The 576,716-nt window shown below is 35.4% G+C and overlaps 2 protein-coding genes and 3 pseudogenes across 3 annotated transcripts; 4 read left to right on the top strand and 1 right to left on the bottom strand.

The window, feature by feature from the left end:
* Nucleotides 1-32,082: 32,082 nt before the first annotated feature.
* On the bottom strand, nt 32,083-32,172 carry LOC113260965 (U2 spliceosomal RNA; annotated as a pseudogene).
* A 61,634-nt stretch (nt 32,173-93,806) lies between these two features.
* Nucleotides 93,807-93,906, top strand: LOC113260979 (U6 spliceosomal RNA; annotated as a pseudogene).
* A 55,103-nt stretch (nt 93,907-149,009) lies between these two features.
* CDH12 (cadherin 12) lies at nt 149,010-407,800 on the top strand. 2 transcript variants are annotated; one of them, XM_026506725.3, is made up of 11 exons: nt 149,010-149,240; nt 213,746-214,040; nt 316,713-316,832; nt 328,996-329,163; nt 351,791-351,978; nt 364,584-364,837; nt 381,745-381,881; nt 395,587-395,708; nt 399,358-399,475; nt 403,904-404,155; nt 407,301-407,800. In XM_026506725.3, exons 1-11 carry the CDS (start codon nt 149,010-149,012, stop codon nt 407,798-407,800), a joined length of 2,385 nt encoding a protein of 794 aa, XP_026362510.2. The 2 variants fall into 2 exon arrangements, with proteins under 2 accessions (XP_026362510.2, XP_026362511.2); XM_026506726.3 differs by lacking the exon at nt 316,713-316,832.
* LOC113253971 (heterogeneous nuclear ribonucleoprotein A1) lies at nt 214,872-216,284 on the top strand. The gene has a single exon (XM_048224410.2). It carries the CDS (start codon nt 214,949-214,951, stop codon nt 215,909-215,911), a length of 963 nt encoding a protein of 320 aa, XP_048080367.1. The 5' UTR covers nt 214,872-214,948; the 3' UTR covers nt 215,912-216,284.
* A 23,797-nt stretch (nt 407,801-431,597) lies between the features above and the next one.
* On the top strand, nt 431,598-433,731 carry LOC113260716 (non-receptor tyrosine-protein kinase TYK2-like; annotated as a pseudogene).
* Nucleotides 433,732-576,716: the final 142,985 nt, after the last annotated feature.

The raw sequence follows: 576,716 nt of genomic DNA, 5'->3' as shown, positions 1-576,716 counted from the left end.
AGTTTTGTTTATTTTTTGTAGTATCTGCTATTATTATTATTATTATTATTATTATTATTATTATTATTATTTTCAGTCTTTGTTTTGGTATCAGAATAATGCTGTCCTTGGAGAATGAATTTGGAAGATTCCTCTTCTATTTTTTTTTAAATAGTTCAAGAATAATAGATATTAATTCTTCTTTAAATATTGGTAGAATTTACCTGTATAGCCATCTGGTCTTGGATTTTTATTTGTTAGGAGTTTTTTGGTTTTTTTTTTTTTTTTTTTTTTATTACTGGTTCAATTTTATTGCTGGTAATTGATCTGTTCAATTTTTTTTCTTCATTTTTTGGTTTTTTGTCTTCCTTTTCCTTTCTGATTTGGTTTTGGAAGCTTATGTTTCTAGGAATTTATCTATTTCTTTCAGGTTTCTAATTTGTTGGGATATAATTTTTCATGATATTCTCTTATAATCCTTTGTATTTCTGTGGCGTTGATTGTTATTTATCCTCCTTCATTTCTGATTTTATTTTTTTTTGAATCTTCAATCTCTCTCTCCTTTTATTAGTTTCACTAAAAGATTTATCAATTTTGTTGATTTTTTTCAAAGAAGTAGTTCCTTGATTCACTGATCTGTTCAATTGTTATTGTTTTTTTCTTCTTTTTTTAAGTCTATTTCATTTATTTCTTCTCTAATTTTTATTATTTCCTTTTTTCTAGTAGCTTTGAGTTTTCTTTGTTCTTATTTTTCTAGACCTTTTAGGTGTAAGATTAAATTGTTTATTTGAGATTTCTCTTATTTCTTGAGGTAGGCCTGTATTGCTATATCTTCCAACTTGGAATAGCTTTTGCTTCATCCCAAAGATTTTGGACCATTGTATTTTCATTTTCATTTGTCTTCATGTATTTTTTAAATTCCTCTTTGATGTCATGGTTGTCCCATTCATTGTTTAGTAGCGTGTTATTTAGCCTCCATGCATTATGGTCTTCCAGATATTTTTTGTGATTGATTTCTAGTTTGATACTGTGGTGGTTGAAAAAGATGCATGATATGATTTTAGTCTTTTTGAATTTATTGAAACTTGTTTTGTGGGCTAACATGTGCTCTATTCTGAATCATGTTCCATGTGCACTTGAAAAGAATGTGTATTGCACTGCTTTTGAGTAGAATGTTCTGAATATATTTGTTAGGTCTGTCTGGTCTAGTGTGTCATTCAAAGCCACTATTTCTTTGTTGATTTTCTCTCTGGATGATCTATCCATTGATGTAACTGGGGTGTTAAAATTCCCTACTATTATTGTGTTACTGTCAATCACTTCCTTTATGTTTGTTAATAATTGCTTTATGTATTTAGGTGCTCCCATGTTGAGTGCATAAATATTTACGGTTATTATATCCTCTTGTTGGATTGCTCCTTTTATCATTATGTAGTGTTCTTTTTTTGCCTCTTGTTACACTCTTTGTTTTAAAGTCTATTTAGTCCAATATAATTATTGCTACCCCAGCTTTCTTTAGATTTCCATTTGATATGCTACAATATTCCATATTAAGGAAGATAATATATTGATTGTAAGAAGGAGTATTGGGATGGATATTCTTCTGCAAATGATGTCCAAAGAACTAGAATCAGATTAATTGACCTGAATTCTAAATTTTTGGTTAAAGTAAAAAGGACATGAAAAAATGAACAAAATGTTTTATTCTTCTTTGGTACTCTGTGTATCTGATACCTGTTAGCTTGTCACTCTAATAATAGATTATTTCACTTCCTGATACGGGAAATTCAATTTATCTTGAAATTTATAACTATGCTGGCACTCTCTCTATAAATATATTTAGAGAGTGCCATGTTCTCTGTTTCAAAATGGGCAAGATAATCATAAAAGTGCAATTAAATGAAAATATATGCAATAGGGCTCTTACTATGATATTGTATTCTATGAATTTTGGATTCCATGCAAAATATATGTTCCTCCTGGCACATCTGGGTTTGTTATGGTTATATTTACTTTAAAAATCAGCAAAACTCTTCTTTCACACCTATTGGATAAAAAGTTTTTAATTACCTGTCTTATATTAGCACTGGCAAGATAGTCTTCCCACTGCCTTTTCTTTCCTTCCCACAGTCTTCTCCCTTTACAAAATAGTTCTTTTAGTAAGGTCTATAACAGCTTCACCTGCTTTATTACTGTCTCCCTTTCAGGGCTCAAAAACGCTCTCATGGGTTTTGTTTACACTGAGAATTGTTGGAATGGTATATAAGATATACAAGATTGTTAGTTATCTATTTGAATTCTCATAATTATCAAGCCCTAAAAAGAGATAGGTTGTTTGACCATTTCTCCAGCTGTTTTCTCCAAGAAAACTTAATGTGTTACACAGACTTCACCAGGAAAAGACATATAGGTGACAAATGACAGCATTTGCCAACTGTTAAAACACATGTAAACTCTTGGAGAAGTTCTTCCCATTTGTAGCAGGTATATAGCCGTGTTGTGTTGCTCAGGAGCGGAATCTATTTTAGACGTTGCCTGGAGAGGTTGGTCTGCTCTTGAAGCTCCTTCAAGAGCTGGCATTCAGAACAGGGTCAGTCAAGAAGGTTGCTGGCTCCATGCCTGAATCTTCTGTTATGTTTAGTTCAATTAGATTCAAATATACGAAACATGCCAGTGAGAAGAGAAGGTCAATCATTTGGAAATTCATATCTTAGATGTAATTTTTGTTGTGTCTAGTCTATCTTCACTATGAATATAAAAATTAAGGAGAACAATGTAATAAAGTATTTGCCATTATATGGAAAAAATATATTAGAATCGAGTCAGGTACTTATATATAATAATAAGGCATCCATGGTGTTATAAACTGTCCTGCTCAGCATGTTACCTTCATCATCTTCTGTTTCACAGAGTGAATTCTCTTTCTAAACTCTGTGTGTACCTTGTCAATATCACGCTTTGTAAAGGGTTTTTCCCTTAAATTTTCAAAAGACAAACTGAGGTGTAAATGGGAAACACTTCAGGCAGATCACTTGAAAAGTCAAACCACCAACATTAACTTATTTCTTCAAACTCAATATGCACCACTCTCTTTTGTTTTGTTATTCCTTTTTTTTTTGTACTATCCTTATCCATTCTTTATGCCTGCTGTCATTTATTCCAATAGGCATCTAAAAGTAGAGAAATATTACCAAAATTAGTATTTTACCCGAACAGTTGATTTGAAGGAAGATTACATAAAATAATTTGTTTTTTTAACTCAAAATGTTGATCTGTTTCTCTTTATTATATATACTAATCATCACATGATATATCACATTATACTGATGTATTTTGACTTATTATATATGCATTTCTCCCATGATTTGTAAGTAAAATTTTAGGTTTTAACAGATTAAGGCAAATCATATAGCATTTAAAATGATCTAAAATGCAAATATGAAAATATTATTTTCTGGACTGTGGTCAGAAGTTATCTCATATGTTTACAAGCCATTTTGAGTGCATCCTCGTCTCTACACCATGTATGACCTATAAAAGCCTCTTAATAGTTTTTGACTGGGATGTCAGGTTTTGTTGATTTGTATGACCATTTACATAAAGTAAAAGAATAATAACAACACTTTGTCTTTCAAAGGGGATGAAAATATTTTTTATTTATATTTTTAATTTATTATTTTAATTTCTATATTGATGCATTTGTCTATGTGTTTTATGGCATCTGAGTTTTCTTAGAAAAGCACAGGTAGAAAATAGAGATAGAAATAAACACACATATGCACATTCACAGATATACAGAAAAATATTCAAGGTAGCATAGATATAGCTCCCCTGTATGTGTAATGTTTATTTTTATTGTTTTATTTTTTAATTTTTCTACATAGAACATATTATTTAGGATAATTAAAAATCCTAAAGTGATATTTAAAGGTATTTTTTGCAGACAAAGGAGTTTGAAAATCTACAAATTTATTTTTTAAAGGAAATGGGTAGCTGTCATAATGTTTATTATTTTCTTCATTTCAAATTTTCCATATCAGCTTGTAAAAACGTGGATATTTTATACACTCTTTTTTGTATAAACTAATCCATAGTGATCATATAAATATAATAATACATGGCACTGCTGGGACTGTGGATTGACAATTATTTTAATTGATGGAATTTTGACACTTGGGTGCACGTCAAAGTGTGCTTACCATGATTATAGGACAGAATAGTGTCAACCAATTTAGTTCCAACTAAACTTCTGTAAAATATGAGTCACATTTCTGTGTGTTGTCTTGAAATTTATAGGCCTTATCTAGTTTTTCCTGTCCCAGTTTATATCATTCACTATCAAAAATATAACCATGACACTGATAAAATGTTGCTGTTCATGTTGTTCAAAAAATACTGTACCTTAGGAGAGTCTCTCTATAAAACACCATTCTGACTCTGAAGAAATGGCATTTGGTGTTTGATCACTCACATTAATATTGTTTTATTTTTATATCAAACAGTAAAACGGCAGTAACATTGAATTACTGATGACATTTTTATTAGCAAACTGTGGACTTGAGATGATGCGTCTAGTATACTGGACTCGGTAGCAAGCTAACAAGGTAGAGTGGTTGAAACATTCAGGGGCTTGTACACGAGCAAAACTGCCTTTTTGCCACACTCATGAGGTCCCTAAATATCATTTAAGATAGCCACATACAGAAGGAGCTGGATATTTCTTATAGTAGAACCTCAATAAATATATACTGAATTGAAGGCATAGTTACTAGAACTGCAAGAAAGAGACAGAAGGGCTGTGAAAGATAGAGAAGTTGGAGAAGGAGGGGAAGGGGGGGAGGGAGAGAGGGAGAGAGAAAGAGATTTCTCAACCATGAAGATAAAGTATTTCTTTTTTTTTTTTAAAGGCATTAGAACCATCTAGAAATTAAAATAACCATTTCCAGCACCATATTCCAATACAAAAATAATTTCATTGGCCACTAAGAAGAACCAGCCATTAGAAATTGGTAATGTTATCTTACCAACCATTATTTTGGTGTCATTGATGTTCTCCCAAAGGTCACTGCTAGATGCAGTGGTTCTGTGTTCATTAGGCAGTTATTGGTAGGAAATAAGGACATTTATATTTAATGTACCAAATACTTTCTATCATTTATAATTCTTTACATTTTTATGTTGCCACTATTTCCAGAAAATGACTTACGGTTCTGTGATTTTATAATTCAGAGTTGCTTCCAGGTTATATAGGAAATATATCCAAACAGCTTTTTAAAAATACCATTGTCACATACAACTCTCTGGAAAATAACTACAATTCACAGAAGAAGTTTTCTATTGCTTTGAATTTTAAAAAATGACATGTTTATTAAGACAAAATATCAACTAAACATATTAGAAACAGAAAACAAAGTAGTGATTTTTGTCTTTTAGTTATTTAATATAATCCTATTTATGAAATGCAGTGAAATGCACATTTTTCTGTACTTCTTAAGAAATGTAAATGACTAATCCTTACAGATTATGTATGTTTAAAAGGCTTATACCAAAAAAAAGTGCCTATGTTAATTAATAGTTTAGGGAATCTTGAAAATATATTTTGAAATAGCTGTATTCTTGCTTAGGTTCTTGCTTTTCCAAGAAATTTGCCTGTTTTTTCATGTATGATGTAAATTCTCACCCCACTCTTATTTCCCTCATTTTTGTGATTATTTTTGATTGATATATAGATGATGCATTCATAATGGTGGTTGACTTTATCATTGCAATTCAAGCAGGTCAAACAGAAGTTTTGTTTTTATTTCCATGTATAGTAAAACTTTAAATTTTTTGCAGTTTTTTTATTCTGTTTATTTAGGCACTACTTTTAATACACCATAAAATGTATAATTTATGATTAAAAAAACAACATACTTGGTTTTTATAACACTACAGGGAGAAAGGATAAATATCCCTCATGGTGCAGTAGTTTTCAATAAAAGGTTTACCTTGTGAAATATGGTTTTCATATGTATCTCTTGATACCTACTAAATAAAGAGTTGTTTTAGCACTAGCATTTTTCTTACATGCTATTTTAATGATACTAGATATCTTTTTCATTTAACTTTATTAATAGTATTAAACATAGAATCCCCTAATGAACAGTTTGTTGAATACCCATTAAATTAAAAGGAAAGAAATAACCATTAAAATAATTAAGAAAACCATAGTTATTCTTCATAAATTCTTTACACTCTATGTTTAATCACATCCTACCCTACTGGGACAAATTTGAGCCAATAGATGTTGTTCTGTTCAAAGCTCTTAGTCCAATTTATAAGGTATAATCACTATTGTAAAGTAGGGATTTTCCTCTTTAGTGTTAATTTCCAGATAATTCTGTTATGTACTGATAAAACAAAAATAAACATTAAAATAGAAAAGGGTCTATAGATCACATTTCATGGTTGTGATGAAATGGGTTTTGTGTGTGTGTGTGTGTGTGTGTATAATATATATATATATATATATATATATATATATATATATATATATAATCAAAAGAGATCAGCTCACCTGACATATATACCCGTACACACATGTGTGCACACACACGCATAGTTTCCCAGCATCATTAAGATTATCAGATAGCCAGGTTTCCCTGCTATCTGAAATGGAGCATTCCTATGAAAGCTTTCATAAGCTGAAATGACATAAAGAAGCAATTCCCATTAATTTATAAGGAAAAATTTTTGAGGACCCCCAAACCCCAAAACTGACCTATTTTAGGCTGTTCTGATACTTTCCACACATCTTACTAATGGATGCACAAACTAAGTAGAGATAAAGCACAGATGCTCATAGACAGGTAAAAAGCTTTGGAGATACGATGCTGAGGTGGCTGAGTGTGGTTCCCAGGGAAGGAGCTGGGTGGGGCCACTCTCAAGGATTAGGGTGTGCACTGCTTCTATAAGAGTTCATTGCAAAATAAATGTTGGACACTACTTTTAGTCTTCTTTTCCATAAAAGCAAAAGTCCTCTTCTTCAGATGTCTTTTAGTTATCAAAAACAAGTACTAATTGAGGTCATTCTAAAAGCAAAATGACCTAACGTGAACTTTCAAAAAGCAGGGGTTACCTATATAGTCTTGTTTTCCCAATGTTCTGTGTGAAATTCAGGTTGCAAAATACGGCATTGTAATGTGAAAACAGTAAAAGAACAGGCTAATGTGACCATTTCGGTGTGATTTACTATTATTACTCCATTTTATTTATTCATAAATCTACTAAAGATGATAAGTTAGCATTCCACCCATTTCTTACAGCAGGGTTGAAAAAGTAAAAGAGATGCGCAAATGCTTTGTGCAGTCTTCCCCCATGAATCATCTTGGCTATTAAAGAATTATGAACTCTCATTTTTGTGACAATAGTTTGTAAACAAAACAAACTACTTTAGCAGGAATCTATTTTCTAGTGAACAGAAGGAGTAAGAATATGAACAGGGCGATCTGTCTGATTCTAATGTAATATTAAAAATATTGGAAATACAAAGGTAACATTATTATGTGTAGTACCATAACAAAAAGTTAGCCCAAATATACTTTCTGTACTATTTGCTTTGTCTTTTGTCCTTGAAAAGGACAGAATAAAAAGCAGGAAATCATCTCTTTTCAATTTTTTTCATGTGTGCATTTGTATGTCTGTGGATTTTCTACATATTCTTAGTAAAAAATTAAGGTCCTGATACAAAACAGCCAAATAGTTTTGAGCAGTATATTTTATGTTTGAATTTCCAAATTGTCTCAAATTGATTTTCTAAATCAGTATCTCTAAAATCACACCCTCATTCATTTATCAATAGACATTACGTTTTTTCACTAATTTTTCATTAACCTTTGAGATGTCACTTGGGAAGATTAAAAATTAACAACAAAAAAGACATTATTAAAATATAGCATGGATGTAAAATAGTGTTAAGTGTGTATGTTGGGGGGAATCAAAAGAGGTCAGCTCACCTGGCATTAAAACTTTGGTGTTCTTGACTCTGCTGACAGATTAAATGCAGAGAATATCTGGAGTGCAGAATGAACTGTAGATAAAGAAGGGAAAATCACTATAAGGGCACATATTTCAGATGTGGGCTTAAATATAAGGCAAATGAAGCAAAACTTTCTAAAAGATCAAAAGTGATGATCTAGAATTATTTTGGGAAAAATACCTGAAAGTTTGCAAATTAACAGAGAGTTAATTTGCCAAAATCACAAACACCATTACAAAACATTTTTTACCCTATAACTGAATAATTGCCATTCCATGTGAGGCATTCATGTAATTTCTATAATTTGAAATTACCTTTGTGTCCTTTTAATATGCAAACAAAGCCCAATTCTTATTTTAGACATAATAATTAGTAATTTTTTTTTGCAAAAGCAGAGAAAATAAAGTAAATTTAAATTACATGTGTACTTGATCCTAGAAATGACAGCAAGATGATTAAATAGAACGGGTATTAGTATGTATTTTCACTCCAAAAAATTAGAATGGACACACCATAAAAAATAAAATTCCAGGATAAGTTGGAATTGCATTCCTAAAAAGAAGAAAGCCCCTCACAATGATGGTGAACATACCAAATTTGCTGGAAGAGGGTGATAACAACTGCTATAAATCTGATGGTGTAAAGCTCTTTAAAAAACTGGTAGTTTGATTGAAGATCTACTCAACTAAAGAATTCCTGTGCCTGTAATTATGAATGGACAACTTGAATATCCCCTCTGTAAAAGCAGTTTTATTACTATAACTATTAAACCAGGTTTACATATAGTGAAACAAAAGCTGTTTCTTCGATGAATCCATTGTATATTTAATTATGTTGTGTTTATTATGGAACCTATAATTTTCATTAGGAGAAATAATTGGAAGAAAGAATAAGGTTTTGTGTTTTTTTTTTCTTTCTTTCTTTCTTTTTTTTTTTGGATATGATAAATTTAGCACGTAGAGGTGGTGACCAGCATTCATCTCTCATATCTGATTAAGGGATTTGTGCTTTTCCAGGGCACATTCAGGCTAATTAAAATCATGCTTGTGTTTTCATTAATGGGAGCAGAACAGTAATTCCTCAAGCTTATGATAAAAATGTATACTACATGATATGAAATTGAGTTCCTCTTTTGATTATCAGAGGTCAGGAGAGTAAATGATTCAGTCTCCTTTATGAAAAATGGGTAACGTGTTTATTTATTTATCTATTTATCTTACCTTATTTTTTCCCGGAGCATAAAGGAAAATTTTTATACACACAGAGATAATCTCATTTCCCTTTGGAAAAATACTTTATCCACTAATAAATGTTAAAATAATAACACTGAAATTGTGCAAAGCTCAATTTTCTTATTTATTTAACAGAAAAAAATTATGCCTGTAATGTCTAAAATGTGAACACAACATATTCTACTTCACTGTTACATTTAGCCAATGTCCTTTTCAGATCCCTTTATGTTTGCACCTATTTTTTTAGTAAAAATATTGCTACTTGTTATTAAAGCTATATTATTAATAGTAATAGTCAATAACAGCTACCATTTATTAAGAACTACGTATTACTGAAGCTTTCCTGAATGTGTTACTGAAATTAGCTAAAGATCGTAAAGGTAGGGACTGTTCTTCCTATTTTAAGAATTTCAAAACAAAAGTTTTAAAAACTTGACTCACTTCTCCCAGCTTTGGAGTTCTCATTTCATACACAGCCTAATGGGGCCATTATGGCCACATAAACAACCTGAGGACTGGAGAATCCTAACCTTTGGGGGTTTTGTTTTAATATTTTTGAAATTTCTCTGTGTTTTGAACAAATGAAAGAGAATACATTATAAATAATTGTATAAAATGTCTGTTGTACTGAAATGTCCTGTTTTCTCACACAAAGGAACGTTCTCGGAGAAGCTAAATTATACGAGTTGAGAAAATAAATAAATAAATTATAATAGTTGAGGTTTTAAGTGTAACTGTTCTTCAAAATTCTCACTCTGAATAGTTTGCAAATTAACTTCAAGAAATTCTGGGGAAATCCCCCCCAAAATGAAACAAAACATTCCTTGATCAAACTATTTCTGAAATGCTCAAAATTAGGACACTATTAATATGCTTCTAATTCTAAAAGAAAATTTATGTGGGACCTTATTCACCTACATAAACTGATTCATTTGATTATTTAATCCCTGAATCTCTCAGTATCCATGATTCCCTCTTCCTCTCCTTCCCCCCCTCCCAAATAACATATACTTTGCCTGATCCATTGAAGTAGAATACTAACCATATTGGATTTAGAACAAATTAGGGAAAGCCCAGACTTCTGGGCAACTCCACTCTAGATACATCTAAGTCCTTTATAATTCACTGGAAGGCAATTGGGAGGTCTTGTACATTAATTCAGTTTTCCTAGTCCTGATTAATTTGGATATGTTAGAATATATAACATGTCATACATCAAAAATTAAAATGGAATAAGAATGCATGTGGCTATTGACACATTGTCTATGAATATTATCTTAAAAATTGAAAGTACTCAGTCTTACTCTTTTTTTCTACATGTGTTATATTGAGTCAACACAAGAGTGGGGGAAAGGGCTAGTCTAAGCCAAGTCATTAAAGGTCAGTTGTTAAGGGTCCTCTGTGGCATTCTGTTCATTCATGTAATTAACTGTTTTGTATTGAGCAAATATTATGTGCCTGGCAGGGTATTGAGCACTTGTGATACAACAAGAAATAAACTGTGCTATTAGTACTAAAGAGACTCAAGTATCTTGCAAGGGATGATGTTAGTTTTCTTATGCTGTGTAACAAATTATGACAAACTTTGTAGCATAAATGGACACCTGTTTCTTATCACATTTCTGGTATACAATCTGGGCAGGCTTTAGTTACAGGGTCACAAGGTAGAAGTCAAGGTTTCACCCAGGCTGGCCTTTTACCTGGAGGATCTAGGGAAGAGTCAGATTCCAACCTCTTTCAGGTTGTTGGCAGAAGAAAGTTCCCATGGTAGTAGGACTGAGTTCCTATTTTCTCACTATCATCTGGAGTCTCGGATAGAGGCGACTTGCAGGTCCTTTCTACAGTGTCTTCTCTATCTTTAAGCCAGAAACAGCCCCCTCGTTTTTCAAATCTCTGACCTCCTCTTCTGTCCCCTGTTGGAGAAAATGCTGTTTTTAAATGGTGCATTAGATTAGATAAGGCTTACCAGGATAATCTTGATATTTACTACTAACTTTAATTTCATCTGCAAAAATTTCTTTTGCAATTGTAAAAGAGTGAGGATCTGAGGGATTATTGTAGAATTCTATCTACCACTGACACAGATGGGAGTAGACTACAGAGAATAGATAAGTTAGCCTTTGCAAAGTTATCTTTATACTTGGATTTGATGCTGCAAATACCTCAGTAATGCAAACATCTGAATGTAAAAAGAAATGTTTAAAAAAAAAAAGGAAAAAGGGAGATTGTGGGAAAGAAGGAGACCATACTTCTCTTTTCCCAACTGCACCTAATTAATTGTCTATGTCTGAATCTGTTATTCTGTATTCTGTTTCATGTTATCCACTTGATCCCTAGGTGTTTAATTTTTGTTGCTGCTAGTATTTGTGTTGTTGTTATTGTTAGCCAACCACTGTGTATTTGATGTTAGCATTATAAAAGATTTACCTTCCCTTTGGGAATTTTGCAGAAAGTTTTTAAATCTTTTATCAAGTGAGTGTCTAGTTCTATCAGTTAGGGTTACACCAAAAAACAAGAACCAGTAGCTATATACATTAAGAGTTTTATTGCCGGGAATTGGCTTATGAACATGTACGCACTGGGTAGGCAAGTTCAACATTTGTAGGGCAGGCTGTCAGAGGGCAGGACGCATGGCTGGGGCACAGGCAAGCCACTGTCTACAGGCAGAATTTCTTTTCTTTTCTTCTTTTTCTTTTTCTTTTTCTTTTTTCAGGGAAGTCTCAGCTCTGCTCTTTAAGACTTTCAGGTGATTGAATCAAGCCCACCCAAATTATCTAGGCTAATCTCCCTTACTTAAAATCAACTAATTATGAATTTTAATCACATCTCCAAAATACCGTCACAGCAACACGTAGATTACTGTTTGATTACAGAGCTGGTGACTGTCGCATGGCCAAGTTGACATAGAAAAAACACCATCACTAGTTCTTGTTTTTGCTTTTAAACTAAGTGATTTGCTTTCTTTCCAAAGTGTCATTCTACCATTCTCTGTTGAAACAGTACTTCTTTTTTACATTGATTTCTTCAAACGCATATCAGAATGTCAGATGTATCCATGCAGAAGTGTGTGAGTGAGTGCTTGGTGGCCTTCTACATGACTTAACCATCATGGTATTTTAGAAATAATCATCCACTTACATTTTTGCATGAACAAAATAGGTAGACATCGATAGCACAAAATAACACTATCTCTATGTGCTTTATAACTTCATTTTGCCATTACAGTAATTTGGAGTCAACTCACTTCAAGTTCTAAAGCTATTCATTGGTGTCCACATCAGGATAGTAAAATGGTTTCAGGTCAAACTCAAAGTGCCACACTCCTGCATATTCTTTCTACTCAGTGCCATATTTGCCTATATTCAGAAGGAAGGCCTTGAGTATGGTGTGGTGTAGAAAAGCAACACTTATTTATTTGGCAGACTTCTGTGGTTACTTTGGTTCTCCAAGAGAATCTGATGTTTTTCATGTAAACTTAGATTGCAAAATGAACATAATAGTATGATTTGCTCACCTTCCCTGAGATTACTTCAGTTCATATATCATCCTATCGAATGACAAATTGATACTTTCTTTTCCCCGGGTAATTTCCACATGTAAAAATAAGGGGAGAAAGAAAAGGTCATTCATTTATCTACAAAAATGTTCAGTCAATAAACTTTTCTCTAAAACACAATGGCTTTGTCTTAAAAATTTCAAGATAAAAAATATTAAAAACTCATAGCAGAGCTATAATCCTTTTTAGTGATTTTTAAATGTCATTTCATTTGTAATACCAACAATTGCTGTCACTGTCTTTAATTCATCATTTGTACATAGAGAATATAAAGGCCTGGAAAATAAGGAAGACAAAATGATTGGTTTTAATTGCTGTATGAAAGAGCATATTGACATTTTTCTTGTTTTTATATTAAATAAAAATCTCCCATTTACTTATATTTGAGTAAAAAAATCAAAGTCTTTTTCCAAAGCTTATATCCTTAGGTTTATTTTCTCCTGAGGAAAAAAACATTAAAGAGCTATGCTTATGTATGTTTATAAGAATTTATAGAATTCCTTTCTACATTATCATTAAAAAATCATAATTAAAGTCACAAGGTCATCATTGTCTGGACAGAGTGTACAACCATATTGTTATGATGGAGAATGACTGAATGACTTTGGTCTACTTTTGGAAATGCTATGAGATATACTATGTGATTATTCCAATCTACAAATTTTACCTATGGAGAAAAAAATGTAAATATATATTTATTTTACTGCAAGTCATGATAATTTTGTTTTGAAAGGGGTTGAATTTGACAAGTGTTTAACTGAAATAAAAATATTACTGTATATAAAATATAGAAATTATTTATACTATTTTATAAGGTTATGGATATCACTGTTATGTCATAATATGTTCTGTGTAAATCAGGATTTTTCTAAGTTTCTTCTATACAAAACACAACTTGAGTAAAAGAGATGCACAATGCTGTGGCACTATTCAATACATCACTATTAGACTAAGTTGCAATTGCAAATAACTATTCGAGCCAGCACTGGTATAGTTGGGGTTGATAAACTAAGGCCTATGGGTCAAATCTGACCTACTGCCTATTTTTGTGTAGACCACAAAGAAAGATGTTATGTTTTTAATGGTTACATTTTATATTATTGTAAGTACCTACAAAATATCTATAATTTTGCTTTTTTTCCTGTAAACTCTAAAACACTTACTATCTAATCCTTTAAGAAACCACTTTGCCAAACTCTATGTCAAATGAACATAGAACAATGGAGGGTCAGCAAACCTGAAATCTAGCTTATAGTTTTTAGTTATTATCCATGTGACCTCAGGCAAGATGCACTTAATTTATATTAGCCTTGATTTCTCCATCTGCAAAATGAACATAATAGTATGATTTGCTCACCTTATGCATACAGTAATTCTCAAAGGAAATAATATGCATGCCATCTCTTTGAAAAGTATGTAACAGTATAAAATGGACATATTATGAAACAGAATACCCATAGAACTTGACTTCAGAGCAGGCTCCGAGTGACTGATGGATTTCAATCCCCAAGAAGCCAATTCCTAACATTATTGATTTGAGGAAAGTTACCGTAAGTACTCTACCTAGCAAAAACTTTCTATAACCTAGTTCTTTGTAAGAGTTGAGGTCCTGCTAAGAATTAGCTGTTGGTATATCCTATGTCCCTGATTAGCTCTTACCTGCTTCCCTCCTGGAAATCGGCCCCCATTGCCCATTCATTGGCAGTGACAGATTTCCTGATAATAATTGGTTTCTTCTGGAATGTCCCTCTTATGGGATTTACTCTCTTTGTGGTTCAGTGGTTTGGAAAACACCCACCCCTCATCTTGTTCTGCAATTCAGGCCCAGTATCTTTTATTGCCAGGATATTGCCTCTCAAGCTAGCTTTGATGGGTATGCCAGTGTTTCATAGACCTTCCCACACTAACTGGAAGGTCTGTCTTTCTTCTGACTTAATCTCTTCCTCAGTGGTCCTGGAATACTGAGGGGCCGTTGCATATAGTGTGTGAGTGGGTGAAGCCTCAATGCTGAATTCCAAATAGATTAAGGCAGAAGTTCCTATTATAAGAATCCCCCTCTACCTATACGAATACCATAAATCTCACTTGTTTGCTTAAAAGCAATAGTCAGGAAGTGTAATGTAAAACCTAAGAATGAAATCCTTCTAGTGAATGTTTCCATACTGTATACATGTCACAAAACCCAGTGGTACAACAGGGCTCCTGTGTGTACTCTGTCTGAGAACCATACCAGCAAAATCGCTCATAAAGATGCCCATCTGTACTAAATCAAGCAGAAATATTTGCATTACACTACTAAAATTTTGTTTTTTCTTGATGCCTTCTTCATGGTCAAAAAAATTATGTCAGCTCTCAGCTTAGGGCAATTTAAAGACACCCTCAACTTCAGCCAGCTTTCAGGTCGCTTCTGCGTCCCTGAGTCACTTATGCTCACTACCAAACCTCAGATCTCCTGAGCATTAAGTATTTACCCCTAAAACATCAGAATTTTAACACGTCTTTAACACCTTTGACCAGGCTGTGTATTGTCCTGGCTTTTCTAAAATTGAATTGAGTAGATGATCCGGAGAGAGCTGCCTCCATGTAGACCCTTAGCTAAGATGTTCATTCAAGGACCATGTCAACACTCAGTTCGGAAAAGCCTGAATTTTTCTATCAAGTTGCTCACTCTGAAGGCAATCAGAGTTCACCAGAGCAAGAATAATAGTCTTCCTATTAATTGTAAGTATCAGAGAGAAAACATAAAGTTTACATTGTAATAATTCTGGAATAATTAGAATTACTTCAAGTTATTTATAAATACTCCCATTCTTATTATATTTTTATGTATTTAAATTATTGCTAAATGATCATGCTTTGGAGTAAGTTATAATTATGTGAATTTTTTCTTAATTAAAGCCACTAAAAGCAGAGAATAGCAACTTAGTTTTACCACAATCCATCATCTTGCAGCTAGTTGTATGTTTGTCTTCTGTTGTTAATATAATGAATTGTATGCTTTAATTATAAATGAAGATGTAAATTATGAAATATTAATTTTCTCAAGAAATGTTTATTAATAATATATAATTCTTATATTTCCAGATCCATAGCACTGAGTTTAAAATTAGTAAAAAAAAAAACCAAAAAACAAATGTTAAAATGACAGTATTATGAAATGAAAAATAACTCATTTTTAAGTGAAGAGTACACACACAGTAAGACTGGAAAACATTCATTTTAATTGTGAAGTTGTTTTGTCATGATGAAAGATGACTGGCATAAAATGGCACCTTAAAATAACTAGGGTTTTCTCCATTAGAAATCAAGCCTCTAATTTTTGGTCTTTAGATAAGAAAAATAACACTGTGTGATAAAGGTAAATGGTCCTTGCTTTGTAGCCCCTTTGAGATAACTGCCCTGAATGAAATAGTTCTGGTGTGGTGAATTGTGATAGCTTTTCATATACCCAAGCAGGGCAGAAGCATCTGGAAGTCTAATTCCCTGAAGAGTTTCCTGTGCTGCTTTTAAACAGAATAGTAAAATGATGGAGCAGGTAAACATCTGCCAGTTACAGGAAACCAATATTTTGTTCAATAGGGCATTATACCGTGTGTTCAGCAAATATTTACTGAGGGTCTATTTTGTGTCTAGTAATTACATTAAACACTGTGAGAGCTATCAAATAGTACAGTTCCTTTTACATAAACTCATAATGTTGAAGTTTGGAAAGAAGTCGTATAAGCCCCAGGAATAAAAATCTAGAGATCAGGAAATTATATTCTGATAACAATTAGAGTGAAGAGACTAGCTGTTGTTGTTGTTGTTTTTTGAAATGACTGGAAATCACTCTATAGGCCTATCAAGGTGAATTTTTAATTATAGGCAAGAAATTTACATTTTATTCAATAAGCAACTGGGGACTATGGAGCTTTCCTTGACAAATGAGTGACATGTCAATTATTAAGCATTATAATGAATAATATATCTTCAGTTGTTTTTAACCAGTATCAGTAGGATATGTTGGGAAATGGGGGTAATAGCTTCTGGAATCAAGTTTAAGATATCATTGGCCAGCTAACCTCTTTGTGAGGACTGCAATAAAATAATATCAACATCCTATACTACTACAGGGAACACAACTGCAGTCCAAATGCTGAAATGTAGTGAGCTAGAATAAATTGTTATGGTAAGCCTATTAGCATTAGCCACTTAAAGCCAAAGCCAAAGCCAAAGAAAACACACTGTGTTAATGATATTATGGATATGTTGGGGGGAGGAGGGAAGGAGCCTTTATATTTCACACAGCACACTGAAATATTTACAGATGGAATAATAACAGGTCTAGGGTTTTGTTTTGTTTTGTTTTGTTTTGTTTCAAATGTATCCAAGAACAGAGTGAGAGAATATAGAGGAAACAAGATTGGCCACAAATAACCAAATGATGAAGCTGGGTGATGTGAACATAGGTGTGTACCAATACTGTGTCCTTTACTTTTTGTATTTGTCTGAAATTTTGTAATAGAAAGTTGGAAAATTATAGAAACTAAATGGAAGGAAATGGGCTCTTTGTCTATTTCTACTCCAATGCCCACCACAAATCTCAGATTTCATTCCTTCAATCCAGTGACCCTTCCAGAGCTCATTCAACAGTGAAAAGCAGATTACACAAAAGCATGGGAGAGATTTTGCCCAATACCAGAATATTTATATTTTTTTCTGACTAAGGCTTCTTCCTACAAGCCAGAGCCCTACGTGATAGCTGATCTGTTTCTCTGTGGCATTGCAATCCATTTTATTGATTTTTACCCATTCTTGATGAAAGGGGACAGAGTGAAAATGAGAATACAGCTACTACCACTTGTCAACCATAAGGAGTTGGTACTGATGTTTTTCAGCTGATGCAATTTCCAGTGTCATCTCAAACTGACCTATGAGGGAATCAAGATCTGCTCTGAAGGAAGTCATGTATCTCTTTAACTTAAAATATTTAAATATTTAAACCTTAAGGAAGTTGTAGCTGGCCCCTTCACCTTTATTTATATAGACTTATTAAAAAGAAGTGGAACAAAAAATTGGAAGAGGAAGGGATAAATAAAACAAATTAAAGATTACTCTTTTTCTTCATTTTTCTCTAGCTTCCACTTCTTACATACAGGAACTGGTGAGTTAGCCTACCAAAACTCCAATATCAATCAAGAAAAAATCTTTAGTTTTTCAAGATGCATAACCTTCCTTTAAAAATGTGTAAATAGGCTTATGTATATTATGATGTTTTTTTCTATTAAAAAACTGTGAAAACATTCCCATGTTAAAAATATATTGATATAATACATTAATGATGCATTCATTTATCAAATTTTCTTATTTATATTTAATCAATACATTAATATCTAGTTTTTCACTATTAAAAACAATGTCATAACACACGATATTTTCTCAATAAACATCTCTATAGTCATCCGCTTTATGTGTATACAATTTGACATGTTTGTTACAAATGTCAAAATTGTTCCCTTGAAATTAGTAGCAGTTTGTATGTCCAACAGCAACTTATTATTCTGTTTTGTAACATGATTGCCAAAAACGGAATGGTATAATCTTATTTTACATCTTTAGTGGGAAAAAATTCCTCAGGATTCACAATATAAAACAACAGTATGACATATTTAGCCTACATCCAATCAGACATAATCATTACAATTAGAAACAAAGTTTTCTTTGAGGTTTTCATAGTGTGTATATTGCCTATTTAACAAAAAAGTCACTAATATTTATTGAGCCCTTATTTTCTATCAGTTACCTTTTTGGTACTATATGTCTACTAACTGATTTAATCTTATTCCCTCATATCCATGAACTAATTTTATACTATTTTATCCTCCTTTCTTATCTGAGGAAATGAAGGCAAATGTGGTTTAAGCAACCAACCCAAAGGTTCACATGTACTGTTTGCTCCTGTCATGCTGCTATGTTGTTTTAATCCCAGGGAGTGATTATTTGTTTCTCGTGTATTGAGTTTGAGAAGTTCTTTGTAGATCTTGGATACTAGTCTTTTATCTGTAGTGTCATTTGCAAATATCTTCTCCCATTCCGTGGGCTGCCTCTTAGTTTTTTTGACTGTTTCCTTGGCTGTGCAGAAGATTTTTATCTTGATGAAGTCCCACAAGTTCATTTTTTGTTCTGTTTCTCTTGCCTTTGGAGATGTGTCAGGAAAAAATTTGATGTGGCCGGTGTCAAAGAGGTTGAAGCCTATGTTCTCCTCTATGATTTTGATGGATTCCTGTCTCACATCGAGGTCTTTCATCCATTTGGAGTTTATCTTTGTGTATGGTGTGAGAGAGTGGTCAAGTTTCATTCTTTTGCATGTAGCTGTCCAATTTTCCCAGCACCATTTATTGAAGAGACTGTCTTTTTGCACTGGATGTTTTTTCCTGCTTTGTCAAAGATTAGTTGCGCAAAGAGCTGAGGGTCCATTTCTGGGTTCTCTATTCTGTTCCATTGGTCTATGTGTCTGTTTTTGTGCCAGTACCATGCTGTCTTTGTGATCACAGCTTTGTAGTATAGCTTGAAATCAGGCAACGTGATGCCCCCAGCTTTGTTTCTCATTTTCAACAATTCCTTGGCAATTCGGGGCCTTTTCTGGTTTCACACAAATTTAAGGGCTGTTTGTTTTAGTTCTTTGAAAAATGTCATTGGTATTTTGATACAAATAATCAAATCAAAAAAATGAGCAGAAGATATGAACAGACACTTTTCCAATGAAGACATACAAATGGCTAACAGACACATGAAAAAATGTTCAAAATTATTAGCCATCAGGGAAATTCAGAGAAAAACCACCTTGAGATACCACCTTACACCAGTTAGAATGGCAAAAATTGACAAGGCAGGAAACAACAAATGTTGGAGAGGATGTGGAGAAAGGGGATCCCTCTTACACTGTTGGTGGGAATGCAAGTTGGTACAGCCACTTTGGAAAGCAGTGTGGAGGTCCCTTAAAAAAGTTAAAAATAGAGCTAACCTATGATCCAGCAATTGCACTACTGGGTATTTACCCCAAAGATACAGACGCAGTGAAGAGAAGGGCCATATGCACCCCAATGTTCATAGCAACATTGTCCACAATAGCAAAATTAAGGAAGGAGCGAGGATGCCCTTCAACAGATGACTGGATTAAGAAGAGTGGTCCGTATATACAATGGAATATTACTCAGCCATCAGAAAGAATGATTATCCAACATTTGCAGCAACATGGATGGGACTGAAAGAGATTATGCTAAGTGAAATAAGTCAAGCAGAGAAAGACAATTATCATATGGTTTCACTCATTTATGGAACGTAAAAAAACAGGAAGATTGGTAGAGGGAAGGGAAGAATGAAGTAGGGGTAAACAGAAGGGGGTATGAACCATGAGAGACTATGGACTCTGGGAAACAAAGTGAGGGCTTCAGAGGGGAGAGGGGTGGGGGATTGGGATAGGCCAGTGATGGGTATTAAGGAGGGCACATATTGCATGGAGCACTGGGTGTTATACGCAAATAATGAGTCACAGAACTTTGCATCAAAAACTGGGAATGTACTGTATGGTGACTAATACAACAAAATAAAAATTATTAAAAAAAAATAATCACAGGGAGTGAGCTACCCAACTTCCTGCTCTTTTTTATCACAGTTTTTACCATCGCACCATTATTATAAAAACTTAAGTCCATATATTTGATGTACATGAGATAGTAAAAGTGTTATTTCAGACTACTCACCAACAGTCTGGGATATGTTAAAGCCATGTATTCCTATGGATTGTCTAAATTCTTTTAATAAGGAAAATAGAGTCAGCAAGGCAGATAGAAGTTACCTGTTCTTTATTTGTGGCAAATTATTGACTTTTGCCGAGAGTGAAAAAGAACAAGTTGATATGAGAGGAAACTGGATATTACAGTCAGCGTAACTGAGGGTGGAAGGGAACACGGTATTCAGAAGTTAGTGGAGTCGCCATGAAACCCAAAGAAAAAGACCAATTTAGTAAATAAGTAAATAAGAGTAAGAGGGAGATCCTTTTAGGGCCACTCTGTACCAATATCAGCTTACGATGCTGTATAAAGTATTTTCAGCTTAAGGCCTGTCAAATGCAGTTAGAGCCCAAGAAAGCTCAATTATTTTTCTGTAATATAGAGTCACCTGCTGTGGCATAGATGCTGAAGATATGCTATGGTAAGATTTCAGTACGCATTAAAGAGAAGTTAGAAATAAATGGACAATGATATATGTGTATCAAGAACTGATTAAGCATTTCACAGCGGCCATTGTTTGAAATGGAATGGCACTTTATTCCCCTGTATAAAATTTTACTGAACTATTATCTGGATAGGTACTAGGACATTAAGTTTAAAGTTGTCTTAAACTGTGATTGAATGAGGAATGCTGTGTACAATTTGAGAAACTGTTAGAAATGTAAAGTAGATGATTTTACTCCATCTTAAATATGGCTTCTTTGGAAAATAGGAGATAGAGTTAAAGGCGTGCACACTGTTATCGTATTATAGATATAATATAGCATTAACAGTTTAATTACAGTCATAGTCTATTAAAGCAAAACTGAGGAAGATGTGTAGTTTTGCAACTTTATTGGTGTGTAACATATAAAATAAGCTGCACATATTTAAAGTGCAAATTAGATGAGTTTTGATGGATGTGTACAACTGTGAAACCACCACCCTAATCAAGACATGGCCCTTTTTCATCATCCGTTTGTCATCCCTTGCTGTACCCCCCTTCTCCATCCATCACTTTCCTGCCTTCTGTTACTTTGGTTTCATTTCATATTTTAAAATTTTTTGTAAGTGGAATTATACACTAGTTACTTATGTCTTATTTGTGTCTGGCTCTTTTTAGTCAGCACAAAGACCTTGTGATTTTTGAGTATATAAGTAGTTTGTTCTTTTTAATCGATGAGTAGTATTTCACTCTATGAGTGTACCCGTTGGTACTTTGTATCATTTCTAGTTTTTTGCTGTTATGAATAGAATCAATCATTTGTATATCTGTCTTTGAATGGATATATGCTTTCTCTTCGTCGGGGTAAATACTTTGGAATGAGATAGCTTAATCACACGATAGGCACATATTTAACTTTTTAAGAAACTACCAAAACATTTTTCAAAGTGGTTGTACCATTTTATATTCCCATGAGCCATATGTGAGGGTTATAGGTGTCTATAAGACAAGCATCATTGTCTGTACTTGGTATTGTTAAGGTTTTTTTTTTTTTTTTCTAATTTTAACTGTGTTGATAGATGCATGGTAGCAGAAATGACTAAACAATTAAATATATAGTTTCAAATTGAGAGGTCCATGTAAATGAGGATTTTTTTAGTTCTAGTTTTTAGTGAACAACAAATTAATCTGATATTGTTTTTCACTTCACTGCTTGTAGATCTTTCTACCTTCCATAACTTTACCATCACTGGAACCACCCCTCTTTCTGACACTCCAGAGAGGGTCAAAATACCTGCTTAATAAAGAAATAAACACAGCTTTCTTTTTTCTACTAAGCAAACTGTTCATTACATAGTGTTCTATGTGCATTTCTTTAATAACTTGTGTTTTAATCATTGCTAAAAGTGTGTGTGGTTTGGAATTTATATCCGTAATTCTAGACACCACACACTTACAGTAGTTTTAAGTGTATTTGATATGAATTGAATCTAATAATCTTAAGGCTGTATATATTTACTTCATTTTGTTTACACTTAATAATCGTATCTACAAGATACATAATAAAATAAATCTGAGCTAACAGGGAAGGGGTAAAACACCAAGTAATTGTGTCTACTGAAAGCCATTTGTTTTCTTTTAATTATGCACTGTGTTTTTTTGTTTCACTTTAAAATAACTTCGTACTAAAGTGTAAATGTGATTTTAAAAATATAAAATATACCAATGTTGTATGTCCATGTTTCAATTATGTTTCAATTATGTTAATGAGAATTAAGTTAATTCTCAGTCATTTTACTTAAACCACTTTTCATTTTTAAATGACCAAGACAATAAAGAAATAGGCTAAGGATCCATTCTAGATTTAATGTAATAAAAATGTCCTTTAAAAGGATTGTATTATAGTTACTTAAAAAAATAGCATTTTTTTTTTCATGTATTCCATGTGCAATTTCAGATCAATGTCTCCTGGCTGATTCTTAAGTTGCTTGAGCTATGAAAACCAGTTATTTTTCCCATAATGTCCTTTAGAGAATAAAATAAAACTTTTAGGAGCATGACAAGGTGGGAGAGGGGAGAAGAAGTGTATTTGTTTATAGCCTTTTCTTCTTGGCTGCCTGATTATTTCTGCATTAAGTAGAAAGGATATCCCAAATTATTAGCCAAATAGATAACATAATTTAAATAGCTGACTGAAGTCTTAGAGATAATATATTCTAATTTCCTCACATTTTCCAATGAAATTTTTAACTGGAAGCTCTTCTTATTATTTTTTAAAATTTTTTAAAGACTTATTTATTTTAGAAAGGGAAAGAGAGAGGGAAAGGGAGAGAGAGTGGGGAGGGGAGGGTCAGAGGGAGACAGAGAAAGAGAGAATCTCAAGCAGATTCCACACTGAGTGTAGAGCCCAATGGGGGCTTTATCTCATGACCCTGAGATCATGACCTGAGCCAAAATCAAGAGTCAGACACTTAACCAACGGAGCCACCTGGGTGCCCTATTAACTGGAAGCTTTTTAAATGGCTCCAGGTTATAAAACTGGTGGTGCCAGAATTTTGACTATCGTCCAAGCTTTCTGATACCCAGTTGAGCTTTCTTCATTTCCACAAGTTCATCGTATTTCAAATTCATGAATATGTAGGAGTGAAGCTAGCCTCATTCATGTGAGCTGGCCTCAAAATGGGAACAGTTTAACTTAAAGGCTGTTAAATTCAGCCATTTCACCCCTATCCTTACACACAAGCAGAAATAGGTATAATATAGGAGAAGGTTATGTATAATATATGAGAATGGTAGTATTCAGCAAGCATTCCTATGTTAGTATTAGCTCAGTACTGCTGCTGAGAGGTCAATTTATTATTACTTTGTTAGGCTGCTTGCTTGTTTTACTTATTTATTTATTTTTAAAATTTAAAACAATTAACACTAACGTTCTGGGATTTCCTTTCTCCTGATAATTAAATCACCAAAAAATATGTAAGGAGGTAATATTTGAATCTGAAGTCCGTAGAGAAGAAGATGAGATTCATATAAGAATTGAAAGACCAATATCTACACAATTGCCTTAATACAGGAATAGTCAAGAAAGCCTTCTTGATCTTGACTAATATGAGAAAAATGTGAGAAAGATTATCTAAGTGGAGAAATTTCTGTTCATATCAATCACAACCTTCCTACCAGCTCAGAGTATTTTTTGCCTTTATTACATGATAATCTCAATTCTTACTCCTTAGTACAAACCCAAGTATATGAAGAAAAAAAGAGTAGCTTCCATTTAGATATCCATTTAGAGTCTTTATTGACTGCAACATGACTCAGACGAACATATTTTTTAGATATGGTGGGGAACAATAACCCTTGTCTGGAAAGGAAAACATCAGATTTTCCACTAGGTATCAAAGACCAAAGGACAATTACTTGGCTCTTTTTATTCCTAATTCCCCATCATTAAAATATGAATAAAATACTTCTCGTAATTTATATCAAAAGATTCCTGTAAAAATCAAATGAGATAATAGGTGGGAAACTTCTTGGCAAAGTTTAAGGACTGAATTAATTTGAGTTATCATTATTCTTTTCTTTTAGACAGAATTTTTATTAGAAGCCTTGAAAAAGCGTGGTCACTTTCTCATTTCTCTGTAAGGTTATGAATGTGTCTGATAATTTCTGCAGACCATAGGAAATGGTGGAATTCAAGCGAGGTTTAAGAAATCTCTAGATAATGCATAAACACAGTAGAAATGAATTCCTAAGGTCCACAATTCCTATGCGCTTTGCTGTTACATTACTTCTCCTGGAGAACTGAAATATCAGAAATTGTCAAAATTTTGGCCTATTATATAAGTAAATGTTCTTGGCATAGATATGTATTAGGATAGGGTCATTTTCCTGTTTAAAAAACAATAATTACAATTTTTGAGGAATAGGGAAAATGAATTGCAAAAGGGATTTTTTTGGTGTGCTGAAGTCATGAAATTTAAAATGATGAAAATTATGAAATGAAAATTAAAATGATGAAATTACATCATTTGGAAGTTCTAGATCGTTTATTTTTTAGGCTAAAGAAGTTTTTTGTTGTTGGATTTCTTTTTCTACTAAAATATAAAAAACTATTAACTGTGATTAAACTTTTACAGTATAATATTTTATCAGTTACAAGAGAGAATTTTATAAAGATACAAATGTGTTTTTTCGTGTTATAAAAACAAGAAAAATTTCCTATTCCTTTAGAAGCAGGTATTTTTTTGTTGGTTTTAATGTTTGGAAATTTCTAAGCATGAAGATTTTACTGTTAAAGTTCTCTGAGTTTTAAGTTTAGATTTGCTCTGTATTGGCTGTGAGGCACTGATAAATTTAGTAAGCTTCTTAGAATCTTTGCTTAATAAAAATTTTAAAAATAAGAATAATGTCTGCTTAATAAGATTGTTCGAAGGATTTCATGGACAGCAGCTACAGTTAGAGTGCATGCAAGACATTTATTATTTAATATCTGTAATTACCACTGCTGTATCTTCTCCATACTCCCCACAAGAGTATTATTTTACTTTGTTACTCATGAGTGTACTTCCACATAAAATCAATTATTTGTTCAATGTAGGTTAAAAAGACTACTGCAGAATCATTCATATTCTCTGTAGAAAATGTTTAAGGTGAAAGGCACTTGGAGCCCATGAGAACCAGAAGACCCGTCATTTAGAAGTAGCGTCAGTGCAAACGTATGCAGTCAGGGCTTTCCAGGTAGAAACCATCTATGATGTCACAAAGTTAGCTTAACTTAGCATACACTTGTTAGAGCTTTGCTTGCCTAGTTTTTCAAACAGTATTTTAAGTTAGCAATGACAATAATTACAAGCGGATAGGGTTCAAAAAAAATAAGCACCTTCTTAATTAAAAATTTTTAAAAAGAGGTCACTATTTAAGATCTTCAGAATGAGGCTTAGAGCAATACGAGAACAGAGTGTTTTAATTGCATGACCACCCAAATATCAGACTTTAGAATCCATCAGATTTTCATTTCCAAGTGCTGTGTTAACAACTAGTCAGGATCCTTACGGAAGAATTTGCAGTTGTGTTTCCTGTTGACTATTTATTTACAATGTATGTGCATCAATTTTGATTTAAGCAGCCTCTTTTCTACTAGAACACTCTAAGGCCGGTCTATAATTGGATAATGGATTTCCTGCTTAGCAGCAGCAGAAGTTACTCTCCCTCTCCTGAAGTGTAATCGACTGGGTTTCTTCGCCTTCAGCTCTCCTCCTCCGCCAGCGGAGGGAGCAAGAGTCCTCCTCTGCAAGGGACACAGGCTCAGCCCTTGTCCTGGGGCTTCTCACTGGTGCTGCAAGTTTTAAGTTCAAGTGTCCTATTACAGCAACTCAGTTACACTGAAGCTTTATTTTGTCCAGTAAGTTCCATCAAAGAGCTTGTATTTTAATGAAATATTTTTTTAAATTTATTTGGGAAACAAATTCTCTGTAATGCTTTGTGCATTCCTTTATTGAAATTTGACATTTTTCTAAGATATATGTTAATATTAAAATATTATGATGCAAATGCAGCCCCCCCCCCCCTGTCTGTCTTACACACACACATCAAGGGAATGCCATATGTCCCTAGTGAAACCTACTTGGAAAAGCAGAAATGCTGAACATATCACACAGTACCATTGTGAAAGGACATTTGTCAGTTTTCTCCCTGGCAATGAGATTTTTCTCACCCTCAAGACATGCAAATGACTTTTTTCATCTGTTCTTTTTATGTTATTTGAATAATTTTCTCCTATAGAAGTGAGGGCTGTCAAAAATTAACCATTTGGGGCTTCAGTGTTTAGTTATGTGACCTTTTTGAGAAATTAGATCTCTTCAGGGAAGTGGTAACTTTTAAAGTCCGAGATGTTGAACTTCTCAGGTGGTCAGTGGATAGCCATCAGCAGGTTGTTAATGGCAAGTGACTATATAAAAATGTTTGACATTTTGGATTCTCTCCTATTCTTGCTTGTTTTTGTTTTAGAAATCATTATTTCAACTGATAATAAGAGGGATGCTTCAGTTAGGTGTAATGTTGTATTCTCCTGTTAGGTTAATAGTGTAATGCAAACATTTCTGTAAGTCTGTTGCTAACTTAAAATACTATTTGAAGAACTATACAAGCAATGCCCTACTCTCCATGCCTTGGTTTGAGTGTTCACATCTGTAAGAAACTGCCAAACAAGCTTATTTAGCATGAATACTTTTAATAAATCAGAGAGTTGCACTCTGGAGGGCTGTGATAAACCTCTAAATTCATTTTACGTAGACATAGGTTGAAGTATGTACCTGGCTTGGAGCAAAGACAAATGCAGCTATCTCTTTTATCACATTGCTTTAAACATTCTTCAGCTTCAGGTTTTTCTTACAAATCAGCTCTATCAGGCTATTAATTGTTTCACTGTACCTGATCTCTAACAGGAATGCACCTTGCAAAACAGCAGGAGGAAAGCACATTTGTATAAGTCCTCCGATGGCTTAACACTGGCTAATCTCCTTACAAATTATAGTCATAGTTGTAGTTCATCCATTAGGCTGGAAAAGACAAGATTCCCAAGTGGCCTTGGAGCCTTTTCCAGTTCCCAGGAGAGCCACCGACCCTCCGCATGTGTTGCCTGCGCACAGGGAGTGCTCCCTGCTAATCAGGTCAATGATTATCGCCCGGCTCCAGGGACCTGATAGGAGCCTATCACAGCAGTTAGGGACCCACCAAACGCAGCATGCTCGCGGAGGATCTCCCGTTAGGAAACATCGCTTAGTCCTCATTTACTCACTGGAACCTCTGAGGATTTCAGCTTCTCTTTTTGTCCTCGTAGACAGTGAGGGGCTCAACATAAACAGGAAAAAGACGCACCGCAGGCAGCTACTTGGGTGTTGATTGAGAACTTCGATCTCCCCACCCCATTCACGGTTGATTTGACTGATTTCTCACCTCGTTCACAGAGAATATTTCAATTAAGGTAAGTGCTGCTGGATCTGAACTGCATCGCGATGAATTTCTGCATTGAAAGTTCTAACCGACTAGACCGACGTTCTGCACTGCAGCAATGCACTGTTTATGTCAGGAAAAGGCTTAGTTTATAAGCAAGTGTCCTAGAATGAAAACCGGCATTTGGGGATAATGATATTTCAGGGCAATTTCTCTTGGAATACAAGCATGCTGCTTTGCATCAAGACGAAATAAAGGGAAATAATGAAAAGAGTTAATTTCTCATTTTACCTTTTTAGTAATCTAGAGAGCTGCGAGGCGCTAAGGTAACTTGATTTTGATTGAAGTGATTTGTTGATGTCATATGGTAAAATCTCTGAGTCGAAAAGCTTCAGTGTTAAATTAGATGGAAAGAAAATTTGCAAATGAGAGTTGAGATTTTGGGCAGCTTTCTACTTTACTAGTTCCTGGGCTCCCTCTGGGTTAAAAGATTTAGGGCTAATCCCTGAATGTTTTAATAGTGTCCATTTAGGAATTAAAATATAAATGATAAAGTTTCTGATATAGCTGTTTAAAAAATAATTAGTATCCTACTGATATGATTTATAGTTTTATACAAGAGATAGATTTCTTTTATGAAATAGATTAATAAAAAGGAAAGTAAAGAAAGATTAACGTCTTTCTCAAATGCTTATTTTTGAAAGGAAAATTCTTCAATAAGAGATTATGTTCAGGTGTTTATTGAAACCTTGTCTTTTATGATTGAGGTTGCTCTTTGTTATCAAAGTAAAGTGAATTGAGGTTAGGCTTGATTGCACATAGTTTAGGGCAATCATCTGGGTAATTAGGATAAACTAGTCCACATTATTTCTTCTACACCTATTTTTCTCACAAGTTTGTTAAGAATATCTAGAGAGAATGGAAGACTTTTTTTTTTTTTCAAAGTTAGGCTTCACTATCTGAACTTTTTCTTTTCTACTTTACTTTGCACATATACTCTAATGATTTTGTCCCATATTATGGTAAATTTCTATGTAATTAAGAATAATAAAATAATTCTATCACTATAATTATATATGATGGATTGATTAACACCCTAAGCGTGTAAGTGAATAATAGCAACCACTTACCTTCTTATAATGTAATACTTCAAAATGATTTTCAAATAATGAAACATTATTTAAAGTATAGGTACAAATCATTATAATACTTCCACAAACTGAATTTCAATAACTAGTCTCTTATGCCAAGATGCGATCTAAATATCTAATAAATATCTAGCTGCTTTCATGTAAAGACTTATAATGGTATCTTAAATGTGCTTTATACAATGAGCACTCATATTTCATGAAATGGTGATGCCACCTTCCTCCTATGGGTATCCTGAGATGTAACGTTTTATAAAGATGTCAAAACACTCTTTATCTTAATTGGCTATCCTTATGAAATTCTCTAGAGAGCTTTTCAGGCTGATGTTGATGTTATTGCTTCTCTCACAGGAATAAAATATTTTCAGGATGCCCATAGGCGCTGACATGTACTTGTTGGTTGTCTGTATGTTTTTAGCCAAAGCCTGAAGACATTTATCTACCTCTGTTGCGCTGAGACTTCTATCTATTATCTCCAGGGAGTTGGTTTCTCAACCAATTCGAAGATACCTGAGAGAAATGTGTTGACTACAGTTAATTGTTACTGGGTTTTCTGGGTTTTGGGCTGCTTCTTCCATTTTTTTTTTAACAACACTGATAAACAGAAGGAGGCAACATTAACCAAAAACAGCCACATTTGCTATTACCAAACTCGTGCATTGCTTAACCTAGCTCTGTATTATAGACTATCCTTGTGTCAAATTCAAAATCGATGGTGGTATCCTACCCAATGAAAATTTTTTGGATGTACTTTCTTGATGTATACGACCACTGAAAGATGTGGTAGTTTATAATGAAATATTTAAGTCTAAAAAATGAAGGTGATTGTAGTTCTTATTCAAGAAGTTATACCTAAAGTTTTTAAAGGGGTTTTATCATTGTAGGTGTTGTTTTAATTTGCATTTCACAGGCTGAAAAGAAAAATGGAGAAAATCTTGGATACGATTGAGAATTAGGAACTATAGCACCTGACTCCTCAATCAGATTTCCCTTTTTGTTTTTCTTCACTTATTATACTATCTCCAAGTGCCACCTTACCTCCCGATTCCACACTGAATCCCAGTTTTCATTCATTTGACAGTAATTTATTCCTTCTGTGAGATCAGAAAACATCTTATAGGATAAATTCACTAAGACAGTTTCAAAATTTAAACCAAAAGTCTGTTAAAACTTTCCTTATGATTTATAACCTGCCTTTCAGTATGTGATAGTTTCAATAAAAGACTGCGGAGAGGCAGTGTCTTACAGGTTTACTAAATACCAAACAGCTGGGATACAAACTTTGTATACATGGTTTTCCAATCATTAAGTCAAAATGATGACATCGAGGTTATTTACCCCAATTCTCCAAAGAGGAGATGGGGGCTGGGAGAGGATAGGTAATTGAGGCAAGGACAGACCATAGTTAGTGGACTCAGAGCAGGCTGTGTTTAAAGCTGCTAATATTTATGTTCTGACTTTTTTATCACCTAGTATATGTTGACCCTTTCCAATGTTTGACGTGACACTCATGAATATTTTAAGATGATTTATAGGATAGTACAGCTTAATTATATCATCTTCAAAATAGTTTAACTCTTGGCTTACTCAGAATAAATGACTTTATAAATTCCATAGCTGCCACTGTTTGAAACAAGCATATACTTTGTTCTTTTTGGTTCTAAAAGAGGTCAGTGCACAAGTCTTCGCATCAAGCTGATTCTGATTACCACGGACAGATAAAGCTCTCTACTCTATGGATAATCAGCACTGAAATTTAGTATCAGGAGGAGTAGACATACTCTCAGAATAAAATCAAATTATAAAGCAGTGATATAAATTCAGTGCCACTTATTTGAAATGAGATTAAAAGGAAGTTAAGGAGAATTCATGTTCATGGCAAAAGACATTCACAGTATTAGAAAAGATAAAGAAACTAACAATTGGAATTGAATATTGGTAAGTGGACTAAAAAAATTAATATTTAAATATACAGAAGTCTGTTTGTTCTACTGACTTTATATAAATCTTCCCATGTGTACACAGACATTTGCTATAGCTAATTATGCTGATTTGTGACAATATTATCCAAACCAAAATTGTGTCCAGTCTGTAACAAAAAACAAGCGATCTTACAAAATTAGGATTGACCTGGGAAATCTATTATGATTAGCTGTGATATCCAAGGACATACTGAGATGGTAACTGGAAGTTAGGTAGCATAGTTATAAGATATCATCATTTATTATGCTCCAGTGTGTTCTCAAACATTTAGAAAGAGAACAGATATTGTGAATAATGGGTTCAATAATGATTAGAAATATGATCTATCTATATCTATCTATCTATCTATCTATCTATCTATCTATCTATCTATCATATCCAACTAGCAGCCAACTTACTTTCCATTCTGTAGTTTTTTTGGCAAGTGATTGCCTTATCCTAGTTGCATGTAAGAATAACAGAAAAACAAAGTATTTATAGATAATCCTCTCTATTACTATTCTAAAAGAATGAACATGATCTGTAAAAAGTAGTATTGCAGAGGAGTTTGCTATGTTCACAATGCATAGGTCTCCCTATCCAGAAAATATGACTATGACTCTAGGCCCCACTAGGCACAGTAGATTTGACCGGAGATGTAAGACAATCATCTCTAGAATGGCCAATGGTTACCATGTGGATTACACAAGAATTCTGTCAATATAGGGTGCTCTCTATTAGATGACAAGTACCTGATTTGGTGACCTTCGCTATGAAATAAATGTAGATAACAACAGTTGGTGGGCAAGAGCAGACGTTGAAAAACAGAGAAACCATGAATTAGCTGAAGTCATGAGGTTGGTAGGAAGGAAAGAAGAAGTTAATTCCCTTAGGCCAATTAGAAGAGACTGCTGGCTCATAATAGCTAAGCACGAGAAAGAAAACCCTCCCTTGTGGGGAGGCAATGAGTCTGGGTTATCCTGGGTGATATTTCAGACACACCGTGCAGTGGTCAGACTTCTGATTTTCCACATTTTTCTCAGTAGTTGCAGTCCCGTTTACTAACTTAAGCTGAGTAAATCTTTGTTTCTGATACTACACTTGATCTTAGCCAAAAGGCCGAGAAGCGATAATCTTTGTTTCTGATGAACTAAAAGATTATACCTGGCCCAACATCAGAGGTATTCATGGTCTTGTTAGAAAATGGATAAGGGCAGAAATGTGTAGTGGCTGTAAGTACAAGTTCTGGATTCAACTACCTAGGTTCAAATGACCACTGAGGGTACTTCCTAGCTCTGAGACCTTGGGCAAATGAGTGAAGGTGTCTAAACTTTGTTTTTTGTGTGTGTGATTTTTAAAATGGATCATCTAATGATAGTACTGTAATCCTGTAGCACTGTTGTGTGAAATAAAGGAGATAATTGATATAATATAAAGACTCAGGTGATCAGGAAATGATAGTTATTATAAACAAGAGACCTTGCTCTGAGTCCCTCACTTTATCTGTCAAGTGGGGAAAATTAGGGATATTATCTCTCCTTAGCAACAATGCACACCTGGACCTTACCAGAAGCTCCTGGAATCACTTCTTGACACTCTGTTTATATCAGTATTTGAATTTTAGGAACATGTAATTTTTTTCTATTGGATTTAGACAGATGAGTGGATGTTTCTTGAAAGAAAGTAATTCAGTAGACAGTTTATAGAAAACCTTCTCTTTTTGGCAATGGTTGTTTGCATGCACAAAATCAGAGCTGAATAGTAGAGCATAAAGATATTGTAGAGGCTGCAAAGTTGAAATTTTTTGCTGTTTTATCTCTTGCAAAGTTTACTGACTCCTTATTTAAAAGAGAAACTAATTCCTGTTGCATGATTTTTTTTATTATAAGCATAATAAATATTTGGTGGAATATTTTTTAAATGTTTTGAAGATAATTATCTAAATGTTTCTTTCCAGATAGATTCAAGCTTATTTCCTCTTCTCCACGAACTCATCCATATTTTACTATGGGATTTCAATCTTCTAATTATAAGTGTTTAAAATTTTGCATATATATGCAAAAATATTCCAAATTTTGCACCAATTGATTCAATTGATTCAAGCAATAAGCATAGTGAGACTGTAGTTTTGCAAAGGAATTCATTGTTTTCCATCCTCCAAGCCACACATCCTTGTATTTTGGCATTTTTAGGAGGAATCAGTGACTACGTGTCTTCAAACAGCAGCTTCCTGGGTCTCATATCTGGGGTATTGATTTAGTAGGTCTGAGAAAGAACCCAGGAACCACAGTTTTGACATATGAAAGTTATTCTGCTAAAATCAGAATATATAAGAATATAGCCTAAAAACTGGATTTTAAACAATTTCCCAGGTAACTCTAATATTCAGACAAAGTTGAGGATTATTGCTGTAGATCAGCAACTCCAAACTTGAATGGGCATGCAAACAATCTGGGGCTCTTGGTCAAATGGTTCTGCAATGGTGCCTGAGAATATGCATTTCTAACAACCTCCCAGGGATACCAGTGCTGCTGGTCAGTGAGAAATGCTGTTCTCGTTCTGGCCCCACTCTGCCCTATGGTTGTCCGGGTGGGTAAATTTTCAAGGACCTAACATAAGACATGACTTACAGCCCAGCTTACCTGGGTCACAGGTTGATGGAACTTCCGAAGAAACTCTTTCCTTTGCAGAAGGGTGATGGGAAGTTATGAGCCAGGTCAGAACTGAGAAACATTTTTTTTTTAATCTATTGTAGACTCCCACTGACCCACTCTGGAAATAGAATAATTACGTGCTCCTGAAACAAATAATACATTATATGTTAATAAAAATGAATAAAATTAATAATTAACTAATTAATTAATTTTAAAAAGAAAGCAACATATTTAGGCAAGCATTGCCAATATTTAATTATTTTCAGTTAAGGTTGATTGTTGGGGGTAATTGTTGCTTTCCAACTCTACTGACCAATGAAAATTGGTAGAAAATTTTGGCATTAGTACCACCTAGGATAACTCCATACCAAAGTGCCAAACTTATCAGAAAATTCTGACTTCTTGGATGGCATTTTAGTTCTTTTCATCCTAGGAATGCAGTTCTGAGGCTTCATTATTTGTCAGTTCCACTTTTTTCTCTCCCCAAACGAAAATGGCAAGGATTGATTTCAGCTTTCTCCTCTATTTAACATTTTTTTCTATTTCCATCTGCCACATTTTCTTTTTATTGCTCAAATCTACAAAACACTAAGGGAAATATCATATTTCATTAATATAGACACAAATTTTGGATAACTGATATTATCATTTTTAAATTACAAACCTGTCCATTGAATTCCCCATTAATCCTCCATATTTTTTCTTCTAGAATTAACATTGCATGAACCATACACTTGTTAATTTATTTGATTGATATTTGTCTCCCCTCTCACATTAAACTTTACAATGTAATGTCTCCAAAGGCAGGGTTTTTGTTTCTTTTATTCATAGCTGCAACCCAGTGCCTAGAATGGTGCCCAGTATAGAGCAGATTCTCAGAAAATATCTGTTGAACAAAGAATGTATGGATGTTCCAAATGAATCAATAAATTATGTGGTCTGTGTGTCAGGATTGGGGCAAATACCTAAATAACCATAATGGTGCTTTTGCTTAGAACTATGTAAGATTCAAGCACATTTCTCAAAAGGGTTACATTTAGTCCATTTAATTTACTCAATCACTGCTGTGTACCTCTTAAATGTCAGGTACTCTGCTAGATGCTAGGGACATATGTTGATGAGCCCTAACTCCTGTTCATAAAGTATTGGTGGGGGACAGACAAGAGAAAGAGCAGTTACAATATTCTCTGGTGTTTAATCATGGAAAATATGTACAGAGTGTTATTAATCATAGAGTAGCTATTGACTTAACTCTGAGGGACCATAGGATACTTCCGAGGAGTTATCTGAGCTACAAATTGAAGGATACCTTGCATTTCGACAGACAGAAGAGGCAGGGTGGTAAGCTCCTAATAGAATTTATATTATGTACCAAAGTGCAGAGATATGATGAGAGAATCCCTACCACCTTCCAGGACCAATTAGTTTCTTATAACATGACAGTGTAATGCTGTATGTGTAACAGGAGGCAACTTCATATTTGCTTTGTGTGAGGAGTTGAAGCCTCAACCCAAAAACAGTGGGATCCTGTTAAAGCATTTGAGAAAGGGAGAGACAGATATATTGGTGCTCTATTCTGAATCTTGCATTTTATTTTTCACTACTTCAAGTTGAAATATATATATATATATATATATATATATATATATATATATATATATATATATATATATATATGGTATTATATTGCATTATATATAGTAATGAAATATATATACAGAGTAAAATACTATGTATCATACACACACATATATGTATATATATTAAGAAACACGAAAATTAAAAACAAAACAAAAATATACCAAAGGAGAAAATTCTTTTTTGGTGGAACTCAAGGAAGAGAGACCCTCTTAAAATGCTGCATCAAGCATAGGTGAAAGTTCAGATGTTGAAACCAAATAAGGGGTTGAATGAGGAGAATTTGGCCAACTGTGTATCCATATGTAACTTTCAGTAGGTGAACACATTTATTTCTGTTTCAGAGTTTAGGAAAAATGGCAGACTCTGGATGGCCATGGCTGCTAGTAATGACATGGAAAAATGTTCACATTTTCTTTCCTCCAGATCGTAATCTAACAGAAAAGGCCACCTTCTTGCCTCTACCCCTGGATAATCAAACTCAAAATGAACTATTCAAACTTCACGTCACTCACATTCTTAAGAGGATAACATTTTGACCCTTTCATTTTAGAAGTAGAATGCTAGGTGTTCGTCTGGCAGAAACTCTTCCTCTTCTGGGCAGTACTTTGTTGTGTGATCTGTGGCTGAAATTAAATAGGAGAGATCTTTAATCACAGAAGTTTTCTCTTAACCATTCTACCCAAAACAGCACGCCCTCCCTTTCTTTCTCTTTACTGTTCATCTGACATTTAACACTTACTGCCTGATAATGGATTCTTCAATGGGACTATAAGCTCTGTGAAGATAAAAACTTTATTTTGTTCACTGCAGAAGCCTCAGGACCTAGATTACAGACTATGATATAGTTAGTACCTATAACATATTTGTAAGAAGGAAAGAAAGAAGGAAGAAATGGAGGAAGGGAGAGAGGGATCAAAACATTTTCCCATCTTGACCCCTAAACCTTTCTGTTCTCTCTGCACAATCTCAGTGAATGACACTGTAAGCTATCCAGCGGGTCACATTAGATACCCAGTTCTTATCTTTGCCTTCCCCCCCTCACACCTGACACATATCCAGTCTGATTCTTTCAATTCTGCCATCTAAATCTCTCCCACACGGATTTTCGCCTTTGCCTCTCCCCGATTCACACCACCTTCATCAGTTACTTGCTTATGGTCTCTATGTAACGCTTTCCTTTTGTAAAGTAGTGCCCTTACTGCCAGAATATTGCCTCTCTATTTTTTAAAAGATTTTATTTATTTATTTGACACAGAGAGAGAGACAGCCAGCGAGAGAGGGAACACAAGCAGGGGGAGTGGGAGAGGAAGAAGCAGGCTCCTAGCGGAGGAGTCTGATGTGGGGCTCAGTCCCAGAACTCTGGGATCACGCCCTGAGCTGAAGGCAGACGCTTAACGACTGAGCCACCCAGGCGCCCCAGAATATTGCCTCTCTAAATACAAACTTGATCTTACTATTCCTGTCGTAAAAGCTTCCCTTAGTAATGCGCCATCTCTCCTAGCATATAATTCAAACCTTCACGAGGCATCTGTACACAAGGACTGGACGCTGCATCCTCTCTAGTCTTGCCTAACCTCTACCAGTCTATTTTCCAGCCATCTTTTGTTTTCTTATCGCTGATATTGCATGTTTTCTGCCTGGCATATTAAGTTGACTTTTTGCCTGGCTTAATCTTTTGGCCCTTAGAACCAAAGATGTCACTTCATCCAAATAGTTTTTGGCCCCTACTGATCCAGTTAAAATGCCCCTCCTATCAATTTCCATAACACACTCTATGCCCCTTTCTCTCCCATCACAGAAACTCATTACATCATTTAATAACGCTCAGTTCCAAACTCTGATGGCAGGCTCTCTGCCCGTTTCATTCACTACTGTATTCCTGGTGACAGGCACTAACGTATACAAACCATTTGTGAAAAAGGACAGGTAATGTAATTCAAAAACAATCCTTTATTCATAAGCTTCTCCCTTCCACTTTGGCAGTTAAATTCCTGCCATTCTGAATAGAATTGTGCTCCTCTATGTCACCTTTACAAAATGTCAAAAAACACAAAAATATGGTTACAATTAAGTTAATTCAAAAATTTGTCATGCCGGGAACCACTGAAATTTGTTTAATGCATTTCATACATTTTATCCACCTTATGGACTATGTAGATTTCTTATCCTTTAATGAACAGTAAAAATTGTTCACACACGTTTGGTAAAGGTCACCTATTTTCAATCAGCATCTTTCTGTGTAATAACTGGGTGACATTTCTCGTCCATTTGTGATCAATGAATATGCATATTTTAACTCAAATTCCAGTCTCTTTAAAAGTATCACTCTTACAACTTCTAATTTCATGACTAGGTGATGTTTCATGCAGGGAAATTACACTAACTCTTATTCTTAGGCTTTTGATCTTTAGAGGAAAATAATTGGTAGAACAAACAATAGAAGTGGCCTATCTGGACAATCAGTAGTCAAAAAGCACATCCTGAATTAGATAGTCTTTGGTGTCTGATGTTTAAGGAATGATTACACTGTTATATTTAATATTACCATAATTAAACTGTACTTTATAACCTGTCCTTTAGATGAGGTGAGGTGAAATGCTCTAAAAATCAATATAGAGTAAACAACGGCATTTATTCTGGAAAATATTTCTCTCGCAAATACTTAGAGGCAATCTTCCTTGGAACCATAATCCTCAAAAAGAAATCGCAATCCCTGCAGAAACAGTTTAGGTCATCTGGGCCTAGGTCTCTGGATTTTTGTAAAAGCCTTCAACAAGGCACGAATGACATTTTAAATAGCTTGTCAGGAAAAGAAGTGATTTTTAATGCAGATCCACCAAATATAATGTTTTTTTATCAGTGCCCCCAAAGGCAAACATCTGAAAGGCAGAGAAAAACATAATACCGAGATAAATGTGACTAGTGTCTAAAGAGGAACATAACATTAAGATAATAGAGAAATATCTCTTGTCAGAAAAAAAAAAAAAAACGAGTAAACAGGTTTAATATCCCACAATTCTATAATTTACTCAGAAGTGTAATTAGACATTGAGATTTTTTTCCTTACCAGATGCTAAGCCAATTTATTTTTAAGACATTTTAGGGAAAGAAATCCCCCCAAACAAAAAAAACAGACCCGTATATGTTCTGGTCAGCAGACATGGGCAGAGGAGCCCAGCATAGTTAAACAGCAGTGAATGCAAAGTTAACACAACAACTCTTTTCGTAATGAGAGTGTTACACTGATTCCTTCAAAGAAGTAAACCTGTCCTGTAATGGTGATTTATGTCACTCTTGGTCTTGATCAACATACCAACTTATGAAGCTACCAGCCCCTATTACCCACTACTCCCTTCTAGACCTGTCTTTTTTTTTTTTTTTTAAGATTTCATTTATTTATGTGACAGAAAGACAGCCAGTGAGAGAGGGAACACAAGCAGGGGGAGTGGGAGAGGAAGAAGCAGGCTCCTAGCGGTGGAGCCCGATGTGGGGCTCGATCCCAGAACGCCGGGATCACGCCCTGAGCCAAAGGCAGACGCTTAACGACTGCGCCATCCAGGCGCCCCTCTTCTAGATCTGTCTTAGTCCAGTTTTTACAGACTCTTGGGTTATCTGCCCCTCATGACAAAGTAGCCACACACCTATAGACCTAGACCCTCTTTACTGTTTTTTGTTTGTGTGTCTTTGGTAGCGTTATTCTGTTCAAGAAGTTTGGTGATTGGTTTGAGTAACAGCAGTAAAGTTAATCTGTTTTCCTTCTCAAAGTCATTCATTCATCTTTGGAGGAAACTGGGAAAAATTCCCCCCATTTCAGGCAAAATTCTCTATTCATAGGTACCATATACTCCTCAGAACTAGATAAATCAAATATTGATTCTTGACTGTATTCAGTTGGTTCTAAAAAGTGGGATTATAAATTAATTAGCAAATCAATAATAAATTCTTCTTCCATATGAAAACCACCTTATTTATCAGTGGTACCCAGGCTCTCCATCCTTGCTGCTTCATTGCTTCCTCTACAGTTCATGTGTGGGTTCGCTATCTGCTTGCTTTCCAAGAAAATTAAACCTTCTCAGGGTTGGTAAACATTTCAAAATTTTGAGAGTTGACAAAGAGGGTGATCCTGTTAGTGTTATACTCACAGAAATGTTAAATAGATTTTGCATTCAAAGAAGAAATTCCAGAATTAAAAACACTTTTTGTTCTCATGGAGCCACCACCAATGAAAGTAAAAGATATCTTTGAAAAAATCAGCCTTGAGACTTGGGTATAAAGTCCTTGCTGGATATAACAGAATTCTTATAGTGAGGTAGTAATAAAAAGTAGAATTTCCATAGGTCCTGCAGCTACAACACTAAGTCTAACAAGAGCATAACCACAGACGCAAATGGAAAACGCTCAGCATTCAGGTTGCCAGAAATAATTTAAGAAGCAGAAACAGTTTGTTAGGCACTATGCTCTTTTGGTGTTAGTTATGATTCCTATATAAAAATAAAAATATTGAAGAATTTGAGGAATGCCCATTTGTAATGTTTTCCACTAGGTAAGTTGTCAGATAACGTAACTACCATCTACCTATCATGTTCAGAAAGGTGTTCATTTGGTGTGCAAGATGCATTTGAAACCAATTTCAACCTTGGTAATAATTATATACAATGAGAGTGCCTGGGTGGTTCAGGCAGTTAAGCATCTGCCTTCGGTTCAGGTCATGATCTTGGGGTCCGTGGATGTGCCGCATCCGGCTCCCTGCTCAGAGGGAAGTCTGCTACTCCCTCTCCCTCTGCCTCTCCCTGCTCGTTTTCTCTCTCTCTCTTTCAAACGAATAAACAAAACGATTTAAAAAATAATTCTAGGGGCGCCTGGGTAGTGCAGTAGTTAAGCGTCTGCCTTTGGCTCAGGGCGTGATCCCGGCGTTCGAGGATCGAGTCCCACATCCGGCTCCTCCGCTGGGAGCCTGCTTCTTCCTCTCCCACTCCCCTGCTGTGTTCCCTCTCTCGCTGGCTGTTTCTCTCTGTCAAAATAAATAAATAAAATCTTAAAAAAAAATAATTCTATAGAATGAAAGTACAAGGAAAAGAATAATAATGGTATAGCATTATTCACTAAGGCAGCATTTGAGTACTTTTCTTTGCGGGGATTAACTGAGAAGGGGTACCAAAGGGAGCCTTCTGAGGCGCTAGAAATGGGCACTTTCATGTGAATAGTGATTACGTGGAAAGGTAGGTAGGTAGGTAGACAGAGACATACATAGTGTGATTTTTAAAGAAATTATGCTGTATGGTTAGCTAAGAATTTTGTTGTAATTATACATAATCTTGTATTTTTTTTCTTTTCAAATATGATTGAGACTGATTTTTATTATGACAGAAATAATAGTATTTTATTGGGTTATTTTTATCATAATGAATTTTATCCCACCAATTTGCAAGTGAAGAGCACCATGCAAAGTCTTTCATGGTCTTCAAACTGATTGTACACGGATATGTAAGAAAAGAAATGAAGAAGTGTGTAAGAATTGTCTGCAAGAAGCATACAGATTTATAATTCATGGGTTTTTTGGATAGTTTATAAATTTTAAAGGTAATGATTTTGTGTATGAGGAGATCATCTTGGGAGAGTTTGAAGCAGAGATGAAGTAATTACCCCAGACTTTTTACGTACAGATGTAGTTTAGCAGGAAGTGATAATAACATCATAATTTTAGATGAGGACTCTGCAATAAGGGCACTTTCCTGATACATGATTTCATAAAAAGCAATAAAAGCCAATTTAGAATAAAACAGAAGAGTTGCCTAAACAGACTACGAGTAAGGCTGCTGAAATCTACTTCTCATCCTAAGCATCTCCCTGGAGCTCTCTGACAAAAACCTGCACTTCCCAATATTATTTCCGCCCTTTAATTTGGGGTGCTGAAAACCATAGTGTTAGAAATGCAACTAACGGGGCACCTGGGTGGATCAGAGGGTTAAGCATCTGACACTTGATTTCCGCTCAGGTCATAATCTCTGGGTCCTGAGACCCAGCTCCAGGTGGAGCTCGGCGCTCAGTGGGCAGTCTGCTTGAAATTCTGTCTCTCCCTCTGCCCCTCCCCTGCCTCTCTCTTTCTCCGTAAAATAAATAAATAAATCTTTAAAAAAAAAGAAGAAAGAAAAAGAAATGCAACTAGCTGTTTCTTACTAATCAGTATCTTGTCATGGTATATTTTCATCTGATTGGCATTGAGAAAATGAGACTGACGCGCTCTGAACACCAAGTGTTAGTGGAAAGAGGAAAGGTCTATTATGTGAGATAAAGTAAGAGAAGACACAGCAAGGAACTACAGTGTATCCCAAACTCACTGGTACTTAGCCCTAAAGGAGAGAACAGAACAGAGGAACAAGGGAAAGGGTACAGGGAAACCTAACCTAGGCTCTATTAGGAATGTTTCAAGCCCGATCTGCAGGTTGGAGTAAATTACCTTATTCCTTTTGCAGATATCCATTTTTATGGGAACATGTAAGGAGATTTTGGGAGCTGTGTAAAGTCTTCCACCTACTTGAGGTTAATTCAAGTGACTGGTAGATGTGGCTTGCCTACCAGATGCTACCTGGAAGGGAGCACTGCAGAAAGTAATACAGAAAATTCTATTTTTTCCTTAAAAATATATGTATATATACATATAACCTATGTATATAAAAGTATAGGTATATATACATATACATACACATATATACACACACATATATATGAATATATGTACTTTTATTCATTTAAATACATATATACGTATATACACACACTTTCTAGATTTCCCCAGGACTTCTGGAATATAATGTGTAAAGTGAGATGTGGCATGTTCCTACTTATGTTCTTATTTAATCCCATCTAGATACCTAGGGTCAAATCCTGTGATGGATGAATACTTCTGTTATTAATAACAAGTTAATGCTGAGAAAATGTGATGAGTGCGTGTGTGTATCTGTGTGTGTGTGTGTGTGTGTGTGTGTGTGAGAGAGAGAGAGAGAGAGAGAGAGATACCATGCAGAAAAAAAAGTGAGCATTTTATCCCCAGATTTTTATCCCCTCATGATAATCTAAATTCAGGAACAAGAAAGAAAGAAAGAACTGGGAGATCATTCTCCCTTTTGCAGAGAATTATGAAAGAAGAGAAACCCTCACAAGGAACAAATCTGATGGCCGTAGAGTAAGAGTCAGGGGGCTTTTTCCTTCTTTGTGTGTAAAAGGCATAAATTAAACATTTTAATATTTCATCATTGGTTGTTTTGAGAATTAAATGAGATTAAGTGTGGGAAAGCACACGATTGCACAAAGGAATAACAATAATTGTTTTTTCTTTGCCTTTCCCAACCTTAATGGGGTCACCAGGAAGCAGTGTACCAGGTGTAGTGATGTGAAATTAAAATAATGGGTTTTGCACTTCAGCAGATTGAAATTTCGGTCTGACTCCATTACTTACCACCTGTGCAGTTTTAGGCAATTCTCTTTACTTTTCTCTCTCTAGCATACAGATCATATTCATGACCTCAGAGGTGGTTCTGTATTGAGATGCCATAATAAACGAGCTTTACAAAGTGCCTGGCTTATAGCAAGCACCCTGCTGGTGTAGATGTGATTATTCTATGAACTATATGGCCCAGGTCCCCATATTTTGCTGGCATTCCCCATGTGTTCTCTCAGGCTCTCTAGATTTCAGAGTTAATCAGGGTCTTTACCCCTGGTCCTAGCTACAGCATTGACCCCCAGGGTCTCTGATAATTTCAAGCCAAGAAAGTCACAGTTTGCCCAGACGATGAAAAATTAATTTTTATTGAGACCCATGGCAACTCAGATGTCTAGGCCGGAGATTATAAAAGAGGATCTGATTTTCATCACTACTGCCTTTGTGATGGTTCAGGACCCACCACCTCGATCACTGCACCTGAGCCCCTCAAGTCTCCCCAGGGCTGTTTGTGAAAGCTCCCAAGGTGCTCATTTATGCTGTCAGAAACAAGACTCTTGGGTTCCCCCCTCTGACCTCCTGCCTTCTGTCAGACAAGACCGCTACTGCTAATGTCTCTTGGGATACGGCAGCTCCTCTGGGCGACACTGTCCCCTGCCCTGGTCTCCATTGCTTACACAATTGCAGCTATAGGGAAAGAACACTATCCTTCCCTTTATCACTTCTTACCCATAGCTTGAGCGTGGGCTTTTCCTTAAGCCATAGAGCACTTTCAGACCAAATGGCAAGTTTTTACATAAAATAAAGAAATAATGGTAGGAGTAAGATCAGAAAACATAAAAAAAAAAAAAAAAAAGTGACAGGCAGTGTGTCAGCTCTCAAGCCCACAGGCCGGTACCTGAATATGTCATTTCTCTTACCACCCCCCCCCCCCATCATCAGTGAAAGGGCAGCTTTCTTTTCCCAACTGGACTACATTAAAATACAACTTCCGCCACTGAGGCCAGGTCTCGGCTCCGGCGAAGTGTCAGAGACATAACTCCAGACTCCATCCTAGGCCTGATGGTTTTCGGAACCCTCATTTCCTTTCCAGATTCTAACTCGTGTGAGAATGTCCACTTATTTCAATTTAAAACAAACAAACAAAAACAAAAAACTTCTTTACTTCCACCCACTAAGCTATTCTTAATAGAAACAGTAGAAGAGGGGCGCATGGGTGGCTCAGTCGTTAGGCGTCTGCCTTTGGCTCAGGGCGTGATCCCGGCGTTATGGGATCGAGCCCCACATCAGGCTCCTCCGCTATGAGCCTGCTTCTTCCTCTCCCACTCCCTCTGCTTGTGTGCCCTCTCTCACTGGCTGTCTCTATCTCTGTCAAATAAATAAAATCTTTAAAAAAAGAAAGAAACAGTAGAAGAAAATAATCCTGCATAAATTCAGTCTGTATTAGCAATTCCTAAATGAGACCTTGTGTAGGCTGTTGTTTGTCCAAGAGGTTGAACTGAGCCAACCCCGGTTGTTAGTCTCTTAAGCAGGGAATGATCTCCCAGGAAAGTCTCTTCTGAAAGGACAGTGGAGTCAGCTGGTCCATTCAGTAATCCTCGTGGGTCTTTGCTCCTGGAAAACAACTGCATGAACAATCATACAAACATGGACCTCCCCGAGAATTTGCCTAACAAATTCGGCTGCTTAAATAACTTTGTACATAGACAAAGCAACAACCTAAAAAGAAAAAAAAAGTAGCTCTAATCTCTAATAGCAGAATGATAAGCTTCTTGTTCTAAGTGATGCAGATTCAAGAAGTAGGTTGACATCCGCTACAAAGTAGATTTCTAATCCACAGGTCTCTCTTGAATCCACCTGTAATCTTCAGTGCTTGGGAAAGTGGCCAGCAAAAAGAAGGAATAAGTATATGTTGTTGAAAGCATAAAGGATATGGGAGTTCCCCCATCATCTAACATTTACAGCTTCAAAAACGACTACATTGGAATTTGGTTTCAACCAATTTACCCCATTATATCTCTTTGTGCTCTTGGTTAGAATTCTGAATGTGTTTTCTCCTAGAAATGTTAAGCCCAAATTTGGGAAGTTATAATACCTTTAGTTCACATTAGACTTTATACATACAAATTGGTAAGAATATTTTGCATTCGAAAACAAGCAAGAGACCTATATGTAGGACTCTAATTTATGAGTCAGATAGCTACAATATGTTTGTTAACCTACCATTTTCCCCGGCAGACGTGTTTGAAAGCTAAGTATGTTCAGTTATCTCAGCTCAACTTTCTCCCTACACTTCCTCCCTGTACCATGCTTCTCAGTTGGGCCTCTAGATTCCTTAACTCCATAACCCTATCTGCATAGTTACTGCTTCTCTCTTAAAGTCCTTTAAAGTCAGGCCTCATTCTTGTAGGAACTCAGCCTCCTTGTCAATATCCTGGCCTCTAGACTCTTCTCTTTTACGACCGGTCTCCCCAGCTATGATCTATGTAAGATACAAATTTACTTTGCCACTTTTCCACGGAAAGCCTCCACTGGCTCTCTGTTGCTATGCAATGAGCTCCAGTTTTTCTAACATGGAACATGAGGACACATCCCCAACTTCTCCCATCCCCTTTCTCTCTCAGCGTCCCTTTCCTGCGCAGTGCTCTTCCATCACTGTGAATCGTTGACAGTCACATGAATGGGCACGTCCGTGCACCTCCCCATGAACACACACACACATGGTATTTTTGGCCCCTGTGCTGGCCACAGTGCTCGAACCGCATCTGCATTTCTCCTTCTAACCCTTGTAATCCTCCATAACTTTCCTGGCTAATTTCTGCTATCTCTTGGAAGTTCAAAACTGACATCACTTTCACCAGGAAGCTCTTCTTCATCTTCAGCCATCAGCCTAATTTGACTGTTTCACTACAGGAGCCGTGTTGCTTCCTAATTTTCTCTTTGGGAGTTTGTGTCATCTGTTGGATCACAAACTGGGCAGGCCTAGGCTATGTCTTAAGTTTGTTTAAACCTCTGTGTTTTGTGCTGTGTCACATATTAGCACCTGAGTACTAATTTTGTAATACATGAACACATGTTGATATATACGGCCAAGTTATAAATGCTGAGTAATGACTTCAGGGACCTCTCCCATCTTTAGTCTCTGACTACATCCCTTGGCCCTTTTTGAATTATACCATCTTATGATTCATCGATTTAATAGTGGAGTGTCTCTTGTGTGTCAGAAACTGAGCCAGATCCAGGGTAACTCTAAGCTAAAATAATCACCAAGAAAAAGTTTATAAGTACAAGTGGGGAAAGTGCTCTTGAAAGAAATGTGAGTGGTGCTGTGAGATATAGAAAGGAAGGGCCTGGCCTGGTTTAGAGACAAAGGAAGGCTTCTTGGAAGGACCTGTGTTTGAATAGAGATCTGGGGATGTGTAATTAGCTAGACAGAGATGGACAGAAGATGGTGCCAGGCTGATGGAGGAGATGATTCATGCAAAAGCAAGTGGGACGTTAATGTTCTCAAAGGATGGCAAGATGGGGCGCCTGCTGTCAGTTAAGCGTCTGCGTTTGGCTCAGGGCATGATCCCAGGGTCCTGGGATCTAGCCCCACATCGGTCTCCCTCCTCAGCGGGGAGCCTGCTTCTCCCTCTCCCACTGCTGGCTGCTCTCCCTGCTTGTGCTCTCTCTCTCTCTCTCAAATAAATAAATAAAATTAAAAAAAAAAAGACAGTGAGACACCAGAGTGGGTGGAACAGACACAGGTGCACAGCTGTATGAGAGGAGGCTGTGACAGTTTTGGAGATACAGGCTTGGAAATGGGGCAGAAATGGGGGAAGAAAACTCATGTTACTTCAGAAAAACACCAGGAGTCCCCCACATTGTGGTGATGGAGAGAAAAGGGCATGAAGACTGATCTTCGGAGCTGGTGGGTGGGGCATTCTTTCACTGAGAAAGGAATGGGCAAGATGAACACCTTCTATGAGGGACCAGCAGAGGAGAGATCGGACAGGTCTGCTTTGGACTCTTGATTTTAGTGCCAGAATTCTACCATATGACATTTTGGGAATCACAGATGTGGGCAGAATGTGAAGAGAGATGAGAGAAGGAACTCATGGCCAAACCATAAGAAATTCTAACATTTGTAGCTCTGCGAAGACAAGAGGGAAGAGAAGGGTCACCCTCAATTTGTTTTTATGTGTGTGGTTTTATTATATTGTAAACTTTGTGAGGAAAGAAAAAAGTGCACTTTTCTTTTTTTTTTTGAATTTATTTATTTTTTATTTTTATTTTTTTAAAAGATGTCATCTATTTATTTGTCAGAGAGAGAGCACAAGCAGGGGGAGCAGCAGAGGGAGAGGGAGAAGCAGGCTTCCTGCTGAGCAGGGAGCCCGATATGGGACTCCATCCCCAGACCCTAGGATCATGACCTGGGCCACCCAGGTGTCCCTTTTTTTTAATTTAAAAGTGCACTTTTTTAATGTGGTCACACAGCCCAAAACAATGCAGCAAAGTGGAATCCTTAGGGGGAATAAAAAAATATTAATTGAAATGAATACTCATCATCTAAGAAATCACTATAAAATCTAACTTAAAAAATGAAAATTACGTATCTATACGTAGTGTCATATTTAAAAAAAATACATTCATTCTGAGGGAGAAGTGAGGGATATTTTTTAGTAATGCTTTGCTTTTAAAACTCTCTCCATTTGAATTAAGTGTAGACCAGTGGTCATCACCCAGGACAGATCATGATGACTCAATATGAGGATTAATTATAAAAGTAATCATACCCGTTATCTAATTATTCAAATCTTAATTGTGACTCTGCTGGCCCAATTAGTCAGAACACAAGGCTAATGTTAGAGATGGGTGGATACTCAGCATCTGTGCCTACGTGAGAGGCATCTGTTGCCAAGAGGTTAAGTGATGGAAAGTGTCAGCTCACCAGCTGTGAAGGGAGCAAGCCTGAGAAAAGCTCACAGGAGCCGGCCTGGTGATTTAGCACATGGGGCCGGGGGCAGGTGAGCAGAGAAAGTGGGTATGCCCTGGAGGCTCTCCTTATCCCCAGGGAGGACGGCAGATTGCCAGCCATTGCTTGTCTCAATATTGGTTGCTACCACTAAAAACAGGAGAAAAAAAATAAAAAGATATAAAGATATTTCTGTTTCTTGTTCTTTGCAAGTGATAATGTTATGAAAAGAAATGAGTTGTTAAGCAGGAAATTTTAAACAAATAAATGTGTTTTTATAAATTCATTAGGATCATTGATGTCTTCTAACATTTACTTGATTCACATTCAGTCTCATAAAAGAAACAGAATTACCCAGATGAAATATCTGCTTTTAAGTATAAATAATAAAATAATAGATTTCCGATTAGTAGGAGTGGTTTTGACTTTTAATAGTCTGTAATATATAATATGTCTGCATCTCATATGTTTATATGCTATTACTGATTTTTGGCCATATTATATAGGAAGGATTCTATTAATAATGCTATTGATTTTAAATATATTTATTATTAATATTTATCAACATTTCGTGTTGCTTTAAAACCTGTATTGAACTCTAGTCAATTGTTAGTGAAAGGGAAGTGGTGGATAAAGGATGACAAAACTGATTAGAACTTTGAGTGCGTCAACTTTTGACCTCTCTGTGGATTTGCTTTCACTGCGCGTCGACAGTGCCATAGGTTCAAGTTTTTATTAATTCACATTTTGCAATGTGTGAATGAAAGAGTGTTTACATTTATTGAAGTCAGAAAATGTCAATTTACATGAAATGTATATATATCTTGCTTGTGAGTGTAATAGAAACAATTTCAACTTTTCACATTGGTTTCACAGAAGAAAAGTACATTTCGACAAAATTAAAAGAGTTTGGGGAGCTTTTTCAGCATTGCATCTTCATGCTCCCTTGTTATTGAATCACAATAAGAAATCCTGTTAGTTCTCTGCTACTGAGCAAATTGCTTTCCACAATTATGGTTTATGTTTTAATGGGGATAGCTTCACATTAGGAGAATTATTCCAAACCAGCATTGCTTCTCGATGCCGCACAGAACAGCGCCCTGCCTACTTTACAAAATCCATGCCTCCCATGTTGCCTCTAAGGAAAATATATAAATAAATGCTTGCCAGTCTTGCTTCTGAGAGAGGTTTAATTGAGGATAATGAAACATCCCTAGCTCCAAAATGGGAGTATGATGGCCACAAAGCCCTTTAAAATGCTAATAGGCAGCAGGCATTTATAGAACTTTTGTGAGATTATGCAGCCTGGTAATAGTGTAGGCAGGTGACAGTTTGTCAAATTTACCTGCAGTGATCAGACCTATTTTCCCGCTTTCTATTTCTGATGCCCACTTGAATGAAGGATTTAGGATGATCTAATGTTGGCACCTTCCACACTAAGCATCCTGCCCTTCCCGCTGTAGGGCACCTGCATACCACCCATTAAAAAAAGGGGGAAATGACCAGCAAGAAGCAAAACCGTTAATTATATGTGATTTAATGTTCCTCGGTCCCACTTCCTGTCCTCATTTCAGTTGTATTTAACCTGCAGAATACCTCTCTCACTTTAAATCACAGTGACAACACGGACAGCACGTGTATACTTTAACTAAGCGACTTGCCGATTCAAGTGGGTTGCCTCCGCTGTAAGAGGTGAACTCAGAAGTGATAAAGCATGGCACTGCTTCAGTAAAATGGAATAAGAAATCACTTTGACAGAGCCTAGATTCCGGTCTGGGTTGCTAAATGTGTTTTTTTCGCCCCCCCCCCCCAACTTTTTTTTTCCTCTTTCAAGGTCGATGTTCTTTATTTTATGTGGAGTATATCTTAAGTGACAGCACAGGAAGAAATGCGGACAGCCCAGGTTAATGCATCTGGGGTCCAAACGGGCTTCAAAGTGAAGGGAATCGGCCCTCTTGAGATATTCAACTAACATTCACAAGTTGAAAAGGAATCTTGATTAAATGGCCACTGGTATGGTCAATGCCAAGAGCTATGGGAGCCACGGAAGGAACACTTCCAGTTGCTTATTCAACAAGGAGAACCTCTTTATTTTCTTTTGACTGGGCTACAGCACGGAGGCGTGGTTTAGAATGATTTCCTGTTGCAGCCTCTTCTACCCCAGGGATTTGTAAGTGGGAGATTTTCATTTCTGAGTTGAAAGTGTTGGTCTCTGGGATTTGAAATGACAAGTGTCTTTCCAGAACCACCTTCATCACCTGCCAGCAACTTGAGCACCATCTGCCAAAGTGCCAGCTAACTGGTCTATTGTTCCTAGGGGACTTCACCTGTGTTTACGTAAGTGCTGTCTAAGGGTAATCATTAGCAAATCACGTGAATTTATTGGCAACACCACTAATTTATAAAAAAAGCATCTGCAAAAAAAAGAAAAAGAAGAAATCATGAGTTAGTAACTGAAAATCAAGATCGTATCCTGATGATTCATTTTTATATGAGTTTCCTCTCTTTTATTGTAAAGTTCTTAATCGGATTATCAGCTTTGTTTTATAGACTTTTAAATAAATTCAAACATTCTGGAACACTCACACCTGATGTGTAATAGCATCCCTAACACTTTGGTAAAATGATTGTCTTCAAGAAATCTACTCAGATATTTTTCATTAATACTTCTTGTATTATTAAATGCTTTGTAAACATGCCTTTATTTCTGGGGCGCCTGGGTGGCTCAGTTGGTTGGGCGTCTGTCTTTGGCTCAGGTCATGGTCCCAGGGTCCTGGGATGCAGCCCTGTGTCCAGCTCTCTGCTCAGTGGGGAGCCTGCTTCTCCCTCTCCCTCTGCCTGCCATTCCACTTGCTTGTGTTCTCTCTCTCTGTCAAATAAATAAATAAAATCTTTTAAAAAAATACCTTTATCTCTATTTTACTCCAAATTGGAAGGATAAATATTCAAGTTTCTATCAGCTGTGTCGTTAAAAATTAATTTACTACTTCAATGTGTCTCATGCAGGTTTATAAAAAGCTATAGATTATGTCCACGGAATGGCTGCTGTGTCTCTCACATTACTATAAAAGAGATAGGTGAATAGATTTTCACTTTCTTTATCTACAAACATTCAGCAAGGTTTGACTATGTTTATAGATTGACTTCAAAACTCTTCTCTATGAAATCAAATCAAAAGGAAGTGAATAAACAGCTTGACATTATTAAATTCCACTTCGGGGTTTTCACTGAATGACAGTAATTTTGACTTTAAAATGTTCCACATATATGTGTGTTTTAAATTGACTTTGAAAGGGGTACTGTCACTTTTGCCTAAATTTTATGCTTCATGTGCAAGAAGGCAGGACAAAATTAAGGTTTCTAATAATGTTAGGTCACTTAACTCTGCCAGAGAGATCCTACTCAAGGGCACTCAAGGAGAGAAGATTCCCACGAGGGTGCCCAGATGGATTTCTCTCAGGTTTATGTAGAACCAAATGAATGACTCAAGTGTGTTTCCTCAAAACGTTCGGGGAATTAGGAATGTGTGCAATGTGACTGGGAGCTCCTATCTGTTGCTATAAAGTCCCTCAACATTATTTTATATTAATCTTAGTGAAAACCACAAAGCATCCGCTTCCTTTTGTGAGTCTTAGAATATACAAACAGTTTTATATAGATAAAAGTCTCTCTTGTGTAATGAATGTAAATGGCACTGATCCCTCAACAGCTCCTTCATTTCATATTTCAGTGATAGATTATCAATAAAACTCTTGTAGCAGTATAAAATAAACACCTTGCTGCATTGTTTGATATTTCTTTTTTCCCATGGAGCGTCTTCAGTTACCTTGTAAGAAATAAGCACCAGCATTCTCTCATTTACACACCTAAATTTGCTTGAGATGAGAAATGGTAAATAACGTTGTCCATGTTACGTGAACAGAGACTTACTGTGAATGTCAAGGAAAGATCTCCTTGATTCTATAGTAGTACACAGCTATTTCTTCCAAACAATTTAGGATTCGGGTTGCATGCCAGTAGCTCATGTGTGCTGTTTCTGCAAGAAGCAGTTTTGTAATAAGCCTTGATATATGCATCAAAGAGAAGGAAGATTCTCTTCTTTTTTTACAGATGAACAAATGGAATATTTTTATTTGCAAGGAATAAGAGAGAGGAAGAAGATTTGTAAGTAAACATCTTGAGATAAACTGAGTCTTGATAAAATAACATAATGAAACAACCGAAATGCATATCTTGAATGTTGACTATGCGTGAGGTATCATGCTAATGAAACTAGGCTTTCAGGGAAAATTTGAGTTGGCTCCATTCTCTCCTTGGAAAAATGATGAATGGTGGTCTACTGATTAGGAGTGTGACATTCACAGCAGAGTGATGAGCGTGGCCAGTTCACACCTTGACTCTGTCTAGTTCTGCACATGGGTACTCTCAGTAAGAAGACATAGTGTTCAAGACTTCCTCCCCCGCTTTTTCTGGTTAATTATGGCTTTTCTTTGAGGGGCGGGCGTTAGAATTGACTATGTTCATTTTTTGTGCATATACGTATTATCAGAAGTAATCATTCTTTATTTGCTTTGGGCAGCTAGTTGTACAATTACTAGGACTGGAAATTTTAGACCTGGGGAAAATGTCTTGCCATAGCTGTTGCAGAATGGATGAAGTAGTAGCTCCAGGCCAGGGGTATTTATGGCCCTGAAATTTTATCCTGCCTTGAACTTCAGCCCAGGGGAAAGTGGACATTATAATTTTTTCTTTTTTTAGCGACAGTTCAACAGCATATATTTTTGAACATGAAAAGCTATTTTTAGTTTCAAAAAGAGGATTAATTTTATCATCCATCCACTATGTTCTTTCAATTTAGGACTCCATCAGGAACAAGAATGATTTTATCAGCTCTTAGGAATGTAGTACATGCTAAGTGTTTTAGGTATGTTGTCTTACTTATTCCTCCCTGCAGTCTTAAGAGTAGGCATTATTACGCACTTTATAAATGGAGAAACTGAGTTGAGACATTCAGTGACTTGTCTAAAATCAAACCTTTAGTGATTCACAGAGCTGGAAGTTCAGGTTCATGTCTTTCTAATTCTATACTTTGTGGTTTTTGAATCACTAAGCTATTTAGACTTCCTTTCTAAATGATCCGTCCTTCATACATTAGATTAGAACATTTTTTAAGAAGCCATTAATAATGCTTTCTATTCTAGGCATTGTCATGTGGTGTCCTCCTTAACTATTGATTCCCTTACTGTTATTCTTTTGGGGGGATGGATTTCTGATTTTTTAAACTGCTTTCTTGATCTTTTCAGTTTCATGTCTTTCCAGAATACCTTCTATCTTTCTGAATTTTTAACTTTCTACTTGAACTCAAGTCAGTTCTGTTTTGCTTAAATGATTTAATTTGTTCTGTGGGTTTGAGTGGGCATCTCCCTCTGCGGCCGCACAGCACTACCACGGTGACCCTTTCCTACCATCGCAGAGCCAGGAAGCCACCTTAGTGACTAGCATGAGGGGCGCCTGGGTGGTGCAGTCCTTAAGCGTCTGCCTTCGGCTCAGGGCGTGATCCTGGCGTTATGGGATCGAGCCCCACATCAGGCTCCTCCGCTATGAGTCTGCTTCTTCCTCTCCCACTCCCCCTGCTTGTGTTCCCTCCCTCGCTGGCTGTCTCTATCTCTGTCAAATAAATAAATAAAATCTTAAAAAAAAAAAGTGACTAGCATGAGATATAGTGGGTGCTGTGGAAGGGTAAAACATTTTGGTTTTATTAAATTATATTATATTTGGTTTTATTAAATTTGGTTTTATTATTTTCACAAGACAAAAACACCTAACCCCCCTGCTTTCTGATCTAGCTACCACCATATTGTTCTTTCCTTTCACAACCAACAATAAAGAATAGCTTCTACTATAATTTCTGCTGCTTTCTGTCCCATTTACTTTTCAGCATATTTAGCTTCATTTCTGCCCGTCTAAGTCCAATAAAGATACATTTGAAAATTCCAGAAAGAAATTGTAATCACCAAATATTAGGGACCATATAGTCATTAATCCTCATCTTGACTCACCACTCTCTTCTTGAATGTCTCATTTGCTTGTTTGTCATTACGCAACTTGCTTTTCTTTTTCTTTCTACCCTTGTCTGAGGACTCAAATCCCTCCATTCTCCCGCTACAAATATCCCCATGGCTCAGTCTCTTTGTATTCTCAGCACATCCGTGGCTTTATCTGGCACCAGTATCAGGGACTCCCAAACTCATTTCCCCACCAGTCCATCACTCTCTGGGGACCTTGTGCTTATCTCCATATCATTCTAGACTTCTCCATATCAAATGACTCAAATTCAGCCTTTGTAAAAAGTAACTAAGAATTCACCACAAACTGTTCCTTCTCTCCTACATCTGATTACTAACTTAGAGAGCCAATCATTTGCTCACGTGGCTTCCATTTTCTCTGGTCCAGCTTAGCCAATCAGAAACAAACCCTGCATCAATCTTATAAATATTTATCACTTTCACCTTCTCCTTTTTAACCCAACTGCTCTTGCCTTGGTTCATATCCGTCATCTAGGCAAGAACCTAGACTATTAAAATGACCTCCCAACCAATGTCACTATTTTTTTTTTTTTAGAATACCCTCACTCCTTCAGTTTCTCTTACTTTCCTGCTGTATATAATTTCTAAAAACAAAAATCTTAACCACAATCCTGCCCTGAATAATTATCTTTAATACCTTTCATTCCACCAGATTAAATGTTTACCCTTTTAGGTAGACGCGTGTTTGATTGAACCATGTACCAAGCCATGTAGTGAAGAAAAAATGGTGGCACTAAAACAGCCCTAATAAGTTAGGTGAGAGGTGCCTTAACCAAATAGCCGAGCAAAAAAATGTAAAATTACAACCTAACACATATTAAGAGCATATGCTAAAGTGACCTGAGGAGCCTGGGAAGTCAGGAAAGGAGACTTTAAGTCGACAACTGAAGAGTGATAGAAGCTAGATTAGGAAAAAAAAAAAAAAATCCAAACGGAGGAAGCAAACAAACAAAAATTCCTTAAATATGAAGAGGCTCAGAAAATTTAAAGAAATGAAAGGCTAGTATATTTGAACACAGGGAACAAATAGGAGATTATAACTGGTGATTCAGGACTGTAAAAATGGTAAGTCTGGTTTTTTTCCTAAATTCAAAGGAAATCAAATGAAAGGTTTAAGGGTGGAGGGGAAAGTAATATGATTAGAAAAAAGATTGGAAGAGGCCAGGGTGGATGTGGGGAGGCAGCATAGAAGGTATTGACAAGACATTGTGATAACTCGGGATATGAGGACTGAGAACAGCAAGACTTAAGGGATATTTTAGGAGTAGATTCTTAATTTGTACTTAAACATTTTAAGATACTTGTTAATGGGTTATATGGAGGAAGAGAGTAATCAAAGAGAAGGAGATATCAAGGGTGACTCTTAGGTGTCTAATTTGCAGAAGTGGATGAATGTAAAGACCACTCACTGAAATCAGGGAACAAGAAAGAGGACTGGTATTGAAGAGAGAAACAGAGCCAAATGATGATGTCTGCTTTTGTGCCGTTAGATTTAATGTGCCTATGCAACATAAAATATACTGATACCAAAGCATATATGGGGATAGTTGAGTATGTGGAATAAAACTGAAAATTTTATACTGTGAAAAAAACATATAAATAAAACCAAGATTGAAATATAAATTTTGGTGATATTGACATACAAATGGTAATTAGAACTAGGTATAAATATGATTAGATATGGAAAGAATATAGATCTCAAAGGAAAGAAAGCCAAAGACGAACCTCTAAGGATTTCATTATTTAATGTATTTATAGAAGATGATAAGCCTAAGAAAACAGCAAAGTGGGGAGGAAGTAGAACAGTAAGAGGAAAAACAGGAGAATGTCATGAGACACAAGCTAGAGGACCAGTTTCAAGGCTAAGGGAGGCATCAAGTATCTTTAGTGGTATGGGGGGAAGAAAAAGCTGGCCAGCGTTTATTAGATTTATCCACTGGGGGTCTACAGGTGACCTTATCAACTACTTCTGTGAGTAATAGGAATCTGAAACAGATTAGAATAAGTTGAGAATGTCAGTGAGAGAGAAAGAAGTGGACAGAAACTCAGATAGTACATAATGCTCCTTGAAAAATTTGCCTGTGAGGGAGAAGAAAGGATGGTGTGCTACCATTAGAGGGTCTGTTTATTTATTTATGTAATTTATTTGAATGGTTTTATATATACAGAGGAAGGATTTAGCTAAAAACTCAATGTCAAATATATAAAAGGGAGAAAATGTAGTTCAAGATGCCCCAAATTATATGCTGTTAGATGCCTAGCAAAATATGTGACCCTGTGTAGGCAAAACTACCATCTCTAAAGCAGTAAACTGTTATAGATTCTGTGGGTAACTGCAGTGTATGTCCTAAGGGCATTCAAATTTAAAAATTTTGGTGAAAGAATTGTTTTACGTAACAGAGTAAATGATTCCCCTGCCACAAAAGAAAAAGTTAAAATTTAAAAGGCAATTGTAGATTTAGGTGAATTTGTATGTTTGAGGAAGAAAGGTGATGTAGTTCCCAACGTATAGATCTAATTTTCTCTACTAAGTAATTAACAGATCATCTCCTGAAAAGATCATCTAGCTGAAATTTGGAAGTACTGAGGAAAGTACTTAGAAGTACTGAGAGACTGTAGGGTGCCTTAGGTAGAAAAAGTAGCAAGATTAAGCTGTGAAATAGTTGGTGATCTAGGTTATTCCTATGTCATTTATGACGTTAAGAGATGGGGCAGATATTATGAGAGGGGTAAGATTTCTGAGAGTTCCCATGTTTCTTGATAAATGAGGGAAGTGAACAAGATCCAGTCTTCTTAACATAAGCCATCCTCAACTATCCTTCTGCCTTAGACTGAGAGTCTTCTAAGCCAGGGTTTCTACACAACCACCCTAGTTTCTCTGCACCCTGAATTACCCCCCTGTGTTTGCACATGTTAAGTCCTTCCTCTGCTTAATAATACCTGTCCACTCTGTTTGGTGAAATAATGCTACTCATTCTTGAAGACACATATCACATAATTTTCCCACTCTTTATACCTCCCTAAGTGTCGGAAGTCTAGGACTTTGCAGGTGCTCAATTAATAGGTGGAAGGACAAATTTCTTCAGTCCCTTAATTTAGGTGTGACTCTATTTTAAATTTGTTTCTGATGGCCTTGTGTAATTCTGTAGGACTGTTGATTTTCCTTCAGTGGGAATACTAATGACCAAATTGAGAGACTTGTAAAAAAAAATATTCTAGCACACAGGAGTTAGTTTTGTTGTGTTTGTTTGTCTTAACTTTTAGCTGAGTAACAATCTTTTTAAGTTAGTTTATTGAATTTTGTAGAAGAATTATAATTTGAATTTTAGATGTGTATTAAAATAATTAACTTCTGAAACATTTGTCTTCCAACTTTAAGGTAATGAGCAAAATATCATAGTGTATATTTAATTTCAGCTAAATGCTTTTAAGACATAGTCGAAAAATCTTTAAGTGTTTTCTATTTATAGTACTAAATCTCTTCTTATTGGACAAATGCAATTAACCTGCTTCAAAGAATAGTCTATAAAATTTCATAAACCCATTTATGATAATAACACAAATAATCACATTCACCAAATTAGTTTTGCTTTGTTATATTCATTACCTTTGGAAAAAATATCACAAGGAATAGATGCCCAAGCACATAGAGAGGTGAATTCCATGTTTTATTGACTAATGCATAAATCTGAAATGCTATATTAGTCATTAGCTTCTTTATTGCCGTGGTTTATTGACTGCCTGTTATATGCTGGTTGTATACAGTTAATGTGCCTGTTGTGTGTCAAAGATTTCTCTAAGTTCTCAACATTTGTAAGATCATTTTTTACCTTAAAAGTGTTATCACCCTCATATTCCAGGTGGTTAACTGTCTTTCATGTGCATATGCTTGAATTTGGACTCAGACCTGTGTGAGTCTTCACCTCACAGTTTTACCCATTGTGCAAGACTGTCTTTTCAGAATGACCATTAAAGAGATTTCCAAATGCAAATAATTTTAGTGTTTGAAATAGTTAAAGAGTAATGTAGGGGTGCCTGAGTGGCTCAATCAGTTAAGCGTCTGCCTTCAACTCAGGTCATGATCCCAGGGTTCTGGAATTGAGTCTGGTATTGGGCTCCCTGCTCAGCGGGGAGTCTGTTTCTCCCTCTCTCTCTCTGCACCTCCCCCACCACTCTTGCTCTCTCATGTGTGTGCACGCTCTCTCTCACTCAAATAAATAAATAAAATCTTTTAAAAATAAATAAAGTGTAATCTACTAGTTAAATAAATTTGAAAGTAGATATGTATGAACTAAAAAGGGAAAGTCCTTTAATCCCAAACTCATGATGTTAAGACTTTCTTTTCTATTTTCCAGCATTCTATTGGTATAAAAGACCCAAAAAACAACATAGACTGTGTCTGAGTGTTGTGAAGTTAAAACAATTTATTAAACCCAAAGTTTGCAGTATTTGGGAGCAAAGGGCACCCCCATGGGCTATCATAAGAGTGAGAATTGGTACAAACTTTCACAGTGACAACTTGACAATGTATGTTAAATGTTAAGACATGTATCCGGCAATTTCTGTTTCTAAAAATCTAAAGGAAATAATCAGAAAAATTTACAAAGATGTAGGAACAAGATGTCCATTACTTTGAAGTGCTATTTATAATGGAAAAAAATGCTTTTAAACATCCAAAATATATATGTATTTAAAAAGAAATTTCCAGCAAAATATTATTATTTATAGATATAGGTATTTATAATTTCAAAGATACATTATATCCTCTATAAAAATAATGTATCACAGTAATCCAAGAAAAGCTTTAATTCATAAATGAATAATTAAATCAATGGTATCTCAGCACATCCATGGTGTTTGAGTTGAATCTACTCTCCTATGGAAATTTTTCATTTGCAGAAGGTGGCCACCCATCTGGAGGAGTTTAACTTTGGTCTCTGATTTGAAATCTGAATAGAAATTAGCCAGAAAAAGAGAGGTCTTAAAATTCAGCTAAACAGAAAGGACTGACCAATTAAACCTACAAAGATGAAAGAAAGCCTTGAATATTTTCAATTACATTTTGGCGTTCGTGGAAAAGGCTGTGGAAGCAAGCCACAGCAGAAAGATGTAGCTAGAAAAGGGTACAGGAGTCAAATCATTTCCTTTCTTTCACTGTCAGTAGTGATACCAACATTGCTTAAAAAAAAAAATAGTTTGAAGATAGTGAAATGTTATTTTATTTTCAGAATTAAGAGTTGACAGAGCTATGTTGATTAATGCTAGCCACATTTTTATCAGCCAAAATAACCCATCCTATTTAGAAATGTATGAAGAATTGGAAAAGCTAACAGAAAAAAATTCTAGATAATGTTTTTAGAGAAAAGAACATGTGAAGCAACCCCTCTATAGGTAGTGTGTCTCTAAGTGTTTGGCTATGGGGTAGGTGGGTGGGTTTTCTCACTTTTTTTTTTTTTTTTCAGTCTCACAGAGCAAGGTTGCGCTAGGATAGCAGTCATGATGACTATAATCCAGCCACGTGTGTGATTAATTTCTAAATGCAGAAATCAATCTGTATATAGCTTTAATCACTTTCAAAGCTATATACAGATCCAACAGAAAACTAACTCCAAATTAAAGTCTGCACTTGAATATGGATTTTCTGTGAATAGTTGGACTTTCAAGGAATTCATGGAATTTTCTAGGTCAGTGCTATATCCGCTTGTTGTGCTACACAGTTTAAGCTTGGGATTCATCCTCCTCTCCCCTATGAGGCAAAGTACTACAAGTGTAACTCCCATGCCCACATTAGGGGAAGTTTCCTCTTGTTTTTCTAATATATTCTCATTTTATCCAAAAAATAAATACAGTTGGGGTGCCTGGGTGTTTCAGTTGGTTAAGCGTCTGCCTTTCGGCTCATGTCATGATTCTGGGGTCCTGGGATGGAGCCCCGCATCGGGCTCCCTGCTCGGTGGGGAATCTGTTTCTCCCTCTCCTTCTGCCCCTCCCCCTGCTTGTGGTCTCTCTCTCTCTCTCTCTCAAATAAATAAAAACTTTAAAAAATGCAATTAATAACAAATCAAAGCCATTTCTGTGTAAAAGAAAATAGATTCTAGAGAAATACACAGTTTGGGGATTTGTTGATTTTGCTGTGACCGTATGATTTATATAAAAATTTCATTGATGAATAGTTCTTCAGAGCCGCAGTGCACTAAATGCTGAGGATGTGGTAATAAACTAGAAAGTCAGATTCTTGTTTTACAGTATTTATACTCGGTGAAGCAATAAACAAGTAAATATGTATTATATTAGGTTATTGTAAATACTATAGAATAAAAATAAAAGTTAGAATGAGGGGATAGAGGGGCGCCTGGGTAGCGTAGTCGTTAAGCGTCTGCCTTCGGCTCAGGGCGTGATCCCGGCGTTACGGGATCGAGTCCCACATCGGGCTCCTCCTCTGGGAGCCTGCTTCTTCCTCTCCCACTCCCCTGCTGTGTTCCCTCTCTCGCTGGCTGTCTCTCTGTCACATAAGTAAATAAAATCTTAAAAAAAAAAAAGAAAAGAAAAGAATGAGGGGATAGAGTATGAATATGTGCCTGTGTGTAAGGTTCAGTGGTGAGGGAAGGCTTTTTTGATCAGATGGCATTTGAGTCAAGATCTGAGGGACGTAGAGGGACAAAACATGAAGATATCCAGGCAGAGAGTGTTCCAGAGAAATATGGCCTGAGGATAATGAGAGAACCAAAGGGAGGATGGTAGATTGTGAAGTAGAAGAGGTAGAAAACAGCAGATCCTACAGGGACTCTTAGTTTGGATTTTGTTCCTATGGTATGGTCTGACTAAATCCTTGCTTTGGCTTCCCCCATGGAAGAGGTTTGGTTTGATGAAAGGGAAAGTGAAAGCAGGGAGACCAGGTAAGATGGTAGTCAAGGCAGAAAGTGATGATAACTTGGAGTAGGGTATTTATAAGAAGAGATGGAGTCAAGTGGAAGTACCAAGAAAATATCTGAGATAGCACCAACCAGGCCTGCTGCTAGAAGAGATAAGGGAGGGGGAAAAAGATGGCATCTAGCATCTCATATGAGAAACTAAGTTGCTGGTCATTTAAGTGAGCAAGCCTGGAAGAAAACAAAATATGTGATAATTGAGCAGAGAGTGTTACTTAATAACTATGATCATCCAAACATACTATTTCAAGTATAAGAATGAATGTTTCCTAAAACATGCTGACTAAAATATTATACAATAATCAGTAAAAACTTACCTTGAAACAGATTTTCAAAAGAAAAAAAAGGGAAGAAAACAGTGAAGGAATTCATATGGTTTGAAGTCTTCCATTTAGCAATGTCAAGATTTTGTTGCTACATTTAGATATAAGACTGTTGTCCTATACTGTGGAGGCCACAGATACACCACTAGCACTGTAAGACAGGTGTGTGTGTGTGTAAAATATATACAATTATTTGGGGAAGTATATAAACCAAGAAGTAGGATGTGATCCCCCAATCTCAGCAATCCATACAGACATGCTAAGATCAAATACAGTTGGGCTGTAATCACTGCAGGAAAGACTGGAGCAGAGCGATCCCACTCTGGTAATGGTCTGCAGATATTTAGGGGGAGGGACCAAAACAGTTAGGAACTCTATTAAGATTTGTGCTTCCTGGTTTAGGAAGTGGCCCAGTTAAACAGAGAAAGCTCTGAGCTCTGCATCTGGTATCATGTTGCTTTTTCTTCAGGTGGTTCAGAAAAGCTGAACCACTTGCTTGCTAAATCACTGAAAGGGTGAAGAAAACGAGCCCCTACAGCCATCCAGATTTGTCTTTCCTCATTCTGATTAGACGTCATTCTCGTGCTGGCATTTTCACTTCCCATTGAAATTTGACCTACATAGATGCCACCTCTATTAATTCCTTTTTCAGGAGTGTCCCATTCAATGCTCAGCTGCATTTTCTTCAGAAACTAACACCATATTCTCTTTAATTTTATTATAAAAATTGGATTTTATTCTGATATTTAGCAACACTCAAACTCAGGAAATAGACAAACATATATATACATATTTTGCCCCATTCTCAGGTTTTCCACATAGTTTTATATCAACTTTCCCTTTGATCTTGAACTTCTGTGTGCCTCCAGAATTTACCAGAATAACATAATAGACATAGGAGAAGCTACAAAATTTTTGCTTGTATTTTAAACATGTTTTTCCCCCAAATCTGACATTGAATAAATTGTTCACTACTTGCGCAGGAGGAAAATTTGGCTGCACATTATATTTTCCTAATTGATGCTATCACATAACAGTCAGCAAAATATTGAGAGTTGTTAAGCCAGAGAAAAGATAATCTATTCAGCCTAAAATAAAAGAGATGAGTTTATTTTCTATATAATTCACAAAGCCAAGCCTCTTTGTCTTTTATCTGAAATGTCTAATTAATTGAGACATAATTTTTTATATCAAATGATAAATCAGTTAGCACATATTTAAGTTAATCAATATTTAGGTGAAATTTTCAATTTAACTCTAGGTAATTAGATATAGACCATTTATAACAATAACATTTATAGGGAGAAGGGAAGGCTAATAAAGAAACTAAATAAAGTCATTAGAGCATTGAGATGGTTCCCAGTGTCTTATATTCATAAATAGTAAAATTTATTTCATAGTTAATACAATTTATGATACTTGATTAAAGCTTCCAGCTTTGCAAAGTGAGTTGGTATCAGGTGCAAATGTGCTTATGTGTATATAAAACATACTTTTCATATTTTTTATTATTAATGACCAAAGTGTGGGGGCTTTTGTTAATTACAAATCCACATTAATATAGCCTTTTTAAGTTTACTTGGTTCAATCTTTACTTGTCCTTAAGACAAATGGTATTGACTAATTCCTGTGGTTCACTTAATAGAACAGGTAGTACTCCATTTGTATTCATTATGGTCTGGATTAATCATCCCATTTCTTACCTAAAGCTATGTCAAAACAGATTTTCCAATTCATGATTTACATCTGATTTCTCACTAAATTCTAGACTTGCAGTTTTGATAGAAAGGAAGACAGAACTTAATTTTGGTCTCGACAAGCTTTTGGAAATGCTGTAGATCTTCCACTAATTAAATAAAAATAATTTTGTTATATTAATATATGCACAAAATATTAGGCACATAGTAATGTTTCTTGCTTGCATATTTCTTGCTCCAATAATAATTTACTATTAAATCAAATGAAATTTGAAGGAAGATATTCTTTTTTTTTAATAATTGCAAGGTGCGGGATTCTGTCCTAGGTGCTGAAAGAAATACAAAGAAAACAGACACGCATGTATTTAGAACAATGTAATGAAGAAACCACAGGATTTAGTTGAAGTTTGAGCTCATTTTAGTTTTGAATTTGTGATTAAAGCTATTTTTAACATCAACTTCCTCATCTGTAGACTGAAAGTAGTGTGGATTATTGATCTAACCACCTTACATGTTCAGTGAAAATCAAAAAATATATATATTTAAAAATTTTTGTGAGTTGTAAATTATGACACCAACACTTCTATAATGTATTTCACAGAACACTAGCCCTGCTGTGAATTCAACAGAAGCAAAAAAAAAGTGATTCCTGGTCAAATACTTGGGAAATGTGGCATGCCATCTCCATTCCACTTGGAGTGGCATGTTGCATATTAACTTTTATAGGCTCAACAATTTTGTTTAAACTAGAATTCTCTAGATTTATTTAACTGAAGTCCTTTATCATATGATACCTATTAGTGCTGCAAAAAATTATTGTACCATGGAAAATACTGAGGAAATTATACATTATGTAAATGTTAGTTGTGTCTTTATTTTTATAGTCTAGTAGGAGTAACAATATAATTATATGAATAGCTACAGCACACAGCAGACTCTCAGTATAATAAAAGCAGTACAAATGATATCTTGCCATCTCATAGAAAAGAAATGTTAACCGATGTTGTGAAAATCAAGCAATTCTTTAAAAGATTTCATTTAACTATTATAGAGGACTAGACTTAAAGTTCCCTAAAGTCCATTCCAGCAGTAGGATAGGTATCTATGTATGTATTTTTATATACACACATGCATCACTAAAACTTGCTAAATAAAAATTGGAAAATCAAAATGTAATATATATATAAGAGCAGAGCCTGGAAATGAACCGACTGGTTAGGTAGAGTATTTTGTTTTGTTTTTGTCCTGTGTGTGTGTGATATTAAACTCCACATTTAATATGACATGCAGAAGAACATGCATATCAAACATAAATGTCATTGGGTTCCTGATTATTAAATCTTGGGTAACTGTCTGCATTGAGCTTAAAGAAAGATGGATTGTAGAGTCATAGAATTAGGAGAAAATTTAGTTCAATTCAGTGCCACAGAATCTAATGGACTAAAAATTTGTCATTTGGTTACATAAAACATGCATTGAGACACGTTTAAAATTAACAGCAATTAAATACTCTCACATTAGGAATATCAAGTATGGGGGAGAAAAAAGGATCTACATTCAATAAACTATGAGGATAATACCAAACTCTATATTATTATCTAACCAATAGACATTCCTTTATTCCTTTTAAGAGAATGATAATTGTGTTCATGAGCCACATTCATTCATGTAGCCAGAGGAACCAAGGAAGGAGAGTCAAGGCAACATGTGAGGTATACAGAGGAGAAACATAGAGTCTAGCTCTTTGATGAGGATGTTGAGATAGAGAATTGAAAATTAAATTAAATGACTTTATCTCTGGATTTCTTGTTTTGAGAGAGAATGCATTTTATGGTTTTAAGCATACTGTTTTGGGGTTTTATTTTTATTTACAGCCCAAATTACCCTAGATGATGAATGGTTAAAGAAGAAAATATCTATTCCTTTCCCAGATGCTATAAAATAACTTCATGTAGCATGTTCTTTTTTTATGCATTTAAAAACTTTGGGATACCAAGATCACACTATTTTACCCAAAGATTAGGAAATAAATGGCAAGCTTCACATGGAAAAGGGAGCTCAGACTATCTCATTCTGGCTCCCACTCTTGCCTTCTTAGACCAAAACCCTTCCTTAAGTTTTTGTCTCTGGTGGCTCCTCTTGGACTAATTTTGGAGTTTCTCTTCAATGAGATAGATAAGCAAATAATATAAAACCAGACCCTTCCCCTTTCTTGAGCAATAAATAAATGAATATAATGCTAATGTAAACAGAAAAGGCATACATTATAATGGAGTGGCTAAGCATAGGTGGTCTGAAGTAGTTTTTCCAAAGATGGTGTGATGGTTCTACCACTCATTAGCTGTGTGGCTTTGGGAAGGTCATTTGAATGTCAATGTTCCAGGTTCTCCATGTATAAAATTAACAAACAGCATAGATACACAGAGTTATTGTAATAATGAAGTACTTGTGAAAGTGCCTGGCAGAGAGGAAGCACTATCACACATGCAACCGGATGCGTATAGTATACGGCATAGAATGCTGTCCTTTGCTTTCGCTCATTCAGAAAGTCTAAGTATATTCCAAAGGATATATTTTTTAAATCCATGTGTATTGTACTCATATTTTCAGAGGAAATAATGTTGCTCATAATCATGGAGCAGTCCGTCACTGATATTACACTAAAGCAACATCTTATAATAACAACACTTAATAGCCATATAGCCCATTTATTCCAAGTAGCTGGAAGCACTTAACAGACATTATCCAATTAATCATTACAGATCCCTCTGTGGTAGGTCAGAGTTATTATCTCAGTGTTAGAGATAACGATGCTGATATACTGAACAAGTGAGCTACTTGCAAAACCTGAATGATTGCTTCAGCATGTAGTCAGGAATGGATGCAAAGGTAAAGGATGCTGTTAACTGCACCATGCTAGTTCTTGGACCAGACATTCTTAAATTATTTTCTTTTAAATACTATGTAAGGGTCTCTGACTTTAACTGTTAAAACTGGCAAGGATAAGTGTGTGTGTACCTCTGGCACCACCCATTTCTAAGCATGTACCTACTAACATTTTGATTTGAGATTCTCATGAATTCTAACAACTTAGACTGCTGGTTAATTAAAATTTTAATTAACCGTGGCTACTGACAATGAATGAAATAAGATCAATGTTAATTTTATGATTCAATCTAATTGAAGGTTAAAAAAAGATTATCTTACTATTAAGGTTATTGTTATCATAAGGAATGTGCTACCAGTTCTCAGATTCAGTGAATTGGTGGTTTTACTGCCAGAGGGTAGATTATACAATGGTCAGCTAGATGTATTCCTTCAATATAGAAAAGTCAGTCTAGGAGTGTTTGGAAAGAATGATGACTTGGTGGAAATATATATATATATTTCCACCAAGTCATCATTCTTTCCAAACATATATATTCATTCCTATATATGTGTGTGTGTGTGTGTATATATATATATATATATATATATATATATATATATATATATAATTACCATTTTACTTACCACCTCTCACCTCTCTAACTTTGAACACAGACAGAACAATCCTCCTTGCTCAGTTAGTTATTTTATTTAGTTGAGGTCAATTATGTCTACAATTTAGGCTTAAAATTTTTCAAAGAATTAAAATTGCCTAACAGAATCCAGCCATTAGATATTCAGCAAATGTCAGATGAAGTGGAATGTGGGAAGCCAATTGAATCACTCAACATATTCTGTTCTCCAACACTGGTATCCCTAGAAAATCAGAACTACTTAAAGGTTGGGTTTTTATTTTTAATCATATTCCTTTTCACTTTTGGATATCAATGGCCTCAGTGAAATATCTTCAGGAGAAGCAGGGCTGGCTATTTTCATCCCCCCTACCCTCAACAAACAGTGGTTTTACTATTTTTTGATGACACTTGGGTTTCTGACCTTATACATATGTTATTCAGCTATGCATTTCACCCATTCAGAATTTACTACATGTGAGCTTTTGGCAAAAGATACTGATAAACTCATAATCCAATTATTGTAATAGCAAATGAAAGCTTAGGTCTCCAGTTTTTTGGGTTTTTTTTAAGGTTTTATTTATTTATTTGAGAGAGAGAGTGATCACATGAGCGGGGGCGGGGAGGGGGGAGGGCATAGGAGGAGGGAGGAGCAGACTCCCTCCTGAGCAGGGAGCCCCAGGCAGGGCTTAATCCCAGGACCCCAGGATCATAACCCAAGCCAAAGACAGATGCTTAACTGAGCCACCCAGGCACCCCTCCAGTTTTTTGGGTTTTTTTAAACATTTATTTATTTATTTGAGAGAAAGAGTATATGCATGTGTGTGGGTGCAGGGAGGAGTAGTGGGCGAGAACCTTAAGCAGACTGCCACCTGAGCATAAAGCCCAACTAGGGGCTAGTCCCACAACCCATGAGATCATGACCTGAGCCATTATGACCCAGCCAAAACTCAGTCAGACACTCAACTGACTGAGCCATCCAGTACCCCAGTTTTAAGAATATTTTTAATGAGCAGTAAAGTTACACAACAAAAAAAATGACACCCTTATAGAAATTTGGAAGCATTGGAAATGGGCTGATGAAAGAGAGATTAACAAGGAGAAGAAGGTATACTTTTTAGTACCCCTGGCTCTGGAGTTGAATCCCGAACATACCACTTCCTATGTCTGTGATGTCAAGAAAGTTAATCTGGTTTCTTAAAACTCCAATTTACCAATGTGTAAAATACAAATGACTCAGAGAGATAAATATGTGACACAGAAAATAAAATGCTATATTACATATAAAGCGATTAATACTGCATTTAATCAGTAATATGCATTCATCAATCCTTTCTTTTTCCTCATTCCCCCTACACCATATAATGTGGGCACAGATTCAGTCCTGAGAAAGACTGCCTATCATGGGTATAATTTAGACTTTAAGGAACAGTAGATACAAATTATTTTTGTCTCAGGTGTTATTTTCTAGAATCAGACTTTACTGTGAGATTGGTCAAGGTCATTGTGTTAAACAATTCTGTATGCATTCTTGAAGTCAGAGGTCTAAATGGGCTGTATAACAGTTTGACGGAAAAGGCTCTATGCAAATCTAATGCACGCTGTCATCATTATGGATAAGACTTTTCATTTTCAGACTCTTAGGAGGTTTGTCGTCTGTAAGAAAGAACTTTGACTCAGTAAGTGGGTTAGTGTGATTGATATTTTACTCTGCAAGAGAGCAGAACAGTAATGAGTTTAACCTAAGTGTAAATTATACATCTCTATATGTTTATAAATATGAGAAGAGGATAAAGTAAAAATGAGGAAATATGAAGGAGTGTGTGTGTGTGTGTGTGTGTGTGTGTGTGTGTGTACAAAGAGACGGAAATAGAAATAGAGGCAAAGAGAAGAAAACAGAAGTAGAGTGAGATTGAGAGCCCAAGAGAGACACAACAGAAAGATGCAGACAGAGAGGACGGACAGGAAAGGGGAAGACAGACAGACATAAACATGCAGAGAGGGAAATAGAGTCTGTGATTTAGACAAGAGAAATTAAAATAGGATGGGCGGATAGAGGGGCAAATAGAAAGAGGGAAAATAAAATGCATCCAAAGTAGCAGTACTTTATTTTTGTCTGACCCAAGAAAGGACCCTTATTCTTCCTTAGTGGAGTGTAGTTATTGTCAGTGGGAGGTCACCAGGGAAGATGTGTGCCTCACAGCAAGGACTGCTGTCTCTTCGTGGTATTTATTCGTGCAGTGTATGCCCCATGCACACATTATTTACCTTGATTATTCTTTGAAGGAAGGTATTAGGCCCTTTATTTTTATATATGACATAGATCAGACTTTGTACCACATAACTCAAAACAGTACTTGAATCTTGTACGACACAAATAATATGTCTCTGTATTTGAGAGCTGCAAGGAATCAGGATGGAAAGAAGTTGAAAAACAAAAAAGCACACAAGCAAAAAGCCAATTTTCGCTCATTTGCTTTTAATTTTAAAGGAATGAAAAGGACATAGAGAAATAAGCATTAATACTGCTGTAAATCTGTATCCATCTGTCTTTGATTCTGTAATGCATGCTGAATAAGTTGTTTTAAAATTAAATGACCTCTTCCTCCAAGCAGCTCAAGATAGCCAAGTCTATCACTGTATAATTAGTTGGAGAATTGAGCTCTAACTATGAAACAGAATTCAGAAAAAAAATAAAAAGGGACACTCTCAGTGGAGACATATAGTGTAATAATGGGAGATGAGACAAGAAGAGAAGAATCACAACACCTTAATTTGCATTCATTCAAAATGGCTACATACTTACAAAGAGACATACCATCTCCATGCATATAAACATACAGCACTATCATCCTGTAAAGTTAAGAGGCGCACTTAATCAGAACAAAGATGCTATTGGTGCCACACCCACAATGAATACGTTAAAAAAAATAAAAATATTTCCACCCTCCTCTGACTGTCCTCAGCTTCCCACCTTAGTGCCATGAGAATTCTCTTGTTCTAGTTCAACTGCCATAAGTGGCGGTTATATGTATTGGGAGGAAAATAATGACTTTTAGAAACAATGGGAAACTATCCATTTTAATGATGGCGTTGTGAGGAGAGATTGAGGAAAATCAATATGATTGAGAAAGTAAAGGTTGATGTCATCCTTTGGGTCAGATATATATTCATGTGCCGGAGGAAAGCTATTAGAAGTGGAATATGGATTTTTAAAGCTTAACTGTAATGTCATTAATGAAACCAGACCCAGAGGAGTCATATCAGAATACTTCATAAAAGAAAATATCCAAACCTACATAAAATGAGAAAATCTAGTTTTCATCATGATATCATTACCTGTTTATAGCACTATAAATTCATGGTATTTATATGTTCCAAAGTAGAATTAAAGATTTAAATGATGTCTTTTAAAAATATGGCCGTGTTTTATTTTCTTATGGTTGATTCTGGAACTACAGAAGAGAAATGGGGTATGCCAGCACCATTGAGTAGGCTATATATTTGAAGAACTCGTCATGATAAACAAAAATCAAAGCTTTTAAAGTAATAACTCCCCAGAGTATGAGCAAACCAAGGACACCAATACCATTACCACTGTCAAAATCAGTCCGTGGCATTAAACTTTTCAATCTGCTTTGGTTTGGCAGTGTAAGGTCATTCTAACTCCCTTGGGAATCTTACATTCAGCAAGACATTGGCTCCTCATGAGTAATTTACTTGATAGGCATTTATATATTCTGATGCTTAAAATCATTCATGTGACTCGCAGCCCCAGAATATAAACAGAGAGACTTTAACACATTGTCCCACAAGCTGTATCCATTCCTGTATGTGTTTTCTCCTGCTGATTGAATGGGTCTAATCTAAACAAATTGAGGTCTCCATTTTCTCAACCATATGTTTGTCTAATGGCATGAAAGGTATATGACTATTAAGGGCGAATGATGATTTTTAGACTAGTTTATTATTCTCCATCGAAAATCATTTATTTTCTTTCAAGAGTATTTCCATATAAAACATAAAGGTTGAGGGTCAACAATTCAAGTGTCTTATGAACCTCAAGATATTTAGACAGTATTAGTTATCAGTTAAAAGATTATTGAGATTTCATTCAAATTAAGTTTTGCAGTCATTTTTTTACTTTTTAAAATCGATCTGTGCAAGGTAAAGATCTAGTAATAAATCAACTAAAAGAGAAAGAAGTTGTCAATGCATGCCATTCAATAACAAGGCTGGAGGAGAGAGAGGACAAGACAGGATGTTTGACAATGGTACATAAAGAGGGGGAAAAGAGAGAAAATACTACTTTTCAACAGTGGATATGGTAATTTATTACCCAGCTACCTCCATGATGAAAATGACTAGTTTTCTACGATAAAACCTGTTAAGATAATGAAGATATGTCTATGATTATACTTATTTGTGTTAAGAAAATTTCATCATTTTAATCAGAAAATGGTGCATGGGTGTAATTTTCTTAAAAGTCTGTTTTGTTTTGTTTTGTTTTTTTAAGGTAGCAGCACTTTTTTTTTCTCCAGGTATATTAATCAGAGCCATATTAACTCCTCACATGCAGCATCCCTCCTCTGTTTTCTCCCTCAAATTCACCACTGCTCCAAAATCTACTCTGGGAAACCTATGGACCTTTTAGAGCATTTGTATGTTCAAAAGCTTAGGAAAACCAATGCCAGCAATAAAACTGTGAACAAATTCTTAAATAATGAAGTTTCATTTTATATGTAAACTTTGAAATACTGCAGGTAAAGCTATTATGAAGAGTCACAACATTTCAAAACTGGGGGTACATCATTATAAATCTTGCCTTTATTATTTCTATGAAGCAATAGTACATTGGATTTCAGAAACAATCATTAGGGCTAGTTTGTCAATAGGTAGTGAATCAAGCAGTTAAGTGTATCAAAATATGTATTTGTGATAGTGTCTATACGTATACTTTTATTTTAACATGCATTGTGAACATGCAACCCAGTAAAGTATACCCTGTAATCATGATATTAAAATTGGGTTTACAAGGGCTGGTACTGGAAAATAATGGAAAACAAGCCAGCACATGTAACACAGCAGACACTGGATTTAGAAACACTCTCATTGAAGCTGGATTATCACTATCACTATATTTTTAAAGAACACACCCATTCAGCTTTTTATTTGCTTCTGTGGGAAATTTAATCTCTCATTATGTGAATGTAAGGTCTTCACGGATGTCTACGTCAATGAAAGGCAGCTGTGTTATACCAACCTCAGAATGGCTTGGTGTAGACCAATTGAAAATACATGTGCATCACTTAAAATGTGATAAATGCTCAGTAAATATTATTTATTCTGTTATATCCAAAAATAATGAGGGGAGGATGCATGGAAGAAGTGGATAAAGCTATTTTCCTCTCCAAATGGTGCCTGTGACCAATACTATACCAGAACATTTTTTGCAAGGTACAATGGGCTACTTCCAGGAACCACAGCTTAAGCCAGGGTTATTAGTGTTCAAGTTTAATGGTACTAAATAGACTTTCCTAGGTGAATGTAGGTGCCTAAATAATGTGGTCTTTTTTTTTTTTTTAATGAAATTCATCCCAAATTGCAAAGAGAAAAACTATGAAATGGACATACAAGAATCCATTGTAAAGTTGTAATCCCCTTCTATTTTATAGATCAGGCTCAAAATATTACTTTGAATAAAATATAGTAAGTTGTAATAATGTATTTTATTTATATCTAGACACTAGTTTTCATGAATACAGGATAAATATTAGTATATTTGAATCTCATTAAAATGTTTATCCTGGAGAGAAAACACTGGAATAGAGTGGATTTTAGACTCTGTGCCACATATTTACTTGGTTTGTTGTCCAAAGAGATTCACATTTAATTGTAGGTGAGATTCAAATAGGTATACTAAAGACTTAATTGTAATTAATGCCATTGAATTTATTTTTGACTCAAAAATACTTCAGCAATGTCTCCTTGGTTCTTATTTATTTTTTAAACTAAGCTATTTCACAAACTAGGAAAATATATTCTAGATATTTATTATCATATAATAACATAAACATTTATTTGACATTTAGACCTTATACATTTTAAAGGTTAGAATAAAATATAGGGGATTTTGTTTTCAGGTATATGAACAGTAACCTAAGTATCTTTCCCTCTTGTATAGTTGTTGGCAAATGATCTGTATATACATTTTAAGATCATATTTCACCAATGACCTTGGTGGGACAATTCAATTTTATTTGGTGAATGTCAGGTCACATGCATTAAATATGGCAGAGTATATGTTACTTTCATTTCCTGGTGTATGTATAGGTCTGAGGATCTGTGAGAAAATATTATCATTGTATGATATTCTTGAACTCTAGGGACACCCACGAAATTACTCTTCTCAGTTGAGACATAATGAGCTTCTGTTTATGACCAGGTTCAATCTTCCTTCCTCATGGAACAGGTAAAAGGAAAGAGAGAAATTGCTCAAGATGCAAATTATGCAGACTCCTATGACCCAGGTGAACCAGACCTTACAAGCTGCCTGTCAGGGAGATGTAAATTTCTCAGACGCAACTAGATCACTTGACTCAAAGGAAGTTATTGATTTTCCTGCAATGTCTCCCATGCAGAAATGAAACACAAGTCTTTGAGGAAATACTTTCTCATCTTTCTTTTGTTAAACTGCCTTTTTTGCCTATTAATACTAGAGTTCATATAGCATAGAGACATATTAAAAACATGTTTTCTTTTCTCCATTTTAAAAAAAGAAACAAAAAAATAAAAGGGAGAGAGAGACATTCAGTAAGGACATAATAGGGAAAATTCCAACAACATGGCATCCCCATCTATACTTTAATCGATACACATTAACACAAGCTGCGTTATGCATATGTAAAAAACGCTTCCATCCTAGTGAAAAATGGCACAGCAATTAAAATGTCAAAGAGGCTAAGAAGACAGTGTGAAATTAAGTGCAGTTATAATTTTACTTTAAATTTCTCAATTCTCTAGTGCTCATTGGAGTGTTTGTTTTTAACGATTTTACATTTTGAAACACAAAACTCAGTCATCTACTTAGTATCTTATGTAAAAATGACATGTATTTTGATCACCTTTATTCTTCAGTCAAATTATTTGAAGCATGTGGTCTTTTACAATGTTTCTCCTCACAATTTAAAGACGGAAAATACTCCCTTATTTATTTTTCTTCCTTAAACATAGGTAGATGTGACTCCAAAAGAGAAAGTACTCAAAGAAGGACCCCCTATCATTTATTATTTTTTCCAGTTCAGTAAGACTTCATAGGCAAATACCATTCAATAATAAAAATCACATTCACTAAATTGTATTTGAAAAGTCTCTGTCAATTCTCCCTGCCATAATTTTTTTTCCCCATTAAGGTACAGTTTAAATTTACCTTCCTTCCATGAGTTGAACCACTTAAGCTCAGCTTGTTTGCTGGCTATCTCTGAGTAAGCGCAGGTGATGTTATGACAGAACGAGCATGCTTGTCTACTGAATTCGGCTGGAAACGAGCTCCCGATGAGGCATATAAGGTAAAGAGCATGCTCGCGCACAGTTCTGAGGCCATGCCACATAATCTCCACTTCCATCGTTCTTAGTGCATGCATAAGTGAAACCGGGAATTGAATATTTAATGCCATATTTTTTTCCCCTTTTTTTGTCAGTAAGTAAAGATGCAAACCTGCACAGCTCCACCTCAGGGAACCCCAAGGGGTACATTTGTGCAGGGACTAAACCATCCACATCAAGCACCGAGGAAGCAGGGTAATGAGACCTTGACATGCTACCAGCTGACATATAGGTTTTATTAGATTAAAAGCTCTGAAATGCCCATAAGGCAGAATGAGTCGTTGCATATTCTCCAATTCTAGAAGGCAGAAAAATGTTCTAGTCCATAAAACAAGTGCATGCAGCTCATGTCTGTAAATCTTTTTTTAACCAGCATTGCCTTTGTTTCCTCCTATTGTAGGGAAGCATATTTCCTTAAACACATTAATGATGGTTATGTAATATTTCTTATTTGGTATCAACATCTTTCCTTCTGTAAAACTTTCAACTTTATTTTGAGAGATTTTTGAGTGCTTTAAAAACTGCTGTCTTCAGTGATCTGCTCCCAGACCTCAAACCTCAAAATATATCATTCCAACAAAATCATTGTTTCTCTAAAATATAAAGGGTTCTTAATTGTTAATGCTGTGATTTTATGGTAAAAGATCTTTATTTCTACATAAAACTGAATTTCTGACTATGCATGTTTCCTAATATTTTGGATCAAGTTACAATATTTATTTTTTACTTGAGAATTAAGAGTTTTCAGCTCTTCAATTATACAGTGGCCCTCTTTATGTTTATGGTAATCGGTAATCTGACTTAGCCCCCAAGATTTCCTTCCCACTGTGGTCCATTTCTTTTGTGCATACTCCTGGGGACTGCAACAGATGATAGATTTTACTCCCATAATTTGCTCATGGTATCTGGTATAATTGACCTTAACTTAGGACACGATTTAATCACACAAGCCCTTTAAAAGCAGAGAGTTTTCTCTGGTTGGGAACAAAAGGGGAATCAGAGAGATTTGATGTGTGGTAAAGATTCACTATGAGAAAGGTTCTTTAATGTTGAGAACATATGGCATAACGTGAAACCAACCTCTAGAGGATGTCAGTCCAAATGACAATTAACAAGACAACAGGGATCTCAGTCCTGTACAACCACAAGAAAATGAATTGGGCCAACAGTCTGAGGGGATACATAGAAGCGGATCTCTCCCTAGTCAAGCCTCCAGGTGATGATGTAGTCAGCCAACACTTTGATTTCAATGTTATGAGATCTTGAGGGGGAAAACCTAGCTAAATGCACCAGACTCCTTACAGAAAGGGCTTGATTGTAAATTTCTGTCATTTCAAATGGCTGAATTCATGGCAGTGCTTTATATAACAATAGACAAATAATACAATGTTTTGTAGATTGAGGAAGTTCAGTAAGGGGCTCTCTTTCTTGAATTTTCCAAGCCATTTCTTTTTTCTTTTTTTTTTTAAAGATTTTATTTATTTATTCGACAGAGATAGAGACAGCCAGCGGGAGAGGGAACACAAGCAGGGGGAGTGGGAGAGGAAGAAGCAGGCTCATAGTGGAGGAGCCTGATGTGGGGCTCGATCCCATAATGCCGGGATCGCGCCCTGAGCCAAAAGCAGACGCTTAACCGCTGTGCCCCCCAGGGGCCCCCCAAGCCATTTCTTAAATGAATAATATCAGTTAATATATATGGAACATTTACTATGTGCTGGGCACTACGTCCCTATCTATAATGGATATTCTAATTTGGTCTTTACAGCTACAGTGCAGGAAAGCTCTACTATAACTCCCACTTTATGGATGAAGACACTGAGTCTTGGAGGGTTTAAATGACTTTCTTAAGGTGAAAATGGATACTAAGTGTCAAGTCCGGAATGTAAAACGAAGCACTTTGGTGGTAGAATCCACATACTTACCTCTCCCTTCAGGACTTCACAGAACTTTAGAGCCCAGGGCACCAGTTACAGATTCTAATAGGAAAACAAGCATTGAAAACCCTGACTAGAATAAGAACATCACCTCTTTTTAGAGATGCAGAATTTCACCTTCTAAATCAGCATCTTCGTTTTGTCAAGAACAGAAGGTGATTCATCTGCACATTAAGTTTAAAGGTGAATATAAATTTCTTCTTTGACATTATGGTCTTAGACAAGATACTTCATTCTGACACCCATATTGTTTCACATTTCTATAAAACAGAGATAGGCTAACAAATATTTTTTTTTTTTTAGAAATGGAATGATGCCCAAATGTTCAGCACATTATCTGCCACATAATAGGTAATTAACAAATAATTGATGTTTTAATTTTTTTTCAGTGAGGGAGGTAAACAAAGGAGGGTAGGCCTGGAAACTTCTTAGTGCTTCCTTCTCTCTGGAGCCCAGCGTGTAGGTGTAGTTCCTCTTACCAGAGGGATCAAGTGCCCTGGGAGAAGGGTCAGGCAAGACAGAAACTCCAGAATGCAATAGGAGAGGCTTGCCATACTGATAGCCTATGAATTAGTGTTCTTATGAAATAGCAACATGGAGTTAACTGTGTGCTTGCTTCTCTCTCTGAGGATAGAACCATTCTGATGAAATTGAAATGGAATATTGTGCTATTTTCCCAAAAATTCACGAGCAATCTCTATGCACTATTAAAACCTTTTTGTATTATAACTATGTGTTTTCAAAAGTTGAGACCGTCAGGTCAGGTGCTGTATGAACTGGAAGCATGTTATTTTTCAAGTCGTTTTATGTGGTTAAAGAGTATATAACAAAATCCTAGTAATTAAATATATTGACTTTAATCGTTTTCAGTTATTTTTTTAAATTAAATCATAGTCTCTTTGCATATTTAATCTTCATTCTTAGAATGGCTTCTGAAGGGAAGATTACTTTTAAAATACTTTTGTCTACAATTAGGAAAATTACAATCTTCTAATGTTATGTATTTTAGCTAAGGTCTAACAAGCTTTTAATTTAGGAATTACTTGTTTCACTACTTAGAAACCAAAATTATTAGCAGTGGAAAAAAGCAAAGCAAAACAAAAGGCCAACCCCTTCTCTGATTTAAACTTTGGAGAAATGATTTTAGCCTAACACAAAAACTGTTTAGAAGGTCAAAACTCGGGGCGCCTGGGTGGCACAGCGGTTAAGCGTCTGCCTTCGGCTCAGGGCGTGATCCTGGCGTTATGGGATCGAGCCCCACATCAGGCTCCTCGGCTATGAGCCTGCTTCTTCCTCTCCCGCTCCCCCTGCTTGTGTTCCCTCTCTGGCTGGCTGTCTCTATCCTGTCGAATAAATAAATAAAATCTTTAAAAAAAAAAAAAAAAAAAAAAAAGAAGGTCAAAACTCATGGAATGGTTTCTGAACTTCATTATTAAAAAATAAATAAATAAATCCTATCACAAGCCTATGATGCTCTAAGCTATTATTTCCCAAAGTGAGTTCCTTTACTTACTAATGTCTCCTACTTATTGCTTATTGTCCCTTTTTCAGTAGTGCCAAATTCTTACATTTATTTTCATTCCCTTCATCAGAATTCCTTTCATCAGTTTAGAGACAGTATAGTGTTCCTGAATAGGGTTTCAGTGTCTGACTGCATATATTTGAAGCCAAAATGACCATTTAAAGGCTGTGTGACCCCTGGGAAGTTATTTAACCTATCTGTGCCTTGGTTTCCACATGAGTAAAATGGGTGTGTACATGTAGAGATTCATATAGGAATAAATACTAAGTGGATTAATTCACATAAGGCACTAAAATACAGTAAATGCTTAACACATTAAGTATTTATGCAAAGCGTTAAAATCACATTTCCTTACTAAAGAAGTCTTTTCATTCTTTGAGCTAAAGCCAGGACCACCCTGTGAGGTTGTTCAATGTGTGCATTGCACAATGGCATCCTGTGGAAGGAGCCTTTAAGATTGAGCTGCCATCTCTGCTCCCATCACCAAGCCACATGCTCTTCACCTTGAGCCCACTACAGCCGGTCTGTGTTTCTGATTTGTCTATGTAGGAGATACAACTTTTTTGCTAACCAAGGCACTAGCAAAGGCACAACTCTATTAGAACATCTAACTAAACACAGCTCTGTCTGCCCTAACACTTACCCCTGAAAAGTTTTTTATCTATAATTTAGTAACAAAAAAGACTAATTGAGTTTTTCTTGGCCATTCCATACCTAGAAGAGATTTTAGTTTTCTTAAGTTCTTAAAAAGCTACAGTTGTCTCTGATAACTAATGACAAGCAGAGCTATACATAAATTATGTATATAATTTTTGTATGTAATATATATATTTAAATTGTGTTTTCTATGCATATTAACAGTTATTGAGTACTGACTGCATCGCATGGTGGGATGTATAACCAGAAGGATATTACATTATATACTTCAGTGTGAGGGGCCTACTTTCTTTTCAGAAGGCAAGTCTGTTATATATAAAATAGTAAAACAGATGAGTTTTAAATATGTAGTAAATATTAACTAACTTTGTGAATAATTAATGAAAGTTGTCGGGTCAGAAAGCCAGAGTAGACAGGGAGGCAAGCATATCAAGAAAGAATGGAGAGGACAGATTTTACAAAAAAAAAAAAAAAAAAAAAAAATTTACAAACAGAAAATATTCACAAATATGAAAAGTTGATATAGATACAAATATGAAAAGATAAGGGTACTTATGGTTTTAATCAAGGGTCACTGGTGTGTGTGTGTGTATGTGTGTGTGAGTGCATATGTGCGTGTGTGTGTGTATGTTGTATGTGAATGAAAGATTTATTGAATAAATTAATTTATAAATGAATTATCTAAAGTTAATCAAAGTGGTTTGTTCACTTACTGACTTGCAGTCTGTCGAGTTTGGGGACCATCAAATCAGATGTGTGGGAGGCATAGACCCCCTACTGGAACTCAAGCCAGAGTTGCCTAGAGGTCACAAGGCAGAGGAAGCAAGAGAACTAGACAGTCATGGGAAAAATTGCTTATTTTGTGTTAGCTGAGTGATTGTATAATATGGGATTTTTTTTTTCAAATTCTTGTTAAGGATGGCTTGAAATTGGGTCTAGAAAAACATAGAGGACAAGGCATATGAAATAAATACAGGAAGCATTTTGGTGGAGACCACGGCAGGGCTTTAAAAGGGAGATACCCAGTAAAGCTGTACAGGCTAGTTTGTAGGAGCGTACTATAGAACATGCAGTTTGAAATCAGACATTGTCTTGGGTTGGATTTTGTCACCCCGAGAGATGTGTTAATGCCCTAATCCCTGGTGCCTCTGAAGATGATCTTATTTGGAAATAAGGTTATTTGCAGATGTAATCATGTTAATATAAGGTCATACTGGATTAGGGTGGGCCCTCAATCTGATAATTACTCAGATAATTTAAAAAAGAGAGAGAGTGATATTTGGATCCAGAGTCATGGCGGAGCCACAATGGGAAGAAGGCCACATGACATTAGGTTACATATTGGCGTGGTGATGCTATAAAGCAAGGAGCACCAATAATTGCTGGCAATCACCAGAAGCTAGAAGAGAAACATGAAACAGACTTTCCTTGGGGCGCCTGGGGGGCTCAGTCAGCTAAGTGTCTGCCCATGGCTCAGGTCATGATCTCTGGGTCCTGGGGTGCAGCCCAGTGTCTGGCTCCCTACTCAGCAGGGAGTTTGCTTCTCCCTCCTTCTTTGTCCCTCCCCCTGCTTGTGCTCTCTTTCTCTTTCTCTCTCTTTCTCTCTCTCTCAAATAAAATCTTGAAAGAAAGAAGAAAGAAAGAAAGAAAGAAAGAAAGAAAGAAAGAAAGAAAGAAAGAAAGAAAGACTTTCCTTAAGAGCCTTCAGAAGGCACCAACTTTGTAGACACTGTGATACTAGACTTCTGGCTTCCTAAACTGTGGAAAAATACATTTCTGTTATTTAAAGCCACCTAACGTGTGGTAATTTGTTATCGCAGTTCTAGGAACCTAATACAGATATCCTCAAATGCATTTCTGTCTCTGCTGTGTGATAGTAGTCCTTTCTCAAAATCTTAGTGCTATGGTGGTAATTACTTTGCAATTTTTAAATGTATCAAATCAACACATTGTGCACCTGAAATTTACACAATGTGATGTGTCAATTATATCTCAATAAAGCTGGAAAAAATACAGTAAATGAAAGTAAATAAAACTGAACCAAAATCTATGATAATGTCAGTGAAAGAACAGAGAAAGGGGCTGTACATCACGCACAACCCAGAAAGCTGTGAGCCTAAGTGAGACAATGTAAGTAAAGAACTTAAAATGGTGTCTGAAATACAGCAAGTGCTTAATAAATGGCAGTTTTTAGTTACAGAAGTAGCAGTAGTGGCAGATGGATAAGGCTCAAAGGTGTAGGCAGTTGACATAAGGAAATCCAAGCAAGCATCATACTTCCAGTCGCAAGACAAGGCTTTAAGTACTTGCTAGGTTTGTAGGTGGTGGTGATGAAAAGAGAGCTGTATAGGAACAAAATCCCAAAGGAGCTGACGTACCAGTTAGGAAATCAAACAGCAGAGAAAAGAACACAGTTTGGGTATTTGAGGGTAGAAGTCAGGGGTATGAGACAGCCAAGATGCAAAACCAGAAATCATATGTCTCTAAGATCTTACCATGGATCTCTTTCTTACTGCCTGATAAGTGCTATGAATAATAATCTCTAGGGGCTCCTGGGTGGTGCAGCGGGTTAATCGTCTGACTCGGTTTCAGCTCAGGTCATGATCTCAGTGTGTGAGATCATCCCTGGGCTCCGAACTCAGCTCAGAGTCTGCTTAAGACTCTGCCCCTCCCCAGCACACTCACTGGCACGCATGCACGTGCACTGTCTCTCAAATAAAATAAATAAGTCTTTAAAAAAATAATAATCTCTAAAAAGGACTAGGTACTTGTCATGAATAATCAATGCCTGTTTCTAGTGATTATTATTATTTTTTTCTTGACAGAGCAAATCCTGGTGACTATAGTTCCCTCTCTGTGCTTGATAGAGTAGATGGGAATTCTGCTCCCTCCACTTCCTTAATAGTTTACCTTAGATTTTAATGATGAGTCTAGAGCAGGGAAAGAGAAAACAAACATCATCAAAAGAGAATCAGAAAGTATTATCGACTGGGTGAAAAGTTGAGGACACATCCCTAATCTGCTCCTTGAGATAAAAAGAAACTGGCAATTGTTCATAAAACAGCATTGTTTCACTATGAAAATGGCCCTGGAATTAAATTTTATCGAAAGGTCTTTTATGGAATAAAAATAGGGTATGGAGTCACAAATGATAACAAATATGGGAATAAGGTATTACCTGATGTTTACAACAGATGGATTTCTGCGGAGCTAAGACTGGCTGCGCAAAGTTAAGTTTCCCTAAGACCACATTTGGAGAAATAATATTGTAAAAATGTACCTATAGATACATTTATTATACATACCCATTTGCAGTAAACATCATTTCTGGACCTCCCTGAGGTTATGGCTAAGCTAGCCCTATTTCATATGGTGTTGGCTTGTTTATGTGGGTGTGTAAATAGAAAATTCATAGCCTCCCAGGACACTGTTGCTTTCAAGTGATACAAAGTAAAGGTGATGTAACTGTTCAAAGAAGGACCCATCTCAGCACTGCGTTATTATAAGAGCAAATCCACCTATCTTCCCACTTGGAATAATAAAAATTAATTATTTGAATACATAATTAATTTTTATCTATATTAAGAAAGTTTATATGTAAACATCAATTCTGGATCATTTTCAATGTTTTAAAATGTCTTTGAATAAAAACATATATGTCCCTCTCACACATGATTTACTTTCTAGTTACTACTTTGCCATGCCCCCTTCCCTCAATTGGGGTAGCTAAAGGTCTATAATAATGGGAAAATGAGATAAACATAATGGGGTGAGGGCCATAAGATGAAAAGTTACAAATAGCTTTTTGTTATCAAGTTATTGTGTCTATACCTTCTTTTTAAAAAAATTGTGCAAAACATACATTCATTTTGTGTTAAACTCTCTAAGTCCTTTATTCAATCTGTTGTTAAACTGTATGAAAAGTTGAAAATACAGTACTAATTGATATGAGGGAAAACATGAAAATACCTATCACAAGAATGCTTTTCTGGTGATGTTATAGGGACTTCCACTTGAATACTTAATATAAGGTACATCATATATATTTCATTTACATTGCTACTAGATTAAAAACTTATATAAAACATAAACAGAATTTGCATTATAGTGACTGCTAAGAGTATTTCAAAGGTGTTTTGGGGTTGCTGCTTACTTCATTAACAAATATTGATTGGAATTCTAGTGTTAAAATATATTGAATGTTTTGCATGTTATTAGAATTGTTTGCAGCCACTAGAATCATATTTGGGTGATGTGCTCTGTGTAATTCAGGCACATTTTCGTGTTTGAAAAATGTATAAATGGTAAGAGGGTTTTTTAAATTTTTTTTGTTTTATTTTGTTTTGTTTGTATGATGAAAAGAGGTTGACAATCACTGTGTGTCTATTGAAAGGCACTGAATTGGAATATATTCAGATTGAATTTCTGAGCTATGTTGTGCTTTAGAAATTTCTATACTTTTAGTCTCAACTCTTAGATCTTCTCTTTCCCTGCTCATCTGTGAGTCAGATAATTAATTCCTTTATCAACACTTTATTTTATTCTGTCAAAAAAATGTTTATTTCATACCCACTGCAACCCTACTATGTGACTGCCTTGAAACTGTGTTGGTTCAACAAAGTACTTTCTGCTATAATTTACACTATGTTAGAAATGAAATACTTTACTGAATATTTTCATGTCATTTAGCCAGCATTCCCATCCCCTTCTTCCTTTGTCTCTATTCCTCTACATATCTAAGTGGTCTAAGAAATGAATGGATAAGTGTATTTATTTTTAGGAAGAGTTAGAAAATAGCTATCTATAAAAACACATTGTGGATAAAAGCATCAAATGGGAATAACTAATTTAGAGTTTCACTTATTTGGAGTCCATGTGAATTTCTTCAGCACCTGTTGGAATCAAGGTGATAGCTTGAGTCACCATCATTCATAGTATTTTAGTAAAAAATCAGACACCTCCCTCATGAATAAGCTGAAAAATCTAATGGAAAGAACAGAGACCTCACAAAAAGACAACGTGATACCATCATCGATTCTCTAATAACTAGTTTACGACCTTGTATAAATTTTGATAACTTAATTTAATATATTGTATGTGTGTAAGTACATATATACCATAAGTATACCATAAGTATATTTACATAATTGTGTATATATGTGTATATATGATTTTAATACAGGATTTTATCACAAATGGTAAAATCTATTTTCTCACAAAAGATGACTCCCTTAACATGGGGTTGAAGAAAATTGAATTCATCGTATCTTTTTTTAAAGATTTTATTTATTTTATTTGACTCTTAGAGAAAGAGCACAAGCAGGGGGATTGGCATGCAGAGGCAGAGGGAGAAGCAGACTGTCCACTGAGCAGAGAGTCTGACGTGGGGGATCATGACCTGAGCCAATGGCAGATGCTTAACTAACTGAGCCACCCAGGTGCCCCCAAAAATTGAATTTAAATTACCATGCTCTCAGGGCACCTGGCTGGCCCAGCCAGTAGATCATGCAACTCTTCATCTCAGGGTTAGTGCATTTGAACCCCATGTTGCAGGAAGAGTTTACTTAAAAAAATAAATAAAAATAAATAAATAAATCCCTATGTTCCCAGAGTCCCTCAACTCTTTAGATATAGAATGTAAACTGCTTAAAGTTTTAGCATCTTCTTCTGTGCTTCAAGTCAGCTCTAGGATTCTCCTCCTCTTTTTATAATATAAACATAGACTTCTTACCTGGAAATTCAGTTAAATTTTACAAGGTTGCCATAATCTAGTTTGATATTATATATATATATATATATATATATATATATATATATATATATATATATATAGGTTATTTGACCAGATAGTACTGAAAAAATTACATGCGCTGTAAATTTCACGAAACTTGAAAAACAATAATTTCAATCGACACTCCAATGCATACATAATAAGAAAAGTAAAAAATGATTACCATCTGAATCAAGGTAATTTGAATATAAATGATTATGATTTGAATAAAGTAATATCTGTTTCTAATTTTATATTTTACTTGGTAAAAAAGTCCAAAATTATTAGCTTAAAATGTGAAAAGGTTGCCATTTTTTTTTTCAATTGGAGAATAGCAGTAAGAACAGTCACAAGATAAGACAATCAAAAGTCTTTAGTGATCATTCATTATGTTGGATGCATATAACAATAACAAAAAAAAAGAAAGAAGAGAAAGAGAAAAAAGAAAAAGAAAGAAAGAAAGAAAGAAAGAAAGAAAGAAAGAAAGAAAGAAGGAAAGAAAGAAAAAGAAAAAAAAAAAGGAAAAGAAAAGAAAAGAGCCTGATTTCAAGGAGCTTGCTTTCTAGCAAGAGAGAATTCTTTGGAAGGAAAATAGATGCATGTGATAATAAGTACTGATAACAAAATGAAATCTAGAGCAAGATGAATAAGTGACAGGCTGTTTGAAAGAGAGTATTGGGGGGAGAGTTAAGATGGCGGAGGAGTAGGGGACCCCTTTTACAGCCGGTCCCCTGAGTCGAGTTGGATAGGTACCAGACCAGCCTGAACATCCATGGAATCAGCCTGAGATGCAGGAAGATACATCTGGATCTCTACAAATGAACATCTCCAGTGCTGAGTATTGAGGTACGAAGCGGGGAGCCGTGAATCTGTGCACAGATATCGGAAGACAAACGGAAGGGGGAGGGAGCTGCGGCATTCGGGCGCCGGGAAGCGGTAGCCACCTGCACGGGGGAGCGGGCGGACTCACGGGGCTGACACACGCGAGACAGCAGACTGAGACCATGAGCCGGGAACACGCGCCACCGACTGAAACGGAGCTCCGGAGCTCCGGTGTGCTCACTGGATCCAGACTGAGACCGGGAGATCCGGGAGCGCGCAGGGGCGGCTGGCGGCTGGCGGCGTTAAAAACACAAAGGACAGAGACGGGCCGGTCCTGGAAGTGAGGGCTTGGACGCCAGGTGTGGGATACACATCCCTGGATGCTGCAGAGTTGAGCAGCACCAACAGAAACAGAGTTAAAGCGGCCAGAACATCAGTAGAGAATGGTCCGCGATCCCTCTGTTCTGAGACAGAGGCTGAGATTCGGCCACTGCTGCTCTGACTCTCAGAAGAAGCACAGCAAACTGCCAGGGAAAGCCACCAGAGAACAAAAGCCTGGAAATACCGGCTCACAGTGTGCCCAAGCCCATCCCCCCTCGCAGGGGACACAGAGACTCTACCCAAACAGGGTTGCCTGAGTATAGGCGCAGCAGGCCCCTCTCCCAGAAGGCAGGCTGAAAAATCAAGAAGCCCACATCCCTAAGATCCCTATAAAACAAGGGCGCACGGCCTGGGTCCCGGTCAATAATTTGGGCTCTGGACAACCCCGCAACCTTTCCTCATCATAATGCCGAGAAGGAGAAATTCCCCCCAGCAAAGAAAAGACAATGAGTCTGTGGCCTCTGCCACAGAACTAATCAGTATGGATATAACCAAATTATCAGAAATAGAATTCAGAGTAACAATGGTCAAAATGATGAGTAGACTTGAAAAAAATATTAACAAAAATGTTAATGAGAATATAGAATCTCTAAGGGTGGAAATGAGAGTGAACCTGGCAGAAATTAAAAATTCTATGAGCCAAATGCAGTCAAAACTAGAAGCTCTGAAGGCCAGGGTGATGAGGCAGAAGAACGTATCAGCGAATTGGAGGATGGGTTAGTAGAAGAAAAAGCTAAAATAGAATCTGGACTCAAAAAAAATCCACGCTCAGGAATGTAGGTTACAGGAGATTACTGACTCAATGAAACATTCCAATGTCAGAATCATCGGCATCCCCGAGGGGGTGGAGAAAAACAGAGGTGTAGAAGAGATATTTGAACAAATTGTAGCTGAAAACTTCCCTAACCTAGCAAGGGAAACAAACGTTCGTGTCCAAGAGGCAGAGAGGACCCCTCCCAAGCTCAACCACGACAAACTATGCCAAGTCACATCATAGTGCAATTCGCAAATATTAGATCCAAGGATACACTATTGAAAGCGGCCAGGGCAAAGAAATTTCTCACGTACTAAGGCAAAGCTATCAGAATAACGTCAGACCTGTCTACACAGACCTGGAATGAGAGAAAGGGTTGGGGGGCCATTTTTAAAGCTCTTTCAGAGAAAAACATGCAGCCAAGGATCTTTTATCCAGCAAGGCTGTCATTCAGAATTGATGGAGAAATAAAGACCTTCCAGAATAGCCAGTCATTGACCAATTTTGTAAGCACAAAACCAGCCCTACAGGAGATATTAAGTGGGGTTCTATAAAAGTAAAAATGCCTCAAGAGTTACACAGAACAGAAAGTCACAATCTATAGAAACAAAGACTTTACTGCTAACATGGCATCATTAAAATCATATCCCTCAATCATCAGTCTCAATGTAAATGGCCTAAATGCTCCCATGAAACGCCACAGGGTTGCAGATTGGATAAAAAGAAATGACCCATCCATTTGCTGTCTACAAGAGACTCATTTTGAACCTAAGGATACATTCAGACTGAAAGTAAAGGGATGGAACACCATCTTTCACACAAATGGACCTCAAAGAAAGCTGGGGTAGCAATTCTCATATCAGACAAATTGGATTTTAAACTAAAGACTATAGTTAGAGACACAGAAGGGCACTATATTATTCTTAAAGGATGTATCCAACAAGTGGATATGACAATTATAAATACCTATGCCCTCAACAGGGGAGCAGCAAGATACACAAGCCAACTCTTAACCAGAATAAAGAGACATATAGATAAAAATATGTTAATAGTAGGGGACCTCAACACTCCACTATCAGCAATAGACAGAACACCCATGCAAAAAATTGACAAAGAAACAAGGGCTTTGAATGCCATACTCAATGAATTGGACCTCATAGATATATATAGAACACTACACCCCAGAACCAAAGAATACTCATTCTGTTCTAATACCCATGGAACATTCTCAAGAATAGACCATGTTCTGGGACACAAAACAGGTCTCAACTGATACCAAAAGACTGAAATTATTCCCTGAAATTATTCTCAGACCACAACGCTTTGAAATTGGAACTCAACCACACGGAAAAATTTGGAAGAAACTCAAACACTTGAAGACTAAGAACCATCCTGCTCAGGAATGACTCGATAAACCAGGAAATCAAAAATCAATTTAAACAATTTACGGAGACCAACAAGAATGAAAACACAATGGTCCAAAACCTATGGGGTACTGCAAAGGCAGTCCTAAGGGGAAAATACAGAGCCAACAAAGCCTCACTCAAAAGAATAGAAAAATCTAAAATGCAGTTTTTATATTCTTACCTCAAGAAGCTGGAACAGCAACAGAGGGACAGACCTAATCCACGCATGAGGAAGCAGTTGACCAAGATTAGAGCAGAAATCAATGAATTAGTAACCAGAAGTACAGTAGAGCAGATCAACAAGACTAGAAGCTGGTTCTTTGAGAGAATCAATAAAATTGACAGACCACTGGCAAGACTTATCCAAAAGAATAGAGAAAGGACCCAAATTATAAAATTATGAATGAAAAAGGAGAGGTCATAACCAACACCAATGAAATTGGAAGGATTATTAGAAGCTTTTATCAACAGCTATATGCCAATAAATTAAAAAATCTGGAGGAGATGGTGGCCTTCCTGGAAACCTATAAACTACCAAGACTGAAACAGGAAGAAATTGATTTTTTAAACAGGCCAATTAATTATGAAGAGATTGAGTCAGTGATAAACAACCTTCCAAATAACAAAACTCCAGGCCCGGGCGGTTTTCCTGGGGAATTCTACCAAACATTCAAAGAAGAAATAATACCTATTCTCCTAAAGCTATTTCAAAAAATAGAAACAGAAGGAAAGCTACCAAACTCATTCTATGAGGCCAATATTACCTTGATCCCCAAACCAGGCAAAGACCCCATCAAAAAGGAGAATTACAGTCTGATTTCCCTAATGAGTATGGACACCAAAATCCTCAACAAGATACTTGCTAATAGAATCCAACAGTACATTAAAAGGATTATCCATCACGATCAAGTGGGATTCATCCCTGGGATGCAAGGGTGGATCAACATTCGCAAATCGATTGGGATCTTAGATTTTATCGAGAATGAAAAATTCAGAAATCATATGATTCTCTCAATAGATGCAGAAAAAGCTTTTGACAAAATACATCATCCTTTCCTGATTAAAACCCTTCAGAGTGTAGGGATAGAGGGTACATTCCTCAATCTCATAAAAACCATCTATGAAAAGCCTACTGCAAATATTATTCTCAATGGGGAAAAGCTGAAGCCTTTCCCTTAAGATCAGGAACTCGACAAGGATGCCCACTCTCACCACTATTATTCAACATAGTACTAGAAGTCCTTGCAACAGCAATCAGACAACAAAAAGGGATAATAGGTATCCAAATCAGCAAAGAAGAAGTCAAACTGTCTCTCTTCGCAGATGACATGATACTCTATATGGAAAACCCAAAAGAATCAACGCCTGAACTATTAGAAGTTATAGAGCAATTCAGTAATGTGGCGGGATACAAAATCAATGCTCAGAAATCAGTTGCATTTCTATACAGGAGTAATGACACTAAAGAAAGAGAAATTAGGGAATCCATCCTATTTACAATAGCACCAAAACCCATACGTTACCTTGGAATTAACTTAACCAGGACGTAAAGGACCTATATTCTAGAAACTATAAATCAGTCTTGAAAGACATTGAGGAAGACACAAAAAGATGGGAAAATATTCCATGCTCATGGATCAGAAGAATTAACATAGTTAAAATGCCCATGCTACCCAGAGCAATGTACACTTTCAATGCTATCCCGATCAAAATACCAATGACATTTTTCAAAGAACTGGAACAAATAGTGCTTAAATTTGTATGGAACCAGAAAAGGGCCTGAATCTCCAAGGAACTGTTGAAAAGGAAAAACAAAGCTGGGGGCATCACAATGCCGGATTTTGAGCTGTACTACAAAGCTCTGATCACAAAGACAGCATGGTACTGGCACAAAAACAGACCCATAGACCAATGGAACAGAATAGAGAACCCAGAAATGGGCCCTCGGCTACTGACTCAATTTGGGCAACTAATCTTTGATAACGCAGGAAAAAACATCCAGTGGAAAAAAGACAGTCTCTTCAATAAATGCTGCTGGGAAAATTAGACAGCTACATGCAAAAGAGTGAAATTTGATCACTCTCTCACACCATACAGAAAGATAAACTCCAAATGGATGAATGACTTCGATGTGAGACAGGAGTCCATCAAAATCCTAGAGGAGAACATAGGCAGCAACCTCTATGACATCAGCCAAAGCAACCTTTTTTGTGACACATCTCCAAAGGCAAGAGAAACAAAAGATAAAATGAATTTGTGGGACTTCATCAAGATAAAAATTTTTGCACAGCCAAGGAAACAGTCAAAAAAACTAAGAGGCAGCCCATGGAATGGGAGAATATATTTGCAAATGATGCTACATATAAAAGACTGGTATCCAAGATCTACAAAGAACTTCTCAAACTCAATAGGCGAGAAACAAATAAATCATAAAATGGGCAGAAGATATGAACAGACACTTTTCCAATGATGACATACAAATGGCTAACAGACACATGAAAAAATGTTCAAAATCATTAGCCATGATGGAAATTCAAATCAAAACCACACTGAGATATCACCTTACACCAGTTAGAATGGCAAAAATGGACAAGGCAAGAAAAACAATTGCTTTAGAGGATGTGGAGAAAGGGGATCCCTCCTACAGTGTTGTTGGGAATGCAAGTTGGTACAGCCACTCTGGAAAACAGTGTGGAGGTCCCTTAAAAAGTTAAAAATTGAGCTACCCTATGACCCAGCCATTGCATTACTGGGTATTTACCCCAAAGATACAGACGTAGTGAAGAGAAGGGCCATATGCCCCCCAATGTTCATAGCAGGATTGTCCACAATAGCTAAATTGTGGAAGGAACCAAGATGCCCTTCAACAGATGACTGGATTAAGAAGTTGTGGTCCAGCGGCGCCTGGAAGGCACAGGGGTTAAGTGTCTGCCTTCATCTCAGGGCGTGATCCCGGCGTTGTGGGATCGAGCCCCACATCAGGCTCCTCTCCTATGAGCCTGCTTCTTCCTCTCCCACTCCCCCTGCTTGTGTTCCCTCTCTCACTGGCTGTCTCTATCTCTGTTGAATAAACAAATAAAATCTTTAAAAAAAAAAAAAAGAAGTTGTGGTCCATATATACAATGGAATATTACTCAGCTATCAGAAAGAACGACTTCTCAACATTTGCTGCAACATGGACGGCACTGGAGGTGAAAATGCTAAGTGAAATAAGCCAAGCACAGAAAGACAATTATCATATGATTTCTCTCATCTATGGAACATAAGAACTAGGAAGATCGGTAGAGGAAGAAAGCGATAAAGAAAGGGGGGTAATCAGAAAGGGGGATGAAGCATGAGAGACTATGGATTCTGAGAAACAAACTGAGGGCTTCAGAGGGAAGGGGGGTGGGGGAATGGGATAGACTGGTGATGGGTAGTAAGGAGGGCACATATTGCATGGTGCACTGGGTGTTATATGCAACTAATGAATCATCGAACTTTACATCAGAAACCAGGGATGTACTGTATGGCGACTAACATAATATAATAAAAAAACAGTAAAAAAAAAAAAAGAAAAGAAAAGAAAAAAGAAAGAGGGTATTGGGCCAGGCTTTAATAAACTGATTTGAGAAAGGGTTTTCCTGGCAGAGGGCAGAGAAAAGTCACGTCATGAGGCAGGGATGAGCCTTACCTGTTAAAGAAACAGGGAGACGGTCAGCAGATCTAGAGCACCGAAATCAAAGGGGAAAGAAAGCAATCAAATCTAGAGACACAGGCACAACATACCTGGATCTTATATTCCTTTAGCTACCATGAAAAATTGCCGATTCTCTTACTCTGAGTGTGTTGGGATGCCAGTGGAGGGTGGCAAGCAGGGGAGAACATAATCTGATTTACATTTTAAAATAATTATTGGCTTTAGTAGGAAGAAATTATTTTAACGTGAAGAGCAGGAAACAAACAAATGAGAGAGGGTGGTGACTTGCCTTAATGTGGTCCCTAATGTGAAATGTGGAATGGCATGAGAGGTGACCCCATATTTTTATAAGGGAAAGTCAACAGTTTGCCAATTAATTCTTAGATTAGAAATAATGAACGAGTTCTATAAATTTTAAAGATGCATAGACAAAACCTCAGCATTGTTCAAGAGCTTGTGGGGATGACTTGGAAGAAAAATAAAATGGTGGCACAGGAGAGAATGGATAATTGAAGGAGGAAAAAGAAATGTATGTCTCTGTATTTACAAAACATTGGATACTGTATGATATACACTATGTAAGTTATTAGGATTTTTCTTTCTCAAGGCTGTGTTTGTAATTAATTTTTTCTAGGAATCTAGAGAAAACATTGAATTGTATGTTTGAAAATTTTACTTAAGCTAATATTACAAGTATTTCATAATCAGATCAGATATTTAAATAAGATTTCTCTGAAGCTTTCTAGAAATCACAATTTAGACATTCATTCAGATATTCATATATGTCTTCAAAAGGAGAGAATATAAGCTGAGAAGCAACTCTGTGTCTCTCCCTACACATTCGCTGTTTGGGAGGTCAAAATAATAAGATGAAAAACATTTTCAGGGACTAATTTACAATCCTGCAAAATGGTTATATCAGACAGTCTCATGTTTTTGATGTCAGGTAAGTGTAGCTCAATTTAAATATAATTACAGAGCATTTATCTACATTTTCCATAAAATCTGACACCTCATTCTGAATCTATATATTTAATTACATAAATTTAATTTGGACTGTGTTTTGAACTGTTTCTGGCACATATATACATAACTGATATCAGATTATTGGTACCGCTACGCAGGAGACAGATTTCTACTTTTACCTTATGAAAATGTTGTGAGTTGAGGAGAAATGTTTATATAATTCCTACTAATTAATCTAAATAAGTGGAGCATTATAATTGGTTAAAATTGGATATAGGGCAGGAGCCTCTTTGTAGCAAATAAAATACACTGCTTACTTCAATCCCAATTTTCCATTTTACCATTAATGCAAAAAATTTAATTAAATTTCGGACCATGGGGCATTGACCATGAGGACAAAAATAATTGAAACCATTTATATCTGTGTCTCCATTATACTTGTATGTAAAATTGTAAATATTGCCGCTACCATTAGTAGTACATTAATTAAAATGGTATAACATGGCAGAAAGAGATATCAAAGATCCTTTTCAAATATTAGTTGGATAAGATTAACATTAACTCAGATCTGCTTATTTTTTGGAAAGGTATTGGACTTTAACCAATAGGTGGGACTTCCAAGCTTTACTGTGATTTAGATCTTAGAGATCAAATATATTTCTGAATCAGTTAGTGGATGCAGAAAGAACATATTATGCTTCTAGAGAAAATAGTTTATTACTTCCTAAGATTTTGCTCTTACTAGGGTAAAGGAACTGACCTCTTACAGATCAAAATCCTAGATTTATGCATGAACAGGAGAGATCCGAGAACATCCTAGTAAAAATATATAGATGCTCAAGTGTAGCCTAATGAACAATCAATAAGTCAATAAATATTCTTAGAACATACAATGTACCAGTTGACAAAGACCTTGACAAAGGTCTTCCTTTGGCTCTTTGACAGCCTTTTCCCATTGCTTTTTTTTTTCTTTCTACTACTCAGGAGGCACTTCCTTCTCAGAGCCCTATGCCGGTCCCTCTTCCTCTCCACAGCACAGACTTTATCTTCTTGTCCTGCATCGCGTCACTCTGACTGATCTCATTTATCCCATGGCTTTAGCTGTCGTCTACACCCTGATGAGTCCCAGAATGATATCTCCTGCTTACATTTCACTTATAGTGTCAGACCTATCAGGACACGTGGGTGGCTAGGTCGGTTAAGTATCTGCTTTTGTCTCAGGTCATGACCCAGAGTCCTAGGATCAAATCCTGCATCAGACTCCTTGCTCAGCAGGGAACCTGCTTCTCCCTCTGCCTGCTCCTCCCCCTGCTTGTACTCTCTCTCCCCCTCTCTCTTTCTCTCTCTGACAAATAAATAATAAAATTTTTAAAAAGACTGTCAGACCTATCACCTCCACTTGCATATCACAGAATGCACCTCAAGTTCAGCATACCCAAAATTCAAGTCTTTTACTTTAACCCAGACTCACTCCTTCTCCAATATTCTCTGTTTCCATTTATGTCACAATCATCCACTAAGCTTCTCATTCCACAAAACCTGGAGTGATAAATTCTAGAGCCAAACCACTAAACTTTGAATACCAGTTCTACTAAATGGCAAAGTGACTCATGTTCCTTTGGGCAAGTTATTTAATACCTCTGCACTTCACTTCTGTTATCTATGGTATTGGAAAAATAATAGTACTATGTCATATGGTTAGTGTGTGAAATAAACAAACTAATACATGTGAAACACTTAAAATAAAGATAGGTGCTAACAAGTGCTATATGAGTGTTACCTATTGCTTTTATTATTATTTTTTACTTTATCTTCCTTGACCCAGAGCCTTCATTTCATATTCAGTCAACCAGTAAGTACTCCTATTTTAACTCCAAAATATTTTCCAATTCAATTCTCTTTGTTTTCACCATCTTGACCCAATTCACCATTATTGATATTCTAGTTGCAGATTTACTCATATCAGTCACCTGATTAATACTGCTTAGTAGCTCCCCCGTATTCTTAGGGAAAAGATGAAAATATTCAATAGTATAAAAACCTTGGTGTGCTCACTTCAGCAGCACATATACTAAAAGTGGAGCAATACAGAAAAGATTAGCATACACGAGGATGACATAAAAACTTGACTGGCCAGCCTGGCCTAAGTCTACTGTTCTTCAGTATCTACCCATCACCTGTTGCTCCCTAAGCTCTTACTCTGCACACCTCCCAATTCCACTAAGGAGCTAAGCTTTTCCTAATAAAGTCCTATTTACTCTTTACGTCTCAACTTAAATGTGACTTCTTCCTGGGCATGTCCCTAAATTCCCTCCTCTCTCAGCAGATTTCCTCCCTGTACTTACGTGGACACTATACACTTTTGCTTCTAAGGTGTTACTACCATTCTAATTAAGTAATTATTGGTGTAACTTTCTATTCATGTCTGTCTCAAAAGTAAGGTCAATGAGAAAGAAACAATCATGCTATTGGAATATATCACTTTATTCTTACCACCCAGTACATTGCTTTGCCATAGTTGATATTCAATAAATTATCTATTCAGTTAAGTAATAAATGTCTGGCACTATGCCCTGCTCTTATGGAGATCATAGTTAGTAAGGAAGTGGAGATTCAGCAAAAACAAGTGTTGAGAAGTGTTAAGAAGTGGATATACAAGTGTCTTGTTGTCCACTAAGGGGGCAGACTCTAACTTCATCTGGGTTGACAAAGAAGGCCTCCATAAGAAAACTGTGTGCTTTCAAGGTGAGGTGAAAGGTGAGTAAGAGGTGGCTGAATGAAAGTGCTGGAGTATGAGGTGGGCAGGCTGAGGAAACAGCATGTGTAAATTCCTTGAAGCAGGAGAAAGTGTAATCTGTATGGGACAGGTACCCATGAATTGGCAGCCAGTTCATGGGATGATGTAAGTTTGCCTGGAGAGCATGTCCTTGGTGACTTGTGTGTTCTAAGCCTGGGGGGTTCTCCCAAAAACATTCTGTTCTGATGAAGACTTTGGGGACTTTCATCAGTAAAAGAAAGACAAACACCATATGATTTCTCTCATATGTGGAATTTAAGATACAAAACAAAGAAAAAAAGAGACAAAAAAAACCCCAGAGTCTTAACTATAGATAACAAACTCATGATGGTTACTGGAGGGGAGGTGAGTGAGGGGAATGAGTAGAATAGGTGAAGGGGATTGATAGTGCACTCGGTATGATGAGCACTGAGTAATGTATAGAATTGTTGAAATCACTTTATCGTACTGATAAACTGATACTAATATAACATTGTATGTTCACTATACTGGGATTAAAATAAAATTTTTAAAGAGACTTTTGTGGCTTTCTATCTCCTCTGAGATGAGAGGGGAGTTCTTAGTTCCCATAATAGCATATTGAGGACTCAAGATCTGATCCAATTTTAATAAAAATATTAACAGTAACAAAGAAATGTGTTGATTTTTGCTGTAAGTTTGCAGAATAAAATTCTTAGCTTATATATGCACACACAAAAATACACATAGTCACACACATGCCCATGCAGAGAATGGTCTAAAAAAATACATACCAAAATATAAGATGGGATGTATGTGAAAATGGAACTATACCTTTTTACTTTATACTCTTCTCTCTTGTTTGAAATTACTCATCCAGCATACCTTTTGGCATTACTTGTGTGATCAAAACTTTTAAAATATAATTAAATATAAAATGAATATAAATTAAAATATAAATTAGTAGAAATATGTGTTTAATATACATAGTGTGACAAGTATGCTAAAGTATGCAAAATATATCTTTAGCTGAGTAATCATCACATGATTTACCTTGGATAGAGGTAATATGGGACGCGAGAATGACACTAGAATTATGAGCTGATAGTTGTATGATTTTAATCACTAATAGTTAAGACTTGATTTTCTATGCTGATACATTTTAGGTTTCTCTGCTTCAAGCCATCTCAATTAGCCATGCAAAGGGGTGAAAGTTCCAGGGATTTGTTTGGCAACATGTTTCTGAAGGGCCGTTTGGTGCAGCTGCCTTCCATTTGTTTCATCAAGAGACTAAGCAAAACTAAAGTAGTTCTTCATGATGAACTGGCAGGAAAGTGCCAAGATCATTTTATTGCTTAACGACTTGGCAGTAGGAAATGTTAAAATATTACAATCTCTCATATCTGTGAACTGAGACAGGCTTTCAATGGATGGCTCTCAAGCTCATAGGTGATTAAGATGCAGCCACATGGCCTTGGCTTATATTTCGGGCTGATGGGAGGAAGATAAAGAAGTTGGATACTCTTAAATATATTAATAGTAATTTCTTAGGAAACCTTTGCTGGTTTGAGCCAAATGCTAATCTAAGAAATTAAGCTGTCTCTATTTTGATGTTGATAAGCCTTGCAATCCCCATTGATCAATGGGATTTCCTTTGCATTTGGGAAAGAGGGCTACATTTAGTGAGAAATTGTGTGCCAAGTAAAATCCTGAGATAAACAACTTTATAGAAGGCAAACTGACAGTTTACCATACATTTCCAGAATTTAAAGAGCTGCTGCGGTTTGCTTTCTTTTTGTGCAAATTGTGGACTGGATGAAAGTGACACAGAGTGATGACACAAGCTAAATGGAAACATGATGTAGACAGTTACTGCAGATGCCTTATCACAAGGTTCTGCAACACACATGCTTCCTGCAGACTTCTTACATCCAGGCTCTTCACTACTGATGCTCATTTTGCCAATAGATGAGTGGCTTTCTACTGTGAATACTCCCACAAAAGAGCATATGTTAACTGGTCAATGCAGTCTTTTTGTTGTTTAATATGAAGACGGCTTTGATAACTATATAAATCATAAGGGTCGAATAAATAAATCACAGTGTTGTTAACCCTCCGGAATTATTGTTACTGTTTTTTAATGGAGGGAAGTAATAGGGGAAAAAGCAGATGACACAAAATTTATCAAAACTTCAAAGTTTTAGAAGAAAAGTTGTAAAAGAGTATCTGGTTACCTATTTTTTCTATAGGATTTCAGCTTATGATTGATATTAAGATGAACAACATTTGTTAATTGACTAGATTTCCATTGATATCTAGTCTCTCTGTATGTGTAGACACATCCTACATATTTATAAGTTAATAACTGAAAATAAAAAGGGATTTGTCATGTCAAAAATTGGAGAAGAATAAATTGACAGTGAAACAAAATATTAAATTGCAGCTTTTGTCTGCATGGATATTAAAATTAAAATCAAGATCTTGTAGAAATGGCTCAAAATCTGTTTGATCATACTCATATTCAAACATGCATTTGATGCATTAAACTTAATTTTAAAAAGGTTTCCACTGAATTCAAAGACAACGAAGTAAAGAACTTTTTGCTAAATAAAAAAGAAATACATTTATTTTCATTTTCTTTTGATTTTCCCAACTTTTATTTTAAAACATCAATATAGCCACTTTAGGAAAAATTTTTAAGAAGGAAAAGCAACTAATATTTTCACTAACATAAAAAACAATTAAATGAATCTACTCATAAAAATTTATTTATTTCTTTTTAAAGATTTTATTTATTTATTTGACAGAGAGAGAGACAGCCAGCGAGAGAGAGGGAACACAAGTAGGGGGAGTGGGAGAGGAAGAAGCAGGATCCCATTGGGGGAGCCTGATGCAGGGCTTGATCCCAGAATGCTGGGGTCACACCCTTAGCCAAAGGCAGAGGCTTAACGACTGAGCCACCCAGGCACCCCTGATAAAAAACATTTAAATGTATCGATTCAGAATCGGTTTGTAGGTGTAATTGTTTTTAATCTCCTTATATTTTGTATTATAAAATTAAGTATAGTAAAACTTTCATACTTTTCATCATATTTCCAGAACTTTCACATTGCAGGTGAATTACATAAGCCATTTTGTAAATGAACAGCCTTTAGAACTCACAATTCCTGAGCCAAGCTAAAACACTAAATTATTTTGTTTAAATTGTGCATGAAAACAATAAAAGACCACAAGCACTATATTTAGTATTAGAGGACAGGGAAGGTTAAGTTGAATTTAAAAAGCAAATAAAAGTTACCACAAACGGAGCAAGCTTTTAAAATGTGAACTATCTCTAGCTCTACAGTGGAAATCTCATTGCTTCCATATGAATAATTTTTCCATCAACACACATTTATTTGTTTTTTTTAATTTAAATCTGTAACTTAAAAACATATCCTTTAAATTCTATGTCTCTTTTATTCTTTGTTTAAATAAAATTGCTCTTATCTTTCAAAATTATCATTTTATAAAATGCACAGCAGTATATAAGGAGAAATAAAAAAGGTTATTCAGAGAAATTACAGATACATCTGTAACCTAACCTTAATGCGAGTTCATTGCCTGTCCATCGGGCCCAGTTTTGTTCAAGCAATTATTAGACTGCTTTATTTATAGCACCCATGTGCCTGTTTTGGGCAATGGGTTCTCAATAAATTACCAAAATAAAATAACAGCACAAGAACAGACCTTACTTTAAAAATAGATGCCACCAATTACGATGGAAGGAGAATAGTTAGGTGAAGATTTAAATTGCACCAATTGCTCCTGGGAAATTGATGGGACAGATTGAGAGGAGCACACATCCATGAATGTGCATGGTTATTTTCCACAATTAAAATCACAAATGTTAAGGGGAACTTATAATAAAGGAGAACAGTCATTGAATCTAATTGTCCGTAATCACTGAGAAATACACAGTAGTATATTTAGTAAATGTCCTAAAGCAACACTCAGACTGCCAGAGTTGGGGGCAGGGTGGAGAGAAAGAGAGGGGGGAGGAGGAGGGAGAGAGAGAGAGGGAGAGAGAGGGAGTAAAGAGTGGGAGGGAGAGAGAGGAAGAGGGGGAGAGAGAAAATGTATGAAGGTATATCAGTCCTAGGAGACTCAGAAAACCAACATAAAGATTCAGAATTCTATCAAATGTATGATCTTGTCTAATATAATTTGCATGCACAGTCCTACACACTGGACCATATAGAACTTTTAAGTAAAATTTGAGTGCCAATTAATAAACGAAATATGAGAACAAAGCCTAAAATTCATAGAATATGTATTGTCAAAACTTAGAAAAGGTGTAAAGCCTGTTCTGAGTTGTAAGAGGGTTTTAGAAATAGCAAGTATACTTTGCAAATTATACTGGAAAGTCAGGTTAAGGAGAGTTTCATATAGTGACATTCATAATTAAGACTAGCAAATGCTTAGATTTTGGAATGATTCATAAAATTCTGATTTTTCTTTTTTTTTAGTGGTGTGAGCTCATGTCATACTATTGACCATTTGTTGTCCTCTTGCATACAATTCCAGAATCAGTTCTTCCTGCCCGGATAAGATTTTAAGATCAATAGCAGATTTTTCTCCAGTTTTTATTTATCTTTCCAATGTCTTTTTTTCTCTCCAACTCCATAAATATAGTACCTAGGTAATGTTGGCTCCTCGGATTTAAAACTAAAAATAATTGATTAATATGATACCACAATGGTAGAAGAATTCTTCTGTGAATATGAGTAAAGAAATCATATCATCAATGAGCCTATTAGTTTTATATATTATGTATATATAATTGGAAATGGACATAAGCATGTGCAGAAATAGATACAAGTCCTTCTTTATACTGATAACTTTGGGTGCCAAATATAGGCCTTTAAAAAAGGTGTTTGGTGAATGTAATTGTTGTGGAGTGGTGTGATTAGTCTTTGATGAGCCCTGATCTATATTAGAAAGAGCTACTTCATGTGGGGACCCCACACAGCTAGCCCCTCCTCTGTTCTCCATGTTTACAAGAGCTTCTCTTGAGTAAATCTGGGAGGTATGCTTTTGCCAGCAAATTCAATTTTTTAAGGTTATGACTCTACTTGGAAACTCTTCTTCCTCCGAGGGTCTATACTGCCAACTCCTTCATTTCCCAAATGTGATTGCCAACATCTTACCTTCTAGTTCAGCTTGCATCCTCCTCTTCTCCTACCATCACACCTGCCCTTCCAGGCCCTTTTACCTAATGCTTTATTTTTCCTATTTTCTTCATCATTTATCCCTTTCAAATACACCATTTATTTAACTTACCTATGTATTATACTTATTGGGTTGTTGTTGGGTTTTTTGTTTTGTTTTGTTTGCTATCTCCCTCCTTTAGGAGAGGACTCTTTTCTGTTTAGTTCATCCTTGTATTCCAAAATACTTAGGAGAAAAAGCTGGACTCTAATAGGTACTCATTAATATTGTTTGAATGAATGAATGAAAAATATCAAAATCTATGTGCATTTTAAAAATTGCTTACTAGATGGGAAAGAAAATTACTTTATACACTTAGATCTTGATGTGTTTATCTTGAAATATGCTTTCATAACTATGTCATCTGTTATTAAGGTGTTAAGGAAGATACAACTTTTATAAAGTTGATTTAGTCCTTTTTACCCACCAGTACCGTATTATTTTAAAACAAAAACAAAAAGCACTTTGGGGTGCTTTTATTCTTTTGTCTTGGTTTGGTTTTAATTTTTCCTTTCCTGTGTGTTCATCCCCTTTACTGTGAATACCCATTCTCAGTTAAACAATCCCACAGCATCCCCTTATAGTCACAGGCTGCCCTCGCATTCTTTGTAAAAATGAATGCTCAGTTAAAGACACAACTTTCTTTTATGGTGCAATTTGTTTGCTCTTAGCCTGGATCGCTCTCTTTGCCATTTGATTTCCTCAATTGAGCAATTTATGACAGATTTTTAAGGCCTACTGTCCATTACAAACAGCAGGTTTTAAAAACTCCATCATCATCATAAGCTTAATGAGTAAATGGCTGAAAGCTCTGCAGCTCGGGACTGGGGGTGGGGTGGGGAGTGTGTCTGGTTTAACTCTGACAGCCAGCTTGCTGTTGCTGTAATTAATAATGAAATGTTACATCTCTTGCTTTTTATGTGCATACAGGGAAAGTGACAGGGATTATGGAGAGAAATAAATTTACATCGTAGCTTTATAAAGCATCTATAGCTTTGGAGGCTGAATACATATAAAATTACTATAAAATGACAGTTTCCAAAGAAAGTAGTTACAAAAATATTTAAAGCTCTAGGCTGAAGAATCAGGACATTGTAAGAATTAAAAAAGAGAGAGAGAGAGAGAGAAAAGACACTTTCTTTTATCTTGTCCCTCCTTTCCTGCTGCTTAATTTTTTTTCTATCTAGCTGCTTATAAAAAGATCAAAGATGTATCTAACTTGTCTCCCTGAGTGAATCTATTTCAGTCAATGTCACAACCCACTCAATGTCACAGCTCACTCACTTTCCAACAGTGACAAAAGTTCCTATCACACTCCCCTTCTCAGCAATTCCAATGGGTCCCCCATCTGCACCCCGTTCATTTTAGAAAATATTCTATTGCAACAAGGATGAACTGCGGGGTTCTTTGAATGAGTCCTGCACAGTGAAGCCAGTATCATTGACTATTTATTAGTCATGTTTTCGGCAAGCTAATAGTCCACAGGTCAATATTTTTAAGCCTCATTCTTCCTCCAAAGTAGTGCATCTGGACGCTGCTTTCTCTGCATGTTAGAAGAGGTATGTGGAATCCTGCCATCTTCCTGTTCATGAAATCTGATGGTGCCGCAATATGAAATTGGTCATGCCAGCTTTGTGAATTATTGGAAATTAACTGAAGACTCCCACAAAGGGCTATCTGACATTAAGGAAATCAGATAATACTAGCTTTATATAATTATTTCTGTATTTGATTATTCGTTCTTGGTTTTCCCTGTATAACCTGTCACATTGTTGACAACGGCTATTCACGAAATGCTTGTCCTCATCTTAAGCCAGTCTTCCATTTCAAATCAATCTGAAAACCTTACCTGTGATATGAATAATTGAAATGAAATTAACTATCTAATCAATATATTAACAACTAACAATTAGTAATTAACAAATTTGAACACAAATAACTAGCATTATTTTAATATAACAAGATATTGTTAAAATAATTAACAATATTTTATGCTGAATTAAATAATCTGATTAGGCAGACTAGCATGCTTTATTTTACTTGTTTTTATTATTGACATGGGTATACATTTAGTTACACATATGTGCATTGTTACTCATGTATAAACCCTGCAATGGACTGAATGTTGTTTTCTCCAAAAATTCATATGTTGAAAGCTTAATCCCTGATGTGACAGTATTTGAAGGTGGGACATTTGGGAAGGCATGAGGTCATCGAGGTGGAGTCCTCATGAATGACTCTTATAGGAGGAGACACAAGAGTTCTCCCTTTCCCCATGGGAGGACAATGCCAGAAGATAGTAGTCTATGAATTAGTAAGCGAGCCCTCACCAGATACCAAGTCTGCAGGTGCCTTGATCTTGGACTTCCCAACCTCCACAACTATGAGAAATAGATGTTTGTTGTTTAAGCCACTCAGTCTTTGGTATTTTTGTTATGGCAGCCCAAACAGACTAAGACTATCCCATGTAATATCAACAATTTAACCCTTTTATTAATTCAAATAAAACTGTCTCTTTTGTGTTCAGGGTTGTAATTGTATGCAATTTCATGATAGGAATTGCCTTTGTTCTGACAATGGGATTTATACATTATTATTTTATTTAGGATTTACAGGTTAAAAGTCCGTAAAAAAGTTAAGAACTAACATAGAGTGTGTAACTAAAAATACTTAATTTGGACTGACAAATAAGAGTCTGTTTTACCTCCTTTGCCTTGTAGGCTTCAATTTATCTTAAGTAGTTTCTAAAGTGTCAAAAGTGCCAAAATTTTCCCATAAATTTCTGAAGTGGATTTGGGGGAATGTGTGAGCTACAACTTGAAATTGATAGATAGATATGAGAATTCACTAATGATCACTCTCTACTGTCTGACTAAACCATACTCTCCAAGACAAACTTGCCAAGTTAAATGATCAAAGATAACTTCAAAAATTCTTTTGAGGACACTGATACCTTCTACTTATAAGATAATAGTGAGAATGAAGAAACCCCCTCAGAAATATTAAATAACCAAAATCCTTTCATTCATTTCCTGTGAATCTGCAGCACAACTTTATATAGAATATTACCAATCTCTAACTCTTTAGGCCAAATTTCAGTTTCTGTGTTTGGGATGATTGTCAAAGTATTCAAATGAATACCATTATTTCAGAGTTTTATAGATTTTGAAAATGAGACAAAATATTTCCTGGAAAGAATATTTGTTTTCAGAAGGGAACTTGTGATAAGTGAAAATAAAACATATTTGATCAATACCATATAGACTTTGAGCAAACCGAGGAGCACTGCAATATAGGCAGGCAATACGAGGCAATTCCAAATTCACAGACTTTGGTTTAATTGGTAGCTGGAAAGAATCCTTCACCTGAGTTGCACAGCCAAGTTCAATGAAAGCCACATGTATCCCTATAACCTAAATACCTGCCACTCTCCCTCTTCTTCAGTGGTCTCCTTCTTTCAGAGTATTTGAGGAAAAAGAGTTTTTCCTGGACCGAGGCTTACTTTTCTATTTTTCTTGTGTCTGACTCCACATGTCAGTCCTCCTTGGGACTTTCCTTCTTTGATCTGGTTGTAATCTGGAACTTCTTCACTACTATTTGCCTTTAACAACCACTGTCTGCTGCCTGTCACCTGTTGTCCTGAGTTTGTTACTTTTCTTCCCTTGTTCACGCACAATACCTCTTTGCACAAGGCTGCTGTGTATCAAGAGGTCACTGAAGTCTGGGTGCGCCTGGGTGGCTCAGTCATTGAGCGCCTGCCTTTGGCTCAGGGTGTGATCCCAGGGTCCTGGGATCGAGCCCCACGTTGTGCTCTGCTTCTTCCTCTCCCACTCCCCCTGCTTGTGTTTCCTCTCTCGCTGGCTGTCTCTCTGTCAAATAAATAAATAAAATCTTAAAAAAAAAAAAAAAAGGTCACTGAAGTCTGGGAAATAAAAATAAGAAGCCAAAATCAAAACTACTTTAAAACGAAAAGATTGTATGAACACCACATTAAAATCACCTCATGGCTGTTCCATATTTTCTAGGTTTAGCTCCCTGTTTGCAGGTCTGTCCCCCAAGCTCTCTTTTCTCTCTTCCATTTCAGAAAATTTTATCTTCTCCCTTCAGAAGATTTGCTCTCTTTATTCTCTCCTCCCAACCAGATTGTCAGATGCCTCAAGTGGGGGCTTTGGCTCAATAATCCAATGGGGTTGTAGCACTTCTAATCAAGGCTTTCAATGTATATTTGTGACTGTGTGTGTGGGAGGGGGGTGTGTGTTTCTATCCACCCATTCATTCATTCTATCTATCTATCTATCTATCTATCTACCTATCATCTATCTATCTACCTATCTATCTATCCATCTACCTAGATGTGTTGATTGAAGCAGTAGTATAAGGAAAGTTCTTGAAGGCAACATACCCTACAAATATTGTGCAAGTGGGCCCACCATGGAGATACACCTTTTATATTTTTGTAAAGAATGATTTAAATTCTCTTTTCAATAGCTTTTTGCCACCTCATTATGTTCATGTCTCTTAAGAAAAAGGGGCACTTTACAGTATATTTCAAAAAACCCAAACTCCCCACTGCTATAGTAGAGAAGCAGTAAAGGATCCGGGGTTGCAGTATTTCTTGATAGTGGGCCAGATCTTCTCAGGCAGGACTTGCCACCCAACAAATATTTCTGTAAATTGAAAGGAATCAGTAGATGAATTCCTCTTTCCTTGGGTCTGGAAAATCTGAGGGTGCTTCTTTTAGTTACATGAAACAGATGGAAAAATACTCCCACATGCTGCCATAGAAATAGTCCCTTACAAATGAAATTTGGCTGCTGAAAGTGTGTGCACGGATGAGAGAAAAGAGCCAGGCTCAGGATTTTTCTTTCTCACCAAGGAAGCAGATGACCTACAACAGTAAGAGTAGAACCATTTAATCACTCAGGAGAGGACTTTTGCCGTTCAGGTTCTAAACTTCTATGACCGTTTTGAGCCAGGCATGCAGAAGGTAAACTGCTGATACTAACAGCCAAAACCAGTTTATCCGATTCCATCAACTCGCTACTTAAGTTGGGTCAAAGCTATAGTCAGGGCCACACAATTAGTTGTCTGAAGAGCCTACATACCTAATTCGTGAAGAAATATTCTGTATGTATATAAATATGATAGTGGCATCTAATAAATGGGAAAACTAATATGCCATCTAAATATAGTCGCCAATGCTGGAATCCAGATGCTTGCTTTTCCAGTTTTCTCAGACATAGTGATTGTTTTGAACTTTCATGTAAAAGCTCTCAGTTAGAACATACATCTACCCTGAGATTTGTGTAAGAGTATTCACAGTAACTCTATTAATATTAGCCCCAAACTAGAAAATCCTCAAATATCTGACAACTGAATGAATAATTTGGATAAAATGGATAAATTAAATGGATATTATTCCTACAATGAAACACATTCAGAAATAACAAGGAATTAATGGTACATAAACTCAGCGATATGGGTCAATTTCATGAGCATTATGCTGAGAAAAAGAAACCAGAAACAACTAATAATTATGATGTCACTTACATAAAATGTAGAGAAGATAAATCTTACCTATAGTAACAGAATCTAGGTCAGTGGTTGTCTGTGGTCAGGGGCTGGGACAGTGAGCGCACAAGAGAACTTTTTTCAGTGGAAGAAATATTCTTTATTTTAATTGTGGAGGTGGTTAGTAGGGAGTAGACATTTTTGAAACTCATGAAACTATATAATTAAATATAAAGTTTAATGTATATGAATTATACCACACTAAATTATTATTATTATTTTAATTAAAATCATACATTAACTTAAATTTTCTAAAGACTAACATGGTAGGTACTTATATTTATATATGAATCTACTAAGCCTCAGTGATGTCTAGTGAGATCTGGGATTAAAACCTAAGTCTACTTCAATTTATCTAACATTTTTCTTTTTGTGCTCAAGTTTTTGAGTGTAAAAATATTTTCCCTTGGATGAAAAAATAAAAATAAACAAAAGCTTTATTTCTAAGCTCTCGTCCTACCTTTTTTTGCTTTTTCCATGTAAATTTCTTGACATAATAGTTAACATTTATTACTTTTACTTCCAGAATTCATCCCATCTCTTGCATGCATTTAACAGCCATTTCTACTTTTTCATTGAAACTTATTCTGAGAAAAAAGTCACTATTCAGCCGGCATCTCCAAAGATCCTCAACTTTTTCAGTAATTGTGTGTGTGTGTGTTTAAGATTTTATTTATTTATTTAAGAGAGAGAGGGAGACAGAGAGGCAGCACAAGCAGGGGGAGCAGCAGAGGGAGAAGGAGAAGCAGGCAAATGCTTAACTGACTGATCCACCCAGGCTCCCTGCTTTTGGTTTTTTCGTCGTTGTTGTTTTGTTTTGCTTTGTTTGGTCTCTTCGGAATCTTTTCTACTCTTGACTGAAAATTTCAGCTTCCTTCAAATGTCTGGGATTGCCTTTTCATGATGCTTTTGTTTGATTCTTCAAACTCCTCTGAATCCAGGATTCTATGAAAGGTTTCTTTCTCATGTTCTTTTCACTTACTTCTGTGCTAATGCTTTCTGAACTATTTATCTCCGGCCTTTTCTTGAGGTCATCCAACTGGTAAAATGTGGTGTCTTGACATTGTTCCACAAACTCACCATATCCCAGATGTAACGTACCATATCTTCTAGCCAAGACACCTGGAACCTCGGATTTAATCTTCATCATATTACCCAATGCCTCCTCCCTTGTATCTATCACGCCACTCATTTTAATGAAATCTTAGTATATTTCCTTTAATATCTCTCTCATGTCCACCGTATATCTGTAATCATTCTGGTAAACAGTTTACATTTATTATTATTACATTTATAATCATTATAATAGTGCTCCACTTTTCTTTTCTCTAATTTGTCCTACCCATTGCCGCTAAGTAATAATACCACTAAAACATAGCTCAGATTACATCTTTTACCTGCTTGCCAGTTTTCAGTGGCTCCAGTAATTATTTTTTTAAGATTTTACTTACTTGAGAGAGAGAGACAGAGCATGAGAGCAGGGAGGGGCAGAGGGAGAGGCAGACTCCCCACTGAGCAGGGAGCCTGATGCAGGACTCAATTCCAGGACCCTGGGATCATGACCTGAGCCAAAGGCAGACGCTTAACTGACTGAGCCACCCAGGTGCCACCCTCAATGGCTAATAGAAAAGTTAATTTAAATCAAACAAAAGCAGCTAAATGCATATTTCTTAGGAAATGAAAAACACCATGCATGCCCTGAAGGCCAGGCATGCATAGATAATAGAGCATGCCCAGTGTCATCATCCTAACATTCAAAGATCTTCTAATTTACATTTCAGCCAGCACTTTTGTCAGTTTCCTTTCCCACAGATAATTTTCCAAGCACACTTTGAAATAAGTCCATTGAGATCATTTTGCACAGAACTTGCCCAAGTTTGTATTTCTCTAGGATTTTTGTTACTACCCGGAATGATGAAAGCATAAAAATTATGTGTCATTTGTAGAGTGCTTAATGTAGGCCATTCTGCCTAGCATTTTGCACACATGATTGCATTTCACCTTCACAGCAATTCTGTGAAGTTGGGTTTGTTATGCCCATTTTACAGATGAAGATATGGAAGCTCAGAGGTGGTACATACCTGTTTTGGTCACACGGTAGTAAAAGCAAGCCCGTCTAGCACATACAAAAACCTTACACTTCTCACTTTGATATGCTGCCTTGTATTCTGCCCTCCTTTCCAGCTTTGCCATAATATATATATACATATATATATATATGATTCATATAGAATTCATTCATATCGATCATATATGATTCGTTCCTCATGGAACCTCATTACAAATCTTTGCGCCCTCCAAGTTGGAAGTTATGATCCCTTACCCTCTCAAGGAGATTTTACAATGTAAACTTTTTTGTCACTTGTCACTCAGAGCTTACATTCTACTCATTTGTGCACAGATTGCTATCTCTACAGCATGCTAACGAACAACTTGAGGACAAAAATTGTGCCTCGTGTATCTTAATGTTCACCTTTACACAGAGAAGATAGTAAATATAAGATAATGGAATGTGCAAATGTTCATACTTCTGGCTTCCTAAGAAAACTTTAGAAAACTTGGTTTAGAAAAAAGTAAAAAGCACTCTTAACTCCTTTTATTCAAAAGTAATTCTTATTTGTAAGTACTAATGCCTCCTGTAAATTTCAAGGACTGTGGTTCTCAGTGAAATAGAAGAAGTCAGGAAAATTCCTCAATGAGAGGACATCTTGAAGGAACAGGTATAATTTTTAAAAAATACTACTCTATTTAATTTTTATTATTTATCTTTTATCCTAATATTTAATTTATGTTCATAGTGAAAGTTACTTATAGGAGGACATAGTTGTTTATCCTGAGGGGTCATGCGTTAAAAATGATTGGGTGACACCTTTTCCTTTTTGCCATTTACATGGCATAGGAGAGATATTTTTTAAGTGTATAAAATAATATCTGCATTTAACAGAAATAATTTTATGCTTGGTTGACAATCATAAAAAGTCTCTTCACTATGTAAATTTGTCAATTTAAGAATAGACAGCATTATCTTACTGAGTTTTAGCATGCATTCTCAGCATCTATTAAAGTTCAACCTCCACCTTGCCCTTTTCCTCTTCTAATTGGCAGTGGGCAAATAATTTCTGGTCAAGATCAAGAGCTCATCTGCCCATATAACCCTGAACATCAATCCAACAAAAGAGCAGATCCCATTAGCATCAGACTTGTGACTAATAAATGCAAAGGTCCAGTGAAGAGCAGTAATGCACTTTGGCTCTTCCATCAATCTTGGGCACCTCAGAAACTAAGTGTAATGAACAGTAGGTCATAACCTATAGCTTTCATAAAATGTCCCAGTAGGGATAGCATATTTTACATACAAAATGGTAATGTCAGGTCATTATATCAGAGATTTTTAGAGTCAGTGTCACTGCATACCTAATTCTTCTAGTAAACCAAGATTCAGACATATAATGACTGCTTATATTACCTTCACAATATCTCATTTAAAGCTATTCCCTGGGTTGCATATAATACGGCTGCCTTCCTTCCAGAGAAAGATGATGGCATATTCCACAAAACATACGACATCATCCCCAGATAATATAAAGTTTACCAGTTCTAAGATTAATTTGCAGAATCATGTATTCTGAAGGTGTATGAATGAATTTGAAGTTTTAGAGTGCATGGAAATTGTGAAAGACATGAATATTGCTCAATTTCAAGATCCTAAGGGGAAGAAAAATTAGATTATAGTTAATGTTCTGTGGTTCAAAATACATTAAAGTCACCCTTGGATTTTTTTTTTTTTAATACAGTTTCTCCCACAATACTTTTCCATTTAATTATTTCTTTTTCACCTACTTTCCTCTTTCATTTATTTCTTACATCTTTCTCCCTTTTTGTAGTGTCCCCTTTACATGTGCTTATTTGAAAAAGCACAATGTAGTTGCTTTTGATAAGCTTAGAAAGAATCTCTATGGAGTGCTATGAATATGCAATACCCCTACCCACATACACACATTTTGAGAATTTTTATCCTTCCCTGTAAAATTAGCCAGAAGTCCCTCTTTTAACACATGTTCTTTTGTTCTTTCTTTGTTTGATTGAATTTTGTTTTTCCCTTGGCTCATCCTTTAACACTGGAATGAATCAATGTGTAGGAAACATTAGGCAACCTGTCTAATAGCCTTTTTATATTGCACTGGGGATAATAACAGAAAATGGTCATTTTCTTAAGATCTTGACAATTAGCAGTTTGGCACTTGCAAAGCCTGTAACCAGTCTTATTTACCACTTCTGCAAGTGGCTGGGTTGGAGGTAGGGGTGAGGCTGAACAAATGAGAGACTCTGGAACTATATTCACTAATAGAATAATTGCCCATTTTATGAACAGAATGAATTCTGGAAGTGTGTCAAGGATACACAAGAAATACTCAACAGCAAAGAACTTAAAATTTGGATAGTACAACCAATTTTTCTTGATATTTATTGCTTTTTGTATTTTTCTCAAAATACATACAAGCTATTTATATGCAAGATAAACTGGATGATCTCAACACAATTTGCACAACCTTGAGAAATGTGGACTGATGGCCTTCACGGGAGGTATAGAATTTCTAACATTCTTTTAATCTCAAACCAAAGAAAGATGTGATGCAGTCAGTAGCTTTTTCTTAGTGCCTCATAATACCTAATGGTAGAAAGTAGGTGCAGAGTAGAGCACATTAGTTTTTATGTCTCTACAGGATGGAAGGGCCACTTAGAGAGCTGATGGCTCCAGGTTGCTTTAATATAATCTAGTGTCCCTGCAACCAGAATGGCTCGATGCATTTCCCTAAGTGCTTCACTTAGCACCAAGGAGCAACTTGAAGTCTTTGGAGAATGAAATCCATTATTTTAATACAGATAAATAAGTGTCTACTTTTATATACTCATGTCTATGCATACTGTAATTCGAGACAAGCTTTATTAAAACCTTTGCTATGTGTTACATAAAAAAATAAGTGAATTCTGGAAAAAATGATAGCATAAAAGCAGTTTGTACAATTTGTCTCTCAGAAACAGAATGAAATGAGCAATAGTTGAGTTTGGGGGGCGGGTGTTGTTGTTATTGTTGTTTTTGTTTTTAATTGCAATGAAAGCTGAAACTAGGGAAGTCCAAATTCTCATCATAAAATTCAAGAAGTGTTGTCCAGACCCAGTATTATTTTGGAATGAATTAAAGGAAGATTCAAGAAATCAATTCAGGGCTTCTCCTTGCAGAGAGGGTTGTAGTTTGGCAGAAAGTGAGAAGAACTCGCATAAATAATGAATCTTGAGGATGGGGTGAGACATGCTGGCAATGAGGTGAAGGTCAGGAATGGTTTAACTGGAACTCATTTCAGCATGAATACAGAGGAGCCTCTGGTCCCGGACAGAAAGGTGATGGAGTTCCTCACAGAAATTGTTAGTAGAAATTGAATAAAGTCTAAGATAAGCCACTGATTCAGCTGGGACTAAAACCAACAAAGAAATGGCTGAACAGGGCAAAACCAAACCAAACCAAACCAAAACAAAAACAAAAATAGTACGGCTGTATCAGAGCTCAAATCTTGAAAATATAAACACTTCAAAAAAAATTACCCACACATCTGGAAGCAAGGAGAAATATAAATCTCCCGCAGAAACATACACTACACCCTTTTAAATGTACTTTTATTTTTATTTGGCTTTGCCTTTTTTTTTTCATTTGGAGAGCAAAAAAACAATAATAAAATTGCTGACGATGCCATCACAGGGCCACATCTTAGTTACCCTCTTAGCTGAAGATCAGAATAAATAGAACAGGTTGTTCTGAGGGGAATAGCACCATAGCGCCTACAGTTATAAGAAGGGAATACAAAAAGAATGTCCGTTCTGTAAGCAAAGAACAGGCTTACGTATAATTTCACCCAAGTAAAGATCACACCCAGGGGAAGATGATTTTTAAAAAGATCAATAGAGAATAGAATCTATATATTAACTAACTAAATAGAAACAAAGAAGAAAAGCAACACAGCAATAAGAAAGAAGACAGGGTCTCTTTTTCAAGAACACATTCCAGGCAGCTGGAGAAAATTGTGCCAATTTCTGCTTTCAATAACGTCGAATAAAATATGAGAACCATCGATAAGGAGATCAAAGTTTAGAAGGAGAGTGTAATGAGATGGCAAGGGTATGTTTAAATCTAAAGGGGTAAATTGGTAATAAGTTCAAATTATTGCAAGAATTAAAACAATGGAAGAAATCAAAGGAAATAAATAATGTAGCTTATTGCTTAAATGCTTCAGTTTGGCATAAGAGACAGCAGCATTCAGATGCTAAGTCTCCTATTCATTCCATGGATGACCTTGTCCAGATTAGAAAGACTTTCTAAATATTCCTATCCTCATCTTTAAAATTAGGATAATAAGAGTACCTCATTCAATGGATGCACGGAATACATTAATTTACTGCATAAAAATCACAGCACAGAGCAAGAAGGAAAGGCAATGCATTTTTTTTTATTTAAAGATTTTTGGTTTTTGCATTTTAATAAACTTCTATTTTTTAAGGACAGTTTTAGGTTCACATCAAAATTGAGGGGAAGGTACAGAGATTTCCCATATACTCCCCACCCCCACATATGCATGTCCTCTCCCATTATCAACATCTCCAATTGGAGTGGCATATTTGTTGCACTTGATAAACCTACACTGACACATTGTTATTAACTGAAGTCCATAGTTTACCTTATAGTATAATCTTGGTATTAGGAGTCCTGTGAGTTTGGACAAATGTATAATGACTTGTATCCTTCATTATAGTATCATACAGCATATTTTCACTACCCTAAAAATACTCTGTGCTCTGCCTATTCACCCATCCCCACCTCCACCCTGTCATCCCTGGCAGCCACTGATCTTTTTACTGTCTCCATAGTTTTGATTTCTCCAGAATGTAATATAGTTGAAATCTTATGGTAGGTAACATTTTCAGATTATAATCATTTACTTAGTAATATGAATTTAAGTTTCCTCCGTGCCTTTTCATGGCATGATAGCTCCTTTCTTTTGAGCACTGAGTAATATTCCATTGTCTCTGTGCCACAATTTATTTAACCATTCTTCTACTGAATGACACTTGGATTGCTTCCAAATTTTAGTAATTATGAACCAAACTGCTGTAAGCATCCATGAGTAAGTCTCTGTGTGGGCATAAATTTTCAGCTCCTTTGGGTAAACATCAAGGAACACAACTGTTGGAAGGTATGATAAGACTATGTTTAGATTTGTAAGAAACTGCCAAACTATCTTTCACATTTTTTTGCATCCTACCAGCAATGAATGAGAGTTTCTGTTGTTCCACATCCTCATCAACATTTGGTGTTGTCAGTGTTCTGGATTGTGGCCATTCTAATAGTGGCATGGTGGTATCTCACTGTCATTTTAATTTACATTTCCCTGATGACATATATGTAGGATAATGTTGGCTTTATTGAATGAGTTAGGTAGTATTCCTTATGCTTCCATCCTCTGAAGGAGATTGGAGAAAATTAATATAATTTCTTCCTTAAAGATTTGATAGAGTTCACTAGTGAAGCCGTCTAGGCCTGCTGCTTTCTTTTTTAGAATGTTATTAATTATTGATTGAATTTCTAAGAGATACAGGTCTATTCATATTGTCTATTTCTTCTTGCGTGAGTTTTAGCAAATTGTGTGTTTCAAGGAATTGGTCCATTTCACCTAGGTTATCGAATTTGTGGGCATAGAGTGTTCAAAGTATTTCTTTACTATCTTACTAATGTCAATCGGATCTGTAGCTATGTTCCCTCTTTGATTTCTGGTATTAGTTATTGGTGTCCTCTCTCTTTTTTCTTAGTTACCCAGACTAGAGGCTTATTGATTTTGTTGATTTTTTTTTCAAAAAACTAGATTTGTTTTCAGTGATTTTCTCTATTAATTTCCTGATTTCAATTTATTGATTTTTTTCTTAATTTTTATTATTTCTTCTCATCTGCCTAATTTGAATTTAATTTATGCTTATTTTTCTAGTTTCCTAGGGTAGAAACATAGATAAGAAAAAGTTTAGATTTTTCTTCTTTTCTAATATAGGCATTCAATACCATAAATTTCCTTCTAAGCACTGCTTTTGCTGCATCCCACACATTTTTAAAGGTTGTGTTTTAATTTTCATGTCTTTCAAAATATTTTAAAAATGTCTTTTACAGTATCTTCTCTGACCCATGTGTTATTTAGGAATGTGTTTAGTCTCCACTTATTTTGGGACTTAGCAGTTCTTAAACTGTTAACTGAGTTCTAATTTCATTCCATTGTTGTCTGAGAACAGACATTCTATGATTTCTATTCCTTTAAATTTACTAAGGTGTTTCATGGCTCAGAATATGGTCCATCTTGGTAAATGTTCTATACGAGCTTAGGAAGGATTATATTCGGCTGTTCTTGTTGAAAAAGTCTTTAGATGTCTATTGTGTCCAGTGGACTGATGTTGTTGATGACATCAAGTACCTTATAATAACAAAATATATCTAATTTTTTCCTTCCCATCACTTGTATCATTATTGTCCTTCATTTCCCATGTATACATAATATAATTCATTCTTAGTAATTTTATTTTGAACAAGGTGTTATCTGTTAGATCAATTAAGAAAAAGAAAAGTTTTTATTTACCTTCATGTCTTCAGTGTTCTTACTTTATGTAGTTCTGAGTTTCTGAGCTATTTTTTTTTCCTTCTCTCTAAAGAACTTCTTTTAACATTTCTTGCTAGGCAGGACTGCTGGCAACAGATTCCCTCAAATTTTGTTTTCCTGAGAAAATTTTTAATGTTTCTTCACTTTTGAAAGATAATTTTACAGAGTACAGAATTTTAGGTTGGTGGGGTCATTTTCTCTTAACCCTAAATATTCCATTTCAGTTTTCATTCTGCTTGCTTCGTGTTCTCTGACCTTCCTGGATCTGAGGTTTAGTATCTGACATTAATTTGGGAAAATCTTTAGTCGTTCTTGCTTCAAATATTTCTTCTGTTCCTTTCTCTCTTTCTTTTCCTTCTCGTATCTCCATTACAAATATATTATACCTTTTATAGTTTTCTTAACAGTCCTTGGATAGTCTCTTCTGTTTTTTCAGTCTTTGTTCTCTTTGCTTTTCAGTTTTAAGACTCTATTGATATATATATAGATAGATAGGTAGATTATAGATATAGATATAGATATAGATATAGATATAGATATAGATATAGATATAGATATAGATATATCTAACTCAGAGTTTCTTTTCTTAGCCACGTCCAGTCTACTAATGAGCACATCAAGGGCAGTCCTCATATCTGCTACAGTGGTTTTGGTTTTGTTTTTATCTCTAGCATTTCTTTTTGTTCCTTTTTTTAAGAATTTCTGTCTCTCTGCTTACATTGCCCTTCTGTTCTTTTTTTTTTTTTTAAAGATTTTATTTATTTATTCGACAGAGATAGAGACAGCCAGCGAGAGAGGGAACACAAGCAGGGGGAGTGGGAGAGGAAGAAGCAGGCTCATAGCAGAAGAGCCTGATGTGGGGCTCGATCCCAGATCGCCAGGATCACGCCCTGAGCCGAAGGCAGACGCTTAACCGCTGTGCCACCCAGGTGCCCCCTTGCCCTTCTGTTCTTACATGCTGTTTACTTTATTCTTTAGAGTCCTTACCATATCAATCACAGTTTTAAATTCCCAGTCCAATAATTTCAACATCCATGCCATGTCTGGTTCTGGTACTGGCTCCGTCTCATCAAATTGTGTTTTTTGCCATTTGGTCTGACTTGTAATATTTTCTTGAGAGCCAGACATGATGTACTGGGTAAAAGGAACTGATATAAACAGACTTTTGTAAATGTGCTAGTTAGGTGGGAGTGAGGGGGGAGAAGAAGCATTCTATAGTACTCTGATTAGGTCTCAGTCTTTTAGTGAGCCTATGTCTCTGGACTGTGAACTTCACAAGTGTTTCTCAGTTTTTTCCTCCCTTTAGATGGCCCTGGATGGTTAGAGTAGACACATGGAGGACTAGAGGCAACTGGAGTTGAGTAATTCCCTTTCCCAAGTAAGTTAAACTCTGATAATATCCCAGTAGGTTAGGCCCTGGTTAACTAGTTTCTTCTGAGGGCAGACCTTGTTAAGAAGAACAGAGTATGCTGGCATATTTCAAAATTATTCCTCTTCCCTCCTCGCTACTGGAACCCTGAGGAGATTTTTCTTATTTTCTGTGGGAAACTGGTGATCCTCCTGAAGGTAAATACCACAATATTGTGTGGGGACTATATGCCCTTTGGAGTTTTTAACTCTCAGGCTTGTCCATACTGAGACACCATAGTTAGACAATTACTGTTCAGGTTTTCCTACCCTGGCACTGTTTCCTGGGGAGGTTTCTGCTTACGGTAAGCTGCAACTCCCTGTATTCACCTGTCTGTCTCTCCAGTCTTGGGGGCAGCAGTTTGCCCTGTGTCCTCTCAGATTTTATGGATCCAGGAAGAATTGTAGATTTTTCAGTCTGTTCATTTCCTTACTTGTCGTAAGGACAGAGTAGGGACTTCCAAGCTCCTTGCTTAAGGAATCAGAAACCAGAAGTTTTTTTTTTTTTTTCCCAAGTTTTTTAAATCAGAGAAAAATCAATCATTTTTATGCCCAATAAACATTTTAAACCTGAGATATCTCAATGAATTTTTGTTCCATTCATAAGTAGAAAAGTGTGTGTGTTGGGTGGGGGGAGGTTGCCCACAACATAGATATAATTATAAAGGCTGAATTCCAAGTTTGGGATTGAGTGAAATGTAAACCCAATGTTTTGCTGTGATAATTTTATAATCTTATGATAATTGCCACCTCAAAAAATAGGATTATATATAATATTTTTGCTGGTCAATTAACAAAATATTTTGAAGCAGTTTTCTGTCACTAAATACTTTTTCTTCTGTTAGCTCTTTTGGGATTGTCCAGAAAAAAATAAAAATAAGCGTATGACTATAAAGTTACTGAATTTGATAAAAAAGAAACCTGTACATTTGAGGTATAGAAGTGGTATGATCAATTGAATAAAGGGAATGACACCTAGGGAATAGGAAAAAATACATTTCATCCCATTTGGATTCCAGATCCTTTTACAGTCAAGACAATCAATCTGATGAAAGAAAAGTAAACAAAACCATGCAGGAAGCTATTATATCTGATTACCCTTCATAAATTATTTCCTTTTTACACTAATTTCTTCACATTTATGTATATTAAAGAACAAGTAAAATATGTTTATTCATTAAGATAATAAGTCATATAAAATCCATGCAAACATTCTTTTGTATTTTCAATAAAAAGTATGTCAAGATAGCATTTTATTAAAGGGGTTTATTTCTGCTTCTTTATTTATTTATTTATTTATTTATTTATTTATTTTATTTATTTTTTGCTTGTGAACTTGAATAATGAATTGCTTTAAGAACTTCAAATGTAATTTTCCTCACATGCAAAATACTTCAACCACTGATAAAATGTTGGCCCTTTATTCTTGAGGCATTTTGGCATGTGCCTGTGTTCTGAAGAGCACCTGGCTAATTTAAGTTCCACTGAATATGTATATTTGTTTTGCCTGTCATGATATTCCTTCTAGTTCTCAATCCTGCTGTCGAGGCAGAATTTAACTGTGTACATAGCCCAGCACAACTATGATGGTGCTCAGTAAAAAGAGGTTGAACCTCTGAGAATCTGGATCCATAGAAAAGAGCATCCCTGAGAGCTTCAGCTACCAGAAAAGGAAATGATGACTCAGTACTGTGCAGAACTGATGGAAAGAAACTATCTGAGACTTTTTCCCCTTGATTTCCTAGGGGTGCAAAAATAATCAATAAGAGACAGCAAGGCAAGTTTGCTACATCTTAGCTTTGCTGTCAGAAAAGCAACCTTTGTCTTTGTGAAATAGAGTTTTCCTGTTCAAATGCAAATTGGTCTCCCTTTTAGTGGAATTTTTATTAGCATCCTTTATGTCGAGAATAATACCAATGTTTAACCATGATACTCTGTAACCTCAAAGGGACCCAGGGACTTTGATATGTATTTAAAGTTATAGTCATTTTAAAATTAGAATGTATATCACATTTCCATTTTCCCCCATAAATATTGGCTCTACTTTGTGTGAGTGAATAAAAAAGAAAATCACTGCATAAATACTTTGTAAAGATTGGTAGTCCTTGTGGCTGTGAAGACATAAAATATTACAACAAGAATCTCTAATTTATTCATTCAAAGTCAAGTGCTCCTTTCTATGCAACTTAAGAAACAGAAGACTTAGTGGTGCCTAATATGGCACCATTCTCTGGTGGTATGGGTACACTGAAGGTAAAAAAAAAAAATTTAAATGCTCCCAACTTCATACCAAGAAGAAAGGGGATTTGAAATTGAGCAACATCTAGTATTTGCCTTCCTCCTGATATCCTGATCTATATTTGATGCACTTCACTGTCTCTGTGCTTCCAGTATTGATTAGAAACCAAGCGATGCCTAAAAGTGAAAAGGCAGTCTTAATACTATGTGATCATTCTGACTGTTCTTCTCATCATTTTCGCTGTCAACGCTCAACTTCATGACTTCATTTGTAACTCCCCAACACAAAACATTTGGATGTGGCCTGCTGAACTAATTCATACCCAGTTTCCCCCACACATACCAAATATTCATCCTCTCTCTGTTATTAGTGAGAACAATTAGGATGATTGGAGTACTACGTTCCTTAAAGAAGCTGCATGTGACATGTTCAGAGATAAGGATATAAGAGAGGGTGGAAAAGAGGAAGGATTGAATATAAAGTAGATGAAAGTTTGTGGATAAGCCAGAGAAAGAGAAAGAATATTGTTTAAAAGTATAGTGATGAAAGTTCCTTGACATTTGAGGATCCTAGAGAATAAGAAAAGGCAGAAATTCTAATTAAAAAAAGTTTTATACTGTTTTATTTTTGAAAGGTATATGAGTGAAGAGAGTAAATGCGTAATTGGAGGCTTTGAAGTCAGTCTTACAATTTTTAGTTTTTGAGTGCATTTGCATCAGCAAGCCACTGCCAATGCTTTAATTGTGAAGTTGTGTATATATAGTATTCTAGGCCAGAATCTCAAGACATAATTGTGACTTTCAGTGAGATGGTGGTTGTAGAGATTGAGTGAATAAATGGACCTGAGATATAGAGAGGTTAAATCAACAGACTGGGTGATAGCTTGAAATTGTATTTTGTGGGAGAGAAAGTGGTAAAGAATGATTCACTTAAGCTTAATTTAAATGGTTTGTGGCATTCACAGCTTCTTAGATGGAGGTACCATCCACGTGCATAGGATAAAGTAAAGGAAGACTAAGTTCAAGTTGAAAAATCATGAATTTGGTTTTGAAGTATTTGTGGGTTTTGTAGCTTTGTGCATCCAAGTATATATACTAAATAAATAAACATAGTTGATTTATCTTTCTTAAGAAAGAATTGAAAAACCTACAAGACAATGGCTTGATTCTGCATGGTTCTAAGTTGGGGTCCCTAACTATGAATCATTTCTCCCCCATTTTCTAGATATGTGACTACAAACAAATTATTTAGATTACTAGTGTTGCGGTTTGCTACTTATAAAATAGTAGTAATGATGGTGATTACACGTATGGAATTATTAGAAAGTTAAATGATGTAATATATGTAAGTTCGGTACGCTAGAAGTACTCAGTAAAGAGAATTTGTGATTATTGGCATTAACGTTATTACTTTTCTACTCATTAGCGTGCATATGTGTCTTCCTCTCATGCTATAACCTCCTCAAGATCAGGGGTTTTGCCTCATTTATCTTTATTGTTCTTATGTTGCCCAGCACTACGTACTTCATTAACATTTATGGTTTTAAAGTGAATAACATTTTTACTCATCGTTTTAGAACTGGGTTACGTCCAGCTTTTTAAATCAAGGGCCAATAACCCATAACAATGATATACTTTCTTAGGGAATAGAATAGTCCTTGGATTCTAAGCACACATTCCGTTAACTTGATTTTATGCTCTCATTCATTAAGTATTTTTATGTATTTATTTACGTCACTTCAAATAAATAAACTATGTAGAAACTGGCTCTGTGTCTTAAATTTCTTTCATATTTTTTGGAATTTCTAGAAAAAAATAGTAAATACAAGCGGCTCAATAAATATTTCATAGAATTGTAGCACGTTAACACCTACATGAAAATTAGGGTTTCCTTTTATTGTGTGCTGGTGACCAAACAGTGGCCCAGAGAGGCTACCTGAGTCGAGTGAGTTTATAACCAGAAGCAGGGCGGAGACAGGCCTAGAATCAGACCTTGTAACCCCTGTCTCGCACTCCACCCTAACACTTTGCTTCTCTGTTTCCTTCTTTCCTAATGAAAACAAACAAAGCAAAGCAAAACGAAACAAACATCAATCAAGTCTTAAAGAGCAGTAATGATGGAAATATCCACTAGCATCAAAAATAAGTGTCCCACATGCTCCGGCAGAGCTGAGCAGAGTTTGTATCAGTCACTGTAGTAGTTTTCTGTTGCCGCTGTAACAAATTGTCACAAGCGTCCCAACAACACTCATTTGTTATCTCACCATTGTGTAGGACAGAAGTCTAGCATGGTGTGGCTGACACTCTGCTTCAGGCATCACTGAGCTAAAATCAAGGTATTGGCCAGGGTTTCACTTCTCTTGGGCTCAAATTCTTTCCCTAAACTCACTGGTTGTTGGCAAAAGTCTGTCCCTTGCAATGGTAGGACTGATGTCCCCAATCTCCTGACACATGTCCCCTTTCCATTTACACAGCATCAAGGGCATGTGGTATCCTGATGCTTTGAATCTCTCTGACTTACTCTTCTGCCACATCTTTCAGACTTCCTTTTTTGCTCTAAGGTGAGACGAAGGGTCTGCTAAGGGCTTGTGTGATAGATTGGTCCCACTCATTTAATCCAGGGTAATCTTAACTGATTAGTAACCTCATATCTACAAAATCCCTTTTGCCATGTAATGTAACTTGTTCAGGGCTATGACACCAGAGGGTCGAAATCATGAGTCCAAAATTCTGCTTATCCCCGTCCAACCCATGGTTACACTATCAATAAAAAGCAAAAGGTACCAGCCGTGATATCAGATTTGCTGCATTTTTAATTGGTCAATCAAAGGTAACCAGTGTCATTCTAATACTATAGCCAATGTATATAAACTGAACTGGATATCTTATGAATGAAAAATACAAACAGAAATAGAACCAATAAAAAGCAAAAAACAAAAAAACTGTGTTGTGAAGCCACTGATGGTGGTATAACACCTTTCTAGCTACTATTTTTATAATGCGGGCCTAGATCTTATTATCATCTATATTTTTGAAGCCGAGTAGAAATATATGTTTGTGGCTATGTAAATGTTCTAAAAACATTAAAAATAAATGACAGTTTCCAAAATGAAATTAAATCATCCAAGAACAAAGCCGTATGCCGAAAACATAACTGTTAGAAACAGTGTGTTCTTGTGGTTAAAATGCATAGCACTACAAAGTCTGTGTATAAAAGGCAGTCCTAGGAGATAACTGAAAGTCATGTTGTCAATATTATCACAAGCATTAAGACTTGATATTGTTTGAATGCTATCAAATAGCATCTATGTAAATAAAAGAGTGTTTATCTGGGTGGTTAAAAGAGAGTGTAGATTACCCTGGGATTTACAGGCTGAAACCAAGATGTAAACTTTAAATCTCTTTGTTCCTGGATTGTTAGCCTCAAGATTGTTCTCCAGAGATTTGCAGTTGCTGCAACAAGCAGGTAATGCTTCAAAATCTTCACCTTTTTGTTTTCAAATCCACTGGGTTGTTTTCTCTGGGAATCATTTTATTTCATATTCACAAAGGAAGGTGATTTGAACTTTTACTTGCTTTCTCCCTTTAAGAGAGAGATTGCATGCAATTTACTAACATCCTGGATTTTTTCTTCTGTGGGCCAATATGCAGAAAGAAACTGATACAATGTGTCTTCCAGTAGACTACTGACGCACATACTAATTCCATATATGGAAACTGCAGCACTACTGTTCCCCCAAATTGAGCAACCACACACACACACACACACACACACACACACACACACGCCCTTTTGCTACTTTATTTTTTCAAACAATATCAGAATGTTCATGTTTCAATCTGTTTGTTTTTCAATGCTCATTATAGTAAGCAAACTGCTTACTAATCTAAGAAATCACCTTTACAATTCTTTTCTTTAGAAATCTAGTCCCCTGTGACTATTTTCTATAATTAGACACATTTTATAGATGTAAACAGTTATCTAAAGCTCTAAGACATGATCAAAGGCGAAATAGGATATGCCTGCAGTATACGTTTTTATGCCACTAGGAAATGATCATATAGCAAATGATATTTTATATCATGTAGGAATAACATAAGAGAGGAAGATTTAAATTATATGTCATTCACACTCTAACCAGGAAAACAAAAGGACATTCAGAATATGTGAAACAAGTAATTCAATGCAGAGATTTGATAACAAGGGAGAGAATAGCTGAGAAGCCAATTGGGTACAGTAAGGAAGCCTAAGAAAACCTAGTACTACTGTAGCCTAAAGGGACAAAGCGAGGGATGTGCTATTTCCAAAGCTCTAGGACCAGGTCACCCAGTGAGAGCTGGAACCATGAGGCTTGTCTTTGGAAACCGGAGCCCGCCACTAGAGATGCCACTTGATGCAGTGTGTGAGGGGAAGAAATATTAGGCTTTTCCCTCTTGCTCCCAAAACACACTCCAGGGGAGCCTGGGTGGCTCAGTGGGTTGAGCAACGAACTCTTGGTTCCCACTCAGATCAGGATCTTGTGTGTTCTGGGATGGAGCTACACATAGGGCTCTGAGCTCAGTGGGAAGTCTGCTTGAACATTCTCTCGTTCTGCCCCTCCTCGTGCCTGTGCACATTTTTTCTCCCTCTTTCTCCCAAATGAGTGAATAAATCTTTAAAATAAAGACACACACACACTCCAACTACCTCTGTCTGAAGCCAGGGAGAGGAGCTGATAGGGTGCTTCTAAATCATCCTTAAGTGCATCACCAAATAAGCCAAACAAAAGAGAGCAGGAGTTGGGTTATGACTGATGGTGAGGTCATGCAGGCTAAGAACCCAAAAAGCCGTTTCTAATGGACATTGCACCATACTGCCTACGACCTACCTCTGGCACATTGTTCAACATGACAGTATAGTCTTTATTTATTCTTGATACAAAACAGTATCTTTCTCTCTCTCTCCGTTCTGTCTGTCTCTCTTCTCTTTTCTTCCTTGCCCACTCCTCTCTCCAAAGCTTAAGGATAGTGGAAGGAAAACCATGATTCAGAGCTTGAAGATTTTTTTTTTGTTTTCTTTTTTTTCCCCTCACAAGTTTCTGCACCCATACATTCAGATAGCATCTCTTAATTTCTGGTGACTCAGTTTACTCAGCTGTAAAAGAAGATAGTATCATAGAAAAATAATCTATTTAATTTTTAAAACCCATAAAAATCTAGATCATAAATTTTTATCAAATTCTTCTTTGTTCCAAAATACTTTCTCCTAAGTGATGGTACACAAGTTAAACCAGGCTAAAGTACATGAGAAATTACATTTAATAAAATGATAATATCTAAAAATCTAGAAATATTATGTACTGTGAAATGTTAGCATTGGTTACTCTGGATAGTGAGATTATAAGAGTGATTTGTAGATTGATATGTTCTCCTTCTTGCTATGTTCTAAAGTTTCTAAAATGAAAATGTATCATTTAATAGGGAAGAGAAAAAAACATACTAATAATTACATTAGAGGTCAGTATTTGCATTTTTGTGTAAGTGTTCTTGGTTTTATTGAAGTATTCTTAAGAGACAATATATAACACTTCATATCATAAATATTAAGCAATGGAGAGATAGTGCTGAAAACTAGGGCTAAAAATCAAACAGAAATATGTCAAGTATTTGTTCTTTTAGACCGGGACCTTCTCCTCTCTTCAGGGAAAAAAGTCTGTAAGAAAGCAAAAAGTAGTGAAAGATTATTAAAATAAGAATGACCCCTGCATGATCTCAGAGGACATTATAATAAAGAAAACAGAAAAAAGCAGAAAGAATGTGAAGTTACTCTGTTTTGATGTCTATTTAAGTAACTGCTTCTTTGTTCATAATTTAATCTTAATATTAATATTAAAATAACCACCGTTATCCTTTATTGAAACCTCACTATGTTAATCTCTTATGTTTATTATCTCACAATTCTATGAGGTGAAAAGTTCTATTAAATTTTTCCTTCAACAGAAATGTATGTTTAGAGAGATTTACTGAGAAATAGTAGAGAGCATGCATGAAGTTACACAGCCAGAAAATTATGGAGCAGGTAATCAAATCCAGGTTTTAACTTCAAAACTTTGTTTTGACCCCTAAACTACATGCTTTCCTCACACCGCTGCTAGAAAACTGTTAATTATTTTAACATATATTTTGATCAAGCTTTGCTGAGCTTGGAGATCAAATATGATAGTACTTGAAAGTTTTTCAATGCAATCAGGAATTGAGAAAAAAAAAGAAAGGGGGAGAAGAAGAACATGATAGACCATACAATTAATCTTTAAGTGTAGGATTTGGCCATGAGAGACTTGGACTCCAAGAAACAAACCGAGGGTTACAAAAGGGAGGGGGTGGGCAGATGGGGTAGCCTGGTGTTGGGTATTAAGAAGGGCACGTGTTGGGATGAGCACTGGGTGTTATATGTAACTGATGAATCTTTGAACAATACATCAAAAACTAATGATGTACTTACTATATGTTAGCTAACTGAACATAATAAAAAAGTTAAAAAAGAACTCATGAAACCATAAGAAAAAAAAAAGAGTAAGGTTTGGATAACTCTCTCCACTTCTTTAAGTTAGTTTATTTTTAAGTTAGTGACTCATGTAATCATCCAATTAGAAAATATAACTGAATCTATAGCTTCTTGTATGTTGCAAGAGTGGTTATAACTGCTAAAATTAAGAAAGAGAAATATGCAAAAAAAGAAAGAGAAATATGCGAGTGTGTGTGTTTATATACACATGTGAATGTATCAAAAAGAACAGACCCTTGTCCTGAGGGGAAATCCTCCCAGGCATATCAGAAATTCTCATATCAGAGTGTCTTTAGGAAAAGCTAGGCAAAGTACTTCAGTTGAGTTAGTCTACTTTTTTATTCTTTTTTAAAAATTAAAAAAATTTGACCTAACATGTACATTTAATTTTCTTTTCACATTACCTAAAAAAAGAAATAGCGGAGAGGCTTAATCTACCTGATACTCTTGAATGATCTCTAAATACATTAATACTTTATAATCTTACAGAGAATGACCTAAAGAAAAACTAATTAAGTAATATGAGCAATATTAAATTATTTTTACATCTCATTGTAACTTTAAAATGAAGTCTAGACTTGAAATCTACACAATCCTAGCACTTATATGTATGTTTACACAGGCAAAGGCATTTATTCCAAACAGTTCTTTTGTAACAGTTATAGTACTTGTGTGTGTATTTATACAGTTGAAGTTTCAAATATATTTGATAGCTTTGTAGGAACTTTCTCTTTGTTTCTGATGGGTGGATATAGAGCTTCCAAAGACAGGGCATCTTTCAGCCAGTAAGAGCCTAAAGTGTCTTATTGACAGTACATAAACAAGATGTGTATTAACAAAAATGACTTTTGGGGTGGCACAATTACAACGCAAAGTGTTGGGAAATATGAAGCATCTCTTGACCAAAATTGAAGACAGATGGTGAACAAGTATATTATATAAAAGTGCAACTGCACAGGGAATATTCGAGTGGGCAGAATGTGATTATGTAAATGAAAAATTCACTTGTAACCCAGAGTGCCAAATACATAGTGAAACTCAATTGAATTATTTAACAAAGTATAGAAAATGTTCCTGGATTTACGATCATAGCCTAAAGGGCTGGTCTCTGGGAAAATGGGAAAGCAGCTACGTATGATCCATATTCCTCTTACCTAACCTTTTTTACTTCATTTAATGTAGAATAAAAGGTGATTTTTAAAGGTATATCTCTCTTTTATATAACTCCATTTCATCAGTGTTATTTTGTCAGATCAGTACTGTCACCTCAGAAACTAATTTGACAGGGGCGCATGGGTGGCTCAGTTGGTTAAGCATCAGCTTCTGATTTCAGCTCAGGTCATGATCTCATGCTCCTGATATCAAGCCCTGCATCAGGCTCCATGCTCAGTGGGGAGTCTGCTTGAGATTCTCTCTCTCCCTCCCCCTCTGCTCCTCCCCACCCCCACCCCACCTATGTGCTTTCTCTCTCTAAAAATAAATAAATCTTAAAAAAAAAAAAAGCAACTAATTTGACAATTGAATACACATTTAGAGGTAGCCTGAATGTTACCTCCACAGCAATATTACTTGAAAAGAGATCATAAGTAAAGGACAGTGGGTAACTTCCATTACCCACTGTGATGCATACTGTGAATTTTAGGGAATATATACTTGATCATCGAGATGACCAAAACTTTGTCAATAGTTCCTGGCTCATAGCTCTCAAAACCCTTGGAATTTTCTGTGATTAGAGCCATAAAGGTGTCTCTTGTTATATTAATGAGGTGACTTTTGGAAAACACCTAAGGATGGGGGCTGGTTGCCAGGAAAACCAACCATGTGATCAGAGGATTGAAATTTTCAGCCCCCCTCCCCACCCCATCCTACCTCCCAACCTCCATGGAGAAGAGAGGGGCTAGACATTGAATCAATTGTCAATGGCCAATGATTTCATCAATAATGCCTATGTAATGAAGCTTCCATAAAAATCCCCCTTAAAGGGTTCTGAGAGCTTTCAGGTTGGTTAACAGGTACAGGTGTGGGAAGAGAAGTTCTTTTAGAAAGGGCATGGAAACCCTGAGTACCTTCCCACATACCTACTCATCTCTTTCATCTGGCTGTTCCTGAATTATATGCTTTTGTAATAAACTGGTGACTAGTAAGTAAGATGTTTCTTTGAGTTTGATGAACTGCCTAGTAAATTAAACCCAAGAAGGAGGTAGTTAGAAACCTTGATTTATAGTCAGTAGGTAAGAAGTGCATTGGTTACCTGGGCTTATGACTCGTGTCTAAACTGGGTGTGGAAAGGTGGAAAACCTATAGGACTGAACCCTTAAGCTGTGGAATCCGATGTTATCTCTGGGTAGATAGTGCCTGAATTGAGTTGAATTGTGGGACACTCAGCTAGTGTCCAAGAATTCCTCGGTTGTGTGGGGATAAACCCTCTCCCTCTCACTACCCCTCTAACACACTTAGAAATTGGTCTCAGAACCATATCACCCATCCATTCAAGAAAATAACAGGAATAAAATGATTTAGGGAACATTTTGAGGTACTCAGATCATATGGTATAGCTCAGTAGATACAGTTCAACTACCTGTGACTGTCTGTGATGGATTCATGATTGCATGCCTTTGATAATCTGAGAAATCTCTTTTAACATTTTTAATAAATAAAATATATTTGTTTGTGATGTAGGTACAGACTCAAACATTAAGAGTTCAGTGTGTCCATTCTTTTTTTCTCTTGATTACTATTAAGAACTGTGTGAAGTCTTACCCTGCTTGCAAGCTAACAAGTTAGCCTGCCACAGTTTCATGGATGCAGGTAGAAGTCAAGAGTTTCATGGGTCAGAGACAATGTACTTTGTTACTCACAGTGATGGCAGTGATCCATTGTGTCAGGATTTTCTTGTGCCATTCCCTGAACCTTGAATTTCATAAGATGATGTGAAAAGGACCAAATGACACCTGCACATGAAGTGAGTTGAATTAGAAAACTAGAATCATTTATAATGGGCAGTAAGTTTTGTTCTGTAGGAGATACGATCTCTGCTCTCCCAAGACGGTAAATAGATGCCCTTTGCTCCAGGAATATATCCTGTCTCTATCTTCCACCCTTGAAAAGATGACCTAAAAGGGCAATCGGTGCCTCATTTGCAAGATGTGCAAAAGCACAAAGGAGGATGAAGATTTGTCTTCCTTAAATTCAAATATCATAAGCAGTAACATGAAGCATGATAATAATCCCCTTCTAAAGCGGGGAGTATTTTTCCACACATTTTAATAATGCTTCTTTTTATCAAGTATTTGACTCAAGATATTCTGTTAATTGCTTGGTAAAATTTATAAATTTTGTTCAAATGTTACATTCCAAAATCCAAAAATAATTCTCTCAAGTCAGCGATGCGTTTATACTTTTAAAATTAATGTAGTACTAATGTATGAAACTTTCATGTTCTTCAGGGAGTTACTGAAAAAAAAAACATTAATTAATGCTCCAAATCCCTTCCAAATTCATTATGAGCCTAATATTCTAACAGAGAAGTCTTCTACAGCCTGTCATCATTTGTCACCTGTGTTATCACTCAGGATGACATTTCTTGGGCAATGAAATCTCTCCATCTCTAAGTGTTGGAGTTGCCCACATGTTGAGTTTCTAGCTGCTTGGTTCTCTCAGTCAGACCCCAGGTGTACAAAACTGAGTTGACTCACTCAGGTCATGACTCACTAGCATCATTCCTTGACACAATACCTCTAGTTCTTTATTTGATTTCCCTTCACCCCTCTTCCATGCCTCCCTGTGTATATAAATACTTATTCTATGTGTGTCCTTCCAATCCTCTTTCCATACTTTGCCTTAAGTATTGTCATAGAAATATTGGTAACATTTTGATTATTCTTAATTTTTACATTGCAGAAATTATATTTTTGTTAAAAATATTTTTTTTTCTGTTTCATGCTTTTCACTCCACACTATGGTTATGAGATCTAGCTATGTTGCTGCATGTAAATCTAGTTCATTACTTCTGATTGCTTTATAGTACCTTATACCTGTAACACATTTTATATCCCTGTTGCTGTGGTGATGAGCAGCTATGTGCCTACCTCCTTTACTTATCTATGAACAGCGTAGTGATCAAAATCTTCATGTATATATCCTTATGGGAAAAACAGGTCATAGTTTATATACATTCACTAATTAAGATCAGTGCCCTTTACATTATCACCTGCTTCCTTTGTTTCGTATCTTCTTCTTGCTAATTATTATGAATTTCTCGGGAATTATTGTTATATATTAAGGTTTTTAAATATAATTTTCCTTCATTTAACTGAGGTAATTAATCTTTCCATTTTGGTATCACATGGAATTGAGGCTCTTTATGTGGAAGATAGCCCAGTACCTATCAATTAACTCAAAGTTTTAAGCCTCTAAAATAGATCTATTTCAAAAAGAGTAGAAATACAGTACTGCGGCATGTCCTAGAGTCTAGCTTTGACATACTTCATGCACTTGAACTTGGCTTATAGCAGACTGGGACTCAGTACAATGGGCAGCTGGGAAAAAAGGAAAAAGCCAGGACTATACATACCCAAATCCTAGGCAAAAAAAAACAAGAGAAACTCTCCTGATTGCCAATCCTACCATCTGAGTTTTGCCAGAAGGCTTGCCTATGAGTTGTTTAGTTCTCTCATTTCAGGATTTTATTTCTATTAATATGCATATAACTGCAATAGTGAATATAACTGCAATAGTGATGCCTCTTGCATCACATGGCCACTGTGTGGTACACCTGGGGACTAGGAAAGAAATACATAGACCTACAAAGTTATCATCTAGTAGATACATAATGTTTTCTTAGTGCAAACTTTGGCAGAGGCATTCTTTTTCTGGGGCATGAAGAACTCTTGGATTTTTTTGTCAACTCAGGCCAATGAAAGTGTGGAAGCCTTAGGATAGGCAGGCTGAACCCCACCATATCTTAATTTCCTCATTATTAAATATGGATAATTAAAAAGCAAAAGTGAGATTTTCATATGCATTAAATGACTAATTGCATGTTTTTAAAAGAGTGTTCAGAATATAGTCAAATGCAATAAACATTAACTCTTACTGTATTATAACATTATTACCCGTGTTAGTTAATAAAAGATATTAGGACAGTTGCCATTCTAAAACAGCTGATTACCTACCTCATTCTATATATATCAAAATAGATTCCAAGAGGGTTGAAGATTTACATAAGAAAGAAATGAGAATACTAGGTGAAACATCAGAAAACAGACACAACACCCAGAAATCTTAGTAGAAAGAATAACAAATTCAACCATAAAAATTTCTGCTCGTATGGGGCGCCTGGGTAGCTCAGTTGGTTAAGTGTCTACCTTTGGCTCAAGTCATGATCCCAGAGTCCTGGGATCAAGCCCCACATCAGGCTGCTTGCTCATTGGGGAGTGTGCTTCTCCCTCTTCCTCTATCCCTCCCCGGAGCTTGTTCTTGCTCCTTCTCTCAAATAAATAAATAAAATCTAAAAAAAAAAAAAAAAAGAAAAAGAAAAAAGAAAAGAAATTTCTACTGTTACAATAATTCATAAACATTAAAACACATATTCTAACCTAGAAATATTCATCTGATGAATATTGTATAATACCTGAAAAGCTCTTAAAATTTAAAAAGAAAGAGATATGTTGTCCTGTGATGGGTTGGATTGTATGCTCTCCAAAAAAGGCAATCAAGTTAAAATGAGATCATTAGGGTAGGACAACATAGCTGGTGTCCTTATCATAAAAAAAGGGGGAAATCTGGATACAGAGAGAGAGAGAGACACATAGAGAGGGAAGACAATGTGAAGACACAGAGAAAATGTCATCTATAAGCCCCAAGGAACTCCAGTGGCTACCAGAAGCTAGAAAGGAGGCAAAGAACAGATTCTCCCTCATAATCCTCAACAGAAACTAACCCTGCTGACACCTTAATTTCAGACTTCTAATCTTTCAGAAATGTGGGGCAATAAATTTGTTGGTTAAGCCACCCAGTTTGTGGTATATTGTTATACCAGCCATAGGAAATTAATACCTGTCTCATTGAAAAATTAAGGAAAACAGGAACAGTTAGGTATAAATGAAAACCAAATGACTTACATATAATGTAAGATGAGAAGCCTCTGTGATAATTTATAAGGTGAAATTAAAACAACTTTATATAATTTTTTCATCTATTATTAGATGAAAGATCAACAAGTTTAGAAACAAAGATCTTAGAGGATAAGGGGCTACAAGTTCTCATATACTTTGGGTGGGAGTATAAATCGATGTGTTTACTTTGGAGGACAATTTGGCAATAAAAGCTAATGTCTGAAATACACACAGTACTGAATCTATCAAGATAAATGTGGGTTGTAAAGGCTTTCAGGATACACTTCCTTCCATGGCAGCCCTGATAATAAAGCTAACTTTTAACTTCATTTTCTTCCTCTATCCATTTCTCTCTTCCTCTTCTTTTAATCTGACTCCAAATGAAACAACTTCCCTTTCCACATGAATACTTTACAAAGACTGGGTAGCATACAAAAGTAAACATTCTCCAAGCTTACCTCCCAAACCATTTATGATGATACTAATTTTTACATGATCTACTTCAAACATCCACAAAGAAACCAGCCGTAAATATTAGATAACCGAACTTTTTACAGGTATTTTTAATATATTTACAAAGATAACAAATAAATATCTATTTTGTATGCTATACCTGGTATAATGTGCTGCTATATCTTTACTTGCAGGGTTTCTAGGATTGATTGATTAGCTTCTCGGTCTACAAAGCTGTAGGTTTGCGATTAAATTTTCTCATAATATTCCATTGTGAGTTCAGCTAAAGTGCGACTTCACCAGGGACTGTTTCTTTGTTTCATTTCAATGAATGCTACCCCTACAAATGCATTATTGATTTTTCTTCCAAACCATAATGATGCAAAGTGCAGTAGCTTGACAAATTTACGTTTATTGCCAAAACCCCGACTTGACAAGCAGGTGTGACTTCCTTTACCTTCATAGCACCATTGTTCTATATACATTTACGTCACTGGTGTTGCATTTGGATAAACATTCAATCTGAAATGTTACATGAAATTAATGGAAAATATAACCTTCCAATAAAATGAGAAATGGAAATACTGTTATTTTTACTGCTTGCTATTCATAACCTTCAATTCAGAATCAGTGGGTTTGAAAGCCTAGAATTATCCAGATTTTTGAATAGATTTATTAATCTGTAAAGCAATCTAGTTTCTGGATTTTATTAATTGTTGAATAAGCAATAAACAGGTAACTGCATAAGAAGTGATAACGACTCTGCTGGCAGCCGAGAGGGAATGCAATGCAATTTATGAAATTAAAGAAAAGCTCAGCACCTGTCCAAGTCAATATTCATCTACGTGTTCACACCAGCAAATAGAGGGCAGTTTGTTTATCATTTGAGAAAATCTGTGCTGGAGAGCAGCTGTATAAGTGCTAAGATCCCACCTGCCCTCATCCTTCAGTTAGCTGAAACAGTGAAAACCACTTGCATCATCCTCTAGAGTTCATGGTAACGTATTTTTCACCTATTTTAAGAGCATGACAAGTCCTAAGAGAGAAAGAGACAGGGTGAAAGACGAAAAAGAATAATAAAGAGAGAAAAAAAGGTAGAAATATTGTTAGATCTGCTGCCTTGAGACAGGATACATCAAGATCCAAGCTCAGAAGCTGTCACGGAATTATGGCTATTGTTTTACTTTCTCTGTCACCCATCTGCTGTCTCTAAGTGCTGAAAGTCAGAACAGGCATCTGCTGAAATACAGTATTCATTAATCATGAGAGCAGGGAACACGCATAAGTCACACTAGGGACATTGCTTCAGAGCCTCTAACGATTAGAGCAGTGCGGATTAGTGTCTGTTCCTCACACGGGGATGTGGTGTGTTTTCTTCTGTATGTTGAAGGGTATCTACCCTTTCAAAGCAATCAAGGGACGTTATTTGAGAGCTCATATCTCAATTACAAAGAATAAGTGTTACGGATGGAGGAAGCGCCTTGAGCATCACAATGTCTTAATATAGGTTCCAAACTTTGTTTGTTTCAAACATTTCATGTATTTGAAAGAGAATTAAGAAAACAATGGTCTTATTGATGTGAAAGTCTGACATTCGTATCCAATTATCAGGTACCTAAAAATACCTTTCTACAGTACCTCTTGAGAGGTACTGTTTAAAGGATCTTCAGGTTTTAGAGGTCAAGAAGCTATGACCTGCTGGCCAAATCTTGCTTACTGCCTGGTTTTGTAGATATAGTCCTATTGAAACACAGCCACACCCATTTAATTACATGTTGTTGATGACTTCTTCCAGGCTACAATGGCAGTGTTGGGTACTTTGACAAAGACCTTAAGGCCCAGAAAACCAAAAACATATTTTTAAAAGATTTTATTTATTTATTTATTTATTTATTTATTTATTTATTTATTGAGAGAGAGAAAGAGAGAGAGAGAGCATGTGTGTGGGTGAGGGAGGGGGAGGGGGAGGGAAAGGGAGAGAATTGCAGGTAAGCTTCACACTCAGTGCAGATCCAATGCAATGCTGGATCTTAGGACTCTGGGATCAGAACCCTGAGCTGAAACCAAAGTCAGATGCTTAACTGACTTCACCACCCAGGTGCCTTAAATCAGATTCTTTACAGAAAATGTTTGCTAATCCCTGGATTATAGCATTAGTATAAATCTGTCTGATATGTAGATCCCAGTGTCCTCATCCACATTTTGTATAATTCCATTATATGTATGGAATTTCGTGGAAGTAATATTTTACCACTTCCTTAGATTTATGAGATTAAAAAAAAAAAAATGAACAAGTGTTCCCCCCCACACACACACCCTGCCCCCAGCCAGGCCTCACTTTTTGACAATTTCTTTTTTATTCTATTTACTTTCATTTTTACTGTTTCCATTTGTACTTAATAATCTTTATAGAAATGGAAAATTCTTCAGGCATACTTAAAAGTCTAAGATAGACCTAACTGCTGTCCACGGGAACACTAGAAGCACTAAATCTTCCATGTTCTGGGAAAGTGAAATAGTCAATGTGGCATTATACATTTTCTAATGAGGCCTTGTATTAGGAAAGTTTGGGGGTGGTCCTGGGTGGCTCAGTCAGTTGAGTGTCTGCCTTTGGCTTGGGTCGTGATCCCAGGGTCCTGGGATGGAGCTCTGCATCAGGCTTTCTGCTTGGCAGGGAGCCTGCTTCTCCCTCTGCCTGCTGCTCTGCCTACTTGTGCTCTCTCTCTCTCTCTCTGTCAAATAAATACATAAAAATCTTAAAAAAAAGAAAAGTTTGGAAGTCTGCAAATAAAAAAATTATAATAAAAACAGTTATGTTCCACAATCTTGCAAATCAATCTAAATTTCTTATAATAACACATAACTGTACAACAGATATTCACAGAGCACATGATCAATGTTTTAAATATGGAAATTAAAATATTCAAATAATTACATCAGCATCATTTTTATTATCTCCCTAGGGAAAGGACCATATGGATAAAAAATTGTCAGTTTTGTTCAGTGATAGGCTGCAAGTATTTAAAATTGTGCCTAGATAATTATAAATGGTTGCTGAATAAATATTTGTATGCTGAAGAAATGACCAGAAATCTGAGGTCAATATCAGTAATTTAAATTTTCTTTTTGTATCATATTTACAAATTTTTGTAAAGAAGATATTTCTGATTTTCAGTATAAAATTTAGTCATTTGAATAAATAACATAATGGTATTTGGAGATAATTCCCTAGTAAAATATTATAACAAAAGAGATCAAGAATAAATTTCACATGGCACAGCTGGTACATTGATAAATAATATGTATCCCATAGCCATTTGAATAATTGAATAATAAATAAAACATATTTCAATGAGTGAAATTATAGAGTAGTGACTGAAAGAAGAAAAATCATTTATGTCTCTTGTGGTATAAGAATGTTAGGAGAGGGGCGCTTGGGTGACTCCGTCAGTTAAGCACCTGACTCTTGATTTTGGCTTAGGTCATGCTCTCAGGGTTGTGAGATGGAGCCCCATGTTGGGCTCCAGGCTGGGCATGTAGCCTGCTTAAGATTTTCTCTGTCTTTCTCCCTCTCCGTCTGTCCACCCCCTCACTCTGCTCTGGAGCTCACTCACTCTCTCTCAAAAAAGAAGAAGTCAAAAAAGCCATGACATACAGGGGTATTTTAAAGACTTTTTAAATTTATTTATTTTAGAGAAAGAGAGAGCTCACGTATGCAGGGGGAGGAACACAGGGAGAGGGACAAGCAGACTCCGTGCTGAGTGTGGAGTCCGATACTGGCCTCAATCTCACCACCCTGAGATCACAACCTGAGCTGAAATCAAGAGTTAGACTTACCCAACTGAGCCACCCAGGTGCCCCAATATTTCAATAAATCACCAGTGTAATAAGTAATTTATAATTTAAACACATATTTGTAAAGTTAGAATGAGTTCTGTAAATTAAAAATAATAACAATGTGGCATAGAGTAAATAAAACAGCCATAGCAATGTTTTGTTTTGTTTTTTTAAAGATTTTATTTATTTATTTGACACAGAGAGAGACAGCCAGCGAGAGAGGGAACACAAGCAGGGGGAGTGGGAGAGGAAGAAGCAGGCTCACAGCAGAAGAGCCTGATGTGGGGCTCGATCCCAGAACGCCGGGATCACGCCCTGAGCCGAAGGCAGACGCTTAACCGCTGTGCCACCCAGGCGCCCCAGCCATAGCAATGTTAGTAAGACTTTATAAAGAGTTATATAATATTTCTGGAGATTTCCATTTGAAGCTTTGCAATAAGAAACATCAAGAGTTAAACTTAGAGAAAAATCTGAGATTATTCTATGGAAAAATAATGTCTTGTCAGCCTTGTGCTATTTCAGTATTGTCTAGTGTTATGGAATTAGAGAATGTTGCTGCTTACTGTTTCTCTTCTATAATAATTCTCCTTCCTTTTTTCCCCCAACCCCCATATTTTTCTCCTTGAAAAATTAAACTCTAATCTTTTTTTTTTATGGTTCTGAATATATCTCTCATTATCTCTCAAATAAGTTGCTAGAAAAACTTCTCTGTTACTTCACTTAAGGTTTAAAAATCATTTTTAAAGAAATGGTTAGTTGTGTTACTCCTAGGTATTTACCCAAGAAAAATGAAAGCATATATTCATACAGACTTGGATATAAAAGTTCATACCAGCTTTATTTGTAATAGTCAAAAACTGGCAACAATCCAAATGTCTGTCAACAAGTAAATGAATAAATAAATTGTAGGACATCCATACAATATAATACTGTAAAAAAAAATTTTACTTAGCCATAACAAGGAAAAAATGGTTAATAAATACAAGCATTTTTTAAAATTTGAGAACACAGCATTTTATTTTTCAGACAACTAATGCTTTAGCATTGGATTCTGCATTATTTTCAGGAGTTAACAAAAGGTTCCTAGCCAGGGTAGTAGGGCCTTGCCAAAGGAAGCAAATTCTGATTCATTCATGATTTACCTCCTGGTAAATCCCGTTTCAATCTGTGGCTCAGGACTGGAAAGGTGACAGCCTGGATGCCAGTAGTGTCTGTAGATCACACAGGCAATTCTATTCTGGTTATCTTTGCCTTATGTCCCTCTCTTGCAGAGGCTGACCCAAAATTTGAGGTTGTTAATCAGAGATAAGGAAGCAGACTACAAGGTCTCTAGCATACGGACAGGTCAGTTATTGACGACAAATCCAGTCTGAAAGGGTACCCCCCTACTCCCCATTGCTATGGCCTCAGAAATACAAATGATGACGCTATCCATCTAAGCCATTGTCAGAGTAAAGGAAAGAAAGGATTTCATATAGTCAACGTAGTGAAGTCTCGATCCATCTCTTGGGAGGAAGCAGTGCATCTTGATGTCAGCTACTTCCCTTCAATTTGATGGAGGTCTCCTGCATCTGCACAGAACTAGATATCAAGAGGAACCTTATTCAGCTGTGGGTCCCTGAAGTTTGTCTGTCATCTGGGTAGTGAAGAGGACCTGCTCTAGTCCCTTCCAAGGAGAGCCAAGGGCAGTCCTTGTTCTTAGTGATTCCAAATCAGAAGGGTGGGAGAAAATTGGAAATGTTCGTTTAGAGATTGGCAGTCAGATATTTGAAGAAATTAGAACAATTCTGTATCCAGTTCAGTTTACAGGTATATAACAAAACCTCCAAGATAATTAAAAAGATTACAATTTAAAATAACCAAAGGTGCAAACAATTTTACTCTTTACAATTATCCCCATTTTTTTTTAAACCAGAGATAACCCTGGTAAAACTAATCAGTTTCCATTAAACTTGGTCTGATTATTTCCATAACTTCAGGAAGAATAGTGATTGACTATACAAGTTCTTTTTAAGACTGCTTTGTTAACCTTTCATAAGGCACCTCAGATTGACCTCTCAAAAGCCTCTGAGGCCAGAAAGCCAAGCCAAAGACTGGCCATTAGATTTACCTTTAATATCATTTCAGTCAAAGCCTTGGTAATATAAACAATGTTTCCAATTGTGTCTTGTTACAAGGAGAACAGATCCTTATTGAATTTACACAAGTAGCTGACTATGTTGCAATGAAAAGAATGCTTAAGAGTTTCCAAGTTCTGAAAGGATCAAGTAGGGAGAAAAGGTAAATGATTTCATCATAGATAGCTTAAGAAAAGGGTTTCCTTAAATCTGGAAAAACAAAACATCAAGGAACTAGCAGTGTTTCAAAAGAGTCATAAATATTATGATCATTGTCTAAGTTAATTAAGTCCCAGGTAATATTTGTTCTCCTTGAATCTAAGTTTCCCACTAGTTCTGGAAATTCTTACCTCATTCAGTTTTATAATCTTAAAATTATTAGAAATTTTTACTTGTCAGAAGTCCATAAATTTTCTTAAAGGTGAGACTCTCTTGCAGGAACATTTTTGTAGAAGCATCAGAGTAAAGCAATAACTCTGTGAATGACAAAAGAGTTAAAATGATCATGATTAAAGATCTGATGAGAGTTCATTATAACGTAGTTGATAAGGAAAATCGGTTGCTTCTGTGGCATACAACATTTTAAGATAACAACAAGAGTGGCTGATAACATTATATCAGAATATATCAGAATTTTAAGAATTTCATATGATTTTTGGAATTCTTATATGAATATATACCTATACAAATATAAGGTGGACAAGGTTTAGTACTACTTCTTACTTGCCAAAGATTTCCATGTAATTTAATATATCAAATACACCTAATTCATTTAATCTACTTTTTAGAAGGAGAACATTTTTTTTTATTCAAATATAATAAACCAATGGTTTTAAAAGTTTAAGGCATACAATATAATGATTAAACACTTCTATACATTTCTCAGTGCTCAATAACACTGTATTGTGTGATTACTACAGCTTTGTAGTATATCTTGAAATTGGGATCATGATATCTCCAGCTTTGCTCTTCTTTTTTCAAGATTGCTTTGGCTATTCGGGGTATTTTGTGGTCACATACAAATTTTAGGATTATTTGTTCTAATTCTGTGAAATTTGTTGTTGGCATCTTGATAGGGAGTGCGTTAATCTGTAGATTGCTGTACATAACATGGACATTTTAACAATATTGGTTTTTCCAGTCCATGGGCATGGAATGATTATCTTTCCATTTGTTTGAGTCATCTTCAATTTCTTTCATCAGTGTTTCATAGTTTTTTGAATACAGGTCTTTCACCAACTTGGTTAAGTTTATTCCTAAGTATTTTATTATTCTTGGTGCAATTGTAAGTGGGATTATTTTCTTAATTCTCTTTCATATCATTTTTCCCCCCAACTGTTCCAGAGGCTTCCTGAATGCCTCATATCTCAAAGTTAGTTTTAAGTCAAAAAGAGTTCACTTAGAATTTGAATTTCGGGAAGTTTGTCAAAAATATCAAAAGAGTTGAACATTTAATGAAATAGGATCATAAATTATTGTTAAATAATACTTAATTATCTATTTAACCAAAGTGACCAAAAAAGATTTTAAAGGCAAATACAGAAAGTTACATAATTGTTAGCAAAACTTAGCTTTTAATATTGAGAAGATTCAGTTTTCTTAAGTAATCAAAGATGTGATTAAGATAATATGAAGCACAGGACATTATTTTGGTAAAATATGAAATTCTTGTTTTCTAGGCGGAGTACTTTAAGAGCAAAGACAAACCCTTCATAATCTCTTATTACCAGCTTACTTTTGATATTAAAGCTCATCTACCTAATTAAATTTATCATAATTTTAGCCAGCCCAGACCACACACACACACAAATTTTATTCCAAAGATTTATCTTGCAAAAGCCTTCTAAGACTTTCTTTTTCCTCATTAAAGCACACATTTTACTTTGCTTACATGTGGCGATGTTTCCCTTATTATTTCTAGTAGCTTTAATTACATAAATTAATCAGAATTCTTAACCCTTAGAAGGCTTACTTTCTAGTGAAAACTAAGAAGTAAACAACTGTGAACTGTTTGTTGTAACAGCATTCTTTAGATTGGCATATTTAGGGATGCATTTAATAATTTCTAGAATTATATGTTACAGGATTTTTTCCTTCGGTGCCCATGGTTCTTGGTCACGCCACTTTGAAGAATGAAGAGGTAGACTAAATGAAGAGTGGTGGGCAGCAAAGCAAGGTTTATTGAGTGATAGCACAAAGCTCTTGAAGAAGGAGGGGACCCAAGAGGGTTGCCACCACAGTTTCTAAGTCTAGGGGGTTTTATGGGCTTGTTGGCAGACTGTTTTAATCTAATTAACCCTTGCTGCACCTGTCATCCACTCAGGTTTTTGGTTTTTGTCATCTATCTATCACGTGGGAATGGATGGAGGGCTCCTTCCAGAGTGGTGTAAAATCCTTTTAAGGGTGGTTTCCTCTTGTGGCGGGGGTGAGGGGGTGGGGGGTGCGCGTTGTCCCTGCCTGGCTTTCCAACTATCCTTCATCACATATATCTTTTTCAGTTTTTCCAGTGTAGCACCAACATATCCAAATACCCTTTAGTTTCTCTGTAATAAGAAGCCAAAGTAGAGAAACCTATGTTCAGTAATAAATATTTCAGTATTTTATCTTATTGGAAATGATCTAGGTATTTAATGACTACCCATCATCTAATTTAACTTAGCAAAAGTCTAAGGATTTAAGCCATCAAAAAGATTTGGGGGAACTATTAGACTATTTAATTAGACATAAATATTGCTGAGAAGTTCATTATAAACTTATTATCTTATATCTAATTAACTTTTTCTTAATAATTATATTTAAATTAGTCATGAAAATTTCACAAGACATTGAACAGCTAACCCTCTTAAGTTATCCTTTTTGTCCACAAATTCTAAAAGAGATAACGTGAACCTATTTGACCTTTAGTAAGCCTAGGTAGAATGAATGTATTATACTTAATGCTGATAACTCTAAAGACATGCCTATTTTAATTAAACCAATGAACTTAAACTAGTTTTAATATTGAATATTTTCCCAGATCAGGGGAGCCTAAAATTCATTTGTATTAAATTTCAAGTATATTTCTGAGAACTTAATTTTATATAAGCACTTCATTTTCTTTAATCTAATTAAATAGAACTCTTTTGCCAATTAATGTTGACAGTACCACTTGAAGGCACGAAATACCACATATCTACAACATATATAGACACATGAACATACAGACAGATGCAAAAGGAGACTTCATTGCTTCCATTTTAAAATTGCTACCACAGGATTGCTGGGTAGCTCAGTTGGTTGAGTGTCAGACTCTTGCTTTCTACCTGGGTCATAATTTCATGGGGCCTGCACTCAGCAGAGAGTCTGCTTAAATATTCTCTCCTTCTGCCTCTTCCCCCCACCCTCCACCCCAGGTGCACTCCCACATGCTGGATCTCTCTCTCTAAAAAAAAAAAAAAAAAGCTGAAGAATTTTTTCCTGAAGTTTGCATATCAAAGAGATGGTCTAACTAAGAGTTCTGGAGAAACCCTGGGTAGAACATTTACTTCTCAAAGGCATAGGGAAAAAATGCCAGCTCTTCATAGAAGGATTTTGCTCCCCTAAGGCAAGAATTTTCGCAACACTTACAAGCCCTTTGAGATAAATAGGAGGTTTTGGTATTGGTAAAAAAGGATAAGTGGACTATGAAATGTTTGTGGAACCGCACCTCTGATCCTGTAAAGACCAGATTTGCAAAACAAGGTCAACTATTTTTAATTCTTCAAAAATTGGGTAGCCACCTAAATGATATCAAAGACTGGCATACCCATCCCCCTACTTTGGAATGTTTTCCCTCTGTGTACATTTAGCTTAGGGAGAGGCCTTAAAAATTCCTATCAGGGTCTGAATATTAGCCTCTAATTTGATCAAATTTCTGATCATAGAATTATTAAATCTTTTCAAATATCTTGTCAGGTTTCAGCTGGAACAAACAGTAAATATTTCTGGCAGTATTGAACAACCCTATTTATTTTAGTTTCTCCTTGGTTGTTTAAGAGAATAATATAATGGCACTTTACAGAAAATCTCTCAGAATCCTGTCAGCTTTGGGAGGGAATGATGTGGGTGGGAGTCCTCATTCTGAAGTAGATATGGGGGCATTCAAACTGGTCTTGAAGATTTGCATAGGGCTTTTGAGAACAATCTTTTTTGCCGTGTCCCAGTTGATTATGACTGCGACACCAATCCTTGGACCCACATTTTGATGATAGACCCCTAGGAGAGTGCAGTGTGGGAGGCCTACATGTTCCTTTTATGTCTTTAATTTTGCATTAGCTTTTTGCAGTGTATCTTTCAATGAGGCTATTTTGGAACCTTGAAGCCTTTTGGAAGCTTTTACATGACAATTAAAATAGGTAGCCCATTCTATTTATTTGGTGTGGGAACTTTTACTTTCAGGTGCACTTTTTAAATAAAAGGTCTTGTCTAACTGGAATGTTTCCCATAATGGCCATTGTAATTAGTAAAAAGTAAAAAGTCTTTGGTAAAATTTGCCATTTTTTGTAAATATCTACAACTTCCAGAACCACAGTTCATATAAATAAAATAAGCAGATGTTCCAGGTGGTGCACTCAATTCTTTGGATATAAAGCATTGCATTTCTTTTAATTAGGCCTTTGGGTTTCTCAGAGAATAATACCTGAGAGAGGGACATGCCACAGTGTCATACCGATGAAGGATAGTTGGAAGAAAGGCTGGCAGGGACAAGGGCCCCCACCCTAATAGGGAACGACTCTTAAAAGGATTTTACACCACTCTGGAAGGAGCCCTCCGTCCATTCCCACGTGATAGATAGATGACAAAAACCAAAAACCTGAGTGGATGACAGGTGCAGCAAGGGTTAATTAGATTAAAACAGTCTGCCAACAAGCCCATAAGAACCCCTAGACTTAGAAACTGGTGGCAACCCTCTTGGGTCCCCTCCTTCTTCAAGAGCTTTGTGCTGTCACTTGATAAACCTTGCTTTGCTGCCCACCACTCTTCATCTGGTCTACCTTTTCATTCTTCAAAGTGGCATGACCAAGAAACACGGGCACCAAAGGGAAAGAAATCCTACAACATGACAGTACCTCAGCATTGCATGTAAATTTTCTTGAGATTGGTGGGCAACTTAGTAAAGATTATTTCAAGCAAGGTTACCCCTCTTAGGAAAAGGCAAGGGGTTTTATGGAGCAGATTACCTCATTAGTGCTGACCAAGAAATTCCAGCCAAATTGATTTAAAATTCCACTTCTGAGAGAGGTTGAAACTGCAACTTAGTCTTTGTTGGCTATACTGGGATCAAGTTTTTTGTTTCTATTCTTTTCTCTTCTTTTCTTTTTTCTTTTTTCCCTCCCTTCCTTCCTTCCCCCTTCCTCCCTCCCTTTCAGCCTTCCTCCCTCCCTTTCAGCCTTCCTCCCTTCCTCCCTCCCTTTCTTTCTTTCTCTTTCTTTCTTTCTTTCTTTCTTTCTTTCTTTCTTTCTTTCTTTCTTTCTTTCTTTCTTTCTTTCCTCTTTCCCTCTTTCTTTCTTTCTTTCTTTCTTTCTTTCTTTCTTTTTCTTTCAACAGTGTGCAGTAGAGAGTAGCATGTAGACAGGTCAGAGAGCAAGGATCAATGAACTCCATAAATTAAGCTCATAGAATAATTATCACCTTGAGACATCTTTGTTTCACTCCTAAGAGGCAACAGAAATTGGTTTACTGTCTTTGCTTCGCAGTGTCACATTCATGAAATAAGAGTTAGGATTAAGTTTTTTCTACATCAGAGAGGGGAAATTTCCTTTTGATGTGGGCTTCCTGGGACGAAGGGAGGTACAGTACGAAAGTTTATCATTCCTAAGGCATTCCAAAGAACTACTTTAATTTCTGAACAATGGTTAAATATTTTATAGAAAAATGTCTGTTAAAACTTTCGGAAAATTTTTCTAGGGTCAAATTCTTGAACCATCAGATTTGCTTAAATCTTTAAATAATTATGGATGATATTGAATTTTATACAGTACGAAGTAGAAAATTTTAAATGTAAAGTTAAATCATGTTTTAAAAATTGTTTTAAGGTAAAGAGTTACATCAGGAGAAAGTATAAGTTTATTGTTGGTATTTTAATAATTTCAAGATTACATAAATTATTTTGTCACTTTTTTTAATATGGAAAAGAAGAATTCCCTTTGTATTGTTTCAAATTAAAAGACCATTTATTTAAAAGATGGGGTAGAGGACTATGTTCTTTTCTTTTTTTAACTTTAAGAAGTGCCCTTGAAAAATTACTTAATAGGCCACAGGCATGATTACCGCTAAAGTTATCCAAGATGAAGGTAGACTTAGAGTGATCCTCATAATAAAGAATCATTTGTAATAAGTAACATATCTGTCAGCCTAATAAGACATCTTCGAACAAAGACAGACCCTTTCATTGTGATTTATAGGAAATAGACCTTTTATCAGGAGCTATTCTTAGAAGCACACACAGCCAAGATTAAGTAAATAGGTGGAAACCACAGCCTTTGGCTATCTCCCAGCTTTGGAGACACACTTAATGGGTATTTTACACACAAGTATCCCCTCCTTTGATATATGATCATTTTTAAAAAATCTCCCTTCAGCTAAAAGGAATGTTTGACTCCAGAGACTCATCATCAGGTTTGAAAAGTCTTTAGAAAGCCACTTTGGCTCTACAAAAGTTTAGGAATGATGGAGAAATATAAATTTTTAAACACAATGCCTGAAATCCAGTATATGGCATAGAACACACCTCTGGTGATGTCTTCATAACAAATATGTCTTCTTTAAGGTTCACCTGTTTCCATAGGGTGCTGACATCTCAGAATAAGTCTGCTATTCTTGCTGTTATAACAACACCAGTGGTGCTGGGGCAAGTGGTCTCAGCTTGATAGCTCAGTGTGGTTTTTCCTTGTGATTTAGGCTTTGTTTCATGCCTGGGGGGAGTTGTTTCTCTTTCACTTAAGAACCGGAGTCCTTCAATCTCCTTACATTACTTTCGTTGCGATATAGCACTTTAAAAGCTCCCTGGCTGACAACTATGGCCGGAGGCTGGGATCTGCTGGGAGAGGCATCAGGCACTGAAAATAATATCTGTTCATCTGTTCGCTAAAGGACTGTGGTGTTAGAGAGTCCTGGAATGGATTTTTAGGATGATACTGCAATGCCACGAGTTAGGAAGTTGCACACGCGCACACGTTCTAATTGAATGATGAATTTTTAAAAATCTGTGATTTCATCGTGTATACGGGCCACAGACATGAGAACATTGCTGAGTGTGTCCCCATAATTCAAATCTACTTAGCAGATAGTTACTTAGCATAAAACTATGCAATGAAGAGATCCGTCTTGTTCCAAAACCCATCTTTCTATTCACCTATTTGATTATGTTTTGATTAAGTGACCCCCAAATTCGGAGTTGTCAAATAGGTCTAACAGGCTACTTCTCCTCTGGCTGACGCTGGCTTGCATGCCCAGATCAAGCTAACTGTGAAGAAGCCTGTCCAGCTGGAATCCACCTTACCTTCCTCTCTGTAGGACGCCTGCTTCGGGTCACCTGGCCTGTCTAGCACCTTGCTGGGTGGATCTGCTGGGCTGTCATGCGGTTTCTTAATTCTCAGCCACCATCCAATTCTCTTAGCACGCTAACCCTGCCAGCTTTTGCATTTCCCCCCTGTCTATGCCTAGAAATTATTTGTCTCTTTTCACATCCTGGTGTGTGAATACAGGAAGTCCCCAATCTCCTGACTGAAAAGGAACTAAGTTGACCTGATAGCTTCAATTCACTAACTTTATAGAAGCTCTGAAGGAGTGAGAGTAAACTTAAACCGCCCTAATATTGAAATAGCTGCTTAGCTTGGGAAAAAATAATTTGGAAGCCAGGCCTGTAAGCTTATATTCCTTCTCTTGCTGGGATTTGAAACCCTTGGTGCTTTCAACTATTTATGTGTTCGTTTATGTAGGGGCAGAATAGAATAGCATCTAGGAGGATGAACTTTGGAGTCAGACCGCCCAGATTCAAACCTGCCTGCTGTGTGTTCATTTGTGAACCACAGATGTGTCATTTAAGTTCTCGTTCTCCCATTTCATTTGTGAAACGGGCATAATAATAGCACCTCCTTCACAGAGGTGCAAATGCACATGCATATGTGGTATAAATTATTACTATCATTATTAATAAAAACTAAAGGGTTTGGACAGCAGAGGGGATAAATGGCAAGACTCATGCAGAGGTAATTATATAGCTCCTGTTAAGCTTGTGTATATCGTATTAAAAATCCTAATTTCAAGATTAACTCTCTTAGCAACTTTCAAATATATAACTCAATTGTTAACTATAGTCACCATGCTGTACATTACATCTTCAGTGTGTAGTGAGAAGGCTTTATGTTGTTAATTACAGATGTTTCTACTACACTATGATATGTGAATTTCTAAAAAGCTTTGTATTCTGTAGAATTTATATTAAAACAGCAGGATTTGGGATGCCTGGGTGGCTCAGTCATTTAAGCATTTGCCTTTGGCTCAGGTCATGATCCAGGGTCCTGGGATCGAGCCCCAAGTGATGGGGCTCCCTGCTGAGTGGGGAGTCTGCTTCTTCCTCTGCTCCCACCTTGCTCATGCATGCATGCATTCTCTCTCTCAAATAAATAAAATCTTTTAAAAAAAGATGACAGCAGGGTTCATGGGGAAAAAATAAGATGATGTGGAAATACCCCAAACTTGTGAAGTCACCCCTAGAAATCATCATCCTAATGGAAATATTAGCAACAAGAAACTACTAATAAGTAAATTTCCCTTTAAATATAATATTCTATTTTAAGGAGAAAGGAGAAAGTAGTTTGATGACAGGAATAGAAGTAAGATTAAGCCTACTTAGAGAAAGAGAAAGGGGTGGGGCTGGACATAAAAGTGGGAGAATGCATCAAGCTAAGATAGACTGTGTGTCCAAACAGGGTCAAAGGAAAGACAGAATGTGAATGTGAAGGAAATGGGGATCATATTCCACACTGTCCTCCATGGCTGCGGTTAACTTCAGCCTTATTACAATATTTTGTGTGTGGCTGTCATTTTTGGTGATGTGAATCATTAATGTGCTGAGGAATTAGCTTATGAAACAACATACTTTTCATGTTATAATCACGTTCTTCTCTGCTTACCAATCATTTACAGCCAATCCCTTCATGTTATAGACACACATTCTAGTGTAAGAGAAGGGGAATGATGTCCATAGATTAGAATTTCTGAAAGATTACTCTAGTAGGGGATCAAATCTCTGAATTTGGACACCTTTGACGTCAAAGCGGAAAGGGTAGCTGGAATGAGACTGGTGGCAGTGATAATGAATATACCCAGATGTCCAATATCAAAAAATCCCTAATATAAAATTAAAAAGACACTTGCTTAAAGACATAACCTGAGGTGTCAGTATTCTCTAAACTCTGCGTTTTGATACTTCATGTCCCCAGAAAAGTAGAGGAGAAAAATTTCGTGCAATAGGAAAGCAAAAGTACAACCTAATTACATATACTAGACTAGGTTTGGGAAGTCAAGAGTTCCTGCCATCCATCTTTTCTATTCATGTTTATCTCCCCAGCTAATCTGCATATACCTGGGCTGGGATTGCCATGAGTATGGGAAAAGCATGGAAGAAGTGGAAAAGTTAATAAATTAGAACATTTTGGATGTTGATGTAACTTGAGAACAATGAGAAAAATATGTTCACTCTACCTACACAGGCTTATGGAAAAGAGTGGCAAATATTCTCTGACCTCTTAAGTGTATTGGCACAGGGACATGATACATTCATGTAAGATATTTGGTTTTGAATGTTAAGAATAATTATTTACAGTTTGTGATTTAAAATCTTGTTTAAATCAGTGCTGTCCAATAAAAAATAATGCAAACCCCAATGTGAGCTGCATATATAATTTTAATTTTCTAATTAACACATTAAAAAAGCAAAAAGAAACAGGTGAAGCTAATTTTTGTATTTATTCAACCTAATATATCCAAAATATTATCATGTCAACAAAAATGAATATAGAAATTGAAATATTCTACATTCTTCTCTTCTTTGGTATTAATTCTTTGAAATTTGGTATATAAGTTAAAAATCTCAAATTGCCAGAGTTCAACGAAATAGCCACATACGGCTAGTTGTTACCATATGGGGGTAATATAGGTCTAAGTTAACTTGTTATGAACATTATTTTGCCAGAATGAAAAGCTGCAATTAAATATATGCCTACTTCTGTTTTTGTCAGTATGCAACAGTCTCATCCATTCACACAATAGAAAAAATATCATATCCTGTTTTCTTTCTTTTTTGGGGAGTATTCTTATAGAATGCTTGCAAAGTATAACTTTTGGATATTTCCCATCTCATATCTTATTTCGAGCATGATTCCCACATTAAATGTTTAAATTTGAATATTTGTGAGGAACGCATTATAATTTTTGTTATGTTGTATATGGCTGAATGAGCATTGAACTGCATCGTGGCTGACAAGTTGACAAGATGCCATGTTTCATAGGTGTTTAATTAAACATATATTGATTTTAATTTCATTCTCTTGTTTTGGAAGCATTATATATAATTTCTGGCCTCCAACATTTTTGGCTCTTAAAAAATTCCAATTTTAGGCTCTAGGCATTGAGCCCTGAGTGCCACATGCCCAAACCATGCTGGCTCGAGCCACATGCTTCCATGCCTGCTCACAGAGTATAGGTTGTTTCTGTTCCTTTAGTTCTCAGTGCAATTGTCACCTAAACCTGGCCTTTGCTAACTTAAGTTTTGCCATCAAGATACTCTGTTCGGGCTTTTTTTTTTTTTCTTCACAGCATTGGTAAATTTGGTCTGCTTTATATATTTGTTACTTATTTATTTTATTTTTTTAAAAGATTTTATTTATTTATTTGATGGAGAGACAGACTGAGAGAAAGAGAGAGAGCACAAGCAGGGGGAAGGGGCAGAGGGAGAAGAAGAAACTGACTCTCCACTGAGCAAGGAGCCAGACCTGGGACTTGATCCCAGGACCCTGGGATTATGAACTGAGCTGAAGGCAGATGCTTAATTGACTGAGCCACCCAGGTGCCCCCTGTATTTGTTTTTTAAATTTGTTTTCTGTTTCTGATTTAAGAGAGTCAAGGATTGTGTATATTTTCTTATCTACTACATAGTAAAGAATTTTGTAGACACTCAATAAACCTTAGAAAAGTGAAGGAAAAAAAAAAGAATTGCTTGTTGTAATAAAGAGTTCAAAGCTCACTTTACCTAAACGCAGAATAGAGGTTGTCAGTCTGGCAGGGATCCAAGGTTGCCCCAAGCTGCATATCTTAGACAAAATAATTCCCATGTATCCAGGCTAAAGAAGCAATTCTTTTTAAGTTAAAGCTTATAAAGCGTTATAAAACCATCTGACATTTTATTGATCATTTATATTTCAGTAATTTCATTGACTTACATTTAGTAACTTGTTCTTTCCTGGATGGACTGATTCTTTCTATTTTCTAATTTTAGGGATTTTTGTTTGTTTGTTTAAATTTTTTTTTCTTATTCTCTAAATGTGTGATTCTCAATCTTGGCCTATTTTGCTTCTTCCAGGAGCTATTTGGCAATGTCTGGAGAAATTTTTGATTGTCACAATTGGGAGTAGGGGAGGATGCGACTGTCACTTACTGAACAGAGGAAAGAAATGTGGCTAAAAGTCAAATGCACAAAATAGCTCCCCAGTAACAACTACTCAACCCCAAATGTCAAAGGGTGACCCTGTGAAACCCTCCTCTAACCTAGTTCATGTTAAAACCAGCGATCTGAGTTTTATCCTTAAAATGATATATTAAGTTGACAAAAATTGCTTCTGTTTATGAAACACCTTTTGCTTCACCGTAACTAAAACTTTTTTCAAGTCTGTAGAAAACATAGTTTATCCAAGTTTGCAGGGTGCCTAGCAGTGACCATGTAGCAATATAAGTCTTTTCCAGGCTTTCCTCGTTCTTTCTTTAAATGTTGGCAGACACAATGAGAGTTTTGATGACTATCATCCTGTAATTCTGTCAATTTAATGTATCTTTGTTAATCTGTTTTATAGGTCCCTTTAGATGGAATGTAATACAGCAGAAGCCTTTCCATCAAAAGGATTCATGCCTGCACTATCATTTCTGCAATAAAGCAGGAAGTTAAGTGGTGGAGGCCACAGACACCTCAAACCTGGATTCCACAATTCTACATTAAGTGCTGGAGTTTTTATTCCTCTCCTGTAGGAAAGCCTTTGCCAATGCTTACAAGGAACTGTTTATCCCTGCTTCTCTGGGTCCTGTTTGATGGAGGTCTCCTAACACCCCTTCAACCACAGCCACAACAGACTTTAGCCACAGAACCGACAGAAAATGTTATCCACCTGCCAGGCCGGCAATCACATTTCCAACGAGTTAAACGTGGCTGGGTATGGAATCAGTTTTTTGTGCTGGAGGAATACATGGGCTCCGAGCCTCAGTATGTGGGAAAGGTAATGGCGTTTCTTTTGACAACCGCTTGATAGCAAGGGGGCTTATGCATTGTGTATTGTCTATGGATGTTTTGCGCAGGAGTTGAACAAACCAGTGACTAGAACACTGGAATTGAAATCCAAGAGACCTGGTTTCTCTTCCTGACTCAGTGGCCCGGGTAAGCTTTGGAACATCATTTAATCGCTCTTGGCCTCAATTCTCCCTGGTTATTTTAATGAAATTGATATATATTTTGTTCCTAATTTTTTTTAATTTTAACATTCTTTTCTGAAGACAAAAAGTTAAAATATTAAGTGTCATTAAAAGTGTTATAACACATTATTGCTCACAGACATTCTGGAAATGTTTACCAAGAAGAGAAATAGAAAAAAATCCCCAGGCATAAATATTCTAAACTGTTGTTGATATCCTTGAATGACCAGGATGCCTCCCTTCCCCTGCCCCTTAAAAACGTGACATACCATTTGAAATGTGGTTTTGAAGTATTTGACGGGCTTGCTTATACTTTATAAATTATTTATTGTATGTTTTGCAAGCTATTTATGAAGCTATTTATGACCAAAGTAATAAGTGTCGTAGCCCAAGTACATACACCTCAATCTTCAACACAGCATGTCATTTTTAAATCTTATTGTAGGCTCATAGAAATTTATTTTTTTTTTCACAAAATAATTGATGGTAACTCTCCATTTCAGCACATTTATGCTTTACTGCTATTTTCCTTACATAAAATTTTTGGTCCATGTCTAGCACGGATGTAATTTATCATTGCCACCAATTTTCTTTTCCAGAAAAATGAATATTTTATTTTGTTAGTTAACTGTCTTTTAATCTTCTAAAAGATTTTGCCATGGTTTTAATAAAAACATATAGGCTTGAAAACAAAGCAAAACATATATGCTTGAAGAGAGTTTAGAATAAATCCAAAGACAGAACAGGAAAACCATAGCAGGAGGAATACTAGGAAGCTGATGTAGCAGATTGTATCTGTTGCACATTAATGTCCTCAGAGTTTCCTGCAAGCCTAAACTGATGAGAAATATGATGAGTCTTATGATGCCAATGGTAGGTCAAAGGAAGCTAATCCATTCAAGATTTAAATTATTTGCACTACATCTTTAGAGTTTACCTTTCAGAAATGTATTTAAAGAATATTGAATAATACAGTGGAAAAGGTCTTCAAATAGAACATTTGTTGAAAATGAACACATAGCCGGGGTTTCCCTGAGGTATATGGGGCCCCAGGCAAATATTTTCCGTGGAATATCTATCTCTATATAAAATTTGAGTCATGCCAAGTCGGTCTTTGAGTACCATTCTGGCAGTCCAATTTTTAGTGATTTTATAAGCAATACACAATGTCATTAGCACAGGCAATCTCCTAGACAGACTGCCTACTAGGAATCATGGCCTTGTCCTGTGGCCCTGGGACAACTCCATAGGTGTTAGTCCTGGAGTTCCACAGGCTATCTGCTAAGCCCAAAATTAAGTAGAAAGTCAGAGAGTGCCTTCGAGGGGAGAAATGGACACTAAAGCCCACGCAGTTCCAGTCCAGCCTATGGCACCCCACCCAAATGGCATTGCTGCCCACAGACACCTGGAAAAAAGAAGGGTCTCAGAAAATTTTGAGGAAAGCACTCCAAAACATGGAAGTTACTATACATTGCTTTTGCTTATACAATTCCTCTATATGATCGTGAAATATAATAATCTTTATGGTGACATAATTTCGTGTTCTGATACACTTGTTTCTTACGAGTTAATGTAATATAGGGATCAAGTTTTGAAATCGAAGGCAAATGGATGGGTAGCATAGCTCTAAAACTCTGCCTCATGGGTATTAATATTCTCAGCTCTGCTTATGACGGAAACTAGACGTCACATTGAGGTTCCTGGCAAGTGTGTAATGAGAAGATTAAAACCAGGTTCTCTCTGGTTTTGATTGAAGCAGATACATAGCCTTTAGTTGCCTGAATCCGAAGTGAGAAGATTGTTTGTTGAAAAATTAATGAAACTGACTTTTATTCTGTCTTAGATAGAGTAGCATTTCACTTAGGAATTGCATATCCAAATTTTGTTTGATACTCTGGAATCATACCTTTGTAATTGCTACTATAGAATAGAATTCATCCAATTCATCTCAAAGACGAATTAGTATTTCTATGTAGATTTTAAAGGAGTAGATCTAAGATCTATTATTAAATGAAAACATTATTTTCAGTCACACATTTGTAACGTGTGATGAGAACCTGTGACTTTCCCACAATGCATGTTTCTAATGCAAATGAAACAACAGTAGCCATGGTTTCCTTTACACATGGAAACTAATTGAAGTTTAATTAAGTTTGCCTTGATGAGTCTAGATGTGGGAATAGTAATATGATAACATCGGGACCACTTCAAGCCATTATAAGCATGTGTGTAAACATATATAAATATATTTATGTTTCTGCCCTTTTTAGAAAGGCATTGAGACAGTTCACAAAAATATAATATTATAAATAATATAGAATTCAAGGCTGAGGAAGAAGGAAAATGCAGAAGTGCCAAGCATAGCGGTCATAGTGAATTAGTAAAATACATAGTGGGTTAGTAAAATAAAACTGACCTACTATAATTGAGCTTCAAATTTAATTTTATGTCTTTTTTACAGCACCAGCATCTATGGGAAACATTAATTTGTATAGTTCCTTTACTGAAAGCTCCACTTATTGAGAAGAAAAATCTACGTCCCTAGCTTCCAATCTAAAAGAATTGATACATGTGTAAACGTATAGTCAGGATCCTGAACGGCTTAGTGGACGTTAGCTTCAACAATTGTTATATTTAAAAGGAGCAGATGTTGATGTTGACATTCTTTCAAGAAAGACCACACTGTGGCATTGCTTATAATGAATATTACTTTACTTTATATACAAAGAAATTATAATGGTGCCCAGAGGTAAAGCCAATAATTCCCTCAAATAGACATTTTGGATTTACTACAATACCTGGGTAAGTGGAAGATGCGTAGTAACACAGAAATTAGTTTGATGGGCAAAAATTTTAACTGAGATGCTATCAGTTGCTCAAAGTTCCCACCAAAACCAAAACCAAACCAAACCAAAACAAAAACCCTCATATTATTAAAGACACACACATACACACAAAATGTACAGAACACATACTCACAGAGTAAGCTGGATGCTTGCACCTACATATGTAACTGGGTGCCTGTGTCTGTGTAGTACTATGTTATATCATGGCCTCAAAGCTAGGTATCAAGAAAATGCTGCCCAATTATCCTCAAAGAATAATTTAGGAAATTGAGTTGTCATTTCAGATGATCTTTGTTAGCAGTAATCCTTAAGTTTAAATTCTTTTAAATGGCAAAAAGATTAAAAATTAAACCCTAATTCTGCAGGCATCTGTTCATTCAACATATTTTTTTATTGAGAATGCATTACAATTTGAGAAAGTGTGAAGCCTGGTAGGGATCAATCTAATTATGAAGGTCCCTAGATTACAATTATAATCAGTAAGCTTTCCTTAGTGCTTACTTTGGGCACTGTTTTAATTGCTTTGCATTCATAAAATTATGTAATCCTCAGAACTGCACTATGAAGAAGATTTCTAGTAGCCTCATTTCACATATCAGAAAACCGAAACACAGAAGAGTCAGGTAACTGTCCCGGGGCTCAACAGGCAGTAAATGCTGAAACCAGGATTTTAAGTTAGGAATTTTAGCCCCATTGCACCAGAAAATACCACAGTTTGTTATCTTATCAGGATGTTAAGAGCTAATAATGATTTCAGTACTCTGTTGAAAGTACTGTAATGGAGATCCTATTAGGGCTTTTGGAGACAAAGGCAAGTACTACGACTATGTCCAGAAGATGGAGGAGTTTAAGAAAGCCTTCACGGGTGAGGGAGCACCTGAGATGCGTCTAGAAGGATAACTCCATTTTTTCAGAAGAGAGAGTCTGAGGGAAAGTTTTATAAGCCCTGAGGCTTGAAAATTCAAAATGAGGCTTAGATAACCATATTTCAATATAGTCAGAGAACGTGAAGCCAACTGTTTAGGGTAGGTAAATACAGAAAGTATTAGTGGTGAGGCTCAATTCTGATACCAAGATCAGTATTATTTTATTTATTTATTTATTTATTTATTTATTTATTTATTTATTATAAATTGAGGTATAGTTGACATACAACGTTATATTAGTTTTAGGTGTACAACATACTGATTCAGTATTTGTATACTTTGCAAGATGATCACCACAAGTCTAGTTAACATCTGTCACCATACATCATTATAATTTTTTTTTCTTGTAGTTAGGACTTTTAAGATTTACTCTCTTAGAAGCGCCTGGGTGGCTCAGTCAGTTAAGTGTGTGACTCTTGGTTTTAGCTCAGGTCATGATCTCAGGATCCTCATTGGGCTCTGCACTTAGTTCAGAATCTGCTGGAGATTCTCTCTCTCTTTTATCCCTCTCCCTCTGCTGTTCCCCATGCTCACTGTCTCTCTCTAAAATAAAAAGATAAAATCTTAAAAAAAAAAAATTTACTCTCTTAGCAACTTTCAAATATTCAATAGAATATTAACTATAGCCCCATGTTGTATATTACAGTTTTATTTGTTCTTAGAGGTGTCATGATCCACAAAGATGTCTTGGTTGAGGATTCACATGGACAGTTGTAGAATGAGCACTGGCAGTGTCATTTAAAAGACTCATTGGAGGTAAGGGGACAGACATGGAGACAGGGAGAACATACAGGAGAAGGTTGCAATAGGTTTTCTAGGAAGTAATGAAGAGAATGTGATGTAGAGTTGAAAATTGGAAAGGAGGACATATTATAAAATATTTCAAGATCTGTCAGTCATAGGAATATAAAGGATGAGATAAAATATTAGTGGATAATTGCATGTAGAGAATGAAAGAGTGGAAGAAGTTAAATAAGTGACTCAGATTCCTGACTTTGTTTTCCAAGTATCTGGTGTATGTCTGGGGCTAGAGTAAGAAACAAAAGGCTCACTGTTAGACATTATATATCCATAGTTAATTCTTTTATTTTTTTTTTTAAGATTTATTTATTTGAAAGACAGAGAGAGAGAGCAGGGGGAGGGGCAGAAAGAGAGGGAGAGAGAACCCTCAAGAAGACTCCCCGCTGAGCACGAGCCCAATGCAGGGCTCACTCCCAGGGTCCTGAAGTCATGACCTGAGCCAAAATCAAGAGCCGGCCACTTAACCAACTAAGCCACCCTGGCAGCCCTTCTTAGATGTACTCCAGGTGAAGTATCTCATAGATATTTAGATATGTTAAACTAGAGTCCACAAAAGAAGCCTATGGTAGCGATACAGATATAGGAGTAAATGGTATACAGGTGGTAGTCAAAATCACACAAATGGGTAACACGCTCCAGGAAAAACTGCAGAGAAGGTATGTGCTCTGACTTTTAACTGAAAAGCAAGAGAAGAATTGGGTAGATCTATTTAATAAGAAGCAAAACAAATATTAAATAGTGCAATGGAAAATAAACCGAAAGTTTTGGGAGTAAGAAATGAAATTCATAGGTCAAATTAAATAATGACTGAAAAAGCCTCTTCTGGTTTTTTCAGTGAGCCAGAAAGATGACCTTTGTCAAAATGGTTTAAATGATTTTCTTTAGACCTTAAAGAAAGAAGAAAGGAATAGGTACAGCCAATAGATTTCAAAAGTATAGTTGAAAGAGATTGATCTATGAATTATGTGTATGCCTGGTTTGATCTGATTGGCATCCTATTAGTTAGGGTTCTCCAGATAAACAGAAGGAACAGGATATGTTTATGTATGTGTATATATGGAAAGACAGAGAGAATTTTATTTTAAGGAATTGCTCCTCCATGATTGTGGAGATTCAAGTCCAAAATCTGCAGGGTAGGCCAGCGAGCTGGTGATTTAGGAAAGAGTTTTCAGATATAAGTCAAGGCATGGCAATATAATTTCTTTTCTTTTTTTGTAATTATATGTAGAATTTGGTTTTGAATTAGTAAAATAAAGAAGAATAAGAAAAAAGAAAGCATGATAATTCATTAACATAGATCTAATAACATTGCAAAAATAATTTGTCTATCCAGAATTTCTTCTAAACTAATGCAATATTAAAAAAAAAATAACCTATCACAATACTAGGATGATATTTTGATTCACATATATAATCCTCTGCACCCGATAAAAATGTAAATTATATCATAAAGTTATACTAACACATTTAAAAGATGTTTTCTTGGCTCAACATTTTATCTCTCTATTATCTATCTGGCTCATGAGCGAGTCATGTAGTTGTGTTTTTTTTGTTTTTTTGTCATGTAGCTTTTTGAGAAGCCAATTTTCATGGTGCAATTTACTCCTAAAATTTGAGCTTTTGATATCAGAGTAATTCTTGTTCATTTGAGAGTCAATGTTCATAATATCAACCCAATCTTTATACAAAACTGAATGCTTCCTCTTGACTCCTGCCTCACTTCCATACCTGAAAACCTTGCAGTGTATTCAAGTACTCTAAATCAAGATCTTGTTTCTAATCCATTCTGCTGTCAAATGGCTTAACCTTGATGCTAATCAAAGCATCATTAGCTACCTGCTGTTTCTGTAGCAAAAAACCAGAAGGAGCCATTCTCACTTTTTTTTAAAGCCTTTTTAGATAAACCGATATTTTATTGCACACCTTGGTTCTTAAACATATCTCTAGTTTTACAGTTTCCTCAAAAAAAAAAAAAAATAAAGCTGTGTTGGAAACAGTCATCTTGGATATGATTAGGTAGCAATACATTTAAAAGGAAAATTGACATGGAATCTGAACAAATAAGTAATACAATACACTAAAATTCTTAGCAAACAGTTAATGCCCATTGTGTGTCAGTTCTTCTCTCTCCTTTACAATTTATTTCTTGTTTCTAGTATACTAGTTGTTCGTAATAGCTGCGCTATAACGGTTTAATGTGTTTACTTTAATTGAATTGGCAGGACCTTGAATGAAATTCAACTACCTTTAAATCAATATATGAATCCCTAAAAACAGCATTTCAGAAATAGCATGGGCAGCGTGAAGATTTGAGACTCACTTTTATTGTTTTTTCTCCTTTTTTCTTCCTTCTCCTTCTCCTCCACCCCTCATCCTGCTGCTGTCTTTCCACCTTCCCTCTAGTTATCTTTCCATCCTTCTGTTTCTTCTAACCATTTCTCTGTATTACATGGGGATGTCGCCTGATAGAGTTACTTAAAATCTAAGAGAAAGAGTTGGGAGACTTTGATTCTAATTCCAGGTCTTTTAATAATGATCATATAAAACTACTTAAGCACATGTGTGTCCATTCATATGACTGATAATGTAGTGTGACATCACATACCCAGATTATAGTCTCATCAGAAAGATCTTAAATGCATTTGTCACAAACTTCACAATACAGTTCATTGTGTGTGCATGTGTGTATATGCATGCATATGTTTAGACATTTTTTTCTATAAAATACAAGTTGAATTCTTTGGGAAACAGTGCTCTCTGTGGCTAACATTGATGAACCCCTACAACTTGCATATTGTACTAGGTGATAGGACCTAGGACCCAATGGAATGATTGGAGAAGTACCTGGAAAGGCCACCCGTATGAACAGATAACAGAAAAATAGGGACTACAGAGTGACCTGAATAATAAAGATTTCGAATTGAATGTTCTCCTCTTCTAACAACATTGACTCTGTGAATATATGTCACAGTTACGGCACTCAAACATACACCTGAAATATAAAGGGATTATTTTGGTACACTTTTAACGTAATATATATTTATGTGAGAATCATTCCTCTTTCTTAACTCTGAAAAAGGAGAAACCACTGTCATAAAAAGTTCTATCTATCTATCTATCTATCTATAGATATTTCATTTTTCATGAGGCACCACGTAGTTCATTTCTACTGGCATTTAGTCGATATAAATAACGTATGAAATTACTATGAAAAAAGCATATCTTTTCTACTCTGAATTTCCCATAGAGATTGCATAAAGGAGATTTTCTATAAAGCTTATATCAGTGTAACACTTTAGAGTAGACTTTTAATGCATACTTCCACTCATTAAAGCATGCTGTTGCTTCTTATTGTTGTTTTTTGTCAACCATCAAGAACTGTTAGTCTTGGGATGCCTCGGTGGCTCATTCGGTTAAGTGTCTTCCTTCGGCTCAGGTCTTGATCCCAGGGTCCTGGGATCGAGTCCCGCATCGGGCTCCTTGCTCAGTGGGGAGCCTGCTTCTCCCTCTGTCTGCTGTTCCCCCTGCTTGTGCTCTCTCTCTCTGACAAATAAATAAATAAAATTAAAAAAAAAAAAAAAAGGTTAGTCTCCCACAGTTTCATGGATGTTAGAAGAAAACTTGAAATGACTGGGTCAGAGAAAAGGGACATTATTGTTCCCAGCACAGCAAGCAGCATGAGCATCTGCATAAGTGACTCAGTTCCTGTTGCCCCATGTACCATTTGGGCAAAAGAGACCCAGATGGATGCCAGCACATTCAGCGGTTTGCATTTATAGAGAGGAAGCCTGATAATGCCCGCCCTTTGTTTGGGAGGGAGACATTACTTATGTTTCACTAGGCAGTAAGCATGTCTGTCCTTTGCTTTGGAAGAAGACACTATCTCAACTTTTCAAAGTTATGTGCTATATATACATTCTTGAAAATATAGTCTTGAAGAAAAGGACATTTAGTGCTTTCTGTGCAAGACCTGCGGGGTTGTGAGAGATGAGGAATTGTCTGCCAGTGCTTACAGTGTATTGCCTTACTAAACTGACACCATGTAGCGTGGTAACATAGTAAAGTTAGAAACAATTCAAAATACTTCAGCAAGCTAACTGAATTGCTTTGCCAGTAGTCAAAAGATGGCTCCTTCTTTTTCTCCCTCTCTTTTCTCAAGCCACTTAAAAAAAAAAAAAATTCCTCTCAGAGCATGTATTCTCTTTCATTCTGAAACTGGACTTAGAATTATAAATATAAAGGAGGGTGGAACTCAAGTTTAGTTTGGGCTCTTAGTGATGTTAATCTCACAAATTAACTATCTTCTCAGTGAGTATAACTTTTGCAGTATACCTACATATTTTTCTTATCTAGATGATAGGAGATAACTTATTTTTCAGCTGTTGGTATGAATAATTGTTTGGAAGATAGCCTCATAATTATACTGATAGTCTCACTCCTTGATTAAAATGTCTGAATGACTTTTCCATCACAAACAATGATTTATTGTGATAAAAAGTAGAGAGTTATATAGAATTCAATTTCTCGTTAATTGACAAAATATTCATTGCTCCTGAATTTTGAAATGACCAGAGATTAATAGGATGTTATGGTATTTTAGGCCATTTATTATAAAGAATTTCAGATTGTAATTCACAATGTTTTTTTCAAAGTGCTGGGCATTAAAAGAAGACAATGATATTTTCCCATGATATATCAAAAGCTCTAAATACAACTTTCTGTTGAGTAGACTTAGACACTAAACAAGGAATTCGTAGTATGGAAAGATGGAATTATGGTTGTATTGACCATGTCAGCTACTGTTTTAACTTTTGAGGCCATCCCCAAAGGACCAGTATTATAGCTTTAAAAAGCAAAATCAATCAATTAATGAATAATAATAACAATAAATTAATATACAAGGAAAAGTGCACTTTGAAAATAAAGTCAGATAAATGATTCAAAACCAACCCTCCAGTAATTTTTTGCTTTGATTAAAATATTTTGAGCATCAAATAGGGAAATATTTAAAATATTTTTATTATCCACTACATGATTATGATCAGAAAAAAGTCTTTTTTTAAATTTCTATGCCCAACATGGGGCTCAAACTCACAACCCAGAGATCAAGAGTCTCATGCTCCACAGACTGTGAGGCAGGCAGGCCCCCCAGAACATTTTTCCTTTGTTTCACAACTGTCCACAAATTAGAACACTGAATGTTTTCCTTAAAGCTACAGTTGCCTTCATGTAGTGCCACTGCCTTCCCCTACCTGGAAACACACAGAGTGCCTTTGCAAGCTTTCAGGTGTCCAGCATCATAATTTTATGTAAATTTTTAAATTGTGCAATTCATGGAAGAAATCTAGATTTCATATTTTAGAATGTCTAAATTTTAAATTCAAAGTTTGGAAGTATTAGTTATGACATATATATTTATCAATATGTGCAAACATGCACTCATTAATTTGTCAAGAATATTTCTAGTTTTTGCCGTCACTGATTAGAATGTTCTGTAACATACAATCTTTGATTAAGTATCGAACTTCAGTTATTAGATGGGGCATTGAATATATTTAAGAAATAATTATCCAGTTTTTGTTATTCAGTCCATTTTGAAGGATAGTCTTATTTGCATTTCCAAGGTGATGCCTTTATTAATGACCATCAATACATAGTACTAAGTGAAATTTTTTGGATCAAACAATGATCAAGAGTAGCTATTAAATTAATAATTCAGTAACTGAGTAGGGAAATATTCCAGTTCAAGTAAGTAAAATAATTGCTTACAGAAAAATAATTATGTATGCTCTCAATACACGATGCTTCCTGGGTGAGAATTTTGAAGAACAAAGATACAGATAAATGGATAAAAGCTGGGATTGTGAGAATTTTAGGATGAGTAAAATGTGAACTAGGGCAGAGTGAATATTGTCAGAGTAAAAATTATAGGTTTCAGGATGTTCCCCTTAAGTACCAGGTTTCAAAAATCCATACCTACAAAATCCGATGATTCTTACTTGCTATTTTGAGATTATAAGAAAACAAGTCTCCATATACCTGGGATGGCCAGTCCTTTCCATGTGACTTGCACTTGTCATGAGTCCGTATCCTGTGCAGCTGCTTCTGCAGGGAGTGATGGGCAGGCTGCAACAATGTCTTCGTCCCAGGATGACCTGGCCTTGCAAAGCAGGTCTCTGCTGACTCTCTAAGGCCAGGGTTTCTCCTCATGATGCAAAGTAATAATCCACTTGGGTATAGGGTTATGTCTGATGTCAGAGTAAAATTATTAATAGCACCCATTTTTACTTTCAAAAGTGTTCTTGTTGGCTGATAAGCTCTATGGCTACCTTAGTGTGTACATCATTTAGAAAACTGCCTGGGCCTCAAAGGCTATGACCACATTGTTATGGCTCTATTAAATCACACGTGTACACACAGCTATTTTGCCCGGGGCATGCCCATTGCAGTTGATTGGCAGAACATCTAGCATCAGCTGCATTCTAGGCCTAAAATAACATCATTTCCCTTGGCCTACTATTGGTTTTGACACAGAATTTTCCTGATCATTATGGTGATTTTTCTCTTAGGGGCACCTTTATTCTAATGACCATTTGGCCTTAATCAAGGATTCTTCATACCTTGGACATACTTAATTTCATTAATAGCCTCCACATTACTGCCAGAAAATTATTCTTGTTGTTGTTTTTTTCTTTTTTATGAACTTTCAGGTGAAATAGATAACTAGAAGAAAAGTTCAGTCTAATTTTAACAATCAGTATAGGCTAAGACTTAGGCAGACCCTGCCAAACCAAAATGTCTTGTGAGAAAACTTCACCCCCACATCAGTGGTGAAGCTCTATACTGTATATCTGCATAACTGAAGTACCCCGTTCTATTCGTTCTTTCTAGAACTAAGAAAAAGTTTGGTGTAAAGGTGAATCACAGTCTTCTGGGAAGGCAGAAACTCATTTGAAAGTTTCTAGTTGAAATTTATCTAGCTTTAAGTATATAAAAATCAAAACTCTGCCAGATACCTACTAATATGGTGGGAGATCATTATAGTTATTTGCAGGTTCGTCCAGCTCTATGAATTATCTCCAACTTTTATAGAATTTGAGTAAATGAAGTTGGAATAAGAGATAATGGAATGGAGATGGCAATTCTAGAAAAGGTTTTTGAAAGAGTATGATTTCTGGTGTTTAGCACAAGTGACCTATATCAGAGCTTTGAGGCAAAGTACAAAGGAAGACTAAAAAGTGTCCTTGACCAACGTGGATCGTTTTTGCAAAAACTACATTATGACAGATGAGCATGACCAAGTAAAGGACAAGAATTTTTAAAATAAAAAGTTTAACTCCTCCAAGTTCTAGCCCAATTTGAGTACCCTGAGACTCTTGGAAACTACTCCAGCTTCTGAGAAATGGACCAAGGTAATTTTCAATAGCAGGGGAAGATTATTCTTACCAGCTATAAAATAATAATTTTGGTGTTAAAAATATAGGGACTGGAGTGCCTGGGTGGTGCAGTTGGTTGAGTGACCCGCATTTGGTTTCAGCTCATGTTGTGATCTCATGGTCATGGGATTGAGAGTCGTGTGGGGCTCCACACCCAGCACAGAGTCTGCTTGAGATTCTCTCTCCCTCTCCCACTCATGCTCTATCTATCTGAAATAAAATAAGTAAAGCTTTAAAGAGAAAAAGAGAGATAATGACATAGGCATTGGAGACTATAGCTTTGGTTCAAGGCTTAGGAATGATAAGAATGGGATACCTTTGAGAACTCATGAGGTATGGGATAATAGAGTCAATGTAAGAGGTGAGATATAATAGTAACAGGAATTGCACTGAGCATTTACTATTTTCTGATTTCTCTGTGGAAAGTTTCAGGAATTATTCATCATTAATTCTCTCCGTACACCTAAGAGGGGAGTACCGTTGTTTTCTGCATATTGAGAATAAGAAAGTAGAAGTGAAGGTCAGTCATTTGTCACAGGTAACACAAAATTGGAGAGCTGGGGTCCACAAGTAGGTCTTCCTAACTGTGAAGCCAGAACCAGAATAGTAGTCACTGTGGTAGAGGGGAGGTGTGCCTGCCAGTTAAACATTTGACATTTGACAGTGCTTAAAATGCTTTCTGACACAGAAAGCATGTTAAGAGAGAGTAAAGCAAGCTCCCAAATGAAACAAGGCTGTTGTGAAAAGCTCTGGGAAGGCACGTAGCATCATACATATTATTCAATCTCATGATGTCACTTTCAAGGAGATAAAGAGATGCTGTTGAATGGGCTATAACTTAAGACATATGTTAATTCAGTCCCCGAAGAAGGACATCACAATTCCTCAATTATGAGATAAAGAGCATCCAAGGGAGTTTACGTTTCAGTGGAAATGAAGAGCTTTGGAGCAAGGCTTATAAGGCACCACTCATTTTTTTCTAGATTAATCAGAAATGCAGAATGGTACTTCAGATATCCTTCTTCATTTATCCGAGATGATTTTTTTAAATAAGAGAGATTCTCATATTTCTTAAATGAAAAACGAACTGAAAAATATAATCATTAAATAAATAAATGTATTAGGGATACGGAAAGCTTCCTCAAATACGTATTTTTAAATGATGCAAGCGTAAAACATTTTGCTACGTAAATTTTAGATGGCAAAATATACAATGATATATTTCTAAGAGGTTTTGAGTTCTGATTTGAATAGTCCCTTGGTTGGAACTTATGCTGTTAATTTGTTGTTATTTGGTTTTGTTTTGTTTTGCTTACTTATGTGATAGAGTGTTTAAAAACTAATTCTCATGCTCCAACAAATTTAAGATAAATTTAACAAATGTAATAAATGTTTATTAAGGATTCCACAAAGCTTGACAAGGAAAGTGATGTGGAAGACACCAAACATATATACCATTTGTCAAAACAAGTTTTGAATACAGTTTATTGGTTGTTAAGGAAAAACGAATCTTGCAAATCAAAACAAAATCAGTAAAATTTGTTATTTTCTTGTCTCCTTAGAAAGCAAAGTGGTGAAACAGGCAAGCAAAAATATCGCCTCAATGTCTGTACACAAAAAAAGGTCAAAATTAAATTTCAGGCCTGCCCTTCTACACAACTGGGTATGTGCCTTTGTGAGTGGAAGGAAGGCCAGGGGGAGGCAGAGTGGGCTGTCATAGATGAACGATTCCCTAGAAAATATTCACAAACGCTGGCTGAAAGCAGAAGATAATCACACATAGTTTTATGTTGCCAGTTATGTTTATTGAAGTGAAACCAATGAATTGTAAAACAAAACAACAAAACTCCTATTCCTTCATTGTTGTGAGGATATGTGGGAATGATGTAGCAGAAATATACTTTCAACAAAATGATGGGAGATGAAGAAAATCAAAGAAAAATAAAATTTAATAGATGGCATTGTTGATTTTTACTTGTGCTTTGCCTGTGCAGAGCGAGGTGCTGAGGACGCTTCACGCATCACTTCCTTGACGCCTCACAAGATTTTTAACCACAGGGTTATGAAATGTATGCAGCTGTGACCCATATGTTTAAATCCCAGAGCAGAATTGCAGTTAAAAGAAAATATTTGATGTGATAAGAGAAATTTCATAGTATTCAAATCCTTTACTTTCTGTTCTTGGAGGCAATGAACAAAATGCATAAGCCCCCAAAGTAATTTTTTTTAAGTCTTTTAAGTTTCTCTCTAAAATCATCTATGTGCTTCTCCCAAAATATCTTTTCAAACCACACCCTTCCCAATCTCTGAGAAATGTTTTCCAGCTCTTGTTCTCGTCCACTATTTCCTCTCACCCTCTTTCTGTCTGATCAGGCATCACAAATGCCCAAGAAATTGTTTCTTACTTCAGGGTCAAACATAAAGATCAAAGGAAGAGAAATGAGTGAAGTGATCCAGACCTGCCTCATCTTTGGAGGGTAATAGAGGAAAAGATTAGAAGCTCTTTTACTGTAATAATTTATACCTTGTCACATGTGTATTCTCATTACAGAGATGACCAAACAACACTTGGAGAAATGATGTAGGGTAGCCAAGGTACACTGCTCTTGTAAGTGGAGTAGGGTAGTCAGGGATAAGCCCCCTGCCTTTTTGAAATGAGCCATGTTGATTTGGTCTATTTAACAACAACAACCGGAAAATTGACATAGAATCATCTATGTCTCCCCCATTTTATATTCTTTACAGTAATACTATGAATAGTGATCTTGGATAATTATTTATAGAATACTGTACTTCATTAAAAATGGAACTCGATAAGTTTATTTTGTAAAAGATTATTGCTTAGAGAAAGACAATTATCATATGATTTCTCTCATCTATGGAACATAAGAACTAGGAAGATCGGTAGGGGAAGGAAGGGAAGAATGAAGTGGGGTGAACAGAAGGGGAAATGAACCACCAGAGACTACGGACTCTGAGAAACAAACTGAGGGCTTCAGAGGGGAGGAGAGTGGGGGATTGGGATAGACCGGTGATGGGTAGTAAGGAGGGCACATATTGCGTGGTGCACTGGGTGTTATACGCAACTAATGGATCATCGAACCTTGCATCAGAAACCAGGGATGTACTGTATGGTGACTAACATAATGTAATAAAAAAAAAAATTAAAAAAAAAAGAACACTAACAATAAAAAATAAATAAATAAAAAGTAAAAGATTATTGCTTAGAATCTAGATGAGTTTCTCCTAGAATTGACTTTGTCATAGTAAAGAAAAAAAGCAACTACAGCCTAATTATTACGTGTACCCTATGTAAGAAGCTCAGAGTTAGAGAGGTCAAATAATACCATGAGTGGGGCAGTGGGGGGAACTTCTTCGAGTGGATCCATCTTCAGGAGGAGTTGTTCATGTCTCTGCAATAGCTATCAGGTTTTATTTGATCTCTTCTTTACCTAAAGCAGGAGTCGTGCAGAGTTCATCACGATTATATGGAGTAACTGTTATAAGAATAAGAAAAGCAGTCTTTTCCGATTCCTGCCTGACAGAGCATGAGTAGGTCTTGGGTTAGGATATGGGCATCTACATTTTAAACAAGAAGCCCTCATAAATCAGATTTAGATGTCATGATAATCACACTTTGAGGAACTTTGCCATAGAGTTCAATAAGAACAGTGGTGATAAAATTGTCCCTTACACGTTCGTTTTAAGATCAGTGCACATGGGGCAGATTGAAGATCTCACAATATTTGTTGGTTTGATGGTTGAACTCTCAACAGGGAATTTTAGTTTCCAAATCGTCAGCTTTTTCAGGAATTCTCCACAGGAAACAAAGTATTGAGAACAGACTGTAATTTCCTCAGTTGCTCATAATGTACTACAGAAAAGAGTTTGCAATTGTCACAGTAATCCAACACCAAGTTAATTCCAGGTGTGTGCAGCTTAAAAGGGTGATAATTGGAGAGCAGATGAACTGATACAGTAAGTAGAAAATGCGTGTAATGGTTGTTGAGGAGTGTTTAACTGCTGAGATGTACAATAGAAAGTTTAACTCAATCTTTGTATTAGAAAATCGCAACACCTCTAGTCAGTAAATTACTAAATTCGTGTAATTTATCTAAGCAAACATGCATCAACCTACACTGTGTGTCAGGTTGTATGTTAGACATTGGACATACCATGAGTTCACACTCAAACATATTTGAAATTATATAAGCACAATACTAAATGCTGAAAATTATTATACGAACCTAGGTTACAGATGTGAGCAGTTACAGAAATGAGTGGTTAATTCCAGTACAGTGATGAGGTGGACAAGGGAGTTGGGAAAGTAGGTTTGGAGGGGGACGTTGGACAAAACCCAGGGTGGTTTTTATAGTAGGTAATAACTGACCTTAATTTTTGGTAATAGGAACTTGGTATTTAAATCAACCCGTGAGGGAGCTGAACTTGGGCAAGGAAGAAGGAGGAGGACTCAGAATTACTATGGGGTGACATGATTTGGTCTGTAGTGGTGCAATGACATAAAGCTCAATCGATAGATATAATTCTTAAAAAATCATTTTGCAGGAGTTCTAATCTCTGCACCCCCGACTTGTGTGAGTAATAGATATGGGCCACTAATCCTCAGCATATGTATATATCAGCTCCAGTGTATGTATGTATCAATACCAGCCAGGGATATTTAATTCATAAATTTACTAAACCAACCTAAGAATTTGTTGACAGTGATTGAATCCATACTCTGTAATGAGAATTATATGCAAATTACTGTAGAGTTAATTCAAGCATAAATAAAAGCAACAAACTATAAATTGTATACTTCATGATGTATAACTCATAAATAATGGAAAAAATTATTTTAGTTTCTGTTTAGAATATTAATAGATTTATCTTTCTCGTAGATATGCAGATTTTCACTGTTGCATTGACGACTGGTACCACAGTTCTATGCTGGATTGGCATTTCCTTTTTTCATGGTCCTTACATTTATTTGCAGAATGTTCTTACCACTTCTGCCTGAAAGTGGTTCTGAAACTTTTTTGAATACTTTCTATAAAGGCTCTTTATTTTACTTATTCATTTGTTTTGTACGCTCTGAAAAATTTGGGCTAGCTCCTTGCCATGTTAAACTAAATGCTTCATATGGTAAAATGTGCATACTCTCTCTCTTCTTCATTCTACTCTTATATCTCCCTTCTATTTCTTCCTGTCTCTCCCTTTCTCTCTTTCCCTCCCTCCCTTTCTTCTTCCCTTCCTCCCTTCCTCCTGCCTCTTCAATTCCGTATCCTAGGCATTCGGTGTTTTCCCACTTTGGCTTTGTTGTTCTCTCTGATAAATAGATTACTTCTTTACCAAGAAAAATTATGACTAGATTTTATTTTATTTTATTTTATTTAAAAGATTTTATTTATTTATTCGACATAGAGAGAGAGAGAACAGCTGAGGGAGAGGGAGAAGCAGACTCCCTGCTGAGCAGGGAGCCCTGATTTGGGACTCAATCCCAGGACCCTGGGATCTTGACCTGAGCCAAAGGCAGACACCTAACAGACTGAGCCACCCAGTTGCCCATGACTAGATTTTAAACTAAAAACACATTTCCTATTACAGTAACACCACTGTAATCTTCATATGTATTAGCACCTTTTAGTGTCAAATGCCCAGTATGTAACTCAAATCCTTCCCAAAAGAGGAATTTATGGTGCCCAAACTGTGAACTGTTAAGAATGTACTATAACATTTTAAGCATCGTTGGTAATCTCTTGACTTCTTTTTGAGTCTTCACCTCTGCTTTTTCCGGTTTTGTTTTTGTAATATACGACTTCATTCTATTAGATCTTGTGTCTCTACAAATTGAAAACCATAAGCACAGTCAGTTCATCATATATTTATTTTTACAGCCTTATGATGAAAGAGGAAAGAGATGCCTTCCTTGCCAGATCTAGGTTCTCTCTCATAGCCAATGTTTGGCCAATGTGTGTCCAGGGAGAATGGGGTGCAATAATTTATCTAGCTTGGGCCATATGATTACCCTGAAAACAAGGGCATCCCAACTAGCAACCCTCCCCAGAAAGATATTTACAGAGAGAGGCAAATTTGAAGTCTCTCAGAGGATGGGGATGATAAGGATGAACTCTAAAACAAAATAGCCGTTATACACTATAACATTTTTTATCACATTAGTTATAGCTCAGAAACATTCAGTAAGACTACTTCATACACATTTATCCTGTCATCAGTAAAAAGAGAAAATACTAGAAGGATATTGAGTTGTTTAAATATGAATGAGATGATGAAAATAATTTTAGATAAGTTGGGTTTGAGATCATGACCCATTAGAAGTTCAGTGTGTTAACTGGATTTGGAGTTTGGTCAGACTTAGAGATATGCATTTGGAAATCAGAAGCACAGAGGGGGCAGTTAAAAACTGGACTAGACACAAACATCTGCGAATGGCAGAGATTCAGCTTTGAATCTCTTTTACCTGACTGAGTTCTTGGCACAAAGGAATAAATGTTTGGTGAATAGCTGGGGCAGAGTGTAAGGACTCAGCTTTCAAACTTTCACTGATACTTGCATATAATCTATAGACATACAGACTTGGATCAGGTTGCTGAAATGTTGGACACCACTGAGCAGAAAAATCTGTGGACTGTGCCTGAGTAGTATATATTTTCAGGATGTAGGCTAAAGGTTGTTGGGAGAGATGCCAGCCAAAAGTTAAGAAGGGGCTTCAGTGAGCAGCTGTTCCTAAAGAGACTTTCAAACATCATTTTTTCTTTGCTTTAGCATCTGAGCAGGTGGGATGTCAACATTTAACCAAGTGGATTGCTAGCACCTTCTTGAATAAGCATGAGAGAATTGAGGAGATGTTCTCCAATTTTTGGAAGGTATTTCCAAGGTGAAAGCACTTTTCTACCTCCAAAAGTAAAAGAAACAGTAAAAGAGAACTATAAGGAATAATTTTCTTTGAATGCAGATAATTTTGTAAATCAGATTTAGTGTGAAACTGTTTCACACTATGGTGGTTACTATCTTTCAAACATGTGCTGCTGCACCATACCCTTTTCATACATATTTTAACTTTTGATTCTTTAGGGTAATACAGCTACATAACAGATTAAACAAAAACAAAAGCAAGCAAACAAACAAACAAACAAAAACACAGCTAAGAAAGTTAAATGACCTTCCCAAGTTTAGAAAGCTAGTAACTGTCAGTCAAAATAAGGATAGAAATCTTTGGATCTGGGGTTCAGAGCTCTTTCCACTTTATTGGAACTGCTTTATTGCTTCGTTACTTTGTATTAACTATTGCTAAATTGCCATGAGGCTGGAAAGTAAGCATTTTTATTAAATAGATAATGTACTTATCTATAAAACTTGTCAAACCATTCAAGCGACCACTTGTTTTTATAATTGTCCAGATTGTTGGTTTGATTATCAATGTAGTCAGAATAGCTATGCTATTTGAATAAGTACACAGCCAATAGTTTTCTCAATATTGTTTATAATTTCGTGATTCTGTTTTGGCGTGCTGTTATATTGACATTGGCAAGACTGCTTTCTAATACCAGTGGATTCACTAAATGTATTAGTTTCCTGTGGCTCCTGTAACAAGTTACCTTAATTTTAGTGGCTTAAAATAGTGCAAACTGCGTATTTTATAGCTTCGTAAGTCAGAAGTCTGACCTGAGTCTCAGTCAAGGTACTGGAAGAACTACATGTCATCTGGAGGCTCTAGGAGAATCTGTTTCCATTCTGTTTTCCAGCTTTTAGGGACTGCCTGCATTCCTCAGCTTATGGATGCCGTCTTCCATCTTCAAAGCCACCAGTAGCCTGAAGGGTCCTTCTCAGGTTATACTATTCTGATTTTACGGTTTCATAGTCAGATCTCCTTCTTTGACTCCGTTAAGGAATTTGGTGATTACATTGAGCCCACTCTGATAATCTAGATAAACTCCCATCTCAAAATAATTTAATCGTATCTGCAAAATCGCTTTTACCATGTCAGGTATAGTCACAAATTCCAGCGATTAGAATGTCGGCTTCTTTAGAAAGGAGAATGCATACTGTACTGGGTTTTGATTTTCTAGGCATTTTCATATTTTATGTCTGTGCTAATGTATGATATACTTGTCCTGATCCTACTTGCCAAATTAAGGTCTTTTTATGCTCTCAGTTCTCTCAATTCTGTTTTAGAGTTTGTCCACAAAAATTACAGGTGAGGACCACAAATAAATACTAATTTTTCTTACATACTCCCCAAAATCAATATTCATTTCCTAAGTAATCAAAAATAAAATCATCTTAGATTGGGAAAAATATCTTTATTAAATCCAGACAAAGAGTTCTCTCAAAGCTGTCCTTTGATGTCTTTGGCTGAGAGATACTAGTTTACAAAAATCTATTATTAAAAAATTTTCATGTGAAATCTTGATTAAGGGAAATTTAATAGGGCCTTAAAACATCAATTAAAACTTGATTAAATTTTACAGCCCCTAAAGGCTAATAATATATTTTTTTCCTTCCAGATGACAAAGAAATATGCCCTATATCCATAAGGCTCATTAACAATGTCATAGCTCTAAAAATCTGCATGTAGTAATTATTCCAAAATATCTTTTGGAAAACAAAAAAACTGTAAACTGAGCCCAACAGAACTCCAGTTCTGTCTTTCCGTGAGTGACTCTTCATTAAGAGAAAATATTTTCCCACTTAATGACTATCTGAAATGGGCTCCGTTTTCTGATTTTGACAAGGTTCCTTCTTGGGTCAAATCATCTGGTCATTTTCACACCATATTGGAAATGAAACCTGTTACTGTCCAGCAGTTCTGTCTATAGTCCCTGGATACACCAATATGCACTTATCCAAGTCCCCGGATAAACCAATATGTACTTAGCCACTATTTTCATCTTCAACACGTTACATGCATTCAAATCAAAGCATTCAATCACTATAAGCAATAAGTGTAGTGTGGAGTAGTAAGCCAAGGCTCAAAAAATTGATATTTTCCTCCTGCAAGAGCACATGCATCAACTGATAAACAGTAAGCCAGAGGAAAAAGCATTTCCATTATTAGTTCAGTGCACCAATCATGCCATCTAAGGTACTTTTTCCCCCCCACAAATGTGTAATAGAAGCCAGTTAATGGTCCTTATATGTCAATGCCAGCTGCCTCTATTCAAGAGTAGGTAGTTGTTTCTCGTTTAACCTTAATTGATAGGAGGGGTAGATGCTCAGAATAAATCAATGGATTTCTGTGGATTCAAAAAGGGATTCTCATATAATCCTAATGAGTTCTGGCAGCTGGCATTTGTATAGCTTAACAGCTGTCATAAATATATTGAAAAGTTGAAACAGTGGTCAAGTTTCCCTTTAGAATTTTTGAAAGGTTTTAGTTTTTCATAATGTTAAATCAAGGACCAGATTTTTAAAAGTCTTCTTCTGGGTAGTGTGTCTCTGTGTGTGTGTGTGTGTGTGTGTGTGTGTGTGTGTGTGTGTGTGTGTGTTGTAAATGGAAAAAAAAGTAAATCTTTTTATTTTAGAAAAACCCTTTTTTTCATCAATATTCAATTCTAAATTGAGATAGAATCTAGAATGCCTAATGATTGATTATCTAATTTTCTGATTTTCTGTTGGTAATTGAGTTTTTAGATACATTTTAGCCCTATTACACTTGCTGTGCTCATTGCATTAAATAATAAACCAATACATATTATGTAGTTCTTTACAGTTTTCAAAGCATGTTAGCATACTTCATGTTCGTTACTGCTCTCTGTAAGATTGCGTGTGGATAAGGCAGTTCATATTATGTCATATAATATGGCTAAGGCCAGAAAAATTAACTTGCCTACTCAAGGTTAATGCTTCTAATAATTTATATAAATTGGATCTTTGCCCTTGATCTGCTGATGACTAATAACATAGTCTTTCTACTTTATCCTGCCACTTGACTAGGTCTTTCTGTGCCAGAGGGGAAGACATTGCAACTCCAAGTCATTCCAATTTTCCATTCCATTCGTTCCCAAAATATAGAGCAGTCAGGATGCTGTCTAACCAGATACCGGAATACTCATGAGTAATTATACATGAGCAGATATGGGAAGTTTATATGAACTGTCTGGTATCATTGCCTTTTTAGAACGCTGAGAAGTTTTAAATTATTAAAGTTACCCCTATCAGGAGTGACATTCTAGATTCCAATATAACTTTAAGAATTTGTTTTTATCTATCATAACCCATTTTTTGTTGCTTATTTGGAAAACTGACAATTGACTTATTTTTCTTTTCCTGAACACCTCCTCCAAAGTAAAATATCTTTCCAACTATGAAAGTTTGATTTTCTATAAGGCTTACTTTATCTTAGCCAGACTGTGAATAATGTCCTTTCTACATAAAAAAAGAGACTAGAAAGTATCTTTTTATAAATTAATGTCTTTGCTATAGTGTAAAGCCAGAAAGAACAGGAGTCTTAACCTTGTCATGGGCTCTCTACTATAGGTCATGTGTCTGCAGGTATCCTACTGTGGTATATTCTTTCCTTCCACAGGCACTTGGACATGCACCACATGACACATGATTTTACCTTACAACAACAACTATGACAAAAGTGAGTCGTTCTCACTCTAGAGAAATAATCAGAATTCGATTACTGATGAAATCATTTTCTAATATTTCACTCAACCACTTTTTTAAAATGTATATTGAGGATTTACAATGTGCCACGCAGGTAGAAAAATATACACGCTCCATTGATAGGAGCTAGGAAAGACAGTGTTATTAATGAAAGCATCACACGTATTTATAATTACAAACTGTGGTAAGTGCTACAAAGGGGATGTTCTATGAGAAGGAACTCAGCATGGGCCCAACTGGGCTATCATACTGAGTGGGAAGTTGAGAATTGCTCTTGCCACTTTATTAACTTGTAAGAACTATTTTATCTGAATCCAAGTAGTTTCCCTCTTCCTTCATCCTCAAGTTTCAATATCCATCTCTGTTATTTTTGCCTGCAGGGCAATTGTTATACTTAGTGACACTGAAATAATACTACTATTCCAATTGTAATAATAATAATAATCATATGTTATTATTGTTATTATTATTATTGAATTAGAATTCTTACAGAGGCAATTTTTTTCTTTTTTAGATAACCAGCAACATCGTAATAGATATTTCTATTCGGGGCAGATCCAAACTGGTGTTTATAGAGAACTCATGGTTCTAAACTTGACACAGAAATAAAGGACTTCATATAAATGCCTCTCTATGAATAACACCGCTCTGCAGAGTTTTGGAGGAAGATTTTAAGTCTTTATCGATTCTGACAAAATTGAGGTAATAGAAAACCATGGAATAGGCAGTTGTTGTGAAAAAGTTCAAACATGAATCTAAACAATTGTGGTGAAACCACAGTTGGGACAATAGACTTGCCTCCAGTCTTGCCTGTTTCACCCTTCTAATGCTGAGACCACCTTATAAGAAAATTTCCTGAAGCACATAAATTACAGCTACATTTTCACTTACGGAATTTAGGTACCCCAGTGCATTTGGTAAAAAATACATTTCTAAAATTTCTACATTTTTAGTCATTATAAAATTATAGCTCTTTTGTCACTGAAAATGTAAAATAAAAGTCTAAGCCCTGAACTTTTGTGTTTTTTTTAAATGAAATATGTATATAGTCTGTCAGCATGTGGTAAAAATATTTATTTTAGCATTAAAAAGACTTTGGGGAAACTGTCCCCATTTTCCTGATTATTGTTTGTTCTCCTCTGACCTACCATGGCAAGTTTTCACAGCTGTCCCCTGTGCCCCATTGCACCTTGAACTTCTCCTCTCAGCATTCTCCATCAAAAGCTCTTCCTCTTTATACATTGCTCTCTTTCTTGAGATACAAGGTCCTGATAGGCAAGGAACAGGGTCACCTTTCTCAAAATTGAATCCCTTGTACTTAACATACAATAGGAGTCAAGGAGAGCATGCTGCAGTAACATCATTCTTTCATTTCCTTAGGTTGCAGAAATTTCTCCCATGTTCCATATCAGTAATTGTAAGACACACTTTTTATATAATATAAAATTATAATATAGATATAAATATATGTAACATTTGTATCTATAATATATATTGTTTACATTTATCCATCTTTCCATGAAATTTTTGCATTTATAAATATAGAGTCAAGAAAGAAAATTCCTTGGGTTAAGAAATTTGTTTTCTCTGTTAACCAAGGTTAGCCATGTGTTACTAATTCTGTAAATTCTAAATTCTGCGAATTCCAAATTCAAAGAAATGAAAACCTTAAAATTGACGATGTTTCTTTTCTTCCTCTTTTCATATATGCGTAATTAGTCGGGTCTGTTGTGGTAGTGTTTTGTTTTTGTTTCTGTGTTATCCTCAGTTTCATAGCTAGGTCAGTGGGTTATTTGGTTGGTTGGTTGGTTGGTTTTTGATTGGAAATCAATTAAATTGGCAGAATTGTTGAAAAGTATTTACTCAGTACATACATGCTTCTTTCCATTGTTCTGCTGAATTTTTATAAGGACAACATAAAATAATTGATATACATGTCCAATAAAAAGTTCAAAAAACTCCACTTAGAATAATATAAGATGGCACAAGGCAGTACATGCATTTGGATTTTCTGTGTCCTAATTTAAATATGCTTACATACGCAATGGAGTTTTAAAGTTACATTGTTGAAGATGAGTAGTTTTAATTTCACTAGATTTTTAAAAAGCATCCTGTGTCCTTTTAAGTGAGAAAATGCAAATGATTTCTTAAATTGAAGATGATTGTCTGCTATTTTTTATCTAAAGTGGAGCCAAAGAGGCATACGCAGTTTTATACTGCAGACCTAAAGGATTATTATGATATATTAGGTGAAACAATCTGGAAGAAAAAGGGACAAAACACTATAATGTATTATGCAAGAAAAGTGCGTAATTATCTTCTGTATCTGTAGCCACCGCATAATGTGGTTTTGAAGATAGTAACATTATATTTTCATTCACAAAAATCTTAATCACTATTGACCCTCCATTTAGTTAATAAATGTGCCTCTCCCCGATACTCAAAAATTACCTCCCCAGACAAGCTGGAACATACACAGATCGTGGGTGATCCATGGGCTCCAAATCCCAGACCCTTTTCAGTTAGGTGGGGTCACATGACTACTTCTGGCCAGTGAACTACCAGTGGGAGTGATACACTTAAAAACTGTCCAGCGATTCTTCACATATTTCTTCCCCTGCATCAGTTAACCTGAAAAGCATGTGATAAGAGGGCAAAGCCAAAATAGGTTTCATTTTGAATTACCGCATGGAGAATTCTCTTCTACAATGCCCCAGACACACTGCCAATGCAATGTGAGTTAAACCTTTGTTGTTTTTAACCTCCTATATTTATGGCTTAATTTATTAGCACAGATTACCCAAGTCTGTTTTTAATATGCTTCTGAAAACATGTTTTATCTTCCTAACACCTTAAATTTCTTCTCCACTTCTATTTCCATAACAGTATGGTTTTTATATGGTGTTTATTCCATCTAGCTTTGTAGAAAGCTGTTTATAAAAATCATGGAGAATGAAAGCTTCTTGAGTCCAAAGACCCTGTCCTAATCATTGGCATTTATAACAAAACTAGCAGATTTTTCGTTTGTTTGTTCAACATGTATTTTTGAGTACTTCTATGTGCTAATTATTAAACAAACTGTGATCTGTATAATTAAAAACTAATGCAGTACTGAAATGGATAATAACCAAGGAGAGTGCATCCTTTAGAAGGTTCATTCGTGTGAGGAAAGAGGCAGTTCTACAAAGTAGAAAAGCATATGCCAGGGACCTGATTCATACAAGATCTTGATTTTGATAGAAAATGAATGCTAAGGGTGGTTGGTAGGTATTAAGGATAACGGAACAAGATGGAATCACAGAAGTAAAGAGTAGATCATGCATACTGTGCACAAAAAGGAATTTCGATGCCATGCAATATGTAGTTTTAAAACTTATGGAAGGGATTGAATGGGGGTGCAATATGACCTGACTGCTATTTTTTAAAGTTCCTCTAGTTGCTTGAAATTGTTATCTGAAGATTGGTTAGACCGGAAGGAAAGAGACCAGTTGGATTATTTTGTAGTACTTTGGACATAACGTAAATAAGTGCTTGTTTATGGTGGGAATGGAGCTAAAGACAAAAATACCAAGTTTGTATATTATCTGGATGCAAATCAAACAGTATATACTGGTAGTAATTTCCACTTGGGAAATCAAAAGAAGAGAAAAACCAAAGGTGACTTCTAGGATTTGGTTTTTGATTAAATCAAAGTTATGTAGTGTGACCAAGCAAACTATAGGATAGAAAGAAGCCTTATAAGCTTTAATATTTAGAGATTATTTAAAAGAGAAAAATAACCAAATCCAATGCCTTGCTCTATCAATTTCTTTCGTAGTTTAATAAACTGATACTATATCCATAATAGGATGTCTAAGTGAATAGTCATACGCCTATTGTAACTACTTGTTCCAATGACAGAGCCCAGTTGTCTAGCTGCACTTAAGATTGATCAAGCCAACACAATCAATAGAATTTTTTCACTTATCTGAGGCCATTGGCTCCCGTATTCAATTTGAGTGATGTTTTTATTTCTATTCTCCAGTGTATTGCTCTTTTTACTTGCATTTTCTTCCCCCTTGGCATATGACTTGCTCTCTTGATAAAATGAGATCCTGAAAAGGATCACTGAGAAGTCCTTGGTCACAGCTCTCTGGGCCATTCGTGTAGCAGCTTTCCATAGTGGCTTCTGGGGCAGACCCACTTCTGAGGCTTCCATCTGCAATTCTGAACAGGTTATAGGAATGAAGTGGCCATCCCTGGGTAAAATGTTTCCATTTCCTCTTACTACTTCTGTACCTGATGTAAAGGTGACTCTTTCCCTACCTCTGTATCAAGGAAAGGTGTATGTAAACCATTCTTGAAAGCTTTGCTGTAGTCTCATTTTCACAAATGTATACCATGTAATATCAGTCTGTACATTTCCATCTTCTCAAGTCATCTTGTTGTCTCAATACTTTGCTGCAGTCATCCGCCTTGTTCACACCTTTGACTGCTTGATTCATATTTCCGCCTCTGGCAGATCCTTTTTCTTCTCTTCTTTCCCCAGGAATAATACCACCTCCAGCCCCAAATAACAAACTAGCATTTAAAATAGAGACAGTGATAATACTTACCACATAGAAACTTTAAGATTATTTAAATAAACACTTCATGTAAGGACCTTATCAGAATCCTAGTACTATAGATTGAATTGTATGCTCCCCAAAATTCATATGTTGAAGCCTTAACTTCTATAGCCTGTAACTATATTTGGAGACAGGATCTTTAGGAGGTCATTGGGACTAAATGAAGTTGAAAGGAAGAGGCTCTAATCCCATAGGATTTGTGGCTTTATAAGGAAGAGAAAGAGAGAGATAGCGAGAGAGCTCTCTCCAGGAACACACTCTGAGGAAGACCGTTTGACAATATAGCAAGAAGGCAGCCAGAAAGAGAATTCTTTTTTTTTTAAGAGAATATTAAATAATTTATCGATCACACATGATAGTGGATGATACACAAGCTTTAATCCCATCTATAATTTTATCTGATACCATAATTCAATTTAGATATGTTGCATAGGATGTGTCAACAGAGTTCTTACTAGGAAATGAATCTGATGCAACCTTGATCTTGGACTTCTGAACCCCTACAGTTGTGAGAAATAAATTTGTTATATATGCCACCCAGTTTGTGGTATTTTATTAAGGGAACCTGAGCAAATTAGTCCCCTCTTTTATATAGTCCACTCTTTTATATAGTAGTTATCCCATAGTGTGTTGTTATTAGTTTCCTTAATCTTGTACCTCTGAATGTATCTGAAACTCATATTAGATCAAACTGTTTTGTGCTCTCAGTAGATCATCCCGGTCTTTCTATCCTAAGTTCCCATGTATGTGCCGTTGTTGTTGCTTTTTTATCCGAAACGTTATGCATCATTTTCTCTGCTCAATAGATGGTCCAGCTCTAATGACCAAAACCATGGGCCAAGGGCACATGCTTTGACACTCAGCACAAACATTTCTTAATGATTCTTTAAATTTATTAAATATACTCTTTAGTATATATGTATTTGTTTACCACTTTATCTCCCACCTAAACAGAAGGTTTATGAAGGCAAAGATATCATCTTAGCTGTAGGTCTTTCTTCAACCTACAGAACAAGACTGTAGCATGACAGGGCAAAATATATGTATTGTGTGTGTGTGTGTGTGTGTGTGTGTTACCATATATAAAATGATATATCACAATGATAAAATCTGGAACATTGAGCCATTTCTGTTTTTCAGCACGTCATTGAAACATTTCTTTGTTTAACAGTACCAATACCCTTACTGTTTAGTAAATCATAGTTTGAAAATGTTACCACTGATTCACTGGTTTTCTAAGACTTGAAAGTTCTAGCTGTGTGGAAGATACTCTAAAAAAAACTATTTCAGTGGGGGCACCTTGGTGGCTCAGTAGGTTAAGCATCCAAACCTTGATTTCGGCTCAGGTCATGATCGCTAGGTCCTGGGATCCAGACATGCATCAGGCTCCCTGTTCTGCAGGGACTCTGCTTGTCTCCTTCTCCCTCTGCCCCTCCCCACCTCTCTCTCTTTCTCTCTTTCTCCCTCTCTCAAATAAATAAATATATCTTTAAAAAATATTTCAATGATCTCCATATGATGATCACAAAGAAAGCTCCTTGCCTACTTATACAATGTCTAACGAGAGCATAGTCTCACTTCAATTCAGACAGTCTAGTTTCTAATCTCAAGAATATCTGTGCATGTCCTTGTAGTCCTTGTATATTTGTTAATTTATTCATTTATTCAACAAATCTTATTAAGTGCCAACATGTGCTCAGTTCAGTGACCCAAATACGGAATATCGGTGTCATCATGAAACTCATATTGTTTTTTGAGTTACATTTACCCAGTTCATCCTCATCAGTGCAACGGAGATCATGTAACCTTTCTTACAGATTGTGTTATGATTTATTAACAGTAAGTGTTTTGAAATGGTAAAGCAATAAACATGTGAGTGATAGTCTTTTGGGGGTGAGCTCTCATAAGACTTTTTTAGGGTACACTCTTGTAATCTTTATCATAGAGAGGAAAAAAGAAGCAATTTGGGTTTTCAAAATTGTGTGTGTTACTTTCGGATTTAAAAATCGAAGTACTTCAAACTAGCTTAATTAAGGAGAGCAAAGATATTTATTTGAATAACACTATACTTTACTATCCAAGAAAAGCAGATAACCTGGACTAAATAATGATAAAAGACAAAGCAAGGGGAAAAAATCAAACCAGCCTCAATAATCCCTGCATCTGCTCATTCTCAGTCCCTTCCTCTAACCCTTGTCTTTTATTTGCTTCTCTGTGTGACATTCTTCACCCCAAAGTTTACATCTACTCCATTCAATAGAAGGACATTTCCTGAGATTAGTCTCTTTATGCTCTTGTCCAAAATTCACAGGAAATAGGATCATTTTGAAAATTTAAAAAAAAAAAGTTATTACTCAAATGGAGATTAAAGACGTTATTCAGCTGGTGCACAGTGAGGAGCATCTGGAGACCAGATAATTCCCTCAGCAGCTGGACATGAGTTTTCAGTGAGTAAAGGGGGGGGGGGGTGTGGCCTCATGGTCTAGTACATGTTGCAGTTTTCTTCATCTTGAACTGCTACTAAAGTTGTAGTTCGTACAATTGGATTTTTTGTAGTTTTTGATGTCTCTTGTTTTGGATCATTGGTCAGGTCCTTTTCCAAACACTCTCAGGACAGTTCTTATTAGAGCTGTTTCTGTAAGCCTTCAGGGTTATATATAAGTCAAGGTTCAAAGGAAAAAGCATTATAAAAAAGTGGGTTGCAGGGAAAAAGAAGAGAGAAACAAAAAGAAGTAGGTTAAGGCCAAACAAGACAACCTAGGTCTAAGTTGCCCACTCTTGATCCAGTCAGATTCAGTTGGTGATGGAGGGTCGTCGAGTGGAAGCAAATGCTGGGGTCTTCCTTTGGAAGGGGCAGAGGCAGTTTTCACAGAAACTGAAATAGGCTGGCCAAGGAGTCTAGCGTAGAAAGTAAACAAGATCAATTAATGTAGTTTCACTAACTCCAGTTACTGAAGAAAAATATTGACTTCTTTGGCTAATGCAATGACATGTCAGCCACAGTTGTCTATAAGTGCAAAGGTTTACTTCAAAGAAGAGTAGAAATCACTGAAGTGGAACTAGATAAAACCAAGTATTGCTGTGTGAGATATCCCTACACTGAGTGAAGGTTATCAACTAAGGAACTTGTAACATCTCATACAAATGATTCTATAAAGGGGGGCGACAAGAATTACAAAATATTTGGCTTGCACAGTCCTACATCCACCTGACTGCAATCCCTCAATGAGAATCACAAAAGTGACCTGTTTACGTTTTAAACAAGGGCATCTCCATTATCATTGGCCGTCCAGAAACATCACATACCGCAATCGGAGGAAACTCTCATGGTTTCTTCCATTTTGGAGCAGACTCAGTGACCCCAAAATATCAGTGAACAGCAGTTTCAAAACAATGACATTCATAATTCATCCTATTCAGTCTAGCTATTATTGACGGCTATAGCTTAATTATATATATATATATATATGATGCTGTCTTACATAATGAGATAATAATGGATTTCTACCAAATAGGCAGATATTATGCAAATACCTAAGTCCACTACCTTTATTTTTTATTTGTTTATTTTTTTTATTATGTTCAGTTAGCCACCAAAAAACGAATTACATATTACAGGCATATGGTAGGAAATAACTATCCTTTTCAACTAAGTTTGTCAGCTTTTCCTTTTTTTTTTTTCACCATCTATGAACATTCAATGTGATATTGTAAGCTGAATGAATATATACCGTTTATTTGATTCAGAAATCTCTGGTGTAACTGTCGCAGTACTTCACTGTAAAGGAACAAAGTAAATCAAAAAGAAGAATATATGCAACCTTGTGCTGGAACTCTATAAAGCCACGGACGTTATATCATGATTATGTATTTAAGTAGCTGAAAGTCATTTGTAGTCTTAATATGCATGAATGATATAATAAAGGACATGATGAACATGGGCCTCAAACCATGTCTGAGCAAGAGATAATGGTGACATTTGTCTAAATGTTGCATATATTCAACACATTTTGACAGATTTTATTAATGCAAATGATTTTCAGAGAATCAGTGTTCAGTTTCAGACATAAAAAATGTAAATTTTCATTTCTCTAGTTGAATTACATTTTCCTCATGCTATGTTAGCACTAATTTTAAAAGGAATTGGTGCAATATATATATCTACTTCGTGGTAAGCTATTGTATTCTGAAATTTGAAAGTATTACTTTCAGAGAAAAAGTATGCTACCTAAAAATATGTACTGAACACACACTGAGTAAATATTTCTTTAATAGGAAAAACACAGTATGTCAACCCTCCTTCCTCTTTGCAATGATGCTTAACTGAAAAGTTATCTAATGTCATCTCCTAATTAAACAATATCAACTGTGAGAAAATTAAACAGATTGATTCACAATTAATGGCTGAGCACACATTCCCCCAGTTTATTTCCTGCTTTAAGTCTTTGGGAAATTTCCCATTATTTTTGCTTCCCTTACAAGGAAGGTTATCAGGATATTCATGAATAAGCTTATATTTATAGGATTCTGCTTCAGCTACAGCACTTGGATCTTATATATGCATATTTAAAATTTGAAATATTCTGCATAAATATGCTATATTTTTAAGTGCATGTCTCATACATTTTTTTTTCTGCTGAAATTCAATACTATCAAACACAGACATACTTTGGGGATTGTACCATGAGAATCTGAAAATGGTCATAATGTGCTTACTGTATTTTTTTTAAGTTAAGTGATTTGTGGCAGACCAGATAGGACAGGCAACTTGGGAGGCAAATTATGAGGTTATTATTGATTTAAATTTTCTTACATTGTGAATTCTTTTTTACCTATGCTTCTGTTTACATAGTAGCATGACTCTATCACATACTGTCATTTAACATTGATTCATTCACAGCTAGCACAAGTGTGACCTGACCTACCTTGAGTAAATTTTTCTTTTCTTTTTTTTTTAAGATTTTTATTCATTTATTTGAGAGAGAGTGACAGCGAGAGTGAGAGAGAGCATGAGGGAGGGGCAGAGGGAGAGGGAGAAGCAGGCTCCCCACTGCGCAGGGAGCCTGATGCGGGACTCGATTTCAGGACCCTGGGATCGTGACCTGAGCCGAGGGCAGGCACTTAACAGACTGAGCCACCCAGGTGCCCTGAGAGGCAGTTATTCTTAACCTGTTCCATCAATGGAAAGATTTATTTATCAACCTTCATTATACACTCATGGAATAAATGTGCACAGGCATACATACATATACACATTCTTTATAAATTCTAGATGTACGAAGTCATTTACTATAACTGAGACAGATTACGTGTGGGTATATCCAAAAATGTATGCTGAAAATCTATATATTTAAATGAACATGTACTCAGTGTGCTTTCATTGTTATCCAAACATAAATGATATCATGGGATATTCCAAGCAAATACAAGACCAGCGCTCTTCCCTTATTTATTTGTACACGATTAAGGCAGTTCCTTTCTCAAGATACAGAATCCTTTCTCTTTTCTTTTTTCATGATTCTTTTTAGAATCCAATCCTGAAAAAAGAAGTATATTAAATAAGATAAAATGCAATTTACAAAAGACATCTGGATCACACACAACAAGCTTTATTACCTTAATATAAAAATCAATTTGCCTTTAAAAAAAATCAATGAAACCTTAAAAGCCTTCTCTCAGAGGATCTTATAACTAGGTTTGTTTGTTTGTTTGTTTGGGTGCTTTATCCTAAAAATAGCTAAGAAGTGGGAATTTAACCTGCATTCCTTTTATGGATGATGTTTCATAATCATATAAGCAGACACTAATACGAGAGATTCTTAAGGTTCTCATGTGTTATGGAACATTGGCATTTAAGAAGAAGCATGCATGATCCTTTGGATCTGATATAAACCCTTAAATACGTAGACCTTCACTTTATATTTGGACAGATCCATTTAATGCACCCCACTCTCTTGACATCTTGTAACTTGGTGTACATTGTGGCAAAATTTCCATGTGAATTCATCTCTATCAAATAAAGAGATGAAATTTGTTATATTCACATAAGATCAAGTTTCACTTAGTAAATAGTTTTAAAATAACTTAAAATCAAGTTACAGTTAAACTTTCATATACATTGTTTCATTTTGGTCTCGCTATAATCCACATGAAAGAAGGGTGAATATTGTTATTTTCATGCTACACAGAAAAAACACAGTTTGAAAGTAAGGAAATAACCTACTGTAGGTCACATATCCAGTAAGTAGCAGAGGCTAAACTGAAATCAAGGTTTTCAGGCTCCCAATTCTCTGTTTTTGATTGCTATATAACCCCACTGAGTAAATACAATGTATTAAAGGTACAGAAACATCTTTCATACTTTTATACTACTAGACTCCATTTAGGATTCTCTACAGAATTGCACATGGACATTTCAGCAGTTCTGTAAATCATCAGGGTGAAAGCTTTTCACCTATAACTAGCTATCAACTGAAAGTCAAACAAATTTGACTCCTTTAAAAATAGAAGAAATTTAATTTGTAAGTTGGAGAGACAATGATGAACTATTTCATTCCACTTAAAGAATTTGGTTGATAATAATATATTAATGCATCTTTTTTCTCTTTCATATCAGAAATCATTTATTCTCCTTGTCACTATTGTAATGCAAGTTTTCTATTCTACCAACTTTTTCAATTATTTGAAAACTGTATTACAGTAAAATGTTAAAAACTTTTCATCTCTCTCTTTTTATCTTTCTCTCTCTCTTGTTTAAAAATACAATGCAAACCATGGAAAAGGGAATTTACATGTCATTGGAGACCCCGTGTAGCATTTGTTGGTTAAACAGAAGTTCCAACAGCAGACATTTTCAGATATCTCTGGATGTGTGGACTGATTTTTAATAATTAAAATAGCAATTCTAAAATATAATGTGTGTTTAAATTATATAAATATATATGTAAATTTTGAATGCAGTTAATTTTTTAAAGCTTTATTTATTTGAGAGAGAGAGCGAGAGAGCGGTGGGGGGGTAAGGGAGTGGAAGAGAGAAACTTAAGCAGACTCTGTGCTGAGTGTGGAGCCTGACATGGGGCTTGATCTCATGACCCTAAGATTGGGCTACCTGGGCTGAAACCAAAAGTCAGACACTTAACCTACTGAACAACTCAGGTGCCCCTGAATTCAATTAATTTTTAAACCATTAATCTGTACTTTGATAATAGAGTTGACTTTATTGAGATAAAAGCCAGCCAGGACTGTTAACTAGTAGTCCTTTAAAGTAAAACATATTTGAAGAACTGGTTTTGTTTTCCAAATTCTAGCTTTTTAAGTTTGTTAAGCAAATATATGGTAAACATTTATATATTGGCAAATATTACATGTTCTTTGATAGTATGTGAAGTAATGAGATGAAAATTGTATATAGAATATTAATCTTAGTTGACGTATTTGCTCATTTTATGTTTTTTTTTCTGGAAGGGATAATATGTTTTATAATTACATATAATTTAACAGAATGAAATAAAATAAAATTAATTGGATGAGGACATCAGAAAGGAGGGAAAATTAGAGTAAGAAAAATTCTGTGGAACCCAAAATTTGTTAGTATACAAAATTCAAGCCAGAAAGAATTACTTTGCAGAAGTGGCTTCACATGAGGCTTTAAGTTTCCTATTTATCTGCATATGGAAAATATAACACAGTTACAAGATCAGACTTTCCAGAAGTGAAATGTACACACACACACACACACACACACACACACACTCACATACACACACAGTAATTGTACTTGCTCAGTAGAAAGACAAACTGCTCCTTTTAGATAGATAAGAAAATATCTCCCATTAGGCTTTTTGAAGAGGGTACCCGGTAATGAAAAAAAATGACCACCAACAATATCTTTACAGTTAAAAAAAGTCCTTACAGTAGGGGTGTCTGGGTGGCACAGCGGTTAAGCGTCTGCCTTTGGCTCAGGGCGTGATCCTGGCATTATGGGATCGAGCCCCACATCAGGCTCCTCCGCTATGAGCCTGCTTCTTTCTCTCCCACTCCCCTTGTTTGTGTTCCCTCTCTCGCTGGCTGTCTCTATCTCTGTCGAATAAATAAATAAAATCTTTAAAAAAAAAAAGTCCTTACAGTAAAAAATCTGGCAAGTTTTAAAGAGCATTTTCTTGTAATGCCCTTCGTTTAGGTCTTTGTAAAGGCATTTTGCAGAAGCATTTCTTTAAGATCTCGATTTTATGTGTTAGAGGATTAATGCTCTAGGCTGGTCTGGCTCAATCTAAGGAAGAATTTCCAATATCCAGAGGAAATGGTGGGCCTGCTGTTTTTCCAGAAATCCTTCTTAAATGCTGTTTATCTTTACTGACCTTTCCATATGTACTGAATGGAAGCATGCTTGTGGTTATTTCCCCCTGAAAAGGAACTAAAGTTCAGTGAGTCTTTATTGTGAGTTAATTGTAAATCATATATTTAAAAGATAATTCAGGACCTGGTAAGTAGACGTTTGTGAATGAAGGTCACTTCACCTCTGCTCATACGGAGGCTTCAAAAATTCCTAAGTGGCAAACATTCCCTCAAATGCTTTTTTGGGTTGGGTTGGGTTGGGTTTGGTTGTCAAATGATTCTTTATTGAAATGTTTTTCTTTGTAGTTCTTAACTAGCTGGGCATTCCACTACACCACTATTGATGTCATCTATGATATCATGAAGGTGGCAGCCATCACTATGGCAGCCCCCAGATTGGGCAGTCTCCCAGATCTCTTTAACGGTTCCAGAGAGTTCTCTGGCTAAAAATTGGTGCCGCATCTGGGGGGCAATGTTGACAGTCACTTTTGACAAGTGCTGTTTTCACAGTGCTTAACGTTTTTCTGTCTCTTGGCCATTCCTTGATGTCTTTGATAATCAGGGCAGAGGTAGAAGGTACCACTTCAGTCTGGACCTGTCTGTCCTGTGTTGTCAGTGTCACTGTAACCCTCAGAACCTTCCAGTCACCAGTTGCCTTGACGATGTCATCACCAGCCTTTTTTGGAGATAGACCCAGGGGGCCGATCTTCAGAGCCAGGGTAGGCATGGCACTGACTTTCCCACCGGTGCAATTCAGGTATAGGACTTTGATCCTGTTGGGTCAAACTTAAGTAGCATGGGAGTTGGCATGGTGGAGGCAGTTGGTGTCAGATAAAAAGGACTGAAGATAGTTACAACTTTACCTCCTCCCAGCAGAAAGCCAAAAGCCCTTCAAAGACTTTAAGCACATGAAGGAATAAGGAGTAGACCACACAATTCTGAAGCAGAGAGACACAATATTTTGTATTTTTCCTATGGGGAAATGGGCACCCATTTATTTATATGTACACATATAGAAATGATATGCATATAATTTTAGACAGTACATTAATAATTATAGCTAAATAAGTCAAATAATAATAGAATATAGTTAAATAATAATAAATAATGGAAATACAGTTAAATAAAGATAAGTAATAAATAATAGACTGAGAGTATTAGTGCCCTAGAGCGAGGGAAATTTCGTTATTGGGCACAGTTGAGAATAGTGAATTTGTAATAAGCTAGAGACAGACAATGCTGTATCTTTATCTATGAATGGAAAAAAACCCTAGAAAGTGGGAGTAATAATGCATGAGCAGTTTGCACATTTTATTACTAAAACTATCAAGGAGAATTAAAGGGGCAAGAGATTAGCTAAGATATAATTGGTTCTGGGAACAGAAGCAGTAGAGTTCCATGAAGCAAAGAGCACTCATGATTTGGGTGAGGTAGGGCACTCACCCAGAATAAAAGCCTTGCTAAGTCAACCCTGGTTAAATCCAAACCTCATGAAATAACACGCAGTTAAAAGGTTAATGGCCATCAATATTTAGGCCAACCTTCTTATGGTCAGAAGAAAAAGGAGATAAAGATCTTGATGTTTATGTGAAAACTGGCATGGAAAATGGTGAAGAGGAAGAGAAAATTTTACAAACAATTAATTTTATTAGCTTAAGATGTAGTCATATATATGCATCATTGCAGTTTCAGAAAATCTTAGGTCAATACTGACCCACCTTCTAATATAGTGGTAAAGTAATAGTTTAAAAAATGTAAAAGAAAAAAAAGGGAATATTCAAGATAAAAAAGAACTTAGCATATAAACTTCTCACGAATACATTTAATGTTCTTAGCCAAAGAGCCTACATAATTATTTTTAATTGATAAGGAAAAGATGGGGTTAACCTTCATTTCTGGCAGTATAGGAAACAAAAACCTCCCTCCTGGAACACCTAGCATTAAAAATAAAATATTTTTATTACTTATTTTTTTACTGCACGTCGGTGTGTTGGTGTTGCTGTCAGGTAAATGCTTGGAAAGAGAATCAACAAATAACGTTGCTCTAGAGAATTACGCTTGTCCTAGAATATAGCATTTGCCACTTGTGTCCGTTCTAAGCACCAGGATGTGATCACATATGCAAGAGATTTGGGGGCGGGGGGGGGGGGGAGGCATACGAGGGATCAGTCAGAAGGTATCAGAGAAGAGAGGGCGGGCCTCTAGATGGCGATGCAGTTCTGACAGCTGTGAAGGCAGAAGCATGTGTAGGAAGACCCTTATATGACAGCACGGTCCTAAAGTATCATAGTTTAGACAGATGGGGAGTTTAGCCAAAGTCCTAGGAGCCTGTATTCTGCAAGAAGGGGCTGGCACGAGTAGTTGTAGTTGGTTTTTTGTTTATTTTTTGTTGTTGTTTTGTTTGTGTTTTGTTTTGGCCCTAGTAGTTCTATCCTGCTTAGTTTTTATCTGGCAACAACAGCCTAGGGGAAGTATGATCTGCGTGGTGTGGCATCAAGAGAGTAGGTGCGGGATCAGTCAGTCAGCTCAGCTCCCTCAAATTCTGTTGGCGGAAACCTGAATGGTGCACGTTCATGGCCATCCTGCCCATTTAGCCTGGGATCTGATTTAACGGGTTTCACACAGGCATGGAATAGAAGACAAGGACATTGGCTCCAGTGTCCCAGCAAGGTCAGAGCTCAGAGCAGTACGCCAGAATAAGGGTATTATTAATTTCAAGGGTAATTTTAATTTCAAAAATTAAGAAAGCACCACCCCATAGAAGAAGATGGAAGATAAGCATGCCTTAGAAATTCCCACAGAATCCTTATCCATGGGCTCTCCTTCACACTGAGTAGAGATCCTAGAAAATTTTCAAGTAAAAACATAGTTTTAAAAAATGGTCTCAGGTTGGAAGTCATCCCAGATACCTGGAAGATGCAACCCCAAATCATCTGTTGAGGAATGTTCCTTAAACTCAGGCCTTGGAAATTCTCTGCTAAAGTTCTAAGGATATGAGTTCCTAACAGAAACATCACAAAGTTCAAACAAATCACCATGAGCAAGTTTACAGAAAAAACAAAGTGTGTGATCAAACTTGCAGTGGTTGTAAGCTTGAGAGTTTTAATATTTAAAACACATTTTAAAGAGCTTGTATATCACAAGACGGACAGAGTTCTAAGTGTTTTAATAACTAACTCCTTCCATTATCATTTCTACCACGTAGTCCACAATATATGTTGCTTTCGCATAAAGTGCCAGGGAACTGTGGAAACACAGCAATGTTGGGAACACAGCAGTGAAGAAAACAGAAAATCTCCCGCCTTCATGGGGGGCTTGCCTTTGAGTAAATACAAATTCCATATTGGCCCCTATTTTATAATTATATCCCTTCCGGCCTCTCTTTCTGTCTCTCTCTCTTTCTCTCTCTCACCTCACACACGTACTCACATACACACACATAAACATTTCCTCGGCAATTGAACATAAATAAAAAACATTAACAATGATAAAAATCTAGAAGAGCCACAGCATGACATCCCAATATATTCAACAGGTGTTGGAAACAAGCCCACACTTACTCTACAACCTGACTACTGTATGATCCGGTATAAATGAAAGAAATCAAGGAAGAATTTCTAATTTACCAGTTACCTTCTCCCAGCCGCTTGGTTAGTCCTCAGTATTTTCAATGTGTATCTCTATAAAGATATTCTTTAAATATTCTAACCTACCAGTAACAGTAGAATTAAGAAAAAAAACAGAAAGTATTTATGATTCAGACAAGATCGTTTTCTCAGATCTAGATTTTGCATACCAGTTGGTACAAACACTAAAATGTCTCATTTTCCCACTAGTAGGGAAGGCAGAGGAAACGATTACTACTTTGTGGTCAGTGTGTATCATCTTCATTATATATTAATGCATGAGAAGACTGAATCCAGGTTTTGTCTGTTATTACCATTATTGGTTTCCTTATTTGTATCTATATACTTCATCTCATTAGATTTTTCCTAATCGATCTAAGAATAGAGATTTTTCTAAAATACTAAATTCCATGAATTTGAATGCAACAAGATGTTGAGGCTGTTTCTGTTCTCAAAATGAGTTTATGATTCATAGACCAATCTTTTTCCAATATTAAATAATGTAAGAGAATACAACACATAATGATACTAATGTCAGTAATAATAACAGAGACCCTTTACTGAGGGATTAACGCAAACTCGTTACTGTGCAAGCCCTTTATATGCATTATCTATTTTAATACCCTATATGCTAGTTACTGTTAGTGATCACATTAAACAGATGAGGACACTGAGGAATAGAAAAGATAAGAAAACTAATGAAGGTAATAAAGGATAGAGCCCCAAACCAGTATCTGACTCAAAGCCCAAGCTCTCATTCCTTAGTTTGTAAATATTACATCCATAGGTCAACTCACTAAAGCCTTGAGACATGCGATTCAGTACTTCACTGTTGTCACATTTAAATTATGTGTAATATTTATGTTCAACACACTGGAACTTAAAAGCAGAAGTTGAGTTGAGAGGGTTATTTAAGTGTATTAATAAGGATTGAAGCCGTGAAAGTGAATGATGTCCTGAGAAAGCATTTCTAATAAGAAGAAAAGGTGGACTAAAACACAGACATGAGTTATCCAGTAGGTGGGAAAGGAGGAAAGCCTACAGCAGGAACGATGAGAGCATCAGACAGGTAGAAGGGAACTCAGGTCAGTGTAGTGTCTCGGAAGCCGAAGAAAGACTGTTTCAAGGAGAAAATGGTAAACAGCACAAAGGCTGGTATAAAGAGGACTGCAAATGTTTTCATTGGATTAAGCCAGTCTGAGAACATGGGTAACCTTACAAATGTGCTCAGATGAAGGGAAGGATCTGGAGGTTCTAAGTGAGCTGAATAGGTTTAAAATAACCACGACAGAGAGCAGAAGAACAAGTTGAGTAGATGCACAATTTTAGGTTATTTAGAAAAAAACTTGGAGTAGGGATCATAGATTTATTCATTACTTCAAAAAGTATTAAATAATCCCAGTGAGCAGGACACTGTTCTGGGTTTGGGGCACATTTGGGTATAAAAACAGACAAAATCTTCTGTTCTCTTGGAAATTAAGGTTTAGCAGGGTGACAAATAATGAACACCATGTTAGCATGTAAAAATTGTTACACAATATCTTGGAAAGGAACCAATGTTATTTAAGAAAAACAAGTAGGCCAGAGTTAGATCAGGAATTCAAAGTGAGAGTGTGTTATACATGAACATAGGATTGGCAAATTTACTTAAAATTCTTGTGGTATTTGAGCAATGGTATTGACTGGAGGAAGAGAGAATTAGCCATGTGGATATCTGGGAACAGCACTCTAGGCAAGGGAACCACAAATGCATGTTCCATGAGGTACAGGGTAGAGTGCTTGGAATCCTGAGAACAGGGGGAGAGTCATAGGAGCTAAGGGTAACAGAAAAGTGGGAATGGGCTGTGAGGGTCAGATAACAGAGGGAACTGAAGGTCATTGCAAGGATTTAGCTTTCACTAAGTGAAATAGGAGTCGTTTATACTGCCGACAATATGCACAGTCCCTCACTTTCTCCAGTAGTGTTCTGTTTGTGGATTGTACCCACCGAGACTTGGCTTCACAATTGGTTTTGACAGTTACCACAAAAACAGTGACAGAAGGATTAGCTTTTGACAGATGTCTTATGAAAATGCAGGACCATATGTTCTCAGTTTGATATTAAACATAGGGAAGAAAAGAATAGGTGGAAGAAAAAAGGGGAAAATGGACTGGCTGGCAGTTTGATGAGGATGTCTGTAGTCCTCATTCACTGATAGCAAAGATAAATATGTTGCATCAGGATCTGGAATTTGAGGTTTTTCAGCATTGGACCATCCTGGTTCTTAGTGAATCACTGTGATTTCTAGAGCTAAATTACTACTTCGAGGTTCTGGGAAAAAGAGGAGAAAAAGGAGATCATTCTGAACCAAAAATGTTTTAATAGAGCCTGAGGCTTTAAGTATTATATTTCAAAAAGAAACTAAATATACTTCTGGAATTTGGTTTAGAGTAAGAGTAAATCTTTTTTTTTTTTTTTTTTCCTGGCCTACTGGCCATTCATTCATTTATTTATTTACTCAGAAAACTAAACAAAGAAAACATTTATTTACCTACTATGTACACAGAGTTAAGATAAATGTTGGGAAATATTTTCTTTAAGAAGCTTTAAGAAGCTCACAGTCCAGTGATGAGAATGTCTTGTGTATGAATAGTGGAGATATAATATGATGTGTAGTCGAAGGGGCAAACACAGCAAAGATGTGAGACTGCAATAGAAGGATTGGGCAGAGCTTCTAACAGAACACGATGTTGGATGAAGCTGATTTACCAGGTAATGTAAGATTGCTCATAATATTTTGATTAAGAAACCCATCTTTCAGGACCATACACCAAAGGCAAATCAATATGGCAGCCAACTCACTGTTCTTAATTTTGTTCTGAGTAAATATCAACCAAGAGAGAGAAGCGATAACAATGATAATGTGTTCCCTTTATTGAAATAGACAGGCACGACACTTGTTAAGAATAAAATCAAACGGATCTACAGAATTCTATAAGGGTAAATTCTTTTATTAGAAATAAAATAAACTAAAATGTTTTCTCATGTACCTTGTGCAGCTAAGGAAAACTTGCGTTTCTTTGAATGGGTAGAGAAGAACTAAAGTTGCTGTATCCTAGGTCTGTTGGTCTGACTTTGAGCTGGTTGGACAATACTCTCCTAGAAAATCAAGTCTTAATTCCAAGATATACTACTCGAATTATTTCTTCATTTATTGTCTCCACACTTATTTTCCATGTCGTAATAGTTTTCCTTATTTAAGTATATGTCAATTACCCACTTTGTGAGCCTTGTCAGTGCACCACTGAGATTATTTAATGAAATGATTCTTTCCTGTAGGGTTCAGAAGACTGACCCACTGTGAATGCAACTGAAACCATTTCAAAACTTGATTCCCAATAATAATGTTTATTCTGACATTTTCTCCTTAGTTTTCCTTATGTAATAGACCCATGATTGAATGAAATTGTTACCTTCTAGCTTGCTGGATCTATAAATGGAGTATTTACTTTGAGTGTTAATGATTGGCTTTTAAGATTGTTTCAGTTACTTTGGGGTGCCTGGGTGGCTCAGTTGGTTGGGCATCCATCTCTTGATTTTGCCTTGGGTCATAATCTTAGGGTCGTGAGATTGAATCCTGCATCGGGCTCCATACTGGGCATCAAGCCTGCTTGGGATTCTCTCCCTCTGCTGCTCCCTACCCCCTCGCCCCCCTCCTTGCCATGGTCTCTCTTTAAAAAAAATTTCCAGTTACTTTGATAATGAGACAGCAGTGCAAGAAAAATAATCACATTTTAATTAACAATGAAACCTGACTGCACTTACTAATTCCAATTAAATACACCTCTGATTCTCTCCCCAACTCAGATATTATTCACATGAATTCTTGGAGAAAATGTGAAGATTACAGTTCTTTTTATACACATTTAATATGCATGCATCACTCTGAAAATGTTATATATTATATAAGGCAAAGGTTATTCATAAATTTATAAAAGAAATTCCATTTTCTGACTGGCAGGAAGGCCTTTTAATACTCATGTATTGTAACCACACAGGTATCATTAAAATGAAAAATATTCACTTTTAGGCATATATACACTAAATCAAAAGCCATTTTTGTTTAAATATTTTTCTTCAACTACATTAATTTTGAAAGTAAAATTTATAATGTTCAAAACAAGGTCAATTAGGCCAATATCCATAAGTTATAAATGCATTCCAAACTTTATCTTAGAGCACTCAATAAGCAAGTGCTTCTATCTCTATCTGTTTTGAGACCAATTTCAGAGAATAGTACTTTAGTCAAGAAATCTGAGCTTATAAATTTGTTCGTTATATTGATTATTTTCAGTATTACTGTGCACACTGAATTTTGTCTCTGCTGGCTACTGAAATATTTTATTTCATGATGTGTCTTCTGGCTAATGAAGACATGTGAAGGGTTATGACCGAATTTTATATAACATTATGTATTAAAAGAATCTTAATGTTTGCGCTTTCCTAAAATACTACTTTTGCTCAAACATATTACTTAGAGATACGCAAACACACAACTTAAAAATAGACAATTGATCATTGGTTTGATTGGATTTTAACTCTATAGCAGAACAGATATGGAGAATAAAGCCAATAAAGAAGTAATTATCTTATATTTAAAATATATGTTAAAAATATGTATCTTATATTTTGTTAGAAAATATAAACAACGAAAATGGTATTATTAAAACACAAACTTGGAGTCTTATCTGATTTGCAACAAAAAGGGTAGCCTTGTGTTTTAAATGCAGACAGTTCCTCTTAAATTTCCTTGTCTTTTAAAATTCTTCACAAGCTGGTTGTTTCATTATTTATCAGAGAGTTCATGATAGTGTTTTCTTTACATAAGGTATTTATTTAGGAAAAAATACAACAAAGAATAGCTCAATCAAAAATGTTTATTTTTCATGCTCTATTTATCAATTGAATATTTATAGAGTAAATTAAATCAGTTTAAGAATTTATAGAGCACATTAAGTCAGTTTAAGAATATGTTTTACATAGATGTGATTCTTACTATAAATTGGTAATAGTTTTTATAAACATAAATACTGTTGCATGAAGAAAAATATCCACTAAGTCAGTATGCATGAAATAGAAATCCAACTGTAATCTCTTTAAAAAGTAGAGATTAATTTTTCTTGTGTAAAAAGCAGCCCAGAATTGGACCTCCTGGGTCTCGTATAGCAACTCCAGGATAGCATCAAAAATGGCCTTTTGATTTTCCAGTTCTTCATCTTAAGCTTTCTGCTTTCTTCTCCATACTCATAAAGTAGCTTCTGTGTGCCTAGTCTTTGTGTCAGCAAGACATGGAGAAGATGAAGGAAAAAAGTAGGAAAGATGAAAGAAAAACAGCATAAGTACATACTGATGAGTCTGTCCACTTAAAAAAGTTTTCCTAAAAGCGCCAAACATTTCCTTCAAGTTTATCTCACTAGCCTGGGTGGAATGCCATATCTACCCTAGCTCCAAGTTATTACAGAGAGGTGGGCATTTTAAATAGGCATACTGCTAGCCGAGACATAGCCCCTTGATAATAGATTCTGTTAATATGGAAGGATTCTATTAATAAGGAGAAAGGAGATGAATATTGTATAGACCACTAGCAGTGACTGCCATGCTCATTATCAACTTTGCGATCAGATCCCAAAGGCTAAGATATCATTAAAGAGACTGCTAAACGGATCAATTCATGTAGATTCAGGGGCATCAAAGACAGCGTATTTCACCATCTTTTAGGATTTATTTACTGAAATGCTTACTGGAGTTATCATGGACTGATTGCTGCAACGATTAAAGGTGGAAAGTGGAAAGTGTGGAGTCATTTACACCTGCGTTTGTACGCCCTACCTTCCAGTTACATAGGATTGGGCAAGTTATTGAACATCTCTTGACATTTCTAACTTATAAGATGGGAGAAATTTTAGAGTGAGCACATCATTTTGCATGCAGTAGATACAAAATTATTAGATGGTTTCCCATTTTTCTCAAAATACATGTAATCAATAATGATTTTCAATGACTAAGATATTCAGGAGAAAGAAAACGGAGTGTCAATGAAATTTTGATTACTTCTTTTTTCTAGTAATGTAAGTAAACAATTCTGAGTAAACAATCTGTTGATTTTAAGAACTACGGCAGGCTTTGTTTTAAGCCGAGTAGATATTCAGTAGAGTGTAAATGCACTTTTATAGCTGAAGAATATAGTAAAATGAATTCACATTGACTGTGTTTCTAGGTATGGCAGGAGAAACATTTTTGCCTTATTCCGGCCATCACTTAAAGATGAAATGTGATTATCTTTGCTTCATCTACGTGGCAGGGATTTGAGAGTCCTCCTGGTTGCTGCAATATTTCCACCTAGTAATAACAGGCACATTGTGACTGAAGATTGAATCAGCAATAATGATGTCACCTTACACTTAGAAACGGTCATGGTGATAAACCAATTCTGAGTTGCTACAGCAAGAATCAAGAATCAGCCCCTTGCTTTGTGGTCTAAGTTAACCGGGTAAAGTGCCCACCCGTGTCTAGTTCTCCTGATCTCTTTGAGACTTACACATACCCTTTCATTTATTTTGTCTGCAGAAATCATTTTATATCAGGCAGATCCAGTCTCAATATTCCATGCGGCGTTTATAGAGGACACAGAGATGTTGGCTCAGGCTATCAAATATGAGTATAAAAGAACAGAAGAAAATTAAGCCTAAGAAACAGAAGGCAAGAGTTTAACCATGACCAAGCCTTGGTTATAATATCAAAAGAGCAGATCAGCTCAGATAGCAAAGGAGACATGAATATAGACACAAGTGGTTAAAAGGAAATAATAGCTAATGCTTAATAGTGCATTATTTTTACACTGCACTCAGCTCTTTACTTTTGCTCTTTTATTTAATCACTATAGCTGTCACTGTTATTCTCATTTTACACGAAAGAAATTAACTTTGTTGTTTAAGGTCATAACAGCAAACTCAGGCGGTTTAACTCCAAAGTCTGTGCTTTTAAATGATATTCTATATTATATTTACATAAAAATAACAAATAAATTAAAAATAAATTTAAAAGGAAGCCTTAAACTATTGTTGAGTCCACTGCTTTGAAAAAAAAAAAAAAAAGAACAACCCTTGATAGATGGACGTACCCACGTTGATGACTGGAAAATCCCATAGCAGGTGGGCACCTGTAGGCTAGACTAGCAGTTCCAAAGAGATGCCTTTAACTGATATTGTTCACTAATAGTAAGATTTATCACAGACATTATGGAAGTCATTTAATGGCTACAGTGCTCTGGGAGACACGTTCTGGGAATATATGTTTCAGGCTGCTGCAGTTCTTTTCAGATCTAATCATATTTCTTGTGAAAATAGTGTAGTGTTAACTGATGGATCATCAAACCTGAAGGGATAGTTCAATGGGTTTGTATTCTGAACTGGAAAAAAAAAAGTCAATTTTTATTTGCTCTTAGACTCATGTTTTGAATCAAATAATATTAGATGCAATGGAAATGTTAGAGAAAACTGCCTCAAGTTTGCCTGTTAAATGTCCATGCTTCATTTTTAAGACCAGGATGAAAGTATGTGACAAAAAAGCATCTAGAGATTATTGAACAATGAGTTTTTCATGGTGGAACAATAGGTCTGCGTTAATTGATACCTGAAAAAGAACTGGTGAGTCTCAGCTAAGAAAACATAATAAATAAAAGTTAGCTTGTTAAAAAAGAAAGAAATCAATAGCTACTATTGTTTTAATAAAGGAATCCCTGCAAGAGTCCTGTTGAAAATTGTAAATGGGAGAAGCACTTCAAATCAAAGTTCTGTGAATGGAACTAGAAGGCTGTTAAGACCCCTTTTAAGATTAAGTATTTAATTTACTATATGTGATGTTTTAAAACATTGTTTTAGATGTGTATAAAATACAGTGAATATAAGATTTTTCTTTCTTTATATATGTCCTGTTTAGAAGGAAGAGATCTTTTGATTTCTCCTGAGAATATTGTGCTGCGTAATGTACCAAAGGGTGAATTAACTTCTCAGAAGACCAGTTGTGGTTCACCGGAGACTTTCACTCCAATAACACAAAAGAACACATTGTCTCTATATGTTTAATTTTTTTAAGATGTATTTATTTATTTGAGAGAGAGAAAAAGAGAGAGAGTGAAAGGGCCTAAGGGTAGGGGGAGGGGCAGAGGGAGAAGGAGAGAAAGAATCTCCAGCAGACTCCCTGCTAAGTGCAGAGCCAAACACCTGGCTCCACCCCAGGACCCCGAGATCCTGACCAGAGCCAAAATCAAGAGTCGGGCATTTGACTGACTGAGTCGCCTAGGTGCTCCAATTTTCTTCTCTCTCTCTCTCTCTTTTTTTTTTTTTTAATGTAAGAAACTATTTACTATTATTCTTCTTGAAATGCTGGTCCTGGCAATATTTTGCAAAGACTTAATATAATGAGATTTTATGCAGACAATTCCAAATAAGTAGGCGGATTTTCCCGATATTTCCCGATGTTTTTGTATTTTAATGTGACTTGACATTACAATTATGACATAAAATTATTAGGTCTTATTTCAAGCAGGAAATGATTTGAGTCCTCTGGACTACATAAAATCGACTTGGAATATAATATGAAAGAGAAAGTGGTATTGGTGCTAATAGTAAAAACCAAACACGATTTATGGAGGGGGACTAGTATTACATTGCTATTGGGGGGGGGTAATTTGAAAGTTTAAACCTTCAGATTTAATAAAGAAGGAACATTCTAGTTTTGTCCCTTTCCCCCTTATTGACAGTTTTGCTGTGTGTGGTAGTGCTTATTCTAATTAAATACACAGGGTTAGGAAGGAGGAAAATTAACGGTTACACAGGAGAGTGATGAAAAAGTAAGAATAAAAAGCAATTTTCGCCCCAATATTGAAGTTCTTTTCTCCTTCACATATAGGTCTTGTTTTATAACTTCAATTTACCTGACTGAGAGAGTTCAAAACAAGAACAGTCTTTTTAATCTTTTTATTTTTTTTATATTTTATTTATTGATTTGAGAGAGAGAGAGAGGGAGGGAGAGCTCAGAGGGAGAGTGAGAGGGAGAAGCAGACTCCCCACTGAGCAAGGAGCCCAATGTGGTACTTGATCCCAGCACACTGAGATCATAACCTGAGCCGAAGCCAGGTACTTAACCGACTGAGCCACCCAGGTGCCCAGGAACAGTCTTTTTTAAAATTTACTGTTTATAGATGTTTTCCTGCTAAGGAAACATATCCACACCCTTCAAATCATTTGTATCGTGTAATAACTTTTAAAATTTTTATCCACAAAAAACATAAAATAAAATAAAATAAAATTTTTATCCACAAATTGAAAACATTATCACAATGTGTGAAATCATTGTAGATTTTATAAGTATTCATATATAATCAGGTACATTACTTCTGTATAATCTATTAGCTCAGGAATTATATTGGTTTACCTATTTGCAGTCTAAAGAGAAATGACTAGGGGCGCCTAGCTCAGCGGGGAGTCTGCTTCTCCCTCTCCGCCTACCCCTCCCCCCCACTCTTGCTCTCTCTCTCTCTCTTTCTCAAATAAATAAAATTTAAAAAAATGAGAAATGACTATTAAAAGTACATGTGTTATTTGACATTTTGGTATCTATTGAGAGAGAAAGAGAGACTTGTGTCCCTATAAAAAAGAAAATTGTGCTCAATGAAACAACTCTACGCAACTATTTATTGTGTGTAAAAGTAGGGAGCTGAGAATCTTCTTTTTATATTCAAGTGACATAATTCCAGTTATATTATGGCATTTCTAGCAATTTATCACATAGTTTCCCATGGAGAAATATCACTTTTAATCTTATCTATCATTGTTTACCTCGAAACTGTATAATGTATAGCAGACTATTTATGGGCGAGATAAAGTATATTGCAGCTTTAATTTTTCAGGTTTACAACTCTCACTTGTGACATAGAAAATGAAAAGATTTAAAATCCATTTCAAGCATGTAACTATAATTGCATAAAATTTTATGTTCCACAATATATAATGTGTGATAAAAGATGTAACATACAGAAAATATTTGTCAATACTACCTCTTCATGACTGTAGGTTTGGGGCCTTTTAAGTAGGGTTAAATGTTCAGGGGAGAGGTTCCTTTTTCTTTGTTGAAAAATTTACAAAACAGTTTATAGTGAAATTAAAAATAAAATTAAAAAAGGAAGTGCATTATTTAGACTAAGTCAAGACACCTGAGTTTTGTTTCCAGGTTCTCAACTTTTGAGCAACAATATACTAGACAAGTATTTCGATATTCCAAGCCCCAGTCTCCTTCTCAATGCTAAGGAGGAAAGGATTGTTAATGACGTCAAAGAAGATAATCCTTATAAAAATAATTAGTACATTTGTATAAATTATTCAAATAGAAAATATTAGTGTAATTATTAATAATCAAATGATCCCATTTCATTTTATTTATACCCTCAACACACATACCCAAGTCTGATAATAAAACTTATGTCTACGACTTCTCACTCCATGTTATTTTCCCTGTGTTGCTAATGGAGCTTGAAATTGATGGAGTCCTTTCTAATCCTGGCATCAATCTATATTCTCTGTCCCTGATGCTTTTTAATGCTACTGACGTTTCCCTCACATAAATGAGGTAACACATTTGCATATGAAATACAGCTGATGGGCTTTATCTTATCTGAAACCTTCAGAAAACCAAGGTTTGTGGTTGTTGTTTTTTTACTTTTAAATGTTTTAAAGTTTATAGACACAAAACATTTTGATTTATTAAACATTATTAAGCAGCTTTCACGAGCCAGCTTGCCTGAAAATAGCAGCAGATATTTTCACTGAGCATAATAGAAGGAACTCTGGGCAGAGAGTTGGATAACCCGGTTTCTATTCTGATTTCTGTCATTAACTAGGTCTGTGATATTGAGGAAATCACTTAGCCTTTCTGATTCTCAATTTCCTCATTTGTGGAATGAAATAATTAAAACAATGTTCTCTAAGGTACTTTCTAGTTTCAAAGGCCTAATTTTATGCCATGACAGAAGCCATGCATGAAGACCATTTTTTCTTTTCTTTTTAAATCTATTACTTACCCATGAAGAAAGCACTAACAATCGTTTTGGAATATCTGATCCCAGGTATAATTTGGCTTAATTCTTGCCAATGAACAACACCATGGGCAGATGGCCAGAGTGATCAGTATCTTCACTTAAGGATTTATGCAATGGTCTGTAGTGGCCAGTTCAAGATTCATGGTAAAAATTATTCTAGGACATAAAAGATACAGATTATGCCTTAGATAAGCAGCTTTTTCCTTTCTTCTTTTTTTTTCTTTTTTGTATGTGAACTGATATATATCTGAACTGACTGTTCAAATACCTTATTATTCTCCTTCCTATGAACAGTGCCAATAAATTTCAAGCATCATTAGCAGCAAGTGTGTACTCAAAACCAGAAAATGATATGCCAACTTCTCAGGGAAGGCTTCAAGATATAAAATGAGTGGAAACCTTGTTATTTCTGCAAGCATAGAAGGATCATAGAGGCAAAAGTACTCAACATTTTATAAGGCAATAAATGCAGCCTGTTTTAAACTAAAATACAACACTATTTGTGTCTTTTTTTATGTAAGAGGAATCAAAACTTGGAATTAAAGGAAAATTATTCTCAGCCCAACGTGTTCCCCCAGAAAAGGTAAGGGATTGGGCTTCGGCAGCAGTTAAATTGTGGTATCATAAAGGTTCAAGCAGAGAATTTCAAAAGCATGTGGATTGCTACTTTTCCAGTGGGTACCCGTGATTCTGAATTGGGGAAGAGGACTGGGAAGGTACTGAGAACCATGACCCTACTTCATTCCTTCTATATTCTGCATAATGAGAAGCTGTGACGCGTTCATTGTAAGAAATTCTATGTTAAAAATCAATCCTTAGAAGGCCTGGCTTAGAGAATACTGGTAAGGAATGCGATACAATGAGTGAGTCTATGCATTTGATTCAAGTTTAATTAGCTGTCATTATTGGAATGGCAGGAGCAGAGACCTTTGCCACAATGTAAGTGTCTGTACAGAATGAGACAACACAACTCATTTGACTTCCTACCACAGTTTACTTGGTCAAAACTCTGCCCTGGATCCTGAGCTCAGCATAAAGGAGATCAATTGCTCAGATTTCCCTTATTCTCAAGTTCAGATTGGCAGATATTTCACTTTGACCAAATACAAGAAACAGAGTTGTTTCAAATTGTATGCAAGATGAAGAGGTAGCAATAGTAAGATCTGCTGCACTTTGGTTTTTTGGGGTTTTTTTTTTTTTAATGACTTTAGATGTAGAAGAACAGATTCCCTACCTATGTTGATCTTTGAGGACTTACTGATGAATTTGTCCCCAAATCTGTGGCACCTGAATACAATTAGTATTTCAATAAATGCTTATTATGTGGAAAAAGAAAAGTGGGTGATTTTGCTTTGGATTTTCTTTTTTGTTTGTTTCTTTTTTTGACTGGCAAAGGCAAATTCAGAGTAGGAGATTTATGAGTTCATTCTATGAAGAGAAGTCCAAATGATTTCAGGAATTGATGTGAGGTTGTCAGAAAGACTCCCTCTCTCCTTCCCTTATTTCTCTCAGTCTCCTTTTGTGTGTAGACTTAATTTTCTCCTATTTTCAAGTCACCTCCTTTATGTTGTCCAGGGTACAGGGTGAGGTGGAAACTATCTTAGTAGTCAGCTACTTCTTTGACTGGAAAGGCAGATGCTGACATTGGCCAGACCTGCAAACTCTGACCATAGTATTGTCAAAGGAACAAAGTGAAGTGATTAACAATATTACTAGATTCACAGGGTGAATTTGTCTGGGATTACTTATACGAAGGAAGGAGCAGATGTATTTACTAGAAATGGTAGAGCAGGGATACAGGCAGGGAAAAACTCAATAAGCAAACAAATTAAATACTGTGTCAGATAATTGAAGCACTGTGACATAATGATTTATAAGAAATATATATTTGGTAATTCAGATGATGAAATATATATTTCTCAGATATATTTGGTCCTCTTCCACAGTTCCTAAAAATGCTGAAGAGCCATTAAGATGATATGAGTGTCTTGTTATTAATGAAGGTGACTTTTGGATCCCACCAAAGTTGAGGGCTGGTTACAAGGTGGACCAACCATTTGATTAGAGTGTTGGAACTTTCAAACCTACCCCCTGACCTAAAGGAAGGGAAGTGGGGCTGGAGGCTCAATCAATCAATGGCCGATGACTTAGTCAATCATGACTATGCCATGATGGCTCCATAATAACCCAAAAAAAGTGGGTTCAGAGCACTTCTGGGTTGATGGAGACTGGGGAGAATGGCACCCTAGAGAGAGCATGTAAGCCATACCTCCTCTATGCATCTCTTCATCTGCCTCTTGATTCATATCCTTTATCATATTCTTAATAAACTGGTAAATGTAAATAAATGTTTCCCTGAATTCTCTGAACCACTCTAGCAAATTAAAAGAACCTCAAGAAGAGGCTGTTGGAAGCTCCAATCTGTCGCTGATCAGTCAGAAACACAAGTGTAGTAACAGCCTGGCGTTTGCAACTAGAGTCTGAGGTGAGGGTGGGGAGGTAGTCTTGTAGGACTGAGCCCTTAACCTGTGCAATCTGATGCTACCTCTAAGCAGATAGTGTCTGGATTGAGTTGAACTCTTGGACATCTTGTTGCTGTTTGAGAATTGCTTGGTCTTGCATGTGGGGGAACACTACTCCATGCACTGGATTCAGGACCCTAAAAGAATCGATGTCAGTAGAGGCATATAACCAAGAAGTCAAAATTTCTTTTTAATCAAAAGTCGTGATTTTTTTTTTAAAATGAAGTAACAATAAAATTAGATTTCTCTAATTATTATTAGTACTAGTTTTCCATTGCTGCACAACAAAGTCCCCAGAAATGGAGCAGCTTAAGACTCAGAGTTCTGTAGGCAGACATTTGGCGCAGAATAATGGGGTTCTGTGTTCAAGGCCTCAGAAGATTGAAACCAAGGTGTCAGCTGGGTGTCAAGCTCTTTCTTGAGGGGGAGAAAATCAGCTTTCAAGCTCATTCAGGCTGTTGGCAGAATTTATTTCCATGCTATAGACCTGAGGTCCTTTTTATACTACTAGTGGTGATGTGGGACTGCCCTTAGCCCCTAAAGGTTGCCCCTCTGTATCAGCAATTCTAAATATGACTGTTTGTTTTCTTCTAAGCCAGCTGGAGCATGTGTCTCTAACTTCCTCTTTCTACCTCTGGGGAAAAAAAAAAAAACAAAAACTCTTAAGCTTTTAAAGGTCTCATGTGATTAAGTCTGGCCCACCCAACATACTATAAATGTAAGAATTAAATTCATAGTCTTCATAGTCCTGGGGAATATTCAGGGATTGTACCCTAATGGGAAAGAAGCCTTGGATAATATGGTAGAATCCTGCCTACCACACCATATTTTGGAGTTCAACCATAATTGAGAATTAAGGCTTGATTTAGGGTACATCAAGGATAAGGATTCAATTCTGTATTGAGTATGCACAAGTTTTATGTTCTAAAATAATACAATGAAGTATGATTGGACCCTGATTAGTCTCAGAAATTCTGTATATAGCTTATCTTAATCAGCAACCAAGGACATATATGTAAAGAGAAAAAGTTGTTAAAAGCAATGAAAGAGATCAGTAAACAAACTCTTTGTTTTTTAGATTTTGGAAATAATGCAACTATACAATCTATAATATTCATGTCAGTTTTAGGAAAATGTGCTACACATACATATTCACACACAATTCTATGGATTCCATGAATTATTAGGAAAATTTAATAACAAAGCAATTCAGTTTCTTCTGAAAAGCAATTAAACCTTGAGAGATTTATTCATCATTTAAGGTCTCAATGTCAAATTAAGCATCTGCTTTTCTAATCCTGAATTCCTTTAAAAAAAAATAACTTTGACCTTTAAAACTGCAGTAGCTTGAAATCAATTTATTTCTCTCAGGCATCCAATAATATATATGTGCTAAAAGCAGTCAAAATTGAGGTTCCAGCATCTGTGAGAGATGTTTGCATTTTTCTTTTTTTTTCTTTCTTTTTTTACATTTTTTTATTCCTTACTTTTTCCTTTTAAAGTCAAAGTGGAACTATTATCTCTTTGGAAGTTTCTTGGGAATCCTGTTATCCCTAGTGCAAAACGAGTGAACCCTGAGAATGATTCCTTCTTTAATGTGCTTATAATGAGAGATTTTAGAAAAGCATCTCGGTTAACCTGTATTTAGAAACAAGATGCAATTTATTGAATTTCTTACATAGAACAGACACTATTTCTATTTCTCATTAGAACATTGCAATTTAGCATTTTTGTACTATTGGGCAAAAAAAATGAATATTTCATGTATAAATTATCACGCAAATAAGATAATATTTATGACACTGTTATAGGATATAAGACTGAGAGATATGAATTCTTAACAGTAAAATTGACATGAAACAGCTTGACTCACAATACAAAGCAAGCAACCCGGTTAAGTACTTGGATTTATTTTTGCTGCATTTGTGATATTATACTTTCAAAATCCATTTAAAGTAGTTATTGTAAAGTGAGGAAGGGAAATAAAAGACTTCAATGAGGTGGCTTTGTGCTTTAACGCATAAAGCAATCCCCACAGTAATGCACGCTACAGAAAATGGGTCACCTTCAAATCACCTTTGAAAGAAGCAGATAATGTAATTTTCAGATTGTGTTCTTAAGAGCGTTGTTTTATAGAATGCATATCTATTTGGCCTTTTATTCATTTTGCAAAAATGTGCATGTGTGAGCACATGAAAACACATAAAAATATTTTTCCCTCTCTTTTTTCTCTTCCATATACAAATATGCACATGTTTAAATGTTCCCACAGATATGCACATATCTGTTTATTTGATTATTAGTTCATTGTGAGAAGAGACACAGTGTGCTAATAACTATTTCTCTAATGAAATGAAGTTATTCCATTATGTTTTTAATAGAATGGATTTCTATATGCTTCAAAGCAAATTATGGTAGAAACTATGTGCAGAACCGTAGAAAAAATTACTTTTCATTGAAATATTTTGTTGCTATAATAATAAATTATATTTTTAACATAAATTTTGTTCACTTGTTTCTAGTTGACTACTAATTGTTCCAAATATGTAAATGACAGTATATTATTGAGATGATTCCTAACTATAAATGTGATATTACTTTGTATTTTAAGTAAAAACACAAATATAACATGCTTTTTAATTATACAGTATATGCTTATGAAAAACTTCTGTAGAAGAGTATGATTTGAGGGGCGCCTGGGTGGCTCAGTCATTAAGCATCTGCCCTCGGCTCAGGGCGTGATCCTGGCGTTATGGGATCGAGCCCCACATCAGGCTCCTCTGCTATGAGGCTGCTTCTTCCTCTCCCACTCCCCCTGCTTGTGTTCCCTCTTTCTCTAGCTGTCTCTCTCATTGTCAAATAAATACATAAATAAATCTTTAAAAAAAAAAAAGAAGAGTATGATTTGAGAGACACAAAACTATAAAAAGACAGTGCTTTGGGTTTTCTTAAGTTGTATTACTTATTATTATTTAAGGATTATTTGAGAGAGAGAGAGAGAGAGAGAGAGAGCACGAGGGGAGGGGCAGAGAGAGACAGAGAGAATCTTAAGCAGACTCCCTGCAGGGTGTGCCGCCTGATGTGGGGCTTGATCTCAAAAGCCTGAGATCAGGACCTGAGCCAAAATCAAGAATGGACGCTTGATCTACTGAGCTATGTAGGTGCCCCAAGACACAGTGTTTTGATTGAATATCTTGTTTGCTATGATCCAAATTATTTCCCAGTGGACTCCTGTCTCCTTGAGAGCAAGTACTATTAAGTTCTCTATTCTCGTGCCTAGTGCAATTACTAACAGGCAGTACAAAGTGTTCTTGAATAAAACTATTTTCAGTAATGTGTCCATAATAATGCAACTGGTTTTGCTCAAACAAACTGTATAAGTATTACAAAACTAATACTTGGGCAGTTTGTATATGTGGCTCTGAACAAAAATTCAATGTTTGTTTGTCTTTTCCTCTTAAGGGAGACCCAATTTGAAAGTTAAGGGAGAAAACGACATTATATGGCTCAAATTAAAAGAGAACTGATTTAGTTGAAGTGCTAATCTCAAAGATACATGGAGTTAAACAGCCTGATTTGAATCTTAGCTTTGTGTCTATTTGTGTCTTGAGCCAACTTAGTTTCTCTGTGCCTCGATTTATGTATCTGCAAAATGAGGGTGATAATAGTAGGGTTGTCCTTATAGAGCTGTTCTGAGATTTAAAGTGGTTTTAGACATATAAAACCTTTAGAAAATTGCCTGAAAAAAGTAGAAGTTTGATAGTGTTTTCTATCATTATTTTGGATCCAATTAGTTTTCTTGTATCTATGAATATAAATTAATGTAAATGGAAACAAATATTGCTATACTGGGCTCATTTGAATGTAAATGGAGAGAAATGAAAGGAAATAGACATTATGAAGTTAAATTCTCTACAGTGTCCTCCAAACTTTATGATATAAATATTAGAATCCACAATTTATGTGTGAGGATTCTGATATCCAAAGAAATTCAGGAACTTACACAGTAACATCTAAATAAGAAGTAACAGGTTCAGGGTTCTAACCCCAAATGTTTCATGCTCATGATCATGGATTTCAGTCATTCTATGTTTTACATTAAAGGTAAGATTTGGGTCTGTCTGATTAATTAGAGTTATTAAATGCATATACAAAGAAGTTAGAATAGAACATGTAGCTTTTGAAAATTAAATTTTAAATTTTGAACTATTAGAATTTCATTATAGAGAGTCCATTTATCCTATTTATCATGCTAGCATATCACTGATTAGTTTGAGAACTAAATAAAGCTTCTAAGATATGGAACATAATGCCTGGTACTCAGTAAGGGCTAACAATAAAAGCAATGACACGGAGAAATAGTAGCAAGTAAAATAAATTGATGACTGACATCTAACTACAATAACGTATAATTATTATTTAAAACTCATCTTTTAGAATTTATTTTGAATGTAGAATAAAACATACAAATCTATCTAGTATTCTGAAAAATAACCACATTTGAAATCATACATAAATTCACTTTCATTTCAAATAGAGATTCTATTACTGAAAATTTGATAAGAATATTTTGTTGTCAGGGAATGTTTTGTTACCCAAAACCTGGCTTTGTGAAAAATGTTTTGCAGCTTTGGAAATATAGGGAAGAAATTATTTTAACCTTCTCCCATATTTTTTTCTCCCAAATCCAGGCACCACGCCAATGACCTCTCAAACTTCTCCAGAAGTACCTATTAATATGTTGTGACACTCTCAAATGATATAATGTAATCTGGGTGAGCTAAAGTTGTAAAATATGACAATCTAAAAGAAGAGTTAGGATACCCCTCATATGTAACCACACATGCAATATTCAAAGAGAAAAAGAAAAATGAAAGAGCACATCGGGTGAAAAGCATATTTTTTCTTAAACAGGATGTATAATATATCCTAGCACATCAGATTTTGTTGCTCCCAAGAATTGCAAATAGTCTTTGTTCTTCTTTGCTCTGCCTTGGCATAACTCTGGGGAGGTATGGGCCTTTTTGAAATGGATTTCTACTTCCTAAAATAGAAGGTGAAATACTTCCAGATGATAAATAGCTTTGGGTCTGTAACCCAGGCAGGGGAGTTCTCAACTCACTTTGGGCTGTTAAAGGGAATTCCCAACCTTGTAAAATGGTATTCCTTCTGCTCAAATGGCAACAATCAAGCTAGGAAGAACAAATGAGTCCCCTCAGGGAGTAGAATGGATTAGAATGTCAAATATTCTTGGACCTTCAGTGGCTTTGGAGAGAAATTTTGCATTATAACATTATTCAGGCAGAGTTATAGATCATCTTTAGGTCCTGTCTTCTTTTGTCAATAAGCAATGCCTCGAACATAATCTAATGGCTTTGTAGCTAATACAATGGCCGCTGTGATGTTTCTGAGAACAGAATAAGCATGAATGGGAAACAAAGCAACTACAAGAAAGGAAATACTAAGTATTTTGTAAGGACACCAAGGAAAATATAGCAAAAGTAGTTTGTTTTGTACATAAGGAAGTTATTTCAGCCAAAGAAAACCACGTAAGATTTTCTCATACTAGTTTTGATTATTTTATCTGATGGATCCTGAATGTAAATACGAGAGTTATAACATTATTTCCGATCACATGCACTAACTGTTGAACCATCATATTAAACCGTTCTATGGGCTTTGTAATCATTCGAAACTGATAATGAGTATTACAACCTACATGCCATTATTACACCAAAATTTGCTGAGGCATATCCTGTACAAGGAACCTTTCCCTTGCATTGAATGTGTTTATAGAAATGACGGGCAGAAGACGTCATAACTCATATTACAAGGATCTCTATATTAAGTAGGGCATACTTTCATGCTGCCACATTTGCTCATATATATTTTGAAACTAAAAAGATATTCTAAGGCAGAACAGTAAAGACTTAAAACACGTATCAGGAAGTTTCTTATTCCAGCAGACAAATTCAGAATGGAGGCTAGTTCCCTGAAAAAAGATAATGATAATTAAATAAGTAAATATTAAAATGCATGATCCTTCTAAACTTACAGAAATTAAAGACAAAATCCAAATGCAGTGTTTGAAAATTGCTTCAGTCTATGCTCAAAATACAGAGAAAGAACGAAAAAAGATATTTGAAGAGACAAGTAGGGAAAATTGAATAGGGGTTCGTTGTTGGTGATGATAGGTATTTTAAGTAATTTTCTTAAATTAGATAGTGACATTATGATTATGTAGGCAATGGGCCTTACTTTCATGAAGTTGTTGCATCAGTATCAAGTAGTTAATAATGACGACGTTTGCAAATTTAAAGTCTATAAAAATAAAGCAAAGTAGTGTAAATGTTAATAATTGTTTAATCTAGACAGAATATAGGTTTTCATTGTATCATGAATTTTTCTGTTGGATTGAAGTTCTATTTAAAATATTCTGGTAAAGGAAGATGGTGTAGTGCCCACACATTTTCATTCCTCTCCTGAGACCATCAGGGAACAAAAGTATGAATCCATAATCTTGATGAGAATGATGGGGAGAGCAGGTTTAAAACGGTGTATGATGTGCCCATAGTACCTTGTGGGCACGTGATTGGTAATTTGCAAGTACCTTCACCAAATCCAGGATTTGTTGAACACAAATTTTGTTTTTGAAAAGGCAGAAACTATCTTTTCAAAATCAGAAATTTCTCCTTCCAACATAACTCATATGCTTCCCATGCCTACTACCCACCCCCTATCCTGGCAAATAGCAAACGAAAATAAAATCACTGCTGGGCACAGTAATATAGAGAGCATTTTCTACTTTATGTGTATTTTCAACCCAGAGAAAATAAAAATACATCACTTATTTTGTGCAGCAGTTTCTAAAACATAATCAAAGAGATGCTAGTAAACACTTAACTTTAGATTAGCTTTCTCAAAACTTTTCAACACTGGAATTCAGATTTGCTTGCTCTCTGAAGCTGGTCCTCAGTATCTTTTTAAAGCCTCTCTCGGCATCTCATTTTCATGCTCCATCTGAGATGACTTGGAAAACATCAGAAAATAACAACACCACTTCCACAAAACAACTGTTTGGACAGTGCAAATTTCTACATCCATCATTTATGGAACTCTGTTTCTGGGAGCAATTTTAAATGTCAATACTTAAAGATGATATTATTGGAGTTGGCGGCTTCGGTGACTACAATGAGCACCTACTCAGAAACAGCTTTTTAAAAAACAATTGGAATAAGAAACATTTCTTTTTTAAAATTGTTACAAAGGAAAATAAGTTTATCCTTGTAAAATTATTAGCTTTGTGTAATGTGTAGCTTAAAGCCCTGTGTAAAATGACATCGTGTGATTTGTCATAGTTAATACAGCCCAGGAAAAGGCAAGTCAGGAGAATCCTCCTTCTGAAACCCTCCCTCCTTCTTTATGCAAATGACACTGAGAATTAGCTTCACAGTGTTGGCTAAGCCTGAATTCCATTGCCGAAAGATTTAAGAAACGAATTTCATCTACAGAGATCAATTCCTGGAAACATTGAAGTTTCAAATTTTTTGATTCATAAAAATTATGACTTTTTGGTCTTGATAATTACCCCTTTAGGGAACTAAACGGAAAACACCCAAGCCAGTAGACATCATACTGTTTACAAAAGGATAAGCAGGGCCCATTAAATCCTTCAAACTTCCATGAGGGAATATAATGAACACATTAAAAAATAATTTTGAAAAGGGGCACCTGCCTGGCTCTGTTCATAGAGCACGGGACTCTCAGTCATGGGGTCATGAGTTTGAGCCCCTCATTGGGGGTAGAGGTTACTTTAAAAAAATTTTTTTTGAAGAATTTCAAGTGATCCTAAAAAATGATCATGGTATTTCGTTATTTGAAGTGTTGATTTTTTGTATCATGTTATATGTATATATAGTCAGAGAATATTATAAATATAAAAAAATATATATATAAATATATGTAAATATATTTACATTAACTTTTTCAGTATATATATTTTTGTTTATAGCAATTTATATATAAATACTGAATATAACTGAAAGTGTACTGAAAGGATAAAAGAATTTATCTACGATAAATTCAGGCATTTATTTGATATTAGAACTGATGTTGGGAAAATACCTATAATTCAGCTAGTCATTCATGTGCCAGTTCAATCAACATTGAATAACTAATTTTAAATATTGCCTGACAATGCAGGTGGCCTCCTATGAGGTATTGTCATGTAATGAACTGCTGTAAAAATTCTAATCCTCTCACAAGTTTTACATCAATCAACTCCATTTTCAGTTCAGAATTTTAACGTATTTTCACATATTTCTTCTGAAGCTTCAATCTCTACAAAACTCAGCTTTAAATTAGAAGGAAAAGGTAGAAGAGTAAGGGGTAACAGCAACTGAATTTAATTTGATCTTGGATAGAGCCGAAAACACATTTGCTTTTCTATTCTTATGTCAGTTCAAAAAGAAAACAGTTCTGATTTTAGCTAAATGAGGACTTTTTTGTAGCTTGGATCACATTGTAAAAACCTTCTTAGAATTGTCACTCGTTTCCCACAATATTACCACATATTCTTTTGAGCCATTGGCAAAATGGATGCAGTTTATAAAGTGTTTGCTTTTGCGTTGAGCTTTTGCCTGTCTCATATCTTTAGATAAATTTAAAAGCAAAAGCAATACCCACTGTGTTGAATATCTTTAATAGTATGGGTGTAATATGTAATTTGAAATTCCTAAGTTCGAAGTACGTTTATCTAGATTTTACACTTGAAACTTCCTTTGCTTCATAAGAGTTTGTAAAAAAAAAAAAAAAAATAGGGGGAAAAAAATCTTCCTCCTGTCATTTTTAACAATTTTCCTTAGACTTGAGGAAAATATGCGGAAACTTTAAAGAAAAATCAAAAGCATGTGCCCTCTTTTTGTTTTCTTATTCTTTTAATTGTAACACTTACCCAGGTATCAATTCTTTGTTATGCTCTTATACAAATATACTTTCAGAGCAAATTTTGAAGTAAATACATTTTAATAACATTAATTTGAAGGATGATATTATTTTACTGAAGTTAAACCAGAATGTTGAGTTTAAGAACAAAGCTGTAGCCACTGTTGAGTTTTGTGTGTGTGTGTGTGTGTGTGTGTGTGTGTGTGTGTTGATTTTACTAATACTAATACACAGAAAACCTATTTGCAAAAGGATATTTATATAGTTTAAAATATTTCAAAACTTTTTTTGTGTGGGTTAAAATATTTTAAAAAAATATAGAACACATTCTTACCCAAAATTTTGCAAGAATACTGTGCTTGTATGCAAATTTTGAAGCATAGCCCAAATGACTATGGACAATAAAAGCTTAACGTTTTTTCTTTGGCTGGTCTATTGACTGGAAGGAGCTTTTAAATGTAAAAATGTGGACCCTGAAACCAGATGACCCTACCCAAATGAGTAGGAATAGGTTAAAACTTTTTAGATCAGTATCTCAATAAAAAATAGTCTTTGTAAGACTATGTATGCTATATAATTTAAAGTGTGTATTTGTATTATTTATAAATTATATATTTATAGGACTATACATATTCTTAGAGAATTATAAATAATGTAATATTTATATTATATATATATACACATTATTGGATACTTCATGGATTTCGAAGACTATATTCATCTTCTATTAATTTTTTGGACTCCAGGGGCACCTGGGTGGCTCAGTAGGTTAAGCATCTGCCTTCAGCTCAGGTCATGATCCTGTGGGTCCTGGGATCAAGCCCTGAGTTGGGCCCCTTGCTCAGCAGGGGGCCTGCTTCTCCCTCTCCCCCTCTGCTCCCCCTGCTTGTTCTCTCTCTCTCTGTCAAATAAATAAAAGCTTTAAAAAAAATAATAATTCTTGGACTCCAGTTTGAAAAACAGTGACCTACAGTATTACAATGATAATTTATCTTCTGTTTGCTCTTGTCCCCTGTGTTATTTATGTGTATCTTATTACATGCTATAATATAGTGAATTATAAATGTGTTGAAGAAATTAGCAGAAGTTCAAAACTTTTCTATATTACAAGATTTCAAATATATAGAATGAATTACAGCAAGCCATTTGTCTGTGAATCTGAAAGGATAATCAGTGATTCTATCCAACATTTGGCTGAGTAATATTGAATAACTCATTGAAAGAAAGTCTGTTAAAATGAGAAACTCTACTACACATATCTGAAACCATCTGGTGTGCCAAAACTCTCCTCTCCTTTCAAACAAAAAGCTCCAATGTTTTCTGAGTTCTTTTACCATCTCTGTCACTGAATTCAGGTCATCGATTTTTTAATTCAGGATATTCAGGAGGGTTTCTGATTTGGCATTGATGAGCTCATTTATGTTTATTACAACAATTACTTAAAATAAAATAAGTACACTTAAGATTAATGCATTTCATTTTATGAAAATTTTATCCCCAAAAGTGTATAAAAGAAATAAATACAGATATTCAAATTAGTTGTATATTTGCATGTTCATGTATAAGATGGATTGACAGAAGGATGAATAGAAGGGTAGATATGTGATCTATATATGAGATGAGTCAAATATAGTTGACCCTTGAACAACATGGGTTTAAACTTTATGAAGGTTAAACTTCACTTACATGTATTTTTTTATAAATACATGAACTTATGGTATCAATAAATATAATACAATTACTGTAAATGTATTTTCTCTTCCTTATGTTTTCTTAATAACATTATCTTTTATCTAGCTCACTTTATTTAAGAATACAGTATATAAGGGGAGCCTGAGTGACTCAGTCAGTTGAGCGTCCAACTCTTGGTTTCAACTTAGGTCATGACCTCAGGGTCCTGGGAGTGAGCCCTGCCTCGGGCTCCCCACTCAGCACAGAGTCAGGGGGATCTCTTCCTCTTCCTCCCCTTCTGTTCCTCCCCTCTCTCATGTTCACTATCTTTCTCTAAAATAAATAGATAAATAAAATCTTTAAAAAAAAGAATACAAGATATAATACATATAACATACAAAATATGTGTCAATTGACTTATTTATATTATTGGTAAGGCTTCTAATCAACAGCTACTTGTAGTTAAGTTTTGTTGGAGTTAAAAGTTATACACAGATTTTCAACTGCACAGGGGTCAACAACCCTAATCCCTGCATTGTTCAAGGGTCAACAGTAGATTAAAAGGTAAATGGTGGAATCTCTGGGATATATGTGTATATATAAATGTTTATCATGCATTTTCCTACTTTTTTTGTGTCTTTAAAATGTTTGTTATCAAAGAGTTAGTAAAAAAAAAAAAAAAGAAGAAGAAGAAAGAAGAACAATGAAAAAAGAACCATAAGATATTTCTTTAACTTTTCTGATAAAAAATTATACTGCAAGTATTTTTAATATAGGACCATCCCTTTAATGATGTTCTCTGCCTCTCTCTTTCTCTCTCTCCCTAAAAGCTCCATTCTGACTTAGATAAAGGAGAGGGCACTGTTAAATACACCCTCTCAGGAGATGGCGCTGGCACCGTTTTTACCATTGATGAAACCACAGGGGACATTCATGCAATAAGGAGCCTGGATAGAGAAGAAAAACCTTTCTACACACTCCGTGCTCAGGCTGTGGACATAGAAACCAGGAAGCCCCTGGAGCCTGAATCAGAATTCATCATCAAAGTACAGGATATTAATGATAATGAGCCAAAGTTTTTGGATGGACCCTACGTTGCTAGTGTCCCAGAAATGTCTCCTGTAGGTGAGTTGGCAAATCAAAATTTTATCAGATGCAATGAAGCCTTTTCAACATTTATTTTTTGCAGGTTGATGTAAACATCTTACTTGTAAACCAGAAGATTATTATTCCACTAGAGAGGATACAGTTATTTTCATTTATATTTTCATTGTTTTTTCCTTTCTGCTCCATTCTAAATATACAAATAGATACATACATATCTAAGATATATAGCATTTGTTACTATTTTCTAATCTTTGCATTTACCTGAAGTCACAGAACTCCTTTATAATTAAGTACAAAACTCAATTTTTACTAAAATCCATTGTCTTTACAATTCCAGGTGCTTACATAGTGCTAAAGGTAACTACCATACCAACAAATACCAGATAGTAATTCTTGGCTCAAAGTAAATCATTCAAAGCATGTATCACATATAAGTCTGGAGGTGGGCTGGAAAGGAGTGTGTTGCATCCTTTGTATCTATAGAAAGAGATTCCAGAAGGATGATACTGTTTTCTTCTTGATTATATGTAATCTATAGTAGTTATGCCATCAAACCAGGAAGAAAATATTATTGTGAACACATTATAGGAATAAATTTACGTTTAGCTCTCGTATCACTGCTGTTCTTGATAGTTTAAATTTGATATGAATTCACACTTCAATATCAACCTAAATTTAAAAGTTCTATGATATGTATTTTGAGGTTAGTGAATTAAGGATGACAGCTTTAATGACAATTTTAAATAACTTTTAATCCAGAGTCACCAATGCCAAAGCCTTATTCTATTTCAAAGTAACTTCTGGTGTCCAGCACATTTGTAAGATAAAACTACCCATCACTTCGAGATACGTTCGTTAGATTACTCCTTTCTGCCCGTGGACGCCGCCGAGTAAGCATCGTTAAAGTCTCCCCTCCCACCGCCGTCATGTCTAAGTCAGAGTCTCCCAAAGAGCCTGAACAGCTGCGGAAGCTCTTCATCGGAGGTTTGAGCTTTGAAACAACCGATGAGAGTCTGAGGAGCCATTTTGAGCAATGGGGAACCCTTACGGACTGTGTGGTAATGAGAGATCCAAACACCAAGCGCTCCAGAGGCTTTGGGTTTGTCACGTACGCCACTGTGGAGGAGGTGGATGCAGCCATGAATGCAAGGCCACACAAGGTGGATGGAAGAGTTGTGGAACCAAAGAGGGCTGTCTCAAGAGAAGATTCTCAAAGACCTGGTGCCCATTTAACTGTGAAAAAGATTTTTGTTGGTGGCATTAAAGAAGACACTGAAGAACACCATCTAAGAGATTATTTCGAACAGTATGGGAAAATTGAAGTGATTGAGATCATGACTGACCGAGGCAGTGGCAAAAAGAGAGGTTTTGCTTTTGTAACATTTGATGACCACGACTCTGTAGACAAGATTGTCATTCAAAAATACCATACTGTGAATGGCCACAACTGTGAAGTAAGGAAAGCCCTATCTAAGCAAGAGATGGCTAGTGCTTCATCCAGCCAAAGAGGTCGAAGTGGTTCTGGAAACTTCGGTGGTGGTCGTGGAGGTGGTTTTGGTGGGAATGACAATTTCGGTCGCGGAGGGAACTTCAGTGGGCGAGGTGGCTTTGGCGGCAGTCGTGGTGGTGGTGGATATGGTGGCAGTGGGGATGGCTATAACGGATTTGGTAATGATGGAAGCAACTTTGGAGGTGGCGGAAGCTATAATGATTTTGGCAATTACAACAATCAATCCTCAAATTTTGGACCCATGAAAGGAGGAAATTTTGGAGGCAGAAGCTCTGGCCCCTATGGTGGTGGCGGCCAATACTTTGCCAAACCACGAAACCAAGGTGGCTATGGTGGTTCTAGCAGCAGCAGTAGCTACGGCAGTGGCAGAAGGTTTTAATTACTGCCAGGAAACAAAGCTTAGCAGGAGAGGAGAGCCAGAGAAGTGACAGGGAAGCTACAGGTTACAACAGATTTGTGAACTCAGCCAAGCACAGTGGTGGCAGGGCCTAGCTGCTACAAAGAAGACATGTTTTAGACAATACTCATGTGTATGGGCAAAAAACTCGAGGACTGTATTTGTGACTAATTGTATAACAGGTTATTTTAGTTTCTGTTCTGTGGAAAGTGTAAAGCATTCCAACAAAGGGTTTTAATGTAGATTTTTTTTTTGCACCCATGCTGTTGATTGCTAAATGTAATAGTCTGATCATGACGCTGAATAAATGTGTCTTTTTTTAAAAAAAAAAAAAAAAAAAAAAAAAAAAAAAAAACTACCCATCACTTCGAGGTTACAACCTGAAACTCATATTGTGAGCCATTGCTAATTTTCCTGTCTGATATTCCTCAGAGAGCTTCTGCTGGCCGTACAACCATCCCAGACATGCATAAACTATACCGAGGCAGAGGCAGGTTAGTGGCTTTAAAAGTTGTCACATGGATTTACCACAAATTCACTTGAAATTGTGTCTGTGACCTTACCAGGTATTCAAAGATCATATTCTCTCCATGACCTGAGAAATCAGCTCAAAGTAGTTTACTTAGATTTTAAACATTAGTGTACAGTCACAGGGCTGAAAACTTGTTATTCAGTTCTTGCTACAATTTTTTGAGCTGCCTTTTTTTATATGGTGCTGATTGCTAGAGATTTAGAAGTACAATTGTGAAATCTATCTTATTAAAAAGTAGCCCCTGATAATGCGGAGAGCTTGTTTTTTAATTGTGCCTTAATTTTACTGGGAGAGAAAAATGAAAGTACTGTTTTGAAAAAAGTAAGGCTTTTAAGAAGATAATGTTCTATTGTACCTAAATAGTTTAACCCAGGGCTTACTTCAAGTAAATTGGAATATTTACATGAATTTATGACCCTCAGGGACTATGACACAAACTACATCCTTAAAGCAAATATACACATCCCTCTGCATTATTAGAAATTTCTGTCTTATTAGATAAATAATTAGGTCTTTTGTTGCACCAATTTGGATAAAGGGAAGGACTGCAGGGTCTGAACTTACATAAAGGAGTTCACAGCTAGCGCCTGAAGAGAGAAATAAATCTGGAAAATCAGGGTAGGTAAGTGAGAAAGCAAAGTGATCCCAGCTTTTGCAGTATTGGAGTGAGACAAATTTGCTATACTGTCTTAAGGTATCAGAAAGATCTAGGGAAGAATAAGTTCTTTTAAATGTTTTGCCATAGGACATTACTGAAATTTCTCATCAGTTATTCAAGAGACTCCAGTAAACACTTAAACTGACTTTCAGCACACCCTCCCTGCTTTTTTTTCTTTTTAAATAATAGAGGAGTATTTCTTTTGAACGTGATACCACATCGCATGCTATGGGTTCACCCAGGTATTATTGGACTACATTTACATAATATCCATTTTTCAAGTGTATACTAAAAAGTATAAACACCACTTATGAATTAAATATCTACCATGTACTACTTTTGCCATTCCCCATAATCCTGCCTCTACACAGAACCAAAAAACACAGGAGACCCAGTTAGGCTTGTGGCATTTGTTGTTTCTGCTTTTACATGACCAGTCTAAAGCTAATGAAAAACTGTTGGGTATCCATCCAGCCATCATATTTGTGTTCCTAATGCTCCTGAGCCCCATTCCCAAGCGTACCCTTCCTACCATATGGAAAGGTCCCTGCTGTAAGTCACTTAGTCCAATGATTACTCCTCTCTATTTTCTTTTCCTGTATCCCTTCTAAGCACTTTCTGCCTCGGTGTCATTTTCTTTGGAATATCAAAATTACTTTTGGTGAAGACTAGATGGTATTCGCCATGGTGTATTAGACAGTATAGCTATTGTCGCAGCAACTCTCGCTGTCACTGTGTTTGAGTGTTCTCTAGGAAATAACTATCCCTTCCCAGTAATTGACAGTATTGTTATTGACAATGTTGGCAAAGAAGAAACCAATTTACACATATATGGAGTAAAATAGCTTATTCCTAATACCAAAACCCAAGAAATATTGGGACATCAAAACAATTTATTATGCAAATGTCAAGTCAGCAATAATAAATTGTGCGTCTGGAATGTGATAAACAATTAAACGTGGAATGGAAATGAGCTAAAGTGAAACTTAAAAGAATATAATCGTGGGGAGTGGTGTTGAGCAAGGTGGGTAGAGATTTCAGAGGAAAATCAACATTTAAGACTTATCAGACTGTGCAATATATTTTGTTCCAGAAAGTTAAAGAAAATTATAGTGAATCTATGAATTGTTTAAGAGAAAGGTCACTTTGTTACTAACTTGTGCTACATGCAATATGCCATGGAAGTAACATTCACGGATAAAGTGCTTTTACTCTGACCCGAGGAAATTACTTAATGATCCAGATATTCCCCAACTCAGACTTTCTCCTTGGAGATGAATTTGGACGTTATGAATGTGGTCTTAATTCTTTAAGATCACTACAGTAACAGTGAATTACAGTAACGTGCCTTCTTTAATACCGGTGGTTATGCATGGGTATGGCATGCAGTTTCAGTAACTTTTCCTAGAGAGCTGACAGGTGTAACATCTTTAAACCCTTGCTCATACTTGTATTATCTTCCTCTGTGAGCTAAGCCAGTTTGAGGCAGCTGATTGGGTTATTCATAACCAGGTCTCTATGACATGTTTTAATGCCGATTGTGAATCATAATTTATGTAGTAAGACCTACCATTTCCTGAGCAATAGTTAAGGGCCAGGTAATCCAACTAAAGATTTGTATTCCCTGTTTTTTTTTTATGTAACCACTACAATAATTTTATGCAGTATAGTTTACTATTTGATCTTAATTTTTATATGAAAACTGAACTCCAATTTCAGAATGTAGGTATGACTCCCAGCGTCTTTAGATCAAAATTAATTGCAACCCGTTATACCCTTTAGTGACTTCTAAAATGTCTTTGGGCCTTAAATTTAGCTTTCAATCTCAGATGAGTTGGTTAAGACCTTGAAATGCTTACTTTACTTTTTATTTTATTTTATTTTATTTTATTTTATTTTATTTTATTTTATTTTATTATTTCATTTTATTTTATTATAAACCTGAAGATGGGGGACCCTGTTTAAAATAAAATCTGAGGACTAGGTATCTCTTATTCACTGACTTAAAAGAAAAAAAATAGTATAAGTGTAAATAAAATAAGATACACCTAAAGAGGATTACACTGCTGGCTTATTAAAACATTAACGTGCACTCCCTGATTTTTTCCCATGAACTCTATTTTGTTTTACAGGAAGTTTGGGGGAAAGTGCTAAATTTTTGGTGGAGTTTTTTTGAAGGTTTTTAAACAGAGAATATTTTCTATGTGACCACACTTAAACAGTTCAACTCCACGAAGGAAATGGTGAAAATGATGACTATACCTAATTTAATTTATTACACCATTATTATAATTTAGAAACTTACATAAATTTCCAAACTTCCTTGCTTTCACAGAAGTGCCATAGGGAGACAGATCAAGAAACTGCAAAGCGGATACATTATCCTACCATATGAGCTAGCCAATGGCCACAAAGAGCGGCTTAAGTGGTACAGTAGGAACAGTCTCATTGGTCTCTGTCTGTGCCCTATAAGCAGAATTTTGCCAGGAAGCTGGAGACAGAATGTTAGCTGTTTTCTACAAATAAAGACATCCTCTACATATAATCATAATGCGATTATTAAAATCAGGAAATTAACATTAATGCATTATTGGGATCTAACCTTTAGACCCCATTCATGCTTTATCAGTTGTTTCAATAATATCTTACATAAAACAGTTTTCCAGGTCAAAATCACATGATGCATTTAAATGCCGTGTCTCTTTAGTTTCCTTCAATCTGGAGCAATTCCTTACTTTTTCTTGATTTTGTGACAGGGTTGAGGATTCTTGGCCAGTGATTACTTAGAATGTCCCTCATCCTGGGTTTGCCCGACGTTTCCTCATGTACAACTTCAGGGTATGCTTCTTTGTTCGGTACATCACAGACACGGTGCTGTGATCTTGCTGCGTCTCATCAGGTGGAACGGGGTTTTGATTTGTCCCTTTGCTAATAATGTTAATTTTTATTACTTGACCAACATTGTGTATTAGTTATCTGTTGCTGCACAATACATTAGCCAAAGGCTAGCAGTGTAACACAACAAACTTGTATTATCTTACAGGATCATGGATACCCAGGAGTGGCTTGGGTGGGTACCTTTCGCTCAAGGTCTCCCAAGAGGTTGTATCCATAGCTGGGGCTATGGTCTGATCTAAAGTCTTACTTGGGAGGAGGTAGAAATTTGCTTCCAAGCTTACTCCTGTGGTGATTGGTAGACTTCAGTCTCTTGCTATGTAGACCTTTCTACGGGGCTACCTCACAGCATGGCAGCTGTCTGGCCCCAGGAAGAGCTATCTAAAGAGACAGCTAGGAGAGAAGAACATCTCTGATCAAAGCCACAGTCTGTATTTATAACCAATATTTAAAGTGACGTCCTCCCACTTCTGCCATATTCCAGTTGTTAAAAGTAAGTCTAGCCCACATTCAGGAAATGGGATTATCCAAGAGAATGAATACAAGGTAAGCTAAAATCATTGAGGGCCTTCTACCACAGTTTACCCTCTGAACCCCAATGATTCATGTTGCTGTATTATGCAATATATACTCAGCCCCTTTCTGGGACCCCAAAACCTTTTTCCCTCATTGCATGAGTCCAAAGTCCAGAAACTCATCATATAAATCAAGTGCAAGAGCAAATGAGGTTCCTTAGATTTATTTCCTCTTGATCTGCAGACTCATGACGCTAAAGAAACCAGTTACTTACCCCTACCCCAATACCTAACACACAGTGGTGAGATAAGGATGAGAAAACTTCTGTAGACATTTCTGTTAAAAAAGGAGGGGAAATGCATGAAATAAAGGAGTTATTGGTCCATCACATCCCTGAAATCTAGCTGGTAAACATTAAAAGTCCTTTGATTAGGTTCAAAGCCTGAGAATATTTGTCCATGGCTCTCATTTATACTGCCTGGGCTTTTGGTTTCTACCTTCTGAGTTATCCTTCATTTTCTATGCAATGCAGCACGTACTCGCCTCTAAGCATCACTCTTGGTCAGCTCCCTGCCAATAGAATTCAAAGGGTTCAAAGGCCTATTCTCACTGTACAATCTCTGACTCTCTTTCTTCAGTTCACACTTTTGATGTTTCTACATATAGAACTCTTTATTTTGTCAGTAGTATGGGTATCCCATGAATCTTTTTGGGGATCACTGAATTAGACAAAAAAATCCCTTCAAGATAAATCCTCTCTACCTTGGACCCTATGGAGGTGCCTGAGCGACAAAGCCTTTATATGAATTAGAACCCTTATTGTTTGCCTAAAAGGATCTTTGAGTCATACTTACCCATTTATCTCTTAAGAGAGAAATTTGTCTGACTAGACAGTAAACTAATGGACCATCCTTGATGTTTCTAAGATCCTAACAAAAAATTTTACAGTCACCGCCATGGCTTTATCTTTTAACCATACTTTCCCGTGTGCCCCGGATTTGACTTTGGCCTAGAAACCATTTCTTAATTTTAGCATCATTTGCCATCTGGAAAGACTAGTAATCTTTAAAACCAGTGAGACCTGGATCCTTTTTGTTTAAAAGTCCCTGGGTCCTTTTCTATTGTCGAATAAATGCAGGCAACAGTTTTGCTAAATTTTCTGTCACTGCCTAACAGTGATCTTCTAGTTACCAGTAAGATATTCTCATTTTCCTGCAAGGCCTCACATGTAGCCCCTTCCAAGTCCAACATGCAATAAAGAGCGTGTTCAATGAATGCATTTTATACTGATACCCTCCTCAAAGCCCACACTGCGTGACTGCAAAACCATTACCACCTTCGAAGTGTTTGTTGTAGCAGCACCCCACTACCAGGTATGAAATTGCTATTATCCACTACTACATAACAGATTACGACAGGATTTAGAGGCTTAAGACTGCAAGTATGTATTATCTCTTGATTTATTTGGGTCATGAATTTGGGCTCAGCTTAGCTGGGTGCCTCTGCATTGAAATCTCTTGTGGATTTAGAGTCAAGCTGGCAATAAAAGGTGTGATTTCAGCTGAAGGTTCACCTGTGTGGGGGGTATACTTCCAAGCCCAGTCATGTGGTTGTTGTCTTGGAATTGATATCCTGTCCCTTCTGCTATGTTTTATTTGTTCGGATCAACTTGATAACTTCATTTTACTCTCCAGGAAAGGAATTAGCCAAAGGTGTGACTATTGGAGGCAGGCATAACTGAGGTCTGTGTTAGAGGCTGTTTATATTAGACAACGATTCCACTGTAAAGTTACTCTTTATCTTTTTGGAATTATTATATATTTGTCAAAAGCTATTGTTTTTTCAAAAGGTATTTTGAAACTAGGGAAATAACCTAGTCCTCATCACACTTTCAAATTACCCATCTATTAGTTTGTGTCAGTGTAGTCTCAAAGTTTCTTATTGTATTAAATTGGTTCTAATGTATTATCACCATTATTGATTTTAATATTGAAATTATTTAGTCTGAAATGTGAAGTATAAGTAAAGACACTTTAAGCTGATTCGTGTGTCATTTCAACATTACCTCTTAATTATTTGAATATTCCCTTACTTTCTGGCCACAAAATATATTTGGGACTTGTCTTGCATTTTTCCTTCCTCAGCTCTGGGAGAAACTATTTCTCCAAGGAGCTCTCTTCCCACCCTCATAGAGAATAATATTTAGAGCCAAAATCTGGTTGTTATGTGCATCCTTTGCTATTGGAAAATCATTGCTCCTAGGTCCTCTCAGTGGGTACAGCTAGAGTGTATCTATGTACATATACATATATAATTTCTATTTCTGTATCATTCCTTTTTTTAAAGTTTTTCTTTATTTGAAAGAGAGAGAGAAAAAGAGAGCATGAGTGGGAGAGGGGCAAAGGGAGAAGCAGACTCCTCAATGAGCATGGATCCTGATGTGGGACTTGATCCCAGGACTCCGCGTTCATGACCTGAGCCAAAGGCAGATGCTTAACCAACTGAGCCATCCAGGTGCCCCTTTTTCTCTATCATTCTAAATATATTGAAAACCTTGATTTCATACCAACAGCTCATATCTAATCTAACACCACTATTTATTCTAGTTTTTTTTTTAACCCTTTTATAATTTACAACTCTCTTCTCCAAGAGTGAAAAATCTGGCTGTTGTTATCCTTAAGATATTTTGTTATTCGATCAAACCCCCAGTATGCAACAAATCTTTCACTGTCACTCAGCCTCTCTACTATTTCCTAGTTGTGAGTATTTGCATAGGTTTTTTGTCCTCATTGTGCTTTGATTTCATTACCTGCAAATGAGGAATAAAAATACCTAATTCCCAGAGTTACTGCAAGCAGTCAAAGAGAAAATTTATGTGTAACTCTTACTACAATGCCTGGATAAATGCGATCAATAAATGGGGATAGGTCCTGTGCATAATTTGATTATCATTCTCAGGAAACTGGTAGAATGCCTAACTTACAGAGGTCCTAGCTAATGATCCTTCTCCCTTTTTTTCCAGATGGTCCCTCCCTCTGCCATGTGAGCTCGATATTTACTGTTGCTTTTACTACACGCTCTACCTAGTCTCTTTAAAAACCTAATAGTCTTCCTACCCCAATTTACATTTTCTTAAGTGTAGAGTGCTCTTCTATCTTAATTTGTGGCGACAAGCTGTTGATTTGTAAGAAACACCAATTATCAGATTACACTTTCGCTTTCCAATCCGCTGAGTGGCTTTCACACCTTCGATGAGATTGAGCTAGGCCTGGCGATCCCTCCGGTGTCAGCAGCGAAGTGTCCGCAGCACACAGCGTGGCAGGGCTATTTTCAGGGCCATAGGATGTTATGACTGTGTGTTCAGGGAGCATTTTATTCCTCCGTTTGATTCCTGTGTTTTTATCAGTGGTACAATTGCAAAGGTAATGCTATTGACAGTTTTTGTGTGGCCTTGAGAGAAGTGTATGAATTGTCTTACTAGCAGCACAGTGACTCCCTCAACATAAACCATGCCGCATTGATAGTTGCTTTAGAGCCACTGATCAGCAATAAATGTTAAAAATTAACAAGAAGTTCCTTTTTTTCCTAACCACCAAATGACTCTAAGCATTAAATATATGTTAGCAGGAGTTGCTGCTTGGCCACTGAGTGGTTCAAAACATTAAACATATTTTTAAAGTATTACTCTTTCCCCAGCCTCCAAGTGGTTGTAAACATTAAATATGTTTTATAAAAACTGCTTTGCCAGCTACTGGCAGGATGGCTATGAACATCATTTTTCTTTAAAGTTGCCTTCCAGCTGCAAGACTGTTTTTTTTTTATTTCCTCTATTCTATTTATTTTTTTGTACACAAAAGCAGGCAAGAGGGAACTTTGGCCCAATTGTCTTTTTCTTTATGATAAGTGATCATGGGAGCACAGTTGCACCTATATAAAACCGTGTTAGCAGTAGGAGTTCTCGGAGGTTTGATTGCTTATGCTGGGGATTCCACATAGATGTCAGCTCCGTCTTCCAAAATCATTTTCGTTTCTGCTTTCCATTGTGCAATGCATGGAGGTATGAAGATGAGTAGAATCTAAGCTTAGTATTTAGGAAAATAACTTCAAGCAACCAGATGCCGATGGATTATGCCCATTGATCAAGGTGAAACTATCCCATTGAGAAAACAGGCTCCCAGAGAGGCAACATGGCAGGACTAGTAAGGGAATGAGATCTTTAACCCAGACATAGGAAGGGCTTGAAATCTCTATCTGGAAATAACTCAATGTGACAACCGCATGCAATTCCGACAGTGAAGAGCATGCCCCTATATGAAAAGTCTATCCAGGAATTAGCCCAGAAAATTTGTGTATTTGAACCACATTCACAGTGAAAATGAAGTGTGGCACTTGAGTCAATTGAAAACATGAATCCGCTCTGTCACTCCAGGCATGGCAATTCATCATCAAGCCAAATAATTACCCAGTAAGGCTTTTATTTCTACGGGGTCCAAGTATTTTCCAATTCATGCAAAATTGCATTTTGCCAAATGTTGTATTGTCGGTATACGTACAACAGACTTAATGGAATACACATTATGGACCAGGCATTTTAGGTCTTGGGGTTAGAACAGTGAGAAGAACAGGCACAACTCCTGGCCTCAGAAAGTTTCATTCCAGAGATCTCGTGCAGGGGCAGTGAACTATGTTCTGTGGGCAAAGTCTGGCACACCACTGTTTCAGTGGAAAACAGTCACACTTCGTTTACATATCGTCTGTGCCATTTCACACTACAGTGGCAGTGTTGGCAAAAAACCATATGATCTGTAAAGACCAAAATGTTTACTGTCTGGTCCCTTACAGGGTGTTTGTGGAGCCATGAAATAGAGGATTGAGTATCAGAGGACAATATTTTAAATACATGTATGAGAAAGAGGAGTGTTCACGCTAGAAAATATCTCCTCAAAAAGAAATAAAAATTAAAAAAAGAAAGAAAGGAAGGAAGAAATGGCAGGATCAGAGGTAAAATGGGGAGTGGAAACAAGTCCCACATTAACATAGGCTCCCATATAGTTTGTGCTGAAAGGAATGGTTTGACTCGATTACGAGCACTTAAGCGCTGCCCTAAAGTATTAAAGGTTCACGATATTATATTTTTTATTTCCCTGCAATAATAATTCTTCTTTCAAATATGTAACCATATATATATATTTTTTTATTAATTAAAAGAAAAATTTAGAGCTGAAACAAGATAGGAAGAGAATAACCTCTAAATTGGGTGGAAGCATTCCTGATTTGATGTCTCAGGATTCATTAAGTTCTTTGCCTCACTGAGATGTAAGCGGTAAAAAAGAAAAACTGAAAATTACTGCAAGCAAGTTTAAACCCAACAACCGGTCTTAGTGATTGCTACCCAGTAAGTATTATAGGAGACTTTCTCAGAAAGTTAGTTTCAGGTGACTTTATCAAGATTGGCACTATTTTCAGTTCTGACCAAGAAAATGAAACTTAAAAAAAAAAAAAATCAGCAGCTACAATTTTATAAATAATTAACAAAAATGAATATCAAAGTATGGTACAATTTGTTTAACTGGCAACAGTACTAGAAGAAAAAGAAACATGTCAATTGAACTGTCATCTATGTTAATTTTGCCTCTGAGAAAAACATTGTAATGGGATAATTTCATGAAATGCTTTGATGGCAAGAAAGTGCCAAAATATGATTAGCTACTGCACAATTCAAATTAGACAAGAAAGCAATTGGTGGCAGCCTGAATATGGAGAGGTTTTGTTTCATGCCTTTTTCTTCTCTTTTTCCATGTGTTTAATCAAGAATATTTTGTTTGACAGTGAAATGATTTATACTAAAAACATTGTTATCACAAGAATTTAGTAGAAACTTCACTATAAAAGGAGAAAACACACTTCTATTTTCCCAAATCTCTTAAAACATATAATTACCATCTGAAAGAATTTGTCGTCTTCAAAAAAGTAATTTTTTTGTAACTGATATTAAGTATCTATTTAACTAAAGGCCATAATTAGAAGCAACTCACCCTTATGATTATGTTTATATTTCTATCATCGAATATATTCACTTGATATTTAAACTGGATTGTCTTTTATTATTTTTATTTCTACTCAGCCAGAATGGCTTTTCTAGAATTTTTAATGATCATGTAAACTTTACTACCTATATTTCTTTTTTTTTTTTTTTTTTTTTAAAGATTTTATTTATTTATTTGACAGAGACAGAGACAGCCAGCGAGAGAGGGAACACAAGCAGGGGGAGTGGGAGAGGAAGAAGCAGGCTCCCAGTGGAGGAGCCTGATGTGGGGCTCGATCCCACAACGCCGGGATCACACCCTGAGCCGAAGGCAGACGCTTAACCGCTCTGCCACCCAGGCGCCCCTACTACCTATATTTCTTATCCCAAGTTCTTAAAAAAAAAAAAAAAAAAAATCTGGTATATACCTAAACTAATATAGAGTTCTAAAACTCAGAAATACAAAGGGAATTATGAAGAATTCATTTTCTAGTAGATCATAGCTTTGCACAGAAGGTTGCTTAAATACAATGACTAGACATTCTCTTTTGTATTTTTTAAAAAATATGAGTTATGTGTCACCTGCACCGTAACAGATCCTTATTCCATATCGCCAAGAACACTGTCTTCCTATGTTAATTCCTAAAAACAGAAATAGGTTTAGAGTTTCTAAATGTGGGAGAGCTATTAGAGTTAAATAGTGTTGAGTCTTTTCTCATAGTAGTAATATTACTTTATTTGTTAAATACCAGGAGAAGGAAGACTTTTAAAGATTATTCTTTGGGTGCATATATTTACTTCTCATGATAGTGGCTTGTGGAAAGTATCTTATAAAGAACTAATACAACTGAAAAAAGTGAGGTTAAAAGAGTGATTGTTGAACACTGGTGATAAATAATTGTCCTAATTCTAGAAAGGCAGAATATTATTGGGAAAACAAAATAGACTTTGAAATACCAAAGATCTGTGTTCAAACTTTGTTGAAATATGAGGGAATATTTTAAAAAGTGTCTTTTTGTAGAGCTTAGATGGAAAGTACTGTTTGCCAATAAAAGTATTTTTATAAGGATTGAAGGAGATACAATTTGTAAAAAAACAACAAAAGACTCAAAAAATAAACCCTAGAAGGTTTTCAATAAATACTAATCATTTTCTCCCCCCTTCCCTCAGCAGCTTTTTCTATGGGGTTTTAGATTTGGGGAAGGTAAGAGTCTGATTACTTTTCTTTCTTTATCCGTGTAATTGTTCCTAGTGAATCAAGTAAGAAGGACATTTCTAGAAACATCTCCTTTCATAAATACATATATATTTTTTATTAAGTACTGTTCATCCAAAATGTTTGAATAGAGTCTCAGAACATAGGTAGTAATATATGATAGGTATAAAATATCAGGAAATGCTATGCAAAAATATGTCTAGTGGATGTTAAAAGTAGTATCTTATAGTTCAAATTCATAAAAATAGACTGCACAAACACACTTATTTCTTCTTTGCTCTAAAAACACCACTGAAATAACAGAATGTAATGCTTATAAAAGATAACCATAGGAAACATGGAAATGTTCTAGCAGACCCAAAAGTAAGGGATTTCTGAAGTATAAAGATTATGTCAGAGGGACTTCTATTTTGGGCCACAATAGAATTATTGGCACTAGGCTTGAATTTTCACCATAAACAATGATAGACTGGACAACATATATGAGGCAATAGTTTTTATGTATGTGACAAAAAAATATAAACTTGTCAACCTGGATGGAAGGGAAAGACATGACACGAGCCCCACGGTTAGCTGGATTCTGATTAGGGGCACTTTTGCTACCATGACACTAAGGGGAGTCTAAGAATAATGAGTCAGGAGATAGAAATTATAGCTTGCAGCTGCTAAGTGACTGCAATTTGAGACCTGCTGAAGTGGCTGGAATTTGTGTAGGAAAGTAAGGAGAGGCACAGAGAAACATTGCAAAAGCCAGAGTAAGGTTTTAGCATGGGTTTTTACCAAGGACTGTTCTATGCATGAAAAGAATCAGCATCTCTAGGGTTGTAGGGCTAAGATCTCAATGGTAACACAAAGCAGGAAGATGTTGAAGTTACTGACAAGCCACAGGGGAGATGACATTGAATATCTCAGACATTTACATGAGGCACCAGAAAGGCTATGCATTAGGAGTCAGGGCCCTTTCCTTCAATAAAGGCCATGCCCTATGTCTGAGAACAAAAAAGAAAGAGACTTTTCCTAACAAAGAGTTAAAGTTAAAGGCCTGACAAATTCAAAAGTATCTGCCAGTAATTTAACTGCTTTCAAAGGATTATCCTAAGACCCTTTATAAGAAGATAATATCCAGATTTTCTACAGTGTATTATTTAAAATTTCCAGCATGAAGTAAACACAAATAGAATTTCGTCAAAGAAGCAAGAAAATTTGATCAATATTCAAAGAAAAAAAGTCAATAATAATAAACATCATGATGCCTGGAAAAGATTGTCATGATGATAGAAAAACACTAAGTGTGAATTATGAAAAATGGACATTCCAGAAGTAACAAGTGCAATATATACAATAACTCACAGGCAGGGCTTAATATCAGACTGCAGCTATTGGAAAAAATACAAGTGATGTTGAAATCGAAGTCTCTGAAATTATCCAATCTCAAATAAAAGGAGAAAATGACTGAGATAAATAAGAGACTGACAACATGGGATGACATCAAGCCATCAAACATCTGTAAAATTGGAGTCAAAGAAAGATAAGAGGCAGATGGGGGTAGAAGCAATATATTTGAATAAATAATTGCCAATGCTTCCAATTTTTTATTAAAAATTACAATGTAAAAATCCAAGAACCTCAAGCAAACAGCAAGGTACATGGAAAGGCTGAAACAAACTAGAGAATTATTTATTTATTTATTTATTTATTTATTTATTTATTTATTTTTAATGTTTTATTATTATATTATGTTAGTCACCATACAGTACATCCCTGGTTTCTGATGTAAAGCTCCTTGCTTCATTAGTTGCGTATAACACCCTTGCACCATGCAATATATGCCCTCATCACTACCCATCACCAGTCCATCCCAACCCCCACCTCCTTCCCCTCTGAAGCCCTCAGTTTGTTTCTCAGAGTCCATAGTCTCTCATGCTTCATTTTCCCTTCTGATTACCTCCCCTTTCTTTATCCCTTTCTTCCCCTACTGATCTTCCTAGTTCTTATGTTCCATAGATAAGAGAAATCATATGATAATTGTCTTTCTCTGCTTGACTTATTTCACTTAGCATTATCTCCTCCAGTGTTGTCATGTTGCAGCAAATGTTGAGAACTCATTCTTTCTGATAGCTGAGTAATATTCCATTGTATATATGGACCACAATTTCTTAAACCATTCATCTGTTGAAGGGAATCTCAGTTCTTTCCACAATTTCGCTATTGTGGACAATGCTGCTATGAACATTGGGGTGCATATGGCCCTTCTCTTCACTACGTCTGTATCTTTGGGGTAAATACCCAGTAGTGCAATGGCTGGGTCATAGGGTAGCTCAATTTTTAACTTTTTAAGGGACCTCCACACTGTTTTCCAGAGTGGCTGCACCAACCTGCATTCCCACCAACAATGTAGGAGGGATCCCCTTTCTCGACATCCTCTCCAGCAATTGCTGTTTCCTGCATTGTCAATTTTTGCCATTCTAACTGATGTAAGGTGGTATCTTAGTGTGGTTTTGATATGAATTTCCCTGATGGCTAATGATTTTGAACATTTTTTCATGTGTCTGTTAGCCATTTGTATGTCATCATAGGAAAAGTGTCTGTTTATATCTTCTGCCCATTTTACGATTTGTTTCTTTCTTTCTCGCGTATTGAGTTTGAGAAGTTCTTTGTAGATCTTGGATACCAGTCTTTTATCTGTAGCATCATTTGCAAATATATTCTCCCATTCCATGGGCTGCCTCTTAGTTTTTTTGACTGTTTCCTTAGCTGTGCAGAAGCTTTTTATCTTGATGAAGTCCCACATGTTCATTTTATCTTTTGTTTCTCTTGCCTTTGGAGATGTGTCATGAAAAAGGTTGCTTTGGCCAATGTCGTAGAGGTTGCTGCCTATGTTCTCCTCTAGGATTTTGATGGATTCCTGTCTCACATCGAGGTCTTTCATCCATTTGGAGTTTATCTTTGTGTATGGTGTGAGAGAGTGGTCAAGTTTCATTCTTTTGCATGTAGCTGTCCAATTTTCCCAGCACCATTTATTGAAGAGACTGTCTTTTTTCCACTGGATGTTTTTTCCTGCTTTATCAAAGATTAGTTGCCCAAAGAGCCAAGGGTCCACTTCTGGGTTCTCTATTCTGTTCCATTGGTCTATGGGTCTGTTTCTGTGCCAGTACCATGCTGTCTTTGTGATCACAGCTTTGTAGTACAGCTCAAAATCCGGCATTGTGATGCCCCCAGCTTTGCTTTTCCTTTTCAACAGTTTCTTGGCAATTCGGGGCCTTTTCTCATTCCATACAAATTTAAGGACTATTTGTTCCAGTTCTTTGAAAAATGTCATCGGTATTTTGATCGGGATAGCATTGAAAGTGTACATTGTTCTGGGTAACATGGACATTTTAACTATGTTAATTCTTCTGATCCATGAGCATGGGATATTTTTCCATCTTTTTGTGTCTTCCTCAATGTCTTTCAAGAATGATTTATAGTTTCTAGAATATAGGTCCTTTACGTCTCTGGTTAGGTTAATTCCAAGGTAACGTATGGTTTTTGGTGCTATTGTAAATAGGATGGATTCCCTAATTTCTCTTTCTTCAGTCTCATTATTCGTGTATAGAAATGCAACTGATTTCTGAGCATTGATTTTGTATCCTGCCACATTACTGAATTGCTCTATAACTTCTAATAGTCTCGGCATGGATTCTTTTGGGTTTTCCATATAGAGTATCATGTCATCTGCGAAGAGAGACAGTTTGACTTCTTCTTTGCCGATTTGGATACTTGTTATCCCTTTTTGTTGACTGATTGCTGTTGCAAGGACTTCTAGTACTATGTTGAATAATAGTGGCGAGAGTGGGCATCCTTGTCGTGTTCCTGGTCTTAAGGGAAAGGCTTCCAGCTTTTCCCCATTGAGAATGATATTTGCTGTAGGCTTTTCATAGATGGTTTTTATGAGATTGAGGAATGTACCCTCTATCCCTACACTCTGAAGGGTTTTAATCAGGAAAGGATGCTGTATTTTGTCAAATGCTTTTTCTGCATCAATTGTGAGGATCATATGGTTCCTGAGTCTTTTTTTGTTGATATGATGTATCACGCTGATCGATTTGCGAATGTTGAACCACGCTTGCATCCCAGGGATGAATCCCACTTGGTCATGATGGATAATCCTTTTAATGTACTGTTGGATTCTATTAGCCAGGATCTTGTTGAGGATTTTGGCGTCCATATTCATTAGGGAAATCGGTCTGTAATTCTCCTTTTTGATTGGCTCTTTGCCTGGTTTGGGAATCAAGGTACTATTGGCCTCATAGAATGAGTTTGGTAGCTTTCCTTCTGTTTCTATTTTTTGAAATAGCTTTAGGAGAATGGTATTATTTCTTCTTTGAATGTTTGGTAGAATTCCCCAGGAAAACCGTCCAGACCTGGAGTTTTGTTATTTGGAAGGTTGTTTATCATTGACTCAATCTCTTCATAATTAATTGGCCTGTTTAAAAAATCAATTTCTTCCTGTTTCAGTCTTGGTAGTTTATAGGTTTCCAGGAAGGCCTCCATCTCGTCCAGATTGCTTAATTTATTGGCATATAGCTATTGATAAAAGTTTCTAATAATCCTTCCAATTTCATTGGTGTTGGTGGTGACCTCTCCCTTTTCATTCATAATTTTATTAATTTGGGTCCTTTCTCTATTCTTTTGGATAAGTCTTGCCAGTGGTCTGTCAATTTTATTGATTCTCTCAAACAACCAGCTTCTAGTTCTGTTGATCTGCTCTACTGTACTCCTGGTTTTTAATTCATTGATTTCTGCTCTAATCTTAGTCAGCTGCTTCCTTGTGCATGGATTAGGCCTGTCCCTCTGTTGCTGCTCCAGTGAGAATATAAAAACTGCATTTATGATTTTTCTATTCTTTTGACTGAGGCTTGGATGGCTATGTATTTCCCCCTTAGGACTGCCTTTGAGGTATCCCCTAGGTTTTGGACCATTGTGTTTTCATTCTCATTGGTCTCCATGAATTGTTTAAATTGATTTTTGATTTCCTGGTTTATCGAGTCATTCTTGAGCAGGATGGTTCTTAGTCTCCAAGTGTTTGAGTTTCTTCCAAATTTTTCCTTGTGGTTGAGTTCCAATTTCAGAGCGTTGTGGTCTGAGGATATGCAGGGAATATTTTCAGTCTTTTGGTATTGGTTGAGACCTGTTTTGTGTCCCAGAACATGGTCTATTCTTGAGAATGTTCCATGGGCATTAGAACAGAATGAGTATTCTTTGGTTCTGGGGTGTAGTGTTCTATATATATCTATGAGGTCCAACTTGTCGAGTATGGCATTCAAAGCTCTTGTTTCTTTGCTGATTTCTTGCTTAGGTGATCTGTCTATTGCTGATAGTGGAGTGTTGAGGTCTCCTACTATCAGTGTATTTTTATCTATATGTCTCTTTATTGTGGTTAAGAGTTGGCTTCTGTATCTTGCTGCTCCCTTGTTGGGGGCATATATATTTATAATTGTCATCTGCACTTGTTGGATACATCCTTTAAGAATAATATAGTGCCCTTCTGTGTCTCTAACTATACTCTTTAGTTTAAAATCCAATCTGTCTGATATGAGAATTCCTACCCCAGCTTTCTTTTGAGGTCCATTTGTGTGAAAGATGGTATTCCATCCCTTTACTTTTAGTCTGAATGTATCCTTAGGTTCAGAATGAGTCTCTTGTAGACAGCAAAAGGATGGGTCATGTCTTTTTATCCAATCTGCAATCCTGTGGCATGTTATGGGAGCATTTAGGCCATTTACATTGAGACTGATTATTGAGAGATATGATTTTAATGATGCCGTGTTGCCAGTAAAGTCTTTGTTTCTATAGATTGTGACTTTCTGTTCTGTATCACTCTTGGGGCATTTTTACTTTTATAGAACCCCCCTTAATATCTCCTGTAGGGCTGGTTTCCTGGTTACAAAATTGGTCAATGACTGGCGATTCTGGAAGGTCTTTATTTCTCCATCAATTCTGAATGACAGCCTTGCTGGATAAAGGATCCTTGGCTGCATGTTTTTCTCTGAAAGAGCTTTAAAAATGGCCCCCCAAGCCTTTCTCTCATTCCAAGTCTGTGTAGACAGGTCTGAAGTAATTCTGATAACTTTGCCTTAGTACGTGAGAAATTTCTTTGCCCTGGCCGCTTTCAATACTGTATCCTTGGATCTAATATTTGCGAATTGCACTATGATGTGACGTGGCGTTGTTTTTCGTGGTTGAGCTTGGGAGGGGTCCTCTCTGCTTCTTGGACTCGAACGCTTGTTTCCCTTGCTAGGTTAGGGAAGTTTTCAGCTACAATTTGTTCAAATATCTCTTCTAGACCTCTGTTTTTCTCCACCCCCTCGGGGATGCCGATGATTCTGACATTGGAACATTTCATTGAGTCAGTAATCTCCCGTAACCTACATTCCTGAGCGTGGATTTTGTTGAATCCAGATTCTATTTTAGCTTTTTCTTTTACTAACCCATCCTCCAATTCGCTGATACATTCTTCTGCCTCATTCACCCTGGCTGTCAGAGCCTCTACTTTTGACTGCATTTGGCTTATAGAATTTTTAATTCCTGCCAGATTAGCTCTCATTTCCGCCCTTAGAGATTCTATATTCTCATTAATATTTTTGCTAATACTTTTTTCAAGTCTACACATCATCTTGACCATTGTTCCTCTGAATTCCATATCTGATAATTTGGTTATATCCATATCCATTAGTTCTGTGGCAGAGGCCACAGACTCATTGTCTTTTCTTTGCTGGGGGGGATTTCTCCTTCTTGTCATTCTGATGAGGAGAGGTTGCAGGGTTGTCCAGAGCCCAAATTATTGACTGGGACCCAGGCCGTGTGCCCTCATTTTATAGGGATCTTAGGGATGTGGGCTTCTTTTTTTTTTTTTTTTTTAAAGATTTTATTTATTTATGTGACAGAGAGACAGCCAGCGAGAGAGGTAACACAAGCAGGGGAGTGGGAGAGGAAGAAGCAGGCTCCCAGCAGAGGAGCCTGATGCGGAACTTGATTCCGGAACGCCGGGATCACACCCTGATCCGAAGAGAAATGCTTTAATGACTGTGCCACCCAGGCACCCTGGGATGTGGGCTTCTTGATTTTTCAGCCTGCCTTCTGGGGGAGGGGCCTGCCGCACCAATACTCAGGCAACCCTGTTTGGGTAGAGTCTCCGTGTCCCCTACTAGGGGGGATGGGCTTGGGCACACTGTGAGCCGGTATTTCCAGGCTTTTGTTCTCTGGCAGCTTTCCCTGGCAGTTTGCTGTGCCTCTTCTGAGAGTCAGAGCAGCAGTGGCCGAATCTCAGCCTCTGTCTCAGAACAGAGGGATCACGGACCATTCTCCACTGATGTTCTGGCCACTTTAACTCCATTACTGTTGCTGCTGCTCAACCCTGCAGCGTCCCGGGATGTGCCCCGACACCCGGCATCCTAGCCTTCACTTCCAGGGCCGTTGCATCTCTGTCCTTTGTGTTTCTAACACCGCCAGCCGCCCGGTGCGCTCCCGGAGCTCCCGGTCTCAGTCTGGTTCCAGTGAGCGCACCAGAGCTCCGTTTCAGTCTGGTGGCGCGCGTTTCCCAGCTCACGGTCTCAGTCCGCTCTCTCGTGGGTGCCGTCCGTGAGTCCGCCGCTCCCCTGTGCAGGTGGCTACCGCTTCCTGGTGCCCGAACTCGGCGGCTCCCTCCCCCTTCCGTTTATCTTCTGATATCTGTACGGGGTTTCACGGTTCCCTGCTTCGTACCTCAGTACTCAGCGCTGGAGATATTCATTTGTAGAGATCCAGATGTATCTTCCTGCATCTCAGGCTGATTCCGTGGATGTTCAGGCTGGTCTGGTCCAAACTAGAGAATAATTTGAAACATCCATTGAAGCAATGATAAGACTGGAAAAGAAAGAAAAAGAAAGGAGTGACAACCATAAATACATAAATAAATGCCTGAAACAGAAAACAAATCACATGGTAGACTTAAACACAGCCACATCAATAATAAATAAATGTAAATGTCGTCAACACTTGCATCAGTGTGCTAACGTTACTGTGACCAAGTACCACAAACTCAGTAGCTTAAACGACAGAAAATTATTTTCTCACATTTTTAGAGACTAGAAGTTAAATCACTGTTTTGGTTTCTTTGGTGGGCTGTGAGGCAAAAATCTATTCTGGATTTCTGTCCTTGGCATATAGGCAGTTGTCCTCATGTTCACATGTGTGTCTGCATCCAAATTTTTCCTTTTTAGAAGGACACCAGTCATATTACATTGGGATCCTAATGATCTCATTTTAGCTCAATTATCTCTGTGAAAGATCTTTTCTCCAAATGAGGTCCTATCCTAAAGTATTGAGGGTTAGAACCCCAACATGCACTTTTGGGAGTAAACAATTCAATCCATAGCACACTAAAATTAAGAGACAGTTATTTGTGGACTACATAAAAGAGAAGATTAAGCTATGTGCTATCTACTATGAATGCACTTTAATATGTAGATAAAAATAGGTTAAAAAGAAAAGAAGGTAAAGGAAGATATACCATGAAAACATTAAGCATAAGAAAGCTGATGTAGCTTTGTAACACCAGACAAAATATTCAAAATAAGACGAATTCAAAACAGGATGTTCAAAACAAGCTGAACTATCAGAAATAGCAGAAACAAAATGAGATACGAGAAGGGTATATTCCTCATGAATGTATATACAACTAATAACAGACCTTCAAAATGCACAGAGTAAAAACTAACAGAACTAAGTGGAGAAAGAGAAAAACCTTTACTTATAATCAGAGATTTTAACACTCAAATTTCAATAATTAATATATAAAAATGGAAGATTCCAACACTATCAACCAATGCAATCTAATTTACATTTTAGAACATTACACATGAACTTGCATAATAACATCTTAATCAGATTTACATGGAACATTTTTGAAGAAGGACTACGTATTCTAGGCTCTCAAATTGTATAAATTGCAAAAGATTGAAATCTGAGATGAAGCAACGGTCTCTACATTGTTTGGGATATTGTTTAAATGAATGTGTGCATTTGTGAAAACTCAATAATTTGAACACTTAAGGTCTATGCATTCTACTGTATATAAATTCTAACAAATAACAGGTAAGTAGGTAGATGGATGGAGAGATAGATAGATAGATGATAGATAGATAGGAAGAGAAAGAAAAGAAAAGAAAAAAAAGAAAAGAAAAGAAGAAGGAAGGAAGGAAGGAAGGAAGGAAGGAAGGAAGGAAGGAAGGAAGGAAAGGAAATGCAAAAATAAAATCAATCAACAAATCAGTAAATAATGTATAAAAATAATGTGTAAAAGAGTTAATCTCTGTAAAGATGAGGAACCCATATCCTTTACGGGCAAAAATGCAAATATTACTTTTTGCTTGAATCCAAAAATAACCCCCAAATCAGAAGTAGAAGTAATGAAATTTGGTTCATACTATAAGAGTTGATCAGGGAATTTATTACAGGTGATCTTCCTTCCTACTCACAGAATGTGTTTGTCTTAAGTCTTTGTTTTTAGAAGAAAGCACTCAGTTTATCTCTATAAATTATGAGTTCCAAAATAGGTGCCTTTAAGTGTTAGAGATCAGTAAGTAGAACAGAGCCTGAACATTGTGGAGAGCATGAAGGATGGAGTTGCCCCCACTTTCAGAAGACTTGGATAATGAGCACTGAAAGGAAAACTCACACCCACAAACACAGTTTTTCCTCTGCAATTATTTTAAGTGTCTTCTAAATTTTTAGAAGTAAAATATTTATTTTCATCCAATATTGTTCAGTATTCAGTCATTGTGGGTTTATTTTGTTTTATATTGTTTCTGTTGGTTCTAGTTTATTTTGCCTTATTGTATTGTATTCTATGAGAATACTGTAAGATTAGATTGAAGATATGAAGTATTTGAAGTTGCTTCTACCTGGCCACCACACGAATGGGGCTACCTCACACAGTGTTCAAGTCTTGAGATTAGCTGGGTCACACAATCTCAGGTTGTGAGATCCAAGATGGCACTGGTTTACATCTGGTTCATCTGGCTCTGACAGTGTAGGCTTTGGTGATATTAATCTTCTGGAGAACTCTTGTTAGACGTTATATGTTAGACTTGGACTTTTGTTTCTTTCTCATTCACTCTGAGATTTTCAAATAAATCTTTATATTTGTAGAGACCAAAAATATGCTGCTGGAAACACAGTATCTGTATCTCTCTGGATTCCTCTTTTCTTTTCAAATTTGGCTTCAAAACTTATTAAAATTACATAAACTCTCAATGCTTTTAAAAAGGTGTTTAAAAATGTACCATACTAGCATTTTTGGTTGTTTTCATGGAAAGTATAGTTCAAGTAACATTCCTGCATCACTGGAGATTGAAATCCTTGCTTATTCATATAAGCAGTACATTTTATATATTCAGCCATTTGTCTTTTTCTAATTACTTTTATTTTAGAGCTCATTTTTGGAACCTTTATTGTATATGAAAAGAGATTGGCATTTGATTAAGACAATACTAGCTCCACTAATTTCCACCTGAATGACCATAGGCAAGTGATTTGACATTGGCAAGCACCTGTTTTCTCATTTTGTCATTGTAAAATGGACATGAATAACTCTGCTCTATGTGGATTAAAGAAATTAATGTGTAAAAATCTAACATAATACCTGAAAATAATAGGACCAGAATATTTAATTCCCTCAGCCATCGTATCTGCCGTGAAAGTTCTTGGATGTGAATATCCCCAAGGAAGACATCGTAAAACCCCTGTATTCAATAACGTGAATTGCATTGTTGTGTTCTGGGGCAAGTACTTCTTGCAAACAAATCAGACCATATCACTCATATAACTTTCTTCTGTATTTTATAAATTCCTGATATTCTCCTGTTTGCAGAAGAATCGAGGATAAACCAAATAGTACCTAGAGAATAAAAGCCACTAAGATAAGCGAAGCATCAATTCAATTAATAACTGATCTCTCCCTCTTTCAGAAATACATCAGTTGTTAAGCCAGTAGTAAAATCTCTCCTTGTACAATACTAAAGCAGATGCTCTGACAGTTATAAGCAACATACAGATTTTCAGATTGCAGTCTCACTTCTGAGTTTTAGCTTGTGGGCCTTATTTTTTCTTTTTTTAAGATCATTTAATTGACTAATAAAGTTACACTAACTCGGGAACTGCAAAGCCAGGTATTTTTCTCCCCAGTGTGGTAAGGCAGAATGAACTAGCAATGAGTTGTCCTCACTGTTGAATAATGATTCAACATAATTTAGATATACAACACACACACACACACACACACACACACACACACACACTACTCTGAGGGGAGGGAGATGGGGAAACAGAGTACACATTCTCAGACACACAGAAGAAATATGTAACATCTAATTTTAACTTTAAGAACAGGAGACAGCAGTGTCAGTAATCTAATTCTAAGTGGTTTTGATTAGCTAACCTGTGTAGTTAAGTAGGCATTTTGTTGCCAGTCACTATGCTAGAATCATAATTACAGCAATGAAAATAATTATTATCACTGAGTTATAAAAAATATCTATGTGCTCAAAAGCGTTATCTACATTTTCCTGTTAAACAATATGCTGTTGAAAGGAGGACAGAGAGAGAGCTTATTTTATATTTCAGAAAATTTTTTTTTATCTTAGCCTATGTGATGAGTGTTGTACCATTCCAACATTATTAATTCATTTATGATTACTGTCTAATTGCTTATTATTTTTTCCATAGCTCTAGTCTGAGAAATATCATATTTCGACTTTTGTAAAGTCTCTTAAAGTTTCTTAATGCCTAATTTTTAGTCTTAAATTTAATAATATGAGACTCTTCATACATATATCAAACCATATGTATTTATACATATTCCAAACCATAAGAGGTTAGTAAATTTTTAAATATTATATAAAATTTAAATAATTTTATTATATATAATTATTATTGATTAATTTATTAATTTTAAATTATATATATGTATATATAGCATTCAAAAATGTAGACTCTGTCCAGTCCCTACCTTGTTATATATACATATACCTATATAGAATAATAAATAATATAATGCTTTTTAAAAGCATCATGATGCTGTAAAAGAAGAGCTATGAACTGAAGCAGCTTTTCCACCACTCGTCTACAAGGTACAAACTTTTTTTCACTTTCACGTTACACAACCAAAATTGTAAATTAGAAAGCGTAGCCTCTCCTCTCTATGATTCCTCCATTATCTTTTCCTGCCAGTCCATCTCGAACAGGGATAAATCAGTCCACTCCGAAAGGTTTTCAAACTTTAATTGAGGTAAACTAGGGTTGGTGTTGAACATCTTTCCCTGCTAAAGCCTATCATGGGCGTCTGTGCTTAGGAAATTAGTCTCCTCCCTCTATAGGAGGGAAAAGTTCTTTCTTTTCTTCTGCAATGGAGCTGAAGTTCCTTCATTTACATGATTAACGTAATGCAAGGAAGTGCTTTCTTTCATTATCAAGGATATCTGCTTCAAAGGGGTTTTTCTTTTAGCACAGAGAGGTAACTGGAATGTTTTCTGTTTATTTTTATTTTGCATATAAATACATATTTATTTCAGTTTCCTCAGGTAAAGTAGAATTAGAAAGGGAAATTATGAAGTCATTTCAGAAAGAAGGTAGTAGACTATGTTTATAAACATTAACACTCTAAAAAAATCATGACTATGTCAAAATCTAATGATGCTTCTTTTATCATATAACAATGTTATTTTTGTGAATGACAATGCATTCTAAAATATTTAGAAACAAAATTTTACGTTTTAATTTTTAAAAAGTTGCTGATTTGATATTGAAATCTGCATGTTTTAAATTAATATTTGCCCGATATATCCTTATCTTTTTAGTTTCATTGCATTTGAAGTTTAGTTTCACGTAGATAGCGTACTATTGGCTTTTTTGTTTGTTTGTTTTTGTTTGTTTGCATCCACTCTGTCAACCTCTATCTTTTATTTGGATATTTAGACGATTTACATTTAACTTAACTATTGATATGTTGTGCCTTAAGTCTGCCATTTAATATTTGCTTTCTGTTTAGGTTTACTAAGTTTCTCATTCCCATTTCTGTTTTTTTGCCTCCCTATGGGGTATATAAACACTTTAGGATACCATCTTTATTTTAATGTTTTTAAGTATATGATTTTATTTAGTTTTCTTAATTGCTTTATTTAAAATATTATACATATGTAAATTATCACAGTCTACTCTTATTGGTGTAGAGGTTGCAACGGAGCAGGTGGGGGGAGGGGTAGAGGGAGAGGGACAAGCAGACTCCAAGCTGAGCTTGGAGCCTGAAGTGGGGCTCCATCCAAGGATCCTGAGATCCTGACCAAAGCTGAAACCAAGAGCTGGATGCTTAATTGACTGAGTCACCCAGGCACCCCATACCCTTTCTACTTCTAAAATAGAATTATCTTAAATATTTTCTCAACATTCATTGAGGACTTCATCAGATAGTGTAATCATTTTCACTACAATTATTAAATATGATTTAATAAATTCATAAGAAGTATGATATCATATTTATCCCTATTTTTACCCGTATAGGTGGATTTTTTTTGAAGTCCCAAACCTTCTTCTTTTATCAGTCCTTTTCTGTTTAGAGAACATCCATTAAACTTTCCTTAAGGGTAGAACAGATTCTTTTAGTTTTTCTTCAATTCACAATTTCTTTGCTTCCCTTTTACCTGTGAAGGATATGAATACAGGATATAGAATTCATAGTTCGTAGTTCTTTCCTTGCAGTACTTCAAAAATCTTGTCTACTTCTTCTGGCCTTTATGGTTTCAGATGAGAAATCTGCGGTCATTTAAATTGTTGTTCTCCTATTAGAAATGTGCTATTTTTCTCGGTCTGCTTTCAAGGTTTTGATTAGTTCTTCACTTTCAAAAGTTTATGATTGTCAGTCTTGGTATGGATTCTTTGGGTTTATCCTATTCAGGCTTACTCAGTTTCTTGAATATTTATTTTTATACCTTCCTTCAAATTTGGAAAGTTTTCAGTCATTATTGTTTGAATGCTTTTTCAGTCCATACTCTGTCTCCTCTCCTTCTGGAACTCTGATGATAGTGACTATATAAGCTCTTTTGTTATTGTTCTACAGGTCCCTGGGACTCTATTTTTTATTTCCAGGCAATTTTTTTTCCAGCCGATTTTCTGTTTGTTGTTCAGGTCAAATATATTATATTTGCATGTCTTCAATTTCATTGATTCTCTCCTCTATCTCTACTTTACTATTGTGCCCATTCACTGAGTGTATCATTTCTATTGGTACAAAGTTTGTTCCATAACTTCCCTAAATCTGTTGGAATTTTTTACTTTTATTTGCTTCAAGAGAATGCAAAATTGCTAATTTAAATATTTTTTTATTATGTCGGCTTTAAAATGCTTGTCAGATGATTCCAATCTCTTATTCATCTTGATGTTGATAATCTGTTGATTGTCTTTTCTCATTTAAGTTGTGAAATTCTTAGTTTTTTGTATAACAAGTGATTTTTTTTATTATGTACTGGATATTCTTGATATTCTGTTATGAGCTCTAGATTCTATTTAATCTTTTTTTTTTTTTTTGAGTGAACTCTACCCCCAGTGTGGGGCTTGAACTCAGGACCCCAACATCAAGAGTTGCATGTTCTACTGACTGAGCCAGCCAGGCACCCACCCTCTATTTAACCCTTTTTAAAAGCATTTTAAAAATATTTCTGTTGAGGCATAGCATGAAGGCTGGCAAGGTGTACATGTTCAGCTTCCTGTTGGGCCCTACTAATGTCACTCTACCAAAAGTGGGTGCTGACTCATACTGTTCTATTGCAGACTCATGAGGTGGAAGTTCAGCTACCCCCTCTACCACTAGCAACTTCCTGGTGAAAGTGGGGCAGTGACTCACACATCTATGTCGCCTTCAACTGGGTATATATACTCAGTTCCCTAATTCAGTCCACTGACATAAGGGAGGGGGAAGTGGGAACTGAATCACACCACTTATTGCTTCCAAGGAGTAGGGAGGGTGATAGGCTAGGCCAGAATTGGGTCTGATAATTGGGGAGACTATTGAAAGTTCTTGCTTTTTACAGTACTTAATTTCATGGCTCAAATAATGCATGCCAGCTAATCACCACGGAATATGTGATAGATAGTATTGCATATTTGTTCATGATGTGGACTCCAGGGCAGGGCATCAATCACAGTTTCACATTTAAATACAAATATATTTATGCATATAAAACAATCTTCAGATGCAAAATTAGATGTGTCACCCATCTGTGTCTTAATTTTCTTGTCTTTAAAATGGGAAAACTGAGAGCTCATCGAGAGATTCTGACAAGAAAAGAATAGAATGTCAAGCAAAGCATTTAGAACAATGCCTAGCAAGTTGTTAAATTTCTTTAGATGTTAACTTTAGTTATATGAAAGGTAACACATATCCAGTTTTGCCCCATAGTACTATTTTCATTGTTGTCTCAACATAATTATTAATAGTTATGTTAACTCTCAAAAGTGTCCCAGTTTAGGCAATAAATTATATAATCCACCTACTTATATTTTGTTCTTTATTGCATAACAATCATCGATTCACTCATTCCCTCAAAATTCTTGAACTCTCTTTATGTCATTGGCCTTCTTTATTCTGCTGAGCACAGTATAAAACATTCAGTCAAAGGCTATTTCAAACAGTGAATTAGAGCAGAAATATGCAGTTCAATTTCCTAGTGATATAAACCAGGGAGGTCTTTTGCCATGGTAGAAGAAGCAGTAAACTGGCAGTCAGGAAAAAGACATATGTATGTTTACAATGATGTAACATTTTTTCCTAATCTCAACTGATACAATTAAAGCACTCTCTGACTCAGTATCTCCTTTGCAAGAAGATAAGGTTGGACTCAATAACTTGTAAAGATCCTTCTAAAATATGATTCTGAGATTTATATAGAAATAGCTACTGATACAGGTTTATAGATACAGATAGGGTTAATGTTGTGGATAAAAATATACATTTGGTCCCTAGTGTGCACTGCTTCTGGAGACTCTAGAGGAAAATCCATTTCTTTGCCTTTTCTACCATGTAGAAAATACCACCTGCATTACTTGCTTATAGCTCTTTTCTCTATCTTGAAGTCACATCCAACCTCTCCTTCCATGTCACTCATCCCAACTACAACTATAACTTTTTCTTACTTATATAAGGATCCTTGTAATTATGCTGAGCCCACTCAGATAATCCAGGTTCATCTTCTCATCTCAAGATTCTTGAATAATTACATTGACAATGTCCCTTTTGCCGGTTAACATATTAAAAGTTCCAAGGATTAGAATGTAGATATCTTGGGAAGCCATTATTCTGCCCACCACAACAGATACTCTTCCATTTCCGTACTTGAAAATAAAATAATCTCCTAAACAACAAAGAGTCTAGATTAGAAAATCAAACTGGCCACACCAGTCTCCACATTAAACTTGAAGATGGTTATAGCATACATTTTGATTCCAATGGAGAGATTTTCTACGTAATGCTCTTTTCATTGCATGCCTTGTCACTTGTCTCTCTTACTTTGAAGTCGAAAAACACTAACAAGTTTGCAAAATATATAGTCTAAAAGTTTTTGCCCAAAGAGTTCTTAGAATTCCACTATATCTAAGTACACAATTACTAATTTAAGTTTAATTTAGTGGAACAGTTGAGTTTGTTTTTTTAAAACTTTTTTTTCTTTTTCTTTTTCTTTTTTTTTTTTTAAGTAGGCTCCATACCCAACATGGGGCTTGAACTCATGACCCTGAGATCAAGTGTCCTTGCTCTATCAACTGATCCAGTCAGGCACCCTTCAGTTTCTTAATGAGAATGACTAATCACAGTTTTCTTTCTTTTTTTTTTAAAGATGGGGTGGGAGTGGAAGAGAGAGGCAAAAAGAGATGGAGAGAGACTCTTAAGCAGGCTCCATGCCCTTTGTGGAGCCCAACATTGGACTCAATTTCACAATCCTGAGATTGTGACCTGAGCCAGAATTAAGAGTCAGATGGTCAACTGACTAAGCTATTCAGCTCCCCCCCTTTTTTTGACTAGTCACATTTTTTAAAAAGGTTTTTACTTATTTATTTATTTGAGAGAAAGAGAGAGAGAGAGCATGAGCAGAGGGATGGGCAGAGGGAGAGAAAGAGAATCTCAAGCAGATGACGCACTGAGCATGGAACTCACTGCGGGGCTAAATCTCATGACCCAGAGATCATGACATGAGTTGAAACCAAGAGTCCCATGCTTAACCAACTGAGCCACCCAGGCACCCTGATTAGTCACATTTTTTAAGTTTGTTTTTTTAGCACAAACTGACTAATCATTCATAATTTGAAACATCTGGGCTCAAAAATTAAAGAAAAAAATAAATTTCCATACAATGAAAAATTTTTAGTATACATGGTGTATAAATGACTCATTATCTTAATTTCTATCTTTTCATAAATGTTGAACAATCTCAGAAACCATTATCTTCTTCCAAAAAGTGTCAAGCAAGGCGCATTTCCTTTTGATGTTTAGATAGTTAGGTTATTTCACATTTTTCTCTTAGGGATTATGTTACTATCCTAAAGCTTGCCTTTGGCTGGAGTCAGCTGCCTGCAAATTTTTACCTACAAATAGTCATAGAAAGACATTGCAAATTAGTGCAGCTTCTGGTAACTAAAATAACCTACAGCTAGCTTGCAGGCAGCAGTGAATAATAAAATAGGTGTACTACAGTTCATATCAAAACTTTAGTCCCTTTTGAAGTGAAGGGAAAACTCATAACTGGGAAGTCTGTGACTCTCTCTCATGAGTGTGATAGCTTATTTCAAAGACAAACACAGGCTTATGGACCTTTTACAGACAATTCTGAAATTTATGTTATAGTCTCAGATGGTTTTTTTTCCAAAATAAGTATAAAGAATAGTGAGAGAGAAATTAAGAGGGAGTCAGAGACACAGAGGGAGAGAAACAGGGAGACAGAGACGTTTACAATAATCACTTTCAAAAGAATAATAGATTTAATTGGAGTCTAAACTGGTTTTCTACAGCTCATTTATTCTCAGGGGAATGTGTGTGTGTGTGGGGGGGTGATGGCAGGTTTTTATAACTCAACCACTTTTTGAAATAGTTGTGAACTTCACAAGTTAAGTGAAGCAAACTTGACAAGAGGTTTTTGTGTGTGGAAAAAATGTAATATTTCCACATTTATGTCAAATAAACATAAGTTGTAAAGGTTTTATTTTTTCTCAAAAATAATTGAAAATAAAATTAACACATTTTAAGCAAAAGCAAGCTCACACTCCCTCCAGAATGATATCCAATATCCTAAGGATGTTTGGCCTGATTTGGAATTTGAGATTTAACTTTCAATAAATCATAGCTATTTATAAAGCTTTCTATTTTATTTAGCATGAGTATATAATGAAATCATTTTTCAGTAGCTTTTTCTCGGATATTATTAATGATTAAGGAGAAAGAAAAAAAATGTGGATTCATTAGGTAAAACTGGCAAAAAGCATATCTAAAGTAGAAATAGTTTCATGAGTAGTTATAATTAATATTTGAATAGGTATTCAGGTTTGCAGAGTTAAAAACACCAATGCATACTTTCATTTTCATTTTTCCCATTTTATCTTAAATATCATTATATCATGTTTTTATACAACCCCCTTCTTTGTACATTTTATTAATTGAGATGCATTATTTGCGATTATTACTAAAAGAATTCCTAGTAACCAGAAACTAATTTTCTATTATGATGAATGCAGATGCTTTATTTTTAATAAGAGGCAAGTATTTTATTGAATGAAAGAAATTGGAAAAAATCAGATTAATTTACTTGTGACTCTGCTATAGGTGGAAACTTAACTAAAACATGTATTTTTGCCAAACTTTCTATGATAAGCCTTAATCAAATATTTAAATTTATTAGCTTATTGCCATTTAAAAATATGATTATCATATATGGTTGAGGAGATTCAAACTTTCAGAATATATAAAATTCAAAGTGCAGCTCATTTGTCTTACCCTTCATGTACTCTATACTTTTCTATGATTATATGTTTGCACTGAAAATATGTCAACTATGTGTATATATTTCATCATTTTAGTAAAATTCTTATCAAGGTGTGCATATTATTTACACAATGTTCTTTTTCTTTTCTTTGTCAGTACATACGCAGCTAACTCAGTTTTTAGAGGGCTGCGTATTTTCTAGAACATTGATATACTGTAATTTATTTATCCGTATCCTAATTAAGTTGTTTCCAGGTTTCATTATTAGAGTGTTTCAGTGACATTTTTTCAAAATATATCTTTATGCCTATAAAAGAATAAAAATGTTTCCGTATGCACCTTGAAGTGGAATAGTTACATTAGAGTGTATATACATTTTTCAGTTGGGTAGATATTTCAAGAATAGCCCCGAATTTTTCTAAGAATTTCTACTCACTCGATTGTTCCCATTCTAAACCTAGTGGAAGAAGAGAAGGAAATAGAGAAAAGAAAGAAAATTCTACTTTCTAGTATCTTGAAAAGGGACTTGTAAAAAGAGAAAGAGTAGGAGAGAAAAAGTTAGTTAGATGAAAAGTGTAGTTAGCGATACTGAAGTTACTGTCTTGTCAAATTTTGAATCACTCTTTTCCTGCTTAATGAGCTTCCCATTTTCCTCCCCTATCACATTATATAAGGCCTTCATGATCTGATCCTCAGGAGTTATACTATTCTATCATATTGCCCTGTTGAACACCTAGATCATCATACAGTTTTCAGAACTTCCATGAGCTCTGGAAACTCCTATAAGGCCATCTTACTGATGTCACTCTCTCCTAGGCCCTTTTAATCTTCTATGGCTATGCTTTTAATTTTCTTTGCTGAAATGATTTGCTCCATTCACATGCTGGTTTATTACCGTAATGTCTTAAGTACTCCATTGAAGTGTATCCTCTTGGTAAGATTTTCCTGACATCAACATAAAGCAGATTTTATATATCCTCCTTTCTCCTATCCCATCCCTCTACAATTAGCATACTCCCAACACAAGGCTTATCAGGCTTTGTTAGATATTTTAGTTTAAATGACAGTATCCTTTATTCTTCTTAAGAGGCATAAACTTCATACTTTATCTTCTTATGCTTATCACTTAGCACAAGGTATATGCTCAGTCTATGTCTATTAAATAAATAAGTAAACAAATGAAAAAAAAATAGATAAATGAATTAATGAAAGGAATTAGGAAGTGGAAGACAGACTTCAAACATTTTCCCCCAATTAATTTAGAAATATGAGAAAAAAAGTCAAGGCGGAAATGTTACATTTTGATTTACCAGAAAAACATTAGATTGATTAAGAATCATCTTCCTTTGCTCTACCCTTTCAGACCTGTAAAGCTTTAAAGTTTGCTAATGTCTGCATAACCATGACTGAATGAAATAAGAATTTTTAAGAACAAATATGAAATTTTTAATATAAACAGTTACAGAAAATGAAAACAAATATATTAAATTATCTCGTGATCCCATCATCGAGAAAACACCATCATTTTAAGAACTTAACACAATGTATAGTAAACCATCCAAATGTGATTGGAAGAGGTAGAAGAGGGGGAGGAAAGGGAAGACAAAAATGAATAGAAGAAGTAAAAGGAGAAGAGAAAGAATGAGGAGGAAAAGGAGGAGGAGGTGAAAGCTTCCTCCTTTCTTCTAGCCCCTCTCCCCACCAGAAACCACACGCATTTATACATCTAGGAACACACATATACACCTCGTATGTCCTTGTGTGCATATATGTGTATGTGTGTGCCTATATCTTTTCCTGTTTTTTTTTTTTAAGATTTTATTTATTTATTTGAGAGAGAGAGAACACGAGCAGGGGAGAGAGGCAGAAGGAGAGGCAGAAGGAGTGGGAGAAGCAGACTCCCTGCTGAGCAGGGAGCCAGTGTGGGGCTCAAACCCAGGACACAGAGATCACAACCTGAGCTAAAGGCAGATGCTTAACTATCTGAGCCACACAGGTGCCCCAGTAGTGTGTCTTTCCATAGGAACATGTACTTTCTCATCCTTTCAGAACTCGGAGTAGTCCACTGTGGGTCTCCACCACAGTCTAGTGGAACAATCTCCTGTCAATGGACACTTTGTTCCCATTTGTCTTTGGATACTCTGACATACAATGCATTAGAATTTTAAAATTAGTTTTAATTTATAACAAAACAATTTTATACTTACTTGAAACTTTAGAGTTTGAAAGCAACAGTCATATATTATGTAACCTTTACCTTAGCTCGTTGCCATAAATAGAAGGTATATAACGTGGCACAGAAAAGATGACTTGACAAAGATTTCTAAAGAAATGAATGAATAACTGAATGGTTACATTTACTTTCCAGAGGAGTTAACTGAGGATCAGCAAATTATAGCAAGTGTCCTTATGCTTGAAAGAAGATATTAAGTAGTAAAGACAGGAGTAGAATCCATGTCTTTGGACTCTTGTTGACCATTCTTGCTATCCTAATTGAGAATTTATGAATTTAGCCATGTAGGTTATGATGTATCTCAATTACCTGGTCAAAGAAATTGATATTTTATAATATTTGGCAACAACATTTTCATATTGATCAACTTAATGCATGAACTCTAAATATAGAGCACACCGAATCTTTGTGAGTGAATACAAGGCAACTTCTCAAGCAACAATCGATACTCAGGCAACTACTGTATTTCTATTAGAGTGGTAACCTGTTTCAAGGTAATACTGTATACCATTATTTGGAATAAATTGACAAATGATTGCTAACATTTTGTTATAGGATAGAAATAATTTCGTTCCCCTCCTCCAGCACGAACTCTGAAATACACAGATCATTTTTATTCCTTGTTCCTCTAATGGAGGAATCATCTTCATGAGATACGAGTATCCTTTCATATTATTAAAATGCTCCTGACAATAGTAACTCTCTAGGACTAATATGAACCACTTATGAAATGTACCAAGTAAAATTAAAATGCCTATTGTTTTGGTGACGTCTTTGTGTGTGTGTGTGTGTGTGTGTGTATCTGTGCATGTTACTCTAATATGGAATTGTAAGTAAGTAAAAACTGAACTTGAGAAAGTTGAAGTGACATAATGTTTTTCGAAGAAAAACACCCCATGACACAATTTGCTGTTTTCGAGCAATCCTTTTGTCAAATAAATCTTACGGCTGTGCCTAGAATCCATAGATAGTGAAAAGATTTAGTGACTGCTTCGTGCTTTCTGTTAGTTTTATCTTCTATCTGATTACACAAGTTTCACATGACAGTATACTGCCACGTTTGAGTTCAATGAATAAGCGTGTAATGAATTCTCCCTGCCTTACCATTCCCCCTCCACCACTTTTTCCCAACAATTGCCATATATAATCTTCTCCCCTACATGTCTGTGCTCAGGTCCATTACCATCTCTTATTCTTCGGTCTGTATTTTCTACCATTTAATTTATGTCTAGAGCAACCTCCCGTTTCTCGGTTAGAATTTTCTTCCTTCTACTTGCGTTAATCTGCTGCTTGTTTTGTTAATACAATATAGAGTCAAAGGCAATCCCCCAGAAGTATTATATGCTGTAGAAGATTTGGTTCATTTTCCAGCAAAAGTTGTTTTTAAACCCCTCCTCCCACTTTGCAATGATTCTTAATATGTCCCAATTAATCTTACTTAATTACTTAGAAGGACTGTTTGTTATAAGCTTGATTTACTTGATGTGCGTTTTGGAATACTAAACAATATTACTCATACCCTCCCCTGTTCCTTGTTAGAATGCAGTCTTTGGGGCCCAATGGGGTTTTCATTTTAGTAATACATAAGGCTCATTAGGTTATACAACTTACTGGTCTCATATTTAATTTTGATATATAAAAAATAGAAATAATTGATGTTCAAAGTAATAAAATTAATGATAGCATAAATAAGATGGCGTTGAATTAAATAGTAATAAATTGAGGATACACACCATGGTGTTTTATTTATTCAGTTTTAAATTTTCTTGGTGATTGTGATCTAAATATTAAACACTTATGTGTGTCAAGAGAATATTTTCCATTTGTTTATATGTTATCTACTCTACCCAATGAATATTAAAGATAGCTTGCTAATGTTAAATACACTATTTTCCACGTTTTCCCCTAAAATTAAAAATAACTCTGACAATGCATACACTACATATAATGATAAAGAAATTAAGAGTTTTGTTGTACATTTTACATTTTATATTTATTTTTAACCCACATAACTACTCTGTGGTTAGAAAAAAAAAAAAGCAAAAATAGTGAAATAATGGCAGAGAATGTTCATGTTTGATAAGAATTTGTGCATGACTTTGTCTAATATTGCAACACTTAGTAGTCTCTCTTTTCTTATTTTGTTGAAACAATATAACAATTATATTTTGATAGCAGATGGGGCAGTGGAAACAAGTGAACAGAAATCACAAAGTTCTGGATGTTTCCAACTTTATTGTGTCAGAATTCTTTTCACAGAAATAGCTGAATATTTTTTATCCAAAAATATAATGATAATTTCATTGCACAATTTTGATTTTAATAGCAATAATATCTTATACTTGTTATTTACTTACAAAGTGTTTCTTTATCCAGACATGGAATTATTTCTTTTTTTTTTTTGTAAAGATTTTATTTATTTATTTGACAGAGAGACAGCCAGCGAGAGAGGGAACACAAACAGGGGGAGTGGGAAAGGAAGAAGCAGTCTCCCAGTGGAGGAGCCTGATGTGGGGCTCAATCCCAGAATGCCGGGATCACGCCCTGAGCCAAAGGCAGATGCTTAACAACTGAGCCACCCAGGCACCCCGAAATTATTTCATTTTTGAGGAGAAAATGGAGACAGTGAAACATTGAAGTTTGTTGCTAATTTGGCTAATTAATAGAGAAATAATAGATGAAAATTTTCTAGAGTCTAGAAATGTCTGGACTTCACTTTTATTATGTCTCAGTTTGAGTTCCTATTTGCTAGTTAGTTTTGTTGGTGCAAATTATATTTGTCAAGAATATAAGACAACTGTGGGGTGCCTGGGTGACTCAGTCGGTTAAGCATTTGACTCTTGTTTCAGCTCTGGTCATGATCTCAGGGTCCTGAGATCAAGCCCCGTGTCAGGCTCTGTGCTTAGCAGGGAGACTGCTTCAGATTCTCTCCCCCTCCTCCTCTGCTCCTCCCCCTGCTCGTGCCCTCACTCATTCTCTCTCTCACGCTCTCAAATAAATAAATAAATAAAATCTTTAAAAAAAGACTGTAAGACAACTATCAATACTTGAAATAAAAATTACTATCATATTATGATTAAAAACAGGAGAGGGGCGCCTGGGTGGCACAGAGGTTAAGCGGCTGCCTTCGGCTCAGGGCGTGATCCCGGCGTTCTGGGATCGAGCCCATGTCAGGCTCCTCCTCTATGGGCCTGCTTCTTCCTCTCCCACTCCCCCTGCTTGTGTTCCCTCTCTCGCTGGCTGTCTCTCTCTGTCAAATAAATAAATAAAATCTTAAAAAAAAAAAAAACAGGAGAATTTATTTTTCTGTTTTCCTGTTGGGTCCTTTTTATGCAGTATACTAGCAATTGTTTTATAAAACTCAACACTGGTGGTAGATATTGGACATCAATACACCTGGTAAAAATGCAGTGATTCCAAAATTGAAAAGTTAAAAACAACATCTTTCATCAATTCCAGGGTGCACATTTTAAGTGTTTATCATTTGTGCTTCCATAGAATTATTTTGATTTTGAAAATCTCTATGACACTTTCACGTTTAAATCAATCTGACTGGTAAATGAAATCTTTATTAATTAGGTTAAGTAAGAAAAATATACCATTTCATTTCTCCTGAAGGCTATTCTTAGTAGACACACCAAGAAGAAGTTTGGGGATAGAAATCTGATCATAACTGGTCAAATTATTTAGTAACCGAAAGAGCAGTTTGTTTTCAAATCAATGCATTAGTGTGTTTAAAAAATTGTATTTAAAATTGGGGGGGGAAATTAGACCACAATGTAGCAGTGAACTTGTGCAAAAATCTCATATGCATAGCTTTTCTTTTTTGTTTTTTTCCTCATTTTATTTACCAATCTACAGGTCAGTCCATCTCTGGCAGATTTATTACACAACAAAGAAGCAAGTGGCATTTTGCTTCTTTCAGGAATAACCTTCAAGTGCTATGATGAGTGAATATTTCTTTCATTCATTGATACATAAGTTCATGCAAACTTAACTCCTAGCCCTTTGGGATCTGAACTGCTGCTGCTGTTAAGTTTATTCTCAAATTACTTCTTTAAAAGTCTATTCTAGGTACTTTCTAATTAGACACCCCCAGATGGTATGAATCAAGCAGCTGTAATCCCAGCTGGGAGCAAGTGTGAAGAAAATGTTCATCTTTTTTTTTTTTTCATTTCTTAGCTTTTTTTCCTTCTCTCACAACTTTCAGTATTCTCACCATTTTCACAGGCTTTTGAATACTGTAAATCATTGGATCATATGCTCTGGAATACTAATCAGATATCCTATTCTAGCAGTAAAGATGTAGGGTCTATGGGTGTAGTGGACCACCCGGACGTTGGAATGATTCCATCTGAAAGCTCTTTAATAGAAAATGTGCCCTGTATTAAAAGTAATACCAACAACTCTTGACACACTTAAGACTCAAGACTTTTTGGAGTATACCTATATTCCTCAGCTCTCTATGGTCTTCCCAAAACCTTTTGAAGTCCCTTTTCGGCCTTTTAGGTTATGGGATGTCATTCAGTAATCCACTAGTTTGGGTCTATCTTGATGAATATAGAGACATTTGAGATAATTGTTTCATAATAAAAACAAAGCTATTATTAACTACTAAAACCACAAATATCAAGAACCTTATTGTACAAAGCTGTTAATTCACACATTATTTCTTTAGTCCTAACAACTGTGTATTGTAGCCTTGCTATACTATATTCTTACTCTGCAGCTGAAGAAGCCAAGGGTGAGAGAAATTATATAATCTTCAGTAGCAAACAAGGAATGTGATAGCACTGGGAGTCGTCTTAGTAATAGCAAACAACATTTATTGTCTGTGAAGAGTCATACCGTGTGTTAAATTTTCAATAAATAGGTTATATTCAGGACTGCCTTATAATGTTCTTCCAAACCTGGATATTTTTGATCTAGGACAGATGTCAAATAGGTGAGATGATGGGAAATGACTGTGAACCAGGACCAACTCTGGCAAAGCAGGATGTAGAATGACTATGATTCCCTGAGAGCTTGCTTCTCCCTCTCCCTTTCCCCTGCTTGTGCTCTCTCTCTCTTTTTCTCTCCCCCTCTTTCTCTGTCAAATAAATAAATAGAATCTTAAAAACAAAACAAAACCTTCCTCAGCAAACATAACTAGCAAGAAATAGTAATGTCACCAATGTTTTATCAGCGTCAAACACTTAAACAATGAACTATATCTTCCCTACTCAGGGTTATTGGTCAATCCCTTTCAAAGTCTGTTCTCTTGCTCCAAACAAAAAGTGCCTTCCACAGCTCACTAAAGCCAGTCCTCCTTTCCCACCCTCCACCCATTAAATTAGTGATTTGAGAGGTATTTCTACAAAATCAGAACTATTGCTGGTATTTGCTGTGTTACTAGCTAACTGATAGTTTCCAGTGTCATTAACTAACACTGAAATATCAGTGAATTGAATTGTATTGTCCTGAAAAAAACTATCTGTATTCAAAATGAATGTTTCTGGGTAGAATTTCAGGATGACACTGTGGGCTTTGGGATTTTCCAGGGTACATGAGGTAGTATCATCAGTCATATTGGATCATGAGCACATTTCCAGATAGCAAATCGTAATGACCTGAAATTGCTCAGTTTTCTTGTCTTTTAAATATATCTGATTAGTTTGAAAATTAAGCATCTATTAGTTCTGATTATACATGCTTGTATTGGAATGTTCTCTACCTGCCACCACAACAAAAATAATTAGTCCAAACTCTTCACAGCCCCAGATAAGCCCAGGAAAGGGCAGTAGAGAAAAGGAGAGAATGAAGGAAAGTAGGAATCAATTAAGTACAAGATGAGAGGGAAAACATGAAAAAAGAAGAAATAGTTGTAATATCTTGGAATCATTAGTGCATTCTAATCTCTCTCTCTCTCTTTTTCTCACACCTACCTGACTGTCCCCAAATTCTTCATTAACATGCCGTTTGCTTCCTGGCTACTTGCACAATAAGATGTGTGTTATGAAAAGATACTTATCACCATGTGGTATTTTTTCCCCCTAGTCACAGGTTTTGCACATAATTGCTCTGTCACTACATTCTGGAATGGAAAACGTTTCATCTCCATGTCTCTGTGGCTGTCTTTGTGGCCACTTGATTTCATATGTTTGATGTTGACTGGGAAGTGAAGATACAGAAAACCTTCCCATGGCCCAATTTTGAATATCTTTAAGGCTTCCCACTTCCCCTTTATTCTCTAGGAGTACTGTCATTACTATAAATCTCCTATTTGTTTTATCCATCCTGAAAATCAGTGCCGGTAGAGTGAATTCTGACTTGTCTAGTATGATATGATCCAAACTATAATTTATGGATGAGCAAACATGAAGGAGGGAAATCAAGAATAACTAAAGAACCAGGAAAATGTGTTTGCTTTAAATAAAAATTAAAAGAAAAATTTATATGACAAATGTTACTAGTACCCCAAAATGCAATATAGAATGTAGATTTTGCTATTTTCTGGATTATTTAAAAGAATAGTAAAATTACGCTGAAAAGAAAAAATATTTAACAACAATAATCAGTTTATTAGCTAGAAAATGAAAGACGCCAAAAGTAAATATGCAAGACTCAATTAAGAATTAGTATGTATGATATTTTAAAAAAGCTCTTGATAAGATTAACCAAAGACATGAGCATATATTTTAGAGAAGAGGGGCATGAATGGTCAATAAATCTGTATCACCATATAGCATGGCACAACCCCTCTCCTGCCTCCATCTCCCATCCTTTTCTAACTCTTGACATCCATCTAGACTGCTCCTTGGGGCATGCAACCCCTCAGGAGCATAGCCAGTATTGCCTCAATCTCTTATCTGCCAACACTGGGGTCTTCCCCGAGACTATTTCTTCCCTAAAAATTCCTATCAAGTGATGGCTGATTTTTTTTTTTTTTTTTTTTTTTTTTTTTACTGAAGCCTTTGTATAAGAGCTCTGGAGGTGAGAATGAGTGTTTCATTTTCCCTCTTGTCATTTCCAGACCATTTTTTCCCCTCCTGTTCTCCCTAAATCCCTTCAAAATTCTTGAAAATTTACCCTAAAGCCCACTTGTAGTCTCTTTCCAGTACTACCTGTATCATAATTCTTGGCAGTTTCAGTATCGATAAGGATGATAGATGATTATTCTAAATCTCAAGCTTCTTTTTCTCATTTCCAGGGTTTTCATCATTAATATTTCCAGTAACTGTATTCTCTGCAACCTCAATTTCAAGCTGCTCAATTCTTGAACACAATCTTTCCAGATTTTTTTCCCTGTAATAACTCAATTCTAATAATCTCCCCAACACACTGAAAACTATTATTCACTTATTTTAATTTTTTGTATTTAATATCCCCTATCTGTGGCTTTACATCCTTTCTTACAACCACCCTAAATTTTACCATTGATTATTATTATCATTCCTTTGCATACAACTTTAAGTTCTTTGCCCTGCCTCTGGTTAAATCCACCTCTCTGCTTCCGCCATACCCACAACAGTGACAGTGGTAATGTGACTGGAGGAAATACACAGCCATCCTGCCTTGTCTGCTATGACCACAAACTTCAAGAGAGCCCATTGGCTGTCCCACCAGATTCCCCTGATCTACTGAATCTACTCCTAAGTGTAGAAAATCTTATGTTATACTGTTTCCTCAAACCTCCAACACTTTCTCTTTCATACTCTCTCTCAACTGATGTCCTAGCTCAGTTTTTACTGAGAAAATAAAAGCAGTCAGAAGAGAATATCTTCCCAGAATTTCTACTTCTGTACCGACATCTGTCTACATATTCTTTGCCTTCACTCCTGCAACTACAGGTGAAGACCAGCCCCTCCACTCACAGCTTGCTTTCCATTCACTTCTGCTTATTCAAGGACATCATTCAAGCAAACTCCTTCTTCCTTCTCTTTTTCTTATGGAATCAGGGATATCAAATCCTGTTTCAGAACCTCAAGGAGCTTACTTAATTGTAACCTTAATTGTAACTTAAAATGTTTTTCTTATTAGTCCTGTCCTTAAGAATTCATTCAACCTAGTTCTCAAGCCATAAGCTGGCACATTCACATATGCTGGTAATGTTGGTTGGAATGACATTGCCAAAAAGATATTGGTAGCTAAGGAAAATCATACCAGAGTGAGAGAGAGAGGGAGAGAGGGAGAAGAGAGAGAATTGTCATTCTCTGGAATCTGGACTAAGATATTCATTGCTTCTAGTCAACAAGTCAAGGTGCCTTCTGAAAATGTCCACCAATGGCTAGAAGATGAGGAAGGTCACCTTGTCTATATAAACCTCATCTGTAACATTTAAGCCACATTACCAGTTATGTCACTGAATTGCCTAAGACAACCCAAAGTAGGGCAGTTGGATTCCCAGGGCACTTCAATAGGATCCCAAGTCAGTGGGTAGTGTGTAAAATTCAATTTGCATTTCTCAGTTGTGGTCTGCAAGAAACCTGGTAGCTTCCTGAGCAAAAATATGCACAACACATCAAAGAGTCTGACATATGTTTTTTTTTCCTAAAAAAAAGGTTACAGATCAATCTGAACTTTCAAGCGAGATGAAAGACTCTAACATCTAAAGAAAGATGACAAGATGTGTATTTTCATGACAAAATATAATTTAAAACCTCTTCAGATCCTCCCCCACAAGATGCCAGAAATCATTTCTTTTTTTCCCCAAAAGCATATTATTGGAGTCATAATTCACATTCAAGAAAATGGAATAGAAAGTCAGAAGGATAGAACACTCTACTTTCAAATGTACCGAATGTGTTTCCTGGCCTGCTTTTTGTTATAGTCATGGGGCAGACTCTGTGTGTATTCTTACTCTTACTAATTAAACATGAACTATTGCAGAGCAATTCCCAGAGATATAAAAAGTATCTGTTAATTGCATAGGGGTGACCTAACTGATGCTCCTAGTTCTTATGTCTAAATTTAGCACAGGAATGCAAAAATATGCCCAGAAAAGGCTAATCGAAGAGGAACCAAATTGGTTACAATGAATAAATAAGTGGAAATATTTCTTATAACTGACAGTGCCATTTTATGTGGTGGCAGTAGCTCCTATAAATGTAACATATTACTTTTTGTTGTGACCAAATATGGCACATTGTCAAAAAAAAATTCAGAGGGTTTTGATGGAAAAATACTCATAGATGGAATTCAGGAGTCACATTTAGAGACATTCGTATCAATACCAGAGGCACAAGTCATATCACACCAGAATGTTATTGTCAATTATAATTAGAGGCTTATCTCATTTTCTATTATTTCACTTAAAAAATGAAGGGTCTATTTAGTCAAATGTTTCAGAAATACAATGTTTTAGAAAAGACTTGAGAGGCAGTTTTCTTTATACAGGGCCACTGTTGAATATATTCATGAATTTATTTTTCAATTGTCTTCCCCCACCCCCCCCTAAGGGAAAAAGCTGTAAAATGGATTGTGATTTTCAGGAAGATTCCACGTATACTAAAGCAGTGTGAATGTGGCCTCAGGAACATTCAGGATTTGATCTCCCAAACTTTGCAGCTATAGTAATGCTATTTCCTTTGTTTTTTTACTTTTTTCTTGTTTGTTTGTTGTTTGTGTTTTGTTCAGTTTTTCCATACAAAGAAAAAGATAACCGAATTCTTAATTAAATTGAATACATTGTATTCCTCAGGAAGACATGCAATTGCATATCTTATCATATATGAGAGTTCTAATTGATTATCTCAATCAGTAAAAGCCTTAGTGAACCGTGACATAGAATGAATTTCTAAATAATGTAGTTATTTCTAGTATCAATGGAAAATTCTGAGAATAGATAGCATTAGTAAAATCGATGTAAAAAGTGGCTACATTTGAATAATTGTGGAATGTAACTACTGAAAACAAAATTTTCACATCGACCTCAAACTTCAGTCACATAAGAGAAAGCTATTAAATCCTTGCATTGTCCAACATTAATGTGCTCCCGAAGGACCTAACTTTCAGCTATATGAAATAACCACGGAAGAGATTGAATGTGGGTTAAGGACAACAGTGGGACAAATCAAGTTTGCTCTGATCAGGGGGCACCTAGGGGACTCTGTTCCTTAAGCAAGCATCTGCCTTTGGCTCAGGTTATGATCTCGGGGAGGGGGTTGGGGGAGTCTGCTTCTCTATCTCCCTTTTCTCCTGCTCACACTCCTTCTCTCTTTCTCAAATAAATAAATAAAAGATTTATTTTTTAAAAAGTTGCTCCGATCAGTTGTGAGACTTACTAGAAATTAGAAATGATTGCAGGGAGTAAGTGAACAGCTAGCAATTGGACACATCATCCCCATCTTTATGCATGCTTACTGTCTCACTCTTTTTTCCCCGGTTCACAGGAGAAACACACCTGGTGACTGTAGTTGTAAATTTTAGTCTTCCCATTTGAAAGTTTGAATCAGCAATAGCATTAGTGAAGTTATTACAGTTTGAGCATTGATTGCTTTAAATGGGAAAAGTAAGTATGAGAGGAAGAAGACAAGAAGCTAATTCTTCTCTGGCAATCCAAAGCTCTTAACTTTCTCCACTGTGAATACAGTGTACATGCAATATATCATAACTACTAGCAGCATATCTGCATGTGCCAACAATCAGCTGTAAGTCCTCAAGTCTATACAAGAGAAACTTCGATTCACTCATGTCAGTGGCGATTAAAAAAAATACTGATCTAACACCCTATCCAATACTGTGAGAAATGCTTTCACAGAAAGCAAGAACCATGGTAATGGCTAAAAAGTACACCCAAAATCTCTGCGACTTTTAAGAGCTCTCTTTGAAGTACCACTACAAACTTACAAAAACATATTAATAATAGAATGACCAAGTCTTAAAAAGCAAAAGATTTGCAGGCATGAGTATTCTAGAAAGACTGTTATATCTTCTCTACAGAATCAGTAAAGAAACCAGAAACAGTCTAGCTTACAGAAGACATTAGGAAATTTAAAAGCTATCCTTAGGTATCCTTAGGTATTTGAAGACCCGGAAGGAAGACTGTACTATTTAACTTTGTTCTGGGGGACAAGCCAAGATCTACCAGGACTGGAAGGAAATACTGTCCCCTAATCTTGGGAATAGAAAGAGTCGAGATGGAGGGGGGCAGGTTTGTAAGTTAGAGCAAGATCTCATTCAGTGTAATTAATAGCTAATGTTGAGAGATTAACATATATATATATATATATAAATATAATCTTTATCTTTATCTAATTATAGAGAAAATTGTTACTGTGTGCATGCAAATGCTAGAGACTGCTTCTCAAAAATCATAAACAAAAGATTCTTGCATGGGGTAGACTTTTGTATTAGACTACTTGGAATGTGTCTTCCAGTCCCCCAATTCTCTAATTCATATACCTGAACTTAGCATAGCTAAATGATAGGGGAAGGGAGGACTGTGATACAGGGAAAGCATTGGAAGCATAATTAATTGATTGGCTTGGTAGAGAAAAAGACGCTGTAAGAGGATTTTGATAGCACAATCCAAGCAGTGTTTTTCCTTCCCGTACTCTCTCTTGGAAGTATGTAAGTGGATTTTACAAAAGAAAGACTATGGTAGGGTGGATTATAGGTAGTGTTCCAGAAAGGATACAGAAATGAACATTTATAGAAAGGATATAGCAACAACTTTTACACTGTTGTTTTTCCTGCTAAGTGAGTGTTTCTGTTCGCCTAAGTGTGACTGAGCAGTGTAGGTGATGACATTCAATTTGAAATATATGGCTTTATAACATCTTATCTTCTGTGTTGACCTGAAGAGTTTCTTGAGATAAAGAGCTGAACCATGTGTTATAAGGAAGTTTAGATACCAGCACATTCATCTGCATATTCGGTAGTCTTTTTGGTAAGCCGATGTAGATGGCCCATAATTCAGCATTTCGGGAAGAGAAATGATTTTAGACCTTGAGAGGCAAGGTTCACCTCAAAGTATTCACAACAGAATTTCTCATTTTTCCTGAAAGTAGTCCTGTAGCACAAACTCATTCACTGGCTGTTAGATGCCTCTTAGAGATCCTGTACTCTGAAATTCTATGGTAATCTTCTGTGAAGCTTGTCTTGTGAATCAGGGATAAAACGCACAAATAAACACTTCCGAAGAATTTTCAGTTTGCTGATAATACTTCCTCAGAGACTAGTGTCAGCTATTTCAGAACTATGGGTGGGTGATACCAAACGCAGTAAATAGTGGTTCCTCAGCAGAGATCACAGAGACTTTTCTCTTTTATTCCACCAAGTTGTCAATTTAGGGTACACGAAATTACTATAACCAGTTGGGCGTTTACACGCTGCTTGAAAAGACTCTTGCATTTTCCCCCTTCCTGTTTAGAAACAGTTTGAGGCTTTTCAGAGAGTCCTCTAAGGAAACGCAGGTAAGTGGGCATTTTATAATTAGCAGATGCCAAAGAAGGAAAGCCAGCAGTTTGACACGGGGAGAAGCTTTGAATGCGCTTCCTTGCCTCTTCTTAATGGCCCCGAGGTTTCTGAGATGGATTTTGCCCATTATGAGGTCAGCAGAATGCATAAATAACAGACCTTCAGTTCATATTTCACAGAGGGCAATTCATAGTGGCAGATTTCCACCCCCCCAATCATATCTAAAAGAGAAAAAGGAAGTGGCATCACTGAGGTACGAGAGAGCAGAAAAGAATGTCTTTTTCATCCAGTGATGAGACTGACCCCAGCACACTTTGCGGTGACTTGCAGAGGCTGCTTTAACTAATTCAAAAAGGAGCTTCACGGATGAGATGGTCACGGTCCCCACACTTGGTTTTGGCCTCTTTCAGTTCTGAGTCCCGCAGAAGCAAAAAAAAACAAAAAACAAAAACAAAACAGTCCCTCTGTAGCAAATAGAAGAAGACAAAGAAGAGAATTGCTTTAAGAGGAACTAAATTCAAGTTAAAAAAAGAGCACATCCACTTCCTTCTGGGAATAAAGTAAACAGATTAGTTTTAGGACCAGATGAAGAGATGCGGGATCGTTTTTGCTAAACTTAGCTTGACGTTATGGCTAGTGTATGTATGGATAATGCTAACCATGTATAAATTTATCTCATTTATAATTTTAAAGTTTAAAAAAGAACTTAGGATAGTAGCACTCAAAGCCAAATAATTCCGTACTTCTAAAACGTGGTAACATGCCTCGTGCCTCAAGTTTCTTTTCTTTGTTCCTCACATTTCCTAAGAATAAAGTCCTCAACAAATGCTGTTGATCAACTTTATGTCCCTCAAGGACAGACATAGATGAGAGATGACAATTTTAATGCTTTAGAGAAAAAGGTTTTCTATATGTAACTGCTTCCTAAAATGTGAGCAGCAGATGCAGAATTAGGGAAAATCTGCAATGTGCAAGCAGCTGCCGCAGAGGAGGCTTTCCTTTGCTGAAGCAAATTTGACTAAACATTCAGGATCCTCTTTCTTTGCCTCACTACTATTCCTCTGTTATCCAGTTCCGTCCTACATGCTTTTGGACCGTTGGAGGCTCAGAAAAATGAGATAAAATTGCAGGCGTGAACACAGCACACAGCTTCAAGCTTGTGACGATACCATTCTAAGATGGCACGTTGTGTCTATGAATGCCTTCTTGTGCCAAGTCACAAAAAGGCTACCTTGCCTTTGGTGATTATTTTTTTTTAAGATTTATTTATTTATTTATTTATTTACCTATTTATGAGAGAGAGAGAAAGGGGGAGAGAGAGTATGAGTCTGGGGAGGGGCAGAGAGAGAAGCAGACTCCCCACTGAGCAGGGTGTCCTATGCCTGGCTCAATTCCAGGACCCTGGGATCATGACCTGAGCCAAAACCAAACATTTAACCTACTGAGCGACCCAGGCACCCCTGGTAATTATTGATAGATAGTTCCTGGTTTACTGAAAGTAACTCGAGTTCTTCTAAGACTTCAGAAATTTCCTGATGGAACTAAGCTATCTGATTTGAGGCAAGCCAGTCTTTTTCAGTTAAAAGCTTTATGTTTATTGTGATTGATAAGATTTTTTACATGTCCACTGGCACGTACAGTCCACCAGGCCTGGGGCATTTGTCTGGTTTTGTTTTATTCACTGATGCCTTGCAAATGCCTAAAACAACGCTCGGGTGTTGTTGGTCTCAATAAGTATGTGTTAAATAAATGGACGAATGAATGAATAAATGAATGTCTTGTACAATATTCTGAACATTTTTGCAGTCAATGTTTGATATCCAGAATTATATATTTTAAATAATGTATATCGTAATAGCACTTAAAGGAAAATGAGGAACAAAGTAAAATGAATAAAACATGTTCAATATTTTCTCATTTACTTCTTATGAAATGGGTATGAGGATATTTGCCCTAATGTCATCATCGGGAGCATCACATGATGGTAGATATCGAAATCTTTCTCTCCTTAAATATTTGAAGCAAAATCATTCACAAGCCCTAACTTTAAAACCCTGACCAACTCTTGACAATGAGAATGTTTGTCAATGTTCGATTCTTATGTGACAGGCTTATCATGATATTTCAATAGTAAATATAATATTGGTCAACATTTTAATGCATCCAAATGATTCTCCACAGGTAGTATTAACTTGCAGATGTAATAAATTGTGTAGTTATCAGTCTGTTTTCCCGTGACTCCAGTCCATCTGTAGTTGCTTCTGCGAAGAAAGTAGTGACATCTAGTGGTAATAGTAAATACTGCAAACGGCTGAGGTGGAGGGCGTGTGGAATTTGAGGGTCAATTAAAAGTGTGAAGCAAAAAAGAACTTGCATGAAAGAAAGGAGAAAATAGGTGACGTATGAGATAATGTCACATCTTCAGTGAAATTGAAGCATCATTAACATGTTTGGTTTGTGTACAATAAAAGGTATCTTAAGTTGTCAAATCTGTCAAAAAAGCCATTCAATTAAAGAATAGGCTTATATGAAATAAGGCAGTCAGAGAAAGACAAATACCATATGATTTCACTCATATGTGGAATTTAAGAAGCAAAGCAAACGAACATAGGGGGGAAAAGCGGAGGAAAACCAAGAGACAGACTCTTAACCATAGAGAACAAACTGAGGGCTACAGAGGGGAGGTGGGCAGGGGGACGGGTTAAATGAATGATGGGGATTAAGGAGGGCACTTGTGATGAACACCGGGTGTAATCACTAAATTCTACACCTGAAACTAATACTACACTGTATGTTAACTAACTGGAATTTAAATAAAAGCTTGGGGGAAAAAAAGAACAAGCTTATAACTAAATCATCCACTTGAATTTCTATGTTTTGGTAAGGAATGTTTTGTAATCCGGTACTTCTAAGTAAATATGATCACACATTTCAGCATAAGCCATAGCAAGGTTAAAAGTTAATATGGAAAAAAAACTCAGTTGTGTTCTACATTACTATCTGGGGAAATGAAGCCCACTTAAAATAGAATCATTCCTACATTGGAAAATAAAGGAGCATTGACCAAGCAATATTTTTCTTTTTGATTTGTAAATATTTTGGATTTTATTTTTTCAATGGAATAGAACCTTGTAACTAAAAAATTATATTAATGCAGTTGTTATCTCTTTGTGGGTAATTATCATATTGATTTAATGGTATTTTGGGAGCTTTGAAATTAACAGATAATGCTTGCATTACTGGTGATGGGGTTTTGGAATATAGGTGAAGTTCAGTGAGGTGGAGTCCGGAGAGGACTACCAAGAAAGAATTCTTGAGGTGTCTTTGGTGCAAAACGGTGGTTTATTAAAGCACAGGGACAGGACCCGTGGCCAGAAGGAGCTGCTGCCCCCAATTTGTGATGTGTGTTTGACTATATACTATGGGGTTGGGGGAGGTAAGAAAAAGAGAGGTTTCAAAAAGATTTTCATATGTTAAAGAAGACTCACAGGATCCTGGAGGCCTTGCCATTGTCAAGTTAAGGTGTTTTTCCTTCCAGTAAGTCATTAACACAGATAGTTGGGGGCTTCCTGGAGGAACATTTCACTTTGTGGGCTTCAAGTATCTGTCAATGGGCTGCAGATTATAAGGACATTTAATTGTGCCTACATTCTCTTCTGGAAGTTAGGCCATTGATAGAAATGCTTTGTTCTTGTAAATTGCTAAGACTTTTGTAAATTGAGGGAGACTCCTGTTTTGCAGGATTGTAATCTCTGTAAATTAACTACTTGGTTTTCCTTTAGGGCAGCCAGGAGTGCCTGAGGAATGTCATGTAGATCCCCTGGGGTGGGGTTTGTGGGGTGTTAGCTTCTGCCTGTCCTCTGCTAGCCTTCTGCTCCCTCCTCACCGTAGGCAGGAGTTAAAATTTTCGTTTTTCAGATATCTTAGATTTATCTCTGTGGATGTGACTTCGTAAAACTGAGAAGTATATAGGCTATATGATAGAGATATTGGTAATCAATAATAACTAGAATTAAATTTTAAAAAGTTCTAATTTGGGTAATTATGTAAATTCCATTTGCATTAAGATAAATGACAATATTATGATACAATTTATACCAAAAATGTTTTAAAATGCTTTGTTAAGAATAGGAAACTGGAATAAAGTTTTCTAGTGTTTGTGATTAATAGTGAACTAACAGCTTTCTAAACAGTAATTTTTATAAGTGTGCATTACATGAAATGAAACATTTAAAGATCTCCTTTAAATAACATTGTATATCAGTATATCTATTTCCATATTATATGTGAAAATGCATCTTAAAGATATTAAAAGAATATTTTCAGTTTAAGGGCAAATTCATGACTTTCATGAGGAGCTAAAATGAACAAGTGTTAAGAAGATTTTATTTATCTTGTTATTGAAGAGGGGACCAGTAAGATGTTACGACTGGTATGAAGGAGATATCAAAGAAGCATAAATTTATATGCAGCAAAGTAATGTTAAAATGAATTTGAAAATCTGGTTTATCCACAGGGCAATAATCAATTGCACTCCAGCAGCCGTAATTTGTATTTCTACGGACAAGAATATTTGCATTACTATCTGTTTTCTCTAAATTAACTTCTATTTTTAACAGAGTGGTTTAAAATAGCCTAGCCAAAGATAAAGTCTACACCCTTTAAGATCAGATACTCCTGAAGGCCTCAGCATTTCATTTACAGGTCGGGAAGTAATCTATTTTGCATATTCCAAAGCCTAAGTTTTTTCCTTTCAAAGTAGACTAAATAGGCTTATCACATACAAAATTAAAGATATTTGATAGTTTTTACTTGGTATCTTGCACTGAAAGAAACTTCAATTTACAAATGAAAGTAACTATACCTGAGGACTCTAGGAAGCTCTCAGAATAGAAGCATCTTGAAATTGTCAAAGAAAGATTAAACATTTTCACATAATGTCTGCCAAAGAGCTGCAATTGCTTGCAAATAAAACTGTAGCGAAAGCATACCCTACTGTATATTTTCCCACCTACTGTATATTTTCCCACCTTACAAATGGAAAATAATCTCCTAATTTTCTAATGTGAAAATCATTGTACTGATTCATGCAATAATAATGACAATATTCCTATGATCAATGAGCATGTGCAATGGAATACACAATAAAATTAAAAATAAAACGGAAATATTAGTACGAGATAGCTTTCTCATTAAATGCCAAAATTTGAAATATAATTGCCTTTCTTTCCAAAACTAATCTCCAGACAGAAAAAGGAGAACTTTAACAAGCTCTTTCCTTTTTTTTGTTACGATTGAAGGAGTAGGTTTATATTATAATGGCAAATTTTATTCATGATTTTTTAGTTTATTTGTTTCAGTCAGTGAAAATTTAAAAAATTTGCAGCCACATCGAGAACCAAAATAAAGCTACTGGCAGTGTAACATTAGATAAAATATCGCAGGTTATGGATCATACTTGGCTTGTCTGCTTATTCTCCCCTTACTTTTGGTAATTATGGTGGTTCTAAGCCGGCAATTTAGGTCTTACGATAAAAATATGCATGTTCCATGAAACATTCTATTAAAATACAGCTGAGCCTGGATTTTGATCCTCCTAATTAGAAATAATCTCACTCCTAAATTACAACTCTTAAATGTTTCTCTTAAAATATCATTTTTCATGTTGTTATTTATTTTCTCCATGGCCCACCTACAGGTTCTTCTGGGGCAGCTCGGCATTGTTGGAAGGAGGTTCATGTGGGTTGTATAATTACACAAATCTGTATTTCAGTTTTGTTTTGGCTCTTACAGACTCTAAAGCCTTGGGCAAATTATGTAATCCCTCCTAATCACAACTTCTTCATATGGAAGATGTGAGTAAAATATCTTGCTTCCAGTAGCTCGAAAGAATTAGATGAGACAATATTTTCAAGCTAACTGATACACTGGTTTTTAAATAGTAGGTGCCAAAAAGTTCCTTTTCCACAGAGTTTAATACTTTTTTGAACATAGTAGGGACTCAACAGATATTTCTCGAATAAACCCCTCAATTATATGCAAAGCAAATTCAAATCTCTCTATATTTTTCATTTGGTTTTTCATTTGGTATTTGATTCTACCATGTCTTTTTTTTTTTTTTAATTTATTTATTCAACAGAGATAGAGACAGCCAGCGAGAGAGGGAACACAAGCAGGGGGAGTGGGAGAGGAAGAAGCAGGCTCATAGCAGAGGAGCCTGATGTGGGGCTCAATCCCATAATGCCGGGATCACGCCCTGAGCCGAAGGCAGACGCTTAACCGCTGTGCCACCCAGGCGCCCTGATTCTACCATGTCTTAAGTGAGGCCCAGAATATATTACAATGGTTGAGCCACTGCAACCTTACGGGGGAAAATCTAAATGGTGGTTTGTTTTTCTTTTTTTCTTTTTTTTCTCATAAATTGAGACAGCAGTGAACCTGATAGCACATCTCTGTTTAGAAAAATAGGCACTGAATGCTGTACCCACATATTCAGTAGCCTTGGGTGTTCCATCAAAGAAGAAAGGAGGAATAAAGTTAGAGATTACCAGAATGAATTGGGCTGATCTTAGGTGGTTTGGCTACTTATTCAACAGGATAGTTGATCAAGCAGATTCTGCGTTATATAATAGAGGAAGAATGAGTATCTTTCTTTGACAATTTATCTGCCATTAAATAATGGGTAGAATGAAAATCTATGTAAATATGAACCCTTATTTCTATTTTGAAAATAGAATCACCTTCTTTAACTCTTCAGGCATTATATTTCAGTTAAAAATGAGTATAAATTAAAGGCAAAGGTCTATTTTTATAGTTACCCATTTGCTCTCATTTTCCCTTCCTCTGAAATACATTAAAAATAGCTTAGAGGGAATAGTAAGTATATTCTATTAAATACTACTTCAGTGCCAAGTGTCTTTTTAAAAAAATGTAACATTACTGATATCATTATTAAGACTCTCTAAAAATCATTATGTAACTATATCTTTAAGGGAAAAAATAACCGCCAAAGGAACAGATGAGTTTTGCATGTATAGATTACCTTTAGAGAAGGAAAAATTAAAAACCTAAATAATTTATCTTTCATTCCTTAGTGACACAGAAAAACCAAGTATCTTAGAAAAACTACATTTAATAGTCTTTATCTTTCTAGCCACATTGGCATGAGGCTTAAGATTCTTTCCAAAAGTCTGAGATAATTTTCAGAAAGGCAGAGGTTTACTATTAAGATCAAGCTTAGACATTAACTTCTGGGTGTCAGAGACACCCAAACATCAGGAGATTCTCATTCTTAGGTGATGACTATGGGAAGAACTGTGAATTATGGAGGAAATGAAAATATGAGGTGTAGAGACTATCTAAAATTGTATGAAAACAGAAATAAATGTATACATTAAACCATTATTTATTATCAAAACTTTATCCTTTTGCAGCTAAACACTTACCAAATTTCTTTTGTCTTTGGGATTTTAGGAAGTGTCAGAGGAATGATATATGCTCCTTTTCTGGGAAGGAGACTTCCAGGAAGTTCATACAGTAGTGAAACTAAACGAAATTCTGTGGGGGGGTATCGTTCACTATTTTTGTTTCAAAAACTTGAAAATTTTTGAGCAGATTTAAGACAAGCATTCAAAATCCTAGTTCTGCTAAGATAGGCTATTTAAAAATCAATTAAAATCTTTTAACATTAATCATATTTCTACAGAAAATATTTCACACATATTAATTAGATAATATTTTATTTTTATATTTATATTTCACACATAATTAATTAGAAGACAGTTCCAATACTTTGAAACCATAGTTTCCTAGCGTTGAGTAAGTCGGGTCATTTTTTTTTTTTGTCAGAAAGGGACTAAGTTGCTTGTCATATGTAATGTCTTAACATACATAAGTGTTTTCCCTCCCAGTCTCGGTCCCCTAAGATGACAGGCACTATCACTTTCTGTTTATAAAAAGTCCATATTGAAGTGGCTTCTGACGCAAGAAAATGAAGATAGAATCACTAACACTTTTGCTTTTACTCTAATGGAGTATTTACTGTGCATCTTGTAGAAGCAACGTGCTCTGAATGGATATCAAATAGTTTATATCTGACAAAGATGAAAGGGATGAGAATGATAACATTTAGACAGGAATAAGGGTGATGTAATTGATAAGCAGGCAACGTTGTACAGGAACCCAGAGGAGAGCCAATTATACCAATCAGGATTCTCCACAGAAACATACCAATGGGATATATGTATCCTATATTTCATATATTTCAAATATATAAAGGTATATATATGAAATCTCTGTATCTATCTATCATCTACAGAGAGATGTATTTTAAAGACTTGGCTCACATGATTTTGGGGGTTGACAAATCTGAAACCTCTTGGGTAGGTCAGCAGATTGGCAACTAAGACGGGAGTTGAAGTGGCAAACTTCAGGCAGAATTTCTTTTTCTCCAGAAAACCTCAGTTTTTGTCTTAAGGCCTTCAGTTGATTGGGTGAGGCCCACTCACATATTGAGGGAAATCTGCTTCACTTGAAGTCGACGGATCGTATGTATTACTCAAATCTCCACACTCTCCTCATAGCAACACTTACAGTAGTGTTGGATAAGTAACTGGGTACCGTGGTCTAGCCAAGTACAGAGATAAAATTAACCATCACACTAACTAATTACACGTTGGGAGGGTGGTAAGAGTGGGCATTTGTTTGAAAACTAAGAAATGTTTGAATTGCGTGCTTAGTACAACAAAGGAAAAGTGTGCAATTAGGCAAGACAGATTCTGCTTCGTTAGGAATGGGTGGACCAGTGCGGAGGGCACGCCTGTGGGTGAACCACAGGATGAACACTGGAAAAGTAATGTAATTCGGCCTGGGAAGGACTGGAAAAGTCAGTTTTCCTGAAGGCAACCAGTAGTCATGAGAGGCTTTCAGCCAAAAGTATCATAATTAGAAATGTCTTTTGAGAAAATAAATCTGATATTACTTTATAGCATAGACTGAAGAGAAGACTAAAAATTAGTAGAGTTGGGGTTAAAAGTTACTTTTTACATTCTGAGTGAGAGAAATGTTTAACAGAATAATTAATGACAATAGCATTATGGGGAGAAGGTAAATATAAAAAAAAAAAACTAGGGAATTGAACTGCCAAGATCTGACCAATTAAATGAGAAAAGCAGAGAAGATTACTGAGATTTTTGGAAGAAACAAAATGAGTAATCCCTCTCCTGACCTGGGTTTTGACCCAGTTGTGAATAGATTCAGGAGAAAGGCATTTGGAGACCAAAATGCCCCATTTATTCCTAATAAGATTGGCATTGAAGATTGTAGGTTATAATCTGTAGAAAGGGAGTTTTTCAAATATGAAATCCCAGATTAAGACAGATTTAGCCATTAGCAGTGGTAGACTGGGTCACAACCTCTGCCATTACCCCTCCTCTCCAGTATGCTAAGCTGATCACTGGAGGAGTCAACTTTCTCCTTCCTTGGGGGGGTGGAGGATTGAGCACAGGTGCAGGGTATGAAGCAAGGTCACTGCAATGAAACATCAACAGTTGAAAAGATACTCCATCCACCCTTTCCTGTGATAAACTTTTCACAGCATGAATATTTTCAGGGGGTGACATAAATGAAATGTTTCATTCTTTGTATTTTTAAATTTGACTTCTGTTTGCAACCGTGTGTGTGTGTGTGTGTGTGTGTGTGTGTGTGTGTGTGTGTGTTTAAGGGTAGGAAGAAGTGGCTCAAACAGGTTAGAAAAGGAAAAACAAGGGTGCTACTGGGTGGCTCAGTCTGTTAAGCTTCTGCCTTCGGCTCATGTCATGATCCCGGGGTCCTTGCCTCGAGACTCACATCGGGCTCCTTGCTCAGCGGGGAGCCTGCTTCTCCCTCTGCCTGCTGCTTCTACTGCTTGTGCTCTCTCTTTCTCTCTGTGAAATAAATACACAAAGTCTTAAAAACAAACAAACAAAAATAAAACACCCAGGGGTTTAGGGGAGAATTAAGATTTTAGTACTTTTAATAGCAAAAATATGTAAATTTTAACTATAAGGTATATACTATATTACATCGTAAAAAATTGTCTCTACAATGCCAATGAATATAACCCTAATTTGTATTTGCATATTCCTCTATTCATCTATCTATTTAATAAATGTTTTTGAATATCTATGAGTGCCAGCGATGGGTGATGCTGGTCTTAAGAAAACCGTTACTATTACTGCTATTAGAAGATACATTGAGGCATGTTAAAAATTTTAAGAGTTTATTTGAGCAAAAATTGATTTGAATCAGGCAGCACCATACCTGAAGAGTTTGAGTCAACACGAGCTGGGGAGAGACATTTATACAGAAAGGGCGGAAGCAAAGGAAAGAAAGGACTGATTGGCGCAAGCTCAAAGCCTAGTTGGCTGTTTGTGAATGGTGGTTGTCCTTAGGTTTCAGTTTTGTAACCTTGAGGCATGTACATGCCTAGATTTTGGTTTGTTTACTTAGGCCTCCATGGCATTGCTGCCACATCAATCTAATGGCCTCCTGATTTATTTTAACACTGGAAATAATAATGATAATAACACATGAACAGTAATCGTGATGATTATATAAGGGTTCTGCCAACAAGGAGTTCACAGTGCTGTGTGATGGACAAGCCACACACCCCCATAAATGTCATGGTCTTTGTCTCCTGTATGTTTAACACAGTATCCAACAATTAGCCATATAAGATGAGTTTGAATGAGTTGGACTCAGGAAGATCAAAATTATAGAACAGTTTTATTTTTTCTACGTCACTGTCTTCAAACAACCTCCATTAAAATATTCATCTTTCCTTTGGATTAGAACTTGAATATCAAATGAGTCCCATTTGTGGGTTTTCCAAAAAAGTCCAGTTGTCAAAAGTTATTTTCATTTGATTCAGATCTTCCTTTTTCTCGCAGATCAGGCCTTATCGGAAGCCAGCTTTGGGAAAGTAGGAAGAATATAATTAGTTTCTTCTGTCTTCCTTGCTCTACTTGACATCCTTCCTCCTTCCCTACTGACAGCTGTTTCTGGCCCCTACTAAGTTGGGCCTGAAGGGGGAGGGGGAGCAGGATTGAAGGAAAAAGGCAAAGATTTATAAGAGAGTATAACTGTGATGTTGACTGATGCTCTCTGGGTAAAGTTAACTCGAAATTCAAAGCATCACTCTCCCCAGTACAGCCCTTCTGCGGTTGCCAAGAGGTACCCCGGTGGGGATAATGGCTCAGTTCTCTAGCCCACGAAAGGCTTCATTCTGTTAGCATTTGTTTTCAAGGGCACCACTTACACAGTGTCTCTCTGTAGGGTTTTCATGGTCTTTAGACATTCTTTTTAAATGAAATCCCTTTCAGAACAACTCAAGCATGATTCCATTTTAGAATGTCCACATCTGGCTGTTAGGAGGCCATACCTGTACCCTGCACTGCGTTCGGTGGAGGAGAGCTCCCTCCTGCTAGGGTTCTCGCTTCTGTCTGTCCCATACAAGCCCCTCTTTATCAGTCCTCCTCCCCTTAAACTTTTTTAGGTGTGGTCACTAGATTTCTCTGAGGGTCAGACTCCCCAGTACAACAGCCAAGCCTTTCCAAGCTTGCTAAAGGTGCCTTGAGCACCATGGGAAGAGAAAGAGAAAAGCCGGAACGCCGCAGATTGTCTCTCTGACCTGGCTGCTCGCTGGAGGCACCCAGGGGCCCTGAACTACACATTAGGCTTTAATGTTTCAAGTACGGCCTGAGCATCTTTAGTGATTCTGTGTTTAGCCAAGGTTGACAAAGCGTCTCTAAAGACGCCCTTCCTACTGACATCCCCGAGAATGCTTTGTCTTCACATAACCTGGGGGCGGCTAATGGTCCACTTGGGGCAGACTGGGTTTGGATTACCCTTTGGGCCAACTCCCCATAGGTGGTTGCAGATCTTTACAAATAGGAAGAGTTTGACACCTTTTAGCCTCAGCATTGGGGCTTCAGTCAAAACTCTGAGAAAGCAGGAGTTCCATTTGAAGTCCTGTTGCGTAAATGTCTGTTGAAGTGACCTGAGTAATGCAGAGATGATGGATAGGAGTCAGAGTTACGTAAGTTCCTAGGAAAAAGATGAGGCTGCTTAACAATTTTCCAGTCCATTTCTCTTCAGCGTCTCATTTTGTTTTTGCTCAAAATCATACGATGTCCCTGGTTTTAAATAGCATACCCACCTTACCATTTACTAAGATCAAAATGTATCAGAACTGACCATCTCAAAATGACACAGCTCGAGTCTTAATTTTTCTCTTGGAATACGTAGCAACTGATAATTTTTTGTAAATACATTTTTGGAATTAGTCTCTCTCTCTCTCACACACACACCTCTCCCTCCCTCCCTCTCCCTCCCTCGCTCTTTGACTTTTACAATGACAACTGCACAAAAACTCTGCAAATTAATCTTCTTTTTAAGTCTCCAAGTTTTGTTAGGCACTGAGTTTTTATAACCAGGGTATTTAAGATAGTTCAATTCATGTAATATACCAATATTTTCCAAAGAAGTAACATTTTTTTTCCAGGTGGAAAAAAAAGAACAAGCCTTTTGAGATTGAATTAAGCTTGAAAAGAAAATGGAACATGAATTTTAGAACACCCCCATTTGTCTCTGAGAATGCAGTGCCTCTACTTGGCAGTTAGTAGAATTCCTTCCTACTACAGTCCTTCCTTCTGTCCCTCTCACATCAGCCCCCTTTTTCTGATCTTCTCTCCTTTAAAATTTTCAGGTGTGGATCATGTGGTCTCTCTGAGCCCCAAGCCACACATGATGATTCATATTTGAGTAGTCAGATAAAGCATTTTATATAAAATAATTTTTTCCATTTTCAAGCTGAGATGTGGTTGTGAGCAAAAGAATGAAAGCATGTATGTTTCCTCTCAAGAAATACAATTGTAGATGAATGTTTTCCATGTAGTTAGAATAAACTGTGCAACATTAAAATGTCATGCAACCTTAGTTCATATTTTAAAATTATATTTTATTAATTTCTATAAAGAACCTCTCCACTAAGAATGTAAGCTCTGGACGACTTCAAGCATTTTTAATAGATACATTTAATAGACACAGAACAAGATACATTCTTCTGTATCTTGTAAACTAGTGTATGTATAGCTACTTTTAAATAATAAGAAGAAATGGTTAACAATAGTAACCTAACAGTTCCTACAACATCCCCTCTGTTAACAATCTAATTGAACCTTCAACTAAATGGTAGCTGGTGATCAATAATAAGAATGTTAGTAAGTCCTTTAAAACAGGCATTGAGTATGACCTCTAATTATAGCCCGAGGGTGATTTTATTTTACTTTTATACAATGTATTGAGATTTGATACTTCTTTTAATACTAGAATTTAGCTTCTGACTTTCATGACAAGCTCAGGAATTTTCCTAAGAACTACTTTAACAAAGATAAATAAAAGAATGGCCATGATGGAGAGAAATAGTTATTCTATCTGGGGCCTTTTATTTTATTTTATTTTATTTTTTTAAAGATTTTATTTATTTATTTGACAGAGAGAGAGACAGCCAGCGAGAGAGGGAACACAAGCAGGGGGAGTGGGAGAGGAAGAAGCAGGCTCCCAGCAGAGGAGCCTGATGTGGGACTCGATCCCAGAACGCTGGGATCACGCCCTGAGCCGAAGGCAGACGCTTAACGACTGCGCCACCCAGGCGCCCTATCTGGGGCCTTTTAAAGAGAGTAAATTTGATACTTGCTTAGGGGAAAGAAATAACACATACATTATTTTCATTTCTTATAAGTTGTCTTTGAAAAATAATTTCTTTTAAATATGACGAGCCTTATTACTAGGTTGTCACGTGTAACAAAATGGAAGCCTTCAAGAACTACGCTCCCGGAGCATTTTGGTTCTAGAAGTTACCAGTCGGGTTTGCACTGTTGAGTCCTCTAGTTTCCATTTTCTTTGGCTTCTGAGTATTGAAGCCTCTGGAAGGGCAAACAAAACACTTAGGACCTATCAATCACCTTTCCCTTAGCACAGAAGAAGGGATGCCTTTGTTGTAGATACATTTCAGTGGAGGGTTCATGTAATGAGACTTCTTAGAAGGGGGCACTCTGCCCAGTTGTGGCCCATCCAGCATCCTAGAATCTTCTTCTTTGGGGGAAAAAAAAATCCTGCTTTTCTCTTGAGAGCTACCTATCCCTCATTTTCTCTACTTCTTGGGTTGTGGGTCCCAGCAACATCAACTCCAGAGGTAAAATGGATTTGGCCAATCAGTTCTAAGTTCAGGGATGCTGGGTAACACTTGACAAAGTAATCAGGCCAATGAGTTCCAACTCTAAGGTTGATGTGAGAGCTGTTTTGTACGAAAAGGACATTTTCTTCCTCCTGAGGTGGCTGAGAGAACGGATATAAACCTGGAGCCACTGGCAGTCTTGTTGTCTTGTGTCTGTGAACTGAGACACTGTAGATGAGAACAGAGCCCTGAGATTAAAAAGCCTGAGTCTTGAAGACATCCTTGGAACCTCTGGATCTAGTAGTATGCTTGAAGCCAGACCACTCTCGACTTTTAGGCTACGCAAGTCAATAAAGTCCATTTCCCCCTGAAGGCAGTTGGAGTTGATTTTCTATCACTAGCAGCCGGAAGAGTCTGAATAATGCATCTACGATGCTCTGCCTGCAAGTACATACACATTTTCCCAATGGCAACTCATTTAGCTAAGTGGTGGCCTGGGTGTTAAATGGGGAATCACTGCTAAGCATACTCCCATAGATAGTAAAATAGCTGAGAAGCATAGATTTTTCTAAACGAGGACAATTTAGTTCTGTGTCAAATAACAGTTATTTTCTCTCTATGACCAAAAAGAGATTTCCATTTGACCCCATAGCATTTGGAATTCCATACCAATCAAGTACCTCTTGAAATGAGTGAAGAAAAAGACTTTTAAGGTCATGATTCCAAGGTTCCATTCTATGATGATGTCATAACCAATGAGTAACAAGATGGGAAAATCTCAGGACCGAGCCGTGCTTCTTCCCCCATCACCTGCAGCTAAATTATCTTTTATTCTGAGATTATTTCTTAATCTGGGGGGCTTAGAAATGTCTCTACAGAAATGAACCTATAATTTGTAGAAGATTTTTGTAATGTTTATTTTGCTTTGTTGACTGTCCTTATTCACTAAAATAAAATATGGACCATGATGTTACTGGCCCCAGGTTTTTATTCATGTTATAGTTGCTGTTGTTATTATGAACATGATGAAATGAGACTAGTTTAAGAAATCTCAAATTAGAGGACCCAGTGTTTTATTGCAGCCAAAAATCTGCTTCTTGATTCTAATTGCAATGTGTGACAACTCATTACATCTCTCACTACCGGACAGCACAAAATTGTGAGCCCAATGTAAAGTTTATAAAATTGTGTTAGCCTGTTTTCCTGGAGATAGTCCAGATTTACCAATATTCCCCTCAGCATTGCTTGATGCAAGAGTTTGGAATAGACCCTAGCCTGGTGCATACCCTATGGGGTATTAAGTCAGTGTGTTAAACACAAGCAAAAGTGTGAGATAATAACTGAGGGGTGGACAAAGGCTACAATGTTCTGAATAATCATTACCGGAGTTATGACATGTCCCAGATTCTATAGATAAGCACAAGAAGGGAAGATACTGGAATGATGGAATAAAGCTTCTTCAGAAACGTGGGGAGTGGTGATGTTCAGACAGGTGCAGTCTAAATTATTGAACAATAGAGGGTAGTTTTTCTTTATTGTTTTTTTATGTGGTGTGTTTGTTTTAAGAAGAGAATATAGAAAAATAACAGGCACAAACAAAGAAAGATGATATTTCAACACTGAGTTCATGAAAACTATTAAATCAGAGATATCCTAGTAAAACCCAAAAAAACGTGTAACCTTTTTTGGCCACTCTCATTTAACCCCTGCCCCTAACTTGGGGAATAGCTCACAGGCAGTTACAGGAGACAAGCAAACAATCAACCTGTACCCATAATCCAATTTCAAAAGCATTAAAAAACAATAACAGCCTTTTCTAGGGATTTATTGGTGATAAAGGAAGAGAAGGGAATAACATTACATGGAAGATTAGCACACCTTCCTGTATTCATGACCGTTGTGCTGAGATTTTGTCTGTTCTCCTATTGCAGGCAGAAGTACTCTGCTTCTTGATTTGAGGCTTGGTGATGTGACTTGCTTTGGTCAATAGGATGTAAGAAGCATGGCATAGCAGAGACTTGATGTGCATTCACAGTTGGGTTTTTCTTTTTATGCTTTGTAAATGCCATGAAGAGAGCTTCTGCCAGATACCTGTTTAAACATTAACTTGGGTCCCAGAATAAAGACCACTGTATAAGCCCAGGCCACAGGTGGAAACCAAGTATAGGTGGACCTACAGATTGAAACAGAGCCTCTAAGAATAATCCGGGTTAAATCAGCAGAACCCTGACCATGAGACTAACTGCTTATTGCCGTTTGCAAATGAGTTCCAGGTATTTGTTACACAGCACTATTGTGACAATAGCTGTTACAATTGTTATTACAGAACTTCGTAAGAATTCCCTTTAAATACTGCCTCTGCAAATGTTCAGTCACCTTGGCAGCTGCACAACCTGCACTATCTGTACTATTAGATGCAATTATCTCTGTATTTCCCCATGTTAGAATGTTATTCTTCTACCCAACTACCATTTAATTAAACAAAATAACTGAGAGCCCTTTCAGCTTTGCAGATTTGTATCACAGCTTCTCCTCAACCTGAATACTTATAAGACCATCATTAGAAAAACAAAAAGAAACAATCCATCTTCTCAACAAGTCAAGGAAGGGAATATGTAATACTTGCATTTTTCATTCATTGAACCAATTACAATGTACTGGGCACTCTTCTAAGCTATCGCAGGTATAAACTCACTTGATCCAAATTCCTACTAATATACCAATTTTATAACAAAAACCTAAGGCTTGGAGAGGAGGTGATAGGTAGGTAGATGATAGATAAATGATAGATAGATGATAGATAGATAGATAGATGATAGATAGATAGATAGATAGATAGATAGATAGATAGATAGGTTTTTTTGTTTTTGTTTTTGTTTTTTTATTCCGGGTACTAAATTTATTTGGGTAGAATAGGTTTGCACAGATAATTTTCCATTTTCTAGCAGGGGACAGACAGTAGGATCTGCTACAGAAATGTGAAAATAAAATTCCAAGCCAGGAAGAGCAGCAGAAATTTTATCCTGAATCCCATTTTTACCAGTATGTTGACCTCTCGGCCTTGAGTAGTTCTAAGATTTTGGTAAGGAAGCATGCAAATGGGTCTTCTTTGGTTACCACCTGGGATAGAGCTGCAATAGGAACTCCTAGATACAGAGTAATCATATTTTACTTTCAACTTTAAATTGGTTGCAGCAATCATACGCTTTTCTGAAGCTATTTCCATCAAGCTTACATTGCATGATACAGATTATCCCAGGGCCCACCTGCAGTCCCCTCCCTTTGCCAACGTAGAAGCAAATTATATTTCATGTGCTTGCTTTGCAGTTTCACATAGAGTCTCCACTTAAATCATACCCAGTGCTCTCAAGATTAGTGAGAAAATCATGCCCCTGTTCTCCTTCACTTTCCTATCTGGGTCACTGGCTTTCTGCTGCTGTATCTTTCTCCACCCTTCCTCTCCAGCCCCACCCTCCCACATCCACTCAGACACAAGACGTTTTTGGCAGAAAGGTTTTCAGTTTAATGCCTCCCTATTTGGGCTTAAAAAAAAAAATTAACCCCTCATTCCCGTTATCATCTTCTCTCTGGCAGCTACACTGCAGGCCTGCAACAATTCAGGTGTTCTGGTGCATGGTGGGACGCTCTTGGGATTTACATGCTCAGTCTCCCCAATAAATAACAGTATTGAAGTACATCATCTTTACATAAGACTAAGGGTGTCTTTCGTAATAGCCAGTTTATCACTTCCGCTGCTGATTTTCGCAGGCGCTGGGCTCTCTGCAGACAAAGCCATCATTTCTTACTTCGTATTTGTGAAAAGTGACAGGGGGCAGGAGGGGAAGGTGGGGGCTCAGAGGTAATCTGATTGTTGCTTAGAAGTGTTGCATCGGGTGGGGAATATTAACACTGGGCACACCTGTAGACTCAAACAGCGTCAGGCCCCAAAGTTCTTATCAAGTTGCCTAAACTCTGTGATTTAATAAACACAATGAAAATGAATATTTCCTTTTGGGAATTGGAAAAGAAAACAAAGACCGTCTGAAGGGGTATATTCTGTAAATCATGCAAGACAGCAGAGTCAGAAAGTGACTCATCTGTGATTATTATTCATCACCTCTTAACACCTTTCCTTCCCTGGAGAGAGAGGTGAGAAGAAAAACTTCAGAATTGTCTAGTCCTCTCATTTCAGTATCTGTGTTTTATTCTATAGCTAATAAGGTGTTGCTATCTCCTAAACTATGTGTCAGAACCTCATTATGTTGGACATAGAGCATTACAAACTTCCGTCTTTGTGAAATATGTAAAAACAAATGTTTGCTCGATGAATAAATATGGCAAGAACACTAAAAGGAATGGCTGAACTTACAGAAAACTCTGACCTGTCTGCTTCATGTAATTATGTACACATTTGGAAAACATTCAATTTCAAGAAATTAATCTATTTTTGAACACCGATTCAATTTTCTAAAATTACCTTAATCATTAGTTTTTAACAGGATCTGAACATTTTGGGGTTTTAGATGATAAAATAACTTCAGAAATATAAATGCTACATATAGTAACATGTTTACTTTATTTATTTGTTTGTATGTGTATTGATTAATTGATTGATTGATTTATCTTTGAGAGAGAGTGTGCATGCATTTGCGTGCAAGAGCAGAGGGGAGGGACAGAGGGAGAGTGAGAGAGAGAACCTTAAGCAGGCTCCACACTCAGTGCAGAGCCCAACAAGGGGCTCGATCTGATGACCCTGAGATCATGACCTGAGCCGAAATCAAGAGTCAGAGGCTTAACCGACTGAACCACCCAGGTGCCCCATATGTTTATTTTAAACATTAAACTTTCACTTACATCTATTGGCTTACTTTTTCCTTTGTATTCTTCTTTTTTCCCCAAATATTAATACTGAGAATCCAATATTTAACAGGCAATTCTCTAGACACCATGAATTTAGAAAAAAACATTGAGAATACTCTCATGTCTTAGCTTACATCAGGGAAACCCTGCAAAAAAACTGATAAATAAATGCATATTAAATCAGATGGTTACAAGTGCTATAAAGGGACCAAAGGGAGAGAGAGAAGGACTAACTGATTATTAAATATTTTATTTTATGCTATTTTTATTTTTTCCAGATTTATTGAGATACAATTGACATATAACATTGTGTAAATGTAGGTGTACAATATGACTGTATTTATGAATGTATTTTTACATATATGCATATTTACACACATATATACATATATAACATATATACACATATATACATGAGTACATATACACATATATACATGAGTATATATAATATATGCATACATGCATATATATAGATACAAATATATATAGATACATATATATATATATATATATATATATGTAGTGAAATGATTACCACTATAAAGTTAACTAAGACATACATCACCTCACATAGTTACCTCTCTTGTTTCCTGATGAGAACATTTCAGATCTTATAACTGGAGGTTTGTACCCTTTGACCAACATGTCCTTATTTTTCTCACACCTCCCTCCCCCTAGTAAGCACCCATTCTATTCTCTGTTTCTGTGAATTTGACTTTTTTAGATCCCACATATAAGTAATACCATACAACATTTGTCTTTCTCTGACCTATTTCACTTAGCATAATGCCCTTAAGGTCCATCTATGTTGTGTGGATGGCAAGATTTCCTTCTCTTTATAGCTGGATAATATTCCATTATGTACATATAACATTCCTTTGTCTATTTTTAAATCAGACTATTTGTTTTTTTCTCTAAGTTGTATGAATTACACTTATTTTTGATATTAATCCCTTATCAGATATATGGTTTGAAAATATTTCTCCCATCCTGTAGGTTGATTTCCCATGTTGTCAATTGTTTCCTTTGCTGTGCAGAAGCTTTTTAATTTGATGCAGTCCTACTTGTTTATTTTTGCTCTGGTTGCTCATATAGTAGGTATTTTAAAGATAATGCTGAAGGCTGTCTCTCTACTGAGCTGGCATTTGACTGCAGAGTGGAACGAATGAATCTATTGGTGTATTGAGGGAGAAGAGCTTTCGAGCTCAAGAAAACAGAAAAAGCAGGCTTGACAGGAGAGTACATTTGACTGGAATGGGGGGGTCTGAAGAAGAATGACAGAAGGGATCAGAGTGGCGACCGGAACCTGGCAATTGCAGTCAGTTGCAAAAGTTCTAAAACCTAGAGTTAGAAAATTATAGAGCAGATTTGGTTACATACAGTCATTTTCCAATCTGCCAGGAAAGAAAAGGCAGACTGTAAAGTCAAAGATTTCTGTTTTATTCACCGCTTTATTTCCAGTACCCGAGGACCGCTTAGTCAGTACTTTACAAATAGTTGGGGCAAGTCCCTAATAAAATTAGGATATCATCAGAACTGGTATATTATCATTCTCCCATCTCTTTTTCTTTTTAAAATTATTTTATTTTTACTTCATTTTATCATCTGTATGTTTTTAGTTTGTTTTCAAGCATATACTTTGAGGGACGCCTGGGTGGCTCAGTGGGTTAAGCGTCTGCAGTTGGCCCAGGACATGATCCCAGGGTTCCAGGATTGAGTCCTGCATTGGCCTCCTTGCTCTGCAGGGAGCCTGCTTCTCCCTCTGCCTGCCGCTCCCCACCGTTTGTGCTGTCTATTGCTCGTGCTCGCTCTCTCTCTCTGATTAATAAATAAAATCTTTAAAAAAAAAAAAGCATATACTTTGAATCAAATAGTTCTAACAGGCTGTAAAACAAAGTAATCCCCTACAAAGATATCTGTTGTCTTCCTCCTTCACCCTATCCATTTCCTGTCTCACTGATATCTCCTTAAAAGTACTTTTTCCCCCCTATTTATCTTTTGTTTCTAAAGACAGAAATTTATTGACGTTCAGGGCATACATTATTATGACTATGCAAATACTTCCTTGGTTTCCTTCAACTTAATACAGCTTTGAATTTTAAGGATATGTGTGGGGGAGGTTCTTTTGTACTTTCTCCTATGTATGCATCCTTAATCTCATCTCCCAGGGAAGCAAATCACATCTCAATACCTTATCTACTACCTTAAAGTCTTGAAGAAGTCTTCTCACTCTCCTATGATCTGCTACAATCTGGTTAGACTGCTCTCCAGAATTGCAGCGTCCAGTTGCCATGAATCCTTCCTTAAGAATCATCTCATATTTATTCTTTCCACCTCTCTCTGGTGTTTGCTCCCCTCTTTCCTAGAACTTCTGACCTTCTTCTGCCTTAGTTTGCTTCCTTGTTTTGGTTGACACATACACCTTCCCCAATTGCTCCCTGTGAGATATGGATAGATGGTAGGTAAAATTTTTGAGATCTTGTGTCATACAATAAAAAAAAAAAAAAGGCCAAACACAATGAAAGACACATGGTAAAAATGTAAAAGTGAGTTTTATTGGTAGAACTTAGGGCAGAAGAGCAGCAAAGCAGACTGTACTTCTAATTGTCCAACAGAGAGGGAGTCTGAGCTTTGGCTAAGATGGTTGCTTCCCTGAAGTAACTGAGGGATGGATTCCAGATGTTTTGAGAATTCCCAATGTTGAGTCTTACTTCAGGTCTATTTTTATTCATCTTGCAGAGCTCTTAGGGACACATACTAATCAGAAATTGATGTTTTTATTTTTAGGAAATAAGTTGGAAAATACATTATTGATTATTCTGGGTCACATTTCTCTTCTTCTAGAACTCTTGTTATTCAGATACTTGTCTTCCCATTTTGGATCCTGTTTCCATCTGTCTTTTTGCTTTCTTTTCTTGCAGATTTCCTCAACTATACCTTTTAACTTCTGTTACTCATTTGTGTTTTTATTTGTTGTCTATCTTGGCTGATTGCTGGTCCTAGAACACACTGTGAGTAGCAAGTATATGAGAAAGAGCCTCATTCTGGCTTCATAAGCTTTTACATTTGTTAATTAATTACTTGCAAATTTCCTTCATAACCCAAAGGGTGCAAACCTCTAGGACGTACCCTAGAGAAAGCAACAATATAGAGATTGAATTTAATAATACTGCTTAGTTTTGATGGCAATAATTTCAATAGATTCCATGTACTTATACCTTAATCTGTTCACTTGTTTATTCAATAACTATTTCTCGAATGTTTACTACAGGGCAGGTGTTATTCTAAGTTCTATATACACCATAACTAATAGAACAAAAAAATTCCTTTCATCATAAAGTATATGCTATATATTCAAATCATAGTGATAATAGTACTAAGAATATACAGATAGAGCAAAATTGTTGAGGAAATAATTGAATGACTATCATTTGGAAAACCTCACTGTGGATATAAATGACTGAAGGGCTGTGATATTATTTGCCAAGTCTGGATTAGGTGCAAATCAACTGAGGTAATAAAAACACCTGGTTTCTTGGGAACTCAGAGTTGCTGGAAAATCATACATGGAAGCGGTTGGTTGAAGTGAAGTTGGAGACATGACAAAGACAGTATCCAGAGAGATACACCAGTGATCATTTGCCAAAATTTGATGGGCAAAGCAGGAGCTTTATTACACAGGTATGAAATCAAAAGGCACTGGAGCAGTAGTTTCTGGGATATCAATCAAAGCAAATTGAGATATCACTTTTTTTTTTAAGATTTTATTTATTTATTTATTTATTTATTTATTTATTTATTTATTTTAAAGATTTTATTTATTTATGTGACAAAGAGACAGCCAGCGAGAGAGGGAACACAGCAGGGGAGAGGGAGAGGAAGAAGCAGGCTCCCAGCCGAGGAGCCCGATGTGGGGCTCGATCCCGCAACGCCAGGATCACGCCCTGAGTTGAAGGCAGACGCTTAACGACTGCGCTACCCAGGCGCCCCATATTCGACAGAGATAGAGACAGCCAGCGAGAGAGGGAACACAAGCAGGGGGAGTGGGAGAGGAAGAAGCAGGCTCATAGCGGAGGAGCCTGATGTGGGGCTCGATCCCATAACGCCGGGATCACGCCCTGAGCCGAAGGCAGATGCTTAACCGCTGTGCCACCCAGGTGCCCCTGAGATATCACTTTTAAATTCAGTTGGAAAAGCATGTTGGAGACCTAAAACAGTTACAATGAGTTTCTGACAAAAAAAAAAAAAAAAAAAAAGATACTTGAAAATTGGAATCTGAAACTATTTACCTTGATTTAAAATGGCTGGGAAAAAAATAAAATAAAATGGCTGGAGATTTGAATGAGCTCTTATTGTGCGTGACATGGACCCACATGCATTAGAAATAAGCCATAATTGAATATAATTATAAGAGGTGCTCTTTCTCCTGTTTTGCCCACTTTTGGAATTGGAATCTTAACTGTATTAATTAATATGATTCCTATGTCTCAAGTATTTTATATATTGTATAGAAACCTTGTTTTTCTTTAATATTGGACTTGAGAAGACGCAGATATTTTCTTGAAATGACTCAACCTATGTTTTGCAGTAAAAAATATACAACGTATGCTAAAATTTGTACCACCTCACTAAAGATTTGGTGAAAATGCTGAAGAAGCATGACCAATGTCTTCTCCAGCGCAGTCTAGATCAGACTGTCAAGTTCATTTATCTTATATCTTTATACTTCTATCATATATGACATGTATCCAACAATATTTACTGAGCAATTGCCCTGTGACAGTGACTCTGCTTGGCAGAAATTAGGGTGAGGAAGAACAGCATGGAGCCTTTTGTTCACAATGTGACACGCACTCCGGAGGCTGTGACTTTCATATATCTTCTCAAGGATTTCTCGTCTTTATTTAGGCACAGTTTTGAAAGGAGACTGTGCGTTGCCGCAGCCCTTTGCTACACTGAGTACTTAGCACCAGTGTTGCTTTTCTCACCTTGTTAACTCTGAGGCACTTCAACATCTCTCCACTTGTGTTGTAATGGTCCTGGGGATTGGAGGAGGTGGGGTTTAATCGGTTTTCAACTGTTTATTTTTTATTGAAAGTCCAGATTAGAAGTGATCATCCACAGTGAAGAAACAGAAATATCATGACACCTTCTGTGTAATGTCTAACATACAGTTTTACAGTGGTACGGAGCCCAGGTTACTACTGGCTTCTCATGCATCAATGTGGTTTTACTGTAATAAATGGTGAATAGTGAGTAACAATATCTAATATTTTAAAACAACAGTAAATTTAATAATGAATAATAGTATCTATATAAATAACGCTAATGTAACACAATATAAAGTTATGTGATATAGCCATGGGAATTTAATTATTTAGAATAGCTATTAAATAGATTAGATACCTGTCTTATATAGATTGTATTATTATTCGGTTGATTGTTGTCAGAAACAACATCGAACATATCAAAGATACTTGAATGGCCACTAAGTAATATTTGCTTTTTCTTCTCCTCTTCCCATTCTCCTTTCCCTCTTTCTTTTATTTTCTTCCTCCTCTCTTCAGTAGATATTGAATATATTATGCCCTAAGATAGATATTAGAATTCATGGACATATAACTCTGGGATTCGTGACGATATACTTTGGAGAGCTGGTGCCAAGTAAAGTTATGATTATCAGTAGCATACATTGGAAATAAAAAGTATGCAATTAACATTGTAAATTAACTTTTATACATCTTTAAAAGTGATCTCTAAGTTCCTATAACTATTTATATATATTTTTATTCACATAGTTATGCAAATAAAATATTAAATAATAACTTGAGGATTAAAAATTTTCAGACAAATTCCCTTTTCTTGATTTTCTCATCTTTATAATGGGAAGTATGGTGAATTATTGTGAGAACAAAAATGGACAAAATCATAATATTAAATTTATAATAAAAATGCAGCACTTAGTATGATTCAAATTAGTTAATATTTTAAAATATTAGAATAATGTTAATAATAATAGTTGCTAAATAGTGCTTTTAAGTTAAACTTCCAATAACTTTTTTTTTTTTTTTTGTAGTTTCATCTTACTTACATTTCTTTAAGAAATGTTTTCCTAGATTACTGGACTGGCAAGTCTCAGATGCCTCTGAAAACTCTGATTGCTTTGCCATTAGAAGTGCTCAGATATTTGGGGCCCTTTAGAATTTTAAACGAGTTCAAATTTTGAGATTGCTCTTTCTCTGCTAGAGAGTACATATCCTTGATTTTTATAAACGCAATAAACTCGAAAGCTTATAACTTTAGCCTACTCACTAGCAACTCTTAATTAGGGTCTTGGTTGACCCTAGGCAAGATCTATAACGTGAGGTGGCATGCAATAAATACTTTAATGTAAGTAAAGAGGGTTGTGGAAGCACAAGGGAGTAGAAAATTAATTCGAGCTAGAAAGGTCACAGATAAATCCATGGTGGTTACAATACTTAAATTTAGATTTCAGGGATGGGTAGATTTATAAGCAAATATAGAAAGAGTAAAAGGGAAGAACCCCCAGGTGAAAAGAAGAGTATGAATTAAATCGTAAAGTTGGAAAGACCATGTCTGGGAGGTGAGAAGTGAAGTTTTCCTGGAAAATAGCACAAATTGTGGAAGATAGACTGGACAGTGAGTTTGGGCCACAGACAAATGCATTTTCTATTACAGATTCTTTCTATCTCTTATGTCAAATCATGTATTTCTTTGAATTCCCATGATAAAATTCAAGTTAAATGGTGAACACTTCTTCCTTCATTTTTCATGATTACTTTTCTCCAGTGAACTTGACACTGTCGTTCACTTATCCAGTTTCTTTGATAAAATTTAAATTATCACTTCTCAAATTGTTTCTTCAAGAAATTTAAACTACATTTCATGGCCGTAGGTGTGGCTTCCTCCCACAATTTCTTCCCCAAATAAACAAACCTTTTGATTAATTCTGATTATTTAAATCATTATTGAATATTCAAAACAGTACTTTTACTACATAAGGTCATACCTGACATTAAAAAGGAACATGTCAGCTTTATGATGACTTTAATAAAAATACCAAAGCTATTATAGACATTAAGTGGCATATAACCTACTCAATCTTCTTTACGCTTTTAATGATGTTTCCTATAATGTAATTATAGTATATAAGTATTTAAAAGTTCAATCTTTTGAAAGTATTTGGTAGTATTATAGGACAGGAAGAAACATTCTAATACACTGCAAAAAAATACATTTTAGGGAGCTATTTTTACTTTTTTTTTAAAAAAAGATATCCCTGATATGTGTTTGTAATTCCAAATTTTTACCTTATGAATTATTCCAGAAATATTTGTGAAACGTAATATAAAAATATTTTTTGCAAACATATTATATGTAACTAACAAATAATATATTTATGTTTCCATGATTGTTTCAGAGTTGGCTTAAATGCAATCAAGATTTCCCATGTGATTCTATAGTCTTATCTGTCAGTTTAATTTTTAGATATCTCAGAAACTTTGAGCTTATAAATAGGCTAATGCTTCTGTCCCTAGAAACTTAAGACAGTCTTTGTCACTAAATTTTCATTCAACATAACAGAAATTCTGTGCTTCATTTCTCTTCAGTAACATCAAGGTATCACTTGAGAGATTTTTTGTTGTTGTTGTTACCAGAATATAAAAGAGATCAATAACATAAACTCTGAGAACACCAGAAGCTTTCTAGCTGTCCAGAGTCATATTCAGCCAATATTTTTGACCAATGAATTTCAATTCCTGGATTGACAGTGAAAATTTTTCTCACCTAGATTTATAAAGAAAATCTGTGACCATTAGTTGATGGGGTCATTGAAAATCACAATGCCTGGCTGTGTGGTTTTATTTACAAAAAAAGTTTTGTTCTAGCTCCTTATTGAGGGACATGTCAGTTGATCATATTTTCTGGCAATTTCTCTTGAAATAACACAAATTTTATGCTGATTTTGTTTCAATTTTTTTTTCAGATTTAGTCATAAGCATTTGGCATCACATTGCATTTTCCAATTATTCTATGAATAGAGAATAGAAAACTGAGAGTTCTACTTATTTTCTTTCTACTTTTTCTCTAGCAATATTCTAAATTGAGACTTTTTACTGCCACTTTTAGAAGAATTATATTGACCAAAACAAATGAACAAATAAACCCTGGAAGTGGTAAGCTACCATATGTTTAATATCTCATGGATTAATGGTCTTACTTTCCTCCAGTGTCTGGAAAGCAGGGGGTTTCAATAACTTTAGCTATCTGTCAAGCGTTCAATAGTTACTTTGTCTCACACATTTTCAGTCATTTATCAATCTTAGATAGTTGATATTTTCTTGATTTCAAAATGACAGCCGCATTATATTTATTTACACATCAGTTGTATTGTGGATTACCTTGAATTGCATTCAGTGTCTCTACTGAGTTTAGTCTTTAAAGGTTGTTATGACAACCTGGTGTTTCTAGGTGAATGGTGAGGAAAGATGTGGAATTCTGATACTCTGCCGAGAATTGTTATAACCCGTATTGCATCGTTTTCATGCGACAGCTTCTGAAATAATCTGCATATACCGAAAAGGCTGTGCCATCTCCTAGGTACTGGAGCTGGGAAAAATTCTTTTCTGCCATTTCTTAATTACCCAAGCTGTGAAGATAATAATCTATGTTTGAAAAAGAGCTAGTATTAAAATATATGGGTTGTTTGTCAGAAGGATGAATGTATTATACTTCTTCAAGAACACATATATACATGTACATATTTTTCATCTGGTCCATTGGTGACTCAATTTTTTAACAAAGCCAAGTTATATGTTGGGCTGTCTATCATTCCAGTTAGCAGGGCAGAGAGTGTGCCAGAGATCAACACTCAAATCCAACACGAAGTAGAGGCCAGCAAGCCAATTCACCTTCCCTCAGGCTATCTGCTAGCTTGCAAGGGAAGGAGTTGTTTTAGCTTGGTCCATTCTTTTCCTGGTGCACAGAGGTTTTCCTGGTCATTCTTTTCCTTGGCTCTACAGCCAAGAGCCACCAATTGCTCAATGGAAGTGAGGTTGGAGGGCCCCGTCCAATGCTAGAGTGCCTTTCCACACTCTATTTGCTCTGAAGTGTGGGGTGGTCTTACCGTCTTTACCATCACACACTATTACTTGAAGGGAGCCTGCCCACTGTCTACCTTTACATTCAATGATGTAAATCTCCTTTGGCAGGGCTTGAGCCTCTCTCCAGGGTGGTAGGATTGGGCTCCCTTTCCTCAGAGGCCGCGGGTGGGAGCAGAGACCCTCTGGGCTCTAACACATTTCTAATGGCAAGAGATAGTGTGTTGTCAGCAGCTCAGTGGGCCCCTGGGGGAAGAAAGAAAGAGCAGCAGTGTGCTAACAAGGTGATGTAGTCTCCCACGATGTCAGTACGGAGCTTGGGAAAAAATCCCTGCTGCTCTAATAGACTGAGGCATGTTTCTGGAACAGTAGGTTTTTTAACGGAAGAATGAGCCCTCTGTGATATGCTTCGTCAAGAAGGCTCCATGCATTAATAGAATACCTGGATATTGAACCACGGTTTCTGCTCTTGACTCAGCGCGGGGACAAACTTGCTCATTTCTGGGTTTTTTTCTTCCCACACGGTAACAGAATGCCCATCCTTGCTGTATTTTTTGATTTAGTCAAATATGTTAACTAACCTTGATAATATGCCCCAAAAAGGAATGTGTGAAGAACAGAATGAGGAAGGTGGATGGCAGAGGTCTGTTCCATTTCTCTCAGCAGCTCCTTGAGAGCTTCATGCAAACTTAATCATCTCCTGTCTTTGGCACTGCACTCTCCCGGTGCTACACTCTGCCCTGCCCCTTCTACCACAAGGAAGGCCCAATAACTTAAAAGTCAGCCAATTAGTAAGGCAGTAGCAGATTAATAAGTGCCAATTGTTGAAAACAGTCCTTTTTCAATTTATTTACTACCTAGATTCATTTTACTGCACGTTTTAATTCACTTGAGCAAACATCATCAACCATCTATGTTCTATGCAGTCGTTCTTATGTACGGGAGCTACCAGACGGATGAGGAAGAATCACAACTCATTCAGAAAGAGAGAGCTACACAGATAATATAGGATTTCTTTATACGCTCGGAAGAGATAGAGATAAAAAAGCTCATTCTCAGTTTCAGAGGTTGGTCACAAAAACCCTTTGGAGGTCTGGAACGCATTTTAAATTCAAAAAACAAGTAATGCTCTTTATATGATCTGGATGAAAATTATAAACAGATTTACCAGTGTGTAAGAAAATCAGATTACATTTCAAATTGCATGCTTCTTTTGGTGTGTGTGTGCATATGTGTGTGTCTTAAATGCATTTCTCCATGTATTAAGTATCTACTAATTTTAATTTGGTGTGTACGTGTTATATGTTTGTTTATGTATTTAAGTATATTTTACACTTATTAAATACCTATTATACTTTGTTTAAAATCTATTTCTTTCAGTCATCTGAGTGAGTCTACCAGCACCTAACAAAGCACCAGTCCCAAGCATTATATAAATGATTTGACTGAAAAATTAATTAAAGTATGGAACTCTTGAATCCATCCTCTATGATGTAAGACCTTTACTACTGAATTATAGTTAATGACAGAGAAAAATCTTATTTGCAGCTAACTATACGCCTAAGAAGACATTTCAGTTCCTCTGTTTCTCTTATGAATTGATTGCTTTATAAATCTACTCATCTTCAAAACCAGTGATGGGGAAGGGTGCTATCATTATTTCTAAATGTTACATTTGTCTATTTGTTTTTATACAACAGTGGATATGAAAATATATAGCACTCACTGAAAATAATCTTTTTAAAGTATTTTTAAAAAGATTTTATTTATTTATTTGACACACACAGAGAGAGGGAGAAAGCACAAGCAGGAAGAGAGGCAGGCAGAGGGAAAAGGAGAAGCAGGCTCCCCACTGAGCAGAGAGCCCAACATGGGGCTCGATCCCTGGACCCCAGGATCATGACCTGAGCCAAAGCCAGAAGGCAGATGCTTAACCAACTGAGCCATCTAGGCGCCCCTCACTGAAAATACTCTTAGCAGCGGAGAGACTACATACATACATTTTGTGGTGAACATCTATCAAAATTACACACAAAAAAATTGGAATTCCTATTTTCGAAAAGTTGGGTAGTTAAAAAAAAAAACGTGATGTCATTGTGTTTCACAAAAACTTCAATGACATTGTTAGACACAGACAGGGCTCCATGCAGCTAGTAAACGTAAGCAGCACTAGGTAGCGGGAAAGAAGCAGCACAATGCTTCTCTGGGTGTGTCTGGGATCACAAGGGAGTACATGTGTGCATTTGCCCCTTCTTCTCGGATGTGTCCATTTCTTGACTTGTTGTGCATTTCTGGACCCAATTTTGTTCTCTACTTCCACTCTCTTGAATTTTCCTTTTACTGTGGCCACTTGTTTCTTTTCAGATTCTATTAGTGCAACTCCTGAATCCTGTCTTGCCCTCAACGATAGCTTAAACTAAATAGTTCCTGCAAACACCCGTTAGAATGATCCATCCATGCTTGAAATTTCATAATTAACTTGGAAGGTAGTGATCGTAACGGTTCTAAGTCATTAAAGTGTAGTGCAAATGGGATATCTGCTGGCAGATACTGATGTTCAAAAGATAGGGACAAGAACAAGAGGCAGGAAAATGTTGGTAAATAGCTGGTAAAGGGTATGGAACGGGGGATACGTGGACCAAAGGTCAACTTGATCTACTCAATCCTTTTATCCAGAGTAAGACCAGTTCTGTGTGAGGCACTGCTGCTTGTGTATTCTTTCTGATCATTAATCTATACCATACTATTAAGCTTTTGGGTATAATTATTCCATTAGTTGTTCCTTAAGTAAATTTATTGAATCAGGCAGGTCTGGTAAAGGAAGAAAACGGACATATCATGCTTTTGCTTTTTTCTAAAATCCTTTCAGGAAGCAAAGCAGTTTCTTTGAGGATCAGAAGGGCCATAGGTCAGATCCCTGAGAACCATTTTCCACTAGACTTTCCAAAAGATTTCTCTTTGTAGATAAATTTACTTTGGTACAAACATTTTTATCAACATATATATTTATGTCCATATATTTAAATCAAAATAAACATTTTTAATATATGGCATGAGCTTCTGCCACAGGAAGAATTTGTGGCTTTACATATTCTGGTGAATAAAATTAGGCTAGAAGCGGAAGACTTATTTCTTTCTCAATCCAAATTAATCTCCAGACTGAAGTACCTGCCGTCATATGATTGGGGAACCTGAGGAAAGTGACGACAATGAAATACGCCACTTATTCCCCACTGCCATCCTAAAATAACCATCAATTCTATAGTTATAGGATTCTCTAAGGAGTGGAGGGTTTGTTGCATTCGAGGAAAAATCATGTTAAACCAACAAGACAGCTCATCACCGTGATTGATAACCACATCACTCTGAGCCTTGCCAAATATCTATCTGACTAAACCCAGAAGCTTCCAATCATTGGTTTTCTATTATTAAACAAAAACAAATAGAATTACTAACATTATCAAAAGAGTCGTTTCAAAATATTCTGCATTTTTTAATTCCCCAAATAGAGTTCAACTGTATAATTTTTCCTACATTTTGCTGAAAATGGTAAGAATTCAAAAATGATTTTATTAACCTGAAGTTAAAGATACTATAATGGATTTAAAACTGAATGTCCTATATCAGCTTGGCATAATAATCACAGGCAACTAAATTTCTCTGCACAGAGTTGGAACAAGTCCAAAAGAACTCAGATTAGTAACCATCAATTAAGCATAAATTTGGAGTTTTTCCTGGTTTTCTCTTCTATCTTACCTCTCCCTCCCTCCCTCTCTTCCTGCCTTTCTCCCCTTCTTTATAGTTTTGATGTGATCCAGCTACACTCTCAACTTGTTTTCAAGTAATTAACAAGGTATAATTAGCAAGGAGAATTAAGTAAAAATAGAAACTGTAATGACGGAATATTGATTTGCTTGAAGAAAACTTCCACTGTCCCAAATAGAGATTAATTCAGCTACTTTGGCCACGTCCAAATACAGATGACTTAATCCAAAGATTGACTTTTGATGTCGTTTAGTCTCTGGAGTGGCCCTGCAGTGTTATTTATTATGAAAAGGGACCACAGAAAGGGAGGCAAATACCCACTAATTGTACTTGTGTTTGTCCCAGTGGCCGCATCATTCACCTGCCCTCATAGTTTGTCTATGTAAGAAATATCGATGGAGTGAAGATTTTCGTTAATGTTAGGCAGAGCAAAGAACATTGTGTGATAATAATAGATAGATAATAATGTGGGGGGTACTTCGTTGAACATTCTCTAGCTGTTTTCCTCATTTCAGAAAATGGAGGATAAAAAAGAAATTGTATCTTAAGCAACTTCTGGCTTAAACATAGACTCAAATCTGAGTCTATGAAGGATGCAAATGCTAGTATTTCCTGTTGAATTTTCCCAAAACAAGTTTGGGCTAAAAATCCCACATTTGTAAGTTAACTTTGTTTTAGGTATATAAAGGAGATTAGAATATATTATTAAATACCTAAGGAGATTGGACTACATTATCAAACACCTAAGGATGTATTTTCTGAAACTCTTAATCTTCTAATTGTACTTTATCTCAAATGTTATGTGACCTTAAATGAATGAGATCGTATGTTTAATATAGAACTATACATTGCGATTATGATATATCCAAACAACTCAGGATACAGCTGGTGTGTCATTCTGTTGGGATATATGGACATATCATAACTTTTGTACGTAAGTCATCACTTACTGGAATTTTAGTCTACGTTCTATGAATGCACAATGATAGTTTATGTAATTTGGATAACCGTGACAGCAGACATGTCAATTGTGAAAAATCAGATTTTTCTCCCTTTCAACTTGCATCTATATTTTGGTATATTTCTTAAATATAGAACTGCTGCATATTAAATGTATTTTTTTTTACTTTAAATTTCCTAGTTTTCTTTTTTTCCCTAAATAATGCTATTTACATTTGCTTCATAAGCTATACTTGACGATGTCCTTTTATTTTGGGGGCAGTCTTATAAAATGTGATTAATCGAGCTATTCTACTTTTCAAATATATAAGAGAGCACAAACATTTTTGTATTTTATGTATATCTCTGTTGCAAAAATCTACATATGCCAAGTCACTTCATCTCTAAAAAATTGTGTTTTAGGGGCATCTGGTTGGCTCAGTCGGTTAAGCGTCTGCCTTCAGCTCAGGTCATGATCCCAGGGTCCTGGAATTGAGCCCCACATGGGGCTCCCTGCTCAGCGGGGCGTCTGCTTGTCCCTCTCCTTCTGCCTCTCCCCCCTGCTCATGCTCTCTCTCTCTCATTCTCTTTCAAATAAGTAAAGAAAATCTTTTTAAAAAGTGTGCTTTAATGGATGTAGAATATATCCATATTTATTAATATGCAAATGAAGATAAATGTAAAGCACGTAATTAGTTTTTAGTCCCTCTCCATTGAGTTTGAAGCTCAGTGTAAGTTAGAATAGTAGAAGCACAAGAGAAATATACCAACTGAAATCTCTTCTTAACCAAATAATTATCTGAAAGACTACAGCGCATCTTGCGGTTGGATCCCAGGATCCTGGGGTCATGACTTGAGCTGAAGGCTGACGCTTAACCAACTGATCCACCCAGACACCCCAGCTCTTATTTTTCATTAACCAAATGATTGACTTGTGTGTGACTTTACACATTTACTCAAGAGTTTCATTCATAAAAAAGTTACTCAATCATTTAAGCAACCATTAATTAAATATCTGGTGGATGCTGTGCTGGGTGATGTGTCCTGGGTGGGGCTATGAATGAGGGAAAAAAATCTTAACTATTAAAGTACAGTAGTTGTTTAGATCTTGAAAAAGAAAGAAATACACACAGACAACACACATACACACAAATGTCAGTGTTTATTATAATTAGGCAAAGAGAAAAATAAGGTATTTCTGGAATGATTCATTTCAGCGCCAGTCATTTCACCTTGCTTTCCATATTTCCTAAAACAGATGAAGCTTTGAGATTTATATTTTGTTGGTCAAATATAGTTTGTAATGTAAGAGGAAGTGTCTCAGACTACACCTGATACGTTACCTCGTTTCATGGGCAATAAAAGTCAAACCTTGCCCGAGCTGGGTAATTGATATGCCAAGAAAAGCAACTCTGTCCTCTGATGCTAACACAAAAAGGGTTTTGGGCAAAGGCAGCTGTTCTTCATCATCTTTATAAAGAAACAGTAGTAGCACTTTTACAGATATGGTTACTTCCTACAGCAGAAGGAAAGGGAAAACAGGAAAAAAAAACCCACATTTTTTTTGTGATGTCTAGAATGCAAAAGAGCAGGAGAATATGTCTTCCTGATTTTGTTCCTCATTTAAGAGGCTGGTGACATGTTATCAAGGCCACACACATGTGAATACAGGGATGAGGAAGAGGCTTCTTTAGGTAAAATAATTTGTTTCACGTTACTTTGGTAAAAGCAGATTCAGGAGTCTAGCTTCAAAATATATACTGGTAATATTTTTCTTTTAAAAGATAAGCCCCACAAAGGCGATGCTGGCCTGTCTCTTTACAGGTGCAGACAGCCCCAGCTTTGCAAAAGCCAGCGGTGACAGGGGGGATGTGTTCAGTGGCTAGTGAGCCTCCTGATCGGAATGGCAATGCTCCTCTGCAGTGAGCCAGGAACCAAGCCTCCCTGCACCCCAGCTTGTTTTGTTAAATTGTATTCCTAGTTAAAAGAAAAATATCCCATGGGGCGCCTGGGTGGCTCAGTCGTTAAGCGTCTGCCTTCGGCTCAGAGCGTGATCCCAGGGTCCTGGGATCGAGCCCCACATCGGGCTCCATGCTCCGCTGGGAGCCTGCTTCTTCCTCTCCCACTCCCCCTGTTTGTGTTCCCTCTCTCACTGGCTGTCTCTCTCCCTGTTAAATAAATAAATAAAATCTTAAAAAAAAAAAAAGAAAGAAAAGAAAAATATCCCTTACACACTTTGAGTTTCAGAAATTGAGACTCTAAGTATTTTTAATGATCTGGTTTTATTTTTCAGAAAATACCGGTTTCATTTTTCTCTTTCTGTCATTGAAAAATGGTTTAAAAGATAAAATATAAAAATGAGGTGCATTGATCTTATATTTTCCTCATTAAAAATATCAGAGTAGCATCTAAATATATTGATTTTCCTATCAGAAATATATAATCAGATTTTTTTTTCTAGTTTAAATATTGAGTACTTATTTAGAAATAAGCTAGTTCTCTAATACATACCCATTTGTATTTGCAAGGCTATATATGTGCTCTTGTTTATAATTGTGAAAGCGTGAATTAAGTAGATGAGCATTAATGAAGGATTGGCTTTATAAAAACAGTGTGAGAATTCATGTGATTAAATATTGTATTTCTTAAAAGTATGTCATATAATAATATTTAAAAACTGATTATCCTTATATATTATTGATTTTTAAAAAGCAGTTTATAATATACCACGAATAGTGTCTCAATTTACTTAAATCTGTGTAGAAATGAAAATAAAACTTAGAAGTGTTATCGTAAATGGCTTCTAGATTTGGGGTCATGAGTGGCTTTAATTTCTGTGAAGACATGTGACTTCTATATTTAGGTGAAGCATTGTAAATTATTTTCTAGACTGAAGAAAAACTAAAATAGTGAAGAATATTATCTGTGAGCTGACACATGAGATTTTCTCAATTAGTAATCATCTTTTTAAAGTTTGAAAAACTAAGTTTTTTTATTATTTGAAGAAATAAACATTTAATAATCTGATTTTATATGAAACAAAATTATGGAAGAAAAAAATGGAAAACATATGTCCTCTCTCCCTATCTCAGATCTTCTATACTGCTATGTTGACCACAATTGAGAACCTAACCTTTGTGGATACTATAACCAAATATTTGCCTGTAAGATACTGCCCAGACCTGGCTAAGCTAGTCCTCTTTTCACACTATCCTCAGTGTATCTGTTTTTTTATCTTACATGCTTAGACTTTTTGTTTAGACCATGTATTCAATTATCAGCTCATTGACTAGTAGAAATACAAAAATGCTGAATGACAGCCTGGGAAAGAAGAGCAAAACTGGATTTGGGGCAGTCTCTACTACGTCATCTACTCCCAGCTCGGCTCGAGAGTAGTTTTATTCCTAGCTCTCTTGCCCCCACAATATACAGTTAATTACTTAAAGGAGTTCATACAGGTTTTAATTAAATTAATATAAAGGACAGTCTCACTCAAACTGGTACCGATTTTTCTACAACTCAAGAATTTATTTCCGGGCGCCAGCAACCTCATGGGGGACCAGGGGAGGCAGAGTAAGAAGTCCATGGTAAAAAACCATGTTATACAAGGAATAGTTGAAGAAGGGGCATGTGTTCAGTTGGAAAAAGAAACAAAAAGGAGGAATATGAGGGCTGCTTTCCAGTATTTGAAGGTCATCACGTAACCTATAAATCCTTAGGGTTTCCAGAGGGCAAAATGAGGACAATTTGATGAAAATCACAGGATGCCAGATTTTAACTATATGAAAGATATCTTTTTAACCACCACAAGTATCCCATGTTGCTACTGATGCTCAGGTAGAGATAGGATTTGGTTTGTCAGTCACTTATTAACATCTTAGCACAGTGCCTACCGGCCATCTTTTTATTAATCTACCTGGCTGCCATCTTAAATGCTGGTGAAGTGGAGCAAGTGAAGAATTAGAGATTAAAAAATTAGAGATAACTGATGTATTCATAATGATTTTCTTTTCTTTTCTTTTCTTTTCTTTTTTTTTTTTTTAGATTTTATTTATTTATTCGACAGAGATAGAGACAGCCAGCGAGAGAGGGAACACAAGCAGGGGGAGTGGGAGAGGAAGAAGCAGGCTCATAGTGGAAGAGCCTGATGTGGGGCTCGATCCCACAATGCCGGGATCACGCCCTGAGCCGAAGGCAGACACTTAACCGCTGTGCCACCCAGGCGCCCCCATAATGATTTTCTAAGGAGTACTCAACAACCTCATTGTTGGTAGCTAAAGATTCTGTATTGTGATAAAAAAAATCTTTTTGACATTGTCTTCTCCAAATATTGAGAACTATTTTGTCCGTTGATCAAAATAACATTAACAATTTGAGGTTTATGGTATGTTCTCAAGAAACTTTTGTTAAATGTGTAGATTGAGGACCTTCAGGGAGATAATAATGCACATTTTGACCCCGTTCATTTTTATCTTAACTACCTCTTCATTTATACAACTCACTTTGTCCCCAAGCAATTCCCTGTGGGCTTGAGGGAATGTGTTCATTGGAACTTTCTGGTATCTCTTCTATCACTTTTATCACTTGGAGAGTTTTTTCCTAGCATTTCTTTCCTCCAAAACCCATTCTTCAAGTTCAAAATTCAGTTGCCGGTGGACTGCAAACCTTTACTAACTACTGTAAATATGGAGATCAATCCCATCAAGGCATTTTTCCTTTGATAAATTTTCCTTTGTTAAACTTACGTTTTGGCTGATCCATTGTTCTAATTGTTCCATGCCTTAAAGTCAGAGAATATAACATACATAAAATGGAGCATGCGTTTTGCTTTTGCCTTGGTTGGTACACAGAGCTGCTGAATCATCAAAAATGGGAGGGGCATCTGGGTGGTGGAGTTGGTTAAGCATCCAACTCTTGGTTTTGACTCAGGCTATGATCTCAGGGTTGTGAGACTGAGCCCTATGTTGGGCTCCGCACTCAGCGTGGAGTCTCCTTAAGTTTCTCTCTCCCTCTCCCTCTGACCCTCCCACCTGTGCCCTCTCTCTCTCTCCTCCTCTCTCTCTAAAATAAATAAATAAATAAATCTTTTTAAAAATGCAGTGGGGAGATATTTAAAAAAAATGGATTCTGAGAATTTCCAGTGATTGAGTAGAAAAATCTGCACTTAAAACAGAAGTAAATAAGACACTCAAGTGATAGTAATGATCTGCCAAATTTAGGAATTAATAATCTGGAAGGGATGGTATCACTTTCTCTTTTCATTCCCTGCACAATCACCCCACCCCAGTATTCACACACCCATATATACATAAGTATCCATGTCCACACATATCACATATGCATGAACCATAGAGATTAGTCACATGGATAAAAGAAGCTGTTTTGGTGAAAGGTAAGGAATGGGAAGAGAACTTGATTGGGTGTTAGAGATTTTGAGCCTCCTGGTATGGGAATAGAGGACGAAATGATGGAATATTCAGAAAGGTTGTGTGAGGGGCACCTGGGTGGCTCAGTCAGTTAAGCGGCTGCCTTTGGCTCGGGTCATGATCGCCGGACCCTAGGATAGAGCCCAGTGTGGGCTCCCTGCTCAGCGGGGAGTCTGCTTCTCCCTCCCTCTGTCCCTCCCCCTGACTCACGCTCTCTCTCCCTCTCTCAGATAAACAAATAAAATCTAAAAAAAAAAAAAAAAGAGTCTGCGTGGAAATCTAGGTGTTATGTTACAAAAGCATCTCTAAGTCCCCTGAGAAAAGGTGTTAAAGAGGGCGAGAGAGTTAGTCCTTAGCAACATTGTGTGCCTCTGGAAGGAGCCTGGTAACATTCTACCTCACCGAGGAGTGGAAGTTTTCTAATGTTTCTCAAAATGTCTTCAGTATGAGAATCATCATGTAGTACTTGTGAAAAATGTAGCTAACGAATAACTTCCAAGTAATCGGTTTTAGAGGATGTGGAATGGCATCCTGTAATTGATTTTTTATTTTATAACTTAATATGTGTATGTATATAATATATATAATTTTCAGCAAATATTCATTGATCACTGTATTGCTAGGCACTGTTGTAAGCACAAAAAATACACACCACTGTGAACAAAATAAACAAAATGTCTGCCTAGAGGGAATTTATGTTTTACTGAATCTGTTAAGGTGCATTCTAAATTAAATGTAAAATGTGTATCTTATCTGGTTAAATAACTTTAAAACACAAATCTAAAGTCATCACCCTTTGTGTAAGCTGTTAATATTTGTAGTTGCCGTTGCTTTACTGAAAGGAGCCAGGGCTAGAGAGAAGGCAGCTGCCATGGTTGGGGGTAGGAGGCATTGGACAGGAAAGAACGCTTAAAATTCTTACACGTACAGGTGTTAGAAGGTTCTATGATACTGTTACATATAGGTGGGGCTGTTAAATTACATGGTGCTTAGAAATGGTAGGTCATGCCTGTGATTTGAATATGGGCTTCAAAGCCAATCAGATCTGCAAACTTGCCACAGTGTTGTTATTTGATATATGAGCCCTGAAAAGTATCTTAGCCTCTCAATTCCTTACATTTTCATTTTGAACTGATGATAACATCTTCTGGAGATTTGTACTGTTATTACTATTTTGCTGATGAGGAAACAGAGCTAAGACAGTTATTGAATCAAAGATGGGTATCTAGCTAGCTAGCTAGATTCCTAATGAAGTCTATATATGTGAATAATATACAGATATTAAAAAATCCTTGGTTTCATCAGTTACATCATACCAGTAATTACAAAAACATAAATATTATTTTAGTGATATTAATATTGATTGGTATTAATATTAATTGCTTAAGCTCTAAATAAGATGCCACACAGAAACTGTTAGAATTAATAAGTACAGTAAAATTACAGGATACAAAATCAATGTCCAAAAATCAGTTTCATTTCTGTCAATAACAACAAACTATCCAAAAATATATATGAAAACAATCCCAAGTGCAATAACATCAAAAAGAATAAAGTATTTAGTAATAAACTTAGCAAAAGGGATGAAAGACTTATACATTGAAAGCTATAAAACATTGATGAAAGAAATTAAAGACACACAAAAGTGAAAAGACATCTTGTGTTTCTGGATTGGAAGACTGAAAATTGTTAAGATATCCGTACTACCCAAAGTGGTCTGAGAGTCAATATTATCCCCATCAAAATCCCAACAGCGTTTTTTATAGAACTGGAAAAAAATCCTAAAATTCATATGAAACTGCAAAATACTCAGAATAGCCAGGTAATCTTGAGAAAGAAGAACAAAGCTGGAGGCATCACACTTCCTGATTCAAAATATCTTACAAAGGTACAAACATTAAAAGAGGCACTATATTTTTAAAAGTTCACTTCCATATTAAAAAATTAGAAGTAAAATTTTTGCACCAAGTATTGCCAGACAAAATGGAAGAGCTTAGTTACTTTACAAAGAGTTTCCATGTCCTGGAGGTGGTCCAAGGTAGTGACTACAGGCTAAGGCTTTGTTGTCAACAGCCTTAGTTTTCACAGCTCCACAGTTTACTAAATGTAATTTAGCATTTGTAAAAATGGAGCTAATTATAGGAGGTAGGATGGTTTCAAGCATTAAGTGAAATAACGTATATAAAATGTTCTCTGCAACATTTGACATAGTGCGATAGATCCCTATATATTAATTAGCATATTACCACCATTTTTTTTAGGAAAGAAGAGGGATCTGCAGACAAGACTAATTTTCTGATTTCCACAAAAGAAATCATAAAATAAGCATAAATATTCTTTGAATATTCATTCTTAAGGGCAGTTTTCTTTTGGTTTTGGCTTCTTTTTTATTCTTACATTCTCAGTGCATAGAATACTGTTAGCTGTCACAACCACAGTCACTTAATCGATACCCTATAAATGAAAATCTGTGGAACTTTTTTCTTCCCAGAGGGTATCTGAGAAGGTCCCCTAGTATTAAATGTGTATCTTTAGAGCCAGTCACTAGATAAGTGGGTTGGAGTTCCTGTGCTTCTGTATTCTGGAAATTATGGAAGGCTTAAGTCTGCACCTTAGTGCAAAATCTCACCTTTCAAAACTAGGAGATGGAGTCCTTGAGACACTGAAGCTTTCCTCTTGAGATGGAATATCCTAAGAGATGGGGGGTTCACTGGAACCCTCGAAACTTAAAAAACAATATGTGCAAAATACCCTAGTGAGAAAACGATCCCCATCAACAGGCAAGGCCTAGGTTAGTGCCCTAAAGTCACAGACAGGAAGGAATCCGTACTTCTGAGCCTCACTCCAGTGGAAGGAGCCATGAGAATCTATAGATAAGGTAATAAAAGGAAACCATAGCAGCAGTAAGTATGACTCTACTTGAGTCACAAGTACTCATGGGTTAGAGTTAAGGAAGGGACTAAACTGCTATCCAAACCCTTAAAGGCATGGAACTTTCTGCTGAATATGGCTTCAGGTTCGGTGCTCTAAAGGACCTAAGAGGAAAACTTAGAACTGAATCTCAGCCCCAGCATGCATTAAGGACTGGTTTCCCAGGTGGACTTCTGACCAGCTGCTGGATCTTTACATGCAAGGACATCAAATCCTTTCCTGAAAGTTATCTTCTCATAGCTTCTTTTTTAATGCCACTAGCCCATAATTTGTAATTATGCCCCCAAATTGCCCTTTGCCAAGTTTCCAATCTACCTTTTAAATCAAATATGAATCGAATTTGTGACTTTATTATTCTGAATACTCTTGTGCTCCAGACAGCGTCTGTCTGCCCACTTTTCACTTGGTCTCTTTTCTGCCTCCTCAGCTGGGTCATAAAATAAATTCATGGGTAACCCCATCTAGCTATAACTCACTCTCTCTTAGGCTTTTAATCCCTTTTTATCTTTTAATCTGCACTCTATTTTATGGCTGGCTTACAACTTGAAAGCTCTTTAAAAAATACTATATACGAGAAATTTCATATAACGATATAGTCACCAAAATATTGCAAAGGAATCATTTTAGTGTAATGGGAGAAGCTTCATGATAAATAATGGAATTAAAAAACAAGAGAGATAGCTTGCATTGAGAAATAATGGCATAGTTAATTCTATTTTTGTCATCAAACTTGTATTTTCAAGTAGCATCTATAGTTTCATTGCTTTAAGTAACAGGAATGCCTCCAAGTTATTGGCATATATCGTGTAGGTAAGTTTAGTGTCCCATATAGTATGCATTAATATTATAGTTTAGTGGTATAATAGTTTCTGTCTTTATTTTTATGTGTTACTGTGAAAAGTTCAGAGTGTTTAATAAACAGATTGCTATTCTACAAAGTAATGGTGATATATATGCTATTTCTCTTTTGCAATGAGTTTTAAGATTCATGTCCAACTTTTAAAGATTTTGTAAAAGAAACTGTACATCACCATGAGAAAGATAACTATAACTCCTTAAAATTTAAATCTTAGGTTTCATTCTCAAGAGAGAATCATATGAAATGAAAATTTCATAGAAAACTTACATGAAATGAACAATGTTGATAACTTCATTAAAGTTTAACTTGATCAACAATTGATTTAATTAGGTTCCTCTGTCCAAAATCACAATATGTGTTTGTATGGTGGAATCTAAAGACATCTATTTCAGGCCCCGAATCTCCAAGAAACTGTTGAAAAGGAAAAACAAAGCTGGGGGCATCACAATGCCGGATTTCGAGCTGTACTACAAAGCTGTGATCACAAAGACAGCATGGTACTGGCACAAAAACAGACACATAGACCAATGGAACAGAATAGAGAGCCCAGAAATGGACCCTCGGCTCTTTGGGCAACTAATATTTGATAAAGCAGGAAAAAACATCCGGTGGGAAAAAGACAGTCTCTTCAATAAATGGTGCTGGGAAAATTGGACAGCTACATGCAAGAGAATGAAACTTGACCACTATCTCACACCATACACAAAAATAAACTCCAAATGGATGAAAGACCTTGATGTGAGACAAGAATCCATCAAAATTCTAGAGGAGAACATAGGCAGCAACCTCTACGACATCGGCCAAAGCAACCTTTTTCATGACACATCCCCAAAGGCAAGAGAAACAAAAGATAAAATGAACTTATGGGACTTCATCAAGATTAAAAGTTTCTGCACATCCAAGGAAACAGTCAGAAAAACTAAGAGGCAGCCCACGGAATGGGAGAAGATATTTGCAAATGACACTACAGATAAAGGACTGGTATCCAAGATCTACAAAGAACTTCTCAAACTCAATACACAAGAAACAAATAAACAAATCAAAAAATGGGCAGAAGATATGAACAGACACTTTTCCAATGAAGACATACAAATGGCTAACAGACACATGAAAAAATGTTCAAAATCATTAGCCATCAAGGAAATTCAAATCAAAACCACACTGAGATACCACCTTACGCCAGTTAGAATGGCAAAAATAGACAAGGCAAGAAACAACAATTGTTGGAGAGGATGTGGAGAAAGGGGATCCCTCCTACATTGTTGGTGGGAATGCAAGTTGGTACAGCCACTCTGGAAAACAGTGTGGAGGTCCCTTAAAAAGTTAAAAATTGAGCTACCCTATGACCCAGCCATTGCACTACTGGGTATTTACCCCAAAGATACAGACGTAGTGAAGAGAAGGGCCATATGCACCCCAATGTTCATAGCAGCAATGTCCACAATAGCTAAATTGTGGAAGGAGCCGAGATGCCCTTCAACAGATGACTGGATTAAGAAGTTGTGGTCCATATATACAATGGAATATTACTCAGCTATCAGAAAGAACGAGTTCTCAACATTTGCTACAACATGGACAGCACTGGAGGAGATAATGCTAAGTGAAATAAGTCAAGCAGAGAAAGACAACTATCATATGATTTCTCTCATCTATGGAACATAAGAACTAGGATGATCGGTAGGGGAAGAGAGGGATAAAGAAAGGGGGGGTAATCAGAAGGGGGAATGAAACATGAGAGACTATGGACTATGAGAAACAAACTGAGGACTTCAGAGGGGAGGGGGGTGGGGGAATGGGATAGACCGGTGATGGGTAGTAAGGAGGGCACGTATTGCATGGTGCACTGGGTGTTATACACAACTAATGAATCATTGAACTTTACATAAAAAAACAGGGATGTACTGTATGGTGACTAACATAATATAATAAAAAAATCATTAAAAAAATTAAAATAAAATAAAATAAAATAAAATAAAATAAAATAAAGACATCTATTCCAAACCTCCCATTTTATAAAGAAAAAGGGATAGGATCATTTGGCTTAACCATTGTCATTTGTGCATCAATTGGGAGAATTTCTATTAGAAAGCATATGAAATCTTACCCCAAAGATAAAAACGTAATGATCTGAAAGGGTACCTGGACCCCAATGTATATAGCAGCAATGTCCACCAATAGCTAAACTGTGGAAAGAGTCCAGATGTCCATTGGCAGATGAATGGATAAAGAAGATGTGGTACGTATATACAATGGAATACTACTCAGCCATCAAAAAATGAAATCTTTCCACTTGCAACAATGTGGATGGAACTAGAGGGTATTATGCTAAGTGAATAATCAAAGAAAACCAATTATCATATGATCTCACTCATATGCGGAATTTACGAAACAAAACAGAGCATCATAGGGGAAGAGAGGAAAAAATAAAACAAGATGAAATCACAGAGGGAGACAAAGATAAGAGACTCTTAATCATAGGAAACAAACTGAGGGTTGCTGGAGAGGTGAGGGGTGGGGGGATGGGGTAACTGGGTGATGGACATTAAGGAGGGCATGTGAGGTAAAGAGCACTGGTATTATATAAAACTGATGAATCACTGACCTCTACCTCTAAAACTAATAATACATTATATGTTAATTAATTGAATTTAAATTTTAAAAAAAGAAAGCATATGAAATCTAATGAAGTTTCAGTTTTGTTTAGCTACAGTGCATCCTGCCCTGACAAATTGGGTTACAATGAACCTAGCAAAGCAAGTAGGTTTCTGAGTCTTCTATTTTCGTAGCAATTACTAAAACCAAACCTCAGCTTAAATCATTGTAGCATTCAACCACGGCAACATAAAAGGAACAAAACCTTACAATAAAACCACAGTAATTTACACACTTATAACATACCTTTCTCTATTAGCTAAGATTATTTAAACAGTAATGACTATAATTATTGTTACTTCATAGCTATACACACTGTCACTGTACATGTGGATTCATGAGCATTTTTGCAAATAGTGCCATGTCATGTGGTCATAATGTCTTTGAGTTTGTGAAATAATCAATAATCAAGCTCACTTGATTCCAGGTAATGTGAACTGCTATCTATTACAATAATAACTTTTCACAGATGTGACCTCGGTATAGTTCTTGCTTTTACAAAAGTGCATTTTTTTCCTTGAAACAGTAGAATTATACACTCTTGTGTTAGCAGGGTTCGATATGTCAGGATGACCAAAGTGCTAGTAATTGATTTCTTGTATTCTTTTGGCACTGATTTTAAGAGTTCTCAAAGCACTTTTGATTTGAAGCTGCTCCTTTGATTTCTGTAACAGACAGTAAAGCAACATCACTGTCATAATTATTGACAGGAGGGGACATTGAACCTTTTGCCTCGGTCAAGAGATATTATAAAGGTTTCATTGTTAACTTTTAACATCAGCTAATCAAAAACATTTTCTAGGCCCAGCTCATTTTTTAAAATTTTCTCATTCAAGAGACATGTATTAAGTATAGTAGGTACTGGGATTCCAAAAAGAACTGTAAACAGTCTTTATTCTGTATGTCATGCTTGCTGCCTAGTGGAAACAGCAGAGATGTGAAACTAGATACTCTGTGAACATATGGAAATGAGCTTCTGAAAGAGGAGCTAGTGAGGCCAGTACTTAATTGGGGCTGCAGTTTTCCTGGGTGAAAAAGGACATTTTTGACATCCATGCAAACCTGTAAAGAGCGGGATATGAAGTAGCAGTATGTTGTAGGAAAGTAACATTGTATTGATGCTGCAAAAAGTAGACATAGGGCATGTTAAGAGATGAACCTGGGAATGTAGGTAGAAGCAGATTCCCAAAGAACATGGGAGGTAGTGCTGAGGACAAAATCAAATTTACAATTTGGAAAATACAACGTGGCTTAAATACATCGGATAGATGGTAGGTTGTTATGGCAGGCAACAGGGAGAGTATTAAATATTATAACACTGTAATGCAAGTGGGAAACAGTAAAATTTTGAAGAAAAGTAGGATGGCAGAATGGAAAAGACAAACATATTTTAGCCATGCTTAGTCAGTGACAGAGACTGCCCTGGGTATAAACAATAAGTGATTAAAAAATTTAGAATGTAACCAAGAAATTGGTTATATCTTGATCTAGTTAACTTGCAATTTTGTTATGTCAGACACTGGCCAATATAAATGATGGTCCAGTCACTGGTACCTGGAGGTTAATAAGGAATGAAAGTGTCGTGTTAAGCATGCAGAGTGAGAGAAAACCTGAGGTGCATGAACATGTGACGGCTAGGGAGTGGAAAGGGAGTCTGAAGAGAAGACTAAGACATGGTGATCACAGTAGAAAGGACAGAGCCAAGAATAAATAATGTTGAGGGGACCAGCCATAGTTGGAGGCAACCTGGAGAGAGAGATTTGCATCAGCCTCTTACATGTCTTGAGACAAAACAGGTGAACATGAGGGGCACCTTGCAGTCTTGGCGGGAAAGACCAGTAAATCAGAAGTACTGGAAAGCTGAAGGAATACAGTTGTGAGTCTGAAATACATTAGTAGGGGGGACTAGGCTCAGGGGAAAGGAAGATTTCAGTTAAGGGAAGGAGCCTTGGAAGTATTCTATGCAAGTGTAACAGTGAGCAAGTTTGTCTGCAGTACTTCCAGAAGTAGACTGGATTATGAGAAGTGGTTTGGACACAGGCAATAGTGGAAGAAACCAGAAGGAGGTGATATATGTATAATAATTTATATTTTGCAAACCCTTTATGAAATTCAGATATATGTTTTTAATTCTCAGATGACAGGCTTAGACTTGTTACCCTCAAATTAATTAGCAGAGCTCTGATTTTTGTTGGACAGTAGGTAAAACAAACTTCCCAAAGAGGAGGTTCGGAGAAGCTGAGGAGTTAAATTTTAGAATGAAAACACAGATGGATTTCAGACTTTGAACAGTCTTGAAGGATTTCAGGTGGCAAGTAGTGATTCATGGCACACCATTGAAGGATTTGGACAGAGCAGTAATATGTTCAAAATCCTATAACTGAAAGATTAATCTACAGTCATGGGAAAGACATTTTGAAAAGCATTAAGATTGGATTTTGTTTCAATTTGCACAACCAATTATTAGAATTAGAAGGAAACAATAAAATATTACACCTTCATTATAAAGCTGAAGAATTTTAACAACCACTTTGATGTGGGCTCCTTATGTGCCAGTTATTATACTAAGCAATTTACAAGCATTATCTCATGAGTTAATGCGTAAATGAGTTCCATGTGATCCCAAGTATTTATACTCCTACTTTCAATTTGAAATAACAGGCTTAGAGTGTTTAAGTGACTTGCCAAAATTTTGTTAATTTGGAAGTAATAAAAATCCCAATCCAACTCAAAGTATAAAATCTTACACAAAAAGGGGTTTATGGTCTCAAATCATCAAAATGCTTGGAGTTGAGCTTCAGCCAGGTTTGATCAAGACTCCTCATTTTCTTTCCTGGGATTCTCAAGTTTGTGGCCTCCTGTGTAATGACTGTATCTAGTCACGTTTCCCTCAAGGTGTTAAAATGGCAGTAGTAGTTCAGACATTTGCACACCAGCTTCCAGGGAGAAAGTGAAAGAGAACAATTCCCAGAGGTTCTCAACAAACATCTCTGGAATTATAGGCTTGACATGGGTTACCTTTCCACTTCTTAAACATTCATCATTAGCCAGAAAAAAAAAAAAAAAAGCTTGTATTTGTCAGTTTAAACTTGAGCCAACTGTCTTCATGGGAGTTAGGCTTCTTTTAATATACATGGAAGTATGAGGGAGATAGTGATATATGAAACCTATACAGACAGCTTTAAGATTCACTGGGGGAGTGGATTGCCATACTGTCCACTAAAATTACATTGTTATTCTTACAGAATTGAAATAACTTGCAAAACAATCATGTATCTGTTTAATTACAGAGCTAGTTCTAGGATCCCGTACTTCTGGTTTCCACACACACACGTACCTACACACGTACATACACAATTTGTATTTCTTTCTTTTACTAAAGCTAAATAGGTAAATGGACAGGAAGATAAATGCAGATAAATAGATTGATCAATAGATATATAGATCCATGATGGATGGGTAGATGGATGAGTAGATAAATACAGATAATCTCTAGATAGGCTTCATGTTGGATGACTTCACCTAACTATAGGCTAATATAAGTGTTCTGAGTGTGTTTAGGTTAGTCTGGGCTAAATTATGATGTTCAGTAGGTCAGGGGTATTAAATGTATTTTCAACTTACGATGTGTTCAACCTAGGATGTGTTTATCAGGGTGTAATCTCATTGCAGGTTGAGGAAGATCTGTAGGTGGGTAGGTAGAGATCTTTTTTTACCCTTAACATGGCAGACTCATCCGATCAAATAACAAGAAATAATTTGAAGAGTGTAGAGTGTGTGTTAAATAACTGATTACATTAATGGTCCTTAACATCTTGGCTAACTGCATTTAATCAAAAGCAATTTTTTTAAAGATTTTATTTATTTATTCGACAGAGATAGAGACAGCCAGCGAGAGAGGGAACACAAGCAGGGGCAGTGGGAGAGGAAGAAGCAGGCTCATAGTGGAGGAGCCTGACGTGGGGCTCGATCCCACAATGCCGGGATCACACCCTGAGCCAAAGGCAGACGCTTAAACGCTGTGCCACCCAGGCACCCCACAAAAGCAATTTTTTATCCTTAAGAATACAACTCAGAAAAAATACAAACCTTAGAGAATTATAACTGAGAGCCACTGAATGAATGAATTCCAAACTCATGTATTTCACCATGTTTTCTATGGAATTTCCTGAGAGCATCCATGAAAATAATTTCCAATTACATTGGGCACAAAGGAGACAACATTGTATCATCACTGGTAATTGGAGTTTAGTGTGTCACTGGGAGCAGTCATTAGCATTTTTACTGGTGTGTGTGGTATAGAGTTCTTGGCATACAATGGAGAGATAAAGTGCTCATAAAAATGGATTCACTTATCCATCAAAGTACATTTGAATCACAAGGTGTAAATATGTATAGTCTAAAATATTTAGTACAAATCTAGAACAAAAGTTTTATAACCTTAGAGTGCTTTTGGATCCTTGGACTGAATACCAAATCCTAAGTGGATGTCAGAGCATTGGGGGTGCCAAGGGATGGCCTGTGGCCAGGCTGAGAAGAGTCAGAGTTGAGGGCAGTATAAAACCAAATTGTCTGCTCTTATCCTAGAAGTACAGTTCAAGAGGGCATACAATTCACTCTGGGGAATTTTTATGACATATATCTTTACTAATCTTTAAAAGTTCTGATTATTTCTGACAGATTTAACAAGTATACAAACTTTTCTTCCCTGGGTCTCTAACAAAGTGGGACATTGTCGTAGTCTACTTGTCTGTATGTTAATGTACTTTAAACACATATTCCAAAATTACATTTCTTTCACAATTAGGAGATAAAGTCCAGATCAGTATATGAATATTAAGAAGGGGGACTTGAGGACAGGAATTGGACTAGTGTTACAAATTTGGGTCTTGTCACCCTACATGTGGGGCAGGAGAACAGAAATTAAGTATGTCTGCATTTTTTGGTCATACACTTAAATAGCACATACTATGTGGAAAACTTATTATAATTTCTTTATCAATATTAACTCATTAATCCTGTGAGAAGATGCTTGCTATTTTTGTCACTTTCTTTTCATATGAAGAAACTAAAACAAAGAGGTTAAGTAATTAGAGAATGTCACACAGTTGGCTAGAAGTCAACCTAGGATTCAAACATAGGGTTTAAGGCTCCAGAAGCAAAAACAATAAACACAATGGCGAGCAATGCAGTCTTTCCTAGTTGGCGAAACTGTGTAGGACTTGGCTTATCAGACTCATCTACAAAGATGTTAAAACTTTCTGATACCTGGCATACCCAAAAACATTTAAGTTAGACTTTCTGAGGGAGGGCCAGGAATTGATGTTCTCAGTAATCCCTGTAAAAGCTTTATATGCAGCCATTGTTGAGATAAAGAGGATAGAGGAGCCATTTACAACTTTAAAGGGCAAATATAGGAGGAGAATCCATAGAAGGAAGGTAAGAGCCAAGTGTTCATGAGTAGTGCAGTGAGGTGTAATGCAAAATTGATTAAAGACCTAGTTACTTTAAAGACTAAACTCACCTGCTGTGCATCCATGCTTAATTCTACTTTATAATTAAATCTAGCTTTAGCAGACCTCATGTTTCAATGTGTAGTAGCAGCCTATTCCTTGGTAGGATCTTTTCACGTGTGTGTGCACATGCGTGCGGGTGCACATTCACACATCCAGTCTCTAACTTGATTCTCTGAAAACCTTTCTGCTTTACATTTCTCTGCTGCTTAATGCCTTTTTTATGTAATAAAATGTTTTCCAATCCTATTTGGAAAGAAATGTCCGTGTATTTATCATTCTATACCTTTCTAACTGGAATTGCATTATTTCTTAGTTATAACGCAATTTATACATAAGGCAAAAGCTGAAAGCAAGTTATATGTCTCTCTTGATATGATTTGTCTCTCTTTTCCTATTTATGCTTCAGTCTTGAGAAGGGTTAAAATTATTCAGTAAAAAAACTTGTATTAACTCCCCTTGGGTGTGCATTTCATATTGTGACTAAATCTTGCTTATGTGATTTTTTTTTATGTCATGTCACTCATTTTGGTTTTGCTTTCTTAAGTGAGAACTGTGATGTACTTTAGAATTTCAAGTTAAACTCACAACGTAGTGTCAAAAAGTACTCTAAAGGCCATAACTAACTGCCAGGTCTCCATTTAAAGTATGGTATATGTAGTATTTGTGTCTTTTATACGTACATACGAGTATTGTAAGTATCCAACTAATAAATATTTGGGACTTATGTCATGACGGACTGGATGTAAAAAGAATGAATATGGAATGGCTGATGATGTAGAAGATTTTGTAGTCCATGAGAAAAAACGCATAATGAACTGAGTTTCAAAAAATAAAAATGTATTAAGACCGTTGGGAATACAGAGGAGTGGGCAAATTATGTCTGCTTGGGAGTAGAAAAGCAAGCATTGACAGAAGCGACCGTGGAGCTGGGACATCAAGGGTGTACAGGATTTCTCCAGATGGTGGAGGTGCAAATGCTCCAGGTAGCTGGATCACTTGGGCAAGAATGCAGAGGCGGGAAAGAGCCTCAGCTCCACAGTAACTAAGTCTGTACAGGCTCCGCGTGGGGTCTCTGGCAGCACCAACAGAAACTTAATCTGCAGAGAGTTTGAAACCATTCCTGTCACGCCAATGAGTTTAGGTGATTTTCCTTTCAAGAGGAATAGAAATCCATTAGCGATTTTAAAAAAAAATTAACTTATTTTTTTAAAGAAAGGGGAATAACATGATCAACCTTGTGTTATGGGACCGTGACTCTGATGCTCCTGTGTGAAAGGGGCTGGAGGAGGAAACAATTAGGATGCTTTTCAGCCTCGCGATTATGAATGTTAAGGTCCAGACCAGTTGAGACAGTTGCAGGGGTGATAAAAAGCAAAGAACAACAAAAACAACAAAAGAACAACAACAACAAAAAAAACCACAAAAAAACAAAACAAAACAAACAGACAAAAAAGCCAACATCAGCAACAAAAAAGCAAAGAACATATTGAATGAGTGGAATATTTTTATACATCTAGGAAATTTAAAAAAAGACTTTATAGAAGCTATAAATTAAATCTAATTCACTTATATTTTCTTTTTTTTTTAAGAGTTGTTTATTTATTTTAGAGAGAGACAGAGAGAGGAAGAGCACAAGCAGGCGGAGGGGCAGAGGAAGAGGGAGAGAGAGAATCTCAAGCAGACTCCCTGCTGAGCATGGAGCAGAGCTCCATCCCAGGACCCTGAGATCATGACCTGACCCAAAATCAGTAGTCAGCCACTTAACCAACTGAACCACTTATACTTTCAATGTATTTCTAGCAAGTTTTTCTAACACCCCAAATGTAAAAAATGCATAGAATATAGAACTGTCATGCTGGAGGTGGCATTTGCCAGAATAAATAGTTATGCAACACATTGCTTTTTATGGTTGAGAACAGTACCTGGTATATGGTTTGTACCACTGAACATTTATTGATGGAAAGAAGAAATGAATCAATCAGCAAGTTAATGTCTACTTGGGCAGAAATTGTGAGTTAGGGCTCAGTTCTACTCCCACATCTCTACCATTTTATATGAGCCCATTCTTGTTGACACTAAAGGATATAAAAAAGCTGAAATCACATCATATTACAGCTGTGAATTTACAAAATGCAACTGATTTTTCAAATATATTTTGACATATACACACATGCACACTAAAAATTATATCCAAATTGGTTCTCATATTAATTTTCAAGTATTTAGGTATTTTAGAGAAATCCTTATTTTGTTGCAATTTATATAACAAATGAACTTCTCTTAAAGACTGTTCTTTCTAGGTGATATTTCTATAACTCTCAGTGGTCACTTTTTCTGTCCCTTGCTCTTCTGTAAGTGTGCGTGTGTGTGTGTGTGTGTGTGTATGATATTAACTTATATCTTATACATATGTAGAGAGTGCTTAAAATTTAGAATTTAACTATTATTATAAAGCAACTTTTTTAGTAATGGCTGTATTATTAAAAATTACATGAATTAATATACTACTGATCAGAGCAGTGTTACATGGATAATTTAAGCAGTTCAGTATTCTCAATTGCATATTGTACACTCTCTCTCCAGCTGGGTATAAAGGAATGGTTTCTCTGTGAGTTACATTCTCTCTGCACTTCAACATTTGGAGTGGTCACATTGCCACCCTGAATTTGGATGATAAGAGAATAAATCCCAAGATGACTGCTATGTACAAGGAGGCTACTCCAGTTTTTTGGATAATATAGTATCTTCCCTTTTACATTTTTGTTTTTAATATTAATATGAACCTTAACTAAATATACAGAAAAATAGTTTTCTCCAAAAGTAGTTTTAAATGCTTTATGTTAATCATTTTTTAAAATTTAAACTCAAATATTTAAAGAAGTAAATTAAGAAATATTCCCTATTGGGGCGCCTGGGTAGCGCAGTCGTTAGGTGTCTGCCTTGGCTCAGGGCGTGATCCCTGCGTTCCGGGATCGAGTCCCCACATCGGGCTCCTCCGCTGGGAGCCTGCTTCTTCCTCTCCCACTCTCCCTGTTTGTGTTCCCTCTCTCACAGCTGTCTATCTCTGTCAAATAAATAAATAAAAAATCTTAAAAAAAAAAAAAAAGAAATATTCCCTATCTCATTCATCTTTGTCTTTCTTATTGAGGATATGGTGTGAATTAGGTTAACATTTATTAAATTTCTCACTAAAAATTTCTTAGCAGATACAATACCTTTTTCTTCGAATATATCCTTAGAGAAGAACAACACACAGCTTTTTTTTTTTTTTTTTTTTTTTTTTATAGAGACAGCCAGTGAGAGAGGGAGCACAAGCAGGGGGAGTGGGAGAGGAAGAAGCAGGCTCATCGCGGAAGAGCCTGATGTGGGGCTTGATCCCATAACGCCGGGATCACGCCCTGAGCCGAAGGCAGACGCTTAACCGCTGTGCCACCCAGGCGCCCCAACACACAGCTTTTTAACTACAATATTTATACCTATGATTGGGGAATTGCAGACTTTGCCTATATAGCACATGTGCAATGCAGTGATAGTAATGATCCAGGTCATACCAGAAAAATCACTGTGTGACAGAAAGGAAGAAAGAGGAGAATTTAGAAAAGGAGAACATAGTTTTTATGAATATATAATATAGGTCCTTAATGCCTATTTGTCAAATGTTGATAATGATGATCATGATGGTGATGGTGGATAATAAGGAATGTTATCACCCTTGACATCTCAGAAATATTTGCCTACTTTCCTTCTAGAAGTTTCCTTTCCTGGGAAAAACTGTTGAAATAAAAACCTATCATTCATCTCTTAATATAGCTAGAACTCACCAAAAGCATTCTTCAGGTAAAGCATTTGGTATTGAATGTCTACTGAAAGTTATCATTTAAAATTTTTTTTTTTTACTTCCTAACAAACAGACAAAAGGGTAGAGGAAAGAGATGTTTCATTCCCTTAGCTTGCAAGTAAACTTTTAAGATTTAGTTTGTTCTAGTTTTGTACTGCCTGAAGGGAAAAGCCTGCATGAATAACTGATTGGAAAGGAGAAATTCTTTGTTCCCAAAATGCCTCCAAGAATAGGAGCATTCTGTCCATTGTATAACTTTGGGTGTACGTATCACTCCCTTTGTGCTCAATAGAGATTTCCTTCTCACCATTAGCAACATGTTGATTTTGTTTATCTCAAACTTGACAATTTTGATTTTACTTTGTTCTCAACTCAGTGTAGTAATGCCGAGCAGGATATGAAGGTACAGTCAAAAAGTTCCTAAAGAAAGACTTAACTATTACCATGAATCTATAAGACAAAAAGTTCCTTTTTGTCTTTTTTAACAAGAAGTTAAAGGAGCTTCTTATAGTCAAAACATGAGAAAAGATACAGAGAATTTGGATTATCTTTAATGTTTTCCTATGTCACTGAATCCTTAGGTTAATTCAGTCTTGGAGCCTAGAGGTGCTCTTGTAGGTGTAATTGCAATTATTTCGGGTTCCTCAATTTCTCAAATATTCTGTCTTAATTAAAGTCTTCCTAACGCTAGTATGTAGTTGTTGATTTTTAAATAGCAGTGCAAGTTACTTACAGCCTCTAAAGTTCAGTAAGCCTTCAAACCTTTTAGCTTTTCTATTGATAACCTAATCATGAAATTAAAGCATCTATAGGAAGCGGATGAGCTAATGTAAGCAGTGTCATGTTTCCTTTGGTGTATAAATCAATAAAGCTATCATGATGACTTTCAGTTCAATCATTTAGCTACTGGAAATGAACATAGCTTTTAAAATAGATTTTTAAAATATGTATCATTTGCACTAACAGCTAGCTATATTGTTGCCCAACATTTTGGTTATAATAGTTACATCATTCTCAGTAGCATGATATATTCACAGAATCATTGAGGAATGCCAAATTAAAAAAAAAATGGAGTCCAACAGATAAAAAACATGACCTTGAGCTCTGTAAAACAAAGATGCTAGAGTCATACTGTCTTATTTTCCAGGTGCATATGTGCTCCAGGTCAAGGCCACAGACGCGGATGACCCGACCTATGGAAACAGTGCCAGAGTCGTTTATAGCATTCTTCAGGGACAACCTTATTTCTCTATTGATCCCAAGACAGGTAAATTTTTTATTAGAGACAACATTATCACCACCCCTTTCAAATATTTAAACTTTAATTAAATCTTGGCATGGGAAGTGACCTATTCTAAAAATGCAGTAAAGATTCAGTGTGCTGTACATTAAACGAAGGAAGATAGGATCTTACCTTATGGCTGCAGAACCACTGCCTCTGGATTGAACCCTGTGTAAATGTAAGCCATTGTACATATACGTGTCAAGTCCCAGTCTCAAGTTGGGGCTTCCCTGTACGATTTACTTTACATTTTCAAAAGCCTGGGCATATTTTTCTTTTTGATTCTTCTGGATAAAATAGATTTTCTTTCCAGATTTTCTTGTTTGGTTTCAATTATATGCAGTTCGGGGCCTTATCAACACGTGGTAAGATCATGGAGCTTCTTTTGCTCTGTTTATCAAGAGTTATGGATAATTGATTTGGATTTGGATTAATAGAGACTTATGCTTCTAGCAGAGGGGAGAAGAGGGTTGACAAACTTGAAACACCCAAATCACTGATTCTTCTGGTCTCTGCTTTTGAAGCTAGTCTAATTTTTCAGTCAAAACATTAGAATGGCCAGATCTCCTTAAAAACTACCTAGCATTCAAAAAACAGATTCTCTAGAGCAGAGGGACCTCATTTTATTTTAAAGGGAACACAAAATCTTCTATGTGCATACTATCCTGCCCTTTCTATATTTTCCAAAATTCTTATAGATCTGGCCATGCTGACCATCAAAATAGGTGATCCATGTCACAGTTAAAACAGAACTCCACAATGACAGCTACTTCATAAACTTATATGGCACATTATAATATATTGCATATTGAATTCAATGCTATTTATTACATTAGGTTACAATAATGAAATAAATTGTTAATGTACTAGACTAATGTTACTTTTTAAATTTGTAAATAAATTTTAAAGTGATATCAATTTGAAAAGTCTTAATTTCAGACACTATATATTCAAATAGGCTTAACATTTCAAAATTAACACTTCCCCATAAGTATTTGCTAAAATCTGGAATACCAATTAGATACAGGTTGATTAATAATTAGCCATGTTTTAATGTCACCTGGAAACATAAAGTCAATTAAATAGGAAAAGAGAACCTGTGAAAACTTTCTGCAAATGAACCTGCTATTCTTTCATTTCCTACTCTTCTCATTAAGCCTGTAGAGGGACAGAAATCAGCAAAATGTTATGGGATTAAGGCAAGAAGTTGCTCCCTTTTATAAACCTAAAAAAGAGTAGTTTGTAATAAGGACAACATCTGTCCTTTAAGAAGGAAATCTATAAAGGTTTGCTTAGGACATAGAAGCTCTTTTGGTTTGGAAAGAGGGTCAGAAACCGAGAGTCAGAGTGTCCAAAGTTAAGACCGAGTGCGTGACAGGGAAGTTACGTCTACAATATGAGTTATTTTCAAGAAGTATGGCAATGGAGATAAGATATTTGGCGAGATAGATGTTAAGGAATTGTTGCGGTTGTTGCTTAACTGTGGGAAATCATACATATTTGTAGGAAAAAAGGGGGGGCAATTGTTGAGGAAAGAATCTGGGGAAGTTGTTCAATGAAATTTATGATGGTACAGAATTCCAGAAGGATGAGGAAGGTTTGGACAACAGGCTAAAAATATAGACAAATAGTGAAGGAAAATTATCTAAAATATAATAAATCCTTTTATCAGATGAAAACATTATGGATTATTTCTTCTTCAAAATTTACCATAATGGATAATCTAACTTGAAACAGAAGTATGGGCAATATATGTGTCTTAGATCTCTTCAGCCTCTGAGAAGCACTCCTCAGAGTCAGAGAGAATGGAAAAAAGAGAAAGGAGGGTATGCAGGGAGGTTGGGTATTAGAGTATACTTAGTGGGTTGAATAGATTAATTCTATAGAACAGGTGAGTTTAAATACTCAGAATAAGTGTGACAGAAGAAAGATAAAGGAATTAATACTGATGAAATAACTATAGACCTAGTCAGTATGTAACTGAACAGTAGGAGAAAATCATGCAAAGATGAACTTAAGCATAGAGCATAGATTAAGAATATAATCGTTGTAGTCGAATTAATACCAGACAGACAATAATTCTATGAGTCAAAACACTTTCTTTTTTTTTTTTTTTAAGATTTTATTTATTTATTTGACGGAGATAGAGACAGCCAGCGAGAGAGGGAACACAAGCAGGGGGAGTGGGAGAGGAAGAAGCAGGCTCATAGCGGAGGAGCCTGATGTGGGGCTCGATCCCAGAACGCCAGGATCACGCCCTGAGCTGAAGGCAGACGCTTAACTGCTGTGCCACCCAGGCGCCCCTCAAAACACTTTCTGTCCCCTTGGCTTTACTTGGTCAAAATCAACTTTAAACGAATTCTAATGCCTTTAGAAAGTATTATCTTACAAGAGAGTGTGTATATTCATAAGATGCCTTTAATAACTATGTATTTATATTTTATGTAATGCTTATTATTTAGAACCAAAGGTGAAACAGTTCTGGCATAAGCAATGAAATCGATTTTTTGAAGCATTGATTTTCATTGGAGACAGAAGTCTTGATACTAACAATGCCTCAGACCACTAGACAGGAAAAGAGTGGATGATGAGGCACTTCATTAATAGAATGATAACTAGTTCTTCATGCACAGAGACCATTAAGAAGACTTTTTGTCAAATTTATCACCTTGTGGTACATAAGAGTAAATCAAAAATCAAGGATAATTGCAATTTCTCAGAAATAGTCTCCATTTGTTCCAGCCCTATAGCTTCCTTTCATGATTCCTTTTGCTGTTATTAAATAAAATGCATGAAAAACTAATATTATCTAAAATTTTCCACATTTGAGTGTAGAATACACTTTAAAATAATTTTTAAAGGAAGAGTCTCATCAGAACTTCTGGTGCCTAAATATTTATGAAGAGATAAATATAACCATTTATTATTCATTTGGAATGAGAAAATAAAACCTATTTCCGTAGTGATATTGCTTTTTGACAAACATTCCTAGCATGCTACCCAAGTGAATATAGGAAGTTTATTTATAAGGAATATAAATTAAAGCATTCTATGAAATAAGCTCAGAAATAATATATATATACATATATATGTATATATATACTTCAAATGATTATTAAATACTTTAAAAACCTCAAATGTGATAAATCTATAAAACATTTTTTTAAAGATTTATTTATTTGTTTGAGATAGAGTGTGTATGAGAGAGGGGGGAGGGGTGGAGGGAGAGAGAATCTCAAGCAGACTCCCCACTGAGCACACTACCCTGAGATCATGACCTGAGCTGAAATCAAGAGTCAGATGTTTAACAGACTAAGTCACCCACGCGTCCCAAATCTATGACATTAAATAACAGTCATATTCATTATACTTACTATTTATAAAACATTCAAGTGTTTGTCATATTAGCATATTATATTATGTATATTTTTATACTTAGTGGTTTTATATTAGAAAAACATCTATAATCTATAAAACATTAAACACAGGCATTATAATATTTTATCTAGTGCATGAAATCAGGATGCCAAACATCTCTACGGCATTAATAAGAGAATTATTTAAGAAAACAAATATTACCATAAATGATTGACCTCATTTCTTAATTTATGTTTAAAATTCTTTTAAAATATTTCACTTCCTCCCTAAATGATTTCAAAATCTAGTCTGAGTTGGGTAACTAGATATTGCTGTTTCGTGTACCATGTGGTGATGATATGTTCCATTTTCCAAATGATCTGATCCCTAATTGAGAAAGCGTCATTATGTATTTTACCTCAACGTTTTTTTAAACCTATAAATTTCAAATGTTTTTGTTGTGATAAAATATATATGTAACATAAATTTTACCATATTAAACATTTTAAGTGTGCAGTTGAGTGACATTACGAGCATTCACATTATTGGGGCACTTGGGTGGCTCAGTCGGTTAAGTGACTGCCTTTGGCTCAGGTCATGATCCTAGATAAGTTTTTTATTTTATATGTTTATAAATGCCTTTATAGAATCCTTATGAAAACAATTGAGTGAGGGTTGAGTTGAATTCAGGAGCTATTTTTTTCCCTTTTATTCACCATTCTGCTGTTTCGTGCTCTGTGATTCTGTCCTAGCTTCTGTTCAGGGAAATCTGATAAATGTTGCTGAGAGAACTGACATTTCAAGATTTTTACCCTTTAAGTCTGACTATCACCTTTTATTCAGGAATTATAATCTCCAGGCCCATGTCTTAAGTGAAACTTCCTCCCCTATTCTGACTGATATTTATTCTTTTAGGTCTTTAACAATGTGTTGGTGTTTTAAACCCCAGAGTATAATTAAAGCACGGGTTAGACTATATTTTGAGCTAATTTTTATACTACTATATAAATATTTACAATGTTTCATGGCTTGAAATGCTTTCGATATCAATTCAGAGTAAAGTCTGAGGGATTTAGACACCTCAGTGCTGAGGTGCTGATGAAAGAAAGAAAGCATCTTCTTTCTTCAAGGGCAAAATAAGAGTGGTTACCTACACAGAGTCGTCACGCTTCTAATACTTTTTGCATTTAGATGAGGTCATATTATGGGCATAGTGAGAGCAAGGAAAGCAATAGATGCTAATGAATATAGGGCAGGAAAAATATGTCAAGGAAATAGACAATTATTAAGCTATTGCATCATATATTGCCTATTTTATAATATTTTGCATATGTATAGTAAAATTGCATGACTAAAAATGTGCTCCTGTGAATGGTTCCCTTGTACTCTGCATTGTCTCACTTCCTGAGAACTCTGTTTGAACTTCACTTGCCTTATTTTAGAAATCATGGAATGCACACATCAGCAGATAGAACTGAGAATGTTTGGCCTTAAAAGGAAAATACTCCAGGGGCATGTGATACATGACTTTTGGAACTTGTAGAGCTGTTATGTCGTAGAGGAACTGGCTGTATTCTGTGCTGCTTGAGAGGAAAAGGGGTATCAATAGCTGGTATGAGTTACAGGAAGAATTTTGGTTTCATAGACATGAAAGAAGATGTCAGTACTTGCCCCTAAATAAGAGGAGTGCCTCATGAGATTGTGAGTTTCCTGTTAGTGGAAGTCTTCAAGCAGGTGATGAGCGATGAGCTAGTGGTGTTGGCTCTATTTATTCATGTGATGCATGTTGATATAGACCCAATGGCCTCACAGGTGTTCTGCTATTAGGATATCAAGATGAATCAAGTAGATCCTCAAATGGATCCCCATCAACTGGAGGGAGGCCATCAGGTCCTCAGAAGATTACAGTTGAATTTTGTAGGATGAAATTTTCTAATACGTAGTATGACTGCTGAGCACTGATAGAGACTGAGAGGGGAACTTCCTGAGGAAAGAGGCCCTGGCAAGTGACTGCTGAGTCTTAAAGCGCAGTTAAGGTGTGCTATCGGTGGGAAGAAGTTCTTGAAATTTTCTTTCTACTGAAGATAACTTGATAATTCTTCTTGTCCTCAACATACATTATTGGATTATTGGCAACAGCATTTTTTTTAAATTATACACTTCATCTGTGTAGTGATAGACACAACATGTTTGGTAATATTTTTAAAGATTGTACTAGTTTTTAAAAACCCCATTTCACATTTTAGGCAAATTTAAGACTGTAATGAAAAGAAACTCAGTAGCTTTTCCTATAAATTGCTGCAAAAGCAGGTCTTATACAAGTGTTTTTAAATACAGTTTAGCTGTGGAATTGAAAAAAAAACAATTTTCCACTGACAGTGCTAAAGTTAAGGTATCCATCTTTAGCTATAATTATTTTTTTCTATTCTACCATCTATTAGCAGTTCCTAAAAGACTTGAGCATTATGACATATTTGCTAATGCTTCCTCCAGATTCATATTTTAGAAGGTTAATCATGACATGGCCAACACTGGAGTCTGTGATCTACTAAGAGATATCATTTTCAGGTGCAAAAATAGCATTTAATTGGTTTTTTTTCCCCCATAACATACCAGCTATCACATACATGGATCTATCCTAACAACTCCATCTCACTCAAACTTACATCATGAGTATTTTCATGATCAACCACCAATAATGACCAAGGTTGTTAGTAATATAGTCAATCATCATCTCTCTTAAAGAATGTATGGTAATTTTCCATGCATCACCTACGCTTATTGTTATATATTAATTTGTGTATTTTATTAATATTTATTGTGTGCCTACAATATGCCTCACATTGTTCTAGAACCAGGTATCCTACGGGGAAGAAAAAAATAAAGACAAAATTCCGACCTTCAGGAATATTCACTTTATTTGGGGAAACACAAAAAGTAAGCAAAATATATAGTGTTTTGAATAGCAATAGGGCTAAGGAGAAAGTGATAGAGAGAGAGCTTAGGAAGTGCTGGGGAGGGTTATGTGTGGTATGCAGGATAATGATTTCCTAAATATGTCTATGTCCTAATCCCTGGGACCTGTGATTATGTTATACTACATATGGAAGGGGAATTAAAGTTGCAGATGGAATTAGGGTTGTTATTTATGTGTGGATAAGGTGGGGAGATATCCTACATTATCTGTGTGGGCTCAATTTAATTACATGTGTTCTTAAAAGTGTAAGAGAGAGGTGGGCAAGTCAGAGTCCAAGAAAGATTTGAAGGTGCTATGCTGCTACCATTGAAGTGGAGAAAGAAAGCCTGAAGCCAGAGAAGTCAGACATCTTTTAGAAGATAAAAACCCTTCAGAAAGGAATGCATCTAGCCACAACCTTGATTTTGGACCTCAAGATCCATGTTGGACTTCTGGCCTCCCTAATTGTGGGATGATAAGTTCGTGTTGTTTTTAGGCCATTTAGTCTGTGGCAATTTGTTACAGAAGCAACAGGAAGCTAAATCAGTATAGAATTTTAGGTAGAATGCCCAAGAAAATCCTATGACAAGGGCTTGGAGAAAAGATATGAAGGAAGTGGAGGAGCTATTCATGAGTAAACCATAGGAAAAACATTCCCCACAGAGAGAAAAGAGTGTGCAAAGCTCTGGTGACCAAAGCAGAGAGTTGTGAAAGATAAGATTGGAGAGGTAAGTGGGAAGGTAGAGGTCATGTGAAGTTTTCACTCTGAGAGACTTGGATTTCAGAGTAGAGGGGAAGTGTTATATGTTCATGCTCCCATCTCACCACTACGACTTCTCTTGTAAGAGCAGACTAATGACCCAGGACGACTTTGGACTCAAATCCTTAGTGAGTGGAGAATAAAGCCATTCATCCATTCTTCCTCTCTCTCTCTCTCAATAGTCTCAAAATAATAATTAGCATTTTTTCCAGCTTTTTTGGGAAATACTTGACATACAACATTGTGGAAGTTTAAGATATGAAGTGCATTGATTTTATACACTTAAATATTGCAAGGTGATTACCGCCACAGTGTTAGCCAACTCCTCCATCACTTCACATAATTCCCATTTCTTTTCTGGGGTGAGAACTTTTGAGAGCTACTCTCTTAGCAACTTTCAAGTATATAAATAGTAAAATTAACTATAATCACCATGCTGTACCTTAGCGCCCCAGAAGGTATCCATCTCATAACTGGAATTTGTGCCTTAGACCAACATCTCCCATTTCCCCCACTCCACAGCTCCTGGTAACCACCATTTTACTCTGTTTCATTGAGTTCAGCTGTTTTAGATCCTACATATTAATAATATCATAGAATATTTCTTTTTCTCTCTATTATTTCACTAGCATAATGACTTCAAGTTTCATCCATGCTGTTGCAAATGTTTGGATTTTGTCACTCTCCTGGCTAAATAATATTCCTGTGTGTGAATGTGTGTGTGTGTGTGGGGGGGGTATCTTCTTTATCCAATCATCTGTTGATAAACATTTAGGTCTTTTCTCTATCTTGGCTTTTTGTGAATAATTCTACAGTGACCATGAAGGTGCAGATACCTCTTTTGAGATCCTCTTTTCATTTCCCCTGGGTATATACACAAAAGTGAGATCATTGGAAAATATGATTATTCTAATTTTAATTTTTTGAAGAACCTGTACAAAATTTTCCATGGTGGTTCCACTAATTCATCTTTCCACCAACAGTACACAAGTGTTCCCTTTCCTTCACACCTGCCAACACTTGTTATCTCTTATCTTTTTGATGACAACCATTCTTACAAGTGTGAGGTGATAATCCTTTGATTTTTATTTTTCTGATGATTATTGATGTTTAGCACCTTTTCTTGTACTTGTTGGCCATTTGTGTAACATTTTTTGGAAAAAAGTATCTGTTCAGTTCCACTGCCCATTTTCAAATCAGATTGTTCATTTTTTGTTGTTGTTGTTACTGAGTTGTATGAATTCTTTTATATTTTGGCTATTAATCCCTTATCAGATATGTGATTTGCAAATATTTTCTCTCATTCCATAGATTGTCTTTTCATTTTGTTGATTGTTTCCTTTGCTGTGCAGAAATCCTTTAGTTGGATCCCATTTGTTGATTTTCAAGATGCTTTTGTCTTTGAAGTCACTGTGTTACTTCTTATTTTCCCCTCTGTGGTCTTATTTTACCCATCCTTCCCCATAGCAGTAAGCTATAGCCACATTGACTCTTCTGGTATTCATTGAAGGGACTATTCTTGCTCCTACAAAGTACTTTCCTGCTTCCCTCTCTGGGATGCTCCTTCTGTTCTTTCCAGGTCTGTCTCCTCCAATTCTCTCAGATTGCAACTTTAAAGGATTTTCTCAGAGAGGACTTTTCTGACACCACTGTAAAAGACAGTTGATTTCATTTTCCTCATAACACTAATCACCATCTGAAATTAGCTTAATTATGTAAGTGTTTCTTAATGGTCTCCTTGGCACTGCCATAAACACATGCCAATTAAATGTACATTCCATGAAAGAACCTTGTACAGAGACTGTATCAATTATCCAGATGGAAGCAGAGACACCCTGTTGGGTAATTTGAGATTAGTTTGATTAAAAGACTGAATTGTAAAGTGCAAGCCGACTTAAGGGAAACCATACAGGATGGGACAGAATCTGGAGAAAACACAACAGGTGTCTGTGGTCATCACATTAGAGCTGAAGGAACGATAAGGGCCTTGGGACCCTTGCAGCTGTGTGGTGAAGGGCCCTGGCAGGAGACAGTGTGGGATGTGGGGGTATCCTATGCAAAGAAAAACCCACCTCATTCTCCTTATACCATTCAACCTCTTGCCAGTTGGCCTATTACAACTGATAGCCAGAGAGCAGACGTAAGTCTAGAAAAGTCTATAGAGTAGATCTAGTGTATAAAGTATAAATAAGTGTATAAAGTGGTAAATGGAAGAGCGTTTACCAATTATACCACCAAATTTAATAATAATGCCTGAATGAAACATTTATTTTAGGACAAATGCTAACAGAATCTAGTGCCCCATGTCTCAGTTCTGCAATTCAACCCTCAGCTCAAGAAATAGCTCATGTAAAATCATATGTTGGATTAACATGTGTAATATTTTATGATTTTTCATGTAGAATATTGTATTATTTTCATCTCAAAAAGTTATCAGAGTTTTTAACCCATTTTTGCAAAATAAGCTGAAATCCACCAAGACAGACTTGCATACAACATAAGGGTCATTGCAGAGACAGAATATATCCCTTGACAGATTAGTGTCCTTTGATATATTATTTTAAGTTTATAACTCTCTCAACCATACATGTCCACTCATATTGGCAGAAATAAAATCCCACTATTTTTCTCTTTTTTGTATTTATTCTAATATCTCAGTTAAGTATGCTGGAAGGTTCATCAGGTACAAAACATTCAAATCATACCAGTGTACAAAACATTCAATGTACACTTGCCTACCCACTCTTTTTTTCTATTAAATAGGATTTACTTCAGAATTATAACTAATTAATTAAATTCTGTTGTATTACTACTGTGGAGTATTTGGACTGTCCTGCAAAATGCATTTTTTAGGCTTCAGCTATTATCAAAACAAGGTTATTGCTGTATCTTTATATACAAATACTAAGAAATAGAGATGAGCACATGAACTTAAACCTAAAACCAGAAATAACAGAATGTAGCATTTTCTTTTGCTGGTTACATTCTACTCTAGGAACATTTAAACTCAGTTCTTGGCAAGGTTCCTCCTTGCTCAAGATCATGCAATCCATTTTTGTTTGTTGGTTTTAAGTATTAGGTGGTTGGTAAACAGTGGGTGGTCCATAAGAAGAGTAACTTCTTGGAAAGGAGACTGTTTTTCACCAGGTTTTTTAATAGACCACAACGTTTTAAGATTCTCTTCTCACATTTGAATTTTGTAGTCTGTCTGATTTCCAGATTCTACTCTGAAAAAAATCTACAAATATCATATTTTATTTGTCTGAGCTAGTGGGTCTTGAATGGAAATGGTAGGAGAGGGGAAGCACACGATGGTCGTCAGTGGTTTTCTGGAACTACATATGCAACGCTTTCTTCTCTCTAAATTCTAACAATGTCTTCCGGTCACGCTGCATTATGTAAAGGAGGGCTAGAAGCAGCAGATAGGTCGCCTATCAGACACAGGATGGAACAGGAAGGCAGGGAAGTTTGATGTCTTTATGATAATTGTAACAATTTACCAGGAAAAAAAAAAAACAGAAATAACCAAAACTAGTCTTAAATAAGTCTGATAATGCCTGCGTGTTCTCTTTTCATAGCATCTTAATGTATGTATATACAATATATAAAGTATAAAATTTATGTTTATCATCTGGTCAGCAACAGGACAATAGAACATGCATATGAATTAAACCCAGGCATTTATCTAGAAAATATAGACATTCTAAGGCAAGCAGAAGTCATGTAACTTAAGCCATGGGACCAAGCCACTGAGATGGCAGAGTTGAAGAATCTTAGTTAAGAGACTTGAAAATGAAAATCAAGGATCTGAGCTGAAGAGAGGAAAAACAGATTGAAATAACAGAGTTTCAGTACCAATGCATGAATAAACAGCAGTAGCAAGAAAGTGGAGCTTGTCTTTTTTGCAACCATTTCCTGCCGAGGGTCAGAAGAAATCGTAGATTGTAGTCAAATCTAAATTAGCAACAGAACAGCATTTGGTAAGTCAATAGTGGAGAGAACAGATAAAATGGGGATGTATATTCAGTTTCTGATTTGGATGCTATACTTGGTGTTGGTGCTCGATATTATATTTGTTATTCATATAGGCTACTTTATTTAAGAAACAACACTATCAAAGATACATGGGTTTAAGACAAATGCTCTGCAATCTCTCCCTAAGACCACTGGCTATAGGTTGGAATTTGGTAGAAAATTTATTCATAATTTTACTTGCAACAAATCCAGAAGGTCTTAGTTATTTCACTATGAATAAATATAAATATAAATTAGTTCTATACTTGGTCACAAGAGCAGAAAATGAGTAGGATATTTCAGTATGTGTATATACTACATGATTCATGATTATAAACTTAATTATTTATATACTCTTTCATTCATTCATTCAGCCAGTCATTCAACCAGTCAGTTGGTTGACACATTTTTACTGAGTTTTTTCTAAATGGCAGACACTGCCCTAGATGCTGGAGTAACTTGGTGACAGGAGAAACAAGGTCCCTGCAGTGGCAAAGCTTAATGAGATCTAAATGTAAGATGTGTGGCTAAAATAATTAAGAGGAATCCTGAGAGATGCAATATAATACATGGAGGAGATATTTTATGTGTTTAAAAAGTAAAGTAATAAATGTATTTTAGAAAAAGAAAGAATAGAGAAGAAAATAGCATTCTTCAGAAACCTCACAGTCAGTGTAACCACTTAATTTTTTAATGTATATTTAATCTATATTGTTTAACAATTTCATTCCCTTTTAAAGCTAGAATCATTCTGTATAAATCACGTCTGACCTGGTTGACTTAATGAATGGTGAAGGTCTTTTAGAGCTGATACACTGTTTTTTTTACCATATTCCACAATGCTGCACAGCATTTCATTATATGGCCGTTCCCATAATATGTTTAATTGTATCCTAACCATTGGACATTTTGAGTGTTTCGCTTTTTGAAAGATACATAATTTTGTTAACATGTCTTTGCTAGTGAATCTAGATAGAATCATTTTATTGTTGCAGACTATCTGATCTCAGAAAACACAATGTTTGTAATATTTATCTTTTATTATTCTTTTTTCCCTTCAGGTGTTATTAGAACAGCTTTGCCAAACATGGACAGGGAAGTCAAAGAACAATACCAAGTCCTCATCCAAGCCAAGGATATGGGCGGACAATTAGGAGGGTTAGCCGGAACAACAATTGTCAACATCACCCTCACGGATGTCAATGACAATCCACCTCGATTCCCCAAAAGTATGTTCTCTCTTGTTGAGTTTAAATTAGCATAGCTTAAAAAAAAATCTTACATTTCATTGAATGTTACAAAAATTGTAATAATTTTTCAAACACTTTTGGTCTTTAGGAAGCAGAAGCCAATAGATAAAAATTAAATGACTTAAGAGTTTCATTTTCCATTAGAATCATGCTCAGTATGACTTTAATATAAAATATTACAAGTTAGTAATTGAACAATGAGTCTTATGTTATTGATTCCTATTCAGATAAAATATTCACAATAGGTCGGAATCTTGCTCTAATTTTTATTTGAAAAAGTAATATAAATATGAAAATTCCATTGTAATTTAAGACTCATATTTATGACACATATGACACCATATTATTTGCTCTGTCATGCAGTTAGCATAAGAATTATCTGCCTTTTCTTTAGCTATTGTATGTGTTGAATCACTTACATTTACTTCCATGTAAGTATCAGATGATAATACAGTAATGCTATTTACATTACTTTAGTCTTATTTTATTTTAGTTTTGCAATAGGTGAAAATTGTTACAGTTTCTATGATAATAGAAAGGTTCACACCTGTATTTTCTCTGTAAGTCTGTGCTTCTTACTGAAAATGAATACTTCTCACTTGTGTTACATCTAGTTTTCTTTTGCAGTATTACATTTAACACCAATCAGTACCTGTTCGATTTCTGGTACATTTTCAAGGATTAGCTCAGTGTTCCTAGGACTTAGAATACAGAAACTGAAAGTCTCTAACACTGGTTACACAAGGAACTTGATTAAATCTCCAGATACTCACTTGTGTGAACAGTTTAGAGAACCAAAACAAAAAGATTTTCCTCTTTCGGTCTCAGTAGGAGACTTTGAGTTCATCTACTAAAGTATAAAACACTGAGAATAGTTAACTAAATGGATATTTTATTCCTTTAGCTCTATGGTTTTTCATATTTTACTCCTTTATCATTTTCTCTTAAAATCATCAATATATATTTTCTCATGGAAATATTTTACTTAGTGATCAGAAGGTCTAATGGCCAAATGTTATGAGTAGCAATTAGAAGTCATCATACTTTAGCAAATGAAATATATGTGACAAATGGTTAGTATAAATATGCTATAATTAATAATACAGAGAGTTTTATGGCAACACTTTTCCTTGCTTTGCTATTAAGGGAAACAGATAAAAGATAAGTAAATATTAAGAGAAGAAAGAAATAGTGCATTTGATTCTCTAACATTTGACATTAAGAAAGAATATGTTCCCAAGTCAAAAAATATTGATTATTTTTATTTTTATTTCTTTTATTTCTTTATTTTTTACTTCTTACATATGACAAGCTGTAATAGCCAAGCAAGGGGAATAGTTTGGGAAACTACTCTACTTTTATATAAAAGGTGTCACTGGGAGCAAGGGTCCTGTTCTGCATTTTGTGCATATAAAATATGTTAGTCCAGCGTATGGGAAATATATATAGTGTCCATATTCTTATTCACAAGGATGATAGTGAGGTTTTTCAGATAAGACATATAAAACCCAGCCAGTGGAAGGATACAGTTCCTGCTGGTATAGATGAATATGGTTGGTAAAAATTGGGCGGAAATCCAGACAAGTAGTCTGGGGTACAGGGAAATGAAAATATCTCCATGAGAAAGAAGCGAGATTATACTTAAGAAGACCTGATGGTATGCTCAGGTCCTGTTGAGATAGGAAGATCACTTCTAGATCTTACCTAGTGAAAAGAGAATCTGGATAAAGCAATAGTCTTGTTTGGGATTTATTCAAGGTTGAGTATGTAGGTTTGAGGGTAACTAAATGAGAACCACTAGGAAGGAATGTGGGGGATAAGCTCATTGGAACTTGTGGAACATTTACATGTAATGTCAGCAACTCTCTCATTATTGTATTCCCTATTCACCACGACACTCTGAATTCTTTAGTTTTTGCATTTTACTGTTAAGAAAACTGAGGCTTAGAAAGGTTAAATAACTTGCTTTAAATAGCAAACTGAAGTAACAAATTTTTTTTGTGCTGAATTTCAAATTCCTTCTAGTTTAACATAACATTAAAATGAAAAGTTATCCTTTTCTTTTATCTGCCACTCTAAAACCATACTTTTTAGAACACCTGCAAAAAAAAGTCACATGACATATGTTGAATTGTCACCATTCATAAACGGAGAAATGAGAGGGCAATGGAAATATACTGAGCAGCTCACCATGATCAAATTATTTTTTACTTGTATTACACACGTTTTTGAACTATAGTCTGAAAGTATAACAGGTGAGAGAGATTTTTGAATTATGAGAAAGGAGAGGGTTTTCACATGAATAAGAAATTAATCCCCTTGCAATTTTACATGCCATTGTGTCAAGCCCTTTTTACTGTATTGTCATTTTGAATTACATCCTTCAGTGGAAAAGACAGAATACATTTATACACAGAAAAGCCATTTCTTTAGAAGTCAATGCTCTTTTTGCAAGAATATTTCTCACGTGAAGCAATTAAACTGCAAACGTGACATAACATTACAAACTGAAATGATAGTCTTTTCAATGTAAAAGTAAAATATATATATGTACATATTCTATACATAAATAACTTACAAGAGAATCCATACAACTAGCTGTATCTGTTCGTGTCTGTTAAGCGGTTATTCTTTTTTTTCTTTTTTTTAAAAGATTTTTTTTATTTATTGGACAGAGAGAGACACAGCGAGAGAGGAAACACCAGCAGGGGGAGTGGGAGAGGGAGAAGCAGGCTTCCCACTGAGCAGGGACCCTGATTTGGGGCTCAATCCCAGGAGATCCTAGGACCATGGGATCATGACCTGAGCCAAAGGCAGACGCTCAACAACTGAGCCACCCAGACGCCCCTATTAAGCGATTATACTGAAGACAATATAAAAACAGAAAATTTCCTCCAGATGAATATCATGAGCTCCAATTTCTCATTGCTTAAAAATGCACAAGATAATTTCTTAAAATCTACTAATCATAATTTGTTTGGGCTTTGTGTGTGTACATACGCATATGTGACACTGTTAAGTACCCATTTCCATCCATTTCCTTCTCTAAATCCGTTAGAGATAAAAAAAGGAAATTGAATGACACATGCATTCGTATGATGCATGTGTAAACAATTTACTGTTTTATTGTTGCAAAATAGTTGGTTCCTGAGACATCAGAACTTCCTGCCAATATGATATGATGATGGTGACAATGATATTGACTAGTAAATTACTATGTGTCATGTACTATGCTAAGTGATTTGCATATATATTCCCCTCTTACTTTTATAATGACTGTATAGTATTTTATCAATTTTAGAAATAAAGTAGTAAAGCATATTATTAAGAAAAGTTAATGATAGAAGTAAAGTTTTTGGAAGTTAAAAATTTTGTCCAAGATCATGCAGCCACTGAGTAAGAGAACAAAGTCTTAATCTTATGTAGTGACTTCAGGTCTCTGTCACTCTCCCTCTTGACAGGCAATTTGCTTCTGATGCCTGTGTTTAGCCTAAAATGTCCTAGAGATAACCCAGAAAACTGTCTCCAAACAAATAGAGAAATAGAAATAACACCTGAGATGTTAAAAGAGTTGTACCTGTAGTCATGTAAAGACAACATATTTTCTTTGCAAAATCTTTTCCATATAGTTATAAAACTATCATCTACCATAATCAAGGATATCTGCAGAGGATCTCCATCTGTTAAAATAATCTACGGAAAAATGCTGATGGTTTCCATTACTTGAATTTTAAATGATAAAACCATCTAACAAGCTGATCTAAATAATGCATTATGAGATCAAATCAATTAAGTGATGTGGTTAATTCACATTAGGCAAAATATCTATGCTCCACCCACTTGGTCTCTTTCTTCTGTGTAATAATTTTGTAATGAATATGAGAACAACTTAAATGAAGGGAAGCACAGTATACATTGGATGAAAAGAGATACTTCATTTATAGGAAATGTAAAGGAGAGTTTACTTCTTTTTTTCTTTTTCAATATAAGAGAGTAAGAGAACTGTTTGTAAGGTAAATAAGTTCAAGCACTGAGAACAGGACATTAATACTTGTTCTAAGAAAATTTCTTAGAAGTAAATAAAACAATATTTTAAAGTAATTCTGTTTTAATAAAATACCTACCAAGCATGTTTATATTGATTGTTGCTAGCTATAAGGATTTTGATTCAGTTAAAAGTCAATAATACATTATTTGTACAATAATTACATTAAAACGTATAGTTGTATCCATATTATATAGTTTGTTAATTTAATGAATAAGACATTTGTAAACATTAGACTTTACCCCAGGAAAAGTTGTTATTGCCTTGAAATGAACATAAACATAAGTAAAATTAAAGCATTAAATGCATCAGCCAGAATGTCTATAGCATAATGAGCAATGTTTGTTCTTGTTTACACAAACTACCAAAGACTACAGATCTATGCATAAAAAATAAGCATATGCGTCTATATATTATTTTTTCTATTATACATTCATGACAGAGAAAGACTACAGAATGCCCAGGTTAATTATTGAATTACTAAATAAATAAATGCTGATAACTATATATTTATTTAGTGTAAAATACTGATGTGTTTAATTAAAATATAAATTTCATTTTTTCATCCAGTCATTACTTTTTTGGCATCCAGGTTAAGATTGGCTTTTTAAAATTATTTTAAAATGTATAATATAGAGTTGTTCATTTTTAAAGCAATATTTATTACAATATATAATCTATAAAGATTTTCATCAGAATGAACATGAGCCCTATTATAACCAGATGGGGGCACAAAGTCTGTTTCTCTTTACCAGTTAGCATCCTTAATTGGAAAACTGTAAGCTTTTAGACTGAAAATTTCATGGTAAAAAATGGAATAAGTCTTTATGAATAAAGAAGCTAATTGAATTTTGACAGTTAACTCAGATCCAGCCTTAGAAAATGTACCCTTACATCTTCCAGGTGACCAGGGGGATTGTCATGGGGATGACTGAGATAAACCAGTTCTGTGATTTAAGTTTATTTATACAAATTATATATAATCTGAGGGTATACATGTAAACGGTATGTAAGTTTGTGACTTTGTGTATAATTTGTAGATGTAAATGTTTATAGAGCTATATATATAGTATATAGTATATATACTATATATATTATTATATATAATTATTATATATAGTATATATTATATATAATTATATAATATAATATATAATATAATTATATATAATTATTATATATATTATATATACAGCTCTATAAACATATATTATATATATATAATATTATATACATTATATATATAGTCTCAGAATCATTAAATAACACCATGGAGAAAATATGTCCTGGCCTTGGAGTGCAGAAAAGGCACTCTCCTGCCCAATATGTGTGTGAACATGGAAACATGGTCAGCGTCACTTCAGTCTTTTTCACAATCTCCGTCTGTTACTGTCAGGACGGGAATTGTGTAGAACTCTCGTATCCCACCTTCCTTGGAGACTCTGCTACTGGTCTGCTTCCTACCTGCCGGTCAAGTGCTAATAACTGGTAACACCCCAGCGTGTTCTTAAATCATGTCTCTGAGGGTGAAGCAAAGGCCAGATTTCTGCTTTTAGCACTATCTGCAATCTGTTATCTCAGGGGCAGGAATGGAAAAGAGAAAATGCTGACAAGTACTCTGAAAAAAATACTAGAAGACAGGACTAAAAGAATGGGTCTTAAGTGAAATCCACCACTTTGATGAGGATAACTTTTTCAGCCTCATTCAAATATTTGAGGTTGGGAGGGTGGTGTGTGTAGGTTTGATCTGCAGGGTAACACTATAAGAATATAGTATTTAGTAGAAGTTTTGTTGAGGCTTAAGTAAAAACAGGTGAAGGTTTGTGTGTGTGTGTTTAAGATTTTATTTATTTATTTGAGAGACCAAAGAGAGAAAGAGAGGGAGCATGAGCAAGGAGGGGCAGAGGGAGACGGAGAAGCAGACTCCCCACTGAGCAGGGAGCTCAACGCAGGGCTTGATCCCAGGACCCTGGGATCAGGGCCTGAACCGAAGGCAGACACAACCAATTGAGCCACCCAGGCGCCCCAATGGGTAAAGGTTTTAAGTAGTAATATAAGAGAGTAAAATATATTAATGAGTCAATATAAATTCATGTTTGTTTATATTTCTCAAATTTACTACTGGTGCTGATTTAATGTCAACTTTAGAACATGTTTAAAAAGCATAAAGAAAAAAATTGTAAATCTAAGAGTTTGGAAATATTGCAAAAGAGCTTATATTACCTGGGTCTTGTAAAGATTGTAGGCATGAGTGATAGGAAGAGTCATCACATCTGATGACTCTATTTCTATTTTTGAAAAACAAGCCAAGACATAATAAAACTAGCATTTTTACTAAGTAGAATAAACACTTCTACTTTAATTCCCAAATGGGTCATTTGTCTGCTTTGATAAAAATGAGCAAGAGATAACTATTTCCTGAAGATGAGGCATGCAAATGAGGACTGGAGTCATATTCACCATAGTGCTCCCAGTAGTTCTCAAATCACATTTGCCTGAAGAATCCCTTGGGATCTTACGTCCCAGTGATGGAAGCTCTGTTTCTAGTGACACAGCTTGGACTCAGAAATCTGAATTTCAAATAAGTAATCTGGTAGATTCTGATGTAGATAGGCTGCAAAGCATAATTTGAAAATCACTGGTTAACTGTGATGAAGCAGCAAGTGTTGAGAAAACATTTCATTATTCATTAAATAGAGCTAATGACTTAATTATTTCATATCTCATGAGAGCTGTTTTGGTCCATGCAAAATTCCATTCCTACAGATAGATTTGGGTGAAATCTGAATATTAAAATATATTCATTTTAAAACTATTTTGAAAAGCTTTGTTTTTGTTTTGTTTTGTCTTTTATAATTAAACACTCATATACTTATGTCTTGTTTAGAAGTCTTCCAAGGAACTTACAGAAGTAGATACCGACGCTTTGAGGCTCACGTGGAGCTGAATCCAATTTGAATGCAAGCTCAGTGAATGTGAGCTCCAGAGTCTCCTACGAGAAGGGAATAGTTTCACTACAATCCATGTAGGCAGATGTAAGCAAATAAGAAACAATTACCACAATTTTAAAATCATTGCTATTATTGTCACATGAATACCACATTATGCTTTATTAATGAAAGTATGAATCTTTCCTTAAGTGATGCTGAAAGCTTTTGGTGACTTACTTGGTCCTATTCCCCATGTGGCAAAGGGCACAAAATTGCAGCCTGGTTGTTCCATGGCCCCATTGCCTGATTTGCAAAAGAACTAAGCTTATGAGCTACAACATCTATAGGTCTTTAAGAAATCTGACTTTTAGTTTTAAATTATTTTGTGAATCATATTAAATAAAGTTTAAAACTGAAATGATATTAAAGATATTGTGCTTAATCTCACCAATGTTATTAACAATAATACAGTATCTAAAGACCATGGTCTTTTAGAAGAGGAAAGTGAAAGAAAAAGAGATAATAAGAGCTGGAGCCAGATACTTTGTAGGTACATGTGTGATGGAGCAGAACAGAACTGGGTAACATATTAAGAGCTGTGATTTTTAAAATATGCACATTTATGAAGATGGAGATTACTGCTTCCTCCAGTGGCACCATTAGGTAAGAGTGGGAGCCGTGAATGTGAACATGGGGCATTCAATCTACTTCTCCGCTAATCCAAACTGAAAAGACATCCTCTCCAAGACTGTGAGTGTTTTTATGTTCGTAAGATTTGTAGAACAGAGACACTCTATCCTAGGCTTTGATGGAAAGCTCAGCTTTCACCATTTCACCCTATCGTAGGTACTGATGGAAAGCTCAGCTTTACCATTAACTCACTGAGGCCTGAATAAGCTAAATCAACTCTCACTGTCTCATGTTTTTACAATGTTAAAACTAAGATAATAAATAGGGGGACTGCTTATCCTGGTTTGCTCCAGACAGTTTCGGTTTTCACTTGCGGTCCCAAATTAATTACAAATAGTGATTACTTTTACTCTCAAAAGAGGCTTTGTTTGGCTAGTAAATTAAATAGCCATCTTAATAATAATATACAGCACTTCTGGGAGGATTAAGTAAAATAATACAATTGAAGTATCCAACAGTAATTTTTTTTTCTCCTCTCCTCCCTCCCACCTTTTTTTTCCTCCCTCTTTTCAACCTTATCCCCATTTCTCTTTTGTATCTATCTCTCCAACTAGACTATGTCATAGGCCCTTTTTATATCATTTCTTTGTGTCTTTTGCTTCCCCTTTATCAGAATTTCCAATTAATACATGGTCAAATATGGATTGAAGAGAGAAATAGCTCAAGAAATAGCTCATGTCTACATTTGTAGTTGAATTTACCACCAGAAAAGAAAAATCTTAAGACTGATTGTATACCTTTTATACACATGAAAAAAATCAATTTCAGAATGTCTAACTCCATAGAAATATTTAAGAAGTGACTGTAAAATAATTCTATCACCAAAGTAGTATTATCTTTACCCATGGATATTTTCAATAGACTATTTTGATTTAAATGCAGTATTCTGATTTCATTTTACTCTAGCCAGGATAAAACACAGTTGCAGGATTAAACTAATTTATGAAGTCTCTAGTTGCTTAATACTTAACAAATTATTACAACTGTCTTTTATGGACAAGTAAAAAAGAAATTCTTTTTAATGTGTAGTCTTAGTCTTATGCTATTAAAATATTAGGAGGACCATAGGCTGCCTTTATAGGCTAGTTTGTTTCTCATCTAGGCTTATATCCACTGACCTGTTCCTAAATGATTTTACAGTAAAGGTATTCATGATGTATGTGCATTATAATGATAATGCGATCTTAAAATTTTTTACTCAGAATAAAGTATACATGCTCTGATTGTTAATATCATTTCCCCAGTTTTTTAAAAAAGCTTAAGTTTGTAATTTTTACAGTCTATGAAAATCACACTAATAGCCAAAATAAAATTCTTGCAACTTTTATATAATCATATATCTATATACACACATATGTATGTACTTGATCTTGATTTTTAAGGGATAAGAATTGAATAAGGTATCTTAGGGCACCTGGGTGGCTCAGTTGGTTAAGCATCTGCCTTCAGCTCATGTCATGAGCCCAGGGTCGTGGGATCCAGCCCCACGTGGGGCTCCCTGCTCAGTGGGGAGCCTACTTCTCCCTCTCCCTCTGCCTGCTGCTCCCCCTGCTTGTGCTCTCTCTCAAATAAGTAAAGAATTGAATAAGGTATCTTTACTTTTTTTCAACCAACAATGAACTCCGTAAGACAAAGATCTTGATGTATAAATAAAACCACAATGAAAATCCCAAATAAGAACATGATCAGACTGATTATTGGCATCACTAGAATACAGTAAATAAATCTAACGGGAATTATTGGGAAAATATTTATGAAGAACATAGCATTTGAGAAGAAATGTAACATAAGAACTTAACAGATTGGAAGGAGAGGAGTTTGAGACTACACAGCGCTGAAATGCAAACCTGTATTTATGTATGTATGTGTGTGCTTTTCAGTCGAAGGGCAAAGCAAATATCAACATGTTAGAAAAATAACTTGGATAACCTGGTGAAAACTGAAGTTGAGACTAGATGTGGAGCAAACCCAGGGCCGTTGTTTGGAATAGATAAGTAGAGCCAGAACCGAGAGAGGTTTCTATAGCAAGATGGAGAAGACTTTGTGCCTTATTGGATTCAGAGGACAAATAAGTTAAAGAGCATGTGAAGACATGATTTAGGTAGGAAAATGGTTTCTCTGTTAATACGCTGAAATTGAGTGGAGATGAACAGGAAATGGTTGAAATATAGGGACACCCAAAGTGAAGTCAGAGAAGCATTTTTTTTAAAGATTTATTTATTTATTATTTATTTATTAGAGAGAGAGAGAGAGAGAAAACGCACACACAGGGAGAGGGAGGAGCCGACTCCCTGCTGAGCAGGGAGCCCAACTGAGCCACCCAGGCGCTCCTCAGGGAAACGTTTTTAAGAGGCATAAACAGAAGTAATTAATGAGGTCTGAGGTATATGGATAAAATTAGTAATATTCGAGAAGAAATAACTATTTAAATTTTGATTCAAAGAAAATTCAGGAATGAGAACAAATAAAGATATAAGGAGAAACTTAAATACAATCACCTCAGACCTTTAATAACACAGATTTCTGACCGAGGTGATTATTTTTAATCCTCAATGTGAAACATCCTAAATTTGACATATATTTCACATGGTTTAAATTTCTCTATTTCATGTTTGCCTTATTATTGGTCTTCGCATTTATTTAGGCAGGAAACTAAACTTCAGTATTTCTTTATGAGAGTTAAACAGAATATAAGCAATAAGTGTGGACACAATACATTTTGTACGTAAGAAATCTAGTTTATTAACAGATATCAGACAGAATAAATTATAGCATTCAATGAATAACGTTTCATTGATTGCTAGTTTTATTGAAGTGTATATGCAAAAAAGGCTATATCGGGGTTTTTTTGTCTGTATAAAAAAGATTTAAAAATTTAATGTCTTCCCTCAAGCAGCTCTGTATATAATGGGGAGATTAAGTTAATGGACAATTATACTACTTGAAATAAAATAAATGATAGACATGCACACAGTCACACATAAATGTATAAGATGGGCATTCAAGTCATTACAGAGTAGATCTGAGAGGATTTTGAAGGAAATAATACCCACATTGTTTTCTGAAACCTGTTACAAGAGTTGGTGGAGAGAAAATGTGTACCAAAATAGTTAGATGATGCAAAACCATAATGTATTATTTAAAAGATTATATGCATAGAATTGTGAAAAAAAATGGAAGTGCAAAGACAAGAACATTTTTCATCAAAAATGGCTTTAAGCTGCCCTTGAAAGAATGAGGAATAGAATTTATACACAGAAAGAAGAGGGGTAGCAAGCCAGTGAGACAATTTAGGCATAAGCAGTGAAATAATGAAGACATGCGAAGTATTCAAATAATAAATTACATGTAATGACAGAAAATTTAAACAGTTGTCTACATGTATAATGTATGAATATACGAAGAATATTCAGAAATAATATTTACAGGTCACTGAATTGGATGCTATTGAAAGACTTTGTTTTGGCTAAAAGAAACCAAAATGTTATATAGGAAGAAACTATTATCAAATTTCACTTTTCCAGACTACCTTCATAATGTTTCAAAAAAAAAAATCTGTGAGAAATTAAGCATTTAGGTAAATAAATATTCCCAACTGAATTTAAATTTCAAGCATTTTTCAGGAACTTAGTTTTTATAAGGTGTCAAGTTTATTTATAATTTGTAATAAAAATTCCAGTGCTGCATATTTTTGTGAAACTAGTGGCCAGTATCACTGAGAATTATTTATGTACCATATTTTGTTAGATGGATCAGAAATTACATGGAAAAAGACAAAAGGAAGGTTTACATATTTAATGGCAGTTTTAAGGGAATATTAAATGTACTCCATAAAATGAATGAACACTGGAATGTTACTGACGGACTTGAAATGTTGTGAACACTTACCAAGATCTCCATCATGGTTTCTGTTATGTAAGGGGGTAATGGTTATATAGATCACATATATGAAAAATGCTTATTTTTGAGGATCAGAAACACTTTTGATTCTGGCAATCATTGAGTAATACAAGTGGATTATGTTTCATATTTCATTTGGAATTAGTATTTTAGGCATTTCCAATGCAATCCCTTGAAAAAAATCATGTTATAAAAAGTAATTAGTTTTTCAGGGAAATACAGATATGTGTTTATTAGATCTGCAAAGTAGCAGAACTATAGTATTAAAGATAATCATTTGTACTTGAAAAATTTTATACTTGAAAGCTGGAAGCTATGTAATAAGGAAGGTATTATTGGAAGGACAGAAAGAAATGTAATAAATGTCCCTTCCTTTCTTGGGTGCAGAAGCAGAAGTAATTTTAATTTTAGAGCCACAACGCGCTTTTCTCTATATCTTCATTGATTTTATTCTCTAAGCATTGAAAAAGGAAACTTTCCCCAAGCCTATCCAACCCCAGTTGACCCTTAATTGGGATTTGCATTTATCAGTGTAGCTGAAATTGAGAATAATTTGAATTATTTGCATTATAAAAGAGCTTATTTGTTGGGGCGCCTGGGTGGCTCAGCTCAGGTCATGATCCCTGGGTCCTGGGATGGAGTGAGCCCCACTTCCGGGTCCTGGATCTTGCCTTGCATCCGGCTCCCTGCTTGGTAGGGAGTCTGCTTCTCCTTCTCTCTCTCCACCCTCCTCCCCACTTTTGTATGCTCTCCCTCTCAAATAAATAAATAAATAAATAAATAAATAAATAAATAAAATCTTAAAAAAAAAAAAAGAGCTTATTTGTTAACCCGATATTGTCTCCATTTGAATAACATTGAGACAGTGAAACCAGGTGAACTGGAACAGGCAGACCAAATGAGGGACTTTAGAGCAGAGGTGCCACTTCATTGGTTCCTCTCACCGCCTACGAGTGACTGGTTGTATGCACCGCAATTTCTTCATTTGTAGACTGGTAGAGTGGTGTGCTGGAGCTGACTGTATTGATCCTCAGAGCCAACGGTGCACATCTCCCAACTCTGTTCAGTGATTTCACATTGGCTTGAAATCAAGCATGCTAGCCGTTCTTTCACCCCCCAGACTGAGAAACCCTAAAAATCTGGGCTTACCCCTATCTGTTCTCTCTCTCTACTCTGATCTGGTTGTTAAACATTTACTGGAACATTACTGACTAGGAATCATAATAATAGTATCTATCTCATACTCTCAATGTGAAGATAAAATGAGTTAATAAGGGGAGAGTGCTTAGAAAAGTACCTGGGACTAGAAATCCCTATACAAATAATTGCTATAATGATAGTGATGATGATGATGATGATGTGTCTATTCTACTTAAAGAGTAGTCTCTATTTAAGTTCTTTCTTTCCTTCATATTGACACTCCTAGATTTTCCAAAAGTTCATATATGTCCTTGCACCAGTGTCCTCAATGATAGAAGAAATGCAGTTTCTACCTGAAAGTGATAAGAATGATTCTGTCTGTCCATGCGGTGCAGCACAGAAAATGGAGTGCTAGTTGGGGAGGACACACAGAGTAGACATAGGAAATCCAGTTAGCAGACAACTGTAGTGATACAAACTGTGTGAGTTATTTAATCTGTGATGGTGGTACTGATGACAGTGGTGAAAAATGGCAAGATATGGTTAGATTTAAATGATTTTAGGAGGCAAAAAAAGTCAACAATATTAATGGATTTGCTATCAAGAGGGGGATTCCAGTTTGTGGAACTAGAGCAGTAGTAATATTATTTGTTGAGACATACACCATTAGGGCAGCTCTTCTAGAGTCATGGGAAGTCTATGAATTCAGTTTTGAATATGTCAAAGCTGAGATACCTTAGAGATATCCAAGTGAAATTTTGTAGTAAGATAATATTTTCCCAAGGATGAATGAAACACAAAATATGTATATGGCTAGAATTAAAATATAAAGAATGTTTAGCATAAAGATAGATGAAATTAACTAGATGAGGAAAGCCTAGATAAAGACAGCTTGAGACAAAGGTTCTTAATTGTGATTGCAAAGTAGAACAGGAGGGAGTTTAATCAATTCTGTGGTTCAGGTCTAAACTCAAAACAATTAAATTGGAATCTTGCAGGTGGCTCCTGGGCTTTTTTTTTTTTTTTTTAACTTTCTATATAATGTCCTTAGGCAGTCAAATCTGAGGATCATTTATCTACATTCTCTTTAAAATACCAACATAGGACACTAAGAAGAGCAAGCTATGTGGTGGGAGAAAGCTAGAACTAGGATAGAGTGACATAGATATTGAAGAGCAGTGTGCTTCTGGAAAAGATGGAATGACCAAGTGTTGAATGCTACTGAGATGTTATCACCGGATTCTGTGACATGGGTGTCATGGAGATCTCAGGGGAAACTGTTTTAATAGAGTGGTGAGTTCAGAAACTATTTAAAGCTGCTTATGGAGTGATTGTTAGATAGAAATAGGTAACAATGACTGTCTTCGAGAAGTTTTGTTGGAAAAGGAAAAGAAAATTGAGAGTTTAGCTGGATTTTGGAACAAGGGAAAAAGAGTGGGGCTACCCTTCCCTTACCTCTTAGGTGAAGGAAGCCTTCTTCACCAAGGACCAAAGGTAAAATCCAGTATATGCTGCCGTATTTTTTTGGAAAATGGGAGAAATCCATCATCTGAGGCTTGCTCTATGCTTAAGAAAGTGAAAGTGTCCTCAGAAAGAGCAGAGGCAGAGGAAAAAGCTTTTGTTTGGGAAAGTAGTTATATGACAACAAAAGGTGGATTTAGAAATGTGTAAGCAGAATGACCAATCCAGAGTCATTTTAAGTTCTGCCAAAGAGATTTTCCTTGAACTGAGAAGCAGTGTGTGGAATGGATTGTTGGGAGATCCAGAGGCTAAGAGGAATGTTACATCAAAGCAGAGGTAATGCCTTTGTCATACATATGTAGTAGAAGAAGCTCCCAAGGGCCTCCCAAAAGAACCATTAGAGCCAGTGAGGTTGGTCCCAGAGAAGCAAAAACTATCCGTTCACGTGAGAACAGCCCAACAACCTAGCTTTACTTCCCCCTGCGATGAGGTGTAAACACTTCTGACAAGTGGATGATGAAACAGATGGAAGCCCTCCACACCATTCATACCCTAAAGCAAAGTCCCATCTGCTACTGGCCCAGATTGCCTTCGAGGCAGGGAGGCAGACAGGAGAAGCCTTAATTTTCTATAATGTAATATGTAATAATGTATAATGTATATAGTTTTGTATAATACAGAATTTGTATATATAAGATATAATTTTGTATAATGTAATAAGTAACAATATGAAATATTGGGAATTTCCAAATCTAAAGTTTGGGAATTAAAGTAAACATGAAACTTATTATTTAAGGGTGAGCAGAAATGTTGGCTCACCATAGCTTTTTTATCCAAGAAAGACAAAGCTTACCCTCACTGAAGAAAAGAAACATGTGTTTATTACACCCTACATGTTTTGTTTCCTCAATTTAACAGTAATACTGATGTGGGAGTGTTTGAAGGTTCAGGAAGCTGAGCTATCACTTATGTGATATGAAGTGTTTTGTTTTGTTTTTTTTTTTTCTGTGAAATATGAGACAAAGTTACCAGCTGAGATGGTCTTCAACTTATGACGGTTCAACTTACTTTACAGTGGTAAGAGCGATACGTTTCAGTAGAAACCGTACTTTGAATTTTGAAATTTACTCCTTTCCCAGGCTAGCTATATGTGGTATGATATTCTCTTGTGACACTGAGTAGAGGCAGTGAGCCAGACCTCCCAGTCAGCCCTGAGATCATGAGGATAAACAACTGATAGATTTTCAACCATTCTGTTTTTCACCTTCAAAACAGTGTTCAGTAAATTACATGAGATGGTCAGCCCTTTATTATAAAATAGGCCGTCTGTTAGATGATGTGGCTCAACTGTAGTCTAATGCAAGTGTTCTGAGCGTGTTTATAAGGAAGGCGAGGCTAAACTATGATGTTTAGTAAGTTAGGTGTATTAAATGCATTTTTGACTTACAATATTTTACACTTATGATGGGTTTATTGGGACCAACCCCATTGTAAGTTGAGGAAGGTCTGTAGTAAAGAAGTAAAGCAGAGATTTGTGGAAAATAAATTAGTTTAAAACAGAGGTCATAGCAAAAAATAGTAAGTTATTTTTGCAAATTTGTATGCTTTGCAGCCAATCTTGCAAGCACATTTGAGGTTAGTAATCAAAATTTGTAGTAGTATCCAGCTGTTTCACTTTGGTTTTCCTCAGTCAGGGGCCCCTCCTTGAAAAAGACAGTAATTATCATTATCAAGGGTTGAGTTTTACCAGACAGCAGTGATAACATGAGCAAGATATATAGACCGTAGGTTAATATGATATTGAAATGACAAAATGTGTTTTAGTTGGATGAGGAAGAAAAAAGCAACAGAAAAATGACAATGAATTACTGGATGTAGAGAGTTCAATATAGTGATATTAACTAACATTAAAGTTATTTATATTTGATATTAAAGTTGATATTTATTACCTCTCTATATAAATATATATTTATGTTACATAAATTGGTCAAAGTGGTAGTAATTGAACAAACAAAATAGGAAGGTAGAAGATTATGATAATTTTTGACTTTGTCATATAGTTTCTACTATTTGGAATGTTTTCAACCAGCTGACCTCACAGACCCAACTTCATCTAGTTGACTTAACTCAGATTCTCAGCGTAAATATCATAAAAAGTGCATAGAATTGTGTTAGCTTTCCTGATGTGAATTAGCAATTCTACTTCATTTGTGTGATTGTTTAATTAATACCTACCTACCTCACTAGGTAATAAATGCCATTGAGATAACTGTAGTTTGTTTTGTATTTTGTTTTTGTTTTTTCTTTATCATTTCATGGAGCAAGCTACTAAAAATTTGCAGTGAATCACATATCAATAATCTGAGTTATTGGAAGGCTTACCAACTAATCTACTACCCAAAGGAAATTTAAAAAGGACAGTTCAGTGTCTAGCCCTAAAATTTTGTGTTGTGTATGGCTGCTTAGAACTAGAAAGTTTAGAGGAATAAATTTCTCATATCTCTGAGAAAAGAAATATTGCTATTATTGTATAGTATTTATAAAATTTTATAGAATTTATAAATCCATCAATATATTGAATATTGTGTATATGGCATTTCATTTTCATGGATATGGTTAAGTAAAGTCTAGACCAGGCAATTATAACCTTTGTAAAAAGATGGCAGTAATTTGGCCAATACAGTAAAGCTCTTGCTTCCAAATATTGGACACTTCTAGAAATTTGTTCATCCTAGACCCATCCTAAGAATGAGCAGGACTGGATGTTTCTGTTATTACTGAGAGATTCCATTCACGGTATGCTTAGTATGCTTGACTAAAATCTAGTTTGAATCCAACTTTGTTATCAGGATGGTTTTTCCTTGTGGATTATATTTCCATTACTTTAATTTGGACATATTGAAAATACTCACAGCTTCAGGCTTTTGAGGAAATAGAGGGCATTTAAAGCATTCCTCAACCACCAAGATATTTTTATTCTTGAATCCTTCAATTTTGAAGATATGGGAAAAGTGCTTCAGCTAAAATGAAAATGGCTTTTCAGAACTTTTTTAGCACTTCCCTTTCTTTTGTCTCCATACCTCTGTAGGCAGTTTCCTGTTGATTACTGCCAATCCTACAGGAAAATAGTATAATCCAGTTATGGAGATTATCTATAGAATTACTATTTGAAGAGTAACTATTGTAATAGGTATTACTTAGGGGTTTCATGAATTATTATATAAGTGACATCATCATCATCATCATCATCATTCCAATTTTACAGATCAGGAAAAAAGATTAAATATTTTGCCCCAGTTGACAGAACTAATAGGAGGCTATTACAGGTTAATAATTTATATAAAGCTCCTTTTTACTCATACAGAAATGTTGTTTGCTTCCCTTTCCTTTTTAAATTTTCTTTAGGTAAGGTAAAATAATTTTGTGTGCTATTATTATATTTCCTTAAGAAATTAAAACAATAAAATATTGATAAATATTTTTATGTGATTAGATGGTAAATCACATACACACATGTGTGGGATCAGTTTGAATAATTAAATGAATTGAATCATTGAATCAAAAGTTTAATGGTAATATACCTTAATTTCTAAAGTTTAAACATAAAGGTAATACTTCAAACAGTATCTATTTATGTGGTCTCGGATAATATGTTTTCATGTTCCCAAAAATGTTTAACATTCTTAATCAATTTGAAGTAATTTCCACTTAAACTTTCCAATATTTTTATTTTTCTATTATTTTAAATTATACATTCATTACATCCAAATTCATCACTTTTCATATATAGAATAGTAGGTTCTCTGTGAAGTTGAACATTGACTTCTTATATATTGTTTTGAGTAGTTTCAGTTATTATAATAAACATAAAATAAAATGTATTTCAAAAGAGAATTTGTAATGGATTATTCCATTTTCTTTTTACTTGCTATTCTTATTACTGAATGTTGTTAGAGTATTATATAATTCGTTCACTTCATCTATTTTTGAGGTCCTAAAACTTTTATTTCTGAGGAGATTATAACATATTGTTTTGTTAGGTAAATATATCTCTTTTGGTATTTTCATCATACTTGGAAAGTTTTCAAAGAAAAAAGGGAAGGAAAACATATTGTATATCCTTTTTCCTGGTATCAGTGAATGCCCTCTGTCACACACACAAACCCAGTGTGAGCCCTAATAACCAAAATATAATCACAGTATATATTTTTAAACAACATGCTTCCTGAGAGGAGACCCATTTATCCAATAACTGAGTAATAGATACTTTTACCTTTGGGATTAACAGGGAGCATTATCTGTAAGAAATTTTAGAATTTGATCTCTATAATTCCATCTGAGTTCACTGCATGCAATTTTCTCCTTTTCCATGGGAACATTTTTTTTTCTTTTAAACACAGCATGTATATTTGATGAGTATGTAAGTATATATTCTTATTGACTCTGAACAATTTCTTGTCACCTGTTTTATTTCTTAATCTGTGTTGTACAGGTAGTGCCGTTAAGATGTGTCATATGCGTCAAAAGTAGGACACGTGGAAGTTGACGGCGCTGTAATTACATAGTACATCAAAAGCGTTCCAACTTTGGCACAGCTGAAGATTACTTCAGTTTTGAATTAATCTGAATGACCCCAACTTTATTGCTGTCGAGTTTCTAGAAACGATAAAATGTCAAGTCCCTGGAAATAAACCGACAGAACCTAAAAGAAAATGACATGACTAATGCATAGTTTCTCTGACTTGTTCCATATTCTGTAGACTTTATTACTAACTACAATATTTTATTTAGAAATGCTTGTCTTAATGAATGTGTCTTTCACCTTTCTAAAATGTGTCTGCAATATAAAGAACAGAAAATTCAGTGCTCTGTATATTTGTGTTTTGTGTACACTAAAATCTCAGTACACAAAGAAGATGTAAGTGGTGAATCACTGTTTCACGTCTGTGTCTTCATTTTGGTGCGACATGTTAGTGAATGCGATTGAGTCAGTCTTTTCTGAAGAATGCTACTATTTCAATTTATCTCATTTTCCAATGCCATTAGATAATTATAAAATTTATGGGCATGCTGGATGCTGACCACTTTTTAAGAAACTGTTATTTAACTTATATTGACATCGTACTACAAGGAATAGCTATTTTCACATTTATTGCTATTGGCTTCATAAAATGTTCTTTTATAAAACACAAAACTCATATCTCAGCATATCATCCTGAAAAGGGGAACTCTTATTTATAGTCTGCATTATCGGATGTCCTTCAGTTACCTTTCAGATTTAAAAATTCTCACGTTGGAGGGTCTCCATTCTGACTAAGCTTTTTACTTTTACTAACTGTAATCTCTTAATGATGATTCCAGACTAGATTATTTGCCTTGATTTTTAATTATTTTAATTTGGCTTTTCATTGTTCAAATGAAAAGCTAACTTATAAAATGAATATGTAATCTGAATCTGCTCCTGTCAAAAGGATCAGATAGAGTAAGGAGAAATATTACAAGCCCTTTCAGTCGGCTGTCCATCATTTCCTAAAGATTCCATCCAACCCTCCCCCACCTCCCTCACCACTGCCACCACCTTGCGCTGCTGGCCATGTTTGACGTTTGAAATCCACTACACATGGCAGCTGCCTATCTCTCCCAAATCTCTGTCTGTCAGCTCTGTCTTTGATAATTTTTTCATCTTAGGTTTCCTAATTTGATATCCTGTTAGAGGAAGATGTATAGTACATTATTCAACATAGACTTCCATTACTCTATTTTATCAGGAAAAAAATTCAAGGCCTTTCTTAACACATATTGATGTAGCATGACGTTGGAATATGACTAATTCTAGTATAGATTCAAGGCTTTTGGTGTTTCTTCAGGTTCTTTATCACAATCATAGGACAAGAGGCAAAGGGTGTGGACATGTTTCTGACTAATGATACTTCTGCTTAATAGGCATTAAGAAAGGAAGGAAAAAAGGAAATGAAAAATAACACATGTATAAGAAGTTTAGTACAACCGTAAATAACTGTTGCATAATTTCTTGTCATGTTATAAAAGAATTCAGGCATCATTGGGGCGCCTGGGTGGCTCAGTCGGTTAAGCATCTGCCTTCGTCTCCGGTCATGATCCTGGGGTCCTGGGTTTCAGACAGGAATCAGGCTCCCTGCTCAGTGGGGAATCTGCTTCTCCCTCTCCCTCTGCTATTCCTCCTGCTTGTCCTTTCCCTCCCTCTCCCGCTCTCTGTCAAATACATAAATAAAATCTTAAAAAAAAAAAAAGAATTCATGCATCATCGTATTTGCTAGTATCTCAGAAGTGCTTCAATCGGATGAGGGTTTAATATGGCTATTGTGAAACACGTACACTCTCTAGAAAGTCAGCTGCAAAATGTTCAGTTTGTGAAGTCATGGCTATTTGAACTCAGACAGATTCCACTGCATATCTGTCTTTACCTTTCTTGTAGACAATGTATATACATTGTAACCTATGATTTTAGTCTTCCTCTTTGCTCTGGTTGCCTCAAGTCCAAACCCTACTTTAAATCCTGCAAACTTTCAACATCTGTCTACGACAGCCACTGTGTGAAGTGTTTAGGGAGTAAAATCTAATGACATAATCCTAACCTACGAAAAGTTGCTAGCTTGATCAGTCATCAAAACTACTTCTTTAACCAAAATTCTTTTGTAATGTCTATGTAACACTCCATTATTATCACTTGGATTATTATTATTAATTTGCCTGTGTTCTGATTTGTTTATTTATGTGTGTAAGTTTTACATTTGTTCTTTTAGAAAGATTTGACATATTCCCCTTTGAAGGCAGGTATACTGTTAATTATCAAATTAATTGAACACTAGTTTTGGACCGCTGTAAAAATGTACTTTCTCTTTTACCTGAAATTAAACAAATTTAGGTAAATATTTAGCTCTTTTGAGATTAAACAGATGTTTCAAAGAGCTTATGTCCATTGAATGTAAATAAGGCTGATTTTAACATGAAATGAGCAAGTGGTGGATATCTTTTTTTATGGGGGAGATGTGAATGGTATATGACAAGGTTTAACTGCTAGCAGGGCTAATGAAATTACTACATTTTGAAACTGTGAAAGCACTACAAGACTTATAAAATAATTGGGAAGAAAAAGGCAAGTATTTGGTAAGATCACTACAAGGTGTGATTGATTATTTTTCCTCATATTTCTTGAAGCCAATAGCTGAAATATTGAAATGTGGTTTGATGAATGAACTTTACCATTCAAGAAACATATTAAAGGCCTTCCTAATTTAATTTCTATAAATGTAACTTGAAGTTCTAAGCAAATTAATTACCCTGGTGGCTTTAACCATGGGAAAGTACAATCCAAAATACATTAATAGAAATTAAAACTGGAAAGCAGATCTCAAAATTTAAACTTTGTGTTTTTGAGTTTAGTTGTACCTTCACATTTTTGCTTCCACCCACACTCTTCCTTCCCTTATTTTGATTTAAACAGACTGTCATTTCATCCTTTAATAATATCTTGATGACAGGTCAGTAAAATAGCTTATATCTTTTTCTTCACGTTCTGCTATACAAAATTTCTAAAACTCTTTAAAGTGATGTATATATTTTCATTTTTAAGGGATATTACAAATTTTCCTGATTCTGGTGTATTTCATAGAGATAGGAATTTTTCTAGGTTTTTCTGACTCAGTATCAAATTCTTAGTAATATATGTGCTCCACCTGGTGGTGAAAAAAAAAGCAGGAGCAAACTGAACCTTATATCCTGATTTTAGATGCGTCTGAAAGTACCTTGTAGGATACCCAGTAAAAATCTACTCAACACTAAACATAAGTTGAATATTCGTCAATAGTACAATATACTTAAACCCATTATGGATTAAAATTTTGGTTAACCAAAAACATAATCATTTTACGGGCTGTTTTTAGCTTAATGATTTACACTTACTGGGTAAATACTGTCTATATATGTATGGAATATATATAAGAAAAATACATAATATCTAAATGTATTAGGAAATATAACCTTAGCTTTCTATAAATATCTATCAATCATCTATCTATCTTTATTTTATCTCTGTCTTGTATCCTGGATTCTATTCTATTGGTAACAATTAATTACATGGATTTTCCTGCCCTTCCCTTTGATAGTAGGTACACTTTGAAGGTGTTGGTACGTAAAATACTTCCTCACGGCAATATAAATTTCACACACTTTACTGTTTATAATTCCCAATTAAAATTCTAGAGCAGGACTTATTGAAGTTAAAAGTAAAGTTATTACTCCTCATCATAATTCTTAACTTGACAGCAAACTCCTTTTTGATTTTGCACTATTATGTTCTAAATTTGATTCGCTTTCTATATAGCATATTTTTCTAGCCTAGTAATCTTTCTATACACTTTCCTAATTCCACTGTCAACATGAATTATACATTTCTTGTCAGGTATCTTCCATCTGAAAGTTCCTGAGTCTTCTCCTATTGGCTCTGCCATTGGAAGAATAAGAGCTGTGGATCCTGATTTTGGACAAAATGCAGAAATTGAATACAATATTGTTCCAGGAGATGGGGGAAATTTGTTTGACATCGTCACAGATGAAGATACACAAGAAGGAGTCATCAAATTGAAAAAGGTACATAGACAAGTTTTTGGACAGTTGACTACCCACTATTAATTAAAGAACAAAATGATGAAAAGTTGAAAAAGAGAGAAATTTTAATTTCCTTCCATTAGCAATATTTTAAATAAAAAATAGACCAGGTAACTCTGAAGTATTCACTTCCCCAGGCACTTGTATTCTTGCAATTCAACAGATACATAGTTTTGGTTGAAACATCAGGTCTATTAATTTGACTAAATTATTTAAATATTCCTTTCAGAATTTATTGTAATTTAATTTTTTATTGTTGCAAACTTAAACAAAAAGATTAACTTAAAAGTAAGATCTAGAAGTAAACTCTAAACCCACCAAGCTTGGTCTTGCCCCTCTCATGATTTTTCTGAGAATACAAATATCTAATTCCCACATTGTTATTGAGAATTTATATCCTAGTGGAAGAATCCCTATGTCAGTAAGTTGTACTACTGAGGAATGGAAGAAAGAGCAAGGGTAATGTTGGGCTTGAGGGGGTTTTAAGGAGGTAAGTGAAAAGAAAGATTAATGAGAGAGAGAGGAAGGAAGAGGGGAGGGAGCAAGAGGGAGAGGCAGAGGCAGGAAGGATCAAGGAGAAAAAGAGAGGCAGGGAGGGAGGGAGTGAAAGGCGGACTGTGATGGGAAGCCATTTAGTAATATTAAATAGACTTGTACAGAAGAGAATTGCAAAAGGGGAGAACACAATTTGTAATATTAGCAAGGGTATAGTCTGTCTTTTGGTGGGTTGGCATGAAGAAGGGGCATGCAAACGTGAGAAAGAGAAAAATCATAATTATGTTGGGGGTTTGTAGATTGTTTCCATAACAGTGAAGCAGATTATAGCAATTTTCAATAACGGAGTGCAGGCAAACTATTGAAACTCATTTAATTTAGTACTGCTTTCCTCTCTCCTGCAAAGTATGTTCTATTTCCCCCAAACTGCAGTGTATCATATGCATTTAATAATTGTGATTATTTTAGCCTACAAGAAATATTTTTGCAGTCATTCCCATTAATTAGGCTGCTGTTTCCATATTTGCTCAGGAACTCTGAATTTTAACAAAGAAATAATACATATGGCAATAAAAATAATACTGAAAAGAAACACAATTTTCATATAGATTATTTATCACTTTTTATTTCCACTACTGAACATAAATTGTACCTTTTCTAGAAATTACTTTAACCACACAATCTCATTCAGCAAAATTATACTTTCATGTTGTATTTTCAAAGTACATTTTAAAAAGTATGTGTCAAATTCTTATTAACTTTACTTCTTTATTGTTTGTTCTTGTTTTGCCCGTTTTTCTCTTTTCTATTCAGTCAGTAACAAGTCAATGAAAGTCTTCTCACTTATTTTTTCTTAAAAAAAAACTACATTTAAATGACTTAGAAGTGTTAATTTAAATGGAGCAAATATGTATTCTCTTAATAATAAGAAAAATAATAGAAAATATTTTACATCAATAGGTCATAAAATTTAAGTATGAGATTAAGTAAATTTACAAACTAAAATTTAGGTACAGATGAGTCAATATTGTATTAATATATTTTTAAAATTTATATATGTATGTATGTTTATAGTTATTACAACTATATTTTATATTTACACATGTTTTATATTTATATTTTTATTTATACACATTTACCATCTCTGCCAGTAAATGATTGGTGTCTAAGTGTTTATCTGGGAAAATGTGTGGCACTCTTATTCTTCCACTAGGATATAAATTCTCATTGTTATAAAATAACAATGTGGGAATTAGATATTTGTATTCTCAGAAAAATTATGAGAGAGGCAAGACCAAGTTTGGTGGGTTTAGAGTTTACTTCTAGATCTTACTTTTAAGTTAATCTTTTTGTTTAAGTTTGCAACAGTAAAAAATTAAATTACAATTAAATTCTGGAAAGAATGTTTAAATAATTTAACACAATGGAAAAGGGAGTGGTGTGCTAACTATAGCCTCTATATTATATCAAAATGGCTTAATCGTTGAAAGTAATGATTTTTATAGAAGAAAGTAATGATTTAGTTATATAAATCAACTTTTTGTAAATATTTACTTATTATACACCCTCACCAAAGTGTAAGAACAGAACTTTTCCCTTCTTAGCTAATGGAAGATTCATAAAAAGAGTCATATCACTTATTTTGTTGCATTTATTTTATTTAATTTTTAGAGAATTTTCTTTCTTAACTAGGTTAAAATTAAGATTTGTAAAATTATGACATAACATTATTAAAATTGACTTACGTAATATAGAAAAGCAGTCTGAAAAGTACATCTCCAAGTATACAAAATACATTTTTCTTCCCACAGTAGATGAATAATTGTCCATTTTGCTGGCATAAAATTTTTGTCAAAAATAAGGTGCAGTGTCCATAACTGTCACCCCTTCGTTCAACAGGTATTGATGGGAAAGCCACTAAATCCAAGACCCCACTCTGGATTCTGGGAATAGAGCAGTAAATAAAATAGACCCATTCCCTCTACTCAAGCAGCTTCAGCTCAGTTGGGGGAAGACAGATGATAAACCCAAAAGCACTGTCCCCAGTGATAAATTCAAGCTTGAGAAATGTAAAGCAGGGTGCAGGGATACAAGTAATATGGAGAGCGTGGTGGCTTTTATAATGGGGTGGTCAAGACAGGTTTCTCTGACAGGGTGACATTTCAGCAGAGACTTGAAGGTAGCAAGAAATGAATCATTCATTAGTGATTCTGAGTGATGCATGTTCCACAGAGATCCAGCAGCCACTGCAAGGAGGCCGGTGGGCTGAGTGTAGCCAATGAGATACAAGGTTAAAGATGCAGAGAAAGGGGCCCATTGTGGAGCCTTATAGGCCTGGCCGAGGACTTGAATTAGATCATGGTATGGGAAGCCCGGAGTGACTTTAGATCTAAATTACCCTTACTGTTGTGAAGCTGGGATGATGTGGTGTTCTGAGGAGGATAGTGACTAGGAAGTGAGGATAGAAATAGACCAGTGAAAAGACTATAGAAATAATCCCAGAAGCTGTTGATGGAAATGTGGACCATGATTTTTGTAGTAATCAAGGTTGTGAGAAATGGTGAGATTCTGGCTAGTTTGTAAAAGAACAGCGAAAACATATTTCCAAAAATATTCTGATCATCTGGCAAATTACCCAAGCATTTGAATAGATGTGTTCTTCATGTTGTAATAGGTTTTAATCTCTCAGTGAGGAACCACCAGAAGCAATCCTTATCTGTTAGCCTGCAGTTCTGTTGGGAAAGAAAATTGCCACTTGCCGAGTACATCTATTAAATCTTAAAAAAAAAAAAAAAAAAAAAAAAAGGAAAATGCCCCAGGAGAACACCTATAACAAAATTTTAAAATTACCTATCACCTATCTACCTCCTTACCTACCTACCTATCTGCTGTAAATATTCCATTGTGTAGATACAAATATGTGTAGATATATGACTTGATTAAACATGGAGGTATGATTTCATAAAAAAAATAATTAGAAAAATTCTGTTGCATAACGCCCATGAAAAACTCAAAATTAATATAAACAACTGCAATTCTTTAGGGTCCCCCCCACCTCAGGGTAAGGGGGTGGTGAAGACTGTATTATAGAATTATTTCTGCATATATTCTGTAAGTTCTCAGGAAGTCTACCTTGCACTTAGCTTTAGGAGTTCTAGAAGAATTGGAGGTGTAATAGTAAAGAAAGTATGTAATCATCAACAGCAGTGTTTCAGTTATAGGATGATCTTTAAATTAGTGTTCTGAAACTTTCCCGTCAATATCTCAGCATAAAATGGCAAAAAGGAGTTTTCGTGTAAAACCAAATCCGTAGAGGAATTATGCTGTTAATGCACTCACAAAGTCCAAAAATATGTACTCTGCCTTCGGATATGTAGCTGATTGTTAAATGTCAGTTATTTTCATTGTTTGGCTAACATTAGCATATGATACTCTGTTTTCAGAGTTTTTCTTTTCTTAATTCACTTCATAATCAATTAAAATACTTAAAGTTCTCTGAAGCCCGTATTCTTATGATTGTTTTCTCTCTAAAATCTTTATTTGCCCTCCCTTTACTATTTCCCCTCTCTCTTTCTGAGGAGGGTCAAAGCAGGTAAGAATGATGCTCGGGTTTATAGGAGCTGAAAGAATGAAAAAAAAAAGCATTTTTATTAATTCATTTTTTACCATCAGCTTGGATTCAGTTTATGAGCACTGTGACAGAATGTTATTTCCCTATGTCACTTTGAATTCAGAGTAGCATTATGAAACTTTATAAATCTTCTCAAGGCACAAGCTATTGGTAAAAAATAAAACAAAACACAAAAAACTACTCTCACTCTACACTTATGTCCTATTGCATCCAGCAAAATTTAAGCAAATAGAAAGTGCCCTATATATTCTTAAGTGTTTCAGCATTAAAAACACTGACAACATCAGAGTAATCACTTTTTCAATTTTTCATCCCATCTAAAAATTAGGAGATGGGCTCCATTTAAAATGTGAGTACAAGGGGGTACCTGGGAGGCTCAGTCAGTTAAGCCTCCAACTCCTAATTTCAGCTCAGGTCATGATCTCAGGGTCGTGAGATGGAGCCCGGAGATGGGCTCTGAGGTGGTCATGGAGCCTGCTTAAGATTTTCTCTCTCTCCCTCTGCCCTTCCCCCACTGCTTTTGTTCTTTCTCTCTCTCTCCCTCCCAAATAAAGAAATAAAATGAGAGCATAAGACATCTTAAATTCAGCAATTCTATTTTAATTATTTATCTATTTTAGAGAGAGAAAGAGAGAGAGCATGAGAGGGCAGGGGGAGGGGGAAGAGGGAGAAAGAGAATGTTAAGCAGGCTCCATGCCCAGTGTGGAGCCCAATGCAGAGCTTGATCTCACCATTCTGAGATCGTGACCTGAGCCGAAATCAAGAGGTGGGCACTTAGCCGATGGAAGCTCCCAGGTACCCCTCAGCAATTTTAGTCTTAACTGAAAAGGTAATTGAAATATATTTTACTCAGTCGTTTTTTTTTTTCCTACTGGATAACTGAGAATAAATATGTATTTATTATATACTTACATCCTTACCAGATATAAACATAAAATTACGAGTTAAAAACATTCGAGGACTGAAAATAGAAATACATTTATAGAAGCACTGAATTTTTCTTGTCACTCTGAAGAAATTAAAGCAATTAAAATAGTGGGGTGAATATTTAAGTTGTTTAAAAGGACAATTTTATTAACTTGCATAATTTCTCAAACAGTTCTCTTCCATTTCTACAAAAATATCTATTGCTAACTAGTAAATAAACATAGCGTAAGTTTAAAGTAAAGAATGATGAAGTGATGATTCTTTATTTTTAAATAAGTAAAACTTTGATTTTAAAAAAGAATTCTTACTATTCGATGCTATGTGGAAATATTATTTCATCCCAAATAAACGTAACTGTGATCACACTGAATCCGAAGCAGAATTCGAAAGAAAGAAAGAAAGAAAGAAAGAAAGAAAGAAAGAAAGAAAGAAAGAAAGAAGAAAGAAAGGAAGGAAGGAAGGAAGGAAGGAAGGAAGGAAGGAAGGAAGGAAGGAAAGGAGAAAGAAAGAAAGAAAGAAAGAAAGAAAGAAAGAAAGAAAGAAAGAAAGAAAGGAAGGAAGAAAGGTGCTTTATTCTTCACCAGGATTTTCTAGTAAACAGACTAAGCTCTCAGTGGGTTCCATGGAACCATTCACATGTTCCTTATGCCCTGTTAGTAAAACTCCTTTTCTTTTTGCCAAGTGGCCAGGAAAGGCATTCACACCAAATGATTTGGTAGGAGAGCACCATCATGTGGTTAATTTTTGAATAACTCTAAGGGGGAAAAAATGGAAAAAATTTCAGTAACGTATTTTATGTAGCCAAACATACACCTTAATTTATTAAGTTTAAAACACTCCTATTTTTAGCTAGTCTGCGTGCATGCATAAGCTTAAAGGAAAATACATGGTGTACTTTGTTTCTGTAAATATTATGTCCCAGTTTTTGTAAATATTTGTCATCACCTCTTTTAAACATCTTAACCTAACTTCGCTAATCAGTCTCAGAAACTCTAAACTAGCTCCCAAACTGAAATTACCAAAGTAGGTTGTTTTGCTCCCTTGCAGGCATTTAAAGCCGTGTATTCTATACAGTCAGTTCAAACTGAGAATGACCAATGTCAGATTCCTTCTCTTCTCCCAACAAAAGCGCTCCTCTTCCCATCTTCTCCTTGCTAGATAAGGCTCCACCTTCTCTCCAAGCTTCTTAACCCCCAGACCTAGGCTTTTTCTTATGCTGCTTCTGTTGCCATCAGCCTCCCCTTGCCAAATAGGACATGAAGCCTGGCCACTGATTTCTCCTGAACGTGGGTTAAAATTTCCCTCCTTTTCCTCCTACTGGGTTGACTTGCATCTTCTTGGTTATTCCTCCTACCACTGGCTGGCTATTCTTGGAGGATAATACCTTGTCTTCATTTAGCTTAGTCTGTCCCCCATTCATCTTACTCTCATGCTTAAATCCTTTTTTTTTTGTTTGTTTGTTTCCATCAATCGTAAGATACAGAGCAAATAGTGTATTTTCTATTATCATCTCCTGCACACACACGTGCAACATTCCATCTGTATCAAATTCAATGCAATTTCTACCAAATATGCTATTCTTCCTTTTGCATAGAAGACACTACCCCACATGAGTATCTTAATTGATTCCTTCCTTTTTTTTTTTTCCAATTTTCCCACATACCTCACTCCAAAGACTTACATGAGTCCCTCAGGAAGCTCATCACTTCTTACTTCCTTCCCAAATGTCACCATTTCTGTGAAAACACCTAAGATACTTATGGCGTTCATAGTTTAAACACATCTGATTATTTCTACTATATTTGAGCTGCCTAAAGACACTTTATCATATCTGTATTTGTGTTGTCATGATAAAGAAAATGCTTGAAATACACAGGGTGTTTATGTTTTTTGTTGACCAAGGGACACATATCTTATGTTGGTTTACCAGTTTAATTTATGATGCATTATTTTTTTTTGTTCTCAATACTAGGTAAAGTTTAACATATTTCATAAATTATATGCAAATGAGAAATAAACTCAGAGAAGAAAGATAACTTTCAAAATCACACAGCTTGCAGTAAATTATAGTACTTGTTTGAAAAACATATTAACTTATCACTATTGTTACAAACAATATATGTTAGAAGTAAAATGTGACATTGGTTATTTGAGGAAGCTTAAGAGATAATTGGCCTCCCTAGATAATCATGATTTATATTGTGTGTGCATATAAAACATGTATTTTACTTAAGTTAATGTAATCTTCTTTCATTTTTAGGCAAAATCTTACCCAAAATTCTCAACTAGAAGCACCAGAATTTCTTTGAATATTCTTTTTTGTTTTGTTTGTCTTACTGAATTGTTGCTGAATTAGTTACTGAATTTGTTCCAAAAAGTATTGTCACTAAAATAGGGGCATAGAAATAATAATGCCCATGATTCTTAAGTTAATTCATTAAAGTGATAAAAATTTTGGAGTGCCACAAAAACCCGGCGTGTAACTTATGCACGGAAAAATTAAATGCATTTCTAATGAACAGTTCTGTGACAAATTTACTTAGAGGTAAGTTTTTTGAAATGTATGTTTCTTCACTTTAATAATTTAATTTTGAAAATACTTTTCTGTCTGGTCATTTCATTCTGTGTTTTTTTTTAAATTTTTAATTATAAAACTGAGATGCTGTTGAAATTTGTCAAAAACTAAAATTCAGGTTTTAAAAAGGGCCACATTTTATTTTTTTCCCTTAGTTGTTGGGGCATTCTCACCTAATGATGTAATGACTTTTATCCCTCAAATAATTACTTCACTACTTTTTAGTAAGTTGCTGAGTTGAATTCCTTCCTCAGTGGCGATAGGATACATGCAAACTTTCCCATCTACCCCCAACACACAAAACACACATCTGTCTCCCAAGTTTTACATTTTTCCATAATATTTATTGCCACCCAACATGCTACATGTTTCACTTATTTCTCTTACTGTTGTCCATCAATTCCTAGAAGACAGCAAAATCTATGCAGATGGTGATTTTGTCTGTTTGGTTCCGTTCTAGCATCGATAATGATGTCTGGAACATGGTGGAACATTCTAGAAATATTTATTAAAAGGCGGAATAAAATGCGTCTGGCATTTTGCCCTTGCTTACCTTCCATCAGGCTCATTTCCTTCTGACTTCCCCACACCTGGGTTCTTCTCGTCTCAGTTCCTAGCATTACATCCTCAGAATGCACTTCCTATTTGCTCTATGTAATGTTCCCTTCTGTCCATTATCCCATTTTCCTCATAAATCTTAACACTATCTGAAAATTATGTACTTAATTATTTTTTGTCGTGGCTCTCCCTCCCTACAATATAAGGTTCATAGTAAAATGGACTTACTTGCACTTGTTAACCACCATATTCTCAACTCCAGACATTCGATTCAGTGGATGCGGATTTAAGCTGATTTGAATAAATCAAAGAATTAGGTGCAGATATCATCTATGGATGATTTACTATGTAACCTGAGTTAGTGGTAGAGTTTTAGAATAATTTCTTATGGAACCGAAAGTGCTAGCAACAAAGAAATAAATTGATTACCATGTTGATCATCAAACTAAGTTTGGGGAAACTTAATTTTCCTTTAAAATGATGCTTGATCTGAAAGTCTTATCTTTGTAGAGCACCCTGGCATAAGGAGCTTACTTTATAAGATCTTATCCCTCTTGTCTTTTCATCATGGCTCAACCTGATGTAAATCCATTTTCTGCTTGTCTGAAAAGCATCTACCCTATTTGGATAAAGGTACAGCAATCACTCATTTGCATTGATTGAAAATTTCCCCTTCCGTTGACCAGTAAGAACTACTATACGATTGAGAAAGTAGAGTCTTATCACTAAAGGATACCACATTCCATTGAGTGACAACTGTACTGTTGGCAAAATAATACAGTTACATGTTCATCATAAAAAATAGAAGCAATATAGTGGAGTAAAAAGTAAAGAGTGATGAAAATACAGCTATCAGGGGTAGAGAATGCCGTAGCAGTGTCCGCTGATGAAATCTCAGGGTCTCTTGGGCTGACTTCAAGATGTAAGCTGGAGTACAACCTGATTTGAAGCTTAGAGATGTTTTCCAAGCTTACCGGCCATTGGCAAAGTTCATTTCTTTGTGGCTTTATGACAAAGGTCTGCATTTCTTGCTAGTTATTGGCCGTGGTTCAGTCTCAGCTCTTGTAGACGCCCCTCAGGCACTTGCCTCATGGCTCCTACCCTCACAAGTTTACTTCTTCAAGGCTGGGGGAATTCATCTGCACTTACTTTCTTTGAACAGCTCACATGATTAGGTCCGACCCCTCAACTAAAGTTAGTTAACTCAACATCACGTGGTGAAGGCCCTTCGTTATAGTTGCATCATTTATTTTTCCCTAAAACTTGAATTCCTCAGGTGGTATCCGATGCAATCCACAGGTGGCTCACACAGTCAAGAGAAGGGAATTCTATAAGAGGGCAGGTCATGGGACAGAAATCTTGGGGACATCTTGGAATTCTACCAAAGCTGCTGTTTTTCAAATTCCTCAAAATAAATCTACATCTATATTTCCACTCAGCATTATCTAGACCCATGTTGAGGCCCAAAGAATCCTAGGGAGCTATTGTTTTGCATTTTTTTTGCCAAAATTGCTTGTTCCTCTTTGAAATAAAAAAATCATTTAGCAATTAATATTTTATGTACTTTTCCACAACCTGGACTTCAGCAGAGTAAGAGCTAAGAAAGTGTCTAAAAATAGAGATGCACAAAGGTCATCTTTGCCCAATCCCTCCTTGATACTCTGAAGAATAATTAAATATCTTATATTCTGCTTCTCCATAGTTAGATTTCTTCCCATACAGCTCCCTACAGTGTCAATTGTTCCTGCAAATTCTGGTCTTACTAACTTTGCTTTCTTGAAACACCCTTAGGAGCAGGGAGTTACTCAATTAAATTCTTTTTAATCAATCATTTTCGTACTTTTCTAGAAAGGTTCATAAAATCAAATGGGCCCCAAGCAATGCCATAAAGTTTTCTATTTATTGTGCAAGAGCTAAATTAGCTCAACTTCATAATAATGGAATTCTGTCATAGAATATGATTAAATTTCTAAGAATAAAAAATAATCCTCTTTGTTCTATACCTATTTCAAATATTAGAGTTTTTGTTGGTTGTAAAGTTAGATGAATTTCCTTCTTTAGCACCACCAGCCCCAACCCCCAAAGGTAGAGGGTAGTCAGCCAGATGGTTTGGATAAAATCAACTACAGAGAGGTCAGTATTGATTCTCCTGGCTGTTTCTGAGCTATTCAATTTTATAAAACGGCATTACCCAGGGGTCAGGGTCATGAAGAAGTAAGACCATCTAGAATATTATTGTGACATTTCTCTTAGAATTTTCTCCATTTCCTTATCACTGCACAATATAAAGTTTCCAGTCTCAAAATTATCCATATGTACAAAAAATTTCATCCCACTCCTTGACCACCAAATATTTGCCTGCTATGCCAGATCAGAAGTTCTTAAAAGGCATAGACTATGTCTGATATCCTGACATCAGGACAAAGAAAAAGTATGGGAAAGTTTTCAGAATCCTTCCATTTCTGGGCTTGAAATGGACTTTGAAGTGGGAGTCAGTCCATCAGGTGGGTATGGCATGTTATAATCAAGTAGGTAAATAAAATGTAGATCTTGTCTAGAAAGAATTCTCCTAATTGTGCAAATAATCAGGAACATTTTAATATCTAGGAGACACTAGAGAGGGAAAAGGGAAGCAATTGGTATTAGCTGCTATATTCTAAGAAGTTAACTCTAGGCCCACAAAAAGGAGTAAGTATAAACCAGGACAGCTCACTACCTTTCTAGGCAAAAGGACCCAAGGTGTTTAAAATCAAAATAGTCTTCCTTTAGAAAATAAGGGTCACAAAAAAAAAAAAGAAAAAGAAAAAGAAAAAGAAATGATAGAGGTCACTATGGAGGAAAATTATAGTATTCAACATTCATGGAGCATTTAGACTTTACAAAAATTCTTGATGTTGTATTTCTATTCATATAACTAATAGCTGTAATATCAAACAGGGCATATTATACATGACATTCTTTACTGTTACTGGCTTAAAGATAAATTGAAATTCCTAGCAAGAAAGAAATGGAAATGGAAGAAAATCAATATTATGTTGATATAATAGGTAAATAGGCATGAAGCAAGTAACTAAAAATATGGAAAGCAACGGACAACATTGAGGGCAAAGCAGATAAAAGCATGGATAAAAATTGGGTGAATTAGATAAAATAAGAGAATAATTACAGGGAAAATAAATATGGATTCCCCTGAACGAAAATTATTGTGAAAAAAACTTAAATGCCACGTCCAGGAGGTGTTACTGTTTGCTCTAATAAACTCCGTGGAATAGTGAGTTTTTGAGGATTTCACAGTGATTTTTTAATTTCTTTTTTCATCCTTGGAGAAAATGCATAAAATGAAAATCTTGTCCTTAAGAGAGAAATATACCTCCTTTATTTCCCCCAGGTGTGCTGAAGCAAAAAACAGATGTGTTGACACAGCAATTAGCAAGTCATTGGAGTCATACCAGAGGGAATTAATTTAGAAAACAGAAACTTTTAAAGGTCCCTAAAAATCTCTATGTTAATGTTAATTTCATGTTGTCTTAGTTTTCATAGGTGATTAGTAGTCAAAGCCATTGACCTTAAAGTTTACATAAAACAACACAGCAACACCATATTTCCAGAATATAATATTTTCAGTTATTGGGAACATAAAACTAATTTCAGCATAGAAGTGAAAAGAAGTAGTAGTAAAGTTAAAATAGAGAATCAGTGACTTCATGGACAAATGACTTCCAAATACTATGTTTCACAATTTTCTTTAATTTGATCACATATCTTCAAGGTAAAATATTGGTAAAATATCCTGACGATGCATTGCAGTGCCTACTAATTATATAGATAATGCTGAGAACTCCGGAGACGGAAATGCTTTGTACAATTAGAACTATGTATGTTTTAAATTCTGACATAGTGTTTTTTAGTGAAAAGAAGTAAATATTCAAACATTTTTAATAGAAAATGATATCATTGCCAAAATAAGAGGAGTGGTCCAAGAAAAAAATTTATTTTGTTATACGAAATTTTTAACTGGAATGTACAGAAGCTTAATTGTCCATTTTCAGTTTTATTGTGTTTTAATTACAGCTTGCTTCCACTAGATGTCAGTATTGTATAAGATTAGAAAATGCTTCTCTTAAAGTTTCTCGGCAATTTTAACTACTATATAATGAAGCCCTACTAAAGCATATATGTGCACATACGTAACATTTTAATATATGCAACTGATTATCTTTACAAGTTACCTAGAATACTCTACAGTGGGTCATTCTGAAAATGTTTCCTTACCCACTAATTAAAAATTTTGAAACCAATACAGACTTGGTATTAACTTGCAAATCCTCCAAACCATGTGAGTCGTCTTCGCCACGTTCTGTATGAACGTACCTCTTCATTTTTGATTTGTCCTCATTACAGCCATTAGATTTTGAAACCAAGAAGGCATACACTTTTAAAGTCGAAGCTTCCAACGTGCACCTTGACCACAGATTTCACTCCGCCGGCCCTTTTAAAGACACGGCCACAGTGAAGATCAGCGTGTTGGACGTGGAGGAGCCCCCGGTGTTCAGTAAGCCGCTCTACACCATGGAGGTTTATGAAGACACTCCAGTCGGGACCATCATCGGCGCTGTCACTGCGCAAGACCTCGACGTGGGCAGTAGTGCTGTTAGGTAAGAAAAGGAAACATTTTTATTTTCTGTGTGTCAGAAAAAGGGGGGGGGGGAATGCTCTGTCGAAACCTGGATGAATGATTTCCTTTGGTGATAGGAGACTTGAAAATGCGATGCCTTTTGCTATGATAACTATTAGGTGAAAAGCCATAGGATTTGAACAATCAGTCCCTGCAACTGGGTTTGACAGTGGTGTGATGTGGACCTGGCACTTAAGCTAACCAATCTCAATTTTTTACCTATAAAAGGCGTTTCATAATATAATCTCAGAGGATTTCCCATGGTTAATGACATTAAGATACTTTCACAGCGCCTAAAATAGAGCAGAATGTAATACATTTTTCAATTACTCTAAAATCTCTGTCTCTCACCAAAAGTTAGATGGTTTTACCATTTGCAATTTGCAGTTCATTTTTTTCACTGACAATTGTGTCTGCTGATGAAAGCAGTGAGAGCCAGTCCTGGGGTAAGAGGAATTATGGAATTGCTCAAAGCCCAGGCTTTACAAAGAGCTCCTGTTGATATAAGGATATAAGGCTTGGATAAGAGTAGAAAACAAAGCCATGGATAAGAGTAGAAAAAATCATCTCTTTCTCTCCTCCCACCCCAAACCCATACATTCCATTTGCACTACTACTGAAACATAGATTTCCCTTTCTCTCACTTATACATTGATCCTGCAACGTATTTTTAAAAAGATTTTATTTATTTATTTAAGAGAGAGAGGGAGGGAGGGATTGGCGGGAGGAACATAGAGAGAGGGACAAATATACACCATGCTGAGTGTGGAGCCCGATGTGGGTCTCGATCTCAGGACCCTGAGATCACCAACTGAGCTCAAGAGTCAGGGGCTTAACTGACTGGGCCACCCAAGTGCCCCAGATCCTGCAACATATTTTGAGACTTGCTATTGATTCAACTATGTTTCTTCTGTACATTTAAATTCCCTGCTAACTGTCCACATCCCACATGTATACAAGTACTGGGAAACCAAAAGAGAGAGAGAGAGTGGAGAGACAGAGAGAAATATGTGATGTGTTCTAATCTTCCACCTCTAATGGGCTGAATCTTCGCTTAGAAAATCAGACCAAAGAAAGGTAGGCTTTTAATACAAAAACACTCCTGACATCGGGAAAATATATAGACACATACCTCATAAGATTTCATGCCATGGGGCAGTAATAAAAAATGCATAAATCATTCATTGGTTACCTCAAAGCATTCATAGCATATAGGAAAAATCTCAGGGAAGGGCCTGAGAGCATGTATGCTCTGCTCTTTGTGGTCACCTGAATCTATCTCCCAAAGTGATCTGAGTATCCCCTTTTTTGAAACATGTCAGTGGTCAAGAGAGAACGCTAAAAAAGAACATTTGTCTTGGGAAAGAGGAGAGAAAAGGCAATGACTGAGTGCCCCTACATGTCAGGTGGGATACTGACTAATGTACTCATTGGATTCAAATTGTTGTTCTACGTGTCCGTATTACAACATGATTCACTCTCAGTTGAGCTCCAAAAACCCTTATTTATTACCAGTGTTGTAGGGGCATTCTCAAGAACCAGCCCCATTAGTAGCTGTTACATATTAATCCGTTATCACTCATCAGTCCTCTACTTGAGACCCTGAGTGTGCTGTTGATAACTGTGAAAGTGGGAAATGCCTGGTGAGTAGATTTACAGGTAACTTCAAGAATATAAACAGTTACAGAAGAAATACGGAAGGCTATAAAGAAAGTAATGAAAAGGTAAATAAATATGGATCGAAACTCTCTATGGTTCAATAAATGAGAATTTTGGAACACGGTGAAACACAGTACCTAGAGAACATTCTACGTTGTTTAATTTACTGTATGTTCTATCTTTGAAGACTGAAAAAAGCGTGATAGAGTCAAAATATTAATAAAATACGATTTTAATGCAATACTTAAAAAAAAAATCAGAGAGTTTATTAGTAAAACTATCACCTGGGAAAGGTAAGGTGAGGCTTACAGACTTCCAAATGTAACAACATGTTTGGAGTTAAGAGCCTGGTGTGAGGGGTAAAGGAAGGCTACATTTGTGAGATACTCTTGAACTACAGGACTGGTTTCTTTTGGGAGGGGGGCATGTTACTGTCACAGGAGCTACTGTCTGACAAGACCTACTTTATGTGGGATAAAGTAACATCCCTAGTCTTACTTCTAATGGGGAGCAGCCTGACTCACTAAAGCTGTAGACACAGATGGATCTAATTGATCCCGGGAGGGGTTGTCAAAAGACAGAGCTGCTTTTGAATCAGCATGAAAGCTGTCTTACTTCCATGTCCTTGGAGTAAACGATAAGCTTGAATCATGTCAGTTGAGGAAACATGGGGTATGAATCATCTTTTTTTTTGGGTCTGAAAACATGTTGGCTGACTTAAGAATGATAGTAAAAATATGTTGTGAAAAATAAGCATCAAAATGTGAAATTACTTGACGTATTTGGGTACGCTCTGTTTGTTTTGTTTTCCTTTGCTCAACTGTCTTTTCACAGAGTTGCTGTGCGAGGTATTAATTTAGGGCTGTGTTATTGCATGTGCCAGTAGGTATTTTATTAATGTTATTATTGTATTATCACTGAGCACAGCAAAGAACCAGAGTGCGGTGGCATTAAGCAGGGACTGAAGCAACTTTGAAGAAAGGTTAGGAGTAATAACTCCAAATGCGTGCGGTTGACCTTTGAACAATTTTGGGTTCAAGTGCACTGACCATCTGCAGAGTCGAAAATCCGCATATACCTTGACTCCCCCAAACCTTAACTACTAAGAGCTTACTTTTGACCAGAAGCCTAATGGGATAACATAAACAGCAAATGAACACGTATTTTGTATGATATATGTATTATATGCTGTATTCTTAGAATAAAGTAAGCCAGAGAAATAAAAATGTTATTAAAAGAATCGTAAGGAAGATAAAATACATTTAGAATACTGAACTGTATTGAGGAAGACCCCTGTGTTAGCAGACCCGTGCAGTTCCAACCCAGGTTGTTCAAGGGTCAAGTGTATACCATGTCTGGTCCCCCTGCCCCAAGCTTAATTTCTAGTTATTGTTCCCTTTACTCTTCTAGCCTTTGCCATTGGATACACTGATTTCTTGCTTCTAATCTTCTAATGCTCTATGTCCTTTGGCTCTGATTATATCAGTCATGGAAGTGATTCCTAGTGCATCAAATGAGTGAATCAGTGTGTGCACTACCAGTGAGTTGGGGGATTTTCACAACTGTAGTCTTTTTTTTTTTTTAAGATTTTATTTATTTATTTGACAGAGAGAGAGAGACAGCCAGCGAGAGAGGGAACACAAGCAGGGGGAGTGGGAGAGGAAGAAGCAGGCTCATAGCGGAGGAGCCTGATGTGGGGTTCGATCCCAGAATGCTGGAATCATGCCCTGAGCCGAAGGCAGACGCTCAATGACTGCGCCACCCAGGCGCCCCTCACAACTGTAGTCTCTTAAATTTAGAAATGAAATTTAAAATATGTGGGGTGCCTGTGTCGGTTAAGCATCTGACTTTAAAAAAAAATTTTTATGTATTTATTTGTCAGAGAGAGAGCAGGAGCAGGGGGAGCTGCAGGCAGAAGGAGAAGCAGGCTCCCCGCTGAGCAAGGAGCCCAACGCAGGACTCCATCCCAGGAGCCGGGGATCATGACCCGAGCTGAAGGCAGACGCTTAACCCACTGAGCCACCCAGGCGTCCCAAGCGGCTGACTCTTGATTTTGGCTCAGGTCATGATCTCAGGCTCGTGAGATTGAGCCCCACATCGGGCTCCATACTCATTTCGGAGTCTGCTTCTCTCCCTCTCCCTCTGCTGTCTCTCTCTCTCAAAAATAAGTAAATAAAATCTTTAAAAAAGAATTTTAACCTGTGTGATCACTATTCAGTTACATTGAGAATTAATATTTGGTTTGAGTATGAGTGATTCGCATTAAAGAGATTTCAGTGGATAATTTTGCTCAGTGTGTGGAACTTTACTTTTGTTCCAAAGATAGAAAACTCTTCGTTACCCTATGAATTTTAAAAGACAATTTAATCGAATTAATTTTGTGTATAAAATGAGAAAGTGAACAATTCAGTTATAAACTCAATCTCTGTAAGAAGTATTGGATGATAAGAGACTGATGACATGATGTAAAATTTTGTGCATGTAAACTTCCACGTATATGTTCAAAATTGCAGAATTTAATAGAACAACTGAATAGTTCCTTTTTCATGTTACCTTCTTGTGTGTAATGATATTTCTAACCAAAACCCACCACTTAAAATTGATTAATAAATGAAAATCATTATGAGTTTCCATAAGTAGAATGTGATATTTAAAATAATTAATAACTCGTTATTAAAATAGAAGCATTTCTCTGTGTCCTGCCTAAACTCGTCTTAAATCTCAAATCTGGTCTGTTCACCACGCTTTTAGAAAAATTTCTGTAATCAATTGGAATTGATTTTTTTCATCATGGATTAAGAGATTATCAGTGTAGCTGATTTTCATTTGAGAGCCCTTTCCCATATATCAAAAATTTTATTATCTGGGCAGAAATTTGAGCTCAACTATAAAACACCCTTAGGGAGTGAGAGGAAAGAGAGGCCTGGCTTATCAAGTGTCATCCTATAGCAACATATATAATTCATTTTAAATGTTAATAGTAAAAATTCAAAATTCAAAAAATTGCCCACTCCCAGACATGAACACAGTCAGCCTTTATTTCAGTGTCTAAATTCCACATTCCCTTTTTCTTTGTCCCTAAGTTTCTTTGAAATATTCCGTAATACCAAGTTTTATCTACTTTTTCTCCCCATATCTACCTTATTTGTACACAATATCTCTTTTTTTCACTTAACATTTTCATTCTCTATTTTTCACTTATTTAGCAGATTTTTGTGAGGATTAAATGAGGTATTGGTATAAAATATTTTATTTCAATGTTTTTTAATATTTCTAGAGCAGTTTAAGTTTACAGCAAAATTGAGAGAAAGTACAGGATCCCCCACCACCACACATGCATAGCCTCCCCCGCTACCAACACCCCCACCAGAATGATACATTTGTTACAATTGAACCTACTCATCATAGTCACTCAGAGTCCATAGTTTGCCTTAAGATTCACTCTTGGTCTGTACATTCTGGGGATTTGAACAAATGTGTAATGACCTGTATCCATAATTATAACATTGCCAGAGTATTTTCACCACACTAAAAGTCCTCTGTGCTCCGACTCGTTGTCTTTCTGCCACCCCCACCCCTGCCAAGCCCTGGAAGCCATTGATCTATTTATTGCCTCTATAGTTTGACTTCTCCGGAATGTCACGTAGTTGGAGTCATACAGTATGTAAACGTTTCAGATTAACATCTTTCTCTTAGTAACATACATAAATAACTTATACATACATAAATTACATACATATCTTTCCATGGCTTATGAGGTCACTTCTTTTTTGTTTTTTATATTATTTTTTATTTTTTTATTTTTTTTATTATATTATGTTAGTCACCATACAGTACATCCCCGGTTTCTGATGCAAAGTTCGATGATTCATTGGTTGCATATAACACCCAGTGCACCATGCAATATGTGCCCTCCTTACTACCCATCACCAGTCTATCCCATTCCCCCACCTCCCTCCCCTCTGAAGCCCTCATTTTGTTTCTCAGAGTCCATAGTCTCTCATGCTTCATTCCCCCTTCTGATTACCCCCCCTTTCTTTATCCCTTTCTTCCCCTACCGATCTTCCTAGTTCTTATGTTCCATAGATGAGAGAAATCATATGATAATTGTCTTTCTCTGCTTGACTTATTTCACTTAGCATTATCTCCTCCAGTGCCGTCCATGTTGCAGCAAATGTTGAGAACTCATTCTTTCTGATAGCTGAGTAATATTCCATTGTATATGTGGACCACAGCTTCTTAATCCAGTCATCTGTTGAAGGGCATCTCGGTTCCTTCCACGATTTAGCTATTGTGGACAGTGCTGCTATGAACATTGGGGTGCATATGGCCCTTCTCTTCACTATGTCTGTATCTTTGGGGTAAATACCCAGTAGTGCAATGGCTGGGTCATAGGGTAGCTCAATTTTTAACTTTTTAAGGGACCTCCACACTGCTTTCCAGAGTGGCTGCACCAACTGCATTCCCACCAACAATGTAGGAGGGATCCCCTTTCACCACATCCTCTCCAGCAATTGCTGTTTCCTGCCTTGTTATTTTTGCCATTCTAACTGGCGTAAGGTGGTATCTTAATGTGGTTTTGATTTGAATTTCCCTGATGGCTAATGATTTTGAACATTTTTTCATGTGTCTGTTAGCCATTTGTATGTCATCATAGGAAAAGTGTCTGTTCATATCTTCTGCCCATTTTTTGATTTGTTTATTTGTTTCTCGCATATTGAGTTTGAGAAGTTCTTTGTAGATCTTGGATACCAGTCTTTTAACTGTAGCATCATTTGCAAATATATTCTCCCATTCTGTGGGCTGCCTCTTAGTTTTTTTGATTGTTTCCTTGGCTGTGCAGAAGCTTTTTATCTTGCTGAAGTCCCACATGTTCATTTTATCTTTTGTTTCTCTTGCCTTTGGAGATGCGTCATGAAAAAGGTTGCTTTGGCCAATGTCATAGAGGTTGTTGCCTATGTTGTCCTCTAGGATTTTGATGGATTCCTGTCTCACATTGTGGTCTTTCATCCATTTGGAGTTTATCTTTGTGTATGGTGTGAGAGAGTGGTCAAGTTTCATTCTTTTGCATGTAGCTGTCCAATTTTCCCAGCACCATTTATTGAAGAGACTGTCTTTTTTTCCACTGGATGTTTTTTTCCTGCTTTATTAAAGATTAGTTGCCCAAAAAGCCGAGGGTCCATTTCTGGGTTCTCTATTCTGTTCCATTGGTCTATGGGTCTGTTTCTGTGCCAGTACCATGCTGTCTTTGTGATCACAGCTCTGTAGTACAGCTCGAAATTTGGCATTGTGATGCCCCCAGCTTTGTTTTTCCTTTTCAACAGTTCCTTGGTGATTCGGGGCCTTTTCTGGTTCCATACAAATTTAAGGACTATTTGTTCTAGTTCCTTGAAAAATGTCATCGGTATTTTGATCGGTATAGAATTGAAAGTGTAGATTGCTCTGGGTAGCATCGATGTTTTAACTATGTTAATTCTTCCGATCCATGAGCATGGAATATTTTTCCATCTTTTTGTGTCTTCCTCAATGTCTTTCAAGAGTGATTTATAGTTTCTAGAATATAGATCCTTTACGTCTCTGGTTAAGTTAATTCCAAGGTAACATATGGTTTTTGGTGCTATTGTAAATGGGATGGATTCCCTAATTTCTCTTTCTTCAGTCTCATTATTCGTGTATAGAAATGCAACTGATTTCTGAGCATTGATTTTGTATCCTGCCACATTACTGAATTGCTCTATAACCTCTAATAGTTTGGGAGTGGATTCTTTTGGGTTTTCCATATAGAGTATCATGTCATCTGCGAAGAGAGACAGTTTGACTTCTTCGTTGCCAATTTGGATACCTTTTATACCTTTTCGTTGTCTGATTGCTGTTGCAAGGACTTCTAGTACTATGTTGAATAATAGTGGCGAGAGAGTGTATTTTTATTTTTTTAAAAGGTTTTATTTATTCATTTGACAGAGAGTGAGAGTGAGAGCTAGAGAGAGAGAGAGAGTATGAGCAGGGGGAGGGACAGAGGAGAGGGAGAAACAGACTCCTCGCTGAGCAGGGAGCCCAACACGGGACTCAGTCCCAGGACCCTGAGTTCATCACCTGATCCAAAGGCAGACACTTAACCAATTGAGCCACCCAGGCGCTCATAGGTCACTTATTTTTAATGCTAAATACTATTCTGTTGTCTGGATGTACCATAGTTTATTTGTCCACAGGTGCAGGGTCTTATGTGGAAATAAATTCTCAGCTTCTTTGTATCATTACCGAGAAGTGCATTTGCTGGATCATATGGTAAGAGTATGCCTGGATTTGTGAAAAGCCACAAAGCTGTCTTCCAAAGTGGCATTCTGCATTTTCATTGGCGAAGAATGAAATTGCCTGTTGCTGTTCCTCCTCGCCAGCGTTTGGTGCTCAGTATTCCAAATTTTGCACATTCTGAGAAGTGTGTAGCGGTACCTCATAGTTGTCTTAATTTGTTGACTGAACAGCTTCGTGGAACATCTTTTCATGCACTCATTTGACATCTGTATATCTTCCTTGGTAAGATTTGTTGAGGTCTTTGACCAATTTTTAAATTGAGCTGTTCGTTTTCATTTTGTTGAGTTTTATGTATGCTATTGTTTTCTAGTGCAATTAGAAGAAGCAGGGAATTCTGGTAAAGGTGTTGCCTTTCTCTAGTATTGTCAACTATGGGATAGATCCCATTTAAGTGAGAGATTCTGTTGGGTGAGTAACTTGAGAAGATCATATCTAAAGCTTACGGATAATCAATTATCTCATTGCCAGTAGCTTCTGCTGAGTTTCTGGCTAATGACTACCCAAAGAGATCAAGGAGAGATTGCAGATATGCAAATCAAGTCATTGATAAACATATACAATTCAGATAGAGCATTAAGTGATATTCGGCTCAGAACCAGCATTCAGAAATCTGGAAATGTGATTCACTGAAACTCAACTTTTCTCTTTCCCTTGTTCACACAATTCTATTGCCTCCATAAATTAGTTTCTCACCCTTTACTTCATCGCCTTCATCCTAGACTTCTGCCATCATAGGTGGCAAAACCATATGTATACTTATTGTCCATTCTAACTCACTTCTTCCTCCCAATATTGTGTTTTTCTTATCTTTTATATTCACTAAAGACATCGACCATATTGAACTCTATCATGGTGCTTACCATTTTTTGCTTATTGAATAAATATGTATTCACTTTTTAACTACCATCTCCAAAATGCAGGAAATGAAGATACTTGAGAGTTGGGGATATTTCCTTGTTCTCTCACATTCTACATGCAAAATTTAATTTGATTTTGAAATTCTCTTGCTAAATTTATCCTAATATATAGTGAAATATAGAATGTGTATGCATGTGTATGTGTGCATTTGTATTTTTTCAAATTGACCATAAGCAGATCTAATATATAAATATAATTAGTCTTGGGTGCCTGGGTGGCTTAGTCAGTTAAGCAACCTGCTCTTGATTTAGGCTCCGGTCATGATCTCAGGGTCCTGAGATCCGAGCCTCACTTTGGGCTGTGTGCCTATTAGGGAGTCTACTCAAGCAATCTCTCTCCCTCTCCCTCTGCCCCTCCTCCTGCTCTCTCTCTCTCTCTGAAATAAATAAATAAATCTTTAAAATATATGTAAAACAGGTCTTTTTGTTTTTTAAAAGTTTGAAGACCTGGGTGTTTAGGGCTTAATCTCTGCTATCTTAGCACAATACAGTCAAGAGTCTACTTTCTTTCTTTTTCTTTCTTTTCTTTCTCCCTTTCTATCTCTTTCTTTCTTTCTTTCCTTTTTTCTTTCTTTTTTTTTTTTTTTTTTTTTTTTTTTGTAACTGGTTTCTCAGTTCCTTAGCTTTTATAAATGAAGTTAATGGAAACAAAATGTCATCAGTACATTTGCAAGTAAATGTCATACAAAAATCAACTTTGAACAAATAATTCTCTTGAGGGTCCTAAACACATCACAGTAGTAAAAAAGTTAAATAGGGCAAACTCCCCAGATATTAATGCATTAAGCTACTACTGTAGTGTCTAAATTCCACATTTCGTTTTACTTTTTCCCTGAGTTTCTTTGAAAGCATCTGCTTTTTCTTCCCGTGTCTGCCATTTGTACACAATATCTCTATTTTTTCATTTAACATTTTTTGTGTTGTTCATACTGTTATTTTCCCTGCATCCTTCAAATGATCTAAAGGTTGACACTATTTCTTTTACTGGTGCTTAGTCTTAGCGGTTGTTAAATGTTGGCTGTCTCCACTTAGAATTAATAAAGTAATTCATGAAAGATAGTTTCTGATAAAGAAACTAATACACTATTTCTTTTTCTTAAAGAGATCTCTAAAAATGCTTCCTTGTGTAGAGTTTTGTATAACTCTAATCACTCTTTTGTATTCTAGTATTTATTACTTGGCAGAGAGCAAACTAATTCTGTATTTATGGCCTGTTTTCTTAGAAAATACTGAATATTCAGATAGCAATTGGGAGAAAACACTTTATCCATAAGGTTATATAAAATATTCATTAAGATAAAACAGTTAATCCTTTTTGAGCACTGCTTACCTTATCTCTTTCCCTTAGCATTCACAATGTGAATTTTAATATATATATATGCAAAAGACACATCTGATAGAGGACTTTTCTCCAAAACATACAACAATTCTTTTAAGTCAAGGATGAAGGTGATGAAATAGAAGGTTACTAACTATTTTAATTGAAGGGAATGGAATTGTGGGAACCAAGGTAAGGAGAAAAGTTGAGTTTAGGTGAATTTTACTTTCAGATTTCTTAGTACTAATTTTAGGTTGTATAATTTATCAGTGACTGGATCTGTATGTTTGTAATCTCTCCTTGATCTGCTTGGGTTGCCATTAGCCAGAAACTCAGCAGAAGCTCCCCCCAGTGAGATGGTTGAGTATATATTAGCTTCAGACATGCTCTTCTCCAATTATTCATTCATCAGAATCTCTCATTTACTATTGGATCTATTCTGTAGTTGACAACATTAAGGGAAGGCAACACCTTTATTAGAATTCCCTGCTTATTTTGATTGCACTGGAAATGAAGAACACATTCCCTCTAAGTTTACACCAATGGAATGACTAAGAATAATTCATTTGAGAGGTTGTTGATCGAGAACCTAACTTGCTATGAAGAATGAGAAGATCCTTTATGAATAAACTCATTGTGTTTTTCCTCAAATGACCGATCCATTGACAATTAGTAAAATAGGAGCTACTGCAAAGAACATGTACAAAATGGACAAGTTTACTTTTATTTGCTTTGGTGGCAGTTAACTATCAACGTATGGTGACATCATTTTTTAAAGATTTTATTTATTTATTATTTGAGAGAGAGAGTGCTCAAGCACCAGTGTGAGTAGGGTGGGGGGAGAGGGCAGAGGCAGAGGGAGAAGCAGGCCCCGCACGGAGCAGGGCTCAATCCCAGGACCCTGGGATCATGACCTGAGCCAAAGGAGACATTTAACCAACTGCACCACCCAGGTGCCCCAACATAGTCATAATAATAATAATAACTAATTTATTCCTGGTTTTAAGCTGAGCACTTTGGTCAGATTTGTTTAAACATCACAACTGACATTATTTTACAGAGAGAGAAACTGAGGCCCAGGAAGATCCAATTATGTCTTCAGTAAGAAGGAAAATAGGATTTAACCATTAGCAGCCAGATTCTAAAAGTCAAACTAATTGCTCCCCTTCCTCAGTGTAATTGAGCTACTCATCTAAATTTTTGAGTTGCTTTTTAATTTTAAGATTGCTGAAAATATAATTAAAATATCATAGTTTTCAGTAGCTTATTAAGGAAAATTGATAGAAAGTCAAAACAAGTCAGTAAAAATATATACTATTTAATTCCTTAAAATATGGTAACTATGGACCTTATTATATACTTGAAAGTATTCTAAACATTTTACATATGTTTCCCTGATTTAAACCTTATAACAACTTTAACTAAATCTGAAAAATGTTTGAATTATTATTTTTTTTAAAGATTTTATTTATGTAGTAAGAACGCATGCATGAGAGAGAGAAAGAGAGAGCAGAAGCTGGGGCAGAGGGAGAAGCAGACTGTCCCCTGAGCAGGGAGCCCCATGCAGGCCTTGATCCCAGGACCCCAGGATCATGACCTGAGCTGAAGGCAGACGCTCAGCTGACTGAGCCACTCAGGCACTGCCTAAATCTGAAAAATGTTTAATTGAACTATGACAATATTGACATTTGTCAGGCTGGAAAAGCAAATACCAAATTATACAGTTGTTTTATTAATAATTTTTTGATATATATTGAAATAAAATCTTATTATTTGAGATTCGGTACCTTTTATTTTTCTAGACAACCACAAAGTTCTTATAATATTTAGACATAACTGAGGATTTACTGACAAAATACAGTGGATCTGTAATACAGACTTACAGTGTAATTTTTATGTGGATTGGATCTTGACAGTCAATGATAAGTTTGTTTTCATTTTTAAACAAATTTTATATTATTCTGGTGATATACTCAAGGAAATCTCAATGGCTAAGTGTCCAGATATTAGTTAGGGTGATGAATTATTTTGAAAGCTATCCTATTAAGTTTCTTGTTAACTCCTCAAAATGACAAAACATCCAAGTTGCTTATATATTCTTTATAACACTTTTTGAGTTTACCTTTTGCTGGTTCCAGTTCTTTGCTCTATCTTGAAATGCTGAAGGATACCCCATATAAGTTACACACATTTTATAGCTCATTCCCTTCTATGATTTCTTTAATTGCTTTTAGAAAAGAGTCTTTTCTCACATTTATTTCAAATTTCATATTACTTTGATTTTTTTTAATGATCAGTTACTTCAAAAATATCAGAGGTATGAAACCCTCTCCTTAGAAAATATTATAAGACTTTTTGATGCATTGGGGCATCTGGGGTGCAAAGTCGGTTAAGGGTCCAACTCTTGGTTTTGGCTCAGATCATGATCTCAGGGTTGTGAGATAGAGCCCTGTGTTGGGCTCCACTCAGCAAGGAGTCTGCTTAAGACTTTCTCTCCCTCTGCCCCTCTCCCTGCTCACTCTCACTCAAATAAATAAATAAATCTTAAGAAAAAGAAGAGTATTTGATGAGTTAGGAGAATGTGAGTAATTTCCAGAGTGTAAATGAGCTGAAGGACAAACAAATTGCATGGAGGAGATAAAACTCAGTTATTAGAAAAACACGGGAAATAAAAGCTGTCTTTCAAATATAATGTCTATATTTGGGTCTTAAATGGTAAATGACTCTAGTTAAAAAGGTACCTTTCTTCAGAGACATTCGGCCACATCTACTAGAGAGAGTAAGTAAACCCAGCTCTGACCTGGAACAACATGCATTGGACTCAGTTCAAGGTGGTGTTGGAGGTACCTGAGAAAGGCTTCAGAATGCGTGTGTTTGAATATTCAAAGACACAAAATCAACAACCCATGCTTGAAATGTGATCAGGCTATTATTCACAACAACAATCAGTGTTCTTATAAAATAATACAATTCATACATTAAAATACAAGATACGAGGGATAGAACAATAAACTCGGTGATGAATCCTTCCTACTCTCTAGAAACCTTCTGCGTCAACCACAAAACAACATACAATTACTTTGAGAGACACTGCTAACGCCAATTAAAGTTGATAAATCAGATAAAAGAAGTACGAAGATAGAATTTTGTAATAGGGAAGTAATAAAGCTGTCTGAAGGGATTCAGTAAGGCTTCAGGGGAAGAAACATGAGCGAAGGCACGATCACATTATTCCTTTATGTAGTCATGTAGTACTGTCCTTACGTTGTAATACGTGAGAACACAGAGACTACCTGTTTAATATTGAAGCTTGTAATCGCAGAACCCAAATTGGATCAATATTTGCCTAAACTCTACTTTCTTCCCATTAGAGTAAGCTGCTTCACAGTCTCTGGAGAATAAACCAAAGTCTAGGTATGAAACTTTGGGGGAAGGTAAAGTTGGCATCCAGATACATAAATGGACACAAGTCAGAAGATCATACAGGACTATTTAAAAAGGACTTAAGAAAATGAGAAAATCTCGGGGTACCTGGGTGGCTCAGTCTTTTGAGCATCTGACTTTGGCTCAGATCATGATCTCAGGGTCCTGGGATTGAACCCCGAGTCAGGTTGTGTGCTCATGCTCTCTTTGTCTCTCTCTCAAATAAATACATAAAATCTTAAAAAAAAAAAAAAAAAAGAAAATCTTAAGTAACCTGGAGAAAAATAAAAAATATAACAACTATAATTTTAATAAACTGTAGATTATGATACATTTATCTTTCTTTAAAGATGTGTTTTAATTATATTATCGGCTTCCAAATGGAAAATTTGAAGACAGAAGGGTTATGCCTTTATTAAATATTATAATTTTATAAAATGTTTAGTTTCACGTCAAACAAGCAAGAGAAGCTCTCTCAACTATCTATGATATAACTCTTTATTTTACTAAGAGGGAAGTTAGAATGAGGAGGAGGATTAGAAAAAAAAAAAAACGAAGAGGAACTAATAGAAAACTAGCAACTACTATTTAAAAAGTTCAAGAGAAATGTTAGGATTTCTAAGAAAAAAATGTAATTGTGATCCTTGATGAAGCAATTATAATCTTAAGTGTTGCTGTATGTGACTTAGGCTCTCGATAAAATGTGGAAATAAATAGAACTGAATTTACTTTCATTTAATTATCTTCCCCAAGACAAAAACTTAAAAAAAATAAATAAATAAAACACCAACCAGTGACTAAGAGAAGACAGAAGGAAGAGATTTTGATTATTACCACATTAAGAAAAGAAAATTTCCTACCTTGACCTGAATCCTTACTTCTACATCTTTATTGCTTAAGTAATGAGATGTAATACTTTTAGAGGAACTCGGAACCATCAAGTGCTTTTTACAAAATGTGTTTGAGAATTTAGCTTTTCCATTAACTGTGAGAAAGTTATTAGGCAAATTAAAAGACACAATTTTAAGGAGAATGCTTACCTAATGAAGAGAAGAAAACTTTTTGAGGCATTTCTGAAAATTCATTTACAGAAGAGTAATAAAATTGTACTCTGTCAAGTGGTCTGCACAGATTAGGTTAATGCTTTAATTTTTGATTTCTATGCAGTTGTGAAAACAGGTTTCTTAGCAACAGTGGCTCCATACTTATATGAACTATACATTTGTTTTAATTATATATAGATCATAAACACCTTTTTTAAAAATTTAAGTCTCATCTACTTGCCAAATAAGGGTAAGGTGATTCAAATTCTATATTTCAGGGTTTTGCTCATTTACACTGGTGAGTGAGGCCAGATTAGGCAGTCCCTTGTGATACTGTTGCCATTCATTGCAATTAAAGTATCATTGTAGCCTTAGATTGCCTGTGGACTGTGGCAAACCTAAAGTAAACATGGGGTCTACGCTCTGGGAGGACAGATCTCCTGAAAATGATCTAGACATTTTAGGACAGGGTCACGTCTTCTCTGGAATGTCTCGGAAATGTAGTAGCTCCATTTTCAGTTTCATTGATGGTCACTTCTTAATTGCTATCTTGGGCAGAACATCACAGTTGAAAGGGGTGGCTGCTGCCTCACGGTTACTGTTTGGTTGGCAGAGGGGTGAGTCAGTCACACAGATAGGACATCAGGAAAATGCCAGGACCTAGTCCTAGACCCACAAGCTTGCGGTCTGATCAGCTGTGGGAAGATGCTGAAGATGCTTAGCTGACTAGAAAATGTTCAACTACGTTTCAGTAGTACTCCAGACGTGGGTGGTAAGCTTTCTGAGAAGATCACATCCAGGGAAGGGACGAACCGAAACTTACGAGGTGACGGAGCTAAGATTAGATGCCAGATAATAGTGAATAAGAGACAAACAAAAACATGGTTGCGTGAAATAGGGCTTGGCTGTTTGTGCCCGTGGTCTGTGTTTTAGGGATTTGTGGGGGAGCTTTGTAATTCAGGTATTTCAGCGTTGCTATTTTGAAGTGCATGACTTGACTAACTTTATTTGGCCTGGGGATTTAGATAGGTTCACCGCGATGATGTTCTCTGCTTGTACTGACCTCGCTGTGATTCCCAGGCTAGAGCAATGGTGATAAATATATTGCTCATTGGGCCTTTTAATGAGCAGAGCCCTTTCACCTAAAATGTTCTATTTAAAATTGGTAAGACTACATGATGATAATTCTACAGAAAACATCGATGACCTGGTTCAAATATCAGCTCTAAAACTTTCTCAGTATGTGAACGGGGGCAGATTCCTTAGTATCTCTCTGCTTCAGTTTTTTCATTGGTTAAATAGGGAGATGAACAATACTTATTTTTCAAGGCTTTTCTGGGGCTTTAATAAGGTAATACATGCAAGCATTTAGAACAGTATCTGATACGTGCTAAGATGTCAAAATGTTTATTACTATGATTGAAAATATGTGTTGGAAAAGGATTTTTTCACTCTATATATCTGCTACATAAAGATTGATATAATTCAGTTTCTGTTTTTTTTTTAATTAATTTTCTTGGATTGTTTTAGTCCAGCTGCTTCACATAAAGAAGGTAACATCTGTTATTAGCAAATAGGTTAACTAATAAAGGAGATAAAGAGACATTATTAGCTAAGTTCACTGTTTTGTTTTGTTTATTTTTTTCGAAAGTTGTCCTGATATATAGAGTAATAAAACGACAGTGGCTCTTTTACATGTGTTTGAGGAAAACACGTCTGTACAATTGCCACATTGTCAATTATACAATTGCCCCTTGGGTTCCATAATATGATTTTTTTTTTCTATCTGTGGAAATAAAGATTCTACCTCTGTTCTGGCCTAAGTTCTTTGTAGCTGTATCCGGTTGCCTTCCCCCACCACCAGCTCTTCCCACAGACACCATTAAAGAATCTTTTACTGCTTGGAAAAGTTTTAATATTCAGCAGGTTAAGGAAACCCATGGTCAGCTTTAGAATTTTAGTCTCTGCTGAGCTTTCAAGGTGTCAAGACCCTAAAATAATATGAACAGCAGGAGTACTAAATCTTTCATTATTTCCAGTTTCCCCTTGAGCATACTGACTTTGCAATAAAGAAGCTGTCATTTACACTCTTCTTTATTGCAAGGTGGGTAATAGCTACAGGGAGAAAAATAAGGAACTGTGTCAAGTTAGCCTGACTGCCATCATGATTCATGTGTAATCATTGCACATTTGCATCTACTCTTTTTATACACAGGTACTTCATAGATTGGAAGAGTGATGGGGACAGCTACTTTACAATAGACGGAACTGAAGGAACCATCGCCACTAATGAATTACTAGACAGAGAAAGCACTGCGCAGTATAATTTCTCCATAATTGCGAGTAAAGTTAGTAAGTATGGCACGGACAGAATCAATGTTACACTGCAGTTCTTTGGACTGAACACTCTTCAACGAGTCCCCGCTGAGGTGTTTTTCATTTTTGGACTGACAGCCGAGTGGTCTCCTGGGGAAACTCAGAAACCTGTTCCTTTTCCTCATAGCATAAGTCCAGAGGAATTGTGACAGCTGCCAATGAGCCCTGTTTGCAGGCTTGCATGAATATCTAGTAGTGCATTTCATTGTGTGACCTCATCCCTTTCCACGCTGTACCCTCAAATATCCACCGGCATTCCGACTTCTCTTCCACACCGGACCTCCGTATAGAATATTGGCAGCTCCAGAGGCTGGGCAGGAGGAATTAATTCTCACACAAAATCGCCCATTCTGAAATATTTTCTGACACTGAAGAGAGCATTTTAAAATCACCCCTCTTCCTTCTCTCTCCTTTTCTTATAATGTAATTGTAATGTATTTTTTTTTTAATGAATGTCACTGTGGGATATACAGGAGCTTTAAATGCTTTTCTTTAAGGAGTCACTCAGAATCGATAGGATTGTTAGGACTTGTGTTGATTTCCGGTTGGTCCAGAAGAGAATCCTCTAGACTGAGAGTGACACAGCTCTCCATATGTTTGACTGGACAACCTAGGGTACTATCACGACTTCCTAAGGTAGCAGGTTAGAGGGAGAATGGTGACATTTGGTTATCAAGGTAGTTGTTTGCACAGGAAAGTGCACCTGCCAATCCATCTGCTTGTGGTCTCTTGAAAGATTTGGGGAAATCCCTTCTGAACATCTTTCATTTTGTTTCTTTCTCATTTTATTTTGTTCATCTGGTACACCTACTTTGGCAGCTAATTTCATTTTTCTATGCAGGGAAGAGCTAACTGTGAATATATCTGTTGAGGGGTTTTTGTTCAGTCTCAACTCAGTGGGGTGTAAATATTATACAGCTTCAACAATTGCTTCCAACCCTGAATAGTCAGAAACCTATTCCTAGGCCTTCACGATATCTTTAGCTGATTTCATTACGTTGTGGTTATTCTGATTACTAAGAGCAAGACTAACATAAAAGAACACGCAGCTTCCCTCTCGTTTATTGGAACACTCACCTGTTCATGTGAGTAAACTGACAACCCCGAGGCTACCATGCTGGAGAGGTCACACATTGGTGGTCAGGTTGACCATCCCAGTTCAGCTCAACCTTCAATCATACCTGCCAGTGTGCTGCACAGGTGCGTGAAACTGTCTTGGAGTCTCTAGCCCAGGCCATTCGCCAGCGCAATACCACAATGCAGCCTCCGCCACTGCCCTGTGAAATGGAACATATGCCCGGACCAACCCCGCCCAGATGCTTCACTCACAGTGTTGTGAGAAGGACTAAAATAGTAATTAGTTCAAGCAACTGCATTTTGGGGTCATTTGTTGTTACACAGCAACAGCTGACTGCAGGACTCAAGGACACCGTAAGTTGGAACTGTGACTCCTCGCTGGTGGGGGTGCAGATTCTCCAGCCGGTTAGGGTGGAAAAGACAGAGGGAAGGACAGAGACGTAAGTCTCTCTTACCTGCCCCCATATAATGTTCTGTTGCTTGCCACTGCTTCTAGGGCTAAAGTGGACTGGCACTAGGGCAGTTGCCCAAACATTGTCTTCTTACGTGATCTTTGAGTTATTTGATGTGGGGAACTCTGGACATCCCATGTACATAGGAACTTGTTATGGGTACCCAGGTGGTAGACCTTCCAACTTCTTAATTCCAGGGTCCCCTTGCATAGAGGGCAGTCTTCTTGGGTGCGTTTATAGCATAGTTTCTCAGTGTTGACTTTGTGTTGTGCCCCCTTGACCCTGAGGAAACTCACACATCCTTGTCATATGGAACAGGGACTTCCCAGCTGTTCTTCTGCTGGATGGTTTCTCTGTCCAGCCGTCTTCCAAATCTGCCCTCCCTGCTCAGGTAGGCTCTGCAAGCAGATCATCCAGTCAGCTGCCTGAGCAGACAGATCATCAGGAGAACAGAATGCCGGTGTACCCTTTGCGGAGGACACCTGTTTTCTTTACAGCGTTTTCCTGGGCTCTCTCACACCTGGCATCTTTTTTCCCCTCCTATACTGCATCCTACTACAATTACGTTTGTTACTCATCATTTCTTTCATGTTAACTTGCAATTATTTCACTCATCTGGAATGTTAGGGGATAGCTTAACCATATTGTAGTTAGAAAATAAACTTTGGTATATATTCTTATACAATATAAGAGTGATGTCAAATTAGCATTTCTAAAATAGGTACCCCTGTTCCCTTCCAGTACCTATCCAAAGACCATTGTGTAGATTTTAGGGCCCCAAGGAAGTCTGCTGGGGTAAATGCATGTATCCATGTGAAAAAATAAAGAGGCTGAACACACACCACATGGTAATTAAAGATTTACAATAAGAATAGCTTATTATGGGTTTTATTTTGCTTGAAATCACAGAGTTTAAAAGTAAAATTTATTCATATTGTAATGCATAAGGGTGCTCTCATTGATCAAACTAGCCAGCTGAGCAGGAAACTATCATCATGGTGAATGACTGAGAAATAAATAGATTACACTTGTACTGCCAAGAAGAAAAAATTATGTAAGTATACCTTATTGCAGATTGAACTAGCATGTGTTTTGGCCTGACCCTTACATAAAAAATCTCAGGCAAATGAAATGTTACAATGATTGAATGACTTCCAATTAATTAAAAAGCAGTCATTAATCAGTGTTGCTGTAGTTGGAGATCCAAATAATTTTATTAGACTCCTAATAATTCTTTTATGCATTACTGCTTTGCCGTTTTTATTATACTAATCTTGAGAATTTTCGGAAAGATGGAAGTTCCAAAAATTCACTTCATTCAAATTATCAGAAACTTTCAATACACATATGTTCCAATATTTTTTGGCATTACTGTAGCAAATATCATTAGGCAAAGATAATTAAAAATATCTACATTAAAGCCCTAGAACATATTTTATATAATTATGAAATAAACAAATGATACCAGAGACGGTTCTTCTTTTCTTGGTCAGTAGTTATGCGGATGGCAATGGACTGTTTGCATTTATTATGAAACAGGTAAAAAATCAGTGAATTGACTCACTAACTGCTATATTTAGGGAAAATTTTGTATGTAAATATATCATTATGAGTTGGGATTAAATTGTTGGGTAATTATTTTTTAGGTTATTTGGTATATAGAGCTATTTTTTATTACTTCTTTTTACTTCAACATAATGCAAATGGTATTATCTTCATATATACAGAAAAATTAAACTCCGGCATTACTATCCATAATTCAGGCTAAACATAAATTCACACATTTGTTTTCATAAGTTGGTATAGGCACAACTTGTTGTGAGTTATGAGAAAAATGAGACCAAAATCTATGCATAAGGATATTAAAGTTTAGTAGTTAGAAATTGACCAAAATAGAGAATTTTACTAAGTTATAACTATGAAAATTATGCTTAATTCCAGGGACTTCAGATTTAACAGTATTCTTATCCAACCTGTAGGGGGAAGTGGCAAAAGGTTATAAATGACCATAGTATGGTCATTAAGTGATAAAGTGTTTAAACACAAAGAAATAGATTTCGTGATAGAATTTTCTGAAGAATTTCATCTGCCTGCATGCCACATAGTTAGCCATGAAATGATGTTCTTAGACCAAATGAGAAGAAAGTACCTAATTTTTCTGAAATAATAGCAAGTAGTAATAATAATATAAACTAATATACTAAACAATTCTACTAGCTTAATATATATTAAATCAAGATGAGTATTATGGTCCACACTGTGAGTGTGAGGAAATGGAAGCTCAGAGATATTTCATTTGTAGCTCCGTGTCCCACTGGGAGTGGTGACCAAATGAAGATGGGAGTCCTGGACTCTCTCACTCCAAAACAGAATTTCACATGGACAATTAATCACTTGCCTAAGCTTACTAGATATATTTTAAGTAAGTTATTAGTTGAACTAATCAAGGTGATTTTCATATGTATAGATAGAGTACAAACTAGTAAAAAATTATACATTTGCAATGTTCATAAAATTAAATTGAAATTTTTGTTAGTCTTGACATTTATCTATCATCTGTCATCTATCTATCTATCATCTATCTATCTATCTATCTATCTATCATCTATCTATCTATCTCTATTATCTATCTATCTATCTATTATCTGTCTAGCTAGGCTTGTTAGACTGCTTATCCATTACAATCCTATAGTGAGTTTGCATGTTTCAGAAATTTGATTGTGTACTGACTGACATCTATTAACTACTTGTATAAAATCACCTCTTTTTTTTAATCAAATCAATAATGGGTTTTATTTGCCTTCCAAATACTAATTTAATTTTGCTGTGGTTAGACTAAAGAAAGTCACTTAAGAAGAATTTTTTAAATTATTGAGAATTTAACATAAAGTGAAATGGCATCTATTTCATAGATAGTCGTGTTGACCATGGATGAATTCAAGGAAAATATGCTGACTCTCATGGTGCTGGTGGGTCACGATCCATGGAAATTTCCTGTTTTATCAGCTGTATGGAACCCACTTTCTTCTCAGTTTAGTCTGTTTTTGAAAGAATATTTGTCCATTGATATGTTCAATTTGCTAGAATGCACTAGGCTCTGTGTTAAATCCTGGAGGTTTTAAGATGAATATGAAGCAGTTCCTGTTCTAAAGGAATTCAGACTATCTAGGGTTTTATGTTATTGCAAATATTTAAAATTAATGATAGGTTTCCTCTAGTGTTTTCATTGGGGAAAAAAATTGATTGGCGGTATTTTTAAAGGTTCCTTGTTCTTTAGAGATCAGTTTTTGTCACCAACAGCATAGAAAGTAATATTTGACTTTAGCATAGATATACATGAATAATTTAAATCCTCTTTATGGATTGCTCAGTCTAGATACAGATCATACTACTGTAATTGAACAGAGCTATTATTAGAAATGGTTTATCTTAACTTGTAATTTCAAAATGAACTGATTTAAAGAGAAAAGAAAAAGAAAGCTGTGCTACTTATTCATTGGATCTTGCCCAGTTTGCACTATAATTCAGTGTTTTTTTGTCATAAAAAGTTAAGATTTCATTCTTGAAGTTATTGTAATTACAATTTAGTACATAGTCACAAAATTGAATTTTTAGCACTGATAGTTATTCAAAAGCAGATGTCGTCTTTAAATAAGAAAGCCTAACAGCTTCGGCATATTTTAACATACTATGAACCCTGTGTTTGTCAGTGCTTTACAGTTTTCAAAACATTTTCGACTGCATTTCTCACTGGTCCTTGGAAATATTCGACTATTTGGCCAGTATTTATTGAATATTTTATACATAATTTAAAAAACTCACCACTTTGACCCTTGAGTGTAGACTGGGCTTTCTCCCAGCATGGTGGCCTGGACAGCCCTGTAGGCATTACTCTTTGAGAGTAAGCGATCCTCATGCACATGCGCAGATCTCAGGCGCTGTGCCTTCGTGTTCTCTGAGTTCGTTGATATCCATCATGGAGCAGTGACAAGCGTACTAAGACTTGGATTCCAGTCTTGGGTCTGACAAAAAAAAAAAAAAAAAAAAATGTAGGGCAAGATTATCCCAAAGTTTTCTCACCTCTAAGTAGACAATTAGAGATCTGAAATTTTCAGACTTGTAGATCGTCAGGATACTTTGTCAAATGAAATCTTATGTGGAATCCCAGTATACTACATTGACGAAAACTGTGGATAAAGCCAATGGCTTTTCTTTACCCCATAAAACTCCTTAGCCTTGAGGAAGATGGCATGAGGGACCTAAATTGATATCAATTCTACTTCCTTTTAAAATTTAAAATTTAGTTTTCCCATCCAGGAGCATGGTATGTTTTTCTATTTCTTTGTGTCATCTTCGATTTCTTTCATCAGTGTTTTATAGTTTTCAGAGTACAGGTCTTTTACCTCTTTGGTGAGGTTTTAATATTGCACTGTATGTTAACTACCTACTTGAAATAAAACTTACAAAAAATAAATAAAATTCAGTTTTCATAGGATTTATTAAAGGTTACAATGCTAGTTACTAATGAACCATTTCTAAAAGAGATTTCTGATTTCAGGTTCCAAAAATTGGGTATACCTTTTGTCTTTCCCTTCCTATATGTTCTTCTAATAGTGAGGCTGACATTCCTTCCATCAAGAAGTGGGTTCAATCTTCCTTCCACTTGAAATTTGAAGTGCACTAGTGACAGCCCTGACTAACACAGAGGAGATGCATTTCTATGTGACTGTGTTAGGTCATAAATGCAAGAGTTTCCATCTGGATTTCTCTCACTTTTGAAATACTTGCCCTTGAACTTTAGCCATCATGCTGAGAAGAAGCCCAATCTATGTAAAGAGACCGTGAATGAGTGTTCTTGTCTCTACCTCCAGCTAGGCGTCTAGCAAACCACCAGGATCAAGTACCAGCCATATGATAAATGAAACTTCAGATGAGAAAAGCACCAATTCAGGAAGAAATGCCAGTCTTGTCTTTTTTCTGTTTCTTTCTTTCTTTTTTCTTTTTCTTTCCTTCCTTCCTTCCTTTCTTTCTTTCTTTCTTTCTTTCTTTCTTTCTTTCTTTCTTTCTTTCTTTCTTTCTTCCTTCCTTCCTTCCTTCCTTCCTTCCTTCCTTCCTTCCTTCCTTCCTTCCTTCCTTCTTGTCTCCCTCCTTTCTTTCTCTCTCTCTTTCTTTCTTTCATGGTTTAGGTGCATTTTATTTGTTTTCTTCCAAGATCATTCCACAAAAAACTACTGTAATAACTAAGGCCCAGACAAATGGGTGAGAACAACTTCCTCTTCCCCAGAGCCCTCCACCTGTCCCTATGTTCCTCAGTTGTGTCAATGCTCCTGTGTATGCGGATAGAGAGCTTACTACTTTCATCTTCCACCTAGCCCAGAACGGGACCTGCCACCTAGCACCCCCTGCGCGCTCAGTCCCCTTTCTCACATGTTGGTCCTGGTTACAGGCAGCCATGGTAAGAACTGTTGGGATCCAGTAGGAGTTCTGAATCCCAGAAGGCCATAGCCAGGGCACAGCCTGTGAATACTTCTTCCTCTAATTTGGTGCCCTAGGAATGCTGTTGGGCCCAGCACCTCCATCACAGAAGCCAGCTGCATATTCTCTGGCCAGAGAGAACCAGAGCTTCAGGCCTTAGCCAGAAGCTGGTGCAGGTAAATACAGTCAGACTGGAAGGGGCAGTGACCATCCTCCCACATGAAGAACTGCCATAGGATCTGGCTGGTCCAAGCCTTGAAGCTCCTGATGAGTTGCTTCTTCTCAGCCTCCTTGCTCACCTAGAGTTTGTTGGGGGTGATGTAGCCAGAATGGACATGGTACTGGGGACAGGCCTTCATGATGTCTTGTGGGAAGTCCTGTCATCTCATTTGCCAGGGTGCACAGGCGCCTGGGGCATGGGTGCAATTGGGCAGGATGCCTATGACTCATCCCACACCTTGTCAATGCAGGTGCCACACATGAAGCCCTGACTGTCCTGCTCGCTCTCAAGGTCCAGGCACTGAAATGGGGCATGAGCTCCCAAGTAGGGTCTGCCTTGGGCTGAGAGTCCTGGGAGTAGCTTTGATTCCTGTCAGCAGATAATGGAGACAGGGACTTCCAGAAACTGTCACCAACCTTCCTGCCTTGCTGGCCAACCCTTCCAGACCACATTCTGTGCCCCGCAGGCCCCTGCTCAGCCCCGAACCATAGGTACAGAAGGCAGGTAAATGGGCTCAGACCCCACTCCAGGGATGCAGATAGCTGTCTCTCTCTCCATAGAAACAGAAGCCTCCCTGGAAATATCTGCAGACCTTGGCTACCTTCCTGCAGTGAGAAAAGCAGCAGCTAGACCTCTAGTGACAGGTCCCTTGGGCAAGATTTCTGCATGGTAGTTGGGAGCAGGGCCTGCTCCCCCTACCATGGGCATTGTCATGAGGCCCTGTTGGGTCCATTCCAGCTCAAGCCCTAGTGAGAATCTTTCTTTCCTTTTAAAATATATTTTAATATTTATGACCAGGATTAGTTATCTATTGCTACATGATAAATTATCATAGAGTTTCTTTGGGTCAGGAATTCTGAAAGGGTCTGTTTATTTATTTATTTATTTATTTATTTATTTATTATTTGGATTTTATTTATTTGAAAGAGCGAGAAAGAGCAAGCATGAGCAGGGTGGGGGAGGGGCAGAGGGAGAAGCAGGCTCCCCCCTGAGTGGGGAATCCCACTTGCCGCTCAATCCCAGGACCTCAGCTGAGATCATGACCTGAGCCAAAGGTAGACAACTCATTGATCCACCCAGGCATCCCTAAAAGGGTTCATCTAAAAGGAATGGCTTAATATCTCCTCCAGGAAATCTGGAAGACTTGACAGCTGGAGGCTGGAATCTTCTGAAGACTTCAGAAATCCAAAGTCACTGACACTTTTTGCTTTCTGCAGCTAATCCAACTCCAAGGAGCAATGTCGGCCTTATTATCAAAGACGACAGCGTATTTGAGATTCATTCAAGTTGTTGTAGCACATATCACTGTTTTGTTCCTTTTTATTGTTGAAGTAATTTTTATTGTGTGGATAGGTCACACAATGTTTTTCCATTCACCAAAGATGGACATTGGCATTTTTGTCAGTTTTGAAGTGTATACATAATACTTTAATGTGCATTTGTATACAGGTTTTTGTGTGGATGTTTATTTCATCCTCTTGGGTAGATACCTAGGAGTGGAATTGCTGCATTATAGGTTCATGTTTAATGTTTACAGAAAGTTCCAACCCATTTTCAAAAGTCATTGTACAATTTTCTGTTTCCATCACTGGCAGTCCTTTCCATCAGCAGCCCAGTTTACTTCTCAGCAATGATTTATGAATTTCTGTTAATAATTCCTGCATTTATTTTGCTAAATTTATTCCTAAATATTTTATTATATTTGATTTTATTGTAAATTGAGGTTTTTTTCCCTCAATTTAATTTCTGGTTTGTTATTTGCTGCTATTAAGTGTGCAGTTGCCATTTTTTATATTGCTCTTACCTGTGGACTTGATGGACTCCTTTATTATAACTATTGGCTTCTTTGTGGATGCTTTAGGATTTCCTACCAACAGGGTCATGCCATTTTTGAATAAAAATAGTTTTTTTTCTTTCATTCCAATCTGGATACTTGAATTTTTTTTTAATTTTATTTTCATTTGATTGTACAATGGTGAATATAAGTGGCAAGAACAGCCATTTATGTCTTGTGCCCAATATTAGAGAGAAAGCACTGACTGTTTCACTGCTGAGTATGATGTCAGCTATAGGCTTCTTGTAGATAGACTAGGTTAGGTTGAGGATCTTGCCTCCCATTTATTACTTTCTTAGAGGATTTTTTAAAAATTACGAATGGATATAAGATGTAGCCAAATGCAAATTCTGAATCTATTTGAGATGGCCATGTGTTTTTCTGTTTTGTTTTGTTTTCTTCTATTAATACAGTGTGTTGGATTGATAATTCTTGGACATTAACCCTACATCCTTAGGATAAATGCCATTTGGTCATTATGTAGTAATTTTATAGTATGCTCTGGAATTGATTTTTTAATATTTTGTTAAGGAATTTTTGTACTTATGTTTATGAGTGATATTAGCCCATATTGTTTTGGTTTTCTTGTGATGTTTTTCATTGGCTTTGATAGCAGGATACATAGAATGAATTAGTGTTTCCTTTTCCATTTTCTGAAAGTTTGTGAAGTATTGGTATTTTGTGATCTTTAAATAGTTGATAGAATTCCCCCAGTGGGACACCTAGGTAGCTCAGTCAGTTAAGTGTCTGCCTTTGGCTCAGGTCATGATCCCAGGGTCCTGGGATCCAGTCCTGCATCAGGCTCTCCAGGGTGCAGGGAGCCTGCTTCTCCCTCTCCCTCTCCCTCTGACAGCCGCTCCCCCTGCATGTGCTCTCCCTCTCTGTCAAGTAAATAAATGAAATCTTTAAAAATAAAAATCCCCGAAGTTAAAAAAAAAAATTCCCCCAGTGAAGGCATGTGTACATAAGTTTTTTCTTGGTTGGGAGATTTTTAATTACAACTTGAGTTTATTCATTTGTTTAAGGTCTATTAAGGTTTTGTATTTCTTTTAAAGGTCAGTGTTGGTAATTTGTGTCTTTCTAGGAATTTATTCAGTTCATTTATGTTGACTAGATTTTTGGCATAAATTCATAGTATTCTTTATAGTATTTTAACTCATTTATGATAAACAGTGATTTTTCCCTTTATTCCTTTTTTTGTAATTTGGGCTTTACCTTTTTGCTTTCTTAATTGAAACTGTACTTGAAAATACTACTAATAAGGCAATTCTAACTCAGACTGATTCAGAAAGCTAAGGGAGCTCACTGAGATATCACCAAGGGATGGGGAAAGAATATCTAACAAAACACCTTTGAAGGCATAGGGGATAAAAACAAAATGATTTCTTGATTTTATTATGTGAACCAAAAACTATTAATAAGCTGGTTATTAAATATAAACAACATGCATCAATAAATAATTGGAATTTTAAATGATTTGACTACAAAGAACACAGCAATTAGTCATGTAAGATTTTGGTTATTTAAAATTTGGTTATTTAAAATTTAAATTCAGGGACAACTGGGTGGCTCAGTCTATTAAGCATCTGCCTTTGGCTCAGGTCCTGATCCCGGGATACTGGATCTAGTGGGCATCAGGCTCCTTGCTCAGCAGGGAGCCTGCTTCTCCCCTGCCTGCCACTCCCCCTGCTTGTGTGCTCTCTGTCTCTTTGACAAATAAATAAATAAAATCTTTTAAAAATAAAATAAAATTTACTAAATTTATACTTGAAACTCCCCTCTAAGTATTCAGTGATAACTAGTTTCTACATGGCAAAAGTATTGATAATAATGCTCATGCTAAGTCATGATTAAATAAATTTCATCATGCTGTCCCAAATACAGATTAGATGAGTCATTGTTTCCTCAATATAATTTTCTGAATTATATGCATAAATGAAAAAAATCTATATTACTCTAACAAATTATATTCTCTTGTAAAAAGTTCAGTGCTTAACCGTAGTAGTTCTTTTTTTTTAAAGATTTTATTTATTTATACGACAGAGAGACAGCCAGCGAGGAGGGAACACAAGCAGGGGGAGTGGGAGAGGAAGAAGCAGGCTCCCAGCCGAGGAGCCTGACGTGGGACTCGATCCTGGAACGCCAGGATCACGCCCTGAGCCGAAGGCAGACGCTTAACCGCTGTGCCACCCAGACGCCCCAACCATAGTAGTTCTTGAACAGAGATGTTACTCCTTTCCCAATTGGCTTGTCGCTCTGCCCTTCCCCCGCTCATCTCTCCCTCTCTCTCTCAAATGAACAAACAAAATCCAAAAACAAATAAACAACATGCACAAAACTTTCCTCTTTATATGGCCTCAGGACGTGTACTTTATATAGCATGTGAAACGGAAAGCGGAGACTGATTTTTATGTTGGCGGAAATAGAGTAGGCTAAGTAATTCACATGAACTTCCTAAACTAATCTGTAATATTAATTTGTTGTCTATTTTTTCAGTAGTGAAATAAATTTCAGTTATTTTCTAATACATAATATATACTAGAATTTAAGAGCATGAACTTGGAACCAGAACCCCATCTTATTCCTTTCAACTTGTAATTTTTGCAAGAGTCACATCCCCCTTCTGTTCCTCAGAGTTCCACATGCAATAATGGGGATAATAATAGTGTCTATAAGAGAGTTACTGTGAACCTTAAAAGAGTTAATCTACATAACATGTTTTAGAATATAGGTACACTGTAAGCATTATAAAATACTAGGCATAATTTTGCTTTTTTAAAAATTTTTGTTATTTTTGATAATTTCCAGTTTTTTCTTAGGAAAGCGAACCAAGTTTAACCAAATTGTTGACATTTATCTACATATTATGCTATAGGAGCAATTAACACCAAAAATAGATGCAGAACTAGATAACCTTCAAGAAGTGCACTTGGTAATAAGAGTAATGTAATTTACCAAAGGTGATCTAACATTTTGTAAAACACCACCACTTACTTAATACAACAAACCTATTAATTAGGGACTATTTATACTGTGTGTTTCATATGAAGAAACTGAATTGCAGGTAGATTAAATAACTTGTGAAAACAGCCAAAATTTTCTACCAAATAAGATAATTCCCTGTGGGCAATATTAATTTTTTAAATTATAGATACTTCCTGCAGCCTTCTCCAGGATTACCAATACACCTTCTGTTAGCACATCCCATATTACAGAATATACCATTCATCCTCACTTTGTGTTATCTGTGTGTGTACTGGTACGCGATGATGGATTTCACTGTGTCATATGTGAATATGTGAACATTTATTATGATACTGTTTATAGTGCCTATAATTTCCTAATAAATCTTAGCACAGCAGGATAGTGGAGAGTTAGCAGAATCAGTCATGTGTTGAGATTTTGTACGCTTCTTTAAAAGAATCCAGATACAGGTCTAAAAGAATACTAACATTATAACTTTTCGGCAGCGCTGCAGATGAAAGATTTAACACATAAACCAATCAGTAGAGAAGGTATGGGGGCATATGCATGGTATTTGGATTTCCAAATCCAAATTAGGATCCCCTTAAATGTGTGACTCTGGGTAAGGTCCTTCAACAATTTGGGGCAATTTATCCATCTGTAAAATTTCATACGGCAAAATTTTATAAAAATAAGGTAAAATGTGCATGTTATGTTTTGAGTCTTCTTCAACAAACGACAGAGAGGCAGGTAATGTATCAAAGGTTGGGGCTAAAACTTGTGCTGGGACTTTGGCACTTTTTCAAACAACACTTTTTTTTAAATATACTGTAGGAAGAAAATCTTGTTTATTCTTTCTTTTCTTATCTCCAGCAAGTCATTTCAGGGTGTATCCCTAGCTTCCCATAATCTATGTCTTCTGCTTCCTTAAGTCTGTTTTTTAAATCTTTATAAAAAGTCCTCTCTCCTTCATTTTCCTTGTAATTTATCATCATTTTTAGGAAGAATCATTTTGAGAGAACTTTTTAAATATGTAGATGGTCCCACCCAATAAAGTTTTTTATTTAGACACATTTTGTCCAGTGAAAATTACCACAATTGGTGAAGATTGGTTCTGTGAACTAACTCTGGTATGATGGCTACATGTCTGATAAAATACTAGCGAGATAGTTGACCTCAACTTTGGTGGTGAGTGAGTTTCAGGGATGAACACTGGTACAGTGTACCGCTAATGCTCCAACAGCAAAACATTGATACCATACTTAGCCATCCTTTTGTCATTTCTATTTGGCACACTTCACAGTTGCCCATAAAGGAAGGATTGTTTGGATTCTTTATAATGGCTGATTAAAAAAAAAAGGTTTAAGGCATGCCTGGGTGGCTTAGTCGGTTAAGCCTTTGATTCTTGATTTCGGCTCAGGTCATGATCTCAGGGTCCTGGGATGCAGCCCTTCCTTGGTCTCCGCAGTCAGTGGAGAGTCTGCTTCTCTCTCTCTCCCTCTGTACACCCCTCCCAAGCCTCACACACACTCCCTCTCTCTCCGAAATAAATAAATAAATGTTTTTAAAAAATAAAAAAAAAGTTTAATATGATTTACTATAAGAGCAATAACTGACCTGATTTTGTAATTGTCTGTTCTCTTTTTATGTTTTCAACAGGTAACCCATTATTAAGCAGTAAAGTCAACATATTGATTAATGTCTTAGATGTCAATGAATTTCCTCCAGAAATATCTGTGCCATATGAGACAGCTGTGTGTGAAAATGCCAAACCAGGACAGGTATCTTATCAATATTGTTAACTAATAGCATATAAAGACCTACTATATGCATATGTTTCAGGGTATAGGACCATACATAAATGCATGCACACACACCCCAACATTGATATCAATATTGACATTGATAATGATAGATAGATTTTTCCCCCCTGGATCATATGTTTTCATAAAAAAAAAAAAACCCACAAGAGATAGTAAACTTATAAATTAAGGGTGCATTTATGGATGTAAAAGTAACATCCCAAGGGAAAAAGTGATGATGGCCTACTGAATATTCTTCATATAACTAAAAAGTCTAGGATTGCGGATCTGCTATGTTTCCTATCCCTTTACTATGGAATTTCTATGGAATCTGTGACTATAAAACCAGTAAGCAAACAACTTTAGAGTGCATTCTTCTAGAGTGTTTCTTGCTTTGCTCACATGCTTTATGAAGGGGTACAGAAAAGCACTGTAGCCCATTAAAAATGTAAGGCTTCTTTCTCTGGTGGCCTTGAGTAGAAATCTGGGCTATTCGAAATCTCGGAATTACATTTTCCTTATTAAGTCAATATTGCTCTGGTTCTAGTGGGAGATGTCATGAGGGAGGACCACATGGTTATGAAAGTTACTGTCAAATCCTAGATTTAATGTGAATGGTGTTGGGTACCCAGTTTTTTTTCTAGACTATTATAGATGAATGAATAAAATAATATAATGTGGTATGATGACATGATATGATATAATGAATGAATCAAGCATGAGCAAATGATGAGAATATGCCATGAAATAAGAATATGATTAATCCCATACTGTGCACCTAAGTTCCAAAGGAAAAATATATCAGTATGCTTGGTTCGCTTTGTATTTTAATCACCTTTAAATAGCATAACTCTTCATTTAAGTAAATTTGAAGTTTTAATTCTTCCTGAAAAAAACCTTAATATTTGAAACAATATCTTTATTGAAAAAAGTTATTCTTCAGTCTTCAGTATTTGTTTCAATTCGAATGTTTTATAATGCTTGGTAGAAAATCCGTCCCATAATCCTAATCCTATGATGCCCACTATCTATGTAGCTATTAAATTAAAATTAAGTAAAATTAAAAATCAGTGTTCTCATTCATACTAGCCACATGTCAGTTGTTCAATGGCTGTATGTAATAAGTGGCTACCATTTTTTGTCCATATAGATATAGAATATTTCCATCAGTATAGAAACTTCTAGTGGACTGTACAGATCTAATCTTTGATAACTTGGGGGAAGTATTAATTTTATTACAACATGACTTATTTAGTCAGATTTCCCAATTGATAAATTTGCATCCTTAATTTTGAATAGACACAGAGATGCATTAAAACAAAGTTTTAACCCTTTATCACCTTAAATGTACCCACAATTTACATGGGCTAAGGCCAGTGCCTACTTTGGTGTCTAGAAGAGTCGACGCATAAATGTTTAAGCAAATAATAAACCAATTTGGTTATTTGAGAAGTTACAAGAAGTTTTCTGAAATTCCACAACTTAGCCAAATTCTCACTTTCCAGATCCCACCACCCTCAGCCCCAAACCCCAATCTTCTATTTTTTTTAGATAGTTAGGGATATTAATTTTTTTCCATCAATCAGACTCTTGTAATGCACAAAATGAAAGTCCTTTGGAAATAGAACTCTATTTGATGCTTCTCTGCTTGTCTAGTAAATTAAAGAGTTTAAAAAGTTGGGAAAAGTAGAAATGACCCAAGATAACTTGGTTTTCTTACATGTGGGCAAAGTGGTAAGCAATCTGTGGGATCCTTGGACGTTCTTTTTCTAATAAATACCTATTGGGTTTTCTACTGGGTCACATCTATGTACAAAGAGCAGCCCTGAAATGTTACTTGAGTTTTCAGGGAATATGGTATGTGAGCATTTTCTGCTCTTGACCCCAGGTATTCTGCCCATTGTCTAGGAACTATGTATAGGAACTGACTATCTTTTCTGGCCTATAATCGAATATGTATGCATGTTTATGTATGTATGTGTTATCTATGAAGAGACAAAAGAGAAAAGAGAGAAAGATGATGCTATCTAAGTCAACAGTGATATATATATAGTGAATTCCTGAAGTATGAGAGTTTTTTTTTCCTTAGGGCAATGACTCCCAAGTGTCAATTCCAGATAAGTGCCTGTTTATCCCAAAACTTTCTGCTCTGTCTGCTGTTTGAAAGGACATTGCTTCATTCTAAAGTTATGTTCTTGATATTTTTTGATGTCAAACAACTTTCATTTAGTAAATGATTATGCTTGCTGATAGTAGTTAAAGGCAAAACAAAACAAAACACCTGGCAAACCAATCCCCTAATAATTTACAGAAAATTTATGGATGGGATATAGTGATCTGACTGAGCATATGAGTTTATGTAGAGTTATGTAAATTGAAGTTTTACAGAATTCTGACTGATTCACACTGAACCAGGGAACTGAAATTCTCATTAGAAAACTAATTTGTGAAATTATTAATATGACACCAGGCCCTCAAAGTCACAGTATATATGTTTCTGTGTGAGTGTGTGATTGTCTATGCATGTGCACATGCACACAACTCTATGGGGGGGGAGTAGATCATAGTAATAAGATTGAGTTTTAGCCATGGAATGAAAACAAAAAATAATAAATTAATCACATATTTAAAAAAATAAATCACATGTTTAATGGCATCAGTCTAAGAACACATGATGTAAGCTTTTGCCCACTGTGACCAAGATAGAGTACTTGAAATGTAAGGTCTTCTTCTGGGAAAGTCAAGTTTAGTCTAAGAGAGGGATCACCTGAGCAGTACTCTGCTCTCACTCTCTTCTACACATATTTCCTGAAATTCTTTCTGATGCAAAGCCATTGGATATGTTAATAAACACAACCTCAAAGCTATTATAATTTGCTTATCTATGTAGTTAATTATCAATTTCACAGTTTGGCTCTCAGAAGTTATTTTTAATCTCCAAATTCTTAAGGGCATATTCTTGAAGTATCAGAATTTTAACTACTAAACATACAACCTGTGGAAGCTATTTAGGAAAAATTCTGAAACCGGGTTGTTAGTGCTTACTTCTTAAAAAAAAAAAAAAAAACTTTATGAAAATACATTTAGTATTCTTGCTCATTGGAGGAAAACAAATATAAGGACAAAAACAGATATACATCCTTTGTATTTCTCTTTCTCATCATTTTATTTATTTAAGAAAATAAAACTCATCCTCACAAACAAAACTGTACTAAAATTTTGCTATCGCAAGGGCTTTTAAATAATCAGAGATTTTCTTTCCAGTAAGCATTTTCATATTTGGGTTAGAAAGCATTTATTTTATTTAGTTTAAAATGCAAGCAAGTGCATTTTAATTTTATTTTGCTTATTAGTGAGAATTTTCAATGGTGTTAAGTTTTTTAGTTATGCAGATATTGATTTGGAATTGGCCCATACCCTACAATTGTACCTGCCATTATGAACTATAAATGTTTAGATATTTGGTCATAAAAATTATTTGTAAATAATTGGCCCACTGATATGAATCCTAAAAATGTCATTTCTACCTCCTTGCATGCATCATTGAATAAACTTATTAGCCCGGTGTATGTAAAGTTCCCTTTGAAACTCATGACTGACTTCAAGTTTCATCTCAACTTTGTTTCAGATAATTCAGATAGTCAGCGCTGCAGACCGAGATCTTTCACCTGCTGGGCAGCAATTCTCCTTTAGATTATCACCTGAAGCTGCCATCAAACCAAATTTTACAGTCCGTGACTTCAGAAGTAAGTTTAACCACATAAAAAAACCTACCTCTTATCATGTAACTTTGTAGAAGGACACAAAGGTAGAAATCAATGTTTTTCTAAAAGCACTCAAGTTCACAAAATATGGAAATCCATATATGAGAAATACAAAATTCTATAGCTAGCAGTAAATTAAATATTTAACCTATATAGATTGTATCTAATGAGGCAAATTGCTTCCATTTATAATGTGGACAGTTCCTTAATGAGTCAAGCAAAAACAGCCTATCTGGGAAATTGAATGTTTTCTGTGTTTTAAATATATCATTTGTTCCACATGCACATTACTTGCACAAACTAATAGGTAACTTCTTAGTAACTGGTTTATTTGAATAACACACAGTGCAGCTCAGGTTAAGAATAACAGGCTTTGCCAACTTGCATTCCCAAGTTGGCAAAGCCTGTTATTCTTAACCTGTGCTGCACTGTGTGTTATTTAAAAAAAAAAAAAAAAGAATAACAGGCTTTGTAATTAGAATGACAGACGTTTTCATTCCCACTCCATGATGTCCTCAATGGCAGATTCTCAATGTATTAACTAAATAATTTTAAACTCATAGTTGAACTGAATCAACCTCATAGTATTTATATTAAATAAAATAATGCATGCAAATCCTTAACAATACCCAAGGTCATTTTAGTTACCACCTCTACCATCATATCTGCACTTTCATATCTAACACCAACACTGCTACCATCACCGCCACCGCTATTGCTATCACGTCTGCTACTGTTACGCTCACTACAAAAGTACAATGGACACTGGATTACAAATATTAAAATTAAGTACTGGTCAGTTCTTAAATTATTAGTTCTGTGACTTGTGGATATTTTATCCCTTCTAAGTTTCCATAGTTATGAAATTGGGATTAGAAACATCTGAGTTCATAATATTAGATAGTAAAAAGCTAAATTCTTACTAAATTCTATGCTTATAGAACAAATGAACCAGTTGTGATGAGATAATGATGATGATAATGATGATGGACAGAAGTAAAAGGATGTCTGAGAAATTTACGTTTCTGCAAATATTTAGAGGAAAGAAATCAGACATTTTGTCACAGAAGGAAATTGAGGATTTGCTTCATCCAATGGTGTAATGTGAGGAATGGCTATAAACACAACAGGGTCCCAAATATGAAAAGCCTTACAAGTAAAGAGACCACATATTTTGTTATGAAAACTAGAACACTTTAGAGAATAGAAGTGGACAATATTAGTAATTTTAATTAAAACAGCTCACATAAAATAGGGCTGTCCAAGACAAATCAGACCATGTGGTCACCCTAATTACAAGACATTTGAAAGGATTATAACTTAAATCCAATGACTTCAGAAGTCTTTGAAAGATTTACAAGAGCATATTATGTTCAGATTTGCATTAGGACGATCAGTTTGGTTGTAGTGTGGAAAAGACAATAGGAGGATATAGGATTACTTCTGATGCTATTGCAAGAGTGGGTGAGAGTATTAGATTAGGATAATGGCTAATGGAGATAAATGGATAGAGACAGAATTCATAGGGCTTGATGCTAGATTGCATAGAATCCATATGTAAATATATTGGAGAAGAAGACTAATCAGACTTCCAGATCCCTGGCTTGGGCAACAAGGTAGATGGTCACATCATCCAGGAACATAAGTCGACTATTTCCTCCATTGTATTTTTGCTGGAGAATCTATATCTGATTAATCATGACAATAAGAATCAGATCATTTTGCCTCATAGCATAGTGTGTTCTCACAGCTTGAACATTGCTATTCATTTGCCATTTACTATAGTCCCTGTTTTATCTTGTTATATTTTAAGTGTAAGTTTTAAAAAACTGAATAGAAACTTTCTTTTCATCTCACATATTTACCTTATTAAATTATTTTCCCCCCTGGGGTTTAAGTTCTACTCACTTAGCAAATTTCAATTCTATAATACAATGGTATCAACTATAGTCACCGTGTTATACATTAGATCCTCAGGCTTTATTCATCTTATAATTAAGAGTTTGTATCTTTTTACCAATCTTTCCCCATTTTCTCCACACCCGGCCCCTGACAACCACATTTCTACTGTCTGTTTTTAGGAGTTCCTTTTTTTTTTTTAATCTTTTTTAGATTCCACATATAAATGTTACCATGTGCAGCATTTCTCTTTCTCTGTCTGGCTTATATGACTTAGCATAATGCCTTCCAGGTTAATTCATTTTATCACGAATGGAAATATTTCCTTCTAAGATTCTTATTGCCAAATAACTCCATTGTGTGCATATATATTTATAGTTTATATGATATAGATTAACTTTACCTGTTCTTCAGTAGAAACTATTTTAACAGTGGTCATGAGGTTTAATATCTTTTTTCCCCACCATGAACAGCACAATGGATTTTTTATGGCCGTATATCAATAATAAGAACAGATTGAAAATACAGTAATCCCCCCTCTTCTGTTGGGGGATATGGTCCAAGGCACCCAGTGGATGCCTGAAACCAAACCATGGAGAGTACTGAACCCTGTATATATATGTCTTTTACTATATACACATACCTATGATAAAGTTTGATTTATAAATTAGGCACAGTAAGTTATTAACAGCAATAAGAATAGAACAAGTGTAACAATATACTCTAATAAAAGTTATGTAAATATGATCTCTTTCTTTCTTAAACTATTTTGTATTATACTCACCCTTCTTCTTGTGATGACATAAGATAATAAAATGCTTACGTGATGAGACGAAATGACTTTTGGATTGTACATCAAAAAGTGGATCATCTGCTTTCAGGCCAAAGTTGACTTGGGACAACTGAAATCAGAGAAAGTAGAACTGTGGATAACGGGGGAGGGGGCTACTGTAAACAAAACAAAAGTGTAGGATGCCTTTTGATACAATGCATTCAGCAACATTGAATCCATGACACCTCAAGGGTAAATATATCAGTTTCTCCAGCCCCTATTTTTATTAATAATCTTCAGATTTCAAACTTCAATCCTGACTGTTCCTTTTCCTCAGACTCAAGCATTCAATCCGTTGCTGAAGATTTCAATGTTAATTCAACTAGTCCCCATTTCTTTATTCCTACTGTCATCATAAGTACCCAGCATTACTAAGTCTCATAAGGAGTATTATAATCGACATTTGGCATTTTGTTTTTTTTTCAATTAAAAAATATCCTTTATGTAATAACCAAGTCATCTTCCCATGTAAAACAGTCTTATCAAGTAAAGTTTTCTCAACTTCGCGTTTCTATTGAAATGAGTCTAGAGAAGCTGCCTAATATTTAGTTATTGAATCTAGAATATACAAAGAGATGAATGGAATATTATTGAGATAGTAATATTTTTCTGACATACATGTATTTTAATGAGTAATATATATTTCTAAAATTAGTTTCCATGATTCCAAAGTGGGTATCATGTATGGCTATAATAAACTAAATATTAACACATTTTTAAAAATAGCAAAATATTTCTAGGAGTTATTTTAATAGACACAAAATGAAATGGTGTTATGAATAAAACCAACTTCCCACTTCTATGTGTAGAAATAAAAGAAATAAAGAACAAATCCATGCAAAATGATACTTTCAATAGCAGTATTAATTGCATTTATATAAAATTTAAAATATTTATTGCCTTGAATTATTCTAAGTAAACAGTAAATGTTGTTGATTTTGTCAGAATTAAAATGAATTAAATTTGTGCTTATATTAAAGTAGTGATTATTATAATTTATTATTATAATTTATTATATTTAAAATTGTTGATGAATCTTGATGTTTTTAACACACTTTATTTTCTTTTCCATTTTTGTTATACTAACTAATGTACAAAAGTGAAAGATATATGTATATACATGTATACATATATATATGTATACATGTACTATATATATGTATATATATATTTACCATATATATCATAGATACAGATCTGGGAAAAATAAAAAATCAGTTGCTAAATTGACATTTGTTGTATTTTAATGAATAGGTTCTTAGGTGAGATATTTTGCAGACTCATTCTTTGTAATCTCTGCTCTTCTACCATGTAAGAAAACACCCACAGATGTATTTTTTTCTCAATGAGATTTTGATGTTAAAAAAATATGGGTCAACACACACACACACACACAAATGGGTCAACACAACATACTTCTAGTCTTATAAACAGTTTTATGTTCTTTCTGAATTGAAAATTTAATTCTTACACCGGACAAGATTAATGTTTCTTCTTTTCCTAAGGATTATTTTGATACATTTGATTACATTTGGTGGCTTTCATAATAATAAAAGGAAGAATTAAAATATGGATGCATTTTGCTGATGCAGGAAGGGCTTCCTACTGTTTGATACCAACTTTAAGATTTGAAGCGAAGCTTTTAGTAACCCTCTTATCACAATTGTCATGTTTTGTAGACAACACAGCTGGAATTGAGACCCGAAGAAATGGATACAGCCGCAGGCAGCAAGAGTTGTACTTCCTCCCTGTTGTAATAGAAGACAGCAGCTATCCTGTGCAAAGCAGCACAAACACAATGACTATTCGAGTTTGTAGATGTGACTCTGATGGTACCATCCTGTCTTGTAATGTGGAAGCAATTTTTCTACCTGTGGGACTCAGCACTGGGGCTTTGATTGCAATCCTCCTGTGCATTGTTATACTCCTAGGTTGGTTTCAATATTAATCACATCGCTCTCTCTCTCTCTCCATCTCTCTCTCTCCTCTGTGCCTCTCTCTTCACAATTTGCCATGTAAATCAGGTTTTTCTTCATTGAGATGTCACATCTGGATAGAAGGAAAATGATCTCTATTGAATGATATTTTTATTAATGGTAATTTTCTATGTAATATCTCGTGTCTATATACCACTAGGAATAAATGAATAACATCAGAACACAGAACTATGTTCAAGTCCTTGGGGATTTTCGACTAATAACAGTTTGTTGCCCTTGCCACAATGTAATTGTGAAATTTTCTGTAACAAATATCTCACATCAGTGGGTTTTTTTGAGTGTTTTTTTTTTAATTCATTTTACATTCAGTAATTATTGCCACCTAATAAGATATTATATAATCTTTAAAAATAGACTAGATGAACAGTAGCTCTCAAATGCCAATTCAATAAAGGAAGAAAAGAGAAAGAGCAGGAAAGGCGGGAGAGAAAGTGAAAATACCCCCCAATTTTTTTTTTCTGTTTAAACTGCCAGCCAAAAGTAATTATTCCCCTTTTCTCACATCTCCTCACATCAAAATTCTAACCATTCCCACTAGAACACAACACACCGAAATATCTAGAAACACTGCAAAAGAAAAAGGACCGAGGTAATGTGTTCTGTAACATCTCTGTAAGAATTGATATAAATCTACTTTAGGGGTTTCCCTCTTCCATCAATTCTGTTACGCTGCCTCCCTTCACTTATTAATTCACTGGCAGATTCACAAAACCAGAGAGAGCTTTTCTGTTTTGCCAGTCATTTCTTTAAATTCAAAAGGCAGCCGATATACAATTGGGCATTGTGGAATCCGTTTACATATGCTTCACAAATGTAGATACATACCTTTATCTTAAGATAGAAAATTAAAAAAAAAAACACACACACAACTAGGATGTAAAGCGTGGAGTAAGGCATTATATCATAGTTTATGGAGAACGTTCTCCAAGTCAGAAGCTCATGGTAGTTTGGAGATTGCAGTTCTGGTCCAATTCGCATGGTATAGATATTAATTTCGCACAGGTAACTTTGGTGTCCAGAAATAAAGTTTCCTTTCTATCCTTATAACTTATGATACATTATCTCTGGCATCTGTGCTGATGATATGAACCTTAGAAGGGGAGATTCGGAATAACATTCTCACATCTGAAATTGAACACCAGCAATTAGCCGTTTAACCTCACATCGAGTGTTGCTTTTTAATGCTTCTCTCTTGTCGAGGAGCCACCTGAGTCCCAGAGTATTTCCGTATCAACCTAGCATGACTTGGCATGTTCTGGGTGCTCACCTTTGGCCTCTCTGGCCCTTTTACAGTGTAGCGAGCAGTCTTGCTCAGGTCAGCGGCAGCACGTGCTGCCATCTGCAGTCATTCCTCCAAGTGCTCCCTGACGTCCACAGTGCACTCGCACACTTGTAGCGCACGAACTTGCCGGGATACAGCAGGCAATGGTAAATTCTAGTCCTGCCATGGGGTGTACTTAAAAATCCAACTATTCTCGGACTTCCTTATCCAATCTCAGACACCTTCAGATCTTTCCATTTATTCTTAGCCATTTCCAGATCTTTCCTGGGACGAGGGAAAGCAAGAGCGTCTTGTGGTGCCTACGTATCTTGTAGGGGGCCCTCAGACACATCAGCTAGTAGTGCCTTCCTCAGTCGTAGCAACTCCAAAGTCATTTTACAGGCAGGGCATCGCTCTGAGGCTTGCAGTCTCTCACTCACCCTCTGGGTGAGCAACAGTCTTTTTAGTGTTTGGATTTCCCTAAATGATGGGAGGAGTGCAGAGAGCTAAACACCTCTTCAAGGCCTATTGTACAGAAGCTCTATCTATATCCCCTCCCTCCTTCCAGCTGGTCAAACTTTAATTGTGGAGGAAGAGGGAATAAATGAGCTTTCGTCAACACGCAATCGTCTCTAATTTCTAATCTTATGATGAGAGTCTTCCAGACCCGGCTTCGGTACATCAAACACGCTTTGGCTTTCAACGTGTGAGCACCTCTGTGGAAGAAGAGGGGCTTTTATGATGAGCAAAGCTGAGCGCTGACTTCATCATTTGAATCTGTGCCCGTTCACTTCTAGAGAAAATAAATGCTTTTTCTTCCTTTTTTTTTTTAAAGCTTTTATTTATTTATTTGAGATAGAGATAGAAAGAGAGCTCGGGCACGTGAACACGCAGGTAGGCACGCAAGCACGTGCGCTTGAGCGAGGGGGAGGAGCATAGGGAGAGGGAGAAGCAGTCTCCTTGCTTTGTAGGGACCCTGACACGGTACTCAATCCCAGGACCCCCCAGATCATGCCCTGAGCTGAAGGCAGACACTTAACTAACAGAGCCTCCCAGGTGCCCTGAAATAAACACTTTCAATTTAATGCATTCCTGTGCATCAACTAGGAACAAAAAGATTTAAATTATGAGAGTGTATAAATTAAGTATTCCAAAATTTTATCATGCTTCATGAACATAAACTGAACACTAAGCATTTGGTTTGGAAAATATCTCAATATGGCAGGACACAGAATTGAAATAGTTAGAGGTCTTGGTTGACATGATTTATAAAACTAAGGCCCTTATATTCTATACTCTTCTTTCCTTCCTTTCTCCTTTCCTTCCTTTTTTTCTTCCTTTCCTTTTTAAAATTTATTGCTCTTAAAAGTGATTGTCACATGAAGATTTGGGTTTATTTCATTAGAAATATAAGTAACTGCTGCAACCGGGAAATCTAGCTATGAATAATATGTGTTAGTTATGGGCTATAATATTCAAGTTTTATTATACCAACACTCTACATCTCTCTATATGCTTAGAACAACCATTCTTTTAAAAAAATTTGTAACATACACTTTTTTAACTGATACCCAAATATTTAAATATAATATAAATTAAATATAAGACTATAATTGCTTGATTTTGTGAAAAATTTTGCTAAAATTGATAGCTACAATTTCAAAATGAAGTTGAGTCTTAGACAATGAACAATGTAAACAGAGATATGATCCTTATTATATAATATGTTTACTTTGAAAATAACGTGTTGGCCAGCCCTGATCAATTTTATGGAGATATGAACTACATTCTTAATTTGCAATTTTTGTCTTATTCTAGCCATCGTTGTGCTGTATGTAGCTCTTCGGAGGCAGAAGAAGAAAGACACTCTAATGACCTCTAAAGAAGACATCAGAGATAACGTTATCCATTATGATGATGAAGGAGGTGGGGAGGAGGACACCCAGGCTTTCGACATTGGTGCTCTGAGAAATCCAAAAGTGATTGAAGATAACAAAATTCGCAGGGATATAAAGCCAGACTCTCTCTGTTTACCTCGTCAGAGACCACCGGTGGAAGATAACACAGACATACGGGATTTCATTAATCAAAGGCTACAGGAGAATGATGTGGACCCAACTGCCCCACCATATGATTCATTGGCAACATATGCGTATGAAGGAAATGGATCAGTAGCAGACTCCCTTAGCTCTATAGACTCTCTCACCACCGAAGCGGACCAGGACTACGACTATCTAACAGACTGGGGACCCCGCTTTAAAGTCTTGGCAGACATGTTTGGTGAAGAAGACAATTATAACCCTGATAAAGTCACTTAGGGCAGCAGCGAAGGCTAAAACACAACCAAAAGGAGACATTTAAGAAAAAGAAACACACGTAGAAATCACACACACACACACACACACACGCATGCACACACACAGACACACACACACACCAGGCTTTATAGGACACAATCCTTTGATTATCTGGTTTCTAGCAAGTTGCTATATTTATCATATTGTCAATTTTGATTTATTCTGCCAACACAGGATAATTCCTATTAGGTGTACTTGCTTGGTTTCGTTTTGTTATTTTGGAAACACACTGAGACAAGCTCAGGCCTATTAAATACAATTTACTGACATGACAACATAGAACGAAGATAGCTATGTGGCATCACGGTGGAAGAGTGTTAGATTTTTCTTAATTCCACTAAAGTGCCTATTGAAACTCTTATCATTTACAGTGGTGTACAGTACACTCTGCTGTGATGGCATGGCAGGATGCAGAGACACAGGACAGAGAACAAAGACACTGTCTTTATGTCAAGGAGCAATAGCAACATGCTGACTTCTAATTCCTTTTGAGGAAAAGAGAAGAATACTTTCTGAACTCCATCTTCTTATAATTCAAAGGTTTTTTTTTTTTCTTTTTTAAACTGTATGCCAAAACACATTTGTTTTTCCTACCCTTTCAGAAATTGAAATAAACGCGGTCATATCAAATTCATTATGTAAGTCCTGAATTTTAAGAGCAATGTTTGACCTTAACATTGGTTCATACTAAAGGTGTTCAGTAAAATTCCTTTTTTTCCAAAAAATAAATTAAAAAAAAATCCCTCTTGGTAAAAAGAGGCCTCAGGGCTGAAACTCCACATTAAAATAAATATTGGTTTTGTCTTAATACTGTGCTGGTGCGTGGAAAGTTGGTTTTAACAAATCACCAGATTATGAAAGTCTTTAGTCACAGATAAAATTTTTAAGTTGTGTTTCTATGAAATTTTTTAAGTAAAAAAGTGCCATTAATTTAAACATGGGAAGAGAAATTCATTACATAGCTTCTCAGAGTTTCTTATAAACTAGCGATTTTTTCGTCAGCAAAGAAAATGAAATACATATCAAATAATACAGGATGGATTTATAGCATGTCTAAAAATATTTATTACATATTACTAAACAAATGAAAAATCAGGGATTTCAAAAAATTCAAACCAGTGACTAATTCCTAAAATAAACACAAATGCAAAAATCAGGCAGTTGACTTATTTATTGAATTAATATGGACTTCAACTTTGTAAACATTATTATTATATTAGATCTCACAGTTGCTTTTTTATGCGATCATCTGCAATAATTCCAATATAAATGATTCTATACAACTCCCGTGCTCTGTAAAGAAACTTTACTTTTTAATTAGATGCAAATTTCTGAGAACTGTTAGCTTTTAGAAGCCTACAAGTAAACTACACTCGTATGCTTTACTCTCCAGTGAACTGTACACTATCTAGAAATGCACTTAACAAAACAGATAACTATGAAGCGATAATATATTTTCTTAATAATATAATTGTACAAGTGACTACTGAACTATTGAGACTATAGGAAAAAAATAAAGGTTGCTTATAACATCCATCCTGAAAATGTGGTCAATACCTAGCTGTATTTATGAAATATTTATGAATATATTTATATTCGCAAAGTTGTAAAAGAATACACACATGGGAAAAATGGGTAGACATACGGATAGTATAGGCAAATTATAGTCAGTCCTATTCATTCTTAAGTCTTACTTCAAATATATGTAATGATAATTATGCGGTACCAGTTTGCCTGTTAGGATTTGCAGTTTATACCCCTGTTTTGGTGTCACATAGTTGCACACTTTCCCTGCTTTCCCCTAACAGGAACAATTACTGACCTTCTTCCTTTCAGCACCCAGATTTTACTTGTATCTCATGTCTGGGAACCACATTAGAATATTCATGTAGTGTAATAATTCGCAGCATGATATGCTTTGGGAAATATTTATGTAATTTTTTAAGAGCTGGCAATGTCATAATCATACTGGAAAAAAAATGAAGGCGACTTCTGGGTTTGTCCTAGCACCACGATTTACTAGGCAGTGATGCATGACCCTCGAAGACGGTTAATGTGCAAGATCACTTCCAGCTGACCAAGTGGTTCTTGTCAGGAGCTACTGCATTTTGTATCTTGCTCTAACCGCCTCTGCATGCAGTCGTATATAGGAAGACATGATGGCACAAAGAAAACTTGGAAAGGGCAGGTCATTTCAAACCTCATGACTGAGATGCTAAGCAAAAAGGTGAAATTGGTGAGTCTTCCTTTTACCAAACTAATAAGCTATTGTTCAGTGCTTCTATCTTTTACTTTTGCTATGCTACTCCGATAGTTTGTTAGGGCTGCCATGACCATGTACCACAGACTGGGTGACTTGAACAGCAGAATTTTATTTCCTTCTGGTTCTGGAAGCTAGAAGTCCAAGATCAAGGCGTCAGGAGTGTTGGTTTCTTCTAAAGGCCTCTCTCCTTGGCTTGTAAATTTTCTTTCTCCTTGGCTTGGCCATTTTCTGTGTCTTCATATGGTCTTCCCTCTGTGCTAATTCCTCTTCTTTTAAGGACACAGCTCATACTGAACCCACTCACATGATCTCTTTTAACTTAATTAACTCTGGAGTGCCCTGTCTTTAAGCACAGGCATATTATGAGACACTGGTGATTAGGACATCAAAATATCAATTTTAGGGGGACACAATTCAGCCCCTAATAGCCACATGATGTTAACAGAAAATTTAAAAATATGTATGATTTACAACAAATGAGCAAAGAAATGTGAAAAGAAAGAACTTTGAATGGAAATAATTTCAGGGACAGTAGGAAATCAGAGGAGTGACATGGTGAAAACAGTTCTCTCAGTGCTCGTAAATTGGAGTTATTATGGGTTATCTTTTAGACTGTTCAATACTTGTAAAATCTTTTTAAAATTTTTTTATCTTTTTTTTTATTTTTAATAAACAGTCCCTGGTCTTCATTCAGGAATTAAACAATATTTTAAAAGGCTTAGAATTTACATGGGGAATTTTGGCTGTTAATAATACTCATATAAAACTTCTTAATTACATTACAGATTTACCTTTACAGAAATATTTATGTACATATTATATGTAACATATGTATGTAATATATATATATATATTAAATGTAACCTTTGTGCTCAAAAAAGTATTAGATCAACACAAAGAGTGAAACAGTGTAATATACTAAAAATAATTTAAAATTGCTTTTGTAGCAAATCTATCACTACCGGAAAATGTTCTATGGGGCAAGCACCTTTGCCTCCATGTTCTATTCTCTTCGGTAAAATTAATTTGTTGCCCTTGGTGTTATCTAAGTTTCTTCTGTAATTTCTTGATGCTTAAGTTCTAGCTACAATTACATGAAGTCCATCATTTGCATATAGATTACATAAAATTATAAGAATCATAGAGATCTTTAAGATATAAGTAACAAAAATCTTTGAACTATGGATTTGACTAATTATGCATTGGCTCACCATGTACCATATATGGAGAGCCAGGCGAGTATTTCTTAAGTCATAATTATCAAAATTCTTCAGCAAAACCGTGGTAGAAGGAATAGAAGTGAGAGAAAGATCCTGAGCCAAAGAGGAAAAACAAGTGATGGGAAGAAAAGATTAGAAGGGTGTGTCTGTCATTCCTTGTCCTTTAAGAGGAGGAGATTTTAGAAATCCTTGGAAAAGTTTTAGTGACTAATGTATTAAAATGGGAATTTTTAAAAGTGGGTATAAAAATTCAGGCATATTTGAAGTGGGCCTCAAATTATGACTAGGTGTGAAAAGAGTTACTAAGCTGTCAGTAACATCAGTCTGCTTCCTAAGGAAAAAAAGGAACGTGAAGGGGATAATTTTACAGCTCCATGTTTGAAAATTTCTCTTGCCTCCTCCTCTAATTTATAGTTTAGCTAGCTACACAATTCTCACTTGGATTCTTTTAAAAAAACATTTTGGAGGTGTTTTCTATCATATTCTGGCATCCAACCCAGCTGAGGAAATAGGGGGATGAATCTATCACTCCTTCCTTTTATGTGATATGAATTTTTTCATGATGATATTCAGATTTTTTCTTATCCTTTGCATATCCTTTATGAAATTTTCTTATCATTTCATATCCTTTATGAAATTTCACACTAATGTATCGAGATGAGTCTTTTGTCATTCTCAGGACTAGACACCCAGGGTGTCCTTTCAATATGGAGTTTCAGATCCTTCAGTTCTGGGAGATTTTTTGTACTTATTCTCTGATCGGTTCCTACCCTGTGTTTTCCCGTTCATTCTTTGTGGGATTTTTAATAGTTGGTTTGATGTCTTGGGTTTAAGAATTAATTGCATTATCTTTTAACTCTCATTATCTTATATTTTATCCTGTTTTTATGATAACCTTTTCATCTTTGTCCTCCAGTTCTTTTATTGTTTTTTTTTCTTTTTTGTCTTTCAGTTCTATTGATAAACTTTTCAGTGATATTTTTTCTGATTTCAGGAGCTTAGTCATGTGTTGTTCTGTCCTGTCCTTTCCTATTATTCTGCTCTGGTTTTTAGATAATTTGTTTCCTTACTCCCTCCGATAAGGGTTAATTTTAGCTCTTTTTAAAAAATTTTGTAACTTTTTTTTCCCCTCTGAAATGTGTGTATCAAATAGAGTAGGGGAAAGAGAGATATAGATATCCATTTTAGTTAATTCTGTTTTGATTCATGTCTCATTCTAGTTCCCTGCCATATTTGATATGTCCAAGTGCTAACACATTCCAGGACTATGATGAGAGGACAAGTTCTCTACTGTGCTGCAACACTGGTTCTCTAGTCTGCAATTTTATACCTGGTTTCATTCATCACCATTCCATTAGACTTCCAATAGTTTACCTAAAGTGCTGGCCTGCTAATCGCCAATATGCCATTCTCTCTTTTGTTGTGGGGATGCACACACACACACACACACACACACACACACACAAATAAATACATATGCACATATGTTTAATTTAGAAAGATTTTTCTATAGAGAAATAATATTTGTATCTCTATAAAGAAATAATATATACATATTGTTTACAAATACATATATTCCCTTATCATTAAGTTATGTAATCATTATAACTTTGTCTCAGCATGAAAGGAACTTACATATATAAATGTAATCAATCATAATAATGACCCAAAACTTTGAAAACTAGTAACTTTTCTCATATCCATTATTTTAAAGCAGATGAATTTAGTTTACATATGTCCACATGCACACACAAACATGTATATGTAATTAGATGGTTCATAATTCCAATTTGCAGTAAGTTTTGGACTGCCACTTAATTCCTTTATTCAAGTCCCTTATATTTCTTAGTGTAATGGATTTTCATAACAGTTAGACTCACTAAATTTCTCAAAAGAACTTAAACTTTAATAGGAGTTTAATTGTATTTTTTAATTGCACTTTAAAGAACTAGAGGGTAAGAGTGTCCAAATAACTTGTGTAAAACCAAGATATAGTAATCTAATGGGTGGCAAAGCTCTTCAGTTGGGAAGTTTAAGTAAATCTAACCTTGACTTCTATTCTGGGGTTCTTTCCACTGTTATTCCAACTCTTACATTGTTATATGTAATATTTCATTCATGAATGTAATTAACACAAACTCTTGGGTATTCTGGGCCATATTACAACGTATCATTGTACTTCCTTATTTTAAAGAAGAAAGAACCTTAACATCATTGATTCTCATATCAGCATCTTACTCAAAAGCCAGGGTTTTAAGACACAATAGTATCCTACGACACAGTAAAAATATTATACAGTTGAAAATATTGATCTATCTTACTAAGAAGCAGTGTATTTAAAGCTGTATCAGTGTGCACCTCTTTCTGAACATCCACATTAATGGTCTGTGTACAGCCTTAATTTTCCAAAATTTTTCAATCCAATTATGTCTCTTTTCCCTTCTTTTCACCTTTGTATACCTTAGCCCTTATTATCACTTAAATTTCCAATTTCTAAATGCAGTTTACTTATGCCTCTCCCACTTCATTGTCCAGTGGATATGGTATTTGCCATGGTTGAAAATCCCAATATGTTGTCACTGAAAATTATCTGAAAATCAGCAGTCCTCCTTTTCTCCTCCTCTGCTGTGTCAACATTTTTAAAAGTGTGAGAGCAATAACAGAAAGTGCCCCTAATCACTGAACATATATATATATATACTCTACCAAAATATATGCTACAAACATTTAATGCTCATAGTAACTTGATGAGTTATTATTATCTTTAGTTTACACGAGTGTAAACTAAGATTAGGTATGGAAAGTAACTTGACTGTTTAGACACATTTAACACATGGTGGAGCCAGGACCTTAACACTATTATCACATGCACACTCCAACCCTTTACCCATGGTGTACGGTATACTTCATTCTCTCACCTTCCTCACTTATAACTGACCATTTAACAACCTGAAATCTGGGTTTCTTTTTCTACAATGCTCTCTTGAAGTAACTAGTAACCTCATAATTGAAAAACCCCAGTGATACCTGCTTTCAGCTTTCTGCATTATCTTCATATCTCCTTCATATCTTATCTTCAAATTTCTGTTTCCGCCTCTCAGTTCACCCATTTTTTGGTAAGTTTTCATTTTTTAAGTTTTTTTTATAGTAATATTTTTTATTATATTATGTTAGTCACCATACAGTACATCCCTGGTTTTTGATGTAAAGTTCGATGATTCATTAGTTGCGTATAACACCCAGTGCACCATGCAATACGTGCCTTCCTTACTACCCATCACCAGCCTATCCCATTTGCCCACCCCCCTCCCCTCTGAAGCCCTCAGTTATTTCTCAGAGTCCATAGTCTCTCATGCTTCAGTTCACCCATTTTTTCTTTAATCTTTTAATTCTTCATATACCCCTCACACAGTTTATATAAATAATCCCACATAGTTCTCCCATCTGTTTTCCTGTCTTTTTCATGTCATTGATATTTGGAGATCTCATTATAATAATGATTCTTATCTTTGTATAAATAGTTTTCAATATATTCAATATTGATATTCAATTCAATATTCAAATCTTTAATAAAATCTGTATTTATACATTTTCTCTTTTAACAAGATGAAAGAGTTTTACTTGCATATATTTGTTACTTTGTGAACACATACAACCGGTCCATCCATTGGCTTCAAATTCATCAGACCCCAGTCTGAATCTTCTTCTTTCAGAGCATAGTATGTCTGTTATAATACTATATACATAAATACATATATATAACTACATATATAATATGTCATATATAATTATATTAATAATCATTTTTATATATTATATAAATTGCATATATAAAATCATTTGTTGTATTGATCTGTTTCCTCTGGGATATTCATGATCTCATTTCTAGTTCTGTTAACCTCTTCCTGATAGATTCTTTCATCACATAACTATTTTACTATTGAAATAAACTTTTTAAAAAATAAACTTTTAAAATTACTAAGGCAGTACAGAAAGTTCCCATGTACTTCACACCCAGCCATGCTAATAACATCTTATATTACTTTAGTACCTTTATTGTAATTAGTGATATTATCTACATGTTTTCATTAAAGCCCACACTTTAAGATATTTAAATTTTTATCTAGTGTACTTTTCCACTCCAGGATCCCATACTTGATAGCACATTACATGTAGTTACCAGGTTTCTTCAGGTTTTTCATGGCTACAATAGTTTCTCAAACTTTTTTTTGTTTTCAATAACCTTGATAATCTTAAGAATTACTGGTAAGGCATTTTGTAGAATATCCCTCAATTGGTATTCATCTGATTTTTTTCCCTCAAGATTGGACTGGTTGTATGGGTTTTTGAAAGGAAGATCACAGAGGTTAAGTGCCACTCTCATCACATCATATCAAAGGAACACACTATCGAAATGATTTATTACTGTTGATGTAACCTCAATCATCTGTCCGAGGTGTTTTGTCAATTTCTTCACTGTAAATCATTAATTTTTCCCAAATCCCATATCATACTCCTTAGGAGAAGATCACTCTATGCAACCCACAATTAAAGAAGTGTCAAGTTATGCTCCACCTTTTGAGGGCAAATTATCAACATAAAATATTTGGAGTTTTTCTGCATGGGAGATTTGTCTATCCTTCATTTACATATTTACATATTACATAAAATATTTCCATATTTTACATATGGAATGCATAGCTGTATTTGATACTTTGGTTCATAATCCTATACCTCTTTATATATAAAACTATATCGGTCTGTGCCTGTGCCATTTATATATCCTCATTACTGCTTAGTTTTTGTTTGGTGTGTTTGCTTGTATGTCTTGAGCACTTTCTTACTTTTTGTCACTACAATCTTCAGGCTCATCTTGCATATTTCCAGCCCTAGATCTACAATCTGCTTTTTCTCTGAAAACCTTGCTTCCTTTTGTTGGAAAATTATATTACAGACAAAGATCTGGATATTACTTGCTACTGAGCTCCTTGCTACTGAGGTTTTTGTGTTTCTAGGTCTTCTCAGATGACAGAACAAGGGGATACATGTTTATAACAACCAGTGTGCGTGCATAGGTAGATAGGTAGGTAGGTAGATAGATACCTCTATACCTGGCTGTACCTTTATTAAGTTAAAACAGTTCATTCTATATAAACCATTATATATAATGTTTATATATTACATATATAATCATTTTATATAGCCTTCTCTCTCACTTGTGTGTAATTTCTTATTTCAGCACTGAAAAACCTATTTTCCAACATTTGCTGTTTATTTACTTAATTGTTCAATTCCAATACATATGTATAGTATGTCAGAATTGATAACCCAAATTCTCATGCAAAACATTATCAGAGTTGTTTTACCTTCAGTCTTGCAGACCCTACTCATTTCCAAAATGGCTTTGGTCCCAGCCTTTTCACCCCCATCCCCTTCAGAAAGACTGCTCTATCCATTTGTTAAACAGATTTTTCTGTCACCGTCTTCATTCAATCTTCCTCTAACCTTCTGAAAAATATTTTTAAATTGTTCATACATTAACGTTTACTCTTTGTGTTGTGAAGTTCTATAGATTTTGGCAAATACACAGTGTTTTGTATTCACCATTACAGTCCCGTATAAAATACTTTCACAAACTAAAAAAAAAAAAAAAAAAAATCCCCTATGCTTCAAAATTCTTAACAGCTCCCTCCCTGACTCCTGGAAACCACTGTTACCTGCTATGCATACTGTCTTTATAGTTTTGCCTTTTCCAGGCTATCATATAAATGTAATCATGCAGTGTGTAGCCTTTCACTTAGCAATATGAAATTAAGGCACATCCATGTCTTTGTGTGGTATATATAAATAATAGCTCATTTCCTTTTATCTCTGAATATCATTCCATAGTATGGATGTACCACAGTTTATCTATTTACCTATCGAGGGACATTTTGGTCACCTCAAGTTTTTTGCAATTATGAATAAAGCTGCTATAAATATTTGTGTACAGGTGTTTCTATGAACATACATTTTCAAATCACTTGGGTAAATAGGAGTTCAATTGTTGGATTGATGGTAAAACTATTTTCCTTTGAAAGAAATTGACAGAGTGTTTTCCAAAGAGTCATTTGCATTTCCCCCAGCAATGAATGAGAACTTCACAGCTATTCATTCTTACCAACACTGGCATTAGTTTCGATTTTAGCAATTCAATGCAATGGTATCTCATTTTTTAAAAATTCATGTTTCCTGATGACAAGTATGTTTAGCATCTCTATAGCTTTATATGCCATGTCAACTATATGCCTTTTTTGTTAGGGTGTTTATTCAAGGTTTTTTGGTTTTTGTCCAATTTTTTCATTGTTTTTATTTATTTCCTTATCCTTTGGTTTTAAGCGATCTTTGTATATTTTGGATACAAATCCTTTATGAGATATATGATTTACAAATATTTTCTCCCAGTCTGTGGCTTGCTTTTTAGTTCTCTTAAAGTGTCTTTTACAGAGCAGACACTTTTAATTTTAATAAAGTCTAAGTAATTAATTTTTTCTTTCATGTGTCATGCTTCTGTCATTGTATTTCAACATCATCACCAAACCCAAGATCACGTATCTTTTCTTCTATGTTTTCTTTAAAAAGTTTAATTATTTTATTTTAATTTTAGGTCTATAATCCATTTTGAGTTAATTTTCATAAATGCTATATTGTGTGTGTTAGGTGTATTTTATTTTTTAGCTTATGGACTTTCAGTTGTTCTAGCACATCTTGTTAAAAAGACTATGCTCTACTGACTTGTCTTTACACCTTTATCATAAGTTGGATGGTTATATTGTGTGGTTATGTTTATGGACTCTCTATTCAGTTCCATTGATCTCTATGTACACTCTTGCAAAATTAAGCTGATTTGATGACTATCACTGTGTAAGTCTTAAAATCTGGAGTGTGAGTATTCCAACTTTGTTCTTCAATATTGACTATTCTAGGTTTTTTCCTTTTTATATGAACTTTAGAGCCAATTTGTTTATATCTACAAACTAGCTTGCTGGGATTTTGATAGATATTGCATAGAATCTGTAGTTGAAAATGGAAGAATTAAGATTTAACGATAATGAGTCTTCCAATCCACAAACACACTTTCCTTTAATTTAGATGTTCTTTGATTTTTTCACAATGTTTTTGCAGTTTTCTGCATACATTTCTCATACATAGTTTATACCTAAATATTTATTTTTTGTTTTATAAATAGTATTTTTTAAAATTTAAAAGTCTCATTGTTGCAAATATATAGGAAAGCAATGGACTCATTTAAATCGAACTTATATTCTGTAATCTTTCTATATTTGCTCATTATTTCAGGAGTTTTTTTGCAGAGGATATGGATTTTATACATAGACATGTCATATTCAAATAAAAGAATTTTTATTTCTTCCTTTCCAATCAATATATTTTTTAAATTTCTTTTTCTTATTTTACTAGCTAAGAATGTCACTATGATGTTGAACAACAATGGTGATAGGAAATATCCTCCCCATGTTTCCAAACTTAGGGGTGTATAGAATCCCTCACCATCATGTAATGTTAGATAATTATTTGTAAAGACTTTTTTTTATCAAGTTCTTTTTATTTCTGTTTGCCAAGATTTTAAAAATCATGAATGGCTGTTGGATTTTGTGAATGTTTTTCTATATTAAATTTTCTACATAAAATTATTTTTATTCGTTAGCCTATTGATATGGTGGATTACATTGATTAATTTTTGGATGTTGAAACAGCCTTGAATATTGAATCATACTTGCTTGTGGTATATATACATCATCCTAATATCAAAACTGGAAACATCATTGAAATAGAAGAAAAATACAAAAATCCTAAACAAATGTTAGCATATCAGATTCAATTATATATAAATTATAGTGGTCCCTATTTTTCCTTATTTTAAGCCATTTCTGGTTTTGATATTGGGGTAATGTTGGTCTCATAAAATGAATTAGGGTATTATTACTTCTTCTTGTATATTCTGAAAAAGATTGGGTATAATTGGTATTACTTTTTCCCTAGCTTTTTGGTAGAATTCTCCAGTGATATAATCTGGACATGATACTTTTGTTGTTGTTGTTGTTGAAATTATGAGTTTAATTAATTTAATAGGTAGAGGGTTATCCAGGTTATTTTACTTGTGTGAGTTTGGGTAGTTTGTTTTTTCAATGATCCATTATATCTAAATTATGAAATTTGTCAGCATAGAGTGTTTCACAGTACAGTAGTTCCCTGTTATCTGCAGTTTCACTTTCCAGTTCCAGTTACCTGCAGTCCAGAGACAGATGAGCCTTTTCCAAATATATCCTCAGGTCAATAGCCCCCTAACACGATGCCACAAAGTTTATATCATTCATCTTACTGCATCTCATCACATAGGCATTGTATCATCTCACATCATCACAGGGAGAAGTGAGTACAGCACAGTTTTGAGAGAGAGAGAGACCATGTTCACATAATTTCTATTACATCATATTGTTATAATTGTTTTAATTTAATTACTGTTGTGGTTAATCTCTTATTGTGCTTAATTTATAAATTAAACTTTACTCTAAGTATGTATATATAGGAAAAAAAACCATAGTTTTTATAGTGTTTGGTACCATCTACAGTTTCAGGCATCCACTGAGACTCTTAGAATATATCCCTCATGGATGGGAAGGGGTGTTTCCATTTTATCATTTTGATACCTGTATATCTGTAGTGATGAATTCCCTCCTCTCATTTCTCATATTATCTGTTTGTGTCTTCTCGCTTTTTTTTTTTCCCCTGGTTAGTCTGGTTAGAATTTTGTCAACTTTATTGATCTTTTCAAAGAACCAGGCTTTATTTTTATTGACTTGTCTATTTCTTATTTTAAATTTCATTGATTTGCGTTCTAATTTTGTTTTAATTTAAATTCCAATATGATTAACATACAGTGTTATATTGGTTTCAGGTGTATAATATAGTGATTCAACAATTCTATGCATTACTCAGTACGCAGCACGATAAGTGTACTCTTAATCCCCTTCACCTATTTCACTAATTCTTTTCTTTCATTTATTTTAAGCTTCAGTTATTTTTTCCTGTTGTTCTCTAAGATAAAGCTTTAGTTTGTTTATTTTAGATCTTTCCCCTTTCTAATTATGCATTACATGTCATATATTTCCTCTGCACACTATTTTCACTGCATCTCTTAAATTTTGATAAACAACATTTTTGTTTTCACTTAGTCCAAAATATATTTTTAATTAATCTTAAAACTTCTTTAATACATGTACTACTTAGAAGTGTTACTTAACTTCCAAATATCTGAAGATTTTTCCAGTTATATTTCTACTAATGATTTATTTTAATTCTATTGTGAATTGAGAACATTTGTATCATTTTCAAAAATTTGTTAAAGTGTACAGGCCAGAATGAGGTCTACGTTGGTGACTGTTCCATGTCACCTTGAAGTGATGTGTATTCTACTGTCTCTGGATGGAGTATTCCATAAATGTCAATTAGATAATGTTGATTAATAGCACTGTTTAGCTTGTGTATATCTTTACTGATTTTCTTCCTGCTTTATCTAACATTTACTGACAAAAATATGTTGAAGTCTCTTATAAAAAGAATAGATTTTTTTTTCTATTTTTCCTTTAATTTCTATCGGTTTTTACCTAATGTATATATTTACGATTATAGGTTTTCTTGGAGACTTAACTCTTTTTTTCAATGCCCAGTAAACTCCCTTCTTTATCTCTGCTAATTTCTTTGTTCTGAAGTCAGCTTTGTCCAATATTCATATAGTTACTGAAGCTTTCTTTTGATTAGCATGGTATCTGTCTCTCTTTCTTTACTTTTTTCCTCTTAGAGTCTTTATGGTTTTAAAGTAGTTTCCATGTATATAAAAAAATATCATTTTGTGTGTGTGTGTGTGTGTGTGTGTGTGTTTAATCCTCTCTGATAATATCTAACCTTTAACTAGTATATTTAGAACACTATACAGGAATCCTTATATGTGGTGGAAAGTGTTGAAGAAGGGGAACATTCTATAATCTTCTGATTAAATCTCAATGTTTTAATAAGATTGTGTCTCAAGTGTGAGACCTTCATAAGTATCTGTCCAGTGTCATAGCTTTTTTTTTTAATCATTCTGCCCCATGCCCTTCAGTGTTTCCCAATCTATTTTTTGAATGTTTTTAATTTGTTGCATGAAAAAATTTCATCCCATGTTGTTATGTACTCTCATATATTGTTGCTATAATTTTCTCCATATAAAAATATGTAGTTAATATAAGGAACCAAATTTGCACTTCATTGAAATAAACTAGAATAAAATTTAATGGATGAGACCTTAAGAAAAAACAGATGAAACATTTAATTCTTGTATTTTCCATATGAATTTTTAAATGTGATTGCTTGTGTGTGAGTATGTTTGTGTGTGTGTACACTTACATACATATATATCACTCAAAATATTGCAAATTTGGTGTTTTATAACTGCTGTATACATATTTGTTCAACTCCAACAATATAGCTATCAAGTTACCATTTAGGAAGGTAATGTGAGAATAGTCTTTTTTTTTTTAAACAAGTCATTAAGCTGATGGACACAAAGAATGAGCAGAGCAAAAGTGCAGCCTTTCCTCATTATAGTTTATAATAAGCATTTATTATAACATCCCTTAAATTCTTGAAAGACTGAAAAGGTCATATGCAAAATAAGATGGTAAAAATACTTTAGGTGCTCAGCATACGAATGTTCCAGCTGTAGACACAAAAATGGAGAGGAATGTGAGATCATTACTTTAAAATTCTAGTTCATTACGGCATCTGTAAACTAGCTTGATAACGTAAAGTCACATTCAGAAAGCATATCTGCTATGCTTAAATCTTCTGTTCTTATAAGGATGTTACATTTTGGCTCAGATCATTTGTTCTCTTACAAATATTACCTTGTATATATTCGAGTAATATGAGTAATTTGCAAAGCTTAGGGAAACCTTCTGTAGAAACAATCATGCAGTTCTTCAATTAAAACTATTCAGAGATTAGTCTAATTCTTATTTTCATATGTATATACACTAAAGGAAGATTTAAATAAACACTTAGTGATAACATAATGTGTTTCAGTCACAGCTAAATGTCTTCATATCTTTCATTTCATCCACACAATCCCTCTGAAATTATTACCTCCCCTTTTATAATGCAAATACAATTCTCAACCTAATTAAATAACATACCTATAGTCACATTGACTGTTAGCGACAATTCTGAGGAGAAAATAAAACCAAGTAAAAACAGCTGCAATGAAAACAATAGTTATAAAACCTCCCAATTGTTTACCTTGCAAAGAACTATTTCTACATAAATGTAAAGAAATACATATGCTCTCCCGTCTGTTTTTTTCAATATCAGAGATGCCTGATTTCTGAAGTTGACCATCTGTTAAAAGAATTCTAATCTTAAAGAAAATCAGTACATTAGAAAAGTAATTCTTATTGCCCCAAAGATGTCATATTTCACCTGGTAGTTCTCTCAGAAGGAAAATGCATTTTCATCAAATTTTTCGTTTTAGCATTTGAAGTTCTATTTTTTTTTCAAATGTGAACACTGAGGGTCTGAGAAGTTATATAATTTCCCATGGTCTCAAAGCTAATAATTTTCAAAACTCTGATACGGACATTTGTTAGACTGACTTCAATGGTTAAGCTCCTTCCATATCATTCCTCTGTCTCCTCTTGACATTCCTAAGCTTGATAATCCTTTTCTTATCTCCAGCCTATTTCATTTTCCATTCCGTATGGAAGTTGTTTTAAAATTATTATATGATTTCTCTCATCTATGGAACATAAGAACTAGGATGATCGGTAGGGAAGAAAGGGATAAAGAAAGGGGGTGTAATCAGAAGGGGGAATGAAACATGAGAGACTATGGACTATGAGAAACAAACTGAGGGCCTCAGAGGGGAGGGGGGTGGGGGAATGGGATAGGCTGGTGATGGGTATAGTAAGGAGGGCACGTATTGCATGGTGCACTGGGTGTTATACACAACTAATGAATCATCGAGACTTACATCGGACACCGGGGATGTACTGTATGGTGACTAACATAATATAATAAAAAATCATTAAAAAAAAAAAGAAACTAAATAAAAGGCTTGACAACCTCAAAAAAAAAATAAAATTGTCTGCTAAGTTCATTTCCAATCACCACCACACAGCACTCCTCCTCTTATGTATATCTCTGCAGAAATCCAAGCTTCCAACTTTGTGGAGTGACTATTAATTCTGTTTGTTCCACATATTTTCACCCATTCTTCTTCCCTTGTCTCATATCTTAGTGAGACAATTACACAATTTTCAGGAATGCAGTACTACAGTGCCTTGCACAAATGCATAATATTTGTGACCTAGAAGTGTTCTGGAATTTGAGGGATGAGTTCCAAAGAGTATAATTTTCAGGTCAATATAATTTTTATAATTCTTGTTCTTTTACAAACTGACTTATTTATCTTTAGTTTTCTTTTGACTATTACCAAGTTGTCAAGAATTTCAATCTACTCTATGCAATAATAATACATGTTTATATTATCTTGAGTGCCTTCATTATTATTTATTCATTCTTTCAAGAAATATTATTAATTGTGGATCTAATTTACACCATTTAGTAACAAAACTACATGGGAGAGATTTATACTTACATATTTTTTATATGACAAGGGCAGATTATATGACAAGGGCAGATTATATGACAAGGGCAGATTATATATTACAAAGAATTTTGAAAAAAATTTTCTGTAGTTTTTAGAAGTACTCATCCCCCCCATCATAATTAATATATATCCAATTGTTCTTTCTCTAAATTACCACAAAGTGAAAAATGAACCATTTAAACATGTTTAATGTAACCCTCTTTCTTTTCCAAGCTGTCAGGGTCTGGCCATTATTATGATTACTTAATAAATGTCACTAGACTATTTAAAAATAATTTTGTTCTGGGATTCATAATAAATTATTACAGTCTGCATCAGCAAATTGTTTTCAAAGTTTTATAAAATGTGAGCTCACTTTTCTAACCGGATGTCAAGTTCATTTTCAAAAAAATCTACAGCAATGTAATATTTCAATTTAATTATTTTATTTTTATGCTTTTTCAAAATTTTATCAAATTAGCTGGCATCTTTATTTTTGTTATTACTCAAAATGCATTTATCCATACAACAAATATTTACAAATAATCTACTCTGACTACACACTACACTAAATGTTGGAGAGATAAAGTTATCAAAATGTTCACATTCCCTGATACACACACACACACACACATACACGCACACATATCATATATCAAATAAATATATAAAACTGGCATTCTAAGTTTGGAGCCTTCAAAAAGGGAGATTCTGTGTCTATACTTTATTCTTATGATGAATTGACCAGTTGTGTATTTACCTCTATGCATAGTACATCTCCTTAGAATCCATAAAAGATAAATTGTAAACATCATGCAACACAATCATTATTTATGAATTATATAGTTGCATAATTAATGGGTTCTACTTTCATTTAATTATTCAACCCTGAACTTTTTTCTGGTTTTGCTTCTTACATATAGATTTTGGTGACCTTTTTGTTCAGAACAAGTTATAAATAGTATAATTTCATATTCTATCCATTAATGAAAAAGAAAGTAAATTTTAGGAGGACAACCAACTGTCTGATTGCTGCCTTTGTGCATAGATCCAAACTTTAAAAGATTGGAAAAATAGTAAACAAAGCAATGGATTTTGACAAGAATATCTGAACAGGAAATTACTTGGGTAGCCTATGAAGAGAGGATGATATCTGATAGCATCTCAATTCTTCCCAACATCCATCAGTTTCCCTTTCCTTATGTGTCAACAAAATTGTCCAAGAAACTTGTTTTTAGTGGTAATATTTTCAACCCAAAATATAGTTATTTTGTTCAGTGACATTTTGAATCTTAAAAAGGTAGATAGAGGGATGCCTGAGTGCCTCAGTTAAGCATCTGCTCTTAATTTCAGCTCAGGTCATGATCTTGGGGTCTTGAGATGGAGCCCCATGTCAGGCTCCACACTCAGCAGAGAGTCTGCTTGGGATTTTCTCTCTCCCTCTTCCCCTCGCCCCCCTGCTCACATATACCCTCTCTCTCTAAATAAGTAAATAAAATCTTTTTTAAAAAGGTAAATAAAAGCACCTGTTTAGCGTAAGACGAAGTAATAAAGTTTTAGTTACGGAGTTGCAAACACCAGTATTCTGGGTATTGTGAAGAGCTGAATTTTTTTTCTGTAATAATAAGAAAGGATTGTCCTGGATCCCTGATATGTAATAAAAAGCACTTGTACTGACTCTGCATGAAATTTTTATAATAGATGAATCTGGAGAATAATGATACCCAATGACATATGCCTCCCTAGAACCACGTCCTGGGGGCCTCATCATGTTACATAATATCACTATTTGGAAGTTTAAAAATGTAAGGCAAGCTGGGACTTGAAAAACTCTTGGAAATTGGGATATGCCCTTTTTTTGTTGTTGTTCCTTTTTGAATCTGATCACCATATAAAGATGCTTCAGTTGATTCCCTAAAAACGTGGCCAGTAGCAAAATCACAGGTATTATAAGAAAGACTATCATAACCACCTAGCTCCAGTTGAGTCTTCTGATAATTGCAGTCTCATGAGTGACCCAGGAAACCATTTAAAGAACAAACCAGCAGCACCCAGGCCAAATTGCTGACCCACAGAGTTGTGAGGAAATAAATGTTGTAAGCCACTACATTTTAGAGGAGTTTGTGATGTAACAATGTGCTGCAAAGACTTATATTTAGATGGATTGAGTCACAAGTCCAACATGACTATTTTGGGATAAATGTAATACTAAATAGCATCTGCGTACCGCTTTATACATAACACATCTTCATAATAATTGTTTTATTTGGCCCATGACCTTCTAAATTCTTATTTTATTTTTTTGTTGTTGTTCTTCATCTGTTTCCTGCCACAACATAGTCCTAAATAACTAAGTACAGTGTATGACAAAGACGGAAAAAGCACTTGGTGGACCACTCAGCAGAATCCCAGATATGTGCTAAGCTTTGGTAAAATACATTTATCATTTTTGGCAATAATTAGAAATACTTTTGGCAAATAATTTGAATAATTTGCAGGATACTGCTTGGTTTATTGGGGTAGTAAAAGAAAAAACTGAATGTTTTACTGTACAGACTAAAGATATTTACATATGTCAACACTCAGATATTTGATAAATTAGCTCTTAGCTATTGTGGTAAGCTGAAAAATATCCCCCCCCCAAAGATATTCATAGACTAATCTCTGGTACCTGTGAATGTTATTTTATTTGTAAAAAAGCTTTTACAAATGTGATTAAGCTAAGGATCTTGATATGGGGAGATGTCCCTAAATGCAATGACATGTATCCTTAGAAAAGAGAGGCAGTTAGAGATCTGGAAAACACAGAGGAGGAGGCTATGTGAAGACAGAGTGAGTGAGGTTTGAAGATCACAGCCTTGAAGATTGGAATGATATGGCCACAGGCAAATCAGGCAGCTACCAGAATTGGGAAGAGGAAAGGAACAAGTTCTCTTCTAGTGCCTCTTTAAGGAGTGTCTAGACCTTAATTTTGGAGAAGAGAAATTAATGTTGAACTTCTGGCCCCGATAACTTTGAATGTAAATTTCTGTTGTTTAAATCTACCAGATATGGATAATTTGTTATAGCAGCTATAAAAAACTAGTGGAGTTGTATTCAATTAAAATAGTTCATCAAATTTGGAATTATCTTTCAAATTTACATTAAAAAATTTCCAAAATGAATACAACTAATGACTCAGGTAAGTAAACAGCACCTTGTGAACATAAAACGTTAATAACCTAGATTTTTTTTGCTTTTTTTAACTTTTTTTACATTTTTACTTTTTTTACTTTTTTACTTTACATTTACTTTGCTTTAGTACTTATATAGAAAATGTATTTGGTGTCTTAGGTTCCATTTCAATGCCTATCAATAATAAGTTCTGAGTTAGGAGACACATTCAGAATGATGAGTCCAGTGCCAGGTCAATTATAACCATGATATTATTACTATAGAATTTCAGTACTATTTTTAGTGTGATGGAAAGTAAAAATAAAATGGAAAGTTTTCATTGGGGAATTGACATATTTTATTTATATTTGGAAATTTTACTCTGGCTCGTATAAGGAATATATTATATAAGGAAAGAGTGGAATCAGGGGAAATAATTAGGAGATTGTTACCATATACCAGGTAAGGATGATTACATTTAATGAATATACCATGAGTAGTATTTGTCTCCAGCTGATGAAAATATGGGTGATTTCTGGCTTGGGACTATTAATAAAGCTGCTATGAACACTACTTAAAAACCTATTTGTGTTCTCTGTTTTCATTTATCTTGAATTAATAAGCAGAAATGAAAATGGTAAGTCATAGGGTAAGTGCATGTTTAGTTTTATAAGAAATGGCCAAATTTCCGAAGTTTCATACTATTTTACAGTCCTAATACTCTCCCTTCTTTGAGATTTCAATTAAAAATTAATAATCACCATATTTTTGTTCCACAGGTTATATAAGTTCTGTATTTTTTTTTTTCAGTTTCAACTTTTTTTTCTTTCTGTATATCAGTTTGGATGGTCACTCTCTGCTTTCAAGTTTATCGATCGTTAGTATTTTTAGTTATTTACTGTTTAATCTATTGTGTTTAAAGTTTTCTTCAGGGCCTCTATCTGCTCCCAAGAAACTTCAGTGAACTTTTAAATTATTAAATAAATTAAATTATTAACTGGGAATTTCATTTATTCATAGTTTCTATTTCCTAATTGAATTATTATATTTTTAGTTTTTATATTTAAAAAAATTAAAACCTGATCACATTTTAATATTCTTTTTATATGCTAATTGGACCATATTTGTCATTTCTGGACCTTTTTCTATCATCTGGTCTATCTCCTGGTTATAAGTCAAATATTATTTTTAAAACTTTGGTAATTCTGATCGTCTGTGGAACCTAATGAATACTACATTTTTTATGTCTAGATTTTGTAGTCTTCTTTAATAGAATGTTGCGTTTTATTCCATCATGCATTTATTTGCAGACATCACATATTTTTGACGCTCGTGTTTACAGACTGTTATGACAGGTATATTGCCTTTACTTCAAGACCAGAGTGGCGTACTCCTAACCGAGGATACTTCAGGGGTCTCTACTGAATACCTATGGTGTTCCTAAGTGTTTCTTAATTCTGACTGGGTAGAACTCAAATATTTCTTAGCCTTGCATGAGCTCTGCTGGTTGTGAGAGTTACCCAATAATCGATCCCTCGCCTAGTTTTGTGAGTCTTAATCTCTGCATGCACAGTTTTGTGTTGTGGCAAAGGCTGACTGGAACTTTTTAAAAAATTCCTGCAAGTCTTTCTCAGCTGCCTTTCCTCTGTTACCTTGGATTACACAAAGTTCACCTTATTTCCATTCTCTGACTTCGGAATTCCTCTTTACCGTGCTCCAGCTCCAAAAGTGCCTCTAAGCAGAAAACCCAGATGATGTAGGAGTCTTCATTTTGTTCTCCTCCAGCAGGGATCACAGTCTTGCTTCTTCTTCTTTTTTTCCCCCTTATGTCTGAAAATAGTTATTTCTCATATTTTGTCTTGGTTATAGTGGTTTATAGTAGGAGGACTCTTCTGGTACCAGCTGTTTGACTGTGGCTGAAATAGCAAGTCTCTGACATCACGTTTTTGAACAAGTAACAAAAAATGGATCCTGTGCATGGGGAAGGGGGTTAGCCTTAAATAGGGTCCAGAAAGACTAATCTAGAAACCTTGAACACTTACAAAACCAAATATATAATATTTTCTTGTAATCTTCCTCTACTGTCTTGTTTAGTTTTGTTTTGGTGGTGGGTCTTATCCTATTTCTTACCACAAGACTTCTGACAGCCATGCTAATCTCCTTTTTTGCCTTCCCTTTCAAATCCAGTGTCAACTTGCATAGCTTTCTATGTTCTTAACATATCTGCCCCTCTCTCTGCTTTTCATTGAACTATTTTAGCAAGGTCTCATTATATCTTGACTAGTTTACATATAATAAACTCTAAATTTATCACTTATACTAACAAAAACATGGCTAGAATGTAATGACTTAAAAGAATATATTAGTCTGCTCAGGCCGCCATAACAAAATGCCACAGACTGAGTGGCTAAAGAAACAGAAATTAATTTTCTCACAGTTCTGGAGGCTACAAGTCCAGTCAGTTTAGTTCTTGGTGAGGACTTTCTTCTTGGCTCATAGTTCTAGTTCTGTCCTTACATGACCCTTCCTCAGTGCCTGTGTGGGTGGGATAGTGGGAGGTCTGAGAAGAGCCAGCTCTCTGGTGTGCCATCTTATAAAGAGACTAACCCATCAGATCAGGGCCCTGCCTTTAAGATCTAAGTTAACCTTAGTTACTCCTTAGTATCCCATCTCCAAATACAGCCGCACTGGGGATAGGGCTTCAACATATGAATTTGGTGAGGGTGTGGGGACCATAATCAGTCTATAATAGACTACTACTAAAATTAGATTTATAACACCATTAAAATATCCTTTTAAAAACTAATATTAAATATTAAGACTTTCAATAACGGCTGTAATTATGAAAAGTAAAACCCAAAGTTTCTTCCAATCTGTTCTATGATATTTCTTTACGCTTTTGTTCGTTGATTGGTGGCAAAACAAATCACCTCTTCCTATAGATTTAGGACATGATAGCATAATTTTCTTTTATTTTGAAAATCTATTAGATATACACATACACACAGAGATATAAAATATGCAGTTATGGGTATATTATATTAGTTATATACATAAGATACCAAATATGTAAAATCTATGTTTCTACATACTACTACCAGAATAATAAACTGATTGGGCTATAACTTTCAGATAACATTGGGAGAGGTAGAAATTAAATTATCTTTCCGTGTTTACAAAGCAAAGCCTTATAAATTGACATTCATAATCAGAATTATTTCTGCATGTTTCTTGTTACTTGGGCTCTGTGATAGATTATTACTAAATGAATGTGATGGACTTCATCTGAGTTCTACATAATTTATCATTGCCTAAAAATTCAAGGACATGACAGAAGAAAATGCTGAGAATATAAAAATTAGGTATGTGCTTATCAGGCATGGGTCTTATTCAGTATACCGGGAGAAATTCTATAGAACAGAATTATATGTATCACATAGCATTTTTTTTCAATAAAAATGTGTAAAATAGAGAAAGAAAAACATTAAGGAACTTAGAATAATATCTCATGGAATATTTTAAATTCTAACCATCAGTTCAAGAGACCACAAAACTAGAAAAAAGTACCAAGAATAATAATGAATATTAGTACAGATTTTCATGAAATTTTATGTTAATTTCCATATAATGTATTAGAATAAGGACAGCTGAAGTTAAGAAAAAATCATGATTAATCATAATAATTTATCCAAGAAGTAATAAATTTCACAGATGATTTTGTACTTTATAATTTTATTTCCACTTAAATCATTTGTGATAATTATAAAATCACATACTATATATGTAGATATTGATATTTTTCATAAAGTCGCAAAAATGTGATTTTTACACAAGTATCAGTATGGACCCCCAATACATGTATTACTTAAATATATATATATACACACAAAGAGAAAGAGAGAATGCAATTGTTAACAAATGCAACTAGTGCTAATTAAATGTGTTCTATGCACAAAAGAACCTGATTACCAAACTTTCATTTATTCTCTTTAAAATATTGGTGAATTATTTAACTGAGAGCATTATATGAATTGTAACACCTTACAAACTAATAATATTATTACATTAACATGTTTTAAATTTTGATCATTATTTGCAAGTGTTGATTATGTATTTCTCTTTATTCACCATCAAGTTATTAAAAGCAAGTTGGGAGGGTGGTGGCTGCCAGTGGCTGTGGGGCAGGGTCTGGGGTTGGAGCCTGAGTCCCAGGGAAAGGTGATGTGCTGAATGTGTAACATGCAGAACCGCATAGAGATGTCACAACCTTTTCATGGCAATGCTCTCAGCATCTCCATTTTCCAGTGGGGAACTTGAGGCCCATTGTGGCTAAGTGACTTACCTGAGCTGACACTGGAAGGACCAAGATTCACCCCCTGGTGTGTCTGGCCACACCTATCTGCCTGGTGATTGTGAGAAACCAAGCCAGCTGTCAAGAGGATGCCTCTGTGCCACTGGGGTGCCACCACCAAGGACATAAGGCCCTAGGGGAATGGAGTCAGTGCATGGCCACCAGGGGAGGCCTGAAGTCCTTCTGCACTGACCTGGCCCTGGCGAGGGGACCTCTGGGTCACCTTCAAGGAGGCCACATTAACCTCAGAGGAGGTCTGGATCCACATCGCACACAAAGTCGGCATCACTCCACGATGCTCCAATCTCTGCTCTCTTCGATGCCCAAGCCCAGGTCTGGCTGCCTGCGAACCACATCTTAGAGTTCTGGGAGATGTGAGCCTGACAATGCACTTCCGCATGAGGTTTTATTTCTGGAACTGGCATAGCATGAATCCTCAGGACCCATCATGTATGGCTGTGGGCCCACAGAGGCCAAGTCTTCTTCAGAATAAGCAGAGCAGGGGTGCCACTCCTGAACCCAACCTCCTTTGAGTACCTTTTTGAGCAGGGCAAGCATGAGTTTGTGAATGATGTTGGCATCCCTGTGGGAGCTATTGCTTGAGGAGGAGAGCCACCATCTTAAGAACAAGAGTCTGGGCATGGTCTTTATGCATCTCTGCCACCACGCTCTCTGCGATGGTGTCCCCCTGGAGAAGGTGGCCAAGAAGATCAGCTTCAACAACTGCATCCCACACTGCTTCAGTCTGCAGATCTGGCCGCATGATGTGTTGACGCCACTGTGCCTATGGAGCATCTCCTACAGGTTTGTGTGGGCCTTCCAGCCAGGCCTTGTCTCCCAGCAGGTCATCACGGTCATGTATCTGGCCGCACTGGAGGTCATGTATCTGGCTGCACTGGAGCAGGTGGCACCCTGCGTATGTGTGCCACCTGGAGCTTCTACGCCAGGTTGTTGGGGGAGCCCTGGTATATCCAGGATAGGGGACGGGCCCCTCCAGAGATGGCCTGAGTTTGACACTGGATCCCCCGCACATGAGGTGCTAGTGACAGGTACTGGTAGCATCCAGTGGCAGCCGTACAGGCAGAGGGTCCCAATGGCAATGGCAGCAGCAGGAATCACCATGCCGGCCCATCTGGGAAGAAAAACGAGACCCAAGAGGTGGGTTACCAGCCAGCGGACAGGGCTCCAGAAGCACCATGGGCCTACTCCTATGACTTCTAGGATATCACCCATGTGGTGAAAGAAAGCCACATCAGCAACCACTGTCAGGACAAGTGCCTGGAGCTGACCCTGCCTTCCTGGGCTGTGGCCCTGTCCTTGGTATTGCAGTGGACAGTTATTTCTGCCTGACAGCCGACTAGAGCCACTACTTGTGTGTGGGTGGCTCCTCAATAGCTGGTGATGAGCATCCAAGATGGTGTCCATGGACCCTGCTGAAGCCTTTCATGCCGGCCAAGCTACAGCCCAAGGATGGCCTCTACTTCATCCACTGGAGCACCATCCACCTCAGCCACCTCACCCTTACAGTGGCCCCTTGTGACCAGGCAAACAGCACACAGCACTCGCACCTGTGTAAATTTCCCATTGAGCTGCAGCCTGGGTGCTCCAGTCTGGAGGGCTGGGACCAGTGCTTCCCCAGCGTGCAGAAGCTGCGAGCCACCCTGCAGGGTTACTTGCTGTAGGCTGATGACAACTGTTTCTTCCTGCACTGCTGCTGCCTGCCATGGCCAGGAAAGAGCTCCACCTTCATCATCACGTGGGGGCCTCAGGCTGGCACTAGACCACCCAACCTCAGCCAGCTCAGCTTCCACTGGGTCTGCCAGGATGACATCACCCAGCTGTCCCACGTGGGCCAAAGCATGAGGAACCATGTGTATGAGGGCATCTTATGAGTGGGAGGCAGAGGCCCCAAGCAGGGAAGAGCAGCTGGTGGGGACCCCCCCAACACCCAGTGGGGGCCATGAGCAGGACCTCCAATTGGTACTCACGGTAGTCACCAGGACATTGCCTTGGCCTTCTGCAAGATATCCAGCCTTATGAACGAAGTCTTCCGCACGGACCTGCCCTTTGTGCATTGCATTTGCAGGCACAGCTCTGAGAACTTCCTGGAGACACAGTATGTGGAGCATGGGCCTCTGGACGTGTGGCTGAGGCCAGGGGTGGGCCTGGAAGGGGGCAGTGGCCCAGCAGCTGGCCAGCACCCTCAGCTACCTGGGCAGGTAGAATGGATACCCTGGATAGCCTCCAAGTGCCTGGCAGTGCCAAAACCTAACCATTGCAGCCGATAAATGGAGCCACCCTCCTGGAGACCTACTTCAATGAAGAGACCCCCCTGTAGTGTTGTGCCCCTCGGAGAAAGAGTGCTTCTACCAGAAGCAGCACAGGCTTCCCTGCCCTCATGCCCTGAGCTGGCCCCGCTCACCAGCTAGGGTCTGACCCGTGAGCCAGCTCAGTGGTCCTCCTTCTGCACCGTCTTGCCTGACCTCACTGGGTTGTAGCTTCAGAGTGAGCCCCACCCCATAGCTGGGGCCCCTGCTTATGCAGCGCTGTGCACCTGAGGTTTCCTCATAGTGGCAGAGCATGTGTGCCTGTATCTAATTCACTTAGGGGCATGCAGACACCTGTGCTCCCCTTAGTGTTTTATTTGGGGACAGCCACAACTTCTTTGGACAAATTAGGCCCTTGGAAATTTTTGCTTTTGTTTTTTCTCTTGATGAAATACGCCTTACCCCATCGAATGAATGAATGAATGAATGAATGAATGACGAAATAAATAAATAAATAAATGCAAGTTAGGAGATGTCTAAATGAAGGCCAGTACATCTGGAGAAACAGCTCAGATGTGTTAGATAAGAAAGACCTTGAGATTTCATTAAAATTCTAAGTTTTATCTAAGCGCCTACATAACAAAACACCTAGACAAATTTAAATATCTATTAGAGTTATCTAAATTAAAAATTTAGACAATCTACTCAAACTGAGTAGATACAATACAAAAGAAACATATCATGTAGATATTTATTGGATGTGTCACTTTTTTATGTAATAGAAATGTTGTATAGTAACAGCTTTTCTTTGTCGATACTGACATCAGCTTGGTTGTAAAAAATTGTTTCTTGTCATACATACCCTTCTGTCCACCAGGATTGATTGAAACATAAGCTTTAGTTTAAAAGGAATGACAAAAATATTTTCACTGTAGTTGCTATTAAGCAAATGCTGAATATATTTCCTTGTACTATTTTTTATGTTCCTTATATATAGATACACACACATTCATCTGTTCTTGCTTTTGGTAATTATATATGGTAATCTCACACTCAAAAGTATCTATGATTTAAAGAGGAATAGCTGTTTTCTTCATACTGTCATATAACATTATATATATATATATATATATATATATATATATATATGTAATACTTTCCAAAAACATGCAGTGTCAAAGTGATTATACATTAACTTCCCTACCTTGTACCCAACTCCTCTTAGGAAATCGCTGTACTTTGCTTGTGAACTACTGCTTCCAAAGGCTCAGCCCGATGGTTCAGGTGTTGTTGACCACATCATATTCAATGGATGGCCAGGCCATCCAGCTGAGACTGATTGGTGAGATCATATTCCCACGCAGATTGCTGGGAGGTTGGAAACAGACTAAAGCCATGAACAAAACTATTCTAAGACTTTTGTTCAAATTAAAAAAAAAATGTACTCTTGGGTTTTATGTGGTATGAACTTAGAAGCAACTCTCAGCCATGGGGTCACAATGGAGCATGACATTGCCTGCTCACAGAACCAAAAAGAAAAGCCACACAGAGAGATAAGAGAAGCAGAGTTGAATCTTGATGGCATTTTTGGAGTCCCTAGACTTACCAAGAGCTAGTGATGCCTTTGGATTATTTATTTTAAGAGCCCATGGATTTCCTATTTGGCTAAAAAGATTATGGTTTGGGTTTTTAGGACTTTTCTATAGATGAAGAAATTTTAGATTAACCAAAGTAAATGATTTGTCCTTTGTCAAATAGTGACAGACTTTATAACTAAACTTTTGTCTTTTTAGAGCCTTCTCAGTTCATGATTCTAAATATTAGTTTTAATTATATTAATAGATCAATGTTATATATGTGAATGTTTATGTCACCTCTATAATAAACTATTAACACAATAAAAAGTTGTTTTATGAAACCTAATATTATTTGTTTCATTTTGTCTTATTATTTTCCTAAAATATTGATTAATTTGAAGTTCCATGTGATTAGGGATAAAATTATATGGAATCTAAGTTTCACTTTATTAAATTATGGCTACTAATATACTACAGAAAGTTGGGGTTTTGTTTGTTTGTTTATCCTTTGAAATTGCTTAATATTTTAATCAGAGAGAGGGAGAGAGATTCGAGTGTTCTTGGTATTAATGACAGCTATCACCTTGAGGTAAATCAGCCAGCGATTTTGGATTTCCCTATCTATATGTAAAATAAGAAAAAATGACCAGATTATTCACAATCGATTTTGCAGTTTTATTAAGTTTAGTATTAAAACCAGCGTGTTATTAAGACGCATACACAGCATTACAATAAGCCCATGTTGCTATTTCAGAGCTCTCAAAAACTGGACATATTTTATTTGGTCTCCAATGTAGGGCCTTTAACAAATCTTTGCCAACGTTTAACAATTTGGAGAATTCACATAGAACTTAAGATTTTGCACCGCATTAAAAAAAATTTAAAAATGCAGAAATCTGGCTTCAGTGGAGCAGCAGGACCATATGTGAAAAATTAACCAAAGCTAAATAGCAGATGTGCCATTTAGTTAGGGCCTGCATTCTGAGTCACGGTTTGCACAAACTCATATTTTTTGAACTTACCGATTATTAATGGGGTGGGAAGAGTGGCCCTTTTTCAGCCTAAGTATTTCACTAGTTGACTTTATTGCCTGGATCCTGAGGACATTTGGATTTGTGACCCCTTACATATACATTGATAAATAAGGACAGCGTTCTTTACGAATGCAAGAGCCAGCATATAGTTGCAAAATTATATTCTAAGTTGGATTTTGATCAACTTTCAACATTAAAACTGTGTGTTGAACAGTATACATTGTTGCTGCAGGGTCTAATTAAGTGATAGAAATGGACGACACAGATGCAGAGTTGTTTACAGTTGAGAAAATTAAACGTATTTGACAGTAAGTGGTGTGGGCAGAACAATGCACAGGGGAGAGTGTGGCATTGTATTATGTTGATGTAAACTATAGAGAAATAACTGCAACAAAAGAGACCTGCTGTGGCATAGAATATGGAGATTAAGCAGAACATAAAATTGTATGTACAATTTGATTGCAACTGTGTTTAAAGTACTATACTAAGACTGTGGCAAAAACACAAAAATCAAAGGATTTGTTCTGTTCGGATGATTTTATTTCTTATATTAACTCTCACCTAAGATTCTCTATTTTATGATAAAGAGGATCAAATTAAAAGTATAAAGTAGGTCATCTGATTTGAGAGTAAATAGCTATCTTTCTATTTCTTTTTTTTTTTTTTTTAAGATTTTATTTATTTATTCGACAGAGATAGAGACAGCCAGCGAGAGAGGGAACACAAGCAGGGGGAGTGGGAGAGGAAGAAGCAGGCTCATAGTGCAGGAGCCTGACGTGGGGCTCGATCCGGTAACGCTGGTATCACGCCCTGGGCCGAAGGCAGATGCTTAACCGCTGTGCCACCCAGGCGCCCCCTATCTTTCTATTTCTGAAGTACAACATCACAATGAATTTCATTCATTGTATAGAATGTTACAGACCTACTATGTCATACACTTGGCTATATTCATGACTCAAAGATATATACAAGAAAAATATTCTCAAGGTGACTTATGTTTCAAAAAAGTATTTTCCAAAAATTTTTATACATGAATTATACAATGAAATTATTATTTTTTTTAGTTTTTAAAAAGTGAACAGTATGCATTCATTTGTAAATTATAAACTTGCTTTGCAGTTAATTTGTCTGTGAAGTACTCATAACACTTAACCTTTCTTTGCTTAAGTTTAAAACTACATATTAGCAGATCTAATAGTTTATTTATATCCATACACCATTGTTCTAGAATCCAGAGGACCTACCATGGAAAAGCATGTGCAAAACTTAGAATCTAGCTGAGAAAGACAGATATAACTAAGGAATTGCAAGAAAAGTATCAAGGATTCATGGTGTAATACAAAGCCTAAATTATTTATGTGGTGGTATTTGAGATGGCAAATAAATAAGAAATTTTTTATTAATATTCCAGCTCATGATCATTTCAAAGATAGTGACAAGAGAAATGGAAATGTTACCATGTTCATTACTGTTAAATTATTGCATCAGTGATGTGAGATGGCTTCTGAGGTTTTTTTAAGCAAGAATTCCAGACATTTGGATAAATGACCATTGTTCTAATTCTACAAATCCAACTTCACAAATAAGCCTGGACTTGGCCCCGCATTGGCCTGGGGAGACTAAAGGATATAAATGAGCACTGGGCTCATACCTGGAAGTACTGCTAGTATTCTGTTCAACAAACATTTATCGTTACTTACAATGGAAGCCACATGCTTGTAATAATGGACACATTGATTCTAAGGGATCTATTGCTGCTTAGTTTCCCATTTTGTCCAATTTTCAAACTCTTGATTCAAATTTCATGTGCTAAAAAAAGTTAACTGTATCTACTGTACATCACTGTATTTGTAATTTTATTTACAGGCAGACTATCTTATTAGCTGAAAATAATTTATATTCAGACATAATCCAGGCATATGAAGGACTATGAGAGATATTGATACCTATTGCAATAGATGTGAATTAAGGACCAGATTAGTTTTCTCAGAAAACTGAGAAGTCAAGAAGAGCAAAGGGGATGTAGATTCTAAGAAAACCAGGGTTTATTTCCTAATTAAGAAAGCAGAAGGAAAAAGGGAACTTCTTGTAAGATCAAGGCAGTGGATCATGGAAAAGGGAAAGCAAGGGCTCTGAGGTGTGTGTGTGTGCGCATGTGTGTGTGTATGGCTATACCTGTATACAGTACGTTTGAATGTGTGTGTGTGTGTGTGTGTGTGTGTGTGTGTGTGTTTCCGGTCTAGACAATAAGCTTATACACATCCAGTCAGTTCTAGGTGCCATGCTATGCCCTGGCAGGGCTCCAATTCATTTACAAGAACTTCATCACAGTGCTTGCTCTGGGGTCCTGCTTAGGGCTGACTTTTTTGGTATTTTTTAAGTGTAAGTGTGTTTAATCATTTACCAATTTATTTCTGTTCCCTTTATAAACTCTGCATGAAGATAATCTGGTGTTTGTTTAAGTAACAGCCCAGGACCAAAAGCTTAATTGGAAGAGAAATATGAATGAACTGGCATGATTTCAATAGTAGAAATACTCTGTATTGGACAATAGCAATGTTAAATAGGCTTTCAGGAGTTCAAACCTAAGAACATCAGCACATAGGACTTCAAAGTTCAGTTAAGCAATAAAAATATTAAATTTGATTCCAGTTAAAGCTTTCTGTTAATTGTTCATAATTGAACATCATGATGAAAAATTTGTCATTAGTAAATTATATTGTAAAACTTTCAAAAAGCTATTCTTTAAAACAATTTTCATATTGAAATGTAGACAAAATACTTACATCAATTGGAAAGGCTGTGTATACCATGCACACATTACATTTTAAATCAAATAAATAGCATGCATCTGTTTATATAAACTTGCATTGTAGCTAATTTAAATACAAAATAATAGTAAAACTTAATCCTTTCTTGCTTAAGATTAAAATTGCGTATAAATAGAATGTCTCATCATTTTGTGAGGTTTGGTTTTGTTTTGCTTTTATTCATAGACCACAGTTCTAAAATCCAGAAGACCCACCATGGGAAAGACACATGTGCAGCTTAAATCCAGCCGGGTAAGAGAGTTATGATCTCTTGATGAGTAACTGAAGATCAATACGAGATGCTGAACACAGCGGTAGCGGTCAGAACTGACTTGAGAAGAAGATGAACATTTTCCTGGATAGGCTTCTAGGCTTGGCTTACCATTTCTACCCTTTTGTTGCTTCCAGTCACCCCTCCTTTTCTTTAAAACTTTACTTCTCATAGGAATGATTCACTCTCAGATGCCCCCATCACCTTCCCTCTTTAATGGGTTCAGCTATTAATATATTTATACAATTCTTCTTAAAAAAGAGAACTCTTTGTTAACCTCAATGAGATTTGTGAAAGAAATCATGTATTTTATTTTATATATATATATATATATATTTTTTTTTTTAAGACTTTATTTATTCATTTGACAGAGAGAGAGACAGCCAGCGAGAGAGGGAACACAAGCAGGGGGAGTGGGAGAGGAAGAAGCAGGCTCCCAGTGGAGGAGCCTGATGTGGGGCTGCATCCCAGAACACCAGGATCACGCCCTGAGCCGAAGGCAGACGCTAAACGACTGAGCCACCCAGGTGCCCCAGAAATCATGTCTTTTAAACACTGCTGCAAGAAATAGCTCATCTCTTATTTTGTAGAAGTTGAAAAGTTATCATTTTTACATATTTACATATTCATTGTCTCTTAGCATCAACCTCATTTAGTGAATATACAATAAATGTATTTTACATTGGCCTTTGATCTGGTTCCTCAACTTTTTTAGGGAAGGCCAACCATTCTATCAGAGATTATTTCTGAACAAATTGTGACATAAGGATTTGTTATTAAGAGTAAATCTTTCCAAATAATTTCTTTATAATTAATATTCTGGAATATGTTCTTATAAAATGTCATGATATAATACTTCGGTATTTTGAAAATATTTGTTGAGATTTTTCATCATGAATGATCATGTATTACTTTGTCTTTTATTCTTTTAATATGTTTTATTATATTACTTACTTCTAGTATATAAACCAATCTTGGATTCCTACAGTTAAATCCAACGTTATGCAGTCCTTGGACAATCTCAGCATTTCCAACATCTTTACAAACATCCAACACATAAAATATATAGAAATATAACATTCAACAACACACACACACCACAATTCTTATACAGAAGTACAAATATAAAAATCTGTATTTCACCAACCCCACTTTGCTATCACTCACTGTCATGTAGAATGTAACTTTTCTTTAGTGATTTTCAAATGATTTCATAAAATGTACTCCTTTACTAGGCTGAAGAGACACATTACCTTTCTAGAGATTTTTCCCGAATATGACATAAGATAGTAAAAAAACATAAAATGAATTCAGGGTATGACTGTATTTTTTTTATTCCTAGCAGCACTCTAAATCTAGCATGTTTACATTGCTGAGTTGAGGTAGAGTATTAAGAGGCAATGTACCAAAATGGCATGTTCATCATTCTAAATTAATTTAATAATTTGGAATACATTAGGAAAGGGCAATAGAATAACTGTTCAATATTTCAGTTTCACCCTTGTATAAGATGTCTTTTGTTCTATATTTAATCATAACTTAGATGTTTATCTGTTTTCAATATCACCATCATTTTCCCTTTCAAGAAAAAAAAAGTATAATATAAAATAAGTTGCTATCTTTATAGCATAAAAGAATGAAAAGCATTCCTTTAGGTATTAAAAATTTGTAACATAACACTGTTGCAATATTATAAAATATAATATGGCACAAAATGTAAATATCAAGAGAAATAAAATTTGCAAGATAAGTTACTGGGATTTTGTGAAATTAATTCTGCAAGAAAATTGAGTTGATGTAGTTGCTGATTTGCTTGATTACCAACCTATGGACTTCTGAAATATTAAAGTGCTTGGAAGCCAAGCATCATCAGCTAAAGGATTCATGATCAAGGAGCAGAGTTTTCTTTGGTTGCTTTTAAGTTACATCAAACATCAAGTTCTAAGGAATAAAAAGCAGAGAGTAGCTAAATTCTGGAAAGATGAGTATTTCCAAGTCTACCTGGATTGAAGAAAGTTTCTATTATTACACTGCTCAAGAGAAGCCAGAATTTGCTAAGACATGAAGGAACTAAGAACCGAGTCCTTCTCTAGTGGGAAAGAATGGAGGAAAAATGTAGGTAAACTGGAAGAAAAAGGGATGATTTAAAGTACAACTTTGGGAAGGAAGGAAACTATGAGATATTGAAATGATTGAGGAAATAAAGTAGAAAAGATTGAAAAAGATTGAATGTGATGAAGTACGCAAAACAGATCTTCCAAAGGTATCAGTTGTAAGGCTAGTGTTTTCCCTTATGGTTCAATAAGGGTTGTCAATTAGGTATCATTTTGGTTCCCACTCCTCATACATCATAATATTTGGGAAGTGTAACCTTTTAATAATGATCTATTTAAGCCTCCATTAGATATGTGTTCAGCTTGTTTATGAGATCATGGTAACACACAGAAAAAGTCCAGAGCCTAGTTACTAATCATGTGAATTCTTGCCAGAGAATTGAGGAAGGAAAAAGACTATCCCTCAGTAATCTTTGAGCCAGAGAGACCAGCAAAATATTCCCAAAACAAGAACCATAGGCTTATTGCACAATTAATATTCTAAAAACAATACAATCCATAAAACCATGATTCCTGAGATAAGCATCACAATAAAATAAATATATATTTAAGAATAATTAACTTATTTATATAGCACATCATCTGTTTTTTTGTTTTTTTTTTTTTTATCCATTTGACAGAGAGAGAGACAGCCAGCGAGAGAGGGAACACAAGCAGGGGGGATCGCAGGAGAGGAGGAAGGAAGGAGAGAGGAAGAAGCAGGCTTCCCAGGGGAGCAGGGAGCCTGATGCAGGTCTTGATCCCAAGACCCTGGGATCAGGCCCTGGGCTGAAGGCAGATGCTTAACAACTGAGCTACCCAGGCGCCCCGTATACAGCACATCATCTGTAATAGCAACTCCTAAATAAACTCTTGATGTATGGGGGAATATTTTGATTAGCACACTGAGGATATACCATGACTCAAATTTGAGCCCCCACCTTTGCTGTGGGCAGAGAAAAGAGGACTTCTCTGTAACTAAAATACTGGTTTCTTAAATCTAACACTGAATACACTGGCTTTCAATCTTTTTTAAATGCATCTTGAACTCAGGATCCAAGGCACTAATCTATTTGTTCATGTGTTCATTAACAGTATTTTTAATGTAAAATATTAATACAGGGACACCTGGGTAGCTCAGTCAGTTAAGTGTCTGCCTTCCGCGCAGGTCATGGTCCAGGGGTCCTGTGATCAAGCCTGGCACTGGGCTCCCTGCTCAGTGGGGAGTCTGCTTCTCCCTCTCCCTCTGCCCCTCCCCTCTGCTTGCACTCTCTTTCTCAAAAGAATAAATAAAAAATCTTTAAAAATATATTAATACAGGCTAGTGTCATTTATTTAAAATCATGAGTGCAGTGCCTTTAATCAGTGATCTCCCTAAGAGGAATCCTAAACTTTTCTCTATATTATTTTTATTCTATAATTTGGGGCATCTGGGTGGCTCAGTTGGTTAAGTGGCCAACTCTTGATTTGGCTCAGGTCATGCTCTCAGGTTCCTGCAATCGAGCCCCACATCTGGCTCCATGTTTAGCGGGGAGTCTGCTTCAGGATTCCCTTCTCCCTTTTCCCCTCCTCCCACTCTCTCTCTCTCCCATCTCTAAAATAAATAAATAAATCTTGAAAAAAATAAAAGAATTCTGTAATTCCATTATGTGCCATTCCCTTTTAAAACTCTCTATCTCATTCATGGAGAAAGAGAAACCAGCTTCCTACTGGCTGCATCTTCCAAAATGCATTTTCCAAACTGCATGGTCTTGTCAGGGATCCCTAAATTCGAAGGAGACTATTTTACTTTACCTGCTCCCACCTTCCTTATTCTCAGATGGCAGAAGGTGGAAGCTGCCTACTAGTACCTCTGGATTCTGCTGTTATTTATCAGCACAGAACATGTATGGAGAACTTGGTTCTATTCAGTTCCTTGTCCAGTCTAAGTAATAATAGGCTAAGGTGTGGCATAGAAAAGTTTGTTACAAATAGATTACCTATACCACCAGTCCAATGATGTTTAAGTACTCCATTGTAACATTTTTTTTTTTTTTCAAAGGTCCACAGCCTTCCATGGAACTTCCAAAATTATAGCAGGGTGTCCTAGGTATTGCTAAACTTAGTACTTTCAGACCACTGAGTTCTAATTCATACAGATTTATAAGTTCCAGATCGCCATTGTCTTTACTGCTTTCATCTGCCATAGTCCAGCTTTCTCACCATTTTTTTTTTTGCTAATAATTATAATAAATTTCCTTCTCTCTCCCAAGTTCCTTGTAACTTCTAGAATTTGGTTTGTGTGTGGTTCTCTTTTCTCCATTACTCTTCTCTTTTGCAATTTTCTCTTCAAGCAAACACCACAAATCTTTCCATGATATAATTGGTTTGCTCAGTTTTAGAAAGCGATTTGTACAACATTCCCAAATATCCTGTGCAAAGTTTATTCACTCTGTTTTCCGACATATGCTCTAACTCCACCACAAAAATCTTGACTGATACCTGGAAGGCTCTAACTTAGTGCTAGCCCCCCTGCCTCTGCTGGGTTCAGACCCTTTTTGGGTGCTCAGTGCATAAGCAGCCTTGGCGCAAGCTAGCACCTGCCCTTCTCCAGAAACAATTCAGAGAATTTTATAATTCAGATATGTAAACTACCTTCCACGGGTTCCTTCCTATAATATGTTATACAAAAAATTTCCTGAAGGGATCGGAGTGATAAAATGACTCAGAAAAGCACAGTTCCAACTTTCTAGTTGGACCACCTCTTTCTGATACATGTATTTGTCCTACTGGCTGCAATGTTGCAATTAAAACTGGCTCCAACACATCCTTTTTCTGAAAGAGTAATAATCTAGACACCATTACTGATTATGTCGTATTAACATCTTCAGCACCATTCTCTCTAGAATTAGCTGACTTACAGGAACCCCCTCACTTGGTTCTATAGAACGTTTTAATTTCAGTATAACTGGATACAGTGCCAAAGTTTAATATTCCCATATATTGAGGCACTGCTCCCACAACTCCTTAATAATGCCATACTGTGGACCAGGATATTTAGTTAACACTGTACTACCAGAAATCTTACTACATATGAGATTGAATATAAAAAGTGTTCAGAGGATAACACAGTGTTTGGCCTATTTCTATTAGGTCATATAGAGTTCACCTCAGATGGTTCTCTGTCTACCTCCTCTTTCTTTGGTCCTTTTTCTAACTCTCTTCTCCCATGATCCTCTTGGTTTTTTGTATTCTAGTTGTCCTCCTTCCCCCACCTCCCACCCCCCCACCTTCCCCTCTCTTATCACCTTTCTCATTTCTGTCCTCTGCCTTGGCTCTATCCTGGATGAAGAAAGTCAGAATTTTCTAAACTGTGGGTCCCTGAAGGCAGCTCTTATTCCTTGGGTTCTTCAGTTAAAATTATCTGGATGAAAACCAAAACTTTTTTCTTGTTCATATTGGCCATGTTTCAAGTTTCCCTCTAATTATTCGATTTAGTTTCAGTTCTCAGAGAAATAAATACATATTTATATTTTTGAGTTTTTATAACTTTGTATTAAGAATATAAAAATAGCATTTCATTGAAAACCATTTTAGTAACACTGAGGTACAGCAGGTGATTTTATTATGAAATTGGTCAAGGATCAGAAATTCTTCCAACAAAAGCAAAGAAAAACAAGAGAGACTTATATTTTATTTTAATTGTTGGACTTCGTAATATATTATGGTCATTGTTTCTATTGTATTATAAATATAAGCTTTGTTTGGCCAATTTCTTTAGAAGACTGTTTTCCTTCTTTTGTTTATCATATTGTGGGTTTCAGATTAAGTTGTAGCTATGTGATGTGCTGTTAAATAAAACTTCAACTTCCAGTAGGTTTAAAATAGAAAGTCACTGCCTGACTCCAGGCTATCGGCCTGGTAATTGCAGAAAGAACTTCGTTAGGTCCATGTAGAATGAATGAGCACAGGTTCTCTGAAATGCTGTGCAGACAGTCCATCCAGCTGAGAAAAGACTTTGAAGATGATTGCCTTAGGAATTCTTGAACACACAGGCCGAAGGAGTGACTCTAATTCAAAGAATGCAAACCTTCTTGATTTTTATGAAGATAACTACTAGAACCACTGGGAAGTAACTACTTCCTACGGGACATAATTGGCATTTTAAAAACATTTTATCTGACTGAGTTAGCAATGGAAGTTGAAATAGAAACCAATTTACACTTGTTGGAGTTTTTTTTTTTTTTTTTTTTTTAAAGATTTTATTTATTTATTTGACAGAGATAGAGACAGCCAGCGAGAGAGGGAACACAAGCAGGGGGAGTGGGAGAGGAAGAAGCAGGCTCATAGCAGAAGAGCCTGATGTGGGACTCGATCCCATAACGCCGGGATCACGCCCTGAGCCGAAGGCAGACGCTTAACCGCTGTGCCACCCAGGCGCCCCCCACTTGTTGGAGTTTTATAACCACATTTATGTTACATTTAAAAATAAGAAATATAAGGATGCTACCCTGAATTGAAAGTTAAATGGTAGCATAAGCCAAAGATAAAAATGAATGGTCAATGTAATGATGTCTTTGTATATCACATGTTAATCATATATATATATATATATTTTTTCAATTAGGTAAATCAAATGACAATAAAGGAAAAAGGTTAAGTAGTAAAGATGGTAAGACCACAGCTTTCGTAGAAACTCATAGTTTCATAGCCCCAGTCTCCATGTCTTTGATTATTTTGTGGATAAATGGCTTCAACTGAAGGGCAACCCCACTCAACCTGTGGTTAAGTTCTGGCCAAGGATATCTTAGTAGAAACAGTGAGTAAAATTTGTTCTCAAAGGGAAGAGAAATGACTTTTTTGTCCTTTTCTCCTCCTTGTAGCTGAACAGTGTGGACTTAATGGTGAAGGTCACAAAGCTTCTGTGAACTCCCAAGTGGAAGGTCTATGTACAATTAAGTAATTTAATACAAGAGGCCACCCTGCCCTTTCCCTACATACCTACTTCAGTTCGTTCTATATGACAGAGAAACTTCAGCTGTGGGTATTTTGATGATCCCTCACAGCAAACTTAATCAAGTAATTCAGATTATATATGATCATGCCCCACTCACTCGTTACATTTGTCAATTAATTTTAATATGAGTTTTTAATGGAGATAAAATTAAACTGTCTCTTTTATCATTGTTCCTACTTATGGACTTGATCCTTGACCAGTTTGAGTAAGAGCCTGTATCCCTTCACTTTTCTGAATATTCCTTTCAAGAAGTAGTCACTGAGATTCTTGTCAGAAAACTTAGGTTCCATGTCTTAGGATAAAGGACCCCAACACATGATGAGGTTTGAAAGGTTAAAGAAAGTTACACCTGCTACTTTAGTTGAGAGGAGTATTTCATAATGTGATGAACCAGGAAGCGGAGTCTCCACATTCTAATTAGTAGAAAGCAGCTACTCGGAGGGAGATGTAGTTCACATTTCTCTCTTCCCCTTGAAATTCTCAATAGTCTATCTGCTAATGAGAAAGTGAAGTTAAACTAGAGAGCCAACATGAACGTGAAGTTCCTTTGAAATCATAAGTCTTCTGCAGTTGGGATTTTGATTTAATTAAAATCCAAAAATTAAATGAGTTTGTCTTGTGGTTTGGTCATGACAGATTTTCTACACAGCAATGGTTCTGAAACTGGAGCGTTCAGCACCTGAGGGCTTATACAAACTCTGATTGCTGGGCGCCACCCCCGAGTTTCCATTTGGCAAGTCTGGGTGGGGCCTAGGGATTTGACACATTCCCAGTGTCAACCAAACCAATGTGAGTTCACTCCTTGGTGAGTCAGCTACGATACCAGGTTGAGTCGTCACACAAAGAAAACTTTTATTTGTAGCAAACAAGGACATCACGGGGAATGGCTTCCAAAACCGTGACTCCCCAAATGAGGATGAGTGGGTTTCTTTTATTTAGGGTTAGGAAGAATATTTGGATAGGGAAGCTTTGTCACTGCATGTGGAGGCAGGCATGAGATCACACATGTGCCTTAAGAAACATGCCTATACATACATTGTATGTTATGTAAATGATGCTGAGGCTCCTCTCTGGGTGAAAATGTTAGTATTTTAATGAGGTAAAGTTAGTGGTAGGTCATTCTAGAGTTCACTCCATAGTCCATCTGTGTAGGCAGGAGTGAGGGGTTTAGCTCAAAAGGTCTGGGTGGCCTGGGCCATTAGGAGATCTTATCAGGGCACTTGCCATCACCTGCAGGATGGTTTTGGGTTTCATTTGCCTGGGTTAAGGGGTAAGCAGAAAAAAAAAGCTTCAGGAAAACTGTAAGACAAAGGTTCGTGAGGTGGGCAGTAAATGTCAGGTCCTGAGAGCTAAGTGATGCCACCAGGTGATGCCGATAATGTGAATCCATGGGCAACATCTTTAGAAATTTTTCTCTAAACTCTTAAGATTCATTTCTAGTTAACCCAAATGAGTATAGATGGCAGGATAAAAGGGAGTGCAGTTGTTGTAAGTCTGCGTTCCTCAGAATTTATGTGTTGAGATTCTAAGCTTCCATGTGTTGGTATTAGGTGGTGGAAAAATTGGCAGGTGATTAGGTCATGAGGGTGGAGCCATGAATGGGATCAATGCCCTTATGAAAGAAAGCCCAGAGAGTTTTCTGCAAGTTCACCATGTGAGGACACAGGGAGAGGATGGTCTGTGAACCAAGAAGTAGGCTCTTACCAGACACCAAATTTGCTGACACTTTGATCTTGGATGTCCCGGCCTACAGAACTGTGAGAACATTTCTGTTGTTTAAACTCCTCAGACTATGCTAATTTATTATAGCAGCTCAAAGACAGTAGTATAGGGAAAAAAAAGTCTGTTCATACCACCAAAGACCATCCTACAGTGTTTTTGAAAATATGTGACAGTTGTGCCAAAAATGGACTGAATAAAAGCCGACCCATTTGTATTCGTAATGAAAGCCTGAGTTTGGGTGCTGACAACAGATAAGACAAAGTCAGATTAATCTAAAAAAAAAAAAGTATAGGATAGAATAACCAAGATGAACCCCTATTGCTGGCTCCTCTGACCACCTGAGGTTATAGACAAGAATGGAATTGAGGTCTAGGTGGGGTGTAGAATATTAAGATAAGCTTTCTGTAGAAGAGTGGATACAAAACTTAAGCATGCATGAGAATCATGTGGGGCGCTTTGAAAAAATTCAATTTGAAATCCTCACCTAAACCACTGATGAAATTTATGGGGTGTGATCTCAGTTCATTTTTGAGTAAGAATCGCAGGTGATTTTGATGCAAATGACCATAGGCACTGGGAATCCATGCTACTGGAAACAAACAAACAAAACAACAATAAAAACCCAGCTTTTAGAGGTAGCCCACAGTACCTGGCTCTCTATTCTCTCCCAGCAATGGAATCACTCAAAGTTAGTGCCTCCTTCACATCTTCGTTCATTAATTTTCCTGCCTCTCTGATAAAGACCTTGTGATTACATTGGGCCCATCTGGATATTAAGAGGAAAAACAAACCAAATAAAAAATGGGCAAAAATCTATGTAGACATTTCAACAAAGAAAATATACAATATCTATTCACATGAAAAGATGTTCAACATCATTAAGCATTAGGAAAATGCAAATTAAAACCAAAATAAGATGGCACTTTCCATTGACACAAGAGCTATAATCCAAAACACTGTTAATACCAAGTGTTGGTAAGAATATGAGGAAACCAAAACCCCCATATTTTGCTGCTAGAAATGTAAAATGTACTCCCCTTTGGAGAACAGTTTGACAGTCTCTTAAAGTTAAACATATATTTGTATATGATCCAGGATTTTATTTCTAGATATCTACCCAAGCAAAATTAAAATCTATATTCACACAAAGATTTGTAGCAAATGTTCATAGGAACAAAATGGAAACATACAAATAGTCATCAACTGGTAAACAGAAAAACAAAATACAGTCCACCAATACAGTTGTATATGCTCAGCGATAAAAAGAAACAAGCAACAGGTATATCTAACAACGTGGATGAATCACAACCACGTTAGGTAAGAAGGAAATATCAAATATGAAACTATTTTAAGTAATTATTTTGTTTTATTTAAAATACTTTAAGTGATTTTCAGTGACAGGTATTAAAAATTCAGATAAGGAAAGAAAAATACACTAATTCACATCAGCAGAATGTAAAGGTCATATACTCCAAAAAACAATTTGAAGCGAGTTCCCCAGCTTCCTGCTAAGAGCAGCTTTTTCAGGAAACACATTAAGAAGCTTAAATTTCTAATCCTTCAAACTGACTGGGTGCTTGAAATTTGGAAATGCCACAAACCAGTAAATTGAAACTAGTCCTGTATAACATAAAACCCATGGAGAGAAACCACAATTAAGAAAGTAAAAGATTTAGAAGCAAGGCTTATTTTTAACAAGTGCTATCACGTTACAAAGCTGGCAGACAATGGAAAGAGCTGAACAAAAAAATGTCCTTAGGCTCTTGGAGCTCCTCACTTTTCTATTACAAAAATATTTATTAGAATTAATCATTTTTAATATAGACATACTGTGAAGCTTAAGAAAAAATCTTTTAGTTTTACTTCCTCTTAAATACCTATGTTTATTTGTCAATACCCACGCTTTGATTTAGCTTGGAGCCTCATGAAGTATGAGTTGTATAACCTGACATGCCTGGGATTAAATTCAGATTCAGCTAAATGAACTAATCCAGGGCAAATAATAATAATAATAATAATAATAATAATAATAATAATAATTAGCCTCTATTTTCTCATCTACTAAGTGGAATAGTAACATTCACTTTGGCATGTATTTTGGGGGGTTGAAGTATATATTTAATAGTCTTCCCAACAGTATATGTGTTTAGGATAGGCAGAATTCTAAAGGGAAGCCTCACCTCCCAAGATTTGTGATGCTTGCTTATTGAACCACACACGAAATTAGGTGCTGCTGTAAAAAGATTTTTCAAATGTAAATCAAGACCAAAGCCAGTTGACCTATAAATATTCTAATACAAATGGGCCTGGCTCAATTAGGTAAAGTCTTTTAAAGACAGAATTGGCTTCAGCTGGTGGCAAAAGAAAATGTCAGATTCAAAAAATAGCAAGGATGTGATGCACCATCACTGTCTTGAAGAGGGAGGGAGCCATAGGATAAGGAATCATGTGGGCTCTAGCGGGAAGTGTGATTTCCAGCTTGCAGGCATCAGGGAAGTTGGGATCCCTGAAATCACAAGAATAGGATTTAGCTAACACCTGAATGAGCTTGGAAGTGGATTCTTCCTCCAAAGTCTCCAAGTTGTGTGACACCAACCGAAGGACCCAGTCTTCTTGATGACAGATCTGTGATATAGTAAATGGATGTTGTTTGAAACCACTAAATTTGTGGCAGTGTGGTATGCAGCAATAGAAACAAATATAATGTTTAATAAAATAGAGTTCCTCTCTCCCTTTTGTATAGATACAAAACAATGATTAGATAGATAGAAACAATGATTAATAACTTTTAAAAAGCAACCACTCCGCTGTGTGTGATGATTGCATACTGTTATAATTATTTATAAATTGTAAAACTCCTTTATAGAGCTCTTTTAATCTCTTACACCTGTTATATGAAAAATATTCACAACAAATTTTAATATGTGTTGCACAGATGAAGTCATTCTTACAATCAGAGTAGTTTAACATATGAAATTCTTCTGGATCCTTAGTTAGCTATATTTCCACTGGATGATACGATCTCTACATTTCAGTAAATACAGAAAATTTCAAAGTGGAGGTATATACTCTCTATGTAAATATTTAAAATCATGGTGAAGCAAAATCACAATTCACCTGGCAAATTTTTTGAGTAGTTAGAATTGATTGCTGATTAGATAGATTGTATTTGTCTTAAACCAGGCGTGTGTACATTGTAGAGATACATCAACCCAGAATGCAGCTGTTTCTAATCCATCTCTACTGACTCTTTCTTCCTATTTGATACACTGTCCAAGTGGCAGTCAAAGAGAATGCTTGAGTCTATGCAAAGGTCTAGCTTGGTAGAAATTTATAACGTAGTGAACACTTTTCAGTGTTTCCATAAATACAAATATACCCTGAAAAAAATGCAGCCATGTAGATCCAGGTATAATTAATTCTCACTATCTGAAAAAGATATTTGGTTTGCCTTGACTGTCCTTGCCTTGTCCCTATGTACGGCAGCCATTGTCATTGTGACTGCCTCGACTGCATATCACCTCAGCCTCCGATAGAGAAGGTCTTGAGTTACTGAGACTGAGGTTCAATATATCTGAAGTAATTGATAACAAAATGGTCACACTAAATCCCTGGAAACTAATGGATAAGGCTCATGTGAAAAACAAGGAAGGAGGAGTGCAAATCAGAGAGCGCAGAATGTCTTGAGGGTGTGAAAGATTGAGATCTTTGAGCAACTGAGGATATTGATGATGTCAAACCAACCAATAGGAAAGTCAAGAGAAGGGGAGTGGAACAGGACCACCAAAGGGAAGACATAGAATTAGAACATGGTGGCCATTTGACTAAAGGTGATGAAGAGAAAACAGACGTCTTTGGGGATGCTCATTTTCTCTCCGACTGTTTTTGGTTTGTTAGTGAAGAGTCTGCCTTTGTAGTAGAGCACATCGCCATCATGGAGTTACAAAAGGACCAGGGTACTGATGATGATCCCAGCAAAAGAGAAGTCACATTTCACATGGAACATGGTGATCTTGAAAGAAAGAATGCTGACCTCAAACAACTTCTGGTAGGAGGTAGGGAATCGTGGGTTTAACTTAAAGATTCCAGAAGATTCCCTAAATGGAAAACCGGGTTGAAGAGGAAATGTATTTTTAAAATGAAGAAGTTTGAGGAGGACAATAAAAGTGAGGACACCAGATCAAATTTCTCTGCACATTAGGATTGCCCCCAGGGGATGTTTCCTCATCCTCATAGACCAAACCTAGAGTTATATATCTTAGATGGAAGCTTATTTCCAGAAGTAAAATCATATTTTTAAAAGCTTATCTATCACTGGTTTAATAATATGGACAAATGGTTTTAGTATATGGACAAATGGTTTTAGTCCTATAGTTGATGTTAACCAGTTGAGAAACATTAGGTAATTTACTCATTACTAATCACATTAGTGTTTTATTTATAAAATGAAATGTTTAGTTTACAGATGACATCTCTAGTTATCTATCTATATATCTCCCTATATAACATATTTTGGGATCAGAATGCCCACGGTTAAATGTGGGGATTTACTTTTTTTTTTTTTTTCTTATTGCAGGAACTTGGGCCAGTTATTTAACTTTCCCTCTCTCATTTACTTCCTCTAAAAAAAGAAGGTAGTTTCTACTTCATGGTATAGAAATAAAAAAATAGTATATGTATAAGTAAACAAACAATACTTGGATCATACTTACTCTTTAACTAGAAGTTCATATATTTATATAAATTTTAAAATATGATGATAGAATATAGATGTTCATTATTCTCTTCAATAATACACAAATTTATATAGCATGGTATAATATATATCTATATAATTAATAATATATTACATGCATTTTTCTAGTATACCCCAAATTTATATATTGCTTATGTTAAGATTTGTTTATGTGATACCAGTTCTCAGAGTGTGAATTAGAAATCAACTATTTTTAAAAATTTTTAAGTGATTCATTTTCTAAAAAAGTATGTAGAAACCTCAACATGAACGATCGTGTTTACCGGTTTTCAAATATTCATTTTTTATGGTAAACAAATATTTACTTTTAAAGCTAAATGAAAGCCATTCTTAAAATTTGCTGTAGGCAAGGGTACCAAACAAATAACAATGAGAACTTAACATCAACCCCACTAAATGCTTTTCCCTACTATAATCTGTTTGACACTATTAACACAAAATGTATCCAGCATCATTTGGTATGCATTTCAGATGAAAATGCTATTAGTTTCTTTTCAAAATTGAAAATAGTTTAATATTAATTATTAATGTACTTTAATTTGTTTTGCTATTGGAGAAGGTAATTGTTCTATTTTATAATCAGTTAGTGAAATAGTTACAAATAGCAGAATTGAACAAAGAAGAACATCTTCTCTAATTTCATGAGGTATTGTTTAAAACCTTATAGCTGAGAAAATAGATAATTGAATGATATTTTAGTGTTAGCACTCACAGCACCAAATTATTAAAGCATCAGCCTTAATAATCAGAATTAAGTATAAAGGGCTTACATTTGCTTTTCACAAAGCTTGGGCATTTATTTAAAAATATCAAACCTGTATAGAATGATCAAATACTAACATAACACTAACATAACATAATAAAAAAATATTAAAATTGAAAAAAATGATCAAATACCAATATGTTTACCTCACAATAGATATTTCCACAATATTAGAATGACTTAATAGGAAACACTAGAAAACTTGCAATTGGAAACAATGGAAAAAGATTATCCCTATTCATAAAAATACCAATGTGAATGTCAACTAAAAAAAATAACCTTAAAGTCATTACCTTTGTTTTATTTATTTATTTATTTGTTTATTTATTTATTTTTAAAGATTTTATTTATTTATTCGACAGAGAGAGAACACAGTGAGAGAGGGAACACAGAAGGGGGAGTGGGAGAAAGAAGCAGGCTCATAGCAGAAGAGCCTGATGTGGGGCTCGATCCCATAACACCAGGATCACACCCTGAGCCGAAGGCAGACGCTCAACCGCTGTGCCACCCAGGCGCCCCCATTACCTTTGTTTTAAATTGAAGAAATATTTATTTCAATCTCTTCTGCTTACCTTAAATGCATTAACCTATTACTGAAATTTTACTTCATTAAAAATATTATCCTTATTTGGCTAGTTATCATAATAGAAGTGTTACAGTTTATCACATGGTGATAAGAATAGAAATAACTGAAATAAAGGTAAAACGTTTTTGAAAGCCTGATGTAATTGTTTTGAGAAAATGAGCAAATATAAACAGAGTTTAATTGGTTTTAGTGAAGTGTTTCAAGGAAGGTGAATAAAAAGAGGTGACTGAAATTTATGGGATCTATAAAGAAGAGAAAATGAGTGTAGAAAGATAATTTCAGGCAGGTCGTGAATATCAGATGAAGGAATATAGATTATAGAATATAGAATATAATATAGATTATATTAAGTGGACATGGGGAGAAAAGTAAAGTCTTTTGAGAAGGGTAGTGATTAGGTTATTGCAATATTTCCAGTAAGGATGAAAAATGACAATTATTGAGCTCCCTGTTTTCTGAGGGTTAGAGGTCACATACTAGTAAGTGAAAGGTCTGGAATATGAGCTAAGAAAGCCTCCCTTCCCTCTCTTGCACTGCATTGCAAAGAAATGTAGAATGAATGGAAAGAGAACCGATGTTTAGATTCCTAGAAATATCTAAGTGAATGAAAGGGCTGCTTTAGGAAATGAGCTCAGGAAAGAGAAGGCATGCTGGTTTTAAATATTTGCATGGGGAAAATAAGAATGGAATGATAGAAAAGCAAAGAAACTGTCATGATCCACGGCTAGTAATTCTTCCAATATATGTTTGGAGGCTGGTAAGGATGGGAGGTTATAGGGCACAGAAAAAAAATAGTAGCAAACCTCCTGGAAACACAGAATATGAAGACGTTAAAATAAAAATCTGGCATTAAAACAGAATTAGTCCCAGGACACACATAGTGTGTCCTAAGCTGGAATAAACCAACACATAATTTTTTTCAATGACAAGGTTAAAAAGAACAATACGAAAGTGCTATTTTATTTGTAGATTAGAAAGTCACTTTTGGCAGTTAGACATGGAATTGGGTGTCAACATAAGTTCACTCAATAGAAATGAAGAACTAGTTGAAGTTTGATTAAATGAATTTCTAGAACTATACGTTTTCCTTAACATACTTGAGCAATTTCACCAAATATTTGAATAAGAAAAGAGAAAGTCAAAGATGTCTGATGCTTTGGACTGACTTGTGAACCATTTATTGAATCAACTTTAATACAATTGACTTGTTGATGGAAAGAACATCAGGGTTGTCACACTCACTGTTTCTTAGTTAAGTGAAGGAAATGAAAGATACTAACTAGATAACCTTACAAAAATGTTAATGGTATTTACCATTAGAAAGATACTGGGAGCTCCTATCTTGAAGATGCTTTTAGATGGATGTATCTAGTCCTTATGTATTGCTTAATGGAAACCTAGAAATTATGGATTTATGAGGCATGACTGACAGGCAACTGGGGCATAGTAATATAAGCATATTCTTATTTAATGAGCATTATACAAAGAAGGTGTTTTGAAATCAAAACAGCTTTTTTTGGTGTGTCCCATTACTCAAAACCTCTTCTTTTAATAGGTGATCACAATCTGTTTCAATAAAGGATATAGAGACATCCTGGGGGCGCCTGGGTAGCTCAGTCAGTTAAGCGTCTGCCTTCTGCTCAGGTCATGATCCCAGGGTCCTGGGATCGAGTCCCACATCAGGCTCCTTGTTCAGCGGGGAGCCTACTTCTCCCTCTGCCTGCCACTCCCTCTGCTTGTGCTCCCTCTCTCTCTCTGACAAATAAATAAATAAAATCTTAAAAAGAAAAAGAGAGAGGGAGACATTCTTAGAAGTTTGTTCAGACACTTCTGGTCCCTCTAAAGAAAGAAAATTCTTCTGTGTTTGTTGCTTTTCTCTTTGATTTGAATCATTAGTAAAGTTTGATGTGAAAATATCTGTGTGCCTGATTTGACAGTTAACCTTTCTTTTAACACAAGTAATTACCTGGAAATCTTCAAAAAATTAGTATTCATTTTTATTCATTGAGAATAAAGGCAATGTTTAGTATTACTTTTATTACTATTGTCCAAATTATCCATATGGGGAAATGTGGAGTTTCCTTTTTTTCTACTTTTGTCCATCCTTTGAAGAATTTCCCTTTCACTGGGATTTCTTATTTAAATGTTCATGTAATATTTATATTTGGCTCAATTATTTTAGAATTGCTTTGCACATCCCTTAATTCAATAAACCTTATCCAACATAAAACTAAGTTTCACTGAATATCTAATATGTCCATGGCATTTTACACACATTGGCAGAAATACACCTCAGAACACTCTGTGAAAAGAAAGTTTGATTGATTTTACCCATGAGACTAATGAGATATAGGAAAGTTAAGAAAAAATAATTTGGTTACTCTCAGCAAATCTGAAACTTTTTTTGCCCTTGGGTTATGTGTTCCCTCATATCTTACAGTTATTAGAAAGTATTGCATATTAAGTCACAAAATCTCCCATGTTTTAGCCTATGGTGTCCCCTTCATTTTCACTTCACCTCCTACAGTTTTTGGCTTGGTTTCATTTTCATCTTTTCTTCTTCTCTGTCCTGTCAAATAGGTCATTTTTGTATTCTACTTGTCCCACCTACCCCTATCTTTAGAAATGTGTTGGTTTCATCAGATAATCACCTGACATGTCTCTAAGGGCAAAAATGTAATTTCTAGGGAATTATGGGCTTGCTTTAGATCTGAGTTTATGTGAGTAGCAACTAGTTTTCTCTAATTTGGTCCTTTCATGTAGCAAGAGAGCCTAATTATGTCACTGTAATAAATATCCCACAGACCTTAAATCCCAAAGATTTGGTGGTTAGACAATGGACTTTTTCCCCCGTGTCCTTACCCCAGGATCCAGATGCCATTAACTTCTTCTTTTTTTGGAAAATAACGGTTCTCCACTATTTCATCCATTTTGTGATTTACCTGTGTAGCACACAGTCATGTATTAAGCATTTATAAACTATTAACTCATTGCTAGCTGCTTTGCTATCTTTTCAGAATTAAAAAGTGTATTCATTTGTGCAATATGTTGCTCCAATGTGTTCAAATGAATATAGTAGCTCATTTTAGAAATATATATATATATATATATATATATATATATATATATATATATATATTGTTTTGGTTTTAAAAATTCTTTTTTTTCAAAGATTTATTTATTTGAGAGAGAGAAAGAGAAAGAGAGCGGGGGTGGTGGAAGGGCAGAGGGAAAGGGAAAGAAGCAGACTTCCCACTGAGCAAGCACGGAGCTGGGTGTGGGGCTCAATCTCAGGGTCATGAGACTGGGACCTGAGTTGAAAACAAGAGTTGGGCCCTTAACCTACTGTGTCACCCAGGCACCCCAGTTTTAAAAATTCTTAACAAGAAAAGCAAAGTAGAATTATGTACTAATTGGGATTTACCCATTCTACACATATATTAGATATATGCATGTCTTCATGTATTTATGTATAAATTATACATATGCATATAATATATCTTCATGTTTATGTGTACTTTATGCATACGTCTAACTCACATATATAAAAGCATACTCATAATATGTGTATATATATATGCACTATTTACATGAATTATACATATATACACAATATATGTAATTATCTATAATTTATCACAAAAGACAAAAGAGCAATGTAATGATAAGAATGTGAAAACTTGATCTTTTAAAAAATAAACTAAACTGTATGGTACTGGTGAAATATCACTTTTCAACAATTAGATGATTCACCTTAATTTGCCCACAAAGTATTCCAGATATCTCAAGAAATAAGAAATTTCATCAAATAAACTACTGAAGAGTTTTACTACTCCTTGATCTTCTGAGCAGAGATGAGCAAAACTCAGATCAGCAAAATCAATGCTCATAAGCTGTATTTTAAAAGTGTTTAAAAATGAAACCCATGCATAAATCTACTTTGGGTTAATATGTGAGGCTCAATGTTAATATTATGGGCTGAGTTATGTTCTCCAAAAACTAATATGTTGAAGTCCTAAACCCTCAGTATCTCAGAATGGAGATGGGATCCGTAAAGAGATAATTATGTTAAAATAAGGTCATTAGGGTGAGCTTTAAACTGGTATGACTTGTGTCCTTAAAAGAAAGGGAAATCAGGACACAGACAGACAGAGAGGGAGGACCATGAAAAGACACAGGAAGAATAGGGCAAACCATGGAAGAAGGTCTCAGAAGAAATCAATCTTGCTGACACCGTGATCTTGGACTTCCAGCCTCAGAATTGTGAGGAAATACATTTCTGTTTTTTAAATCTGTGACATTTTCTTATGGCAGCCCTTGCAGACTAATGCAGCTGATATTCAAGCATTTTATCTTTACACCATGTGCCTATTCCTTAAAATATTAATTTTTCTTGTCTTGTCATAAATGTTAACTTGTCAAATTAATAATATGTAAGCTACAAAATTATCTTTACAGTTACACTGCCTGATGAATTCTGTTATAGAAAGAAGTATAGTGTGCTATGTATCTGAAAAATGTATTTTATATGATATTACAAATAGTGATAGTATAAATAATAATCTGTATATTTGTACAGATACACATCTAAGTACTATTTTATAACTAAATACATATTTTATCAGATAATGGATAACATTTAAAATTTGACTTCAATTTAGGAATAACTAACATGAGAAGGAAAATAGCTAATGATTTGAAAAACGTCCATACTAATTGTTCTGCTGCTCAAATATCCAGAATCAAAAGGTGATCTAATTCGGTAAGTTACAACCCTTGCATGTAGCTTCATGCAATTGAATTAGCTTAGGAAAACAAGGCATTCTAACAGAGAACATAATCACTTAATAAAAAAAATGAACAATGATATAATCATGAAAAATTCTAGTTAAATTTCTACCCAATTAATTCAATTTAATTGTTTTAATAATTTGGCTTTTATTGATATGTGTATGTGTATATTATAGTGGCATATGTATGTATGCATATTTGTATATATATGTGCATTTGTATATTTACATTCATACATAAATGTGTTTGTGCTAGTAATTAAAGACAGCATGAATAGATCTAGGTTTGGCTCAAGTCTGCAAGATATTAATAAAGAGAAACATTTGTTCATGAAATAATTTGAGAAGGCATTTATCATTTATCTACCATTAATATTGCATTATTGTGGAAGCTGTCTCGTTTCTCCAAAGTTATTAAAATATATCCATGTTAGTAACTTCTCTGGGGATGAAATTAGAAACTAGTAACCAAAAATTAAGACATTTAACTTTTTCCCAAATTGATAAAAAAAAACTTTAAATATGACTAAAAATCACATCAAATTAATGCAGTAAAAAATGGTACCATTAGAAAAATAAAGTGCAAATGTGCATTGCCAATTTTTTCCTTCAAAATAAATGCAGCTAATATATTTAGTAGGACCTTAGCATGAATGAAGTGAATAATTCAAATTCCATCTGAAAATCCAAATGAAATAATATCCTTAACTCCATTTCATAACCAGTTTGGCAAACGTTCTTTGAAATACTTTGTAAATAAGAATCCTGCCTTGTTAGCCATTTTTGGACTTTGTACATGTAAAAATAGAAATACCCAACTGACCTTTGAAGCCAAACAAGAATGGGTAATCTCACAAAGCAATGAGTTCATCAGGAGATTCTCAAAAAGCAGCTATAAGACATTCTATCTTAAGCTTCTGGACATCTTGTCTGGGATATTGTAAGAGATACGTACATACATAAATGTGCAATTGGAGAATCAGAAATGAATTTATAGATCTCATTCCCTTAAAAACAGTTGTATCTGTCTTTTTTTTTCCTTAGCAGGAATGTAGTTTAACCAGAGAGAATTGGTCAAACAAAATATTTTCAGCTGGGGGGGTGGGGATTTCTTTCTTTTGGAGTGAAGTAAGCACTAGAGTACATAATCATGTCCTTCTACTAAGAGATCAAAATTATGGTCTTATTCTGTCAGCAAAAGAATGTTTTTTATGCATGTTTCCTTTCCTGTTTCAGGTACTGTGAGGGGGGGTGGAAATGATTGCTGAAACATGTAGGGAGGTATTTTGGAACCAAACATTGAAAAAAATAGATGTATTATTCTTTGAATTGAAGTATCTATGACTAGTGCATGAGAAGACTTATAAGAATATTTTGGCAAGCTTCCATGAATCTCCAAAGCAAATTGTAGGCCTTGGGGATGAATTTTGATTACATATTGGATTTCAAACTAAGTTGGAGAAATTTTAATCAAAGCTTTTGCTTAAAATTGAGCCCGGAATAAGTGGGTAGCACTAAGGAATTATGAAAATTTCAAAATTGTTGCTTGGAGGGTATACTGCACAATTTCAGAATGTCTCCTCTGTAAAAATGACCTCCATTTTAACAGTTCCTTTGCTTCTCTATTTCAGTGATATTTTTTATTTTTTTAAAAGAATTTATAGATATCTTTATCTCAGTTCTGTCAGGCACTCAGAATAAGCACGTAAGGCCAAGATATTTACTGTCATATATTAGGTCTAGCTGAAGGAAAAGCACAATAGAGAGAAAATATTAATATTAATGATAAATTTTGGGTTACTGAACCAAACATTAAAAAAAATGTTTTCCATATTTCTAAAAGGGCTTGGGTTAGATTATAAAAATGCATATAATATTGGAACATTAGAGATTGTCAGGACAGAAGCAGTAGAGTCCTATTAAACTAGTAAGAGCCCGAACATAGACATGTGTGTAATGAAATTTGGCACTGTTTTTAAATTTGGACAGCAAAATTAGCTTATAGCTTTCTGGCAGCCAAAGCACAAAGAGAATTGGGCTCAGCTACAACTTTCAAAACTTGTAACTAGGATGTTAGTTTTATGAACAAGTTTCAAATTTCATAACTTGTTCATAAAATTAATATACCAGGACACTGAGGAATCATAGGGAGGAAAGTGGCACAGTTCTGGCTTAGGTAAGGTGGAGATGGTAGCAGAGGGAAAAACAACACCATCGCCCAGAGATAAACAAGACAGTATCGAATTCACAAGGTTTCTCTGGAAACCTATAAATAACTGAAATCACTTTCCCTTATAACTGAGTCAGTTTGCTCCGGGGAAAACTGCTCTTCTTGATAGTTTTCAGCAAATCAGCTTGCCAAGGGAGGGAAAAATAAAACAAATTCTTACACATTTCTCTTTTCCATAAACTCCATTTTTTTTAAGTTATAAAACTTCATTTTGGTGACAGTCTACATGATTAATTTCTCTTAATAATGAGCAATTTCAATTGTACGTGTAAGTAAATTAAATATTTTTTAAACACTTTTCAGAAAAGTAAAAATTGTATCTCTTATTGACATCTGAAAAAGTTAATTCTGGTTACTTCTTTAGTAAAGAAAATCCTTAGTGATATTACATGACATATTCAATAGCATTCTTACAATAAGCACAGTAAAGTTTTTCTATGTACAGTTATAATATTCCTCAATTAGTTCAATTACACAACCACAGAACATATTTCTAGAAAGCAGTTCTAAGCTACTTGTGCTGCTGTGTGATGGTCAGCATGATTTCACAGCAGGATTTGGACTACCTCTGTCTATAGCTCTAAAGGTTATGTTTGAGTTAGATTCACTTGGACAGTTTTTAAAGTGCAGATTCTTTTTTCACAAATTCTAATTACAATTCTGCTTATTAGGGTTACCTTGCAAACCAAGATTTTTAAATAACTAACAAGATAAGTCTGATGCCTTAAATTGGAAAACACTGATTAGGTTTTAAAAAAAATAAAAGGTGGGAGAGGTGGGGTTTTAATTCTGTAAGAAAATATTTTAAAATATTTTTTACTTCCAAATGAGAAGTTCATTAAAATACAAGTAGTAGGGCACCTAGATGTGTCAGTCAGTTAAGCATCTGCCTTTGGCGCAGGTCATGATGCCAGGGTCCTGGGATGGAGTCCCTCAGTGGGGAGTCTGCTTCACTCTCTCCCTCTGCCCCTCCCCCTGGCTCATGCTCTCTCTATCTCTTTCAAATAAACAAATAAAATCTTAAAAAAAAATAAAATGCAAGTAGCAAACAGATAATATCTCAATCTTGGAGTTCATGTAGTCTGTGGTCCAGTTAAAACATACCATTTGAAAAAAATCAAAGCAGAAAATAAAGTTGATACCTTCAACATACTTAAGAATAAACCTATTCAAATCTACCAAGATCAAAACAACACGAAAAAAAAAATTTCACTTTGTTAAGGTAACAGGATACAAGTTTGAAAGTTTAAATATAAAACGAAATAAGTGAATGGATTGGTTAATAATTTTATTTCTAGATACTACAAACAAATGGAAAATGCAATAAAATATAATTCTATTTATAATTCTATTCCAACAAAAACTTGAAATACTTAGTGATACATTTAATAAACTATGTGCAAAACTTGTACGTTAAAAACGGTGAAACATGGCTGATATTATGTAAGATCTAAATAAATGAAAACATACACTATGATCATGGATTGGAAGAATCAATATTGTTTAGATACCAAGGCCTCCCAAACGGACCTAAAGGTCAATCAATACTAATCAAAATTTGTCTAGTAGGGGATTATCCTTGTCCAAAAAGATGTTTGACCTTTAGTCTCAGCTCCTGTGTGGTAATGTCTAAGCCTTTTGCTTCCCTCCTCTGATTTTCACCTGTATCTTTTTGTTGTAATAGACTACCACTATGGAGTTGAACCTGAGAATAATCATATCGACCATCATCTGTCATTGGCATCAGAAGTGAGACCTTGGGGACTATACCAGCTATAGAATAGTGTTCCCCTCACATTCATGTTCACCCAGAACTTTTGAATGTGAAGTTACTTGCAAATAGGGTCTTTGCAGATGTAATCAAGTTAAGATGAAGTCATACTGAATTATAGCAGGCCACAAATCCTGTATGAATGGTCACCTTATAAAAAAGGAATATTTGACACAAAGACACAATTCACAGGAAGAATGACATGTAAAAATGGAGGCAAAGATTGGAGTGATGCATCTACAGGCCAAAAATTTCAAAGGATTACCAGTGACCACAAGAAGATAGAATGAGGCAAAATGATTCTTCCGTAGAGCCTTCGGAAGGGTTAGGACTGTGCTGACACCTTCATTTTGGATTTATAGACTCCAGAACTGTGAAAGAATAGATTTCTGTTTTTTATTTTATTTTATTTTATTTTTAAAGATTTTATTTATTTATTTGACAGAGAGAGAGAGACAGCCATTGAGAGAGGGAACACAAGCAGGGGGAGTGGGAGAGGAAGAAGCAGGCTCCCAGGAGAGCAGGGAGACTGATGAAGGGCTCAATCTCAGGACTCCGGGATCATGCCCTGAGCTGAAGGCAGATGCTTAATGACTGAGCCACCCAGGCGCCCCATGATTTCTGTTATTTTAAGCCACGCAGTTTGTGATTACTACAACAGTCTTAGGAAACTAATATAAAGACTCTCAAATTTAGCAAAATTCCATCAAGATTTTTATAGAAACCATTTTATTCTAAAATATTTATGGAAATACAAGTGACCTAAAATAATCAAAGCAATTTTACAAAAAAAAATAATAATACAGCTAAAAGAGTCACACTAACAGATTTCAAGACATTCTGTAAAGCTACTTTAATCAAGACAGCATGATATTGGCATAAAGATATACATTCAGAGCAATGGAAGAGAAAGAATCCAGAAAAAAGACTTAAATGTTTATAATCAGTTGACTTTTTATTTTTATTCTTTATTTTTAATTTTTTTGTTAAGTTGACTTTTTGAAGTATTATTCTAAAGGAAATGGAGGAAGAGAAAGATAGTCTTTTAACTAATAGTTCTGGAAAAATATGATAACAATTTGGGGGAAAAAATTCAACCTTTGCTTGTCTTACACCATATGTAAAAATTTACATGACATATAGATCTAAATATAAAACGTTAAACTACAAGATTTATGGTGGGGGAAATGTATAGGAGAAAATCTGCGTGTCCTTGGAGTAAAAACAAATTTCTTCAGACGCAAAAAGTAAAAAAAAAAAAAAAAAGAAATAAATAAAGAAAGAAAAAGTAAAAGAAAGAAAGAAAAAGAGAAGAAAAAAGAAAAAATGGAAATACTGATCTTATAAAAATTTAGCACATCAACTGTTTGAAAGACATCTCTTAAGACAAAAATATGTCAGGAATGGAAGAAAATATCCTTAATTATTATATTTGACAATGGATTTTTGTCCATTTAGATAAATAATGCTTACATTTCAATAAGCACATTTTAAAAAACACAAATGGGTCAAATTTGACATGGAATTTCACAAAATAATATATATGTTAATATGAATAGCCAATAAGCACATATAAAAGTTCTAAATATCTTTTGTAATCAGAGAAATGCCCTACATTTCAACAGTACTACAGTGTGATACACTATGCACCTATCGGAATGTCTGAAATGAAGGAGCGATAATGAGGCCAGAGCATGGTCACCACAGTGTATGTACATTCCAGGGAGGAAAGTAAAGTGATATATTGACTGTGGAAACTTTTCAAGTTTTTATAACTGCACATGTACACTAACCATTCTACCAGTCATTTCACTACTATGTTCATACACAAGTCTGCACAAGAATGTTCATATTAGCTTCATTCAGAATAGTCTCAGACTAGAAAGAAACCAAATGTCTACCAACTGGTGAATGGGTACACAAAATGTTATATAACCATACAATGGAATACTACTCAGCAATAAAAAGGGATGAGTTACTGCATCTACGCCACAACAGGGAGGAATTTTAGAATAATTATGCTGAGTCAAAAAAGTGAATATGTGATCCTATTTATGTAAAATGCTATAAAATGCGAATACATGTACAGTGCATAAAGTACTCACATTCTTTCATGTAGTGAAATAATGTCTTTATATTGTCTAAATTTAAGTTCTATGTCTCATAAATACATTATAAAAGTATCATTAATATACATGCTAAATGACTGAATAAGATGAATATCTCTGCATATATTCATGGATATCAAATTGGTTCTGTACTCATTTGGAATCTTTCCAGCTTGGGAATTAAAAAAAAAAAGCAACTTTCATCTGTAAAAGCAAATTCAATAGAGTTACTAAAATGTACAATAATTGACTAAAATTACTACTTTAAAGATACTTTATAGTTTTTCTCAAGATAGACACTAAAAGCTAAGCACTTCTTTTTTCTTATAGAATCATAAAACTCTTATCATCACTTTATCAATTTATAATGATTTTCTGACAGTAAAAGGCTGAAAGGGAATAGCACTACCACCCTAATAACAGTATTCAAGGCCACTGAGAAATTTTAGTACTTATAAACCAAATTATGGGATTAAAGAGGTCAGAGGGAGCAAATTTTTTTATACTCTAGTTTATACTTCTCATTTCGAGAACTTCAGGAAGTAAAAATTATCTTCGAAGCAGTTAAAAATGTGAAATTTGTCCGGCACTGTAATGAAATTTTATTTTTAATTTATCAAGTCAAGTAAAATTTTTCTTTTCTTTATGTATCTCTTTAGTAGATTATTATTAAAAAATCTAAACTATACATCACTATAATTTTCCCATTTACTTTGTGATTGATTTTTCATAGATTTTTCTCTTTATAGCCATTAAATTAAGCAAGTTTTAAGATAATGAAAATATATTTTGCTACTAATATATTTGATATATTTTGGATGTTAAATCCAGTAAATAAAAACATTGAATTAAATTACTCAATTTAATTATATTATGTGCCAATTTCTATTAATTGTTCTTAAATATTATATTTAGTAAATTTAGATAATCTAACTCGTTTAAAAAATATTTTCAGTAAATCTTCAATGGTGTTTATATTAGGGTCAAAGTCCTTGGGTAAGCATTTAATTCCTTCCATATAAATGTTCATTATTTCTGTGATAGATACACACATATACATATATATAACAATATATATATTGTTTGCTTGTTTGCTTCAGCTGAATCATTTCCCAACTTTTCTCTTTCACCTTACTCTCATTTTGAAATGATATGTTGCAAAGTCATTATAAAATGTTATCTGTTTATATATTTATGTGTATATTCCTGATTATATAAATTATACATGTGTACTGAAAATAATATTGAATATTCAGAAAAATTAGAAAATAAAAATCCTTCATGATGTCACTAGCCAATTATACTTCGTTAATAGATGCATAATGATATGATAATTTTCTGATAACAAAGAGGAAAAGAAGATAGAATAGCATATACTGGTTTTTAGTTTTCTACTTGCTGATATAACAAATTACTAAACGCATACTGGCTTAAACTACAAAAAATTATTTTCTTACAGTTCTGGTGGTCAGAAGTCCAAAAACCCAAATGGTCTTATGGGACTAAAATCAAGATGTCGGCAGGGCTGCATTCCTTCTATAGGCTCTGGGGGTAGTGCATTTCTTGCCTTTTCCAGTTCTGGAGGCTGCCTATGTTCCTTGGTTTGTGGTCCATTTGTATCTTCAAACCGAGCAATCTCATGTCCCTGAACCTTGCTACCACTATCACATCTCCTCTCTAACTCTCTTGCCTCTCTCTCCTATGTTTTAAGGGCCCTTGTTACACTGACCCCATCCAGATTATCCAGGATGATTGCCCTATATGAAATGTTTTCAACCAAATCACTTCTGCAAAAAACAGTTTTGAATATATGGTAATATAGTCATGGATTCCAGAGGTTAGGATGTAAACATTATTGGAGACCATTATTCTGCCTACCTATGCAAAATAAAAATAGTCATTGGAATTAATATAACGATTAAGAGGTTTAACATATGAGCTTCTAGTCAAATTTTCTTTTTGTTTCATTTTTTAAAATTTAATCATAGTTGCTTTCTATTGTTAGCAGCCAAAAATCTTGACAGATTTGAGTATTTCTTAGGCTAACCATAAATCTCTTTCTCTCTCCCCAAATGTTCTGTAAAATTTTGTCATATACATCAATATTGTGTCAGTGGTACCTGGAGAATGAAATTAAGGAGTGTTTTCTTAGTCATTTATAAAAATATAGTTAAAGAGAGTGATGGTGACATAATGATAAAAATGGAAGGAAGGAAGGAAGGAAGGAAGGAAGGAAGGAAGGAAGGAAGGAAGGAAGGAGGAAGGGAGGGAGGGAGAGGGAGGAAGAGGGAGGAAGGGAAAGAAGGACAGAGAAAGATCAAGATCAAGTCATTAGATCAAGCATTCCTAAAAATATTTGGTAAGGAAGAAAATTTCCTTCAGAAGTGTTTGTGTTATGGATTATAGTTTCTATCTCTCTCTCTCATCTATCTATCTACCTCTTTATCCAGCATCTATCTACCATCAGTCTCTCCTATAACTTTACACTTATACATATAATAGATATATCTTCCCATTCAGAAGTAATACCATTAAAAATAAATAGCTTTTTTTGCCATGAAGTTTCTCAAATAAGCACACCACACTGACACACAGACACACACACACACAGACACACACACACACACACACACACACACACACACGTGCATAAAATCCCTTCTGTCTGAAAAGTAGTAATACAAAGTTGCTCTTTGAGAAAAGAAAATGTGAAAATAGAAATATGAACATCTTTTAAAGGAAGAATTCAAATTTCATTAAATAACAACTATAAAGCTAGTCACCTGAATATAAATGTGTTTTATTTATACATATACTGTGCTGTCAGGAAAACAGAATATATGGTTAGGAAAATAAAACCTTGCTTAGCTATCACATTGAAGTAAGGATCCCTTGTAATAATAATTTGACCATATTTTCTTCTTCTGAATAACAAGTAAAAGGTTTTCCTCTTATTTTTTCTTGCCACGAAATGAAAAGAGATAAATACTGTTGGTGTGAAACAGTTTTTAACATAGACAATTTTGCCAATTAAAATGATCGACTTTATTGGCCTAGATATCAATATTTGTGGAATACGACTTGGATAACTAAGAAAAAAAGAAACAATAAAATGAAGCTGGTGTGAGTTAGTGATAATTGTTAATTATCTCAAACACAATTATAAAGTTCCAAGGATTTTACTATTGGATTTGTCATTGTTTTCCTGCTTTGTTATAAAAGTTATATAACATCAGAATCTATGGCCTATTTTTACTTTACTCGTATGTTTTACTATTAGGATATTTATGTTATTTATATCTCTTTTTAATTTAACGTAACACTGGAGTTATTATGTATATACATGAATCTGTGTCTCCATATGCTTTTGGTAGTGTTCCTATAGAAATGCAATTTCATGTGCTCGGTTGAGGGAATCCTCTTCAGGAAAAATCTCTATGAGACTGAAGAAAGCGATATAGTTATAGTAAATGGGTACAAGATAAGAAAAAATATAGTCTCAGATAAATCAGTCTTGGTCTTATTCACAGGGGGATCTGGAACATAAATCACACCAAGAAGATGCCTTTACTTTAAAGCAATGCGACTGGCCTTTTGTATTCTGATATAATTCAAGGTTGAAAGCAGGATGCCCCTGGCAAAGGAAGGAGTCCTCCAGAGTAAGGAAGTTCTTTTCAGCCCACAGGCAATGGTCCTGATAAAGGGGATAGCCATGTCATTAGCAGCCAGCACTTAACCACCGAGAAATTGCCGCTAGGGTACCAACAGGCGTTTACTACAGCTCACCTCTTGTCCTTCTTTGGTTCACTTTTTTCTAAGTTCGCAGTGTTCAGGTACAGCTACTCTAGGGTTCTGGGTCATCATAATTCATGGGGACAGTTAAAGAGAGAGGATTAATGAGATGAACTGTTGCCCTCACTGCTGCAGTTAGTCCTGAGGCCTTAACTGGTAACAACGTCTCCCTTCTCCATGAGCCATTTAAATTATACTGACTCTTGACTAGTATTTCTGTTGGTCAAAGCACCTTGGTTGGTGGAGACCCACAGACGTCGAGACCCTAATTACCATGACTTTATAAGGTGTGGTTTTCTACTGGCACACTGAAAATGAGAACTGAGCATGGGATCATTAAGAAACACGGTAGTGCGTCACCTGAGCGCCAGATGTACTCTCCCTTGTACATATTATCTAACAGTGAAGCAGTCTTACCTTCCCATGATGATCAGGATCAATTGCAGCAGCTGTTTGGTAATTCCTTTTTATGCCTCCTAAATTACTGGCATGAAGATTCCAAAGAAAATAGATGGCAACTGTATATTTAATGAGATTCTTAGTCTCCTGTTAGAATGTACAACACAAATTTATAAAGTGATAGTGCACAGTGTTCTTGCCACCTCCACTCCTGGACCCTGGATCCACACATTGTACCTGCTGGGGATGGCACCTACTAATAGCTATTAGTTTTAGATTTATACAGAATCATGAAGCATAGCTTTTTGTTCAATGTGGTTATAATTAAATGTGCATATAATGAAATCCATTCACCAGCATTCTTAAAGTTTGTTAGTACCAGTAATCTCTGCTATTCCTCTGGGATTCTACCTCCTTTTTAATTTACTGTATTGGCCAGGGGCAGTGGTAGCGTACTGTGGATGTTCCAAGGACTGCTATTGCCTTTTCTAATGGCAGAACCAATGTAAGGGACGTAACTTCTAACATGCCCATTCTGAATTTGTTTTAAGTCAGAAAAAATAACCATTGTTGCTTGCTGGTTTCAGTGAACCTATTCTGAGATGGACCTGAACCAGGGTTCCATTTGCTATGTGCCACTTCACTAAGTGGGGGTCACGGTGGTGCTTTGGGTCCAAGGATTTGAGCATAAACTCAGACCACGTACATAATCAGTACTCCTTACAAGCTGTAAGTAGTGCTCTTTCCCAAAGTATGGTTATTTTAGTAAATGGCTATGATTTTCAGAGAGAAAAAGCTGGGAAAACATGCCCATACACTCACCATGGTATTGCAATGTCTTTCTTCGTAGAGACCTAGCATCTTCTTTGGTAGATGAGTTTTATATCTGAGAACTATTATCTGAAAACTGCCCAAATACCTAAATTTTTATTAGATATTTCAACATATTCTTGTGGCTCAGCATGCTTTGCAGACATTCTGATCTTGCTGTACATTACAATAATTATACCCACTTTGCTTCTGTTAAATGCAGTCGTTTGGATTTTGCTAAGATTTATCATTCTCGTGGCTACCAAACATCCAGTTCTGTAAAAGCATCGCCTACTGTCAGCTTAATCCTATAGAGACTTTTTGATTTAAACTTAACTCCTTTGTTGTGAGATTATAATGATATCAACCAGTTACATATCTTGAAATACCACATATGTTACTGAAGACTTCTAAATTTATATATTTGGCAAGGACACTTTCCTCTTCCATGAAACAGAAATCTGCATTTCCAACTATCTACTCAACATTTCTACTTGGATATCCAGTAAGCATTTCAAAAGGAGACTATTATATACTGAAATCATGATATACTCTACCCTTCAAAAGTGTTCCACCCATTCTTGACCATCTCAGTTAATGATAATTTCATCATTTTAATTTCTCAAACCCAAACATTTAGAATTATCTTTAATACTTCTCTTTATCTTTTATCTCCATATCATTATCCATTAATATCTGTTGGGACAGTATCAAAATATATTGGGAATCTAATAACTTATCTTCTCACTTTCTCTACTGCTATCACTATCTGTCATCTGGATTATTTAATACCCTCTCAATTGGTCTTCCCTCCATATTTAGTACCTTTCACTTCTCTCAAGTTTACCCTGAAACAAAATCTAGGGTGATCGTGAATTTCATTTTTAAAATTATTTATTTATTTATTTATTTATTTATTTATTTATTTATTTTAGAGAGAAAGAGAGAGCATGCACATGAGTGGGTAGAAAGGTGGAGGGACAGAGTCTTCAAGCAAGACTCCCTATTGAGCGGGAAGCCTGATGCAGGGCTCGATTCCACAACCCATGAGATCGTGACCTGAGCAAAACCAAGAGTTGGACACAGCCGACTGAGCCACCCAGGTGCCCCTGATCCTTAACATAAAATCATCTATGTCACTCTTCTACTCAAACTAGTCATTATAATGTCATAATTAGAATAACTTCAGTTTCCTATTTGTGTGAAGCAGTCCTGGTTACATCTGGATTAGCACTTTCTTTTTTTTTTTTTTTTAAACAAAACTTATTAACAGTTGTGTTAAAATAAGCCAGAAGGGATTTGATAGACTGCTTCTCTGTATTTTTATCTTCTGTCTTTGTCTTCTCTAGTGTTTGAAAATGTTTGTTCATAGAACAGAATTTACAGTTTTACACCTGATTAAATTTAAAACATTCAAGAATAGCATGGCTGTCACTTACCAAACCTTTCTAGACAGAGCATAAGAAACAATTCTCCTACAAGAACAGCATTTAGTGAATTTGCTGCTAAAATAAAATAACACTGAGACGAGAGTGTTTATGAAAATCCAACTTTACATTTTCATGAATAGGTGTGGAAGAAATCTTCCCTCTAGCTTCAAAGGCCACATAGCACATATGAATACGTGAGGGTATCTATAACCAGGTTGAGTAGGAAAGTATAGTTTATATATATGTGGAATAAGTGCATTGAATACAAGGTAATGGAGCTCCTGGAAAGCTCAGTCAGTTAAGCAACCAACTCTTGATTTCAGCTCAAGTCATGATCTGAATGGGGTCGTGAGATTGAGCCCTGCATCAGGCTTGCCCTGGGTGGGCATGGAGCCTGCTTAAGATTCTCTCTCTCCCTCTCCCTTTGCTCCTCCATCCCTGCTCTGCTCTGCTCTCTCTTTTTCTGATAATTGTGGGAAGGCTTCTCTCCAGAGACCTCACTTATGTAAGCAATATAATTTCTTTGTTTTTTAAGATTTATTTATTTATTTTAGAAAGAGAGAGAGAGCATTTGGGAACATGTGCAGGGTGTGGGGAAGGGCAGAGGGAGAGAAAGAAAGTATCTCAAGCAGACTTTCTGCTGAGTATGGAGCCCAACCTGGGGCTTGATCTCATGACCCTGAGATCATGACTTGATCTGAAACCAAAAGTTGCACACTTAACCAACTGAGCCACCCAGGCACCCCAATACAATTTCTCATTACCTTTTCGTGTGTGTGAAATCACCTCTCTATATTTTGGAGCCAATTTTTTGACTGTAGGATCCATCCTGCTTCCTCAGGGTGTCACAATATAAGTAAGGTCACTAAAAAACAAAACAAAACAAAAAAACAAAAACAAAACTTACAACACCAGTCTATTCATCAGAAAAATACCATCATGCAATTCTGATCAAGGGACATTGTGCAAAATATCTGATTTGTATTCCTAAATCTTTTTAGGTTACGAAAAATGATGAAAATCTGAGAACTGTCACAGCCAGGAGGAGCTGGGTTAACATGAAGACTAAGTATAATATGATATCTTGGAGCAGAAAAAGGACAACAGGTAAAAACTGAGGAGATTTGAATAAAATATGGACTTTGATTAATAATAATGTATCAATATTGGTTAGTTGTATCAATAATAGTTAATAGCAACACATGTACCATATTAATGTAAGATGACAATTCAAGAAATTGGGTGTGAAATATGGAAATTCTTGCTCTATTTTGGTCATCATTCTATAACTCTAAAACTGTTCTAAAGTGAAAAGTTCATTTAAAAGTAATATAAAGTAAATGAGACTGCCCAGAAAAGAATGCAGAACATTTCATCTGATACTCATTCTTAGATCATTTCCCTCACACAAGTGATAAATATGAGCCCATCTTCTAATGATCCAGGCAAATATAATTTTCAGTAGACGTGTGGGCTGGCAGTAGTGGGAAGTTGAAGAGGCAGGGTAGCAGCAGTGAGAAATACCAAGCAATAGAGAAGACAGAAGGCTGGAGAATCAAAAGAGGCAGTGCAACGTTGTATCATGGCCACCTCTAGTTTTCGAGATTTTAATATGTGAGAGGGAAACTCTCAATTATTTAGGAAATACTTTGATTTGTGGAAACTCTCCTAACAGATAGCAAATGTTTTGGTATAGTAAGAAGCTTGATTTCTATCTGTAATATTGACATTTTATTTTTTTTACAAACTCTTTCATGTAAATTGGTCTTCGGGTAAATTGATAAAAATAAAATATGGTGTGATTCTTAATATTCAACTAATTGCTTCTCCATTTAGAGCCAATTTTTAAAAGTTTGAAAGCAAATTCAATTAGTTAACTTAAAAACAAAAATGGGGGGGAATGCATGATCTGTTGGTTGAAAAATTAACAAATTCAAATCTCTACTAAACATGCATTGATCTTACTACAAACCTCATCAAAAAGAAGAATTGTAGACCAATATCTCTGATGAACATGGATGTCAAAACCCTCACCAAGATATTAGCCAATAGGATCCAACAGGACATTAAAAGGATTATTCACCACAACCAAGTGAGATTTATTCTTGGCCTGCAACGGTGGTCCAGTATTCACAAATCAATTAATGTGATGCAACAGATTAATAAAAGAAAGGACAAGAATCATATGATCCTCTCAATTGTTGCAGAAAGAGCATTTGACAAAATACAACAACCTTTCTTGATTAAAACTCTACACAGTGTAGGGATAGAGGGAGCATACCTCAATATCATAAAAGCCATCTACAAAAAGCCCACAGTGAATATCTTTCTCGAAGAGGAAAAACAGAAAATTTCCCTTAGGTCAGGAACATGATGGGGATGCTTACTCTCACCACTGTTGTTCAACAAAGTACTAGGAATCCTGGCCTCAGCAATCAGACAACAAAAAGAAATAAAAGGCATTCTAATTGGCGAAGAAGTCAAACTCTCACTCTTCACTGACGACATGCTACTTTATGTGGAAAACCCAAAAGAATCCACCCCAAAATTGCTTGAACTCATACAGCAATTCATCAACCTAGGATATAAAATCAATGCACAGAAATCAGTTGCATTTCTATATACTAACAATGAGACAGAAGAGAGAGAAATTAAGTAGTCGATCCCATTTACAATTTCACTCAAAACCATAAGATACCTAGTAATAAACCTAACCAAAGAGGCAAAGGATCGGTACTCAGAAAACTATAGAACACTCAAGAAGGAAATTGAGGAAGACACAAAAAAATGAAAAAAAACATTCCATGCTCATGGTTGAGAAGAATTAATACTGTTAAAATGTCTATGCTACCCAAAGCAACCTACACATTCAATGCAATCCCTATCAAAATACCATCGACATTTTCACAGAGCTGGAACAAATAATCCTAAAATTTGTATGGAACCAGAAAAGACCCCAAATAGCCAGGGGAATGTCTATAGAAGAATGAAATTGTACCATTCTCTTACACCATACACAAAGATAAATCAGCTACAGCAACTTCTTGCTAGACACCTCTCCAAAGGCAAAGGAAACAAAAGCAAAAATGAACTATTGGGACTTCATCAAGACAAAAATCTTCTGCACAGCAAAGGAAATAGTCAACAAAACTAAAAGACAACCTATGGAATGGGAGAAGATATTCGCAAATGACATATTAAATAAAGGGCTAGTATCCAAGATACATAAAGAACTTATCAAACTCAACACCCAAAAAACAAATAGTCCAGTTAAAAAATGGGCAGAAGACAAGAACAGACATTTTTCCAAAGAAGTCATACAAATGGCCAACACACACAAGAAAAAATGCTCCACATCACTTGTCATCAGGGAAATACAAATCAAAACCACAATGAGATACCACCTCACACTAGTCAGAATGGCTAAAATTAACAAGACAGGAAACAACAAATGTCCCTGAGGATGCGGAGAAAGGGGAACCCTCTTACGCTGTTGGTGGGAATGCAAGCTGGTACAGTCACTCTGGGAAACAATACGTTCCTCAAGAAGTTAAAAATAGAGCTACCCTATGATCCAGCAAATGCAGTACTAGGTATTTACCTCAAAGATACAGATGTAGTGAAACAAACGGGCACCTGCACCCCAATGTTCTTGCGGCAATATCCACAATAACAAAACTGTAGAAGGAGAACGAGAGCCCATCAACAGATGAATGGATAAAGAAGATGTGGTATATATATATATACAATGGAATATTACTCAGCCATCAAAAATGATGAATACTTACCATTTAAATCAATGTGAATGGAACTGGAAGGTATTATGCTAAGTGAAACAAGTCAATCAGAGAAAGACAATTGTCATATGGTTTCACTCATGTGTGGAATATAAGAAACAGTCCAGAGGCCATAAGGGAAGGGAAGGAAAATTGGATGGGAAGAAATCAGAGAGGGAGACAAACCATGAGAGACTCCTAACTGTGGGAAACAAATTGAGGATTGCTGAAGGGCAGATGGGTGGAGAGATGGGGTAACTGGGTGATGGGCATTAAGGAGGTCATGTGATGTGATGAGCACTGGGTGTTATACGCAACTGATGAATTGTTGAACACTACATCTGAAACAAATGATACATTATGTGTTGACTAATTGAATTTAAATTAAAGAAAATTCTGTTGCAAATTCCTGCTTGCGTTGCAAAAATGACGTATCTGTTTCTAACTCTTCCTACTAAAAGAATCCCAAGCTGACATTACACAGTTTTGAAACTGTTTTGGAAAATAGATGCTCTCATAAACAGCAAGAGGTATAAATAATACACATTTTTTTCTGGAGGCTATATTTTCCACAAGTACTGAAATACTTAAAATCATGCATGCCCTTTGATACTGAAATCCAAATTATAAGAATTTATATTAAAAAAATTATTAGAAAAGTGAGATTGGATATATATTTAAAAATTAAAATAAAACTCAGATGTGTACATCCATTGACTATATTAATGATAGGGTGTATGGCCATTCAAATGAGGCATTATCATATGAATTTAAATACAAACATGATATTTGGGAGTAGAAAAATATCTGAACATAATGATGATAATGATAGCTGACATTTGCTGAGTACTGACATAGTGTCAAACACTTTTGTAAGTACTTGACATGTAAGAAATCATACAATTCTCGCTCTCTGACACCCCACAGTGAGGTAAGTATTTTGTAGAGAAGAGAACTGAGGCACAGAAAAATTAAATAACTTCTCCAAGGACACATAGCTAGGAATTGTGGCTAAGGTACCAACACAAGCCGTTTGGCTCTGGATTCCAAGGTCTGAATCACTATCCTAATAACTCTCTAGGTAGACCGAGGATGCACGAGATGATTCAATTTGTATTTTAGAGTGAACCAGCAAATGCGATATATGTCACTTATGTCCAGGGAACAATCTGTCATCAGTGCAAAAATGGCCATTGTGCATTGGTTACACATCCATAAGAAAAGACTTTCTAAGTCCGGTCCAAGGAGAAAGTTCTTTTACTCATTGATAATGAAGGCTCTGAAGTCGACCGATGAGATATATTTTATAAAGACAGAACAAGCAATTTTTGGTTCCAGTATATCATACATCATATGATTTACTTTGATTTTTGCAATATTTATTTTGTCTCTGGCTAAAAAGAAAATTTCATCTTGTCTACTGGTTGTCTAGGAGCAGTATTTGATTGTTAGCTGAACTTCTGCCAGATACTTTCCTTCAACAATGGAAAAAAAAATGTATTTTTGAAGCAATTGTTTTACAGTTCGGTTAGCTGGGATCTTAGAGAATTCTTTTGGGCTGAGTTTAAAGTGTTTGGTCTAATAATAAGGGCTTTCCCCTCTCTTGGCCACAAAAGCACTTGGTGACTAGACAGATGCAGTTTTAGGAATCAATATTGAGCCTTTTTTTTTTTTTTTTTTTACTTTGTGGTGGTGTTTGGGTTTCTGTTTTTCCTCAAGCTTGCAAATTCTCACATTTACATAAATTTGAATCTGTTTTACAACACACTGTTGAAATGTACTTGAACAAAATCCTAAGTAGAAAATTCCATTTATAAGTGAAACAGTACTTCAGTTATCTATTACTATGTCAAACACAAACAAACTTCAGTTATCTATTACTATGTAAAACACAAAAAAAACCAAAACAACAACAACAAAAACTATCATAGAAATTGGTGGATTAAAACAATACCATTTTGCTACATTTGAAGATTTTCTGGGTCAGGATTTCACCTGGGTGATTGCTTAGCTGCGTGCGGAGTATACTAGAATTCTAGGTAGTGTTGAGTGGACAGCTTGCTGGTCAGCAAAATCCACGATGACAACACACTTAAGCCCAGGGCCTTCCAGGATGACCGGGTGAGTAGGCTCAGCAGGGTCCCACTTTCCAGTGTGATCGGGAATTCCCATGCCACCCCTCCTTCAGGTAGTAGGACCTCTTCACAGGACCTCTAAGGATTGCACAAGTCCAAGACAGAAACTGCCAGTCATCTTAAATGCTGGGTCGAGGGGCGCTTGGGTGGCTCAGTGGTTAAGCGTCTGCCTTCGGCTCAGGGCGTGATCCTGGCGTTCTGGGATTGAGCCCCACATCAGGCTCCTCCGCTGGGAGCCTGCTTCTTCCTCTCCCACTCCCCTTGCTTGTGTTCCCTCTCTCGCTGGCTGTCTCTCTCTCTGTTAAATAAATAAAATCTTAAAAAAAAAAAAAATGCTGGGTCCAGCACTGGCATAGAGTGGTCGGCCACACTGTACGGTACTGGCCAACGCAGTCACTGGCCAGTTCACATTAGAAGGGAGAGAAAATGAACTCCACTGCTGAATGGAAAAAAATGCCAAGGAACCTGTAACAACATCAATGTGGTTTTGGAATATAGAGGGTATTTGGTGGCGCGAGGATCTGAGCCGATGACCAAGAAAGAATTCTTGAGATGTCTTTGGTGCAAAATAGTAGTCTGTTAAAGCCCAGGGACAGGACCCACGGGCAGGAAGAGCTGCTGCCCTGGGATTGGGAGGGGTGACCGATTATATACTTGGGAGTTGGGAGAGGTAGGAAAAGGGAGGTTTCAAAAGGATTTTCATGTGTTAAAGACTCATGGGATACAGGAGGCATTGCCAATTGTTGAGTTAAGGTTGTTTTACCCTCTAGGAAGGCATTACCATTAAGATAGTTGACGTTTTCTGGAGGAATGTCACAGGAATCCCAGCCAGGAGCGTGGGGGTGGGGAGGTTGCGGGGTGCTTTGTCCTCAGCTAGCCTTCAGCTCCCTCATCAACATCAGTGCACCAAAAACAATGTTTTTTCATTCTTTGGTTTGTAAAACAGGGGCAGAATGTCAGAGAGTATGTGGTATCTAAGTTAGTTGTTCTTTTCTTACATGGTACTCTAACATAAACTTAGGAATTCTTGCAATTCTTTGATCTATACACATTTAAATACACTCAAGTTGCCTTTTTCATATTCAGCTTTGAGTACAGTCTGAAAGAGGAGATTTTACAATGATGTGTTCACAGCAAACCAGTATGTCTCAAAAATAAATTAAATTCTCATCAGTTTTAACTGAAAAGACTTAACAAAGCCCAAACCATAAACTAATGTTATCACTGAGTTTCTACTTTCAACACCAAGAGTGAAATCACAGTCTTTTGTAATGATTATTAAATTATAAACCCAGATGTGCCAAACTACTGATTTCTCCTGGAATACAAAAAAATCATATTTATTTTTCTAGGCAAGTAGGCAGTAAAAGGCACTATAATAACTATACATGTCATTAGAAATATTTACATAATTAATTCGCCTGGTATATTGTATTTATGCCTAGGAAACTGTTACACCAACAGAACATATAATCGACTCTCTTATAATTTTTTTTAAAGATTTTATTTATTTTACAGAGAGAGAAAGAGACAGCCAGCGAGAGAGGGAACACAAGCAGGGGGAGTGGGAGAGGAAGAAGCAGGCTCCCAGTGGAGTAGGGAGCCCGATGTGGGGCTTGATCCCAGGACCCTGGGATCATGACCTGAGCCAAGGGCAGACGCTTAACGACAGAACCACTCCGGAGCCCCGGCCCTCTTATAATTTTTAAGTTTAACTTTATTGAGGTATAATTGACATTTAAATTGTAAGATATTTAAAGTATACATTGTGGTGATTTTAAAAATATATATTGTGAAAGGGTCCCCCCTCATGTAGTTAATTAAGACCCTCATCACCTTGCATATCGATCTTTGTGTGTGTGTGTGAACACAAATTCTAATCTCTTAGCAAATTTCAGTATAAAATACAGCGTTATCAACTATAGACACCATGCTTTGCATTAGATCCTCAGAACTTATCTCCTAGCTGAAATTTTACACACTTACCAAGCTCCCACTATTTCCCTTACTCCCAGCCCCTGGCAACTACTTTTCTACTCTCTGTTTCATGAATCTGAAGTTTTTTTTCAGATTTCACATATAAGTGATGCTATGTAGTATTTGTCTTACTCTGTCTGACTTACTTCACTTAGCACAGTGCCCTCACGTTCCTTCTGTTGTCCCAAATAGCATGATTTCCTTCTTCCTCATGGCTAATTGAAATTTGATTCTATATATATTTATAGATCATGTCTTCTTTATCCATTCATTTATTGATAGAAGCTTAGGGCATTTTCATATCTTGGCTATTGTGAATAATGCTGCAAAATCTAGGAATTGTGGCCGAGATAGTAACTCAAGCAAGCAGTTGGGCTCTGGATGCCACTGATTTTTATGTATTGATTTTGTATCTTGTAACTTTACTGAATTTATTCATTCTTTTTTTCTTTAAGATTTTATTTATTTATTTGACAGAGAGAGAAAGAGAGAGGGAGAGAGAACAAGCAAGGGGAGCAAGAGGGGGAGAAGCAGGCTCCCAGCTGAGCAGGGACCCTCCCCCACTACCACATGGAGATCAATCCCAGAACCCTGGGATCATGACCTGAGCTGAAGGCAGACCCTTAACCAGCTGAGCCACCCAGACACCCCCTGAATTTTGAGTTCTAACAGCTTTTTGGCGCAGTCTTTTGTGTTTTCCAGATAAAATATCATGTCACAGGGAAATCCAGCTGGATTCATATTCAATTTTTAACTTACTTCCTTCACATCATATATGAATTTAGGTGATTAGAGACTATTGTTTCTTTCCCTGCAAGTGTCAATGTTAGAATGACAAGTATATAGATTTTTGCTTCATTCTCAATAAAGTGGATTATTAAACATTTTTAAGTAAAGTTAACTAATATGATAGGTAAAAATAGCACTCCATTGTTCTCTCAATTTCCATCGATTTAATACTGTTGACTCTATACACATTTTTCCATGTGTTTTTAACCACTTATATAACTGTGTGTGTGTCTGTGTGTGTGTGTTGTGCATAAGAAATTTTACAAGAAATTATGTCAATATTTCTTATCATCTTTATCTAGACTCCTCTACATTTTCAACAAATTAGCGCTCAGTCTGTCCTATCTGATTAAATTACTTTCTTAGGTTGTCATTTGTATTTATATATTTTTAAAAAAGATTTATCTATATTTTAGAAAGAGAGAGTTGGGGGGTGGTGGGGGAGAGAGAGAAACTAAAGCAGACTCCCTGCTGAGCACAGAGCCCATGTAGGCCTTGATCTCATGATCCTGAGATCAGGACCTGAGCCAAAATCAAACGTTCGATGCTTAACCGACTGTGCCGCCCAGGCATCCCAATACTTTGTTTTTCAAAAAGTATTATTGTTATTGTAGTAGGTTTTCTGGTTGATTTTTAAATGGTGCCATTATTGTCCAGGTGTTAAAATAAAAGACGTTTAAAAAAATTCATCAATGTTTACATTGAAACTTACAGTTTTGTAATTTTCATTAAAAAAAAAAATCAACACCAAAGTTACTCATTTTTAAAAAGTCCACCTGTTCCTAGAGGCATGAGATTTGATTTCTTAAATTCTGTTCATCCTGGGATTTACTTTGATGCAAGAAAGTGGTAGATTTAGAGTTTATTTTTTATCAATGGAATTGCTCTCAGGCTCACAATTATAGATTCAAACACCTGTGCTTGTATGATCGGAATTCACCATGTATTACTTCAATACAAAATACAGAACCATAAGTACTGCAATAAACACCAGTATGCTAAAAACTCGTGTGCTATGATGAAGCCTTTCTTGACTAATGCTCTATAATTGAAATTCATCCATTTATTTCAATTGTTTATTTTCTAAAATCATATTAATAAAGTGGTTGATGGGATCCAATTTGCTTGACATTATTATCAGCTTTATATTTATACAATATTTTCATTCAATTTGGGTCCTGTGGAAAATCAATATCACAATGAAACCTATTCTTCACTATGTTTACTGATCAGAATCCTCATTGTGGGCAACCTGACTTTAGGTAATTACAAGTTCATTACATCCACGAAGATATGATTAAAGGAAACAATAAATGATGGATATAAAATGGTGATTTCTATTTTGGATGACATGGCTTCATGGGATTTATACAAATATTAATAGGCCACAAACATTTATTTCAAAAATTGAATATTTAATTCTAAAAACCGTTTAGAAATTACTTTTTCCTCCAGTTTTTGGACTAATACTCACATTTTAAAAAATTAAAATGTCTGTTTCTTACTTTGTTTTTACATCAGGGGGTCCAGTTACTCACCTATGGATCAATGTCCATGCCATCCCAAATAAATAATGTTGACTGTCTGATTCATTCCCCATGATACTTGAAGTGCAATGCTGCATTTGGGCTGGAAGCTCATAAATCTCTGAGGTTGAACGTAGAGATTCCTAAGAGCACTTTGTTGTGATAGCATTAAAGATGAGATTTGAGGCTTCTCCCACTACAGCACTGTAGTTTATCTGTAGTTGATACTATTGTAAATGGCAGCCTACTAGTAATCTAACCGATAATTTAAGTGTTCTACCATGGACCAAAATATCCACAAGGAAAGAATTCTTAAAATAATGCATTTGACGTTTGGATAAAAGAGATTTGGTGTTTCAGAGTAGTGGTTCATCCAAACTGAAGTGCTGTATTTGCAAACTCTCCCACACTCATTAATAATTTAGAAACATCTACTGTCTTTCAGCAATATGTTTTTCCATTATTTATTTCCACCAAGGTAGGGATAATTAATTTCACTTTTTTCATTCCAAGTTGTGACTGAACAAATATATTTTACGGCATGTTGCTGCATATCATTGTTTTGGCATTCTATAAATTTCTCACCTGACAGGAGTGTTAAAACTGTGGCCATACAGTTAATCATTAACTATTTTCGTTCAATATATTTGTAACTTATCAACTAACATCCAACTATTATTTAAACCTCGTCTAATTCTAAGTTTAGTTTCAAGTGAATTATTAACCCAGAATTACAAATCATGAAGTTCTAACAGAAGAATAAATAAAATATTAAATAAAAGCACATGTGTTAAATGAAAACTTCCATTAAAAAAAAGAAAGAAAGAACCCTATTTTGTAATAATTTTCAGTTTTACTTTTCTGATAGAGTATTAGAAACTTTGAGATGATCACATGTCATGGATTTAAAATTTAAAAAAATTAACATGGTTTCCTAAGATCATATTTTTTAAATCAGAGAAATACTAAACCAAATTGCATGAGACCATCAGAGATTTATCTTCACGTACTTAGTTATTGCAGTTTTTATCACAAAGTTTTCAGCTTATATTAGCTCTCTTTGTTTTTTCCGTCTTTGTTTTTGTTTTCTTCTAAGATTAAAAGTAGCAATGTGCCGCATGAGTAAAGGAAAATTTATGAACAAGCAAACTTTTGTAACAATAGGAAGCATCATTTAATCAATTGTGACATATATAAGAATAATTCACATTGTGGGAAAAATTAAACTTAATATTGTCTTTGCCCATTTGCAAATATATGAGTGTGTTTATATTTTAAAAAATATAATCCTCAATTTTTTTAGAAAGTTTTTGTTGGTTTATGGTTCTATCCAGTGATGCAGGTGTTAACTGATATACACATAAATATATTTAGAAATGAATTACAAAGATGAAGAACAAGTCTGTTTTTGGAGTAGTCTTTTAATATAACAGGTAGCATTATTCATATTTGAATATTTTTATTAAAAAGTAATATGTGTGTAGAGAAATGCATATATCTTAAATACACTAGTCAACTAATTTTGACAAATTGAACACACCTATGTAATGAACAGTCTGACGCTGAAATTCACATTACCAGGGCTTCACTGTCACTATCAGCTTAACCACAGGTAACTAACATCCTGATTTTTAATCTGCAAGATTAGTTGTGCTTGCTTTTGTGCTTGGTATACATGGACTCAAGTAGAAAATCTCAGTTTTCTTTTGCTCCATATTATGCCTGTGAGATTCCTCCACACTGATGCATGCTATGTACATCATTTATTATCACTGCTATAGATAATCAGTGTACTGAGTATGGTAAGTTTATGTATTCTGTAGCCATCTGACTGCTAAAAAAAATGCACTTGAGACTAATCTCATTTCTCTTTGCTTTTTCAGGATCAAATTTGTTCTGGATAAATTTCTTTTGTGGAAAGATTTTTAAAAGACATTAAATTTCTTTAATAGATATAGGAATATTTGTATTATTTATTTTTAATATTTATTTAGTTTTTGTCTGTCCATTTCATCACAGGTGACAAACTTATTTTCATAAAGTTATTCATGTTATTTCTTTACTATATTTTTAATATTGGTAGAATCTGTAGTGCTTTAGCCTCTCTCATTCTGAGTTCTTTTTTTTTTAATTTTGTGGTTTTTCCACTCTTCTTTTTCTTTTCCTTAGTCTGTCTAGGAATTAATCTTTTTTTTTAACCTTCACAAAGAACCAGCTTATACTTTTTCTATTGCTTTTTTGTTTTGTGTTTGTGTAAATTTTTTTTTCAGAGACTTTTGTTATTTCCTTTCTTCCATTTATTTTGGTGTGTTTTTTTTTGTTTTTTTGTTTTTTTGCTTTTTTTTTTTTTTTTTTTTTTCTCTTCTGCTTTGGTATATCATGGTGGAAGGTAAAAGACATTTAGTCTTTTCTACCATGGGCATCCAGTGCTAATAGTATAAGCAGAACTATAATTGCAACCACTACATTTGTGTATGCTGGTTTTCATTTTCATTAAGCTCAAAATACTTTCTAGTTTCTCTTTTAGTTTATTACTTGATTTATGGGTTAGTTGGAATGGAGTCATTTTGCTTCCAAATATTGGGTATTTTCCAGATATGTTTCTGGTATTAAATTTCTAATATAATTGCATGTGGTCAGAGAAAAATTATATTATATGAATCTTCTAGCATTTATTGAAGCTTATGATATGGCCTAGAATATTGTTGATCTTATAAATGCTCCACGTATATTTGGAAAGAATGTGTATAATGTTGCTCTTTTTTTGAGTATTCTATAAAAGTCATTTAAGCCAAGTTGATTGATAATTTTGTTTCACTCTTTCATATCTTTACTTTCTATTTTATTGTTCTATTAAATATTGAGAAAGGGTGTTGAAATATTATGCTATTATTGTGGATCTATTTCTCCTTGAAGTTCTATCAATTTTGATCATGTATTTTATTTATATATTTGTGTTTGATCTTGCATTGGAGGTTTTTTTGTTAGCTTTTCTTTTCTTTTCTAAAATTATTTTAATTCCGGTATAGTTAACAACAGTGTTATATTATTTTCAGGTGTACAATACAGCGATTCAACAGTTCCATATAGTACTCAGTGCTCATCAAGATAAGTGTACTCTTAATCCCCATCACCTATTTCACCCATCAGCCACCCACCTCCACCTGTTTGTTCTCTATAAAGAGTCTCTTTTTTGTTTTTTCTCTTTTTTTGTTGTTGTTGCTGCTGTTGTTCATATATTTTAAAGCTTCATTATAAGGTGCATAAGCAATTAAGATTGCTCTGTATTTTTGAGGAATCAACTGCTTTTTTCCTTATAAATAACCATCTTTATCCCTGGTTATATTTTTTGTCTGAAATCTGCTTTTTCTGCTATTAGCAGTTTTATTTTGATTATTAAAAGCATTTCCTACTTTTATTTTTACATAATGTCTGTCTTTAAATTTAATGTGGCTTCTTGTAGATAGTATATAGTTAGGTCTTGCTTTTATCCAACATTAAAATTTATATTATTTGTGGTGTTAAGGCCATTTGTATTTAGGTTGATTATTGACTTATTCAGTTATGTTTAAAATTTTAGGAAATATTATAAGGTAAGGCATAATTATTGAGAACTTTAAAAACTAAAAATTAAGAAGGAAAACAATTAAATGTTGTTGAAAGTTTTGAAAAGTCACTTCAAATGATTTCAAATGATGAACCAAAAGAAAGTTTGAAAAGGAAAAAGATGACTTAAGACAAAATAATGCAGAAAAAATATCAAAAGAAGCAAAGAATAATTTCTGACACTTATGAACAGAAGATTAAACCAAGTTGATATAACCATCTGGAACATTTGTATCCATAAGAACAGGGTCCTGAAATATGTGAAGTATAAGAATACATGGAAAACTATCTAAATCTATATTTTAAGATGAATATACTCTAGTAACATAAAAATGTATAATATTGAATGACATTATTAGCAAGCTTGATTATATAGACCTAGATATGATTATGACATAAAAATAAATGAAATGTTTTTTATAAAGCATTCATTGGTTGGTCATGCATATTGAAAACCCTCTAGGGCATAAATTCCCAATAAATTTCAATAAACTATTTGAGAGTAATTTATAATTCAGCTGCCCCATCTTCTGTAGTACTTCAGTGTTGTTTATTAAAAATAATGCCATTCTCCTTCATAACTGCAGGGTAACCATCTTCATAACTACAGTATAATCATTATATTAGGAAATGAACTTTGACATATTACTATCATCTACTCCACCAACCACAGTCAAGTGTCTCCAACTGTACAAATAATGTTCTCCATATAAAAGAATCCAATCAAGGATAATGAGTTCCATTTATTTGTCATGTTTCTTTTGTCTTGTTCCCATAAGAAAAAAAACTCCTAAGACTTTCTTTGATTTTTGTAAAACTGGTTTTAGAGTTATTGGCAAGTTTTGTTTTACCTGTTGTTTGTCATATTATATTTAGATTATGCGTTTTATTCAAGAATATCACTTCATCCTTTCAAGTGGTACACAATTTTGATTCTCACATTAGTACTGAACTAATTGTCATTTCTTTTTTTTTTTTTTAAGATTTTATTTATTTATTCGACAGAGATAGAGACAGCCAGCGAGAGAGGGAACACAAGCAGGGGGAGTGGGAGAGGAAGAAGCAGGCTCATAGCGGAAGAGCCTGATGTGGGGCTCGATCCCATAACGCCAGGATCACGCCCTGAGCTGAAGGCAGACACTTAACCACTGTGCCACCCAGGTGCCCCTAATTGTGATTTCTTGATTTGGTGAAGTCAGCCAAGTCTCTTCACTGTAAAGTAACTGTTTGCCCCTCTTTAACTAATAAGTGTTTTTTGGAGGAGCGATTTTGAGATTACACAATTTTCCACTTTTCCTGGAAGTTTCACCCACAGTTTATACCTCCATTGATACTTTATGCCAAAATTAATCATTTTTGTCATCGTTGCCACATAGTAATTTTCTAATTCCAACATTTCTTTACATTTATTTGATTCCCTTTTACTAAAAGAAAGACCATTCATATATGTATTTATTTATTTGTCATTACAACTACATATAGCCGTCCTTCTTAAGGAACTTTGGTTCTTTTTATGGAAGAATGGAATTGGTGTCCAATTTCTCAGTTCTTGTTGTGCTCCCAGTTCTCAATTTTTCAAAGGACATCATTAGAACACACACGCACACACCCACAGAATAAATTGCTTTTTCCTATCTATCTACTGAAAACCATGAGTTTACACTTATATCTCCAATTCCAATTCCAATTCAACACCAGGTGCTATAATCTAGCTTCTTCCCTTCTCAGTTTTGTATTCCCTTGACCATGGAGTGCTATAGCGGTACTTGCTGTTTCCCTAAAGTAATATGTTTCACAAATAAATAGTCCACTTATTTCCAAAAGTTTGAGTTTTTTACCCTCCTAATGTGGGTTAGTCATCTAAACAAAACTCACTTAATTTGAAATTTCTTTGTGGTGAATTGTCTCCTAGCTCACTTTTGGTTTCTAATGTCATTCGACTTAATATTTTAGCCAAAACTTACATTTTAATCCTCTAATTTCATGTATATTTGCTACTGAAATTGTAAAAATCTTATTTACCCCATATATTATTCTTTAAAAAAATGATTGAGGTATGGGGCGCCTGGGTGGCTCAGTTGGTTAAGTGTCTGCCTTAGGCTCACTCAGGTCATCATCCCAGGCTCCTGGGATTCAGCAGCATGTCCTCATCGGCTCCCGGGTCAGTGGGGAGCCTGCTTATCCCTCTGCTTCCGCCACTCCCCCTGCTTGTGCTTGTGCTTTCTCTCTCTCTGTCAAATAAACAAAAATTAAAAAAAAGAAACCTTAAAAAAAAAAAGATTGAGATAGAATATCTGAAAAATTTCAATATAATTGTTTCACAGTCTGTCAAATGGATAAATAAATCTTATCTTCCATTATAAAATGAAAATAAATGTTAAATAATTCTAATTATTTGGTTGCCTTTATTACTCTCAAGGGGTTAGAAAATAAATAACAATCAGGCAAATACCATCCTCTGAATAAGTGCAGGGTGCAAAAACACACTTACAAAAATATCCAACAGATAATTTACCATGATCTTTGAAAGTTATTACTAAAATGATGTAAATGTGGAGAAAAAAAATGATTTCTAATATGATCTCCAAGACCTTTTGCAATTCTAAGAGTCCCTAATTCTGTGATTACATAATTCTAAGTAGTGAATGAATTTCAAATTTAGGCCAAGCTATTTATTACTCTTATTTATTACTTTTATATAGTTCAAAGGTGTAAGTGAATTTATGAGTGTCAGTTCATTTTGTGTTTGGGGTGCTGTATACTATTTCTCATAGTTACTCTTTCCAATATTACAGAACTAGGATACAGTAGGATTGTGATTGAAAATTTAATCTTTCTTTTTACTCCACACCATACCTCCAAATCCTTATGTTTCATCTCCTTGCCCTTTATTACTAGGTCATATAATTATTAACATGTGCAAAGGAAAGTATTGGCAATATTTATAAATTGTTGCTTACAAAGTTTTTTAAATGCTCACTCTTTTTCATAGACTGACTTTTCCAAAGAACAGAATCTGAAGCAGAAGGCTTTTATGTTTATACTTTATTCAAGCGTGCAGAAACAAGAGGGTTATATCACCTCACCTAAGGATGGAAGGTGGTTGCCATGAGAATTGGAGAATTGAAGCTTTCAGTTCCCCTCCTCTGACCTAGGAGGGAAGAGGGGCTGTGGGTTGAATCCATCACTAATGGCCAGTGGTTTAATCAATCACACCTACGTAATGAAGTCTCCAGAAAAACCCAAAAGGACAGAGTGTGGAGAGCTTCCGTGTTGTTGAACACATAGATATGGGCGTGGGAACCCTGCAACCCTTCCCTGTATCCTGTCTTAAGCATTTCTTGCATCTGGCTTTTCCTGAGTTATATCTTTTTATAATAAACTCTTGATCTAGTAGGTAAAATGTTTCTGTGAGTTTTGTGAGCCACTCTGGCAAATTAATCCAACAAAGGAGGGGTCAATGGAACTTCCATCTATAGGTGTTCGGTCAGAAGCACAAGTAACAATCTGGACTTGCAAGTGGCATCTGAAGTGTGTGTGTGTGTGTGTGTGTGTGTGTGTGTGTGTGTGTGTGTATGGCTAAAAGGGAGCGAGACACTCTTGTAGAACTAAAACCTTAGCCTGTGTAATCTGATAATATCTCTAGGTAGGTATCAGAATTGAGTTGAATTGTAGGACACCAAGCTTGTATCAGAGAATTGCTTGGTAGTGTTGGGAATCTACCCTCTTCCCCACTAAACCCATACATTGGAATCAGATTTGGAAGCTGAATAATTACAGTGAAAGATACATTTTTTTCCCCAATTGGATGCCTGTATAATTAATCCCTTAACATACTATTTTTGAGCTGATGAACTAAAGTCACCCCCAGGCTCAGGGGCGCCTGGGTGGCACAGCGGTTAGGCGTCTGCCTTCAGCTCGGGGCATGATCCCGGCGTTATGGGATCGAGCCCCGCGTCAGGCTCCTCAGCTATGAGCTTGCTTCTTCCTCTCCCACTCCCCCTGCTTGTGTTCCCTCTCTCGCTGGCTGTCTCTATCTCTGTCGAATAAATAAATAAAAAAATAAAAATCTTTAAAAAAAAAAGTCATCCCCAGGCTCATGATATTTGAATAAAATGTATAACTAAAAATGTTTCTTGTACATTCTTGAATCAACATATTCGAGTAAGTCTTATATCTAGGATTGCAATATTTTATTCAAGGACCCATAAAGAATATTTGAATTTCCCTTATATTGCCAAACATATACTACATTTAGCCTACATAATGACTTCCAATTTTTAAGTTATAGACAAGATTGTATTGCTTATTCTATTTTAAAAAGCCTATTATGGGGATGCCTGGGTGGCTCAGTCAGTTAAGCATCTGCCTTTGGCTCAGATCATGATCCCAGGGTCTAGGATCCAGTCCCACATCCAGCTCCTTGCTCAGCGGGGAGCCTGCTTCTCCCTCTCCCTCTGCCTGTTCTACCTGCTGCCCCCTCTTCTTGTGCTTTCTCTCTCTCTCTCTGTCAAATAAATAAAATCTTTAAAAAAAGAAAAAGATTACACTTATCTTAAAAGAATAAAAAAATAAAAATGCCTATTATGGTACAAGACACATAGTTAATAACTTGCTATCACCAGTCTGACTGAGCTATTTGTTCCCTAGCAGACGCTGTTAATAAAAACCTTCCTATTACATGTTAAATAAAGCCTTAGTGAAGACTGACTTTTGGATAAATGAGAGATGACCTGATTAAAATTCATAACAGACAATGACAGCAACCCTTCTTACACTCAATGACAAACTCCCCTTCAAGGGTCATTTTGAGAGGCAGTTATGCCTGGTTTACAGGAGCTATTTTCCTCCCTTTAATTTCAGTTAGAATGTAACATTGTTAAAGGCTACAGACAAGTTCAAGTGGAAATTTTACCTTTGCGGGAGTTGTTTGTGTAGCTAAAATGTCCACAGATTCAATCTCTTCAGTTTAGCGATGGACAGAGGACTGTAAACAATTACCTCCCAGATGCAAAAAATCCAAACAGCGTAATAACAACAAAAGAGCCTTCTGGGCTGGTAGTATCCAAAATGCCTCTTCTCTGCTTTACTGAACCTCCATGTGCCCAAATGTATTACCCACAAAGCTTCCAGATAAGCCTCACTGCCCACCTGAAAATGGAGTGTAAACCTCCAACTTGAGGTGAACAAATTGTTAAAAGCTCAAAAAAAATTCTCGATTTTCCATGGTAAGTATGATTTTATGTAGAAAGAGTAAAAGAGCCTTTCCATAATCTGATGTGTCCTTTTAACCAGAGGTAGCTGACACTATGGAGGGTTCATCCCCATCATAGTCATGTCTATGTACCCCAGGGCCACTTACAGCAGACACCTGTGGCTCTCTGGGGGCTTTATTTCTGGGTATGTGCACATGTACCCCCTGCTCCAGGCAGGTTTGGAGTGTCATACAATTAATGGCCAGAGTCATGTAGGAGCCATCCACCAATCATAGAGAGAGAGTTGGCTCCCTTGCCCCCAGGAGGGTAATGCTGAGGGGTGTGCAACACCTGTCTGAGTTTGCTAAGATGACCGAGTCTCATTCACCAGAGCAGTAACCTGTTTCATAAGGCACGCTTCGTTGGCTTTCTTCCTAGCCTATCCCATTCTCCACTCTCTTCTCTTGCTACTGGATTCTTACCAAATAAGTTATTTGCGCTCCAGTCCTTGTCTCAGTGTCTACTTCCAGAGGAACCCAGGCTAAGAAACACAACTCCTTCTTAAATGGCTCCCATGTTTCCTCCTACTGCTATTTGTCCTCAGGTACCTATAACCTGACTGAACATTAGAGGTACCTCTGCTCATTAAGTCCAAAATATGTTCTTTTTCTTCCTCCTGTAGCATTTAGAACAAATCTTTTCATTCTTGTGTTGAACATCAGAGGAAATAATTGACTTTCATTGGAGAGAGATGTTATAAAAAAAGAGGTATCTTCAAAAACCTGAGATCCTACATAGCATGATAAGATGTTCACACTATTGACAATATATATGAAATGAGGGTGACTGAGGAAAAAAATATTACAGCATCCTTCTCATATTCAATCCATATGATCCTTGAATGACATGGCAGTTTGAACTCCCCCACCCCATCCCCACCATTCTATTTTCCCTTCTATTTTAGTCCTATCAGTGGAACAAAGCACTGATTACTCGATCAAGAGGAAAAATTGAAGGTTATTCTCTTAATGGTTTCTTCAACAGTAGGGGGAGCTTTTAGCTTGTATGGAAGAGAACAGTATTTCTAATTTATCTTTTGGTAGGGAAAATCAGAGAAATGAAACATTATGGTTCTTTCAAAATATGTTTTAGAATTAAGCAGTCTCTGATTCCATTTTCATGAATGACATGGTATCTTTTAATTTGTTACACATTTAAAGAACAATAGAAAAAGAAGTATTGCTTCTTCCTGACTTTACTGATGTGATCTGGTCTCATTATTGGATTACTAAATGTGGTTTATACCCTGGAACAGTCTGAGAATATTCTAGAGCTCTTGGAATTATGTTACAATTGTCAGCTTTTCGTTTCCTAAGGAAATAGAGCTTAGGCAAATGGTAGTGAAGGAAGCATATGATGACCCAATATATTATTCAGTGAATGGATGGACGGAGGGATGAGTAAAGAAAGCGTGAATTAGCTTAGTCTTCAAAGAGTGAGGACAATAATCATATGCATACATGCTTTTGTATACATTCTGAATTCAAAAGCCTTCTGAATAAATAGTCAATTAACCGGAAGGAAAAGACAAATTCTTATATAAAAGTTTTCTTGTTTCTAAATGCTTCACTGCAGAATGGGAATATATATTGCTTTTCCTTTTCAGCTAAATAATTTATTGTCTCATTAACTACCTAGATTTGAAATTGTGTATGAACACGAGTCACTAAAATCATACTCAACGACCTGATATTATAAAAATGCAGACCAGAGAAGGAGAAAAGGCTCCAGAGGAATTGTTTTCTTACAGGAAGCCACATCCGCTCCTTGACCATTTTTTGTGATATAAATTACAAGATCCTTTGTTTAGAATTGCTCTGACACAGCATTCCTTTCTGTCATTATTTAAAGAGGCAGGGTGGCATAAGGAAAGCACCACAGCTTTGAAGTCATAAAATCTAGGCTCACAAGGAAAGGATATTAACATTTATTGAATATATACTATGTCTTAGACTCCTTGTGAGGTATGTTGCTCTTATCATCCAATTTACTTTGATCCTCAGAACATTATGATGCACCGTAAATCACGGGTCCAAACGTGCTTTGGAAATAGTCTCTGGGTGAGAATTCAAACTCTACCACTTTTAGGGTGTGTAATCCTGAGAAGGTCACTTAACTTCCCTGTGCCTCAGTTGTAAAACTGCAAAAAAGAAAAAAAAAATGGTGATGATAATGATAGTAACTACACTGCAGTGTTATTATGGGGATTAAATCTGTTCTTATTTCTGAAGCGCTTAGATTATTATTAGGCAAATAATGAGAACTAAATAGTGTGGGTTTCTTCGGTCCATAATTTGAAAATTAAAAGATTATTAGAGTGATAATGGCAACTGTGCAAATGGCATATTTTTCTAAGGAGTGAATCATGCCTTAGTTAGGATTTGCATCAGGCTTTGTTTGAGTAGGTAGGTATCCCCTGCTCTTATATTGTGAAATCATGAGGCAATAAAATACCCAATATTCTAAAGACACGAAGAGGCAAAATGAGAATTAAAGCTCAGTGCTTGTGACACGGAAGACAGTGAAAGCATATTTGCATGGAAGATAAATGGAGAAGTAAGTTAATAACATGTCTGAGTTCTGACTCTTTCCATTATATCAGGTTCCTTCTAGCTCAGGCAGTATGTATATCAATTGAAGCAAAGCCTTTGATCTCCTTTGACAAGTCAGATGAGTGGTATCATCTATCCTGTCAACCGCGACCCTATTACTGGTCTCTTACATGACAAATGAGGTGGGTTATGAGAAAGGACTCTAAAAACTGTAAAGCACCGTTTTAGGAGTATGCTGTTATTTGGCAGCTGATATGGTGTGTGTTAAAAAACAAACCTGAATTTGAATCTTGCTAGCTTTGTGACTTTGCTAATTACCTAACCTTTCTAAACTTCAGGTAACTCAAGGGTAATGGCTGTAATAGTTCCTAATTTGTCCTGAGAAGTGAATGAGGCAGGATAGTGTCTGTGAAGTTAGCTTAATCCTTATTGTAGTGCTTATCAACGCAGTGAGTATTCAGTATCAGCTAGACGTTACTATCAGGATACCACTGTTTGCAATCATTATTATTGTTTCAATAAGACACATTCTTAGGCAGCATTTTTTCAGACATGCATGCTAGTATGCCCCTATCCTACGACTATGGCCGACATTGCTCACTCACTGTGATCTTTCTTTTCCTGCTGTGGTGGACAACCACTATTGACTGAAATGGTAAATGGGATGCAAGTTACTTGCCATCTTTCTCCCTTAAGATTATTTTTATGGACTGTACTAAATATGGAAAAATGAAGGTAATAAATGATTCAAATGCCATTTTTTAGGCAAAAAGTAATGATAAGATGGTGGCATAGGCAATCTTAGCTCTCTTTCCCCCACAGAAGCAGTAATTTAACAACAATCTACAGACCAAAATAACTTTTGAAGAAATTCAGATTCCTATTAACAGAATGCAGCCCCCCCCCCAATAGCACAAAGCTAACTGTGATCGTTCACACTGATAGAGGTAAGAAGAGTAATTTGATTTTACCTGTTAGTCCCTACCATAAGCTGAAACAACTCTATACTGAGAAATCATCTTTGCTTGTGACTTCTTCCTTGAGGAGAAAGAGAGTGGAGCTTATGTCCCAGGGCTTTAGTTTCTGCTTTACCTTGCGCAGATGGCTGACAGAACTGGCATAGTTTGGATGCGTGGGGGCAGCTAAGAACAAGAGAAAGTAGAGGGCAGCTTGCTGCAGCTGGCACTGTTCTGGGAAATTGGGAAAATGTATAGAACCTGAAGCTCTTGTCCCAAGAAGGAGAGGAAGGAATGGAGTGTCCTCCAACATCCAAGCTTGTGGTAAGTCAGAAACCAGAGAATGAAAGTAATTATAGACTCTTGAGGAAAAAAAAAATCTGTCTTGTTAGTATTCCATAGGCATAAGACCAGAGAAGACAAAGTGATGACTATACTTAGATTACACAAAATAGCCTTTAAGTCAAAAATTGTCACAAGAGAAAAAGAGGTGGTTATATAATGACAAAAGTTCTAATTCATCATGAAAATGTAACAATTATAAGTATATATGTACCCAACATTAGAGTACTCAAATACATGGAGTGAACATTGACAGCACTGAAAGGAGGAATTGATAGCAATATAATAATAATAATAGGAGACTTCAGTACCCCATGTCCAATAATAGAGAAAATATACAGACAGAAAATTAATAAGGAAACAGTAGACTCGAAAAAATACTATCAACTAAATGGACCTAACAGGTATATGTAGAACATTCCGCCCAGTAGCAGGAGAATATCTATTCTTCCCAAATATGCACAGAACATTCTCTAGAATAGAGCACATTTTAGGTCACAAAACAAGTCTTACACATTTAAGTAGATTGAATTCATACCAAGTATCTTCTCAGGCCACAATGGAACAAAACTAGAAGTCAGTAACAGTAGAAAAGCTGGAAAATTTTACAACTATGTAGAAATTAAACAAAACATTCTTGAACAACCAATGGCTAACAGTAGGAACTCAAAGAGGTATTAGAAATATACTGAGACAAATGAAAACCAACCATGGCATACCAAAACTTACAGCACACAGCAAAAGCAGTACTAAGAGGAAAGATTATAAGAATAAACAGCTACATTTAAAAAGAAGGAATATCTCAAATAAACAACCTAACTTTACACCTCAAGGGACTAAAAAATAAGAAGAAACTAAATTCAAAGTTATCAGATGGAAGGAAATAAAGATTAAAGGAGAAATAAAACAGAGAATAGAAAAACAATAAGAAATCTATGAAAATAAGAGCTAGATATTTGAAAAGATGAACACAATTGACAAATCTATAGCTAAACTAAACAAGAAAAAAGAGAAAGACTCAAATATATAAAATCAGAAATGAAGGAAAAGATATTACAAATGATTCCACAGAAATAAAGGGGAAAATTCCTAAAAATATACAATCTATCAAGGCTAAGTCAAGCAGAAATAGAAAATTGGAACAGAACTGTAACTAATAAAAAGATTGAATCAGTGAACAAAAACCTCCGAACAATAACAAAAACAACAAATCTAGGACCAGAGAACATCACTAGTGAATTATACCAAACATTTAAGGAAGAATTAACACCAATCTTTCTCAGAATCTTCCAAAAAATTAAGAAGAGGGAGCACTCTCAACCTCATTTACATAGACATTACTCTGATACCAAAGTCAGAAAAAGACACTATAAGAATATCACAGGCCAGTATTTCTGATGAAGAATGATTCAAAAATCCTCAACAAAATACCAGTACATTAAATTCAACAGCACATTAAAAGGACTAAACATTGCAACCAAGTGGGATTTATCCCTGGGATGCAAGAATATTTCAACATAGGAAAATCAAATAATGTGATACAATATATTTAAAAAAATAAAGTTCTAAAATCTCATGATGGTCTCAGTAAGATGCAGAAGCAGCATTTGACAAAATTCCACACCTTGTCATGATAAAAACACTCAATAAGCAAAAAGATTAGAAAGAAATTACCTCAACATAATAAAATCCATATATGAAAAGTTCACAGTCAACATCATACTACACAGTAAAAAAATGAAACCTTTCCTCTCACATCAGGAACAAGACGAGGGTGCCTTTCTCGCTACTTATATTCAACACAGTTCTGAAAGTATTAGCAAAAAAAAGGTAAGAAAAAGAAATGAGTCATCCTAAACAGAAAGAAAAAAAATTATCACTGTTCACAGATGACATGAGTTCATATGTAGAAAGCCCTAAATATCACATATGCATGCACAAACGCTTAAAACTTATAAACAATTTTGGTAAAATTGCAGGACACTACAATCAACATACAAAAACATCAGTGTGTTTCTATACACTAATACAAACTATCCAAAAAGGCAATTAGGAAAGAATCCCACTTAACAATAGCATAAAAAGAATAAAATGTTTAGGAATACCAAGGAGATGAAAATCTTGTACCCTGAAAACTACAAAACATTTATGAAAGAAGTTAAAGGAGACATAAATAAATGGAAATATATCCTATGTTCATGGATTGGAAGACTTAATATAATTAAAATGTTCATACTACCCAAAGCAATCTACAGATTCAAAGTAATGCCTATCAAAATCCAAATGGCATTTTTTACAGAAATTGAAAAAAAAAATCCTAAAATTCATATGAAGTCACAAAAGAGCTTGACTAGCCAAAACAATCTTGAGAAAGAAGAATAAAGATGGAGCCTCCTCATACTTCCTGATTTCCAAGCATATTACAAAGCTATAGCAATCAAAACAGTATGCCACTGCCATAAACACAGACAGACAAATGGAGCAAAATGGAAAACTGAAAAAACCATACATAAATGTCAAATCATCTTCAGTAAGTGTATCAAGTCCACACAAGGAGGAAAAGATAACCTCTTAGGCATGTGGTGATGGGAAAACTGGATAGCCGCATGCAAAAGAATGAGATTGGTCTTTTATCTTCCACCATATATAAAAATAAAATCACAATGGGTTAATGACTTAAACGTAAGATGCAAAACTCTATGACTCCTAGAAAACACAGGTGAAACCTTCATAACATTGATCTTGGCGATAATTTCTTGGATGTGATACAATAAGCACAGGCAACAAAAGCAAAAACAGACAAATGGGATTACCTCAAACTAAAAATCTTCTCCATAGAGAAGGAAACAATCAACAAAATAAAAAGGCAATTTATAATATGGGAAAATATATTTTCAAACCATATATCTGATGAGGAGTTAGTATCTAAATATATATAAGGAACTCCTACAACTCCACAGGAAAAAAACAAAAACAAAAAACTTGATTACAAAGCAGGCAAAAACCTTGAATAAATTTACATTTCTCCAAAAAGCATATGATTGGCTAACAGGTATATGAAAAGAATTTAACATCACAAATCATTAAGAAAATGTAAAGCAAGACCACAATGAGGTATCATTTCATACCTATTAGAGTGGTTAAGACAAAAAGAGAAAAGATTCAAGTGTTGGTGAAGATGTGGAGAAACTGGAACCCTTGTACATTGTTGGGAATACAACATGGGTATAGGCACTATGGAAGACGGTATGGAGGTTTCTCAAAAAATAAAAATAAAAATATTATTTTATCTAACATTACTACTTCTGGGTATACACCCAAGAGAATGGAAATCAGGATCTCAAAAAGACATTGACACCCTCATGTTTGTTGTAATATTAGTTATAATAACAAAAATGGAAACAACTGAAATTTTCATAACGGATGAATAAAGCATATGTGGTATATCATTCAGACTTAAAAAAGAAGAAAATCCTACCATGTGCAACAACATAGATGAACTTGGAAGACATTATGCTAAGTAAAATGACACAGTTACAGACAAATAAATATTTATATGAGCTGTCTAAAATAGTCAAACTCATAGAAATAGAGATTAGAATGACAGGTGCTAGGGCTGGGGGAGAGGATTGAGGAGGAGCTGTTCAGTGAGTATATGTCAGATAAATAAGTTCTAGACATCTGCTGTACAGCATTGTGTCTGTAGTTAACAATGCTGTATTTTGCACTTAAAAATCCAAGAAGGTGTGTCTCCCATTGTGTTCTTGCTACAATAAAAAAGTAGTATATATTAACTGACCTTAATAGCCATAAATATGCTAAATAAATTACCAAATTTGAAAAAAATGCAATGTTTAAAGCATTCATAATTTCTTTAATCCTAAAGGTACAATTTTAAAAAAGATTTCATTTATTTATTTTAGAGAGAGAGAGAGAGAGCGAGAGAGCAAGGGGAGGAGTAGAAGGTAGAGGAAAGAATCTCAAGAAGACTCCACACTGAGCACAGAACCTGATGTGGGGCTCCCACCCAGGGCTCAATCACACAACCCTATGATCATGACCTGAGCAGAAACCAAGAGTCAAATGCTTAACTGACTGAGCCACCAGGCTCCCCAAAGTTTCATTTGTGATATCGAAGTGAGGATTCCACCAGTAACTGTCAGAAAGTGATGATTTTATATATTTTTATTTTATTTTTAAAAAGATTTTATTTATTTATTTGTCAGAGAGAGAGAGAGAGAAAACATAAGCAGGGGGGTGGCAGGCAGAGGGAGAAGCAGGCTCCCCACTGAACAGGGAGCTTTATGCTGGACTCCATCCCAGGGTCCTGGGATCATGACCTGAGCTGAAGGCAGATGCTTAACCAACTGAGCCACCCAGGCATCCCAGGAAGGGATGATTTTTTAAAAGTTATCTCATTCAATCCTCTTTTATACCTAGAAATATTATGTTTTGAGACTAGGAAACTGATGTTTGGAAAGGTAAGTAACACATTCAAGGTCACATGGTAATTAAGTATTGGAACCAGTGACCTAAGTGCACAAGCAGTAGAGCACAAAGTAGCAAGTCCTCATGTAACCTCAGGATTCCCAGGGAGATGAAGAAAGTCATGCCTATTTACCAAGACTTGAAAACCCAGTTTAAATCCAGTCTTGTCTGCAGCCTTATCTACGTAGTTCACGTTTTTACTCTCCTTCCACTATTTTCTCATTTTAATGATCATTTAATAAGTATTTAAATAACTGTTATGGATTACCTGAAGTCACAATCCAATGATGAAATAAGACTTATACTCTAATGATTATAAGAGGGTGTCAAAGACAGGAAAAGAAAGAAGGATTATGAAACAATGAGGTGTATTACAGTTTTACTAGAATACTTGGATACTGAGGAGTTCTGGGAAATGAAACTATATAAACGTATTAAGGAGACACTGGACACAGTTTTAAATTCCATGTCTAGACTTTGGATTTTGTGGTTGGAGTTGATTCTGTGCTGAGTAGTTCAGACTCACCCTTAGGAATGAGAATTAAGTTTCCTTCTGCTGGAGGTGTTGGGGGCAGACAGCACTCATCCATCAAGCTCCTTCCTGGGGCAGCGTTTATCCAATGACTGGTTATTTGGCTGTAAAGTTTTGGCCCCTTACCACAATTCAGGATAATGCTGATGAGTTAACTCAGCTACAGTGAATCATCACAGCCTAACTTACTTTATCCAGTCCTGCTTACTTCTCTCACAGCTTGTTATCTGGGAGAGCTCCTTAATAGAAACCAGGCATTATAGAATGTTTAAAAACAAAAAGTACATTGGAGAGTTTAGTACAATTCCTTATCTTTTAAGATGGCTAATTGAATTCAAGCTTTTACTCTGTTTTTTTTTTTTCCAAAGCACCAATAGAATTATATCAAAGTAATAATCTTATAACAGAAAAAAAGAAATAAAAGGGGATCCTCAGTTTAAAAAAGATTTCTATAAACTTCTGCAAAACAGAAAATCTGAAAGAACCAGCACTATGAAAAAAAAGCAATAAAAAGAAGTATTACAAGATAAAAGAGGAACGGACTGCAGTGGGAAAGAAGACGGAGTGTTGTGAAAACAGGAGGTAGAAATTCTTCCTCAAATGCAATGAGTATTTTAGATGTAAAGTGATACTCATTAAAATGATTACAGTAATAATGTTCATTGAATGCGAAGAGGGAAAGAGATGAAGTTTTATGTCTGTGAACTAAATCCTCCTCTTTCATAGAAGAGCACCAAGATGCTATGCTAGATTGATAATTTAGAAAATATTATTTAAGTAATCTCCAAATCAGGAGCTATGTCCAAACAAATATTGCTGAATCTGAGAAACTGGACTGGGAACAGAACATGCAGGAAAAATCCTCTCTTTTTTAGCATAAGCTCCTCTGAGATATTTTATATTATTTTTTATTATGTGCCTACATTCCTATGATAATATTTAAAACAAGGGACATATTAGTACAATAGCAATAACTGATACAAATAGAACACCTGAGTGGGGAAAGGATGCAAATAGATTAAAGAATTAAGAAATCACTAAAAGTTCAGCCAAGTAATTATGATGGCAATGGGAATAGAAAGCATCACTATCATTTTTCAAGGTCAGGTGAAGGACACAATAGGAGTAAAGGCAAGAGAAATAGCGCTCAGTAAGAGTAGCAGGTTTGAAGGATCAATGCAAACACTTTTTGTTTAGATGCATGCAGAACAGATACTAAAATATGATCAGCAGGTCACTGGAAATGTGAGAATGAAATGTGGGAAACAGATAAACTGCAGATCCTATTATGTTACTTTAAAGAGAGAAAGATCTTGAAATATTCGCCATTGTGCTTTGTATACACCCAACTCCTTCCCTTTTCATTTGAAGGGCTTGAAGTACCTTAAAAATGCCTAGAATTATTATAGCAGGAATGCAAAGAAAAACAATATATCTTCTATTAAAAAAAAAAGAATTGTAACCAGGCTCTTGACATCAAAATAATACAGACAGGGGGTATGAATATCCAATTAATCCCCTAGAAAACTTTGGAAAGAACATGGAGAGGGGCGCCTGGGTGGCTCAGTCGTTAAGTGGCTGCCTTCCGCTGGGGGTGTGATCCCAGCGTCCTGGGATCGAGCCCCACATCGGGCTCCTCTGCTGGGAGCCTGCTTCTTCCTCTCCCACTCCCCCTGCTTGTCTCTCTCTCACTGGCTGTCTCTCTCACTGGCTGTCTCTGTGTCAAATAAATAAATAAGTAAATAAATAAATAATCTTAAAAAAAAAAAAGAACATAGAGAGGAAAAGCAACCATCATAGGCCCATGTAAGAGTAAAAGAGAGTCATATGGGATATGAATGGGGTAGAGAAGATGATGGGTCATGGCCATGAATGAAGCCTAGTGTCAAAACTAAAGGATATAACCTGAGGGTTTTGGATGAAAGCATCAAAAGATAGCAGAACCATATGTAGCCAGACAAGTGGGAGACAAAGTAATAGCCTGACAATGTTAACTCCCCAGTCAAGTAAGCAGCTTACATCTCCTGAATAGAGGCTAGCGGGCTTCACCTTCCTACAGAAGAAAATGCTTCCCATCAACCAATTCCCATTTATCCCCAGAGACTCTTTGAACAGAAAGATGTGCTCCCATGCTGTGATTTTTTTTCTGCCTAATGAGTAAATGCCTCTTTGCTACAGCTAAATACATTTGTAAGCATCACCAAAGCAGAGTCGTTGACTTCTGAAGGGACTGTTGTGGGATGAGCTTTGGAAGATAGTGGGTCTGGGCCTGGGGAAAACACTCTCATTCTACTACACAATTCCATGGTTAATCTTACCCTGAAATATTGTCACTTGATTTTGCAATATCTACAAGAGTGGTCTTTCTCAAAATAAGTCTTAGCAGAAAAGAACAATTCTTGTGTAACAACCTCATGTCCTCACATAGAATGAGGTCTGCAATGAATACTTAACCACAACTATTGGCTTTAAATTGTAGGTGTAGAAATGGGGAGAAATATTAGTCAAAAGGCACACATTTTAGTTATAGAAGATAAATAATTTAAGATAAATTAGTTCTGATGTTTTAATGTGCAGCATGGTGACTTTGGTTAATTAATAATACTGTATTGTTTACTCAAAATGTGCTGAGAGTAGATCTTAGATATACTCACCATGAACATAAAAAATGGGAACTATGTGTGGTGACGGATGTGTTAGCTAACCTTATTGTGGTAATCACGTCCTGGTGTATGCAAATATCAAGTCATCAGATTGTAGCCTTAAACTTACACAAGGTCATATGTCAGTTATATTTCAATACATCTGAAAAAAACCCTGATAAATTAGAAATGTTCCAATATATTCTTTAAGCATTTTTAAAACTCCTACATAGAGTTATCATAGTTATACTCCATTCCAAAAAAGACTGATTTAAAAAATAAGTATAAATACATGGAGAAAGTATTAGTCTAAAAGGACTATTCCCTCCTTTCCTCCTGTTTTCCACTTGCTTCGCTTAGTAGCTCTTTCTGTGAGAACAGGAGCTTCTCTTCAAACATAAAAAAAATACCCAAAGAAAGAGACAATGTACAAACCAGCTTGAGTTAGTCTCTGAAATATTTCAAAACCTATGCTCATTTTTTTTTCTTCCTTCTTCTTTTGGTATTCACTTCCTTGGTACTTCATTTTTCAGTCTTTCTTTGATTTATATTTAAAAGCCTGGGTAAGATGAATGCATTTGGAACTTAAATATTTTTAAGGCAAACTTTGCTAGCAAAGGGATTAATAGGGATCAGTAGGGGGAAAGCTGCAGTGTTTGCTGACATAGTTTCAGGAGCTGAGTCTGCACCAACTCACCCTAGCAGGTGCTGGTGCTGGTGCTGGTGCTGGAGTGTGATACGCATGACTCTCCTCTGTCTGAATGGGCATCAGGAAAACAGTTTGAGAATGTTTTGTTTGACATTTTAATTTTAGATTAATGGATAACAAGTATGTTACTCTCTCTCTCTTTTTTTTTTAGTTTAGGAAATGTTGGTCTCAGGGACATTTTATTGTATTTCTAATACGAGAAAGAGCAAATGTCAGTATGCTTTGACCCCCAGTTGAGACCTATCTGCCCTTTTATTCAATCTCTTTGGGAACTCGAAAGAGGCCTCCGAGTTCAATATCTTATACTAACAACTTGCTATGGTGTTTAGATCATGGGATCTGACTTTAGCACGAGTTACATTTCTATCTGCACCCTACTAAGTTTGTGAGTTTTGTTGGTTTCATCTTCCAAAAAATATGATGGATATTAATAGTGTCAGCGATAACATAGGATTTTTAGTAATGAGACAAACTATTTAAGACTCTGGTTCACAGCCTGACCATATCAACATTCGAAAATCTTGGTTTTGGTACAATTATTATTTTAAAATGAGAATGAAGGTTGGAGAAGAATTGTCATAAGGAATAACAGTTGACAGGACATAATACAACCTTATAATCCTGGGTGGAATTAATTCATGTTTGTAACCCTAATATTTTGGATTAAAATATGGAATCCTTCATATAAACATGAAAAATATTTAGACTTTTGTATATGTTGGGTTTTAAAGTCCTTGAGGATGGTGTTAATGTATCACCAATGCTGACAAAGGCCATGATTTGTACTAAGAATTCAATAAATACTGATTTGGCCTCAGATAATATGTTAATGTGGGTAATGTAATGATTTCTCTGTATTGCTACACCATTAGATTGACGATGGACATTAGCAGGATCAGTATCATAGCTATAATTGACTAATTATCTTCTCTGTAATATAATACCATCAACTTTGAATTTTTTTTAAATGAATTATTTGAGCTCTAAAAATTACTGAAGCAAAAGATTTTCAGGAAGACGTATGATATAGATAACTATCCAAACTAATAATGAGAAGCTTTTCTCCCATACACTTGGACAACTCTATATTTCAGAAAAAAATGGCATATGTGAAGAGGTAAATATGTAATTTTTTGTTCAAGTAGTGATCAGCATAAAGTGGAAAACAATGTTACTCCATTCTAGCACTGTGCCTTAAAATTGATGATTAATAGCTGTACTTCCCCCCCCCTCAAAAACAGCTTTGATGTGACCATATTCCAATATGAGGAACATCAATTTATATGGACTGATCCTTTTTATTATTTATAGTGAGTTTTTAGCAATGAAATTTGTGATGGCTTTAAGATATTGGCAATAAGTTTTGATTTATTGTAAGACTTATTTTGAGTTGATTTTAATTATCATATGTGGTATTTTCAGATTATATTGCTTAGCTTAAAAAACATTGTAGTTCATTTCTGATATGTGGACAAGGGAATACCTTATAGTAACATAACTGAATATGCACTTTCATGGACAAGCAACAGTGCAACCTAAAATAATTAGGGAACAGAAAGAGGAAAATGTGCCAAAAGAAACTTCTAAAAGTTCTATAAACCCAGTTGTGTAAGCCTGAATTGTAAGACTGAGTCTTGAACCTCCCTCACCCTCACATACTACAACTAAATTTTCACTAATTACATTGAGTTTTATCTTCAAAAATCTTTCTCCAGTGCATCTGTTTCTAAAGTATAAAACAGAACAGGCTAAAATGTCTCTTGGGTGAACAAATTCCAAATCCACTTTTTTCTTCTTCTACTGTCTTTAAGGAATCCAAAGTGATATTTTTAAGTGGAAATATGAATATTTCATATCATACTTTTGCTCAAAAAGTAAAAAAAAAAATCATCAGCTTCATTCATTCATCAGAAAAATTCATCAGCTTCCTACTGGTCTTAGTTAAAAGTTCAAAAATTTTACCATGATCTATGAGGTCTTGAATAATCTGACCCATCTCTCAGTTCTAGCCCATACAATTCTTCATATCTCTTTTCTCTCTTTTTGAAATTTTCTTCAAAAAAACATGATGCCTGTCATTACAAAATATTTGCAGATAATCTTTCATTTCTCTCAAATACTCTTTTCTCTTTGTGCCACAACATTTTTGGCTAGATAACAATACAAAGGTCTCAGCTCATTTGTTTTCTTCGTGATGATTTCTTGAATGCCAAAGTCATCTCGTGTAACTTACAGCACCTAGTACTTTCCTTTAATTGTACTTTAAAAAATATTTACTTATAAATGTGTTTGTGCAGAAGATTGATTAGTATCACTAACTGCTCCACGGGAACCTGGACTCAATGAAAGAAGACACTATGTTTATTTTTCTCACTTTTGTATCTTTAGTGCTTTGTATTGTGCCCAAAGCATAATCAGCTCTTAGCAAATATGTATATATTTTTTAATGGTATGATTGAATGGATAATTGAATGAATGGATGAATAAACTAATAGAATAGAATGAAATGTTATTTGCAGATTATTAATCCACCTTTTGCATAAGACTTGCTGTGGCTAAGAAAATATGTGTGGCCATAACATCATGCCTGTTCCAGGATGAGACCTCAAGAGACATGATGTCTCAGCTAGCTCTTTTGTGCTTTATCTCCTGCCAGGAGAAAATATAGCCCAGCTAATCATGATCCCAGAATATGGGTACATATGGAGAGGACTTGAACCCAAACCACAGCTTAGAGTCAAGCAGCTGATCTGAGTTGAGCTCAGCAGACCCAGAGCTGACACACACATACTTAAGTGAGAAACAAATTCTTTCTATAAGCTACTCAGTGTTCAGGTTGTTTTCAATAGTAGATGAATAATTTATAATTTTAATAATAATTTATAGTGGGGAAAAAAAGCCATTTATTGAAATTAGAAAATATAGTATCTTAACATATCTAAATGATATATAATATTTACATATAATTATGCTATATAAATATAAATACCTGTGATAATATATAATACATAAATAACTTACCTCTTGCTATCTAAATAAGAAAAATATTCTGACACATTGAAATAGCTTAATTAAAACTTACAAAAAATGTGCTGAATTCTTTTACACTTGTCAAGAAGATTGTTTTCCTTATTTTAACTCCCTACTTTTTTAAAGTTACAGCCATTTTAAACTTAGTACTGTTTTATTCTTTGTAGCTAAATATATGCATTGGAAGTTGAATCTTGTGGCTTCCTTGAAATTCTTGTTTTCATCTTCTCCACCACAGACCTCTGTTTGGTGGAGAAATATCTTTGAAACATAAACGAAGCCTAGATTTTATTTTCCCTTGTTCCCTTCCAAGAATTGAAGAGTAATTGGAACAATAAGCTTATATTCTGTAGCTCTCACTGTACGGCTTTAGCGAATTGCTCTTACTTTTCATAAGAAGGCAGACTGTACAGTGGTTACCCACAGGGCATGTGTTTCTGATGAATGGCAAGTGTGGGATGCCTCAGTCATTAAAAACTCCGGGCAGAATCTATTCCTAGAAATGCATGCTGATGCTCACAGGCAGTGGTGCATAATAGTAAGAAACGAATAAGAATTATCTTTTTCTCTACATTACATTCATCTCAAGTTTTCCATAAGTATATTTCAGGTTCACTGGTTTCTAAATACTGTATCATATCAACATCTAGTTTCTTAGTCTCTTTTTAGACTTCTTTGAACTGCAAGAAACAAACGTCATCTAATCCACTTTTATAAAATATTTGGGGACTTTAAAATATACTGATGCTCAAACCCACTCCAGACAAACTCTGGTCATTGAACTTGGACAGAAATATATTTTTTAAAGCTCTCAGGTTAATTTTAATATGCATTCATGTCTGCGAGCCTTGATTTTAGTCTAATCCCTTTATTTCATTGAGGGGGAAACCGAGGCCCAGAGAAGTCCTTTGATTTACCCAAGTTGACCAAGGAAATCGCTATAAATGTTAGTAAGACCCACCCAGTTCCACAACATAATATTTCTTTTAATATAATGGGGAAAATATCCACCTAATCAGCATCATTTTATCTATGATTTTTTTCATGCATATCAGCAAATATTAGCTCAAAGTTTAAATTCAAGCTCATATTACTGTTAAACATATACTTTCTAATCTACTATATATATGTGTGTGTGTAATTTGAGTTAGTAAATATATTTCAGAAATACCAAGTTCAAAATTAAAATTATTTCATGTCTAAATATAATGTGAAGCCTTTTAATGATATAATATGTATTTCTTTTTTTCACTAGTATAACCTAGGATTCAGTCATATTTATTGATCACATGGCATCCCCACGTAATAACTGGGAGAGCTCAGAAGCAGGTTTGTTGCATTTGTTTTACATATAATGAAGACTATGAAGAAAAAAGTAAAAAATAGTAGAAAGGATGAAAGCTGAAGAGGATTGTTTACAAATATGAAGTAACAGACAAAGTTGTGTGATTTTGAATTAAATAAATATATACACACATAACTGTAGAAAATAAATCTAAGTAAATACTAAAAGGGAGTCTGTAAGAATGCATATTGTCTTCTTAAACTAACCTCTTCTAGGTTAACGGAGCTATAATTGGTGGTGAATTAAAGTGTTTTTCAAATAGATTTTGCCAAATCCTGCTGTAGTCATGCTTCTCTTTATTGAGTTACAATATAAGTAAAGCAAAAAACTGAAAATAACTTATGTATTTGACCTATGGAAAAATAAGAAAACAAAGAGTTAAATACAAGCCTCCACAATTAACTTATATTTTCAAAATTCCCCTTTCTCTTTCAAAAGAAGAATGTACTGTGATTTAATATCATATAATTCAGTGTATCATATTATCATGGAAGTTTCTGTTTTACACATATCCTATTAATACACTTATTAGTCACCAGGAATACATTCATCAACATCCCAGGACAGTGAATCTCTCTACTAAGTGCTCCCTGGGGAAAAGCGGCGATCTGCATTATTGAACAAATGGATCATCTTATTAATGATGATAATGTTAATAACACCACCAGAATCTAATGTTATCTAAATCCTATGGCTGGAAGACTCAGAAGTGTCCAAAAGATCCTTTCCTTTTCAGCTATGTTTCTAAATGTTTCTAAATGTATCTTTCAGAGGGCTGGGGCTGTCTAATGTCCCTTTCACTGCAACAAGGTCATTTTTAATGAACAAAAGTTAATTAGGCCCAAATGTATCTCTTTTGGTGCAAGTGGTGCTATCACAATTTGAATAGTCTCAGACTGCTGGGCATAGGGAGGGAAAATTAGAAGTGTATCTCACTGGCAATGTCAATCTAGTATTTTTAATGAAAGAAATTCCACTGGGAGTGTAGGGAAAGAAATATGAAAGGCCTAGAAATTATTTAAGGGGAAAGAGGACAGGAAATTTGCAGAATGAGTATAAGAAGACTCAACAGTGGAAGTAGAATATAAACTAAAAAACGATTATAAAAGGCAATTGAATGTGTATGTTTCACACAGATTCCAAAGCATCACCGACAGCAATTGTTGATGCACTAATTAAACACACACACACAACACAACACAACACACACACACACACACACGTACACACAATGTTGACATAGAAGCACTTTGACAGTCTCAGTTAATCCATATGTCAGCCTAACCTTGATCAGATTCACCTGAGTTTATTTGTTCACTTATTAACTACAATATGTTAGCAAGCCTGCCTTTTCTGTTTCTTCTAAACATCAGTCATATCATTTTTCAGTTGTATCTTCAGATTGACCTAACAGGTATTTGCCAAAGGAATATGATTATCTGTTAATAAGAACTAAGCAACTAAACAGAGAATGAAGATGGATTTTTATGTAATAAAAGATGTGGAAATACGAACTAGTTTATGATGATTGATTGAACCATATAAAATTGCTCTTTTTTGGTCAAAAATTGTCAATTATCAGCAATTCTGTGTGATTCAGCACATGAAGGGGGGATAACAGATTTTGAGAATGATGAGAATACACAAAGACATATCGAAATCACCTACGATTGAATTCTATAAGAAGACCTATCAGCACATGCCTTGACAAAAATCATTTCATAATAAGCTTTCTTTCAAAGAAGTTGTAAGTAGCTCCTCTCGCCAACCCAGTTCTGCTGACTATGACATCAAATTTCAAGTATTCTCCAGATTCCTTTGAATCAGCACCTGGTACACTGCCTCTTCCTCCTCCTGTCTGCAACCCTCTAGAGTCATTGAAAAGCAGCTCTCCAGCAGCCTGCTCTCATGATCTGTCTGCCTTCCAGCACAGCCACATTTTTACTCTAAGTATTTCATGGAGCAACTTCACCTGCGAGTTCTTGAACTCTGGTGTTTCTTATATGCAAAGCGAAAGAGTTATGAAGCCTACTTTTAAAACAAAGCAAAAATTTAGGAAAAAGCCAAACGTACTTAATCGCAATATATTTTCTTAAAAATGTGAATTTAGAGATTTGAAATAAAACTTTAAGAATCATTATTAATCCTGTGGTTCATTTTAGAGCATCCATTAGGGTTGACATCGAGGGTGAAAGTGAGGGACGTGATAGACTATGGAGGGCAGATTGGACAAATAGATCAATTGTTTTTCTTTTCACATTTGAAGAGGAGGATGCATATAAATGGTAACATTTTGAAAAAGCAGGGAGTCAAATTTCTGAGTCAATTTTACTAAAAATGTCTGGTTATTTCCTTTATGTTTTCAATATTATCAAAAAATCAGATAAAATTATAGAATGCAGAAAAAACCGTGAAGTATGTGATACTATTTTCAAACTATCTTATGCCATTGTTAAGTAGAAATAAAAGAAAAAAACATAATCTTATATGAAGAGATTTTAAATAATTTCAAATTTGATTTAGAATTGGGGAAAATAGTGAGGTATAATAATAGAAAACAGGGCATCATTTCTAAACTAGAATTGCTCTGCCTATATTAGTTTCTGTTGGTAAATTTCATCATATTACTTAACCACTCAGTTATTGGATTTCTCATATTTAAAGTTAATAGGTCAAAAATTCAAGACTCCCTTAACAGTTCATAAATTTTGACTATTATTCTAAGCTATATAAGCAAAGCCATTTTGAATTACTCACTGTTGTTATTTTGATCAAGCATATTTTTTATTGATATACATGTGTTAGAAAATTCTAACAATATTAAATAAGGTACTTTATTTATTATTTTCCATTGACTATTCTCAAAAGAGTAACATGTTGGGTTTCTCAGAGAAACTCAATATTAATAGCACATCAGGAAAGAAAATAATCAGTGTAAATTTATCTTGAAAGTTACTGTGTGTAATGTGGATTATTTGTTCCTCCACAAAATAACAGTCTGACGTTTATGGTCCCTAAATCAATCTGATATTAGAAAATAATGTTCTTTGTAAATCCAGGTAGAGAACACTGCTGAATTCTCCAATGTATATTAAGGCTTTTATAGATTTTATCTACCTATTTATTTTCTGTGTACAACAACAGACAGAGTATAGCTGTCAAACATATTTTGTGTAGATTTTATAACTTGTTTTAGTACATGTGATTTCATGAATCCATACATTTTTTCTGAAAAGCCCTCTAAGACTCTGCACTTGACATTTTGGTGACCTGACATTTGTTCTATTCCTATGAGATAGTAAGAAGCACAAGAAATATAATTGCATTCCAATAAAAGATATCATTATCATAACAAGGGACTACTAGAGACAGTAAATAAAATGTAAAGGAGAACGAGAACACCATGAGCAAAAGTAACATGACTGGATTTGAGAAAGATTCCTGATCTTGGTCTTCCAGGATAGATATGCCCAAATAGAGAATAATGAGCAAGGAGTGCGTGTTAAATGGAGGATGTACTGAGACAGATAAACAAGCATTCAGAGACAAAAAAAAACTTGGGATGAGTGACAATGTAATGCAGTTACCAATACAGACGTGACTCAGATAGCCTGGTTCAAATCATCACTCCGATCAAAATGGTATCAAAATCGAGCCGCGTTTTTAAACTTCGGTTTTCTCATTCCTCAGTTTGTCTCATTTGGTGATAATAGCGTGAAGACTAAATTCAATCATATTACAGAATTAAGGTGATTGGATAGTGCCTGACATTAATTAATAATTAATTGCTATTAACCATCATAACCATTTAATGGAGAAACTTAGAAGGTATTTGCTGTGAAAATGTTGAAATACCAGGCTAAACAGTTTGGTGTTTCATCAAGATTGCCTAGAAATGAAACTTTTGATTTTTTTTAAAGATTTTATTTATTTATTTGAGAAAGAGCAGAGAGAGAGAGAGCACAAGTGGGAGGAGAGGGGGAAGGAGGGGTAGAGGGAGAGGGAGAAGCAGGCTCCCCACTGAGCAGGGACCCCCAAGGCGGGGCTTTCCATTCCAGGACTCTGGGATCATGACGTGAGCTGGAGGCAGACGTTTAACCAACTGAGCCCCCCAGGTGCCTTGAAATTTTTAAGATATTTAATTGGAAATTTTAATTTGTGTTAGCATATATTAGTCTTTAAGATTATAGCAGAGTGGGTAAAGGAAATAAAAAGCAAAAAAAAAAAAGAAAGAAAGAAAGAAAGTTGAGCAATACTGGTGACTAGGAATGCATAGGACTAGGGACCTGCATATGGACGGACCATGATGAGAACTTAGAGTCAGGGTTGACTCCAAAATTTAGGATGAGAATGATTGAAGGGAAAGATCCTTGACAGAAAAGAGGAAATCATAATGAGGAGCTGGTTTTGGCAGAAAGGCAATGATTTTAGTTTGATATATTTTATGTTTGAAATGACATCTAAATGTCAGCATATCTGCCAACTTAAGTTAGAGATGTGTTTTCATTGTGTCAAGTTACTTTCACCATATTTGTTGAAGCCTCATGATAGACATGGGACACTATACAAACAAAACTGTAAAAAGAATCTTATTTTACAGATGGAAAGTTAAGGAAATTAAGACCCAGCGAGATGAATTACCTGCCGAGCCAGGTTCCCTAACTCCCAGGACATTATCTTTCTATTCCATTTTGTGACTATACAGAGAACAATATTAGAATCTATGAGAGAAACATGACCTCAATGAAGGTAACCTCCTGGTCAAGTGTTCCTATTATTTAAGGAAAATTTTTAAAGAGAAAATATAAAGGGACCATATCCAAACGTCATTACTTAAATAAATTATATAAAACTTAGTATTTTCTCTACATTAGAAGAAACTTGTTTAGTAAATATTTAGGAAAATTTGCAATTAAAGTAAATCTATTAAATGAGATAAAGATTTTGTTAACTTAAAGGGGGTAAAATGAAGCACTCTCGTATTACCAGAAATTGAGTTTATTTGGGAATAGGAGAATTGCAATTCAGGATAAGCATGCTCTAGCAAGCTACAGGCAAAGCCATTGAGGGTTTGGGACAAACTGTATTTATGGGCAAATAGCGCAAAGATGGGGAAGCCTAGCCAGAGTCCAAGCAGGAAATTCACTGGCTTGAGGAGGGGGAGAAATTCTCAGATGTTCATTGGTCGGGAGATAAGACTATCTTCTGTAAATGAGGCGCTTATGGGAAATCAGTTTCTCAGTTCTTAAGTTCTATCCTTCTGAGTGTGTACGCGTGAACTTTTCCATTTCATTTTCTCTGGTTTCATTTTAGATTGAAATCCTTTCACAAGTTAAAAATTTCATATTTTAGGGGCTTCTGGGTGATTCAGTTAAGCATCCGACTCTTGATTTTGGCTCAGATCATGATCTCAGGGTTGGGAGATTGAGCCCCACGCTGCGCTCTGTGCTGGGCAGGGAGCCTGCTTAATATTCTCTCTCTCCCTCTGCCCCTCCCCCTCCTCCCTTTCTCTCTCTCCTGCTCTAAACAAACAAACAAACAGACAGACAGACAAATAGACAAACAACTTCACACTTCCAAATGCTAGATTTTTATGTGCAAAGAAATGTGATGCTATCTTGATGGAACAATGAGGATGCCAATTCAGTAATTCTGTGTTTAGGCTTATTCATGATTTTTTTTTTTAGATGTTCTGCAGGTGATTCTTACCTACCAAGAATTGAAAACCACTGTATCCTGGGAAGATGGAGACCTTCCAAATAACCTAAACTTTCATTACTTCCATCATGGATGACTGTTTCAGGGGAAAAACAAAGTACCCTCTTTCTCAAGCTATGTAGTTCAGCACCAAAGGACAACAGTTCAAATGGTTACCAAGGTTACGTTAGAAATGTTTTGGAAAGCCAAAAGTCTGATAATTAATGCCACAAAATGCTAAGCTCATTAAGTTTCTGCTCTACCTAGAAATATACTTGTGACTCTCTGGAATCTTATCTTATTATAGACTTCATTTCCCTTGGCATTCTTTACGACCTCACTTAGGGTAATGAAAACTCCTCACTAACCTTGTAATCTAGTATTCACAGGATATACTCATCCACGTTTCTTTTCCCAAATGTTTCTACTCTTTCCTCTGACATCTTTGTGATGTGATAAATACATGCCTTATCTGATTACTTTCTTCATCTACTGCTTCCTCCTGAATATCCTGGAATTCTAAACAGAGGAAATCTGTGATAGACTGAATGTTTGAGTCTCTAAATAGTCATATGTTGAAATCCTCACCTCCAATGTGACAGTATGAGGAAATGAGGACTTTTGGAGGTCATTAGGTCATGAGGATAGAACCCTCATGAATGGGATTAATGACCTTCTAGAAGGAAGTCCAGAGAGCTCTCTCATCCTCTTTCCAACATGTTGAAGGCACAGCTAGAAGTCAGCAGTCTGCAACCCAGAAGAAAGCTCTTCTTAAAACCTGGACAAACTGGCACTCTAATCTCAGACAACCATCACCCCTAACTGTGAGAAATAAATTTCTGTTGTTTACAGGCCTCCCAGTCAATGGTATTCTGTTATAACAGCCCAAGCTGACTAACGTAGAGCCCATACAGAATAAGTTGATATTCTCCAAGGTTAGCTCCTCCTTAGGGATCTCACCAGCAATCTAGGGAGGGAGAGTTATTATAACTCCCATGTGTTTTCCATGCGTGGAATCTGTCAGAAGGACACCTGACAGTCTTACAGTACTGCTTTGGAACCCATGTATACCCAGGCTCTGGAGAAGGGTGGTGGTCAGTTACTATGCGAGTTACTAGAGAAGAACATTTCAGTAAAGGGTAGCAAGTACAAAGGCTTTGAGGCAGGATGATACCTATCATGCTGAAAAAACACACATATGCTTGGAATAGATGTCAGTGGGATGTCAACACCAAAGGAAACTACACAGACATGTAAAAATCATGGTTGAGTCAAAGGAGCAAAATCCTGAATAAGAAATTGAACTTGAGCATGAACATTCTAGGTAAATCATTTTTTGGAGACAGGGGAGCCCAAGACCTAGAGAGTATAAGTCAGCAGAATTTAGTGGTTTCACATGTACTTACAGCAGCACCTAATTCTTAAACAACATAGTGAAGGGTCCAGCTTGTTAGAGTGAAGAACATACTTTTCTAGAATGTAGATGTGGCTCTTGTAAGATGGGTGTGGCCTGGCTTTATTGGCTTAAGTAAAAATTTGATAAGAATGGGAAATAAGAATCTTTCTCTTTGGGGTTTAACAGTTTTAATTTAAATACAGTGTCATGAAAACCTTATAAAATTATTTATTTTTATTTATTATTATTAAGTAATAATAATTATTAAAATATTATGTTGTTTGGCCCTCTTTTCATCTTTTAAGTCTAAACCAAAAAAGCCAAGGGAGTCTTTTGTGGTTATCTAGGAACCTACAGGATCCAACACAGGTCTTCAACTCTGGGGTTTCTGATGACAAGACAGTCAGGCTATCTTCAGGCAGTCTGTCCTCACTGTGAAGAGAAATGTACCAGCTTTGGATTGAGGAGTGGGCTTAAAGAAATAACAGATGGCAAGAGAATGAAACATGAGTACAGTTCTGGTTAGAAGAGAGGTGAGCAGACTTAGAAAGAGAAAGTTATCCTATGGCCTTTGTAGTCACCTTCTCATAGGATGTGTTGGTATCATTTCTGAGCAATAAGGGATTATAGGTAAAGGGAAAGACATCGAGACAGAAGGACAAAGCAACATCCCAAAGTCATGTTGTTTAAGCTATAATTCATTTTATCACCTGATTCCGGGTTTTGTCATTCTTGCAAATACAATATTAAACACTCCTTAAATTACATTTACACTACTTGAAGCCATTCCAGCACATTTTTGCCACCTTTTTAACCCTTGAGGTTTCCAGTGGAGGAAATATGAGGCATGTAGTTAGCACTAACGGAGAGCTCTTTTGAGTGTAGATGTGAAGACATGTGTGACATGTTAGCCACCACGACTAGACATGGTCTAAAAGCTATTAAGTAATCCAATGTTCATAGAAAAAAGGTATTTATTATCACCATAGAGGATAACACATACACACATACTCACAATTTTCTTTTTATTTTTAAAGCTCATGTTGTGTATAAACGCCTTGATTATGAACTTCGGCAACTTCCTTAGCATGTCTGCTAATTCCCGTGAGCATTTACCTGTATAGATCTTGCAGCAGCCCCTGGCCGAGAGCTTATGCTAAGGATATAATAGGAAAACATGTTTGTGACCTTGCGGGCTTTAGCGTAAACGTCAGAGCACAGCAGTCCCAACGCCCGGCGTGCCCAGCGGCCAGGAACGGCCGGGAACACCCAGCTCGGTCAGGGTGCAACGCTGCCCTCAGATAACAAGCGGCCAGGAACCCCTGGTCCGCTAAAGGGCAGAACGCTGCCCCTACCAAAACTTGATTGCTCTTGACAATAGCCTGCGGGGTCCATAGAAACATGTTTAAGAATAGGCTTCACTTGCTGAACGTTACATCATCTACTCCCGTGACCTTCCCCATGATGTACTACTATTCACTAGGATGTACCAGAGATCATCCCCTTGATTGTCTTTGATTGTTTATTGCCAATCAATACGCGAGGTTGCAGCTGTTCCGGGCGATCGCATTCTTGGCGGTGGCGCGCCTGGCAGTCGTCCCCTGCACCCATGCTCTCTTTCGCAAGCTAACCTGTCTGTGCCTCGTCCTTCTCCCTAATTGCGCCGCGGCTCCGCGGGCGGTGTCGCGGCAAGATCTTATGTTTCTACTAACTCTAACTTTAAAATAAAAATATTATTGATTGCATCTCATGTATAATTTAGTGTCTGGCATATGGTAGATAAATTAACACATGTATATTGTTATATAGAAAAATGTATAAACAATGCATTTATTAGTTGAAGGATGTCTGGCAAAAACTTGTGAACCAAACATATATTTAACCCAAGTAAGTTAAAAAAGAATCACATACTTTCTAATTAATGCTGTATAGGAAAATGTATATATACATGATAAAAGAAAATATTAAAAAAGTAAGCTTTTCTAAATGCTATGTGTCTAATTTTTAAAATTTAATTATATCTATCTTATATAATATTAACAAAATATTACTTAATAGTGAATTCAGGCTAATAAAACCTTGCACAGTTCCTATCCTATGCTTGATGTGAGAAGAAGGAGTAAATGAAACGTAGTGTCTGTGTTCAAGGCCCTGAGAGGCCACAAAGGCAACAGACAGTATTCAAACTATTTAAAAATGTCACATCAAAGATGATTGATAGATGAATGATAGCCATAAGATATTGATAGATATGAATAGATTGTTAGATATAGATAGATATAAACATAAATATATTAATTGGACAATCAAATCATATAAACCTTAATTAGTTTCCTAATCTATAATCATACACAACATAATAGAATTTAATATTCCATGTTTGGTGTTTTCATCTTTGAACTATCAGCTCTTGGATTTGTTATTTGGAGATAACTGCTTGTGTTCTAAGTAATGGATGCGTACGGTGATCTTCCCAAGGAGAAGCATTTTGGTTCTAAAATGATATTGAATTCATTATCACCAGCATTTGATATTTTTAAGTAATCTTTGCCTCAACATTGCTAAAACCATTTTAGAATCATACTTTTTGACAGAAGTTTTCAACATTTTTGAAAATTTTCTACTGCCTGAAAACAACTGAATAGAACCAGAAATATTTATATTACCTCAGGGTAATCTCAGCCTTAATGGTAACCACTTAGTGGTTTATGATTTTAAAAAAGTACTCCATTCCATTTAGACATTTTGATTTGTTTTTCGTCTCTAATTGACTGTTTAATATGTTTCTTGGTCAGTGGTTTGGCCCTGCCCTGCTGACAAATTAGAGATAGTTAAGAGACTGCATTCATACAATGTAAAGCTAATATGCTGCTTTTATAGAGATAACATTCCCAATTTATTTCAAACAAAATTTCTTGTTTTAATGGCTTTTCCAGTAGTGGGGATGTCTGAGCATGTCAGAAACGAATGAAGATGGAGGTTGTACAACCATTTAGAGGGTAATTGTGATAAACCAGACAGGAGATGGCTAAAACCTCTCTTATTTAAAACAGTAGAAATTAATTCAACAAAGAATCTAACAAAGTAATTCTACTTCAGACAAACAGTAGAAACAAATTCAGCAGATTTCAAACAAAAAATATCCACTACCTAGATACTAAGTACTGTTCTACGCTTCGAGGATCACCAAGTTAAGTACAAACAGAAAGCATAAAAAAAGCAATTGCTCTTTTCAGACTGCTTACTTTCCAGTAGAAGTTTATAGACAAAACATATAACAAGTTAGTTATACAGTGTGTTGGGAGATAATTAGTCCTTGAGGGGGAAAAGAAAACGTGGGGAGAGGGTTTGCAATACTCAAAAGTATAGTCAAGGGTAGTGACATTGGAAGGAGGTAAGAGAGTGAGCTCTACTCATACCTGGCAGGGAGAGAGTCAGAAGATTTTGAGCCTTGCATCTTCTTTAAATTAAATCTGAGTAGGAAGCCACTGAAGGTTGGAGTAGAGACCTGAAAAGCCGGCACTGATGTGCTTAATTGTACGTTAAAAATTTTACAAAATAAACAAAAGCCTTGACAATGCTTTGGAAAGAGTTGAACAGTGACCCTGAAAGCCGTCCCCATGGAGGTTTACTGGTTATCTTGACGGCAATGTGATGAAAAGATTTAGACTTCACGTTTAATATGTAATAGCAAGATACAAAACATCACGTATCACTGGAGAAGCACATGATCTTTCTCCCATGGTGAAAAGCAGAAGTATCTGGAAACTATATGGCAATAAAGTAAAATGCAATTCTTTCTCAGCAAATACTGCTTAAAAGTAATTGAAAATATTGCGGCAACTTGGAAGGGAAGAGCATTAGAACAAATTAGTTTGTGTGGGTGATTTGCTATATACTAGATGAGAGTACAGATATTTCTAAGATGAATCAGCTGAAGGTATTCGCTGGATTCTCCTTCAATAAGGAAATAAATGAAGAGTTACTTTTTCTATGAGGCACTAAAAGAAAGATATATCAGAGACATATATAATCTCAACAGTAAATGACTTCTTCAATAAAAACTGTATTTTAGGAGAAAATTGTATACATATAACCAGTGATTGAGTACCTACATGGCATGAATTTTTAAAAAGAAAGATATATTGAACAAATATTGTATGTAATAAGAAACTATTACTTTCCTACTTAATGCTAGAGACGGTCTGTACATTTTTTAGGTGAAATATACAGATATAAATGACTTTTTATTTAACAAGAGTCACGCTTTGGATAATATCCTATAAGTAGACATTATATCTAGGTTTAACAAGGAATGCCTTTTATGTTAGCTGATGGGTTTTACTTATTAGACCATGCTATGGAAAATGTTAAAATAATAGATCTACCACCATGCCCTGAGGGTCAGTAATTCTGACTCAGTAGGACAAATTGAGGGATAATATTGCAGAGCTGAGAATACTCTATGGAACACCCTACATTTCTCATTTTCTTTGATCTGGCTGGTACCGGTTTAGCTTCTGTGCTAGAGAAGTAAAAGTATCTTTTAGATATGTTCTTTAAGATGACAAAGGACTACGTTGGATGATTCCTTGTACATGTAAATGAGTATATTTCGAGTGATCATTTGAAATTTCCCTTTTAAAATAAGTATAACTTTTTTTTTTTTTTAAAGATTTTATTTATTTATGTGACAGAGAGACAGCCAGCGAGAGAGGGAACACAGCAGGGGGAGTGGGAGAGGAAGAAGCAGGCTCCCAGCGGAGGAGCCTGATGTGGGACTCGATCCTGGAACGCCGGGATCACGCCCTGAGCTGAAGGCAGACGCTTTAACGACTGCGCTACCCAGGCGCCCTAAAATAAGTATAACTTTTGCTACAAGCTTATTTTTAACAGTTCATTGGTAAATATTACTTTTTTATACTATAATAATCTGAGCTTGACTTGCTTCCTTTCTTCCTTCTTTTCTTCCTTCTTTTTCTCTTTCCTTGCTTCCCATTATCTTTCCTTTGCTTATTCTGTATCTACCTATTTCATTCTCCTTTTATGAAACCATAAAAGTCTTAAAAAAATAATAATAATTCTGAAAAGATCTAGATGGAAATTTCAGCAGGGTATGCTAGGCTGCATGACATCCCTCACCCCCTCAAAAATGACCATCTCTGAAATATGCTAATATGTTTACATTACATGCTAAAAGGGACTTTGGAGGAGTGATTAAGGTAAGGATCATGAGATGGGACGACCGGTATCCTGGAGTGTAATTGAAAGCCCATTGTAATCACAAGGTTCATGTAAGAGGGAGATGAGAAGATCAAGTCAGAAAGGAAGAGATGTGAAGACAGAAGCAGAGGTTAGAACACTAGGAGGAAGCCCTGTAAACCAAAGCATGCAGATCTCCAGGGACTGGAGAAGGCAAGAAAGCAGATTCTCTTCTAGAGCCTTCAGGAGGAACTCAGATGCACCAACACCTAGATTCCAAGACTTCTGACATCCAGAATTATAGCATAATAAATTTGTGTGGTTTGAAGCTACAAAATTTGTGTTAATTTTTATAGCAGTATTTATAGCAGTTATTTTTATAGGAAACTAATACAGATCGTTCTGTATAGGGAGCAAACGCATGCAAGTTGAGACATTAGCAATACTAGGACATGTTAAGAAATTCACTGTAGTTTGTGTGCTGGATGCATGCAGAAGAATAACAAGTTAATCAGTCTTAACTTGTACCTTTCTTGATCTGACCAGTGACTCTGCTTTGGGTTTTCACATACAACTTTTATACCGCATTTTATTTAACTGGTTATCTTTCTGTACTCTCTGATCTTCCATGAACTCCCTGTCTATGAGCAGTGCTGTTTTGCTTAGTTTTACCCCTAGCACCCCTAGGCCTCAATTAAGATGGTTTTTAATGACTGAACTAATGTATTTCAGTTTGATCTCAGAGTGGGGTCAAAATAGTTATATCGTGTATCAGATGTATTAAAAGTGTGCTATTTCCTATAATAGATATATTTTCTCATCAAACGTGCATACGTTTGATCTTGCCAATGAAAAATTTCTTACTTGAAACGTCATCATTTCTTACCTCTCAGGAGTCCTTCCCTTGCCATCCACCTTTTCAAAACGGCATTAGAATCTCTGGGTTTTCTCATATCACTGGGAAGTGCTACACTGTCTCACACTGGCCCCAGGGTCTCTCTATGGTCACAGAAGCAGTGTTCAGTTTGTTTTTTTTTTTAAAGATTTTATTTATTTATTTGACAGCGATAGAGACAGCCAGTGAGAGAGGGAACACAAGCAGGGGGAGTGGGAGAGGAAGAAGCAGGCTCATAGCGGAGGAGCCTGATGTGGGGCTCGATCCCATAACGCCGGGATCACGCCCTGAGCCGAAGGCAGACGCTTAACCGCTGTGCCACCCAGGCGCCCCTAGTGTTCAGTTTTTATCCCAGGACGTTTGCTTGCTCATCATGACCAATGCCTAATGGTTCCCTTGTGGTGATTCCCTGTAGCTATGAGAGCACGCCTGTGTTTCACAGCTTAATGGTGGCCCTTCCTTGTCCATGTATCCATCTACTCATCCCACTCCTCTTAATGTGAACTATCTTCCCCGTGATCTTCCACCCAGCTCTATTGTCTTTGCCCCACAAGGGCATAGGGGATGGTTTGACAATCTGTTTATTGTGTGTTGTCTAAGGAGAAAGAAGGGAACTACTTCAGGCCCATCTATGTAAGTACTTTCCTCAGCATCAACATTCTTATGCTCACAGATCGTATTAGACCTATTGTTAGGGCAACTATAGGATTCTTGGAGCATTGCAGGGGTGGAAGAGAGAACACAGCCTCCTCATCTTATAACCAATTGATTTTCAACCAAACCCATGGCTAGATCTGGGAATACAGACAGATCTAAACTTTGTCTTTTCCTTTTCTCTCCTTGTCTCATCATCTTTTAGCAACAAAAATGGTATCCCTTTATCTCTTTCAGCTGACTGTGCTCTGAAGCTCTATACTTTTCCAGATGCCTTATGTAGACTAAAACAGCAATGAAAAAACAAAACAGAACAAAACAACAACAACAAAACTCTGTGGTCGGAGACATCTAGGCTCTTATCCTAACATATAAGAAATTCCACTTTGGGAATTCTGAGAAATCTTCCTTCTCTTTCCTCAAAAAATACCTGAAACACCAAAAGCATTTGCTTTTATGGTATTGTCTTGCCTGGAATGTTAGTATACCACCCCAATGCTATCTTGATATTCAAAGAAAAGCAATGACCTCCCCATTATCAAAAACATCCTGCCCTTCTCATAGTGCATGGAATACCTTTGATTTTATGGTTAATGAAGCCTTAAATCAGGTAGGATCTAGAAAATCCCTGGAACAAAAATATTGTGGTTTAATATCTACCTTCTATACAAACTTTATTTTGAAGGTGGTTGAAAGTTATTAAAGGATATTGAGTAGGGGAATGACATAGTCATACTGCAGTTTCAAAAGTCACTGTCAGTATGTTGGAAGCTTACTGGATCAGTATAGCCCTGGAGGCAGGGATTACCCATTCAATGCTAGATCTGTGATCCAGGTAGAAAGCAAGAAGTCTGTAACCTTCGACTATGATGCTTCAGACAGAGGAAAAGGCAAACTTCGAGCTATAATTTAGAGATAATGTAGTAATCCAATGGATATAGCAGAAAAAGAGCAGTGAAAGTGTCTCTGATAATTCGTTGGCTTTATGTCATTTTTTGATACAGGAAATAGAGGGAGAAGAGTTAAATTAAAAAAAAAACTATTAATTATCAAGTAGCCTTCAGATATGTGCCTTAACAATATGGGAATGGAAATCCAGGTGTAGACTGAGAAATGGGATTTCAGCAGATGTGAAGACAGAAAAATAAGTGTAGCGAAGAAAATAATTTTAAATTCAATAAATTAATTCATAGCAAAAACCAGTTTTTTTATATTGCTATGGAGAAAATAAATTTCCTTTTTTTTATAGAGTGAACACTAGTTGCTAAGTGGCAGAAGTCAATAAGCAGACAAATTTGACATATATTCACTGTGCTCTCGAATTCTTTCATATGTGCACAATTATGGGAATAGTTTTTTGCCACTTATAGCTTTATTCTCTTTGCATAGTTCTCATAACTCTATTATTTCCCTCTGCACTTCCCCCCCTTCACCTTTCCTTTGTAAGCATGAAATGTTTATGGCATGGGCTAAGGTAATTGCATGTTAGAAAGTATTACAATCCACCTGACACTCCCTGCTTTCCACATAGAGACACATTCATCTCTAGGTTTGCAGAAATGACTCCACATTATAGTCTTAATAGCTATACAGAAATCTAGGAAATTAGTTCATTTCATGTGAAGATTTTTCCCTCACTTTTTATGGGTGAAACTTGGACTGCATGAAGTTATACTGGCTATTAAGTCCTATGTAAAAGACATTTGAAGAAATTTTTGAAAATACAAGCATGTCTCAAAGTCTTACAAAATGGACAAGTTCACTGAAAGTATCCATACTTACTAATTAATAAGCATTCATCAAGCTGTATGCATATACAAGCAAATACTTTATGATATACAGAAGAAAATGAAGTGGTTGTTTCTAAATTTGACACAAAATAACTTCTTAATTTGATTCATGTATTGGTAACCAAAAATGAAATGAAAGGCAATTTTTTAACCTTTAATATTTGTGGCATTTACTTTAATACTGAACAAGTTTAGTAATTGCATATGTAATTGAATGAATATAATATTCTGCCACTGTAATGCAATCACTATAATTTCTGATATTACATTTAAATGGGTGCCTTTATTATAAGAATCGATCAAAGAAAATAAGAAACAGATCACATACACTTTATTAGTCAAAAAAATTGGAAGGGCATTTTATATTTTAGCTTTAGAGGAAGCATAATTTGATGACATTTGAATGTTCCCTCTATTTAGGACTTTGTCACGAAAATTGCCCTATTTTCTATGCACATTAAATGTTCTTTCAGAGAAAACATAAAATATTCCTGGATAAGTTCCCAGGTGCTGTTAAATAAGTCCATTCTGCCTTGTAATTTGTACATCGTTGTCTCACGTGGTTATTTGTGTTATTGATGGACCCATTCATTCTCGGTTGTAGGCTTCCTGTCTTTGTAAATTCTTTAGATGATCCTGCTTGTAATTACCCTTATGCTGAGCCCTTTCACTGTTATTTGAAGAAAGTTTTATAAATCACATTATGCATACACAACAGCATTGCTGTGTGTGGATTCTATTCTGTTCCATGTCTGAAGCTCATCTGAATGTTGAAAAGAGGGATAAGAAATAGCCAGTGGCCAATTCATCTCCATATCTTTCCTCTGAAGGTGATTTCAGGGAATCTTTTCTGTCCTACTTAATAACCTCCCTGGAACAATCTTATTGTTTAGGGGCACATTCATCCCTGTCTGATTTGCCTTAAGTATTATGATTAGTCATCCAAAATTGTATGTGGATATCAGTGACATTTCCAGATTTACCGTATCTGGAATGCGTTTCACATGTGTATTATTCTCTCTGTTTAGCAGAGATTTCAAATGCCTTAGAACTTTTATAATTTGCTGAAATACTTTCAGTTTTTAGAATTATAGGGCTTTCAATATATTTATTAACTTCATTTATTTGCAATGTAATTAACTTTAAATTTTTTTCTATTTGAAAGATAAAAATATAACTGTTCTGTGAAAACCATTATTCATTTCTTAGTATCTTTATAGTTCAGGTTACCATAGTTCTAACGTCTTTTAGCTAATGTCCACCTGAAAGAACTTCACTGTTCACTCATTCTTCTGGGATCCTATGGGATGTGGGTCTGTAGAGAACTGTTAAAAGTATGTTTCTTACCTTTTCCAAAAATCTAATGAAAAACCAAACTGAAATATAATTAAAACAGAGGAAGCCACTTGGACTAAACAACTAGATCAATCATAATATTTTAGATATGAGAATAATTTTTGATAGGATTGTGTTCAACATTTTCTTAGGTATATTTAGCAGAAGATTGACTTTACCAGATACCATTAATAGAAGATACAAGGAAAGAAGTCTTTCTTACTTGAATATATTTCAATAACTATGATAAATAATGAGAATATATAATTTAAAATATTTTATGAACTTTAGATTCTTCAAAATGCTTAAATATATTGTGATTCCCCAATACAGGAAATATGATAGGAAATATTTCCCAAGGTTTGTTTTTTTTAAAGAGACTATTCAGTGATTCATCTGGAAAAAGAAATAGCAATATATAACAATATCTAGCTTTGTATAAGAAAATAACTGAGCCCAGAGAAGTTCAGTATGTGTCTGTATTACCTACTTATTACTGGTGGAATTAAGATAGTACTTAGTCTTCTTGAATCCAATGTTCTGGACTCTCATTTGTGTCCCTTTCTTCTTAATAAACTTGATTATTCAATTAATGAAAGATTCATGGGGTACTAAGTATATACCATGTAGTGAGCACATTGCCAGACTCTGCAGATATTGTGGTTTAAAAAAAAAATTGGAAAAGAGGGAGAGATTACCTTGTTCTACTTTTCACAGAGCTTAAAGTATAGTGAAAGATGTGGGAAACTAACTCTTGCTGCTGTAAAAAAAAAAAAAAATACCATGAACTTAGTGACTTAAAATAACACAAATTTATTCTATTACAGCTCCAGAAGTCAGAAGCCTAAAATCAGCTTTACTAGGTTAGTGGAAAGGTGCCAGGAGCGTTGGCTCCTTAGGAGCTGCTGAGGGAATCCATTCCCTTCCTTTTTTCAGTTTCCAATGGCTACCTGTAGTCTTTGGCTTGTGGATTCTTCCTCAAAATATATCATTCAGCCCTTGCTTCATATTACCATCTCCCCTTACTCCAATTCGTCTTTCGTCCCTTTTATAGGTCATCATGATTAGATTAGGCCCATTTGGCCTAATCCAAGTGGCTAACCAACAAGTTAGCGTGATTTCACTGTCACATATAGGTGAAGTCATACAGTATTTATTTTATCTAACTTATTTCACTTAGCACAATACCGTCTAGGTCCATCCATGTTATTGCAAATGGAAAGATATCCTTCTTTTCTATGGCTAATTAATATTCCATGTAATATTTCTATGGTTAAGTGTTTCTGTGTGTGTGTAGGTGGGTGTGGTTGGGTGTATACCCCACATATTCTTTATCCATTTATCTATCAGTGGACATTTAGGTTACTTCTGTATCTTGGCTATTGTAAATAATGTTAGGATGAATATAGGGTGGACATAACTTTTCAAATTAGTGGGTTTTTTTTTGTTGTTGTTTTTGTTTATTTGTTTGTTTTTTTGTTAATCCACCAAATTGGAAGTTCTCTCTCTACCTTTTGGGAGTTTTCTTTCCTCCTGTCTTAGTGTATTTTCTTCTTTATATTATTGTAATTTACATCTGTTTTCTATCCCTTAAAATGGTATGTATTCTTTTTTCCTCCAGCCTTATTGAGATGTAATTGGCATAAAACAATGTGTAAATCGAATGTGTACGGGTATTGATTTGACTCACTTATATCTTGCAAAATGATTACCATGATTGCATTAGCTAACACCTCCATCGGGTCATGATATTACCATTTCTTTTTTTGTGTGTGGTGAGAATACTTGAGATCTGCCCTTCTAGCAACTTTCAAGTATTTATTATAGTATATTAACTATAATCACTATACTGTACATTAGATCCCCACAACTTATCTGTCCTATAACTGAAAGTTTGTACCCTTTGATCAATATGTTCCCCACTCCCCAACTCCTGATAACTATCTCTCTACTCTGTTCTTTTTAGCCTGGCTTTTTTAGATTCCACAAATAAATGAGATTATACAGTATTTGTCTTTCTCTGTCTGATTTATTTCACTTAGCATAATGCCTTCAAGTTTCATTCATGTTGTTGGAAATGGAAGGATTTTTTTTTCTTGTGATTGAATAATACTTCATTATATATATTTACCACATCATCTTCATCCATTTATCTATTGATGAACACTTATATTGTTTCCATATCTTAGCTATTGTGAATAATGCTGCAATAAACATGGCAGTTCAAATATTTCTTCTAGACCCTTATTTCATTTCCTTTGTATATATACCAAGGTGTATGTATTTTTTGAAGTGTAACATGATTTATTCATCTCAGTATTTCTCAAAGCACCTGGTACAGTGTTTTAGAAAGAGGAGATGCCAATAAAGATTGGTGCAATTAATTAAACCAACATATGTAGGTTTATTAGCAATTCACACTAAAATTTCTATTTTTCAAGTAGCTAACAACAACTAAATGAGATGTAGCAAAGTAAAATGAATCAGAAACTGCTATGGAACACGAAAGAAAAATGAATATGAACATTAAATTAGGTCACGAACAAAAATATCAAGAACAAATTCCATAGGGTTTAATAAGGCTATTAGGAATGATAAAGTACTAATAAATTATCTCAAAATATACGATGATCCACTTTCTCCATTGGATGAATGTCAGGACAGGGTGGTACAGACAGGGTTAGGGGGAAGATCTGAGATATGACTAATGCAGAGCATTCAACAGCTGGCTTCAACCAGAGTTGGGGAAGACATAAGAGGATGAATGAATTGAGGCCAGTCTATAATAGGCTTATTAATCCAAGGGGAGAAAAGGAGAATAGAAATCAAAGTAGTAAGGAATAAGGAGTATGGAATAAGACTGTGGCCTATAAAATTCAGAAAACAGCACATATATATATATATATATATATATATATATATATATATATATGTGTGTGTGTGTGTGTGTGTGCATATATACAAATTTAAGGTGGGTTTAGATATAGATAGTTGACGTCCATGTTATTGTCCATGTCCACTTTGCAGATGTGCCCAGTGGCTAAAACGTTGGATAAGATGAAGGGAACATACTTTGAAGAAAACCTTATCCCTTTCTCTGTTCTTCACCAATATCAACCACTACAGAAATGGATGGCATAGGAATAACTACAAAATTGAAAGTTTAGGTATATCTAATACATACATGAGTCACAATGTAGTTGATTTTAGAATATGAAAACACAAATATAGTTAGGCAGAAACCTCACTACAGAGATGTTAGATAGGATATAAGGATACAGGATACAAGCTGGAATTTTACCACCTGACCACAGATGAAAAGAAAAATCATTACATTAATTTGAATGTTAATATAACATATATGTTGCATTGCTTAAAACATTCAACACGAGTGGCACAAAATATAAATTTGGTTGACATGCCTGTTTTCAATACACTTTAATATCAGGAGTTTAATCTCCTATGACCAAATTTCATTCAATCACCAAAATGACATCTTAAACCTGATTTGATCTTCAGAATTTTTAAAAATATTTCTATGATTGGGACACATACTTTTCCATAAATATTTATTTAGTGGCAGTTGTGTGTGTTCACAATTTCACATATTGCTAAATGAAACCTAGTCTATAGCTTTATTTACATGCAAATCTAGAAGGAGAGATAGACAAGATAGTAGCCAGTTATACATTTTTTTTTAAACAATGAAAAAGGCATTATGGGAATAAAAGGAGAGTGTGTTTTCCAGATTAGAAAAATCTTTGATTAATTTTTTATTTTATTTATTTTTTTAAAGATTTTATTTATTTATTTGACAGAGACAGCCAATGAGAGAGGGAACACAAGCAGGGGGAGTGGGAGAGGAAGAAGCAGGCTCTTAGTGGAGGACCCTGATGTGGGGCTCGAACCCAGAACGCCGGGATCACGCCCTGACACTTAATGACTGCGCCACCCAGGCGCCCCAGAAAAATCTTTGATTTAAAAAAAATATTTAAAAGATTTTATTTATTCATTTGAGAGAGAGAGAGAGTGAGCACAAGAATGGGGAGAGGCAGAGGTAGAAGCAGACTCCCCACTGAGCTGGGAACTGGATTTGGGGCTTGATCCCAGGGCCCAGAGATCATGACTTGAGCCGATGGCAGACGCTTAACCATCTGAGCCACCTAAGTGCCCCTAAAAAAATCTTTTAAGTGGAGTTGATAATTTATAACTTTTCCAGTTAGAAAGAATAATTTCCTGTCTTATGGAATTACTTTGATGGGAATTCATCCATAATCTCACTTTTGTTTGGTTTTAATGTGTCCAATGTAGTAAATTGACCCTACAAACATCTTTTTAAGTGTCTTCCTAGGTTTCGGTTTTTGCACACACCACACACACAAATTCATTCACACATACATGTGTACACATCTTAGTATGCATGCTTTATAATTTTCAGTGTTATTAATATCATCTCCGTTGTTCCTCAGAATAAACCTTCTTGGAGACATAGGAATTATAAAGGGGAGGTAGAAGCTAAATTCTCTCAAGATATATCTTGCATCTGTACACCTAATTCATAAAGAAAAGTGCAAGAACATAGTTTATTTTAAAATAAGAAAATGCAACATCATAAGTATTTTATATCATTAATGAGTTGTAATTTACTAGTTTCTGAGAATAAAGAAATCTGGACTTTATAAAAGCATATTTGTACACATTTAATTGCCACCCAAATAATGTGTGCAAACCAAAGAAACAAGAAAGCAATTCACATTCAGTAAACTGGTGTTAAAAGGAAAATTTAAAACCTCATTAGGAAAACAAATGACTTAAAATGTCAGTAAATATAAATAGGCGGATCATAGCTACTAATAAATCAAGTGGTCTAATATTCATTGGTTGCCAGGAGTCACAACAGTATGTATAATTAGTTATCTGGAAAAAAATAAAGATCACCAGCTGAGGAAACACCGATTATATCCAAACAAATTCAGGCTTGGAAGTATAATCAGTTGGATCATAAAGGACAAAACAAATATCTGTAATTCTACTCCCCTAAGGAAACAAACAATTATGGCAGTTAAATCTGTGGGTGATAGTACCAAACAGGGTGATGCCAGCTGATTAGTTCTAGAAGTTCTCTTAACAGCTGTCACCCAGAACCCACTTGATAGTTGGGGGACTTAGTGTTTTGTCTGCATGATAAACTGACATGTCAAAATTGACCTGGAGATATATCTGGTAAATCAAGACAGGTTTCATATTTGAGAAATTGTTTATGTCACAAAAAGGACAAAGTATAACACCAGTATCTAAAGGGAACATATCAGGAACTTTAAAAACATCATTAGGGTGAAGGAAGTCAAAAAAGGACTTTTTTTTTCCATAATTGGAAGGGAAATATCTGTGGTTAAAAAGCTACCTAGACAAATCTTTTGGGGACTTAAACATAAAGCTCTGAGATCATGGTTGGAAGCAGATAGGACCAAAGAGAAAGCAAACTATTCTGTGCAATCAGTCGACAGAAATTTGGGGGTGTGGAGGATGGAGAGAACTGCTGACCTTGAAAGAACAACTGGTAAGAAATTACTGCCAAGCAGATAACCAAAAGAAGATCAAACATTCTTTTAAATATTTTGCACTGCTGTGATGCAAAGCCAGTATTGCCCCAGAGTTTCTTATTTGGCACATAAATTAATGACTTCAGTACTGGTAAGGTAATAATAATAAAAAAGAAGTGAGGAAAAATTGATCTTATCTGGTTAGTTTGGGGCAGAAGAAGAAAGGTGGAATGTGAGTATAACTACCTAGTTCTACTAGGATATATACAATGATTTTAAAATGATCTTGTTTTTAAAATGAAAGACTGCATTTTACTATAATACTTTATCATTTTTCTAAAATGCTGTATTTCAGGAAATTACATGGCATCATCCAGTGCCAAAAAGGAGATGCATGTTAGATCCTTCCCCTTTCCTTACATACATTTCCTCTAAGTCATATTCTACAATTTTGTTTTCTAACATTTTCTGAAATTCATATCCTTTGTCCTGGTTTAATGAACTATTTTGTCATTCATGAATGAATTAATGAGATGACTTTCAAAACTGCTTCTACATAGTCTTCTCAAATTCATCCTTCACACTACTGCCAAGTGATCTTTCTTGAATAGATGGCTACCCAACACACTCTTTTGGTTACAATCCTTTAGGTCCTCATCATTTGCAACAGCACTGTTTAAATACTGGTCTAGTGCCTACTACTAGCTGAATAAAAGGGGGGGATCTATCCAGGCAGATGCTTCATTTCAATCTGGGTTTTAAAATAAATTCAAGTAAGTTTTTAGATTGTGTCTTTGGAGATGTAATATGCTCATGTGAATTGTCTGTTTGCAAAAGAGATTTGTAAGAAAATATTTCCCATGATTATTTTGTCCATTGAACACCTTCTTCCCTTTTCTGTTTCACCCTCAATTAATATCTCATAGAATCCTACTTACATGAACACTGTGGCAATATGCCCTGCCCTAAAGTATAAATTCAAAGTTGCTTAGAATGGTATAAAAGGCCATAATATTGCCTTTGGCTAAAAATCCAATTACATCTCCTTTTACTTATAACCTCATTATTTATGTTTTATTAATGAAAAATGTATTTAATTCTCTGCAAAAAAAAATCCTGTTTCATGAACTCTAGACTGGAACTACTCTTACCTATCTTTTTCCTGCCCCTTTTCTCCTATTAAACTGGCTTAACGCTGTGTAATGGAACTTTCTACAAGCAAAAAATGTTTTATAGCTGCACAATTCAACATGGTAGTCATGAGCTACCATGGTAGCTGTTGAGCTCTTGGAGTGTAGGTAATATATCTCAGGGACAGAAATTTTAATTTTTTAAATTTTAGTTAATATAAGTATAAATTAAAATAGTCACGTGGGTCTAGTGGATCCTTATTAGACAGTGTGGTTCAAGCTTTTTCACTTAGACTATTAATGAAACCTCTACGGGCAACGTGCACCAGCTTCCAAGCTGAAGATGACCCTTCTCTCCAAAACCTCTCTTTCCTCAGTATGTCTAACCAGCTCCTTCTGTGTTCTTTAATCCTCTAGTGTCTGACATTGTTTTTATTTTTATTTTTTTGAAGTCCTTTTCTTTCTTTGAAGAAAATGTTTTAATCCTTAGCTTTCTCGAACTGTAAGTGCTTCAGAGTTTTGCTTGCTGCAAATGGAATTCTTACTCAGCTTCATCTCTGCTGACTTTGACAGGGAGTAAAAAGATGGCCAACACTGACGCCCAATCAGTGCTGTTGCCCGATCACTGGGTTGATTTCCTCACTCATGAATGTAAGGGTAGTATTTTAACCTCTCATCTCAAACCCACCTCAACAACAGCAAAAAATATTTTCCTATACAAGGCACTCTACTTTTATCTTCAATCTTGTTATTTAAAAAAATACCCTGGAATTATTATGATTAGTAGAACTTGACACCTCAGCTGCTAGGCTTACTCTGTATGAATCAGCTCATTAATTCCGGAATCTCTACCTTGGCATAGGAGATAGTTGGCACCGTTGGTACTTCAATTCCTTGTTGAGAGAAGGATGGATGAACTATGAAGAAGCAGCATCTTGGTTCCTTATGTTAGAAATAAACACAATGCTACTTTAGAAAGAAATGCAATTCAAACTCACAGTAGCTCTTGGTATTAATGTCACACTGCAGGTAAAATGAAAGGGCGTTTGATTTCTAAACTCATATGTTGAGTATAGAAAAGGAAAGATGGTCATTAAAATATTTTATGTAGTGAAAATGAGAGTAAAATAAAGTATCTAAACAAGAGAAAAGCATTGTATAATATCTTACACAAAATACTACTCATCAATATTTGAAATATCACTTTTCATTTGTTTTCTTGTTTACTATCTCCTCCACAAAAATATAAATATCACAAGGAAGGCATTTTCCTTTCTTGTTAGCATCTATGTAACCCATGCTCATAGTAGTGCTTTTATTCCTATGAATGAAGAGTAAACTCAGGTCTTCAGTGTACAGAGAAGCATGACTTATGACTAAGTAATTCCTTAAATTACGTGATTAAAAAAACCGAAACTTGACTAAGCTTAAATAATTATTCATGGAATTGTAGACATCAAGGAATGTGTTAAACTAGAGTTACATTCTTGGTTTTAAAAATAAAACATGAGAATACAACCAGTTTAAAGGTATTTTATTTTTGATACATGCAGGAAAAAAAAATCTATGTTTGAATGTGAACTTTCTGGAGATCGAAAAATAGTATCAATATAGATAAGAGAAAACCATTATATAATGGCTCAGTAACTATACTTTACCTTCAATGGTGAAAATAAAATATGTTTGGTGGGGAAAGAAAATCTTTGAAAGCAGTGTCTCTGTCCAATGATCTGTGACCTGAAGATATACAAAAGGACTGAAGCAAAGTAGGTGTTCTATCAATGATTTCTAAGCCAGTGACAGAAATAATGATTGAGAATTAAATGTAGAGTCAGAAAGCAGAGTCCTTTCCCAGCTGTGCTGTCAAATGCAGTTATGATCTGGGCAAACCTCTGTATCCTTTAAGCCTGAACTTCTTTATAATAAAGGGACATTTTCTCCTCTGAAAAAATATTTAATTTATTGTCTTTGTGTATTCTTTTGTTTTGATTCTTATAACACTGATGAGTAGGGACAAGGTGAGTCATGACAGTATTTGAAAGTTTGCTTAGACTCTGATCAGAAGTTCTGATATCCAACCTCATCTCTGCTTCTATATGACCTTTTAAAGTTACTTTAAACTTTTCCACAATTTCCTCTCATTTAGAATTGTATCCACTATCCCTTTTTACATTAGGAGTGATTTCTAGGCAATAATCTGAGTCCGAAGTGCACAGGGCTGATAAAGATGCTGTAACATCACGAAACATCTCTTTATAAGACCTTTGAGCTGGTAGTAGAATGTTCTTAAGAAATGAATAAAGGGGCACCTGGGTGGCTCAGTTGGTTAAGCATTTGACTCTTGATTTTGGCTCAGGTCATGATCTTAGGGTTGTGAGATCAGGTTGTGCCCGGCGTGGAGCCTGCTTAAGAGTCTCTCTCTCCCTCTCTCTCTGCCCCTCCACCTAATTGAAAAAAAAAAAAAAAGTGAGTAAATGATGCAAATCACTGATGTACATATTCTAAAATAGTCATAAAATTACTTTTGCCATTGCTTTGATGAAGCAACATGTAACAGTCCATTTAGTATAAGGTAGCTGATATTGAGGAATTTCAATTCAGTAGAAGATCGGGTATTTTCTATGAATCTCTTCACAGTGATGGTGAGTGCCTTCACCAAGTTCTGTTGGAGCTCAGTCAGAGATTTACACAGCTGAGAACCTCCAATATTCTGATATTGCTTGCTACCTAAAAGCTTCGTCTCTCTCCAGTAGTGTTTCAGAAGATTAAGTCTTAATGGTATGAATTGTGTTACATAAGTTCCTATAAAGATATGAAAATTTGAAGAGTAATTTCAGTGTCAATTTAATTACTCCTTCAAAGCTCATGCATTTTCAAGCAATTAAATTTAATTTTTAAAGATCTCTTTCCTTAGTCACTTCATTTGTAATGGGAAACTTTGTAAAATCTTTATAAATTTTAAGTAGAGTTTTTTTAATTGTTAAGAAATTATTTACTCTGAGAAAAAACAAAATAAACAAAGAAAACAAATATTTTCAGAATTCTTGCTTGTCATATTTATTCTAAACCAAAGAAACTGTAAAGGTACTTATTGTTGCCTCTTCTGGAACAAAACAAAATAGAATTATGTTTCTATCTTTGTTTTCTTTTTCCTATTATTCCACAAAATATTGTGAGGGTCATATTTATCTGCCTGTTCTCAACATTTGCAGACACAGAATGAAATTACTATAATTTCCTGAGCATCCTCATAATCTTATTATTGAATTCTCTCTGCTCAAGTGGTTTATGCAATGGGAAAAGCCAGTAATTATGACTGTGTCATTAATTATTACTTGCTATCCTAAAAATAGAAATTAAGAACCTGAAATTTATTAGCTTAGGTTAAAACCTTTAGGGACTAATTTAGTTTGTGCCCTCACATAAGGAGGTGCTATGTTAGAAAAGGGTACTAGAAAAAAGTTGGAATCCAAGAATACACTACACCTGCCTCCTGGCTATTAAAAACATACTGACCAATAAGAAATGTACACAAAAGCCCTGATCTGTGAGTATAGATTGAGAACTAGAGTCCAAATGCAGTCACATGGGGGATTAGGGCTTCAGCATTCATAACTGAGCAGGATACAATTCAGTCCATAACAGGACACACTGAGGAAAGCTAAAAGACATCCTACAGAAGGAGAGAAAAAGTAAATCATATATTTAATAAGGGTCTAGTATCAAAATATACACAAAGAATGCTTATAATTCAACAACATAAAGACAAAATTAAAAAGTATATAAATTACATTGATTAAGAATTTTAAAATTCTATTAATGTCATTGTCAATATTCCATGTGCCTATGCACCTAGGAAGAAATCAGACCTCTAAAGGTAGGGAGAGTGGCTTTTATTGTACACTCTCAGCAATCTCTGCTATGGCCTGTCCTTTTAGCTGCCAGTGTATAAATAGACATTTGTATTTCTGAGTATACAACACATTCATCCTTTCTCTAATGGAAGCAACTAATGTCATCCATTTACTCACATCCATTAATAGCTAAACATTCAAGATCTCTGAGTGACATGGAATTCTCCCCAACAGATCCAAATAAAGCCCGGAACGATCTTGAAATCTACAAACTGAAATACTAGATATATGGCCCATGTACACCCATAGATATTGCATAAGAGAAGAAGAGTCTGAGAAATACATTAGCTGATAGCCAATGGGGATTAGCAAATAATGTTCCACATGAAAGATAAAGACTGCTCTGGCCATAGAGGCAAGTTTTCTAGCTAGTTTACAGTGTAAGAACTTGATTCTTCTCTTCGCGAAGACCTTTTTTTCCCAATGCCCGTTGTGACCCTGGATTTGTCCTTGAGAACATGGGAGAGAGGAGAGGGGTGTGTGCTTATTCAGCCCCTCTCTATGGCTGCCATATCTCAGACATGCATTGCAGAGATTGCCGTTCTTGAGGTGTGTAGAAATTTTGTAGCCCATTTCCTATTGGTGTCATTTGACCATGAACATTGTTAACGGCTTTTAATTATAGGTCAAATTAAGTTTCTTTTAAACAATAAAATTCCCTGAAAAATATTGTAAAATCCTATTTGCTTCTAGCTAATCGTATATGCAAATAATCACAGTCAAAGCCTTTGTCTAGGCAAAATTTTTTAAGTGTGAGTGAGATTTCTTCTTCTTCTTCTTTTTTTTTTTTTTTCCTAGCCTCTGTTCTCTTTGTAAAGAAGAACACAAGTCTACTAAGGCCGTAGTTATGTAGCCTCTTTCCTGTTTCTGTTTGAGGTAAAGGTAAAGCCAGATATTTTAAACTTGAAAGTTTGCATATCTTCTGTTTGTAGGTTCCAGGCAGAGAAAATCTCCTTGAACAAGCTCTGTCTCCTTCCTCCATCTATATTCCAGCTAACTCAAACATAAATTAATCTATCATTTGCAGGACTTTTCTGAAAAGTGTAAAAGCAGTCAATATAATGCAAATTTTAAAAATAATCTCAACATTTCCTGATATTATACCTGAAATTAACATGTAATTGTATTTGAAGGCAAAGCAGATGACTTATTCACTAAAACCTGACAAGTTCACCAGCTTTCCAGCCTGTGATATGTAGTTTTCTACCTCTCAACACCCTGTTAATTCCATAACATAAGCCAAATCCATAATTTATATTTTGTTTTTTCCAGAGTAGCATTCATGATTCCATATTCTATATCTGTGTGGACAATGTTTGGCTGTGAATTACAGAGACAGAAAAAAATGGCTTAAAATGTAATAAGTTTAGTTCACTTTGACAGTAATAGTCAAGTGTAGGTATTTAAGCCGGCCATGAACGAGGCTATTTCCCACTTCCTTTCTTACCATGCCCATTACAGCTTTATATCTTCACAGTCCAACATGAAACTATAGCCATGATGTGGCTAATTCCAAAGAGCAGTGAAGAAGTTGCCCTCAATCTCAGAAGCCCTGTAGAACATTTCTCAAGATGGTTTGTCATGTTATATTTCAGCTTTTGTTCCGTTGGTCACATGCTGCCCTCAACTCAAAGAAAAATGAGAAATGTATCTTCTATTCCAGTTGGCCTTGATGTCAGTTAAAAATTAGAGGTGGGGTATGAAGGAAAAGGCCATAGGGGAGACAACCAGCAGTCTCTGCATGGGATATCTTATTGTTCTTTAAGTTTCCCACATTTTAGAATCATTTTAACTATTAGTGGGATAACCTTTATATGATATTAAAAGGCTGTAAAGGGGGCATGACACCCCTGACTTTGTGCTTTTTAAAATTTATTTTTCTTTTATAACTTTTACCCATCATCATGCCTTCTTTCTTATGATATTTCGTGAGTCTGACCTCAAATATAAGAAGAATATTAAATAAGTGATCTTGATTATTCAGTCGGCAGATATTTCAAAGGCAAAAGTAACACGGATTGAAGAAAATGAATTCTGCATGAAAAAGGAAACCAAATTATTTGACCAGTTCTTTGCTGATATGAAGATGATTCAATCTGTTAGATTAATTTTAAATCATAAAGAAAACAAAGATAAATATAAAGTTTAATAAACAATTTAAATATTTTTACTTAGTTGCAAGAAATTAAAATTTATTTATATACATAAATGAAAATTGATATTTTCCTGTGTTTCTTTTAGAATATGTATGTTACAAACCCCAACTTTATCTCAGTTAATCGACCAATCATTGTATGCACATACAAACTGCAACAAATGCTTTGATAGGCATCAGATCACACGAGAGTGAATAAGTTCACATGCCTACTTTTAGGGTCATATTTACTTGTGATTCATGGTGCAGTTTGCAGTTTTTTGACTCTGTGTCCCCCAACATTCTGCCTCCAAAGTCTTAAAATATTTTATTACTACTTAAATGCTTGAACTCTTTAGAATTTCACTTCATATAGCATTTAAGTGACGGAATTCCTTCCTGCCATTTCTGGGAAGTTGACTTTTTTTCCCCCAAATTTTTAACCCTGAGGAAAATCAGTCCAGAATTTTGGAAAATAGAAAAAAAATAATTATTTTGTAGGAACTGAAGCTTAATAATCAATACAGAAAAGTTTTGGGGCCAAGGATTTCACTAACATCAAGTAGAAAAGAACAGAAAGCCTACCAAGCAGAGCTGCACGTTAAGGTAGACTTTTCTGGAAGGCTGGAAAGATCACCTGAGGAAGAAGCAGCCACCGATAAGATCAAAGTGCAAATGATGGTCTGGAAAAAATAATTGAAATTATATCAGAATAAAAGGCTGATTTCTTTAATATATATAAAAATTCTACACATTATTGAGAAAAAGAATGAACAACATTGGTGAAGAACACGAGGACTTTAGGAAAAAGAAACATAAATGGATCTTCAGCATAGAGCAAGATGTTTATGATCACTTCTTGTAAAATAGATACAAATTAAAACTAACATGATACAGTTCTTTTAAAAACTAAGTGATAACAGACACTGGAAAATTTGATAACAGATAATAAAGTCAAACCCAATTAAAAATTGCAAACCATCCCTCAGCCACTATCCATACATTTCATTTAAAGAAAGAAATTTACTCCATAGCATTATCAACATCTAACACATTGTACATTTTATTTTATATTAAAATGCACATACATTTTATTTCTATTTTAAATAAACTGCACATAGGCAATATGAACACAGTTCTTTCAACTTCTAGGTTCAAGCTTTTTCTAGATCACCAATCCAATCCTTGAGGTCAGCAGAGAAAGTGCTTCTAGGCCAGTCCTTTTTCTCCTCTTCCCCCCTCCTTCCCTCCACTTCCTCTTCTTTGTCTTCCTGTTCACTTATCTTTAACTTTATCTTCCTCTTTCTTCTCCAGGTCTGCCTAGCACAACTCTTCTCTTTCAATCACCAGGGAAACAGCTTCCGCACAAAAGTTACCTAAGGAAATCCAAAGCTCACTGATGTTGTCAAGAGCTAAATTCTAAAACTCTGTGCTGGCGTGGGACACAGATCTTTAGAATTTCCTTTTGCTGCTGTTTCATAGTTTAAAGTATTTTTTTATCAGTGGAGAAAAAAGATAGATGGCTGTTTTAGCGGAGTTCTGTATAACCTTCACTACACCCTGATAACTTACAAAATACAAGATTAATTTAGAAGTAACATTCTCCTGTCACTAGGGCTGATAGTAAGTTTGACCATTTTAATGATCATGCAGCTGAGGCAGGAAACAAATATGATAGTTTTGTTTGTAAACCATGATCCTTCAGAACCGTTTTTTTTTCTTTCTAAATGAACAGCAATGTAAACTAGAAATCACAATCAAATGGTTTGTAGTGAAGGCTTTGCCAATTTAAATGATCAGTGATAGTCTCATCATTGAATGTCAGTTTTCATTGATCTGTTAGAATATTTTAATTTTAGAGGAAATGACCAGAAGTGTTAGCAAGTGGTATAAAAAGAAAGATCTGGGTAAGCAGGGTTTGGAATGTTGTCGAATGCAGCAATTTCAAATAAGTTGGTCAAGATAGGCATGACTGTGATCTGTTATATAATTATGAAATGCTTAGTGGAAGATCCACTACATTATGAGTATTCAAAAAATGGTAGCTTTTTTTGAAACTATTTAAAGGATTATTCAACTGAAAAATAATCTAAAGGGCTTTTGAAATTAACATAATACATATATTTAAGGTTAGAAATGAAGCATTTTAAAATAACTGAATTTTTGGGCGCCTGGGTGGCACAGCAGTTAAGCGTCTGCCTTCGGCTCAGGGCGTGATCCTGGCGTTATGGGATCGAGCCCCACATCAGGCTTCTCCGCTATGAGCCTGCTTCTTCCTCTCCCACTCCCCCTGCTTGTGTTCCCTTTCTCGCTGGCTGTCTCTATCTCTGTCAAATAAATAAATAAAATCTTTAAATAAAATAAAATAAAATAAAATAAAATAACTGAATTTTATTTTTATTTAAACTATTTTGAGGCACTCTTTGAAAACAATAGACAAGAAAGAATTGTGGCATAGGGCAACACAAAGTAAACTAAACAACCATGAAACTCATGACAAATAGTTCGTTTGTTAATAGATAAGGTTTCCTTTCAAACTAAGTATCTGTATGTGTGTTCCTCTGCTATTTCAAATCTTTTTAGACGCTATCTGTTCTATTTTCAAAATCTCACCGCAAATATCCTCAAAATGTGAAAAGTAATTTCAAAAGAGGATCAACTTGTAAAAGAGGAATAGACACTACCTTCATTTGGTGATAGCTTCCTGTCCCTAGAGTGGAACATATGGAAATAAACACAGGGGGACTCCAGGCCCAGGGATCCTTCAGAGATCACTACTGTTAATTTTCACCCATTACATATCATGGCAGTGAGGTCTGGGAGGCTCTATTTTTCCGTAGCACACATGATGACTTAATTTTGCTAACACTCGCCTTTTATCATTGATCATTTTTCAACTTCAGAATTAAATATTTTCTCTTTGGAAAGAAAAAAATGTTCTTACACATAACCTTTGCATAAATGTTTCCCTGTCTTAAAAAATAAAGCTGTTAATTTCAAACACAAAAATAATGTAGCCCATTTAATTCTGGAATACTACAGAAAGGGAGTATCACCTTGTCATTCTCACTATTGTATATGCATTTTAGAAGACACAGAAATCTTTTCTGTTTCAGTTATGTTTCTTTTATTGTACTGTTTCATAGTAGAACACATTGCAGGGTTAACAGTTTCTAAAGTAACTCATAATTTTGTGCACATCTCTGCCATATTATTACAATCTGCATTCTGTTTAAGGTTTAATTTTAAAAATAATTGCCTCTTATTAAAATCCCCCACATTACATTATTGCTGGTCATGCAGAAAATTACTTTGCTGCAGGAAACAAAACCATCCAATATAATCTTTTCTCCTTATAGCAGAGGAGATAATTGGATTAATCACAAGTCAAAATCTCGGAAGTAAAGTTCTTTGTTGGCTAAACTGAGCCATGCCTATCATTTAGAGATGACAGATAATAGAGCTTCAGTGATGCTAGATAATCAAGTGCAATCAAGTCCATAATAATGAATATTTTTAAAATATTAAAATGTGTTAATACCCACTGAGTTCTGAGGAGAAGCTGGATTAGCCCCATGGGCAACCAGCTGCCTTGTTAAGACATCATCATATAACCATGACCATATAGGCAACTTTCTCCTCAACCGACCTGATACTATACTGTAAATGTTAAAAAAGTACTTGATAAAGTAGAAAAGGTCTTTTATTGTGTGAATTTTTCAATGATTGGCCCTACTGCGTGGCTTTGAGGATTATATTGGATCCTGATACTGCCCAGTGGTTCTTTTTGTTTTTCTTAGAATTAATGATTTTAAAATATACTTTTTAGAACAATACCTATATTAATTTTTAAGAATGCAATAAAAAACAAGACTTTTAACAAGGAGTGCTACTTGAGAATGTGTAGGCATATGTTATTTTCAAAATTTAGATATGAAAGGAACTTTAACCTATTTCATGTTATCAATGAAGAAAACATAATAGAGAGAGGCCACATTGCTTATGGAGAAATACACCATTTAGTCAAAGTGTTAGGATGGAAATTCATGTCAACCATGCTTAGGAAAACACTCATTGTACTACTACTCAAGGTTACCTAGAATTATTGTAAAATGAAACACTTGGTATATTCAGGTAATTCTAGGAGAAACTTTTAAAAATTTAAATGTAGACACATAAAGAAAAATTCACAAATCTTAAGTGAACAACACAAAATGAAGATACCCTGGTGACTACCACCTAAGTCAAGAAATAGAATATCACCGGCAAAGCTCTCTCATGTTCCTTCCTGATCACTAACCTCTTTCCTCCCAAGAGGAAATGACCATCATGACTTCTAAAGCCATGAACTGATGTTATGTATGCAGCATGTATTAGTTTATGCCTTTCATAATTTGCTCAAAATTATGTTAGTGAAATTCATTAGATGTGACAGGAATTTTTCTCTTTATGTTCAAGTGTATAGCTTTTGTTCATCTAGTTTAAAATTTTATAATAAATCATCATATAAAGTATTCCACAAAATAGTGATGGATTATTTATATTATTTAGCTATTATGACTAATGTGGTTATAAACACTTGAATACAAATCTTTTGGATCAATAATTATGCTTTTGATTACATACCAAGGAGTGAAATTGTTGAGTCATAGTGAATGTTTATGTGCAAATCATGTAGAAATCACCAAAATGTTTTTCCAATATAGTTATACCAATTCGTAGTCTAATCACAAGTGTGCAATAGTTGTCTTTCCTACAAATCTTTGCTGAACAATAGTATTGATAGTCTTTCCAATTTTAACCATTTGAGGCCTGTAATTACTGAGTTTCCAATAATTTGATAAGTTCCTACAGAGTATTTAATGAGATAGCCCATATTCTGGGCCACAAAACTTGCCTTAACAAATTGTAATAAACAGAAATAATAAAATCTTTGTCTTTAAATTACTATATTTATATAATTCAATTTAAGTTGATTATCACTGTTGTTGGGGTAATTTCTACCATGTTGGTACTGGTTTTCTATTCATTGTACTTGTTCTTCATTTTTTTGTTTTGCCCTTATTTCCTGCTTCCTCTGGTTTTAATTGAGGTTATTATCTGACTCCAGTTTATCTCCTCTACTAGCATATTAGCTATATTTCTTTGGTAAAAAGTTTAGTGCTTGTCCTCGTTTCTACAGCACACATTTAAAAATAACATTTTGTATAAATAACTTATAAAAATAACATTTCCCTTGTAGTACAAATATCTTATAATGAGTATAACTAATTTCTCCCTCCTGCACCATGTGACCTTGCTGTTATTCATTTTATTTATCTATCTGCTAGAATTACCCAATAGATTGTTAAGAATATCACTTAAAATGTCATTACTTAGCTCAATTAAGAATAAAAATACAGCATTTTATTTTACCTCATTTATTTTTTGGTCGACCATTCCTCCCTTATTGACATAGAACCAAGTAGGCAGATCTCAGGTCCTATATCTCTGTGGATGCACCTGTATCTAGATTTCAGATTACTTGGTTTACTGTAAACTCTTAGTTTTCTGGTGGGGCCAGAAAAGTTGATGATTTTCAGTTTATTCGACTTTTTCTTGTTATGATGGGAGTTATGACTTCCAAACTTTTTATATAATGGAGATAAATCTAGAAATTTTCTAAAATTCAGTTATTTATTTATTATTTTTTTAATGAAGGAATTTTTATTTATTTATTTTTTTAAAAGATTTTATTTATTTATTTGACAGAGAGACAGCCAGCGAGAGAGGGAACACAAGCAGGGGGAGTGGGAGAGGAAGAAGCAGATTCCCAGTGGAGGAGCCCGATGTGGGGCTCGATCCCAGAACACCAGGATCACGCCCTGAGCCAAAGGCAGATGCTTAATGACTGAGCCATCCAGGCACCCCATAAAATTCAGTTTTATATTTGGCCTTTTAGTCAGCATTTACTATAGTCACTTAATAATGCTAATAGTTTATACTTAGATTATATTAGATTTACATATGCAGTTATACATCTGTGAGTGGCCATAGTTCTATTTCCCATTTTTCAGTCCGTCTTTCTTTTTTTTTTTTCCTTTCTTTCCTTCTCCATCATAATTCTTTCATTTCTTTATTGGTGAGGACCTTCAACCCAGCATTTAATCTAATCAAAAGAAAAATTAGGAAATATTTTAACTGAACACAAATAAAACCTTTGAAATGTGTGGAGTGTAGGCAAAAAAAAAATGGTTAGATGAAAATTCAAAACTCTGATTGCTAATAATAGAAAAGAGGAAAAGAACTAAAAATCACTCATACCAGAGGCTATCAAAAGAAACTAGAAAAAGAGTTTACACAGTAAGTAAAATGAAGAAAACAGACTAGAACAGGCATCCTTGAAAGAGAAAATTAACCAATAATAAAGGAAATCAATAAAACCAAAAGCTTTTATTTTAAACAAATTATTAAATTTGATTAAATAATAACTGGGTTGTAAGAAAAATTAATGAAAGCGTAGATTCTACTGCATATCTAAGAAACAGTGGGTATTAAGATAATATTATTGAACAACTTTATGTTTCCAAAACCAAAACATTTCAATGAAGTTGGCAAAACCTTAAAAGTCACAAATGATCAAAAATGATGTAAGAAGAAATAGAAAACCCGAATAGTCCTACTTTTTGAAAAGGGACAAATTACTTTGATACCAAAATCAGAAAAAGTACTAAAAATATTATTTGTATATTAACTATGGATCTATTTACACAATGGAAATATGTAAATATTGATGTTTAAATAGATACAAAAACATAAATACAAAAATCTTTAGCAAAATATTAGCTAACAATAAAATATATAAAGAATTATTTTATTATAACCTATTGGTGTTTCTCTGGAATGCAAAATTGGTTCAATATTGGAACATCAATAGACGTAACTCACCACTGTACTAGAAGTCCTCACATGTGCATTAGAGAAGGAAAAATTGAAAAACTTGTAGAATAAAAGTGAAGCAGTAAAACACAATTTTCTCTTGACATGATTGATTTGGAGAAAATCCTAAGATTTTCTGCAAAAAATATTATTAATAATTAGAGAACTCCATAGATCCCCAGGAAAAATCTTCAACTTACAAAACTAATTGTATTGCATTTCTGCAAAAAATATTATTAATAATTAGAGAACTCCATAGATCCCCAGGAAAAATTTTCAACTTACAAAACTAATTGTATTGCATTTCTATATAGTAGAAAGAACTAGAATATGGAATAAAATATAATTTACAATATCCAATACATAAAATACTTAGAGATACAACTAATGTAACATGTGTATTACCTCAAAACTGAAAAACTCCAACAGAGTCCTGAAAGAAATAAAAGAAAACTTAAAAAATGGTCATATACAATTTTCACTGACTTTAAGACTTAATGTTGTTGATCTGTGGATTATGAAATCTGGGCCAGTATCCCAGGAGTCTTTTATGCAGACAGCCAGGATGATTCTAAAACTTATATGGAAATTTAAAGGACCTAGAAGAGCCAAAACAATTAAGCAGGAAGAACAGGATTAGAGGCCTTTTACCATTTGATTGCAAGTCTTACAGTAAAGTTACAATAAAAAGATAGGGTGGTATTACTATTAGGACAGATATAGAAATAAATAGAACAGTATAGATAGCCCAGGAATAGGTCCACCGATATTTGATCATTTGAGGCTTTTTTTTAGGTAGGCTCTAGGCACAACATGGGGCGTGAACCCACCAAGATCAAGAGTTGTACGCTCCATTAACTGAGCTACCCAGGTACCCAGATCATTTGAATTTTAGTAAAGATGCCAAGGACGGTCAATGGGGAAAAGGAAAGTCTTTTTTAAAAATGATGCTGGGACAACTGTATATGAAAGAAAAAATTAACCTTGAAACTGAACTCATGATGTAAACAAAATTACTGAGAATGATTCATAGGACAAAATGTATATGTTACAATTGTAAAACTTCTGGAAAAAAAACAAAGAGAAATTCTTTGAGACTTTGGAATATGCAAAAATTTCCCAGTACAGTTATTACAAACATAACCGAAAAAGTAAACCTTATTAAAGTCATATATAAAGTATACTTAAAGATGATTTTTAAAAATTAAGTCACTGTTAGTACTGCAAATTACTAAAGAAAAAGATATGGACAGCAGGATTGAAAAAATCCAAATAGGAAAATGATGAAGTATCCCTGTCATAAGATCTGGAAGAAAGCATATCTTACAAAGACAACCACCAATGGGAAAAATAAATTAATTAAATTATATTGAGGGCAGAAATTACAAATAGCTTTAAAGCGTACAAGATAAAAAACAGTGCAGGACATTGGCTTAATGCTAGCTGTAATTTCATGCTATGTTTAGCTTGTTTAAAAAAAAAGACAAAACTTGCATATCTGAATAATTTATGGGACAGGCCCATCAAAGAATTTACTTGTAAAGAAGTAAGGCATGTCCTGGTTAATAACTTTTCCTACGGCACTTAAGGTTTGAGCAAAATTAGCTTACTCTAAACAAAATGGGTTAGAGATAGAGCTAATGATGAATCGTTTTTAGTTCAACATTATTTATAATTCAAATTATCCTATCATTTGTGACCAATGGGCCATGAGTCACCCCCTCAGAGAGAAAAGAGCAAATTTTGATTAACGAAATAACAAGACAGTTTTGTTAAGTTTTCTGTGTAAGCTATTGAGACATTGGTAAGCTTACTTAATAGAATATGCACAAATGAGAGAGGAAATTACTTCCATTCTTGATTTTTTGGAGTACACTGAAGCATGGGAAGAAGGTTTCCAAGGATATGGAGGTTGGCTCTTCTTAGTCAAGACAACAGTTTACACATTCGAGTGTTGCATTACTTCCTTGAATTTTAACAATTATTTGGTGATATTTTGCGGGATAAGCTTTCCTAAAAAGTAGATTGAAATTCTGCTTTCTTTATGTGACCTTGGACATGACTATCCCAGGTCATAATGAAGGAATTGGTAATGATTGGGAATAGTCAATAAAATTACATTAACAGTGATAAGTTTTATTGGAGTCTGAAAATAATTCTAAATTAGGCAAAGTGAATATTTTTATTTCTAATTATGAAACTTTTGGAAGCAAAAATGTGCTTATGACCTTATGTCCTTCTGATAGCCATGTAGGAGTAGCAGCACACTGGCATTTCAAATGGTTCATTATATGTTAGCATAAATTTGCATAGTGAGTTTTTGCAGGTGTATATTTGTTAGAAAAGTGTGCTAAAGAAAATCTCCACAGGGTCCTGCTCCCCTCACATCCACTTATTTCCATTAATGACAATCCGTACCCAATTTGTGGACAACACACTGCTTATAAAGCCAGTTTCATGTTCATCAGTAGATGAATATATATAGGCTGATTTTCCTTTTACTTCAATGTAAAATCAGAGCAGATGGATATGAAAGAAAATATTTCTCTGCTTAGCTAGAATAGCAAGTTCATAACAGTATTTCCAAATATTGAGATAAGTAAATTGCAGTCAGAATCTCATGGTTTATGCATCTTGTGTTCAACTAAATCCATCAATTTATCTTTAAGATTTACATTGTTATCTGTAAAAAACACTTTTTTTTTCAGTTCTGATGTTTATCAATTATTTTTAAACAGTAAGGAGAGATTGTAATACAGATGTCATACTATCAACAAAATATAAATCTTGTCTGTGTAACATAGTATGGAAATGAGAGCTATTTCAAAAACCACTTTGCTGGATTGAAATTGAATATCAGTAGATTGGAGAGATTCCTGTTTTATTTTTTAGATTTAAGTCATGTTGAATTTTTCTGGTTACTTTGTACAAAGAGAATAAATCTTTATAGTATTTTTGTGACTTGTTTTAAGTGAGGAAGCACTACTTTTTTTACTAAGAACCTTCATCTGCATGTCAGACTCAAACAAATGCAGAATATTTTAAATGTTTGCTAAGATTTAATTAAAATTATATTTTATATTAGAATACTGCAATCAAAATTCTGTAAGATTGAAAATAGCTATGAGCATAAATATTTTATATCTTAAAAAGGGATCAATTTTCCATTCACTAATATTTAATATATTTTGTTATATGAGTAAATATGCATGTAGAAATTCAGAAAAAAAATCAGAAAAATATGCTAATATGTTGATAATGATTTTCTAAGTAAATTAAGCTTAAGAATTTAGGATAATATCTGTCAAGGAAGTTGAATTTTATATTTCAGTTGCATGCATTGTTTAATTTATATATTTCTGTGTTCTAAATTATTTAATTTATATATTTTAAGGTGTTTTCTATCACTACATAATATTAATAATAGCCAAAAAACAACAATATTAATAATCAATTATTATTACAATTTGGTAAACATATATCTTCTAAGAACACCACATATTGATTTACTATTTCAGCCTCATAATAAACAAATGATACAGTTAGTATATTATCCGTTCTTTCCCAAGGACCGGAGCTACTTAGTGGCGGCCCTAGCATCAGGCAGCCAGACTCCACAGCCTCACTTTTAAAAGAAATATACACTATAATGTGCAATCAGATACTACTTACATAAGTACTAGGAAGTTTCAGCTTATCCTAAGTACGGCACCACACTTTAACATTACCACATACCAAGCAGAATTGCTGATTGTTTTTTTTTTTTTTTTAGAATTGCTGAATCTTATGCAAAGATCCTTTGTCTATTAATTCAACTCTTCAACCTTATAAAAGGAATCATGCTTAGAAACTTCTTTGTCTCTTGCATCATTAGATCATTCAGCTTTGACCCAAAGAATGTTCTCACCTGCTCCTTTTCTTTACCTCACCCTTTCTTTGTCTAGAAACTCCTAAGCTTTGCATGTCTTGGTGTTTCCTCTACCTTTTGCTTCATCACCAATACACTGTTTCACTTTGTGTGTTCAAATACAAGACCACGAGTATCTACTCCCAAACAGTGTACTTCGTGAAATCCACCAGAAAATGTCAATAAGTGGTCATCCATGCTGTTAACATATATTTTCATAATTCGGTTACCTTATTGTGGGAATAGAAAACATCTTTGAAATAAGCACTTTAATAGTTAGTTCTGTTCCTGTGTAATTCTGTGAGGGTTGTCAGATGTGAGACTTACGTAATTTATGGGCTGTTCTGCACATTTTATACCAGCCACTGGAGGTCGTTCTCCAACTGGAGTCTCAGTAGCTTATGTTCTTTTCAAGAGAAAACACAGACTTTGAGTCCCATTGCTGCAGAAACTGATTTGTAAAAGTATTCTGGGACTGTACAAAAGAGACAAAAGCAATACAAAATACAACTCCCACTCTATGCTTCTATATTTCTTTTTTATTCCCCTTGGAATTGCATTTGCAGAACTTCTTGGCTGGATGCCAGTCCTATCCTCAGACACTTTAAAGTGCTCTTGACAATGCTGTTCATTCATTATATGAATACAAAAACAGTGAGCAAAAGAAGCCTGAAACTTAGCTCACGGATAATTGCTTCTTTATTTTCCTGAATGTTTCTTTGCAAGCATAGCCAAATTTAACATCCCGGTTTCTCATTAGCGGATGAGAGTCTAAATATTCCCTGAGCAGGGTCTTTCTAGGTGGATATAGGAAATGTCCACTCTGCCACTTTGGCCCCATCCTTTTAGCATTGCTATGCACGTATATTTTAATTTTGATGTGTTTGTCATGATGATTTTGACTCCCTGCTTATGAAATCAAATATTTCTATCATTTTCTACAGAATTAATAAATCTTCATAGAAAATTTATTTTCTGGAACAAAATTCTCCATTAAGTCGGTTTACTGGCTCCATCAATTTTTGGTACATTATATTTAAAATATTTCTATTTACTTTTCCAATTTCATTTATATTTTGTATATAAGTATTTTCCTCAGGATATTGAAACATTTACAACTATTTTTTGATTGATTTATTTGTTGTATTCCATATGATTTTGGCAATTATACTTAAGTTATTGTGGGCTTGCTATTCTGGATGTTACTTGTACCGGTGTTAATTGTCACAATTAAAAGCATTTGCAGTTTATATTTTCAAAGATATTTTATTCTATCATTAGCTTTGAATAACTTTTTTTTACAAATATGATTTTAAGTTTATTTATTTATTTATTTATTTATTTATGCTATGTATGTTTTCCCAGATAACTACCATCCACTTTATCTTCACTACAGTGCCATATATGAAACACCATTATCTGAGTTTTTATTTATTTATTTATTTATTTATTTATTTATTTATTTATTATTTATTTTTATTATCTGCCTTTTTAAAACATGTTTTTCGGGGCGCCTGGGTGGCACAGCGGTTAAGCGTCTGCCTTCGGCTCAGGGCGTGATCCCGGCGTTATGGGATCGAGCCCCACATCAGGCTCCTCCGCTATGAGCCTGCTTCTTCATCTCCCACTCCCCCTGCTTGTGTTCCCTCTCTCGCTGGCTGTCTCTATCTCTGTCGAATAAATAAATAAAATCTTTTAAAAAAATAAAAATAAAACACATTTTTCTATATAAATGCTATGTAACATTCATAAAATTTCTTTTTGGTATTTTCAAGTTTAGTGTGCTTCCTTAAGCACTTTGTTACTGTTATAGTTGCTAATTATTATTGTGTATATATTATAGTAAGTGATAATGCAATTTTTGGTGATATTGTCTAGGAGTACTTTGTGCTATGAAGTGGATAAATGATGAGAATTAGTTATTATTTCTTAACTATTACATAATAAATATTCAAACTTTTTCTCATAACATAATCTATAACTGGTTTACTTATGTATTTCTTTTTGTTTACTTATTTCAATGGTTATCTAAATGTTCAGTATAGTTTTATTTTGCATATTTTAGTTTAACGGTATATATAATTACCTCAAGAAATGTAAAATTGTTAGTCAAATAATGATGTCATCAAATAATGATGTCTAAATGTCATTTGGGCTGAAATACAGAAATTAAGATATTATTCATTATCTAAAGTCATAGATTATTAATTTATGTGTTTGTCTCAAGAAACATTTTGTATTTTTTGAATTTGCTAAGGATGCTATCTTTAAGTCTTTTAAATCTACGTGAGAAAGCTACTCATTGATTTTCATTTAACAACTTTCCAAGACAACTGTGAGTTAACATGGCCTAAACATTTTCAGAACATGCTTAGAAAATTTTATCTTTATGCCAGAGGACTTCAGAGAATTGCCATGTGGTAATTTTTTCTTTTCCTAGGAAAAATGGAATCAAACCTGTCACTAAATTTCCCTAACACAAGTTGCTACAAGTATGTCTACATATTTAAACCTTGGAGGTAATGTTTACATGTTTCAATAAAACAGAATAAATGAAAATCTGTACTGCTTGGTAACATTCTTATAATATCTTTATCATAGTTGCTACTTTTAAAATTCTTTTCTCTCCAGCTTTATTAAGATGTAATTGCCATGTAACATTGTGTAAGTTCAATCTGTTTATTTGATACATTCATATAGTGCAAAATGATCACCACCATAGCAGGAGCTAATATCTCCATTGTGCTATATAATTACCTTTGTGTGTGTGTGTGTGTGTGTGTGTGTGTGTGTGTGTGTGATTAGAACATGTACAATATACACTCTTAGCAACTTTCAAGTACATAATACAGTATGATTACCTATAATGACCATGCTGTATATTAGATCCCCAGAATTTATCAATCTCATTTGTTATTTTCATATTTCTAGCTTTTATTAGAAAAAATGTTTCTCAGTGACTTGAATAAGGAATATTTGTTGTAGTTATATACCATCACCATCTGTAATTTCTGCCCAAGTGGAAGTGATTAAAAATAGAATACTTCTTTCTTTTGAAGCTATTATCATATTTGATTTCCCTGGATGGAGGGTGTCTTTTACTTGAGTACCATAACTAGGATCTATGAAGATAGGATACTCCTTGAATCTACAAGTCCTATACTTTTTAGAGTTCTCTTCTTACTAACCAATCCCCCTATTATTTCAATCCCCTGTGATCATTCAACTTTTTATATAAAACTCCCTCTGTGCAAATTATCTTGTGGTTTCACTCTCCTGATTCGACCTTTATTGATCCAGTAGAATATCATGATTTATTCGAAGTAAGAATTAGAATTAGTGACAATATTGACTGGCAGGCATTTGGTACAGAGATAAGTCATCTCCATGAATGGCTGCTAAGAAGTCCTCCCAATCTGTATTCACATACTACTGCTCACATAAAGGATGAATCTACTTATATTCCTCCCAATTTTGGACCAGCTTGTGCCATGCTAAGATGGATAAATTGTGACAGAAGAGATGGACTATTGTGGAACCCAGTAGACATGCTGTATGGCAGCCATGCTGGACTATTGAATTAACAAAGACAATGTGGAAAGTGCTTTGGAAAATTAAAGACCTCCACCCATTTCTTTCAGCTGAATGCAGTTCTGTAGAGACCCCAAGCGAGACCAGCAGAAGAACTGCATAGCTGAGTCTGGGAAAGCTCACAGAATCATGAGAAATAATAAATTTTGACTTTGGATTGTTTTGTTAATTAGAAACAAAGGACTAAATCAGCACTTTAGGAACTATGGTTAAACTTGGATATTCTATTGTCAGAGGCCTGAGTTGGCCAGAATACATCAGCCAGGCTTCTCACAGCTCTGACACTTATTTTTTGTTCTTTTTCAAAAAACTTTTGTCTAAGGCAGACATTGTTTACAAATCCTATATAAACTCTCAGAATCCTACAATAATTCTTATTACTCACCCGATAATACCAGTAATTAGTTGAAATATATTGCTAGTTTCTTGCAAGCATGGCAAGTGTCATGATAACCTAGTGACTGTAAAATTAAACAAGATACACAGACAAGCTGCACAAGGATAAATTAGATGCTTTGGAGGACGTCGGTGAAAATGCCCCAATCATGCAATATAACTTATTATGAAGTTAGATATCCAAGGATGGTAATAACAGGTAGAAAAATGGGCAGATTACAATGCCCTAATTTGTGAATGTGTAAGTAATGATACCCTGCCTGTGGAAAACATTTAAGATGAAAGTCCAGGGAATCAGTGAAGAGAATCTCCATGCTTATATTAATCACTTTGATCAGATTAAACACTTGACAAGATGACTCACCTCTCACTGAAATAAATTTGTTGTTGCTGTTTTTTCTTTTTTTCTTTTTTTATGCACTCTACCTTGCTGGAAACTTTTAAGCAAAGACAGGAAAAAGCTGAAGTTCACAGAATAGGGTAATGAAGAATTTACTCAGCCAAAGTGACAATTACCTACTCTAGATGAAGACAAGTGTCTTCTCAGGGCTCATTAATTTTGGAACGCCAGGAGTCCAAGGTCTTGATTAGTGTATGTGATCACTTCTGTTTGAAGCAGCTGCTGGAGTGGAGTTGCTCACAACGGCAGCCACAGAAACACTGGCAAGCATGCCTTCCGAAAGCAAGAGGCCAAATCGAAGAAAACAAAGGAAAGAGGTTGTTATGGATTGAATCGTGCTCCCCTCAAAAAGATATTTTTGAAGTTCCTAATGCTACAGAATGTCACCTTATTTGGATATAGGGTCATTGCAGACATAATTAGTAAAATTAAGATGAGATCATACTAGAGTAGACTGGGCCCCTAGTTCTGTAAAATGGGTGTCTTTATGAGGAGATGATTATATAAAGCTAAAACACAGGGAAGTGCCGTATGAATGAAATCTGAGCATTGGAGTGGTATATCTAAAAACCAAGGAACACCAGAGATTGTTGGCAAATCACCAGGAGCCAGGAAGAGGCAAGGAAGGATTTTCCTACAGATTTCAAACAGTGCATGGCACTGCAGACACCATGATTTCAGACGCCTAGTATCCAGAACTGTGAAACAATAAATATCTCTTGTTTTAAGCCATGCTGTTTGTGGTACTTTGTTACTGCAACCCTAGGGAACTAATAATAAAGGTCAATTGCTGCCTGTCACCAACAATAACAATGGAATTGCACCAAAGCTCCTCATTGGATTTATTCCTCTCTCTATTCCTGCACAGCAATGACTTAAAATTTCTTAGCAGAGACCATGAATTCTATGCCTAAATCTAAATATTTCTGATGAATAATGACTTTCAAAAATATGGGAGAGTTTTGGGAAACAGATTAGATTAATGATCAGGGTTATTGAAGAGAAAGAAAGGATACTGAAGAGAAAGAACTTTGCTAAATGAACAGATTGGACATGGAGAACCAAGGTGAATTTCTGTAGAGACTTTCCCATTCTTTCAACTGATACTAGGATCTGTTGACTGTGATTCTAGGGGGATAAAAAAGAGTTCTTATTTGAAAGGCTGAAGAGAACCAGTACAAGGACTTCTTTGCACATGCTAAATGTCAGTCCTTGAAGTCCTCCTACCACAATAAAAATCAAAAATATTAAATCATTATTGCCATATTTTAGATGGGGTAAGTAACATTTTAATTCAAATATGGAAATCATAAGGGTAGGTTATGCCCAATGGTAACATTATTCCAATGATGATCTCAATTTGGCTGGTACAAAAATCAGATGAGTTGTGGCCATTATTTATAGGATACAATTAGATTTATAGAATGAACTGTTGAACACTACATCAAAAGCAAATAATGTACTATATGTTGGCTAATTGAACATAATAATAAAACAAGATTTATAGATTTAAAAAAGTGGTAGTAATTAGATAAGAATTGTGACCATACTTTTACATTGAAAGATGATTCTTAATTACTTCTGATTGGTATGAAGTCATTGATTTGGCTTAGGAGATCTTACCAGTCTCTGTTAATGCTGGATATCAAGAGCAATTTGCTTTTTTTTCTTGCAGGGCCAGCAGTTTGATTTACTGTTTGTTCCACCACCTGGGTATTTAAATTATCTGGCATGATATCATAATTGAGTAAGGTGGGCTTTAAACAGGTGGCCTAAACCTAATTCAAATGCTAAAGTTACTCATTATATTGAGGCCATATTAACTGAAAGTAATTGTGAAATAATTGTGTTTGAGGCTCTTTCTTTATTGATTTTGTTGCAGAGAAGGATGGGATATTAAGTAGAAAATAAGTTAGAGGCTCTCCCAGACAATATGTGCTCACAACCAGATAAAAGCTTTTATTCTTTAGTCCCCCAAACATCATAAATAATGTTTAAAAAACAATTTGCTTATTTTATGTCTAGAAATGGCATATCTCATACCTAGTGTGATTGTTCCTTTTCAACATATTAATAAAATGTGTCAAAAGAAACATAAGTCTTGAATAATGTGGTGTCAGAATCCAAGCATGCCTTCCACCTTCTGGCCTCACTTATTCACTCATTCAAGAGGTTAAAATCATGCACTATACACTAAGCACTGCTCTAGAAACTAATGCCATAATCACAAACAATTAAAATATCCACAAGGAGACTACATTCTAAGTAAAGGCAGACAACACATTTTTAAAAAGTGTAAATATGTCATTAGCAGATGTTAATAAATTATAGGGGAAAATTAAGCATGGTAATGAATTAGAGAGTAAAAGCCTAGAGGCACTGCTTTTAAATACAAGGTGGTCAGAAATGGCTTCACTATCAAAGTAATAATTAGATTGAAGAGAATGGGGGTGACCAGAAAATGGAAACTTTAATATTAATGGATGTGGCACATACAGGATAGGACAAAGTCTGGCTCCTATACCTGGCATCACTCTGACATTGGTTAGTCTCCCAGTATAACACTACTAGGCGTCATGAGTTACTATCTCTTGATAGTTTAAAAACTTTGCAGTCATTCCTTAAAAAATGTTGTCAAGCTGATGGACTATTTTACCAGTATTGCTTCTCAGATCTTAGAAGATGATGAATCAGCTTTGTCAGGGATAATAGATTTAAAAATAGTTTTCAAAGCATGTTTATACATTCAAAACTACTTTTAAATAAAATTTATTGTTATATATTTCTAGACGGTGGTAACAGATTGTCCAATTGTTCAGGTCATTGGCCTTTTAATAATTGTGATGATTAATAGAGCCAAATTTATGTGAATAACCCATTCTAGGCTGACTTGGTTGAGTTTATGACAAAGTTGAAACCTTTGTTTCCTTTGTAGATTCTCATGTAGCCATTGTTAAAACTTCATATTAAATCAATATTTGTTGATACTCTGACAAAGCCAAAGTTTTTTTGAGCAGCCAAAACCTCAAACACAGTCCATACTCTATACCAATGGACTATGCTTGGAGGAAGAATTGCTGTCCAGTACCTTTAAATTCCAATTTAGAAATTTTAGATTTAGCTATAAACATAGTTCTAGAGGACCATAGAAAATGGCTATAGAGCTGAAATTATCTTGCGCAGATCCATGGTTGGTTGAGTTGTCTGGGTTGAGTTATAGAGGCCTAAACTGATAGGAAAATAATTAATCTTACATAAATATTTAGAAGCATCTAGTTGGTCTTTCTTTTTTCAATTTAGATCCAGTGTATCCATAGACTAGTGCCACTTCTCAAGATTAAAATTATAAATTATAGATTTGCCTAGCCCAAATAGCCTTCACCATTAGCATGTTGGAGATAAGTAGCAAAATATATTGGTATTTTATGGGAAAATGACAAAATTTACTGTTCACCTGGTAACCCTAAGTTCAACCATATAATAGAGATTGTATGCATACTGGTTCCTCTAAACAGATGGAATATATGTAACTATAGTCCTGGATCTACTTTATATTTTATCTTACTTTGGACCACACTAAACGCTCACTGAGAACATTCACTTATAGCTAGGTAACCATGAACCCAGCAAATACTTAATAGATTTCTTACTAAAAATAAGAATTGCAGATTCAATTTTGGAGGATAATTAGAAATATTATTTACAGTTTTCAATAAAAATGTATATATCATAAAGAGGATATAGAGTTGAAATTATGTGTCCAACAGTCATATGCTTGTATGTATATATTATATATACTATATATATATATAAATTTATATATACAAATAATTAGTAATAATCTTACATTTCTATGGACATACAAAGGTATACCTTGTGCCAAAGCTCAGCATCTATCTGTTTCTAAAATATAGAAACAATTGGGGGAAATGATGTTCTAGGAAACTCTCACTCTCATTTTAGCTTGAGGAGTTTTGAATTTTCAAATGTAAAAATTCTACTTTCTTCAATAAAAGTTGGGGTTGATATACTTGAACTGGTAATTGTTGGTTCTCAAATTAGCCCCCTTTACAGACAGGGAAAGAAGAAATGTTAGAAAGAGGCAGGTCACTCCAGACTGGTACGTGTCAGGCTCTGTAAGCAAGAAAACTCACATACCAGCTTATCTTGGGTGGTTGTAAGATGGATAGATCTCCTCAGCAATTGCCAGAATCTTAAAAGTTTGTATAGAGGTCTTAGCTGGGTTCAGTTACATATACCATCCAGATGATCTCAACACCTTACTCTCTCAAGGATGTGTCCTTGAAATGGCTCCCATTATGGGAATGGTGGGTAGACAACTTATACTTGAAGGACAGGGGAGGGGGAGGAGCCTCAGATTGCCCGAGTCCAACTGAAGGGTCAAATGGCAGTGACTTCCTCTTGATCACCTGACATTTTAAAGGCACATTAATTAAATGGGTATTTACATTTCTTTTCAATGCCCATTGCTTAAGAAAGTTATTTAACTTACAATGTAAATAAAATAAGATTATTCTGTTAAATAAAGTATTTTACCCAACTGTGTTTATATTGGATTAAAGAAAATGAAACATGCAAATTAATTTTAAAGAAACTTGAATGAAAACTTAGATTATCTGTGGACAGAGATGAATAATGTGGAAGGATAAGTTTTACATAGGTGATATAACAAAGCAGTTACATCATCCAAACTTACCTATCCTGCCAATCTCTAGCCCACTGGTCAATAGATGTTAGGAACAGAGGCTCTGGGCTACTTGATATTAAGAAACTAATAAATGATAATTTAAAGGCTAATAATCAAATATTTAGAATGTGAATAGGAAGTTTTGGCTAACAGATATTTACTATCAATTTTGTATAATTTTAAGCTACTTTGTAAAAGAAATTTCTTGTTAATGTGGCCATGGCACTTTGAATGTGCTTCTAAGCTAAATTCACTGTAATATTCAGTTATTAATTGCATCAAACAATCACATAAAGGTATTTGCTCTTCTATTTCTTCCAGATAATGTGTGTATTTAATCCTCGATTAAATAAAATTTAGATGATATCTAGTGATAGCACCATATATGGTGTGGTGTTTAGTGACAAGAAGAAAGGATGAAGTGGAGAAGAAGAGGCACAGGGATCTAAACTTCTTATTAAGAAAATATTGCTAGGAAAAAAAAAACTAGGAATGGAAGGATAAATATTTCACACACCATTTTGATATTAGGAATTGAAGTTTAAAAGACAACGAGAGAGATGTTGGGATTATACGCATTGTAGTAAATGGAGTGGTGATTCTATGCCAAAAAGCAAAACAAGTGCATAAGAATACAGTGAACTTCTTGGTTGGAAGGCTTCAGGTGGCACTGAAATCAGCTTAAGTTATAATAATAGAGAGTCTTCGACGGGACTATTTTAGTGAAAAATATGTGATGACTAAACTGTTTACAAGTTAAAAGTAAAACATTATTACTGCAATGGTTTTATCGATGTGTAATTGCATTTTGATTAACTAGAATGAGAAAGAACTTGAGCAAGCGATTCCCCCCACCCCAGTTCAGTCTCTCACTCTATCACAAGAGAAAAAAATGAGTTGGAGTAGAGCATTACAACTTTTTTTCCCAACTTCCAAGCAGAGTATTCATTGGAAGATACCAGAAGGATTATCTTCTAACAAGGCACTTGAGTTTGTGTGTGTATGTGTGTGTGTGTGCTCTTACTTCTTGCCGGAAACCCTAAACTTTGTCTCTAATCTGACCATTGTCCTGAGGTCCAATATTATCTTTTTTAATTGTCCATTTGACAAGTATAGTGGATTTTTCTGCCATGAATCCTAATTCCAAATACCTAAAAATAGCAAATAAAATAAGTTCTCAAATTTACCTCAATATGTTTCACTGGCTTTAAAATTTGTATTCTCAGGGCATTTAAGTGGCTCAGTTGGTTAAGTGTCTGCTTTCAGCTCAGGCCATGATCCTGGGGTCCTGGGATCAAGTTCTGCATCGGGCTCCCCGTTCCCCAGGGACCCTGTTTCTCCCTCTGCCTCTGGCTCTCTCTCTTTCTCTCTCATGAATAAATTAAAAAAAATTACAAAAATTAAATTTGCATTCTGTTTGTGGAAAAAGTCATATGCAGTAAATTGCTTCCTTTAGTGCTTAAAACATGTTCGTAAGAGGAGTATAATGAAATAGAAAACATTTAACTTTCATTTATTGGGATAATTGACATTCAATTATAATTATTTTCAGATGCTGTTTGTAGGAACCATGCTTTCAGGGAATAGTCTTTTCATTCCTCTCTTATTTTGATATTTTAATAAAGATACTGGTTTTTAAGTGACAACTGCAATTTTCAACTTCTGTTTAGAAAAGCAGTTTTTATAATCTATTTTTCTAAGCTATCTATCTGAAGCACGATCTCAATTTTAATTTGTATTTGGTCTACATATTAAGTATAAAAAACTTGCTTTTAAGTTGCTAAAAAATTTAAAGTAAATTAAATAGTATGAACCAAATGTTAATTGGAAAAGGTTTAAATTTTCTTACATACTATAACACTATTATGTTGTAGAATTAAAAATTGTACATTATTACATTTTAGAATAAAAAACATACTTGCATTTTGTAATATGCTAATATGAAATGTTCTAAAATAACTTTATATCATATTTCAGATAAAAATGGTGAAAAATATTTTTAAAATTCCAGTTATAAAATAAATAGATCACAGATATGAACAATATAACATGAGGATATAATCAATAATATCATAATAATTTTGTATGGTAACAGTAACCACACTTGTTGTGGTAAGCACCAAGTAATGTTTAGAATTGTCGAATCACTAAGTTGTACACCGGAAATTAATAAGACATCATATTTAACTATACTTTAATAATAATAAAAAATTTTATGATACTTTATGATGCTTTTATGATATTTTACATACTAACATGTAATAACCAATTATTGTAGTTTTGCTATAAGTGAAACTACGATAGTGAATATTTTAAAAATTTATATGTTAGAAAAATCTCTCAACCCTAGTACATATGTGACTGAGTCTCTAGAAGACCAGAAATGCATGTAATTTTTGAGGCCAGATACAATATGTGCTTGAATGAAAATACTGCAGTGATAGTGAGTTTAGAAAATAATGGCTCCGTATACAATTCCTTAAAAAGATAGGCTCTTTAATAGTACAGTGATGGCTGGGTGTAGATTTAGGGTAAATTCCAGAATTACTCTCAAATTTTTCATTTACCTGAACTCATTATATTCTCATTCACTGAAATATCCCACCATTAGGGATGTTTAAAGAGTAACCAATATCATCCAGAAGGGAAGGAAGTAGAGAGAGCTAGAGCTGAAGAAATGAAGTTGTTAAATTTGAAATCCTATGAGACATCACGTTATGGCTGACAAATGTGTCAGAAATCAGGCCTGGGGATAGAGAACGGGAGTTGAGGTGCTAATTAGCATTTATTATTGTCTGAGTGCCTTGCTCTGCTAATGAATTTACATACATTATTTCTCTTAATCTTCCAAAAATTTCTTATTAAATTCTAAAATCCCAATTTATTTTATTTTTTTAAAGATTTTATTTTAATCTTCTACCTCTCCCTATCTCATAACTTAAAGACTCTACTTTTTTGCAAACTTGTGGCACAGCCATCCATGGTCATGGTATTTGTCCTATGCAATACATTGCATTTTTCTCCTTTTTCAAAATCAAACTCACTGAAAAATAGTACATATTTTCCATTCCACTTTTTTCTTGAGACTCCTCTCTTTCTTGGTATTCTTCTTAAAGTTGTTTTCTTTGGAGGTTTTCCTTTCTGCATTTTTAATGTGTTGGATTTTATTTGTTTATTTATCTGATAGAGAGAGAGATCACAAGCAGGCAGAGTGGCAGGCAGAGGGAGAGGGAGAAGCAGGCTCCCCATTGCGCAGAGAGCCCGATGCAGGGTTCAATGCTGGGCTCAATCCAGGACTCCAGGATCATGACCTGAGCCGAAGGCAGAGCTTAACCAACTGAGCCATCCAGGTGCCCCTAAAGATTTTATTTTTAAGTAATCTCTACACCCAACTTGGGGCTAGACTTTACAAACCTAAGATCGAGTTGCATGGTCAAGTAGCTATATTAAATTTTTCTTTATAGCTGCTGGAATACATTGCCACAAAATTAGTAGAAATGAACTCTCAGAGAGACATGAATATAAGGACTGCTTCCCAAATTTTCCTGCAGAATTAAAAAGTGAAGTAGTAAATGGCAAAACTTCAATTCCAGTCCTGGTCCCTCTTCTGCAAATCCTACTAGGGTTCCCTGCAATGTACTGTTTACATTCAGTGGCAAGAAGTGGAGCAGCCAAAATAGAGCGCTGGGAAACATCCACATTAAAAATGCAGAAAGGAAAACCTCCAAAGAAAGCAACAACTCTAAGAAGAATACCAAAAAAGAGATGAGTCTGTAGAAAAAAATGGAGTGGGAAATATGTTCTATTTTTCAATGAGTTTGATTTTGAAAAAGGAGAAAAATGCAATGTATTGCCTAGGACAAATGCCATGACCATGGATGGCTGTGCCACGAGTTTGTGAAAAAGCAGAGTCTTCAAATTATGAGATAGGGAGAGGTAGAAGATTGTCAAACATGTTTTATTCTCTCAGGAAAGTTGCACATGTCTTCCCAGGAAAGCCTGGTTTTATCCAAGTCAAAGCAGTAGGTGCTCCATGAGACTGCCTTCAAATTTAGGCAATAAGCCCAGAGTCCTAATAGTGATGGACCGATATTTAATTAAAGTGAATTAATTCTGGTTTTTAATAAAGTAGGACAGAAATAAACACTGGTGAAAACAACTTCATTCTAAATGTGCTAATGTTTATTCAAAAGGTTATAACTTTGATGGTCAAAAGGCTTAGGAATATAATTATGTCTATGATAGAGTAGCATGTTAGAGATTGATTAAAGATAAATCTGAGGTTAAGGGGATAATATTAATACTTACTAGTATTGGGGAGAGCCTATTATGATCAAGACTTAATTACAGTATCTAATTATAACAATTGCACAAGTTGATGGCACTATTCCCATTTTAACGTAAGCAAATAATCTCAGAGATGCTAAATAATTTGTATGGATTCACTCAGCTGGGAAATTGTAGAGCTGGAAATCCAATTTAGTTCTCTTTGGCCGAAAAGCGCACTTTCTATAATATAACACACAGGAAAGAAAAGATCCTGATACCTATGGAAAATTCGATTCTTTTTCACAAGCACAACATAAAACGACTTCTCTTCTGCTTAAAATAGTCTAGATTTACTTTCATGGAAAGTTTTTCATGGAGGGTATCAAAGAAAATTTAACAAATGGAAATTTGAGAAATACACTGGTATAAACCAGTGAGTCTTTGATGTATTTAGAAATCAGAGAGCAATGGTATATTTCTATCTTCACTATCTGTTTTTACTTTACCTCTGATTCCATAAAGGCAAATATCAAGCTTTTCCTAATAACAATTGCTACTATTTATTATTTAGCTGTTTTATATATTTATCATTTCTCTCTATATTCAACTATTTGTCATTAACTATGAATTCCACAAGTCCCTCTAATTCAGAAAAATAGAATAGTATTTAAAATTTTCTCAGCTTACATAAGCATTTGGATATATAATTGTTGTCAAAAATTTACAAGTTCAGATCAATAACTCTGAACCTTGTTTTTACAACTCATAATGGAAACTCTCCCATCCAATCCTCCACTTTATATATCACTGTGGTAAGCAGAATAATGGGCCCTGAAAGATGTCCATATCCTAATGTCCTCAACTTGTGACTTCTTCCTTGTTTGACAAAACGTACTTTGCAGATGTGATTAAAGTTGTGGCCCTTGAGATCAAGATTATGCTGGGTTGTCCAAATGAACCTAAAGTAACCACTTGACTCCTTGAAAGCAGAGAACCTTTCTCAGCACTGTTCTGAGAAAGATCTAAGACAGGAAAAGCATGGCCAGAGAGACACTACATCACTGGCTTTGAGGAAGGAGGAAGCAGTCCATGAATCAAGGAGTTAAGCAATCTTTAGAAGCTGAAAAAAAACAAAAACAACAGATTCTTCAGAAAGGAATGCATACTCGCCCACACCTTTATTTTAACGCATGAGAACTACTCAGATTTCTGACTACGGTCAGTTTAAGATAAAAAATTTATGTTGTCGTAAGCTACTAATTTTGTGGCAATGTATTCCAACAGCTACAAAAAAATTAACATAGCCATGTGAAGGCCTGTTTTTTTTTTTTTTTTTTATCATTCTTTGGCTCTTGTAAAACCCAGAGTCTACCTCTTCTTCTTTCAAGAATGCCTTTGAATTCAGAAAAAGCTGCCTGAAGCTGACGGTCCACAGCTGTCTCTCATGTGTTTCTATAGGATAGACCGTGGCCTCAGCCACTGTGACTTTGCTTGTCTTCGGTGACTCCAGAATTCATTCCATTTTCCAGGTAATCTCCCTGCTCCATGCAGGCCCTGATTGAAGCATATATTCTGATGATCATATCTATCTTTACAGCTCTGTCACTTTTAAGTTCTCATAATACTGCAGAAGACTGTGTATTGGTGACTTTCACTTAAGATTTTGTAAGAAGCAGTGAGAAAGTAGTGCCATGTAGAGCAGGGGCACCTTAATAGACATTATGAGATATCACTGTTTCTGAAAAACTTTTAGTCATTCTACAGCTTGAAAAATGTATTAGATAAATATTTTGTTTTTTTCCTCAGGTACAAAATCTAAACCTCGACTTCTCTTACATATTCAGTCATTCAAGAGAAAGCCATTAAGTTCCCTTCTTGCAACCTCTACTTAAATTTTGCACAAATAATTGAAGGAGTCCTTCTAAATCAGAGCATTGGAATATTTTATATATATATTCGTTTACAGAGAATATTCTCAAGTTTTGAGCTGTATTTTTCTTTTCTTCTTTCAAAAATAGCATCAGAATAAATAGGAAAGTTCTAAAAATAAAATGGAAAATTCCTAGTACTCAATAATATTCACATTTCTCTCCCTTTCTCCATTGCATTTCTTTCACATCTTTCCTCCTTTTGCTTCCTGGAGTTTGAGAATAAATACCCTTTGATAATCTTTGTTTTTACATTTTAGCCAGGGTGATGATTCCTGAGCAATGACAGAATTTTGGAAAAAAAATAGCATTTGCATCCTAGGATGGGAGGGAGGCATTTCTAAAAGTAAGATATAGTTGCTTCCAATTTCAAAAGCATACGAAGATAAGAAATCAATCATATTTCTATTTTGATACTTGAAATTTTCCAGGGATATAAACAGAATCCAAAATGGTATAGAGATTATTGTTATTACAGTTCACAGGAAGGTTGATATCTCATCTTTTTGGGACAGTCAGAAATGTTTTTGGAAGAAAATCAATTACCTATCTGTAGATAAGATTTGATAGTTGGAAATAAGTGAGAGTGCATTACAGATATAAGAAACAGTGACAGCAATGGGAATAAGATATGTGAAAACAAGCAACCTGTTTGTGATACAATGTAGTATCCAAATTCATATGGAGGTTAAAGGTTGACACGTCCTTGACAAGTCACTTTTTCACGACCCTCGTGACTAATCCAAACCTTTGCCATAAGTCTCCCTCCCTCTCAAGCTCTGTCATTCTCAGCAAAAGAGCTTCTTCACAATTCATGGAGAAAATTATGACCATCAGGAAATATTTCCTTCAGCCTGCTAGTTCTCTACCTATATCAGCAACCCTACCCTATTGTAAATACTCTGGCAATTACTACTTTCTAATTGTCAAATCCAATATATACAAATCTGTTTTACTTACCAAATGCCTCTATTCCTTAGAAATTGACTGTTTCTTTCCAGAAGCTTTCTGCTTTTTGGAGTTGTTTGACCTCACATTCTATTTTTCTTCTAAGTTTCTAGCAATTTTTTTTTTCCAGTTTTCTTTCTTGTTTCTGCTTGTACAAGTAGAGTTCACCAAAATTCTAATCTTGAGATTCATCTCTACTTGCATTAAATTTTCTTCCCTGGATTATTGCACAAAACTGATTTTACAACCTGACACTAAAATCCAATAATGTCCAAACCTACACCCCACTGCAGATAGTTCTTTGGAGCTCTATATCTTTATATAGTGTATTTGATTTGACATCTCTCTGCCAAGGATCTAATGCCATTCTACTCAATATTTGGAAGCCATTTTTGATGAAGCAAAATCTGGTTAATATAATCACAGTCTTTAAGTTTTTTAAATAATTTTCTTCTTTGTGGTACAATAAGAAAGAGGTAAACTTGTCATTAGCTAATAACTTCCCAAATTATTATGATATAATTTCTAGAGTAGGGGACAATTTTTGACCTGATAATTGACCTGTAACCATACTAATGTATCACCTCATATTAAGTATTGTATATGTCCTGGAAGTGTGGTATTGAAGGAAAAATCAATTAGAAACCTTTCCGTATCAGGCTCATAACTGGTTCCTCTAAAGATACTAAAATATATATATATGTTTCACCTTCACATAAGTCAACTTAGTGGTCACCAGTGAAGTGAAGCTTATCAGTTTCAATGAGTCCCACTTAAACCTAGTTGGAGAAGAGAGAATACCAAAAAAAAAAAAAAGTAATTTCCTTTTTATTTTATTTTATTTTTTATTTTTTTTTAAAGATTTTATTTATTTATTTGACAGAGAGACAGCCAGCGAGAGAGGGAACACAAGCAGGGGGAATGGGAGAGGAAGAAGCAGGCTCATAGCAGAAGAGCCTGATGTGGGGCTCGATCCCAGATTGCCGGGATCACGCCCTGAGCCGAAGGCAGACGCTTAACCGCTATGCCACCCAGGTGCCCCTAGTAATTTCCTTTTTATACTTCTGACATAATTTATATTTAGAATTGTTAAACTTGAAAACAACCAAATCATGTAAAACCATGTAAAACATAAGTAGTATAAATATATATAAAGATTATTGATAGTGATTTATGAAAAAAATAAAAACTTCACTTATGTAATTTGTTAATGTGTCTGTGAAAGTTTAAAATTCCTAATTGATTTAATGTCTATTCATTGTGTACATTGGATATTTAATCAATATATGTTGACCAAGCACATTCTGAACTCCAGTATCACTTTACATTAAAAAAATACTGTGAAATCATGTGGGCATTCTGTTCCAAAATATCACCCCAGCAGTCCTTAAAAGTTCTCATATGACAGTCATCAACCTGAATCTGTGAAGTTAGAAATAAAAAGTAATAAAAAAAAAAAGTTTGTTGCTGACCTGATGGTATGTATTCTCTCATTTTTGTGAGTCTATTGAAGTTTCAATCCTTGCAGACTTTGATGACACTATAAGATATCACCATTGGGAAAAGCAGAGCAGGGCAATTGGGTGGTTTATACCGGTAGAACTAAAAATAAAATGAAATATTTCTCTCTCCTTATGTGTTCAAAGATTGCATGGGTGAAAATTACCAATTTTATTGACTCAAGTTTCATACCCAAAGACTCCCAGAACTTGCACTTTTGATGTAGCAGAACCTGTTTGAAAGGAGAAAAAAAGAAGTTTCAAAAGTAGACACAAGTGATGTTACAAACGATTCATTGGAGTCTCGCTTGCACACAGGTTGGTGACTGGCCTTTGTTCCTGCAATTACCTTTTGAAAAATTTTAGTGGTTTCTATTCGAGTTTTAACAATAAACTTGCTAAATGTCTTGAAAGTCTTCATTCTAAAAATACCTTTTAGAATTGGTAATATTTAAAGAACTAAAGGGCATCTGAATTTAGAAACACTGGAATAACTTCAAAATGAACAATGCTATATTCAATATTCATTTAGCAGAAATTAGGAATTTATATGTTTTAATAGGCTCCAGATTCAAAAAAACTATTTATTTCAAAAAATGTGATTAACCTGATGACCAGGTATAAATTCATGAGCAAAAACTCAATCTTTGTTTCTTTATTTAAAAGGGGTTGCACTAAAATCTATTCTTTTATTAAAATATTAAATAAGTCTGTGAAATGTCCAGTTATAGTGATCTATTGTTCTTAGGAAGTGTTTGAAATAAATCTGAGATCTAGTATTTTTCACCTAAGTTAATTTCTAATGCAAAGTACGTGTTATCTCTGTAATTAAGTCAAATAAAAATTATTTATCAGCAAAATATATTGGTAGAACTTTATTATAAAAGAAGAAACTAAGTACATGCATTATTTCTTTACTTTTCAAGTCCCTGAAATATAGCAAGCTTCCTTGAATGAGGTCTTAATGAATGGCACCCAAAGTTACATCTCTACTTTTATTATCCAGACTTAATCTATAAAGTAAAGCAACAACAGAAGGAATACATTCAACAATGTGCTGTTATTTATCTTCATCATTTAGAAAAAACAATCGTCTTTCCTATTATTTCTAAAAGGTCTATGTATATTCTACATAAAATCTATTATGTTGATGACTGAAGTCATATAAAAACTATTCTACCAGTATTTGAAAAAAAGTGTATTCGATTTATTTTTAAATTGAAAAAGTGTCGTTATGTTTAAAATATAGTTGATATTTATTTTAAAATGCCAAGAGGTTTTGATAATCATTATATAAAGAAAGCATTCAATTTCTTAAATGAGGAGCAGCTATTAGCTATTTTATTACTCATACTATGATCAAACTCTTATCCCAGCTAAAATTGTGATATTATTAAATAACTTGCCCTTATTTAAATATTTTAATGATTAACATTCCTAAATCATGGGAGACTAAATCATATTTTAAAAATCTCTTTTTAAAGTACAAGTAATTATGGTTAAAATGTTTAATTGATTCTAATAGGTAAACTCAAATGTAAGGGAAATTCCTGGGGCTGTAAATACAAAAAGGAATAGATGGAATGGTAGGCCTATGAGATGATGCTGCAGTTATAAATGGCACAGTTCTATATCTTACTTCTCTTGGTAATTGGGAAGTTGTTTTCCATGTCCATGAAGGTACATCAGATGAGATCTTGTGTTTGTATGAATTGAAAACATAAACCCAGAAGCTGAAAATACAAAGTTAGGACTCGTGAAGTTACACAAACTTAGAAAAATAAGAAACAAAGAATTCCTACCAGCAAAGAAAAAACACGAAGATATTTAGCTCGATTAACCTGAGGTTTACCTGAGAGAAAATAGTTTCTATTGAAAATTGGAACCAGGAGTCTAATCCCTAAATTGATATAAGGATCTAATAGACAGTAATCATGAGATCTGAAAATCCGAAGTCACAACCTAACAGCAGAAGAAATGGTTTTAGGACAGTGAGATCTTTTGGATGCCCACTGCAAGGGAGCATGCTACAAAACACCCTCAAGGAACAACCTTCAGTCTTAATCACATCGGATTTCTGCAGAGTATATTTCTGAATTCACACCAATGTAGAGTCAGCAGTCAACATAAACAGTAGGATTATGTATTTGATAATTTGCATATTAAAAACATTAGATATAAACTTTGAAAAGACATCACAACAGACCTACAGATATTAGAAATAAAAAGAAACTTTTGAAAAATTTTATGAAAACTTTTGTGCAGATAAATTGTAGAATTTAAGTGAAATGGATGAACTGCTAGAGAAATACAATTTACTGTTAGAGGGAAAATAAGTTATCTAGAAAATTCTGTATCTATTAAGGAAATTGAATCTTTAATTCAAACTATGCTTATAAAAAAAACTTTATACCTAGAGAGTTTCCCATATAAATTCTTCTGAACTAGAAAGGAAGTAAATTACTCAAGATTACAAAAACAAAATAGGAAAAAGAAACGCTTTCTGATTAGTTGTCTGATGCCTGTGTTTTAAATTTAACAAAGATATCACAAAAAAAATAATAACCACATGTCATTCTCTCTATTGAACATGGATATAAAAATAATAGCATGTTGAATCAAAGATACATAAAAATAATACTACATCATGATTATGGTAAATTTAGTTCAGGAATGCTTTGATAATAAAACATGTAAAGTTAATCCATGCAACTTATAACAGTGACAGTATAGGAAAGAATATAATGATAATATCAATAAATTTTGTAAAAGTTAAACACCCATTAACGAGAATAAAAAAAATCAAAAATCTAAAACTCAGCAAAACAAGGCACAATTTTCATAATCTGTTAAAAATAAACAACTACAAAAAATGCCATAAATAGCATTTTTCTTGTATAATTCTAAAAATCCCTAATGTCATGAATAAGAAAAGGATGCTCTTCACTACAATTATGTCACGAATGTACTGGAGATCCTAGTCAGTGCAATAATATAAAGAAGAGCAATAAAAGTTACAAGGGTTAGAACCAAAAAAAAGTCATTATTGTTATATTCTTTATTTTAATTACCAATCCTATCACTATTTTGTTTCAATATTATCTTCATGCACATTGTTATTTTAGAAATAAACTCCGAGAGGTTTTATTGTATTTATAAAAGGCATATAAGCTATTCTTTCTGGGCCTGGAATGAAAAAAAAAACACATATTTACAACTTACAACATCTTCATCAAAAAGAAAAAAAGAGGAAAATTAAAATTTTAAGGGAATATTGTTTTAATGTTTAACAATTAACTGTCTAATGGATAGAACTCAAGCATGATATATTTCAGTTGAATAAACAATAAATAGTTTAGGGGATTTCCCCAGGAAATATAGTTTTATTTGCAATCCTAAAATACCCAATCCAGCTCTAATTCCACTTAAACATTTGCCATTGAATTAAAAGTAACTTAAAAGAATGCATTTTGGAAAATGGGTAATTCTACTTTCAGATGAATAACTCAATATATAATTCTAGAGTCGTGTAACATGTATGTAGTGATTTAAGGAAATGTGATTTTGATATTGGCTAGGTATATTGCTCAGTTTGTATTTTGCTATGTGTTTCAAAATTAAATGTCAATGGAAGTAACTTTATGATGTTTATTTTGCTAAATCTAAACAGATCTTTTTATTCCTTGTAATCAGTTCCCGGATTAACTAAATTATCCATAATTCTGTGGGAATTCCCATAAAACCAGTCTGGTTGTGAACGAATCTTAAAGATGTATTGATTTATTGGAAGTTTTAGAAAAAATGTTGCAGATGAAAATAATAGCTTAAAATTGTGGTGTATGATTACTGTAACTCATTTGCATGGGTATAGACTTTATATTATGAAATAGTAATGAGAAGAACTTTGATAGTTAATCATAAATACAACATGTGCCTTAGAAGAGCTCAAAAAGAAAGTATAACTATATTTTATCTAACATGCTTGTTAGTAGACTTCCTAGTTGTTTTTACTCTTTGTTCTTTTCCCTAGAAAGTAGTGTTCTATCACAATGTATTAGAATTCTTTTGATATCCTAATCATTATGATTTAATAGGGTGCAAAATTAATTATATTAATATTTTGTACCTTTAAAAAATGTGCGAAGTGATTTTTTTCAATGGTGAAATTTCAGTGCCTAGCAAAGCACTTTGTAACCCACTGATATTTACTCTGAATTAATTATAAATAACTTAAGATTGTCTTGAGGATAGCAATCTATTGTGCAGAACATAATATATATGTTTGCAAAATGTCTGTAGGTGCTAATTTGTTACCAATAAAATACACTCACATCTTTAAATTTATTGACCCTATTCTTGCTATAACCAAAGATGATCATATTGATGACACACAGATTGCGGCATAAAGCCCATATAAAGTCTGCATTTGGAATATAGATGTGGAAGTGTGAGGAAAAGGGATTTTTTCCTCCTGTAAAAAGAGAAAATTGGTATCTGTACTAATGCTATTGTTTTTGTTCTTAACCGTTTTCATGTAATTGACTAGAATATTTGTAGAAGTATCACATTCCTCCTCTAGTGATACTAAAAGTAAGTAGAATTGAGAGAAATATTTCTCATAAAAGACATTATACTGCAAGCTGTGAGACTGGTGTATCTTTTCTGCGAAACATTAAAAGACAGATAATAAGCTGTGGATAACTGGTACTAAATAGTAAATGGTATATATGCTTATTAGGTTTGTTTTGTTTTGTTTTTTAGGTTACTAAACTCAAGTGGGCTCAAACCATCAGGAAAAAATGGTAGCTCTTGAAAAAAGAAGTCCAGAGGTAGGTTAAGCGTAAGATTTGGCTGGTCAAATTCCTCATTATTTTCCTCAATCCGGCTTCTAATATGTTTTGTTTTGCTGCTACCTACTTAGAGAGGCCGATTTATGCTCCACAGTAGGAGATCGAGTTTCTAGTGACTGTTGGTTAAAAATGAGATACTCTTTTCCCCAGATGACACCAGCTTATTGCTCCATGGTAATGGTCTTAAATCTGCTTAGCTCAGAACCAATCAGTTATGTGGAAGAGAGGAGAGCGCTTAAACACCAACAGAGTCTGTTAAAGTGGGGATTGGGAAGTGGATTCTGAGCAGGCAACCAGCCCAGCTCACAGCATGAGAACTGTGTATAGCAATGATGTGAAGTCATTAACAGAGAGGGTGGTTTTGGAGGTGACGGATCTGAGAGCCAGGGCACTGAAGAGAGGACAGAGATCTCTGGCTTATGTAATATATCATTGGGATATACTCTAAAATGAAAAATATCTCACTTCTCTCAAAGTTGTATCAGCATAGCGTAATCAGAGATGTCCACATTGCATTTTTCAAAAGCTTTAAATATTTTGAAAATAGACTTTAAAGGCATGATGTGAGGTTGTTACAACTTCAAGCAGAACCATCCTACCCAATGTTACAGGAATAAAAGGCATTCCAGAAGTTAAACGTATTAATCATGAGGAACTTTAGAAATTGGATGTTTAAAAGTACAACTATGAAATAAGCATGCAATTAACTACATGCTTTAAAACTGATGGAGCCTAATAAAAGCAAATGAAATTATCATCATCATTCTGCATGATGTTTCTGGAAATCAATACTTCCCCAGTTATTTGCAATAAAACATAACTAGAGGATAATATATATTTACAATCTGGTTGGACATTTTAAATTAAATCTTATCCAGTAAAAATACATAATTATAAATTAGTAGAATAGATTACATGTTTGGTGCCATTCATGCCAATGGTAAATTTTAACACTTGGTTAGTTTTTGCATTAACACTGTCAAAAATATTGCACAGCAATTGCACCCATATAAATACACACACACACACACACACACACACACACACACACACACACTTTTGTAAATCTTCTATTTCACTGAATCTATATTATAATGCAAAATGCATATCAGGTTATTTGATCTTTGAAATTTATCATTCATATACCAAAATCAAAGAGGATATATTCTTGCTTCTTAAAGATCTCACAATTCTCCAGTGATTTTCTATCACCTAAAACACTAATATAGGTATATATGTGTTTATATTAAAGATGTTATTTGAAATTTTTAAAGCCCATGAAATCAACAGGGAAAGATAAACCAGTGGCTTATGACCTAAAACTTAAAGAACATCAATATTCAATAAAAAATGTGTACTTTTTATCCAGGTTCATACATAAAATGTGCCTGCAATATGCAATTAAAGAAAATGAATTTTGTTGGCAGTATTAGCAATTGACAATAAACTTTTAAAATATTGCTCTTAAATGCCTACATGGGTTTTAGAGAAAATTAGCACTTATTATCTCTGATTGAATAGAAACACTCCATCCTAACAGAGAAAATTACTTGTTAGTATAATTGTATTGAGTCAAAATTTAATTATTCATAGTAAATAAAAATTTAAATGTTTCCAACATGTTTATCTGATATTCTCAACTAAGATAATTTTTCCAAATATTAGAATTTAATAGGTAGATATCAGGTGAAAAACCTTGTTTATAACTCCTTCAGACTGCAGTGAGCAGATGAAAGGTCTTTTAAGATTGATTTAAGTGCAATGGTAGAATGATCTGTTTTTCTATCAAAGTTTATTGGGCATCCAAAGAATAATAAGACATAGTCTACGTGCATCCAATAAACATGCCAAGCCAGCAATGCTTTATACTTCAAATATTGAAATAGAGAGGAGAGTTCATTTTTAGTATTGGCCAATCTTACATTTCAAGCTCTTAACAGTTGGTTCAAATGAAATTGAAGTTATATACAACACACTGAAATATCTCTACTGAGTCAAATTCATTACAGTTTTAGAATGTTTTAGTTTAACATGTTTATTTTTTATTTTTATTTTTTTAGCTTAACATGTTCAGGACATAGTACTTATCTCTATCATCTAGAGAACTATCACTTTAACTTAAAAATATTTAACAATTTTTAGACCTTTTTTACTATAGAAGAACTTCTGAATTAAAATATTATAATGTTAACTCTTTTTATTTTTTTTTATTTTTTATTTTTTATTTTTTTTAATAATGATTTTTTATTATATTATGTTAGTCACCATACAGTACATCCCCGGTTTTCGATGTAAGGCTCGATGATTCATTAGTTGTGTATAACACCCAGTGCACCATGCAATATGTGTCCTCCTTACTACCCATCACCGGTCTATCCCATTCCCCCACCCCCCTCCCCTCTGTAGCCCTCAGTTTGTTTCTCATAGTCCATAGTCTCTCATTATAATGTTAACTCTTTTTAATATAACTGTTCAGTATGCAAATTCATAGATGTTAAATTTTCCCTTCTTAATTTGATTTGTGTCCAAGAGATAATATTTAGCAATGTAATTTATATGATTTAAGTATGCTTTATGAAATGCTGCCACAAAGTTTGTGCAGCGAGGCCCTATTCACCCTTGATTGGCCTTGAATATGCTTCACTGGAAGTACAAGAGAACCGTCGGGATATGCTGAAATTACTGCTCGAACTCCCAATATTGAGTTAGTTCAGTATTAGCTGACTATACGAGAAATAGAAGCTCTAAATAAAATCAATTAATGGTCTGAATGGAAAGATTAACCTCAGGAAATGGTCTTGTTAAGGATTAGACACCCAAGGCAGTATCTTCTTGTAATGACTTCAGTAAGTAACTGTTTCATAAAATCTCCACCTTTCTAGGTTTTAATGTCTTAATTTTCTTGTTCTAAAATTGGGGATTACTATAACTTGGATTCTCTGAAAAACAAATCCCAAGGCAGAGGGCTTTTGAGGTAATAATTTGTTAGGGAGAACAACATTTATTTGCAAGAGTGAGAAATAAGAGTGGCTCAAGGTACCAACAGTTACATATAGAGGTGCTCACCATCACTTATCACCAGGAAAATGCAAATCAAAAACACAATGAGATATCAACTCATAACTGTTAAGATGGCCATTATCAAAAAGACAAGAGACAAAAAGTGTTGGCAAGACCATGGAGAAAAAGGAACCCTGGTGCATTGTTGGCAGAAATGTAAATTGGTGCAGCCATTATGGAAAATAGTTGGAGTTTCCTCAAAAAATTAAAACTAAATGTCAAAATAGAGCTACCATATGATCCAGAAATCCCACTTCTGGGTATTTGTCCAATGGTAATGAAATCAAGATTGTAATGAATTATCTGCGTTCCCATGTTTATTGCAGGATTATTTACAAGAGCCAAGATTAGGGACATCTAAGTGTCCATTTATAGATGAATGAATGAAGAAGATGTAGTGTATGTATATATATTATTATATTATGTTATGTTATGTTATGTTATATTATATTATATTATATTATATTATATTATATTATATTATATATTATTCAGCTGTGAGAAAGAAGGGACTCCTGAATTTGCGATAGCGTGGATGGACATTGAGGGCATTGTGCTAAGTGAAGTAAGTCACACAAGTAAAGACAAATATTGTATGATTTCATTTATATATGGAAACACCCAAAATAATAACTCATAAACACAGAGAGTGTAATGGTAATTGCCAGGGGCTGGGGGTTGGAGGAAATGGGGAGATGTTGATTAAAGGTATAAACTTCCAGTTATAAGATGAATAAGTTCCAGGAATCTAAGTGTACAGCATGATGACTATAGATAACAATATTGTATTGTTTACTTGCAAGTTGCTAAGAGAGTAGATATTAAGTATTCTCACCACAAATTACGTAAGGTGATGATGGTGTGAACTAAACTTACTATGGTAATCATTTCATGATATATATAGATATAGATATCTATACATATATCTATAAATATCTATAGTGTATCAATCATAACCTTACACAAAGCTATATGCCAATTATATCCCAATAAAGCTAGAAAAAAAGATTTTGGATTTCTTCGCTAAAACTAAATAACTATCTCATGTAAATATGGTATAAAACGTGGCCTTTAAATTGGAATAAATATTTGAAGTGTAAAAAAAATAAATAGTGTTAGGGAAAAATAATTAAATAAATCCAGAATATTCAGCACATATAGCCAAACTTAAAAAAAAAAAAAAACTTAGAAAATATAACTACAAAATAAATAAAAATAAGACAAAAAATAAGCAAATTTAATAAATTATTTTTAATTGTAATAAAGACTTTAATAAAGAAAGAATAATCTAGAACACAAAAAGTAAGAAAGTAGATAGCCAACATGATCCTGTGTAGATTTTTAAGAGAAAATAAGGAATAATTTGTACTGCTTTATATAAATATTTCAAAGATGTAGGTTAAATGAAAGATTATTTAGGAAAATGTTGTTTTTTTTAAACCAAGAAGGGGTAAATATCAACAAGGAAAATTTTAAAGGCAAAAAGTAACTTTAGAAGTGTCATCAGAATCAAAGAGTTTTAGAGTCTAGAGCTGTAATTTATATATATTTATTTATTATATGTATTTACATAATATGTATGCGTATTTACATTTTATGTATCATTAAATGTGTTATATATTTTTATATAGTAACATATTATAATTATCATATTATTATACATAATATATTTTTAACATAAAGCCGATTAAATGTTTTTTATCTTACTTAATAATCCAGAATAATGACAGGACCTGGCTAGTAAAACTAATTCAACAAAGCATACTTCATATTAACTTTCATTAGGAATATAGATGCAAAACTTCTGAGTAAAAACTCTAGGATTTTAGTATTTATTAAGGAATGCTAAAATGTGATCAATCTAGCTTGTTTTGGAAATGCAGGGTTAATTAAACATTGAAGAGAGTCCTGTAATTCATCACATCACACAACTCTGCATTGAAATTTTTGAGGGGACAGGTGAAACAGATGATTTTTCTAAAAAAAAAGTGTAAAATACCGACACCCAGAAATGAAGACTGAGTTTAGTGTATTTCAATATCCCTTTCATGTAAGTTCCTTGGGTCAGGACAGAATGGCAGACATCCTGCCAACACTCAGTATGTGCTTGTGGAATGAGTTAATAAGTGAATGAATAAGATAATAAATGAAAAATAACTAAAGAAATATGGCTTGTAGACATTTCTTTGAAGTTAATAGCCTTCAGACAAAACTGCTTTAAAAATTGTTTTCCTCAATTAATTTTATAATGTAGTTCACTTCTTTCAAGTTCCTACTGTCAATCAGTTTTTATTATTTACTCCTTTTGTTCATATGGATTCTAATTATGAGGGAAAGAACACAATGGCTTATGTTCTGTTCAGTTTTATAATAATCCTTTGCCTTCCCACGTTTAAGAATAAAATTATAGCTTTCTAGTAGTCAACATGTACCAACTTTAAAAATGTATAATGTATTCCAATGTCTATATTTGTGTTTAAAAATAGTTTCCTGGCAATTTATTTTTATTTTGGCTCATGAAGCAATGACATACCATTAATCATTAAAAATATCCTTAGAAATGATCCAAGATTAATAAATATTCTATAAATTTTGGGGCTTTAACAAATGATATGGAATTCTAGTGCACTTTATTGCCTACTAATACTGTCAATGGATATGTTATTATAAACTAATAGCAAGTATGTGAGAAGATATATATTTGCTACTTAAAAGATTCAGTCTTAAAGTGTGTATGTACCGCCTTCAGGGGCAATAAGTATCTCAGTTAAATATCCTTCCCTCATTAGAATGTCAGATGTCAGGCTACACTAACCTTACCGCACCGTATTCATTCCATCCCCACCCCCAGAAGAAATCAGTTGTAATTTTAATGTGCATCTTCATTGATTTTTAAAAATGCACTTGTATTTCTATACGGGTAACTCTCAGAAATAAATGGTATTATTGTTCTGTTATTTTGTTTATAAAGGTATTATCTTCTTTTTAACATAAATAATAAGGTTTTAAGGAAACATATATTTTAAAATATAAATTCAGCGACCTGTGTTTTTTCAATCAACACGTTTTCTCAGAGAATGTTCCCTCCCAGAAGAATGAGGTGCTCCATTCTCTGCAGTATCTCTTATTTTTAAAACAGCTCTCTGCACAAATTCATTAGATTTTCCAGTCTCCCAGCT

Source organism: Ursus arctos, unplaced genomic scaffold, assembly GCF_023065955.2.
Source record: "Ursus arctos isolate Adak ecotype North America unplaced genomic scaffold, UrsArc2.0 scaffold_15, whole genome shotgun sequence".
Taxonomy (NCBI): Eukaryota; Metazoa; Chordata; class Mammalia; order Carnivora; family Ursidae; genus Ursus; species Ursus arctos.
This window is presented reverse-complemented; position numbering and strand designations above follow the sequence as displayed.

Coding starts and splice junctions, on each gene's coding strand:
- CDH12 (XM_026506725.3), top strand. CDS start 149,010: ATGCTTACAAGGAACTGTTTATCCCTGCTTCTCTGGGTCCTGTTTGAT. Junction 149,241..213,745: donor AGCCTCAGTATGTGGGAAAG/GTAATGGCGTTT, acceptor TCTCCCTAAAAG/CTCCATTCTGACTTAGATAA. Junction 381,882..395,586: donor CATAATTGCGAGTAAAGTTA/GTAAGTATGGCA, acceptor TGTTTTCAACAG/GTAACCCATTATTAAGCAGT.
- LOC113253971 (XM_048224410.2), top strand. CDS start 214,949: ATGTCTAAGTCAGAGTCTCCCAAAGAGCCTGAACAGCTGCGGAAGCTC.